The sequence below is a fragment of the Anas acuta genome, chromosome 14 (assembly GCF_963932015.1).
Source record: "Anas acuta chromosome 14, bAnaAcu1.1, whole genome shotgun sequence".
NCBI lineage: Eukaryota > Metazoa > Chordata > Aves > Anseriformes > Anatidae > Anas > Anas acuta.
In genome coordinates this window covers 11,524,841-12,097,257 of record NC_088992.1, presented here as the reverse complement: position 1 = coordinate 12,097,257, position 572,417 = coordinate 11,524,841, and the positions used below count along the sequence as shown (strand labels likewise).

The 572,417-nt window shown below is 49.7% G+C and overlaps 6 protein-coding genes and 2 long non-coding RNA genes across 25 annotated transcripts; 5 read left to right on the top strand and 3 right to left on the bottom strand.

The window, feature by feature from the left end:
- The first annotated feature begins 41,295 nt into the window (after window positions 1-41,295).
- Window positions 41,296-48,008, top strand: CXXC5 (CXXC finger protein 5). Its single transcript, XM_068698695.1, is given in 5 exon segments — window positions 41,296-41,703; window positions 42,242-42,972; window positions 42,975-43,189; window positions 43,191-43,253; window positions 46,990-48,008. Coding segments are annotated over 4 exon segments (828 nt in total). The 5' UTR covers window positions 41,296-41,703; window positions 42,242-42,467; the 3' UTR covers window positions 47,035-48,008.
- Window positions 48,009-89,027: 41,019 nt separating this feature from the next.
- On the top strand, window positions 89,028-98,350 carry LOC137864536 (uncharacterized). The gene is made up of 3 exons (XR_011101534.1): window positions 89,028-89,174; window positions 95,690-96,090; window positions 96,421-98,350. It is a non-coding gene; the product is annotated as an uncharacterized lncRNA (long non-coding RNA).
- Window positions 98,351-180,780: 82,430 nt separating this feature from the next.
- PSD2 (pleckstrin and Sec7 domain containing 2) lies at window positions 180,781-265,138 on the top strand. Of its 5 annotated transcripts, none has more exons than XM_068698675.1 (15): window positions 180,781-180,907; window positions 219,224-219,787; window positions 225,157-225,645; window positions 226,549-226,743; window positions 232,279-232,359; window positions 232,922-233,034; window positions 236,885-236,945; window positions 242,724-242,814; window positions 243,864-243,907; window positions 247,416-247,606; window positions 248,787-248,857; window positions 257,494-257,651; window positions 259,279-259,423; window positions 260,448-260,591; window positions 263,373-265,138. In XM_068698675.1, the coding sequence occupies exons 2-15, from the start codon at window positions 219,288-219,290 to the stop codon at window positions 263,577-263,579; spliced, it is 2,490 nt and encodes an 829-aa protein (XP_068554776.1). In that variant the 5' UTR covers window positions 180,781-180,907; window positions 219,224-219,287; the 3' UTR covers window positions 263,580-265,138. The 5 variants fall into 5 exon arrangements, with proteins under 5 accessions (XP_068554776.1, XP_068554777.1, XP_068554780.1 ...); XM_068698676.1 differs by lacking the exon at window positions 180,781-180,907 and adding an exon at window positions 183,605-183,760 and having other exon boundaries at window positions 219,228-219,787; XM_068698677.1 differs by lacking the exon at window positions 180,781-180,907 and adding an exon at window positions 201,186-201,409 and having other exon boundaries at window positions 236,885-236,943; window positions 242,725-242,814.
- Window positions 265,139-270,553: 5,415 nt separating this feature from the next.
- On the bottom strand, window positions 270,554-440,882 carry NRG2 (neuregulin 2). Of its 13 annotated transcripts, XM_068698689.1 has the most exons (14): window positions 402,121-402,626; window positions 368,375-368,689; window positions 366,994-367,136; window positions 366,282-366,506; window positions 333,910-334,081; window positions 321,202-321,320; window positions 316,774-316,839; window positions 305,344-305,464; window positions 291,470-291,600; window positions 278,234-278,336; window positions 277,164-277,287; window positions 275,319-275,446; window positions 272,694-272,918; window positions 270,554-271,505 (listed from the first exon to the last, which is right to left on the bottom strand). In XM_068698689.1, exons 4-14 carry the CDS (start codon window positions 366,298-366,300, stop codon window positions 270,848-270,850), a joined length of 1,866 nt encoding a protein of 621 aa, XP_068554790.1. In that variant the 5' UTR covers window positions 366,301-366,506; window positions 366,994-367,136; window positions 368,375-368,689; window positions 402,121-402,626; the 3' UTR covers window positions 270,554-270,847. The 13 variants fall into 13 exon arrangements, with proteins under 13 accessions (XP_068554790.1, XP_068554781.1, XP_068554791.1 ...); XM_068698680.1 differs by lacking the exons at window positions 291,470-291,600; window positions 366,282-366,506; window positions 366,994-367,136; window positions 368,375-368,689; window positions 402,121-402,626 and adding exons at window positions 282,713-282,736; window positions 295,002-295,060; window positions 440,383-440,879; XM_068698690.1 differs by lacking the exons at window positions 366,994-367,136; window positions 368,375-368,689.
- A 26,854-nt stretch (window positions 440,883-467,736) lies between these two features.
- Window positions 467,737-483,125, top strand: PURA (purine rich element binding protein A). The gene is made up of 2 exons (XM_068698696.1): window positions 467,737-476,521; window positions 476,625-483,125. Exon 1 carries the CDS (start codon window positions 467,755-467,757, stop codon window positions 468,760-468,762), a length of 1,008 nt encoding a protein of 335 aa, XP_068554797.1. The 5' UTR covers window positions 467,737-467,754; the 3' UTR covers window positions 468,763-476,521; window positions 476,625-483,125.
- Window positions 483,126-510,395: 27,270 nt separating this feature from the next.
- Window positions 510,396-536,489, top strand: CYSTM1 (cysteine rich transmembrane module containing 1). 2 transcript variants are annotated; one of them, XM_068697829.1, is made up of 3 exons: window positions 510,396-510,550; window positions 519,192-519,439; window positions 535,997-536,489. In XM_068697829.1, the coding sequence occupies exons 2-3, from the start codon at window positions 519,211-519,213 to the stop codon at window positions 536,101-536,103; spliced, it is 336 nt and encodes a 111-aa protein (XP_068553930.1). In that variant the 5' UTR covers window positions 510,396-510,550; window positions 519,192-519,210; the 3' UTR covers window positions 536,104-536,489. The 2 variants fall into 2 exon arrangements, with proteins under 2 accessions (XP_068553930.1, XP_068553929.1); XM_068697828.1 differs by lacking the exon at window positions 510,396-510,550 and adding an exon at window positions 515,411-515,448.
- LOC137864064 (uncharacterized) lies at window positions 529,766-530,256 on the bottom strand. The gene is made up of 2 exons (XR_011101292.1): window positions 530,134-530,256; window positions 529,766-530,095 (listed from the first exon to the last, which is right to left on the bottom strand). It is a non-coding gene; the product is annotated as an uncharacterized lncRNA (long non-coding RNA).
- Window positions 536,490-537,528: 1,039 nt separating the features above from the next.
- On the bottom strand, window positions 537,529-567,681 carry PFDN1 (prefoldin subunit 1). The gene is made up of 4 exons (XM_068697830.1): window positions 567,523-567,681; window positions 567,191-567,357; window positions 554,098-554,182; window positions 537,529-537,738 (listed from the first exon to the last, which is right to left on the bottom strand). Exons 1-4 carry the CDS (start codon window positions 567,553-567,555, stop codon window positions 537,655-537,657), a joined length of 369 nt encoding a protein of 122 aa, XP_068553931.1. The 5' UTR covers window positions 567,556-567,681; the 3' UTR covers window positions 537,529-537,654.
- Between the last annotated feature and the right edge of the window lie 4,736 nt (window positions 567,682-572,417).

Genomic DNA, 572,417 nt, shown 5'->3' with positions numbered 1-572,417 from the left:
GGCTGTCCGGTGTCCCCCGTCCCCTCTGGCCACCGGGGGTGCGCGGGGCTGGCTTGGCCGGAGGGGGGGGGCCACGGAAAAAAGGGAAGGGAGGGGGCGGCTCCGGCGTCCCGGGAGCCGGCGTGGGGCCGCGCCGCAACCCGCGCCGCGATCGATCCGCATCGACCGTCCCCGCCGCGCTGCTCCACTTTCCAGCCAATGTCAGGCGGCGGCGGCGGCGGCCCGGGGAGCCCCGCCGGTGGCACCGCACACCCCGCCTGGCGCACCGCCCGCGCCGCGCTGCCCCGAAGAGCCGGCCTGGACCGCAACGCCGAGGAGCCGCGGAGCCGCCGAGCAGCGCCCCGGTTCCTCTCCTCCCCCCCTTGCTCCTGCAGAGGGGTCCCGAGCAGCCGGAGCCCCGCTACGGGAGGAGGAGGAGGAGAGGGAAGGGAGCTGGGTGATGCGCGGTGGCTGTCGGTGCGCCCCGCACCTGCACCCACAGCTGGGCACGCAGCTGCACCTACACGCATGTGTGCACACCTACATCTGCACACACACACACACACACATGCACAACTGCACCGACACACACCCCTACATGCACACCTAAACCTACAGCTACACCTACATGCACACCTACACCCCCACCTGCACCTGCACCTACACCTGCACGTACAGCTACACCTACACGCACACCTATGCGCACCTACACCCACACCCGCACGCACACCTACCCCCACATCTACATGCATATGCACACCTACACCCGTACCTACACCTGTACCTACACCTGTACCTACACCTACACCCATCCTCACACCTACACCTACACTTGCACCTGCTCCTGTAGCCATACCTACCCCCACATGCACACCCACACCCACACCTACAGCCATACCTACACCTACACCCACATCTCCAGCTGCACCCACACCTACACCTGCACCCATACCTACACCTACACCCATACCTACACCTGCACCCATACCTACCACCCCCAGAAACACCCACACCAAACTCCACCCGGTGCAGCACCCTGCCGCACCCCACCGCCACCCCGCTGCCCTGCAGGACCCCTTGGCACCACCCTGCTCCTCACCCCGAGCCCACCCCACAGCCCCATCCTGCAGCCTGAAGTGGCACCGTGCTGGGTCTGTGCCCTGCTGCTGCCCTTCGCACACTGCCTGCGCTGGGAGGCCCCCGGGAAGGAGCATGCCTGGCCCCAGGACACCCACACCACAGCCCTGACCCCTCCATGTCCATTCTCGTCCCCTCCTTAGCACCCACTGGGGACTGCTCCTACACGTTCCCTGCCCTACAGCTGTGCCCGCCACCCCTCGCCTGCCCCAAGGGTGCAAGCGCCACGCACAGCCCATGGTGAAGGGGATACGACAGCAACAGGTCCACCCGTTTGTCCCTCACTGTCCCTCGATTATTGCTCAGGACCCCTTGCCAGATGGCCTCCACCGCCACCGATGCCTTCGGGGCTTTGGAAAGGGAAAAAGCCCGGAGAGCTGGGGCTCTGTCCGAGCTGTGCCATGCCCCGTCCCCACAGCACCCCTGTGTGCCAGGGCTGTAGGGCTGAGGGCAGCGGCGGGCACGGGGGGCTGGGTTATTCCCTGGTAGCGCGGCGATGTGACCAAACACTGGCTCCATTATCTCCTGCTCGGGCTTGCTGCGTAAGCGCGAGGGTGACCCGTGCGTGTTTTTAAATGCAGCCTTTGCACTAGGTACACAGAGCAGCGACTTTCGCTTACCACGGAAACGCTTCTCCCCAGCCTTAATAGAACAGCTTTTGATGGCGTGGATAACGCTTCAAAACCCGCCTCGGTGCCTGCTCTCACCTCGGCCGCCTCGCAGCCAGCAGCACAAACAGTTGGAGAACCAGGCTGTCCTGAGCGTGGGTTTGAAACAAGCCCCAAATAATGCCCCGGCGAGAGCCTGCCGCAGGAGCAGCGCCGAGCCCAAACGCTCACAAGCATTTTTCAAGGCGTCCTTTGTGGAAAAGCAGGGCAGGGGGGCTGGGAGGGAAGGGGGGGTGATTTTTAAGTATTTGATCGCCACGCCGCCGACAGCAGTGACTTCAGAGGAAGAGGCGGATGGTTTTAATGTGGGGCGAAGCTGTCGAGCAGCGAGCTGCTGGCAGGCAGAGGGAGGGCGAGCTGCGGGCACCCGGGCTGCACCTGCAGCGGGGCCGGGCACGGTTTGGGTACCCAGCATCGCGTCCCCCTGGGACCACCCCAGCACCTCTGGGCCCTGCGGTCTGCGCTGAGCGTGTGGTCATCGCCAGGGCAGGCAAAGCCTTGGCAGAGGCTCCGTGACTCAGTTTCCCCTTCTGAGGCCATCAGGGGGACGCTGCCCCCTCCGGCTCGCGGGGGGCGGCGGTGGCCGTCGGGCTGCCAGGCGGGCGGTTGCGGAGGCTTCCTGTTTCTGCAGGCTCCGGCTGGCATTGTGCCGCACAGCGAGGGGGGCAGAGCCTCTTCTTGCACCTGCCCAGAGCATCTGCTAGGGAGAAAATCTCCATGGCAACTCTGCCGGCTCCTCCATCGCTGCTCCACCAGGGACAGGGGGCTCTTCCTCTGCCTCCCCCCACCGAGCCTGGACGTCCCTAGGGCCACCGGTGCCCCAGGAGCTCGTCGGCTGGAAGAGGAGGAGGAAGGCTTCGCTGCCACCAAAGCCTTCTGCCCTTCTGTGTCCCCCCCGTGCTGGGTGGGAGGCGATGCCATCCTCCTCTGATCCCCCCCCCATGGGTGCTCCAGGTCCCAGGCCACCGGGAGATGAGATGGCAACGTCACCAAATTTCGGGGCAGGTGGCATCCCACTGTCCCAGCCACCTCCAGGCAGGACATACCGCCTGGACAGCCCTCTGCCATGGCCGGAGGGGAAAGCTCTGCGGTTTTGGGGGTGCCACCTGAGGTCCAACACACAGAAGCAGGCGGCAGCAAGCACAGCTGCACGGCGCACAGCCCCCGCTGCTTGTCTGGGCATCCTGCCCCGGCGGTCCCGTGGGGGGGACGCTGGCAGCACAGCAGAGCCCTGGCGGGTCCCCATCGCCTCGTGCAGGTGCAGGGGCAGGGAGCTGGGGTGCTGGCTTGGGCTGCGGGTCCTTGCCTGTTGGGTGTCCCAGGGAGCAGGGAAGCAGAGCGGGGAGGGTGGCACAACCCCAGCACCAGCCGTGGTGCCCTGCCTTGTGCTCCAAGGGAGCTCCACGGGCTCCAGGTGCTGGAAGAGCCATGGGAAAGGTGGGAGAGATGTTTCTCAGCTGAGACCAGGGTGGAAATGGAGAGAAATGGAAGTAGAAGCTGAGTTCCTGAGGGCCGTGGAGACTGTCATCAAATCATCTAGCCCTGGCGTTCGTTAAGGCACAGATGCAAGGAGGGAAATGCTGGATTTGAAGGGCTGGAGGGGCTCAGCTCCTTGCAAACTCCTGGCTGCAGAAGTGACTGGGGTACTGGGGGAAGGTCCCAGCTCCATGAAGGTCCTCAGTGCCACCAGGACCCCTCTGTGGCTTCCAGCCCCTGGGCACCTGTCCCCCCACCTCCCCAGCCTGGCCCTCTGTGGCTTCTCTCCTCCCTGCCCTCCAGCTGGGCTCTTGTTCTCCTTGACAGATCAAGGTCCCCCCAGGTGACAAACCTGCCTCAGGGAATGGGCTTTTTGGCACCTCCACGAGCCGTTTCCCCAGCTGGGATGGAGGTTTGGGGCACTGCTGGGTTTAGGATACACGCCGAACCATGCTCAGAGCCTGGCTGGGAGCAGCAGAGGTTGTGGGACAGCTGACAGCAGGGGACACCCCCTGCCTCCTTCACCTCCTCCCTGAGCTGCAGCCCCTCTCCTGTGCCAGAGCTTTTGGTCAAACCTCAGCTGCCGGACCCCCGAGCGATGCCCCCGTGCTCGTGTTTTCACACGGGGAACGCAGGGCAGTTCCGCAGCACAAACAAGTAATTTAAGGAGGGGAGCCCGGCCCTTGTGCAGGGTGAGGACAGGTCCATTTTTCAAGTGCAGACAGATTACCGTGCTACAGCACGATGCTCGAAGGTTTCATTTTTCCAGCCAAGATGAAGGCGGTCCCCACAAGGAGAGGCCGGCTCTGCCCCGGAGAGTTTACAAAGGGAGGATAAAGCACGCGACAGATCAAGGAGCAGCCTCTCTGCTTTGTGCAGGGCGAAACGGAGGCACGGCGTGATTGGGGGACTGGGTTAAGTCCTGCGGGACATCAGCAGTAGCTGATGGCGAATGCAGATGGCCCAAATCCCAGGCTTTTGTCTGAACTGCTGCTGAATTCTCCCGAGGCAAAAATAGCGATTTTGATTGCCTCTGAAGCACCCATCGAGGTGCCGAGCCCTCGGGGAGGGGGAGCAGCCGCGGCACTGGAGCAAAGTCCCCGGGGACACCGCGTGGGGCGATGGCTCCGGGGACACTGCGTGGGGCAACGGGACACAGAGGGGGTGTCTGGGGCCAGGACAAGGATGTTCGGGACTCAGAAGCCTGACCCCCAGCCACGGCATTGCCCGAGGATTTCTAACTCCAGGCAATGTTTGTCCCTGCCCAGGGACCTTGGTGGCAGGGCTGCCACGTGGGCTCAGGACGGTGCCCCCTCTCTGGGCAGCTTGCAGGGCTTTGCCCTGTCCCCACTTAACGTGCCAGGTGGGGGAAGAGCTCAGCCTTTGCTGTGGGCATAGCAGAGCGCTGGTTGGAAACTGCCCATGTGTGAAGATAAAATGACGGGAATGTCACGTCCTGCAGCCGCCGTCTCCGGGAGCTGCCGGGATTGGAGCTGCCAGCGTGAGGCTCTGCACTGGTTTGGGGCTCCTCGTTTCACCCTCTTATGGATGTGGCCTGGGGGCTTTGCCCAGAGCAAAAACAGGAGGCACCGAGCCCCAGGAGGTGCAGCCACCCCATGAATGCCACCGGGAGGGGGGGACAGGAGCTGGGATGCTTGGAACCTGGGCAAGGGCTGGACAAAATGTGCTCATCACCCTGATTTGGACCGGAATCTGCTATTTCAGTAGCTGTGACCTAATGCTCTGTAGGTGCCTTTGAAAATAGCCCAGAGAGCGTTAGCAGAGGCTGGGTTTCAGCAGGGCTCTACCCCAAGCTGCCATGGAGCAGCTCTGGGCATGCTCCCCCGGTCCAGCAAAGCCGGGCGGCTCCATGGAGAAATCCTGAGGAGTTTTCGTGGTGAATAACAGTGTTTGGTCCAGAAAATGCCCTGGGTTGTGGCAGCACACGAGGACAGGGAGAGCCGACAGAGCGCAAGCAGCAGTGCTGAAAGCCCTCGTTAAAAGCGGTACCAAACCCAAGCCTTTTCCCGTGAAATCATCTGTCTGGAATTAAATTATTTTTTTCCCGACGGCAGCCAGCTCCTGCAGGGGTTAACTGCAGCCCCGTCTGTGAAACGCGTTTCCGAAATGTTTCCACTGCCCGTTGTTTTTACGGCCAGGAAAGGCAGGGCAGGCCTGGGCAGGAGGCGGCCGCGGGCGGAGGCTGGGTGCGGGGGGCGGCTGCAGGGAGCCCCCGTCACCGTCACCATCACCCACGGGGCAGCTGCTTCCCAGCAGGGTTACGGAGAGGCTGGCGTCCAGGCTCCATCACCGTGCCCCGGGCTGGGACACGAGGGCTGAGAGAGGCAGAAGGTGGGCACCGACTGCCTGGGCACCCCAAATCGCACTCTGGTGCTTTGCTCCGGCACAAGGCAGGAGGTTCCCGCAGGCTGAGCCCTCTCCTGCCATCCCCACCCCTCCCTGCAGAGCCCCCCAGCGCCGCCCTGGCTCCCTCCTGCTCCTTTTCACAAGCCCTGGCTCCCGGCATCCTCCAGCGCTTTCAGACCAGGGAGGCTTCCAAGTGCTTTATACTTAGCTCAGGCACAGAAATCAGTGTCCAGGCTGCGGCAGAGCAGAGGCAGCCAAGTTTGATTTGGGCAAAAAAAAAAAAAGTATATTGAATTCCCTGACCTGCCTAAAACGAGGAGGTGAAGCGGGAAGGCGGCCGAGGAGCCACTGCTGCAAAGCGACGTCTGCGCGCACACGGGGGAGCAGAGCAGGGCAGGGCTTTAACCCCAGGCTGAAGGATAAATGAAGAAAATGTGAGGTTTTAGGAGCAGCAGAAGCGCGGAGCTGAGGTTTCTGCAGACGTGTGCCTCCAGGCTGGGGGCCAGCTCGCAGCCGGGCGAGCAAGCAGCCGATGGATGCAGGCGCTCGGTGGCCAGGCTCGGACCAGCTGGGTGGAGGTGAAGGGCCGGGGAATTTTTATTTTCGCTTTGTGCCTTTCCTCGCTCTCCGACGTAATGAAATGCAGGAGCCAGCATTAATGCACCATTAAGACTGCAAATTTCAGCACGCAGCCATCGGGAAATGCAAATACCCGGGGTCCGCTGTCAGCTCCACCTCTGCCGTGACAGCAGAGGAAGGGGCTGGCGCGGGGCTGACCTTTGCCACCACCACCAAATCCTCGGCGGCTCTCGGCTTGTGGCTCTCGCCCCCCTTTGCTGAGCCCGGGGCTCCTCTCCCAGCAGCTCGGGGGCTCGGGGGCGACCCTCGCCGGGCCACCAGGGACGGCAGCAGGAGCCGGGGAGCGAGGAGGGCTGGGAGCGGGGGAGGCTGAAAGGAGCCCTTTTAGCAGCCGGCGAGCACCGTCTGTTCCACCTTGCAATTGTACTGTGCTTGGCTGGCAGGGACCTGCTTTTCCATAAATTTGGGTGGAAGGGAGAGCTTGGCAGAGCCCCGGGCTGCGGGGAAGGATTTACTGCCGCTCTGGCTGCTCCGCGCTCTCCTCGCAGGGCTGGGGCTCCTGCGCGAGTGCTCGGAGGAGGCGATGGTGGAGGAGGAGGAGGAGGAGGAGGAGGATGGAGCCTGACCAGGGTCTCTTCCCCCTGCTCCCACAGAGGGTCTGAATCCACCCCTGGGCTGCGAGGAGCAGCGCTCGCGGGGGCATGCTGCCGTGGCCGTACCTTATGAAAAGAGGAACCGGGTGGGTTTTGTCTTCTCGCCCTTCAACTGTGAGCTGCCGGGATGACAAGGCAGCTGCCACGGTGCCCGCCTTGGGATGCTCTGCCTCGTGGCGACTTTCTATTTATTCTTCCCTTCTCTCCCGCTTGCTCTCTTTGAGTTGAAACGAGAGTCAACCGAGGGGGGAAGCGCGCCTCAGACGTCCGTCCTCGCTCCTCTGCAGCCAGCACAAAATAGGCATTGGCCGTGTTTCCCGACGGAAAAGTGAGGTCTGGGAATGGATGGAGGCTTTTCCAAGGCTTTGGAGCAAGGTGTGGACAGCGCTGAGAATAGCATCTCGAAATCTCAACTGCCAAGCCCTTAGCCTAACCAGAAGGTTATTCTTCTTCCCTTATGCTCATACATATCCATTAGGATGAGACCATATGTGTGAGATGTAGATGAATTTCTTTCCTCTTGACAAGTCCAGTTGGTCTTCCTAGGTAAGGAAATGGTGATCTGTTCCCATCCAACTCCGGGCTGGCTCTCTGCCGCGCTTTCTTGAGTTGTGTTTGCCCCGGAAGAAATGGAGCTACGACTCCCACGGTGCCCAAAGCAGCTTCGGGCCCAGCTCCACGTCACCCTCCGGGGCCCTCGGTGACAGAGGTTTTGGGGGAGCTGCAGAGGTTTCCCCCTGGGCACAGGAAACCTTTAGGGGAGGGGAGCAGCGAGGTGAGGTGGGGTGGTGGGGAGCTGGTCCTGGTGACAAGCTGTGTTCCCAAACAGGCTGCGGAGAGCTTTTGGTGAGGAGGTGCCTCCCAGGCAGCAGGGGCAGCAAGGTGAGTGCACCCCACTGCTGCTGCTCCTGGGGAGGCTGCACAAGGGCCTGAGACCCCTCAGAAGACTCAAACGGGACCCTTGCACATCTCTGTTTGCCTGAGAGTTTGGTGCCACCCTTTCAGTCAAGCTCTGCTATTGAAGGGTCCCTTGAAGATGAAGCAAGGCGAGATGACTTCAAGGTGTCTGAGGAGGTTGAGGAGCAAGCCTGTGATGCAAGGGATGTGTGGTTGTTGCTCAGCCCCTATCTCCCTTCCTGGAGGAAGACATATCTGGGCTGAGTGGGTCCTTCTGACATCTCCCAATCCATTACAGGCTGCGGATCAGCGCGGGGTGGCATCAGCCTGCATGATGGATGGCATTGAAGAGCTTGGGGGGGGACAGGTTCCTCTCCCCACACAGCCAGATCTGTCAGATCCTTTCAATAGCATTGATCGCAAGTTGCTGCTGATGTCCTTACGGGCAGCGTACGGGAGCACAGAGGAGTGCCCTGGGCCTGGGGCATTTTCCAGCACGCAGGTGGGGCTTCCCTGCTGGGGGGGGAAGGTTCCCCGCAGAGGCAGCCCAGACACCACCTTCCTCCTGTGCCCACTGCAGGCATGCCCGGAGGGATGCTGCTGTGAGCCAGGGCTTGCTCTGAGAGCTTGCCTCCAGGTCATTGCTTCTCCGTGGTCCCCAATAAAACAAAAACATGCCCAGGACGACACCGTGGTTCTCGGGGACTCAAACCCCTGAGATCTCCTTCAGCACGGGGCCGTGAGGTGCCAAGGCTGCCCTGTCCCAAGGGTTGTCCCCGCTGCTGGCTGCCTGGCCAAGAGCTCAGGGCAGGCGGCAGGGAGGTGGATGTGCTGGGGGAAGGTGGTGCCCCGACTGCCATCCTGGTGAGGGGGAGGCCAGCACGGCTTCTGTGGTTGTTCCTCCACAGCTCCTGACTCAAGCGTGCCCAAATTAGCTCTTGCCATAAGTAACTTCTGATATTTCCCGAGGAAATCATTTCACTTACATATCTTTCTCTAAAATTGCAGTTGCCTTCAACCATCGGTGTTTGCTCGGAGTGCTGCTGCAGGCGGGAGCGGTTCAGAATCTGTCCCTGCAGTCCCCGCTGCGGGGGCCCCCCGAGCAGGGAGCCTTCCCTCACCCTTCCCAGGTGCCGGGGCTGAGGGGTGCAGCCCTGCCACGGGACCGGTGCTGAATTTGGTGGTGTGAGGGATGGAAAAAGGGCTGGCCGGGAGAAGAAGTGTGGAAGGCTACCACTGGAAGAGCTTTTCTTCTCTCTGGTGTGTTCTGGATTTCAGCTTCCACCTCGGTCTGAGAACAGACGCTTTTGTGTCGCTGGTGTCCTCCCAGACTTGGCTGCTGAGCGGACGCCTGGGAGAGCCAAAAAAGCCGCAGGCACTGGCAGAGCTGTGCTGCTGCGTCCCAGGACGAGCGTCCCCGTCCTGCCTGAGGGTCACGGGGCTTGCTGCTCCCTTTTGGCCGGCAGGGCTGGGGCACCGGCCTCTGGCCACGTGCAGCGGGAGCCACCGGGAAGGGACCCGGCCGCGTCCCAGCCTGCGCAGGCAGATGGCTTTTGCAGGGCGCTCCGGATGCTGGAGCGAGGCTATTTTGGACCACGTGGGCGTCTGAATTCCAGGCGAATCCCTGCTCTAAAAAACGCCTGCCAGGGTCCCCGGAGGTGGGAACGCTGCGGCTCGAGTGTCCTCGCGGCTCCTCCGCTGCCACGCCGTGGGCGTGCTGGCAGCACCGCCCGCTCACCGTGCACCGGCCCCACGCACCGTTGGGCGCTGCGGAAGCACAGCGCATGCTTTCACCCTTCTCCTCCATCCCCTGGGCACCCTGATGCCCTCACGGGCTCCCAGCCCCATGGCACTGCCGCAAGCACCCGCTCAGCCCACGGAAAACCCTGCGTGGTGCTGGTGGGGGAGGGAGGGAGCTCCTGCCTTGACCCCCCGCTGCGGACTCACGTTGGCCACCAGGCTCCCAGCTCCGTCCACCTTCCCAGCGGCAGGGAATGGGCACGGAGCCACCGGCCGCTGCCCTCGCCCCGCAGCGTGGGGCCGAGCCTCTCCGCCACCATGCCGCGCACGGCGGGGCGCACGCAGCCGCGCGGGGATGGGAGAGGGCAGAGGGAAGGCGGCTTCCTGCCCTTCTCCCAACTGCCGCCGCGCGTGTTTGCTTTGAGGCCCGGGTCCCTCCTGCCAGGACATTCCCGGGCAACGGCTGCTGCAGTTTGCAAGGAGCCGTGGGACAGCCCCGACCGCAGCCGCCCCGTTCCCGGCTGTGCCGGCCAGCCCTGCGCGCCTGCCCCCAGCTGTGTCCCCCCCTCCCCAGTCCCGTGCTGGGTCCCACGGAGGGGGGGGGGATCCAGCCAGGGCCATGCTGCAGGAGTTTGTGTCCCCCCACCCCCAGGCCCTTTCGGGGATGGGGTGTCCGGACCCAGCACGTCCCTGGGAGCAGGGGCCAGGATGAGCCGCTGCGGCGAGTGCCCGCCATGTGGGAGACAGCTGGGGTTAAAAATTAACACAGACAGAGCCTCAATTAATGCGCGGCGCGGCTGGCCGAGGGCTACGTGCTGCTCCGGGCATGCAGCTCCGGGGGCCTGAAGCTTTTGCGCCCTGAAAGCCTGGTGCTGGCCTGGGGGGCCTCTGGGCTGGGGGCTTCTGGGCACGGAGGGGCTCGCTCTGAGCTGCAGGTTAACACCCAGAGCCCGCTTGCTGCCCCATTTTCCTGCAGCACTACGGAGCAAGCTGCTTTCTCCAAAGATGACGGGCTCGCAGCAGCCAGCTGGGGCGGGGGCTCCCCCGGCGCTGCATCCAGAGCAGCTTCGCGGCACTGCATCCCCCTGAGCACCCCGGTGCTGGGTGCTTTCGGGCAGGAACCCATCTCAACAGGCACCAACGGCTGGAGAAATGCAGGCCCCCACCTCAGGGGTGTTGCCAAGGGGCTCACGGAGAGGCGCTGGGGTCCGCGTCTGTCCAGATTTGGGTCCCCGTAGCCCTGCACCCGCGCTGGGTGGTGGCACGGGGGAGGCGGTGAGCGGGTGCCAGCTCTGTAACCCACTTGGATCACAGCGGCTGGGCTCGGGGTTTTCGGGTCGGGTTTTTTTTTGGAACGCGCTTGCGCGCGGGAGGTTGTTGGGACGCATCTTCTCACGCAGCCTTGGCAGCCCTCCAGCCGCTGGAGCCCCGCATCCCGCTGGCATCCCGGGGCCGCTGTACCTGCACGGACCCCGCTGTCCCCTCCCTGCCTGCCCCCTGGCTCGCCGCCCGCCCGGCTCCGTCTGCGGCGCTCGGGTGCCGGCCTCAGCTCCCCGCTGTTATGCCAGCAATGCTGCGGCTGCCCGGCCCCGGGCCTCCGCCTGGAGCCACGCAGAGGTCCTGGATTTGCTCAGCAGCCGGGGAGAGGAGACAGCACAGGGCCTCGCTGCGGGAGCCACGTGCCCTGCGTGGCGGGGCAGGGTTTGGCACCGCTTCTGGCACACACAGGCTGGAGGCAGCGCCGCTGCTTGCACGCCTGCTTTCCGCCCTGTCCCCTCATCCTCTGTCCACTTTCCTCGCCGCCCTCACCCCTGTGCCCTCCAGCCCCATCCCCCTCAGCCCCCACCCCCACGCTCCTCACCTTCCACCCCCATCCCCCTCCTCGCCCTCTGTCCCATAGCCTCGGGGGTCACCGTTCCCACCGCCCCTGGCAGGCTGTAGGAGATCTGGGGGCAGGGAGGAGGCCCAGGGGCTGCCTGTGCCCAGGGCTCAGCGTCCCAACCTCCTTTCTGCTCTACGGGAAGGCCGGGAATTTCTGCAGAGCAAAGGCAGGTCCGTGTGGATTTAATGGGGTTGTGCGGGGAGCAGTCACTGGTGCTCAGGACCCGCCTGGCACATCCCCTGCTCTCACAGCGGGATGTGGGGCAGTGGGTACCAGCACCAGGGATGCTCAGGAGCCCAGGGGGATGCTGTGCTGCAGTCCTGGCTTTGCTCTCTGCCTCCTACGTGGTGCTGAGCAGCTCACGGCTCCACTCCGTGCCTCAGTTTCCCCTCTCAGGTTTGGTCCCGGTGGGCTGGGCTCTCCCGCGGCACCCCACGGGCACCGAGCGCCTTCAGGCAGCCCAGCACGCTTGGAATGACTTCAGCCCCCAGCACAGGTACTTCCCATCGGCTGGAGCTTTCCAAATAAGCCGAGGGTGAGATCATGCTACGGTGTGTGCAAAACCCAGGCGCAGCTGCCGCGGGCCCTGCCACCACCCTGCCTTTGCGAGGGGGACGTCGGCTCCACGGCGGCACTGGAAGGTTAGGACAAACCTAAAAATGGGGAAAAAAAAAGGTGAAATAAATGCAGCGGAGCCCCAGGAAGCCCACGGCAGCATAGTGGGTGGACGTGTCACCGTGGCCAGGGCGATGTGTCCACCTGCTAAGTGGCTGTGGGGTTTTACGGGCTTTGTAGGTCACCGCTCAGGGTGAGGACAGGGGGACCTGTCCCTCTCCTGCGCCACCAGTGCCACCAGTGCCACCAGCATCCACCAGCCTGGTGTGAGAACTGGAGCACGGGAGAGTCTCCAAGAGCCTGTGCGAGGATCGGGGTGAGGAGTGGGACGGGGGGCACTGGTCCCTTGTGGGGTCCTTCAGCCGTGGGGCTGGCCCCACAGCAGCACTCGCCCCACGGCTCCTGCTCTCCCTGCTGCAGCACCGGAGAGAGTTTTTTTAATTTTTTTTATTTTGGAAGTGCCCGCGCGGGGCTCGAGGCACTCGTGGGGAAGCGAGAGCATCGTCACACCAGCAGCAACCGCATTTGAAAATCCCAGTTGCTAAATATGTGAAACTTGCATAATTAACAAGACGTGGATCAAATACAAACAACGCATTCACAGCGCCTTCACGTTATGGTTCCTACCCCCCGCACCCCCTCGTTGCACCGTCTACATTTTTGTTTCGTTTAGAGACTCAGGCGGGGTGGGAAGTGATTTTGTATTCCTGTGAAAAAAAAAAAAAAAAAAAATCAACGGCAACAAAAACGAGTTTCATTTTTGTCAGTGTTTTCTTTTGGAAGGTTTCGGATATTTGCTGGCAACCAAAAAGGCTGCAGGACTGAGGGCTTGTTGCTGTTTGTCCCTGGAAAGCTGCAGTGCTCTCTGCTGAAGAGCGAGTTTTAATGAATTTTGAGCTCCAATTTTTCATTTCCCACCACTCAAAACTGGGAAAGAAAATCCCCCAAACTCCGGGCTGCCTGCATTTTCAGCGGAGGCTTGGTACTCAGCCTCGCTCGAGCGGAGCGGGGACTCATCCTGCAGCCAGCTCCGCCGTGCCAGGGGAAAGAAAAATGATGCAAAAAAAAAAAAAAAAAAAGAAAAAAAAAGTTTTGCAGAAAACTTCTCAGCAGGGTCCAAAGCGGGGAGGTGTTTGTCCCCTCCCTCGAGGTGAGGCATCATTTTTGAAGCCTCGATGCTGTGCGTTCGGGGGAATTTCCAAAGCGTGACCAGCAGTGGCTGCGCTGGGGGAATCAGTGGGGCTGGAGGGGGGGCCCGGTGCCCCCCCAGGGATGGCCGATGTGCTGCGGGGGGGAGTGGGGTGTCCCAGCTCCTCGTCCCCATGGGCTGGGGGTGGTGGCAGCCTCGGGGGCGCTGGGCTGGGGGTCCCAAGCACTGTCCCTGCAAGCAGCGGGGGTGTTGGGGGTGCTCAGCCCCAAGGGGGGCTGTGCCAGCGGGGGGGGGGGCGTGGGATGGGGCACAGCGAGGTGAAATGTCACGGGGTGGGGGACAGGGGAGCACCCTGGGGTGGCGGTGGCACAGGGTGGGGTGACACCCGTGGGGAGGGATGGGGGGACAGGGCGGGCAGAGGGGAATGAGGGGTGGGGGAGCGCGGTGGGGGGGTGTGGGGGGGGCACCTTTGGGGCAGATCGGGGTGGGGGCGACACCCCAGGGATGCGGGTGGGACACAGCACGGGGACACCCGTGGCGCGACGCGCCGGGTGGGTGACAGCGCGGTGACACCTCGCAGGCGTGGATGGGACACGAGGGACACTGGGGGGGGGGGGGGACACCCGCGGGGGTCGCGGGGGACACGGACACGAGGGGGGGGCAGAGAAGGGGACCCCCGTGGGGGCGTGCGGCGGGCGGGGAGCGCTCGGTGCCGAGCGGGGCTGCCGGACCCCGGGGTGCTGGTAGGTGGATGTGGGGGGTGGGTGGGATTTTTGGGGGGGGGGTCTCCGGGCGGCGCGCGCACGGGGCGGCGGGGGGCGCGCGCGTCTCGGCGCGGCGCGGGGCGGTCCGGTCCGGTCCGGGTTTTGCCGGCAGCCGCGGGCAGCGGCCGCGGCAGCGCCGTGCAGCGCGTTTCGGGGGCTGTGCACTCCCAGAGCGAGCGGCGATGTGGAGGTGGGTGTGCGGCGGCGGCGAGGCACCGTGCCCGCCTCGGCTCCCCTCTCGTTACCCCCCCCCCCCCTTTCCTCCCCTTTCCTTCCCTTCCCTCCTTTTTCCTCCCTTTCCTTCCCTCTCGGCACCACCGGGCAGGTGCTGAGCTCCCCCCCCCCACCCTCCCCACTCCTCCCCTCCCCAGCCCCGGGCGGCGCGCCCCCGGTGTGTGTCCCCCCCGCACCCCCCCACCCCGTCCCTTTTCCCTTTTTTTCCCTTTTTCCCTTTTTCCCTTTCCCCGTTGCTGCCCGGAGCAGCAGCGGCGGCGGCTCCGTGCGCCCCAGCCGCGGCTCTCCCCGCGCCCAGCTCCCGGTAGGTGCCGGCCCCCCCCCTCCCCGAGGTGAGGAGGAGGAGGAGGAGGAGGAGAAGGAGGAAGGAAGGGAAGGGGGGGGGGGGTGCAGCAGCCCCGACGGGCGGCGGCGGCGGAGTTGGGGGAAAAAGTCTCGGGAAAAAAGTTTGGCGGGGGGCGGCGGGGCCGGGGGGCGGCGCGGCTGCTGCGCCTCTCCCCGCACGGCTCCGCAGCGCTCGGTGCCGCGGTGGGGCTCGGGGCTGGCCGCCTGCCCGCACCTCGGGGGGGGGAGTGGGGGGGCCCCGGCCCCGCCGGTGGCTGCGGCCGCTGCTGCTCGAGCGGCGCCCGGGCGGCCCCGCCGCCCTCCCCGGGCTTCCCCGGCGGCCGCTTCGTAACGAGCAAAGTTTGTGCCGGCTCGGCCGAGCCTCTCTCTGCCTGTTTTCCCCCCCCCTTCCCTTAAAATCATGCACACCCCTCCCCGGCCCGCCCGGGATGCGCTACCGGGCGGCGCTGCCCCGGTGCCGGCTGGCGGCGAGGCCGCCGGAGACGGGGCCGGGGGTGGGAGCGGGGGCGGAGGACGAGGAAGAGGAGGAGGAGGAAGAAGAAACCGGAGGAAGGAGGGAGGGAAGGAGGAGGAGGAGGAGGAGGAGGAGGAGGAGGAGGAGGGGGGGGGGGGGAGCCCTCCCCGCCGCCCCAAGCATCGCCTCCGCGGCGTGCCCGGCGCGGCCGCCGGTGGTTTCCCGGGTGACAATGGTGGCGGCGGCGGGGCCGGCCGGGGGCGGCGGGGGCGGCGGGCAGCGGGGGGGCGCCCGCTAGCGCCGAGCCGGCTCGGGGCCAAGGCGCCGGCCGCCAGCACCGGGCGCTGGGCACCGAGCGGGGCGCCGGGACCGGGAGCCGGCGGCGGCGGCGGTGGCGGTGGCGGTGGTGCTCGGGGTGCTTGGGGTCCCCCCGCGGCGGGGGTGGAGGTCCGGGGGTGGGGGACACCGGGAGAGGAAAGGAGAGGGGCAGGGTGAGGGGGGGGGGCGGCGGCGGAGCCTCCGCGCTCGGCTCCCGGTGCTCCGGGGGGGGCTCGGTGCCGCCTGGGCGGCGGGGGCAGCTCCCGGCGGCCGTGGGAGCGGTGCCGGGCGGTGCGGCGGAGCCGTGTGTAACAAGTAACCGAGAAGTTTTTATTTTATTTTATTTTATTTATTATTTTTTTCTTCTTCTTCTTCCCTTCGCAAAGTAAAAAAAAAAAATTTTTTTTTTCTTTTTTCTTTTTTTTTTTTTCCCACTTCGCTGCCGGATCCGTAATATGCAATTCATAAAGCTCCGCTCCCCCTGCGTTTGATGTGAGGGCACTGAACATACACTAAGAATAAAAGATTAAATGGAAGCAGACGAATCGCAGTGTACAATGTGTAATATATCTAATACGCATCCAGAGCGGGTGCTGCCAGCTGTAAAGCGATAGTGGATTTTGTGAATGATGACTGAATGTTGTGATTATTGTACGAAACTCCGCTGAGTCGGAGCCAGGCAGGCCCCACGGGTGAACTGCTGCTTTTTTTTTTTTTCTCCCCTTTTATTTTTATTATTACTATTTTTTTTTTTATCCTCGCAGCGAGGTTGCATCCAGCCCGTCGGAGCCGTCCCTTCTTATTGCGGGGCCCTTGTTTGGTTTGGGTCATTTCGTTCTTTGCTCAGATGATTGATCGGGAGAAGAGGGCAGGGAGTGTGGGGATGGGGGGGGTTGGGGGCAGCAGCCCCTCCCGCCCGGCGTCCCGCACATAAACAAAGCTGCGCACACATCCTGCGATAAGGGATATCACATGTGTGCCGCGCCGCGCCAGGCCTGACCCTGGCCTGCCAACCTTTACTCCCGGGTCAGCTCCCTCGCAGCCGACGGGGGGGCTCACGTGCCCAGGCGGCCCCAAGCAGGCTGGGGGGCTGCGGTCCCATGCCCCCCCCATAACCCCTTAGGGGTGCCGTCCATCCGTCCGTCCGGCTGTGGATACCTGGGGCCGTGTCCTCCCCGGCCCTGCGTGGCGGAAGTTTTGCTTCTCGGGAAGCGGGGCCCTGCTGTGTCAGCAGCCCCTTTGTGGCGGCTTTGTCCGCTCCTCCGGCCCCAACGCGTCGCGGCCGCCGGCCCCGGCTGCACCTGGGCCTTGTTCATGCTGCCGCCGGCCTGCCCTGGGGGTGTCACGGGTCCCTGGCACGGCGCCTCGTGGCTGGGGGTGCCAGGAGCAGCCACCAGCAGCGTCCCCAGCACCGACCCCGTGGGCCCCAGTGGTGCCCAAGGGGGTCTCGGGGCCTTCCCTGCCAGTCCTGGCCGTGCTCGCTGCCATTGCTTGTTGGCACGGAGCAGGGGGCAGTGGGGCAGGCCGAGGTGCTCGCCCCCCCGGGGTGGTGGTCAGCAGGAGGGCAGGGCCGGCTCTCCTCGCAGGGCCGGGTTGGCAGGCGTGGGAGCCCTTCCCCATCCGCTCCTCCGTCTGTGGGAACCCTCTTCTTAAAAATTTATGCCCCGAGCAACTTGCCACATACACCCCGCACCCCCGAGGAAAGGCAAAAACACGGCGTGAAGCCCCAAACTGGGTGGCCAAGAGCTCCTGCCCACAGCACCAGATTCAAGCGTGTCATGGCACCGTGTGGCATGAGTCCGGGCCACGAGCAGCGGCCACCATGTCCCCTGCCAGCTGTGCCCCACACCAGGCCGGGCAGCCCCATGGGCGCGCTGGGGACACAGGGGCTGGCGCTGGGTGGCGCGGGGAGGGCCGGCAGCTGCCGTGCCCTGACCTCGGGGCGGGCGTCGGGGAGGGGGGGGACGCGCCGGCGGGTGACAACAAAAGCAAAGTAACAAAGGCCCTGCCGGCTGCGCGCACAACTTCGTCCCGGCCTCCTGGCCTCCCGCGGAGGGTGCTGGAGCCTCGCAGGGCCGCCCGGGCAGAGCGGGGCAACGCTTGGGGGGCTTCTCCTCATGGCATGAGGGGGTCGGGGGGGCTCTGTCCCAGCTGTGTAGGGTGCTCGTAGCTTGACGCCGTGGCTCGGTGAGGGCCGTGGGGCTGTGGCATGGGCCAGTGGGGTTACACCGCCTCGGTGGGGAAAAAATGCAGGAGGTGTCCGAGGCGTTGAGCCGAGTCGTCCTTGATGTGGACTTTGTGGCAGGGCGAGTGTGGTGCTGCCGTGGGCATCCCACTGTGCTTGCCCAGCCGGGGGGCTCGGGTCCCCCCGCTGCTCCCCGAGGTGTGAAGTGGGTCAGCGGAGGAGGGGTTCGTGGGCGCCGTGCTCCGAAATTCAGCCTCCCTAACAAAGGAGGGGAGAAGCAGCGGGGCCGAAGGGGTGCGGGTGTGGTGTGAGGGGCAGGGCCGTGCCTGGTGCCCACCTGGCCCTGAGGCTGCGTTTGGGGCCTGCCGGGGCTGTGGGCAGGTGCGGGCTGAGCGCAGGTGCCGCTCGCTGTTGTCCTGGGCCACGGGGACGTTGCACAACTTCCATCAGCCTGCCCTCCCCAGACCTGTCCGCTCGCCCTCCCTCCCACCCCAGCTCCTGTTTCGGGGGCAGGAGGGAGAGGGTTGTGCAAGGGGCTGGATCCGGGGCTGCCGCTCCTTGTGCTGCCCTCGTGGCTCCTGCTCCTGCTCGTGGGCAGCCCTGGGCTCCTTGCTGCTCACCGGTGCGGGCTGCCCCGTCCTGGCTGCCTGCCTGCCATCCCGCGTGGAGCAGCCGCGGCTGGGCGGGTGCTGCTGGGGCCGGATCCGGCCCCGTTTGTCCCAATCCTGCGCCCCCCCTCCACGGAGGCACCCCCAGGGAGCTTCTCAGCAGGGCTGCTCCAGCCCCGTCTCCCACCGCTGCTGCTCCTCTCTTGCCCCGGTGGCACGTTTGTTTTCCTAAACCCTGGGTGTAGGAACAACCTCTTGATTAAGTGTATTAATAGTTAAACTTTCAGCTCATAGCTTAAACTCACCAGACCACGAAAAGCCTCCGTCCTTTACTCATGCTCTGTTGCTCAACTAAAATATTGCACTCAAAGGTTTTTTTTTTTTCTTTTTTTTTTTTTTCTTTTTTTCTTTTTCCTTTTCCCCTGACTCAACTTTGTCTCCTGGGAACGTGGGGGCCGTTCGGGGGCTCCTCAACGCCCTGGCCAGGGGTGGTCCCAGCTGCCCCCCATGTCCCATGCTGTTTGCTGCTCCAGGTGCAGAGCTCTGCCCCGAGTGCTCGCCATGCGCACCCTTGGCCATGGGAGGTGGCCTGGTGTCACCCCGGGCTGGAGCTGTTCTCCTGGGGACGTGTGTCCGGCTGTGCCCTGCACGGAGGGCAGAGCACGCCGGGTGCGGGTTGGCACAGGTTGGGCTGTGTTGGGTGGGGAAGGGGGCGAAGGGGAGGCTGTAGGGCAGCAGGGGCACAAGGGGAGAGGTTGGGTGTGCACCCTGGGAGAGCTGCAGAGAGGGTCAGGCAGCTGGACAGGGTGACCCAGCCCCAAATATGTGTGTTTCACCATGGAAAATGGGCCTCAGGTGTCTGAAGATGGAGTTCATGTCCATCAGCATCTGTGGTGTGGATGTGGCACAGAGCAGGCCCTCACTCTGCCCCATGCTCCCTCCTTTTGGGATGCCCCAGAGCTGGGGATGTGCTGCGGTGCTGCAGTTTGGGGTGGTTTCCTCCTGCCGCCTTTCTCCTGGTGGCTTGGAAGCAGGTGGAGGGCACCGCACGGTCTGGGATGACACTCGTTGCTGTGCATGGGTGGCAGCCTGTTATTATAGGAATAAAAGGATTTTTAAGGTCACGTTTTTTTTTTAACAGGCAGGATGAAGGCGGGAGAATCCCTGTGTTTTGTAGGAGTGCTGGGCTCGAATGCACGCTCAGTGGCCGCGCTAAGTGTGTGCGGGCCCCCAGCCGGCTCTGCCACCCTGGCTGCTGCTGGGTCACTCCCAGCCCGGTGTGCCACGGACCAGCAGCCAGCATGACCCCACAGGATCCTGCTCCTGGTGTCCCTGGCATGCTTCTGCCCGCTGGTGTGGGCTGATGTGCCTCCCTCGAGGAGCTCGGCCATCTGCTTGGTGGCCTCTCCTGTCCCGCTCCCCCAGCGAGGTGTCACCAGCCCCATCCTCTGCGCAGAACCAGCCCTGGGGGCACCCACCCCATCACGGAATGGGAAAGGGATGTGGGTAATGGCCCTGCTGGATCCACCTTACAAGGCTTGGCTTGCAGTCCGTGCTCTTGCCTTGGGATCTGAGGATCTGGCTCCGTTTCCTCTTGCTCGAATGGTTTTGCTTGTACCAGAGGATCTTCCACAGCCTAACTTGGGCATCCGTTGTGCCGGCAGGACGCAGACCTTCACAGAGTGATGCCTGTGGAGAGCTGGCCCAGCCATGGGACAGTTCGTGTTGGCCTTGTCCCTACAGCTGATGGCAAAGAAAGGAGATGCCACCTCCTGACTTCCCAAGCGGGATGCGCTTGGTGCCCTGGCTCGGAGAGCTGAGAGCTGGGGAAGGGCCGGGCTCGTTGGCTCTCTCCATCGTCAAAAGCACGACACAGGTCTTCAACGGGAGCATGGTGTGGGCGATAACCATGCCCTGCACTGCGTCGTGAACTTGGTCTTTCACTTCGGGGCTGCCAGATCAGGTTCCTTCCGAGGGCCTGACAGCCACCTGTAGGGCACTGGGTCCTGCGGGTACCTGGAGGGGCTCCAGGAGCGGCTCCTCGCCTGCTCTGCAGCCAGGCCGCCGGGCAGAACGGGGCCCATAAAACCCATCCGATGCCGGTGTGAGTTTGCTCGGCACTGTCTGCGTTCTGGGGATGGCTCAGGCCTGAGCAAGGTGTGGATTTGTGCCTCAGGAGCACGAGGCTGGGGGTGCTGGCCTCCAGCTTCCTTTGCCTCTGCTGCCTTTGGTCATCTCTTGATTTCCTGGCGTCTGCCTGCAGCGTGAGGGCAGCCCCGGTCTCGCCCAGCACCGGGACGTGATGGATGTCTCATTTTTGCCTTTGCAGTCCCGCCTTGAGTTCTTGTCTCCACTCCAGCTCTTTGTAGGGATGTCTGGGCAATATCCATCTCCCACAGTCTTCCTTTCGAGAGTCCGTCTGCGCCCAAATGAGCAACACAGCTCCATCCATTCTGACCCCAGGTGGTCTCTTGCCATCCTGTGGGCCTCGGGGTCATTAATTCTCACTTGTTTTTTTGCCGGGACCTGCTCTTGTGGCTTTTGTGCCTCTTTCTCTTCCTCAGAACTCCATGAGAAAAGCTGTTTGCAGTCCAGAGCCCGGAGCCTGTCACTTGAGCATCTCAAAGGCCGTGGCTCTGGATGATCCTGAACATCGGCTCTCGTTTCCACCGCCCACGGGGGCCGAGTGTCCCTCAGGCTGTCCCCGTGCTCTCCAGGCTCCTTATCCCTCAGCCCACTTGCTGGTCGGAGGCAGGCTCTGGAGCTGGACGGCAGCTACCGAGGGGCTCGAGACCCTCTGACAGCGGTGCAAAGCGTGGGGCAGACCCATGGGAGCTCCCCACAGCAGTGCAGGGCTCTCTCTTTCTGCTCGGCTGGAGATTTGAGTCCACGGCGAGGGCGAGTGCCAGAGCTGTGCCCTCAGGTGTCGCGTGGGGGTTGCGTGTGGCCTTGTCTCCTCTCCAGCTTCAGCAGCCCCCCGGCAGGCAGAGCCCTTGCCTGTGCCACCCCTTTGCCCCCGTACACCTCGTCCTCCTCGGGCTGTGCCGCTCTGTGCCGCCTGCCAGCTGGGACCTGGCACGGTGCTGTCCCCCCCCCCCGGCCACTCTGTGCCACCAGCGCTGTCACCCCTGCTGCTGGCCCCGCTGCACCTCCCGTCCCTGTGCCGTGCCTGGCTCCCCCGTGCCGCTGCCGGGGACTTTTCCCCCAGTTTCTGTAACCTCTGCGAGCGAGCGGCCGAGGATCGCTGACTCCGGGGAGCGCTCGTCTTGCCCTCTGCTTTACCTTCTTCATCTCCCTAATCTGATGACCGGAGGTATGCGAAGCATTTCAAATATGGCCTCATTCGCTGGCTCCGGACAGAGCACGCAAGAGGCGTTTCTTCACACTCCTATTCCAGCCTGCTCTGCCGCTCCTGTTCCCTCCTCCCCTGGGCATCCCGCTGCGGCGTGCCCGTGCCGTGGGGCACGCCGTGGGGCCCGGCGGGGCTGGTGGCCGTGGGGCACATTGCGTGCGCCTGGCTCGGGGTAGGGGGGGCCGCCGGACCCCTGCGTGCTTTACAGGTCGGATTTGGGGTGTGCCGGAGGCTGTGGGCAGAGGCACGCCAGCACCCGGCTCTCCACGAGCATCCTTTGCCGCGTGGGCGTGCGGTGAGCGCGTACCGACCATGGGGACCAGGACGTCCCCGCTGCCCACAGCCCTGGCACGCGCCCAGGTCCCCTGCAGCGCTCCAGCGCGGTGGAAGGGCCGGGAAGGACGCTGTGGGTTGAGCAGGGCTCAAACCAGGGAGGTGTCCCGGGGATGGGGGCTCTGAGCAGTGCTGTGGCAGCCTCAGGTGGGGCCGGGGCCCGTCCTCCACCCACCTCAGTGGGGGCGATGAGGCCACGGAGCAGAAACACAGCTCAGGGTGGGAGGTTTGGGTGTGCTTGGGTGCTGCTGCTGGCCTGGTACCACTTGGCATGGGCTGGCACGGAGCTGCAGGGTGGGGGACGGGGGTGCTGGCCACGGGGGGCTTGAGGAGTCCACCGGGTGCCCCCAGGAGCCCCAAAAGGAGGCGGTGACCCCTGAGAAGTTGGTGTGGGTTCTGCACCTCCCGGCCCTGTGAGGAGCCGTGGGTGCACGGCCGAATCGAGGCGCCCGTGCTCGCCTCGGTGGCTCCCATCAGATTGGTTTGGGTGCGTGCAGGGCGCTTGCCCCTTTCTGAAAGTGTTGATTAAATCAGTGCTCGGCCAGAAAGAGGATGCAGGGAGGACGCTTTTCCTCCCACAGGCAGGGGAAGTGACCCGGGAGGTGGGGGGCAGAAGGGGGACAAGGGCAGCTGGGGCACGGGGGCCCTGCAGAAAGCGTCTCCGGTGGGGTTTTGCAATCTGTCCGGGCTCTGCCTTGCTGTGAGGAGGGGGAGGCAGCGGTGCAGAGGTGCTGGGGAGGGGGCTGTGTGTCACGGGGAGGTCCTGAGGGCCTGGGGAGGGGTGTGGGGAGGTCAGCTGTGCCGAGCTGAGCTGTGCCAAGCTGTGCCGAGCCGAGCCGAGCCGCGGGAGGAGGCAGTGGGAGTCTGTCAGCGGCTCCCAGCTCAGCTGAAGTTGCTATTTAAAGCTGGGGCAGGAAAATAAATGCAGAAGATGAGAAGGGGGAGGTTTGGGGAAGGGCCCTGCGTCCCTCTCTGCCTGTGGGAGCGCCGGGGCGGGGGCAGGCTCTGGCTGACCCCAACCTCCCCGCGCCCCACGGCCCTTGGGGACAGCTGCTGGAGCCTCGTCCCCGAGGTGGGGGGGGGGGGGGGCTGGTGTGACACTGTGGGGGGAGGTCTGGGAGCAGCGCGAGGCGTTGGTGCCGTAATGCATCAGGACAGCTCGCAAATTCCAGCAAGGTGCTGTCTGCGGCCGAGCGTGCGCTGCCTCGCGTCCGAGAGGGCCACGCTGCCACAACAAGTTAGGTCACGGGGACGGGGGGGGGGACCCTGCTGCCTGCCCTGTGCTGCCGATCCCAAAAGGCTCCAGGAGCCGGTGCCTGTGGCACCCTGGGCTTGGAGCCCCCCACACCTTGTCCCCGAGCTCAGCTCCCGTCCCCGTGGCCGGGTAACATCTGGCTGCCACCGACGGCTCCGCTCCCCTCCGGCGCTGCTGAGCTTCCCGGCGCGGAGCTCCCCATCTCGGGGCGTGCTGGTCCCCGGCAGGACTGCGCTAGCTCGCTGCCAGACTGACACCGTTTGGCTCGGGAGAAGCTGTGTGTTCGCACATGGGCGCTTCCAAAGCGAGCAGCTGGGTATGTGTGCGGAGGAGGAAGGAAGGAAAGGGGGAAAGCCAGCCGTCAGGGCGTTTCTATTGATGAGTTTGTTTTATCACGTAGGTGTCGAAATACTTTGCAAAGAGAGCAACTGAGCAATGTTTGGGCCTGGCCTTTAGCAGAGGCGTGCCGGGAAGGGAGGGAAGGGGCCGGGGCTGTGGCATGGCCCAGGGGCAGCACGGAGCAGGGCGCGAGGCCATGGGGGGAAGGAGCTGGCTGAGGAACAGAGCACGGTGCTGGGCAGGGCGCTCCCAGGGGTCCCAGGGGACCTCTGCAGAGGCTGGCCTTGCACCCAGCCCGTCCTAAGAGGCAGGTGGTCACCCCGCCTCGAAACCCTTGAGCCCCCAGGGGCTGAGGGGAGGGCTGTAGGTTTTCCATCCATCCATCGGGGGTGTCCAGATCTGCCTCGCGCCGCTCGGCTTCTCCCCTTGGCAGCGTCGGGTTTTGTTTCCTTAAATAAAGAGCCCTTAAAAAACGCTCATTAGCCGTCTTAATGGGAAAACCGGAGTCACCTTGAATGCAAAAGCAGCGGTGCGGTCGCTCCCTGCGCCGGGCTGCGGGTGCTGGACGCCGGCTCCCTCCCCGCTGCCCGGCCCTGCAGGCAGCAGCAGCACCTCCCCGAGGCGCCCAGCCCCTGCGAGGACAGGACGGGGCCTTTTTATTTGCAAAGGCGTCAGGGGATTCGTGGGAGGATTAGTAAATATGACCCCAGGTAAAGATTAAGACAAAAAAAAAAAAAAAAGATGTTTTTTTTTTTTCCCCCGTGCTGATGCAGCGTGAAGATTAAAATGGGATGGGTTGGTGTACTGGTGGAGGGGGGCTTTTGGCACGAGGGACGGTGGGGGCAGGTGACTGGGGGTGCTGGTGGCAGCACCAAGCTCCCCCCTGGGGTCTGGGGGTGCTGGATGTGAGCTGGGAGGGTGTCTAGGCTCCCACGGGATGGAGGAGCAGGGGCCACGGGGAGCGTTTTCAGCTGTCGTGCCCTCACCTGCACCCGCACCGAGTGCCCCGGTAATTGCAAGCAGCCGAACGCTGGCAATACCTGACACTGCTGCGAGGCTGCGGCTCCGGCAGCTAATGTGAAAGGACGTTCGCTCGACAGGGAAGGCTCGCAAACACCCAGAGCATCTGGGGAGGCAGGAGCAAAGCAGCTCCCCCAGCCCACAGCCCTCCCCTGCCCGCGCAGGAGCACTCTCTGCTGTCCGTCGGGCGCTCTCCTCTGGCCCTGGCATCCCGCAGATGGGCCTGGGGCTCCCCGCCGAGCGGCGAGCTCTGGGGATTAGCTGGGGACTTGGGATTTCGGCTGCAGGCTGAATTGCTTGGGCAGATGAGGCTCCTCTTTGGCCGGGCCCCGGGGTGGCCAGGGAGAGGCTGCTTGGGCTCCGCAGCCCGGCTCGGCGCCGTGCTCCTGATTTATGCCAGCGCCTGCAGGAGCTGATTGGGAGCGGGAGGTGCTTGGTTGCACTCAGCTTCAGGCCTTAAATTTTGTCACTGCTCCTGTCTCAGGCGGCGCACGGTGGGAGTGGGACCGGCTGCCCTGGGCTGGAGCCCACCCCCGATCCCGCTGGTGCCCGAGGGGGAGATGCTCGGGAAGGGGGGCGAGGGAGGTCCTGCTGTGCGCAAAGGGGGACAGGACCCTGCCGGGTGTCTTTGGGGAGGACGCTGGAGCAGCCCTGGGGGCGTGGATGGGTCCTCTGGTGTGGGATGGGAAGTGGCGAGGGCTCTGAGCTGTGCCCAGAGCAACAAGAGGGTCCAGATGGTGTCTCTGGTGCATCCTCCTCCTCCTCCTCCTCCTCCTTTCTCCTCCCATCGGACGTTTGCGTTTCTGGCTCAGGGCTGTCTGCCTGCTGGGGGGAAATCCTCCCCTGGATCTGGGACCCTCTCGGCAGTTTTTAGAAAGCACGGGGGTGGATCTGCTGCTGCCAGCTCAGGACCGGGGTGGAGCTGGGACCTCCTGCCCCCTCCTCCAAGCACCTGGTGGGCAAACACGCCTGGCCGTCGGAGGGGGGGGATATGGGGTTCCCTTTTCTGGGGGCGAGGCTGTTCCCTGCCCAGAGCCTTTTCCCTGCCAGCCAGGGGCGGAACAGGCGTTGCTGCAGCGAGTGGAAAGTTGGAGGGGTGAAGCACAGCCATTTCCCCTCTGAGCCACCTCTCGTGGCGGTGTCTTTGGGCTGTTTTTGGCAGGGACCCTGCGGGCTGGCACCAGGGACCCTGCTTGCCAAGGTGGGTGGCGTTAGGGACGAGCCCTGTGTGTTCCCCAGCCCCGTGGCAGAGGAGGGCACGCACCCGCTTTTTGGTCTGTGGGTCACCTTTCATCCTGCCGGTCAAGGCCATCCTAGGGACCCATCTGTCACCCTGCTTCTCACGACAGCTCGTGGGAGCGGAGCAGCTGAACTCTCCCTGCTGGCCTCGAGGGAGACGAGAGGACAAGGGCAGGATTTTTTTTCCTGGTGCCAGGGCTGTGCTGTGCCATCCCTACAGCAGCACCGGCTCGGTTGGGGTGCCCAAGGCATCCGGGTGCCGTGCTGTGTCCTCGATGTGGGGCTTGCCCTGCGGGACGTGGCGAGGACAGGGAGCAGAGGGGCACTGGGAGATGCTGGAACAAACCCCGGGGCTGTTTTACTCTGCCTGCATGGAGATCTCACAACCTGTGCCTGGGTGGTGTGGGTCTGCTGTGATGTGAGGGAATCAAGCACCCTGCTCCCCAGCAGAGGTGGAAGGGTCCCTGGGTCGGAGCAGGAGCTGCGATGCCTTCCAGGGGCTCAGGTCCCAGCCTTGCTGCAGGACCAGGTGCTGCTGTTCCCCTCCCGGGCTGCCTTTGTGCTGCACCCCAGTGCCAAGCCGGCTGCGGCCCCGTGCCGAGCGCTGCGCCGTGCTGGGGAGCGGCCCCGGTGCCTGGAGGACACCTCGGGCTTGCTGGGCCCTCGTCCCCACGTGGCTCCACCAGCAAATGTGGCCTCGGAGATGGCTCTGAGCGCCGATCCCTGTCCCTCCGTCCTGAGCTTCCCAGTGCACGGGTGCCCCAGAGGGAGTGGGTCACAGCCTGTCCCTGCCCTGCACCGTGCCAGGGCTGCGGCTCCTCGAGGATGGAGCATGGGCAGGATGAGGCCAATGTTTCTGCTGGGTGCAGTGGAGCCCCAGCGTGCTCCCTGCCACAGCAATTGGGGGCCGGGGGGGCTGTGTGGGGCTCAGCACAACCTCAGTACTCCCCCAGGGGGGCCTGGCTTCGCTTAGGTTTGGGAAGAAATCCCCCCAAGGGCAGGAGGAGAAAGAGCCTTCGATTTTTGTCAGCAAAAATGTTCGCCCGTGAAAAAGACAGTGCTGTGGTCTAAATTAAGTTTAATGATTTTAACAAATCTCCGTGACCCCTCAAGCCCCCCCAGCCACCATCGGGCGAGCTTTGGCCCGGGGTGTGCGAGGGCAGGAATCAGCCACGGGGATGGGGAGCGGGACGAGGAGGGCCTGGGGTGGAGAGGATGCTGAGTTCCCCTGCTTTTGGGGCTGGGAGTGCCCCAGACTCGGTTTGCTGGTGGATACAGCCTGCCCCCGCTGCAGGGCCAGGTTGGTGCCTGGCTTTCCTGGCACCCTCTTGCTTCTGCCCGGGCAGTGGCCGCATCCCCGGCGTGCTGGTGCTGGCGCCGGCGTGGGGCACGGGCAGCGGTGAGGCTGTGGCTAGGCTGGGGCTCGTGCTGTGGGGCTGTGCTCCAGCCAGGGAGAGAGGTGGTATTTGGAACAAGGGCTGCGACTCATAGGAAATCACGTGGCTCGGAGACCTGGGGCTTTACGGGAAGAGAGATTAGAGAGGAGAGGGGGCGAGCGCGCAGGGGCTGGTGCCTGGGGCTGCAGCCCGCAGCGGGGAGCTGGCTCGTGCGCTCCCCGCTCGCACGCAGCTCTGCCACGGCTGGGGGAGCTCGGTGGGTGCTGAGCGTGGTGAAACCCCCAGGGGTTCAACCCTGCTCCGTGCCCACCCTGCGCCCCGCTGCCGGCCAGCAGCAGCCGGCGGCTCACACAGGGAGAAGAAGGCGCAGGGCAGGTGGGCAGCAAGCCCTCCCTCCCCAAAGCAGATGGTCCCTCCGAAGCGAGCTGCCCCTTCCACATCGATTACCCGGGCTGGATGGTTAACGATTGCTTTCCAGGGTTAATTAAACTCTCCTCGTCAGGGCTGCTGCACCGTGGGGGAGGAGCGTTCCCTACCTGCGCTCGCGCTGCTGCCTCCGACTGCAGCCCTTGGGAGGGAGCGAGCCTGTGGCTGGAGCTGGGATTTGCTTCCAGGCCAGCACTCGCCCTCAATATAAATCCAGGAGCATGGCAGTTGTGCGGGGAGGATCTCTGCGATGGTCGGCTCTTCTCTCTAGGGCATCTGAAGCACGGCGTTTGTCAAGGTCAGCCGTGGAACCGCGAGTTAACCAGCTCACCGCGGCCTTGGATGCCGGAGAAGAGGCTGGCGGGTGTCTTCTCCCCCGTCTGTCGTTATTTTTTTTTGAAACCAGCCTGGTCCCTCCTCCCGCTACCTTGTTCCTTTAGGTCTAGGCTGCAAACACGTCTCTATTTCCAATTATTTTTAAAGCCGTCAAATATTTGGCAGCTGGACAGTCATTGTAAAGTAGCGTGTTTTGCAGAGCGGGTCACCAGCCATGCAATTGTTCAGACTTTCTGATTCTTGCATATATAAATACGCCCTTTCATCAGGAGCTCTCAGTCGAAACTGCCATCTTTTGCCTCATTGTCAACATCGGCGAGGTTACGCATCGTTTGCTGACTCACAGCCTCCTGCTCTAATTACTCGGCTAAACTCCCTCTGCGGAGCCCGAGGCCAGTCCAAGCCCCTCGCTTTCCCTCTCCCTGACCCGGTGGCCACTGAGCCCTGCCTGCGGGGCTGTGTCCCCATCCCGGTGCTCGCCACGTCCCCTCTGCCCCTTCCTTGCCCGCTGGGCTGGCGGAGTGGCCGCGGGGAGCTGGTGGCACTGCTTGGAGCACTGAGCGCAGCCGAAAGCTTGCTGGTGCCCAGGAGGTCTTGGGGAATCCTCTGTGGTTCTTGCGCTGCCGGGGTCTTGTGCTCCTTCCAGGATTTGGGGCAGGGGGTGGCCAGCATGGTGAGTGTGCTGCCCTGCTGGGAGTGCATGTGGCGTCGTCCCAGCCCGTTGCCCAGGCACCGAGCACAAAGCAGGGTGCCCTGTCCCTTTTCCAGACATCTCCCACCAAGGGACACTGCTCGGGTGCTGCCGGAGCGCCGGGACCCTGGTGAGGGGATCGTCGGTGCCGGGACCCCCGGGGTCAGCCGGAGTCTCCTCTCCTCCCTCTGCGGCAGCACCAACTCAGACAAGCTGTGCACTAAACCTGTTAGCTTATCCTCTTTTATCCCAGTCTGATATGATCATCCGCACTGTAAGCTTTCATCCAGGCCCAGCGTGATTTCCAGCGTTGGAGTGATTTGAACAGACGCCGCAATTACTGCAGGCTTGGTCTCACCCCACTCCTCCGCACCGGCTTGGGCTCCTCCGGAGGGCTCCCGTCCCCACGTAGGTGCCCAGAAGCAAAGCTGCAGAGGATGGCACAGGCTCTGGTGTTAATTATTGGCGTTATTTCTTAAATACCCCTCAGCCCGTGCTGGCTGGCCTGGTGGTGTGCCAGCAGTGCCATCGGGAAGCGCTCCCCACGCGCGGGGACGTCACTTTTGGGGGCTTGCGCCTTCCCCTTCCCGAGGGGGACCCCAGCCTGCACCCCGCACCTGCTCCCCCGTCCCAGCCAGCCCGGCCAGATTTCTGCAGGGCCCGATCTGGCTTTAAGGCGCTGTTTTTATCTTCCCATGTGGTCGGTGGTAATATCGTGGTGGAAACAATGCCCCTGCAAATCCCGCTTGCTCGCAGAGGTGAAACCCAGCCTCGTAATCCAGCGGTAACAGCAGCGCGCCAAGCCCGGTAACGCAGCACTGCTTGCTTTGGAAGAGCAGATCTTTTATTTATTTATATATATATATATAAACATATATGTGTTTGCACAGGCTTCTGTCTGTCACAGAATGGTACAACCACGCATCTTATCTTGTAAAGCCATATTTTGGCCCTTTTTTCAAAAGAAAGTGAATTTTAAGCACAGGAGACAGTGATGGTTTCTTTGGAGCTGTTACGATCTGCCATGTACAATAAATCCGTCTTAGTTTGTGGATTATTGGCCCAATAGACCGTAACAGCTCTGTCAGCCCCTCCTGGCATGCTGTGTCCAGCGAGCTCAATGTTGTGTGGGTTTTCCTTTTTTTTTTTTTCTTTTAACAGAAATTTCCTAAGGATTTTTCCATGCCGTGTGCATGTACGGCAGCTGATATGGAAATCACAGGAGCTCAGTTGTGTGCCCAGGTTTTTTTGTTTTTTTTTTTAAACATTTCCCCTCTGAAAATACCCAAAGGCACAAATCTAGATGATGGGAGTCCAAGCCCCCCAAATTATGTTAAAGCATAAAGGCAGAGCTGTCACTCTTCCGGAGAGCGGCAGGATGGCACGGAGCTGTGCCTGAAGAGCAGGTCGGTGGTTTTGGGGAGGGTTTTGCTGGTTTGGAGCGGGGCTTCCCCTGGACTGCCCCACTTCCACTCCTGCTGGCCGCTTCTTCCTAGGTCCTGGCATGCAGGGTGCAGCTCCCCGGCTGCTCCGCGGAGCAGGAGCCGGGTGTCCCAGGGGGCTGGTGGCATCCCCAGGGAGCCCGTGGCGGGGGGATTAGCACCGGGGCAGCTGGTGGGGGGAGACACATCCCTCTTTGTCCTCGAGGCTGAGCGCTGTGGGGGAGCACTCAGGGCTGGGACAGAGGTTTGGAGGGCTCGGGGCACGCTGAATGCTCCGGGCTGCCAGGCGTTGGCGTGGCCACGCTGCGCCGGGGTGGGCTCGTGCCACGGGGCCTGCCTGGTGGCGCCTTTAAGGCCCCCAACCCCGGTGCTGGGGGAGCTGCTTGGGTCGGAGCAGCTCTGTAAGCCCATTAAGAGCTCAGCGAGCCTTACGCCTCGGGGGTCTTGCAGCGGGGACTTGCACTGGTCCAACCTAAACCGCTCGAGCTGCTGCGGTGGGGGCGCATGGTGCCAGCAGCCCCGGCACGAGGCCGGTGGTCAGGGGCTGCAGCTCAGGTCCCCGGGGAGGCAGTGGGGGCGAGGAGCCTGGGCTCACCCCCAGGCAGCACCGCCGTGGTTTTCCCAGTGCCTCTTTCGCTGTGGGTTCTGAGGGGGGGGTCTTCTCTGTCCTGGTCTTGTGCCACGTGGAGGAAAGGTGCCCAGAGGGTGCGTGGGGCCCGGCAGCTGGGTGGCCGTGCCAGGGGGTTGAAGCAGGAGGAGAGGGCCGCTGGGCCTCGTGGGGACTGCTTCCTCCCCTTCACCTGGATGTGCCAGATGTCAGACCAGTCAAAAACAAACAAAGGAGGAAAAAAATTAGGGTGAGCCTTTGTGGAGCCCTTGGGATGGAAACGTGCCTTCTGCTGTTTCGGCTGTGCAGTGCTCTTCACAAAATTTCCCTTAATCGTGCCCTGGGTTTGCCAGCAGCCCACCACAAGACCAGTGGGGTCATCCGGGGTGTTTCCCAAATCGCCGGCACCCATCCTGCCTGTGGCAGTGGGTTTCGTTTTGCCCATTCCCCCCGCTCCCCATGCCTGTAGGACAGGATGGTCACAGCCACCAGGAGCAGGTGTGGGGACGGCAGCAGCAGCTTGTGACTGGGAAGGGGCGAGGGGCTCTGAAGCCACCCAGGGGTGGTTGGGGCAGGGGTAGGCAGCAGTGCAGCAGGCGCTGGTGGTGGCAAACACATCCAGTCTCCACCTCGTTCCTCAGCCACTGGGGAAGTGAGAAAGGGCAGGGGCGTTTATGCCGAGCTCTCGTTTTAGCTGCAAACCACTACGGCAGCCAGCTTGTTCCTGGCTGCTCTTTGTGGTGCTGCCTGCAGATCAAGCCCCTCAACTCCGTGCTGGGGACCCTGCAGCCCCTTTGCTGCCTCGTCCTGGCTCGTGCCATGCCTGGTGGTGGTGGTGGCCCCTCGCTCCTTCCCGGCTCCACTTTTGGGCAGTTGTGGCTGGTTTTCTGGGGTCTGCTGCTGCACAACCCATCCCAGCGGTGTTTTTTTTGGTGAGGCAGCGCTGCTGATGCAGGAACGCTGCCCCGGGGCTGCGTGCAAGACCCCGGTGGAGGTCTGTGTGCCCTGTAGTGATCCAGTCGCTTTCTGTCACCAAACTTGTCATCTGATCAAAGGACACCGGGGCTCTCCCCGCGGTGCCACCGTGCCCCGGCGGCACCGCCCTGTGTCCAGCCGTTCTCTGGGAACTGTTCTCCTGCCAGTTGTGCCATCCTCCTGCCTAAGACTGATATTTTTCTGTGCAGTTCTGGTACGCTACAGAGAAGGAAGACGTCCTTCCCCTTGGGGAACCAGCAGAGAGCCGGGCACGGGGCCCGGTGTCCGTGCAGAGCATGGCGTGGCGTCGGGGCAGGATTCCCCCCGTGGTCCTGGTGCTGCGTGGGGATGGATGAACAGAGGGTGAAGGGACAGAGGTGGTTGTGGCCAGGGGCTCTGTGTGGCCTGAATCTCCCTCCCCGTGGGCTGGTGGCAGAATTTCTCTCGTGACATCACAGACGGTCGCTGCTGGAACCAGTGTCACAGCAGCGATGCCCCCACTTCTTCCCCTGTCTCTTTCCCCCGCTGTCCCCGGAGCCCAGCCGCGGGCTGCCAGGAGCTGGCTGCTCTCCCCAGAGCCCTGGCGTCTCCGAGTGCTTGGTGTCACCGCTCGTGGCCGGACTGCAAAACCCCCGTGGCTCCGCTCCCCAAGGGACGAGGAGCTGGGCACTGCGTCTGCAGCAGGTACGGAGGGAGGAGGGGTCTGGGCAGTGGCGTTCCCTTGCTTGGTGTCCTCCTGCTTCTGACAGGACCTTCTGCATCTTCTGCCTGGTGCAGAAGGGTGAGCCCAGGTCTCTCCTCCTCGCCTTTCTGTGCCCTGGGCTCCCCGATGCGTGCAGCCACGGTGGTGGCGTGGGGACACGGTGGCTGCTTGGGTCAGGCAGCGCTGTCCTGAGGTGCCGTGCCCCAGGGTCTCCAGTTTCCACCACCCCCAGCCCCAGTAAGATGCTGGGCAGCCCTGTGGGTGCACACAGCGGGGTTGGGAGCTCCTGGGCCCGAGCGATTGCTCGGTGCCCGGCCGGGAGCGCCGGGGTTTGATCTGTATTATTGTAGATTTAAAAAAAAAAGAAAAAAAAAAGAAAAAAGTGATTGCTCTTTCCCAGTTCTTGTGTTTCCTGAGAGCGGTCTCGTTTCTCGCTTATCTTCAGACAGCCTCAGGGGTATTCCCTTGGAGTTTGGGAGTTTAATCAGGCATTGCTGGGGCATGTGAACTCTGCGTATAGCGGCTGTTCCCATGGAGGGGAGAGCCTCTCGCAGATATTTAGGTTGGCGTGCCTGTGCTGGGGGCTGGGCCTGGCTGGGAATGCGCGGCTCCTTTTGCCCGGGGAGGGGATGGGGAAAACGCCGGGTGGCGACCTGCTGGGCACCACGGGGTGGCTCCTGGGCAGGGGGCACGGGGGGCGTCCAGCGGGCAGCCCCCCTGCAGCGGGGCTCTCAGGAGGTGGCGGTGGCGCTTGGCTCCTTGGCGGTCTGCGCATCTCGGCCCCTCCAGCCCCGGCTCTGACACCTGCGTCCTTTTTTCCCAGCCGCTGAGTTTTTGTCCTAGCATCCTGGGTGGGGCCCAGGGGTCCCCGGCAGCCATCCCGACCCTTTCTGCACCATCACCCTCCTCCCAGCCCTCCCGCAGCCCCGGCCCCGCCGGCCCTAGCCCAGCTCCTCTGCTCCTTTTGTTTCGGGTTTTTTTTTTTTTTAATTCTGCCACCGAGCAGACAATCGGGACCTGCGTGGAAATGACCGATAGGCGAGATGCTGGGCTTCGCTTTGCTGGTGAAACCGAGGGCTTTTGTTGCTGGCTGTTTAGCAGGCAGTATTTCTTTTTGGGCTGGATATATTCCTGGCAAGAAAAATGATGGATGCTCTGTTTCGTTTCCAGTGGCAGTGTTTCAGATTCCTTGCTCCAGGGCAGAAGCTGAGCTAACTCCGATTCCGGAGCAGCTCTGGTACCTTGGCAGCTTAAAGGCCACGGGGTTGCTTGAATGACAAGTGGCACCGAGCGCAGGGAAGGCTCGGGAGAGTCGGTTTTGTGCAGCGTTGCCCTCGATCTCTTGCAGGAAGCGGGGCGGGAGGAGTGAGAGCCCGCTGAGCGGGGAGGGAGCCTTTCATTGTCTTAGTGCTTTGCAGGCAGAACGTGTGGCGTTAGAAAGCAAGCCCGACGCACAAAGGACCGGGGCGCCGTGCCTGCCCGGAGAGTGGGGACGCGCCGCGAGTCACTGCTGGGGGTGGCTGGGTAGGTGGTGAGAAGCACAAAGTCTCGGGGCACCGCTCGAATTCCTCTGCCCTGGGAGCTCCTGGGCTCCCCTCGCCCCCTTTTTCTGCCCTGACCCCTCCCGTTATGCTCAGATGGAGGGGGCTGGGTGCGGATCCTGGCCGCTGGTTGTGCCGAGAGCGGTGTCTGGTGGTGCTGGGAACCTCTGGGGAGCCCCACAGGCGCCAGCGGGGCTCGGCTGCTGCCCGGGGAGCACAGGACGGGGTCCAAGGCTGGGGGATGAGGCGGGTCTGGGGTTTGTTCCCACCTGGGGGGAGCTGTGGGTCCAGAGCTCCTGCAGTAGGACTGCTCCTCACCAGTCCCTTGGGGCTCCTGGAGGCACGGGGCAGCTCCTGCGTCGAGCTGGGGCTGTGCCCGAAGTGGCCACGGGCTGTGGGGTGCTGCTGGGGGCTCTGCCACGGCACAGAGCAGTGCCCTGCCCGCCCCCAGCCCCGGCCATCCAGCCTTCCTCCTTTTCTCCCTCTTCTTCTTCCGATTTTTCTCCTGCCCGCATGGCCAAGTAAAACATGGTGCTGACCAGAAATAACAACCGCCAGCAGATCCAGACAATGGATAAGCCCCCAGTGAGGGCAAGGGCGACCCGAATCCTCCCCGAGGAAGATGGGATTATTCTGCGTCCTATTAGACATCTGTCAATAGCTGCCATTTGTGGACCCCGGCTGCTTCCTGATGGCACAGCCACCTTCCTGGTGTTAAAAATGACTCCTGCAGCAGCAGCAGCAGCCCGTGCATGCTGGATGAGGGCTCTCTTCGGGTGCTCAGGACCCTGGGCTGGTTTGCACATGACTGCTGTCAGTGCAGCAGCCTTGCCCTCGGGGGTCTTTTTGGTGTTGTGGGAGGCTGAGGTGCTACCAGGTCCTCTCAAATACATCTTCAGCCGGCAGAGGGCTGACGGGCTGGTCCACAGCCATCCGCTTGGCCCCTCGCCCCGCTGCCCGTGGGGATCCTGAGCATCCCCTGGGGGTGTGCTCTGCCACCGCGTTGCCTCCAGAACCTTCTGGAGGTTTGTGGGGTCGAGAGAGCTTGGAGAAAGAGGGGCCTCGGTGCTGGGGCTGCTCTTGGACGTGGCACTGATGGATCTGGGGCTCTTCATCAACAACTACTCCCATGCTGCCGTGCCTCCAACTTTGCTTTTAATTAACTTGGAGAAGCTTTGCTGATGCTGATCAGTCTCTCTGTGACCTGGTTATCAGTTATACCCCAAGTAATTTATGCTTTAATCGGCCCATCTGTTAGCTGTGGCGATTCACACGTCTTAGGCCTCGTAGCTCTGGAGGGCTGGGGGGGGTCTCCCCGGGCGCAGGCTGTCTGGGGTCCCTCTGCGGCACTCGGTGCCCCTGCAGGGGTGCCCAGGGCCGTGGCGGGGCGGCTCGGTGGGAGGGCTCCCTGCAGCTCTCTTGGCTCGAGGGAAAGCAGCGTGTCTCTGCCAAAACCTCTTTCAGTTCCCTTTTATGTCCCCTCCCACTCGGAGGGCTTGGGTTCCTTTCCTTTGAGACACTCTCTCCGTTTTGCTCTCGCCCCCCGGGGTAGGGCAGTGCTCGGGTAGCGGTGCTGTGTTCCTGCCCCGGGATGCTGCAGCCACGGGCTCGGTGTCTCCTGGCTGCTGGCACGGGCAGCAAACGTCCCCAGTGCCCTTCCCATGGGGTTGGTCACCCCCGGTCCCCTGAGCATCGCCGCCTTGAAATCATGTTGGTCACCTCCCTCGGCAGCGTGATGGGGAGGCACTGGGGGGGCTCAGCTGCACCCTTGGTGCTGGAGGCTTCCCTCCAGGAGGGCCTGGGGGATTTGCAGGGTGGTTCTGGTGGGCTGGGACCAGGTCTCACTTCCAGGGCGGACCAACATCTCCTCGTCCCGCAGACCCTGTGCTGGTTTGCCGGCTAGCCTGGAGAGGACAGCACCTCGTGTTATCCTCTGGGATTTCATGGGTTTCCTCCAGCGCTTGCTCTTCAGCGCCCGTTTTGTGTCGTGCCTCCTCCTCCGGCCCTGGGCGTGGGACGGCGCTGGGGAGCTGACGCCGGGCCGGGAGTGGGCGAGCATGGAAGCGCTCCCCAGCAGAGCCGTGCCACGGCGCGTGAATGTCAGATGCTGCTTGGCTGTGAGATCGGCTCCTGCGAACACAGATCTGTTCAATCCCATTTGGAGGGAGGTGGGGGAGGCGGCGGGGAAAGGAGGGAGGCGGGGGGGGGGGGGGCTTCCCGAGTCTCAATCTGGTAGGTTTTAGTTACAGTCGTTTTCAGATTTGGGCAGCGAACGGCGCGGCTTTGGCACGGGGTGGGGGGACCAGGGGGGGGCTGAGCCGTGCAGGGAGAGCACCGGGGGAGGCGACGCTGCCAAGCCCCCCATTGTCCCCCCGGCTGCAGGGGCTGGCTGTGGCTGGGCTCTCCTTCGCCTGGGTCCCCAGGCAGCAGCTGTGTGAGCAGAGGAGGGGGAGGAGGAGGCGCCCGGAGTTGTCCACAGGGCAAATGGAGCCCTGAAACACTCGGATGGACGTTTCAAATCGCGTTATCTCCATAACCGCCCTGCTCTGGCCCTTCCAAGTGGCAGCGGAGATAAGTGGATTTCGAGGGAGCGCCTGGTCGTCTGACATTTAAGACTCCTTAATCCACAACCACCACCCCTCAAAGGCAGGACGGAGCCACGTTTCCCAGCTGGGTGCCGTGGGACACCCCAAGGGCCCGCGTGGGCTCAGGCAGTGGCTGGTGCCCGTGGTGGTGGCCGAGCACCGGGGCAGGTTGGGTGTCTTGAAAGCGTGGGGACAGCGGTTGCCTGGACTATGGCTGGGAGGAGATCGGGGTGCTGCTGGCAGTACGGGGTCGGCTTTCCCCTTTCCCCTCGGGCACAGAGGTGGTGATGTTGGTGGCGTATCCGTGCTTGGCACAGCAGTCGTGCCCTCCGGGGAAGGCCAGGGCACTTTGCTGTTGGTCTGAGTGTGTCTGTGCAAGGCAGGAGCTGTCGGGGAGGTGGCATTTCTTTCTGCCCGCTGGTCTGGGCACGCACAGGAGGGCGGCGTGGCCCCGCTGCTCGTCCCTGGTGGGCGCGTGAGCCGTGGGCAGCGTGGCACCATGCGCCTGGCACTCGCTGCTCCGGCTGCCCCGGTGCCCAGAGCTGTTCTTGGGAGGCGCCGCAGGAGCGGTTGTCTGCGAGGAGGAGGCCGGTGGAAGCCACTCTGTGCACCATGATGATTTGCCATCTGCTTCCAGGGCTATTTCCAGATGCTGGATTTAATCTTCCATAGCCTTTTTAATTCAGGAGTTGGCTTCTTAGCGTCCCCCAGTGCCACCTCGGGAGCAGAGCGGCTGCCACAACCAGCCCTTCCGTGCCCACCCGGTGACCTGGCACACCTCTGGCCAGCTCACCTGCAAGTGCCCGGGGCGAGGCTTTGCATTTACAACTCTGCCCCAAAAAACCCCAAGCCTCCATGTCCTCTCTGGACATCCCGAAGTGCGTGGGGGTAACTTTCTTTGCGCACCCAGGAGCTGGTCTGCTGGCTGGACCAGTTTTGGGGAGGATGAATGGGAAGGGCAGAGCTCGGGGGCTGTTGGGTTGATGGAGATGAAGATTTGCAAACAGCGTAGGTGCAGGATGTCCTTGTCGTTCTCTAATGGTACCCCTGCCTGTTAACAGGTCCTGCTGAACGGATGTCTTCCAGGGACATTTCGCCTTGGGAGACTGCGGGGTGATTTCTCCCTTCCTACCTTGCTTCACCTCGTTTTCCCCATGTGTTTTTGGCTGTTCAGTGGCCAGGATGCACCACGGGTGCCCTGGGACACCCCTCGCACCCCCACCACTGGCATCACGCCCATCGCCCATGCTGCAGGGGTCACGTCTGACCCCCCCCCCCAAAAAAAAATTTGGGTTGTGAGGGTGCCTCCAGCCCAGGGCAGCGGCAACGGTTAGGGCTGGCGGTGACGTGGGTGGGTCTGTCTGTCTGCCTGGCTGCCTGTCTGTCTATCCCAGTGCTTTACTGGGAGGGTGGGGGCCGTGCTGGGTGGCTGGCCGCCTGCCTGGGCTGCACGGGGAGGGGCGAGGGGGGAGGAAGCAGGGACAAAAACCTCGCGGTGGACACAATTACAGCCACGTAGTGCCCTCCTTTTTAGAGGCTGAAAAGACGCTGGTTTCCCTTCCGTCGTCCGTCTGCTCCACCTCTGCCGGCCAGACAATGGCGTGGCCCCAGTGCCCACCAAGCAGCGCACAATGGGGAGGGAGCCGCGCTCCCGGAATTTAAAAAGCTGAACTTTTATTTTCTCTCTTTGTCTCTTGAGCCTGGGAGCAACCTCGGCTTCAGCTTTTCTTCTTCTTTTTTTTTTTTTTTTTTCCTCTCTCTTTACAGTCGTGTCTGTGCATGGCTGAACGAACAGTGGCTCTTACGGGAGGAGATTGATTTATTTAAAATTAAAGGAAAGCAGAAGTTATTTTTAAAGACAAGAGTTTTTACATCTGAAGGAGCTGATTACTTTCCAGTAATGCTGGGCAGTGGACAGTGAAATTAATGCAGGGGGGCTGGAAAGCACCGGCCGTCATTTTTACAAGAAGCAAGGCGCCTCTCCCGCTCCTCTCCGAGGATAAACGGCTCCTGCAATCAGCCAGCCGCTGTGCGCACCGCTCGCTGATTGCTTCTGCAGGTGGCTGGGCCGCGGGAGCTCCTCTTGCCACCTTTTTTTCAGAGTTGCCGACACTCCTGTAGCGCTGAGCTGAGCCCAGGGAAGGAGAGCAGTGGGGTGCGCCGCTCTGGAGGTTTTGGGTTCTTTTTGGGTGAAGCCCTTGGAGAGGAGAAGCCTGGGGCTGGGATGGCAGGAGCCACTGCTGGCTCACCCAGGGAGCATCCAGGCTGGCATTCCTGGTCCCTGGGGCAGGGAGTTACATGGAGGGGCAGCTCCAGGGCAGGTTTCTGGGGCTACCCAGCCCTCTCCATGGGCTCCAGCTCTCTTGGAGCTCACTGGCAGCTTGGACCCTGGGTGTGTGCGCTGCCAGACCTGTCCTGAGGCTCGGTCCACGCTGGAGGGGATCTGCAGGGATGGTGCTCAGGTCTCCGTAGGCTCAGGTCTCTGTATCCCTCTCCAGAACAGCCCAGGACCTTGTGCATCGGGCCGGGGGCCACCGGGCCGTCCTGGGCCTCCTGACCTTGTTGGTGTCCCTTTGAACCCTGGCACGCCTCCAGCCTAAGCCGTGCGGTGCAAAGACCTGGTGCGAGCAAGCGCATCACATGCTGCTTAATGCCGCGTCTGGAGCTAAGCACCTTCCGACAGGGACCCAGATGACGCCGCCCGGCGCCTTCCCCAGGGAATGGGGGCCGCAAAAGGGGGGCAGGAGCGGAGAGAGAGGGAAGGGGGGGCACCTCCGTCTTCACTCGGGTCAATCATAAAGACGGGATTAAGATAATTAATTCCTTCCCCCCCACACACCCACCCCAGTAATTAGCAACCTAGGCAGGGGCTGGGGAAGAGCGGCCAAGACGTGTGGGGGCGTGGGGTGGCCCCGGTGGTTAAGGGGGGGGTCCCGTCTGTGCCCGCCGCAGCCGGGCACCCCGCGGCCTGGGCCCCGGGAGCCGGAGGCAGCGCCAGGCGGGTGCAGATGGCGGGGAGCTGGCGGCCGCGGAGCTGCAGCTGGGACAATGGTGGGATTGTGCGGCGGCGGGGCTGCTGGCTCGGCGCGGCTGCCCCTCTGCTCCGGCAGCTGGGTGCTTTCCAGGGCACCCGGCTGCGACGGCCGGCAGCGCGCTTGGGTGGAGAGGGTTACGCACGGTGGCGGCTCCGGGAGCCGTCGTCCCCCGGGGGGTGGTGGGGAAAGGGGCTGCGGGGGCCTCATCCCGCTGGCGCCGAGCCTGGAGCGCAGCGCTCGCGGTTTAGGTTGCTGTGGGGTGCTGCGGGGGTGCCCGTGGGTGCTGCAGGTGGCCCGTGGGGATGAGGAGCAGCGGGACCCACGCGTGCCCTGCCTGTGGTCACTCAGGGTGGGAGTCCCGTGGTCCTCGCTGTCCTTGGGGAAAGCCATTTACCAGCAGCACACAAAGCCCTTCCCCTCCTGGCAGGCTCTGCGCCGAGCAGCCCACGTCGGCGGAGGCTGCGGGGTTCGCTCAGCCCCAGCTCGGGGCTGTGGGGGGGGGGGGGGGGCTCCAAGCTGCTGGGACCTGATTTACACAGCGGGGTGGGACCAGAGAGCAGGTTCCTGATCCAGCCAGCTGGAGAGGGCTGGCCGTTACGGCCGACCGCGGGGGAAGATGTGCCCTTGGAAATAACTGATGGAGACGGAGACCGCAGCGTGCTGCTGTGCAGAGAGAGGCGTGGAGGTGCAGGGCTGCCAGGAGCACAGCCAGGAGGGAGCCGGGCAGCGGGGAGGGGGGGGGCTTGGCGGCAGCAGCAGCAGCAAGCTCCAGCTGGGACCGACGTCCTGCAGCGTGCCCACGCAGCGGGGTATCAAAGAAAGGGGTGCAACAAAGAGCCCCAAAAAGTGTCTGAGTGATATCAGTCAGCTCAGGCTCCGTCGGATTACAGGGAGGACAGAAGCGTGAGTTTGGCAGGCTGGTAAATCCGGGTCTGATCCAGCACCGTGCCCTGGGGCTGCAGATCCCTGCTCAGCGCTGGGCCTGGCTGTGAGCTGTGGGTGTGCGGGGCAGGGGCTGAAGTGGAGTGTCCCCGTGCAGCCGTGTGGCACTGGGGTGAGCCCTGCTGGGTGTCACACGCTTGGCTCTCGCCCCTCGATCCGCGCCCAGGTGGCCACGGCCCTTCCTTCACCTGGGCAGCGGCTCGGTGCCAGCTGCCCGGAGGCAGGAGCTGCCCACCCGGGGGGGGGAGCAGGGCTTTGCCCCGAGCGGCGGAAGAGGAGAAGGGCCGCAGGAAAGGCGGTCACAGGCGGGCGTGAGATAACGCCGCCGGGCTGCTTTATCTCACATCCTCCCGTTAGATGCTTTTCCTGCCGCGCTCCCCTCCTGGCCCCAGCGCCGCTGGCTTTTTGTCGTTAAGGTGTGACCCGGCCTAACGCCGCAGGAGCGAGCTGGGGATGGGGATGGGGCCCGCTGCTCCCGCTGCTCCCCGGCACCCCGCGGCCGCCCGGACGGAGCCACGTCCTGGCCTTGCTGCCGACCTCTCCCTGCCTGGCCCGGGGCTGGGCCACGGCGCTGCACACGTGGCCGCCAGTCGGAAGGGCAGGCTGTCCTGCCGCTGCAGCCCTCCCTTCCCACGTGAATTGGAGAGCTCCAGGCTGGAACCCGAGTCCTGCATCGATCCACACTGCATCTTAAATCCCGCAGCAGCTGAAGCAAGCGGTTTTAGTGCAAGGGGTGGGGGTGTTTTTCTCCGCAGGCGAGCTGTCTCCTGTGTCGGGGTGAGATGGGCTCTCTTCCTGTTCCAGTAATGTGGTGTGTTTGGCACGGGGACCTTGCCCCCGTCAGCAGCTAACGGCGGTGCTGTGAGGCGGTGCGCAGAGCCCTGCTGCCGGGCTGTGTCTGGAGGAAGCATCCTGGGCTCTAGCAGGGTGCAGGCACCACGAGGCTGGGCACGGGGGTCCCAGCAGAGCCTTCCGTGCGTGGCCGTCTCCCTGCACGGCGAGAGGCTGCAGCCGAGGGGGACCTGTGGGACAGCGGGGCCGTAGGAATGCTGCCTGCGTGGGGGCTGCTGTGCGCAGCCTCCCCAGGGCAGCGTGGCAGGCGAGGGGCCCCCCTCCGGCACTGCCCTCCCCCAGCTGCTGCTGGGGTGGGGACGTGGGTTCCTGCTCCGCTAAGCCCTGGAGCTTTTCTCCTCTAAAGCCTGATTACTCTGGCGGTGCCTGTGCGTGCGTGCATGCGTGCGTGCTCGGGAGGGGAGGAGGAGGAATTTCACAACAAGTGTTTGCAGCCACACTGGGCCCAGCTGCCCCCGACGCGCCCGAGGGGCTGCGGCGTTGCTGCTTCTGCGGGGAGGAACCGAGCTGAGAGGGCTCTCCCAGCACCTCTGCCGGAGCAGCAGTGGCCGTGTGGGCAAAGCACTTGGGGGCATGGCACCGGTGGGTGGCGAGGGGCTTGGAGCTGGATGCTGAGGCTGCCCTGGGGCTCCCGTCACCCGTCCAGTGGCCTGGGGACGAGGGCGCAGGAAGAGGATGAGGAGGGCAGCCTAACCGTGCTGGGCGAGCAGCATCCGCAGGGAGGGATCTGTGGTGTGCCAGCTCCGGCTGCTGCGTCGGGGCAGCCTGTAGGCGCCTGCCCTGCCTTCCGCTGCGGGGCCACACGCTGCTGGAGCAGAGCAGGAGAGGAGACCCGTGACTTCCCTGGGGTTTCGGTCCCTGGGGGAGGAGCGGCGGGCACAGAGAGCCCTTAAGCTGTGCGGTGACATTGCTGCCGGGCCAGGACTTCCTTTGTGCCCCCCGATTTCTGTCTGGATGGCGACCCTTTTAAAGAGCAGCGGAACGGATCTCCACCGAGGTCCGTTCCCTGGAGTTTCTTTGTTTGTGGCGCTGAGACTTTCATTGCAGGGGGAGGAAGAGATGCTTTGAAAAGCCTGTTTGCTCTTGCCAGGACTAACTCTCTTTTATTTTCTACTTCCAGAGCCGTATGTTTTGTATCAGAGCCGCAGAGTATGTCTTTGCACTGAAATTGTACTGAAGACCTTTGCAGCTGACCCTGGAGGATACGCCCCGTTCATGAGCGTTCCCGTTTAAGCTTTCTCCGGTGGCTGGTGTGCTGGTGCTACAAGAAGGGCTTTGGGGGTCTTCTGCTTTGGTTTTGGGGTGCTTTTTTTTTGGTTTGGTTTTGTTGTTCTGCTCCGTGCACCATGTCGAATTCGGGCTCCCATCAAGACACTGGGAACAAGCCAGAGACGGAAAAAAATAATCAAGATGACTCTCATCCCCCTGTCAACTCCGAAAGGAGGAACAAAAGTGGAATAATAAGTGAACCTTTGAACAAAAGTCTTAAGAAGTCCCGTCCACTCTCCCACTATTCCACCTTTGGTAGCAGCAGCTCGGTAAGCGAACATTCAGAGAAAGGCAACCCCTTAACTAATGGCAACGAAGCAACTGTGGAAAAAAGTAATTCTACCTCAAAGCACAAAAACATCTCTAGTATGCTGAGCAAATTAGACAGGGTGTCAGAAATCTCCTCAGAAGGACAGAACGCCCTACAACAGTTTGCTCAGTCGACAGAAATGCTCAAAAGAGTGGTACAGGAGCATATTCCTCTAGCAAGCGACCATGGGACTGGTATCTCTGATATGGAGGCAGTCTCAGCTGCAGAGACAATGAACAGCCCCTCTGATTTTCCTTACCTGGGGGCTTTTCCATCAACCCAGGCCTTTTCATTATGACCCCTGCTGGCGTGTTTCTGGCAGAGAGCGCGCTCCATATGGCTGGCTTGGCAGAGTATCCAATGCAGAATGAATTGGCATCTGCCATCAATTCGGGGAAAAAGAAACGGAAAAGATGTGGCATGTGCCCGCCCTGCCGAAGACGGATAAACTGCGAGCAGTGCAGCAGTTGTAGGAATCGCAAAACTGGCTCACCAGATTTGCAAATTCCGAAAATGTGAAGAACTCAAAAAGAAGCCTTCTGCAGCACTGGAGGTAACCCGGCCCCCTGTCAGGCACCCTAACCCTTCCTTGGGCTGCTCTCCTGGGTTCGGATCTTGCCCTAGATAATAAAACACCTGGTACTTCTTACTTTTTTTCTTTTCCATTAACAGTTCTCACCACGAATTGTGTGCTTTCCCAGTGCCCCTGTCCCTGCCCTTGCCCTTCCTTATGTACTGGGGTGAGCGCTGGGCTCCCTCCCCACCCCAGGGTGATGGTGGCCCTTGTGTTGGCATCTGCTTGAACGCCAGTGCCAGCATCCGTAGAGGGGTCACAGTGTCAGCTCTCCACAAGCCAGGGAGCAGTTTCTAACCCGGTGGCTGGCTCGAAGGATGGCAGAGGTGTCTTTCAGGGTAGAGCTTGTGAGCAGTAGTGGTGGTGAAGCCTGTGTTTGCGGTGCACTAGGAGCCCAGCCCTTCCGCATGCTCTTTGTTCGAAGAGGGAGCGAGGATGCCCATGTTTTTGGGTGGGAAGTGGCTGCAGCACGCGTGTTGGGCAGGATGCAGGCGAGGGCACATTTGGCATGTGGGGCCTCTGCGTCTGTGCTGGGGCGATGTTTGTTGTCCCCAGGGCAGAGTCTGGTGAGGCTCACTCAGGTGCATCCTTGACTCCATGCATTGCCAGGAGTGGGTGAGTGCCAGGGGCAGCTGCTGTGCTGTGGGATGCAGCCCCTGGTCTCACGGGATTCAAATTCACCCTGGGCCATGCATGCCTGGCATAGCACGTGGTCAGCCCTGGTGGGTGCAATGTGGATGAAGGCTTGGGGTGCTGGGAAGCAGCTGTGCTGGGCTGAGAGCTTGTCTGCGGGCTCCCCCATGTATCATGCCTAACCTGGGTGTGATTTCTGTGGGAGCACATCCAGACATCAGCTGTGCCTCTGTGCTTCCTTGTCCTCCTCCTTCTGCTGAGCGCACCCACAAAGCTGGCAAAGGCTAGAAGTCACCCTGACATCAGCTGGATCGTGCGTCCTGGCACGAGGGCATTGCCCCTGCACTGCTCTTCCCAAAGAGATAACCCACTGTTTCCCTAACCATGTTCTACGTTTTCAATTAGCATCAGCTCTGAATGAATAGTGAAGGGGAAAAAAAATCTATTTGGGCGGTGGGGATGAGGAGAGAGGGACTGTGTCTTTCAAAAACCGCTGTATTGCTAAATTATATTCTTGTTCTAATTTGCTGAGTCAGTGATCTGGAAAAAGGGAGAAAGGAAAAAAAAAAGTTCATCTCTTCGGAAGAGTCCTAAAGCGGGTCAATAGAATCAGAGCTCGCATCAGCTGGAGGAGCTGCTTCCTTCTCCCGGCACAGTTCTGGTTTGGGGACGATAAATAGCACGGGGAGCCCAAGAAATGGTCACCCCCTTGATGGTTTTCCTGTTCCGCAGCTGGCTGGGAGTTTAGAGCTGCTCAGTTTTGTGGCATTGAGGCCTGTCCTTCCTGGGTGCAGGGTTGTTGAGGTCGAGGAAAAGTTGGTGATGCTTGAGCAGACATAGGTTGCTCTGGGGCACTGGCATCTCCCTTTTGGAGCAGATCCTCCTGGAATGCCACCGTCAGGATATCAGCTTGTGCTGTGCATTGATCTTGGTAGGGCCGAACAAGATTGTGTCCCTGTGTGGCTGGGAGAGGGACCCTTGGGCTGATGTCCCAAGGTCAGCTGTGTCATTCGGTCTCGGACCACATCATCCAGCATTGGTGGCTGCATTGCCTTAGGCCAGCCTCAGGGCAGACACCAGAGCCACTGCCACCTGAGTGCCCTGGAGCCCTGCCTGGAGGTGGTGGTGGTTCTGGGGGGGCAGCTCCATGGGCTGCTGGTCCTGCCTGGGCATCAGCACGTGGCAGTGCTGAAGTTGGGCTGAAAAATTGATAGGGCTTTTTTGAAGCGTTGTCCCCCACCATGGGGGCCTGTGCTAGAGCTGACTGGGAGAAGAGCAGCCCGCAGTGACCCTGCCGGGCTGTGTCAGCCTGCCAGCCACACGTGTGGGTAGCAGCATCCTCAGAGAGCCCGGGCAGGGGCCGCAGCTGTGATTAAACATTGATCTAAAATCAAGCAGTAAAAAAAAAATAGAATTAAACCTTTATGGCAACATAAAAATCAGGCTAAATCCCCATCCTGCCATTAAGCTTTATCTGCACGTCTAAAAAGCCCGAATAACCAGTCGCCACTGGTGTCCTGCTGTGGTGGCTGCGGGCTGAGGCTCTAGGGCCAGCGAGGCAGGTGGGACGCTTGGACAGCAAGAAGGGCGGATTCAGAAAACCCACTGGTTCCCTGCAGCTTCTCCTAACCAGGAAGAGTGAGCTCAGGATGGGCTGGGAAGAGGGATGGCCTCACCAAGCCTTGGTTCAGTGCCTGGGGTTGTTTCCCTTTGGTATCTCGTGCTCATTTGGATGTGGAGAAACTGAAGGAGGAAGCTTTCATGGGTGCCCTAGGTTTTGGCCCTCTGAGGCGCATGCTTTTGGTGATCATGTTGCTGTGTTCTGGCTGACATCGCTTGGCCTTGCTAACATCATGGTCCTTGTACAGGCCACCTGTGGTCTCATAAACTCTGGCTTCCCACTTCTATCCAGCAAAAGGGTGGGAAATGTCCCACCTCTTTCTGGGTAGCCAGGCCCTCCTCTCAGAGGAGCACAGAACTTCTCTTGGGGCCTTCTCCCCACGCCAGATCTCTCCTCTTTCCTTTCCTGGAGGTGGCTTCAGAGAGGTGCTGTGTGGTGTCAGGCACTTTGTCCCATGCAGGATTGAGCCTGGTCAGGGTCGGACCATGTTAGTGGCTGGCTTCATCCCTCTTCCCCCCCCCAATTTAGTGAGATGCTGAGAGGTGGTGCTGGGGCTGTGCAGCAAGAGCCCCAGTCTGCACTTGTGAGGCATCATAGCCCTCTTTAGGTGCTGTGCAAGCCCAGCCAGCTTACTCCCTGCCTCAGTTTCCCTCCCCGTGCCCTCACACAGCTCTCTGCCAGCTGGGGTGGGCATTGAGGCGATGCAGTGCACTGCAGGATGTGGCTGGGCGCTCGGTTCCTCTGCCTGCTGTCTGTCTGTCCGTCCCTGACATGGGTGGGTGGCCAGGGCCCCCGCGGTGGGCAGGCTGCAGGAGACTGGATGGGACGGGACATGAGGGGACAGAAGGGGACAGGACGAGCTGGCTGTGCCTGCCACAGCAGTGGCGGCCCAGCCATTGTGCTTGCTATCAGCCAGAGGGGAAGCCGGAGGCCATGCCATTGTGTCTGCATGGTGCGGGGGGACAATCAATTGGGGGGGTGGCTTTTCCAGGTGCCCCCTGGGGAGCCCAGGGCCGGCCAGACCTTCCCCCCCACACCCTCAGAGGGGCTTGGGAAGGAGGGGAGCCAGGCTGGGTGGGTGCTGCGGGGAGGGCCACGCAGGCCGGTGTCCGGCATGGAGGCCTCTGCCACTGCCCCTGCAGCAGCTCAGCTGCTGCCCGTGGCCCTGTGCAGAGCCTGCCGGGGGTGCTGGGCCTGGCCTTAGCGGGGCCAGGTGCCCGTGACGGCTGTGGACCAATGTCCTGGGTGGGCTTTGCCGTGCCTCATGTGGGCTGCCAGCCCGTGTGGCCGAGTGGCCGTCCCTGATGGCCTTAGCGCTGCTGTTGGGCACTTGCTGCCCCGGGAGCCGGGCCGGCGGCCCCCAGCAGCGGCTGCGCGTGGAGGTAGCTGAGCTGGCCCCAGCCTAACGCCTTGTCCCTTCTTTGTTCTGTTCCTCCCTCCCCTGTCTCTCTTCCTTTCCAGAAGGTGATGCTTCCTACAGGAGCCGCGTTCAGATGGTTTCAGTAGGAACGGGAATCCCAAAGCTCTGTCATCCAAGTGCAATGTCACTGCTTGCTTGTGTTGTCTCAGGCAAGGGATTTTTGGCTGAAATGAATGGATGCACCTGTGTCTCTTTAGAACCAAAAATATTTTCTCGCAAATTTCATTCCTGTTTTTATAATTTTTTTTTTTTTTTGCGTTTGTTTAACATCTTCGAGTCCTAGTCAGACATTTAACTGCTTTTCAAATAAAATAATTAAAAGAAAAAAACAATGGATCTGTAAAGTACCAAGACTTAATAGACAGAGTATGGACAATCAGTTTCTTTCTGTGTTTTGGTGTTGATGTTGTTTATGTGTGAAAGATGCAGTACTTGTGTAGGGAATGTAAATTTACAGTAACCTTTTAAAATCTAGTTACTAATAAGCACTACTGTAATTTAGCACAGTTGTTTAATTGCACCCTCATTTATACTTTTTATTTGATTATTTCCCATCATACAATAGAGTGGATAGTTTCTAGAATGCCTCAACTTCATGTTTATAAATGAGAATATGTTTAAAGCGATGTAGTATCCCTTCTCCTAGCCATTCACGTATGTAAGTTTAACCAGCAAGAGGTTTGGTATAAAAGATGGAAGAAAACAATTGCTACAAAAAATGGTGGTCTTTGAAAAAGGAAAAAAAAGAATAAAAAAAAAAAGAAAAAAATGTCATTGTTAGTTTATTAATATAGAACAAGAAATACTGCATACAGAAAAAAATCCTAATTGCAATGGTTTACTTCTAGAAGTAATTTTTGTAAACTTACTGAAGTTAAAATCAAAATAAAAATAATATTGCAGGACCTGTGCTGAAGCAGTTATGAAAAGTGATATTTCTCTTCTGTTCAAATCCCCGTCTCTCCAGCTCTCTACATCATTAAATTGAAATGCTGTTTGTAATGTTTTAGCGATCCAGGCTGTTTTTGTGAATAAAATGAATGCATGTTTTGTGTCATGATTTACAGCTTTGTTATTTCTCTCCATCCCCGTTTCAAACAGTTCTGGCCCCCTCGTGCCCGCCGTGCTGCCTGCGCAGCGGCCGGCGCCCATGGCCTCTGTGCGCTTGTTGCACCAGATGCACTCCTGTCCCTTTGCTCCTGGTGGCTTGTGGTGGGTCCCCAGCAAAGGCTGCACGGTGGCCGTGCTGGGCGGTGGAGGATCCTCCCCTGGTACACGGGTGTGTGTGGTCACCCCCTTTCCTCGTGCCCTGGAGCAGCAGGGAGGGAATCGCCGCACTGTGGGCGTGCAGGGAGGGGAGATGCTGCGTCTCTGCGAGGGTACCCTGGGGATAGCCTACAGCTCCTGAGCTTGCCACTCCACGCTTTTCGTCATCTCCCACCCCTGGGATGGGCCCAGCCCCTTGGCAGGGGCTCACCGTGGACCCTGTGCCTGCCCAGGGCTGGGACACCAGGACATCTCAGCACCTCCCGTGGAGATGCACCGCTGCACCCAGCTCTACTCCAGTGTCTGCGAGCAACAGGGAGAGTGTCGGCACCGTGGGGACCCCACCACATCCCTGCAAGGGAGACGCAGCAGTGAAATGAAACGATAACCAAGGAACTGCACCGACGCCGAGATCTGCACGTTTCATCCCAGCAGTGGCTGGGTTAAGCCATCCCTGTCTCCTCCCAGGTATATTTCACAGCCTGACCTGCCTGGAGTTTTGCCGTGGAGCGCATGCCATTTGTTTTTGTAAAACAATATAATTAACATGCCACAGATAACTGCATTGAGACTCGTTTTGTCAGGACAAGTACAAAACGAACCCGTAGAGAAAGGAACTCTTCAAGGTAAGGTGAGGTGGCGGCGGCGTTGGGGAAGCAGTTGTCCAGGTGTCCAGGCCAGTTTTGTGCAGGACCCTGGGTCAGCGGGACAGGGAACGCCGGCTGTGGCACTTTTCCAGGCATGCCAAGGCTTGGGGTGCCGTGTTGTGCTCCCCATTGTGCCGGGGGGGTGGAAACAAGTACTCCCTACCCCTAGGGAGGGGTGCCGGCTGCACGGGAGTATGAGGAGCATTGCCCCAACGAGGAGGCTGGTGTGTGCCGAGCCCTGGGATGGAGCTGAGCTTTGTCCCAGCTCCAGCATCTGCTGGCCAGATGTGCACCCCGAGGGAGGGAGGGCAACAGGGCAGCGACGGAAGGACGGTGCGTGGGCTCCTCGCCTGTGGGCAGCGACCTGCCCAGGACAGGCACTGCAGGAAGCGCCTCAGGGCACCCAGGAGAATGTCCCCAGCCTCCATCTCCAGCAGCCTTTGACCTGGCTGCCCCCAAGGCCGGCTGCTCCTGGAGGCAGGAGCGTGGGTGGGAGCTGGGCACTGCTATCCGCCGTGCCCCGTGCGCTGCTATCCCATGCCCGGGATGGTGAGCTCGTGGGGATGGAGCCAAGCCAGCAGGGTGAGGGACAGATCTGCATGGCTGGTGTGGACAGACAGCCCCTGCTCGTGCCCCGGGGCATGCATAGCCCTGCACCAGCGTGACACTAGCAAGGGTGTGTGGGGAGATGTTTCCCAGTTCGTGATGCTTGGGCAACAGCAGAAATCACTTAGTGGGAACATGTGTGGGGGTGCATTCTGGAGAAAAGGAGTCTGGCTGTGTTTTTATGACTGTGGCTAACATTTGGGACTGTGAATACTGGGGGGAGGGGGGAGAAGGGGGGTCAGCCCTTAACCAATGCTGACAGAGTGTCCTGGGGAGGGCGCAGAAACAGAGAATGACATGCAGAGCCCCGACCCCATGGGGGGCAGAGCAGGGAGCTGCTTCATCCCCCAGCAGCCATAGCCATGGGCTGCCCTGCAGGGCCAGACCCAGGTGTCTGCCCTCTCCCCCCAAGTCTGGGGCCAGGTGTAGAGCTGAAGGGTCCTGACCATGTCACCCCCAACCAGTCTGTGCTTGGTGCTGTGTGTCCAGCCATGGGAACATGCTGCATGGGCACATGTCCCTCCTACCTCTACAGGCATCACCCCAATTTGGAGCTTTGTGGCAGCCCAAATGCTCCAGGGAGCCCCTTGGGAGTGGAGGGAGATGTGAGCAGCACCCAGCCCCTGTGGGCAGGGAGAGTTGGAGCAGGATAGCGAGGCAAACAGTGCCTGTGGTGCCCTGCAGCTGGTGCGTGGAACCCGTATGGGTCTTTGGTCTGGGAGTGACTCCGCAGCCCCTGGCTTTGCTGCTGCACTGAGCCCAGCCCTGCTGCATCTCTGTCCTTCTCGCTGCGTGCTCTCCTCCAGCCGGTGCGTGGAAGGGCTGTGGGTGCTGGCAGGGGATGTGAATGGGAGCAGGGAACACGGTGTTTGCAGGAGGATACGGGTTTTAGCAGGGCACATGCAGGGCAGGGCCCGGGAGGTGGGTCTCCTGCCCACCCCGATGCTTTTGGGGGCTGCTCCCCAGGCTGGGCGGGCTGCGTGGCTGCGCCCAGCATCGCGGGGAGCAGGAGATGATAATAACGAGCTCAGCACATCGCTGAGGGAGCTGCTTGGGTGGTACCACAAGGGTTGGCATGGGGTCGCGCTTAATTAACATCCTCATTAAATGCTTGGAAAAGGAGCTACCGGAAGGCCAACCAAACTTGCCATTGGCCCTGCACAGAGAGGGCATGGAGGTGAGTTTGCTTTGACTTCAGTGGCTTCGCATGGGAAGGCACCAGCAAGCGATGCCCGGAAAGGATGGAGCCTGGCCTGGGGCTGCAGAGCAGCTCAGCTGGGGCACAGCAGCGATGCCAGCAGCGTTTTGCACCGGGAAGAGCCGAGCAATGCCGGAGAGGCCGTGGGCTGCCGGCCGCCTCGGCCCTGCCGGGCTGCAGGCTGCAATTAGCGGCCTGGCCCCGGGCTGACCCGTGCCCCCCCGCCCCGGCAGAGGGATGGGGGCAGGATGCAGGAAGCGCCGAACAAAATGTGCTTCAGCCCAGCCGGATGGCGGGCTTGCCGCGAGCACCACCGGCCAGGCGTGACCTCCTGCCAGCAGGAGGCTCAGGGCCGGGGAGGGCCGGAGGCTGGAGGTGGTGAGGGTCCCATGGCTCTGCCCCCCCGGCCCCGGTGGGCCACTGCGTTCTGCTGGTGGGCGAGCTGGACCCACGGCAGTGTTGCTGTCACAGGAAGGTGTCCGGGGCCCTGCAGCACCACGCACAGCCCCCAGCCACATCCAGCCCTAGTCCCTGCCTTGCCTGGAGCAGGGTGCCCATTTCCAGCATGGGGGAAGCCCGGGAGTGGGATCAGTCCAGGAGCCCAGGTGGGACTGTCAGCTGGGTGAGCTGAAGCAGGAGGGTGGCAGACCTCCCTCCTCCCCACCTCCCATCCCAGGGGTCAGGGGATGGGACAGCTCAGGCTCGTTCTGTAGGAACAGCACACAGCCTGGGAGCTGGCAGGGCCAGGACAGGATCTGCCCAGCCTCCACACAGAGATGCTCCCCAGCCTGTCCTGGCGTGTGAGCTGCTGCTCCCCCTTACTGGGGCTCCTGGGGGTCTGCTACAAGCCACTGTCCTGCACCAGGCATGGGGATCCTGACCTCTCTGCAGGTAGATGGCTTGTGCTGTTGTAGACTTCCCGATCATCTTCAAGGCTGTAGGAATATCAACCTAAACAGACCTCTCCAAGTTCAGCTCCCCCCAGCTTGCCCGGGGAACTTTGCCTGTCACAGAGCTCCTGGAAGATTTCTGGTCCAATTTCCATCGCTGGCTGAAATTTTCCTAAATAGGTGTTCATTTTTCAAATCTGGACTAAGATCCCTTGCCTCTTTGTAGCTTATCCACTGGGACCCATCACTGTGTTGTCTTCTTTCCCCAGGAACTGCCCGTGCAGAGGTGTGTGATGGAGGAGCGGTCCCTGCCAGGACGGCGTGCTTCCCACACCATTACCTCTGTACGAGAGCAAGCCTGGAGAATATTTTTCCCAGGGAAGAGGATCCTGCACCACTTGAAGCCTGACATCCACATTACTCCACCTCTGGGATTTTCAACCTTCCTGACAACCCCCCCTCTCCCCCTGAGACCTCCGCGTGGCTGAGCTGTGCCAGGTGGATGTTTACAGGAAGGGTCCCTGGCAAGGGGCCCACGGGTAGGCACTGACACTCATTCCCACAAGGAATAACACAGGAAGCAGTCCTGCCATGCTGGGCGTGGAGCTCTCAGTCCCCATCCCTGCAACCTGAATGCTCAGGATGTGCTGGCTTTGTGTGCACGAAGGAGGGCATCTCTTGCCTCCCTGGCTTTGTCCTGCAGCACCCCGTGGCATGGAGCAGCCTGTGGGCAGCGAGGAGCGGGTGGCCAGGCTGAGCAGTGGTGTCCCTTTTTCTAATCACGAGTGCGGTCCGACTAATCCCGATGAGCATGTGGGGTCCCCAGCCTCGAGCCGTGCTGCGGCGGCTCTGCTCTCGCAGCTGCGGTCTGCTGGCTGCAAAGTTCACACCAATCCTGCTTAATCGGGGCCTCGCTGCTATGCCAAGGCCAGTTTCAGCACTGCGTCAAGATGTTTTAAGGCCAGAGCAGTCAGGATTTGTGAGAAATAGGTCGGCCTGTGACAGCAGAAGGAGGCTACTAAACACAAGACGCCGTGTTAGCGGGGGGAAAAAAAAATGCTGGAGCCTCTGCAGGGTGGGGAGGGGAGGGAGCGGCTGGTGTGGCTGCAGCCCTGGCATTAGTGTGAGGATGATGAGAGGGGAATGGCAGCAGCTGAGTGGGGATTAGTGGTGGCAATGGGGACCAGCTGGGGGTTCACAGCAGTGCCACTGGATCTGACAGGCCCAGTGAGGCCTAAGGTGGGATCACATCCAGGCTGCCCTGTCCCATCCCCTCCGGCCAGTCCTGTACCCCCTTGGGAGGGATGTTGGGATCCTGAAGGGCAGGAGGGTTCCTGCCCTTCTCTGTCCTGCCTTTGAGGCCCTTGGGCTGGCTTCTCCTGCTGCTGGCCTGTCTGGGCACCGTGCCCCAGGCTTATCCCATCCTCCTGCCCCACCTCCCTGAGCCCAAGGCCTGCTGGTGCTGGAGGAGCTGCTGGGCTGTGTCACGAGCAAACCCACAAGCCAACAAGTGCTTAGAGCAGGTGCTACCAAACCCACAAAGGGTACAAGAGCAGGGATGAGACCTCCCAAATTATTCAGTCGCTTTTCCTCCAAGCACCAACAGGTCCCCAATACTTTCTGGCCTGGCCTGTTCGCCTCCTCCTGCTTAGCGAGGAATGCTGCCCAGGGCATCCCACAAGGCCACCTCCTGCCACAAGTGTTCCCCACAGACCAACAGGAGGAAAAATTCCCCCTTTCTCACCCACATGAGCCATAAAGCAACATCACTTTGCCCTGGCAAACTCCTGTGTGGCCCTGTGTTTCTGCATCTCCCCACGTGCCCTTGCCATCGCTGAGCAGACCCACGCTGCCCTTGGGGACACGTCCCTGTCCAGCAGAGCAATGTCACTGCCTGCTCGCCTTCCAGCTGTGCAGGCTGGGACTACAGCAGTGGCATGGCCATGAGCCTCCCTACATCCAGCAGATTGAGCTTTCTAGCTTTGGGATTTGGGGATTTGGTGGATTTTGGCATTTGAAATTGGTGTCACCCATGAGGTACAGCCACAGCGATGCAACCCTTGGGCTGACAGCTTTCAGGGGCACCCATGAGCCCAGCGTGTGGTGGGAACGGGGTCAGAGCATGGGGCTGTGGGGCCTCTTGAGAGGGGCTCCCTGGGCTCTGGCAGTGGGTACGGGTACGGTCTGACGCTTTGCCCCAGGTTTCTCCTGCAGCCTGCACTCGTGCCCCCTGCTCTGGCAACGAGCCACAGCTCCTGCATGGTGAGGGACTCCCGGCGGCTGCACGATTCGCTGCCTCGCAGCGAGTCCTGACATTTCGACACAGCGACAGCCGCAGGGGGAGGTTTAAATTGGCTCTGCTGGCAGTACGTGCCTGTGCAACGGGGGCGGCAGGGTCTCCCGCCGCCAGCACCTGACCTCAGCGGTGGCCCTGGCCACCTCTGTGGGGGCCCAGCTAGGCCACGGTGCGCTGTGGTGGGAGGGGGGTGTGGGACGGGAGCCCAGCCCCAGGGCAGAGCGGAGGTGGGAGAGGATGGGGCTGGAGGGGGCAGAGGAAACGCTTGTCCTGTGGGCAGGGGGAAGCAAGAAAAGGGAAGGAGAAGAAGCAGGAGTACGTGGAAATGAGGCACAGTGGGGATGGGAAACCCTGCAGCAAGTATGAAATAATGGGTACAGGGCATGGCTGTGCCCTTGGCGTCCTCATATCCCAGTCAAACCCATCATGAGATGGCTCCTCAGAGAGCCAGGCTGGGCCAGGGGGTCCTGGTGGGACCTGCTGGGCTCGCTGGGACACAGGACGTGGTCTCTGCCCGAGGCTGGGAGATGCGCATGGGAACCAGCTGGTGGTGGCAGCCTGCCTGCACCCCTAGGAGCGTCTGCAGCTCCTCGGCACAGCACGCAGCTGCAGGCTCTGTCCTCCCACCTCCATTTTCTTCCGTTGCCAGCTAAAGTGACCATTTTCCGCTTTGATTTCAAGCTGTGCGCACAGCACTGCGCTCGCCCTTTCGGCTGGACACAGGGAAGAAGAGGAATGTAACCAGGCAGGTTTGTGCAAACACAGGCACTGCATGGTCCCCCTCGGTCTTTAGTCTGGTAAGCAAAATCAGCATCTAATCCAGATCAAACAGGACTTTAGCTCCTGTCAGAGGACTGATCCCCTATTTTGCCCAGGCTGTGGTATTTAAAGGGACACGGCCAGGTTAAGTACAGCTGGAAACAAAGGGTTTGTAAAAATAATCATAATAAAAATAACAACAACAAAAGCTGGGAAGGATTAGCTGGAAGAGAGTCGGTAATGAAATATAACTGCCAAAGAAAACTGTGGTTAATGGAGACATCTCCCTGGAGCATTTGAAACCTCAGGTAGTGGAGGAGGAAAGAGATAAGTGAAACCACTTAGAAACCAGCAGCAAAACAGCCCTGGCTGCTCCTGGTCAGAGCAAGATTCTCCTCTCCTCTCCTCTCCTCTCCTCTCCTCTCCTCTCCTCTCCTCTCCTCTCCTCTCCTCTCCTCTCCTCTCCTCTCCTCTCCTCTCCTCTCCTCTCCTCTCCTCTCCTCTCCTCTCCTCTCCTCTCCTCTCCTCTCCTCTCCTCTCCTCTCCTCTCCTCTCCTCTCCTCTCCTCTCCTCTCCTCTCCTCTCCTCTCCTCTCCTCTCCTCTCCTCTCCTCTCCTCTCCTCTCCTCTCCTCTCCTCTCCTCTCCTCTCCTCTCCTCTCCTCTCCTCTCCTCTCCTCTCCTCTCCTCTCCTCTCCTCTCCTCTCCTCTCCTCTCCTCTCCTCTCCTCTCCTCTCTTCTCCTCTCATGCACGGCCTCTTTATTTTATTTCCAGCCTCGAGGCAAGCAGCTCTCCGTCTGGGTGCCCAGGACCTGGCTGTGCCTCCCCAGGCTGGTGCAGCCCCAGTAGGATTTAGCCACCCGACTTCTCCTGACCTTAATAACCGGCACTGACTTAACTGGGAGCCTGGTGGCTAAATCCCGCGTGAGTCTGAGAGTGTAGGAGTCGGTGTCACAAGTAATTTATTCCACACATCTCTCAGCCTCCTAAACTTGGGGAAGCCAATTCTTAACGAAGATCCCCGTGCTGTCGCAGCCTGTGATGGGGCAGCTCTGCAGCACCCTTGCTACACACCCAGTTTTCTCCTTTCCCCCCTGACACAGGAAAGCAGCTGGTTTGCCCAGCCTGGAGAGCAAAGACACCCTCAACCCCCTCCCAGCCCATAATAAGCCCCATGCAGAGCCCCGCAGAGCACCAAGCATCCCTGACCACAGGCAGCTCCAGGTTGCCTCTGCCCTCCCCGTGCTCTCTACTGGGGCAGTTTCTCTTATCTGTGACACCACTCTGCTCTCCAAAATAATGCACGTGTCTGCCCTGCTTCTCACCATGAACATGAGGCCAAACCAAAGCAATCAGTTGGGACTCATTGCAGGCATGGCTGCTCTCGTGCCGCTCCCTTTCCTTCAGCAATGGGTTTCCTTCCAGCACCCAGCGATGCCAAAGGGACCTGCGGCCGTGCCTTTGGGTGCTTGGCTGCTGCAGGTGGCAGAGGGGCTGCTCTGGGGGGGCTTCACAGGCAGCAGCCGTGGGCAGGGACTCACCACGGGGCTGGTGGCTGAGGGCTGGGCTGGAGGGAAGGTCTGGCAGCTGGGATGGACCTCTGCTGCCGCAGGGTTCAAGCTGGGTTACAGCCACTGCCGCAGTCTGAACATCATATTCATATTCCAGTCGCATTTTTTTTGGCATCTTTCCCCTCTTTGGACATGGCTGAGCTCCAGGAGGGGAGGGCGAAGACAGAAACATACTCTTCTTGCCTTCTCTCTGCTCCTCTGACCATCTTGGAAGAGTTTTTCAGTTGTCCCATGTAGTGCCAGAGCCAAGGGGATCCGCCACCAGCACAACCCAGGCTGCTGTGCCTGCTGCCTGGATGCTTTTTCAGTTCCTCCTGCCGAGGGAACTCAGTGGGAACTGGGTCATGATCTCTCCCACCTCGGCTACACAGTTGCCACCATGGAAAGCCCCTGCCTCCTTCTCCACTTGCCTGTCAAGCTCTGCTGGGAAATTAAATCCTGCTGGTGGCAGAAGGTCCTGGAGGAGGTCCTCCTCTCCATGGCCTGGGTGCTGAGCTGACAGGTGCCGGTGAGCCAGCACCAGGCTGTTCCGCCTGCACAGCTTGAAACCTGTACTCGGAAACACCAGGGCAAAGAACGCAAGGAAGAGGAGCAAGCACCTACCCAGAGGGATCAAACACAGAAATCCCAGCTCCAGCTTGGGAAGCTTTTGAGCCACACATCTCTGGGGAGGGGAGCACCTGGACCTGCCCGCAGGTGGGCGAGCTGCCTTCTCAGCTATGACCGCGCAGCTTTTGCTTAAATCTGAGGGAGGCAAATTTAGTCTGAATCGGCCAAAGCCATGGAATATTTCAAACTAGCAGTTAACGTGGGGCAAAGGTGTACTCGGGATGTGAGGGGGAGTGGGGTTGTATTATTTTGGATACTAAATAAAAAACCCAGTGGAAAGAAATCACTTTGGGTCAACCCAAGACATTCTAAATACTCTTTATAAATCAAGAAAAGTGTTTGGGTAGAAGGTGGCACTTGGTTTTATCCGTTACCAATGTTAACCAAGTTTCTAGATCCAAGTGAAAAGTTGAAAAATTCCTCTAAAACAGCAGAAGTCAAAAATAAACATTTTGCTTATTCTAAGATGGCAAATGCTCCTTGTCTTTTCAAATGGAACCCAAATCCAGGGACAGTTATATTCTTTATGACTCTGGAGACTGTGTTGGGTAAACTCTTGGTGTGAGCTGCTCCGGCACCAGCATCCTCCCTGGGAGGCTGCGGATTTTGCTGCAGCAACCGGAATTTTGTGTGCTGGGCTGTGTCTGGAGGCGACAGCTGGAGCATGGCAGTGATCCCATGGGCAGAGGGGAGGGTCTCATTGCTCCCCCTTGCCTCTGGCCAGGACAGGACCTGGGGTGCTTGTGCCAGGTGGCTCAACCTGTTGGTCTGCCCACGGACCAGGTTTTGGAGCGCAGAAGCAGAGGCAGGGGCAGGTGCTGGCCGGCAGGGTTGGCCGTGGCTCTGGCTGAGGGGAGCAGGGCTCTCAGGGACTGCGTTGGAGCGTGCAGCTCGTGGCACAGCTGCTCGTCCCACCTGAAAGCTGAATTCCCACTGCAGACAGAGGCCAGCAGAGCCACCCCCTGCCTTTGCCCATGCTGCCCACCCTGCGGGGACTGCACACAAGGCACCAGCCTCAGGGCCACGGCTGCTCTGTGTCCTGGTGCAGATTTTTGGGCTCCTTATTGTGCCCATTCTGCTTGGGTACAAGCCTGAGCTCCCTGGGGGCTCTCACCCCGGCAGGGCTCAGCCCCTTGGGGCTGCTTGGCTCTGCTTCTCCCTGCCCTGCCCGGCTCAGGCCCCCCTCGTGCCCCTGTCGTGGCAGCTGTGGGCAGCAGCCTTGCCTTTTGCTCTGCTTCCCCAGCGCTGGTTATGCAAGTGGCTTTGGAAGCAACACAAATTACAGCAGGAAGAAATCATCGCGCGGCTCTGGTGGGAAAAAGATATTATCCCGCCTCGCCAGCGAGCCTGGCCGCTGGCAGGTAGGGCCGGAGGAGAGCTGTGCTGCAGGATGATCGCTGATAAGATGCCGGGTCCTGCTCCGATGGCCTCGGGAGACGGAAGCGCTGCACTGTGAAGCTATGGAAACGGCGAGCCTCGGTGCAGAGCTGTAATTGGGCCACTTCTCCTCGCAGCACAGCAGCGCAGGCAGGTATGCCTCGCTCTTTTGTGTGCGCGGGGGAACGGCGGCGCAAAGTTGCTCCGTTGGAAGCACGGCTGCACCCGCCAGCCTCTCCCCCCCCCCCTTTGCCAGCCTCCCCCGGCCTCGCCGCCCTCCCGTTGAGTCACCGCCGTGCACGGCTCGAAGGCTGCGCCCGCCCCGCGTGAAGGTCACGCTGAAAAGCGTTGGCAACGCCAGGGCTGGGCGGCAGGAGCAGCGCCGCCGAAGTCGCTTGGAGGCTTGGAGGAGCCTCCCGAAGTTACCCTCCCAGGAAGGAGGGCTTTTATTGTTTGCCAAGGAACGCAAGCCCAGAGGCCCGTGAAATTGTCAGGATGTGTGAAATCAGGCGCTGCCGGGCAGCTCTCCCGCACGACCATTTTAAATATTTAAGGTGTTGGTGGTGCGGGGTTCGGAGCAAGGCGCTGGTGCGGATCTGGGGCCGGGGGACTCGGCTGCCCCAGCTGGGGTCCGGCAGGAGCAGGGCTGGCAGGGGCCGGGGGGCTGTGAGGGAGGCACTCATGAGCCAGACGCTCCTGCCCAGGAGCCCGCGAGTGACAAACACGCTCGGGAGCAGGAATTCATTCCTGTAAATATGTTTGCATTATTTATTTTAAGCATTTTTATAAATCATAATAGGAGAGACATCTGCTGTTAAAACTGCAAACTGCATTCATGCCTAGGGCAAGATGGGAAGAGGCTTTTTTTCCCGGGAAAGCTTGGCAAACTTTGGGGAGCACTGCAGATTTGGGGGCAGCGTCGGGGAAAACGCCTGGGGGGATTTTCTGAGGGTGAGCTAACTATCCGCCCTGCCCGCTCCTTCCTGGGGTCTACATTTAAACGCCTGCTGCCCTTCCTGCCTCCTGCAGCCCTCCCGCTTTTGACACCTCTTTATAGGCAGCTTTATCATGAGGATGGCATCTTGCTCTTGCTTTGGAAATGCCCAAAGAAGAAACCAGGACTAAGCCTCCCTGCTCCTCTGCTGAAACACACCCCTGTGTGTGCACCGGCGTGTCTTTTTCCCCTTGCTCTCAGCGGAGGTGTCTGGAGGGGGGCTGGCACCTCTCTGCAGGGAGGGCTCCGCATCCTCCACGCGGCACAGAAAAGCCTCTCCCCGAGCCTGGTGGCATTTCCAAGCCCCCAGGCTGGAGGCGGTGGTGGCTCTGGGTGTGGGGAGGAAGCTCCGGGTGACTCTGACTCACTGCGTCGCAAGATTAATTGCCAGGCATTGCAGGAGGTTTATCACTGCCACCCTCGGCTTGCTGGATCGCACCTCTCGCCGCGGCTCCGCACGCCAGCGTGCATCCCGGGGAGCTGGGGGGGCAGGAGCATGGGCTCTGCATGGAGCCCATCGGTGGGCAGGGGCAGTGCCAGCGGGGTTTACCCCCTCTGCACCCCCTGGTTCAGCCCCATCAGTCACCTTGAAGCCAGGTCACGTCGCCCTCCTTCTCCCCGCCGTGTGGCTCCAGCCATGCTGCCACACGCGGCTCCTTTCCCTGAGCTGTGCTGCGGCCCCCCAGCAGGGCCCGCCGAGGGAAGGCGGTGGCAAATCTGCTCTCCAGGGCTCCTCCGGACGTGTGCAGGGACTCTCCGTCCTGACAGCCTCAGCCAGAAGGTCCCCCAAGCGCTGACAAGCTCTGCAACTGTGATGAACCAAACCTTTTGCATAATCAATAATTAATGTCTGGGGTTTCCAAGCAGCTAATTAATCTCTTGGTGAAGCAGGAAAAAAATATTTAGAATAAATGTAGGTGTTTTTAAGCCAGGTGAGCAGAAGTTCATGCCTGATCCAGGCTCTGCTTTCAAGCCCTGTCCTTCCTGAACATCCCTGGAGAGCTCCTTGCTCAAAGTGATGCTATTCATTGCCAGGGAGTGGACAATATTGATCATAAATATTTGCCTAATGAGATCATATCTGCTTTCCAGCATATACGGTGAGTGACCTCGGAAGGCCTGTGTCCTTTGGGTGAGCTTGCAAAGCACTCTGTTGTCTGGCTGAGTGCTCAGCTCTTGAAGTGAGCTGTGCCGGGTCCGTGTGCTGGGGGACGTGTGCTGCTGGGTCACTGGAGGCTGGGAGCTTTGCTGAGACACACCAGAGCATCCAGTCCTACTGTTCACCCAGCTGGGAAAGGCTGAACGCCCATCCTTCAGGCTCCAGGTTGAGGCAAAGGTTTGAGGGGATGTCTCTGGGTCACTGGTTTCAGACCTGGGGAATCTTGCAGGCTTCTTTGGGTGAAACATCCCACCTGCAGCAGCACTCCCACCTGGGGGACCTCTGCCAGCTCCACTACAAGCTCCAGCAACAACGAAGCTCAGGTAGATCAGCCCTGAGACACAGATTTGATTCAATTTGAGGAAATAGGACGGAAGCAGGGAAGCGACGAGGAAAGGTCCGTTTGCAAATTTCAGATTCAAAGTTCAGCTTTCAAAGAGCCTCCTCCAAAAGAAGGCCAGCCAAGGGTGCTTGACCTTCCTCTGCTATCCTCTGCACCAGGGCAGCACTCCTGTAAGCTGGCACAGCTGCCTGGCTTGTTCTGCCCACAGGAGGATGGAGCGAGCAGTTTCATCTGGCTCCTTCAGCCTCCGTGGGTTAGAGGGGATGCACTCACACGCCTAGTGCCGAGCTGTCCCCATGGCAGCTGGCTGTCCATCCTTCCTCTCCTGTCACTGGGGAGGAACAGATCCTTTCAGAGTGGGATCTCTTTGCCGCATGAATGTCGACACCCTCGGGGCCCGTGCTGTCCTTGAAGCACCTGTTTCTCTCTGTGACTTTTGGTGTCCTTGCGTGGCTATCCCCAGCTGCAGCCCCGTGAGGTCAGGCAGATAAATCGTGGCAGGTAGATGACCACAGCTCCTCAGTGGTGATGGCGGAGAAGGCTTTGTAGGGTTCTGGTCAGCACCAGACGTGTCTACTCCGCCTCCACACTTGGTGTTCAGATGCAGGCTTGCTGCAGTCCATGTATGTGCTAGCAGGCTATGAATTTGCTCTCCACAGCCCTGGCTTCTCAGCTTGTCCCAGAATAGCCAAGTCACTGACTCGTGGCTCGTTTTGAACAATTGCCAAGCAGCTGCAGCTGTCCTTGACTTTATCGCTGCTCCAGTGCGGCTTTGCCCAGCTCCACAAGTTCACACTAGGAGACTCCACTCCCCCTTCCCAGAATAGAAGACATCCAGGGCCCAGCGTCAGCAAGTTTAGCAGCTGTGGGAAGCGTCCTCTGAGCAATCAGTAATTTGTCTGGTTGAAAGGCCTCAGTCCTTGTGGCTAATGAGTAGCTCAAGATGAGACCTGTGATCTTCTCACCCTCTTGAAGCCTTGCTGGTGACTTCCAAGGACTCCCTGGCTTGCTCCCACCTCCGTGCCAGCTCACAAATGGCCTCCTGGCATGTAAGCTGATCCTCTGCAACCGACCCAAAGCTCATGGTCAGCCCTGGTTTTCTGCTGCCGCTCCCCACACTGCTCTCAGCCACCTGTCTCCATCACACCCTCTGCATCCTCCTCCCCGGTAGACTCCTACCTTCCTCTCTGTTGGTCCAACATTAAGCACTGCTCTCTCTAAACCAGCCTTGGTGTGGTTCAATGCTCGTTGAGGAGACATTGTAGGGGCTCTGTGGTAGGCAGAGGGACTGATGATTGATGGTGATGATGCAATGACCTGCTTCTGATCCTTGTAGCCAGCTCCTTGAGTCTCCAGCCCCTCTTAATCCTCTCTTCAACTTGGAAAAGAATACAGCTTGTCTTCTGAAGAGGCTTAGGTATGTGAGGACTGACCTTGGGTTTGGTTCATGCTGATGGAGTGTAAAATCAGAGCACAGGGCAGATAACTCAGCCAGGGGAACAGGTCGACTGGATAGCAGTTGTATTTCTGTGCAGATGCTTACTGCATTCACCCACTGGTTTCTGCAGGAGCAGCATGGAAAATTAAGGCACAGTGCGATTAATGGATTTACCCGAGACCTGTCAAGCCTCCTTGTCCATTGCTTTAAGTGTCTCTGCTCCCCTAGAGAAAGTTCAGCTCCCAAAGAAAGTGGATTTCTTCACTTTCAGAGGTGTTACAGGCTTGGAGTGTTAACTGCCCCATGTTATCATGCATTGGCTGAAGGATGGGAACATCTTGGACCGAGCTAATTCAGTGGTGTTATTGCTGGTTCTCCGAGCAGTATGATGGGACGTCATCTGCTCATCTGCCTTCAGGTTTAGTGGCCTTGGGGTGAAGAAGAACATGAGCTGAGGGCAGCTAGGGAGGATTACTGCACAGGACTGCGGGAGCTTCCTCTCAGCTGGGAAGGATGGCAGGAGCAACACGAGTGGTGGAAGCACTTGGGAAAGGAGGGATTCAGGGGGACAGCCTTCCAGTATGAGGAGATTAGCGAGAAGATGGAGCCAGACTCTCACAGTGGTGTACGGTGAGGAGGAGAGACAGTGGGCACAAGCTGAAATAAAGGGAATTCAGGCTGGAGACAGAGGCACACTTTTTCTGCACAAAGACAGCCAAGCACCAGCAGGTTGCCTGGAGAAGCTGTGCAGTCCCCATCGTCGGAGGTTTTCAAGCCCCCAGTGGACAATGTGATCTTATCTCACAGCTGACTTCGCTTTGAGTGGAAGGCAGGGCTAGAGACCTCCCAAGGTCCCTTCCAGCCTGAGCTATTCTGTAATGCTACGATGAGGTCAAGATGATTGAGCAGTGAAGGGCAACACTCCAGGACCTCTCCACCACCCCACACGACTACCTCCACAAGCAGCTATTCTGGCTACCGAAGGCTGGAAGTAGGTGGCTGAGCCATGCTTAAGATCTCAGTGCATGGGATTCTTTTGTTCTGGTGCTTTTTGGGGTTGCTTTTTAGTCTAGATCCTTTCACTGAGCTGTTCATAGCACGGCCTTAGGAAGCAGCTGATGCGGCAGTGGGCACAATAAGCACTTCGAGCTCTGTGTCCAGGTCTGGAGTCCAGCAGAAGAAGGATGTGGGGCTCTTAGAGCGGTTCCAGAGGAGGGCCACAAAGATGATCAAGGGGCTGGAGCACCTCTCCTGCAAAGAAAGGCTGAGAGAGCTGGGGCTGTTCAGCCTACAGAAGAGAAAGCTTCTGGGGGGACCCCATTGCAACTTGTCAGTACTTGAAAGGGGCTTATAAAAAAGATGGAGAGCAACTCTTTGATCAATCAGGTATTGACAGGACGAGGGGGAATGGTTTTAAATTAGAAGAGGGGAGATTTAGATTAGAGGTTGGGAGGCAATTTTTCACTCAGAGTGTGGTGAGGCACTGGAACAGTCTGCACAGAGAGGCTGTGGATGCCCATCCCTGGAGGTGTTCAAGGCCAGGTTAGATGAGGCCCTGAGCAACCCAATCTAGTGGGTGGCATCCCTGCCTATGGCCAGGGGAGTTGGAACTAGATGACCTGTGAGGTCCCTTCCAACCCAGGCCATTCTATGATTCATACAGCAGCATGAGGGAAAGATCAGGCAGAAGGCAGGTCTGCACTGTGGCTGCTGCAGAAGCTGGTGCAGAAAGGACACCATGGCTGAAAGAACAACAGGTCACCCAGTGCCACGTTCTGCTTCGGGTTGGCACCCTTGCTGGCACCGGGACAATGAAGTCTGGTCTAGGGCAGCAATGGTTAAACTAAATTGCAGTGCTTACAGAGAAAGTGCCTGGAGAGAAAATGCTCACAACGCCTCCGGGAAAACACAGGTTCACAGGGTCACTCGCCTTCCACAAGCATTCAAGTGGCTGCCTTCTGAGCGAGGACACCGGACCTGGCAGTGCTCACACGCCATCCACAGCACCTCCTGGGCACGCATCCCCTCCCAGGTGTGGGGGCGAAGCAGCAGGAGGCTCACAAGGCTCAGCAGCCAGGCGGCTGTGCCTGAGCCAGCGGGACGCGCAGAGATGTGCTCACGCCAGCCCTGCTGTGCTGCAGGCTCAGGGCCTCCAGGGGAGGAGAGGGACACTGCGGCAGCCGAGTCAGTGTCTCCATGAGCTCAGCCTCTCAGACAACCCTGCAGACCACAGTGGCTGGCCCGGCGGGGATGTGATGTGCAGCACAGTGGTGATTCCTCCCTTTCTGTTTGCTTCGACCTCTTTGTGAGGGAGGTTTTGGTGCCCAGGTTCACATCCTCTTTGTCAAAACAAGGTCAGCTCTCAGCTCCATGTGCACTTCGGTGCCCAGGTAGCAGCCAGCAAGGCGAGCGGCACCTGGGGGTGTGCAGCTGCCCGTTCCCAGCCCTGCTCCCCAGGGACACGTGCTGCCCAGGCTGGGGAACGCTGGTTCCTTGGCAGCTCAAGGTCCAGAAAAAACTGCAGTCACACAGCTATATATAGCCCAGGAGAGCGGGCCGTGAGCGCTGTGACGCAGCCTGGAAGCAGCGCCTGGCAGCTCTCCAGCAGCTGGCAGCGAGGCGCGTGGCTTTTGCTTTTTAGGGGCAGTGGTGTGCAGGGGAGGCGGGGGGCAGGGGCTGGCAGCGGGAGGGATTCGAGGGGGACTTCATCCTCATGTGGCTCCAAGTGCTGGAGCACAGTGGATGTGATGCTGCTCACGGTATCTGGGGCTGGGAAGAGGTTTTTTTCCTCTGGCCTGAGGATGGAAGGGTCTCTTGGGCTGTGAGGGCTCCTCAGAAGGGAAGCAGAAGCCATCACCACTGATCCAGCAGGGCCAAACCAGCAGGACCAAAGCACGGCAATGAGCCAGCTAGTCCCAAACCACGCTGACAGCTCCGTCATCACCTTCCTTCCTCACCACATTCCCTGCAGCTTCAAGGTGTCCTCTGCTGTCCCAAAGCCTGGGGAGACCTCAGGGAAGGGGCATGGTGGGGCAGGATGTTCTGCTGGACCCTGGGAGCTTCAGGTTTACAGCCAGGACATGCTTTGGCCCTACTCATGACCCAGAGCTCTTCTTGGTGCCTGGCTACTGGATGGGAACAGGCGAGGCCTGGTGGCTCTCCCGTGGCACCGAGGGAAAGCCAGGAGATGCTTGGAGCAGCACAGGGTCTGCTGGAGTCAGCACCTCGCCACATCTGGACAAGCAGAAACCCCCTCCAGCAGGGTCTGAGGTCAGCCTCACACAGCTGCTTGGCTTGGACAGGGAGGGACTCGCTTTGCCGTGTTAGCAAATTGATTGTTAGCAGTGAAACCCTACTGATCAGAATCAGAATAAGCTTCTGAGTGATTCCTGTGCCCATAGATCCTGACTGAGGCTGTGGAGGGCAGCAGTAACCCTGGCACACAGCACATGGAGAGCTCCAGCAGGCAAATACCAGCCTGGAGAGCAGGGCTGGCGGTGGGTTTAACGCACTGGTGGGGATTGCCACATCTCGGGCTGCAGGAGCAGCCCCAGCCCTCATTACCGACACTCAGATGTGTGTGCTCAGCCCCGTGGGACGAGGTGGGAGAGGTGGGTAGCGAGCCCCCAGTGGTGGTGACGGCCTTGTCCTGCTCTGCAGCGGTGACCCCGGGTTCAGGCTCACTTCCCTGCCCACGCCGAGGCACGGAGCAGGGTCCCACCAACCCAAACACCTCTCTGTGGGTTTCACAGTGCTGAAGGAGCAGAGAGTGCCCCAGCATGAGTGCTCCGAAGCAGACGGCACTGCCGCACAGAAACCTATACCCAAATGCTCCGTATTGTGTTGTACAACATGTCTAGAGTCAGGCCAACAAATTTAGACCTGAAAATGCATATAATTGCCAGGCAGGACTTTGAGGCTGGAAGAACTTCAAAGAAAACTGAACTCTCACGCCTTGACAGCAGTGTGCTGGTGCTCTACGTTTAGTGGGACAAATCCTACCTTTGCATGTACCGTAGTCCTAGCAATGCCTGAAGGTCCAATCTGGCTCACTGAAGAGCCTGTTTCAGCTGAGAAACTTGCAGCACTTAAATATTTGTTGGTTTGGCTCAGAAATAAGGCTTGCTGGGTTTAGCACGATACACAGTATTCCCATATAGCTCTTTCTCTCTCGTCCTACTATTTCTGCAGCTTAGTTTTTTCAGCTCATTGCCTAGAAACTGCCCCGCAAGAGTGGTAATTGCTGTCACTTGCAGCAGATCTTTCTTTGGTCACCGATGTGTCTTGAATCAGCATACGGGACTAGTTATGGGAGCTGGTTCCTCTGCAGAGCACGGCACAGAGCCTCTCCTCGTCCCCAGCACGGGTCCTTGTCCCCATCCCACCGCCCTCTGCTTCAGCACACAACATCCCCGTGGTGTCAACCACCTGCAAGGGGAACCAAGGCTGTGGAGGAGGCCGGGTGCCTGCAAGCAGGTCCCCAGAAGGGCGAGCAGCATGGGGTGGTGGTAGGAGGCCTGGGAGGCAGCAGGGTGGCCTCAGAACAGACGTAAGCTGCGACGTGCACTGCCCTTGTGGCAGCTGGCTGGTGGCACAAGCACCTCACCAGGAGCAGTGCAATGCCTGGGCACAGCCCACGCCTGGGTTTTTCACGAGTCCATGATCCCCCGTTCTTTCTCTGCGGGTGGTGGCAGCAGGGAGCTCACCCCAGCTTCTCACCCCATGACCTCTACCCTGTGACATCTCCCCGCTGAGCCCTGAGCCTCCCCTGTGGCTTCACACCACGTCCCCAAGCCCCCTTGATGCTGCATCGGCTCCCCCTGCCCACCCAGCCCTGTGCTGAGCACCTGGCCTCTCCCTGCTCCTTGTTTTCTTTCGGAGGCCAGGTGAAAGCCAGTGGTTTTAAGGATCCGTGCTGGCAGAGAAGAGGGAGCAGATGGTGCCCTAAAATCTCCGCGCCCCAAAGAGTGAGCCAGCGATCATTTTTTTTTTGAAGCTCTCGAGATATTTTTTCCAGATCCTGCTGAGTCTGGCGAGGACTGTAATTGCAGCTTGGACCGGCTGGAGAGGGCAATACCCGGATGGGCTCCCTGCCTTTCAGGCTGTAATTGGGCCCTGGTGATACAAAGCACAAAGCTCTTTCCTTCCTGTTTGTTGCACTCCCTCTGTGAAACCTTCCCCTGCCGGTGCTGTGCATGCTGGAAAATATGTAAATACTAGGGCACAGGAGAATTACTCCCTCGTGCCTGCGCCACGTCTGAAATCCCCATTAAAAATATATGTTCCAAAAAGAGCACCTCTGCACTGAAGCACAAGCTCTCCTGGCAATGAGGGGCTGTTTGAAGGGAGCAGGAGGGAGTGGATCAAAGGGTTTAGCCGCACGCATCGCTGAGAGAAGGGACAACGCGGCAGTCCCAGCTAAATTAGCAGCAGGAAGGGGGTTTGGGAGGCTACACAAAATCAATAGGACTATCTGGAAATACCTGCCACTCACACGGGAGGTTGCAATGCAGTGCTGGGGACGGCGGTGCTGGGCTCAGCCGTGCCAAGAGAGGAGGGAGCAGCCCCAGGGCTGCACTGAGCCAGGCAGGGATGGAGCAGGCAGGGACGTGGCCTGCAGGGCAGGGGCTGGCACGGCCGCAGAAGCCAGGTCCCCGAGGTTCCCCCTGGATGCATCTCCCCCTGCCTTGGGCTGGCTTCCCCCAGCTCTGTAGCGATGGGGATGGCAGTGGGAGCCACCGCAGTGCTGCGCCCCCTCCTTGTGCCACATCCGTGGGGTCCCCTCCCAGCTGGGTTCTGGAGCAGGGACAATGTATTGTCCCAAAGGCCCCTAAGTAGTGTAGGAGTGCAATTTGGGTTTTCTGGGTGCTCCACGAAGGCTCAGAGAGGGGCTTGGAAGGTGTGGGAGGGGAGCGCTGGTGATGTCTCAGTCCTGGCCTCCTCCACAAGCGCCCCTGGGGACGTGCCTGGGGCCAGGGCAGCAGCTCCCGTCTGCAGGCTGGGCGCTGGCATCCCTCGCAGCTCCAGCCGGTGAGAAAGGACAACCCACAGTGAGGTTTTCTGCCTCTTCAAAGGAATTCAGTGTTCAGCAGGAGCTTTCAAAGGAGATTTAAAAAGAGAAGATAAAAAAGAAAGTTAAAAGCTGCCCAGTGAGGGGTGGAAATGGGAACGTAGGGAGAGATCAGGGGCAGAGCCTGCAGCAGAGGAGCGGCAGGACTGTGGCCAGTGCTGGTGTGAGGGGGGCGAGGACAGCCCCAGCGTCCCCCGTGTGCGCCACCGCCAGCGCACAGGGACGCAGAGGGAGATACCGGGAAGGAAAATGTTAACAAACGGTGGCACCCCCCTGAAAGGAGCCAAATGTAAATGAGATAATTAAGCTATTATTTAAAGCCAGAGGAGACGGTGGGGACAGGCCTGGGGTGGCCGGACTGCATTTTAATCAGCTGCCTGGCTGGGGCTGCCAGCTCGCACGTGCCCAGCCAGCACTGCCCCCCTTGCTGGGCCAAGAGGGGACATCAGGGGACATGTCCGGCATGGGGCTGGCTCCAGCACCACCACCCATGTTCTGCTGCATTTCAGGAGAACCTCAGTTTACCCACTCCTGGTATGTCAGGGGCTAACATCCAGTGATGATGGTAAGCAGGGCAGTGTGGTGAGGGTAAATCCATCCAAGGAAATGCAAAACGTGCATGCTCCAGCAGTGTTGTCTGGACTGGCTCCTAAAAGTGACAGTAAGCCTTTGGTAGCCTTTGGTAGCCTTTCTTTTCCTCCTCTTGTGCTGTGGCTCAGTTTCCACAGCCATGAAGGCAGTGCCTGATGCCTGGGAGATGCCCTCAGCGCCATGGGGAGCTCCAAGGTCACCTGTGAACCGCAGTGGAGGCGGCAGGATGGGATTGCCTTCCTGTGTTTCTCTATTTTAGTCAGGAATGGAAAACTAAACCCAATCCAAAGTCATCCACAGCAAGGGGCACGAACTCATTTTGTGCCCTGTCATCAGGGGGCAGAGGACCCACTTGCTGGAAGCTGAGACCTCTGACCATCAGGGAGCAAAGGGGTGGTTGTTCACTGCCTGTCCTCATATCGCAGCTGGGACCTGGGGCAGATGACGTGACTGGGGCCAGACTCGAAGGAAACCTGAGGAAATGTCTGTTCTGCGGGGCATCCTTAAGGTCTGGGACTCCTTGCTGCAGGGGCTGAGGGTTCACCTGGGGGATGCAGCAGCTTAAAGATAGGAGGAGAAAGCCCACAGAGAGCTCTTAAGCAGAAAGGTAGCATCTCTCTAGCTCAAAAAGCTCTGCCTCGTGACGTTCTGGAGACCAGGAGAGCAAGGAAGCATTGCACACACCAGCCACGTTTGTAATCTCTTCCCAAGGCACCTGACACCGGCCCCGATGGCAGTAGGAGACCAGGTTAGAGGAGCCTCTTCTGTGCGCCTGTAACACAGCCATTGTCTTTCAAGAGGCTTTCTTACAGTATGGTTAAGGAGTAAATTAAAAGCCTGATCCAGAGTGGCTTTCAAGTGCCTAACTCTTATTTAGGTACCTAATTCCTGCAATTTCGATTCCTTTGCAGAGCTGGCCCCGTAAGCCCTGGCAGCACTTGAGAAGATGTCACCCAGCGTCCCCGCTCAGCACCGGGGGCTTTTGCCACCCCCCTCCCCATGCACCCAGCACAGGGGCACGGGGCCAGCCCTCCCTGCTGCAGCTCCCCAAAGCCACGGTTTCGCTCCTTCTCCCCAGCCCAGTGACCATCCTGCAGCTGCCTCCCCGTGCCCATTCTCAGGCCTGGGACAAGACCTCAGGCACAACTCAACCAGCACCACCAGCAGCATAATTTGGCACCGCTGCTTGCACACCCGGTGTGTGCACAGTCACACGTTGCCTTTCTGTTCCTGAGTTATAGGAAGCGGGTTTTTCCCGTTGTCCTCTCCCTCTCTTTCTCACCCAGCTTGCAGGGCCCTGCTCTGAGGATCTCCTGCACTGGCTTCAGGGCCCTAAGGCTGGAGGCACCATCGTGCTGGTTTGGCTTGGCAGCAGTGCTGGAAGTGCTTTATGACTCAGAAACCATTACAGGAATGAAGAAAGCAGATCCCATGCAATCTACATCCTGATCCCATAGGGGTGAGGAGATGATGCTGGGCCAGGATGCACACATGGTGCATGGGACACCTCAGGCAGCACTGTCAGGTGACGTGAGGCAGGAAATGCAGCAAGTAAAACAGGTAGCCCTCAGTGGCTTCTGTGCCATAGAAAACAAGTCTTTCTTTCTTTCTTTCTTTCTTTCTTTCTTTCTTTCTTTCTTTCTTTCTTTCTTTCTTTCTTTCTTTCTTTCTTTCTTTCTTTCTTTCTTTCTTTCTTTCTTTCTTTCTTTCTTTCTTTCTTTCTTTCTTTCTTTCTTTCTTTCTTTCTTTCTTTCTTTCTCTTCTTTCTCTTCTTTCTCTTCTTTCTCTTCTTTCTCTTCTTTCTCTTCTTTCTTTCTCTTCTTTTCCTTCCTTCCTTCCTTCCTTCCTTCCTTCCTTCCTTCCTTCCTTCCTTCCTTCCTTCCTTCCTTCCTTCCTTCCTTCCTTCCTTCCTTCCTTCCTTCCTTCCTTCCTTCCTTCCTTCCTTCCTTCCTTCTTTTTCTTCCTGACAAAGCAATCAAAACTTGCCTGAGAGGCAAGACAAAATTAGCCCATTCACCCATCTCTGTGCTCTGAGAATGGATGATTTGTTAACTGCTGTGACTCAGTTTCCCCAGCTGTGAGCTGGAAATAGCAACCTCTCTTCCCAGGCAGCAGTGTGGGATGGTTTATGCACCTATTCCTTGAGGCAAAGTGCACACCTCCATGCCCCAAGCACGTGAAAACCTGTTTCCTCAAGGGTTTGTCTGAAAGATGAAGTTCCCATTCTCCCAGAAGGAAGAGGAGAGAAAAAAACAAAACCAACCAACCAAACAAAACCAACCAGGCACAGGATCTGTAGGAGCAGTGCTGGCCTGTGAGGGTGGAAGGAGGCCAGTGCTGGGCCTGTCTGGTGGCAGTAATTTTCCACGTGCGGTAGATGAGGTGAGACACTTGGTCAGGAGTGAATTCTTTTTTATTATTATTTATTTTTTTCTTTTTCCCCTTCTTCCCTACCTTGGGAGAACAGTGCTGGATGGGAGCCTGGCAGAGGCAAGATAAAGGTCTTCTCTATCAGACAGCAGTTGGAAGATCTCCAACGAAGGGGCAGGCATCACTTGGAATCTGTAAGAAGCAGCAAGAATGAGGGGTAAATTGCAAGGTGTTCACCACCCTCAATGGCCTCTGGAGCTACCTCGTGTCTTGGCAGGGGAACCTCTGGCTCCCCGGGATCTCCAGGGCTCAGCAAACCACTGCCCTGCAAGGCTGGGCAAGCCACTCTTGCGGGCCAGTGGCCCAAAGCATGGTGGCCACCTTGCTGGCCTTCATGCCCCGTGGGGGAGTGCAAGAGCTCCGTCCTCACCTCTGCAGCCCTGCGTGCAGCCAGGGCAGGGCTGGAGGGGTCTGCACAGCCATCCCCAGCTGCACACTGCGGGGGGCTCTCAGCAGGGGGGTCTGTGCTGCAGTGTCTGACAGGCACAGCACCCGCGGGCAGTGACGGAGGGCAGGGGAGGAGGAGGAGGAGGGTGTCCTGCAGGGCAGCTCGCTTCCCCTGCTGTGCAGCAGCCCCCAGTGCCGGGAGGATGGGGGCCGGGTGCTGGACACGCACGCAGGGCTGGCCGTCACGTCCTTGCCGCGCTGCGGTGTGTCACCAACCTAATCAGATCTCACGCTCTGGGGAGCAATTTTCTTCCCCATGGGAAAGCGTGAGAGCCTTGTGCTGGCCGTGCATGTGGCTCCCTGCCTCTGGCATGGGGCCCTGCAAGGCGTGGGGCCAGAGGGCACTGCCGTGACCGCTGGGTGAGTACGCGATGGGGACTCTGCCCCCAGCCAGGACATGCTGCCTGGGCCACCCCAGCAGTGCCACGGGGACCAGGCTCCTGGCTGGGCTTCTTGCCCCTCTCTCCTGACCATCCCATCACTGCCCCTTCTTCTTCTGTCCATCTGATCTCCCCTCATCCTCCCCCCCGCCCCCCCTTGGTTTTATTCCCTCCCCATGCCGCTTTTCTTTTTTGTCCCGTCCCGTCCCGTCCCATCCCATCCCATCCCATCCCATCCCATCCCATCCCATCCCATCCCATCCCATCCCATCCCATCCCATCCCCTCTGGTTTATTCCATCCCATCCCATCCATCTTATCCCATCCTCCTCATCCTCCTCTGAGCATCACATTCTTGCCTGCCTGTCCTGTCCCACCAGTCCTCTTCCATGCCATTCTATCCTGTCCTGTCCTGTCCTGTCCTCACTCCAGTAACAGCCGTGTCTCTGCATCTCCTGGTGACCAGTCTGCTGGAAGTATCTGCTCCTTACAGACCCCACAGCTACCTCTCTGTTTCAGTCCCATTCCTGCCTGGGTGCAGGTCCTGCAGCGCTGGTTGTTCCCCAATAACCCCGGAGGCAGGCGGCAGGGTGACAGGGCAGAGCTGGCTGGTGCAGGGCACTGTTCCTCAGAGGAGGACACCCCTCTGGTGACAACTTCTCCCTGGCACCCTTTCTTGGACCCCCACCAACTGAAGCCTCTACATCTTCCCTGGGCAATTCTCCTCCTGCATGGAGTCACGGGCAAATGTCAAGTAGGGGCTGATTTACTCCAGATTAAGCAGCGGTGGTCTGATCCTGCAGAAGGAAGGGAGGAGAGGCTTGGCAGGTGTGCCAGCACCAGGGAATGCAGGGACAACACGGATGGGTGCCACTGTCGCCAAGTGTCAGGGTGCAGCTGCCTTTGTGATTTTGTCATTACTGGGGGAAGCGATGTAGATGTGCCCTTGACTCAGCCATTTCATAGCATCTCTTGGGCTCAGTGGAGCTGGCGCTAAACCTTGTTCACTCTGATCATGACAAATAGGATCCAGGAAGCCAAATTTAGTGCAAAGTCACCGGCTGCCTGTGAAACTGCTGCTTTTCCAGGTTTTGGTTATCTGTCTGGTGCCCGATAGTGCCGTGTGGTTCGGTGACTGCTGCGTGTAGCGCTGGGGACAGCCTTGGCTGAAGCCACAGCTTGTGCTTTTGGCTCACCGACCACATCTTCCTGAGCTGGTGTTTAGGGCTGGAGGGCACTTCAGGGTGGCAGCTGAGGGTTGTGGGGTTGCCATTCCACCTCACTGGGGTGAGGTGAGCACCTGAGTCTCCGTGAGGATACCGGAGGCCCCAGTCACCCACCTTCTGGCCTCTTTGCTTGTCCCTGCTTCTCCAGAGCCTCAGAGAGGTTTGTGGCAGGGTGCTCAGCAGGGGCTTGGTGTGGGACCTGTGTGTCTCCTGGGGCAGGACGTGAGCTGGAGGCCTGACAGGGGCACACTCCCATTGCCAGGACAGCGCGTGCCCTCTCCCCGCTGCCCCAGCACGGATGCATCCCCAAACACCCAGCCTCAGAGGGACAGCAGATCCCCCGAGCCCCTGCTGGGTGCGGTGTGGGGTGTCTGTCTGTCCCTGTGCGTGCACGGGGATGTCTGTCGGGTGCGGGAGGCGGGATGTGAGGGAGCAGGGAGGGGGACAGCCAGCAGCTCCTGGCTCCCGCTGCGCCTCGCTCTACTTGCCGCAGTCCCCAAGCTCCCTTCCCTTCCCCTTCGCTGCCTTTTATGCTGCTCGCCCAAGGCTCCAGGGCCTGGGGATCTTTCCAGGCTTCCCCAGCTGGGGTTTGGCAGCTCTAATTTTAGGCACTTCACAGTTTTGCTTTCTCGCTGCTCAGCTGAGGAACAGTGCTTGTGCAGGGAGGCGAGCCTGGCCTTTCCCCACTGCTGCTGGCTTTGTCTTTGTCTTGCTCCCTCCTGCTGCCGGCTCCAAGGAGATTCTGCTCGATACACACGAACCCCTTTTAGAGATGGGGCTCACGCGTGGGTGCAGCACGAGGATGGGACTGGGGGGGCTGCCCAGGGCTTTTGCTGCCCCATGGTGATGCTCAGCAGCTTGTGGGATGAAACCCCACCACAGAGTCCCCTATTGGGATGGGGTGGGGCGGGGTGTGGGGAGGAGAGAGCCCAGACACAGGCTTCAGACTGGCCGAGGCTCTTCTTTGACCACAGCGACCCAGCCCCAGGAAACCCAAAAGCTAAATGTGACATAAAAAGTGATCAGGTCAACCCCATGCACGGCAAACCCAGCCAGAGCTAATTTAGCACTCAGATCCTCCCTTGCACCGTGGGAGAGGTGCTGCAAGCTGTGATCTTGGAGCAGCTCTCCCTTCGGGCTGAGACAGTACAGCTGGAAAAATGTAACTCAAAAATCCAAGCTCAGGATAGCCCCGGGCGTGTGACAGGAATTAATTCTTGCCTCTCTCCGCAGTGCCAGGGCCTCGCCACGCGATTTGGGCACAGAAGTGGAGGGTGGTAGCATGCTGCTGCCCTGAGACCTCCAGGACGGTGCCTGCTGAGAAAAGGCCCCAAGGAGGAGGGAGACCAGGAGAAGAGCACAGAAGAGGTGAGGGCAGAGGGGACAACAGGCTGCCTTAGCCAGGCCGGGTCCTGCCCATGGGGCACTTATCGGCTCACACATCAGGTTTTGCCCAGTGTATCCAAAAGCTTTCATCTTCCAGCGGGGAAAGGCTGGGGCTGGAGCTGTCTAACAGGATTGCGAGCTGCCTGCTCCTGAAAGGGCTCTGCATCCCATTATCCATAAACCTGTTCATGGCACTCGGCTAATTCAGGCAATTTGTGACACGTTTATGCTGTCGATATAATAACCGATCTGCCAGCCTTAGCCGGGCTGGAGCACCGTGTCATGAACAGCAATCTGCAAATCAGGCTCTTAATGTGGGTGCTGCCGTCCCCACCGCCGGGAGCACCCGAGGAGGGACGCGCTTTGTGCTGGGGCAGGGACCAGGGACTGGGGACCAGGGATGTTGCAGTGCAGGCGTGGGGACGTGTGTGGTGCTGCCGGCACCTTCCTGGCCCGTTCCCCACTTCCAGAGCCACTCTCCTGCCCGCAGGGATGGCTGGCAGGCTCCCTGGGGAAGCGCTGCCCCGCAGGTGATAGGAAGCTTAGCGGCTCCCTGCGCGCTGGCACCCCTCTTGTCACAGGTTTACAGGACGCAAATCCGGCGTTATCAGAGGGCTGCAGCGGCAGGGACAGGCCCAGCTGGCTGCGCTCAGCCTCTCCTCTCCCCATCGCTCACGCGGAGCAGGGGGTGGAAGCGCCTCCGGCTGGGCTGCGCTGCCAGATTCTGCCTGGGCACCACCGCAGACGGACACGGCAGACAGCAGGCAGGCTGCAGAGCTGGGCTGGGGGGCAAAACGGGGGCACGGAGTGTGTTGAGGGCAGGCAGGCTGGTGGGTGCTGCTGTCCCCGTCACGCGTGGTGCGTCACCCGGCTGGTTCGGGGGCACCTCTGGAGCGCCAGCGATGGATCACGCTGTGCTCAGCCACCCGGCTGCCCCCCTCCTGCCTGGCCCGCTCCCCGCTGCCTCCTGTAACCAAGGAGAAGAATTAGCAGCGCGAGGAAGTGGCGCTTTGTGACGCAGGGCTCGCACCTCTGATTGCCCGGTGCTAGCAGCTGCTCCAGGCCCCCTCGTCTCTGTGCCAGCTCGTTGTCACCGCTGCCTGACCCCGTGCTTGGGGACAGCGGGGGCTCGGGGCTGATGTGGGGCTAAGAGCAGCCGCCAGGCATCACCTGTGCCACCGTGGTGCAGCTGCTGCTCGCCAGGCTCAGCAAGGGGCTGCCGCGGGGTGCTGCAGTCACCTGGGGCTGGAGCTGCTCCCCAGACATCGACGCAGGTGGCTCCGTAGGGTGATGGTTGCAAAGCCCAGCGCTGGGACCTTTCCCAGGGGAGGGGGATGAAGGGCAGTGCCTGGGCCTGATCTCCTCTCCGTGTCCCTCTGAAGCGCACAGAGCGTCTGCAGAGATGATCTACGTGCTAGGCAGGATGGCTGAGCTGAGCTGCACGTGCCGGGGGGTGAGGTGTGCACCTACCAAGTGACAGGGCTGTGGGATGTCCAGGCTGGATACGTGACAGGGTCATGCGCCCTTTGGAGCAGTTGCCCCCGTAGGCGTTTGCCTAAGGGAGAGCTGCTCATGCAGAGATTTCTCTCCCTGCAACCCCCACACTTTGCACTCCCAACTGAGCTCGTGAGCTGCTGGGGATGTGGGCAGCCATGTGCTGTCTCAGGGCGGTGGGAGCATCCCCTGGGGTGAAAGCATCCCTCCCAAATGGGAGCATCCCCCCAGGTGAGAGCATCCCCCCAGATGGAAGCATCTCCCCAGGAGGGCAGGAAGGGCGCAGCCAGCAGCCAGGTTGTGTCCCTGGGCTTTCCTTGCAACGCTGTGCTGAGCACTGGAGCTCAATCCCCATCCCCCCCCACCACCTCCCCACCCCTCCCATTTGAATCCCACCAGGATGCCTTGAAGCTGGGGCTGATTTTCATAAATTATTAATTGGTGGGATCTGGTGTCGTCCCGAATGGAGCGGCACGGGAAAGCCAGCTCGCGTGGACGGGAATGCTCCGCGGGGTTACAAATCCCCATTCAGGCTGAGGGCTCTACAGGATTGCAGAGGAGAGGCAGGGAGGAGATGCCTCAGAGACATTCACAGCCCCCGCAGGACCTCGAGAATCAGACCTAAGCAAGCAAAACCCCCGAGGACGCGTGTGGGGCGTGCGCAGCCCCCAGCTCCCACCTAACGAGGATGCGGCACGTTCCCCACCACGTAAAATGGAGCAGGATGCGGAGGGCAGGATGGCTTTGAACAGTCAATTTCCATCGCTGAAAGCTGACAAGTTTAAAACAGCTAATGTGCCCCGCAAGATGAGGCCTTCAGAGATTTACAGCTCTCCTCGGCTGACTGCTCCCATACGGTGTGCATGTCAGCCAGGGAGCCTTTTAAAGAACCAAGATAAAGCTGCAGCGAGGCCGCATTGCCCACCAAATGGATGGCAGAGAGAAGAAAGGAAGGCGAGCGGCTGCTCTGTGTGTTTTTTTTTTTTTTTTCTTTTCCCATCAGACAGGCTGCTGAGCTCATGTCCCCTGCTGCAGCCACCACCCCAGCGTTACTCCGGGTCAAGGTCGAAGCAGCCCTCCTGGAGCAAACTTTCCCTGTGCTGCTGCAGGATGAGGACTGCAAAATGAGGCAGGAACAGCCAGGGAGCAGCCATCAGCAGGACCCATGGGTGGCAGCAGCTGGCAGCGTCCTCCCCATGGGGCCAGGACAACCCCACGGGGCAAGGAGGCACTAGGGGTAGCCAGCAGCCAGACAAAACCCTCCCCATCTGGTGCTGGAGCGGGTGGGATGGCAGAGCTGGGGCTCCTGGATGGGATGTAGGGGGACCCATGGGTCTCAGCCAGCCCACAGCCCTGGCCAGCATCTCACACAAAGTCAGTGAGTGATGGAGCTGCAGTCCTCTGCTGCAGCCACGCCGCTGGGACAGCCACGAGCCTGAGCAGCCCCGTGACCAGCACTGGGCTCTGAGGGCATGCAGTGGGGTGTCAGCTGGCCAGGGGACCCCGGGCACATGGGGTGTCACGGGACCTGCCTGCTCATCCCCGGCATATTTGTGGTGTCTGCAGCCCGGGAGCTGTGCTGGCGTCACCCCCAGCTCCTGTGCTGCCCAGCGGAGACGCAGTCAGCGGATGCCAGGAGGCATTTCGCCCTCCTTGTGGTCACCAGAGGAAATGGGCCAAATTCACCATGCCCTGAGAGAGCAGCTGAAAAGGAGAACGACAACAGGCAGGGTGTGATGCCTAGGCAAGCAAACCTTGACCAAACTGTTCAGGAAAATCTTTGGTGCCTCCATGTGCCACCCCATCAGCCAGAGCTCTGTCTGCACTGAGCATCCCAGGGGACAGAGGACCTGGGTGTTTTGCCCTTGCACGATGCCCAGGAGGAGCTGAGCTCCCTGCAGATGACTCTTGGACACAGGAGAGCTGCTGGGGATGGAGGCTGGGACAAGGAGGCCTTCTTAGGGCACTCGGATAGCTTTCCTGTACCCCCCTCCCCACACCAAGGCAGAACTTGCTTTCCTGTCTCCCTGGATCTGCAGACAAAGGTCCTGTGTGATCTGATCCTGGGGTGAGAAGGGAAAAGATTTTCAAGGAGAGAGATGTGGTGGAGCGAGCAGTTGGTTTCTGCAACAATCACCCCCTGGCATGGCAGTCCCAAGCCACCAGAGAGCTGTGGGACCACACCTCCGAGGCCCCGAGGAGCAAGGAGCCCCGTGCAGGGGCTGCAGACCCTGGGACTGGGCTGTGCCGGGTGCCAGGGGCGGTGCGGGAGAAGCGTCCCCTTATCTCTCCTCTTTGTGCACACACACAGGAGCCCTCTCGGAGCCACCGGGTGATGCCGCCAGCCGGAAAGCTGCAAAAAGGCGGGGAGGTTGCCCAGCTTCTGTCTCCTTCCCAGCAGGTGTGGCTGGCCCTGCCAGGCAGATGGCTCAGCGCCTGGCGGAGATGAGCGCCGGTGCCAGGAGCAGCTGGCTCCATCCCTACCCGGGCCAAGAGCAGAGATGCTGAGCAGCGTGGGGAGCTCGTGGCAGGCAAATCCGGCAGTGACCCCCTCCCCCTGCCAGGCTGGAGCTGTGCTGGGCACCTCTGGGCTCTCGCACAGGTGGCTCAGGGATGGCCCCAAAGCCCCGTGCTGCTGCTGGTACCCCCGGGGCAAAGCTGCTCCATCGAGCTCTGGGTGCCCGTCGTGCACCCTGGGGCACAGCGATGAGGACATGTGGTGTGGCTCCTGCTCGGAGCCATCAGCTCCAGCCCCGGCTCTGCTCCCTGCTGCCCACGGACCAACTGGAAGCCCTCTCAGAGCCAGGCCACCGTCATGGTGTTATTTCCAGCCAGCGCAGGGGGGAAGTGGACCTTCAGCACTCCGTGCTGTTGTGCAGCCCCAGCAAACCCTGCAAACAACCCTGAAAAAAAGAAAAAGGGAGGCAAGGAGATGGGGCACTGAGTGGCCAGGCTGGGTTGGGGGGAGGCTGTTACTCTCCTGGGGAGTGCAGATGTTATTTTTCCCATGCAAAGCTTGGGAAAAGCTGTGTGCAGTGATGGCAGCAACATGGGAACGGTGAGGGCGACTGTGCTCTGATGGCTGTGGCCAGCCTCGCTCACAAGCAGGGAGTGCAGCTCTCTCGCACTGGTGCTCTGCCTCTTTTCCTGCGCAGTTATTAATACACGCATTTGCCTGGTTTTCAGCGGAGGCAGAGAGCAAAAGCAAATTAAGAGCGCCAAGGCTGGCAGCCTGGGAGTGCAACCACCCCTCGAGTTTGACATTAATGGCTAGGAGAAGACGTTCCCTTGGCTTCCCAAGGGGCACGGGAGGATCAGGGAGATGGTGGGGGGCTGCTCGGCACCAGCACACTCTCTGGCGGGCTGTTCCCGACGAGCAGGCTCCTCCATCCTCGCCTTGCAGTCGGCGCTGGAAGTGGAAGTTTTGAAGTCATGCATGGAGCTGTTTGCTTGGTATTTCCTGCCCCCGAGAACAGGAAGCAGCAGCGAAGCTCAGGAGGGAGCTGCTCTTGGGAGGTTTCCAGCCTGACACATTTTGGTCTCTGCCTGCGGGAAAGGGGGAAAGCTCCGTGCTCTTTCTCTTGTTCCTGTGCCCAGTGTTGGGAGCCAATGGACCAGATTCAGTCTGACTTGAGGCAGGAGAGGTGGATTGCGTAGAAACGTGGCAGTTTGAACGATTTTCCATTTCAGTCTCCCTTGTACCACTCTGCCCTAGACCTTATTTGCTCAGGCTCTAGGACAACCAAGGAGACGCCGGCTCAGAAGCTGCAGTGTAAATGTCTGGCAGCGATGGATGCTTGTCCACCCGGGCTGTCTTACCGATGTCCTGCTCTGGGGGGGCTGTCCCCTCAGCCCCATTAGCTGCAGGTCCAGTCCTGCTCTGTGCTAGCCCTTCCCATGCCAGGTCTGCAGCAGCATCTCTCCACTGTCCCCAAAAGTCTTCCCCTGCTTTCAAGGTCGAGGTCCATCCTAGGAACCCTGCAAGGCTCCCTCAGCCCACCAGCCTGATGTTGTCCCATGTCCTGGTGCACATCCAGCTCTCAGTTCTTCCTGAGGGACCCTGACCCCTCCCCAGTGCTGACGGTAACAATGGGATGAGGCCAGGGGACGAGCAGGAGGGGCTCATGCCTGGTAAAGGCTCTGTCACGGCAGGAGCTGCTCCCCACCAGCACTGTCAGAGCCTGTTACTGGCAGACCATGGCAGCAGCCTCCAAGGAACGCGAGCAGCACGTTATTAACAATCTTTTAAAGCAATGCCAGCTTTAAAAGCTGTTTGTTTCTCCTGTTTGTTTCTGCGTATGGACAATCCACTGCTGAATGCTGCATTAGCAAGAGATGGTGTCCCAGCTTAAGGTGGGCTATTGCTTACCCCAGGTAACCTCCCGCGAAAGGCAATTCCCCCTCTGGAAAAGGACAAAGGCCCACAGAAGGAGAGGTTTATTATCCTTTTGCATCATCCCTGCCTTTCTTTTCCTTCTCCCGAGGACTGTGTTTGTGCAGAGTGAGTGTTGGACCAACGGTGTCCAAGCTGGAATGCGTTGGTCTCTGGATCTGCTCCCAAACTGCTGTGTACATGGATGCTGAGACAGCTCCTGTGGCTAATGCCCTGAGCACTCCCTGGGATGGAGAAAATTGGGGGTGTGCTGCCTGGTGGTGGCATGGACTGGGGAGGGGGAATCTGCCTGAAGGCTAAGGTGGAGCTGCCACGGCACAGCTCTGTGCTGCTGGGGGCAGCCCAAGCACAGGGGCACTCCAGACGGGCCTGAAAGGGGGCAATACCGGCATGCAAAAAGCAATTCTGTCATTTAATTATCACAGCAGCACCAGGTGGGTTCCAGATCAAGAGGTCAGGGGCTCCTGGTCTTTTACACGCAGCAATGTCAGCATCAGCCAAGGGACAGGGCAGTGAGAGCCCCGAAAACCTCAGCAAGAGCAGGGGGCACATCTTGGCCAGCATTTCCCTGGCCTGCTCCATAGGGATTTGGTCTGCTTTGAAGGTGTAGGAGTGGGGGGGGGAATGTGACTTCTCCTCCCTTGCCCACTGGAGGTATCTTTGGGGTTCAGCTGAACCTGACACACCGCTGTGGAGGAGGCCTGGTTGGATTTTCACATGGCACCAGCAGACCCTGAGTCTTCCTTCTACCCCTGCTGCTCACCTGAGCTTTTTGCTCATGACTTTTCCTGCTCCCCTGGGTCCCACAGCAGCAGCCCTGTGGCACAGCCAGCTGGGAACGGCTCTGAGTCCACCTGGAAACACGTCGTAGGCGAAGGAGAGGCCAACACCAGAAGCAACCAGGAACCAACCTTCAGCGCTGCTGCTGTTGCTGCCGTTGTGTTGTGTTCCCTGCTGCTGCTGTGCTGGAGCAGGAGCACGGGGACACCCCGAGCAGCACCCAAGCACAGCGGCGGTGCAAGCAGCAGCACGCGTTAACACACGGTGGTGGCTTACACGAGGGGAGCTGATTTCTTTCGGAAGCAGCAGCTCTGGATGTGGATGCCGGAGACCTGCAAGGACAGGAGCTGGGCTGGTGCAGGCAGGGAGAGGTGCTGGCAGCGGTCACACTTGGCCGGGTGCGTGCAGGGTTTTGCTGCAGGGTGGAGCAGGGGCTGAGGGCCCGCGGGGCGAGCAGCCGCTCCGGCCATGCGCGTTTTTCCATCAGCAGTCGCCTGGGCAACTGAGCGCGGAGCGAGACAAGCTGTCAGAGAGAGGAGCCATTGTGCTCGCTGGGGGAATCGTTCCCAGCCCTTTCACCCGTCAGGGTGCTCTGCAGGTCACCCCGTTTTGCTGGCCCTGCCTGGGGCTTCCTGGCACGCTGGGGGGGTACCTCAGAGCCCCACACCCCCTCTGGTGCCGTGCCCCACGGCAGGGTGGGACGATGGGGGAGGGAGACCACAGGCCCCAGAGGAAAAGCTGCCAAATGCAAATGGATGGAGACCAACGGGGAGGCTCAAAGCAGCACTGATCACACGGCGGGGCTGTCCCCAAACCATACCTTCACCTGCACAGAGGGAGGGTGACGTTTCCCTGTTATTAATTGCAATAAGCGTGCACGCGTGTGTGCATGCCCTGAGCAGCAAGCACAGCTGTGGAGGGAAGGAGCTCCTCATCCAAATGCATTTCTGCCTCTTTGTAGTGCGACTCTCTCTGTTGTGCTGTTGCTGCTTGCTTGCTTGGCACCTGCATGCCCTGGACCAGGCTACTGCTTTGCTAACGAGCCGCGGTGTCTTGCTCTGGGTCCTGCTCGCTGTCGGAGCACAGGGGCTCTCCAGGTTCACGTGCTTAGCTCAGCCCCACGGCTTAAATCCCTGCCAAGAGAAATGGAAGAATCTGGTGCAGCCAGGCCTGGAAAAAACAGCAAGGACAGTCTGCGATTAACCCTTCCCTGGCCTGCCCACATGGCTCCCCTCTGCTCCTTCCCACGCATGGCGAGCTAGCGGGCTTCACACCCCTCCTTCCCACACCCCAGCTCATATGCTTCTGCACCTCCGGGGAAAAGCAGCTTTTCTCGTGAGATTGCCCAGAATACCCAAGGACTGAGTATTCCCACGGCACTTGAATGCGTGCCCCCTTTGATCACAAGAGGGCAAAGGGCAGAGATCTGGGAAAAGAAAAGAAAATCATTTTAAAAAGAGAGAGAGACAGAGAGGGAAAAAAAAAAAAAAAAAAAGCAATTCAGGCAGGAGCTTCCCTCAACCTCTGTAAAACACAGTTCACGTTTGCTGCGAGCCTGGGGCGCAGAGCACATTTGATGTGAGGTGCTTTACCCAGCTGTGGTGCAAATTCCGGAGCCTCGCATTTGCATGGTGTGATGGGAAAAAGCTTAAGAGGGGCCCGGGGAGCTGCAGAGGAGGCGGCTGCGCTATCTGGCTACCGCAGGGGCTGTCGATGCACAGACATTTCCAAGGCTATTTGTGAAGGTGAAATGGTCTGTAAAGATTCCAGGACACCATGTGGCAGGACAGTTAGCAGGGCTTCTCCTCCGGTGTTTGCACAGAGCTGCCGGGCTGGAGAGAGGCTGTGTGCGCAGAATGCCTTGCGGTGATTAGAGCATCTGCAAATTTCAGCTTAATACGCGGCATAATGAGACACAGAATATTATTAGCCTGCAGCCATCCCCCCGCCCCAGCGGCGATCTCTGCAGCCTGAGCTGCTTTCACCTTCTCGGTGCTTTGCTACAAGAGCCCCCCTGGGAGATGCTTGCCCGGTGCCCATGCAGGACCCAGCTCTCATAGCAGTCTTTGCTCTTTGGCTTATGGTGCTACTGCACGAGGAAGCAAAGCAGCACCGGGGACTGAGAGCCAGTTCCTTCCTTTTGCACAGGGTCACACAAGCCCGGCGTGGGGAAGCAGGGTTGGCTCTTCATGAAGAGGAATAAGCCAGGATGCTGTGCCCAGCGGCAGGGTCCGGCCACGTGTGCGCAGACTCACGCCAGTACTGAGCTCTCCCTTCCTGCAGCCTGTGCTCCTCCAGCACAGCCCAGCAGGCTCCTGCAGCCCCAGCTTTTGCAGGGCTGCCTGCAATGCTCCATTCCTTCCAGTTTCAACAGCTATGGCCCAGGGCATCAGTTGCTCCGAGATGGAAAGGGCAATGGCAGGAGGCGGCTCTGCAGCAGGATTGGGTCAATGGGTGAATCCCAGTCAGCAGGGCGCTGCGCATAGTATGGGGCTTGGGAAAAGCCCTGCTTTGGGTCTGGGCTGAGTCACATTCAGCCAAGCAGCTCAGCGATGTGCAGGGTGCTGGGAGATCACAGCGCTTCTGGAACCGGTGGGTGACCTGGGGGCACGGCTCCTGCGGTCAGCACGTGTGGGCAGCACCCGTGGGTGCTTACACAAGTGCTGTGCTTGGGCATGTGTGCACAGTGTAAGTGTGTGCATGACTGGAAATGTGTGCACGTGTGCAGTTGTGTGCACACGTGTAAGCATGTGGGGGCAGAGGGTGTGCATCCATCCGTGTGCAAGGTGTGCACGGACATGCATGCACCCTGGGTCACACGCAGCGTGTGGGTTTGAGGGTGTGCACAGCCTGTGTGTGGGCACAGCTTGTGCATCTACGTGCGGGCTACAGGCAGGTACCCAAGTGCCTGTGTGGAGGTGCAAGGTGTGTTTTTAGGCTGCCCGAGCACACGAGCACAGACACCTCACTGGGGTTTGGCTCCTGCTCCACAACGATCCTGGCGTGGTGCTGCGGGGGACGGGAGCGAGGTACGGTGCGGGGGAGGCTGGGGTCCCTGAGGCTGTTGCCTCTCCTCGTCTCCCTCTGTCTCCTGCTGATCCACGCGTTTGCGTGACCTTGTCGTTGCCGCAGAGCGGAACCTTCCCTTGTTTTGCCTGGGGTATTTTTCAGTGAGATCAGCTCCCCTGCCTGGTTCAAAGCTGGCATTTGCTGCCAAAGGTTATGACAGTGACATCTGCAGCCGGGGGCACCCCCCAGAGATGCTCGGAGCTGACTGCATCCCTATCCCTCATGCTTGCCATTTACCACGCTATCAATATATTTAAAAAAGCAAAAAGCAAAGTCCAGAGAAGGCATCACCAAAGCAAAAGCTATTATGAATGCTGTTAAACTAACACTAACAGCCACTGCTGTTAATCTGTACCAAGGTCAAATTCACAAATCGTCAGGTTACTGTTCCAGCCTGAAATTAGATCATCAATTAGTTAAATCATCACTTTGATACAGAAAGAGAACTGGAGCGGACCCAGTCCTCATAAATCCTGCAGAAGGGTCTGAGAAGGTGGCTCTGCGTTTTATTGGAAAGAATTTGACCAAAGCAATTCAGATCCATAGCGTGGAGCCAGCTAAATGCTTTAATAGTGAAAACAACTTATCACCCACTGCCTGAGCCATAACCTCCAAGCTGATTTGGATGCTGCCATCTCAGACGCGTTTCCCTGTCCCCAGCAGATGTTATAGCACAGCCTTAACCTCTGCTTCAATAAGCAGAGGTTTGAGACTTGCCATATACCAGAACTGACTGATGACTATTTCAAGTTTCTCAGGACTTTGAAACCCAAAACCCACATTAATTTTATGAGTAATTTTATGTGACAATCTTTAGGGCTGTGAAAACTAGAAACTTTTTCCTTTAGGTGCCTTGACCTTATGGTAGCTCATCTGCCCATGCAGGAGCCCCCCTGCACTTTCATCTGATCACCCTTGAGCTCAGAGCTATAAAAAGGATGGGATATCTCCCGGTCAATAAAAATAGGAAAAAAAAGGAGAAGCACAGCTAAAGGTAAAGGTGTTGCAAGCTCTACCCTCCTGCAGCCCTTGGAACATCACTGAGTGGGGGCTGGCATCTGAATCAGCAGCCAGATGGCGAAGTCCTTCAGGCACGGCGCTGCTCACTGCTGGCTGCCCGCCGGCACCCAGGCAGTGGTCAGAGCCTGCAGCAGGCTGCTGGAGGAGGGCTGGGACCAGCAGCCTGGGGCAGCCCGGCTGGCAGCCCCCGTGCGGGCTGGGATGCAGAGCATGCAGGGTCTTGATCACCCCGGACCGTGGGCAGGGTTGGAGAAGGTCTCACTGCTGGCCCAGGCAGCTTCTCAACAACAAAGCTTGAGGTCTGCTCAGACTCCTGGGGCTCCCAGCCCGGCTGCCCAGCAGGCAGAGCTTTGCTCAGAGACACACACATAACTCATGGGAGCTGGTGCAGGGCTTTGTGTGTGTGCACGCAGCTACGTGGGCACAGGTGAGCGCTTGGGTGTGCGCCCATGGGGAGGGGGTGCTGAGTTAGGAGGAAAGTGGCAGTAGGGCAGATCAGGCTATAGCCACAGTGGTGGGTTTATTACGCTGTAAGGTGTCTGACTATGCCTTGTGCCCACATGTTCAGGTCGCTGCATTCAGAGCCAGGAGTAAGGGCCACGTTTCAGGCCATGACCCAGCCACCTCCAGAATCAGGGCCTGGCACAGACACCTCTTGGTCTTGCTTGCTCCCAGATGATCAGACAGAGTTTTATCAGCTCCAACATCTACAAGCAAGTGTGCTCCTCCCTCTCAGCTTTGCATCCCTCAGTACTTCTCAATCTTTGCTTATCCTTTTCAGTTGACTTTGGCATTACATCTCTTGACAACTACCGGCTGCTGACAGTTTTTCCTCCACCTGTTCAAGGAGGAACCTAAAACCACAAACGTTTCCTTCGCCCCAAAACCTTCTCTCCAAGGAGGGCCCAGTAACGTCTCTGACAACAAACAGCAACGTGTCATTTGTTTTTATTACTCTAGGAGGGCAAGCTGCTGTGCGTGACCAAGGAAACCGAGAGCTGGCTGCCCTTGTGAACTTGCCGAGTGCCTGATGGAGAACGCGAGGAGAAGAGAGCTGGGGGAGTATGAAAAACATTACTTCTCTCCTGCTTATTGGCGGAGGCAAGATTGATTGACTATATTTGCTGTACTGGAGAATTCATTGAGGTAGGCACAAAATTGTGGCTAGCACTAGAAAACCACTGTCTGTGTGGATGAACTTACCGTGAACAAAGACATGGAGTAGGTGCAGGGTTTGTGTTTGTGAGGCTGGAAAGTGAGCTGGGGAGCTGTGTGGGGCAGGTAGGGCAGAGGAGATGAGTTGGACGTGGACAGATGCGTGAGATGACACTGGTTGGACTCCTTCTCTCTATGTTTTGATGTCTCAGTGTGTATAGGCACTGTTAGAGAAAACTGAACACCTGAAATATGTAATTTACCTCCTCAGATCAGCCACGAGTGGTGCCCAGAAGTTTGCACACGGGTGGTGGCTTCCCCACCTGTCAGCTGAAGCCCTGCCCAGCAGAGGAGAAGGCCTGGGGCTCACGATGGCAAAGGAGAGGCTTTGGAAAGGCCCTGAAGAACGGGGGGCAGCTGGCAGTGCTTGTGGGAGCTGATGGACGTGAGGAAACACCAAGTCACTTGCCTGAAGCCCAAGGGACTGAGGGTGCCTGCACAGCAGCTGGAGGGGTGGAAAAGGAGGGGTCAGGATGTAAGGACCTCTGGAGAGAAGAGCAGCTCAGGGTGTTTTGTCAGGACAGTGCTTGTGGTGACATACGGTTGGTTTGATAAGAGCAGATCAGTTTTACCATGGTGGTAGTGGCATTTCCCACTGTGGCAGATGCTCAAAACAGATTCATTTCTATAAAGGACATTTATTTGTTTATAAAGGCTCAACACTCACATAATTTTGATGCTCTCATCCTCCAGTTTTTGAAAACAGAGGGAAAAAAAATTGTCTACTGGGAAAAATTTGGGTAAAGCAGCATATTCCGGGTAGGTGAATGCAAAAGCTGCTGTCCTCAAAGGCTTGGTGTCACCATGCTGAGTGTGAGCCCATAGCGAGGACAGGGAAAGGTGGAGGTGTTGTGGTGGCTGAGGGCACCGGGGTGGTTGGAGGCTGCTCTGGAAGAGGTAGGAGCTCCCCATGGGAGTGTAGCGGTCGGTCCCCACACCAGCCCGCATCTTGCTGGCCCTGCAGACTCCTCCTTGCGCAGGCTGGCTGGATGCTGGGTGATGCAGCGTGTCCTTCTGCCAGCGGAGGGACCGCAGGGTGGAGGGGGAAAGGGAATCGGTGAAGGTCATGGGCCTGATGCTGCGTGGTGCGCTGTGAGAAGCACTGCAGAACGGTGTGGGGCTGGTGGCAGCTTGTTGTGGGTTGGAAATGACCATGGAGAAGCCTCTGCTCCGCTATGGAGTATGGGGGAGATCCAGCCCCCAAGGCACAGGGAGTGAGCTGGCCCCACACACCCGCTGCTGTGCTGCTCGCTGCTTGTGTCTGCTCGGCCATGGCAGGGGCTGTGGCTGGGTTTACCTACGGCATAAAAAGCACCGACCATGCTCTCCTGCTAAATCAGGTGCAGTCACGCTGCAATGCGGAGTCACCCCTGTCTGCAGCGGCAAAGGGTTCCTGCCTGGGGGATCCTCAATAGCTCCCAGGGGCAGGAAACACCTTCTTTCCCCCAAGACAAGTGGGGGAGCACAGCGCCCCAGGATCAGGCCCCCACGGTGGCCCTTCCCGCAGCATCCCTTTCCCCACGCTTCCCCGACTCCTCCTCTAAAGCGACGCCTGCCGTGCGAATGGCAGGGCAAGGTAGCGGCGGCAGCAGCCCTGCCTGCAAATTGCGGCTCGGAAATGGCGAGGGGACGAATTGGGGATCCAGCCCACGCCCAGGCCGCCCTGACTGAGGCAAGCCAAGCGGAGGGCTCCCCGCGGCGCTCCTCCGCCCCTTGCCCTGTGGCCGCGGGCTGCGGGAGCACGGCTGCAGCGGGGCCGCGCGGCGGGCGGCCGCTGGCTCCCGCGGACGCCGCGGGCAGCGCTCCCATCGCTCGGATTTATGAGCCTCCACGAAGCCCTCCCGCAGCCCTCCAGGAAGGCACAGGCTGGGGCTTGGGGGGGCTGTTTGCGGGGAATTGCGAATCTGCTCTCTTACACGGCTGCGTACCACTGTGCAACGGTAATCCCCTGAGCAGGGTGAAGCGGAGGCCTAGCTACCATGACCTCCTCTGTAGGTTTCCATGGATACCATGTACTATAAATAAAAAAAGGAATTTCAAACCAGTTTTCAATCCTGCTTAGTGGGAATAGGAAACCTCTTTTGAATTTAGTTTCCTATCTCACCTTACAGGGGTTATTTTGCAGCCTGTTTGAAACAAATAATTACCCCTTCAGCCAGGAAATTACCACCAATCATACCTATTTACTTCCAAACACTCGGCTAATTAGCACATTGGGGAGAGCTGCCTATTTGCACGCTGGAGATGGGAGGCTTAGCCTCTTTATTTTGGCGGTGCTGGGAGAAAGGATGCGAGGCCAAGGGTCAGCGAGGGGCGTCAGAGCCCTCCGAAAAAAATAATAAAGAGCGAAGGAGAGCTGTAAAACTCGCAACGCCGAGACGCCATGTGAATTAGCGTGCAAGAAGCCCGGCAAAAAAGGGAATATTACATCTGCATCCTTTTGCAATGAATCAGAGTCATGCTGCAGATTTTGTCTGGCATACTGGGTCTCTGGAGGATAGAAAATAATTTGGTCGCAGCAGTGGGAGGTGTGTGTGCGTGGAGAAGGGAGTTGCTTTCCAACAGCCTGCTGTGGTGAGAACATGCCTGACACTTCATTCCTTTCCAGTTAATGCAGCGAGGCCGGGAGGAAACTTAACCCTCTAATTGCTAAAGTGTACGGGGGACTTGGGAAAGTCCCCGCCAGCCGAAGGGCACCCGGGTGGGTCGCAGCGCGCGGAGGCTGGGGCGGCAGCTGAACGGCTCTGCCCAAATGGCCGCGGTGGGGGCAGGGGAGGCTTAATTTGAAACAGGCGTGGGGTAGCAGGACAGGAGGACAGAGAGGTTGTGTTTTTCAGACCTTCGGGGCTGGCAGTAGGCCTGCGAGTGCAGCTCGTCACAATGCTGGGTCTGAGCCAGCTGGACATGTGGCGTTTGCTGCGGGGTCTCACGGTCTGGGCTTCCCAAACGGCTCCGTGGCCCCATCTCGGTGGTGTGGGCCGCACTCCTGCATCACGGTGCTGGAGAACCCCAGGTGCTTTCCATCGCCGCTCCACACGTGTGCTCCCTGCCTGCCCCAGCAGCTCCCACAGGGCTGGGGTGCGCAGCACACCCCCACAGCACGCTCCTTGCTGGCTGGCCCCGCACCTCGTGCCAGACCATGGGGCTGGGTGAGGGACACGGGGGCACAGCGTGTCGGGGTGGGCACACTGCAGCCCCCCCCCCGCCATCTGTGCTCGCCTGGGGCCCGCTCACGTGGGAAGGGCTCGCTCCCCTTGGAGGCCTTCTGGAAGCTGCTCCCTGCACACCCTCTGTGCACAGCGCTGCCATGGGGCACGCGCGGTCTCTTCGCCTGGCTCACTCCTGTGAAGCCCTGCCAGGCAGTGCAGGCTTGGGATCTGCCATCAGGAGCTCTCCACGTCCGGGGAGAAGGAGGAAGAGGAGGAGGAGGAGGCAGCTCTGTCGGTAGTGGGGATGCACAAAGCACCCAGGGCTCAGCCAGAGCCTCATGCACGCTGTGCTCGAAGCTAGTCCATAATGTTTAATGGCACAGGATGGTCGTGGGCGTCTGACTCTGAGCCTGTTCACTGCTGCCCTCCTAAAGCTCCTTATTAGCATTTCCAGGACGTCGATGTTGTGCTTGGGTATACGGGAAGGCACTCGCGAGCTACAGACCGGCAATATATCAATGTTAGAGAAGGGCCCATTTAAGCTTAATATCAGAGACTGGGTTTTTCTGGAGTCAGGTGCCTCATTCCCATTGAAATTCAGCATGAGTTGGAGTCTCTGCTCCCAGGGCTTCTTTGAAAGTCCCAGACTTAATTAGTATTTATCTTAATTAGAGGGACGTTACCTGCTCTGGGAACCTCATGCTATCTGCTGTGCTCATGCCCGCAGCACCCTGGGAAGGGGCTGCCAGCCCTTTCTGCAGCTGGCAGCTGAGGCGCGGGGTGGCTCACGCTGCACGCCTGGCTGGGGCACAGCCACGTCCCCCAGGGGGCCAGGGCAGACATCACAGGAGACCCGTGGTGACACTGTGCCCCACACCCACCTCAGCCCCCCTGCAGCTTTGCCAGGACCCCGGTGGGCACTGGGTGCCAGCAGGGCTCCAAAGCACCGCTGCTTGTTCACCATCTTCAGGCCGGGCCAAACATCACAGGTTGGAGGATGGGAGGGTGAAGAAACAGGAGAAAATCAGCTCTCCTTTTGAAAACAAAAGCTACCGGCTTGGGAAACGCTTAGAAATCCAATCTGGCCCAAAACAGTGCCAGCCAGGGAGAACATCGGGGTCCCTTGGCAAAGAGGATCTCACCCCACCTCCTGCGTCCAGGGATGAGCTGCCCCAGGCAGGCACGTCCCTGCTCCTCCTGCCCCTGCTGCACGGGCTGCCAGGGACAGGCGGGGTGACACCTGAGCCCCTGGACGCACAGGACTGGGCAGGACAGGCTGGCTGGTGTCCTGGAAGGGGTTTTTGGTGGGGGCAACCCAGCTGGCTCCAGCCTGAGCCACCCCAGCAGGGTGACCTGCCCCGGAGGCAGGGTGCAAGGCCCCAGGGGCTGTGGAGGCAGTGCTGTGTGTGCCCCCGGGGATGAAGCAGCAGGAGCACAGGTGACGGGGACAAGGCGTTCCCCAGGCAGTGTACTGATATGAGGAAGGTGCAGACTAATGCCTGGTTCTTCCTCCTCCTCTGGGAAAAGCTGCATGTTGGGGAAGGCCATGCCGACAGAGAGGAGACAGTGGGGGGCTGGAGTTGTCTGTGGTCAGGCCATGGCAGATGGTGTTGATGATTTTCTAGGGCCTGGTGACAGGGAACTCCATCTGTGGGGCTTTCTGAGGGTAGGAGATGCCTCCAAGCCCTACTGCTCTGCCATGGTGCCGAACACCTCAAGGAACCCCACCAGTGCTCCTGGAGGCTTATTGTGACAGGAAGGGCTGAGCTCAAGGGTGAAGGACAATGACTGGGAGATAGTGAGGGATGTCCTCAACACCCTGCCGGCAATTCATGGGGACGTGGCAGGGACACCACCCGGGTGCAGGGTGAGAGATGTCACCACTCGGCGGCTCAGTGGGAGCCATGGTAATGCCAGATGTGGAGCCAGGTCTTTGTCCTGAAGGACAGCAGGGGCGGTATTCCAGACCGGCTTCTGGACCACATGCCTGGCAGCTGGTGAAAGGGGTGGGATGGAAAGTGGTCTTGTAGGGAACAAATGTGGTTTCGTACGGAAAAGAGAGAAGGAAGTAGTCACCAGGAAGAGGGGAATAGCCCCCCAAAGCAATGTGTTGCAGAAAATGATTTATGAAGATGTCAGACACTCTTATCACCCCTCTCCCCACTGATATTTCATGGGTGCTGGGAGGAGACCAGCGAAAGTTTCTTAAGAGAAGCGAAACTCCCAGAAACCAAAGGTTCATGTTGAATAGTCTGATGAAAATTCCTGGAAATGTTAACATTGCAGAGCTGCAATTAGGAACCATATCCTTGCAAATAACACTGAAAGCTGTGAGAAAAGCATTCTTTCCAGGTCTTGGTGACACAGGAATAAAACAGGTGGCACTGAATTTAATGCTACTGTTAAATAAGATTTTTATTCAGCCAAGAAAAATGTAGCTGGAAAGATGGACGGCTCCATCGTTTCATTCTGTTTCACGTAAAACTACCATTTACCTTACTAGATATTTTATAGAAGACTTGCCGGTCTCAGCCTGTAGGCTTCGAAATTGTAGACAATGTGCTAATGTAAAGTTGCTTGAGCTTATGGAAGATTTAGAAGGCCTGGTTCCCATGTGTTGCGACTGGCACTATATCAGAAGAACAGCTGAGTATATGGAGCAGGGAGCTACAAGCAAGTTATCGAGTAAGGAGAGGATCTGCCTGGGGCTAGAGCTTGGATGGCAGTGCTGGGAAGTGCCCCAGCAAGCTGGGCAGTGTGGAGGTTGGGGTGGGAAGTGCTGCGGTGGCGAGGAACAACATGGGCTTTCCCCCTCTGTGGGACAGTGTGCTGGCTGCCTTCACGAGCTTTGGGCCTTGGAAATGCTTTTAGGGCCACAGGGCAAGGACAGGATATTTAGGAAGTCTAATTAGAGCTTGGAGGGGCGCTTCCACTCGGCAGTCGGTGAAGGAGGTCAGCTCTTCTCTAAGTTGACTGGGAGGAAGAAGCTGTTTTGGCTGCTCCAAAGTCCCATCTGGAGGAGCTGAATTCTGTGCCTGAGGGAAGGAGGCTGACCTCCAGCCCCTGGGAGCACCCTGGGGGCAGTGCATTTCCTCCCCAGTTTTGAAGGTGCACTGGCAGAGATCCCAGAGACTGCAGAGATACCCAGGCCTGAAGCTAGGGCTGAAAGCTGAAAGAAAGGATGGGGTACCCAGGGCCAGCTTGAGTGCAGTCTGGCTGGGATGTGTGGCTGGGACTTCAAAAGCAGGCTGTGTACTCAGCAGGAGCAATGGTCACTACAGACACACCCACACCCGGGGAACTCAAGCACCCCCATAGAGCAGAGAGAATTGCCTTCCAGCTGCCTGGCTGCCCCGCTTCTTGCTGATGGCATATTTCAAAGGACGACTGCTGCCTTCTCTGTTAATGAAGGGGATGTGTGGGTGACCAGGCACTGGCACAGGTTGCCCGTCTCAGGGCTGTGGCATCAACCCGTGGCACAGGTTGTGGCATCTCCCTCCTTGGAGATCTTCAAAAGCCACCTGGGTGTGGTCCTGGTCACCCTGCTTTGTGTGTCCCTGCTCGAGCAGGGGCTTGGACCAGATGATGTCCAGAGGTGCCTGCCAGCCTCAGCTGGTCTGTGGCTCTGTGAAAAAGCCAGTGCAGAGCCCAAAAGTGCTGGCCAGAGCTCAGCATGGTGTCTGGAAGAGCTGGAGCAATCCAGCCTCACCTCACCTGTGATCCTGTCTCAGCAGGGCAGGCGAGGGGCTCGCACAGCGTGCCAGAAGCCCACTTAGCGTGCACCACCTCACGTAGAGGAGGGAGGGAGAGGCAGCCCTTGGGTGCCATCTCTGGAGCTGTGTGAGGAAAAGTGGTGGCTGGAGGGGCAGCTGTGCCTGGGAAGGGAGGAGCGGTTTGGCAGGCAGGCGGAAAAGCTTTTGTGACAACCGGCTTAGAGCTCTAACAGCCATCGCTGGCCCCACCTGAATTGCTTTTCCTAGGAAATGCCAAACTGCAGTGCAGCAGCCTGGCATCACGACCAGCATGATGCTGCTTTTGGGGACAAGCTGGTGCTTTTGTCTTTCCAGGTTTAGCGAACAAGCTGAAGGCTTTAGGTACACCCACCAGCATCCTTCCTTCTGGAGCAGGTCACAAAACCAAGCTGCTTCTTCCCAAGAGCAGTTTGTGGAATAAATTCTTACACCATCCATCTGTAATAGGGCTAAATAATCTATCGCACTGATCCTTGCTCTTTGGAGAGGCTTTTGGATTGGGGCCTGGGCCTTTTGCTGTCCTTAGTAAAGGGTCACCAAGAAATATGAGTAGAAATATGAAACAGGATTCCCTGGGAATAATCCTCTTACATGAAACACAGCGGTGTCTGTGAGAAATCTCATGTGGACCAAGATGATGCCTCTTCTTGTAGGGCATGAAGAGGAGTCTGCAACAAGACCATATCCTATTAATATGCTCAAAACTTGTGAGAGTCGGGCTGGGCAAGGCCCTGAATATTAGAGCTATGCAGGCTCCTCATTGGCAACACAAATGTGGAAGCCCAGAGATGCTCCTGGGAGGACTCAAAATGAAGACATTTTAGTGAAAAAAATGTCTCTTCATTAGAGATGAAGTCATGACTGTTTGTCAAAACCACCCTCCCAGAGCCATCCTCTAACCCCAGATCCACCCTTGGGATTAGGGTGCAGCCCCATGGAGCTCTGTGTGGCTTTGTCACCAACCAGTCCATCGCTGTTCTTTGGATGACTTGGGAAACGTATTCATTTTTGGCCTGTTTGGGTGGTGTCCCCATTGCTCCAGTGTCTGGTGAAGTCAACTGGACATTTTCTGTTTGAATCCTCTGACCCACAGTAACACTGGCTGCCTAAAACTTGACAAGGGATGCTCTGAAGTAGAAAACTCCTCTCTAGATCGGACCAGTAAGATGTTTCCAGCTCGATCATGTGGGTCAGCACTGTGTTGTCTGTATTTCCTTGAGGCATTTGTTAACAAGCCACTGCTAAATAGCTGTAATCCTCCAGCTGCAAGCCTGGGTCTGAGGGTGGTTTGCTACAACAGGATAATGTTCCTAGCTAGAATCCGTGTGTTTGGAGCCCATACCATGGCCCACTTAAATACACGTGAGTCTTGAGGGGTCTTGGCAAAAGAGCAACCTAAATCAAATTAGGAAGACAAAGGGATGTTCCCAAGGGGCACTGCCTTGGAGTGAGCCCACAGGATTTGAAACCAAGATTTTTTCCCCCCCCACCGTTGAATGGTAGAAATAGGTAATCCAGATTAGTTGCTGAGTGCCTCCAGGAGGTAGGATTAGTAAAAAGAAGAGTCTGCGATACTCAGCTGGCAGTATCTCACCAGGAAAAAAAGTATAGCCACATTTGCAAGCTCCTGCCCAGTCTTGGAGGGTAAAATCATGGGAATGATTACAAGAAACTCTCCAAAGGCCAGAAGCAATGTTTGTATGTTACAGGAGACATACGTGAGTCTACTGCATCACCTTGCCTCTTGCTTTAAATGTCATGATCGAATTTGCAAGCTTACTGGTGTTTTGATGTAAACCATTTGCTAGGTCAGTTGATATTTTAATTCACACAGACAACAAAAGCAATAATATTGTATTTCACAAGTCAGAATTGTTTTCCCTTCGGAGAACTAGTCAGAAGAGGAAATTTCTCTCTAAAGAAGTCCAACTTCCCAGTTATCCAGGGCCTACATCCATTGGAAATTTTGATGAACTTTCTGTGAGAAAACATCAAATCCTTCTGAGCAGTGAATCATGCAAGTAGCATTATTATGTACACACAGCTTAACGGAGTATATTCATTGTTACGTACCTGGATGTGATTAGCAATGCTTCTGTAATGTGAAGGTGGGATGGAATGCAATGGTCTGACTCCATTCTTGGGCTGGCAAGAATTTAACCATACCCCATCCCCCTTGCTTCCCCAGGCTTCTTCCCCAGCTGCTCATCTGGCAAGATCATCAGGGCTGGGTGATGACAGACTAACAGCATGTGACGAGGGGCATAGCCCCTCATCTCGGGGTGAAGCTGGCATCCTAACGCAGATAACAAGCCTCCCTGACAAAGGGAACAGAGGATCAGCATCATTTTCTAAGCATCATAGAGCTCTGGGACATCGACCTGCTTGTACTGAGACCATGGTTGCTTTTGAAGCAGTTCTACTGGAGGCAATATTTCTGCCTTCGGGGCCTCCAAAAACTGAAGGAGGCAGCAAAAAGGTGGTGCTGCCATCACTTGGTGGTGCACCAGCTGTGATACAGGGCTGGGCTGGAGGAAACAGGGGAGACGAGATTCAAGGGGTAGTTTTTCCCTTCAGGAGGCGATGCAGGTGAGATTCTGACTCCTGATTCCTTTAACAAGAATGACCAAAAGGAAGAGGTGTCCCTCTAGGTCAGCAGTGACCCAGTGGGAGCTGTCTGTGCACTGGGGAAAATTCTCTCCTGAGCACAGAACAAAGGGGGGGAACCCCAAAATCAGGATTCTGTTTCTGAAGATGCAGGTGTTTGAGCTGCACACCTCCCCACTGCTGAAGAACGATCACAGCTCTGTCCTGCTGTCCCTCCCTGCTGGCATCAACTGGTCACGGCTTGCAGAGTGCGAGCCTAGCCTTACCCCAAGGGACGCTGCTGTCTGATATGTGCCTGTTCCTTCCCTCCAGGTGCAGCAGAGTGGTGAAACCCCAGGAGCGTGACGGAAATCCAGAGCCTGGCTGTGGCTGTGCAAACCTGCTCTGTGTCCTCCCAGCCAGCACGGTTTGGGCTGGGGAACTGACCCCACCCCGCCATCTCTGCCTGGGATAAAGGGAGCTTGTTTCTGCTTTAGCTCACTGCAATATCTCCTGCTGGCAGACTTTCCAATTAGGGAGCCAAGTGGGAGTCAGGAGAGACCCCAGGGTGGATTTCACACTCGTTCTTTATTTATATGTAAACCTGGACGTGGGGCTGAGCTGCTGAGCAAGTGAGAGAAGCAGTACTGAGGGAGGGGGAAGCCAGCCCAGGGAACAGAGGCCTTTGCAGCTCTCATTTGAAGCATGTGTGGGACAGGGCTGAGCAAGAGGGAAAGTCTGGCTTGCATTTCCCACCTGTTTCAGCTGCTGGGGGGATGCCAGGTTCATGTTTTCTTCTCAGTCCCTACTTGTGCCTCCCAGCATGGCACTCGAGCATCGTTGGACACTAGGGACTGCCAGTTGTCTCCTGGCGACGTAGGTGAGCACCCTAATGCACCTCAGTGTCCTTCTAGCCACACACAAAGGGGAACTGTAACCAGGTGGGTTCCTGGCTTTGGCCCAACATTCTTCCTCTCCTGTCCTGGTTCCTGCCAGTGCCCCAGAGCCAAGCACCGTGTCCATCTGTTGTAGCCAACCCATGGTGCTTGGGCCGGAGGGCACACAGACCAGAGGTGCGACTGGGAGCAGCAGATGCCGCACTTGGGGCTGTGACACCTTCCCTCCTGGCGCACCTCCATCCTGCGCTCTCTTCTCTTTCCACTGGGTGGGACCGTTTCAAACTGCCAAAGCCAACTGGCCACCCTCTTTTTGTTAAAATATTTAATAAAAACAATCATAGTGAAGATTAAAACCTGGGGGGAACAGCTCTTCCACAGGCAAGAAGGAGCATGGTGTTGCCCCTGTGGACAGCCGGTGTGCAAACACGCCTGCTCCAGGGAGCGAGCCGCCCTGCCAGCACAGCAGCTTTGCTTGGAGCAGTTCTGATCACCAGGGCCTCTTGGCCAAGCTAGCACAAGGGCTGTTTTCCAGGGACTTTTGCTTGTCCTTATGGCATGGTCATGGCTGCACAAACAGTCCCATTGGCTCAGCTGCAGACCTTCCTCCCCGCTCTCCTTTCCTTTGTTTGTAAAATGTGACTTTTCTCAAGATAGCTTTTTTTCAGATGTCCAACCAGATGAAAATCCCAGGTGATGCTCACCGATGCTATGAAAACTGCCGCAGTTTTGGGCTGGTAGTTGTAGAACATGATAGGTTTTAGTTAACTGGTTAGGTGACCTCAGCAAGGCATCTCTCAGATGAGAACCAGGAGGTGTGGGAGCAGTCCCTGGTTCCCAAACTCTCATTTTACCCATCAGGACTGTTCGATACTTGGCCTCATTAGCACAGGGGTAACAGGATTTCTTAGCTTGGCAGGTGTGCTGAGAAGATAAATTCAGCAACATTTGGAGGGTATCACAAGGCTACAGCTTTATTCAGGCAGCTCTGCAGGCCACAGCACTTCTCACACACGTAAGTGAACTGCAGCTACAGCTCATGGACAGTCAGAGCAGGGAGGGATGCTTGAGGGATAGCTGAGAGAGATCCAGAAAAAGGTGAGCAGCACAGGGAAGGTGAATGGAATAGTTCATTCTCTCTCCCAGTTGAGACACGGTGACGTGAATCAAAGTCAATAAAAGTCATCTTCAAGCAGACAGAAGGAAGCAATTTTTCACATTCTGTGTTGTGGTGCTGTGGAACTCCCTGAGAAAGGACATCATAGCAGGTTGGCACAGGACACTGGATAAGAAACTGACTGAAAATACACACTCTGCATAATATGTCTGCAGCTTATGGGGTTGCAGGCAACAGGATGTGAAGATCAAGGAACAAGTCACTCAGATGGGTCTCTGCCATGTTCTGGGGAAGTGAGGCAGCTTTGGGGGCAGACAACACTTCAGTGGGATGCTACCTGGAGCTGTAGGATGACGGCATCAGACACCATGGACAGTGTGGGATGCACATACATTTGGGCGCAGACCTGTACCTAAAGTCCCAGCCTGTACCTAAAATGGCCTCAAGGGAAGGCGTGAGTTGTAACACAACAGGGCCCAGCAAGATGCTCAGCATCTGAGAGACCCTTGCTGACTTTCAGAGCCAAATAAATATCCCAGGGAGGCAGCAGACGACAAGCAGCCAAGCTGAGTCAGAGAGCACCTTTTAATCCAAAATCCCAGGACCTGTACAGAGACTTTCCCATCTCGTGCAGCCTGAGCACAGCTGAGCCCCTGTGTGCCTCCCGAGCACCAGGAGAGCCAGCAGGCAGCCCCTTCTGCACATGGCCGCTGTTTTATTTAATGACCCTGATGCAATTAGCAAGGCACTGCAGAGCAGCAAGTACGAACTGCAGGTGTTAGTGCCTCTCCAGGCCATGGACATCGAACAGCTGGGCTCCACCTTCCTGGCTTGCAGCTCTCAAGGGCAGGCCCAAAAATAGGCTGCTGCAATCACCTTGGCCAGAGACCCTGCTGACACAAATCACCCTGGCAGAACGGTGGGAGAAAGAAAACATTGCAATTTGCACAGAGATGAGCACAGAGGTGACAGAAGGGTGATGATCAAGACAACATGCTGCTCTGCCACCCCACTCTGTCTGGAGGGGGTATATCTAGGTGAGCAAGATCATGAATTCATCATGGGTGCATTCTTCCAGCTCCTAACCCCACCAGTTTGCCTTCTTTCCTGGCCACTGGTCCACTCCTGGCCCTAATGAATCCTGTTTTGCTGCCTGCCTTGCCACCAGCCAAGCCTGTTTTGCCATGTAGCCCCCGGCAGAAGTACCAGCAGGTGCTGAATATTGCCTTACCACTGCAATTAGCAGGTTAGGCTCCTCTCCTCTCCCCGATCTCTGTTTTCATTGCTCTCTGCTGCTCACGGGAAATCTGATAGGCAGTATCTAGGGTCTCATGTCAGCAACAGGCGTTGCAAGGCTGAGCACCTTAGCAACAGGGCAAAGATGGGATGGGAATACCGTAGGCAGAGGTATATGAGATGCCTCTGGATGGGCACCTCACTGAAAGGAAGCCTCGGTTCTAGTCATGGCAGGAGTTTCTAGGAGCCTTAATGACTTTGTGGAAGAGAGGGAAGGGTGTTAGACCTTTCAGGACTCAGTGGCTGTCGGAGGTAGGCAGTGCCCAAGGACCAGATGAATGAGGCTGACTCAGGTGAGTCTCAGAATCATAGAACCACAGAATCACAGAACATCCTGACTTGGAAGGGACCCACAAAGATCATTGAGTCCAACTCCTGGCCCCACACAGGTCTACCCAAAACTTCAGACCATGTTACTAAGTGCACAGTCCAAATGCTTCTTAAACTCCCACAGGCTTGGTGCAGTGACTGCTTCCCTGGGGAGCCTGTTCCAGTGTGTGACCACCCCCTCGGTGAAGAGCCTCTTCCTGATATTCAGCCTAAACCTCCCCTGCCTCAGCTTGACACCATTCCCTCTGTACTATCATTGGTGATTAAGGAGAACAGATCAGCACCTACCCCTCCACTCCCCCTCGTGAGGAAGCTGTAGGCCACGATGAGGTCTCCCCTCAGCCTCCTCTTTTCCAGGCTGAACAGGCCAAGTGACCTCAGCCTCTCCTCGTATGTCTCCCCCTCTAGGCCCTTCACCATCTTTGTAGCCCTTCTCTGGAGTCTTCCATCTCCAGAGACACTAAAACCATCCTACAAGATTCTGCATCAATGTTTTCCTGCAGCAGGCACAGCCTGACTCAGAGGAGGCATCCTCCAAAATGTCACTGGGAACAAACCTGCTTGGTTATGTCACTACCTGCTGGAGACTCAGCAAAAGAAGGAGGAACAAAGGCTGTGGTGCAGTCTTCCAGGATAGCTGTCTTTGTACTGCTTTCCTAGGATGTCCTTAAATGCCTTCAGGGATCTGGTTGCCTTCCTGAGTTGCCAAGGCACATCTGTACACCCTCACACTCCCCTGAGCATGCCCCAAATCCCTCCTTTGTCTTGAAGCAGTATTCTTTAGATCTGTCCCCAGATCACTTGAACTTACCATGCATAAGGGATGGTGATGGAGGACACCCTTCTTGGTACTTTGAAGCTGCAGTCCTTTACCCAAACACTGGGGCAGAAGATAATACATATGATGAATTCTTTGTACAAAATCTCAAAATTATCACCTTCACTGTCCCCATTCACACAGGATGTCAGAAAGTCCCTACAGTAATGCTGTTGGCCTGAGGCTTACTGCCCTTTAGCTCCCCAGAAGCTGCCAGGACATGTGGCAGTGAGGTCTCTGCTGAGCTGGGCTGCTCTGAACGCAGGCAGCCAGCAGGAAGCCTGCTGAGGCTGCCCAAGTTGAGGGCAGGCAGTGTTAGAGCATCCTCTTGAGCTCAACAGACCATGTCCGTGTACAGACAGTATTCACCTCAGGTCAGAGGCCTCTCTCCACGCTGGCCCTTGGACAAGAAGTGTAGGATGGCATCCTCAGGCACTGGGAGATGTCAGTTCTCTTCCCATCTTCCCTTACAGATTCTTCCACCACAACACCCTTTCTCTGGTCCATAGAGGCTCTGTGGTACCCACTGTTACTCAGTAAATGATTTCAAAACCTAGGACATGGGTGGAAAAGATTGGATTTTGCCCAAGACAGATTAGAGAAGGTCTTTTCATTGCCAGAGTCAATGGAATGAACATTCAGTTCCTATCCAAGTGCCACGCATCCAGGAGGGAGGCACCCCTCAGCCCCTCTCAGGACCAAGAACATCTCAGGGCTATGTGGCCAAGAGCCATGCATGTGGAAGCAACACGCCAAATGATGACAAGTCTAAGGAGTCACTGGACAGAACAGCTTGGGGATGGAGTCAGGAGCAATGACACACTCGAGCCACACTCCCTCTCTCAGAAAAGGCAAGGAGAGAGGGGCTGGGTCCAGGCAAGGCTGGGGAGGTCATAACAGAAGCACTGGGTATAAATGCCCAAGCAGGAGTGGCTGGACATGCAGGGGACTCAACAGCACCCCGTAGGAAGCAGTGCCCCCATTCAGTGGCCAGCACCCTGGCATGCACCCTGTCTACTGGGTGGGCAAAGATGTGGCGTGGTGAGAGCCCTGCTCCCTTCAGCCTCCCTTTAAGACATCACTTCTGCCCCCAGGCCAGACCCATCCCCCTGGGAAAGGAATGGCTGTGCACATGTGTGACCCAGGAGGAGCCCAGGGAGCTGGCCTGTGAGCAGCACTCTGTGTGGCATGTAGGGGAGGAGGCCAAGGCAGCCAGTTCCAGGTCACTCCCCACACCAAAGACATAAGCTGTGCTTATAGCCCAGGCTGGCGAGCACCTGTCTGGGAGCAGGGGCAGCCTGGGTGCACAGCACATGATGATAATTCATGCTCCTTGGGGATGGAGCAAGACCAAGGAGGCTGTCCTCACAGTGACCCAAAAAGCGGTGTCTTGGGTGCGATATTCCCCCTCAAGTTCCCAGCTCTCCCCAGCTGAGATTCCCCGGGGGTGGGACAGGAGGAGGAATCTGCTGGGCGTGAGGAAGTGACTTGTGCTGCGGTACAGAAACTCTCCGGGTGGGTGTCATGAGCACACGCTGGGGAGTATCCCGTGGGCCTGAGCTCAGAGCTGCATATGCTGCTCCTCTGCCCGCACCAAACACGGCACCTGGCATCTGCTCATCTCAGACCCCATTGGTACACAGAGGCGGTAGGTGGAAAGTCCAAGCCCACAGCACAGCCCATAAAGGTCATGTTTTATTCTGGCTGATCTCCTTCGCTTGCCTCATCTCCTGGAGGAAAATGAAGTGATAAACAGCCAGCAGCACAGTTTTGTTAAAAACAAATCAGGGCAAGCAAACAGAGATAATCCTCACTCTCCAATTGGTGCCGGGAGTTCTGCTGAGCCAGGAGTGATGCTCTGGGGACAGCCCCTGCTGCAAGCCCCTGGGTCCTGCACAGCCGATGGACAGTGCTCAGCTTCTTGCTGGGGCTGCTGCCTTGCTCCTGGCTGACGTCCTGGGGAACATAAAAGTGTTTTCTCCTTGTGCAGAATTTATACTCCTGCATTTTGCAGACTCCCAGTCAGCATGGAGGCTCTGCTGAGCCTGACGCTGGTCTGTGCCCAGAACAAGGGGTTCTCCCCAGGTGGAAGAAGCTCACAGATACAAACCACAAGGCAGGGACAACCACCCTGCCTGCACAAGCCCTGCCACAGAAGAGCCTTGCACAGAGCAGACCAGGCAGGGATCTGGAGGAAGGAAGCCCAGCCAAAGCAGGGATGGCTGCAGTACATCAGAGGGAGCGTGAGGGAGGTGAGGACATGCAGTTATCACATGCACATGGCAGTGAGCAAGGAGGAGGGGAGAGGACAGTGCTGGGCCAGGAGGTGCTAGAGGGGCCTTGGAGCCAGTTGTCATTGTTTTAATTCTTACGTTCCTACCATCATGCCAGGATCCCCAAGTATTTTACAGGGCTTTACGATCCCAGAACCTGGCAAACCGAGGCACTGAGAAGTTAAGTGAGGCCACCAAAGAAGATGAGAAGGGATTGTGTTTCTCTTTTTTCCCCTGAAACAAAGCAGAGCTGTCAGTTGACACTTCCTGCGCTGCCCTAGCTCCGGCGGGATGCTGCAGCCGCTTCCAGCAGACAAGAGATGTCACGGAAAGGAGAAGAGAGGTGGGGAGAGATGGGGGGGCTCCTGCAGATGGGGTCCCGTGCGAGGTGGTGCCTGGAGCTGATGTCCTCCCACCAGAGCAGGGAAATTTGGCTGCTTCTGACTCCTGTGACTCACGGAGCTGGGACACGCTGAGCCATCGCCTGGAGCTGGCATCCTGGAGGTGTCCTGGGAACCTGGGTTTTGAGGCTGTCTGCTAGGCAAAGGGTTAGGAAATTGGGCAGGCTGCCATCAAAAGTCTGCCCGGCTTTTGGCAAAAGTCTGTCTAAATGATACAGCTCTATGAAACATTTCAGCTTTGACAAATGTGTGGTTTTTAATGAAAAAAACAACCCAGTTGCGTTGAAAACTTGCCCAGCTGGTCTGAGGATGGTTCAGGCAGTCTGCAGGAGAGCTGGGGCAGCAGGCCCATCTCCGCACATACAGGCTGCCTATTGTTCTCCGCTCCCAACAGGAGGATGGCTTGCATTAAGCCAGAGGACTGGACGGGACCGCCTGGGTCATCAAGTCTAGACCCGCACCCACAGAACAGCCTCCCGCTCCATGCACGCCTCAGATGGGTCTGGGCAGCATCCACGCCCCAGGCTGCACGGACCACCGGCCGCTTCCCAAACCCAGGAGCAGGCTGAGTCAGGCAGGAGCAGGCTGAAAGCCACCCATGTCACACAGCCCAGCCCTCGGTTGGCAATGCAACACGGGCAGGATTTTGCTATCCAGTACCTGCCCACCCCACCTTCTTCTCCCTAGGTCGGCAAGGGGTGCTCAGGCCCTGTTTGGTGGAGGCTTCTTGTTTTTTTTTTTTTTTTTTTTTAACAGCTCCAGGCACTGAAGTGAGTGTGGTGGGCAAGAGGTGAGGGGGCTGGCAGCACAATGCCTGGGTACAAACCCCAAAGCTGCGAGCTGTACCTAGCCTCACGGTTACGGCTGCTGTCACCTTTGCTGCGCCAGGCTCCTCCAGCCCCTCCGCTCTCCCGTGTCGCTTCTCATCTGCTTGTTATTCATGGCAGGGGGTAAGAAAGTCCCCCCCCCCCCCTCCGCCCCCCATTCAGCGTGTGGACGAACACCGTGGAATAGCCCCAGAAGGTTGAATTTAATGCTGGGGGGATTTGCAAGTCAAGAATTCCTGTGCCCACACAATGTGCAGCTGGGCTTTGAAAAGGCGTCGGGATTAAAATGCAACCCCAAACTTGACAAACCGGCGAAACGGCTGGCAGACAATGGGCTGCGGCTCCGCGTTATCATTCATGGTGTGTGAAGGACCAGGCTGCTCGGTGGGCTACAAGTCATGCGCCGGAGATGCTGGGCTGGACACCGCGGGGAGGGCTCCTTTGTGCTGCTCTCGCCGTGGGGAGCAGCCTGCGCAGAGCCAGGACCTGCTGCCAGCACAGGAAGGCGCCGAGAGCGTCCTTCCTGCGCTGAATCTGCCCAGCCTGGGGGTCTCCAGGTTTGCTGGGTATAAACGGAGGAGCTTGGCTTTGGTTCTGTCCTGAGACTGTCACCGGGGCTCTGTGGGAGTGATAAAGAAACGGGCATGTGGAGGCTGAGGGGGCTCTGAGGAGGCAGGAATGCCAGGACGGGGCAGGGGGCTTCAGTTGATGACGGATTAGACACAGGTCAACCGTGTAATAGTAAGGGACAATACCACCTGGGGCTGCAATAATTAACGCTGGGGAGATAAAGCCAGCAAAACAACTGGCTGGATCTTCCCCTGGGCACAGCTGGTCACCATCACCAGGCCCCCCTGGGTGAGCAGAGCTGCTGCAGCCTGCTGACCTGAGCCTGCAGGGCATGCATGGCTCGGGGCACCGGCATCCCAGGCAAGGAGAGGCTTTGCAAAACAAGCTTGAGTCTGGCCAGTGCAGGGGGAAGGAAGGAGCCGCTGAGGAGGTGATGCAGCAAACATCTAGTGTGACTGTCATGGCTGGGATCAATTATTTTAATGAGCCATTGGACAAAGGTCAGGAAGGAATGTGACTCGGTTGTGTGCATCGATGTAACATTAGCCAGGTATCTGCACTGGATACTGCAGAGCGTGCTCGGCAGTGCTGCGGGACCAGCCAGGCTCTTCCCACCCAGGGACAGCCACCACCCAACCTCCCTGTCAGGAGGACGTGGGACCGAGCACAGGAGGCCAAGCCTGGCAGCAGAAGGGTTTTTCTCTCTCCGCGGGGCTCCAGGCTGTGGGTGGCTGCACAGAAATGAGGTCCAGAGGGAAAACTGCAGCCTGGTGCTGGGCCGGTGCATGCAGGTCGCCAAGGGACACAAAAAGCCTTGGCCACATGTGCCCTGGAAGCAAGGGCAGCCCCAAATACTAAACCTCACCATACCAATTCTTTTAGATGTGCAAGAGGGTTTGTTTTTAGTTTTTACACAAAAAAAAACCAACTTGTTCCTTCACTGAGGAAGGGTCCTTTCAAAAACCAACACTGCTGAAACTTCAGGGAGTTCGCTGGGAAGAAAGAAGCTGTACAAATATTATTGAATGGGGGACCGACATATTTCCTGTACTGAAGTGGAGTTTCTGTGGCCATTTCGATGCTGGTTTAGATAGACGTGCTGGAGAGCAGAATACTTCTGTGTTTTGACCTAACACATCTACCACAGAGAGAGAAAGTGCTCAGGTTTTACCTGCCGAGCTCGCCACCTCTGTCCTGTCCCGTGGAGGGGCAGAGCAGCGCCCAGGGCAGAGGTGGCCCCGCGCTGCCGGATGCTGCCGGAGGCAGAGAGTAGCTCATGGGGCTGCAAAAACAACTTCAGGAAGTGATGGTGGGCTAAACATGCGGAAGGACTCAGGCCCCCAGGGATGGGGAGAGCTGGTGCTCTGCAGCACCTGAAGGAAAGGGCCGGGCTGGGGGCCCTGGGGTGCCCTGCGGGTGCTGGTGCCTGGGGCCGTGGTTTGGGGCACCTGGAAGCACACGTCTGTGACCCCAGAATCCTGCAGTAGACCTGCTTTGTGGGGACAGCCCTGCTTTGTGGGGTCAGCCCTGCTTTGTGGGGACAGCCCCACTCTGTGGCACAGCTTGCTTGCGGCTCCCAGCCCCTCCATCCCAGCTCGGCCTCAGCAGCCGTGGGGGTGCAGTGCCATCCTGCACGCACGCTGTCAGGGCCGTGCCAGCGGCCTGCTTTTTAGATTAAATCAACAACAGAGAGGCAATAACTTAAAACTACAACCCCGAGCAGTCCCCTGGCCCTCACAGTGGCAAGGCAGCGTCTGGCCCGCAGGAGCCGGGTCCCGTGGGGCCGCTTCTCCCCCTGCCTGCCACGGCCAGGGGGGCACAGGCACGCTTGGCGGCCGGCTCCTGCGCCCTATATTAAGCTGCGGGACGACGTGTTCGGGAGACCCGCAGAGCTCGCCTGGCAGCAGCTATATTTGGAAGGTGCCGTTTGGTTTCCTCCCCGGACGCCGCAGCGAGCGGTCTGCAGTGCCGGCTGACACAGAGCCTGCAGTGCCAGCGCTGCCCCCGCCTCCCCGGCCCCACGCCACCCTCGGCTCCTTTTTTTTAAATTTCTTTTTCTTTTTTTTTTTTTTTTTTTTCCTGCTTTCCTTTCCTGCGGGCTGTGAAAAGGTGCAGTCTGCCTGGGACCGCTTCTCCTCCCTCCCTTCCCCCTTCCTGCTGGTCAAAACCGCCATCCTGGAACAGCCTGGCGGATTAGTGCAGGGATACCTTTGAAAACGATGCCAGGAAAGCGCCGTGGATCAGTTAACAGGAGAGTATAAAAAGCAAGGCCTGTCTCCCCCCGCGCTCCCCTCAGCTTTCTTCCTCCATGTCACTGGCCCTGGCTGCTGGCTCGCCCCTGGCTGGGGGCCTGCGATCCCAAACGTGCTCTCCAGGCTGGCTTGCCTCATTAATTAAAGAAGACAGATTTTTAGCTTCTTTCCCTCCCTCTCTCTCTTCCTTTTTTTTTTTTTTTTCTTCCTTGGACTCCTGCTGGGGAAAGTGGAGCCAGTCTTTTGGGGGCAGGGGGAGAAAGAGGAAGGGCGCCAGGGACTGCGGGCGTTGCAGGCGCTGTGCTCCCGGGGGCTGTGCGGCGCCGGCACCTACCCCTTGCAAGCAGCGTCTTGGGGATGAGGGGAGAGGCAATGCAGCTCGCCTCTGGTGACATTCCTTCTCAGCCAAGCAGCACAGCATCCATCCTGCTGCCAGCACCGGGCCAACAGCTGTCCCACTGACTGGGGCAGAGAGCCAGTCCCCTCTGCAGGCACTGAAGGGACAGTGGGTGCAGCTGTGCAGGGTGCTGTGCTCGTGGTGCATCGATGCACTGCACAGCGTGCACGCTGCAAGTGTGCATGGGGCCCTACGTGTGGTGCAGGGCATGTGGTGCACTGTGCATGGCTCAGCGTGCACAATGCAGTGTGCGCGGTGCAGTGTGCGAGGCGGTGTGTGTGGGGCAGGGATCAGGACAGGGGGAGACACGGGGACAAGGGGTGCTTAGGAAGGGAGCAGGGGGCTGTGCTGTGCTGGCAGCTGGTCCCTGACTCTCCCTGCCCATGTCCCATCCACCCGGAATAGAAACCCTGGCTGGTTCTTCTGGCTGAGTCATCCCCAGGTCTATCAGCCTGGCTGCAAAATTAAATTCAAAGCTCGTCTTTTTAACACGAAGATCACTTACATCCAGCTGCACGAGCCGCGGCCCCTTTAGGATTTAATAATAAAATGAATGCCCATGACCTGACTGTTTGCTCACGCCTGGATCTTCCTTGATGGATGAACAGAAATTGCTCCCTGGCTCGGGTCATCCGCAGTAAAAATCGCCAGTCGATTGCCGGGCCCTCCCTCGGCTCCTCCGCGTTCAGGGCTCACTGGCTTCGTTTGGGACCTGGCTTGAAACGGATAATCAATAATAATCAGGCTCGACGCTGTGACGGCACCTTTGATCCAAGGATCTCGCAGCACTTTGCAGCGGATAATGAACGGAGCCCCTCTGTGAGGCAGGCAGGAACGTCTGCATTTTATGAGGGGGAACAGAGCCCAAGGACGGGCTGACCCCGCTGCTTGCCAGCTCTGTCCTGCTTGTCATCCCACATGGGGATGCCTGCTTTAGTGCGTCCCGACCCCAGAGAGTCACAGGAGGATGGAGCCAAATGTCTGTGGGGCTCATTCCCAACGACTTGTGGGTCTGGTTCCTTCCTGAGGCAGCTTGAGCTGCCCTGCCAACAAAGCTATTTTGGGAAAAGAAGTGCGGATTTGGGTCTCAGCCTGGCAGGGAGCAGAGCAGCCCTGGGATGCAGTACATTCCCATGGGGAAGGCAGGGCTGTGCTCCTCCTGCCCCAAATTAAAGCTCGTGGCTGACGTACACAGCGCAGGCTGCAGCTCCGCTGCATCAGCCTGCAGGTGTAGCACCGGGGAGCAGCTCTGCCTGGGGCTCCCGGGGGCCCAGCACAAAGCTGGTGCCATGCCCAGGGCTGGAGAAAGGCCGGGAACAACTGATAAAGCCACTGGATCTCCAACCTGGTCTTCCTTGAGGACACCCCGGCAGCACGAGCTACTTTTGCTCCCTGGGTGACTTGCACTGCCTGAGCTGCGGTGACACCAGCCCCTCGGCTTCATGCTGTCCCCCCAAAACCCCCCAGCCCCACGGTGGCCTCGGGGATCCGGGGTGGCTCTGTGGGGACAGCGACCACGCTTTGGGCGAGCTCTGCAGGGCTGATGGCACGGACCTCCACGTGTCCCCCACGGTCGCGTGTTGGTGACAGGGGTGTCCCGGCGGTGTCCTCTGTGCACTGCACGGCCGGGACCGCGTCCAGGGCTGTGTCCCCGCGGCCGGGAGGTGCCGACTGGGGGTGGCCGTGGGGATGTCCCCCCCCCCGGTGTCCCCCGGCTGCTCCCCGCCGGGCCGCGCGGCTCTGCCGGTGTCGCAGCGCCACCCCTTGCCTCCCGGGGAAAGTGCCCCTGGGCTTCGGCTGCACTCTCCAGCAATTAAGGGACCGAGGTATTAATTGTTTGTACTGCGTGCATCTCCAAGGTCACCTGAAAACCCGAGCAAGGGAAGCAGCCGCCCCCAGCGGTCCCTGCCACCCGCCCAAGGGAAGGGTCCCCAGCAGGGACTGGTCCCCAGACCCGGAGCCCCTGGCCCTCAGCATCCTCCCTGCAAGAGGACCATGGGGAACCCCAGCATGGGATGGGTGCGATGTGAGTTGGGTGCTGGTCCCGAGTCGGAAACATGCCCTTTGCTGGTGATTAAAAGAAAACCAGGCTGAGCGCATCGCCCTGCCAGCACCAGCAGCCAGCTCGTGCCTCCCCGCAGCCGCCTGCATCCGCGCTGCCCTGCCTTTGTCTCGCGCTCAGCCGCGCTTCCAGTCTTCAAAGTGTTAAAACTTTTCAGTGTGTGCTGCAGATCCCTTGCCTGCAGCCTCCTGCCCTGAGTCAAATTAATCATGTACTGGGAAACACAGCAGGCATGTACTAGCCCTGGGCATGGTGTATCACGTACTTTCTGGAATCTGTCACATGGGGAGCTTTCTGTTTTAGGCTCAATTGATCCTTTCTCGGTTTGATACTGTGTTTAATTGTGAGATGGGGCTGTGTGTTTTTGCTTCAGCCGAACTTAAAGGGCCGCTCTTCCCAGCCTTGTTTTCAGATGTCCGCAAGAACAGACCGCCGCTGTCTCCTCACCCAAACAAAAAGCCTTTCTCTCCCCACACACAATATCCCCTCTGTATTGTCCACAACAAAGAGCAGGGCTAAATTAATTTTAGGTCCAGCTCTTTTAACGTGGGGCTGGGGAGGGGAGGTGATTTGATTGCTGCAGCTGATGGTTCAAACAACACAGGCGAGAGGTGGGAGAGGTGGCCCCGGGCCGCTGGGTGCTGCATGGGCGGCAGTGAGGGGGGACATGCCTGGACCCCGGGGGGGGACACGCCTGGCCCCGGGGGCCCCAGCACGAGGTGAGCTGACCAGAGCAGAGCCTGGCCCTGCAGCCCTGCTGCAGCATTGCCCCAGGCTGGGGAGCAAAGCCCCTGCTGAGCCCACCTGGGCTTTCTCTCCAGAGGAGGGTGGATAGAGCAGTCCAAGGAGGCTGGGTGTGACAGAAAGTGCCTACAACCCTAAAAGTGACCCCGAAAGTGGCTTGTGTATCCCTCCGGACTACCAGAGAGCTGTAGTGGAGTAATTTTTTCATCCTGTCTCCGCACAAAAGATTTTAAGAACCAAGCAAAAAATGGAGCATCCCTTCAAAACTGGATGGAAAGGGAAAATAAACACTTTTTGTGTGCTTTTCGCTCTGAAAAGGCTTATCTGGAGCAGTCAATGCAGGCAGCTGTGCACCATAGCATGAAATGCAACCTGCTTGGCCTGGGAGAAGGCCTCCATGAGGTCTCCTGGCCACCGGTGTGACCGGGACCAGTGGTGGACCCCCATGGCCCCACTCATCCCATGCTGCGGGGCTCTGCAGGGCTGTGGCTGGAGGAGAGAGCCCAGTGGCTGAGTCCAACTGGTGCCAGGAGTGGAGGGGATGGGTGTGCACGGGGGAGGCGGGACAGGGGAGGGAAGAGGGTTGGTGTGAGCTCATGTGGTGAGCTATGAATTTCAGCAGGCACACGGGATCGAAGCAAGAGGAAGGGCTGTGGGAGACAGCTCAGCTCTGGGTTCTCCTTGTCTGCACCTTCTTCCCCTTCTCAAGCCAGGGCAGACCTTACTGCAGTGCGTGTGGCCAGCCCCCAGTGGCCTCACAGATCCCGGGCATCTCCTCTCTCCAGAGCAGCTCCCAGTTGCTCAGTGGATGGATAAGAACTTGCTCCTGGTTTATAAATATTCAACGCCAGTGAAGCCCATTAATGTTGCATTAAGGCTGTGAATCTGAAAACCCCAAAGCCAGGCAGCTCCGTGCCGCAGCGGCAGTGCTCTCTGGTCCCACTACACACATGCGCTGCCCATCCTGCTCCAGCAGAGCCTCCTCCAGCTGCCAGGGCACCTCATGGCTGCAGCGATGTGCTGCTGGGGAGCATCACTTGCTCCAGCACCCATTTCCACACGTACAATGATCTGGTAAAGCCAAGAGAAAGGAGAGCATGGTGTTGAACTTTAACCCCCAAACCTTCCCACCCTTAAGAAATGCCATGGCAGTGGGGCTGAGCGCTGGGTGCTTTTTGAAGGGGGAGAGCAATGGGAAGCCCTGCGGTTGCAGGCAGGCTGACTGGGTCTCATGGGCTGCTCTCTCCATTCAGGAGGGTGAACTGAATCACATCTCCAGGAATAGTCAGCAATGCACGTATTAAAACAGAAGCTGGAGAAAGGAGTTACATCTGTGCAAAGCAGCGATCCAAATGTTACTATCAGGACCAAACTTTCTCACTTCCAGGAGAGCAGCTCTGAATGTGACAATCTGCAGACATGGGCACCCGTTTCAGACAGCTTCCTCATCTCACTGTATTTCGCAGAGCCATGTCCCCTCCACTCCAGCAGCACATCACTGAGCTTGGGGCGATGGGAGAAGCAGGAGCTGGGGGAGAAAGGGAGCGTGCAGAGGGGAAGAGAGGCAGCAATGCTTTGGGGAGCTGGTGGGGAGCAGGTGAGATGAAGAGAGGAGGTGCTGAGGCTGGGATGTGGTTAGGGAATCCCTTGCGGGTGAGACAGGCCACTGGAGGCCCAGTTCTTGGGAATGAAAGGCTGAGTCATTCCCTACTCTGCCATCCTCCTAAATAGATGTCCTCCTTGTCAGCTTACAGCTGGCTTCTGAAACCTCAGGGGATGAACTGAGCAGGGCGTTCAGGTACGAGAGCTGGCTGTTCTGGGGGCAGCTCGGTAGGCACAGAGAAACCAGCTTCTGAGGTCACTCTTAACACTGGCAGCGAGGTGAAAGCCTCCTTCTTTCCTTTCTTTCCACTGCTGCTGTGCCTCCTGCCCCAGGATCTGTAATTACCTGTCCCTGCTCCTCCTGCAGAGCTGCCTGGGAGTCTCAGGGGAGCATGCCTGTGCCTGGCATGCGGCTTCGCAGGAAAGGCCTGAGGTCAGGATAAGTATGCAAAAATGTCAGGGCTGCAAGAGAGGAGGGGAGGGCTGCGTCCCTCCCGTCCCTCCCGCTGGAGCAAGGTTCAGGGTCTCTGAAGGTTGTCTGCAGCCTTGCCTCCCAGAGGGCTGGGCAGTGCATGAAGCTTTCCTGGAGCTCCTCAGGAAACAGAGAAATGAGGCAAGAAACTGCTGATGCGAATTTCTGCAGTTGCCCGAGGTAGTCAAAACCTGGATGAGAAAAGAGGAGGTGTATTTTGCTAGAGATAAGAAATCAGTTTTATATAAAGAAATGCTAGAAACAATGAAAAGAAGTGGTCTGTCCCACACAGGCTGGATAGAGGATCATGCTGAGATAAAGAAAGATGATTTAAAAAGGCAGCAAAGAATAGAGCATTAGCCAATTGAAGAATAAATACTGTGAGAAGCGTGTTTACTAAGTGTTAGGGATGGAGAAACTGAGGACAAAAGCATCTTTGCTTATGTGCTGTACAAATTCACACAGCCCAACAACTAACCGTGGAAGTGACTAACAACTATGTGGAAGTGACTGAACTGACAATCTTTAATAGAAACATTGAGGATGGAAAAATAGCAGGAAACTCAAGAAACTCAAGAAAAATGAACGTCTAAAGCTCTCATTACCCCAGCTGTGCTGGGTTGGTGTGTTGAGGTGTGTTAGCTGGAATCAGGCTTGCAGACTGCTTCCTCAGTCAGAAAAAAAAGAAGAAAAAAAAGTGTTTAAAGTGTCCCAAGGTCCATCCCCTCTGCCTGTGAAAAATCCTGTCTTGTGACTGGAAATACTGAGCTACTTGACAAATGTTTTTTTTTTTTTTCATGATGGCTTTTGGTGCCACTGATGCCAAATTCAACACACTGTTGTCCAAGGGGTGCCTCATGTTCTTCCTGTGACTCCTGGTCAGAATCAGAGCTGGAGGGATGAGCATCGGTATAATGGGGGGCAAAGGCTTTTCCTCCCTGCAGGCTGGGCGAGACCTGGAGTTAACTCTGCTCTACCTGATCCTGTGGGGTCTTCTGGAGCTGAACCTCTAGAGGTTTTCTAGAGATGCCCTTTTCTGGGGTGAACCTTTTCCTTCCTGTCCATTGTGGGGCTGGCATCCATCACAGTGAGCAAGGATGTGGGCAGAGGGGCTGCGAGCTCCTCACCCATGACCTCTTTGTGCAGATGCCTCCTCGGCCTTGGGTGTCTCCTTCCCGGAGGGCTATGCTCCTCAGTCCTCATTTAGGGTCTGCTGGGTGAAAGCAAGGAACCTATCTGCCATGGAAAAGTACCCAGGGAAGAAGTCCCTTGTTGCCTGTGACACCAAAGAGACACCACTCCTGGAGAAGTCTGCCGGGCCCTGAAGATTCCTCTTTTCTGGTTAGGCCTAAAGAGGTTACTAATGACAGAGAATATTGTTGATTATATATCCCATCATACGAAGCCTTCACTGACAATAACAAGCCCTTTGACACCAAGGTAGTCTCACAGGGATGTGTAATGGGGTTGAGCATCCATCAGGTGTGACTTTCACCAACAGAAGAATACGATCGCTGGTGTCTGGGCCAGCCTGAGATGTGTAACTGTGAGGGATGCTCTTTGTTTCCCCATTGTTTAAAACTGGCATTTTATATATCCAAAAATGCCTTTTGGTGAAATGGAACAATTTTAATTGGTGAAGGGCAGAGGGGATTCACTTCTGTGAGGACCAAAAAAAAAAAATCCCACCAATTTTTTTTTTTTTTTTTTTTAAGAAATACCCTTGTCTGTCGCCAAGTTCATCAGACAACGAATGTTTCAAGCCTAATAAGGGTCTTCCACAGGGACGGCTTCTCACCAGTTCTTTTCACAGAGTCTCATTCCCATCAAGCTTGAAATGCTGCTGTGCAAAGGACCCATGGCATAACAGCTCCTCACTCAGCAGCTCTGCTGTCCCGGTCCATTAGCTCAGAGGAGCTCGGGTAGCAGCGTGTGTGCCACTAGTGACATGATGAGTCCTGCGCCATGGGAAATGGCAACAGCAGCTATCAAATCTGCCTTTGGAAGCTCTTGCCTGATCTGTACAGCAGACAGTGTCCAGGAATTTTGGGCCTGTATTTGTTTGTGGGAAGGATCTTAGGGTTGGAGAGACATCCTGCCTTTTCCTCCACGTGTGTGCAGGAACTCTTCTGTGGCTGTCTCCTGTCTCCTTACAGCTGGAAGAAGGAGAGGGGAAAAGAGCTGAAGCAAGATGGGAATGGGGATGGAAGCCACTGCAAATCCTGCCCTGGAAAGGCTCAATCCTGAGCAGATTGCCAGCTTGCAAGGGAAGGAGAGGGGCTGGGAGGCTGGAGAGGAATAGGTAGAGCCCACTGAGCCAGAGGGCTGTGTGATGGACACCCCGGAGGGTGGGTGGAGGCTGATACTGGGGGTCAGCTGGCCTCAACTATCCATGCAGGAATTGTGTGGGAAGCAGGGATCTAGGAGAGCTCAGTGCCCCTTGTCCAGCTGCCTGGAAAAAACAGGGGTCAGGAGCAAACAAAGTGGGCACAGACCTAGCTGCTGGGGACGTCTTCCCAGGGAGGAGGAATCCTCTGGCTCTTTGTTGTGATGCTTCACCCAGAGGCAAAAGCAAGAAGCCCACCCCAGCTGTAATAATTCTATAAACTCATTAGCTAAGGGACAATGAGTGATATGCTGGGCAGGAGGTATGAGTGTCTTGCAGTGACTGACAACAGGGCACCTTTGTGATGGGAGTGCTAAGAAGCTTCTTGGCTACAGAAGGCTTTGAAATACTGATTATTAATGAGTATTCATTATACCATTAATTTGTCTGTGAACTTTACAAGATTTAAGAAAAGGAAATGCCAACTTTGCTTGGAAAACCAGCAGAATAGAGGCCAGGGGTAATGGTATCAGTAACTCATGGCAGCTCCAGGGCTGATTTTCCTGGGCCCATCATCTATGTGCAGAAGAGGACAGATCAGGATGGTGCCTGGTAGCACTGACTCTTCCCACAAGGACTGAAGGAGCAACCTGCTGGTGCAGAGCTTCATGCTGCTGGCACCAGGTATGTGTTGTGCATGGTGAGGGAGACCCGGCCACTGGCTGGGATTAACTGAGACCAGGTGCCCCATGGCATGATGCCTGCTGTGGGGCAACTCTATCTTTGCAAGGCAGAGACAAGGACAAGGCCACCCATCGGAGCAGTAAGCAGGGTGTTGGGAAGAGCAGACCCCAAACAAACACCACCTCTATGTCCTTCTGCTGAGAAAAAAACAAACTGATAGTCTTCTGGGTTATTTGTTTCAGTGCAGTCCTGGGCCATCAGCCTGAAATCCAGCACCAAATGGCTTCCTCACTTCATCTCCCGTGTAGGGTTTGAGATGGATGTGAAGGGATACTTCACACAGCGTCCCCATCTCAGGCAAAGGGCTCTGCTTGAGGGACATGATGCAAGCCAAGCAAAAGACAGTTTCCAGAGGCTAAAGGAAACCACCAACAAACCCCAAGCAACCCCCCTGTGCTTCGGGACACCAGCTGATCATCTGCGGGGGCTGGGAAGGAATTTGTCACCATCTGCCTCGAGTCTCTCTGCTGCAGGGAGCAATAAGCAAGCGAAGAGGGGAGGATTCGGCAGTGTTATTAGTTGGAGAGCGGCATTATTCCCCCTGTCTGCACCGTACAAATGAGTGTGTATTTTTCATAATGGGGGAATACACGCAGGGAGAGAGAAAAAATGTTTTAAAAAAGAAAGAAGGAAAGGGGGAGGGGGGAAATGAATCGATATAGCAGAAGCATTAGGGCACTCAGGGGAGTGTTTTACTGGGGCCATTAATATACTTCTCAGGTGGTAAAAGCCACTTAGCCTTTAAAAATGATAATGAAATGTTAACTACCCAAAGCATTATTGCTGAGTCACGGAGAGCCAGGCACCCCTTCAGCTCCCACCTGACCGAGGGGCGCAGGTGGGCTCTCACCAGACACAGCCAGTGCGGGGAGTGGTGACCCCGGGGCTCCCACCTCCTGCATGCAGGAACCCAGCACTGGCAGCTCCGGGGCTGCTGGGGCACCCTGGCCACCCCACCTGCCCCCTGCCCACTGCAGCATGCACCCAGTGCTGGATCTGCCATTGGGAGGAGCCCGTGGTGGAGAGCAGAGATGACCCCAATTCCCAAAGTAGTGAGCTGATGCAGGAATGCGATATGCAAGGAAGCCAGAGAGCCAGTGGGCTCCCAGGAGATGACACAAAGCATCGGTGATTGCCTCCTGCATTTCCAGTCTACATCGCACAGGACATTGGTGACTGCAGGTACCTGGCCCGTAGCACCCTAAAATGCTTGGCCAGCATAAGGTGCTGGACACCTTCACCTTGATAACCCTGCTGAGCTTTGGAGGTGCTGGGACCCCCAAGTTACTGATCAGATCTGAAAACCATTGGGGTCAAATTCTGGCTGTGTTCTTGTCTATAGGGTCTTTTGCATGCTGTAAGGGAGCAGGGCTTCTCATTTCTCATCTTTTATGTATCACTGACTCTTATTTGATTGTGAAGGGCCCAAACGGCCCCCTGCAGTGTCACACGAAGAAATTCAACAGGCCTGCATGGTCCAGTGAGCTGAAGTGTGAGATGAAGGTCTTCTCCTAGGATGATTCAGTGCCCAAGCAGAAAATTAATTTCCTTCCATCCATCTGTATATGACCCCAAACCTTCCCTAGTCAGGAAGATTATGAAGTTTTTTTCACAAATGTAGATTCAAAGTCAGAGGTAGCTGTGAAGGATGCTAGAGGAGGACAGAGTATCTGGAGGGAGAGGGAGCAGCTTGGCTCCTGGATGTACACCACTGCTCTTATCCCTAGAATCTCTCTCAGGAACTTCTGCGAGACCCATTTCTAGGATTTTTTTTTATTTTTTATTTTTTGGAATTGGTTGAGTTTTCAGCTCTGTTAGTGAGTGCTTGAGCAACACCTGAAGTATCTGAATGCCCTTGTTTACCCAAAGCCCTCTGTAGAAGTCACTGTATGTTCGACAGCGTGCTGCATTTCGGAACGCTGCTGGTGGCGCAGTGATTGCAGTGTATAGGACAGAGTTAAGGATATGTCACCGAGCAGGGGGAGAGTGTCCCCAACCATTTCTGAAGGCCATCCTGGGGGGGTACCACGCTGTGTTGTCACAGTAACTCATGGGTGAGGGTCCCATCTGCCATCACCTGCTTGGAAGCACAGCCCTGAGGCTGACCTGGCTGCAGGCACACAAAGCCCAGTGAAGGGCAAAGCTCCGGCAGCTGGGGCAGGGTGATGTGGGAGCAGGAGCTCTTCCCATCTCCCTTATCCTGCCTCACTTCTGAGCTTCATCTTCTTCTGGAGGAGAGGCAGCTCTGATCTCTGCTGGGATGCATGCAGGAGGCGTCCCCGCCGTGCCTGCAGACAGCCCTGCCGGGTTGCCCTGAGCTCCACGTGGCGATGCCGCAGTGAGCCTGCAGATACAACAGCGAGGGCAGAGGAAGGACATCTCCTTCCAGCGTGGCACTGTTGAAATTAAAGGACTCGGAGGGCTTTTGTGTCTGCTGAGAGAAGCGGTTCACAAGCTGCAGGTCACGGCACTCCTGGAGCCAGCTGGGGAGCTGCTAAATGGGTCACGGGACTCTGAGGACGGCAGTGACGCATGGCCACGGGGCCGGGGTGCGCCAGCCCTCCTCCCTCCCAGCTCTGTGCTCCCAAGCACATCCCAACGAGCAGCCGCTCACCCAACTGGCACTGGCAGCCCCGCTATTAAGAACAACACAGCCGCCTTGCACTGAAACGCTTTATCCCCAGCACCCGCTGTGAACAAAATTGCCTAGGATCAGGTGGTGCGAGCCAATTTTTCTCGCAGCAGGGGCTGCAGGTAAAGCACCTCGGCGCAGGAGAGCTGCTTGGTTCTGAACTTTTCTGCTGCCCGCCTGAACTCAGGGAAGGAGGAGAAGGGATACTGTGTGCACTCAAGCTGAAGCAGAGAAGATGCCAAGAGAGGAGAGAAGCAGATGGAAAAGACAGAGAAAGCTCGAGATGGGGAGAGAGCAGGAAGGAAGGAGCAGAGGAAGGATAAAGCACGAGGGAGGTGAGAAAAGAGCTGGAGCTGGGATGCCACAAAGCAGTGGCCAAGGCAGCAAGAGAGCTGCATCTTCTCTTGTCCTACAAACCAGACACAGACGTGGCAGCAGCTAATCTTCCTGGCTCATGAACAAAAGGATTCTTTTCATGCCAGTAATCCAAGAGCTGCCATGCCACGGCTCTCCCAGCTCATCTGCTGTGAATGCACTTATGTGGCATCCAACTGAACGGGTTAGCAAAATAAAGACAGATGGCAAAGGATTAGCTCTAACACTTCTTCTGTATCACAATGCAATCACTGCAGTCCTCTCCACTGCCTCCTCTCGGGACACTTTGCTTGTGCTGCAGCTGCGTGGCTGCCCACAGGTATGCACTAGAGGCCCAGCCCCAGACCTGCAACTTAGCACCAAGCAAGTAAGACAGATTCACCCCTGTTTTTGTCTGTCTTTGGGAAAATATGTATTATGGAGAGGACACAGTGAAGGATGAGCCAACAGCCACCTCTCTGTGAAGCGGGGCTTCTTTGTTACAAAACAACCCTTATCACACAACTGCAACATCGGTTGATCAAGGGCAGGCTCTAAAGCCCATGTTGGTGAAGTAGATGCACTGCTGAGTAGCATTTTTAACCATCTATCCCTATCACCTCCAAGCTGTACCATGTAGTCCATTAAATATTAAGGCAGATATACTGAGAGACAAAGATGGGAGGTTGATGCTGCCTTTTCATAAGTCAGCAAGGAGAATGGTCTCTTCTTCATGATCATGGGATCGTAGAATCATGGAATGGCTTGAGTTAGAAGGGACCTCAAAGATCATCTAGTTCCAACACCCCCGTCATAGGAAAGGATGTCACCCACTAGATCGGGTTGCTCAGGGCCTCATCCAAGCTGGCCTTGAACACCTCCAGGGAAGGGGCACCCATAACCTCTCTGTGCAGCCTGTTCCTGTGCTTCACCATGCTCTGAGTGAAAAATTGCCTCCTAACCTCTAATCTAAATCTCCCCTCTTCTAATTTAAAACCATCTCCCCTCATCCTGTCAATACCTGATTGATCAAAGAGTTGCTCTCCATCTTTTTTATAAGTCCCCTTCAAGTACCAAGAAGTTGCAATGAGGTCTCCCCAGGAGCCTTCTCTTCTGTAGGCTGAACAGCCCCAGCTCTCTCAGCCTTTCTTTGCAGGAGAGGTGCTCCAGCCCCTTGATCGTCTTTGTGGCCCTCCTCTGGAACCGCTCTAAGAGCTCCACATCCTTCTTCTGCTGGGGGCTCCAGACCTGGATGCAGAACTCCAGGTGGGGCCTCACAAGGGCAGAGCAGATGGGGACAATCACCTCCCTTGAGCTGCTGGCCACCCCTCTGGTGATGCAGCCCAGTGCACCCTGGCCTTTTGGGCTGCAAGCGTGCACTGCTGGCTCATGTCAAGCTTCTGATCCATCAGAACCCCCAGGTCCTACTCTGCAAGGCTGTGCTCAATGAGTTCTTCTCCCAGTCTGTCCTCATGTGTGGGATTGCCCCAGCCCAGGTGCAGCACCTTGCACGTGGACTTGTGGAACCTCATTAGGTTCACATGGCTCCACTTCTCCAGGCTGTCCAGGTCCCTTTGGATGTCATCCCTTCCTTCTGTCGTATCAACTGCACCACTCAGCTTGGTGTCATCTTCAAACTTGCAGAGGGTGCACTCGATCTTACTGTCTATGTTGTTGATGACATTAAACGGTACTGGTCAGAGGACAGAGCCCTGAGGTACACCACTTGTCACCGGACAAGTACACTTTAACTGAGTCAAGCCAGCTGCAGAAGCAGACCTTACAGCCAACCCAGTGCCAGCCGATGCAACACGAATGTGCCTTTCTACTGGAAACAGCATGCAAGTGACAGACTGGGCTTTGTTTAAGCTGGGACATTTTCCCATTTTTTTTCCCAGCTGGAAATAGGGAATATTTAAGCATACTGGACAGTCATAAGTCCAAGATAGGATATATGCACTAGTGCTGAGGGAGCTGGCAGATATCATTGTGAGGCTGCTCTCAATAATCTTTGATTTATCATACTGAATACGAGAAGTGCCCAAAGTCTGGAGGAAAGCAGATGTCTATCTTCAAGAAGGGCAAGAAGGAGGACCCAGGGAATTCCAGACTGGCCAGCATCACCTCTGTATATGGGAAAGTGATGGAACAAACACATGAAGGACAAGAAAATTGTCATCAGAAGTCAGCACGGAATCACCAGGAGAAATAATGCTTGAACAATCTGATCAACTTCTATGGTGAAATGACTGGCCTGGTAAATGAGGGGAGATCTTGTACAGCTGGATTTAAGTAAGGTCTTGGAAACTGTCACCCTTACGAGTGACCCCTTCTCGATCCCCATAGAGAAGTTGTTGATGCATGGGGCTGGATGAGTAGACAGAGGAGTGCAATGATAACTGGCTGAATGTCTGCACCCAGAGGGTGGAGATCTGTGACACAAAGTTTAGTTGGAGGCCAATAACTAGCAGAGTGACCCATCAGTCAGTCCTGGCTCCAATCTGTAATGGCTTTACGTGGCAAGGTTTTGGGAGCAGGGGTCATAGGGGTGGCTTCTGTGAGAAGAATCCAGAAGCTGCCCCATGTTAGGTAAGGGCCCCACTGCTGACCAGAGCCAAGCCAATAAGTGATGTCATTTGCACCCCTCTGAGAGCAGATTTAAGGGAAAAAAACAACAGCAACACACAAAAAAACCCACACTGCTACACAGCAGCTGGGAGAGAGAGAGGAGTGAGAAACAGCCTTGTAGGTGCCAAGGTCAGTGAAGAAAGAGGGGGAGAGGTGCTCCAGGCAGCCTGTGGAGAGGCCCATGGTGAAGCAGGATGTCTCCCTGCAGCAGAGAGGGACAGTGAAGGAGCAGTGAGACCAAGTGCCATGGACTGACCGCAGCCCCCATTCCCCTGATCCTCTGCACCACTTGGGGGGAGGAAGTGGAAGAGAGCGGGTGTGGGGAAGGCATTTTTGGTTTCTTTCCTTTTTTTTCTCATTTCTCTAGCTTGTTAGTAATAGGCAATAAATCGTACTATCTCCATACTCTGAGTCTGTTTTGCCTGTCACAATAATTGTGGGGGTCCTGATGGGCACCAAGTTGAACATGAGTCATCAATGTCTCCTTGAGGAAGAGAAGGGCAATGGTATGATATGATGAGACAAAGTTAGATACCAGAGGACTAAAGTTTGGTACAGGAAAGGTACATGAAAAAACGAGTAAATGCATGGCTAAATGTAGGGTAAGGTCCTGAGCCACCAGGAATTCCTGGAGGCTAATATGAACTGTTGAGTTGAGACAAAAGTGGTCAGCAAAGCGTGACATTGATCTGTAGCATCAGGTCACAATATCTGCATTTGATTAGAACCTCCAAAAGTGCAAGTCTAATTGTGATCTTGAATTTCAAATCAGCTCCTCAATTTTCAATCAGACTGTGATGGTGAGTAAATCCTGGATTAGGATAGATTTGTTAAAGCTTGTCACGCAAGGCTGCCTTGGCAAAATGTCAGAACTGCAAACTTTCAACAGCCATATGAGTGTCCACTTGCTCAAGTCATCTAATAATTATGAGAACATTTGTACAAAATGGCTCATTTTATGCCAGTTACAATTTTCACCTGTGGTTCCATGGCATTTTGCAAAATATTTTTTTCTGGATATTGCAACTGAGAATTAAGTTTGGTTATTCATGGGAAAACTGAATTCAGATCAAACCTGAACTGGACTTGGAATCCCAGGACCACAGTTAACAGCACCAAAGACCACTTTATTTTTTAAGCATATTAACCCAGTGACTTCCAGCAGATGGTCATTTCTTCTGTGTTCCTTTAATTGCTGTTAATTGAGAGCTTTATATTCCTGCTTGACCGTGTGAAGTAGACCGACTAACTCTTTCTTCTTCAGGAGAAACTGATGCACATGGATGTTTATGGTTGTGATGGGTTCCCAGTCACACTGCATGGAAGTGATCCATCCAGAAGCTGTAGAACAGCTGATGTGTTTGGGAACTTCAGTGAGAACATTTGCTTGCCCCAAGTAAAAAGAGAGCTTCATCTCTTTTGATTCTGGTTTATTTAATACTGTCACAGACAACATCCATGGATGTGACGGATGAACCACTCGGTGTATAAGGAATTGGTTGGATGGTCACATTCGAAGAGTTGTGGTCAAGGGCTTGATGTCCAGAGGGACACCAGTGATGAGTGGTGTCCCTCAGGGATCTGTATTGTGAATGGTATTGTCTAACATCTTAGTTGGTGACATGGACAGTGGGATTGAGTGCACCCTCAGCCAGTTTGCTGATGACACCAAGCTGTGTGGTGCACATAGGAGGGAAGGGATGCCATCCAGAGGGTCCTGGGCAGGCCTGAGAGGTGGGCCTGCATGAACCTCATGAGGCTCAACAAGGCCAAGTGCAAGGTCCTGCACTTGGGTCAGGTCAGTCCCAGACAGGAATACAGGTTGGGCAATGAATAGACTGACAGCAGCCCTGAGGAGAAGGAGCTGGAGGAATTGGTGGATGAAAAACTGAATACGAGCTGGCAGTGTCAGAGCTGCTCTCTGCCTCATCTCTTGCCCATGCCTCTGAGGGACAAAGAAATAAGGTGTGTGAGGTTACTGCCCCAGGGAAAGTGTGTGCCACACATCACCCCACTCCCCATAGGAAAGCCACAAGTGAACAGAAAGCCGTGTGATCACAGCTAGTAGGATACTTACCCCTTTGGGTAAGGCAGAGGACCCCTGTGATGAACTCTGACAAAATCCCAATGCCATCAGGTCTCAGACATATGGGAGAAAATGGGGCTGGTAGGAGCTCCACTGTAGCACCAGTGCTCAGTCCATTTTGTCATGCAGGGACAGTACAGGCTTATATCTTTACACACAGTACATCTTATTCATACCAATATTTTTTATTCAAGGAACATGAAATCATTGTAAGACACTGTACAGACCAGACAAGGAGGGGACAAACACTTCAACCACCAGAACAGCATTTGGGAGCTTTGCCCTGAGTGGGGCACACTGAATAGAGCGTGGAAGCGAAACTGCAAAAAGCCTTCTAAGGACTGAGCTTATTTGACACCAAACCAGACGTTTCCTCTCACAAAGTGGAAGATTTGCTCTTGTTGGCATTCTGAGATCTGCTGAAGTCAGCTTGAGTGGGCAGCCTGAGTTTTGACACCTCTTATGCTTGGGGTGCTTGAGCTTTTGCAACCTCCCCTGCATTTTTTTATTTTTTCTTGTACAAGGTGCAGTTGGACAGGCAATCAAACAGAAGACACCAGTGTTCTCTGGACTCCTTCAGGATGCTAATGACAGACAACTTACTATCATCCCCCCTTGTGTAGGGAGGGTCTTGTTATTGCTGGGTGTGATTGCAATCATAGCCCCTGGCATGAATTCCATGAGGAGAGCACATTGCTTCCAGGGTTGCAGTTTGATCATATGGGAACAAGCAACCACCCCTGTTGCAATCCAACCAGATCAGAGGCTGGTTTCGTGTGCTCTGACCTAATGCTATGTTTCTCACAGCATTACCTGTCCCCAACATTATGCCCTCCTTACTTCGCTGCAGTTCTGCCCCTGTCACCAAGGTTTTCTGGGGATCAGAGTCAACAAAGCCTGGTGCTGAGGGAAACCGTGTTCTCTGCAGTAATTGTGTGCCAATTTGCTGCTAGCTTGGCCCTGCTCTGCAGAGACGCTGTAGTTTGTTTTCCACGCAGCCTGAAACAAAAGGTAGTTGCTGTGGCTGCTGATGCTGCAGATGGTGATTCTGCCTTACTCTGCTAAGGCCTCCCTGAAGACCAGCACCTGGTCCTTGCAAGCTAAAGCTGAGGCCTCCAGCACACAGCTCCATTCCCTTCAATGGCCCCAATTGTTTAGTATGTAAAAAGCTTGGGAGAAGGTAGAGATGAGGGGGAAAACGGGGGCATCTGAGGCAGAAATCTGGAAAGGTTCAGCCATGGTAAAAACATGGAACGAGCTCATCTTCATCATAAAACTCCTAAGCCAGCTCTGCAATTTGCATCTGGATGTATTTCATTCCATATCAATGCTTATTAGCAGCTGCCCAGCACTAAGCTGCCTGCTTGGGAATAATTAGGCCCTTTCTCTGAAGGTCATGACAGTGCTAACATCATAACTTCCCTTTCTTTGAACATACATGCAGTTAGCTGGTGTGAGCATCAATTAAAGTGCTCCTGCAAGAGGTACTGGGTGCGCACAGGCAGTGGGGCAGCACAGACAACCAGTTTAGTGCAGCTATAAATTATTTTTACAGCAAATAACACAGTTGCACAACAACTTTGCTGCTTAAGCTGGAAACAGCAAAGGGCTGGAGGTGGCACACCCCTATGCTGCTTGGAAAAAGGAGGAAGAATATGGAAGGCAGAATATGGATTAAACATGAGAGACAGTGTCATATTTGAGCTTTTACTCCTGTTGACAGCACAGGGCTCTTCGTGCATTCATAGACATAGGCAGTTGCTCCAGCGTGGTGTTTTATGTGGGTGGGTCAGTGTAACTCTTCACAGCCCTCAACCTCAGAGGCCTGAGCACTGAAAAGTAAATTTCAGTGACTCGTGTGTTGCTGTTAGCCAGCCGAAGAAGCCCTAGGGTCTGTATAAGCTTTGAAGACAGTCTTCAGAGCACAGGCTGAGCAGCTGCAGGCATGGGAGCTGCAGCTTCACGGCAGAGTGGCCTCCTCTTGGACTTGCGGCCAGGCCGGGGAGGCAGCGGCTCAGCCTCCCAGAGGACAGGAAAGCTCAGCTTCCATCTGTGGATCGACCACTTTCTAACCATAGGCACATAACTCTGGTCTTGCAGCTGCTCCCTGGACTTGTCTGAGAGCTCCCTGGTGGGCTGTGGTCACCAAAGGCAAGGCTGGAAAGGCTTGTGTCAGCTTCTTTGATGAGCGGACTGCTTGCCCTTTGCTGTCACAACTGCATGGTGTGAGAGAGCTTTCATCACATGTGCTCGGGGAGGCTTTCGTCCCAGAAAGAGCCAACAGAAGACACCTCTGTAGGAAATAAACTGAGTCACATCTGTCAGATGGCTCCGGCTGTCCTTGAGAAGCGCTGTGCTCCAATGGCTCCTTGCTGACTTCTGGCCGTTGCTCTTTGCTCCTCCAGCTCAGCCTGCTGTGGCTCTTGCCCGTCTCCCAAGGGGCATCAGATGTGGAGTGCAGGCTGAGGGTTCCTGGCTGACATGGGGCAGAGAAGTAGCAATGTGATTTTCTCCAAATGCCTGCCACTTCCTCAGTGCACCCTGTTTTGTTCTCCAGGAATTTCAAAGAAATTATCTTTAGGACCTGCTACAAGGTACATTAGTCTTCCCACAGAAGCAGGCTTGAGCATGGCTGAGGTCTCAGAGGGTAGTGCTGTCTCCTAGGACAAGAGTTATGTTTCATCAGGGAGAGGCAGCTTATTATCAAGATATAGAGTGTTGTATGATCTCTGAGGTGACTACCAAAGCCTTTGATATTATTGAGAACCAAGCAGTGTAAAAAGGAGGATCACAAATTTGACCCAAAGGTTGCACATGACCATTGCTGCTATCTGAGCTGTAGTTGAAAGCACTTGTTTAAAACTTATCAGTGTTTCCTCAAAACTGACAGTCTCCGTTGTTACTGTGATAAACAGTATTATTTCAAAACAATCTTGGTCATCACAGGTTGCACTGAGACTAGGATGGCTGCTTTCATTGGCAGTCCTGGCACCACCTTTTGAAAAGTACCTCTTTGCCTGTGAAGCTAAAAGCCAGTGTCTAATCTACATCTCATTCTCATCACCATGTTGGTAGGAGCCCCACGGAAATGATACTCAATCACCATGGATGACTGTAGATTTTCAAGGACAGCAAAAATACCTCTGCTATCTTTGTTAAAGTAGTCTTTAGGCATTGCATGATTCTATCCCCATATCAGGTAGCTCTCAGTTCAAGCAGACAAGAAGAGGGCGAGATGGCTTTGAATTACTCCAAAGTCATGCAGTGGGTTTGTGACAGACCCCAGTCAAGTCCCAATTTTGGCCTGACTTTCTAAGATACAAGAGCCCTCCCAGTCTCCACTGAGTTCAGCACACCACAGAAAGCATCTCTGAAAGGCAACATCCAACCCACTGGATTTGATTTTCTTCTGCAAGTTGGGGAAGGTGTCTCAATTTCATGCCAGCAGAGCTCATAAATGGAGTGAAGTAGAGGCTTGCCTCAGAGCCAGTGTGCATGAGAGCACAGGACAGCATGGCTGGTGCGTGCCCTTCAGATCAGGATGCTGTTCCTATGGCAGAGTCCAGAACTACCTTTTCAGGAAGAGTTCCCAGCATAGACTAAGGCTAGTATAGCCTTTGTACAAATACAATACAGCAAAGCTTCGCTGCACTGGAGTACCTTGCTTTTGAAAAATTTAAATAAAGGAATAAAGTGTAATCTGGAGCCATTTCAAACTCCCAGGCAGACAGATAACTGTTTTGCTCTACTGAATCCGTGCATATTTAGACAGTTCCTTATTAAATAGACAAGAGTCACTCTATCTATTAAAAACTTACATGAAGATGGAGCATGTTTCTGGTATCTCTGCAGAATACTGCATGCTCTGTTGAGACAGAGGCCAGATGTATTTTGTGTTTTATGCAGCACCTAGGAAGGCTGGAGTATAAAATCCAACAGCTGCACTCCCCGGTGTACAATGCCAGTGCATGTACAGCATCGTATATCAGTGCAGCTGTGGGTCACTGTGGGATGACTTGATAGCAGAAGACATATAGGAAATAAGAGAAATTAATCAGTCACTGAATGCTAGTTTCTCCTTCCCATCCTGCTTTGACTGGACTTGCTTCTGGCTTGCTTTATTCAGAGCAAAGTGATGGGTACCAAGTTTAACTGAGCACTGATGATCCAACAGCATACGTTGGGCTGAGCAGCCCTGGGTCTAACTGCACCTCGCTTTTCTGTGCGCCATCAGCTATTGCATCTTGCTTCTCATGAGAGGGGTGTCATAATCTGTAATGTCTCCATCAACCACTTTTGATTAGCTATGTGCTAGAACTCCAGTTGCTGGCAGAGCTGCTGGCTGATTTCAAACTCTGCATCTAGCTACTACAGATGGGCATTTTAGTCCTGTATGTCCAGAGATACCTGCACAGACCTTCCTTGTTTGCTCATAGCTATAGCTAATTTATTCCTTACTCCCCAGGCCTTCAGAATATCTCTCAACCCTTGCCTTCTTGCAGTTACACAACAAGTAATTCAGCTTCACAGCTCCAGGTACACTGCATGCTGCCTGGAGCAGATTGAATGGGTCAGACTATTGGCTAAGAAATAGAGCAGCAGAAATTCCCATAGCTGCTGAGGGGACTTTGAAGCCCCTCTCCTGCTTATGTATCCCACAGGCAGCTGGGGTAGCTTTAGCTCAAGAAGACCCAGGGTGTTTGCTTGTAAATGCCTGGCACCCCACTGTGTATATATGGCAAGGGTAGAATTCCAGACTGAGCCAGACCATCCACCAGCTTATAACCAGGTGTGAGCTCCTGAGTCAGGTCGGCAGTTTGAAATGCCTGTGATGAAGGATCATTGGCAAAAAGCATTAATAACCTGTGTGTATGCACTGCTTTCTGGCTGGCCCTATCTGTATGTGTAGGGAAATGCTGAGGGTGCTGTGCTGGCAGAAATTTTCAGTAACCCATGAAAGGCTTTAAAAGAGGAGCTATTTCACGTGGCTGCCCACATAAGGACCAATGGCAGGAGTATAGAACAGTCCTTCTCAGTTTTCTCGAATCCATGTGCTACTAAGCCCCACTGAGCAAAAAACTCCCAGGCCTCTCATTCAGATTTCTCTCAATAGCTTTCATTAGTTCTCCACGTTCATTTATTACTTATTTTTGCCCTTCTTCTAATGACTTGCTTATCTACGTGGGAAGATATTTCTGTGCCTGTGTTTTTGCTACAATTTCACAGTCTGGCTTCTAATTCTTAGGACAGCCTCAAAAACAAAGGGAAGATGAGGGGCTCAGAACTATGCTCTCTTCAGCATACTCTTAGCTTACCTTAACTGTTCTACGAGTCCCAAATTTTCTTGCAAAGAAATATAATTCTTCCTGCTCATTGCCTAATCTCTGCCCACCTCCTCTCAGTGTCTATTAATTTATTGCTCTCTCAGTTCCTTCCTCTGTTTGAAAACACATTGGAGCAATTATTTTCTTAATACACATTTAGACAGCATTTGGCCATGACCAATTCATAGCAGCATTGACTCAGATTTTTTTGACCTTCATTGAAGGATGGAGGCAATACCCACCAAACTCTTGGCAGGTGTCTGATTTTCATGGACATAGGATCAGTATGTTAGTGTATTTTGCCATCAAAATGGTGCCCAGCTCTCCTTCAAATGCAACAGGATTAGAGAACTGAACTGTCCTCTGAATGTTTCCCCCTCAGTTTCTGTGCTATCAAGGCAGAGACTGGGTATTTCATCATTATTTGAAGATAGTTTTCTCCTGTTTGTAATTTACCAGAGTGGATTAGAGATTCTTTTATATTAAATTGGAGGCTTTCTCTAAAGCATCCTAAAAAGAGCTCATTTCATTAGCATGCTGTTGATTTATTATGTATAATGGCTGTTTACAAAACTGCCTGCAAAGACAACGAGGGCCTGGTCAGGTGAGTGCATATTTCTACAGGCGGCTCTAGCCCTCCTAAGCAACCTGAACGGCCTAGCTCAGAAAAAAAAAATAAAAAAAAAATAAAAATCTGCTGATTTGTGATTTGCAAGGATATTTAAACAACATAATCCATCCATGGTTTGATGAGTGCTGCTGTAGCTCTTGTGGGAACTGATCTTAGCTGGAGGTTTTTATAATGTTTTCTGTGGGCTGTCCATGCTTGCTCCTTTCCCAGGATGTTTTTGGCAGGGCAAGAAGTGGTGTAATCCTCTATTACCCATTCTTGGTCTCCTCTTTTGAGCACCATCCAGTCAGCTTACAGGTCTGCTCAGTGATGCCAGAAGCTCAAACTCTGCATCAGCAAATCCTGACCTCACCCCACAGAGCCCCCTTCAGACAACACTGGAGGCAGCGAATCCCTTGGGTATGACAGGAGCCTGCAGGACCATAGCCCCTTTATTCCACTCCTGTGTTGGAAGGGTCTCTGTTAGGCCCATTTTTTTGACAATTTATGTAATGTGGGGCCTGATTAGCAAAAGACTGATATGTGCTTAACTTGATTCTCACAATCAACAGTAGCAGGGGAATGTTTTATCGTCCACAGCAGCAGAAGCAATGAGATGAGTGCAGTGCAGTATTGAGCATCTCTCCCTTAAACATCAGTCACAGAAACACCAGGTACAGCAGCGGTTACTGAGCCTGCAGGTATTGGAGAAATGGCTGAGAAACATTGACTGGTGCTGAGGCCTGCAACGGGAGAAGATTGATTGCTCTGCTGCTGGAGTGGGGCTGTCAGAGCTCTGCTGCAGTGCTGCAGGCTGCGTGCTCCCAGCACTGCTGCCAACATTAACTGTTTGGCTTATGGTGTAGGTGCTTTTGTCTAAAGGAACTAGCCCTATGTGCCTTTTAGGAGCACCCCTCTGTTCTCTTTCTGTTCTGCACCTCTGCTGACTTCTGTTTCCACTCAAAAAGTCACACCCTGATACCTTCCCTTGGCTTTCAGGGAGAAAACACCCTTCCTAGCCCTGCACACAGCACCAAAGATCTGACAGCCTGTGTGAGGCTCTGTTGGACCTGACCCACCCTGTGCTTCTAATGTCCATTGGAGGCAGAAGGTACCGGCCCCTGCAAAAGGATTGTGCAGGGCTCCACAGAAGCCACATCAGCTACAAAGGAGAGGTAAAGCAAGAAGATGGCCATTGCTAAATCACAGATGTACTGAATGGGAGTGGGAATGCCTCCTAATATGTTTTGTTTGTTTGTTTTTAGAAAGCATCGTTTTACAAATAGGCAACAAAAAATTACAAAAGGAATTGGAAAAATAGTGCCCTATCATGATATTCTTCTCTCCATCACTGCTCCCTCAGAGATGCTAAGGGAAGTGTTCAGGCTTCCTGATATCATATGCTCTTTCAGCCTCTCTCCAGGCATGCTGGAGTGTCTGCATGGTAGTGTACATTCAGTAGCAGTGATTCAGGGGTACTAACAGCTAAAGAATAACAGTCTGGGAAATTTTGCTTCCTCTTTTTGAGTCATGAATAGTTTGTGAGTAGATCCATGCTTCTTTGCACTGATCTTTTCAAAGTTTCCTCTACACCTTCCTATCTATCCCCTTGTATTTTCTCATGCATCAAATGTCCTGTTTTCTGGTTTATGTTCTGTTATGTGTTGCGGGGTGAAGGTAGTGCCACCAATTAAATCCCCTAACATCTGTACCTAAGTAAGTTCTCACAAGGTCACATCTGCTGTGTCTTAGCCATGCTGTTCCATGCCCAGGAGCTTAGTACAACTGCCCCTAAGAATCAACCTTTTCATTTCTGAGAGTAACCTAAGCACCAAGGCACGAGGGAGACAGGTATCTTGGTTCTTCCTAAAAAAAAAAATTTCTTTTAATGGTTGGTATATTTTTATAGTAGAGCAGTCCTACACTGCACAAACAGCCAAACCAATGTTTTTCGGTTTGTTCTTTTTTCCCCCGAAATGGATGGGTGGTCCATTAGAATGGTAGGAAAGACCAACATCTCATGATCACCACAGCTGAGACTGCCCTCAGCCTTCATGTTTCCAACTAGACCATCTCTGTTCATACCAGGTCCAGCAGCACCCCTCTCCTTGTTGGCTCGTCTACCTCCTGCATCAAGAAGTTATCCACAATGTTCTGCAGCAACCCCCTGGACCATTTGTTCTGAGCTGTGCTGTCTCCCCAGCAAATATCGGGGTGGTTAAAGACCCCCGTAAGAACCAGGGCCTGCAAACATGAGGCAACTTGCAGCTGTCTGTAGAAGGCCTCATCCTCTTCCTGGTCCGGTGGCCTCTAGTAACCACCCACCACAATGTCACCCCTGTTGGCCTGCCCTTTAATCCTCACCCATAGGCTCTTGACTCTCACCTTGTCTCCCCCTCTGCAGAGCTGCATAGTTTCCAGCTGATCACTCACATAAAGAGCAAATTCACCACCTCGCCTTCCTGGCCTGTCCTTCCTAAAAAGCACAAGGCTATCTGTGGCCACATTCCAGTCATGGGAGCTGTTCCACCATGTCACAGTAATTGTGAAGAGGTCATAACACTGAAACTGCACACACGTCTCCAGTTCCCCTAGTTTATTCCTCATGCTGCATGCATTTACATAGAGACATTTGAGTTGGGCTCCCAGTGTGACTGCCTTTCTGGATGGGACAACTATAACTCGTGCATGTGGGCCTACGATAGCTCTCCTGTTAAGCTTTATTCTCTCTCTGGACTCTGGGCATCCTTTGCTGGTTCTGGTGTTCAGCTGGCATGAGTGGGATGGTATGTCATCCTGTACCTTATTGCCAGCATCCCTGATGATATCCCCCTCCCCCATTGAATCTAGTTTAGAGCCTGATCAATGAGTCCCCAGCAGCTCACAACCAAGGACCCTCTTCCCCCTTTGGGAAAGATGAATCCCATCTGATGCTAGCAAGCTTTGTGCCCTGTAGGGCTTCCTGTCACCAAAGAACACAAAATTTTGGCAACGACACCAGCCATGAAGCCATGTGTTAATGGATGTTATGTTCTTGTCAATGTCAGTACTGGGTAGAATGGAGAAGATGACTTGTGCACCCAAGCTCCTGATCATCTGTCCCAATTCCTTGAAGTCCATTTTGATTGCTCTCAGGCTATGCAATGCCACTTCTTCACCTCCCAGATGTAGGACCAGCAATGGGTAATAATCTGAGGGTTGAACCAAGCTGGGAAGTCTCCTGGTGATGTCCTTAACCTGCCCCAGGAAGGCAGAAGACTTCCCTTAGAGGAGGGTCCCTTCTACATATTGGCCCCTCTGTTCCCCCTATTCTGGAATTACCCTAAACTAAAATGGCTAAATGACTAAAATGACTAAAGCCCATATAAATTTTATGAGAGAGAAATTATATTTGTTGAAAAACAAATACACCCCTGACCATGTTTTGAAACTTTTCTTTTAAAGGGGCATCTGACAAAAACAGTTGAAGGTAGCTAATACAACACATACCAGCCCCTGGCTGATAGGAATAAGTAGTGATGCTGATAAATTCATTTGATAAAGCTTCTTGCAGATGCAGATGCAGGCTCAGTCCAGCCTTTAATATCTATCTCAATTCCATAGGCAGCATTCTCAGGAGTTGCTGCCAGGAATTACTGTAATCCTGTCTACTTCTTGTAGAGGTTTCAATGAGTCCTGACAAATCCTCACAGTGTGGTCTTATGTGCCACATCTGTTACTGACCTGACTACACAGCACAAGAGGGTATCTAAGTAAATTGCACACGTTAATGCAAATTTGTACTAAGATTCTACAAGCAACATAGACTCTTCCTGTTGCTCCATGGAATTTTAGTATCCTGGGTTATTAAAACAGTGATTAAATCCACCACAATGAGTCAGGTTGTCCACTTGATCATGTATGTTATTTCTTCTGGGAAGTTGCTGAGGTTGCCCCATGAGATTGCATTTTGGGGCTGCATGAGTTTCTCCTACCATGAGAAGTAGTGAATGGGGTGTCAGGAGGGCAGGGGGGTGGGGGTGAGAAGGAGGGAGAGTGGACACAGATATGAGAGGGGGAGGAGGCTGTTTAAGGAAAGAAATCTCTATGTCAAGGTTGTGTGGTCTAATCTTCCAGCTAAAAAGGGCACAACGTTGCTCTGTTGTCTGTTACCTTATAGAGGGCTGGGTATCTGGGGAATCATACTAGGCTCTGGTAGTGTTGATTGACAAGCTTTGTTAACCTAACAAAACAGCTGATCTCTTACCAGCATTGTCTCAATTGAAGCAGTAGGAAAGGAAGATCTGGGTTCAGGGTGTTTTCTGGGCATGCACATGGTCAGGACATCTGGGAGTTGCACTGGGTTGGCTTGTGCACTTGAGCACAAGCTTTGATGTTGTGTGCTCAAGCTCCTTTTACGTGCTACACTGGAGGAAGAATGATTGTTGAGGTTAGAAGCTTCTGTGGATATCCCTGGTTTTATGGAGGTACCTGAAACCAAGGAAAGGATTTCCTAGTGACCTCTTGATATAACTCCATATTGAGAGCACAGTTTTCCAGTCTACCCTGAAGCAGGTTTGAAAGATGCTGAAGATCATTGCTTTGGGGTTCTGCAAGACTCATCTTTAGTAGGAGTATTCATAACATCAGGTGTCGTACGTGAATGCCAGGCTGTATCTAAAGGAGTGGGGTGGGGGCAGACCATCAGCTCCACCCCTGTGGCATGGTCCATGAAAGATCAGCTTTTCTTCTACTGCTGACCTGGAGGTGGCAGAATCTCAGGGTTCCTCTAAACATGAAGCTGATCCAGAAGACATTAAGCCCCATCCTTATTGGTATCTCTGTGTCTCACTCCATCAACATTTTTTTTCAGTCTGTATTAAAAATCCTACTATGATTTTTAGCACAAAAGGGGAAAGAAGAGAACCTTCTATGTTCAGGACATTTGGGACATCACTAGAATTTCATCCATCTGTGATTGGCCCTCAGACCGTCATACTCAATTTATTTCTCAGCCAAAGTTTTTCAGCCATCTGCTCAAGTGGAACAGCTTCCAGCATTTATTCCCAATAGTGCTCCTCTGAGGGAGCACATGGATTTTCTCCAGTACGACAGCATCACTATTTTCCAAAAAAACCCTCAGCCCAACCCTGCAGTGACTGGCGGGGAGCCCTCACTGCTCTGCACCCCGACCTTGAATTTTAAGCAATTGATCAAGAAAATACAGAATGTTTCTCTTCCACTTAGCGCTACCAAACGTGACTGATGTTTTTTAAAAGGCTCCTCTGCAGAGATGTTAATGAGGTCGCCTTGGATACTCAGCTTAAAATGGTGTCGCTTCAGCTTCTTTTATGTCAGCAATCAACAATAACAACAAAAAATACACAACAACGCATCAACGGATCTGCTTGAGGGGGGTGGGGGACTCCTGGCAGGCGACTGGAGCAGATAGCAACTCAGAGTCCACCTGCTGCCAACAGTTTGGTGGCTGAGCCTCTCTGATTGTCTAGTAGAGCATCAACACAATGATCTCCATAATTATTATCTCCTAAAAAAAAAAAAAAAGAAGTCAGATGAAAAAAGACTGATTTTAACAGACATAGTATTGAAAGGGTCCCAGGAAAGGCCTTTGAACTGGGAGCAGCTAGAGGTGTTCAGGGAGAGCCAGGGAAATAAAAGCGATTTCACTGTATGAACAAGGGGGAACTGCGAAAGACAAAGGAGTCTGTGTATCCTTAGGGAACTGCTTGCAGGCCTCAGAGACTCACTTGTGTTACTGCTGCTTCATGTGTTACCATCAGATGAGCTATGAGAGTGGACTGTTTTTCAAAAAGCAGGGTGAAATGTACATGAAGCAGAAATACAAGGCAAGTGCAGTCAATGCTTTAATGATCTACCTAACACAGTGGTATCCATGTCTCCAAACAAATTACTCAGCTTCCCTGAACATCACTCTCTTCACTTTTGAGCAAGGATGAATTGAGTGACATCTCACAGGCTTCACTGGAACTTAGAAGACATACATGGAGCCACTGATGGAAAGATATGAGCAAGTACAAAGGACTACCTTTGGCAAGCATATTTACATATGAATGGGGGATATTAATCAATTTAGCAAGGAACTACAGCTATTATTGTTTCTTTCCTTCTATATATACTTACAATTCCACTTACCCAGACCGTACAGATATGGAGGGAATACTTCTTTATAATGCACCAAAAATGCCCAAGATGATGGAGAGAAGTATTGAATCCTGAAGTATATTGACATCATGATGTGAATATGTCTGTTCTATGAGGACAACGGGTGAGCCTAGGAGAGTGTCTGGGATGTCAAATCTCAGATTTTGATCATAGGGCAATTCAGGACAGCAGGGACCTGAGGAGTTCTCCCTGCTCAGAGTAGTACCAGCCTAGATCAGATTGTTCAGAGCTGTGCCTAGTTGAGGGTTGATTACCTCCACAGATGGAGATTCCCACAGCCCTTCTGGGCAGCATCTCAGTGTTTGACACATCACTGCTGTAATAGAGCTTAATTACCCCAACCTGGGGCCTCCACTCTGCCAATGGGTCTGGGCCTCAGTTTGAGCCCAGCCCCAGGCCTTTAAATTCTGCTTTCTCAGGTGTACCTGTTTCCAGTATGGTCTTCTGAATGGACCTTGAATGATGCTGCAACCTTGTTTCCAGTCCTGTCTCTTTAACCTGCTGCTGCTGATTGGATTCTCTGAATGGACCCTGGACCTGGTTCATGACCTGACCTTCTCTGGGATGGCTGATGGACCCTGTTGCTATCACCCTGCTCTACCTACACTAGTCAGATGCTGCAGGACTGTGCCGTGGTCAGTGAGGTCAGTGTGTTCAGGTCACCCTTGACTCTCAGGTCTTCCCCTCCCATGAAACAGTCCTGCTCTTGCTTTCTGACTTAAGGTGAAAACATCTTTCCTATATCTACAAGGAATTTTCTGCATTCCAACCTCACCTCCTATCCTTCCACTCTGCACATCCAAGAGTATTTTCTACCCTCCTTTCAGATAGTGGCAAAAACCAATTAGATCTTTTGTCTGCTCTTCTCCAGGCTGAACGCAGATCTCAGCCTTCCAACCATACTAGTGGGCTCTGCTGGACCTGCTCCAATCTGTCAATGCCTTTCTCACACTAGGAAGTCCCAAACTGGACCCAGTGTTTGAGAGATAACTTCAGAAGGGCCAAGCAAAGGGGAATTAGCACTTCCCTTGGTATCCTGGCTACGCTCTTTCTAGCACAGTCTAAGGTGTACTTACCCTTCTTTTCTGTAGACTCAATGTTGATTCCTGTTCAACATCTTGTTTGCCAGGACTCTCAGCTCCTTTACTGCAAAGCTGTTTTCTATCAAGTTGCTTTCCAGCCAGCTGTGCCCTAGCCTGTCCTATTCCCTCATGAGGTTATTCCATCCCAGATGTAGGACTGTGAATTTTCTTTCATTGTCAGCTTGTTTCTCTAGTCTGTCGAATCCCTCTAAATAGCAGCTGTAGCTTCCTGGGCATCAAGTGCTTCCATCCCCTCTCCTTTCTTTGGTATCACTTCAAAACTTCCTGAGAGTGCACTTTGTCTAATTATTCAAGCCATCAATAAAGCTGTAAAACAGTACTGGCCTCAGTATCAACCCCTCAAGGATCCCACTAGTAATCAGTTGCCAACTGGACATTTTAGCTGCTGATTGCTGTGCTGTGAGCACAGTAGTCCATCCTATATTTCACACATCTTATTTTCTCTTTATCCAGTCCATATCTCCCCAGTCTGCCTATAAAGAGGGTATGTGTTGAAAGCTTTACTATGAGAAAGGGAAACAGAATCACAGAATCACCTAGATTGGAAGAGACCTCCAAGATCACCCAGTCCAACCTCTGACCTAACACTGACCAGTCCTCCACTAAACCATATCACTGAGCTCTATATCTAAATGTCTTTTAAAGACCTCCAGGGATGGTGACTCCACCACTTCCCTGGGCAGCCCATTCCAATGCCTAACAACCCTTTCAGTAAAGAAGTTCTTTTTAATATTCAACCTAAACTTCCCCTGGCACAACTTTAGCCCATTCCCCCCCAAGAAAGGAAGCACTCACACAACCCCTGAGGATCAGCAAGAGTTGTTTATTGCCAGGACATCTTGCAGGCAAGCCTGCGGGATGCCCGTGGTGTTTGGTGGCTCCAAGCTAATGCTTGCAATGGAGCCTGAGCAATGGGTAGGGGGCTCACTGGGCACTCCTGCAAGGCTATTGGTGCTCTTGGATAGCAGAGCACAAAGACATGCTGTAGTAGTCCTAGGTCTGTTCTGGCAGAGGTGGATCTACTTCCATCCATTCCTCCCGCCTTCGCCCCGCGTCACTGTTGCTCCTATGGGAAGGCCCACGTTCCTTGGGTGTGTGAGGGGCCGGCCTGTTCCCAACATTGTTGCAATGCCAATGGTACCACCTGTATGTGTCTGTGGGCTGGGTGCCAGAGGTCCCTTGGGCACTGGTGTCTCTTGTGCCACCAGCACTATCCTTCTGCCCACGACACGTCTCCTGGTCAGGTACATTCCTTCTTGGTGCTTCACCAGACTGCATGGCTGTCCTGGCACACCAAGAGGCCTGCTGCTCACCTTGCTCTCCTAGTCTCCTTCCTGCTGCTCAAGATGGCAGTCAGAGGGCCAAGATGCTCAGCGAATGCTGGGCCAGCTGCAGGGGGCCTGTTTTATAGGGTCTGCAGCAAAGGCAGGGCAGTGGTGGCCACTGTGACCTCAGCCAGCCTCTGTGATGGAGTGCCCCATGCATGGCCAAAGGTGGCTGTGTTGGGAGCAGCCTGTAAGATGCCCTCACACGGACAAGGAGGAAGGTTGGGGGAGCTGAGGACCCCTTTTCTGGGGCTGGCTGCCCCAGGCCATTTGGCTTGCCAAAGAGAAACCACTTCCACTTTCTCCCCTCATCCTCACCTTAATTCACTTTTCTTGCTGGTCAGGTGTGATTTGTCCTTTTTAATCCCTACTGGCTGTTTGCCATTCCCTTCTTGTCCTTCAGGTACTTGGAAGTGGCTTCCAGGAGGATTTGCTCCCTCAGCTCCCCAGGGACAGAGGGGTGGCTGGGCAGGCTGTAGCTCCCCAAGCTCTCTTTCTCACCCTGCCCCATGTTGGGTATGATGCTCATCCTGTCCAACTCTTCAGGAACCTCCCCAATCACTGCTGTTGTCCAGAGAGACATGGCATGGGCCAGCTCCCTCAGCACCCTCCAGTGCATCCCACTGGGTCCTGTGGACTGGTCTGCGTTCTGCTGGCTGAGGTGTGCCCTGAGTCGATCTTCTAGCATGGGTGATGCCTCCCTGCTGCGGACTCTGCTGCTAGGACCAGGGGCTGGCAGGCATGAAGGCAAACCTCAGCAATAAAAAAGTCAAAGGTGGCCTTGAGCACCTTGTCTGCTCTGGCTCTGTGGTCACCAGGTGTCCTGCCCCCATGAACAGCAGGGCCACCTGTCCCTCGGCCTCCCTTCTGCTGCCCATGTACTTCTAGGAGCCTCCTCTTGACCCTTCACATCCCTTGTTGGTTCTCACTGCAGCTGAGCCTTGGCTATGCAAATACTACACTGATCCTGATGACACAGGCAATGTCTTTCTAATCTTCCAAGGCTGTTTGTACGCATTGCCACATTCTTGTGCGCTTCCTTCTTGCATCTGAGCTCAGTCAGGCATTCCTTGTTCATCCACGCAGGTTCTGCCCCGCATACTTGCCTTCCTACAAATGCTGGAAGAGGTGGTCCATGAAGATATATTAACTGTCATGTCCTCATTGCCCTCTGCGACAAAATAAACAAACAAACAAATACATTTTCACATTGGATCCTGCTAAATGTATCCTTGAAGTAGCTGAAGCCTGCTCTCCTGCATCTGGGGTTGGGGTTCTACTACGTGCATCCTTATTTCAGTAGTTGAAACTCCATCATTTCATGATTGCTGCAGCCAGGCAGCAGCAGTCAGAAGCCTTGGCCTTCCAGTTTCTGATTAGCTGTTACTTGTTTGTGAGTCAAGGTACCAGCAGAACATTTCCTCATAGTCACTTCATTTTCCTCCTTGAAGAATTTGTCCTCAAGACACTCTAGAAATCCTATTTATTTATTTATTTATTTATTTATTTTTGCACCCAGTCCCACTGCAGTTCCAGAGGCAGGGAGGTTGAAGTCCTCCGTGTGTAGCAGGACCTGCATTCATGAGGCTTCTTCCAGCTGTCTTCATCTCAACCACTCCCTAACAGACATTATCCTACCTAAATTAACACCATTGTTACTATTTACATACTAGACTCAGAGGCAGGTAATGTTGATCCTGCAGTAGGCATGGTCTGTGCATATAATTGAAGTTGCCTCATTTGGAGAATCTTGTCCCAATAAATAGTATGGAAGGAAGAAAAAGTGATAGGAGACCACCACAGAAAACAGGTCTGAAGGAAGAGGTGTGATTTTACAGTCATTTAGTTAAACCATACTTAACACAGTTGTATGGATAGTCTTACCCAGAATGGAAAAAAGCTCAGTTTGATTTCTCATTTATTGTGGATGTAAGGTAAGGTAGGCTAAGCGAAGGCTACTTGAATTCTGAACAGGAATGTCCACATAGACAGTTTAATGAAGTTTAGTAATTCAATTTGCAAAGGTTAATTCAGATTCATTTTCCAGATTGTCTCTGTATAGATAAGGCCAAGGTCACTTCCCCAAGGTCACTGGCTGAGTCAGGCACAGGATCCAGACTTTCTCACTCAGGGAGCACAATAACACAAGTTTCTTCCCCTGGAGTGATTTGTGTCTCATTTTGAGATGCTATCCATATACTCTCTTCATAAACCCCATATAGCAGAACACCATTTCTTCCACTTTCCTCAGTGAACAGTCAATACCACTGATACTTGCTGCCCCTTTATAGACTGTGGATCACTACAAAGACTTCTGAGTGATTTGTGTTTTCTATTACTGGGTAATATTTGGTGCTTGGAGGTAAATTATAGCACCCACTTTATCAGAGAGCCATAGTACATGTATAGGAACTGGAGATCTCCTAAGACCTTCTGTAGAAAGCCAGAACTGCACATAGACCTTGCTGGGATGAAACCCAGTGCTGGGGTTGTCTCACAGCTATTTTTGTCTCACAGCTCTTTCAGCAGGTGATCTCATATCTGCTTCTCAGCATCTCATCCCAGGCACCAAATGCAGTTCCCTTACTATTCATAAGAAATTGAGATCCAAAATATAGAAACTTTACAGGATTTTAAGAACATATAAACAAAACTTTCTTGATAGAGTTACAACCCTACAACAAGTATCCTGCATCTCCTGGTACATGAGAAATGGATACAGAAGCTATTCTGAACAGTAGGCAATAGTGAATGGTCACATTTCCTTGGCCAAGATGAGGAAACTGTAGTAACTTGTTAAAAAAAAAGAATCAATAGAACTTCTTTTCCCATGATCTTTTGCCATGAGTCCTTGGCAATAATTTCAGCACTCACTTCAAAGCATCGAGGCCTTTTTTCTGGGCTTCTCTCTACCATGAAAAAGGAGTGTAGAAAGATGAGTTGCTTGAGCTCAGTAGCTGGTTGTGATTTTGCTATACTGTCTTAGGATGGGATTGCTGTCCCTAGGTCCTTGTATTCAGGAGTATCTGCATGATAAGTCTTGTAACCATGACGAATGTCCATATCTCTGGCTCTTTGCCATCATCATAAGATTGTTTCATCACCTTGGGATTTCCTCAAGTGTTCATCTGTCCCACCGCAATGCAGTGGTCATTTCTGATATTTCTCCACCATAACTGCCTGGATCCTCTTCGTCTTCCTAACTGTTACAGCCTCTGAAGGGTCCTGCCTGAGACCTGAACTGCATAGTGCGGGGCTTGGTCCCTGCTCCAAAACTTCAGCGTGAGAAGTGAAAAATAAGAGAAGTAGCAGGGGCAGAGAGTAGGGAGCATGCAATAGATTTCTGCCTGTAACAATGACAAGTGCTCTCTATCTGGCATTGTCTTTGTAGCTTTTCACTCCAGAGAGGCCACAATGGAGCTGGGACATCATCCAGTCAAACAAGCTGTACATCCCACATCTGCAAAGCAGTCTGAAGAAGCAGAGAAACCTGCCAAACAGGGCAGATGCTGATGTCCTCTCTGTCCAGATGAATTGGCTCAAATCCTACTAATGCACCTAATTTGCTGAATAATTTGCCTCTGTCAATTTCAGCAAAATTTTCATTCCCATTGGGCAAGAGGAAATGTTTACTGATTTTGGTCAGGTTCAGCAGCTCCATGATAAGGCAAAGTCTGAATCTGCCCTTCCACTACCAAGAAGTAGCCTGGATGTTGCCTCTCCTCTTCCTCCAAACGTGCCATCTGCTGTCATGTTTGTCTGATATTCTTTCAGGATATCAGACCCTTTTCAGGTCTTATGCTGGGAACACCTGGACAGCAGACCAGGAACTCACATGGATTTGTGTTGCCTGTATTCCTGAGGGACATCTCTTTCTAAGTGGGAAAGGCAACTTTCCACAATCACCAGCAACCTCCCTGTCTTGTCTGTCCAGACTGACAGCTTTGTAACAAGTCTGAAACAAAGTCTGAGGTCATATGCCAATATCTGCAGGAATATCTTTACCATTGTTCCTCTCACTGTCCCTGGATCCATTAAAGCCAACCTACAACTCCTCTTTTCCCTCCCTTTTCTACCCAGCAGTTGATAATTTCTTGTGTGTAGAACCAAGAAAATTAATTATGTGTAGTCTCTTTCCCCCTTCCACTTTTACCACAATTCTTTCCAAAAGCCTCCTTTATGGCAGAAAAAGCAAATGGGAATCAGATACTTGGGGAGGTGAAATTACCTTTGCTTTGGAAAGAAGGTTTTCAGTCACATCTGGACATTTCTGCTTGGCGAAGAGAGAGAGCAAGTCACATTGCCTTAGCTGAATCGCATGTGATTCACATCATCATACTCTGGTCAGAATTTCTCATGTTCCCCCAGCATGAAGTAGGACTTTATTTCTTCTCTTAGTCCTGACAGGCTTCTCCTTCAGCTTCTATGTGTTTGGGAACTGAAATCAGGAAGTCAGAGTGTCCTCCAAACATTGTTACTGTAGATTGCCCTGTAACAGGTTTTCCCTGTGTTACAGGGACCTGGAAGGTCCCGAGAAATTGCAGTACTATGTGCTGTAGTACTGCATGTTTCTGCCTAGTGCTGTCACGTAACTCAAAGTCTTCTTGTTGATTAAAACACAGAGAGCAACTTGCTGTCCAGTGAGTGCCCAGGTGCTGTGGAGTGGCTGGTTTGTTGTGAGCTCACACTCTGGCTTCCCTGGCTGGTCCTTTCTCCACGCAGCACCTCCACATCCCACTGGGATCAGCCAGGCGGACTCTGCCAGAGCCATCCCCACGCCTCTCTGTCACAGTAGGGCCAATTTGGTTTCTCTGGGTGCATTACTGGTAAATTTCCTTGACACAGTCCTTTCAACATGCCTATCTATTTCAAATGCATTATTTATTGTCCATATGAATTGTCCATTTATGTGTTGTTCATACGTATTGTCAATATTATGTGTGGTGTTACATGCTAGTGTGTATCTTCTATAGTTAGAGAACATCTGAGGAGCATGCACAGAGAATTTATATTACAAACCATTAGATGTAATTTTTGTACTTAGTATAGGCTAAGAAAAAGCTCTAAACACAACCCTTCATTAGTGTCTGAACTGTTGCTCCTTCATCCTGAAGCATCAGATAATATTTAGTTTCCTGAATAATTTCATTTTTATGGGAAGGAGAAATATGAGTAACATATATTTTGGGGGGTCAATCCACTTTATGGTGATGAATACAAGATCCTATTTCTTAAGCACAGCTAACCTCAAACAGTAGGATGCAGTTGAGATGCTTACTGCTTCTCAGCACCTGTCCTATGCTCTAAGTCCTCTTCCAAAGACTCTGCCCTTTTGCTCCTTCCCATGGCCACGACTGTGTCATTTGTGGCCTTTTCCTGATTAGTTGCATTAGCAGTTCCACTGATGCAATGTAATAACCCTTGTGTTTGCTGTTGAGCTGCCTGGATATGTTATTGCTGGTGCTTTCAGTAGTGAATGGTGGGCTCCTTGCAATTCTTGCCTTTTCCTATCATTGCACAAAGGCACTTCTTCCATTAACCTGGACAAGGTCTGTAAATCAAAGCCTACTTGATGGAAATTAATACTATGTTCTAGTTTGAAAATATCTCCTCTAAGGGGACCCCATGCCATAGGCAATATGGTGGCCTCTGGGAGGTGAGACCTGGCTCAGTTCTATTGGGGAATTTTGATTTCTCAAGTTGCTCATTGCCATTTGTCCTTAGCAAATGGATTGAGTTTGCTTGCTGCAATGTGTTTTTGTGCACTGTTTAATAGCTGCACCATTCAGCCCCAGAGCTGCATGCATTTCAGCGAGTGACCAAGCTCCTCCCAGAGCCAGCTTCAGCTCATGCACGCCGTCTGCCCTTCCAGGAGTGCAGATGCTGAGCAAGCATCCTATTCAGGTCCTGCGTGGCCTGGAACCACAAATTGTATTCCCGCACCTCATAGCACTCCCTGGTCACTGGCTAAAGTGACACAAATGTGGTTTCCCACCATATTTCAGGGACGCCTTTATGGAATGGTGTTTTTCTTTGGGCATCAGCTGGTAACTGCTGCTCTCCTTCTGTCTGGCCTTTGTTTCCACACCAACCTTTGAGGTCCCGGAGATGGGAACATCTCCAGTAAGGTGCAGTGCTTTCACGCAGCCCCTGTTCAGGGCAGTGTGCTCACACAGATGATCAGCAGCACGCAGACCCCAGTGGGCTTTGAATTTTAACCTTGTTTGCTGCAGGGAGGGGCCTGCTGGACTTCACAGCATAATGATCTGCCTCTGATGGGCAAGCCACAGGTCCCTGCGGGAAGGACAAAGGAAGATCCTTCTGATTTGTGGGAGAAAGGCCAGTGCTATTTATTTTATAGCTTTGAGGAAGTAAAAAGGGGGGCAGCACCCAGAACAATTCAAGTATTGTCTGAACAATATCAAAGATGGAAGGTTTTTTTTTTTTATGACTGTTTTTATTTTATTTTATTTTATTTTATTTTATTTTATTTTATTTTATTTTATTTTATTTTATTTTATTTTATTTTATTTTTTATTTCAAAACAGGGTTTTTATTTTCAATACAGAGCAACAAGCAGGCACCATGTGAAATTTTGGAAATACTGCTGAGATGCCTTCTCCATGTTCACCCCTGTACAAACCAGGGAAGGGCCTCCCAGGCTGGTCTCACATCCATGCAGGACTGCTTGTGCTCCCTGCCAGGGCTTGTGCTGTGCCTCCAGCAAGCTGCTGGAGTAGAAATGCAGTTTTCTCTCTTCTGAGGCTGCTCAGATGCACAGCCCAATCAGCTCTGCACCACCACGTCACTGGGCACCACGGGGGTGCAATGGGTCTGAGGGCATGAAGAGCGTGCTGAACCCCATCTTCTGCCTCCCCTTGGGGTACGCATGCTGTAGCTGGCCTGCTCTGCAGCAACTGAAAGTAACAGGAATTGTGCTATGGGTTTTGATGTCTGTAGTCCCAGAGGGGAAGCTGCTCATGAGGCAGGAGAAGCAGGGGTGGAGGGGCTGAGAAGTGTGGAGGCCATTGCGGTGAGGTGGGGGCCAGCACGAGCATCCCCACAGGCTTTGGGGCCGCACATCCCCCCTCCTGCCCGCAGAGCACAGGGCACAGAGCCTGGGTATGGGGCTTAGGGACAGTAAATTCTGCTGCCAGCAGCGCTCTGGGGCCTGGGGGTGAGGCAGCCTGCCCCCGGGAAGGAGGAGGCGGAGGGAGGAAAAGCTCCAGCGCAGGAGCTGACAGGGCGAAGCTGCTGGCAGGCGGCTGTCTACAGGGCGGCTGCAGCGCTGCAGCATCAATTAACCTTTGGGGAACTTCTGCCAGTGCCACTCAGGCATAGCAGAGTCTGTGCCTTAGCTGAGCAATGGGGTGCGAGCCTGCTGCGGCGCCGTGTGCAAGGCTGAAGCGAGACTACAAAAGCCCTGCCAGGAGCCAGCCACCTGAGCCGAAGTGCCTCTGTTTCACTCACCAGCCTGCACTAAGTGCTTTTATCTCCTCTCCCGATGTTTACGAGGGTGGCTTTCTCCTTTGCGAGGTGGCGGTGCCGCTGAATGCTAATGGAGAGTGAGTGGTGGCTGCCCTCCGCAGTCCTTGGCAAGCAATTTTCTCGAGGCTGGGCCCCTGACCTCACCGGTATTTGCTGGCTCTGCAGGGACAGCTCAGCCACTGTCCTGCAGCCCTGCTGGCACCTCCCTGCCCCAGCACCACCGCTAGCCAGGCTCGTCCGTAAATCATGTCTGCTCCTGCACACGGCCTCTCCTTGGCCACTTTGGCCCTGCTCTTCAGGGAGCAAGGGACTGTTTTGCTGAAACCCTCTGAGGCAATCAGACATCAGACTTCTGGAGACATGAGCTAGAAATGTGCCCTGCTTCCTGGCAGGGCCCTTTGTCCCAGCCAGGCAAGGTAACACTGCTGCCAGTGACTGGGGAGGACGCGGATAGCCAGGGCCACCCCAGGCACTGCTGGCACATGCTGCTGTCACTTGAGATGCTGTGGCAGGGATGCCTTGTGATTCCCACTTTTCACCCCAACCATGTAAGCAGCAGCCGGAACCTCACTCTGTCTTCCTAAAAGAGACTGACTCCTTTAGGGCTAGGATGACCACACAAAATCAGGGGGTTGTGGCAAGGACACCACAGGTTTACTGCAGTGCAAGGGAGATGCAGGCAGCAAAGCCAAAAGTGCTATGGGTGCTACAGCAGTACACAGTTTGCTTCAGGTGCTGAGCCTGGACATCCTTTAGCAGCTCTTGCTTATGTCTAGACAAGCCTGTGAGAACGGCTTTCAGGGGAACAGCTACAGTGGCCACTTATCCAATGGACTCTTCCCGTGCAGAGCCCTTCCTGGCCAGCAATATGAATCATTGGAAACCTGGTCTCTGGGGCTGAGCCAAGGCTGGCTGAACCAATGGAAAGACTATCAAGGTCTTTGGGACCAGACGAACTACCATGGCTTGCAGTGGGAGCCAACACATCCCCTGCTGCTTTGAGAGCAGAAAAAGCACTGGGGTCAGCTCCATGGGAAACACGATGCATGCTGCCATGGTGGTGTTGCTCCTGCATCCCTGAAGCCCCCACAGTGATGCTGCAGCTTGGCTTGGTAGCACTGGGGTGGAGACCCATCTCAGGCCCCAACATGTGCCATCCTTAGTATCTCCGCTTTTGCCAAGCAGTACCAGCAAGTGGATTCATTAAAGACTAGATCTACTTATGTCTGTTACTTCACGTTTTTTCTTCCTTTTTCTTAACCATAAAAAATCAATAAATATCCCAGGTCCAAAATTAGTCTTAACATCTACTCCACTGCTGGTGAGAACCACACCATTTTTTTTTTTTTTTCCTCAGCAGTAGGAGTGCTGAAACATCCCCAAATCCCTCTTCCCGTTCTGGTGCTTTGGTCAGTGTTCCAGCAGCATAGCTGGTGTCCAGTTGTTGACAACATGAAGTCTGGCATAGTGACAGACCAAGCCCATGTGTTGAGTGGTTTAAGTTCCTTTAAAATGATGCAGTAACACATCATTATTATATCATAATCTTGTTGCATATGTTGGCTTTGTTCTGAACAGAAACTGAATTTCCAGACACTAGTATATCTGTTGAAACTAGGCTTAGCTAGATGTTTGTCATATTAAGTTCCTAAATACAAGCAATAATTTCTATGGCTTCTTATGAACTTCAAAAACTTCTTGTGTATGCGTGGCTTCACCTACCACCTCAGGCTCAAGGTGGTATCGAGTGTTTACAGATGTAGGAGATAACCTTGCTTGATCACCTTTGAACTTCAGTTTGAACATACTCAACACACCATGACTCCATCAAGGTCCACCACATCAGTGAATCACGACTCAGCCAAGTGTTCATTTCATTTCTAAGATGCTTTAGAAGATTACTGTCACAGCTTCATCCATCTATTATTGTTAGGAGTGGATGAAGGGGAACAATCATACAATCATTTTGGTGACATAAGATCCCTTACCATTTGCTTTCTGGATTTTGATAGATAATTAAAGAGAATAAAACCATTTGGTTTTATAGGAAAAATTGCTTCAGTCTTTTACAAGTCATGTTATCAAATATGAACTGACTTTTGAAGTAATGGTATCAATTGACAATTTACTTGATTTTTTTTTTAAGTTGTTTTTGGTTAACATCTCCAATTACCTTTAGATTTTATTTGTCTGTTGTGGCGAGTGACTTGCACATCTTCTGATATCCATGTTTTTCAATAACACAATGAAGTTTTTCCTGAAATTCAATGATTAGCTCAAGTTTACTGTTAGTAAGGTGGTAAAACGTCTTCTGAAACACTGTTTTTAATGCTGTGATCAACAGCACATCTCTTGTTCCAGAAAGACACATTAGAAAGTCAACACAAAGACTCTGTGGGGGACAACTGACCAAGTACATCTCCACTGTGAGCTCATTACCTTCACCTCCCTCTATATCCAACGTAAATCTAAGCAGTGGGGTGTAGAGGAAAACTACCTCATCCCAAAATAAAACTAAACCAGACCAAGTTTAAAAATCCCCATTTCTTTCATTTGACTGCATAAAGAACTAAGACTGAGTGTCTTCAGCTGACCACTTGTTTCCTTTCAGATGAGAATCCCCTTACTCCCCACAAGCCATTGCTGGAGTACTCACTGGGTAAGAAAAACTGGGCTGAGCTGCTGAGCTGGAGGGAAATGGCAGTGTCTGAAGTACGTGCAAACTCCCTGGTTAGAGTGGTTAGATCCTCTTGCAGCTGGGAGGATCTGTCCTGGAGCCAAAATGTCTGACAGATGCCTCCCTGGCACTCTCAGATTACAACTCAAGAGAGGCACATGCTGAAGGGCAGGATGAATTGGAGGAACAAGTCTCCACCAAACTACATGGCAGCACCATAGGATGAGGAGCCCTGGGAGATTCCTGTGTGAAAACCTGAGTGTGATGGCTGGATGTTCCCATGCTGGACCCATTCCTGGCTGGCTTGGTGAAAGACAGAATTTCCTTCCAACATCTCCCCATTGTGGCAGATGAACCTAAGCTGCCAGTGTGGTTCTGTGATAGGAGAAGCCAACCAGAATAGCTCAAGCACAACAATCAGCCTGAAGAGTCAGCAGCAGCCATGGATGCCTGGCTGAAAGTAGAACAACCCAGTGGCACACTCACCCTCTTAGTCACCAGCTACGATCTCCTTTATGCTGTGCCTTCCTGCTCCTCAGAGGGGCTAGGCTTCCCAGGGCTGCAGGTTCAGGCTACTCCAGGACCCCTATCCCAAATCCATTCTCAGAATCCTTCTTCCCATGTCCCAGTGGGTGACGCTAACATCAGAGTTCTTTTTTTCCCCCCCCCCTTTGTTGATAGGAAAGGATGTTGGGCCAACATCCCCTGCCTTCTCTCTGCTTGGCAGCCACTCTATTGGAGCTTGAGAAAACATTTTCCCCCAGTGTTTCTTGCCTGGCTGGTCAAAGCTGTGATTTCTGGTCTGTGGAATGGCTGTTTCATGGGCATTTTCTTGTAGGAAGTGCTAATGGTGGAAGGGAAACAGGTGGGGTTGAAGAACCCCTAGGTATTTATCAGGTTTTAGGATCTTCCTCACTTAAGGAGGCATGTTCTGCAGATATGTAGACCCTCATTTTTTGTCTTCCTACAGGCTAGGAACAGCCCCCCAGCTCAATTCCTATGTCTAAGCTGCAATCAGGAGCAGAAGAGATCAAAACATCATCTTCCTGCCTGGCCTGTGTGGCCCCAGAAGGCTCTCCAGTTCTGAGGCAAGCCCTGCATGCCATCTGGTTGCAGGAATGCTGCTGGCCAGTGGCTTTCCCAGGCAGGTGGAGGGTGTGCAGATGGATAAGGTGCTGGGAACATATTCAGTGGGGACCAAAGGTGTGCTCCAAATGGTAGAGGGCAGTGGTTTTGAGAGCCTGATTCTGTACCCACTCGCCTCTCCATTGCCCTAGCTCCCTTGTGCTGAGTTGTTGTATTTTTTCCTGTTCATGATAAGCTTCAGATAGAGCAGAATATGCCCTCGGTGTCTGTGTTTGGAACCTGAGCACAAGAGCTCAGTTACCAACAGTCCCCTCCCTTCCTGTACTCTTCAGTGCACTCCAGAGCATTGTAATGGCTTAAGATGATGAATACTATGCAGACAACACACCCAGCTGTCCAAGCAGACAGTCAGCGGAGAAATGAAGATATGCCTGCCTAAGTAAAAGTTTGATTAATTGCATTAATTAGGCCCTAAGGTATGGTTCATAAAATAAGAGTACAACTGGTGTATTGGATTGGGGAATTGACTATGTGACAGGGAACAAACAGTGGTGTGAACAGGAACTCTTCTCTGTCTGGAATGGCATGATAAATTATCAATTAAATAATGGAGAGTGACAAAGCTGCAGTCTGTAATAGGCGGCCTCCCAGCCGCGGTTGTGGCTAGCCTGGGCGAGTGGATCAGCGAGGTGTGATGGTCTTTGCAGCATGAACATGCAAACTCATTCTCCCATGGGTCCACTGAGTTTGTAATCCCATCCATACTGCATGGGGTGAGGATGGGAGGCACTTCTCCATCCAGAGATCTGGAGACAAGGGGCTGTGGGGCTCCTGTGGGGGCCGTACTAAGGTGCTTTGTATTCATATGGCTGCTGCTCCCTTCCTGCCATGGCAGCAGGACTTCCTTCCACTGGGCTAAGTGGTAAAGAGGTATTAATTCCTTCCAAAGGTACTTGCTATGCCTTGTCCTTGGGCCACAGCCTCCCTTCTCAGTGCGCATCTGTCCTTTGCTATCATCGCATTCTCTCACTGGGGCACTGCCCCACTGGGGGAGCCATGGGACAACTCAAGCACAAGGTCCCTCAGCATTTCCCCTCTAAGACTCTGGCACTTTGTGTTTGTCAAACACAGATGCCACAGGGGCACATCTGTAGCTTCCTCATCCTCTCTTCTGTCCTCGCTGCTCTGAATGATGGTTACCTCCCTGCCATGCCTTCCTGTCTTGCTGCAGCTCAACAGGGGCTCACCAGCTTCCCATTGAAAGGACTCTCCTTTACCTTTTCACATAAAAGTGCATGGATGGTCTGTGTCTGTGGCATGAGCTAAAGCATCCACCTTCCATTTACCACCGGAGCGATTAGAGTTGCTGATGCTCCAGTCTGGACTTGCTCTCACCAATCTGTCAGATGCTGCTTTCTCTCCTGTCTCAGGCGACTGCTGACGTGCGTGTGCCGCAGATGCAGCTGTGCAGGAGGAGGCTCTCCAGATTCCTCGTTACCGGTTGTTATTAATGATGGTGCATTTCCATAAAGCCAATAGCAGACTGGGACAGATGTATGCCCTGCCCTAGAAAGCTTCTGAAAGATACTGCCTCCCCAGTGGCACTGGTTCACAATTTCTTCTAGAAGAAGTTTCCTTCAGGATCTTTTACACCTGCTCTCACTTTCTACAACATTTTCTCACATTCTGTATTATTTTCTGTTCCAAGATTTGTTCCATTAATATTTTTAGTATCTCATAAAGGCCTCAGCTGAGATCTAGGCTGCACTGCTTGTCACCAGTGCAGTTGGCACAGATAATATAGGGAACCCCAGGGGAACTTCAGTGCCGACAGCAACAACACAGGAGATGGTGTGAGCTGCATAGATCATCTCCCTTACCTTTGGCAAAGGTCACTGCAAAAAGAGGAAAGTCTAAAGACAGGGTGAGAGTGAAAACTTAGTGAAATGATTTCACAGTTCCAGCCTGATGAATGGCTAAGTCAAGAAGATGTGCTGAAGTTCCTGTTTATTAGTTGTATTGTCTCCATTGTGGGTGTCCAGATGGTATAAGGCATTGCCTAAATGTTTCTTGTCTCATTCCCTCAGCAGAGTGGCATGTGGGGAAAATGACACCTCTTTGGCTCTTGGTCTTGCTCTTTCTCAAACCACCATTGGGAACATCACCTCTCACCTCTTCTATGAGACTTTTCAGTTACTGGTTTTGTATGGTCAGAGAGGACCTATTCAGACAGACCAACACTGACCCCCGCTGTCACCCAGAAACAAAGGTAATCCAGAATTTACTGAAACATTCACAATCTGTTTCTAGCTCTCTTCCTTCCCTCCCTCCTCCACAGTCTGGCCTCTTCCACTTTGCCTGAGATACCACAGAGAGTGGTTGGAACACAGCAATCACATGTATCAGTGCTTACTTCAAGCATGTACAAAGACATGCTTGTCTTGGCTTGGCTTGGCTTGGCTTGGCTTGGCTTGGCTTGGCTTGAAGAATAGCAAGTTCTTCCTAAAACTGTAGAAAGAAGCAATTCCTGGTTCTGTAGTGCTTATGGTTGTCATGCTGTAATGGGTAAAGAGAAGGAACTGGAGGAAAGATAGAGGACAACAGGAACAAGAGAGAAAGGATCTCATTCACCTGGGATCCAGCCACATCTCTGTGGCTGATTTAAACTTATTAGTTATCTTAATGACTGAACAGCACCAGAAACCTCACAACTGTCCCATTCTCACAGATTTTTTTTTTTTTTTTTGGGGGGGGGGAAGATGGAATTACAAGTTGTGGGCTATTCACCTCCTTCTCTTCAGCTTTGTTCAAGCCCCTTATGCCCCCTTTGTTCCCCATTCTCCCAAGCTAAACAGAACTGTTATTTCTATGCAACTGCCTCCTATCACTGTTGGTGACACCACCAGTATCTTGTCTCTGCCTGTCTCTGACGTGATTTCAGCAGGTTGCTCTTTGCTCCCTGACAGATCAGTTACTAGCTACGCTATTTGTGCAGCAGCGTCCATATCCCTTTCAATACCAGTGTGCTTCTGCCACGTGAACCTGGGAAAGGGTGGCTGCCCTATGAATTTCTCGTATCTAGATGGTTTGGTTGTAATAGCTATAGGACAGGCTGTAGATGTGACATTGCTTTCACAAAGTATGGATTCATTAGGAATAAACACACTAGGAGATTCTTCTTCCACTTTGCTTATATTTTTTCTTTGCCTTAAAACAAACAAACAAAACCCAACCAAACAACACACTAATTCTGCAATTGTAAAGCCACAATTCCTGTTAGAGTCTATACATGCTCCTGAGGAAATTGTCCTTTTCTCATCAGAGTTGCATAACAGAAACAAAATCTTGCCCTAACTTTCTTACATTATGCTCAGTAAACTTGTGCTTGAGTTAAATCATGGCTTTCTGAAAGATGCCCCACCTAGGAGCTTTAGATATGTGCATTTCCAACTGCAGGTGATCTGGTAGATCATCCCTCTATTCAGCAACCAAACTGAGCTTCTGGTTTTCTCTTAAAACATGGAAATCTACTGGCAACAGGCATGCTACTGCAAAGCAAACCTATGGTTGCTTCATCTGTCTTTCTGCTCCTGCTTTGGGTCCCCCTAGTGAGATAACTGGCTGCAAATTTAATTGGTGTCATCACAAAAAATGGTTGATGTTTAACAAACAGTTGTCAGAGCCCAGCTGCACTTGGCTGCAGCTAGCACACATTTCCTTTCTGTGCTCCCCTAGACCAGTGGCCCTGCTCTTCTTGGGGTCCCACAAGCAGGCACAACCCTCTGTGCCTTTTCTCCAGTCATCCAGTGTGTTAGGCCTTCCTGCAGGGCACTGTGGCACCTACTGCTGCCACTACTGACTGCGGCTGCCCTCCAGAAGCCCGTTGTCTGCTGAGATCCTCTGGGGTAGCACATCTGATAGCCACAAAAAGCCAGCGCTTGCTGCTGCAGGACAACTGGCAGCCACCATGTGGCTGCAGCTCAAAGCAGTGCAGGCTTCTGCAGGTCTGCACAGGCTGGTGGCAGCACTGCTGTGACTGCGCTGCACCGGGCATTGTACTGGGTGTCTTGCACATTGTTTTCTTCCTCTCTCATTTTGGCAACTCTCGAACTCGTGCTAACAGCCAGGGTAGCTTCATTCACTTCAAACCTCGCCTGGGGCAAATGAACAGGGGTGCCATCGTAACCGAGCAATCACACACATCTCCCTTTCTTCAGCCTCCCAAAGGACCCCCATGCCTCCACAGAGCTGGAGACAAGCTCTGAGGTCTGACACGTGGCACATCTCCTAACCTTGTCCTTCGCTCCATGCTGATGTCAGCCCCATAGCGAGTCCCCATGCCAAGGCAATTTTCAGGTGGCTGCCCAGATGAAAAGAACTGTGATCAAACGCAGCCATCCCCACAGCCCTCTCCTCAGATGTGGCAGCTGGTAGATGCATTGTGAAATGCCATCCACCGTCCTGTTTACTCCAAATGAAAGTCTCCTGCCCAGGGATTCTTTCCCCAGGCAGAGTACCTCATTTGTATAAGTACTTCAGAAGGAAAGCAAGCAGTGCTGAAACTGAAATGCTTTGTTATCATAGCTAAGGAGTCCAGCTAAAGTTGCTATAGCACTTTACTTTCCAGGGAAAAAAGAGATCCTTCCTATAGCAGGGAGACAGCTCTGCCAATATTTCCTTCTCATACCTTGCACTGGCAGTAATTTCAGCTGTGGCAAGATTCATCAAAGTTAATCATCTGACCCTCATCTACACGAGATAATTTTTCAGTGAGCAGAATCTGCCAGTAGCCTCAGCTGGCATTGCGCAGACCAATGTGAGCAAATCACATCATGTTCCAGATCTGGCTTTCCAAATCCCAAGCAGGGAAAGAGAGCAGCGGGCGTCAGCTCCTGAGGAAGACCTAGATTCAATTCAGCGCTTAGTGTTCGGCCATAAGGCTGCCTCAGGTAGCTCTTCAGAGAAAATCTGACACTCCCCAAAACTTCACGAACACTTCTGGCCCTGAGCGGCTGGCGTCTTGCAAAACCTTCTGATCTGACAAGTTTGCCAACATCCTGAATGGTGAACATCTCATGGGGTAGGCGGTTCTTGGGAGGTTTCCATGCATCTTCTGTCGTCTCTGAAAACCTGTCTGAAAAAAAACTGGTCTCCTTCTGGCTTTGGAATCAGGCCGGCACCAAACCTATGGAGGCAGGTTCAATTGGAAAGGTCCCATCTCTGCAGGGGTTTCGAGCCAACCTTCTGATTTGATGTGAACAGTATGTACGAATGCCACTGAATGACATGTTTCCATGATAAAGAGTGTGGTGATGAAATTCTTCTGCTTGCCAAGGATGGAAACAAAAAAGTCGGTGGGCAGCTGCAACACATCACAAGAGCTGGAAAACAAAACCCTTTCTGATTCTCAGTGTGCTTCTCAAGGTACTTGAAAATCTCCAATTTCTGTCCCACGTGAAGGGCCTGCTCTCTCGAGGGTACATGTAAAAGCAGACAGGCACTGTCACTGGTTAGTATTAAAGCTGAACAAATACTCTGCACAGAAGATGTTCATATAGGGAGATTAATTGAAAGACAAAGGCTGATAAATCATTACCTGCATTTTTTCCTCTTTGCTTGGCTTCTTCCCGTTAATCCATAGGAAATCAATGGGAAGTTGCATTGGGAAAATCCATAACACAAAAGTCCGTGCACAGATGACTTTGAGCAAGTCATGTTCTCAGGTAATACACAATTTGCTTTTGATTTTCATTAGCAGTATTTTTGGAGGAAAGGATGCCCATAGTGGTATTTGTAGAGGAGGCACCAGAGTCCATCTGTGTCCTCGTGTCAAAGCAGTTCCCAGACCCATCCTGGAGAAATGCATACCACTGGCATATCGCCAGTCCCAGTTGCTATTAGAAGCTGCAATATAGCACTCGGACTCTTAGGAACTGAGAACAGTTAGATAAACACATGGTATCAGTACAAATAATACCTTCATGAACAGCTAGAACATGGTGTGTACCTGCGGGGTTCAAGAGGCTATGGAAGACCTGAGAAACTAGTCTTGTCTTCTCTGATCATTTATACCATAGCTCCCCGTCTCTAAAAGAGGGACAAGAGCTCTCACCATGCTCTCAGGGTATAAGGAGGCTGCTTTTTGCTTAAAGGTTGTGTATTTTAGGCCCTCTATGGTGGGTTGACCCTAGCTAGCAGCAAAGCACTCACACAGCTCTCTCAGTCCCTGCCCCCAGCAGAACAGAGGAGAGAATAGGAAGAGCAAAAATGATAAAACCCATGGGCCAAGATAAAGACAGTTTAATAAGTCAAGCAAAACTGCATTCTAGGGAAAGGAAATGAGAAATTCATTCACTACTTCCCATCAGCAGGCAAATATCCAGCCAGTTCCTGGGGAGTGGCACACATCACAGTTACTTGGAGAAACAAGCACTACAACCATGAACATCCCTGCTTCCTCCTCCTTTCCCTGAAATTTTATTGCTGAATAAGATGTCATACAGTATGGAATATCCCTTTTGTCAGTTTCTCCAAGCTGTGTCCCTTCCTAACCTCTTTCCCATCCCCAGCCTACTCACTGGGAAACTCCTACTGAGTGGGCAAAAGAGAAATCCTCAACACTGTGCAAGCACTGATCAGAAAAAGCCAAAAACACTGGTGCCATCAACACTGCTTTAATCACAAATCCCAAACACAGCACCAAGCAGACTGCTGTGAGGAAAATTAACCCCATCCCAGCCAGACACAGGACACCCATGAAGTTTTAGTTTCATAGAGTCATAGAATCATAGAATCTCCTGAGTTGGAAGGGACCCATAAGGATCATGGGGTCCAACTCCTGGCTCCACACAGGTCTACCCAAAATCTCAGACCATATGACTAAGACCACAGTCCAAACTCTTCTTAAACTCTGACAGGCTCGATGCCGCAGGGACTATGTCCCTGCGGAGCCTCTTCCAGTGTGCGAAAACCCTCTCAAGTGAAGAAGTGAAGAACTTCTTCTTGATGTCTAGCCTGAACCTTCACTGTCGCATCTTGACACCATTCCCTTGGGTCCTATCGCTGGTCACTAAACAGAATAGATTGGTGCCTTCCCCTCCACTCCCCCTCATGAGGAAGCCGTAGAGCGTGATGAGATCTCCCCTCAGCCTCCTCTTTTCCAGGCTGAACAGGCAAAGTGACCTCAGCCACTTTTCATATGTTTTCCCCTCTAGGCCCTTCACCATCTTTGTTGCCTTTCTCTGGACACTCTCCAACAGTTTCACGTCCTTTTTGTGCTGTGGTGCCTAGAACTGCACACAGTACTCGAGGTGAGTACTGTGATTTGTGATTGTCCTGCACACAAAAGCAGTGCGGGACAATCACTTCCCTCGACTAACTAGCGATGCCGTGCTTTATGCACCCCAGGATACGGTTGACCCTCCTGGCTGCCAGGGCACACTGCTGGCTCACATTCAGCTTGCTGTCAACCACAGCCCCCAGATCCCTCTCTGCGGGGCTGCTCTCCAGCGTCTCATCGCCCAGTCTGTACGTGCAGCCAGGGTTGCCCCATCCCAGGTGCAGGACCTGGCACTTACTCTTATTAAACTTTATGTGGTTGGTGATTGCCCAGCTCTCCAATCTGTCCAGATCCCTCTGCAAGGCCTTTCCACGCTCAGCAGAGTCAACAACTCCTCCCAGTTTAGTACCACTGAGAACACCACCTAATTCTACATCCAGATAATTTATAAAAAACATTAAAAAGAACTGGCCCTAAAATGGAGCCCAGGGAGACCCCATTGGTGACTGGCTGCCAGCCCGATGTGGTCCCATTTAACATAACCATCTGAGCCCTGACCATCAGCCAATTATGCACCCACCATATGATGTTTATGTCTATCTGTATGGGGGACATTTTGTCCAGATCACATCAGTTGGTTTCCCTCAATTGACTAGATGGGTGATCTTATCATAAAAGAAAATCAAATATGTTAAACAGGACCTCCCCTTGTGAACCCATGTTGGCTGGGACCAATGACTGCGTTGTCTCCGAGGTGCAATTCAGTAACTCCCAGGATAATCTTCTCCATAATTTTACCAGGCACTGGTAAAAACTGACAGGCCTGTAATTTCCAGGGTCTTCTTTCTTGCCCTTCTTGAAAACTGGTACAATATGTGCCAGCTTCCAGTCATCTGGGGCCACTCCAGATTCCCAAGGACATTGCAAAATAATTGAGAGAGGTCCCACAATGATGTCAGCCAGCTCTCTAAACACCCTTGGATGAACCCCATCCAGACCCATGGATTTGTATGGATCTAGGTGGAGCAGCAAATCCCACACACATTCAGGGTTGGCTGGGAGTTTATTGTTCCCACCTTCACAGTCCTCCAGCTCAGGGCACCTAGAGTCCTGAAGCCCATCATGTGTGTTGAAGATAGAGGCAAAGAAGTCATTAAATGCCTCTGCTTTGCCTATGTCCTTGTTTGTGAGGTGATCATCCCCATCAAGACCTATGTTTTCTCTGGTCCTCCTTTTTTTATTCACTTATTTAAAAAAGCCTTTTTCTTGTCTCCCACAGACCTGGCCAATTTCAACTCTAACTGGGTTTTGGCCACACAAATTGTATCCCTACGAATGCGAACAGTGTCCCTGTATGCCTTCCACATTGCCTGACCCTCCTTCCAGCAGCTGTACGTTTTCTTTTTTCGCCCAAGCTCTAGTAGAAGATCCCTGGTCAGCCAGGCCAGCCTTCTGCCCTGCTTGCTTGACTTCTGATATTTTGGAATTGCCTGATCCCACACTTTTAGGAGGCAGTGCTTAAAGACTGACCAGCACTGATGGACACCAATGCCTTCGAAAGCAGTTTCCCAGGGAACCTTGCTAACTAGTTCCCTGAGCAGCCTGAAGTCTGCTTTCCCCATATCCAGGGCTGAAGTTTTGGTGGCAGTTTTCCTTCTGTCACCATAAATTCTAAACTCAACCACTTCATGGCCACTATGACTGAGACGGCCGCCAATTACCATGTCCCCCACAAGACCCTCTCTGTTCTCCAGCAACAGATCTAGGAGGGCACCTTTCCTAGTTGGCTCCCTTAGCACTTGCCCCAAGAAGTTATCATCGACATGCTTTGGGAACCTCCTGGACCTGCTTGTGTCAGCTGTGTGGTGATCCCTGTTAACATCTGGCAAGTTGAAGTCCCCCATAAGGACAAGGGCAGTTGATCTCGAGGTATTTCTTAGTTCTTCAAAGAATAATTCATCGGTGTCATCATCCTGGCCGGGTGGTCTGTAATAGACTCCCACGACAGCATCCCCGTTATTTGTTTGTCCCTTAATCCTTACCCAGAGGCTCTCAACTTTGCCATTGCCAACTGCAAGCTCCACACAGTCCAGATGCTCCTTCACGTGTATTGCCACTCCCCCACCTTGCCTGCACTGTCTGCCCCTCCTGAGGAGCCTGTAACCATCTATTGCAGCACACCAGTCACAGGACTCACCCCACCAGGTTTCGCTTATGCCGATGATGTCGTAGCTGTGGGACTGGGCCAAGATTTCTAGCTCATCCATTTTATTCCTCATACAGTGTATGTTTGTGTAAAAGCACTTCAAATGTGCCTCATTGCATGCAGCACCTCGTGGAGCAGACTGAGGGACCTCACTAGCACACAGTCCCTCTTATTCTGGGATGCCATCCCTTACCTTGGTACCGGCGAGCCAGGTTTTATCCCTTTCCCCCTTCGACTCTAGTTTAAAGCCCTAGTTTAGACTCTAGTTTAAGTGTCTGGATGGGCACTGAGTCATGTTTTAACTGTAACGCTTCCAGCCAGTGTTGCAGGCAGCCCTTGCCAGCCCTTGCCAGCCCTTGACTTGCCCACAGCTCCAGTGCTGCACCAGTGTGCAGGTCTGCACCGTGCAGGGTCCTTTTCAGCTGCAGAGTCCTGAAAGAGCTCTGGAGTGAGCAATTAGAGGCACTAATGACCTTGTTCTGCCAGGTGTGGGGGTGGGCAAAGAAACCCCTCCCTGTGTACAGCCAGCAGCCTGGAATACAACTTTGGATCCTGAGCTCACCTGTAAGGGGCCTGTTAGTGCATGTGCCTAGGCAGGCAAGAGGAACATTGCTACCCTGTATTCTCTGGCTATTTCTTACCAAGACTTAGCTTTTCTGACCCATGCTTTCTTGCTCTTCTTTTATCCATTACTCAGATGTAGTTATTCAGCTTTGCTTCCTTCTTGACTTTCAGATCAACAAAGAGTTCAGGATTCAGCTGCTTTGGTTATTCACTGCATTTTCTTTGCCTTACCTTGCACCCGTGTGCTTAAGAAATGTTTGTAAAGACCTGTCAGCAGCCCTCGTCCCTGTCCCCCTTACCCCCGTGGGAGCTCACGTCCTGTCTCTCAGAGGCCACAGAAGATGTCTGTCAAGCCCGTTGTCTTTCTCTTGCTACTCTCCTGTCACTTCAGAGCTGTGAACTCTCACAGCTGCTCTCACCCAAGGTGCCACCCACTTTCTGTTTGCAAGGATCCCACATCAAATGCATGCAGCCGAAAGCTAACAGATGTTTTTTTCAGCCCATTGGCTCAGTAGGAAACTGAGATTCAGATTTTTTTTCCACCATTTGTACCACTGGTACTGAAGGTTCTCTGGGATATAAGATGACTTCACTGAACACCTGCTCAACCCTTTGCCCTAGGGTACTTCTAGGTCTAGTCATGCTGCTTTCCTACAGTTGCTGTCTTAGAACACAGATTTGAAAGCAATAACCTCAACAAGCCTAGATATTGCATATTTGTCTGATTACAGGACTTTCTAGTCTTTCTCCAGGTCTTTGGACACATTTTCAACTGAAATTGAACGTTACTGACCGTGTTTCCCCATAGTTTACTAAACAGCTCCCATTCTTTTTTATAACTTAGCTTAAATGGCCAGAAGGAACTGCTACCCTCATGAAGAACCACTAGAATTTTACCAGGAGGGGAGCCATGATTTCTGTGATGAAACCAATGCTTTGTGGCTATCATCTACTGGTCAGTGTAGCAAATGTAAAGCACAACAGAAAGTTTTTCCCCACTGTGTAACTGTACATGGGAAGGAACAGGCAGAAGGACTGTCCTCTTCTACAACAGTGGAGGAAAACTTGCCTTCTCTGCCTACGTGCATCAGTTAGCCAGACAGGGCCAGCCCTTGCCAGGGTGTCCTATTCCACTGCCACAGCTCCTCCACAATCAAGAGGAGGAGACAGAGCTGGGAAGCAAGAGGGAAAGGACATGTGTAAAACAGGAAAGTGCCAGTCACTTTTCTGTGCTTGTGAGAGCCTGGTTCCGATGAGCCATGGTGATGCTGCAGAATTCCCGGTGGTGGCCCACACTATTTTGTTCTCTGAAGTCCTGGCATTGCCTGAACTCCGGCTGTAGACAGCAGCTTGCTTTCCAGACTGCCTGCTCAGGTGAGCCTGGGCAGCAGTTTGATCCCCTGCACCTCACAGCCTTCCAGCCAGCCCCTCTGCTGCTCCATGGCCTTTACAAGGAGCTGCACGTGTCTTAAGGGTAGGTTGCTCATTTTGATGATTCACCAGGAAATTCATGCTCCCAGCTCCCTCCCCTGTAGCCAGCCCAGATCCACAAATCTGTGAGTCACAGAAAGCAACAAGATTTTATTCCTGTCACTACCACATCAGTTCAGACTGATGCACAAGGGAGATAGTGGGTTGAGTAAAAAGGTGCCATTTTTACATGGTTGCTTTCCAGGCAGGGGCCGGACTTTTCTCACAGTATTTTTTACAGCATCTCAGTGAATAAAACTGTGAGCACAGTGGGTCAGGACATGCAATGTATCGATGAGGAGGATGTACACTGGATATAAAACAGTCATGTCATTCTTTCATCTCTTGATATCCCCTGTGGAAACGTGGCCCTCATCACTGACTTGTCTTGCTACAGAGGTCTTCAGCAAGGCACACAAGTCAACAGGGAGCAGGAAGAGCCTTCAAACTGTCAGTAGCAAGAATGAACACCACGAAGGAATTGTAGGATGGAAGGGGAATTTGGAAAGCTGTGCACAGCCACTGGCATTTGATAAGACAGAGCCAGAGTTCACAGGGGAGCTGGGAGAAGTAGGTATCCACCATCTGGCCATCAAAGTCTGCCCCTTTTTCTGAAGGCAACGTCATGGTCAGAGCAGGATCGCATCTTGCTCTTTCCCAACAGCTGGAGAATTTTCCTTTCCTGTCCTGTCCACATGGATTCTGTGGCAGGATTTACCTTGTCTGACTTCAGAAAACGTAGAGTTTGTTGCCTAAGTCACTCTTCTATTTCCTTGGTAAGGAGACCAGTTTGTCCTAGGTATAAGAGAAGTCTAAATTCTCTGGCTGTAAAAGGACCTCAGACATGAAGTTGTGACTTAGGTAAATCTTGGATGTCAGAAGCTATAACTCAGGTCTTTGTGATATGAGGTGCAGGCTGCTCCTCGTTTGGCTCTGTGAGTTGCCCCATGCTGTTTGTGTCCCTGAACAGTACTGTTTAGGTAAAATTCACTGAAAAGGACAGGGGCAAAAAGCCATCTGTTGAAAACATCCCGTAGTTTAAAGCTTCTTGAATGGTCGCTACCCTTAATATCCAGAAGCACTCCAATGCCCTTTCCAGGTCAGGCTTCGCCTGAGTGAAGGACCAGTCTATCTCTTAGGTACAGTTATAGAGGTTGTAACATGCTTTCAGGCTGACTGAGGGCACACCAAAACCAGGGCAAATCAATTGCTCTGTAATTTGGTATATATAATCTCTATGTTTTGGGTTCTGCATAAATGAGGTTTCCAAGAGGAACTGAAATCCAAGAATGGACCAAGGCAAGGAGAGAAATCAAGAAAAAGAGGATGCACCCACACTTTTTACTGAACAAAAGTGAAGCCGATGGCTTCTGCACCCACACCCCTCACAGACACAAAGATGTGCTGATGAGTAGGGACACCTGGAGATTTCCAGTACAGTTTGCTCAGAGCTGGACTATTGTCAGTGCACAACCAGGTCATCTGTAGTTTCTTAGGATTCTTGAAAAATATCAAGGTTGGAGACACCCCCAGTCCTGTGGTGACCTATGCCAGGGCAGTAACATCCCTATGGAGATTTTTTATTTTTTTTCCAAACAAAATGTCTGAAGCCATTTTCACTTGTTTTACTTGTCGCTGATTGACTAGCTTCTCACCTCCACAAGACTATACCATACAGTAATGGAAAGGGAGATGTTGGCAAAGGTATCAGTCTGCTTGTGTACCCATCAATGTGTGTACAGGAGAAAGGTTTCAACTGGGTCTTACATGAGCATCGGGAAGCTATCAGAAGAAAAACCATACCAACAGCCTCACTTACCAGGTAGTCAAGAGTCATGCCATGACTGCAGAAATAAGACGTGCTCAAACACTGAACAAGAGAGGATACAACAGGCAGTGTTAAGCAGATTGTTCCTGGCAGATGTGACAGTAAGACAGGACCACTTGAGTCCTATTCAGTTCGCCTGTGTCTTGCAAGAATCTGCCAAAGCCAAGGGCAGCTGCTAAGCAAGATCTCCAAGCTACCCATGGCAGGGAGAATTTTAATGCTGCTCGTACTAAGGACAGAGGTTCTGCAAATGGCACTACCCAAATATTTCAAGAGAGACCGACAGATAAAACAAACTGATTTTTGAAGTTGAGAGATGCAGATATTCCACTTCCTGGGAATGGAAATGACAAAACTCTTTCACTCAGAACACGGAGGAGAGAAGAGCGAGGTGCAGGAGAGGAATTTGCTGTCTGGGGCTGGGCATTCATGTGCAGATAGAAGAAGCAGCTACAGAGGTGCCCCATTTGCTTATAGTATCACACATCAGAATTTTACCTCCTGCTGGGCCTCCTTGCCCATGGCAAAAGCTGGCAAGGAACTTCTTTGTGCTGGATAATCGAAGCCATGTGCTTGTAGTCATTATTTGGAGATGGGGAAACTGATAAAATGCACATCCTTTCCTACTGATTAGCAGGCACAAGGTTATCTCTGTCCAGAGGTGCTGGTTTGAAGTGGGGGGTCTCCCAGTGATGTTCACAAGTTCAGCAGCTGGTCCAGATCAGCTTCTCTGAGTTGAAAAATTGTTTGAATGGTTCCCTTTGCTCACTCTGAAGTTGCAAAGGTTTCCCAGAAAGTTCAGAAAAGACTTTATTTGTCATTGTCTGCTTTTACTGCAACCTTCTTTAAAACTCTTCAAAATTTGTCATTGACCAAAACCAATCTGTTTCTGAGAAAAGTTAATACTAGTAATTCTGCAGGAAGTGGCAAATGTCAAATTGAAATCAAGCCGCTTCCAGTTTTATTTAAAAGTGTCAATCTTTCTATTGAAATAAGCTCTTATAAAATATTTTGACCAGCTTCCCTAACTGTGGCTTCAGTTGTGATCTACTTAATACCACTGGTGTCCATCAAATGAACAGAGGTGAGAATCAGAGCAGAAATTGCTTGCAAATGAAATCAAGGACAGTTAAGGAATTCCGTACACCCATGCTAAAAACCCTCCCACTGCTAAGGTAGGCTCATTGCTCACGCATTAAACACTGTAGTTTGTGCCTAATTTGGACACCACATTTCTCCTGCTGTGATGAAAAAGTGCCAGTCTTACTCCAGACCAAAAAAAAAACGGTGCTCAGCAGAGCTGCCAGGCCCCCTCTCACCACAGGAGCAATGCCACGCTCTAGAGCAGTCATGGTCTCAGCAGCTGGTGTCATCTCGGGCTGAGATCCCAGCCGGCTCAGAAGCATAATGGTGAGCTAGACAGAGGCAGGAGGAGGCATTTCTTTATGTGCTGAGGAATAAGACTAGCTTTATTTCACCTTAAGGCAAGAAGTTATTTCCCTAGAGCACAGGCCAGTGTGATTAACCCACAAGGTCTGAATAGTGGAGGATGAGATAACGAGAGGCAATGGCTACAGGTAGAATATTCAGATCAAACATAAGAAAAAATTTCTTCCCCGGGGGGCAGTGCTGTCCTGGGACAGGTCACAGAGATGTGTGGTCACCACCCCTGGTGGTTTTCCCTAAGCCACATCTGACTGACAATTCTGCTATGACACTGGGCTGTTTATGTGCAATGTTTTTTATTTGGAGGGGGGGGACAGGAGGTGAATATATAGGAGGCTGGAAGAAATGCATGGCCTACAACCTCTGTCCATATAAAGGTTTTGAGGAATACCTTTCTTCCCAGGTACACTGAGGTGACCAGAGCTGGATGAGCTATGAGAAGACAGCCCAGATCCCCCAGGCAGTTAAGCCTCCCTTGGCTCAGGGGATCTCAGGGCTTAGGAGTGGAGCTGGACCCCTCGCCTCAGACCTCAGCCCCAGCTCAGGCTCCCATATCAGCTGATTGGATTGTGCTCTGCCTTCCAACAAGGACAAATGAGGTGAAATTCAGAGAAGACCAACAGGAATGATTATGGGGGTGGAAGTAATGGCTGAGGAGGAAAGATTTTGAAATTTAAAGATGGATGGCCAGGCTACAAGCCTACATATGCAGACATTATCATCAGTCATTAAGCAATACAATGCTTCAGAGCTGGGGCAGGCTCATGATTCAAGACAGCCTGCTCTCCAAGTGCTGTAGCCCACAGGAGCAGCACAGGGCCAGGCAGAAGGAACTGGTTCATGCATGTGAGTATGAACATTTTTTTCCCCTCAATACGATTGTTCTTAAGGTGAAATTCTGCTGGGCACTAGGCAGAGCCACAGGGGCACCACAGAAAGAGAACCTCAGGCTCAGCATCAGAGACACCACCTAGAAGCTGGAATTGATTTAGCATGGCAACCATCAGGCCAGAGAAAGAGTCAGAGCCCCGTTGCTCAGGACACTGGAGTTAGACCGGACAAAGCATCAGTCAGCAGACAATGGTGAGTAATCCGTCACCGGCGGGCAGACGGACAGAATGCTGTGAGGAAGGCTTTCCCACTGCAGATTTGCAGGAGATGGGCCAGATTTGCCTCCAGTGTAACCATCAGCTCCCCAGTCTCTGCAAGAGGTGGTGTGCAAAGCCCTCCTCACACCTTCACCCAGGGAAGGGCCGGGCTTGTGTTTGCACAAAGTTTGCAAACCATGAATGTCATGCAGCGAGACAGGGAGGGAGCAAGCGAGAGGAGAAAGGAGAGCAATTAATATGCAGCTGGTGCACGGGCTTGAGTGAAAGGAGCCGACGATGACCACCCGGAGCTGACGCTTAGAAACGTACAATAAAAGCTGAACGGATGGCTGAATGCAAGACCTAGCAAATCAAAACAGATGCAATAAGCTGAGGCCAGTGGAACCAGCAGCCAACAATGACAGCAGAGCCCATGGGCTGGGGGGCACGTGGTTGGCACAGAAAGGAGGGGGCCAGAAAGAAGCGCAGATGAGCACTACCAAGGGAATCAAAAGCTTGCTGTTCTGAAAGACAGAACAAATGGCAAGTGTGCTCCCGCCACACATGGCATCAACAGCAGGAGCTGCATGGTCCTCCGTGTCCCTCCAGGAGCCACCCAGAGGCAGGCTGCTTCCATGCATCCTCCTGCAGCCCTCCTGCCTTCTTCTGGAGCAGGGTGCTCTCGGGCACCCTGCTGGAGTGAGCTCAGGGGCTGTGCTCTAGAAAGGGCTCTGCCCCCAAACTCCTCTGTCCCAGCTACCTCCAGCCAGCTTCCCAGCACCTGAGCCATTCCCATCATGAGGGAGGGAGCTCACTCACCCCTTTCCCAGCACATCTTGTGTTTTGGTCACCTGGAGCAAGGGTTGCAGCTGACTGGAGGTAGCACAGCCTACATCAGCCACCAGCTCCCACATCTGCTCTTCGGTGTGGTGTGACTTGTGTGAAGACGTGAGAAGGAAGAGAAAGGGCTGCCCATGCCCCTAGAGCTGCTGGGGCATTGTGTTGTGGGCTAGCACAGCAGCTGATGCAATGAGCCAGGTGCACTGAAAATGCTTCTACCAAGAGGAGAGCTGATCTTGTAGCTGAGAGCCCAGATACCCAGGCTGGGAGCCTGTCTTAGTGACACGAATCTGTGTGGGACAAGTGTGCGCATTAGAAGTAGTGAGCGCTTGTGATTCCTTTCAAATACCCAGGGTAGCAGGTGTACCTGGTGAAGAATGTCTGTGGTTTTAAATTTGCAGGGGTATAAATCAGCATGGGGCTCCTGCAGAACTGTGCTGTTTTGCAGAAGTGAGCATCTGACTCCTAACCGTGTGCATGGAGGTGCAAAGTCCCCAAGTCATTGGCTTCCTTGTTGCGTGCAAAGGACAGCAAAGCAAAGTCTGTGCATATCTGCACCTACACAGTCTCCAGGAGCAGTAAACCTGCCTTGAACATCTCAGGCCGTTTAAAGAAAGGAAAAAAATAAACTACCTGAAAACTCCCTTTTGACTCCTGGCATCTCATCCATTTGTTTGTGGTCTCCCTTGTGAAAGACCATAAAAGAAATTTTTGCAAAGGGTAGGGTGGTTTTTTGAGATACTTCTTGCTGCTCCCAATACACAGCCCAATTTAGAGGAGTGTTGCTTCATCTCCCCAGCTCCTCACAGTTAACCTGTGGAGCAAGACAGACTCTGCAGTGCTGTAACAACCCATTAGACAGCCAGTCAATCACACCAGCAATCACTATAATGGTATGTACACCAGCGGATGCTTCTGCACCAGAGCTGGGCACGGCAGTACACTAGCAGGTACCCCCAATATCTAGCAAGGGTTCCTAGGATATGAAAGAGGTGAAAAACAAAATATTCAACCTTATCACTTCTCTGGCTGCCTCTTCTTCCCGCTGGTAGAGACACAGCATCTTGAGGTTGCCATGCCCCTCCCAGTTGGTGTCCCTCCCAGGTGGTGTGTGGCTCACTGGGCACCCAGTGTCTAAAGCTCTTCACATCAGCTTACCAGGACCCTCTTCATACAAAGCCAAAATCAGACATTGGGAGGTGCTGGGGTGAGGAGAAGGCAGGATTTTCTCTCCCTGTCCTCAGCATAAACTTTCTTAAACCCTGCTGCTGTTGAGATCCCATGCAGGGAAACCTATACTGTACAAACTGCCCCTTCCTTTCTTACAGAACCATTCTGCTTCTCTTTCCTCTTCATTTTAGCTGTGTCCTGTCTTTAGCATGTGATGGATGCAGGGAATAACTCTAGCACTATCTCTGGGTTCCAAAGAAGATGCACTGTGTGGCCAATACCTCAAAATCTAGTTGTAAACAGCTTTAGAAAACTGCATTAGGAGACAGTTTTATAACATCTCCAGCCTGAAGCCCTCTGAAGAGGTGTGGCCCACGGGCTTAAGCTCTTCACAGCAAGTCTCAAACCAACTAAAATATAAACATATAAAAGCAAGATTCTCACATACCCACTAAGCCTCCCAAATATTCAAAGTCTTGCACTAAATTAAGCCAAACCAGCAATATCTTAATGCCTTAAGCAGAAGGCTTTACTGGAATGAAGACCTTAGCGTTATCCCTCTTCATGTTCCTGGACATTGTGCAGGGGTAACTGGATAAAGGTTTCTGGACTCTGCCACTCAAAATGATCTAATTGCTTCTTCTGGCCTTAAAACTCATATATCAAAAATACACTGACTCCATAATACGCCAGCAAAGGCTGTATGATAGATTTGGCAACAAGATGTCCAAATCTACAGACACCACTACAATGGAACTGTTGGAGAAAGCTTAAATAAAGGACAGGTCCGTATATAACAAGGAATATGGTACATACATGCAGACTTCAGTAAGTGATAAATCAGTTGAGAACCCCTTAGTGTTTAGAGACAACCAAGCTACGTTCTAGTCAATCAATCTGTTGCTGAAAATATTATTAATGCCTGGCATATAGATTTATGATGAAGGCTAAATGGATGCAAAATAAATGTTTGCTAGTGGATTTTTTGTTGATTGTGCTAAAATACCATTCATTTGTAAAAAGAAAGCTAAATACAGTCATCATGGTTGTTTATCAGGGAACAGAATCTTCCTTATCTCTTTGTTGTCCACCTTAATGTGCAGAACAGCTGGATTCTCCTGCTTCTTCTTTTGCCTTGAATGCGTGCAAATTAAAAACGGATAACAGTACATCCAGCACTGTGGTAGGATGTATGCCATCAACATATCATACCCAACACAATCAGAGATGATGGGCCTTTGTCTGTGTTTGGAATCCAGCATCACATATTTATCATATAGAACACCACCTCAGGGAGATCACCCCCATGTCTCCATACAAGCATGGGCACATGAAGTGATAAAAGGATTGTTTATATTCCAGAGCCTTTGTTAATACCAGGGGATACAGAGTTCAAAAGTAATATAAGGCACTGTCTGTCACGGAGCATCTGCAGAAGGTCAATATGAAGAAACTCGTACAGGCACAGGCAATTCTGACATTGCTTGTAAGTTTGTGGGTTGATGCTGTTGTGCTATTCGCTTTACAGAGGTGCAGTTCCTAACTCTTCTCATCCCAGCTCTGCTGATCATGCCTTCACTTTGCCACCACCAGCTCTTGCCTGCCCCAAGAAGATGTCTGAGCTACAGGTAGAGCCTGGTGTGGTCATTCCACCTCAGCAGTCAATAGAGAGGTCTCCACGGTGTGCAGAAGTCAATCTATGACTTGGGATCTTTGCCAGAAGTGCACAGGAGACTTGTGGGGTCCTACAGGACTCTGGCTCCAGCCTGCTCTGCACCCCCATGAACATGTCTACAAGCAGGCATGGATGAACCAAGCACAAAATGATTTACTGGCTCCACAGCAGGAGAAACTCATGATGGTTTCAAAAGGAAGGCATCTAAACCCTTCCTCCACCATCCAGGACAGACCAGCTCTAGGGCTATTGCTCCAGCACCAGGCTCAAGCTGAGCTGCTGCTCCTTCAGTCCCAAGCCCCACATTGCCTGGGCCAGCCCTCTGCCTGCTCAGCTTCCTTGCTTCCCTTTACAGTTGTTTTTGTTTTCTTTCCACAGCTCGTTTTCTCGGTCATCCATGTCTTTGTGCATCATATATCATGCCTATGTGTCCAGAGGAAAGAAAGATCCCCTCCAACCCAGCAGCCCTGTAACGGATGGACCTTCCCGATTCGCAGCTAGCTGACAGCTTGTGAGAACAACAGCTTGAATTACTGAAAGAACTTTTCCCACTGAGTTAATCTGCAATGGATGTAGGTGACCTTCTAAAGGCATCTATTAATCAAAAAACCCGTGCCCATTCACTGTGCTAGGCTGAGCCCTTTGGGGGAGGGGGGGTACTAATTTCCCTCTGAGATAAATCATAATTTGACAATAATCATCTGCCCTAATCACTCCGATTCTTCCCTTTAATTATTTGTACACACAGCTCTTCCTGCCTGGGAAACACAAAGAACAACATTAAACATGGCCAGAGAGGAGCAAGCGGAGGACAAAGGGGCTGTAAAGCCGTCCCATGGTGCCACCCCAGCACGATGACATCCCTGCACTGACCACCCCACGGCACCCCCCCAGCACACCCAAGAGCTAGAGGTAAATGTCCTGTTGGTACCCCTCATATACAGGGATGAAGGAGTGGGCTCTGAAAAGCCAGCAGAGTATGGGAAGGAGGAAGGATCGAGGGGAGCTGTTTTGGGCAGCCTTGCATTGATGTGTTAGGCTGGCTTGGGGCTGGTGAGGTGTCCCTGCCTGGCGATCCTGTGGCGAGGTGGCTCTGGTGGACCCGGTGGGAGGAAGGCTCTGGTTCCCAGCATCTCTTTCCAAGCTGGCCATCAAGCTGCTGGGTCACAGAGCTGGGTCTCCTTACAGCCTCCAGCAGCTGGTCCCTTCGCTCAGCCATGTCGCAGCCGTCTCCATCCCCAAGGTACATAGGCTTCTCTGACGCCCTGCTCCCCACCACAGGCAATGAAGCTGTGTCCTTGGGCAGGGTCAAATGACCTTTTTGACAGGGGCCAAATGACCTTTTTGTCAAAATTTGCATCGGTGGTGTGTGAAGGTAAATGCCAGTAGTCTGAGGATGTGCTCATGACCATGGCTGAACTGAGGGCAAATAGCTGGGTCTCCTCACAGGTATGCTGGTCCCCTGGGTGCATAATGGTCCTCTGAATGAAAACTGCTCAACAAAACTCCTTTTCATTGGAAAATCAACTTGGGATGAGACGAACAGTGTATGCTTTTTGGAAAATAGGGCTCTGCCTTTTCCTGCTTGGGAATGTATTCTCCAAAGACAAAACCAGCTAGGAAATGCAACACAGTGCCTCATGGGGAGTGAGATTTCTCACTGCACCCATGCCATTTCCCACTGTGTACAGGCCGGCAAAGTGTGGGTGCACAATCTCTCACCACCAGCCCCTCGGGAGACACAGCCTGGAAGGCAGCCAGGCTCCCAAGTGCATCAGCATTACCACAGAAACACGTCTAAGCCACATTTCAGTCTGTACATAGTGGGGGTTGGGAGGCAGCTCTTTATAGGATGTAAACATCTGCACCCCCCCCAGAAAAAAAAAAAGAAAAAAAAAGAAAAAAAAAAAGGAGGGGGCCCCCACAAGCTTCCCCAGTGCTACCAGGCTGACTTCTAGTAATTCCTGTAGCCCAGGTCAGTAGGATGTCTTGCAAGCTATACCACGGACCTACAGCACCATACGCTGGCCTAGTTTAGCATCTACACAGCAGTGCAGCATGCTTTGCTTCGTCCCTGCTCCCTAAGAAGCAGTGCAGATCAGAGCTGGCCGCCTGGCCAGCTTGGGCGAGCTCCAAGTGGTTGGGGAGGCCACACAGTCACTGCCTGGCAGGGCCGAACCGGGCACGGGAGCACAGCGGGGCCATGTCAGCACCGCTCGTGTGCAGGGCCCAGGCGAGGAGCGCCTCAGGATGGGACATGTGTGAGCATGGAGTGCAACTGGGCAGGGCAGGCCTAAGCCCAGCTTGTGCTGCGGGTCTGAGCGGCCACGGTCTCCCTGTACTGCTCCACGTGCTGTTCAGAGGGACCTGCACAGGCCGGAGAGCTGGGCTGAGACGAACCTGATGAAGTTCGACAAAGGCAAGTGCAGGGCCCTGCACCTAGGGAGGAATAATCCCAGGCACCAGTACAGGCTGGGGGCTGACCTGCTGGAGAGCAGCTCTGGAGAGGGAACTGGGGGTCCTGGTGGACAGCAGGCTGACCATGAGTCAGCAGTGTGCCCTTGTGGCCAAGAAGGACAACGGGGTCCTGGGGTACATTTGGAAGAGTGTTGCCAGCAGGTCAAAGAGGTGATCCTCCCACTCTGTTCAGCCCAAGTGAGGCCACACCCGGAGTATTGTGCCCAGTTTTGGGCTCCCCAGCACTAGAGGGACATAGAACTATTGCAGTAAGTCCAGAGGAGGGTCACAAAGATGATGAGAGGACTGGAGCACCTGTTGTAAGAGGAGAGACTGCTTAGCTTGGAGAAGAGAAGGCTGAGAGGGAATCTGATCAATATATATAAATATCTGAACGGAGGGTGTCAAGACAATAGGGCCATACAGGCACAAACTGAAACACAGAAAGTTCCGGCTGAATGTGAGGAAAAAATTATTTACTATGAGAGTGACAGAGCACTGGAACAGGTTGCCCAGGGAGGCTGTGCAATGTCCCCTGGAGATGCTTAAAACCTGCCTGAACTTGATCCTGTGCAAAGTGTGTTTGGTGACCCTGCTTGGCAGGGGGGTTGGACTAGGTGATCTCCACAGTGATCTTCCAACCTCAGCGATTCTGTGATTCTGTATGTGAAAGCTCCACTCTGGTTTCAGCAGCCCCAGGGACAGAGGAACCCTGCAGCTGGGAGGCCAGTGGAGGCCAGCTCTGGATCCTGCCCCACCAGTTGTGTTCAGACCTGTTGGGCCCTTTTCCACTCAGCTTGTGATCCTCCCTCAGATGGACGGGATAAGGTGACCCTGAGCAACTCTGAACACAGCCACATTAACATTGAGCTAGGGAGGAGCAGGATGTTTCCCAAAAATCTAGTCCCCAGGACTCCCTGCTATGAGAGACTGGTGGTGAGAAGAGCCAAGGACACAGAAAAAAAAAAAAAAAAAAAAACAATGCAGATGATACGAGCTAACTGCATCGCTGAGGAAAATAATCATAATGACTCACTTGCCTGGTACCTTTGTCTCCTATTTCTCATTACACAGGTCCCTGTAGACTGTCTAGCATTGCCCAGGGAAACACCATGTTTACTTCTGGGCAGTGAGGCATCACTGAGCAAGGGCTTCTTTTAAGAGGCACTGTGCACTGTTACGGTATTTTCTGAGCAATGGGGGGTGGCCCAAAGGTACTTCATAGTTCCTCTGGAACTACTCTTGTAGCAGGTCCTGGGTGTTTGGAATACCATGTGGTCTTGGCTACTGGGAGAAAACAATCTGCATGCTAATCCAGATATCAGCTTAGATTCCTCCTGTCCCCAAAAGCTGTGGGGTTAGAGGTGGAATTGCAAAGGTCCACCCAGACTTTGCATGTCTGTATTATCATTCCACTACATGCTCCAGCTGCTTTTGCTTTGAGAAAAAGAAATGTCCTCCTATTCTGGATGAAACTCTCCTCCATGTGGGATGTGCCATAAGAGAGAAAATGTTTAATGTCCAGCAAACAGAGAGCTGACCTTGCAGTCTCACAGCCCCTGCTGTGTCCCTGTACCTGTGGATCCAGTTGCCCACAGAGCTGTGGAGTCACAGCAGAGCATTTGGGGACAGATGTTCCCAGGATGGAAGAGACCAAATAAAATGCAAGAGGTCAGCAAACACGATGCAACAATTATCACAGGTGGGTATGAGGGGAGGAGAGACCAAGACAATGCAATTTACGGAGTTCAGGAGAGGGAATTCTCTAGAGGCACTGATCAAGCACTATAAATAACTCCAAGGTAATGACATAAATGAAGGGAGTGAATTATTCACCGCATCTGAAGATGGGAAGGCAAGAGGCAGTGATCTGGATCTAAGGAAGGGAAGTTTGGTCAGGGGAGAGCCCGGGCAGTAAGAACAGCCCAGCGTGGGATGTGCAGAGTCTGCCTATAATCTGTCCTTGGCCAGTCCCACATCAGTTCTGGTGCTGGAAGGGCTACAGACAACTCATGGCCTTTGTGTTACTCCCTCCTGGGAGGGTATATGTGAAGTTTCCCCCGTGTGATAGCTCTGGCCCACACACTGAACCTGCTGCTTTCCCAGGGCTGCATCTGGGCAGGCAAACAATGAAGGGTGGCTGCTTAACCCCACAGGTAAGAACAGACGAAGATCAGTTTGGCATTTGCGAAAGCCGTCAAGCTGAGCAAGTGAACAGGAGGGATTTAGAAGAAGCTATGGCTTTGGCTTGAAAAGAACAACCAGGGTCTGGAGATGCAGCCCCCTGCAATATCACAGAATCACAGAATGGCTGATGTTGGAAAGGATCCATGGAGCTCATCTGGTCCAACCCCTGCTCAAGCAGGTCCATCCAGAGATGGTTGCCCAGGATCATGTCTAGACAGCTTTTGGCCATTTCCAAGGAGGGAGACTCTACAACCTCTCTGGGCAACCTGTGCCAGTGCTCAGTCACCTGCACAGTAAAAAAGTGTTTTCATGATGTTAGAGGGAACCTCCTGTGTTCCAGTTCGTGGCTGTTGCCTCTTGTCCTGGCACTGGGCACCACTGATATGAGCCTGGTACAATCCTTTTTGCACCCTCCCTGTAGATATTTGTAGATATTCGTCCTGAACCTTAAAGATAGAGGTTTTTGTGTTTTATGCATGCTGCTAGGGTTATTTTATTTGCTTGTTGACAGGTTTATCTCTGCTAAAGAGTAATGTCCCCTTTGAGATTATGCATATGAAGAGGCCTAGGAAAGTACTGTGCCTCTGCTACTGATCTTGGCATGGGGCTGGGGTTCAGGCCTGCTCCTGTTCCTGGGGGTCCCAGTGTGACCTTACCCTCATCCTCTCCTCCCATCAGCTTCCAGGATCAAAAGGTGGCCAAGAAACACTGTGTGTACAGATCTAGCCTTCTGCTTCTGCTCACCTTGCAAGACTCAAGCCTTCCTGCAGGCAGACAAACACTGGCAAAACTCTTACACCCTGACTTACACAGACCTACTTTTTTTCTCACAGGGTGGACAAATAGGAAATAAATGCCCCCATGGATCATGGAGGTCTGTCTAGATCAGGATTGCCTGTCTGAGAGCAGCAGCTTTCCACTAAGAACATGCAGGATACTCATACATCTCTTCCTGATATTTATTTATTTATTTATTATTATTAGCAAATGAGCTTGGCATTAAAACAGCTGATAAAGGAAGATACCAACCCAATCCCAGGATGACAGCAAAATATTACAGCAGGTACCATCTGGGCACTTCTGGTCCAGCAGACCGGTTGGTATGTTTGGGTATGAAGGGGACCCACTACATTTGCTAGGAGACCCACTTTGATCTCTGGAGCCCTTTCTATTTCACTACAGATGGGTTTGTCCTTATCTGCGTCTCCCTTGGTGGGTTCTCTGAGTACCTTATTACATCCAGTGGGCCTGGGAGATATCTATGTGACCCCCAGAACTGCTTGGGGGGTCAAGGTGGCACTGGGGTAGCCGTCAGCCAACGCACTACTGGCAGAGGCAGATGCTGGAAGGGAAGCAACCTGCTGAGAAACCATGCTCGGCTCTCCTGCCCAGTATGCAGAGCCATGTCATGAGTCAGGATCCGGGATGTACTGGTCTCAGCAACCCCACGCTGGGGAGACAGTCAGGGATACGGCTCCTGCATTGCTCATGAATCACAACCATGTGTGGGAGGTGGTGTGGGCTCGAATGTCTTTTGGAGTGGAGAGCTTGCTGGCTCTGCACCCCACAGAAACCACGGAGACTCATGTTCCCTCTTAGTGTGGACAGGTGCCCACATGTAGGGTGGTCAGCCTGACTGTTGGGAAAGAATAAGGAAAGTGAAATTCATGTGGGAAGAATATTACAGCACTGGCAGCCCCAGGCCATTTCCCCCATAGAGGTCCACATCTCCCATGCAGAAAGACTGGTAAATTCACAGTTGTTGGACACCGTAGTGGCACAGAGCTCTATCACAACAGCAGGAAAACAATAATCCCTTAGGCTCTCATCAGTTCTGTCCTGCACGGGCAGAGATGCAGCATCTGTCCGAGGCACCAGAGCTGTGTGCAGAAAATGGGGCTGGTCCAGTGCGGGGTGTGCAGCCTTACAAGCCAGAGCAAGAGGAAGGGCAAAGGAAACTGACTCTGAAATGCCAAATGACTTGCAGCTGCCTCCAGACTCTCAAGACAAAGCTATAAATCTGCACAGCCCTGCTGTGAAGCGATGGGACACGGTGAAACCACCACACAGCATCACAATGTCCTTGATCTCTGTTTTCTCTTCCATTCCTTCCTTTCATCCTCCCCACCCCTGGAGGTGGATTCAGTCTCCTGGTAGCTATGGTTTCTCAGCCTGCTCAGACACTGTTCTGTCCTGTCTTGCTGTGTTTTATAGCAGGCTGGGTCAAGTTGCAGTTGCTAACAGCAGTTGCTGGTGTGGAGGGAGAGCATCCCCAGCCAGAGGACCAGCTTTCTGGCAAGATGTGCTGCACCCAGCAGTGGCAGGGGCATACACCACCGCTCCCTGATGGGCAAAAAGCAAAAAGCCCCTGGGCTCATGATTGGTCATGCGGCCAGCAGAGCTCTGGCACATCCTTTCACGTGGTGGGGAGGGGGTCTGAGGCACTGCATAGCCCACGGCTGCAGTAGACACAGAGCTGTGCCCCGAGGCTGCCTGTGGGTCATAGGATCTGGAGCAGCAGCTCCTGACCCTCCTCCATTTGCTGGGCTTGAATTCTCCTCGTAAGCTGGGATGAAAAGAGGAATTCTCTTGCTGGCCCAGGAAGGGGGAGCCACACTGACGCCACTTGCTGAAGCAGCCTTGACACCAAGACGTCCCCAGGGACATGACCTAGCCCAGCTGCTTGGATGGTTGCAAGTGCCTCTCTTCTGAAGCCACGGACTGCCCCCCCCCCGGCCCACAACAGCAAGCAAGGAGCCAGTCTCAAAGGCCGCCCAAACCACATCCAAGTAATGCCATTTGCCTGTTCCCATTTGCCTGTGTCCTGGACATCATCTGGCAAAGAGGGAAGAAAATATAGAGGGCATAAAGCCATCTTCTTCCTCTCTCCTGATTTAGATCTGTGGAGCATAGGCAAAATCAGCATGTGACCCACAAATAGAAATGGTTTGTGCCACATTTGTCTCCTTTGTGTCCCTGGGCTTGCTGGATTGGGAGCATCGGGAAGAGAAATGTGTTCAGACTGTAACAAATGCCACAGCCTACAAAATGAATCAATTCACCCCCAAACAATTTGCAATGCAAAGGGAGCAGCTCTCCTCATGGTTTACTCCTCCCTGTGCACAGACATACACACTCTCTTTCCCACATCCCTGCCTTGGGAGGAAAGCAGGTGAGTGCAGGCAGAAGCCTATCCTGCTGCCCCAAACAGCCCCAGCAGCTTGTTGCCTCCTTGCTGATTTAAATTTTTGGCCTGGACACAACCTTGTCAGCCGTGGTGAAGACTGGATACCAGGAAGAGGGTGACCCCAGCACATTGGCAGTACTGCCCAGATATAGCTCCAGTCTCTGTGTCTCCAAAGGTTTCTCTCTCAAGCGTGTTTGGCTAATTAGTAAATGGAGCCTAAACCTTTTGGTCTCCATCGATCTTATCTTTAAACCCTGCAGACAACAATTCCTCAATCGATACCTCATTTAATTGCTGCCACCAGGCTGACAGCTGGGGTTCTGGCTGTGCATGCCTGGCTGTCACATGGCGGGTTGCCAGTGCCACCTTCTAATCCCAGACTGATTTATCCTCGTGCAGTTCCTCTCCCCCTGCAGACCCGATTCCCACCCCTTTTCCCCCCAGTGCAGACCTGGTCTTGGTGACATCAGCTTTCAAGCAGCATTACATTCAAGCCCCACTGTGTAAAGCACAATGCAGAGATGTCCACTGCAGTCTGTGACTGCTGGTTCTTATTTGCATTTTCTTCTGAAGATCACTTGCTCCACTGTCCCACTTGCTTCCTGCTGAACACGTCTTGGAAGAATTCACAGCCCAGTTGCAGCGAGCATGGCTGGTCTGACAGAAGTCTTTAAGTTACGTTCTGCAATGTCAAAAGAGTCAGTGCCCAGGGCAGAGTGATTAAGAGGCTGTAGCAGAAAGAAACTTTCAGATCTGCCATAGGAAGGGTCATGTATCCACTGAGTAACTCCAGTAATATTTTGAGTATCGCTTGTCCGTGCAGCTTATAGCTGCTCCACTCCTTGGTGAATCAGAGTCAGTCTTCTCAATGCAAGAGGAGCTGCAGAGACGTTAAATAAATCAAGGTAAAACCAGGCCCTCAATTGACATTAGCCAATATCCTCACTTTCCACTAAGTAACAAGGACAAGGACCTTGCCGTGCTGGGTGCTGCACAGAGGAGATGTGTCTAGTGGAACACATCTCTTCTCGTGGTCCAACAGAGACATGGAAATCTTCTCAGAGGTGATGATCCTGATATCGTTCAAAGTTTTCACAAATCATTAGGGAACTGGTGCACTAGGAAAGTCAGGGGAATATGCTAGCAGCTTAGTGATGATGAATTCAGCTGTGGTGTCAATGGATGCTCTTTCTTTGGTTCTGCTGGACTAACTCAGAAGGCCCTTGGCTGCTGCAAGGGGCTGGTGTCTCCTGCAGCTGACAGAAGGTGGGATACACACATCCCCACACATCTACCCATTCGGTTTGCTCTTCTCCTGTAACAGCCACATAGAGTCTTTCAGTGTGGACAACATCTGACCCAAGGGTCTTATCACTGCGTTCAAACAGTTCCTGTGTAGGCAAAAATGTGCCTTGTCAGGGTGCAATGTTAGAAGAGAGTCTGCCCTGTTTGCAGCCTTGAAGGCCACAGTTTCCCAGTGAGCAAGGGAGGAAGGTGAATGCTTTATAGCTCCATCAGTGAAGTCACTGAAAGCTTCTTAATTCAGTAGGAGTGGGGGGCTGAGTATTGTCAGCAACCAGAAATTATTTCCACTGGCCTCTGTTGCCTGTAGTCTGTTGCATTAAGGGCCATTACCTGCTGCAGTTTGCTTGTGCCAGGTCCGCTGTGAGGCTTTTGAGACAAGCTGGGTGTTTCAGGAGCGAAAGAGAGCTGGGATCTAGTGGGAGAGGTAACTGGTGGCAGGAGAGACCCCTGAGAGCAAGATAGGGATTGGTACCTGTGCAAGCCATGACATGGGAGCACCAACCCTGTAGTCATCCTTTGCCTTGGTGTGAGAGGGTGCCTGACACATGCTCCTGGAAGATCAGCAGTTGGCCCCGAGCATGTCCCAGATGGTTTGATGCCAGGGTGTTTGCACACAGCTCTGCCATTTAATAGGGAGAGAACGCATAGCTGATCCCAGCTGAAGCCATACACTAAAACGCTGACAGACTGTTTGTCAAGACACAAACATTGGCAAATGGCCCTGTTTGCCATATACTTAGAGTCAAGACAGAGAGGGAGGGAACCCAAGAACACTGCTGTCTCTGGCAGCATCTGAGAGTCATCAAAGAGCGGTTCACTGTGCATTTCTAGGAAGGAGGAAGTAACCTTCTCAGAAGATTTGAAACACCTGTTTCCAAATGGGTGGTATTGGGATGGCTGGCTTCTTAAAATGAGGCTGGGGGTGGTGGGGCATCTAGGTACATTGTTCACACAGCACAGACTGCGGGGTGAAGCATGCCACCTGTCCAGCCAGAATGGTACCTCTTTGGTCCCTTCAGCCTGGAAGAAGCTTAGGATCAGAATCATAGAATCATTTAGGTTGGAAAAGACATCTAAGATCAAGTCCAACCATTAACCTAGCACTGTCTACCACTAAACCATGTCCCTAAGCACCACATCTACACACCTCTTTTGAATACCTCCAGGGATGGTGACACAACTACTTCCCTGGGCAGCCTGTTCCAATGCCTCACAACCCTTTCAGTAAAGATTTTTTTCCTAATATCCAACCTAAACCTCCCCTCGTGCAGTGTGACGCCATTTCCTCATCCTATCACTTGTTTGAGAGAAGTGACTGACTCCCATCCCACTACAACCTCCTTTGAACTAGCTGTAGAGAGTGACAAGGTCTCCCTTAAGCCTCCTTTTCTCCAGAATAAATAATCCCACTTCCCTCAGCCATCCTCATAAAACTTGAAGGTTTCTAGACCCTTCACCACCCTTGTTGCCCTTCTCTGGACATGCTCCAGCACCTCAATATCCTCCTTGTAGTGAGTGGCCCAAAACTGAACACAGTACTCGAGGTGCAGCCTCACCAGAACCAATTACAGAGAGAAAATCACTTCCCTAGTCCTGCTGGCCAGACTGTTTCTGATACAAGCCAGGATGTTGTTGGCCTTCTTGACCTTCTTGGTTCATCTGTGACACACTTGGCTCACCTATGACATATTTGTGCCATAAATTTATGGTGGTGCTGGAAAGGGAAGAATTTCTCCTAAACAGCAGCCATGGCTTCTGGTCTATAGTGCATCCCACAGGGTACCTGGGTTTGCATCTTGGAAAAGACAGCTCCCAGGCAGTCCGGGTGGCAAGGCTAGCAAAAGGTTCCTGAAGGCAGAGTGAGAGCTGCTGTTCATAGCAATCAAAGCAAGAAAAACGTAAGCATTGCCCCTATGCTGATCTAGAAACCTTCAGTTTGCAAGCAGGTGCCTTTTGTCTCTCATACGATCCCACTAATTTCAGAGAAACTTTTGAACCTAATTGCTAACCAAACTGGGACTCAATTCAACATGATTGACTTCTACAAACAAGCAGCCCTGTGTTTCCAGCAGCTCTGTCTTGCCAGATGCTGAACACTTCTTAGGGTGATAGGGTGGGCTTGAGGGGTGCCCAGAGAAAGGAAAACAAAGCTCTTGTGGGTGGGGGGCACATAAGAAGAAGGGGCACAAGGAGGGAAGGATCACTGTGGAGCGGACAGTAAGGCAATTTTCATTTCCATGGACATCTCTCCGGGGCAGCCTGATGTTAAAGGAGTTTGTAGCTTTACATTACCAGTCATTACCCCATCGAAATTATCAAAACAGGTGATGGACGGATGGATGGTTGACAATTAGGCCAGCTTAACTTGGGTTCAAGGTTCAACGAAGGGGGGGGCGGGGGAGAACCTTCTTTTGGGGTTTGATCCTCTGCTTCGAGTGCGGGCAGCAAAGACGTTGTGGAGCATCCATTTCACCAAGAGCCGAGTAGGGAGGAAGAGGAGGGCGGCTGGGCTGGGCTGGGCTGGTTTCGGCTCGGCTCGGCTCGGCTCGGTCCCGGCTGGGCGCATCCCTCGGCCGCCCCTGCAGTACCGCCCCGCTCCGCACCGCGTCAGGCGCCCACGGCAGCGGCTCGGCGGCGGCACCCACCGGCACCCGGGCGGCAGCGGCACCCTGTAAAATGTCCGTGCCTGTGTCACGCAGGCTCTCCCACTTGCCACAGTCTGGTCTCTGGAGCATGCATCCAGGTAACTTGTGCTGGGGAATGTCCTGGCAGCTGGGTCCTGCATCATCGCCGGCCGTCCTGCCCACCCACCGTCCTCTGCACTGGGCTTCAGGACCCCTTTAACATCCTTGTCCACATCGTAAGGGGAGGCAGAAGAGGCCGAGTGACTTCTTCCCAACCCAATGCAAACGCCCCAAGCAGCAACTCCAGCAGCAGCTTGGCCACAGCGGCGCTCAGGTCCCCGCACACTTACCCTGCCCGCAGCTTCCCCAGCCCACTTTGTCCCATCCACAGCTTGCAGGTGGCCCTGATGAGAAGAGTGTAATGTCTCTGACCTGAAACCCCCCCCAAAAAACTGCTCTCTAGATTAAACTCCTCTCGCTGATGCTGAGCTCTTCCTCCCGGCCTCAGCCCCTTTCTCCCCACTTTACACCTTTCCATCTCTCAGCAGCTCTCCAGCCCAGCAGGAAGATGCTGCGCGCACGGCTCCATCCACCCGCGCGTGGGGCTGCGCCGGGCGGAGGGCAGGGGCTGCCTGGGGGGGTCAGGAGCTGCCTGGGGGTTAGGGTCTTCCCCCCCACGGGGGGGTGCGCTGCCTCCTCGTTCCCCATCCCCGGTGCAGCGGGCGCGGGGAGGCCGCCAGGGGGAGGCAAAGGGCGCAGCGGCGGCAAAGGGGCGGCAGCGACCGGGGCCGGTGCCGGTGCCGGGTGTCCCGGAGCGGCTCCCCATGGCCGCGCTCCGCCGGGACCCGGCGAGGCGGGGATGCGGAGGAAGGGTGAGTGCACACCCGGGATGTGGGCGGCGGAAGGGGGTCGGCCCGGAGCCGGGGGGAACGGGGCTCAGCGGGGCTCAGCGGGGGGAGCCCCGGGAGCACCCGCAGGTGCCCCCTTGCCTCGCCCGCAGGTGCCCCGCGGCCCCCGGGGCTGCTCCACGGGACCACGGGAGCGTGGCCGCGGGTGGCGCGGGGTGCGGGGAGCCGTGGTGAGCACAAGGAGAGCTCCCCCTGGCCTGGAGAGCCGCCCAGGAACGAGCACTGGAGGGCGGGAGGAGGGGGGAGAGCGCTAAGCCTGTGCTCAATCACGGCGTTGCTATCTCAAAGGGCTGCAGGGCTGCTCAGGAAGGACTTGGTGTGCTGGTTTTGGAGGGTTTGAGGCTTGGCAGAGGGCTTTTCAGAAAGGCTTTTTCTGCACGCGGTTTCCCAGCCAGCTGCTTCCTTGTGCTGTGCCTCTCCAACTTTGTTCTGTGTAGCAGAGGAGGCTCAACAGAAGCGTCGTTTCAACTACAATCCAGTGATGTGTAACTCATAACCCAAAGAAGCCAGGTTTCCTATACTTCAGCCAAGCCCACCTTCCTATAAAACAGGCATGGACATCCTGGTGATGTCGGGACAGTGCTCAGGTCTTTGCTGTGGCTCTCAGTCTTTCTCTCCATCCCTGAATAGGACAGAATAAGTAGGCTTATCCTGCCTGCAGTACTTTCCCACAGAGCAGTGCCCTGCAAGTCAGCTCTGAACGGGACACAGTCTGGCTAATAAACACGAGACATGATTGTGAGGGAGCTTGCACTAGGGCTGTACTGCTGCTGCCTGGCTGTGCATGCAGCCGTGAGCGCCAGAGCTCAGTTGTGCCTCCCTGCAGGGCTCTAAGCAGGATTCCTGTGCTTGGAAATGGGTAAGAGGCATTGAGCTTGATTAATACCCCGATGTAGATGGAAGGCTGAGAAGCAGAATTAGAAGGGTGTGAGCTGGATGACCCTATTCAAATTGATTTGCAGGTCACCTTGCTCCGATAGACAGAAAATGCACTGCAAAGGTTTTGGGCCTTACCAGGTACCTTTGCAAACAAAGTTGGCAAAGTTGCTAGTGTGGGATGCTGTCTCACTGGGACTAGAAGCTCTTGGTTTAAGGAGCTGTCTTCTCATGCTCTTAAATATCTTCAGCCTCCAGTTTGTTGTCAGTCCCTTCGTGTGGTATTCCCTGGAGGAAAGCAGACCTTGCCTCAGGATTAGGCACTATTTGTTGGTTAGAATTTAGTACGTCTCCTTTTACCTTTTTGTTGACGTACAGGGGAAGGGATGGAGGACAGGTTCAATGATATCAGAATATCCTATAAATTAGTTGGCTTTTCCAAAATATCTTATTAAAATAAAGTAAAATGTTTTGACATTGTAGAACTAAATTCTTTCTTGTGGATTTCAGATGATTCTTAGCTAGAAATGCCTTTGCATGGGATGAAAAATGTTATGGAACAAGTAAAATAATGCCTCAAAGCAAGTACTTTTGGTTCTCGCTGCCTGGCAAATATTGGCATTGATATGGCAGGAGAAGGGGAGAAATAGTTTCTGAGTCAAGCTTGAGGGAGGAGGCTGCTCTTTGGGGTGGCAGAAGTGACGCAGAGGGGGTGACCTTCAGCAGCCTGCTTGTGTCCAGCTGTGGTAATCTTCTGCATCACTGGGCCATTGCCTTAGCTTAGCTCAGAGCCAGCTGTAGCCTACACCCTGGTGCTGGCAAACTACCTTTCAATGCTTGAGGTGAAAGGTGCCTTATTGTCATCATTGTTGGGCCCTTGACTGGGGCTCAGGCAGCCCTGGGCTGGAGATGGTGGTCTCTTCTGCCCCAGTGCTTCCTGTCATCTTTGGACTTTACCACCCATCCCCAAAGCAGCATCCTCCTGGGCTGCTGGGAAGAGCAGGGCCTGTCCCTGGGGAGGGGAAGTGAGGATGCTCATAAAGCAGTCTCCATGGCTCAGGATGGACTCAGCCATCAGGTTAGGCCAGAAACACTCAGTTCAGACTCTGCCGAGGGAAGAAGTCACCCCAGCGTAGCCCCAGGGATGAGACTGGTGTGGGTCTCTGTGGATGTGGACTGCTCAGTAAACAGTGCCAGGTGCTGCATTTGTTCTTGTGGGTCTTGGACTGAATGTTGAATAGCCCAGGGCTCTGTCTGGGTACTGCTGTGTTGTAACACACAGTCCCAGGGGGCCCAGCTGGTCATGCAGCTCTGGCTGGACTGCAGGGGAGGCTGCTGCGGCCCACCCCTGGACGGCTGCCCCAGGCTGCTCTCAGATGGCCTGAGTTTAAGAAAACAAACTGCACCTGGCAGGGAGAGCCCATTCTGAACAGGCTCAAAGTTTTCTGTAAAGGAAGGTCCCCCACAGACCGAGGACCTGGATGGTTTCCTGCTGCGCCCTTTGAGAGCAGCGACAAACAGAGAACAGGATTTTGAACTCCGTCCTGAGACCTGGTGCTCTGGGTTTCCGTTCCAGCACAGGGTCCTAAGCCAAGAAAACTGCCTGTCCTGCCAAGGGCTAACACAAAGCCCAGCCCGGGAGCAGTCAGCCAGCTGAGTGGCATTAACTCCTCTTTGCAAACAGCAGTGACGCCCCTTTGGTGAGCGTGCTATGTGTGGCATTCACTTTCTCATTTCTTCTTTAAAGAACCATCACACCTGGCATAGCTGCAGCCTTCTGGCTGGCTGGTGGGTTGCAGAGCTCTTGAAGATGCTAACTGAAGCTCGGTGATGATCCTTAATTGCTTCTTTACCATGTCCTCTCTGAGCAGTGCTCTCCGAGTGGGCTGAAAACCTCGCTGGGGGAAGGGCACTGAGACGTGTGGAGCTGAGCAGAGGTAGGTGGGCTTGAGCCAGTGGAGAGAACAGCCTCTTAGCAAAGAGTCTCAAAGAATTAAGCCTGATCTAGCACTTCAGCTGTCAGGCACATCGGGAATCTCCTTATGTTTTCTCTCTGGAAATGATGTAGGGATCAAGGAAGAAATTTGTGCAAAACCCTGGCTTTGGCAGATCAGGTAGAAGGGATCAGCTGTCTCCATGTGCCAGGGACAGCAAAACTGCTTGGAAGTCCCAGACCTGAGGGGCAGCAGGTCAGGGTGGCTTCAGGTACTGTCTTGTTAAAGCTGGTCTTTGTGGTGGAGTCTTCCTCACGGCTTTTGTGTCTGAGCTGGCACCAAAGCTGGCAACCAGGGGCAAAAGTCTCCGCTTCAGACTTCAGTACTGTTCTTTCAGGAAGCAAGATGCTTCGTGGGAAGACGTGCAAAGGAGGCTGTTACATTTGGGTGCATGTATCCCACAAGTTCTTGTGGGAAGGATGCTGCTTCTGGTAGCTGGTGGACTGACCGGTGGTTATCCCATAGAGAGGGAGAGCTGCTCTGCTTTGGTTGGGGGCTGGTCTCCTCTGGTTGGTCTCCTCTTCATTTGCTCCTCTTGCTGTGGTGACCAGATGTCCTACTCTTTAGTGGTGTTGTCCTACTTTCAAGTAGGTTAATCTATTTTTGCCTAGCCCAGAGTGTTGGGCTGTCCTTTGTTGTGACTTTACTTTTCTATGCATCCTGTGCCTGGCTTAGGTGGAAGATCTGCGGGTCACAGTCCCAAGCAGTTCATGTGTTTTTCCTTTGGTCCGTGTCCTGGGGGAACCACCTGTGACCTTGCACAGCGATCAGCCTTGTTTGCTGCTGTGGGAGGTGCCAGCACTGTGGGTGCAGGCTTGGGGCTGGTGCCAGGTTTCAAGCCTGCCTTCTGAAATACGGCTCACCTTCTGAGGGTCGGGGTGTCCTGGCACTGGCTAGCAGCCATGTGGCGCTGGTTTTTCTTATTTGCATGTCTTATCTTCAAGTGCCTGCACTCCCAGGGTCTGGAAGAGCCGTCAGAGCAGAGGATAGAAGGACCTGTACAACCATGAGTGATCTGGGAACACAACTGGAGCTTTGCCCTGTACCTGAAAACTAAAGGCAGGCTAAAGCACTGCAGAGAATGAAATTTCAGTTCACAAGCCTTCTTCTGACAAAATATTGTCTTTGGCTTGCCAGCCCCTAGTGTTACTGATCTCCCTCTTACTGTCTGGCTCTTCCTAACTACTTGTTTGTTTACCCTTTGACTTGAGCTAGCAATGACACAATGAGATACGCATTCCTGAAGGAGCTCTGAGCTACCCAAGGAGGACTTCACTGTCCTGGCATGGCTGAAAGGCTGCATTCATGGAAAAAGGCAAGGGAGCTGGGTTCCCCAGCAAGGCAGCTGTACCACAGCAGGGCTGGGAGGGCGAGGCGAGTATTTAGTGTGGAAGCTGAAGGCTGATGAGCTTTGGGTCAGGAATGCAGTTTATTTATGGCCTGCCAAGCAATCTCAGGCAGTCAGTGAGGGTTAAGGCATCTCCTGTCCTGGATTGACAGTAGAGATCCAATTAGCCATGAAAGCCTCTAATTATTTGTCCTGAATTGCTCTGGTGGTAACCTAGGCTCTGCTATCTCCTCTTTTTGTCTGTGTCCCAGCTGGAAATGCCCCAGTGTCCCCGCATCTAGAGCAGCAAGTGTGATGTTTGAGCAGAGTCAGCACATCCTAATCAGAGCAGACAGGCCCCGTGAGTTAATGAGGGGATGGGCCTGCTTGGTTAACTTTGGGGTTTAACTTTAGTTCTCTAAGTCCTGTCCTGGCAGACAAAGGACTGAGGTTATGTGTGGTGCAGATAAGACCCACGTGAGGAATTGCTGTAGTGGGAGAGCTGGGTAGAAGGGCTGCAGACCACGAGGCAGGAAGGGAATGAAAGGATTTGAAAACAGCATCTGTGCAAGGCAGGCATGTTCCTCCCCGAGTGCAATGTCTGTGCCAAGACCAGGTCAATTGTTTCCACGTTTCCTTTCTCCTTTTGAGACTACTGCCAAGGAGAAGCCTCAGGGTCTGAAGGTAACAAACGCTCCCCTCGCTCTCCTGTTCTCTGCTATCCTTTCTTCTGCCAGTTCTCCAGAAATTCACCATATATCAGTGTGAATAGCAAGATCTTCTCAAACTGCAGTGCTTCAGCCCCCTAATCCTTCTTGCTGCTTTTCTTTGCCCTGTTCATCAGTGTTGTAGCACAGAGCGAGCAGTTGGCTCTGCTGCTGAGACTGCAGCGTGTCAGGCCAGCTGAGATGACTGTCTCAGAGAAGTGACCCCAGCTGCCTGGAAGAGAGGCTGGCTCTCTAGGGCATTGTTTCAGGTTGGCAGCTGAAAGGGAAGTCCTGGGCACTGTGTGAGGTTACAGCACGATACCAGCAAGGCCTGAGGACCTCTTGTTTTCCACAGGCACTGTACTGCTAGATATATGCATATATCTGTATTCCCAGATATGCATGTTAAGATACAGTTGTGAATTCCCAACTGCAAAACTATTTTAAGGTGAAAATAGTTTTGCAGGGCAGTTATCACATCCTCCTGCTCATTCTGGGGGCTCACTGTGCAAAATAGGAGTCTCAGTTGGCTCCAAGATAAAAATGTGTCATTTGTGCTCCTAGTAACCTTAACTCTGACCTAAAATGACAGCAAATATCTCTCAAACGATGCAGGGGGTCTAGCCTTGGTTTTGAAGCAAAATTTTATACAAATAATATTCAGCTCCTGTACAAGAAGTCAGATGAGTTCTTCTGCTATTTTTTTCCAGGTCACAGGGTCCCACAAAATAGGTTTTATGTTGTTGCCTTGGAATACTGCCTGAAGGCACACTGCACCTTTTCTCACGCTGTTTTCTGTGCATAGGGTTCCTGTTTGTGTAGGTGTATGAGGCTGTGTACTTCTCACATCCAGTCCTGCAGCCAGACCCTTATGGCTAGAGGGCAGAACACAGGGACAATCGGCAAGGGTGCCCACCTTGGGGAGAGCTGGACGCTGTCTGCAGGCACCCTTGGTGGCCGTGCTGATGAAATGTTGTGACCTGAGCCTAATACTGCTCTCCAACCTCCAACCAAGGGATGTTCAAGCAGAGACAGGCTCTGTCAGGGAAAGTGGCAGTCCAGCAAGGCTGGGAAGCAGCTGACACATCTTTCAAACCTCTTGGTGTCCTTCCACTGTGGGCCAGAAATGTGTGTGCCAAGACCAGAGAGCTTCCTCCATGCAAATGGGGACAAAAGGGGTGGTCTGTTATGTACAAAAACTGTTTCTTTTCTGCCCACTTTGAAAGTGGAGCTATTGAATTTTAAACAGCAAAGACAAAACTCTGCTGAAGAAGCCTCTTCTGTGCTTGCTTGCTGAAATCACTGATCGCAGTGGTGGTGGGTTCCAGTAAGATGCCAGAGTTAGCCTTATTAATGACTCTGTTGTTGTTCTGCTCTAGTTTGTTGGTCTTCACTCAGGGAGACTGTTTGTCAAAGTGGCAACTATTTTCCCCAGAGAAGCTTCCCTGCGAGCTCTCCTCATGATCAGCCTGTTCCTTGCTGCACGGCTGGAGTTCATAAAGGTAGCTCTTGTTCCAGCCTTAGGGCAGTGCTGGCCTAATGGACTGACCCAAAGTGCTGTGGGGACTGCCTCTATGGCCACAAAAGCCTGAACTTGCAGGATGGAGGGGGCACAGGCAGGAGGAGACAGAGGCTCTTTGTTTCACTGGAAGCTTGTCCTCTGGCTTTTAAGGGTGCCCAGCCTAGCAGCTTGATCCCTGTAGAGGGTCACCCACATCTCACTTCACACCAGTTCCATCAAGGTCTCTGCTCTCTCCAGCAGGTCTGGTTTGCCTGGGCTGGGAACGCAGCAGCAGCCTGGCTCACGTTTTTTGCCCAGTGCCTTCAGCATCCAGCAAAACAGCTCTGCAGTTGCTTTTCTGTGCATAACTCCTGTTTCTCTTCCCAAGCTCAGAGCATCAGGCCCTCTTGCCTGCATTTGTTCTCCTTGAACCACTTAGATTTAAAATAGAGCAATTATCTCCCTTCAGAAAGGAGCTTATTCTTTCCAATCTAGGGCAGTTTGACAGCACAGCAATCTGTGCAGCTCTCTTTGGGAGCATGATTGTGTTCCCAGCATGGTGTCCGCATGGCTGTGCTCATAGGGCAGGGGGGTCACGCCTGTGGCTTAGGATGAGGCTTGGGTCAGGGGCTTAGAGTCCGCGAAGGAACATTTCTAGGGCTAAGTGATGTGTCCAAGGCCAAGTCCTCTGTCCCAGTCTTTTCTTCATAACTGCACATATGCTGAGGGTACAGGCCGCTTGTTGCCAGCAAAGCCAAGACACAAATGATCCCAAGGCTATGTTCTCCCAGGGCTTCATGGCCCTCCATGGCCAAGCCTAGCTCTGTGAGGGCTCTCTGCATGGGAAAGCTTAACTTGTGCCTAGCCCTATGTGATAAGAAAGACCTTCCGATTATACTTATGCATATATCAACAAGTGATGTATCTGCTGGGCTGGCAGGAGCTTTGAGAAGATTCCACCCATGTGCCTGATGTTGGGACCAGTTTGTGCATAGGTCACTGCTCACAGAGGCTTCTCCAACCTGCTCCTAAAATCCCTGCCTGTGGTCCCTATCTCTTTCACTAGATTGGGAGTTCACTGTAATTTGGGGTATATTAGGAATTGGGGGTATATTAGGAAGAATTTCTTTACTGAAAGGGTTGTGAGGCATTGGAACGGGCTGCCCAGGGAGGTGGTGGAGTCACCATCCCTGGAAGTCTTCAAAAGACGTTTAGATGTAGAGCTTAGGGATATGGTTTAGTGGGGACTGTTAGTTTTAGGTCAGAGGTTGGACTCGATGATCTTGAGGTCTCTTCCAACCTAGAAAATTCTGTGATTCTGTGATTCTGTGATATAATATATCATGTATATATATGTATAATCAGAGAATCACAGAATGACTTGTGTTAGAAGAGACCTTAAAGATCATTTAATTCCAATCCCCCCTGCCATGGGCCATCCACGAGACCAGTTGCCCAGGGCCTCATCCAATCGGGTCTTGAACATCTCCAGGCATGGGGTATCCACAGCTTCTCTGGACAACCTGTTCCAGTGCCTCACCACCCTCTGAGAAAAGAATTTCTTCCTAACATCTAAACTAAATCTTTTCTCTTTTAGCTTTAAATTGTTCCCTCTTGTTCCATCCCTATCTGCCTGTGTAAAAAGTCTCTTTCCAAGTGTTTTATAAGCCCCCTTCAAGCATGGTTGCATTAAGTTGTCCCTAGGGCCTTCTCTTCTCCAGGCTGAACATCCCCAGGTTTCTCAGCCTTTCTTCCTAGGAGAGGTGCTCCAGCCCTCTGATCAAATTCACGGCCCTCTGGAACCACTCTGACAGCCCCACATCCTTCTTGTGCTGGGGGCTCCAGACCTGGATGCAGAACTCCAGGTGGGACTTCACAAGGGCAGAGTAGATGGGGACAATCACCTTCCTCAACCTGCTGGCTACTCTGTTGATGCAGCCCAGAGTGCAGTTGCCCTTCTGGGCTGCAAGGGTGCACTGCTGGCTCACGTCAAGCTTTTGATCCATCAGAACCCCCGGTCCTTCTCTGCAAGGCTGCTCTCCATGAGTTCTCCCAGTCTGTCCTCATGTGTGGGATTTCCCCAGCTCAGGTGCAGCACCTTGCACTTGGCCTTGTGGAACCTCATTATGTTCACATGGCTCCACTTCTCCAGCCAGTCCAGAATAAACAGAAAGGAATTCACAAGGAAAATGAAGCTGTTTTATTCTTTATGTGTCCTTGATGTTCTTCTGATGTCTTGTCTGAGGACAACACTTCTAAGCCTTGGATTTGAATATGTGACTTGTAAAGTCCATCATATTAACTGAGAACAAAGCCACAGAACAGTGAGTGTCCCAAGCAAGCAGACTGGCCATGATGTTAGAGAGGACTTATGCGTTTTTTCCTCTTTGTAATGCCTGGCAGTCTGTGATGTTCAGGTGTTGTGGCTGTGGTTCATGTTCAGCTTCATCTTTGGAGTGACTGCATACAATTTTGTGTACCCGTGCTAAGCCAGCCCATGGCAGTAACTAGCCTGTGTAGTCCTGTGACATGGTCAGGATGATCAGGAGAACCAGAGAAAAATCTACATAATGTACCCAACGTTGCGTGGAAAGGGAACATTAATGATTATATCTAGTGTAGTAGAGAAGTTGAGGAAGAGCAAGTTGACTAGAATCATAGAATCATTAAGGTTGGAAAAGACCTCCAAGGTCATCTGGTCTAACCATCACCCTACTACCAACGTCACCACAACCTTTCCTTAAACACCCCCAGGCACAGTGACTCTACCACCTCTCTGGGCAACCCATTCCACTGCTCTTTTCTGAGAAGAAAGACTGCTCTTTCTGATAAGAAATGTCTCCTCATTTCCAACCTAAACCTCCCCTAGTGCAACTCAGGGCCTTTTCTTCTAGTCCTATCATTAGTTACCTGTGAGAAGAGGCCAACCCCAGGCTCCCCACACCTTCCTTTCAGGTGGTTGCAGGAGCAATGAGGTCTGCCCTGAGCCTTCTCTTCTCCAGACTAAACAACCCCAGTTCCCTTAGCCACTCCTCAAAGGATTTGTGTTCCAGGCCCTTCACCAGCTTCGTAGGACATGTGTTAATAACTGAGAGTATTTAACCAGATACAAGAAGGGTTACTTATCTTTCAGCTGAGCTTTTTGTCCTTTCAGTGAAGCTGGCGCTACATGTTACATCGTAGATGTTGGGGACCTACAGAAGAATCCCAATGAGCTCTGAGGTATCATAGAATGCGTCCATAAGGGTTTGACAAACCTTGGGATTGCAAAGCAATTAAAATCCTGGGGAGGAAATTGCAGGGGTCTCCATATTACTTGTGAATCACCAGAGCTTCCCCACCTAATGGATTGGGATGAGGCATGGAAGAAAAAATAATTGAAGTGCAAATTTTGCAATGTAAGAGGTTTTGAACTCCTCCCTTAAAGCATTGTAAAGCACTGTGATCTTCAAGTCCAACACAACTGGCTGTCTCAAGACAAGCTCTGGAGGTCTTCTGGGTTGGACACAAGGCTTCCATGGACACCCTCGCAGTGGATCAGCTTGGGCAGGGTTTAAGACACGGCCCAGCTAAGGAGGAATTTCCTGCAAGAGGCACACAGACCTGGAGGATGGGCTTTGGTTGCTTTGGACTTCCCCCACCTGGGTGACCTGCTTTCCTATCCAGATCATAAGACCCTCAGCTGCTTTCAGGGCACAGCCCGCTGGCTTTGTATACTGTAATGCTCCATTGCTACAGAGCAAATGCAGTGGTACAGATCCAGCCACAGCTTTGCCTGTAATGCCTGGAGGCAGATTACTGTTGGTCTCTTACTCGGCGTCTACCATCTATGACATCTTTGACCAAGGCAGGGGAGTGTTCATAGATTAAACTCCACTGCACTCCTCCTGCACTGGGTAAACTCTGTGATATTATGTAATTGTCATGCAGGAAATTGAGATTTGCAGAGGTGAAGTGAGTTGGTGAAGATTTTTGAGGAAGTCAGAGCTGTGGGGAGGGAGAGGAGAAGAACCCAGAAGCTATGAAGCTGCCATTTTAATTTGCTGCGTTGTACCCTGAGAACATGAGCACTGCTGGGGCTCCCACCCCAGCTGCTGATCTGATGGAGGCTGATGGAGATTTGCAAGCAGAAGCGCTTTAAACAGGGCACAATGTGGATTGAACCTGACATCCCATAGGATTCTCCTTCTCTTGTGCCCTGGTCTACCAATGAGCACCTCTTCCTCTTTGCATATAACACAACCTATTGTATAAATATTTAGATACCCTGTTGGGAACATTAATTATAAATAGAGATGAAGCTTTTGAAAGCTGCCTGTAGTTCTGGACACCCAATTTCCATTAATTTTAATGAGAACCAGACATCCAAATCCCATTTGTTGGCTTTGAGTATCTCAGGCAGGAAGCTTCATCTGAGAACCCCACCCACCTTCTCCACACTTTGGAATTTAAGAGTGAGATTTGCAAATACATTACAAATCCTGCAGATCCCTGAGTTGCCCTTGCGCTGTTCCATTGTTCTCTGCTGAGGTTGGTTGGCTGGTAACTTCAGAAGTATTTACAATAAGTTCATTTAATCCACCCTGTTAGTTCTTTTCCTCTGCACCCCCTGCTTTCTCCCAGTGCTTTGAAACGGTGATGCCTGAATGAACCCCCAGCCTGTGTCGTTTTTGACAGAGAAGCTTTGATGCTTGAAAATGACAGCTGCGCAGAGCAGGTCTGAAATGAATGATTGAATTATCTGACTGATTAAAAATGTGCTGTTGCTTGGAAGATCTGACGGCAAATATTCAGTTAGGCAGCTGACATGAAAGCGACAGCGCATGCACGTAGGGTGTTTGTGTGTGTGTGTGCACATTAAAAAAAGCAGCCAGTGAAATGTGACAAACACCCGGAGCTGCCTGCAATGGCAGCTTCTTAAGCTCAGCATCCTTTCAAAAGCTCCAAATCTTCTGCATGATACTCAGCAAAAGCTAAAACTCAGTGTGGTTGTGGAGATAATGGTTATTTAGATAGACGTCAGCAGTGGTTTAGGAAATGGAAATTGAGTTAAAAGGTAATGCAGGCTGGGGAACTACTTAACTGCATCTCAGTTCCATACAGACTTGTGTCTGGGGAATGAGAAACTCTGCTGTTGAAAACACAGTTCCCATCCTCTGTGCTGCAGTTGTCCTCATGGCGTGGAGTGGCCCTGGGGATGCCAGCTCAATGGGAACGTTCCCTGTGACAGAGGTTTTTGAAAAACATGAGCTCCAGTGAGAATGTCTGTAAATGGCTGGAAGGATGGAGAAAGGAAGCTTGATCATAGCTGTGCCCCTGATGCCGTCGGTAATGGGAACAGCAGATGTGTTGCTGCATGAAGGACAGCAATAGCCTTACCAGACCTATCTCAGCTTCCCAGTCCCATATAGTGAATTGTCCCTTCCTAACACCTCACAGAAATTCAGCTCTGATGGAACGTAAGCAAAATATCTAAAAGTGAAATGAACAACAACAAAAAATAATATGCTTCTTCACAAATGTAACATATTTTGCCAGCTCAACCAGTTCACAAATTCCTGTGAGTTTCACCCAGGGAAAAAATCAAGTTGTAGTTGTAGTTGTAGGTCTTTGTTGCAATGGCCTTGTTCTGATAGTTTACTGAAATAGATTTTTCCTGTTGTTTAACTGCTCTTCATCTCTTCACTTGCAAAAGATTACTATCTTCCTCTGATTCCAAGTTTAAAAGAGATGAGACATTAGGCCATAATTAATTGATTGATCGGAAATAATTTTGATTTATTCTTTCAGTCTAGTCACAGTTCTTTGTCCCTTTCTGGTGCTGTTAGCTGCAGTGATGTTAGCTGTCTGTAATTGCTTCAGCCATGCGTTTTCATGCTCTCTGTCCCAGTTCCACTGGTCATTTCAGCAAGATTAAGTGCTACAACTTCAGTAGTCCTAAGGGCACACATAGCTCATGTCATGTCACTTATCGGGGTCAGTGAGCCATCTCTCCGTCAGCATCACAAAATGTCCCCCCTGTTGAATCCACTTTAACAACCCAGGAGCACTTAGAGCAGAGAAGATGCTGGGATCCTCCTTGCAAAGGCTTGTGTCAGCAAAAGTACTTCTTATGCCCTCCACCAGCTTCATGTCCAGTCCTCAAATAAATGAAAGCTTTAAGCAAAACCCTGTTCGAATACGAGCCTCCATTCTGCACCCTGGGCTGCCAGCCCAGCAAGTGAGATGTCTCCAGAGGAGCGAGGGCTGGCTCACTGTGAGGGAAGCTGCAGCTGCTTCCCAGCACCATGTCATTTCCCTCCAGTGGCTTCCCTGCTCTGTAAGCTGAGATGATCCAGTCAGATTGCAGCTCTCCCTGAATGGGCTGCATGCTCAGCGGACTGCTACATCCACAAGGAAGGATGGGGAGTCTGCCCTGAGGGTCTGTGGGGATGTTCTGAAGGCAATTGCAGTGTCTGGGTCCCAGGGCTAGGAGGAGCACCTAGCAGACATGGACCTGGTAAGTGCCTTCAGTTAAAGAAGTCAGATTGCTCCTCTGCACCATAAATCAGATTTGGCCGTAACAGCACATAAGCTCTGTATAATTGCATGAACAAAGTTTTTGGTAGCATCTTTGTAGGCCTCTTAGCTTGAAATGTGGAGAAGGGGGCAGAAAAGAGATTGTGCTGTCATCCCATACATCAATCATCATACATACATACGCAATTGATGATTAATTGATAATCATCAATTAATCATACATACAAACATATTATTATTATTATTATTATTATTATTATTATTATTATTATTATTATTATTATTATTATTATTATTATTATTATTATTATTATTATTTATTTTTTATTTCCCAAAATAACCTGTGTATCCTTGGTGGTACTGAGACACACTGACACGGGCCTGACCCCCCCACAGTACCCTGGTCTCTCAGGGCTGATGGGACACAGAGCTGGAGATAAGATGTTCAGATGAATGCAAGAACCATGTGGTCTCAAGTACAGAGAGAAAGCCACGATCTCCCTGGCAAATCTCCCATCTGGCTGGTGGAGCCCATACTGCAGATTCCAGTGAGCTCATGTAGTGCTGCTGTGCAGGGCTTGCTGGGGGTGCAGCAGAGCTTTGCCTCCCTGGCACGTCACTCGGGTGAAGCAGCATGTCAGGGATACAGCCAGGTAGCAGCAGTGGACCTCATGGGCACCTCTGGTAGGTGTTTTCCATTGCTTTCCGGATTTACAGGCGTTTTCAGCACCACCAGCCTTTGCTGGGACAATGTCCACATGTCTACATAGTACACAACCAAGGACTGCTATTTCATTCAGTTTCAAGTCAATCTGCCCCAGCATAGGTGTAACCCTCCGGACTGCCGCATCAAACTAGAGGGCTGGAGAAGTAGCTTCCCTAAACAGGTTCCTAAGAAAGTGAAAGGAAATCCATGTTTGCAGAACAGCTTTTCAGCTTCAGGGACAGAAGTTGTAGAACCTGAGCTACTGCTAATAGCACAGCCCCAGAGTTTCTAAAAATTAGGAGTGATAATTTTCTGTTACCAAAAATATTGCAGTGAATTGGGTGTAACTCTGTATTAGACCTCAGTCCTACATATAAAGGTGAATTGATTACTGAACTTAAAATTAGTATTTGCTTAAATGACCTAATTGCATTTGTTACAAGCAGAATGTAATCCTAAATTACAATTCAATTTTCCTAAGTTGAGAACAATTACAAGCAAGAAATGACTGGACAAAAAACTGAAACAGGATAATGTGTTATAAAGAAGGATTGTTAGGAAAAATGTAAAAGATGCTGTCTGCCCCACAGCATGCACTCAATTTTGCAGCTATCAAAGATACTTTTAGCTAAGAATCTTATCACTGTTAAGGAAGACAAAAGAAGCAATAATAATAGTAATAAAAAATAGAAAAAAGAAGAGATTTAGTAACAAAAGCTATGATTTAACTGTTATGCAATGCAGAGAACTAGAAGGCTAATTTAAACGAGCAGTCAATGAAAATGATGTTTACTAACATTAAGGACTATAAGACAGTGTGCATGCATGTATATTTCACAGAATCAAAGGATCACAGAATCATCTAGATTGGAAGAGACCTCCAGGATCACGTAGTCCAACCTCTGACCTAACACTAACCAGTCCTCCACTAAACCATATCACTGAGCTCTACATCTAAACTTCTTATAAAGACCTCCAGGGATGGTGACTCCACCACTTCCCTGGGCAGCCCATCCCAATGCCTCACAACCCTTTAGGTAAAGAAGTTCTTTAGGTAAAGAAGTTCTTCCTAATATCCAACCTAAACAACTGGTGCAACTTTAGCCCATTCCCCCTTGTTCTATTACCAGGTAGGTGGGAGAACAGACCAACCCCCACCTCGCTACAGCCTCCTTTAAGGTAGTTATAGAGTATTTACATGTATATATGTCAAGAAGGAATAAATGCTCTGAGCTGTTATTAGATGAAGTGGTAAAACTCTCTGCTCTGATACTGAAAAATAAAGTGTCCAGCCAAAGATTCATAGCATTGGAGGGAAGCATCTGATGGGTTCACATCTTATAGAGGTGATAGAAAGCTTCTTACTTCAGCAGTAACCAAGGAGCATAATAAATGATAACTGGTAAACTGAAATGTCTGTAGGTATCTAGAACTAGAAAAATTACATTCAGCAGTTTCATGTGGCTGAGAACTCCTTTTAGGGTGCTGAGACTTCATGTATATTTGTAGCCGGGGCTTTTAGGGGAGGTGTATGTGCAACTCAAGTTAGACAAAACAGGGTGACATTTGTTTAGGTGCCGTGATGAATGGCAGGGGTGGAGACTCGTTGCACTGGAATGTGATAATAAAACATGGAAGAGATGCTGCAGACCCCCTGTAGACAGAAGAACAGCAGAATACTCAGAGTTTGCTCAGATCAGTAGCTGAGGATGAATTTTTCATACAGTAAAGGATAGTGGAACAATAGACCAACATTAGAACAAGTCAGATGCTGAAAGTGGACTGGTCTGTGTGGGGAGCTGTGTATGCGAGTGAGGGGTTCTCAGGAAGACAAATGCAAATTCATACACCCAAGAACCCCACAAGCAGAGAAATTGACATGCAGGAAGGTATAGAGTGAACAGGGAAAGCGGTGACAATCTTACCTTCAGCCATGGCCTGAAATACCAAGAGTGATGTCTCCCATAATCCAGGCTGGGATTTCCCAAGCAGAAATACCTGCACTGGACAGGGGATCAAAAACCTCCATAGCACACCAAGAATTCTTTTGCTTATGCAAGGGAGGTGACTAGTCCTCACACAGGAGATGCATACTGTGCACAGCATCTGCTCAGGGCTTCCAGAAGGTCACTGGAGAGAGCGTTGGCCATGCTGGGCACTGGGCAGTCTGGTACTCAAGTCTGAGTCCTGCTGTGGCACACGGGAAATTATCAGGAAGCTCAAAGAACAAACCATGATGTAGAAAACCAGATTCTGATGGAGAAACAAAAAAGTTTCACTTGAACACATATCCAGGAGGAGATTACAAGGGGAATTTGTCACTGCCTATGAAGCGTCCTAGGGAAAATACTTGCAGGAGTTGGGTTCCATGACCAAAATGTAAGAACTGTCAGTTGGAGGCTGACAGCAGATGCTGTTTAGATACAAGGCCTGTGATTTGGACTGGAGTCATTTTCCCCATGAAGTAATTAACTGCTGGACAGTTTGACTCAGGGTGAAGTGGCTGGTGTCTTTCAGGGTTTGGCTGAAAGGGAAGACCTGTGTCCCTGTGGCTCAGACAACAGCCCACTTTAATGCAGAAATGCAGGATGCAAACTTTCTGACCACATTTTATCTCCAAGGACTCTGCTCCCTTCCTTATCCTCCTTCAGGAGTGGCTGTAGGTGTGTGCCATGGCCTCTGAGTCTGGCAGTACTTGCTGTAAGTAATAGCACCTGTAAGCCAGGAGGCTTTCTCCTGAGGTGAAGGTGGTTTTTTTCCTGTACATAAGTGGCAGCATCTTTACTGGAGGACAAATTTTATCTGGGCATTCCAAACCTCTCAGTCCAAAGAGTTTTCATCTGGCTGTTAACACAAAGGTTCCTGTCAATTCCTCCTTTAATTTGCAACCTGGACAAGGTTAACATCTCCCCTCCACCATTTCCTGACCCATCATGATGCCCTGGTCCCACAGTGACTCTGTGACCCTACCCCCATACAAGATGTGGTGAAGCAGGAACCATTGCGACTGGTGAAGAGGATTCAGCTGTGTGTCATGTTCAACATCTAAAGCTTCAGCTTTGTTTATTTTTATTTATTTATTTATTTATTTTCAGCAAAATGTTGCCCTCCTCTGTGGGATCTCCCCAGGTGCAGTGACGCACATGTATGACTGCACTCATGTGCAGTGACGCACATGTATACACACACATGTATACTTTGGGCCCTCTTCTGACAGACTCCTCTCCTGTTCCCTTTCTCCTTTCCATCTTCCTGGACATAGAAGGAGTCAGCCCTCCTTCTGCCTCAGACCTCCAGAGGAGCTCTTTGCATGCAGCCTTTTTCTCTCAGTTGTTTTTAAAGCATCAATTCTGCCCGTCCTGCAGCCACCCAGGGTTGAGACTAACAGATCACTTCACTCCCAGCACAAATAGCCACATACAGACGTTTCCCCACCAGCTCCGGTGCGGAAATGGTGAACCACCATTTCCACATTTCAGCAGGTCTTGCTTAAGCAGTTTCAGGATGGACTTTTCAGGATAGTCATTATCCATAGCAAAGGGTTGGTTTCGAGAGTCAAGAGAAATGCAGACAAGGTCTGGTCCTTCCTCTTCAGAGAACTGTTATTCTCCTCCACATCTCCCAGCCTCAATACCTGCAAGCAGGAAGGTCCTAGCAGAACTTTCTCCTGGGTGTAATTTCCATCACAGTGACTTGTACTGAAATTTAATGAGTCCCAGCTGGGAATACAAAGGAATTTCTGAGAAAAACAGCAGTGAGAGGACATGGAAACAAAATCATTACTGGGCACATACAAGTATATTCTTGTTTCATAGAAAAAAGTTAAGGAGAAGGCTGAACAGCACCCATAAGTGTGCCACACTAAGAATCATGAGCTGGGTATTGTTGAAAAACTACTTGTTAAAGGGCAGCAAGATTTCAAACTTGGGCATGAAGCTGCAGTTAAAATGTTTTTTAAATTACTAGGTGAAGTCAGTAGACCCTATGGGGTGGTAGGGTAAGTAGACCTGGCTTCTCCACTCTGAGTGAAGGTGGAGCAGAGTCAGGGCTGCAGAGCACCCAGTCTTGCAGAGAGACCTCAGGTTTATCAGTGAATCCCATAGAGATACAGTCTCAGGATCACAAACACCCATCTTCTACCAGACGTCTGCTCTCCCATTAACCTGGCTGGAGTGTTTTCATGATGTGTAGAGTGTTGCTAGTTCACATTCATGCCTGTTGTGTGGTCTGCAGTGTTTAGTTCTAGTACCTGCAGTTCCCTGCTGTCTGGAAGGCTCCCAGACATGTGCTCTCATTTGTCTTGGCCTTGAGTTTGCTCATCTGGTGTTGGCGTGGAAGGGAGGTGGCCTCTCCCAGAGGTTGCTTTCCCTTCCCCAAAGAACTCATGTCACAGGTGGCAAAGAGCATCTGCACAGTTCATGTGCACATCCAGACAGTTAATCAGCATCTCCAAAATTTTTATGGTTTAGGAGTTTTCTTAATTCCAAAAAAAAATGTTATAATATATGCAAGGCATCTAACACAGATCTGCGGACAATGCAGGAAAAATACCAGTACTCTTTTACTGCTTGTAGTATCTTATAAATGATAAGGACAAGCACACTTCCCTGCTCACGGGATGAGAGGAGGTTTCTCCCTGAATCCAGCTGTTGATGTGCTCGTTGCCAGAAGCAGAGTGATTGATAACCCAGTTATTTGGAGCCCTGCTCGTGGATGTATTCTTAGAAACTAGAACCTCATTTTCTTGTGCTGTGGATGTTACTTCCTAGGACTGGCTGTGCAGAAATTGGATTTTGCTACTTGCCTTCAGACACGAACAGTACAGCAGACTGATGAATATTGATCATGCTTTTTTTATTTTTTTCCTTTTTCCCCCCCTCTGTTAAAGCACCCTAACCTGATAATTGGTAGATTACAAATACATTAGAATTGATCAGAGAGAGGAGCAGAACAGATTTTTGTAGTAGTGTAAAGTGAATCATGTCTCATACAAAGGAACCCCGAGGGAGGTTCACAGCCCCACACCTGGATTTGTCAGGCTAGTGGCTGCCCTTCTCTGTGGCCACAAGATCCATTTCATGCGTCTCTCCAGCACAGTAACCTTCATTCACACTTGCATTTGTTGGACAACTCCTGAGTATAGCTGCAGGGTGGCTAATTACATGGTTCATTACCAATACTATCCCTGGCAAACAACCCCATGTGCTGTGCTGTGGGGTATCCCTTCTGGGAGAATATACAGCCGTGTTCTGCTAAGCCGCTCCAGGACATTATTTCATCTAATGTCTGTGCTTCGGTGTTTGGATGTATTGCCATAGATTGTAATGATATTTTAAATTCAGGATGTTGAGGATTTGTCTGCTTATTCAGCTGTGTGCGTCCTCTGGAACAAGCTTTCCAGGTCTAGGGAGCGGTTTTCTTGAGGGAATCATGAATCCATCAGTAATCTTGGAACATGCCTTTGGGACTGACATCAAACCCTTCCTCCTTGGCTCAGAGGCCCAACCTGTGGCTGCCCTCTCTCCACGCAGATGTGGGAGCCCTTGGTGAGCTGTTAGTGGAAAAGCTGGTGCCTGTGCACAGCCATGAGCACCGTGAGGCACAGAGCTGAGGCCCAGCAGGCCCTGCACATCTCTGTGAGGCAGGCAGGCAGATGGGGGAGCAAAATGGTTTTCATGGGGCACTAAAATGTGGATGGCCCCAGTGTGAAGTTGTAAGCCAGCTCCAGGCCAAGGATCCCAATATCTGGCCACTGGCCCATAATCTCTCACTGGCTCATGCTATAGCTGCAGGATGTGAGGCTGAGAAGAGGCCTGGCAGTGCAGCGTGCCTGCATGTGTTTATGTTGAGCTGAGAACCCGGCTGAGACCCAGAGATCACTGCCCATCTCTGATCTGAATGCCCATAGAAACCCTTCCTCTCACTGCAGCCACCAAGCAGCCAGGAGGCATCGCTTGCCTTCATCTTAACTTTGCAAGTTAAGTGAGGGTCACTAACAGCAGGGGAAGCCCTGTGTCCCTGTGCCTCTCCACCCCACGCTGCATCACCAGCTGTCATGGGATGGGATGGGATGGGATGGGATGGGATGGGATGGGATGGGATGGGATGGGATGGGATGGGATGGGATGGGATGGGATGGAGCTGCAGCCCAGGAGAGTGTCAGAGCACAGAGCAAGCTGACCTGCAGCACTGAGGTCCGCACCAGGGTGGGTCCTCCAGGCATTTCCAGTGCTGTAAGTCTGTGCATGGAAGTGCATCAGTTGTTAAAGACAGCACAAGTATTTGGCAGGGTTTCAATCCCAAACTTCAAGCCTGCCTCAGCCAGAAGGGCAGCGATTTGCTGGCAGGAAACAGACCTGTCCCCCGGCACTTTGCAGGGTGCTTGTGGAGGAAAACCCCAACATGCCTGGGACATTGTTAGCAGCCCTGAGGGGTGAGTGGAGCCTCCCAGCTGGGCAGCAGGTCAGCTCCTGTGGCATGCTCCTCGGGGTCTTTGCCAGCGAGGGCTTTTCTTCCGTCCTTTCACTGGATCCATTCAGCATCACTCCCTGCCTCCTCCCCCTCTCCTGTCCCCTCCCACCCTGCCTGCTGGATCCCGAGCAGTCTCTTGACACCTTGAGGGAAGGCTGGGAGGTGTAACCATTGCCAGCAAGAGAGGAGAGCAGGAGGGAAAGGAGAAGGAAGCCAATAACAGAGAGGTCTAGCAAAGTGGTGGAGGGGGAGGGATGGGGCCACTCCTCCGTCCGTGGGGCTGCAGATTATTTTGCATGGATTGTTGAAGAGAAAAGAGATCTGCGTTTGTGAAGAGACCAAAAAATAAACAGCTCGTTGCTTGGGTAAGTAAGAACAAGAGCTCCCCTGCTCTCATTGTCTGTCATACAGTACATCGATCCCCCATCCTATTTTGCTTAGTTATACAGGTTTTGATTCTTATTAGTATTATTTGATGTATCAGCTGCGTGCTTTGGTTGCTAGAGATCAAATCGCCCTGATGTGTGTGTGTGTGTGTGTGTGTGTGTGTGCGTGCATGTGCATGTGGAAAGACGCCCATTCTCTGAATATACGTTGACACATTTTTCCAGCTCTCAGTGTGGTATCTCATTTGAGATATTATACTACAGCATGCCACACACACACACAAATCATGTTTGCTGGTACTGATTTTAAAATCAGTTCATCCACACAATTATTGAAACAGAAAGACTGTTCGGCAGCTGAAAATTAAAGGGGGGCTCTTTAATCACAGTCCTCACTGGTAGGGGGCTACTCTGATTTATCCTGAGCCTGACATGTTCAGTATTATGTTTTGTAACAAAGCTACATTTAAAGATCAATTCAGCAGTGGTTATTGCATCCAAATTACATGGTTGTCATGGAGATGGTACAGAGAAGCTGAAGTGATATGACTGCATCTGGACTGGAGTGGGGCTTCACTGTCGAGTGAGATCCTGCCTTACCTCCTGTGTCTTTTTGTCTGTGCTAGGTTACAATTTATTTTAATCTTGAATGAAACAGTACTATATTAGAGGATTTAGAGGTCGAGCCACTGTGAAGGGTGTGTGTTGGCCCCTTCCAGCTCTGTGTTACTATTGTAATTGTTATATTAGCATTTGTGTCTCCCTGATTTTTTTTTTCCTGCAAGTCTAGGGAGGAGGAAGACAGAAGGACAGATAGTTTTCAGAGCACAGCTAGGGCTGTGAGTACTTCCTAAAAAGATATCTGTCATTCCCACACCTCCCTGCTAGCTTCCACATCTTGGGGGACAAAAGGAAAGGTATTCTCTGATTTTAGCCGCATTTATCTTCCATTTTCCTACTGTAACTTTGACAATACAAGGAGCCAATCACCTGGTCATCACTAAATTGGGGGAATGGAATTTGATTTATGTTATCATATTTGTTTCCTTCGCAACTGATAATGTGAATGTTTTGGCAGTTGAGAAACAAAATCCGTAATTCTGAGACAGAATTTTTCCTGGCCAAGGCTAGCTAGAATACAAAGAGTATATCTGTGGGAAGGGCATGTTATATGTTACAGATGTGTATATCTCTAGTGGCTGGGAGTAAATCACGCTATTGTGCTCATCTTCATTATTTTGGGTGTTAGACCGGCTTTAGTCAATATTTAATCTGAGCTCATTGTGTGCTTGCACAATAAACGTGTAATTTGGAGCTTAACTTTACATCTATAAAATGCTTCGGGAATGCATGTGGCATTGTCTCCATAAATGCAATTTCACCCTTCTCTGTAAGGCCAAGCCTATTGTGGGGATGTAAATATAGTAAAAGACATTGGTGGAAACAAGCCCATCAGAATGGCAGTGTTTCTCTAATTGTATCACTAAACATAAGAGAGAATTAATTACTAGGATAAACAGAGCTGTGTAGCTGCTGGATCAGGGTAATATTTGCATGGAGTTCCAGGCCTGCATTATAGTAGCTACTATTACGGCTTAAATTCTCCCCATGACAGTAGATAATGTTTTTAGCCAGGAGCATAGCATATTATCATTAGATATTTTTGTCCTAAAAATATGCTAAATTCCCATGTCCTTGTCAAATTGTCCATTAAAAGTGCTCCAAAGTGTGTGGTTCAGCTAGGATTTCCCTTGATGTGATTTTTCCTGTACAAAGTCCAAGCAAACAATGGATAAAGTCTGAAAGTGGGCAGCTGAGCCCAGAGGGGATGTTGGAGAGATGGCTGATTCACAAAAGGGATGTTTCTCATTTTGTCTCTTCTTTTCCCCCTAAAAGTTCAGCGCAACTGGAGATGAAGTGGGAGGGTTTCCCTGGAGATCTGTGAAGTTGGAAGCCAAGTAGTTCTGAATCAGTACTGAGTTTCCTCCTGTCTCAGCATGCTGTACCTCTTCAGTCCACGTGTCTTTATTATTCTCTGGGGAAACTGAGGGTTGATGTGGTCAAAAGTGACTTTGCCAAGGTGACAGTGACAGCAGTGGACAGAAAAAAAGCTGTAGCTCTGCCAGCAAGTCTCCTTCTATGAGCACCAGGCCAGATCCATGTCCAGATGGTGCTGTCCTGTGTGTAAGTGCGGTGGGAAGGTGGCAGTGATGGGGAGCAGTACTAGTTCATGTAGTCTGGGTAGATAGAGTCAGGGTTCTCTTTGCTGAGGCTTCTCATTAGAGCTGCACAGGGGTGGCAGGAGGGAGTCAAGCAGTTTTACACCAAATTCTGTGGTGTCCAAGACAAGGGCACACTTTTCTGACCTGATCTACAGTGTTACCAGCAAGAAGCCCCTTCTGGTGTCCCCCAGCTGCCTGCAACCCCATCACATGGCTCTTCAAATGGAACTGAATAGCTCTTGGGAGGAGGTATCCCCCTTATTTCTCATTGTGGTTATATCCAGCTCAGAGTGCAAAACCTTAACTGGTGTCTTGTCTCTCCACTCTCCTCACTAGTGCTGCTCATCTCCCACATTGTGATACCCTGTACTGCTCTTACTGCCATCAGCCTATAGCCCCATCCCATCTCTTCCCTCTGTCCCATTCTCTGACACTTTTTGTCCCCTTCCTCCATGAATTTTCCCACTGAGGCAGATCCCTCCATCCAGTATTGCCACAGGCTTCAGCCCACGTCATTTTTTGTAGGTGCCATGCCTGCCACAAGGCACATAGCACTGAGTCTGTTAGGCCACCATCCTAAAAGCACAGAAAAGCTATGTCAGGAGTCTGTGAAGTCTGGACTGACTTCACCTGTGGAGTTGTGCTGTGTGGTGTAAGTGCAGTGGTTCTGCCCAAGCGTGGAGGTGCTGCTAGTTGCCAGAAGGAAGTGGGAAGGCCTGCTCCACTTCGCTATCTGTGTATGGCCCTGCAGACTTGTATGTGTTGATGACATTGACAAAAAGATGCTTTCTGATCTGGGGGAACTATTGCTACTGCCACCAAAGTGCTGGATATGGGCAGAGTTGTTCTTGCTGGGGTAAAAGTCTGTTTGGAGGTTCTGTGTGAGCAGTCACCAAAATGGGTGTTCTGGTGCTGTAAATGGCCACATCTCTGGGGGATCCACAGTGCTCTGCTGGTTGGCAAAGTCTGTGCTGTAGAGACATTTCCTTGTTTGAGGAGACATCTGACATAGCTTTGCCTTTCACCCTTTGCTAAGGGTGAAAATGTCCTCCTCACCTTTCTGGCAGGGAAATGCCTTTCCTGGGCATATGCTGGGACAGGGTCCGTGTGAGGGACCTTGTCCAGGCTAGATAGGTTGAAAAGAGCCATATCTTCTGCATTTGAGGCTTATGATGCTCCTCCATAGCAGGTATGGTACAGGAATTAAAGATGAAAGGGATGGGCTCAGTTCTGCTCCCTCCCACATTTCCTCTGTGACCTTGGGGAGGTGGATGGCAGGCTGGGCTCACTGCGGGAGAGGCTTGTGTCAAGCCCGGACAGTCACCACCTCACCCTTCATCCTCACTGCTGTCCCTCCATCTTCCCGCAGGAGCTCCAGGAATTGAGTGGCTGAGATGCTCAGGGAGGTTCTTCCCTGCCATCCACAGTCTGGCTTTCCTGACCCCGCACAGTGCCTAGGTTTGCTTGAGCCCCAGGTAGGGACACTGGTGATTTCTTCTTCAGAGCAAATGTTGCTACTTTCTCTTTGGCCTGGTCACTTCGCATTCTGTGTGTTCCTGACCTGCTCCTTTTCTTCTGCTCTGGGGCTTCCTCTCCTCTTCTCTGCTCTCCCCCCTGTACTACTTCCCAGTGGAAATAGGACAAGCTAGCACTGGAGCTCCCTCACTTGCACTAGACAAGGCCAGGGAACATAAGAAGGTGCAGATAGCCTGAGCAGTCTGGGCTTGAGCCTGGCACTGGGGCTCATGGTTTGGCACCTATCTCTTTACCACCACTGCTCACGTTTTCCTTCTTATTCTTATTGCCCCACATCCTTCCCTCGTCATTTTTCAGCTCTGTGATATGTGAGCAGGTCTTGGTGGTCCTAGCTGGTGGCTGTGTAGGAGGCAGGACTGCAAGAGGCTCAGGACATCTGCTTTAGAGTTGTTTAAAGGAACAGCTGATCTTCACATTCTAGGCAGGAGATGTGTTGGCACTGGGCCTAGGAAGGGAAAGCACACCTGAAAGCAGCTTCCCAGTGCAGTTCTGAGGGAATCCCTACAAACTGGCCAGGTTGTCATCTCTGTGGTGCCACCAGCTCAGGAAGGCCTTGCTTCCTCTCCTTCTAAGTCCCCTTCTCTGAGACATCCCAAATGGCTCTGAACAAAGGTAATGTTAGTGGGATGCTTTGTCATGACCAGCTGCCTTGCAACACCTCAGGGAATGGGCAATGTCTGCTTTCAAGCAGGGCGAGCATGGGATTTGTCCCAATATTTTCTGCCTTCCTCTGCAGCATGGGATGTGGTTTGGTTCCTAGGATCATCACCAGAGTCTGCTGTGGCAAAATCCACTGTATCTCCTGCTCTTCAGATGGGACAAAGCATCAGAGACCCCCCAGTCACTCCTGGAGCCTGGAGCATGTTGTGAGGGACAAGGAGTGCACTGGAGATGGGAGTACTCTGTCATGGATGAAGAATCTTCTGGATTGAGGGGCTCAGCTGGATTTGGTGGCTTAGGTGGTCACTCCCTTCCAGCCATGCAGCTGAGCTCCTCATTTCTCTGTAGCATTTCTCTGGCTCTGTGATGGAGACCCAAAACCCTCCTCCTCAGCAGACAAAACCTGCTGGTCTGCATTATGAGAATAAACCCCCGCTCTCTCTCTTTTTGGGGAGCTGAAGCATGTTCCTCTGAGCAATCCTGATCAGCGTCAAGCAGGAAAGCTTACAACAGGCTCAGGTGACTGGTACAATTGCAGTTTACCAACCATACTGAAAAGCCCAGAAAAAAATAATGTGAGATCAACCACCTCTCTACCTTCACACAATGCCTGCGTGATAGTTGTCTCTCCATTGTTGTATTGACATGAAAAAATATATTTGACCCAAATCTTTTTATTTTCTTTTTAAATACTTAAAAATTATAAGGTAGTAGGGAAATGCTACAATACCAAAATAAACTGAAGGGGTTTAATTTCTGCTTTTAATGCAATATGTGCTTATATGCTCCAATGTCAAAGCACAAGACTCAGTTCTTGTGACCTTTTTATTTTTACACCTTACAGATTTTTTAAATCCAGCTTGTCAGTGGTTTCAGCATAAACGCTTCACAAATGTTGGTAGAATTTATCTGACCTATAATTGCAGTTTTCTTCCAGTAAACAAGTTTCCCCCCCAAAAAAATCACATGATTCTGGGAAAGAGCCTCACTGAGATGGAGAGGGAATCCCCAGAGCTACCTTTCTCCCTCCTTCTAGCACCCAAGTGGGAGCTGGATTGTCTGGGAGAAACATCTATGTGCTGCTCTGTACAAAGCAGGACCTGACAACTGTAGAATTCCCTGCTGCAAGGCCTGCTCCTGCAGAAGTGCAGAGGTTCGTCTCCACTCTGTGTGTGGCCAGTTCATCCTGGCTGGTGTTAGACACATGGAGACACAGAACAAGAGGATGACACTTCACCTGCAGCCTCTCCCTGTTGCATCCTGCAGCAGTGTTGTTTCCCCACTGTGCATCCCAGCAGGTGGACTACGCAGCCTTAGATGAAATCTGCGCTCCCAGTGTGAAGAGCTCACAAAGCACCTTTCCCAGTGCAGAACTGGTTTTGCTGGTGGGGCTCTGTTCTTGCCAGGCTCTGCTTGCATGCTTCAGGAATTCTCTCTGCATTTGATGGCACAGGTAGTGGAAGTGGATGGACCCCAGTATTTTGGGCACTTTCAAGGAACAAAAGCAACCAGGCGATGGACACAGTCTGTCCAGGCAGGACACAGGCTGACAGGGTTGCCACGGTGAAAACAGAGCTGCTTTCTGGACAGGAGATGCATGGTGCAAGGGATTCTGTTAAATTAAAAATATATATTTGTCTTCACCGGTACAATGGAAGCTAGGGGAGCAGTCAAGAGGAAAGTGAAAAAGCTTTATTTAATTAGATTATAAGGCCCCAAAGGCTGAAGAGAGAGAGAGAGAGAGATGATTTTTGTAATTGAGGATGGGGTTTATGCCAGACGTTGCTTTAATGAGTATTTAGATTTTATCTAATAAGTTAGCAACACCAGGCAAGGTGTTCAAGCCATCCCTTACCAGCCTTGAGCTTACCAAACCAGGAGATGCAGCTGGGAGTCAGCCTTCTTTTGAGAATACTTCATCCTTTGTCCTTTCAAGGTTTGGTATTCTCCTGATATTGTCTGACCAGTAAAGCTCTCTTTTTTCCTCAGGTCCCAGGAGGCAGCTTTCATCATTGCATAGGTGGGGAAACTGAGGCAGCAGATGTTCACAGGATTGCTTTTCTTCCCAGAAACAAACAAAAAAAATGAGTTTGCTGCAGAAGCTGAGCTGGGCTGAGGGTCCCAATCCTGAAGGCTTGTCTCTGCCCATCTCCTTTGCTGTCCACCCCTCTGCTCAGCAGCACTGTGAGCACCTGCCTGGATGTTCGCTCATGGAGCCAGGGGACTGGGGAATCAGGCCACCTGCAGAAGAGCCATTGCTACTGGAAGGCTCTGGTAAGGTGGCCGTCTGAACTCAGTGGGAGCTGGCAAGGCCAGACCTGGCCAGCATAAAAATCCCTTGGAGCTCCTGGAAGGATATGCAGCCACGGCCCCCCCGCCTGGCCCCCTCATTGTGACCTCAGCAGTAGAAAAGAGAGTTCACAGCTGCCTTTTGAAACAGAAAAAAGTCCCACTTGCCTGTTAGCTCTTTTTTTTTTTTTTTTTTGGCTCTATCTAATTAGAAGTTGTTTTGAAAGGGTTAAGGCAGTCAATGAACTGTTTTAATGTGAGTTCATCAGAAGCTCCTGTGTTATGAGTGGTATTTCTGAGGTGCTCAGAAGCACCTGTCTGCAAGGTGTTGAAAGCCTCTACTAATCATATACTAACCCTCCCTAAACTATTTACAAACATGCCTTATCATAAAGCAGGACCCTTCAGCTTGCAGTCCTTCTCCCCTCCATGAAATGGTCTCTGCTGTTGGCCACTCCTGGGCAGCTGCCTCAGGTGCTCAGTGTCCATGGAACTGCAGAATGGTTTGGAGTGGAAGGGACCCTTAAAGCTGATCCAGTCCAGCCCCCTGCCATGTGCAGGGACACCTTCCACTAGATCAGGTTTTCAAAGTCCCATCCAACCAGGCCTTGACCTCTTCCAGAGTTGGGACATCCACAGTTTCTCTGGGCAACCTCATATTGTACTTCACCACCCTCATAGTGAAAAATTTCTTCCTCTTTTTCCGTTGAAAACCACTGTCCCTTGCTCTGTCCCTGCAGGACAGGTCTTTGATCCATGCACAGCTAGGACCTGCCTCTGGCATGGCACCTCACAGTGTGAGGCATGGATACCAGAATGCACCTAACACCCCACTCCAAAATCATAAGATTTTCTTAAAAGAGCAAAAGACTTCTAGCTCAAACTTTTGGGGCTGTACCCTGATGTGGCTTTGAGCTCTAGTAGTTTTCAGGCTTCCTCTGCAGTCTTTTCATTTTTCTGTGCAAGAAGGCAGAGAGCTGGGTTTTCAGGTGTGACTTCAGGAAGCTTGGCTTTCCGTTGTGCACCTGATGTGAGAGTTGTGATAACATCAAGACATGGCAGCTCTGGTGGGGGTGTTGGATCAGAGCTGCCTCAGGATGAGGTACAGAGTAACAGCCCTAGGTGAGACACAGGAGACTTGGATGTGCAATATCACAGCATAATCTCAGCATGACAGCAACACCTAAAATGTAAATGTGTTACTATGACTGCCATCAGGCCAACGGAGAAGGGAAGTGGCCAGAAAATTACAGCAGCTACTGGTGGATGTAGGGAATGATCCTGTAGCAGAAACCTGTGCTTTATCACCAAGATGTTTTTGTAAGCAGAATCCGCTGCTTTCCAAGTAACAGCAAACTTTAAGGAGAGCACCTTGGTGACAGTTTCCCTTTAATTTTGCACACTATGAGAAGCAGCTTCCCAGTCTCATATACACAATGTGTAGCTTACACCATTGTCTTGGGCTGTACGCTCCCACAGCAAGTCTAACTGCCACTTCTCTCATGCCACTATGTCATCGGATCATCTGATGAACCAGGCCAAATGGTATCAATCTCCTGAACCTTTATTTCATCTTTACAATGTACTTACGTCTGACAGGCCCCTCTGGCCTCCCTGTGCATCAGTGAAGACTCAGCCCAGGATGTAATTCATCAGTTCCCTGATGATGTCCAAACACAATGATATCTAAGGAGCAGGATAAAAGTTCTGAGAACTCCATACTTTAAAAACACCCTCAAAGAGGCAAAATGGCCTACTGCAGCCTGGTATAGCAACTCTGCTGCAGCCTTGTCACACGATCTAGTGCAGGGCATCTTGCACACTGGGAGACTGGAAGAGTCCCTGGATCCAAGAGCAGGTAAAGCTTAAACAGTGCACCATCCTTATGCAATTAGATCAACCTGATGGTGCTTTTTGTTCTTATAATTCCCTTGTGGAGAAGAAATGGCCCTGTCTATATAAAGCTGCTTTATGTCAGTGTAGGAGTATGCCTGTTGGAGCTATAGTCTTTCAGCACGAAAATCACATTCCTATTGACATGGTTATCCTACATGTCCACTAAGGGCAGGTCAAGTCTTTGCACAGGAGCTACAAAATGTCTCCACCAGGTTTTCAGTGCTATTTTCTGAGCAACAGCTTATTTTTTCAAAGCAAGATGGCTTTTTTTTTTTTTTCCATTCAGTTCAAGGCATCCATGTGTTGGCAAAGCCAACAATGCAAACTGGTTCTGCTTTGAGCTGGCTGTAGGAAATAAAAAGAAGACTTGCAGGTTTCCAGGAAGTGGATTTCTTACTCATTGTCTGTTCTGAAAAAGCAGAAGCCTGTCTGAGGAAAGCTGTGAACAGGGGAAGTGTTTGCAGGCTAAATGTGGTAAGCAGTGCTGTGCAGGAGACTTGTCTTCTGAAAGTAGGTGTCTGCAACATAAACATCAGCAGCTGGGATTGTTGTCCCAGGCTATGGAGATCTAACCAGAGAATGCCAGAGCGTGATTTCCTCATTTTAACACAAACATTTAATGTAGATCAGATGCAGTCTTCTGACTCTGAAGAGGGCCTGGGGCTGAGCTCATCTGGAAATGTCTACATTTGGGTGAGATGAATCCCCTCAAAGTGCATTCCCATGTGTTCAAGCAAGTTCTGGGATAGCCAAGTTCTGATTAGCATCTCCTGTTGCCATGTTAAAGATAATAATAACTTACCACATCCTAATGGAGCAGTGAAATTGTGCTTTACTTTTACTGGCTCCATCCCAGTCTGTAAGTACTAGAAACACGTATGTTATTATCTTTTCAATCATTTCATTGACTTTGTGCAACCTGAAGACTGCAGCCTGGAAGACTGAGCTAGAGAGGCAGCAGGTTACTGTACAGGTGTGATGGAGCAACCAAATTGTAGGTAGGTCACCAGATCTCCAAATATTTTTTCCTGAGTGAAAGATCCTGGGAGAAATGAGGGAGGAAGGTCATGCTACCTGCAGAATCTTTTCCAGCTAACAGCACTAGCATAACTCCTCCAACATGGAGGAAAGATCAACTGTCAGTGCATCCTTGGTGCTTTATAGCCAGTAGAAATTTTTCAAAAATTTAGTAATCATCTTTTTTTCTGTTTGTCTTTTTTTTATGGGGGAAGGGGTGGAGGATTTGCCTAGCCTACACTTCCTTTGTACAAATGTTTCCTGCAATTTTGAAAGGGAAGGTGAAATTTTTGGTCTAAATGAAAGAGAAAACGACCTGCTGTAGAAGAACAAGTGAGCTTACGGGTGGAGTACTCACTAGGTAGAGGGCTGAAGTTCATGTCCTAGTCTTAGAGGAAGTGTTTTTTCTAGAACACTGTCCTGTCTGTTCCCTTTTAGTGGCATACTCTCTCTAGTTTGCCTCTCAAATGTCCTGATTTGGCCCTGATGATGTATGAATGTCCCTTCACATCAGATCTTTTTTTCTTTTTTTTTTTTTCCTCAGGCTGCTCTTTGCAAATCCTTTGGGTTAACAGCTTTGTGCCCAAGCTGATTTCAGTGGAAATGCCACACTTCATGCCCTGACTGCCTGTAATGCTAGGTAGTGAAGTTCCAGCTCTGTTGGCTGTCAAGAAATCTTGGCCGAGTCTATGTTCTCCAGCCAAATAACTACATCGCAGCCTGACTGGGGCAGGAAAAGTGAATGAAGTTGGTCTTCCTTTCCTTCACAGGGATGAAAGTAGAAAATTCTCACTGCTGTGAGAAGGCTGGGATGGCAATCTGGAGATCAAGGGGTGAGAGGTGACATGATTGAGGTCTTCAAAATCACATAAAAACAAATTGTCAGCCCATGGGAGAAAGAAATGAGGATTTTCACAATGATAATCATAAAAGTTGTTTATTGTCAATAGTGTTGAAAGGGCAGAGGTCAAAATACAGGCATAACAGAGGGGAGATGTATTTCAAAAAGAAAACAGAGGCAGAACCATGGCTGTGAACTCTTCATCTCTCTATGGATTTGCCTCCTCAGAGAAACCTTGGTGTATCCCTGCACATACCCTCCATCCAGGGTGATGTGTTGCACCTGCATTTTGTAAAACTGAGAGATGAGTTGGGCACCAAGGGAGTGACCAACAGAATTTTAAGCTCTTATAAAACCCAAGCCAGATGCAAGGAAAACAAATGACCATTGGTATTTCCCTCTAAGAAAAGCAGAAGGGAACTGTAAGAGGCTGTCTATAAGGAAGAAAGGGACAAGGCCCAGCTGTAGCTATGTATGTAGATGGTATCTGTGCATCTGCATGGCATGGTTTGCATCAAGGAAAAGGGCCAAGCGGGAAACATCTGCTGGTGCATCTTGCTGAATTCTGCTGAAGAGCTCTTCCCACCGTGAAAGCTGCTGCCTAAAAGCAGTTTTCACTCACAGAAAGAGGATAGAAGGTGTCTTTCTGAAATCAACATGTTGAGAAATCTGCAGCCACTTTGCAATGGCCTGGGATGGGGTGCCAGGGCACAAAGTATGCCACAGAGATCTGCATTTCATGGTGGGCAGCAAACAAGGCATGAGGAGGGTGCCTCCTGCCTTTAGGCAGAAAATAATTTGGAAAGAGCTCAAAGAACAAGGCTAAGGATTCCTCACCTGACAGTCTGAGTATGTGGCACTGGGAAAGTCCCAAGGACAAAGCTTCTGAGATGTTCCTTGTTGGTTTTGTCTATGCTGTATTCACATTGCACTGACTGAACCCCATCCTGTGGGGTTTATCACAGGTTGAAGGAGCTGTTCCCCAGCCCCTGCAGCACCATGAAGCAGAAATTGTTTTCAGGTGATGTCTGGCCTGAGTCTGTTCAGGTCCAGAGACTGTTCTGCCTAGAGATGAGGAGGCTCATGGGCGATTTTATCAATGTGTCTAAATACCCGAAGGGAGGGTGCACAGAGGATAAAGCCAGGCTCTTCTCAGTGGTGCCACTGCCAGGACATGAGTCAGTGGGCACAGAATGAAACAGGAGGTTCCATCTAAACACTGGGAAGCTCTGGCACAGGTTGCCCAGAGAGGTTGTGGAGTCTTTCTCCTTGGGAGGGAGCCAGCTGGACATGGTCTTGGGCACCCAGCTCTGGGTGTCCCTGCTTGAGCAGGGGTTGGACCAGAGGACCTCCAGAGGTCCCTTCCAACCCTAACCATTCTGTGATTCTGTGATTTGGAATTGAAAATGGGAGATTGGCAAGGACATTCTGGGTCTTTCTAGGCTGCCAGGAAGCTCTCTGAGCCTTGCTCAGTTAGTTTTGTTCAAAGGCAGAAAGTTAAACCACCCAGGCTTCAGTGTAGCCTCTGAGACTGTGGTCAGGCAGAAACTTCTCCCCCTGCTCTGAGTGAAAAAGATCCTGGGGGATCTTTGCCACTTACAACTGAGAAAATTACACGTGTTATCAACCATTTCATGAGACCACACAGACATTTTCTCCTCATGTCTTTTCCTGTGTCCATGGCCCCAGCCACATCCCAGGTCTCTCCTGCTCCTCGCCTCATGGCACAGCAAAACTTAGAGCCAACCCACGGTCATCCCAGCTCAGCATCCTGCCTCTGGGTGGCCACCAGCAAAACCCTGGGAGGAGTAAAAAGGACTGCAGGTAGACAGCCTCGTGAAATTTAGCAAAGAAACTTAGCAAAGAGATTACTGGAGTAACCCTAGGCATTATTATGGACTGGGGGCTGGCTGCTTTGGTAGCTGCGCTGCTGAAGACCGCCCTGAAGATCACCGTGTCAGCTGTGTGCCTTTGTGGCAGTGAAGGCCAAGTGCACATGGGGTTGTGTTACTGATGCAGCTGGTGGGTTAAGGGAAGAGAGTCTTCCCCTCTGCTCAGGGCTTATGGGACCAAACCTGGATGCCATGTCTGCTTTTCGACCTCCAAGTGCAAAAAAGACATTTACAAACCAAAGCTGGTCTTGGGGATTACATGTGCCTCCAGGTGTCAGCTTGGGTGGTAACTGACCGGCAGCACAGACGTCTCTTTCCCTTCATGGCAGCTCTCACCACAATGCACCAGGAGAAAAAACATGGGCCAGGCCCTAGCCTGCACAGTGTGCTAACAAAACTGACTCATCTCTGTCAGCACCAGGACCTTGGCAAAGGCTGCCATCACCCCTTCCTGGTCCTGCCACCTCCTTAGGTCTGGCAGAGCAAGGGGATGATGTGGGTGAGGCTTTCTCCTCCAGTTTTGATGTGCCTCCTGCTCTCTCCCTGGACATCCTTGTGATGCCAGGGTGAGGACAAAGCCCTCATGATGGACCTGCTGCCCCATTTCTGCAAAGCCCAAGGAAGCAGGATCCTGAGCACTGAAGCAAACCAAGGGTGTAGCAGAGGGCAGCCCAGCTCAGCGTGAGGGGAAGCTCGTGCTTGAACAAGAAACAGGATTCTTCTCCAAGCCCTCCATGTCACAGCAGCCAAGCAGTTACACAAACTGAAGCGGGAGCCTTTCCAGTTCCTAAAGCAGGGAGGAAAATTTAAAATAATCATTTCCCACCAGCCATTCAGCTTCAACAAAAGCTGGGAGACTTCCAGAGCCAGTCCCTGAAAGAGCCGCTGTGTGGTTTCCAACCCCTTACAGAATCAGGGCAAGCTTTGCTTCATCTCTGCCCAGCCTCTTTGGGACTGGCACTTTCCTGCAGCGGGTGCCAGCCTGGCTTTGCTGGTCCCATTGCCCCAAAGTAGGCTGAGTGCTGATGTCCATCAGTGAGGGAAGGCTTCAAGACCAGCAGTGGGCAATTGCTTCCTGGGAGCCCCATCACACTGCCCACCCATGCAGTCAGGGGCAAACCTTGAAGTAGTGCTGAGGGGGTATTTCTGCTGTCCTTTGCCCCACACCAGCCCTGCCCTGGTCTCCTTGTGGTCCAGGGGCAATGCAGGACCCTGAGGCTGACTGGGCAAGTCGGTGGCTGTGCTGCAGAGCTGTTCTGTGGCACTGGGCACATTACACACACAGGCTGGTGTGGCCAGGAGCCTGATAAATGAAACTAATAGCTCTCATAACTGCAGTTGTCTTGCTTGGAAATGGCCTACAAGAAAGGGCAGAGAGGCTCTTGCCTCTCTCCCATCTTATGGTAGAAGCACTGAGCTCTGGGAAGGAGACAGAGAAGGACTATGTTTAGCACTAGATCATGGATCTCTTGGCTTCTCCTTGCCTTTCCTACAGCAATAATAGCCTCTTTCCAGTATGAATCCATGCCCTTCTACTTATGTGGGCGTTAAGGAGCTAATCGGGTCCAAATCGTGGAATTGCATCTTAACAGCTGTTAAAGTGCATACTATCAGCAGAGCCACCGTAGCCACTGGAGTGAGCAGTCCCAGCCAGAGCATACGCCAGTTCATTCTCTTTTCTTGCCCTTTCTTTTTATGCTAACCTTTGTTACCTTTGCTGGAGGCTGGGAGCAGTGGACACCCATGGGATGCCTGCTCTACCCATGGGACCTAGGAAAGCAGCAGTTACTTGAGGGAATTCCTGAGGCTGCAGAAAGGGGAAGGCTCAGTCATGAAAATGCTCCAGTGCAAACTCAGATATTACCTTCTAGCCCTTACCTCTACAGCTCTTGACCAGAGCGCTTTGCAATGCAGAAACTTGAAGAAACAAGCAGGGAAAAGGGAAACATGCGAGAGAAACCATGGTCCAACTCAGTCTCCTGTCTGTCAGGCCATACTGCTTTGGGGAAATGGAAGGGAGTCCCAGGGCAGCCCTCTGAGTCCCAGCCCCTGCGTGGTGCTGCAGTGTGTGGTGCTTTCTCAGGGCTAACAGAAAGGCCACCTTTGGTCTCTGTCCAGCACTGAGGGGCAGCTATTTGTTGGGGGCAGGTGTGGGCAGCTCTAACCAGCTCCTCCACTCTTGGTGGTCTTCTGAGTCCAACTGGTGGCATTACAGCACGTCGCCTCTTCCCTTTGCCCATGCACATATGTAACACAAGCAGGAAGGTAGTGGTTCACAGATGAGCCCTACTGCATATGGTTGGCTGATGGGTTTGCAGAGCAGGAGAGACCTTCTTCAGGTTGTGTGGGACACACCGGCCTGGCTGCATGGGCAAGGGTGGAAGGAGTCAGTAGGTAATTTCAGTACAAGGCATCACCACAGGCACCTGGGTGAGTCACAGGCTCATATCCCAACCATTCCTCTGGAGCTTCTGGGAAGCCTCAGCTTCCCATAACCTGGGTGTGCTTCACGTGATTGTCAGCACATACATTAATCTAGTAGCTAGTGAGTTGCTGAGTAATACACAGCTCGGCTTGCCTGCACACTACAGCTGCACATGACAGCCTCTCTTCATGTGTGTGCAGTGGAATATGGATCCACACAAGAGACATACCCATCCTGGAGGGGTCAGGAGGCTGTGAGAGGCACTGCTGGCTTTACTCAGACCAGTGTGCTGGAAGCTGCTGGTCTTCCCGTCTGAGCAACAGTCTCTGCATCCTCCCATGGCTTCCTTGGTGCTTCTTCTCCATCAGAAACTCAGGCCAAGGAAAAACATGCCTCAGTGTTTAGCTACTGACTCTTCAGCCCTTCTTCCAGACCATAAATATCCTGCAGACTCCACAGAGGGTAAAACAGTAAGCATAATGCAGCAGCTTATGTATAACAACATAAACGTTGATTTATTGATATTAAGAATTGGATTAAAGTTAGGAGGGTAGAATGCACCTCACACTTACAAATGTTTGCCAACATTTCTTCTTAGCTCAGTCTCCTAATCACATTTAGGTTCCTGTTTTCTAATTGCTTATAGCTGTGACAAGTTTTAATTACTAAACTGGAATTTATCTTGGGTGGTATCTAGTTCCTAATGAAGTTATTGGAACAGTAGCAGGGAGGTGGTGAATTTGAGCCCAAACTCCCTGGTTAGTTTTAAAAATTAGAACTGAAAAAAAAAAAGCTATTCTTTCTATTCAGCTAAGCTGAAAAAAAAGCATTCTTCAGCTCACATCATGAAAAAGACCAGCAGAGCTTTTCTGGAAAGGTTTCCCCAAAGATTTGAATATTGGTCCTGTGTTGCATGTCTGTATTATACCCTCATTCTGGGAAAGTGCTGAAATTTGGATCATGTTAGGTTTCCAGCATTACTCACGATTGCAGTGTGGTCATGCTCTGGAGAGTCTTGATAGTTTTGTAAGTAAATTCCTTGAAGATACTGCAATGGCTTGGCTCCACCAGCAGTGCACGTGAAGGAAGTCTGTAGGAAGAAAGAAGTCAGAAGCCCTTTCTAAGGATTACTCCTGCACTCAGCTGTTGCACTGCCATGGCTGAAAACCAGGGAATACCGGTGTGTGCAGAGGGAAGATCATGAGAAGTATTTTGCAAAGAATGAGTCATTCAGCCATGGTATGGGTCTGGGAAACAGCCCGATACGGAGCAACAGCAGGGTGGCAGGAGATCAGTGGGGTTCTCTCTGGCCTGTGCTTCACTTTCTCTGGTCTGTTGGTACAGGCAGGGATCGTGCATCTGTCGGTAGAGCCTGGCTGCACCTAGTGTGGTAGGCAGGGATGCTGTGCTCTCTCTGACAGCCGGAGATGCACATGGATGCACGTGGAGAAGATGTAAACCTGCCTACATTGCCTCAAAGAGGCACCTCCTCCGTCTCACATCTGTGGCATGTGCAACTCAAGGAGTGTTTTTCTACAAGCCTGTCTGACACAGAGCTCTGAACTCCGCAGCTCACCCCATCTCCTAGCAGCAGGGAACAGGACACGGGGGGGGTCCTGCCTGGGCCAGGAGGGATTGGGGTTCCCCTTGGGATCTGTCCCACTCAGCCAGCAGCTCAGCACACACGTGCACAGCTCTGTCCGTGTCCAGGACACAGTAAGGTGTTTTGGTCCAACCCTACCACTCCTTTGCTCCTTGCCCAGGTGCAGAGGAACCAGTGGGAGGGGACAGGCTGCTGGCACAGCCTCCACAGGCTGAGAAATAGCAAGGGCAGAGGCACCTCTTGTTACCAAGAACTAGTAGGGCCCTGTACTTGCAAAGCAGTTACTGCTAATGAGAGCTGCAGGTCAGCAAGTCAGAGCACCCAGAGCCCATTTTCAATGTCTGAGCACCCTGACACAGCTGATGTTATATCCTGGTGTGCAGAGAGGGAAGCTGAGGCAGGGAGTTATGAAGATCTGCTTGAGACAAGAGCTAGGACCAGAACTAGGAGGAGAAGCCAGGATTCCCACCTGCTTGCTGTAACCAATTAGGTATGCATCCTATTGAGGTAAAGACAGACATTGTTTTAAAACAAAATTGGCTGTTATCACTCCTCAGCCTGAACACCACACAGAAACACCTGCTTCCAGAAAGAGGTCATTTCTCCAGGCACTATGGTCACTGGATTTCAGGTGCAGGGCTTACAATACTTGCACAGCACTGAGGGGCTGTAGCCCATGGCTAAGGTCTTATCGAAAAAGCCATTTATGTCACTTGGTGCAATATAGTGCCCTTCCCTTGCCCTACAGAGAGAGCATCTCATGGGATATTCAGTAAGGATGCTTTTGCTGGAATTTTAACAGGCAACTGCTTCAGCAGTACCTGTGTGTCTGGAGAAGTGTTACTCTGGCAGGGAAGAAGACACTTAGAAATGAGAAGTCAGCAGGGAGAATCACACAGGTTGGCACATGATGGCTGCTTAAATGTGTTTAAAAGAAATCACACCTTTCTCCTATTTCTGCCAGGCCAAGAACAGGCCCCAGCTTTTGGTGGGCAGAGAGTGCCGGGGAATAGGACCCCAGTCACCAGTCGCGGAAGAGCACTGGGGCCACATTCCTGTCCCCAGCCCCTGTTTGGGCTGGGCTGTGTGGGGGCTGCTGGGGCCTCTGCTCTCTGGAAGGTGGAATGCCTGGCCCTGGTGGCTCAGGATCTCAAGAGCAGATTTTCTTCTCCAGTCTCACTGTGCTGGGTAATAAGCATTTGTCCTTGCAAGCAACACACACCCTTCCCTGCATGACTCCTCCCCGCTTTTACACTGAGGGGTCAAAGCGGGGTGGGGGATGAATTTTCCTTCTCTACTCCTGCCACTGCAGATGTGGCACTGGCTGTCACCCTTCTGAGCTGCTATGGACAAGCCAGCATCGTTCAGACATCCCTTCGGGCATGTGTGACGCAGTGTCTTTTCTGTTGTAGGTAGTGCCGCGCCTGAGCTGACCGCGGGGAGAGAGCCTGCAAGCGCCAGGAGAACAAGCGGAATATGAGTGACTTCCCATTGTCTGTGGCATCCTCCAGCGAGCTGCATTCCTCGGGCTCGCAGCCTGCTGTGCAAGCCTGCAGCGATGGGGACGAACAGCTTGGCCAGCCTCCGGAGCCTGCCAGCAGGAAGGCCAGCCCCCTGGATGATGCCGAGCCCGGCCAAGGAGCAGATGGGGTGCGCCGGGGCTCTGGGGACAAACATCTGGCAGCCTCTGCGGGCGATGGGGAGCAGGGATCAGGGGCAGACACTCCGAGTGATAGTGAAGGCTGTGAGGGGCCAGCACTGGACAACGGCGTGGACGAGGAGCTCGGTGCGGGTGGGGAGGCGGTGAGGCTGCAGCAGCAGGACAGCAGCGTGCCCAGCCCCAGCAGCGTGGATTCCGGGGAGAGGGGATCCCTGGCTCCAGAGGCACGGATCCAGGCCCTTGGCAAGTTGCACTTGCATGGCTTCCTGGGCTCCTCAGAAATGCTGAGCAGCAATGAGGCGGAGGATCAGCTCGGGTGAGTGTGAAGCCATCGTAACACCCGCTTGGCATTGCTTCATGTGTGCCGTTTTCCAGATTTCGTTGGTTTGAGTTCCATTCCTTCCTGTGTAACTCACCAGTTAAAAGAGCTGCAGCTGCTCTCATAGCTAACTGTTTTCACTTTTTCTCTCTGGGCTCCTTTCCCTATTGCAAATGCAGAAAAAATGTGATTAGAGACAGTGGCTGCCCCTGATGCACTAAGGTGAAGGAAAAGGCTTAGAGACCTTAAGTGTGCTGAGGGTGATGACTTTTGGGAGCATCCCACTTACAAGTTACAGATTTAGCTGCAGCAGTTCAGGCAGAGTTTGCTGAGATAGTTTAGGTATCAAAGCAGGGCAAGCGCAATAGCCTGGAGCGGATGGGGAGCCTGGTATGCCCTGAAAGTCCCTGTCAGAATGGCTTGCTCTGGCAGTCCTTGGACTAGCAGATCAAAACTTTGCATCCAAGGACCATGCTGTTAGTAAGAGAGGGCAAGGCACTGATCTTAGGTCCCCACTGCACTTGTGGCTGGTGCTACCAGTGCCTGGGTGACACAAGGATAGCTTGATTTCTGCTTTGGCTCATGAGTGTGCAGCAAGGGGATGGATTGTGCTGCTCCATCTGGGATGTGTGTGATTTAGGATGCTGGGAGGTGAGCAGGGCAGTTGGGAAGTGCTGTGTATTGCTGTGACACTATGGAAGTGCCATGTGGGCTCATTGTGCCTCAGCCCAGGTGACCCCACTAATGCCCCAGAAGCTGTGTGTACGCTTGGAGCCACTGCACCAGGTCTGAATGTCCTGCTGGCTTAGGAGATGGAGCCACCAGCATACACCATGTTCCTAGCTGCTGAAATGACCAGGCAGAGCAGTGGGGCCTGCTGAAGAGTCCCCTTTGCGTCTGCCTGGAGAAACATCACTGCATCAGCCCAGCAGGATCTATTCCTCTCACCAATGGCCTTGTCTACGTACCTTGTTCCCCAACATGAGAGAGATGCCATGAGCAGAGAAGAACAGAAGAGTACCACGGCCTTCTTTGATAGTCCAGGCTAGCAGTGATGATATTGCAGAGAGGAGGCTGAAGGCTATCAAACGGGACTTGAGGGGACTGGTTAGGGGATGATTAGTAGATGGAGCAGGAGTACAGGAGTGGCAGGGCGGGGTACAGAGAAGACACGGAAAGCCCACCTGATAAACATGTGGCTCAGAGGCTGGTGCCAGCACAGATATATATATTTTTTTTTTGACCACAGGGTGCTTTACTCAGCACCTGGCCTGATAACTGCAGATGGGCTCCACCTGTCCCTAAGGGGAAAATGGATACTAGAGCAGGATCTGGCAGGGCTCATTGAGAGGGCTTTAAACTAGGTAAGAAGGGGGAAGTGGAGGAAATAAGTCTCATTAGAGATGTGCCAGGGGAACAATGTCAGGGCCCGGGGAGCAGGCAATGGCCCAGCTGAGTTCTCTATTCTTGGCAAAGTCAGGAGGGGGATCAGTAAGACTGCTACCTTGGACTTCTGAAGGGCAGACTTTGAGCTGCTCAGGACACCGGTTGGCAGAGTCCCTTGGGAGGCAGTTCTGAAGGGCAGAGGAGTCCAGGAAGGCTGGGCACTCCTCAAGAAGGAAATCTTAATGACTCAGGAGCAGACCATCCCCACGTGCCCAAAGACGAGCTGGTGTGGAAGAAGACCAGCCTGGCTGAACAGAGAGTTGTGGCTTGAGCTTAGGAAAAATAAATAAAAAAATGGTTTATGATCTTGGAAAAGAGAGTGGGCCAGTCAGGGGGACTATAAGAATGTTGTAAGGCTGTGCAGGGACAAAATTAGAAAGGTCGAAGCTCATCTGGCACTCAATCTGGCTACTGCTGTTAAAGATAACAGAAAATGTCTTTAAAAGATGTGTAGATGTAGAGCTTAGTGATGTGGTTTAGTGGAGGACTTGTTAGTGTTAGGTCAGAGGTTAGACTAGGTGATCTTGGAGGTCTCTTCCAACCTAGGTGATTCTGTGATTCTTAAGAGGAGAAAGCGTGACAGGAATGGGATGGCCAAAAGGGGCATTTGAATCACCTCCTGGTCTTAGCCTGGTGTAGGCTTCAGGCTGAGCCGTTTGTTGGGAGCACTGTCTGGATCATGGCCAGGAGTGTCAGCAGTGCTGGGAAGCTATACAGCATGTGGGCTGACGACAGGCATCCCTAATCCATTGCGTCTGCAGTGTCGAGCAGGCTTCTCAGTAAAAAGCTGGTTGTCTTACCCAAGGCCCCCAGCATGAAGCAGAAGCACTGTTTCAAGAGGCACAATTGAAGATATTGAAGAGGAAGAAGTCTGAGGCAGGATGCTACTGCCTGATGATGTCCAGAAAGCCTGGGGAATCCACCTCCACACAGGATCCACAAGCTCTGTAAGCTACCCTGCCAAGTCTTGGATGTCTGCAAGTCTCTCTGCTGCAAGGGAATCATATTTGCTTGGTCTGTGGTTCCTTGGCAGAGACTGTGAGTTCAAGACAAAGCCATAAGTGGTCAGTGAATGCTGGTGCAGTCACTGGAACTGCAATTATTTTAAGGTACTGGGGCATGAATTGGGAGAAGTGGCAGGCTAAGGATTGGGGCCTGATGCAACCTGACTGCACTCTGCATGCACTGACCATGATCTTGTGCTGTGAACATATTGACTTGGATAGAAAATAAGTATTCTGGGAAGCTGAATGCGCAGGAGACAAGACACACTATAGCTGGATGCAGAAGGCCATCTGGAAAACCTCAGGGACACAAATGAAATCTGGGAAACCACATATTCTCTGGGATCAGGTTAGCTTGCAGTGTTCAAGCTCTTTTGTACTTTGACCACCACTCCATAGTATGAATGGCAGAAACGCATGGCTGGGCCAAACTCAGCATGGTCCTTCCTTGCTATAGCTAACTGCCTGCTGCACTGGTGTTCATCAGTGAGTGTGGGTCATGAGAAACAAAGCTGGCAGACATACCAGAGCACTGGGAAATTCACTGTCATCCTCCATTGTCTCTGAATTTCCCCAGTCAAGAAGATAAAGCCAAAGCTTTAGTACTTCTACTGCAGTTTGCACTCACTGAATTCTTTTTTCCCCCCTTTCTCATTTATCCCATACCATCCCCTGGATGCCAATATACCATTTGTCGAAATCCCATTTTCTTTCACCTTCTCAGGAGCCCCCAGCACGGGGCTGATCTCAGGGCACTGCTGATCTCAGGGGATTTGCAGCTCTGCAGTCAAACTGGGAGCTTCACTGGTGGTTGATTTTCTCTGATTTCAGCCCCATAAAATCATGCAAAAAGTCAAACTAATAAATCTAGGAATCCCCATATTTGGCTTGTAAGCTGTGCTTAGTACCTGCGGGTTTGTGACTGCTGCCTTTGCCCAGACATTTCCTCACATGTCAATATACAGTCAACAAGCATTTCAAATTTCATTAAACAAAGTTTCAGAAGAACTTTGCAGAAGGCCTGCAGTACACAGGCAAGAAAGTCCTAAGTGCCATCATGTCCTGTGATTGGCCTCCCTACTCCACCAACACAGCAAACTAGGTTCTACTTTATTACAACTAATTAGCCAGTGAGAATTGAAATGTAAACAACTCAGTGCATAAAAATCCAGCACAGTTCAGTTGCAATAATAACCAAGTGCATTGCTCTGCATGCCTTGCCATAAGCAATAAAACAGCATTTCAGAGATGACTGGGAAAAGCAGCACAGGCAATTAGGTACAATGTTACTTCAATAGACAGAAGCTTGTGATTACAATGCAAATAAATATATGGCTCCTTATTTAAGTAAAGCAATTGCCTTCCCCACTGTGTAATACACAACAGTTCCCTGTGGGAGGCTATGTCGTATTCATTCATACAAGTGAGGTCGTACCTTGTATCCCACCCTAGCCCAGCTTTGTTGAATTAAATGCAGGCACTGCTCCTGGGCTGGTCTAAGCTGTGGGATGCCTGTCTTCCCTTGGGGAGGGTCTCTTCTGGGACCGCTCAGGGAGGGATGTGGTGTGTGGGACTTGTGTCTGTTGGTGCTGGCAGGCTCGTCAGCATCCACTGATGCATCCTCTGCCACGGCACCTGCCCTGGTCTCTGCCCTTTGTCCCACACAAGAGACTTGGCTGGGGCATTTGTAGGGACACAGGTCTTCTGACTTTGTTGCCTCCTATAGAAGTTTGGGCTGGAAAAGAAAAGGGGGTAGTTCCAAGAAGTTGCGCAGTGGGTCAAACTGCCAAGATAGGTCTGTAATTCCCACCACTGGCTGCAATTAAGCCTGTAAAATCCTTCATGTTACAGGGGGATAGAATTTCTAAAGTTCCTCCTGCCTTATGGAGGGAGGAGACCTGTTCTCTACACAAAATCATGTCCAGGCTTTGCAGTTCAGCCTTCAGGGATGAATGGATTTGCAAAGGCAAGCAGTTCTGAGGATGAGGAGACCCCAGGCTGCAGTAGTCTGAGGAGCTGATGCTGTCTGTGTCGTTTCTGCTTATGTCTGGTTTGTTGTGTGGCCAGCTCTGGTGATCTGGGTGACAGTGTTTTTAAAGCCCTGAGCTCCTGGAATGAAGAGATTATTTGGCTCTACATATTCAAGTAAGATTTTAGGCCATACAGTTGTAGAGTTAGGTTTGTGAACAGCAGCTCTAAAATCTCAGACATCAGAAATGACTTTTCAAAGGGTGCAAGAACTTGGTTGTCAAAGCCTCACAGGCCTCATGCATGGAGTGTAGGCTGTGCATCGTCTCCCTCCTTGCACTGCCTTTCAGGTGGGCCTGCCCTGCTCCCTGGTGTGCCAGCACTGCCTGTTCCTGCCACAGCTCACCAGGCAGCTGACCTGGCACCCAGAATCGCAGAGGATGAAGGACAGGAAGGAGTATCCACTTCACAGGAACCTGAGCTTCTTGGCTTTCCTGAACATAAGTGCATCAATGAGCATGGAGAGATGTGCCCACACACAGGGAGCACAGGGCAGCCCTTCAGCAAACAGCAGGACTTTCACGGTTTTGGGGTTGCCAGAATCAGAGCACTTGAAGGGAAAGAGAACCTGCAGATTAAATCCATTCTGGCAGTTGGCCCAGTCACAGGTGTCAGGCACCACTGTAACCAGTTCAGAGCTCTGGCTTTTTACTGGGGCTTGACCATGATTGCCCAGGTCCCTGAGATTGCTCATTGTAAAGCTCGACCTTCCTCAGCTCTGGAAACTTGTAATAAAACTGGGATCAAAGCAGGTTATACCACAGAAAGCTCCTAAGGGCCTATAATCACAGAATCTATTTTTGCCTCTTCTCCTGCCCCTTAGCTCCAAGATGAACAGTGCAAGCAATTACTTTGACAGTATTTTCCACATCTTTCCTTTTGGTACAGGTTTGCTGCTGGAAATGCCAAGCTGAGCTGTAGTGAGGACGACAAGGAACATTTTCAATTCAAAGACATCAGGGATGGATTCAGCTCAACCTTTGAGAAGATTGTTGAGTCTGACCTAATGAAGGGCACATACTACAGCAGCTTGGACTCTCTGGACGTCCTCTCTCTCACAGACGAGACAGACAGCTGTGTCAGTTTTGAGGCCCCACTCACACCATTGATCCAGCAACGAGTCAAGGAAAGCCCAGAGCTCTTGGAGCAGAAACTGGTGGCCCACCAGAGAGAAGCCCTTCACCACATGTCTGCTGATAAACAAGAGCAGGCAGCAGTAAAACCAGTGGAAGGGGATTTTGGGAGCCCTCTCAGGCACTCAATTACTAGCAGCAGGTCAGAGAATGTGCTGAGCCGTTTGTCTTTGAAGAATATCCCAAATGGGTTCCATGTGGAAGGTTCAGAGGAAGAAGCGACCAAGATCATTAACTCCATCAGGTAAGGCAGGCCTTGAATTCCTTGGGCAAAGGGAATTATCCTTATCTTACAGGGTCCCAGCCCAGGAGCAAGCCTCAGAGAATGTAATAGAGGTGGAGATGCTTTTTTTTTCTGCTTTCCCCCCCCCCCTTGTGCCTCCTCACATGTGCTGTCATGGTGGAGAGGCCAAACACCCCCAGGACAAACTTTCATCTGGCTGCTCAAAAATCCCATCTGCTCTAAAGGCAGGCAAAGCTGGAGCTGTTCTAGGCAGACCACTGAAATCTGCAAAAGATTACCTTCGTGACAGGTAAGAGTGAGTCACACACACTCCCAAATGTGCTTAAGGTTTCACTTAGGTGACCCTATAGAGGCTTCCCCAGGAGCTCTTCTGCAGACAGTGAGGAGATCAATGGAGATGTCATCCTCTGAGCCAGCAAATAATAAACCCAATCCTCAGCAAATAATCTAACCCTAAAAGCATATCATCTGTTCCTTAAGTTTCCTGAATGTCAGCAGCTCCAAAAAAGCTTGGTATCCCTTAGACATCAACCAGATGGATCTATATTTTTGTCAGTCTCTGTATCCATTCAGGACAACTTTCCATATCAGTGGCAAGAGAGGAACTTTAAAACGGTATTGGGTCTCCCTGTTTTGAATGGATGTGACGTCATTTTTTAGTGAGGAGTCAGTTTCTCTTTCATCTCTTTCCTAAAAGTTTGAAATGAATCTGTACTATTTTGAATGCATCAAAAATGCATTTCTTTTGACCTGAAATGAAAGAGATTTTGTCCAATGTACTGTTCACAAATGTGTTTTCATGCTTTTTGTCTGGGACAAGAAGAAATCAAAATGTGGTATTTTCCACAGGTTTCATCAAATCGTGTTGCTGCTCCTTGAATCTTGTTTCTTGTTTCTGTGTAGCGATGCCAGCTTGAAAGATGCCCTGTCAGACTCTGACTCCGACATGGGCAGCACAGAGCAGCTCGACCAGGGAAGCACGGACACCTTGGCAAATGGCTGCAGGGCAGACAGCGAGGCTGCAAAGAGGCTGGCCAAGCGCCTCTACAACCTTGAAGGGTTCAAGCGCTGTGATGTGGCACGCCAGCTTGGGAAGAAGTAAGTGGGGCTTTGGAGTGCAGCCAGCCTGGCCAATTAGTTGACAGAGATGGCAGCACTGATTCGGGCTATCAGAAACACACCTGTGGTGGGGAGGGTCCATGGGAGCATGGTGAACAGGACAAACACAGAAAGGGACAAGCCTACTGTTTTGAGGCCTTGCTGGTTCATGTCAGGGCTACCTGACATCTTCCCAGTTGAAACTATTCCAAGACCAATGCCCTTGCAATTTGAATCCTACAAGTTGTTTACATGTATTGGGCACTAATTGCCACAAGCTGCAGTTGCTGCCTGCCAGAACAAAGAGCTTCCCGCATTTGAAAGAGGCCCAGCAGGACACCTAAAGCAATCCCCAGGCTGAAGAGTTTTGGATCTTGACCTTCCTGTGTTTAACTGGAGCTCCTGGGAGTGTAGTGGCAATGAGAGTTTGTCTCAGTGGGACAAGACAGAAGCCCTGTAACATCTTTGCCCTGCCATTCCCCAGGGTATTCATGTCTGCACCCCAAAATCTTCTTGCTGCAGTGCCTCCTGAACCAGTCTGTGTAGACAGGGTGAGCCCACAAGGGTTTGATGGAGAGACAGTTGCACAACAGAGGTCCAGGCCCTTCAGCTGGTAGACTGGCATGGGGAAGGCAAAAGGGAAATAGAAGAGTTTATTCAAATGCCAGAGAGGTACAGTGGTTTGTAAAAGACGGGGAAATAGTAACAAACGTAACAGTAACATATGACTTTAGGATGCCAGTGGGTATGAGGGCACCAATCCCCAGAGTATTTCTCCTGGATAAAATACAACGTGTTTCTGTTTCTTTGTATGTTGTTGAAATGCCCTGCTGTCTAGATCAGTGGGACACAATTGTCCCTCTGCAAATACCCAAGCTTCCAATACTGAGAATGGTCTGTAGCTCAGCTTGGTCCTGGGGAGGAAGGAGCCCATGAGTGATCTCCTAGGGAAACTTTTTATATCACCTGACAGCATTTTCATTTGCCTCTTTTGTTCTTGTAGCAGGTACATATTAGATTTCTGCTGCCTCAGGCCTGGCATCTGTCTTTCTTGCAAATCTGCCACACCAGCTCAGCTGTCTGAGTGGGGCGGTTTCAATGAGTCTCTGGGGTGCATCTGAGTGTGCCTCTTCACTTATTTCTGCAGTCCTCCCTCTACCTGTCATCCTCACCTTGGGAAGCTGTTTGGTGATCCACATCTGGGACTTGACACAGCCTTTAAAAGGAAACAACTTGTGTTTTGATCAGCTGAGTTTTTGACACCTGGATCATTTCCTAGCACAAAACCTGGATAGATCGGCAGGCTCTTGGACCAAGCAGGTGGCTTCATGGAGTAGGAAAGGAAGAAGGATGGGAATAGGTATATTTTAAGATGGTCTTGCTCACTTTCTTAAGACAAAGTAGGACCAACCTACGTTTGTGGGAACAGGGTCTAAGTGATGCTCAGGAGGGTTGTTTGTAAAGTAAAAATTTCATTTTTAGGCTTTTCAGCTCCTCTTGACCTTCCCCCCCCTTTTTTTTTTTCTTTGTGAGTATTGGCAATTTTCTCAAAAACAAACCCTCCCAAAATTCGTCATTGTCAAGCAAGTAGACAAGGCTTGATGAACAAGCAAATAGAGGTTGGGTATCTCCAAATAGTTTCTTTCCAGCTGACATGATTATATGATAACTCTAAATCTAGAAATTACCTCAGTCTGTCAAGAGCATGCATTTCAGCAACTGAACTCTACACGGAAAATCCTTGTTGCTGGATTTGTCTGTGTCATCATATCAGCTCTGCTACTACCCCCAATCACATATCTCTTGCTGGACAGAGGTTGACCTGTTTCAGGTGCCACACCACAAGGATGGCAGCACCAAGCACTTACTTGCAAGGTTTCCCAACAGATTGCTGTGCTTGAAAACCCATGCAGGCAGCAAAGGAGCAGGCAGCAGTGTGCAGAGCTGCAGCATTGCAGCACATGGAGAACCAGGGCTCTGTCAGAGTCCCATCAGCCACACAGCCTGGCTACACAGCCTGCTTCCCTCCTGTGGAGATTAGGTGAATTTTACTGAACCAAGCTTTTTATGGAAACTTTTTTTTGATCCAGGTGGCTGTGGCACAATAAGGATCTTGGAAAACAGAGGTGTAGGTCTTGTAGGACAGTGTGGTTCAGTGCAGTAAAACAGCACATGATGCATCCATGTGCAGCCATGCAGGAATGAAACTGGGAGAAAAGGCCAGGACTCCTGTGTCACCCTGGAGGTGGCTTGTGACCCAGACAGGTCAGTAATCACTCCTGGTGCCTGGACCTTCCCAAACCAGGGAGAGGGAGGAAGCATCAGACAGGGTTCTAAGATGAGTGGCCTGTAGAAGGTGTATGTGCCATGCAGCCACCAAACACAGGATGACAGACACGTCTCCATGGGAAACCCCTTGCTGTTCTTGCAGTGATGTTTCTGACATATCTGAGCAGCACTGGTGGGAGTGTCACCCATTCCCATGCGAGAAGCTGGGACAGCACAGAGAGAGGGAAGACAAATCACTGAACAAAGAAACTGGAGCAGGCATCTAAGCCCACCTCAGAGGAGGCCATGGGCTTGCCCTGGCCAGTATTAGAGCTTTGTGTCACAGGCATGCCTAGGGCACGTTGACTTGGTCTGGAGCTCAGGGAAGAGGGGCCCATGGCTAGACAGAGGAGTTTATTGCTTCTGGGGGCTGGTTGCCTTCAGACTGCCCTGAAACACCATCTGGTTCCCTTGGCCGAGTCAGCAATCTCTGCCTGGAGCTTCTCAAAGGAGAGGGAGCAGGTGAGGCACATGGAAAGGTGTGATGGGCTGGGGAGCTGCTGGCACCACAGAAGCTGTCATAGGTCACTGTTTGCTGGGCTGTCTGGGTCCTGAGGGTCGTGAGTCCTGGCCATCAGCAAGACCCAGTGAACTGAAGGTTAGGCAGTGAGCCTGCCAGCCCTCCTGGTCTGCCCTGGTGGAAGAGTGAGGTGAAGGGGAGCTCCCTCCCACCTTCATCCTGCCTGACTACAGATCTAGTTAGGAATGCTCATTAGGGTGTAGCTCCCAGGGTAGGCCACGGAGACACCTCAAGAGCAACTCAGTCCACCCAAGATTTGTGCAGGGCTTTAGATGTGCTGCTGTCTTTTGATTTTAGGCAGCATTGGTCCTTCAAGTTCAGCTTGAGGTTAAGTGGGAGAATGCCTTGTTCTCCCCTGTTGATTGCTCCTGTGCAGCAGTGTGTGACAGTCTGCTGTATGCACAGTGCCCCAGTGCCCGGGGTGCCCAAGCAGATCCCCAGAAGATCTGGCAAAGGGTGTCCAGGCAGAAGGAATCAGAGCTTTTCTTCCATGAGACTGTAGGATCACATTTGTGAGGTGGGAGCTGACCTGTGGAAGGGAGAGCACTGGCTATTTCACAGCACTGGCACAGCCAACGTATGAGGTCTTCTGCAGGCTTAGAGCTGAGAGGATCCCAGAGGAGGCCTAGGCCTTGCTTGGCTCTGTTGGTTCTTTGGGATAAGTGAAGATGTTGTGACATCTCCTTTTGCACGCATGTGGTCATTTTTGGCTTCTCAAATCGCCCTGTTTTGAAGTTCCAGGAGAAGTGCAGAAGTTTCCACAGGAAGCTAGCAGGAATCCACACACTGATTATTGCAGTGCTGCTTCAGACAGACTTACCTGGGCTGGCCATGAGGCCATGTTCTTTCTCAGAGATAGCAATCCCAAATGGTAAGATTGTTTTATGATCATGAGGCCCTGTGTCTTCAGACAACAATGAAATTGTGGCCTGCACATACTTCAGCACTGATACTTATATCCTGCCTCTCAAAACTCGATTTTCATTTTGTGGGGAGAAGGAAAATGAATTATATATGGGCAAGGTTGATCATATTGAATCGTAGAATCATAGAATGGTTTGGGTTGGAAGGGACCTTAGAGATCATCTAGTTCCAAACTCCTTGCTATGGTCAGGGACACCTTCCACTGGATGAGGTTGCTCAAAGCCCCATCCAGCCTGGCCTTGAACACTTCAGGGATGGGGCATCCACAACTTCTATGGGCAGCCTGCGCCAGTGCCTCATCATCCTTCTAGTAAACAGTTTCTTCCTCATATCTAATCCGTAAATCTTTTTTTTTAGTTTAAAGCCATTAATTCTTGTACACTCCCTGACAAAGAATCCTTCCTTGGCTTTCCTGTAGGTAATGGAAGGCCTCTAAGTTCTCCCCAGACCCTTCTCTTCTCCAGGCTGAACAATCCCAACCCCTTCAGCCTGCCTTCATAGGAGAGGTACTCCAGCCCCTTGATCATCTTCATGGTCCTTCTGTTGACTCATTCTAATACGTCCATGTCTTTCTTGTGCTGGGGGACCCAGAGCTGAATGTAGTACTGCAGGTTGGAGCCTGTGAGAGCAGAGCAGAGAGCGAGAATCACCTCCGTCGCCCTGCTCTCCACACTTTTGATACAGCCCAAGGTGCAGTTGGCTTTGTGGGCTGCAAGCCCACACTGCTGGCTCGTGTTGAGTTTATTGTGAACCAATACCCACAGGTCCTTCTCAGGGCTGCACTTGATCCATTCTCTGCCCAGCCTGTATTTGTGCTTGGGATTGCCCTGGCCCAGGTGCAGGACCTTGCACCTGGTTTCGTCAAACTCCATGAGGTTTGCACAGTCCCACCCCTCAAGCCTGTCCAAGGTCCCTCTGGATGGCATCCCTTCCCTCCAGTGTGTCATCCTCACCACACAGCTTGGTGTCATCCACCAACATCAACCAATCCCATTGAATTGAGATCATCTACCATTTTGTGTCATCATTCACTGATCATCCTTGCTCTTCTGCTACCTGAGTTGTGCAGATAGACGAATTTAATATCACCCATTCTGGCTTTAAAAGCAAGAAGTCTCCAAACATCCTTCAAAATCTCCAAGCATCCTCCTTCACCCCTGGAGAAGCACTTAGGGGCTAGTGGGGTCAGAATCTCCACATAGCTCTCCTGCACCCTGGCTGCTCCAGTACCCCAGGAGCATCCATCTGGCATGCAAGCTGGTGTGTCTGAGGGTGGGATTGCAAAGAGATGAAAAGCAAGGTGCTGTGGTGAGAGAGTGAGATGGGAGCCAATGTGGGGTGGAGACCAGGAATTTTGCAGTTGGATTAGGGGACACATCCAGCAATGGGAGAGGACAAGGTAAGAGAGAAGGCACTAGGCATCTTTATGGCCTCCTCCTCAGGCTGTGTATCCCTGGCTGGTTTGGGTGGAGGAGGCTCTGGCTGGCCAGAAGCATGGCAGAGGGGTGCACTGAGGGCAGGTACCCCTCATTCTCAGGTGTCTAAGGCTGGCAGCTGCAGTGCTAGACTGTGGGCATTTCAGGGCCTTTTGGAGGTCTTCCAGCAGCCTTTCAATCTGGGAGAAAGTCCTCCTGGGTCTGGGATCATGTCTGCAGTGTCATACTGGGAGTTTGGGCTGGCCAGGAGGCAGCAATCTGCTGTTCTCTTGTAGACAGTGTCTTCTTCCCTGATGAAAGGGCTGACTACTCCCTCTTTAATTACAGTAACGAATTTAGCAAGTTGGTAGCAGAGGAGTATCTCAGCTTCTTTGACTTCACTGGCCTGACCCTTGACAAAGCACTCAGGTGAGCTGGTCTCTTGGCACTCCCGCGTCCGGGCTGGCCAGAGCAGAGTACTGTGGTGGGTTTCTCCTCTGGGCTTCCCAACTCCACAGAGGCTGTCTGTGCAACAGGAGCAGGGACTGGGGGGAGCTCTAGGTTGTCATTTAATTTTTACTTTGGTGTCACGTTTGGCACAACATACTGCCACCAAAAGTGGTATTTAACAGGAGGGCCCACAACCTGCTTCCCCATGGTGGAGAGCAGCTTTCCCAGGAATCCTGTTTTGTACAAACTCAGAGCAAGTGGGATCAACTTCTGCCCATTGGAATGGACAACCCATCCTGTTGCCATTGGGCCAGAGGTGGGTCAGATCTCAGCTGACAGCATGTTTCCCTGCACAGGTCAGAGCTGGCTCCATAGAAACCCTTTGCACTGCACCTGCAGGGGCCCAGGGGTGCACAGACTGGGGGGAGGACAAAGGCGTTCCTAGCTGCTCTGAGGATCCCCTTTTCACCTCTCTCCTTAGCGTGGTTGCTTCCCAGTAGATTGATCCATGACATCTTTAAGTATCATTTTCTCTTTGCAGGACATTCTTGAAAGCATTCCCACTGATGGGAGAGACGCAGGAGCGGGAGCGGGTGCTGATTCACTTCTCCCGGCGATACTGCCAGTGCAACCCAGAGGAGAGCACTTCTGAAGGTACCACTTTCCTTCCCAAGCTCTGCTGTGGCACTGCTGCACACTCACAGTGCCCCTGTGTCACAGAGCCTGCACATAAAATGAACCATCCACCTCTTGAGTGGCAACCACTGGCCAGACCAGGCTGCAGCTTATTCTTCCTCTGCGGTGCTGCCCTGCTGACCAGCCCTGCCCTGGGAGGCACTGGGAACACCAGGCACTGTACAGACCTCCTCAGGAGAGTCCTGTGTGTCCCCTCAGGGCCTGATGGCCTGAGTGTGGGCTCCCAGTAACAGGGACACACAAGTGCAGGTGAGCTGTGATGAAGGTAAGCTCCTCAGCTGTGACCTGGCTTAGTGGCTGGGCTTCGCCCAGCACCAGGGGAGGGAGGGAATGGTTCTCAGGGGTAGTGAGTTACTGCAGCTGTGGCTTGCAAAGTGGTATTGGCTCAGCCCAAGATCTTGTCCATCGAAAGAGGTACAGCTGAATGGAAGACGCTTCCATACAGATTGAGAAAGACCATTGGCTTGCTATGCACAGGGGTTGCATTCTTTGCTCTTTACAAGTGCAGCAGGGGAAAGCAGAGATGGATAAAATCCTGGGCTCACTGGAACTGTGTATTTTGTTAGCCACTTTCAGAGACCTTCTCCATTTTATTTTTTTTTAAATAGAGATACTTCCTTTTTTTTTTTTTAATGGAAAAGGTCATTTAGAGTACACATGTGCAGGTGCACACATCCAGACCTGAGCACACTCTAGTTCACACTTACATGGATATCTTTGCACATCTGCTTACATGCATCTTGAAATACCCCCATGGGTGGAAATCAGGCTGCTGAGCAGATCTCAGCCAACTTCACAGAAGTTCTGGTTGCTCTTGCTTCACCCTCTCCAGCGTGAAATGTAGCAGCTGGACCTGAGAGATCCTGCTTGTCTCTGTCTTGCAGACTCCCCAAGGAGCAGCAGTGCCTTGGGTCACACAAACTCTCCAGTTCTTCTGCCAGGCTGTTCTCAAAACAGAATGACCTCTTCACTTTTGTCTGTGGTATCTGAATAAACTATAGGCTTACATTTCATTTCCCTATGCTTGCTTTACAAACATTTGTGTGATGTTCTCTCCCACTGATCCAAAAAGGACCTTCCCCTGGGAAGGGTCCTCAACCTGTAGACATTAAGCTGCACGTTAAGCTTTCATGGCTCTTTTCCCAGAAGTGATTTCAGCAGTCATCCCTAGCTGAAATACCCCAAATGCCCAATCCTGACTTCTCTTCACCACCTTCCCCCAGAAGTGATCCCCAACTCTATTGCATCCATCTCCTACCCCTATAGACAAGGGTCTTGGGATCCTTTCTCCCCCTTCTGGTCCTCAGGTATCTGTCACACCCACTGTGTGGACAGATGCATGCACACACCAGCTTAAGCAGAGGCTGAGCTGGAGCATGAGGCAGTCAGATCTCTGACTCCATACACACCCTTCAGCATGAGTGTGTTCAGAGGGCAGAAAACAGTCAAACAATACACAAGCTTTGCCATGGCAACATGAGTTTACATAGGTTCCAATGGAGCTACAATATGACAAGTGTTCAAGAAGAAAAATTAGATAGCAGTTGTCAATGCTGCATGAGAAAGTATCTGCTAATACAAAAAAAGGGTGAACCCAGAAAGCTAAACTCTTCAACAGTGACATGGCAATCAGTGGAGATGTCCCTGCTGCTGGCAGGAACTGCTTTGAAAATATTACAATCCTGAACAGTACAAAACTATTAAGACTAATGAAAAGTGGAACTGAAATGCATCACTGATGCCACTGTCATGACTCATTCATAAACACTTAGTGCCACAGCATTACGTGTGATGGTGGCGGCACATTTCACAAGGCTGGGAAGGACCTCTCTGCAGACCAAATGCAAACTGAATGAGTCCCAAGCAAGACAGATCTGTGCTTAGTGCTGAAAGTGAAAGGGGCTTAAAAATACAATTGTAATCCAATCCAATAAATATGTACAAGGCCTGGAGGGAAGCAAAGTAGCACTTGCAGTTCATGCCTTTTGCAGACACTGGATGTACAGTGATTTGAGGAAACTATTGCAAGCTGATGCTGTTCCTTCAGAATGTAGTTCCTTCTAGTTGTATCTAGATGAAACTGGCACAGGGTCTTCCACCAAAATGAAATTTGAGCCACTACATGTTACTTAGATGTCTAAAGAAGCACGTGTGTCTGTGGTAGTCTGTCAACATAGAACCATGATAAAGCCAAAGCAATTTGGTCTGGAGATGGTCTGGTGGCTGTGAAGATCTTACAGCCTGCCCTTTCAGGGCATTTCTATGTGCTGATTCAATTACTCTTCCACTGATGGAGACAAAACTGTTGCAACAACCAAGGGTTGCTTCAGCCTGCATGACAGGATGCTGCAAATAAGGGTGGCAGAAGCTCTGACTTGCTGACCTCTGAGTGGGGTTGTAGGGCTTTCTTCCAGAGAGTTGTGGCTTGGACACACTGTGGGTGCTCTCCTTTATTGAAAAGGGCCAGATGTCGAACAGTTATATGTATGTGCTATGGCACTGTTTTATCAGAGAGAAAATGTGAGTGTGGCTGAGCCAAGCAACTGCAAGTGAATAGCATGTTTTGGGACATCAGCTCCACCTGGAGGCCACGGAGGGCATGGTCTACCTGACCCAAGCAATGCCGTAAAGCAAAGTGAAAATGTCAGCCCCAAACATCCCTAAGAGAATCCAAAGTACACAGTAGGAAGATATTTTGTTCCAAGCCCAAAGCTGCTTCTTGTGGAAGTGAGGAAGCATCTTTCTTAAGAGGTGATTCTCTCTTGAATGTCAGTGACAGCAAGTCCCTGAAATTACCAGTTCTCAAACAGAAAGATGTGATGTTCCCACAAGAGACCCTTCCTTTCTCAGACTGTGGTTATTACTAGAGAGAAACTAACGTGCTCAGTTACCTTCATCCTAGGCTTGCATGTCTTTGGTTGCCTTTAGTTATCAGTGTTTAGAGCTTGGCCGTGAGCATGAGGTGCTCAGGGTCTGGTCCATGAAGCAGCACACCAAGTCATGCAAAGAGCAGGTTCAGAGGCCAAGGCTATAGTATTTTGGCACTTTGGCCTCTCCCTGGTGCTCCCTAACCACTTTGTGTGGTCCTTGTGTGAACCAGTTCAAGTGCTGGAGTATGAGGCATCTCCCTGCCGTGAGGTGGTGCATGGAGACAGACAAGACTCCTGACCTTAAGCAGCTTAAGGACTCAGCATGGTTTTGAAATAACTAAAGCCACCAGCCCAGCTGGCACAGAACAGGGTGCTGTGCTGTCTCAAATGGAAGGAGAAACTGTGTTTGTTTATTGTCAGAGAGACAAAAATTCTGCACTCTCTTGTAGTAATAATTTTGTTGGAGGACTGAAGAGCTTGCAGACTGCACAGGAACAATGGCTAAAAAAACTCAGGACAAACCTGTGTGGTGACTGTCATCAGCTGGGGGAAACTTGATTAAAGTACTCTGTTTCCCAGAGTCTCTGCTACATTCTGCACTGGTGATGGCACAAAGTGGACATGGGGGAAATAGAGATGGGGTCAGCAAAAAGTCTGATCTTTATAAAGCCATTGACAAAATTGCTTTCAAGCCAATTCCCTGGTGATCATTTCAGGAAAGGGTAAAGTTTTAGAGGAAAAATTGTATCTTTTTTTTTTTGGTATCTTTTTTTTTTTTTTTAAACTACCATGCACAGTTGAAAGAAACAAGCATTTTTTAAGGCCAAAGGCATAGCAAGTAATCTTACTTTTGCAATGGGTGGGCTGCCAAAACAGGGCAAACACTGAAACTCTGTGGAAAGGAGAATAATAATATCTGTCTGACTGTTGTGTTTCAGATGGGATTCATACACTCACCTGTGCCCTGATGCTGCTAAACACAGATCTTCATGGCCATGTAAGTAGTACTTGGAGATGCGTCCTTCCTTCTTTCCCATCTAGTGTAGAGGTCTTTGCCCTTAAGCAGTATGCATTTCTGGAAAATCAAGATAGGGTGGCAGAGGGTACTCTGACCAGATCCAGGGGAAATTGTGGGTGCTGGGGCCAGTCCTGGGGACAGACCTTCTCTTACTGTCACTGCACACTCAAGCCAAAGTCACATCTGATGTCAGTTATCCCACATAGGCACAGGCAATGCAGCTTTCTTTCCAGGGCCTATTTCATACATCAGCCCTGCCACAGAAGCTCTCGTGGAGAAGTCCTCGCCACCAGTTTTTGTGGAGTGGCAAACAGCAGCTCCAATTGTGCTGCTTTTTCTGGTGGTTCAGACATGTGACACTCACCTCATCTGCAAAACTGCTGCAATGGAATGATTAGTTTCTTACAGGACCAGATCTGATCATTCATTCCCAGAACATGAAGCAAATCCCAGCTGTTCCTTTTCCCCAAGACATTACAGAAAACTACTGGAGAGCATCACATCAGAGAGGCCTCTGGATAAAGAGCTGTGTGAGCAGAGCTCACTGCCCAAAGGTGTGGCTGGATGGAAAACAGCGGAGGCTATGCATAGGTTGGATTTATTCCTGAAACGTCAACTAGATTGTTCCCAGTGTATAGAGAGGAGAGCAGAGTAGGAGGAAGAGGCACTGCAGAGAGAGATGGGACTGGGCATAAGGGACACACTGGGATGCTGTGTTCCCTTGGAGAACCCTGCCATAATGTTCAGCTGGGTGTATGCACAGACTGTGCCCTGCTCACTGCTGTGGGAAGATGTAGGTGCTGTTTATACAGATCTCCTTCCTGCTCTGCAGCCTTGTGGTACAGACATAGAGCATGGCTGTGAGCCTCAGAAGTCTGTGCACAGAACTAGGGGAACTCCTGCAGTCTCAGGTCACTGAAGCACCTTCTTTCATAACCCCTCTGAGATCTTAGACCTGGAGCCACAGACTCCCCTGGGCTTCTGTGAAGCTGGGAGGTGGGAGGGTGTGGGTGTGGGTGCGTGGAAGTGTGTAAGGCTTGTTACAGCAGCCTGCACATATGAAACCTACACTAGTTTTAGTCCCTTTTTCTGCCCCACAGTCCCATGATTTCCAAGCTGTATTATCGGAGTCCTCTTCTACCTCCGGCTCGTAACAAGTAGTTGTGCATCTGCAGAGACTTGCCCTGATTTATCTTTATGAGCCTTTTAATGAGATGGCAGTAGGCCATAACCTCACTTTTTGTATACTGGTTTATAATTACCTTTGAGAAGAGCCTGTTTCTGTAAGGGTAAGAAGATGGCACTGCATGAGTGCTCTTCACCTATGATGGCAAAGATGCAAAGGCCACCAGCTTCACCGGTACCATCCTGACAGTCCAGCTGGGAGACCCTCCCCATCATTACACACTGTGGCAAAGTTTGAACACAGCAGTCGGTGGAGGGAATTACTGGTATCAGCAAGAGCATCCTTTCCAGATATGCACTGTGGCCTACACCAGGCTGGCTACAGCTGCCACAACTTCATCCTCTTGGGAACAGGCAGCCTGTGACCAGTATCACCCTGTCTCACTCCCACATGGCTGCCACTAACATATCTAGGAAAGTGTCTTTGCATGTGGTGGGACAGCGCTGGGCCCAGCTTCCGGGAGGGTCTGACATAACATTCATCCTTCAACAGGAAAGTTTGGAGCCAAGGAAATACTTTTATCAAGGCATTTACTGCAACAGCAAAAGCAGACAACAGCAGAAGACAAAACACACCTTCACTCAAAAGGAAAATAATTTTGTCTGATTGTTTTAATTAAAAAAAAAATCCAAAAAGTGTCTGGGAAGGTGGAAATTATTGAAAAGGAAAACTAAAAACAAACATAAAACCAATCCCCCCCTCCCCCCCCCCCCAAAAAAAAAGCCTCCAAAACCTTATCATTTCAATTTTTCATTGACAAGCTGGCTAGTAGACCTGGTGAGAAGAAATTATCTCATGCTATCTAGACAAGGAAAAATGCATCTTTCTTTTGACCAGGTGTAGAAATGCCTGAACTTTTCTTTGAAAAATCTTTTCTTTATTTTTCCATGTGTAACATTAATTTCTTCTTCTCCTTCTCCTCCTTTTTTTATTCCTCCTTCTGCTTCTGGAACCTCTCTTTCTGCTCTTTAATCCTTTACCAGGTGGTAAGTGCAGTCATTCTAGTGTTTTACTTTAAAGCACTAGCATTTGACTTGGGTTTTTTTGTTTGTTCATTTTGGTTCATTTTCTTTTTCTGTGTTAAAATTAAAAAAAAAAAAAAAAAGGAAAAAAAAAAGAGAGAGAGAGATTTTGTTTGTCCGGATTCCTAAGTTGTTGTGCAGTGAGTGTCCTTCACTACTTGGTAGCCCATTAGCAACTGATATGAGTCACATAAAATCCTCCTTGTGCAAAGAAATTGCAGGATACCTGGAACTGTGTGGCGTGATCTCTCACTCCTTGTTTTGTTAAATATGCTGTTGGTATATTACATATCACTTTTTTTTTTCTTTTTAAATTTCTTGTTTTAATATTGTGTGTGTATTTCAGTGTTTTCCTGTACATTGCCACGGAGTGGGACATCCCTTTGGTTAGGAGAAGGGGGAGTTGATGTTTCTCATTAAATGGCAAATTGTCTACAGTAGTGTCTCCACAGTGGGCTAGTTCACCATCCCAGTACTGATGATCACATATGCTGAGTTCAGGCCTAAAAGTGATGAGACTGGCTTTAAAACATGAGATTTGCACATGGACACACCATAGTTCTACTTTAGTACTGTTGATTTTCTACTGCAGATACATTCAGACCCTGTTTTGATATGGTCCTGCAAACATACTATTTTTAAAATGAGGTGCTCCATTTTCATAGAATCACATGATTTCTGGAGTTGCTGTTAAAAGCCAACAGTTATCAGCAAACGTTGCAAGCTTTTTAATATAAACCAGGTTGTTCCAGCACTGCACAATGCTCTGCTGGTGCTGTTTGAGCTCCAGGAGATGTTATGACAAAGTACTCCTGTGCTCTATCTTTGACCCTCAGAGACAAAGCTTGGAGATGTTTCCTTTTCATCGCATATCTTTCTCCCTCCTTGTTCAGAACTGCTTGCCATGGAAGGACAGTGACAAATCAACACCTCTTCATCACCAGCACTCTCGATTACATTTTGCCCTCAGAGTACCAAGTACTTTGCTGAAGCCCAGCTCGTATTCTCACACTGTAATGCAATGAGCTTAAGCATTCATTTCAAAAAGCAAACCAGCAGCTCTCATGGCCATTGGGCAGAGCATAAAAATGGGACCCGTGGCAGCTCCTAACACCACATGCATCACTATTTGTCTTAAAAACACTATGATATCGTCCTTTGAGACAAGCTTGTGACTTCTCATTAGCTATGTGTGTTAGTAGCACTCGGAAAGCTGAAGTGCTCTGACAAACAGCCACTGGAGCCACCTGCAGAGTGACACCAGCTTTGTGTGGTCTTGGGGTCATTGTCATCCAAAGTCTGTAGGAACATTCCCTGCAGCATGTTGATTTTGATTCTGCAGCCTAGAATAAATCCACTACCAGATCCCTTTGTCCAGTCAGACCAGCAACCCTCACCCTCATGATGCAGCATATGTGTAGTTTGTGTTGTTGTCTTTTTGTTTGTTTGTTTTGCCCAGGAGATAGGTATTTGAGGAAGGTCAAGAAAGCCTGAGTAAAAGCAGGGTCTGCCAGGGGCAGGATGCTTATGCTGGGAAGCTCATTGTGGATGCACTCCACTCACCACTTTGTACCTATGTTTGATGCCTGGTGCCTCCAGCCAGAAACTCAAACCCGTTACAGAGGGAGGGCTGGGGAGAGACCCCAGATAGCCACCCTTTATGACCTCTGGCCACCAGCAGCCTGCTCCTTCTCCTGGGACTTTCACATGGCATTTCTTTTCCCACTGTGCACCCAGTGTTCCCTCATCCATACATACCTGCACAGCCTCCTGATGCTGGGACTTGGAAACAGCCAAGAAATACCAGGCTACACCTGAGTATCTTCCAAAGCCCCTTTTTAAAAATGTGTTTTCTCACCCTCCTTCCTTTCTCCACCCCCATGTCTGTTGTGATCCTGGCTGGTTTGTTTGTTTGTTTGTTTGTTTTTCTGTAATTCACCAACCAGCCAGTACACAAACCTGCCCTCCCTCTGCTGAAGAAACATTTGCAGGCTTCCCAGCAGGTTCCCCATGCCAGGTTCAGCCACTGAGCACTGTTCGGCAGGAGCATTTAGCTACGGGATCCAGTTATGGACAGCAGCTGTGGGGCTTTCCTGTGAGAAAGCAAAGATGGTCGAGCCTCATGCTGTGCTGTACTGTGCCAACTGCAGTGTCCTGAGGCACTGCAGATTCATAACAGTGCTTTTTCTCTCTTTTCCCTGACCTCTCATGGAGGAGACAGGAGGCATCATCAAGAATTTCAGACAGAAATGCTCAAAGCTGCTCAGAGGCAGCACCAGCTCCATGCATGGCCAAAAAGCTTCCCTGCATACATAGATGGCAGGTGGGGGGGGGCTGTTGTGGGTTAATCCCAGTGCCTCACTTTTTGCCAATGCTTTCCTCAGGGAAGAAACCCCAGGGGGTTCTGGTATAAGTCTCTCTCAAGACATTATTTTCTTGCACAGAAAACACACCTTACTGTGTGGGGCACCTCTTATATCGTCTGTTGCAGCTTCATCCCCTTCCAGTGAGGGCTTTCCTTTTCTTCCTCATTGAGTCCCTAAGTGGGGCCCTTGCTCAACCTTAGGACCAGTGGTGGTACCTCATCTCTCCTGCTCTCCTCTCACCACCTCCATTGTCCACTCCATGTGGTATCACCACAAGAGCTGTTCCTGGGGACTTTGCTTGAGGGTGTGGAGGCTGCGATATGGCATGACACTGGAGACATGTATCTTTCCTTTGTGATATCAGACTCCTTTTTCTGAACCCTACAGTTCTCACTGCCCCCCTCCACACCTCTGTTCCAGTCCTTTGGAAAGGTACGATTGCAGGGGGAGTCAAGGAAAAAGGCTGTCTGCCTCCAGCCCCTCAACCCCTGCAGGCTGAGAAAGTGACCTGGATATGGTGAGGGGTAAAAGGTTTGGGAAGACAGATGTCACAGACTAATATCACAAACTCCAGATGACCTGGCAGTATTGGCACCAAATTTATCTTGGCATTAGCTGGTGATGACTGAGATTGTCTGTGCACTGCCCTCACACAGCCCAGCACCTTAGTTCACACAGTACCAGTAGCTGGATTATCTCTCCTTGTAACAACAATGAAAATAACAGTTTTCATCAATCATTGTCCAGCGCTGGTTGTCTTCAGGTGCTGACACTGCATGCTCATACAATTTCCCACACTGTAAGCTTGGAGGCCCATCCCAGTTCCAATATTTAAAGATGGTTTGAGTGCTTGTCTTGAGTTTCGAAGCACAGACCTCGTACCAGGGCCAACCTGGAGGCCAGAGGTGAAATCAATGAGAAAGTTTGGAGCGAGACCTGGAGGCTGTTTTCAGGTGTTTTATCTATACAATTAGAAGAGATCATTTTAAGTGTTTTGTTGTTGGCATGAGCAAATAAATCAAAGATCCCAATAGAAAATAAGAGCAGAAGATGTGCTCTTATCTAGCTTTGAGTTTCTGAGGCAAACCCAGGCCTTGCTACTACATATAAAATTGTTCTTTAAAAAACAGTCTCATTTACGTCAAAACTTTCCAGAAGTTTAATGTGCTGCTTCTTTGCCTTGCAGAATATTGGCAAAAAGATGTCATGTCAACAGTTCATAGCAAACCTGGATGGGCTGAATGATGGGAAGGACTTTGCAAAGGATTTGCTGAAGGTAATATGGCACACATAGACAGTGGGATACTGTCATTATTATGGCAGTGTAACCAAGTCCTACCATGACACTCAGAGCCCTTGAGTCAGCATTTTCTATCACACATTTATTTCATTAGAATTGTAACCCAGGTTATTCCGGGATTTATCTGCCCTCAGAGCATGCCGGGGGTCCCATCCCACCATGGTAGTTCTGTGATATACCAGATAATGTACATTAAAAAAAAAGTACCAGAAATACGTCTGTCTGGCACGGATACTTTTCTCTGCCCTCAGTTCCATGTAATTATAAGTAGTACTCCAAGATAACTAGCTCAGTAACATGGAAGATTGGTTAGAGAAAGTATTTTCTCCTTCCATGTGATTTAGCACCACCACCATTTTCTCCACCTGCCACAGGTACATCAGCCTGCTCTGTTTTTTGCTGTATGGAAGGAAGTTGAAAGGGCTAGCCTCACATCAGGAATGTCATGACAAGCTTTGGACATAAACTTCCCCACCAGCAGACCTCACCCTATGCCATTCCTCAGTATGGTGAGGGCTACCCATGCGTTCTGCTTTTCTCGCCCGTTCTTTCCCTCCTAGTGCCTCAGAGGAGTCATTGGGAGAAACTGGAAAAGCTGAACCACAAAGTTATTCATCCCTCTCCTGCTTCTCATGGCAGTGTTCAAGCCTCCACTGTCCCTTTCCCCTAGTTAAGACATAGGAGGTGTTTTGGTATATACCAGACATTTCTATCAAATTTGTGTAGGCCAGAGTTCACTCAGGACTAGGCTCAGCACCCAGAATTTAGCAAAAATATCATGAATGGGCTCTTCAGCAAGGCTGGCTGCCAAACACCTATACTCCTGACATGTTCAGTCCAAACTATAGATAACAAAGGGTTTGGGAAGACAGCAGTTGTATTGCTCACTAGCGAATACTTCTCCAGGACATTTTAGAAGTGAAGGTAACTCTCTGAGAACACAGACAGGGTGTAGAAGAGATGATCTCCACAAACCAGACATGTCTACTATTAGAGACACAGCTAATACCATGTTCTTGTTGCAGACACTGTATAACTCCATCAAGAATGAGAAGCTGGAATGGGCCATGTAAGTATATGTTAAGCATTTTAGAAAGAGAATATCTTTCAAAGTAGCTGACAAGTCTTGAACCCTGTTTTTAGCTCCAGAAGTTTTCAGAACATCTCCTGCCAAGCTCTTAAGTACTAAAATCCCTCCTGTAGGCAAACTGGGTTTATTTATGGTTTAGACACAAAAGCAGACAGAGAGATTGGTGGCAGTCTGTGGGTGCAGGTTCCATAGAATCACAGAATAGAATCATAGAATCATTCAGGTTGGCACAATCTAAATGGCACAATCTAAATGAAGGGAAAGTCCCCTTTATTTTCTATTATGCCCAGAAAGTGCCAGTCCCTCTTCAGGTGCTTCAGAGCATGGTCTTTGCTCGAGAAACTCAAGATCTGGGGTTACTTTGGTCACCAAGACCTCCCTTCTCTTCCACACAGTTCCTTCTGGAATCACTGTGGGAGAATTGTTATGGCTGGAAGGGACCTCATGAGGTCTCAAGCCCAGCTTCCTCTCAAAGTGTTGACAAATGTTGAATTCAGACCAGATGCTCAGGGCTATGTTCAGCTGCATCTTGAAAACCTCCAAGGGTTTTCTGGCCTTTCCAAGGCCCCTCTGGGTCTATGCACCAGTGTTTAATTATCCTGGTAGTGGCATTTTTTTCTCACCCAGTTGAAACCCCTGGTTCAATTCACAGCCACTGTCTCTTGTCCTCCAGTGAAGAGCTTGTCTCTGTTTACTGGATAACCTCCTCATAGATATTGGAAAGCTACTATGAGGTCCCCCAAAGACATATCTTTTCTAGGTTGAACAAGTCCAGTTCTTAGTCACTTCTCACAGGGCAAGTGCTTCAGCCTCTGAGCATCTTGATGGCCTCTGCTGAACTCTCTCCAGCTTGTTGATGTCTTCCCTGTATTTGAGGCTCAACAAAATTGCTGTATGTAGATATGATGTAAAGAGCAGAGGAGAATGATCAGTTCTCTTAGCCTCCTCAGCGTGCTGCTGTTCATACAGCCCAGAATGCTCTTGGTCTTTCTTTCTGTCAGGACACATTGCTGGCTCTTGTTCACCCTGCTGTTTGGCAGAAACCCAAAGGCCTTTTTGGCAGAGCTGCTCCCCAGCCAGTCAGTCCCAGCATATCCTTCTGCAGGACCACACCACACCAGTGGAATATTTTGCATTTGTGCATTCTGCATTTAGTGAGGTTCCTGGTCTTCTGCATGGTGGTCCTGCCCTCACAAATATCAGTTGCACAACCCAGTTTTATGCAATCCACAAACTCAAATGCAGTCTGTCTCTTCCTGCAGATCACTAATAAAAGAAAATAAATCTGTTCCCCTTCAGCTTTACACAGACACCTGACTCACCTACTGTTACCCCGAAACAAGGTGACAAGTCCGGGAACAGCTAGCATGGTGGCCTCCGTGATGTTTTCACACAGCACCTTCCTCAGCCCTTCTTCCCCTTCTCTGCTGACCACCGTCTGCCTACAGCACAGGCCAGGACCCTCAGCGAGGAGACGGGAGATGTTTGCTCCCTACCCCCATTACAACCCCACTCTTACCTCTGCCTTATAAAAGCCCATGACAGACCCAGGGCCTTAAGGTAACACAGTGAACACCTCTTCTCTTCTCCCACTTGGCCTCAGACCTGTTTTGTCTCCAGAGAATTGTGAGACTGAGCAGGACCTTTTGGGCCATTAGCTCCATCATCTGATGTTCACCGTACCCTGTCCTTGCCAGAAAAGTGTCTGGACATGGCTTGCTTCCACCTCCATCCCCAGCTACCTGGGCTGAGCTCGCAGACATAAGAAGTCTCCTGACTGGTTTCAAAAACAATCTTATGTCGAATCCGTGAGAAAAACACTATGGCGAGCGCTGCTGTGGAGATGTAGCCCTGGAGGGCCGGTCGGTGGGTGGACGTGGTCACCAGAGGGAGCTCTCTGGTTCCACAACGGGTGCCCGCAGGGTGCTTTATGTAAGGAGTTCAGCAGGAGTGCATGTGCTGGGTGGCTGCGGGCGGCGTTTACACAACTGCGAGCTCACGCTGCCCTGCTTGGGCACGTCGGAGGGATAGCCACCCCCAGGGCACAAATAGAGCCAGCCGGCAGCATCCAGCCCTTCTCCTGCCCCTGCCACCCTGCCCGTGTGATTTCCTGCACCCCCTTGCTTGCTGCACTCAGGCCTGTGACCTGCCTTGCTTGCTGCAGGGTGTCCTGCGTTATCACAGGCTGTAATGTGAGGCCCCCCCTCAGCTCCCCTGATGCGAAATAGATGCTCCCTGACACGGGGTACCAGACCCTCCGCCTTCTCCCAGTGGCCATCCAGCGAGTCAATGCACTTGCCCATGAAGCCCAGCCAGATAGGCAGACACACGGCCTGCTCCCCAGCAGCAGGCAGGAGTTCAGGGGGGTCTCTGGTGCAGTTCTGAGAATGGGTCCCCACTAACTCCCCAGCCAAGTGTGGTGTCTGGGCACTGCCTAGGCCCCAGGACTCCTGTGGGTGTCAAGAGCTGAGAAATCTTCCTTCTCTTCCAAGAGCTGTCTGATGCTTTCAACATGTATTAGCTGTAGGTGGGAAAGTGTGGTATTTTCTTGCTTATATCCCATCTAATGGTTTAAACTCTGGTTCAGTCCTCATCTGAGGTTTGTTCCCAATCTAATCTAATCTGATCTAATCTGGGGTGACCACGTCATTTAGACACAAGTATCACGACAGGCAGAAATTCCATGTTTGCTGTCCTCCTTAATGTCCACAAACCCTGGGAAAATACCACTTCCCATGTAGGTTCTAGTTTCTATGTGCCAAATTAGATTTCACTTCAAACAGGAAGAGGTAGGTTTGGAGGAATCATTGGACATTTTCTGCTGCTCAGCCCCTGCCGTCCAGAGTCCATGACCAGGAGATCTGTGAGAAGTTTGTATGGAAATCACCAGCATTTTTTGCTCTCTCCTGGCTCTCCCTCAGGACACAAATGGGGAGAGATGCATAACCTATTCCAGAGTCTGTTGTTTGATTAAAGTGGCCCATCTCCCTAATGCCTTCAGAGCTTTGGTGCTTCAGAGATACTGAGGACATTCATAAAGCTTCTTCAGTATCTAGGAGACACCAGTTGTGGCCTCAGGAAAGGTTGAGAATCCCTTGTGATACCTGGCTCTCAGCCAAAGACCACTTTAAATTTCTGAATGTGATGCACAGGGTTGGGGACTTTCCCTGTGGAATGAATGTAGTCCTCAGCAGTGCTGTGTCTGAAGATCCCTGGTGTTCAGACAAGCACCTAACCCTTTCTTGCTTTCAGTGACCTTACAGTGAGGCCACTGGGACAGTTAACCTGCCACCCATGCTCCTTTCTGCTGTATGTAGATCACCACCATTGGCACACTTGGTGTGTTACAGTCTCTGGGTCTCCTTTCCTTTTCTTTCTTGACTAGTCTTGTAATAAATAACTCCTTTTTAAACCAAAACAAATAGGGCACACTGTGACCCCACCCACATGTCCTCCACTCAATCTCTTCTTTGAATTTGTTTCCAAGTGATGAGGACGAGTTGAGGAAATCACTCTCGGAGCTGGTAGACGACAAATTTGGAGCCAGTGCAAAGAAAGTGACAAGGATTGTTGACAGCAGCAACCCCTTCCTGGACATCCCCCAAGCGCTGAATGCAGTCACCTACAAGCACGGTGTCCTCACGCGCAAAACCCATGCAGACATGGATGGGAAGAGAAGTACGTGTTAATGGGACAGAAGATGTGCCCCAGGAAGTAAAAAGCCCTGCCCAAGCCTTCTCCCTGGCTCTCCTGCTGGAGTGGCATTTCCTCACTGTACCCCAGGAAACACAAAAGAGACCCCCCCCAGATCCATGAGCACCAGCACACAGGGAAAGGAGGGTTTTTTGAGGCATTTGCAGATATGGATGGTTTCAGGAGACCTCAGTCTTCTGCTACCACTGGCAAAGAACCTAACAGTGCCTGTCCCACACAGATAGACCTGGTCTTCCATTCTGTTCATGGGCATAACCCTGACTCCTACGTTATGAGCAATAGGTCAAGGCTAGTTGTACGGGAATTGTCCACCTGAACACTGACCTTGGGGACAGTCTGGTTGTCAAAGCTTTGGCCCTGTCAATATTCTGCCATGTGCAGGGTGCTGGTGAACAGGTTGTCTCATAGCTCTGCTGTCAGTATATGGTATTACACAAAAGTCAAATGGAAATATATTTGGGAACCGTTAATGAGCAGTGCTTAATGAAACCTTGGATGACCTCTTTTGCTAATTGATATTGATGGCCCAGTCACTGCAGCCAATTAAAAGTCTTGAGTAGAGAAGATTACCACCAAAGGCCTCCTGCTTCCAGCACTTTCTTAATAGCCCATGCCTTGGAGGACCAGCTCTCTTGTGGTGGTGTAGACAGGCTCCCCTCACCTCCCACCCCTCTCCAGCTTCCAGCAAGCTCTCTTTCCCCAGGTCCATCAAGATGGTGGGTGGTAATGCTCCCCCCTCATTGGAACTGAAGCTTCCATAGCCAGGGTATGTCTGCCTAATTCATCCAAACCAGAGGAGCTCAGGGAAGGTCTCTGTTCCTCAAGCATTTAGTTCACAGAATACAAACCCATGTCTGGAGGAACAGAGAGACTTCCTGTATGTGTCCACTGGTAGGTCTGTACCTGCTCATCTCTGGTTTTGACCTGTTTGTGTTCTCATGGGGAGGCTGCATCTCCCATTTCTGTCAACTGACATGTCCCTGATGACAAGCCACTCATAAGCAGTAGCTTGGAGGTGTGTGAGGTCCGGGCATCAGTACATGCCTATGGTGGGTCAGGAAAGGGTTGGTTTTGCCAGAAATGTGAAGGTCAAGTACTAATGACAGAAGCAGGTGTGTATAATTAGTTGTTCTTCCTTTTTTAGCTCCCAGAGGAAGAAGAGGTTGGAAGAAATTTTATGCTGTGCTTAAAGGGACCATCCTTTATTTACAAAAGGTAACTGTGGTGGACTGTCCCATTTGCTGTTTCATGCTGTGTCCAAAGCAGTCCTGCTGTCCTAAGTAGGAGGCCCATACATGCATGCAGAGGAGAATCACTGTCCTAATGCATGTGTGGATGTATACAGAGCTCCTCCAGAGACCAGTATACAGAGCTGGAGATTGCCGTCACTGATGATGGTGTTCATGCTAAGGGCACAGCCTCAAAAGAAGGTCACACAGGAAGAAATATGAAAGAGGAAATATAGAGGCAAGACTTCTGCAGAGGTGTAAGCAAGAAGTATAAACAAATAAGGGATACTGGGGAGCATGATTGAACAGAAGGTGAATTAGGATGTTGGTGAGACATGCCTTAGGAAGTGGAGGGGGCAGAGCATCAGACCAGTCTTGTCCTGGCTATTGTTTTATTAGTTGGCATAGACCTGAGCATGCGTACCTCCTGTGAGGCTGGTATGGAATTCCCCATGCTGAAAGTTCTTTGTCTCCTTTCAACCTTGCCAATTTGGGTCCTTCCATGGGATCCCAAGAGATGTTTTCTGCCTCTCTTCATCTCCGTTCCATAGCTTTCTCCAGCTCCCCTGTTCCACAGCCATCTTTGAGTCAACATGAGTATAAATCCCAGGTTCCCATGGGAGGCAAAGTTACCATGGAAGACCTTACATGCATGCTATGGCATTCACCTCTCTGCCTTTGAAAACCCTTGGATTCTAGGAAGATTTCCATGGATAGTCTTTTCTGTGGAAATATTAAGGAGCCTTAATAGGACATCACTTGAATGTTAATAAGAGCCAGCCAGGGGTGCCAAATGTCTACTCATCATGAAGCAGCATAACCCACTGAACTAGGTCTGAACTACTTTAGTAGCACATGCTGTTCAGTAACCCATTGAACTCACCTTGCTGAAACAGCATTCCCTGTGGGTAGATGTTCCTATGTATTGCAGTATTATCTCCAAAGCAATGAGAGTAAACAAACTTTGGATTATATAAGAAAGGCAGAAAGATCCTCAGGGCAGTATGGAATTATGACTCATTGTTCCTAGCACAACCCAACAATTCTCATGTTTTGCCAGATCCTATGGCACAGGTCACAAAGCTAACAGAAATCTGGTAGCAGCTAATTGTAATTTACCATGTGGATTGCTCTTAGCCAAGTGGTATTTTAACAGCCTCGCTACTCTTTCCAGCAGCTGAGGGAAGCTGCAGTGTACAGGAGAGCCCAGATCATCTCTAGCACTCTTAAGTCTGGCCATCATGAAATCATTGGTCACTGACACTCTTTTTACATCCCAGCTTCTTTTCTCAACACAAGTCTCCATGTGGAGCTCAATGAAGAGGTCCCCATGCTGACCATGGATGATGCATGAAGATTTAACTAGCACCTTTTTTTGGGTCATTTTTTTTCTGTGGAAAAAAAAAAAAGAAAAAAAAAGAAAGTAAGTTCATCAAAATCACAGGAAGCAGTTAGATTTAAATGAGTTTTTCACCAAGCACTTTTAGGTCTAGGTATGAGTCTGTTGAGGGGGATATATTTGGAATGAAATACACATTCGGGATAGAATTTTCTTGCCATGCTGGACCAACATCCAGTTTACTGAAGGTTTTCCTGACTGCTTTGACAGTGTTAGAAGGAGCAGTGAGACCAAGACAGAGTTTCATTGCTGCTGAAGAGGGCGGAGGGGTTGGGTTTTGGCTTTGTTGTACAAGGCTAGCTACAGTATCTGTCCTGGCTGTTTTATTAACATAGGTTGTTATGCTAATATTAGGAGTTTAGAATTTAAAAACAGAGTGGGGATGAGATTGGCAGAGACAAATAGCTGTTAGAAAATCGGTGTTCTTATCTAGATGACCTTCAGGAGAAAATGGTTAAAAGACTGAGTGCTTTCTTTACCAGGAAGGACTAAAGAAGCAACACACCTAAAATCTGACTATGTTATAAAGGTGTCTGAAAAATAACAGCCATTACTGATGTGTCAGTCATGCAGGAGGTACGGGAGTTGCTGAGGGTGCCTCAAGGAAATAGGAACATAAAAACATAACATTGTGCATTAAGAACAACAAAAAATAACCTGAGAAACATTTGGGCCAAAGATATGGGTAAAGAGTGGTTTCTTAGTTATGAGTTGCTGACAGACTGTATATGGTCCTCCTCAAAGTACTCCTTTGGCTGGATTAGGCTGTAGACAAAATATTGATTGGGCTTTGCAGATACAGGACAAATGGCTGAGGTCACAAAAAAAAAAAAAAGAAAAAAAAGAAAAAGAAAAAAAAAAAAAGGCTGCCACTTTCAAGCATTCCCAGCATTCACAACAGAGAGTGGGTAAAGCCTTATTCTTAGTGCAATTTCTTGCCTATGGGATGGTTTGCAGAGCTAAAAAGTTGCACAGTACAGGAAGAAAGCCGTGTGCAAGGCTCCAAAGCTCTCAGCAGAAGATGCCTGCACATAAATATAAGATAGAACCTGGCTTGAGTACAAGTCACTGGGAAGAGATTTTTGTACACGAAGATAGAGGAGAAAGTACCTGCTTCCAGACACACCTGACACCATGGAGTACAGGTTCAGCCTCATCCATTTTTCTCTCAGATCAAACCAAGGATCTAGCCTTTAACAGGAAACTTTCAGAAAGCAATGCAGATAAGTCCAGGGGAGCAAGTTGACTGGAAATGAGAGACAGAGAAAAAGGGGGAGGGAAAGAAGGAGGGAGGGAGGGAGGGTCTGGGGAGACAGATGTATAGAAAGAAGGAATGGCCAGGTGCAAAGAGAGGTAAGAATAGGATAAAACAGGCAGAAAAGTGGGTGGGTGTGTGGTTGACTGGCTGGATGAGAAGAAAGCAGTCTGGTAGAAGCAATTCAGGCAGCATCCATAAACTCACTGATGTAAAGATGTCACATATCATTGACTCGCCAGTGTTAATTTCTGGATTAGCATGTTCTAGCACAGTCTGCTGAAGCAATTGCTTGATCCCCTAAAGGGATGCAGCACAGTCTTGACGAAGAAATGCATGCTTGGGAGCAGGGCACACCTCTCCTGCACTCTAATCCACACTGATCACTGATTCACTCCATGGCCTTTGGCAACTTACTTCACCTCTGTGAAATGGGGATAATAACCCTTAATCATCACACATAGAGGGGTGTTGAGAGGAATGATGGAGGGCTATAAAGCACGAGATGCTTTTGTATGGAAGTAGTGGAAAGGGTGCAGGTCTCAGCATTTCCCCCAAGGCTGCCCTTCCAGCCCCCACCCATGGAAGAGTTCCAGCACTGCCCTGAGCCAGGGACATGTCCTGTGAAGGCAGGCTTTACCATACTAGTGCTACTTGGAGTGCCACCTTAATGGCCAGACTGAAGAGAAGTGGTTTGTTTTCCTCATTGAATATTTTTTTAGGCTAGTGGGTATGAGCTGAAGAAAATGAGGAAAAACCCCTCGCAAGCTCCAGCATGACAAATCTCTGTAGCTCCATGCCCACATTCATAGAGTCATAGAATCATTTAGATTGGACAAGACCTCTAAGATCATAAAGTCCAAACACTGCCAAGTCTACCACTAAACCATGTCCCTAAGTACCACATCTGCATGTCTTTGGAATGCTTCCAGGGATGGTGACTCAACTACTTCCCTGGGCGGCCTGTTCCACAACCCTTTCAGTGAAAATGATTTTCCTAATATCCAACCTAAACCTCCTCTGGCCAACTTCAGGCCATTTCCTCTTTTCTGTCACTTATTGCTTGGGAGAAGAGACTGACCCCCCACACACACACACTCTGCTACAACCTCCTTTGAAGTAGTTGTAGAGAATGATAAGGTCTCCCCTGAACCCCCTTTTCTCTAGGATAAACAACCCCCTTTTTGGATGCACTCCAGCACCTCAATGTCCTCCTTGTAGTGAGGGGCCCAAAACTGAACACAGTATTTGAGGTGTGGCCTCACCAAAGCTGAGCATGAAGTCATTTCCTTAGTCCTGCTGGCCACTCTATTTCTGACACAAGCCAGGATGCTGTTTGCCTTCTTGGCTGCCCAAGTACACTTCTGGCTTACATTCAGCCAGCTATCGACCAATATTCCCAGGTCCCTTTCTGCTGGGCAGCTTTCCAGCCACTCTTCCCCAGCCTGCAGTGTTGCATGGGGTGGTTTTGCCCCAAGTGCAGGACCCAGCACTTGGCCTTGTTGAACTTCATACAGTTGGCCTCGATGCATCAGTCCAGCCTATGCAGCCTATCCCTTTGCAAAGCCTTCCTACCCTCAAGCAGCTCAACATTACCTCCCAATTTGGTGTCATCTGCAAACGTACAGAGGGTGCACTCAATCCCCTTGTCATTGATAAAGATGTTGACGAGAACACTGAGCCCTGGAGATCACCTCTGCTGACCAGCCTCCATCTGGATTTAACTAAGTTCACCGGCCACCTGGCCATTTTTTTACCCAGTGAAGGGTACACCTGTCCAAGCCATGAGCAGCCAGTTTCTCCAGAAGAGTACTGTGAAAAATATTCTTTTCATTGCTGTCTGGAGGAGAGGGCAGCAGAATCAATATGCTGGACTCTCACCCCATCCAGGTGTCATACAAAAGCAGGCACAAGAGAAAGAGATTTTTGCTTGAAAAACAAAACAAAACAAAACAACAACAACAAAAAACGTTGAGCTGGAGAGCTCATATTAGTTGTGGCCACTCCACCCCTTGCACATTGGAGTGGACAGTAGCAGAGAGCTGCCTCAGAAGACTAAACCAAAGACATCATGCAGCACTGTCATGGCAGAAAGGAAGCCCAGTCAAGGGGGTGCTGGTACATGTTTGAGCAGATCCTTTGCTTAGGCAGAAGAGACAGATAAATGGGGACTCTGTCATCAACATTAAATCAAAAGTAAATTAAATGAATTTGGAGAGATTCCAAAACACAGCATCCACACATGGCCTCAGTTCCCACAGAAAACATCCCCAAAACGTACCCTTTAAATGGCTGATACCCTTCAGCCAGAGAAGAAATAAAAAAATAAACACCATCATCATTCAAGGGCTGGGGGCTTTGGGTAACTGAAGCAACGTAGCACATCATACCTTGACCATTTCCCAGTGACAAGTGTTTATGTGAACAATGTAGGACACAAAAGGCAAAAATTCAACAATGCTGTGATACCAAATTTGCCAGCAAATATATAGCAGGTAGCACCACAACTGGAAAAAGATGAGACCAATATTAGCATATGATAGCATGGAGAAAACATTACCTGCATTTCCTCTAGATATGGCAAGACACTACTTATGCTTTAGTATAAATTATTTTTCTTTGAGATTTAAGACAGAATCCCTTCACTGAAAACATCTATGTTACTATTTTGTCTTTGGACATGTTTCTTCCCCAGCAGCTTAAACACGTGCTTAAACTTCCACCAAAGCTCAGAAAGGTATTGAGGCAAAACATAGAGAAGATGCTGTAGGCTGTGAAGCAAAGCTGGCATGCTTTGCTGAAAGGCAAGGAATTATTCTCCAAGGGAAGGCTACACACCAGTGTAAGTGCTGGGCACTGTGAAGGCTCCCATTCCATGTGTGGCATTATAGAATTATTAAGGCTGGAAAAGACCTCCAAGATCATTTGGCTCAACTGTCCCCCTACAGCCAATATCATCCACTAAACCATGTGCCTAAGCACCGTGATAAAGCATCATGTAACTTTAGAGCCATTTGTGGAGGCTTCACACAAAGATTTCCCTGCCTCAGCAGCAGTACGTATAGAGTCATAGAACTGTAGAATGGTTTGGGTTGGAAGTCATAGAATCATAGAATCATAGAATCATAGAATCATAGAATGGTTTGGGTTGGAAGGGAACCCAAAGATCATCTAGATCAACCCCCCCCCCCCCCGTCATGGGCAGGGACACCTCCCACTAGATTAGGTTGCTCAAAGCCCCATCCAATCTGGCCTTGAATACTTCTAGGGATGGGGCATTCACAGCCTCTCTGGGCAACCTGTTCCAGTGCCTCACCACCCTCTGAGTGCAAAATTTCTTCCTTATATTTAATCTAAATCTATGCTCTTTCAGTTTGAAACCATTAAGCCTTGTCCTGTCACTATATTCCCTGACAAAGAGTCCCTCCCCAGATTTTCTGTGGGCGCCCTTTGGGTACTGGAAGTCTCCTATTAGGTCTCCTTGGAGCCTTCTCTTCTCCAGGCTGAACAACCCCAACTCCCTCAGCCTGTCTTCATGCCTCCTGCAGCACAGGCATTAAAATGAGCTTCCTGGCACAGCTGGTCCATGCAGAAGTGATCCTGCAGTACCATGTGCTCCTGCAAACCTGGCCACCAGAAGAGAGGCACAAGGCAGAGAGAACCTGCTTGATGCAACCTTACCCTGATTGACTGGGCCCAGGTTTAAAAAAAATAAATAAATCTGGGTTTTCCTACATCTACATTAAATCCTGTAAGCCTGATCTCAGCAGAGACAGTAAATGATGGTACCATTCAACATGAAGATCTGCATTTGTCAAACCAGTTTTCATCTGTGGAAGTTTCTTGTCACATGCCATTAAGCCTAACTATTCGCACCATATTTTCAGAAAGCCTACATGTATCTTGAAATAAGGGATCATGGGTGTCCTGGTCATTTTTGTTCAGATCCCAAGAGATCCTTTGGAAAAACATCCAGAATTAGATGTGTGTCTACAATATAGGAGGCTTGAGCAGCAGTCTTCCTCAAACACATATTTGCTGCCAGGTGGAGTAATATATCAGTAATATACATGTATCCATATGTCAAAGCATTTGGTTTTCTTTCTTAAAAGGCTCACAGTGCATCCCTCTGGCTACTGAAACACCCAGTGTGACTCCTGCAGACATCTCTGCTGTGCATAGACATTTAGCTATGGTTTGAATTTCTGAGGAGTTCCAAACCACTTAACCATGCAGGAGAGCACTGCAGAAAGGTTGTGTATACTGCCATGCAATGCACCCATACTGAACGCAGGGTGCCTGCAGCACCCACCTCTTCTTGTGCTGGGAAGCCAGGGCTTTTCTTTGTGGTTCACATTCAAAAGGCAGTTGCATGTGACAGGATCCCATGCCAGACATTTCTGGAACCTGGGCCTGGGGCCCCATGACATTTTTTTGCACAAAGCCAAGCATCACATGCAGTACAGCAGTCACTCTCCTGGTTGGGATGATCGTTTTAGAAAAGAAGGAAAAGAAAGACTTCAGAAGCCTATTTCCCATCAAGAGCAGGGCTCTGGATGAGCCACATCCATGGGCTGGGTTCTGCTGGACCTTTGTGCTCTGGGAGGCAACACGGGAGAGTTTTGTGACCTGACACCAGAGAACAACCAGAAGACTGTAGCCTGTAACAAAACATAAGACAGACTTAGTCCTGTAGGTTTGCACAGTAATCAGCAGGAATGGCAGGCCCTTCCAGGGATACCCTGGCCTGACCTGGCCTCTGACACGGTCATTTCACAGCAGCTGAAGATGCCATCAGACAGTGTTACTACCCAAAAAGGCAATTCTCTCCAGCAGTCCTGGTCTCCACCAGGTTGCAGCACAACCACACAGCTCCATCACAGGTGTCTCCATGTGACTAGGCAGGGCCCTGCAACACAGCACCTGCAGTTTCTCACCAACCAGATGCAGGTACTTGGGGGCAGGTTGATGGTTTGTTTTAGCCAGGGACAGGTTTTTTCACATCCATCCATCCATCCATCCATCCATCCATCCATCCATCCATCCATCCATCCATCCATCCATCCATCCATCCATCCATCATCTCAGCTGGACAAGCTGTTGAGTTGGTGAGAGGGTAGGGAGGGAGGGTATTGCTCTAAGTGTCCATCAGCTCAGTTTCTGGGAAAGCAAATGGTAAACATGGGATTGACTGAACTCTTTATTTTTCCTAAAAAGTGCTGTGCCCAGATTTTTGGAATCCCATGTTTGTATTTTCTATCTGTTTATAATATTTATTTATATAGTTATTTCTATACTCCCTAGTTTTGTGAAATTATCCTTCAATGAAGAAAGTGCATCAGGAATATAGGAAATACTGCTGCAATTTGCAAGTGTCTGACTAATGAATTACATGAAAGACCATGCCAAAGACTCACACATACTAAGGAGACACCAAGCATGATTCAGGTGGACCATACACAGTGGCTAGTGTCCAGAAAACCCCACATCTGCACAGAGGTGCGTTGGCTCCAGGAATAGTTGTTCCAGGGCTGCCAAAGACAGTCAAAGCCCCTCACCACGTGGAGTGATGCAGCTGCAGGATGGGAATTCATTTGCTGATACCTGCCAACAGCCAGAGTCTGCATCTCAGCATGAGCTGTGCACTGTGGGTGAAGCTCTGCAGAAACCTAGCCGTCTTGTGTCATCCCCCAAAAGCCTCAGGCGTGTGCCGTGTTAGAGAGAACTATTGATAATTATGTTTAAAACTTTCATCTCCTTCTTCACATCTTCACAGTGAATTTAATGATGGAAGAAGTTGCCAGATGTTAATTATTATCATTATCAACTCCTAGCATTTACTGTACAAAGCAGTGCTTTTCTTGGTCTCAGTAATCTGTGATTACAGCACAGAGAGAAAGGCAGGTTCATTAAAGTAGCCCGCAAATGTTAGCATAGTCATTATCCAATTAACGTTCCTTCTTCACAGGATGAATATAAACCTGACAAAGACCTCTCTGAAGTGGATCTGAAAAATGCCATCCGTGTGCACCACGCCTTAGCCACAAAAGCCTCTGACTACAGCAAGAAGTCCAATGTGCTCAAACTGAAGACAGCTGACTGGAGAGTCTTTCTCTTCCAAGCCCCGTAAGTACCAGCTCTCCCTGCAGGGCCTGGACCAGCAGCCTGCCTTCCAGCCACAAACAGAGCCTCTTCTGCCCAGCCAGACCAGCACACACATCAGGGACAACTCTGGGGGAAAAAAGACTTCTGAGGAGGAAGGTGCTAAGCAGGAGAGATTAGGGTGAGGTCTGTCAGACTGTGCAAGGGATTTCATCTGGGGGCCACAGTTCCCACTTGTCATGCTTGGCAGCTGTGTGCCCGTCCTGGAGCCTTTCTCATCTGTCACCAAGTAGGGCTGAGCAGGATGAGATGGGAGGTGAAGGTCTGAGGAGGAAGGTGGCTTCTCTTTTCATTCCCCTCATGCATTAACACCTGAAGCACTGCAGTCCTCCACAGACTTTTTAGGACCTTTGCCCTAAAGCCTGCTTCCACAGTTGCTCTGGCAAAATCTTCAGCTAAGGTTGTGCTGCCAAAAGACTAAAGGGAAGCTGGCAAAGCAGAATGGTTCCAAAGCATGGTTTGACTTGCATTGTAGGAGAAGATCTCTGGGGCTGGACTAATAAATGTGTTTGCCTGACAGACTGTGGAGTTCCCACTGCCCCTCAAAAGCAGGATGGGAACATTTGGATACACTCATGCTTAACTGTACAACTGTTATCAAATTTGTTTAGAGAGTTTAAAAATTACATCCCAGTGCTAACTGCCTTTTGTGGGGTGGCCACATAGAACTGACCTTGCCAAAATTTGTGCAAGCAGCTGGGATTGCAGTAGCCAACCAGCCTAAAACACATCACTGTGCCACTAAATAATGTCCCACCATCTCCAGTGTGTGCGTGTCCTCACTGCAGGCTCTCCCCTTACTAACTTCTGTCGTCAGTCTGCAGAAGAAAATCTACATGTATATGGTGCTTTGAACTAAGGAGCTGACAGTTTCTCTCATCAGCCTTTGATGGGTAAGGTGACTAAAGCTCATTAAAGAGCTCACCAGCCAGACCGTATCTCCTTTCCTTAGTCCATTGCAGAGGAAAATTGCTTTGCTAGAAAGTGTCAAGTGTGATTGAGCCATCTCCTGTTCACTGTTTTCTTTGTCACCTGCTGTGAGAAATGATTTTGTCTTGAAGTTGGGATGGGGTACTAACATCAGGCTAAATCTTGGAATCTGAATTTCTGCAGTGAAAACCTTCTTGCAGGGAAATCCCACCTGAGCAGTGCTCAGATCTGATTAGGGACCCCGGGCAGAGTTCCATGAACATCTGAAGAGTTCATCCTTGTCCGTGGAGCCCCATGGACAAGGATGTGTCTCCCACTCCCCAAAGAGTAGGGTACTCTTGGCACTTGCCACCTTGCTACCTCTCATCTTCAGGGATTACCTCAGATCTTCAGGGACTACAACTGGAGGTATTAAGGAAGGCAGAATTCCCAGGGCTTCATGCAGGCAGAAAACAGGCCTGAAATCATTGGAACAATGTAGAGGAGCCAGTTAGCCAGTGTTTTCCTTCTCACTACTCAGGATGGCACAGAAATGGCTTCAAAGAAAAGCCACCAATAGCCCTCAGGAAAGCAGTTGGCTCCACGGCTGTCTTGAGCTGGCTGGTCCTGGGTTAGGAACCTTTATAGACACTCCTATCTCTCCTCCCATCCTCTGTAACAGAAGTAAAGAAGAAATGCTGTCCTGGATCCTGCGAATCAACCTCGTTGCTGCCATTTTCTCTGCCCCAGCCTTTCCAGCTGCAATCTGCTCCATGAAGAAGTTCTGCCGCCCACTCCTGCCTTCATCCATGACCAAGTTGTGCCAGGTAAAGTGTGACAGAAGGAGCAATGGAGGGGTGCCCGGTGCTCAGCCAACTCATCAGCATGCAGCTCACACTGAGCGCATCTGCAGCTCCCCCAGCTCTGCCTAGCAGACACATTCAGGTGCTCAAGGCTGCACCCGCTCAAGTGCACACTGTGTAAGGGCAGGAGTAGGGGTGTAGAGTGGGAGATTTGGACAGACCACAGCAAACTCTGGTGTCAGCATGATGCTTCTATTGCAATGAATATAAAGCAACCCTATGTACACACACACACCTCAATGGGTGTTGTTGATTCTGTCTTGTTTATTGCTTTTTTTTTTTTAATGACATGGCACCCAGAGGTGACACCTTATTGTTTTTTAGTCTGGAAAGCTGCAGAGCCTCAGAGGAGAAGGTTTACTGGAAGCAGGCAATGCAGTGCACCAAAGCATGGCTGCCTAAGGCTCTGTTAGCAAAGAGCAACAGGCAGCTGCCATCTGAAAAAGCCACTCGTGTTTGCAGTGTCTAGGGAATGCCAAGCATGACTTACCACCTCCAGACAATGGGGACATTCTGCCACTGGCCCTCAGCAAAGGGGAAGGGAAAGGACAGCCCGAGCCTGAAATGATTAGAATGGAGATACAGCTCTATCTGCTGAGCAGATGTCAGAGCCCAGACAGGGAGGATACTTTATCTCCAGAGAGAGCAGATGCACAAGCTCTTGAGACACAGCTAGTTCTGCCTGGCTATTAAAAGATGCAGAGGTTTCATGTTCATGATGCTATAAAAGCCCAGGTGCCAGAGAAATCCAGTCCTGGCACTTGTGATGCATGAGTTTTGATCTTCCTCAAATACCTGTGTTTCAGCTGCTCCTTATCAGATGAATTTTCAAATGTGTTGCACACCTTTGGCCCCAGCACAGGGTACGCAGCCCGTTCCTGTAGCAAGGCTCACGTCCTTGCATAGACAAATCCCATGTCAACAGGCTGGCGGTGCACTTGGGTGTTACACTCCTACGTTTTAATACCTGACACAATTCTCTCGGCAGGAGGAACAGCTGAGATCTCATGAAAATAAAATGAAGCAGATTGCAGATGAATTAGCAGAGCATAAATCACATCCTGTAGAGAAGAGCCTCAAGTCGAAAGAGGCTGAGGAGTACAGGCTCAAAGAACATTACCTAATTTTTGAGGTAAAGGAACTTTCATCTTTTATGTGATAAATGATATCTTGGCTGATTGAGGAGAATTGAGAACTGCAGAGTGGGTGCTGTGAGCCTGGGGGAGGGGGGGAAGGGAGGGGAGGGGAGGGGAGGGGAGGGGAGGGGAGGGGAGGGGAGGGGAGGGGAGGGGAGGGGAGGGGAGGGGAGGGGAGGGGAGGGGAGGGGAGGGGAGGGGAGGGGAGGGAAGGGAAGGGAAGGGAAGGGAAGGGAAGGGAAGGGAAGGGAAGGGAAGGGAAGGGAAGGGAAGGGAAGGGAAGGGAAGGGAAGGGAAGGGAAGGGAAGGGAAGGGAAGGGAAGGGAAGGGAAGGGAAGGGAAGGGAAGGGAAGGGAAGGGAAGGGAAGGGAAGGGAAGGGAAGGGAAGGGAAGGGAAGGGAAGGGAAGGGAAGGGAAGGGAAGGGAAGGGAAGGGAAGGGAAGGGAAGGGAAGGGAAGGGAAGGGAAGGGCTTACGTGCTAGATGTGTGCTATGTGGCAGTGATAAGCCTCACTGTTTTCCATTGAATCTATAAAAAGAAATGACATTTCCTCCCCTCTGTGATTTCTAACACAAGGCGTGGAAAAGTGATGAGAGAAATAAAATCTTCCTTTACTGTTCTGGAACTTGAAATTTCCTCATGTCCCAAATAAGGAAGGGATTCTGTTCTCAGTGCACATCAGCCTTTTCCAGAAACATTCATAAAAATCTAAAGGAAACTGTGGGAGTATTAATCTTGTTTTGCTGTAACTGTTACTGTAAATAGAGCCAAAACCAGCATTGCAGGTGCTTGCAGACTTTTTGAGGATGTACGTAGCTAAATTTAAATGCCCTGCAAAGTCTCAGTAGCATTTAATTGAAGAAATGGGATATTTTGTTCCAGAGAAAGTTGAGCACAAGGCAGAAATCCTGCCACAGAGGTGGCAATGGGGTGGGACTGCTGGAGGGTCTATTCCTGCTTTCAGCAGGAGCTTAGATTATTCCCAGTTTTAGCCTGGGCTGAGTGTGGCATTTTCTTGCCATCCCTGGAAATGGATGGAAATCTCCCATCTCCCACAATCCAGGGCTCCACCACCCACTTGGGGAAAGAACATCATGTAATGTCCAGCCTGAATCACCAGAGCCATAGTTTGTGGCTGCTGGTTCCCTTGTGTTTGTGCCAACCGCTGCTGCCTCCTGTTTTCCAGACATCTTGTTTTTGATATCTGCAGAGGAGTAGTCTCCATCCAAGCTTTTTCTTTAGGCTCCCTTTGCAGTCTGCAAGAAGAAGCTGGCACTTCCAGAGCATGACTCATCTAATCTATTTTATGAGATATACTCTAGAAATGCTTGTTTCTCTGTGCTGACAAAGAAGTGAGTATAGGCTTCCTCTGAGGCGTTAGAGGAAAGGACTGGGGTTTTACATAAGTCCATAAAAAGAGGTCCCATCTACTCTTGAAATGATGCCAGGCAGAGAAGAGATTGCCTCCATTTTTTTGCTGTCCTCTGTGAAGAGCAATGGGGGCACAGCTTAATGGTCACAGTGAATTACTGGATGAAAACAATGCAAGCAGAAATATTTATATCAACCGAGAGGAACTTTCCATGTGCTAAACGGGGACATCCTCACAGCGTTGTTCTCAGACAGGCAGGCAGGAGTGTGGGAACTCTGAATGTCTTGGGTCAGGACGAAGCAGATCTGCACTTCAGCCACAATAACCTCATGCAACACTATAGGCTTGGGGCAGGGTGCCCAGAAGACTGTAAAGAGGAAAGGGACCTGGGACTGTTGATCGATGCTTGGCTGAACATGAGCCGGCAGTGTGCTCAGGTGGCCTAGAAGGCCAGCAGCACACTGGCCTGTGTTAGAAATAGTGTAGCCAGCAGGAGCAGGGAGCTGGTTGGCCTGTACTCTTCTCTGGTGAGGCTGCACCTCAAGTGCTGTGTTCAGTTTTGGGCCCCTCACTATAGGAAGGACATCGAGGCCCAGCGAGGCATCTGGAGCGTGTCCAGAGAGGGCAACAAAACTGGTGAGGGGTCTGGAACACAAGTCTTATGGGGAGCAGCTGAAGGAGCTGGGGTTGTTTAGTCTGGAGGAGAGGAGGCTCAGGGCAGATCTCACTGCACTCTACAACTTCCTGAAGGGAGGTTGTGGTGAGGAGAGGGTCAGCCTCTCTCTCAAATAACTAATGGTAGGACTCGGGGAAGTGGCCACAAGTTGCACCTGGGGAGATTTAGGTTAGAATTCAGGAAAAGCTTTTTCTCTCAGAGTGGTCAGGTGCTGGAATGGTGCTTGCCCAGGGAGGTGGTCGAGTGGTCAAGTGGTCGAGTTAGTCCCTGGCGGTGTTCAAGAAGTGCCTGGACAAGGTGCTACGAGATATGATTTAGCAGCTTAGTGGGCAGCATTGGAGGACGGTTGGACTAGATGATCTTGTAGGTTCTTTCCAAACTTGTGTTTCTATGATTCTATGATTCTGTTCTATGTTGGTCTTTTGTTGCCTCCAGTACCCACCTTAAACAATCAGAGTGGCAGTCAAGACCTGTAAAAGCAAGAGTCTTGCACAACCATCCGCTTTTTCCTCAACCCTTTGAACTGCAAGTTAATAAGTCTTTGAAGGCTTTGGTTAGACCAGACATTGTGCTGTCATTAAATAGCTCTTGCAGCGTGTGAACAGTGGGATCCTGATAATATAGTATGTGTTTTCCTGCAGTAGCAGATGGCATCGCCTCTGCTTTCCACACATGCAGTGTCCTGTCCCTGTTCCCAAGCGTTTTTCTCTGTTTTGTCTTTCCCTGCAGAAGAGCCGCTACGAGACATACATCAATCTGCTGTGCATGAAAATAAAAGTTGGGACAGATGACCTGGAGAGAATTGAAACCAGTTTCTTTAAGGTGGAAGCTGATGACATTGCTTTGCGGAAGACACATTCAAGCCCTTCCTTGAGCCAAGGGCATGTGTCTGTCACCTGTAAGGTGGAAAAGGACATAATAGAGCAGAACACTTAACAAGGAACGTGTGCATGGGTGAAATGAACTGGTGATGCTTTGCGCTCCTGGACTAGATCAATGAGCACAATTTTACCTAGGAAATTATACAAACAAAACCGTAGACGTGTATGACACGGTGACTGCTCTAGTGAAAGAAGTCAAAGAAGCTTTAGTTGACACTCCTTGGCAATGCTCTGGCATTTCAGCATCATGGACACTCCATCTCTTCTTTTCCCCAACAGCACCAGTGGCTTTTCTTTCCCTTCTACTGCAGCCTGCACAATAAAGGGATACGCTCATTCTCCAGGTGCCAGGTTGCTCTCTTCCACCAGCCCTATCTTCTCCTCCTCCTTCCTCCTTCTCTCCCTGGAGTTTCCACTGGTTCACATCCACAGTTCCCAGCAGGGCAAGAAACTCAGCCGGGACAATGGTGTCTGCGTCACCACCAGCACTCTCAGAGAAAGGCACAGAGCAGCAGGGAGCACATCCCTCGCACCAGAGGAGTGCTGTCTGGCACGTCACGATAGGACAGGTTTCGTGAGCTAGCCACCAACTGAGTGAGAGGCGTCTTCAGCACAGTGTGTGGGACTGTCATCTGCCCATGGCAGTAGAGGCCTGAAGTGCCCTCTGTCACCCTATCCTTTTTATATATATATAAATATATATACATATGAATATATATAAATAAATATATATATATAAGGAAAACTTAATATGGGATTTTAACCTCAGTGTGCAAGAGAAGGTAAGCTGCCTGGAGAAGACACTAGGGACCATGGAGGGTCTGAACAGGACATTTTCAAAAATGCAGTAGCCTATGTTTCTTTCTTTTTTTTTTTTCTTTTTTTTTTTTTTTTCCTTTTTGTACTTGAATGGAAAGCCCCCCTGGCTTTGCTGTGAAACATCGCACTCCTGTTCCTGTTTGTTGAGACAAACTAGCCAAATGGCTGTTTATTTAGCATCCATGGCTTCTGCCACTTTGGGTTCAAGCACAGTTGGAAATGTGCTTCAGATCCAGCTGAACCTTTGTGTGCAGGAGCAATTTTAACTGCCCATCAGTGTTGTAGTTCCTCCATTTTGCGATTCGTATGCTGTACTCTTTTAAAGAGGGAATTGTGTTTCCGTTCCTTTCTGCTGTCTGTGGTCCAATGATTTACTGTTGTACTAGAAGCGATTCCACTGCATTTCAATGCCACAACTGTCCTCCCGCACTTTATTTATTTATTTTGCTATTTGGTTTGGTTCCTTATCCCAAATTGCCTTTCTTTCCTTTAGGTGCATTCATAGTAATCAAGTTCCAGTTTTGAAGGATCTTGTAGCTGCTAACTACAGTCATTTATTGTTTATATTTTGCAGCATTTTTTAAACAAAGAAGATTTATTTGGACCTTCAAAGTCTGAGAGACTATTGACTACTGTTTTCCACGATGGTTCATACTACTAAAAACCTCCATCCTATTTTGTCACCTCTTCTTTTATCTCTGTTTCTTTGTACAGTTTGATAGCTTATTTGAAATGATGCACTAAGAATCATGTAAAAAAGAATAACAATAAAGCTGAATCTGTTGGTAAAGAGAATTGGTCTGAAATGTGGTTCCACTGTGTGCTGGATTGGTCGCAGGCTTCACAGCCCTGCATGACCACGTTGACACAGACCTCTATCAGCTCCTGCAAAGAGAAAGCCAGGACTCTCTGGCCAGAACCAGAAAGTAGCAATACTTTTCCATGAGTAGGGTGCCAGCACACCTATCCTACTGAAAGCACTTGCCTGCCTAATCTTTGGATGGATGGCTTGCCGGTAAAGCAGGTGAGACAGATGGGCTGCTTTATTGACATGTTCAGGTAAGATTTCCTTTTATCTGGTGCATCTCAGGTCTGTCAGTCCATGTAGGTTTATGGGAGGAGAAAGATGTCAACATCTGCACTGGTGGTTGGAGATGTTCTGGGAACTGTTCTCGGAGGAGCGTTTATCTTCATTGGGTGTTGTAGCTGTTTCTCGAATGTGCCATGTTCTTTGCAGTGTCAGGTGTAGGTGCAGGCATCCCTTACACTGGGGGCCTTCAGGATACTCCTACCCACATGAAGCATCTGGTTCTGGAGATGCCCACTCACTCACTCAGTGGACGCCTAGGTGAAAGTCAGGCCCAACTTTTGCTGTCCAAAATCCCAGGCAATATCTTGTGCCTCAGCCTGTCCTTTCTGACTAACCCTTACCTCAGGCAGTAGAATCTCTAAGCTCTAATTTGTCCAAGAAAGCCCAAAAGAGCGTCTTTTTCCCCCATGTTGAAGGTGCCACTCTGTCATCCTTGGGCAGGACTAAGTTGCAGGAAAGAGCGGGATCTTGTGAAGTCTTCTTTGTGCACCAGGCCTCAGAGTCATGAGGGTCTCCACCCAGTGGATGTGGCAGCATGGATTAAAGAGCCCTTGGCAAGATAACCAAGGGAGTTAAACCTGCACTTGGTGACAACCAACACAGTTTGTCCTGGTACACAAGGGCTCATCTGGGTGCATATGCCTTTGCAGATGTGGTGCCCTCTTACCTACAAGGGGGCACTAAGAATACCCCAAAACGTCTTGTTGGACCAACCTTCCACCTCAGTGTATGAGGCAAAAATTGCTTTTTGTTTGTTTGTTGTTTTGTTTTTGTTTTTATTTGTTTTCTCCCTCTTTCCCTGCCTGGAGGAGAAGGACTCAGCTGCTGCTATGAGAGGGCAGCAGCTTAGAGGAATTAAACAGACAGATCCTTTTCTCCTCCTGAAAGGCACCCAAATGCACTTTCTTCCACAACATGCAGCCGAAACATGAAATCTTCCCCCTGCACCATGCATCCTGTGAGGAGGAGCAGCCGCAGAGAGCACGCGACATGGCCAGCAGCTCCCCTAAGCCCCTGGCAGGGTCAGGGCCAATGCCACAATGTAGATGTGAGCACTCAGGTGCAGGCAGTGCCCATTTGACAGGCAATGGGACAAAACTGCTGACAGCTTTGTCAGGAGGTTTTATAATCCCAAAGCCAGGGTCTGACATTCCTCTCCTGTTTGCACCGCACCATTTATTTCCACAAAGTGATTCCAGCCCCTCTGGGAAGGGTGGCATCATCGTACTTGCCGAGCAGAGATGGCATGAGGTGTCAGTGGCTCCCCCCACCTGTGAAAATTGCTCTAAAATATTAATGGCTAAATCCTAACAATACACATAGTTGGAGATGAGGGCTTTAAAAATAGACCAGACGGGGAAAAAATGAGATAGATACAAGCTTCCTTCAGAGGCAATTTGAGAGAAAAGTAGTGTAACTGCCACCAAATACAGAACAAAATTATGGGAAACCAGGGGCACATGAAACAAGAAATCACCACAAGAAATCACGAGGCAGCTACGGCTCAGAGTTAGTGATGTCTCTATCTGTAGAGTGTCACGAGTCCCTGAAAACCACGGAGCAGTAAAACATCTCCCTGCATGGGACTGAGCAGATGGTGATGGTGATGCCCTGGTGTGGAGCAGCTGCCCTGAGCACTCCCCCATGGTTCAGCCACACCACTGTGCTGCACAGCAGCCCAAAGTGCAGCTGTAGGAGGCCCCAGAGCTGCAGCTTTCCTGCAATGCAGATGTTGCTGAGGGGACAACTTTATTACAGCATCAGGTGGACTTCTCCAGGAGCAGAGCTCACCAGCTCACGGACACAGGGGAGAGCCGATCAGGGAAGCAGGGTGGCTCTGGGAATCCAAAGGCCCCTCATCTCTGCCATCTTTAAGCTTGGTTTCCCCAGGGATCCTCACCCCGGGTGAGCTCCCACACCCAGGGAGGTGCTCTCTGCCTATTCCTGTCAACCTTGCTGTGCTCCAGGAGCTGCTGGAGGAGCTAAGTCAGGAGATCAAGGTCAATGGTCAGCCACAGCCTGTCCCAGGAACAAACAGGAGGGTGGATAGCTGCATGGCCAAGCACAGCTCTGGTCCTGCAGACAATGAAAGCAGCTCAGCACCTGGCAAAGCTGCTTTCATCCAGCAAGGCATGGGGCTGCACAAAAGTGGGACAAGATGTGTCCGGAGACTACATGACAAAGGTCCTCCAAACCAGGACTTGACCCTACCACCTTTATCTCCAGTCCTAGACATCTAGTACCTCCTTTGCACACTGCTGTTGGGTAGACAGTACATTGAACACATAGCAGGAGGGCAGGATCCTTTTGCTTTCAATCTTTGGGAAATCAGTGTTGAGATGCTTTTATTCAGGGTGCAGTGCTGAGCCCTCTGGTCTGGCTGGAATCCCCACAGTACATGTGATGGATGTCAGGGGAGGTCTGTGACCCAGAAAGGTCAGCTCCAAGACAATGAACATCCTGATGCTGGAGCAGAAGAAGCCCAGACTGAGGCTGTGCAGCAGTTTAGCCTGGCCTTCATCCCAGACTGAGGGACTGGGGATTTCTCTCATAGCTCTGCGTGTTTCTATGAGGTCAACTCTGAAAAGTCTTCACATGTAGGGACCAGAGTTTAAGAGGTCCCTTTCCTACTAGATGGCATCAGCTGGGACTTTTTGGCATCTGTCATATCACTGAGCAGGAACTAGGCAGCTGGGCTGAGCCATGCAACACCATGATATAATCTCAGAAACTGCTTCCTGTGAATAAACCATAATGTTAGAGATCCCCCTACATGTGAACGAGCCAGAGTCAGAGATTTGCCATGCAAGAGCTGAAGAAGGGACCTTTTTTGCAGGTGGGCAGCATAGCACTTGCAGAATTGGACCCAATGCATCTCCAGTCCACTGCAGAAGTCACGGGAATCAGTGCCAGCATGCAGAGTACACTGCATGCATCTTGGCCTTTCTTGTCAGAACAAAAAGCTTCCACCAGTGGGGTGATGGGGTGAACCTCCCAGCCTGGAGGTGGAGAATGAGTGGCATCCTCTCAGATGTGTGGGGTAGCATCCATTCACCTCAGTAAGCCTCCACTCCTGAGCCCAGTGGTGAAGGTGAAACGTCCAGTCAGGTAGAAAAACACCAACCTCTGGGACTTCAGGGGCATAGACACTTAAGGGACTGGAGTATCAGTCTTAGGTGGAGATGCTGAGAGAGCTGGGACTGTTCAGCCTGGAGAAGTAAGGGCTCAAGGGGGCCTTATTCATGTATATGAATATATGATGGGATGGGATGGACTGGCAGACAAGACTTTTCTCAGTAGGGTTTGGTGACGGGATGGGAGGAAGTGAGTGGGCACAAATTAAAAAAAAAATAGTGAGTGGGCACAAATTAAAAAAAAAAATAAATTAAGAAATGGAGTTTGAACACAAGAAGATGCTTTTTTTTTTTTTTTTTTTTTTTTTACTGTGAGGATGACCAAGCACTGGCTTGGGTTGCCCAGAGAGGTTGTGGCATCTCCCTCCTTGGAGATCTTCAAAAGCCATCTGCATCTGGTCCTGGGCACTCAGCTCTGGGTGTCCCTGCTTGAGCAGGCAGTTGGACCAGCTGACATCCAGAGGTCCCTGCCAACCCAAATCATTCTGTGATTCTGTGTATTGTACTTGTCACAGCCTACCCATTGCCCCCCACATTGCCTTAGATCAATGCTGCCCACAGTTTGTTATTTCTTATTTTATTTATAATATAAAAAATGTTCAAGTGTTAAACAGTCGAGAGTTCTGACATTCAGACAATCCAGAGCAAACTTTGACAATCATCTTATGACAAATTAGCAGAGTTTTCTATCTGACCCCATCACGGGTGAGGAATAGAGGGTTTAGTTACTTTATTGCTAAAAGTTAAATGAAATACACTGTCAATTGTTGTATTATCTTCTCAGTCACAGCTTCACCATGCATCCAATCTACAGTATCTGAAATGCAAAGGACATGCAGAAGTAAAAATATAAAAAGAAAAAAGTCAGGCTACAATGTAAACAGGTTTGCTGCAGAGAACTGAGGCGAGAGGGGCACTTCCACCAGGATGCTCTGCTGCCTGGAAACGCAGGACTGTCTCTTTGCGCCACAGAGCCAATGGCCAGAGCTGCTCCGGGTTTGGAAACACGATGTCTGTCATCGGTGGCAAGACATTACAGTAACAACTGTCTTTACAACAAAGGGCACGGCGGGACAGAGGAATCCGCTCGTTGGGCTGCCCCGTGTGGTGCCCGCGGTGCTTCCCAGCCAACGCAAGGGGCTATGCGCGGGGCCGGAGCACTCGGACACCAGGGCAGCACAGCCAGCGGCTGTCTGGCACAGCACCTGGGGCAGCAGTGGCCATGCTGTGCCCTCTGGGCGTCCTCGGTGGCAAGCATGGTGCGCAGGACACTGCAGCCCACACAGCACCATAGCAAATGCCACACCATGGCCACTGCGTGCTTGGTCAAGGGGATGCCACAGCCAGCATGGCACCAGGTCCGGTGCGGCTCTGCCCTGCCAGGACCACTGTGCAGTGCCACCAGCCTGTCAGGGCTGGCTTCAGTGACTGTATTCAACCATAGGTAACAGGGTTTTATTTCACCACATTCCTACAAATGTCTTACGTATCGGACTACAAACCTGTGCCAACCCAATTTCACACTCACATGTGAAACGGCCAAAAGTTGAGAGCTATACTGTAAGGGCTGCTGCTGCTTTTCATTTTCTCTTCCTACCTGTGTGGCAAAAGAAACATTATTTCTGCATTTCGGTATGGTGCTGCTCAGTTTCTTTTTCTCCTGATTTAAGCAAAAATACAAGTATTTTATGGGGCAAGACAGACCCCCATTAGACATGATAATGGAAATGCTCCCAATCATGTCCTTGATGTGTGTTAAAATGATAGAACAAGATCATTAATAGCAGGGTATAGGGCAAAGTGGTGAGGCTGTTTTCTTCTGATGGAAGAGTGCCCTTGTGACAGGTTGTCTCCCAAATAAAAATCTGTGATCTTAAAAATGCTACTGAAACAGAATCCTCGGCATGAATCCCAGCACTAGCATACAGCAAAAGGCACCACGATAGTTTTATTTTCTATTTTTAAGTAGTCAAAAATTGGCCCACCTTTTTTTTTTTTTTTTTTACTTTATTGTTTGTTTCCATTTCTTCTTTTTTTTTTTATTTTTTAATTTTTTTTCTTGGAAGCTGAAAATCAAGACATTACATATAAATAGAGATTCCCTATAAAAAAGTCATTGCTGTTAGCTATTATAAGACAACTTTGCTAAAATGAAAATAAAACATTTTATTTGTTATATTTTTTCCTCTTTTATATAAAATAAAAATATTTATTTTTGTCTCATTTTTTTGTTTTGCCTCCCTCCTCCGCCTCCTCCATGCGGGTATGTCTGCGAGGCGCCTAGAGAGGATCGGGGTCTTGTTTGGGCGTTGTGTGTGCCAGGCTGCTGCGCCCGCTCTCCCCGTGAGCGCTGTGCCTGCTGTAGGAATGGTAAGTCCGGCTGTCACCTGGCCGGTGGAGCGGAGGCGACTCTGTGTTCATCGTCTCATTGTTCTGAGTGCTTAGGAAGGGGGTGCTCTCAGCCACCAGCTCCTCGTCAGACTCGCTGTAAGAGGCGCTGCTCAAGGAGAAGGAGTCCCGGACCGCTCTGGCTCTGTGGGGTACGTGCCCGTTCAGTTTGGACTTTTTCCAACGCTTGTTGCTGCTGGCTGTTTTCTTTGGCTGTTCTAGTGCTGTGACATACTCCTGTGTCGTCTCATACTCGTCATCCTCCGTGATGCGGAAGGGGCTGGAGGGCAGGCTCCCCATGCTGTCGTTTAGGTAGGTCTTCCTTTGGTAGTAGCTGTCGTACCTCTGCGTGTCCTGGAAGGGAAGCTGGTACCGCCGCAGGAGGGGCTGCTGTTCCTCCACGCGGAAGCTGATGGGAGCTGCTGGGGGCAGGGAGACAGCGTGTGCGGAGTTGGGGGAGGTGATCTCAAAGGTGGGCACCTGCGTGGCCATCGAGTAGTGGAAATCCACGGGCGACAGGCGTGCTGGTGTGGTCAGGGCTGACACGTACCTGGAAGAAACAACACCTCTGTTTGGACAGGGAGCATCCCAAACCCTGCCAGCTGCAGCTGCACTCTGCTGAACACCCGGCACCGATATGGGGGACCCCTGATGTGCCTGGTTCTGGAGCACTGCATCTCCTGGGGAAAAAGGTGGAGGGACCTTGTACTGCAGTGCCTGAGGGAGGATGAGCTGCCGGCTTTGGTGGGTGTTTGGGCACCAAAGCATGGTGGTCCCCAAGACCAGCTTTCCTGAGGGAGTTGCTCAGTGTGCACCCTTGTTCCTCCACCGTGTGAGGAGCTCACCACAGAGCCCAGCACTTGGCAGCTGAGATGTGGCTCCCAGGGAGCCTTCATGCCAGCTGAGCTGGATGTGCTTCCCTGCTGCAGGATAAGGGTCAGGACCAGTCAGGACTGTTGGGACTGAACTTTATCTGGGACAGGGCAATTCTCACCCTGCAACACTGCAAATCTTGCAGCACGTCCCAGCAGCCTGTCTGAATGGACTGGGATCAGAAACAAGTGAACAACTTGCCTTCTTTGGACAAGTCCCATTGCCCTGAGGGGTAAATGCCCGAAAGAGGTTGGGTGGCCACCTGTGTCACCCATGGTGACTCATGGAGGGCTGCAGCAAGTGTGGAGATGTGCTTCAGCACCATGAGGAACCAGACACAGGAAGAGGACAACTCTCTGTCACTAGCTGGTGATTTCCCATCTCTGCAGTCATCTTCCCCAGAGAGCTGGGTCTTACAGAGCCCCATCCCAAGGCTGTGCTCACATGCAGCACGTCTGCTCTCCATGCCACCCACAGGTACACTGAGGGCTTATCCAAGTACCTGGGAGCCAGCCCCTGCTTGAGCTGCTGCCCCACAAATCTGCCCTCCTTCTCTGCAGGGAGGACTTCATCAGTTGCTGATTGCAGCCAGATATTTTCAGCTGTTCTCAAACTTGCGCTCCAAACCTGTGTTGCCCCCAGGTGAGCAAGGAACAACTGACAAGGCGCAATGTTTGTTGCTGCTACCAGAGTGACCTCTTGGGGACCTGGTTTCCTCTGGTCAGGACCAGAGCTGGAGCTTCTCCTGGACTACCATGGGACTTCTACTCTAGGCCAGGGTGGAAGTGAATGGACTTTCATCCAGCAAAGAGGAGCACGGCTGGCCTCTGCCATGCCCAGGCAGCACGTAGCAGGGGAGTCTGACCTCTCGCTGTGCGGCGAGTCCCGCAGCGAATCCACCGAGTCGCGGTACTGCATCATGGGCCGCCGCGAGTCCTCAATGCAGAAGGCAGCCCCGCGGCGGGCCCGCGCCTCCACACATGCAGGGCTGTTGCATTTACTGGTTCCCACCGAAGACAGCATTATCCCAGACTGGGAATCTGAAGTCAGGCTCTCCGTCCGCTCCAGGCTCCAGGTGTGGCTTTCATGTCTGTGGATCAAAGTCCATACGGACAGTGAGCAAGGAACCCCTGCTAACGTCTTCTCCAAAATGCCACATGCAGCCACAGATCACACTGTGCTCTGCACTGACATCCCCTTTCTGTCTCTCATGGAAATACATCTGGCCAGGAAGGCCCAATTTTGATTTGTTTCACTGTTTCTTGGAGGTCTGATTTTAGAGAATAAAGAAGGGCATTGCAGTACACACTGGGTATTTAACTCACCAACTCCTGACAGTGGGAATAGGATGGGGCAGCCTCTGCAGGGAGGCCTGGGCAATTCTGCTTTGTAATCACAAAGTGTTTTGGTGCAGAGCAATGCACTGGCTGTGCCAAGGCAAGTCTGCAAAGGATCTTCACACATTGCCAAGAAACAGCCCCTTCACAAATGCTACCAGAACAGTCAGAAAAAGACTCAAAATTACTTCATGACCAACAGAGAAAAGCACTCCTACTAATTAAAAAAAAAAAAAAAAAAAGGTTTTGGCAGCAAAATACATTCAAGGAGCTAGTCTGAAGCTACCAGCTATGATGGATAGTCCTTGGTCAGCCTGGAACTCCCCCTGCCCCGAGATGACATCCCACAAGCACGCACCAGTGAAGCATGGGGTCCTGCACACACCGAGGGTCCACCCACGCTGGGCTGACTGCTCTCCATGGCACAAATCCATGTGGATTGGAGCAAGAGCTCTGAGCTCCCAAACTGCACCAGATGGAGCTGTGGTGGCAGAGTATTTTGGGTGGGGGTTTACAGAGGCCTCATTAAGACTTCCAAAGAAGTTGTTAATTATTAATAGCTCCAGGCACATGTTCAGTTGCAACCAAAGCATTGATTTATAACTTCAAACAGCATCCTCATTAGAGGAGCTGATAAAGTAAAATGGAACCATATTATGCTAGCAGTTTGCCTCTGGCATGACTTCAAGAGACACCTGCTCACTGCACTTGACTCAGGAAAATTATATGGCAGGTAGCCAGGACCAGAGGCTATGCAAGTAGGTATCTCCCCACACCTGTCATATATTAATGCCGCCCTCCAGACACAACTTTGCATCTTCAGGAGGTACTCAGAGATGGCCCTGGGATCCAAGGACTTTGAAGTGAGCCTTGAAGGCCAGCAAGGTGCAGCTCTGTGGTCACAGGAGTCTCTGTGCACCTTGCTCAAGCCTGCTCAAAGCTAGCCAGGATTCAGTTGCAGCATAAAAATTCAAAAAATCTGGAAAACACCCGATCTGCTCACTGAGGGGGGGATTTCCTTGGTTAAAGTAGTCATTTCCAGCCCAGCAAATCTTTCTTGTCTCCCTCTTTACTTACTGGAAGCTGAACCAATGGAGTCTGGGGAGGAATTTTCCTGAAAACCTATGCATGATACCTGAAGCTGATTTGCTGAATTGTACACTGAGTGCTCCTCCCTAATGAATGCCTGAACCCTGAATAAATCTGCCAGAATGCATCTTCAATCTTCACCTGAAAGGATTCACTGCTTCCTGGACAAATGGATACAAACACACCAGTCTAATGAAGTAAATAAGCCAGGATAACTTTTGCTTATGAAGTCAAAGCATGTGATCTACGTGTCATTGACAGAAGGTAAATATGGATCCCCCGCACCCTACAGTTACTTTTCAAAGGGATGCATTCTCACAGGGAAGCACTGTCACTTACTGGAAGAACTCAATGAGCTTCCATCATATAAGATGGAAGACCAGAATGCCCAAACTCAGAACAGTGCAGGACTTTCTCTAGAGCATTTGAATGACTTTTCTGGACACCAAAACAATGGAAAAGCTCCATCTGCAATATTAATGCTCTTAAGACCAGCAAGAAATTCAGCCTCTCAGTCATGCTGGTCTTCCCCCTTGATGGCTATTTTGAAATGTGAAAACCTATGTTTTTCTGATGAAAAACTTGATTCCCAAAATCAGACCCTAACTTTGCAGACTAGGCAAAATATTTTGTGATGTTTGTCATAGCTTACCTTACAGAAGGCAAATATATCAAGCATGAAATAACCATTGGATGCTTAATGAATTAATGCAGGTGTGCTGTACGGTTGCAAGAACAACTTGGAAAAGCTTCCCTAGGTGCATGCTCCAGTTTGAGTCTGTTCAAGGCATGAAAGTACAACTTCATATCCTGATTTCCACCTCTGTCAGTGCAGTAGGTTCCTGTTGGGTCCTTGCTGCAGTTGACCTGCAGCATCACACCTTTCCACACCTCTCACTAACCAGCTGTGATAGCAAAGATCTGCAGGTGTTGGCAACGGCCTGTATGGCACTGTAATGCCAAACATCAACTTAAAACAGAAAGAGAGATGAAAGGAGAATCTTTTACTGGCTTTGTATCCTAAGGCAAGCAGTAAGAGTTCAGGGGGAAATGGTATACATCACCTCTGGCTGGACGTTGGAGTGGCTGTGGAGCAGTGATGTGATGGGGAGCAGGAGTGACTTCCCGAAAAGGTTGTCTCTGTTTCCCTACGGATCACATGTTCGGTGGCAGAAACATTCTTAGAAATATACTGTAAAATACAAAGAATCACACAGATCAGCCAATAGCTTGTCAGCACTGCCGCAGCCAAATTCTGCTGGCTGCATTATTTCTGGTGAAACCACTTGAGGATTGAGCGAGTACCGCAGCTCCCTAGCCCACAGAAGGAAAAAAGGAAGCTGGAAAATGCCATGCAGTGGCCCCTCTCTGCCTCTGCACTTTGAATGCTGGAAAAGAGCCCTGGCACAGGGATTACAGAGGAGTATGAAGATCCAAGGGGTTCCCCAGACAGCTGTGGCAGCACTTTATATCTGATGCTACTGAGCAGAAATGCATCTCTTCTTGCAGGAGGTTATGCATCAGACAGAGTACCAAAAACAAGGCAACCATATGAGATCCGTCAGAAGCATAACCCTATTGAAACACTAGGTGTAATCCTAATATTTACACTGAAACATTCCTTCATCTAAAAGTAAGCAGGGTCAGCCGTGCTCTTCACAGGGAGAAAGCTCTCTGGGGGAGTCAGCATTTCAGGCTCAGATGGCTGGTTCTTTAAAATTTTCTTTACCTCCTCTTTCAGTGCCGGCTTTACACCTAGTTAAATTTTAGTTAAATTTTAGCATCCCAAAGGTAACCCAGCAGAGCTTGTAACTGACTCAGAATACTCATTGTACAAGGGCATGTAGTGATAGGACAAGGCTTAATAGTTTTAAACTGAAAGCACGTAGATTCAGATTAGATATGAGGAAGAAATTCTTTACTCTGAGGGTGTGAGGCACTGGAACCAGAGAGGTTGTGGATGCCCCATCCCTGGAGGTATTCAAGATTAGGCTGGATGAAGTTTTGAGCAACCTGATCTAGTGGAAGGTGTCCCTTCCCATGGCAAAGGGGATTGAACTAGCTGGTCTTTAAGGTCCCTTCCAACCCAAACCACTCTATGATGCTGTGATTTCCATCAGGGACCAGTGCACATGAACCTTTGCACACAGAGAAGGTTAAGGGAAGGCAAATGGAAATTTCCAAAGCAAAATTTTCAGAATGTGAGAAAGTAAAAATTCTCTGGCTCAGGGGAGTACTTTTGTTTTGGAAATGCCTCCCCTCTCCCTTTTTCTGATCCTGTCCAACAGCTTAGTTCAGCAAGGCACTTAAGCATGTTGACAGTGAGAACACACAGCTCAATGGGATTCTCCTATGACTGATGTTAGAAGAGTGGCCGAGCTGCTTTTCAGGATCTGGCCCTAAATTCTCAGATGGTTGTCACTAAAGTGACACACTGGGACCCCACCAGGTTGTTTCACCTTGCACAGGAAACAACTAGTATGGGCAGGTAGACATACGTGGTGCTGACCCATGATGTGCAACACAGACACCGTTGTTGCTCCAACCCCCACTGTGCTGTTCCCATTTGTCATGCTGCAAAATGAGGCTCACTTGGACAGCTTAATAAACGGGAAACATTGGGAATATCTCACAGAGAAGAAAACAGGATCACACTTGATTCATCACAACAAGCCTGTCCTGAGTGCCCTAATCTCATCTTTGATGCTTCAAAGTAAATTCTCATTTCCCTCTAGATTTTGTTTTGGGAAATGTTTCTGTGCAGAACCTCATCTTCTCATTCAATTTTCTTAGTATTTTCTCTTCTTGCAAAGGCACACAGGAGTGTAAGTGTACAAATCCACATCAAACCCCTGACAGAACATGTGTCCACTCAGTAACATACAGGGAGAATGAGACGAAGGTCTTACATCAGCCATTTGGATTTCCTCAGGATCCAAACGTGGATGGCTTGGCCCATTTGCAAGGCTCCTGTTCTGATGGGCAGGGCACATATTCTGTCGTAAATGATTATGCATCTGTTTTCTTTGTTTCCTTTAAAAAGGAAAGGAAAAAATCTATTAGGTTTATCTCATGGGGTCCTCTGCCTCCAGGTTTTTCTGGAGGAAGCAGATGATAAAGGAGGCAACAACCAGGTATTGATTCACCTCTTGACACGCTTGATATGTCAGTGGTATTTATGGAAAGCTGCAAATATTCAAAATTAGTCACCTTAGCTGCTTTTTCAAAGAAATGTGAATGTTTGCTACTATGGCTGCTTCAGGGAGCAGGGTCCACAGTCTCCTTGTTGCAAAACAAGGCCTGGCACAATGAAGTGGAGGCAGAGGAAGCATGGGACTAGGAGCAGAAGAGAAAAGTGGGGAGAAGGGAAAGGGGAAGCCAGTCCTGGCTTGGCCTTGGTGGCGAGGCACTTGAACTGTCCTGCTTTAAGCACGATGTGGGACAGCCTCCCCATGTCGCTGGGAGGACATTCACTTCACAAGTCTCCCTGTCTCCTGGGGGAATAGAAAGGCAACCCAAACCCACTCAAGGTCCAGGTGGGGAAACAGGTGCTGTCCAGGCAGGGAAGGCTGAGCGTAGAAGAGGTTCCCAAGTCTTTTGCTCAATCATTATTGCTTTACAAGTCCCTGATATGTAAACAACTGAGACCACAGCTCCTGGGCCACAGCCCAGCTTTCTTCAGCTGTCAGGTGATAAGCTGTTGGCTCAGGGAACAACTTCTCCTAATCACACACCATCACCTGGCTTCACAATGTGATGCTGAATCAGGGGACAAGGAAGAGGTCCCAGGAAAACATCCTGCCTGGGCACAGAATGATAGATGGCTTTATTGGCCTTCTTCATAAGACCTCACTGGGAATGCCACAGCACAGCACCGCTTTAAAAATAGCATTGGGTGAACAGCACAAAAGTGTGAAGCACCAACTCGACTGCTCAGTAACCTCTCACCACTTTGTGTCTGTTAACCACACATACTCACTTGGTTTTACAGTAAGCTACCACACAGACGATGCCCACAACAAGCAAGGCAACACAGATTCCCGTGATGGTTAAAACTCTCTTCTGATAGAGCTCTTCTGCTTCTGCAAATGGAGAGAAAGAAACCAGTTATAAACAGGCTCCAGCACCACGGATGCATCTGGCTGCACAGGAACCAGCACTGCGTGAGGGCAAGATGGAGAGCAGGGCTCAGTCAGACCTCCTAGCAATCCACTGCCCATCTCTGATAGCTGCCCGAAGCTGAGACAGGCTGGCCCAATCTTACTCACCCCTCAAGAGATCTTCAGTCCTTTTGTCTCTCTGTACCTTCGCCCTCTCTTGCTCAGTAGCTCACCCCTTCTGCACTCAAGCACGCTTCTTGCTTTCTCTTCTTTTCCCGCAGAATAACTTGGTGACTAATCTCAAAAAGCCCCGTGAATCTACTTTCCCTTCCAGCAGATCCCCCCTTCTTGGCAACTTAATAATCTAACAAGGATGACCCCAAGCATCCCCCACTCACCACGTACACACATAGCCCTGTGATGTTCTCATCACAGGCCCTCTGCTCTGATGGACTCAGAATGCCTTTTCCTTGCAGCGGCTGCATGCCCTGGAGCTCAGCAATGCATTAGAAACCACCAAGCAACAGGCCCCAAAGCATGTAGGTGCTGGAAGGGACATCCTAAAACACTCAAAAAGCAGAATGAAGATGGAAAAGTGATAGTGCATTAGACAAAGGAAAGGGAGTGGGGTAATTAAAATACAGTAACCAATTACAGTTATGGCTTTTTAATGAGACCTAGGAAGTGATTAATTCCATTGCACCAGGTAACTCAGATGCACACACAAAAGTCAAGGCTGCTGCCTCTCCCAGGTATTACCATTTGTCATGGACTGCCATTCAAACCAGAAAAATCAGTCACTTGCATCAAAACCCAGACCATGCTGGAAGTCAGGTAGTTCATTCAAATAAGTCAAAGCTCCAAGAAAATGGTAGGGTGTCACCTGCAGTGCTACTGAACTACGCCTAGGCAGCAACTGTATATCAAGGACCCCTCTTCCTCTGTAGCTATGCCAGGGCAGATGCTCTTCTCAGCAACATCCACCTATCTCCACTGAGATCAGCAAAGGCTATTTGGTTCTCCATCTGAATGACTGAGAGAAGGATTCAGTCCACAGCTGCCATGAGACTTGTATTTCAGCATCTATGACCAATGTGCTTGTGATCCCATACTGTGAGTTAATTGTAAAGCCATTGGGGTTTGTCTTCTTTAATATTAATTGAAATATTTTTTAATACAGATCAGGCAATAAACCTCATGCCATGGTTGCTATGCTCAGTGTGTTTCACCAGGCTATACTAAATACTTTCAGTGTACTATAAGATATTAACAGTGCTACCAAACCAGTGAAATACATGACCAGAAGAGAAATGTGTCTGATTTTAGGTACCAGCATTGACTCCCAGGACTAGACTCAAACAAAAAGAAAAAAGGTGTAAGTAACAAAACATTGTAGATAACTGAATATTTAGATTAATATCAGCTTGCCTTTTTAGAAAGGAAAATTATTTTTGGAAGAAAAAAGTGCTGGGAGAAATGTTTCTCTCTGTCTAGCTCTTAACTTGTGAATGAAGAATTGCTAAACCAGAGGCTGTGAATAACCATCCTGACATGAAGATGCAAAACATCATCATTAGTGCTTGCTTCATGTCTCTGTTGCAAAGCTGCAGTTTGAAGAAGTAAATTTCCATCCCTCTCATTTGTGCCCTGGCCTTTGGCTTCAGGAGGCTCTCAGAGCACTCACCGGTGGAGTTGCTGAAAAAGCAAAGTCCCACCAAGCACAAGAGAAGCAGGCAGCTGAGATTCTCCCAGACTCCAGCTCCATAGCCACTGTAAGCCAGGAACAGCAGGTCAGGTCTCTCACTTTGACTGAAAGTTATCGAGCTGTATCTGCTTTACTAGCCAGCTGCACCTCTTCAGAGCCAGAGCCTGTATGGCCTGGGACTTGCTCATGCACGGGAGTTTGGGTGTTGGCTGACCTGGTGTTCCTTGCTTCTTACTACAAGGAGCCAGGTGGAGCTGGCTAGGGGAAGGAATTCACCGTGGGGTGAAATGTTTGCTTCAGCTATGTATTTCCACTGCAGGTGCCCTATTCCAGGCATCAGCAACCATGGCAGACAAGTTTTCTTGCTCTTGTACAGCTTTGGGATCTGGATTCCAGCTGTACAGCTATTTCCTTCCATCAGGAAATTCAGTCTTTTTATCAGAATCAGGTAGGATCGTGTCCTGGTTAGAGACAGCACTGGGCAAAAATTTTGCTGCTACCCAGCTGTATTTCTTCATGGTTTACCAAAAAAAGGGTGAGAAGGAGGCCTTTTTTCACCATAGACCCATCTATGAAGCCAATTGTTTTCAAGGATTCTTCATAAGCTACTGTTTTTGCTACAGACTGCATTTTATTTATTTATTTTTTTAAAGTATGAATTTCCTTTGAATCACGGAAGGAGAGGAAGAAAGACAGCAAAACCATCAAAATTATTTATTTTTTTTAACCCCATTAGCTATATGACCAAATTTTTCACTCAAGGCTCAAATCCCAGCCTCCGTTGAGGTAATCATGATAAGTATGGAACCCTGTCTCTGGCACTTCCACCTGAATTACAGGGGGAATGGTTCAGTTCATCAGAAATGCAGAATCACGTGCTCAGTCTTGAACTGACAGTTCTGCTCTGCCATGTGAAACACTGAAGTCAGAGTCTGTGCATCAGTCACTACTGTAAAACTAAAAATTAAACAACCTGCTTATAGTAATTTATCTTGGCTCCTAACACCTTATTAATGTTGATGCTTGGTAACAGAGTATCTTCATGCTGCATAAAATCATTTTGCCAGAAACAGAAAGAAAACAGGAGGAAGCACTCTACACTTCTGTGTTTGAGAAGTTAAGATCCTGGAGCAGGACTTGTCCATTTGTGTCTGTACGCTCTACAAACACCATGTCTTCATCAGTAGCATTGTCACTCTACAGCAGCAAACACTGTGAACAAACCATGTTGTGCCACATAGTGCTGACAGAATCACAGTCCAGCCACGGGTGTCACAGCAACACATGAAAGTGAAAGACGAATGACAGAGAAGAGACGACTGCAGACTGGGAACAGGATGTGTGGCGGTTCTGTGATGACATTGAGAATGGATGAGGAAAAGGACAAAAGTCAACAAAAAAGGGATGTCAAAAATCCTTAATTTTAAAGTTTATTTAAGTGTATTAGTATTAGCAGCACCGCTTTCTCTGAAACACTTGACCATGAAATGCACTCATTTTCAACAGCAGGAACAAGCTGCTGGGAATACATACCAAACCCAGTGGGTAAGGCATGCAAAAACCAGCAGAGACGGATTTCTCCAGATTCAGTTAGTGCATGTCTCTCCACCTCAGGAACCCAATAAGATAATTTAACATCCACAAGTGAAAGACTGGTGTCCCCATACAGGTTTCAAATCGAATTGAAGTTATCTTCATGTGAAGATCTGCTCTGGATGGCATTGCTGGGCCAGTGTTTTTAAATTGAGCAATAAAGACAAATCTGTCTGTTCTCACCTGACCAACCCCTTCTGCACTCAGCCTGTGCACTCAAGGGAAACCTAGCCCCAAGGATTTGATTTCTCAGGTGCTTACCCTATAGATATCTGATACATTTCTGAAAACGGACTAAGGAGAAAGGAGGAAAAATATGATTATAAGCAACTGGGCAGGAGCAGGCAGTTGCCCAAAGGGGATATTTTTAAGAGCTTGCAAATTACTGCAGTGTTTTTCCACACTTCAGCTTGCCACCATGAAGCTCAGCATTACACCCTCTCCTCTCATGGGAGACTGCTGATTTCCCAGGCTTATTGTCTTTAAAATAATTCAGCTCATGTCACCTTCCAAGGGACAATTTCCTTCCAGTCAAGCACAGAAAGAAGCAGCCTTTGGGAGCAGGAATGGCAAAACCATCCTGATGCTTCCTAGGATCCGGTGGACCATAGCACATTGAGAATGACAATGCAATAAAAGTCCTTATCTTCCTAAAACTTGCCTTCCCATTCCTGGAACACCTGTTTATTCCCAAGCGGTGCCTGCTGGCAACCCTTACGATTGTCACGAACTCCTGCCTTTCGGTTAAATATACAAAAGCATGTAGAATGAGGAGACGTATGGCAATTGTAACATCCCAGTCACGCCACACACACCAGGCTGCTGCTTGAAACAAAGAAAAAAGTGCTGCTAAAAATACACGTGCATTTTTATAGTTTTACATTTAGACTTTGAGCTTTACTTTTTTTTTTTTTTTTTTTTTTTTTTAATCCAAACATCTATCTTGGCGCCAGGGAAACGAACAGAACAGCTGATTTTTTAATCATCCCATTAAAGCCATAAATATAATATGGGCAGCTCTTAATGGCTTCTGATTAATAAATGAATGGTTGTTCCATACCCTTTAATTCAAATCCAAGATGCTCTGCCAATGCAGAAAGAAGACAAGGAAGAGAAAGAGAAAAAGAAAAACAGGTCTGTCAGAGATCTCTAATATACATACACACACACTGTGCAGTTACAGCAGGTTAGTTTTTCTGTAGGCTCAGCAGCGGTTACACAGAACACAGTGTATGCTTCAGAGCATTTTAATTTCCCACCAGAGCTTATATCTTATGTAAAGAAAGACCCAAACAAATTGCAGTGGAAGTTAATTATGAATTCTTTTAGTTAATTATGAATTCTTTTGAGATGAGCCATGTTTGTTAGTACCTGATATGGAATTTACAGTTTAGGCAGGAAAAAAAAAAAAAAAAAAAAGTACACTTGTTCTGAAACAACTCCTGACTCCAGACAGGCCAAAACACATAGCGACTGCATGAACCTGGTAAAACCATTCATTTGCTTTCTACAGGCAGAATGTGCCCTGCACAGTTTCACGTGCCCCTCTGCCTGGGGGCTTGTGCACCAAAGAAGCGTGTGTGGCAGACAGATGTGTAGGCACTTGCACAGGGCCCTCAGGCCTGCAAGCGCAATTCTTCTGCCCATGACCTCAAGTCTGGTCTCGGATGCACAATGTCATCTGGCAGCATTGCCTGTAAAATCTCCTGGTATCACGTAAATTGTGTGAGTACTGTTCTTTGCAGTACAGATTTGCAGTTGTACCACTGATACTGCAAGTGATTAGTTGCCTGGGCAAAGGTAATAAATCCCTTGCAGATCTAAAAGTGCAAATTGCACTGGAAGTTTCCCTCAAGCCTGTGATCTTCCAAATTTCACTTTTGCTGTGGTTCTGCATTTTTAGAAACAGCAAGCATGCCAAAAAAAAAAAAAAAATTAAAAAAAAATAAAAGAGCACAAATTGGAGTATCTGCTTTCAGATTCAAATTCATTACAAATAAGATTACAGTTTATCTTGAAGAGATAGTGCTAAGCAAAGTTGAGTTTGCCTAATGAATCAACAATGTTGTTGTCCAACACAGGCAACAGTTTTGCTGAAAAAGTCCTTTTCAGTTCTGAATTGCAAAACTTTTCCCAGTACTGGCCTCACCTAAAGACAGTTTTTTCCCACATAAATATTAAAAATCTTCATTCATACTTATCATTGTACATTAAAGTGTGTTCTCCTGTTCCAACTCATCATATGAACAAGATTATTTTCAACTTGGAGATGTCCAAATTGATTTGCTATATTTTCCAAAAGAACTTTTTGCTGCACAGAAATACTGGTTTCCTTTTGCAATGCTGTTCAAAATCTGTGTGTGTAGGGGAAATGAGCACTAACAGTTGTGGAACATGTAAACACTTTCCAACTAAAGCAGGTTCTTCTCTTCAAATCAATGCTAATGTTGGTGGGGTTTTTTTTGTTTGTTTGTTTGTTTTTGGGGGTGGGGTGGGGGAAGTTTCTTAATTTTATGTAAAGGCCACAAAACCTGGATGCCCTCTGCTTCACAGCTCACATGTGTGCAAAAGGAGTGGCAAACTCTACCATGCATATCACAGTGAGTTTGTACAAGTTCCAGGAATATGTACACAATGTGGTGGGCAGCAGAGAACTGGACACATTACATTTGTCATGAACCTTCTGGTTATCACATTGAAATTTGACCTTTTCCTAAAGCACGCTACCATTATGAAAGCTGTTTTCACCTGACACTGTGACAAATGCATGTAGAGATGCATTACATTTCATCCATATATCTACACTATTGATCTGTTTGATGGCAACACACGGCCTATACTGACACATTTTCTCCCTGATCTAGGATTTGCTGTAACATTTACAGCTACAAATGGATGCAATTCAGACCATTCTCATGGTTTGTTTTTTTTGCAAACTCAGAAATGTCTATGCAAACAGAGTTGGTAGGCAAGACCTGAAGAAATTTAGCCTTCCCATTGTCCTCCCTCGCCTTAGAACTGTAAGTGCTTTTTGCTCCCCAGCCCCTGGAGCAGATACCGACAGCTGGCTTGTTGGATCTTAGTCACAAGTTTCCTAATCAGCAAAGAAACCATGCAACTATTCAGCAGCTAAAATGCATGTGCCTGACTCTGCCTGCAAACCCACCAGTGGCTTTGCCTGTACAGGAAGCCATACCCCAACCTGTACTCCTGCATCTGAAGTCCATAGCTACTCAACACTTTACCATCATTTCAAGCTTTTTCAAACTCTCGTCTATTGATTCTTTCCCTCCTCAATGTCACTTTGACAACACAGTTCAGGCACACAGTGGAATTGTAAAAACTCAGCCTCTCTTTTGATATGCAAATTGACAAGGCTGCACACTGACTTCCAGCAGAAAATTCCTTTCGATGACAAGTCAACTTGCTTCATAAAACAGAGGAATTACTGGAGGCATACTAGTATCTACTGACATTCTCATATCATTTTTTTCCTAAGTTGTTTCGCTATTATCACTAATGACCATAATAGCAAAACAGTTGTTTGATGGTATGCAGAAAAATTGTTCCAGCACAATAAGCATCCAAGGTGATGTGCCAGCCAGTTGTAGATACAGGCATTGCTTCTGTTTCACTCATAACTGAATATATCCAAAAGGAAGCCTTCTCTCCTTTCCCTGCTCAGGAGCTCCTCCCAGCCTGGGCATTAAGCAGGTATTGCCTTCTGGGCTGGGACAATGAAGGAAGAAACACTTTATAGTATTCTGGGTTTTGGAAGGTTTGCCTCTTCTTTAAAGAAGAGACTATTCAAAATTATTCAACATGTTACAATCCAGAGGCTACCATGATGATCCCAGCTCCAGGAAAAAACATAGCTCATTGCTTCAAAGTGTAATTTTCTGCATTCAGCAGAGGGGTATCATCTTCATGAACATGGCATACCATACAGTGCATACCTATTGTTTATTAACAATATTCCACTTAGGAACAAACATGTTTGAGAAAACATTTCTCCTAGAGACACAAATTCATTTTGGTCTGGAGCAAAACTATTTCTGATGGCATTCCATGTCTGAAGGAGGTCTCCTTTGCTTTTTAAGAGGTTGATTAGGAAAAGTAATACATCTTCAAAAGCTTTGAGTCCTATTTGCTGATAATGGAGAAGGTGTTCTGTGTGATGTGCTACACCTGTACTGTGTCCTGCAGCAATTCAATTAACCTGCATCTCATGCAGCCTGTCAGTAATAGAGTGGCTGTCTGGCACACTTGGCTGCTGGGGATTCCCAGAAACTATCAGATGACAGTCCCTTCTGCAGATATTAACTGTACATAGGGAAGCATGAGGTCTAGGCTAGTCTAGCAGCTCCTCCAGAAGGCAAGTCACTCCATCCTAACAGGAGTTGTTGCAATAGGGAAGTGTATTGCATTCCAGCTTTGTGGCAGAGGGAATCAATATAGGCAGAGGCTAGCATGCAAATCACAGTAAGACAGTTCTGAGATGGTTGCTCTAGGCTGAGGAAATGGGCATATTATTTTTCTCATATCATTTACCTTTGTCTGTACTCAAACATGTTCCTTGATCATGGCAAGTAGCTAGGACTGAGCACCTCAAACCACAGCGAGATTTCCCAAAATATCTGAATATTCCCAAAATACCTGAACTGGGGGCAAGTTTTTTGGAAAATCTTGTTCCTGTCGAACCTTTCTGGAAATAGTGATCTTAAGATAGAACTCATTCTTCCTTAAGCAGCTGTTAGTGTTAAGGAAACAGTATCTACTATCCACTTAGATGCATTACTTTGCAGAATTTATATTATTCCTTGTATATAAAAGCTAAGCTGGGCTCTTCTGTGTTGATCCCCAAAGAGACCAAACTAGTAGTTTGTAAATGTTCAAATACCAAACTACTGTACATATAAAAGTGGCTGTCCAAAAGAGAAAGGTGGCAAGCATGGGAGAGCTGGATAAGGGAAAATATATGAGAGATGACAAAAATGCTTCATTTCATGCTCTTTGTCTCATCTGCAATGTATGTGTGTGTAATTCAGGTTGGATCCAATCATCCAGACTGGTGCTACTCAGCTGTTCAAAGTAGAGCTTGCTGAGGCAGCAGGTGATGCATGGGCCTTGCACTGGTTTCTCCCAAGGGAAAAAATTCAGCTGAAGTGGATTGAAAGAAAAACCCAGTTGGATTTAGGTGCTACAAACAGCACATGTACTCTGTTGACCCACTGCCTATTGTTAAGTCACAAATTCTGTGGTGGATTTTTTTCTCATTGTTGGACAGAAGAGCTATACTGACTTGATGCATCGTGACTTTGGGACTACATTATGTTCTAAAGTTTCACCTCCTTTAAAAGATGAACAGACAAAACAACATAATCTAAAATATCTTTATGGAAGTAACAATTCAAGACAAGATAGGTCTCACTGTGTTGTAGATTTCTAGGATGATTAAGAAGGATAAGGGCTTCACAAATGGCTGCGAAAACTGGGCCTGTGCTCACATGGACTTCAAGTAGCCTAAGAATGCTATTAAGATGTTTAGCTATTGTGTACATTATGCCCCCCAAAACATGCCTGGGTCCCCAGAGGACTATGTGAGTCACATTGCATGCTCCAAGGTGTGAAACAAAGTGGAGAAGTAACATCTGAGGACCAGAAAGAGACTATCAATAATAAATTGTACTGATGAGCAATACTTGGACTGCACCATGACCTAGGCTTTCTCCAGGGGACATGAGGGAGCAATGTCCCATGACACTGGGGACAAAGGACACTGTGTGAGAGTTAAGGACTGGGCATTGAGTGAGCTCTCCATAAACTGCACAACCTTTTTGCTTGTCCAGTACTGTATGAATAAAAATAACTGGGAAGGCCTCAGGAGTCCAGATATGTAACAATAGTGAATTGGCGAACTTCTGTGGATTAGCTCGTAATTAACTTTGGGAGGTCCCCAGGGGTAACCTGCACTGCAGTCCAGGAGAGAGAAATAACCCTGTTATGATAAACCACAAATGCCCTGTAATTACCCAGCCAAACCACAGCGTAGTCATTACATTAATTAAATGGTCAGCAGCTATTGTGTTATTAAAGGGAAGCTGCACAATGTCTGTGGAATTTAAAATGCTGCTAAATATTGTTTTAGGGCTCAGATGAGTAAGAGAATGAGGAGGAAACAGAAAGGTAGGTTACAAAAAAAAATAAAAAAAAAGTATTTTTCTATTTATCATTCTCATATTGCAATCAGCAGGTAGGACATTACTCATGAATGAATGAACAGAGGAGCTGAAATTCAGATTTAGACCTTCTATTAGAAGGTTTATTCTATTAGATCCTAGAAGAGCCTGAAGTGGTATGTTCATCCACCTACTCAAGGGGACATTTCACCTCTGTATGGGGAGGCAGTGAGAGAAGAAAATGTCCAAACAGCTCCTGTCAAAAGGATCACTCATATATTTGTGTGATCACCAACACTCCTCCAGCTGCAGCCTGGTGACTTCAGAGCAAGTTAAACTATACCTAAGAAAAGAAGCCTCCCACCCAATAGATACACTGCTCTGATTCAACACCTGCTTAGCTGGCAGCTTTGGAGCCAATTTGTGTGCTGCTGTATGAACATGTGATTCTGTTCCCAGGCCAGATGCTGTAGCTTGCACTTCAGGTCAATGGCCTGAAGCTGAGAAATGTACAAAGGGGACAATGGGGATGAGACAGCCTGGTACAGACACAGCCAGTAGTAACAGTTCAGTTTTCTGGCTGGAAGTGCTCTATGAAAGTAACTTCCTTAGAGAAGAATGACTGATGGGAAGAGTCAGATGTCTGATTTACAGGAAATGTTTTGTGGTAGCTCAAAAGTTATGCTGGTGAAATCATTACACAAATCACACCTAGTGCAGTGGATGGTTAAGAACACATAGTGGTTCTCATTCAGGAAATTCCCATTTTTGTCATCTATTCCTGGAAGGAATCTGTAATACCTATACAAGGGAAATGTCCTGCCACAAAGCAAACTGATCAGGAGCTAGACCCACCAAAAAAAGCTTTTGATGGCTTCAACAAGGGATCCCTGGGGGACATATAAATCTGGGAACTCAGGATACACCTTCATATCAGCAGTCACTGAAAGCAGAAATGACAAGATAGTCTGTAACTGCAAGACATTTTTTTCAGATCAAGCTTTTCTCTTCCATGTTTTCAGATGACTACACTGAGTACCACGCAACAAGTGTAGCTGCCTTCCTCCTCTTAGGAAGCCTGCTCTCAGCGGACAGCAGAAAATGCTGATCTTCCCTTCCAAAGCAGACTAGTGGGAAGATTCCAACTATGAATTAAAATTAATTTTGTAAAGAAACAAAGAATGAAATACAGGGTAAAAATGGAGAACATGCTAAATTACATCAGCTGCTGGCTCTGTTCTAGGATGTTTACTGGCAGACTACAGACTTCAGCTTTTATTTGAAAAAAAATGGAAAATAGAAAATGAAAACATTTGAATGGGATGACATTTTTCCTCTAGATCAGTGACAATGACTGTGGGAGATGAATAAATAGCAACATTAAGATGTAATTTCAGATTCCACAGACAAGAGATAGTCACAGACACTGAACTGTATCCCAAATTTCTTATTTTTTTCCCACAAATCTCAGGCAGAAATAATTCAAATGTGCAAACTTAGGAAAGGTGTAAATGTTCCTGTTGGAGATTATTGTGTTTAACTTTCAGTATCTCAGCTCCTTCTGGAATGAAATAGCTGCTGACGTGCTTTATGAAACCTTTACATCCAGCCAGCACAAAGCCTGGAAATTTACTAGTCCAGCAGTGTTTCACAAAGACCTGAGAAACTTCTTGAGAAAAGATAGAGCTAGGCTAGGTCTTGGTTTCACGTATAACAGGCAGCTATGAAATTCAGGTGCCAGCACAGTTTTTAAAAAAGGCATGTTTCTTGAAAGAAAGGGTGATTTTGGAAAAGCTACAAGTTCTGGAAAAGAACTGCAGTACACAGTTGTGTATGAAGCTGGTCCCAGGAGGTCTTTATTAGAAAGACTTACTGACTTTTTGTGTGTGTGATACTGCTGAAATTCACCCACATGTGCAAGGAGAGATGGAGATCTGACTGCAAAGGCAAAGATCACAACCCCAGGAGGTTCTCTGAGAGGTGATACTACAAAGGAAGAAAAAATGAAAAAGAGAGTATCTAAGCAGATCAAAAGGTTTTATTAAGAAAGTGTAGTGTAAGTGTGAGCACTCTCAAAGATTGTTCAAGATTGTTTTTGAGGGAAGCTGTATACTGAACAGCACCAACAAGAAAGAAATGGAAAAAGATATGTTCCTAGTTCCCTTAACAATTGAAACGGGCTGGTACCACAGGCAGCATTTTGCCACTGGCTAAGGCAGTTTCAAGGTCCTCTGAATTAAAAGTAAGGCCAGAGAAGAGCATATTTATGCACTTCAGTAGACTTCAGAGCCACTTTTAAGGATGTTCCAATGCAGGGAAATCACCATGCAAATCCAGCTACTGTCCAAGGAAAGAGTCTTCTTGCACTGAATGCCCAATGGCTTCAGAAATTGCTCTGTTGCCAGCAGAAGCCGGACAATCACATCGGAAAGCAGAACTTTGATCCCAAGTTCAGAGCTGTCAATTTTAAAGTAGATTTCCCAATCAATAGGCTTGCAAAATGGTCCCTGGGAGCTAATACTATGGACTCAATAAAACTGTGGTTCAACAGTATGATGTGCTAAATTTTAGTTCTCACTAGTGCAAGGACAGCTAGACAGAGACACACGTGACCGTGAACATACTGTACAGAGACTCTGGTAGAGACATCTGACAGCTAAATTAATGAGTTTGTGCTCATCACCCTCAGCACCTCTGAAGGACTAGACGTCTCAGCCTGATGCCAGCACCAGTGTTAGGTTAGCTTAATTCTCATACTTGGGTGCCAAACACTCGATAGTGACTAGGAAGGTAGCCTGGAGCACAAATTTGGATTCAAACCTCCAGCAAAGATGCCTAAAAGCTCCCTCAAAAAATAATGATGGCCTGGCTGCACTATTGTTGCAAAGAAGGGGGCAGGGAGAACAGTGGGTCTGACGAAGAGTCCATGATGTGAACTCAGGTTGCCAGTATGGCTGGTTACTCCTTGACTGTACATCGCATTCCCAGTGGCAAAAGTCAAGGAGGATTTCTGGTTTTGTACATTCTGTAGTAACAGGCTCCCAGCCCTCTGGCTTTATCAAATATACATCACAAGTGCAAGATCTAACTCCTGAAACTAGCAGATGATATGACTTTACCTTCTCATCACTGTATGTACATATACACCTTATGTACAGTGCAGAATATCTATTAATTATATCTGCAACTATAATTGTATGCAGACACAGAAATATGCAGAGTTTGATGTGAAAAATGTTTTAGTAAGATGATTTAATAACTCACAGCCCATGGAAATAATTCTTTGTGTTCTCATCTACCAGGGTATTCCTCTCTTTTATACTGTAATTGCATACAGCCACTGTCCATTTTGTTCACTGCCATTAATTCTCTTTCAATCTAAAATAAAATTGCTTAAATATTTCCTTAATGTTCCTCAGTTATGTTTTATAGCCTCTAAAAGGCTTTCCTCCAACAGGTTATTTAAAGCCTAAACAACATCATTTTCCAACACTGTCCTGTCAGCCAATTCATTATGCGTGGATGGAGGAGTGTGCACAGGGATCTAGTGAGATCAGTGGAATTTCATACAGACATAAGGGATCTAACCAGACTTCAGGCAGCATCAGAGCATTTTTTTTTTCTTCTCAGGTATGTACCTTTCACCTTTTTTAATCTCAGTGAATGTGCAATTCTTTTCTCTGACATCTCTCCTTCCTTGTTTCTTCTGGTGGATTTTCTGTTTTTATCAACGTGACAAAGCCATCTGCCATACTGTCGTAGAACTGACCTATGATAAACAGGATAAAACTTTTGAGTTTCCCCATAAGACTTTGCCCATACTTACTGGATGTGTGATTACTACGTGTCAGTGTCTGAAAAGCCTGTATTTGTGCTGCTGTAGCTTAGCAGGTTACCGCCCATCCACGGCTGATGGTAACCAACTGCCTATGCATACTTAGCCACTGCTGTGCAAAATAAACGTGTTGGCTTAGACCTCCTTAGGGTATGATTCTTGCTGGAAAACAGACCATCAGGGAGGCTGAAATTAATGCAGGCTTAGTACAAAGGCAGGCTGAGAGAGCTGAGACAGTGAGGTACCACAGCTCTGCTCAGAAGTGGTACCTTGCTCGGCCAGAGCAATGTTTTCTGTTTGCATGATGCATCCATTTTGTTAGTTAAGTAGCTGCTCTATCATGCTTCTCTTTTTTTTTTTTTTCTTTTTCTTTTCTGCAGTGTCTCAATACGTTTCCCATTACATTTGCATGACAGTGCAAGCAAAATAAAATGCAAACTCCTTACAAGCAGATAGGAACCAACAACAGAGATTCTTGCTTGAATTCTGGTGTTGCAAATTTCTACAAAAGGCAAATGTTATTCATCCAATAAGGGCTGAGTCAGGACAGACTGGGATGTCCCCAAGCTAGCTCAATAATACAATTCCTAGTGAGTTCCTCTGTACCAATCTGTTAGAAAATAGTAACAGTGTGAGCATGACATAAAAAAAAAAAAAGTGCCATTTTTAACAACTTCAAGCAGTGGGTATATACCCAGCATATGTCTGACAGTAGGTATTTGGTCACATGGTTGTAACAGCAACTTAGAGAATATCACTTGCAAAAAAAACAATCTAAATACATCTTTCATCTTCATAATTACAGTAGTCTAGTAGGTATTTCTGATAGTCGAAGAAACCTCCAAAGCAACCTGCCAAACAGACAATGAGAGCCTAAGCCCCTGCTGAACATAGGGAATTATTCCTGAGCAAAACCTGAGTAGTGGTTCAAACTGGAGAGATAGGAAGGTGCTCCCAAAAGGAAGATGCACAACATCTGTGATGCTGGGAAGAAGGCAACCATCTCTACTTCTGGCCCAAATTCAGACAAGTATCTGCTGCATCCTTTCAGAACCTGCATCCTTCAATTTAGTTTACTTTGCAGAGGTTCTCCCTCAGACCTGGGATATACCTGCTGACAATTATAGTGTAATAATTATATTAAAGAGCCAGAAGCCTCCCATCTAGGCCTGAAAACCTAAAACATCCCAAATACATTTATTACAACACCAGGGTAGGTGTCATTATTTACTGTTTAAGTATCTGTCAAGTGCTGGCAATGTTCTCAAAATAATAATCAGGTCAGAGCTCTTTTATTTCCAGTGGAAATGACTGAAACTCATTTAAAGTATTTCAGCTGTTGACCTGTCAGAACCCATACATGATGAAATACAGAGTGAATTATAGAGCAACAGCAACTTCCAATGTGACCTAATTATCATTTAAAGTAGAAAGTAAGCATTCATGCAATCCAGACTCGAGTGAAATGTGTTTTCTATTTGAAAGAATGGCAAGTTCAGTGCATTCTTTGCTGCAGTGTAGCTGCTACATATATTACCCAACTGTGACCTGAAAGTGAAAACAGCTATAAACACATATGAATCATCTTAGATTATTTTTATCCTAGTTCAGATAAGTGACCTGGATTGTTAAACTGTTTTTACCTTACTATTCCATGGTTAGACCATAAAACTATTTTTCACCCATTTTTGTTTTGCAGCATGATAGCAATAGTGTCTGAACATGTTGGATGCCACATCATGAGACACCCTACAAATCAACTTCATGGGTGAGCATCCCACTGCTGTCTGCAGCAGGAGTCCCTGACACTGTGGGATCCAAAGTAGAAGAGAAACCTTTTTGCATCAGGTTAAAGATCAAAACGGAGCATTATCTTTAGACATTTTAAAAAGATCTACTTGGATGTTTTAGTTTGAAAAAAAAAAATCAATTGAGGTTTCAACTTTGGAAGCCAATTTGGAACAAAAGGCAATGTAAAAACACCAAGCTGTCCCAAGGGCCTCAAAGCCCATCTGCATCTTGTCTCTATACTCTGCAGAAGAGAGTTTAATGCAAGCCCTTGCCAGCTATTAGCATGTGCTAATGAGACTCTTGCTATTGCCAGTTCAGGACAAGGACTGAAGGATTTCTTAAAGAGTGGTAAGAGAGGGGACACTGGCAATCAAGCACGTATCATGGAGAGGCCTTTCTCCTCTGGTTCCCACTACTTGGAGCCTCTTCTGTGGCTCCTTTTAAAAACTCTCTTTTAAAAAACACCATTTGCAATGGTCCAAATGGCCAGCATGGAGGCAGGGTGTACACAGATAGTCACTGTGTTGTAACTGCAGGCTAAGTGCTGCACCTTCTTTCAGGTCAGACCTTATCCACACAAGGATCCCACTGGTGCTAGGACACGGTCTGAACAGAGACCTAGCAAAAGTTATCTGCCTTGAACAAAATAAGCAAATGACACCTGTAAGTGAGGCATCTCTGGAGACCCACAGTACATGGGAACTGAGAACTAGACACTGGGAAGCACCAAGTACAGGAGTTGTAGGGTACTTACATCCACTGCATACAAGGTCAAGGGATCAGTCACTGCAGTTAACACAACCCCATATGCAAGGCTGTCTGACTACTAGGAGATATGGGAACATCTCTGTCTCCAGGATGGATACTGTCAGAGATGCCTAGTCAGCAGATTTTGTTTGCATGCTGTGTTGCACTGCAGGGAGGGGAGCCCTGAGACCACAGCAGGCTCCAGCATGACCTCTGGCTCCAGGCATGAACCATGGGCTCTACCCAGACCTCTGGGCATGCTCCAGGCCAGCCTCTGACAATCTCACCTGAACAGCAGTTGATGCTCAGTTTAGCTTCAGGTAACAAAACCACAACCTCAGTGCAAGGGAAATTTCAGAACAGCCTTCACTGTGTTTTCCTCAGTTGGTACAGAGAGACTCACACACCCAACTTGCAAGAGTCACAGGAAAAATACAGATCTCTTGCACCGCACCACATAGTCCACGGTGAGACAGCAATGCTAGCAGATACAGCTTATTGCAGACTGTTCTCACACAGCACACCACATAACCCTGTGCCGTATTTGTATTTTGCACGAAAAGAGCAAGCAACATTAAATTCAATCAGAAATGAAAGCAGATCCCATTCTAACGAATGGGGAGATAGCAAGAGCCCTGATTCTCCTCTTGGCAACTATCGCAGCTCCTCTTAAGGCCAAGCAGAGCTGGGAGTGCACAAGACAGGAAGAGGGCTCTTGGAGAACAGAAGAACCTGCTTTAAGGACATGACACAGAGCTACAATAACAAGGGAGAGAGAGAAGTAGAAAGAGACATACTGGAGAAGCTGACCATTGCGAAATGCTGACACCGGTCTCCTGTGAATTCGATCGGACACCTACCGGAAGAAAGAAAACCAGAAAGAAAGAAACAAGATAGCAAAATGACACCCAAACAGAGTGAACCGAGGCCCCTCCTGATCCCTTTCACAACTCCTATCTGTCTGCTTTCAGCCTGCACCCTTACCTGCATCCCTAAGCCCTAGCCCAAAGCTGACACCAAGAGCCATCCCTGACTAGACCACTCTACATCCACCGCTGTGCCCAGGAGGTTTTAAGTAGTGTGGTGCATTTTTTGTCTTCAAACATACTTTGCTTAGGATCTGGCATGTACAATCGCAAAGGCAGTTTCTCCAAACATCTCTGTCCGAAGAATCCATTTGGACATCTGGAGGGGAAAAGGGGAGAAATCACAGAACATGTCTGGCACCATTCTTGAGGCTAAGGTCAGAAATAAAAAGTGCATTGTGATGAATGGAAAAAATAAATGCTTCACGCGCATATTTACTCTCTGCTTTGCTTTAACCTCTAACATTAGCATTGCAGCTTTATCTTAGGCCTGGGTCATCAAGCCGCCAGCTAAACCCCTCCTTTCCTCCTCTGCCTGCCTCCTTCCTTCTCACCTGCTAGAAGCACCAGCTGGCCAGAAGATTGAGATGGGCTGCACCCTACTTTCAGAGATTCTCCTTGGAGCCACTATCTAGACAAGACTGGCAAGCAGCATCACAGAGCAGTGAGCAGCTGCTCAGGCGACAGCAAGCATGGTGTATGGCAAGCATCTTCACATTGTTACCCCCAGAAGTACTCACAGGATGTTCCAGGGAGAATGGCTATGTTGCGGTTAGAGAGGAAGCATGTGCAGAATCTCTGTGTTAACAGAGAGAAAGGGACAGAGAAGAAAGCTGAGCTGGAACAGGTCTCATGCGCTGCCCAGCTGTGCTGCCCATGCTCTTGCAGGCCAGGCTATCCCATTCATAGAATCATAAAATCATAGAATCATTAAGGTTGGAAAAGACCTCCAAGATCATCTGGTCCAACCATCCATGATGGATGGGCCAGGATGTGCTAGCTCAGGGAGCACCAGTTGTATGACCCTGATGCTGTAGTGCCCTGGGGACAAGGGCCACAGGGCAGGTGCACAGGTCACAAGTGAGGTCCCTGCAGCAGCTCCCAGTCAAGTGGGACTCAGGGGGTGTGGGAGCATGGGCAGGGTGTGGTGGGAGCTGCTGAGCCTCACACAGGTGCAGCAACACCCACGTATTGCATCCTGACCTGCCACAGCTGCGAGTGAACCGGGAAGTGATGGGAACTCATTTGTGGGTAGTCAAACATTTCTTCCCCTGGTGCTGATCTCTCTCCCTTACTTCACTGCTTTTATCATGACCTTCTTGGATAGTTCATCAAAGTTATACCTATCTTTCTTCAAGTCTCATCTCTACCCACCTGTCCTGAAACTCCCTCCCTCCCTCCTGACTCCCTCCTCCCTCCCTCCCCTGAGCTTAATAGGGTTTTATCATAAATAGCTGGAATTTTAACATGTTTTCCAACTTCCTGGAGCAAGCTGTGTTGCAGGTCCTGTATCTTGTACATGTCAGACCTTCCTCGCTCTCAGCTACCACCCACAAGAGTGCTCTGTCCCTGTCCCTCATCTAGGCCTCAGTGCTTGACAGGCACCAGCTGGTTGATAAAGAAGAGACCGAAAGACACTTCAGCAGAAAAGATGAGGTCCAGAGGCCTCAACTTGAGTCCGATGGCTTAGCTGCCTGCCAATCCACTGTGAAGGACAGCAAACAGCCAGAGCAGCCTTGGCACTGCGCCAGATGATTGATCCCAACCTGCACGTACAGATGGATGGAGCAAGGAAAGCCCAGGTCCACGTGAAGGTCCTGGCCTGACCCAGGAGATCTGATCCAATCCTGTCTCCCAAATGGACGCTAATGCCTGCTCCCACTCTGTGGCACAGCAAAGGAGAGGAGGAAGCGACGTTTTGAACTCTGTGGTGTTTGATATGATCAAAGCTTTGTAGTTCAAAAGCGTGTTGGCAGATTAGTTCTGTGTTGTTGCTTAAGGGCTGCGGTAGCATTTGTTCTTGCCAGATTTATGTTTAGATGGCACATTACGGATATGCAACGTCAATGGCAGTAAAAAAAAAAGCCAAGAGAGTTGAATTTCTGCTTCTCTCTACTTAAGTGAACACGGGCAAGGTTTTTAAGCAGCTGTGTAGTTCCCTTGTGGAACGGAGGTAGAAATCAGAAAAGTCTTCCTCACTGATTGTGTCCAGAAAACTTTGATTTTTAATAGTTCTCCCTCATCATGGACTTACACTGATCTGGGCTAAAAGGTAGGAATCGCGACATGTGAGGGAGTGCTAAGGGCTCTCAGCACCCACATCAGCTTTACAGACCAAGGGTACACAAGCAGAGGCAAGAGGTGGCTGGCCACAAGGCAGGCCAGAGCATGAAGATCTCTTGGCTCCAACAAATGTCGTGACTGGCACAATTCCCCCAGTGCACAGAGGTCTATTCCCTGCCTGGAGACTTGTACTAACACTTTTTGGGAAAGCCTGAGGCATCTGCTGACACACTGATACATCACTGTCACAGGCTCCTAGAGGAGGTCATCCTTCTGCTGACAACCTGCTGGTACTCCAGAGGTAGCTTGAGCTCAGGCTGAATGATGGATGCTTGCAGGGGACCTACAGATACACAGCTGAATCTAGCACAATCCAAGGAGCAGAAGCAATAGCTAATAAAATGCTGTATGATCTTTCCATCCAATCTACTGTCCTTTTCCACTTCTTCACATCCACCACTCTAACCTATTTTTCCTCTAAAGAATAGATTTCCCAGTTCTAAAAGGCAGAATGTCCCAAGTCCATGGGAGATTTCACTGGCTACCCCTCTCACAGAAGAAAGTATTAAAAGGGCCTGCATGACTGAAGTGTTTTTGGTACATGATTTCTTGCTGGTTCTGACTGCAATTTTGGTACATCTGCACTAAGTAAATCTGGTGCACCCTCTATTTATAACTAGCTTTGTTTTCTGTGCTACTCTACGCTTGGTTCTTAAGAACTGTGCTAACACTTCCATGTGGGAGTGTGCTGGGCTATTTGCATATCCCATCCTGCTCAAGGGAAACTTAAGGGCATGAGGATTCATTGCAGTCCCTTGCTGTACACAAGTTCCTCAGTGTCCAAGCCATTCTTGAAACTGGAGCCATTTCTTGACTCCCTGGTCAGGCAAGTATCTTTGAAAAAAAATCACCTTTTTTTCTCATGGTCATCTTGGAGTACAGGAAATAGAAACATACCAGTAATGTCATTTCAATGCCAGGGTTCCCAGACAGCTCCCAAGAAAAGGGGGCCCAAGGGTTACCATCAAAAATGAGGCCTCTTGACCTTTCTTGTAATGAAGAAGAGGAAACTGGTGCTGGAAGTATAGGGAAGAAGCCCTGTTGGCAATCAAAGATGCAGCTGGATGATGCACTCACAAGGACAGCCCTGGTGAATCATGACTTTAAAAGCTTTTAAAAGCTTGCATGGAGTTTGAACAAAGCACCCAAAACAGATGGTGTCTTCTGAATCCTTTTTTAAGTTTATTCACCATCATGGACAGTCATGAACTTATTGAGTCTTCAAGGACATCCAGTTTAACTTACAATGTTCTACCCATTTGTCTGGGATCTGAGGCTTCAGCTCAGGTGTATGTTGTGAGCACCCCCAAATGGCCTCCAGGGAACTGATGAATGAGGCAAATGCCCTATGCACCTAAGAAAATGGACACGTTGTCTGAAAGGACCTAAAACTGTCTCAGGCACAGATCTGCAAGATGTCAGTCATGTCTGGAACTTGAATGTGACTGAAGCTGCATGCCATTAAGGGAAGACTCAAAATCATGTGAAAACTGATGGAGGGAAATAAAACCAAGGAAAAAAGATTGGTAAGAAGTAAAAAAGCAAAACGGAAATGTGTCAAAGTGGCTTTGATGCTGTGACAGCTACCATATAACAAATCCTTAGATCTCTGCTGTCAGCCTAGCGTGGGAGGGAGAACTTTCTAGATGGAAGACAGTAGATAAGAGTCTTCTCCCTGTCTAGTACAGCTCAGGCTTTACATCTTTAGTTGTTAGTGAATCAGCACTGGAAAAAGTGATAGAAAAGAAGCCCTGAACATGAGCACCTTTTGTCACCTCCCAGGCTGTCAAGACACTGTGCTTCTCAAGCAATCACATGCAGAAGGTGTGCTTTGTGAGACTGCTCAGAAGCCACAAGTGCTGTTTTCTCTTCCCTGGGTCCTGATTCCTCAGAAGCATGGATGCTGGCAGCAACGGTTACCAGGAAAACTTTGAAAGTATGCACTGCCCATGGAACCATTTTGTCTCATACTCCTAGACTGGTAAAGATGAAGATTTTGTTCTTTATTACTATGTCTCCATCTGTGACTTCTAGGAATTTCTGACATGAATGGCACATGACTCTCCTCTTCTGGACAGGAAGAGGAAATGGAAGACACTTCTGCATGCAGAACCTGCTGCCTGTATCACAGGCCTGTGGGCAGCTCTTCTTCAGCAGCTAAGCATATGATCTGATAGTTAAGGCTTCCTAAGACCAAGAGTCATGAGACGGTCTTTCATTGCAGTATCCTTTTTCCTGCACATCTGACCCTAGCCAAGCGATTTTGCCTGTCTATCCCAGCAGAATGGATGTTAAATTGTTCTTCCAAATGTTACCTTTGGATTCCCTGGTCTGCTTACTGGCCTCAGAGGCCCAACGTGTCTCTCCTCAAAGGCTACGGAAAGTGGAGAAAGCTGTATTCATAGCAACAGCCTTGGGGAAGTGCAAGGCTGCACGAACCTTTCAAAGACAGCAACTTGCCCCTCACCAATGTGGAGAATACCCAAGACTGCCCTTGCTTGACTCCACCCCTCTGTGCATAACTAACTGCATGAGATTTAAAAACAAATACAATTTTCCACTTGCCATATACAAAAATTTTCTACTTGCAAATCTATCAACAAAACTGGTCAGAGATTTTTCTATTTAGCTTCTGTTGTTCCTGAAAAACATCCAATGAACTTAGTCAGTTTTGACCAGTTCCTTGAGATTTATTTTTTTTTCCCCCACATTTCAAAAATATTCCTAAAGTTCTGCTCTTGGGCTCTGGATGAATTTCAGTTAAATATTTACACTGTAAAAGAAATGTAATGAGATGATCAGCCAAATAAAGCATCTTGAAAACTACAAACCAAAATTGTTTAAATGATCCATTTCTATGTTGTTTGCAGAGCAAACTTATTTATGAAAATTGAAAAACATTGACGTTTTACCTTGAATCAGGGCAGAGAAATAATTATTGTTATTTTTTAAATTATTTATTAATAGCATTATTATAATAATATTCCTGCTGGAAGCAAAACATTTTCTGCCCAGCTGTTGACCTAAATCTTGCAAATGTTGGCCCACTTCCTCCAGATCTTAAAGTATGCCAAAATCAGTAGCTTTCATAATGCAATCCATGCTACAGAAGAATGTAAACAAGCAGGTGCTTCAAAATAACAAGATAAGGAAAAGCTGCAGCAGAAGAACACAATGCACTGGTAAAAGGAAATGGAGAAATGTTTCAAGCATGTTGCTTATTTGTGCAAAGGGCTGAAAAAGAAGACAGTTCTGTCATTGTCCCCTGACCAGTCCCAGATGATCAGGCTCTTGGAGAGCCACAAAAGGCTGGACTCCACAAAACCACTAATGATAAGTAAAGAAAGAAACCAGCATAAATGTAGAGTCCTTATCCAGAGCAGCTAATCAAGGCATGTTTGCTCTATAGTAGGGTCCAAATCACAAGGACATCCACTTCTAGCCTCAGTGAAGACAACAGCCCAGCTCCAACTGAGCTGTGGGAGCAAAGTGGGATCTGCACTGTTGTCTTCACTGAGTCTCACTGTTACAGGATCAGCTTCCACACTCAGATGGTTCTCCAGGGTTTGCTACAGTTACACGTGCATTAAAAGGGATTGAACTGGATGCATAGAAGGACCACTTGAACACAAAAAAGGTAACTCATCTCGAAACTCTATCACAGCATGTGAAACCTGATGAACTAGTCCTGGCTGGTTCAGAAGATTTGGAATAGGAGATAGAGATTTTCACCCCTAGCTCAACACTGTGAGCTCTTCATTTAACGTGATTTTGTTAAATATAGACAATCTAAACCCAGAAAGTCAGCATCTGTAAACACTACAGCCTGACTCTTGTGAGCACAACTTGCACTACCAGATGGGAGAGGGTTGCTCTATAGAGCTTTCAGTCTTCTGATCCCATGAAATTTAGGAAGATCCTGGCCCAGAGTATCAGCCACTTCAACTACATCAAACACACAAAAGAGCCATGAAGCACCCTGAAGCACCTCTAAGTAAGCAGAGGAGGGCTGTGCAGCAGTGATCCTTGGCTTTGTTCCTTGTTTGGCTGAGAAGACCCCAACTGCAGATGACCTGTGCCAAGACCTAACTAGGAAGAGTTTTTAATTTCTTCTGTAATATACACTCTAGCACAACCCAATGGGGCCTGGCACCCAGTGACAAAAGATTAGAGCAGCCTCAAACTGCTCTAAGTTTTATCAAGAACCCAATGGGTTCCAGGATGGAGCAGGCCCAAGTTCAGAGGCTGCTAATCTTCCCAAGCACTAAGTTCAGCTGGACACAACAAATCAGTCATCTCTATTTTATGTTCCAACCCATTTCAAGGCCTTGAGACTTGCTTGTGTGCATTCCTTCTGCAGGTACTGGAATCTTCCCTGCTCTGTTCTATGCAGTTTCTTTACTGTTATGGTAAGAAACCAGTCCAACTTCTAAAGCATCTCTGAGCAATATGGTCTGCAGAAAGGTTAAGAAAGTTTTACTGACAGCAAGAGCCTGGGTTCTTTAATTTTCTAGGGCTGTTGAGTCAATTCTGTATGTGTGTGACTCAGTAGTTTTCTGGGTTAACAGTGAAAGTTTGTAGAATATCTGAGGCAGATCAGACTTCTCCCATTTAATCTCCAGGTGGTCTGTTTGCAGAGTAAGGATAACAGCACAGATTATATCATATTCAGTTTTCCTTTGACTCTAGCATGTATAGAATTTACTTCAAATTAAGGACTAATTTATGCAAGCACGCAATCCAAAACAGACATACTTTTTGGAACAGCTCCAGATCTGTTCTGGGCTGTTCCCTGGTTAAGAAACTGCATCCTCCAAGGTCTAGATGAAGTATATTGAAAAGGGAGAGAGGAGGTGAGTTTGCAGGAAGAAGCTGAGCTGCTGTTTGCTCTCCAGAACTTACAAGACTGAGAGGAATATATTTCTGGGAAGCCTATTAAAAACAATACTAAAAGGCTGGCTGCCAATTTAGGCAATATCTATAACAACACAAGTACAAGCCACTTCAGGAAAAGAAAATATTTGAAAATCCAGCTGCTCTTTTTGCTCCAGAGTGCCAGACATAACAGAGAAAGGATCTCCTATGCTCATGGACAGTTGCAAACAATGAAATCCACTTCTGATTACAGGATGATGGAGTTAACAAGAGCTCTTTAAAATTTTGTCTTCTGATACCTGGTACTTAAAAGGTGTTGAAAAGGCTGGCAGCACAATGCTGGTGCCAGGCATGCTGGAATCTCCTTAGAACTTGGTCAAGGAAGACTGCAAGGGGGCACACAGTGCCAGAAGACCCGCAAGGTACTGCTGACTCTAATCAGAATAGCGAAGTAGGAACAGTGTCCAGATAGAGCTCAGGATGCTCATGTGGCTGTTGTTTGATCTCTCACTCCAAGGCATTTGAAGAGGTTGTGTGCAGAAGGATTTCCTCCATGCCTATACCTCAGAGGGATGATGTGGCTGGATCCCATGTTACAGATTTGAGAAATGCAAGACAAAGCCTTCATCTTTTCCTCCTTCTCCAGTTTCTCATCTGAACTGATATCATCGAATCTTTCATATACCACAGCAGCTGATCTTCTGCCTTAGTGCAATGAGGAAGCTGTGAAACATTTCAGCACTTCGCTAGCTGATGGGCAGGCAAGTCTGAAGTCAGTATATCCATCATCAGCCTTCACCAAGAATCCTCCAAGTTATTGGGAAAGTCATGTTTCTGGAGCCCCAGAAAGTCTATATAACAGTACCTCAAAATCCAGCAATTCTTATCTTCAGTCAATGATTTGATAACAAAAAAATATATATATATATAAAAAAAAATCAAAGGAGAATGAGCAGATATCTCCTCGTAAAGTAGGATCAGAAGTGATTGCATTGTGTGGAAGTCACTTGGGTCTCCTTGGTTCCTGTTAATGCAGAACTCTGTTTTCTAGCAGACCTTCCAACATCTCCTTTGAGTTAGCACTTTGATGCTCTTCCATGCACACCAATTCAACTCCCATCTGGTTTTAGCAACTGGTACCTTGGGACTCATCAAAAAACAGAAATCATTTCCCATTTTCAAGTAAATGGCTTTCAAATTATATGAAATAATTATGTCTGTTTTGCATGGCACATAAAATCTCGATGGAATTTGTCATTGAGCTTCCCCTCTGTTCATCAGCTATGATAGCAGCCTGTTTTGAAGGCAGACTGTTTCTTTGCAGGGCTGAAATTACTTTGGTTAAATCAGTCTGTCTGCTGATGACACTTGATAACTGTCGCGTCTATCCTCCATTAAGAATAATGGAACCTAAACATTATGTCTGCATATGTCAGGGGTTCAGGTAACTCTTGCTACAAATAGTAATTGGTCAGATCTGAAAGTCTTGATCTGGATTCAAGGTTTTCCCAAAAGAAATAGTGTTGAGGTCTATTTTTCTGGCACCAGCACATTGCTTAGAGATAGACATAGAACCACATGCTCTTCCAGGCTCAATCATGGAAAGACTGGAACTGTTGGGGCTTCACAGGGCTGCACCTACACCACAATAGTGGCTGTGTCTTCCTCCATGTTTCTTGTGGAGAACACTGTCAAGATGACGCTGTTATCCCATGTCTTGCCCACCACATCTGATCCTGCTCTGGAAAGTGAGAGCATAAGAGCTCAGCTGAATGTTTCCACATGGCTGTTTCTACTCCTGCCAAAAAAATGGAGTACTGGGAGAAGGAAGGAGTCGTGCTAAGCATAAACCAGCACACAGACCTTCCAAGAGTGATGAGGGCTTTGCTCAGAATCATCCTTCAAGGTCTGAGGAGGCAAGGAGGGCATCACACTGTGCAATGGCAGTGAGACTAGGCTGAGATCCACAGATATAAACACCTTTGGCAGACCCTCTCTACACAGAGGTGTCTGGTCCACATAGGGTGAAAACAGCTCTGGGCTTATCCAACCTGGGCACAGTGATGCCTGGTGAGCTCCAATACTCACTACATCTGTTCAGCAAAGCTCCTGAGCTCACTAGCCAGACTAGGCACTAACTCACCCAGATTCACTGGCTGGGCACAAGCCATCAGTTCTACTCCCAGGGTACCAGCTCATGCTCACTCTGCAGAAGTCCAGGAGTGAGTAGAGGCTTGCCTTTGCTTGGTATATCTGTCTCCAGCACTGACAATCAGACTGCACTCTCTTGGTCCACATCAGGCTTGGAAGGTGAGCCATGAGAGGCTATTGGGCTTTTTAATTGGAATAGGTTTGAACCAGAGGTGAAAAGCTCTCACATCCTATTCCATATCCCTCACTCTATACAGCCACACTTTAACCCCTCCAAGAAATTTCCTTTTAAGGATAACTTAGTATATCTCCCCACTCTTTTTTGCAGGTTCTAATATTTGAAGGGGAGCAATAAACAGCCCACAGCCTGTCACACAGGCAAGCACAGAGTGGTGAAGAGCTGTGTGCTAAACCTGCTTCAGTGTCCATGAGAACCAGACAGGAAAAGTAAGAGGCAGGTATCTGCAAGGGACCCCCTCTGGTGGCTGTGCACTGGGGAAGACCCCCTGCTCAGAGGAAAGAACATGTCAGCTGAAGGCTAGGAACACAGCTCAGGGAGAGCAAGAGGGACACAACCTTCCCTGAAGCTGCAGAAGAGAAAGGGAAGAAGGGAAAGAAAATGGCCAGGACAAAAGTATTCTAAGAAGAGAAAGAAAAAAAAAAAAAGGAAAAAAAAAAAAAAAAAAGAAAAGTCAGGAAAAGCAAACCGTGGCACTCACACAAAAAAGAAAATATGAATCCTCTTCCCCTGCCCCCTCCCCTCTAGACTCCCTTTCTTAACCTGCATGGCTCAAACTGTAATTGCCAGAATTTCAGAACTACCCATCCTCCTGCAGTTGCACAGAGGTCTCCTCTCCCCCAAACAAGTAATTTGCATGTTGACACAAGAACTACACTCACTTACTTGCAAGACAGCTGATTAATCCCTTCGATGTAGTAGCATACCCCACCATTGACACAATAGGACTTGGCTGTTTCGTTGCATTTTCTAGCATGCCCAGACCAGGAGGAGAGAGTTGTGGTTACTGCAGGGGAAAAAAAAAACACACACACACACACAGACACACACAAAAAGGATATACTGTTATTTCCTTTGTTGGGCAATTCTGTTTTCTTAGATGATTTTCAGTTAGTTCACTTGCCAAAGTAAAAACCCCAGAGCTACAAACCTCAGCCTGTGCCTTTAGACTCATATTCACCTCTCCAGGTGCTGGGGCTGCTGCGACTTGACTTCTCCTTTCCCAGCAAAAGTGGCAAAGTGAGTGTGAAGTTGAGGACTCACCCTTCTCCAAGTTGCTAGCATGTCAGGACAAGATCATCCTTTCAGCAAGCTCTATGGAGAAGTGCTCCTCTCCCAGCTCTCCTTGTCCTCCCCTTACACATGCATGCAATCCTGCACCAGCAGGAAGGCAGGAGGTCAGGAAGCCCAGAACACATGCTCAGAGTCACAGAGTCATGGTGGCATGCTGCTGAGGCATGATTTGTACTAGGATACTGGACCAAGATCCAGAGATTCTGTAAGGGGACATTTCAGTTTTAGGAGGATGCTGCAATTGCACCACATCTCTTAGATGATACAAGTTTTCACAGCCAGAAGCAAATGCCCTCATGGTCCCCAGAGCAGGTCCAGTGCAAGGAAGAACAACCCCATTTCTCCTTCCCCAATTTCTGAGCATTTCTTTGTCATGTCCCAATGGCTCTGCTTCTAGAGACCAAGCAGAAATTTGTTATGAGAGGTCAGTCAGCCCTGGCTTGTGCTAAGAAGAAGGAAGTCATGTCATGACTCAAATTTCCTGGGATACAGATACTTTTCCAAAAACAATGTGTTTTATGTTGTTGTTGTTTTTGTGGTTTGTTGTTGTAGTTGTTTCCTGGGGAAAGGCGTTCCAGCCATGTAAGGTAGAAACAAAACTGTGTTTTAGGATAGATGATTTCACCAAGCCTCCAAAGAAGTTATTGCAAAAAAACCCTCAAATATGAAAACTCCCAAACTTCTGTAGGGAATATCAATTTTCCCTTCCAATTAATCTTGATGGGAACTAGAAACCAAAACTATCACAATAACCTTGTAATGAGTTTGTGTAATTTTTACCTCTCTGAGATAGCAGTGCATCTAAAACCAGTGGAGAGCTGTCCATTCAGGAGCAAGAAGCTCTAATGGATATCACCCAAAGATTCTTTACAAGGCCTCTCCTTTAGCTATTGCTTGATCCAGCCACTTAAACCAAGTCTTAATATCAAATACCATTTTAAAACTGAGCATGGAAATAAAATCTAGACTGGCAGCATGCAGTTGCATCCCCTAATGCAGTCAGATCCAGGCTGTGCATAGGCTTCTGGACAAAGAAAGCTGCTCTGCAGTTTTCTTTGGGATGCTTGGGCCAGTTTTCTGGAGGCAGAAGCAGTGGCAGAGCAAGCAAGAGCCTGCTGGGGAAGTGTGAAAATTGTAGGGCAGCAGGTACATAGAGCGACAGCAACTGGCCATTTGAACAGCCCCTGAGTGCTTTTAGGCCAGCATACAGCAGGCGAGCTGCTGAAAGTCACTGGCAGGGTGACCTTTGGTTTGTGGTGCTTGCTGGTGTTTGATGAAGTATATGAAAACTGCATGAGCTGTGTTAAAGCTGCAAGTGTGCCATCAGATCAGAGAGCACCAAAACTTCATGAATCAAAACACTGATGCAAACGGAAAAGAACGTGGATGAAGAACAAGCACAGCCTGAATGAAGCCATGACCCCTGCAACCATGAAACTTATCAACTGCTAGTAAGCAAAGTGATCCATGGCACCCATCTGGCTGGAAGTCTCACTTCATAAATACTACAGGATAGGACCATGTTCTAGAGTGAACCTTCCACAGCAGAGCAGGAGGGCAAAGGGCACAGAGGGATAAATAAAAAAAGAGCCTAGAAACCACCCAGTAGGAAACACTTCAGATAAAAAGGTATAATTTGCACCAGAAAAGATGGACAGGAGGATGCAGTGCTGTGTGATGTTCCAGTAACAGCGTGGATTATAGTCCTGACAATCTAGATTCATCCGATTGGGATTATAATGGCATTTTCATCCAGATGAAAAAAAAAAAAAGTAAAAAAAAAAAAGTCTTGCTCAAAAAATCTAACAATCTGTTTTTCAGTGTGGCCCCCTTTGTCATACTTTGAAGTATGAGAGGCCAAGGGGGATTTCAGTGGGTTTCCACCACACTAGCAGGATATACCACAGACTCACAAGCAATGCAGGCACTTAGGAACTTCATGTGTAGCTGTATTCTGTTATTCTGTACTGTTGCTTACCAGCCTGAGCAACTGGAATTATCTTTACAAATATCTACCTGTTCCTAAGTCATCTGCAGTTCAATGGCTGATGTCAGTAAAGTGAGCCTCATGTGCAGTTTATTTGCAGTCATGAATATTCATTCACCTCCACTCCAAACACCCGAAGCTAGGTTTTATTGTTGCTGTTATTTATCCAGCCAATGAAGACAGTGTTGAAAATGCACATGAGAGATTCAGAGTACTGTAGTCTTTCAAAGCATCTATTTTCCACCACACATCTAGCTTATTCAGCACTGATAGGGCGGCAGAAAGGAAAACCATGTGCACTGACATTGCCATAGGGACTGTCCTTCACATAATAAAACAATCATCACAGAATCACAGAATCATTTAGGTTGGAAGAGACCTCCAAGATCACCCAGTCCAACCTCTGACCTAACACTAACAAGTCTTCCACTAAACTGTATCACTGAGCCCTACATCTAAACATCTTTTAAAGACCTCCAGGGATGGTGACTCCACTACTTCCCTGGGCAGCCCATTCCAATGTCTAACAACCCTTTCAGTAATGAAGTTCTTCCCAATATTCAACCTAAACTTCCCCTGGTGCAACATTAGCCCTTTCCCCCTCATCCTGTCCCCAGGCACGTGGGAGAACAGACCAACCCCCACCTCGCTACAGTCTCCTTTAAGGTACCTGTTGAGAGCAACAGGGTCACCCCTGAGCCTCCTCTCCTCTAGGCTAAACAACCCCATCTCCCTCAGCCACTCCTGTGAGGGCCACGTTCTGCTCCCTGTCCCCTTTCACCAGCTCAGGGGGCTGGATACCCATAGGACAACTGGTCTTGCTGCTAAAGACTGAGGCAAAGGAGACATTGAGCACCTCAGTCTTTTCCTCATCTCTTGTCACTAAGTTTCCCCCTGCATCCAGCAAAGGATGGAGATTCCCCTTAGTCCTCCTTTTCGAGTTTATGTATTTATAAAAACATTTTTTGTTATCTTTAACAGCAGTAGCCAGACTGAACACCAGATGAGCTTTGGCCTTTCTAATTTTGTCCCTGCACAGCCTCGCAACATCCTTATAGTCCTCCTGAGTGGCCTGACCTCTTTTCCAAAGGTCATAAACCCTCTTTTTCTTCCTGAGCTCTAGCCACAACTCTCTGTTCAGCCAGGCCAGTCTTATTCCATGCCGGCTCATGATTGCTTCCTCTGGGCTGTATTGCATTTCCAGCAGATATCTGGGAAGCTAAAGTCCCACACAATTACAGTTGCTGGTGATTGCACGACTTCTGCCAGCTGCTTGTAGAATGTCTCATCCATTTGGTTTGGTGGTCTATAATAGACCCCCACCAGAATGCATAAATTATAAATAAATTAGCAATTATAAATAAATTAGCATAAATTATAAATATTGGTAAAATATATATTATAGATATATATACATGCATATAAATTATAGGTATAAATTATCAGAAATAATCAACGAAAAGAAAGTTCTGTCCTAGTAATTGGATCTCCTACGGTAAGGTTACCCATTTGATGAATGAAGGGAAGGCAATGAATGTAATCTTACTGGATTTTAGTAAGTTATCAAAAGATACTGTGTCTCATGGTATCTGTGAACACTGGGGGTGTTCAAGGAAAGGTTGGACCTGGTGCTTAGGGACATGGTTTAGTGGGTGACATTGGTGGAGGGGTGATGATTGGACCAGATGATCTTGGAGGGCTTTTCCAACCTTAATGATTCTACAATTCTACCTATTCCAACCTTTAACCTAGTACTGACAAGTCCACCACTAAACCATGCTACTGAGTTCTACAACTACAGGTTTCTTGAAGACCTCCAGGGATGGTAACTCAACCACTTCCCTGGGCAGCCTATTCCAATGCCACACAATCCTCTCAGTATAGAAATTTCTCCTAATATCCAACCTAAACATCCCCTGGTGTAACCTGAGGACTTTTTCCCCTCATCTTACACTTGGAGTAGTGTAAGCACTGTGTAACGCATTTTGGGGTGCATTAAACACAGCATAACCAGCCAGTCAAAAGTGAGGATTATCTTACTATATTTAGTACTGGTGTGGCCTCACCTTGAATACTGTGTGTAGTTCTGGGCTCCACAATATACAAAGAATACTTGAATGCATCCAGAGGAGGGCAACAAACTTGGTAAGAGGGAAAGCATGTCCTATGAGGAGAAGCTGAGGACACTTGGCTTGTCTAGTTTGGAGAAAAGGAGGCTAAGAAGCAACCTCATTGCTCCCTACAACTTCCTGAGGAGGGGAAATGGAGAGGGAGGTGCTGATGTCTTTTCCATGGTAACCAGTGATAGGATGCATGTGAATGGCACATAGCTGTGCCAAGGGAGGTTCAGACTGGGTATTAGGAAAAATGTCTTTCCAGTGAAGGTGGTCAAACACTGGAAGAGCAAGATGTTTGATTCCCCATGCCTGTCAGTGTTCAAGAGGCATTTGGATAAAGTTCTTAATAATATACTTTAACTTTTGGTTAGCCCTTCTAACCAAACTATTCTATTCTGTTCTGTTCTAGCCTAGCCTAGCCTATTCTACTCTAACTATGCAGAAAGACCATCAGTGATTACGCAGGGAATCTTATACCATGCATGTTATTTAACCTTCTCAGGCAGACCACTAGCCCTATTCTCCAGAATCTAGTGAAAAACTCTGCTTGCAGTCTCCAGAGAGTTAATTAATGCAGCTTGGACTATAAATTTAAGTTAATTTTTCACAAGCTACAGCTAATGTCAAGAAAAGCAAGGAGACAGGGATAGTTTTTCTCTCTCTCTCTCTCTTTTTTTTTTTTTTAATAAAGTTGACTGGTGGGTTCATAGAGTACAGACACTTTATTCTCTCAATATTTAGACATTCAGTTAGACAGATGAACTCAGCTGGTCAGAGAGTGTATACAAATTGCCTGCTCTGTATATGCCTCATGTACTTACTGATAAAACACAGAATTGCTGAGGTTCCTCTCAAGCCAGTTCATCCAACTCCTTGTCAGAAAAACATGGCTGAGAAGGTGTCTGGCCATTCTATTGCTTAGTTGTAGCGGGATAATCCTGGTGTGAGCCACACTAAATCCATGATTTACACTGATTAATACACTGCAGGACTGTTGATCCTAACCATTCTCTCTGAGGCAGATTTCTGTACATCTGGTACAACACTCCCTTGCCTTAATAAAAACTGAATGGAGGCTAGATGCTCGCTGCTGCTATCTGTACATAAAATTGAAAGGATTTGTGCAGACTGGGGCTCACCAGGCAATGGATCAGTGACTCTAGAGCTCATAAAAATTCTGCTCCTGTGTGTTTATTACTTTGGAAATGTTCCAATATTTACTCCTGCATTTTATTGAAATAGATCCTGCTGGAATTACCTTCCCAGTTCCTGAGGAGATCATGAGGATCAATATCTGCAGACTAGAAGCTCACCCCAAAATACAAATGTCAGACTGCAGGACACTCATCTGAGAGCAACAGATACTGCTGATCAAAACCACACAAGAAGCACTCCCCATATCATCCATCTGTACTATTCTGGTATTTCATTAAGGAACAAGTTTAAAGACTAAAAAGCACCAGGAGACTACTTGTTTCTGCGGGACAGGTAGCTATTGAAGAGACAAAGTCCTGTGTTACCATAAAGCCTCTAGTTGCTCCTGAAGGCTGATCTCTCCAGTTTTATGCAGTTGTTCTTCCCATGTTTTTCTCTACCACCAGCCTCCCAGAATGCTTGTGTTAGCATTGCAGTATTTTATTTTCCCAAATCCCCATCATGAATTGTAATAGCAGCAACATGATATTTCAATGAGGGGATTTGTTCAACAACTTAAAAAGCAGGGCTAGTGCCAGCAGGAATGCTTTGCAGGTGGGACAGCTTAAGCACAAGAAGTGAAGCAACATGCCAGGATCACACGATGGAGTCAGACCAACAGTGCAGATCTCCTGGTACACAGCCTCCTGCTCAGAAGGCTGGGCTTACTGCCTTCTTCAAAGGAATGTCAGCTTCCAACCCACACTTTATTCCACACTCCCCATCTTTGACTTCAGAGTTGTAGAGACCTGTCTTTACATCACACCTTGAGTATCATATCAGATGGGATGGTTGCTTCAAAAATACACAGTGAGCAAAATAAGCAATCAACATCACCTAACACCACAAGGGCACAACACAGCGATCTCTGCAGACCAACAGCAAGATCTCCAACACGTCCACCTCAAGGCATCGTGCCTGCATGTGTGCAGGCTTCACTCAGTTATCAACCACACCTCCAGTTCTGGATCCTAAATTTATGGTTTTAAATTATCTGAGTAAAGGTCATGCCAGGACTTATTTTTAGTCTAATATTGAAAACTGGTCTGTCCTCATAACCGTTGGCAGGCCAACTTCCATCTGCTCTAGCTGTGCCCTGTGCTGGCTGGACACCCTTCAGCTCCAAACCAACTGCACCGTGCTCATGTTTTTACCACCGTTAGCTCTAGGAGGGTACAGTGCCTTCAGACTGGACTGACCTGGAGTGAACCGAGATTGAACCGAACCTATCAAATAATGCGTAGATCTGCCAAGGCTACCCAGTAAAGGCCATGCAAGACTGGACTTGAGGAAAGGTGGGTGTAATTGGCTGAATTTTCTCAGCACATCTTACCATGGTTAAAAGTTGTTGAAGTTTTGGTTCAACTAGATGTGATCAAACATGACTTAGAAACCATATCATAGAAAAGATACCACTGTGCCATTATAATCATGGCAGTCCTCCAGGCTTATCTCACTTGAGAGAGAGGAAGTAAGGAAAGAATTCCCATCACCAGCCATGCTAAACACGGCAGTAAATGGGAGAGGGAGAGCCTGAATGGGTCCAACCCAATAAGTCCAATGACATCACTATGATGACAGCTATGAAATCTGTGTGCCCACACTGGTGCACTGTGGGATGGACTTAATCAGAGAAAGAAGGGTTATTTCACCTAAACTTCCATGGGGATCTTTAAAGGGACTTCAGGTAGCACTTATGATCCCCAGCAGTTGAAGTAAAAGCCCCAGAAATCAATCCATAGCTCAGCTTTCATCGAAGTGCCTCATGTTATCCCCCAACCCTCATGTTCCCAGCAAAATTCAGCTCTGCTTCTCTTGCTGTCTATCTTCCACCTTCTAATATGATCCCAAAACTCACTATACTGCAGAGCACACATAGGGTGAAATCAGGTGGCCCAGCAAACACTGCCCAACCTACACAGTAAAGGCACTCAACCAGATTAGCTAGACAGTGTCCCAGACAAAGGAGATGAAGCAGAGTCCAGATGAGCAGCTGCAATGATCCACATGTTGTTTCAGAGCACCTGCCCATCATTGTCAGATCCTCTTTGTTTACACAGAGAGAACAGTCTATATTCTCTTTTTACCCTTAAGAGTTCAATTGTTTGTCCAAATAGAGCAAAGGAACTAGAGGAGAACTCAACAGCAGAAAATGAGCAGAAGAGGTTACTTGGCCTTTTCAGACTTCAAACATTACCTTACCTTTTAAAAATGAAACTTTGATAACGTTTTAGTATCTTTGTCCTGCATAGACCTTCCATCTCAGAATGCTCTACAGACTGCTCTACAGATTGCTCTGAAATTTATTCCATTTTTGTCTCCATCAAAATGTTTCTGAACTTTGAGAATGACTCCTACTCTGTTTACCAAGAAGATCTGTAGCCAGACTCCTGAACCTTTGTCGATCTGCTTCAAGCTGCACCGTGACAGGATCACATTACCATTTTGAGTACTCTGGATGTTGAAATGAGTATAAAGGACCTTTCTCTCCATATCAAGGCACGCAATCAAGTTACCCTACCCCTGCAAGTTCCTGCATGTGAGCTGAGCCATTGTAGCCATCCAGTGCAAACTCCTAGCCTGTGACAAACGTAAGATGGCACGTCTTATTTAACACTTTTTCACTATGGACAAGGCTACTGCACCAATCTCACACTTACTAGACTCAATAGGAAGACTCCTTTATAAGAGCAGTAGGCTCTTATAGAGTAGAGTAAGCCACACTGCTTTTTTAAGAAAGCATATCTACGGCTTCTCTAGTCCAACAATGCTCAGACTCAAACATATATTCAGAGAAGGTGTAAGACAGCCATATCATGTTAAAATATGCAGCAACACAGAGGGACTTTCTCAGACACTGGAGATTCTCTTTCAGAATCTGGCCTTCAGAATCTGGCTTGACCACGCATACAAAAGATCAACACTACACCTATAAGACGAGGACAGCTCTCAACATACTCCATGGCACAGCTTGTTACGTCTGCTGCATGGCACTGAATCTCATCTGAAGGTGTTCACACCACTGAATGAGTGGTGCCCCATGCACATACCCTGTAGCGGGGACACCAGGAAACGCGTCTCTTTGCCTGGCAAGGTTCCAGTACTCTGAGTATAGCATTGTACCCACATGGGCTGGACCAGGATGCAAGGCAGATTTGAATCCAGAACTTCTGAGTTTGCTGTCTTTAGTCCCTGGTCCAGACTAGCATCAGGGTTGTCTCTACAGCAGAAGGACCATGAGATCCCCGAGTTTCTACATATTGTTATAAGATTTGTGAGGTCCATATCAACCAGTACCCTGTCAAAGAGAACCAGAGGTCCTGCTGCAGCCAGCTTAAAGGCAAGGGGTACAGTAGCTGGGAAAGAGATCCCATGCACACTATTGTAATGACACAAATATTTCTGAGAACTTATAGTGCAAGCTTGCCCACTTGCACTCTGTAGCTTTGTGTCAAGTGCCAGTTAGGCATGGGAAGATGTTGAGCTGGAAAACAGTAGGACAAAACATATGCTTATAGTGAAAAAAAAAAAATTACCCAAGAGCAGAGACAGAACACCTTGAAGACCTGGGTTATGTTTTGAGTGCTGTCTGGTGTTTAAACCTGCCTTGTGTCAAGCGTGCAGAAGTGCCTAGGGGTCTGTGGCCACTGTTGAAGAGGAAGAAGGTAGGGGTGACTCAGGATGTGGAAGGATTTGCTAGTAGCTACATTTATAAGGTGGTAAGTATTAAACAATACTTAACAGTACTCCAAGGGGGAGATACGTGATTCCTGTTCCAAATGCAGTAGTAGAAAGGAAGGCCAGATCACCCAGGAAGAACCTGGGACCTTACAGAAAAATACTAGTTAAAAACATATACAACAGGAGCAGCAGGGAGATAGGGGGTGAGGCACATGGGGCTACACAGAGTGATTGGATTTTACCCTTTTACCCATAGGGACCATCTGAGCCACATAGAAGACATGGTGATCTGCTGGAGTTATTGGGTCTAACACCTGTACCCAGCCTGCCTGGTAACATGCCCACCTTGCACCAGGGTCCAAACAGAAATGTAAAGATGTGACCAAGCTGCCTGCACAAGGTGCTCTCCTTTCCCAGGGAACTGCAGCTATCACCAAGCTCCAGCTTCCATGGTGCTTTCTCAAGATGGTGTTTACAATCCAGTGGATCATTTACAACCTTTAAGTGAAACAATGAAAGGTGGGACAACCTATGTTGCCAGACAAGCTTATGAATATAAATATTTAAAAGAATTACAAGAATTTTAAAACAATGAGACACTTGTCATCCTTCCAGATCATCACACCTCACAACATTTTCATTACTTCCCCATAAATTAGAAACGTGCAATTCTGTGATAGACCAGTAGCAATCATGTATGAAAATCAGGGGGGGCTATGATTAGGTAACAGCTGAGAGCAATCATAAAAAAGGAATGTAAAGGAAAAAGTTGATTATAGTTTTAACTATGGAGACTTTACCGTTTCTTTATACCATTAAGAAAAAAAGCAGATGGCCAAGGGTGACATTTCTATGTTGAGAAAGCAGAGGAAAAGATTTTTCAATAGAAGAAACTTCTCTGGAGGCCACATGGTGATTTTGCATGTTTCCTTTCTATTGCTGCTACATCTCAGTACTACGTCACTGTTGCAGTGGAAGGCTAAGAACAATGAAGGAGCAAATTTTAAGTGGAATCTTCTAATCAGAAAAGCTTTTAAAGGATACCTGACTAGTCCCGGCTGTGCATAGAATCAGATTTCTTTTAAAATAATAAAAGATTGAGTTTTCCAAACAAAAAACATCCTCATGAAATCTGCTAAGTGGAATTGTCAATACAGAGGCACAGCCAGCTGTGTTGTCAGTTCAGGGTGTGAGCAGCTGGAATAAAAATATAGCACAGATCTTGAAATAACTTCTTGGTCCTCAGCTCTCAGGTGCCTTTTCATCTGGACTGGATCCCAGTGGGCTATCCAGCATGCTGACAATCTCTGTGTGCTGCAGTGTCCATGAGCAGGAAGAGACTTTCCATCATAGAAATAATGCCTTCCATTAGAAAGAGCTGAACCAACAGCCAGGCTTCTAGATTTGCACTTGCATACATTGCTCCATGTTTTGACTTTTATTTGTGTGCCTATTTTTTACAGCACTCATGACAACTGAATAGAAGGGAATGCTAAAAAGCACTTCCACCAAATCAAATCAAATTAAACATTTGGGAAAATCTTTTCTTGCTTTGTAGAGACTCAAGAAATAATGTGCCAGCAGGGTTCAGCTGTATTTTCTGCCTTTTTCTTTTGACTTATTCTTAGAAAACTTGTGTCTCCTTTCTTGTATTTCCTGTAGCCTTTTTTTTTTCTTACCTAGACTCATAAAAATAAAATCCCTAAACCCAAGGCTGTAACAATGACATCTTACAAGTGTCAAAAAACCCATACATTGAAAGAGCTGCAAACGTTTAAAATCCATCTCCAATTTTAAGTAGCATGTTCTTCAGGTTACCATTGTAATAGTTATTGACCTTTTTCCTCTCTAAGATGGACACCAGCAATATAAATTGTATTTTGAAAGATTTAGTGAAAGATCAGAGCTTTGGGAGAAATCAAAGAGAAGTAGCAATTAAAGAAGATTCCAGGAGGAAATAAAGCATTTATGTAAATTGTCTCATTAAAACAAAACAAATAAGGGGAAAGAAACTATATGGGGGGTGGGGAGAGAAGTACTTACACTCTTCTTCCATAACAACTATTTTAGTTTCTGAGGCTGGTAAAACTTGTGGTGCTTTCGTTGTTCCTGGGAAAATTAAGGTAAGAAAGTAGTGAACAAAATATCTATTTTGAGCTGAGAAGATTGGGCTTAGCTACTACAGGGAGGAGGACAAGAGCAGGTGCTGCTGGGTGGCACAGGCTGGGGAGACTATCGATATGTTAGTAGTGGTTAGAGGACGCTCAGATGGGTAACTGTGTGAAAGAGACAGATAAATGAGTGCCTCTGCGGGGTATAGCACAGGGCATTTTGGTCCCCTTGCTGTAAAGGGACTCATGCCATCATGATAAAAAGGCAGAAATGGCTCAGGAGTCACCAGGCACATGACGAGTGAAACTGCAGAAGGTTTTCTTAACCCTGATGGCCACAAGAGTGCAAAGACGAGATCACAGACACAGGGAGAAAAACATGGAGCTTAGGAAAAGGTGAGATGGTCTGACGAGCTTCCACCCTATAACTATTTGCAGTTCTGCAGCACAAAGTAATTCTCTTACAAGAGATGTAGGAATTGTAAACAGATGAAGGCTATTTTCTCCTTATAAAGCAGGATATGGGGAAGTCCATCATCCACAGTCACCAGCTCCGTTCAAGCCAGCTGGCAGCAAAAGCCCCCTCTTGGTCAAAGCCCCTCATGACCCTCAAGATGTGCAAAGGAGAAAGTATCAGGAGCCTCTGCTGTGTGCACAGCACCCTTTTAGAGACAGATGGTAAGACCACTGGGAAAAGGTAAATTAAAAGGAAAGCAAAACCACTTTTTGGATAAGTTTAATTTTTCCTGTGATGTTTAGCAAAGGGGGTGGTGGGATATGAGTTTAGGAGTTGTCTAGAAATTTTCTGAGGAAAAAAAAAAAAGTCTAAAACTGTCACATCTCAGCTGTTCTCTCATTCCTACTTGTGATGCCAATATTGGACTATTCAATAAAGAGGACTGGGAAATGGGACATTTTTCTAAGAATGCAGCTAATTTACCTCAAAGTAATAAAAATCAGAAAATAGCACCAAAGCACAATATGTTTTTGCTAAAACCCAGAAGCATTTCCTCAGAAACTGATACCCTTCCAAAACTTTTCAATGGGAAAGCTTTTATTTCTGAGCTGGGCATTCTGTGGAAATACCATAACTGCAGAGAAGAGATGAGCTACTGGGTTTGGCTGATGAGCATTTTCTAAGTGACAAGGGGTCATGACATTACCATAGAATAATAGAATGGTTTGGGTTGGAAGGGACCTTAAAGACCACCTAGTCCCAACCCTTCTCCCTCCTCCCCTGCCATGGGCAGGGACACTTCCCACTAGATAAGGCTGCTCAAAGACCCATCCAACCTAGCCTTGAACACGTCCAGGGTTGGGGCATCCACAGCTTCTCTGGGCAAACTATTCCAGTGCCTCACCACACCTAGAGTAAAGAATTTCCTCCTTATATATAATTTAAACCTAACCTCTTTTAATTTAAAGCCATTACCCCTTGTCCTATCACTACACTTCATGACAAAGAGTCCCTCTCCAGCTTTCCTGTAGCCCCCTTTAGGTGCTGGAAGGCTGCAATAAGGTCTCCCCAGAACCTGCTCCTCTCCAGACTGAACAACCCCAGCTCCCTCAGCCTGTCTTCGTGGAACAGGTGTTCCAGCCCCTTGATCACCTTTGTGTCCCTCCTCTGGACTTGTTCTAATACATCCATGTCTTTCTGGTGCTGAGGGTCCCAGAGCTGAACACAGCACTGCAGGTGGGGTCTCACAAGAACAGAGCAGAGGGAGAGAATCACCTCCTTCACCCTGCTGGCCATGCTCCTTTTGATGCAGCCCAAGGTACATTTGGCTTTGTGGGCTGCAGGTGCACATTCCTGTTTCATGTCAAGCTTCTTGTCAACCAGCACTCCCAGGTCCTTCTCCTCTGGGCTGCTTTTGATCCATTCTCCGCCCAGCCTGTATCTGTGCTTGGGATTGCCCCGGCCCAGGTGCAGGACCTTGCACTTGGCCTTGTTGAATTTCACGAGGTTTGCACAGGCCCACCTCTCAAGCCTGTCCAGGTCCCTCTGGATGGCATCCCTTCCCTCCAGTGTGTGAACCTCACCACACAGCTTGGTGTCATTGGCAAACTTGCTGCAGGTGCACTCAATCTCACTGTCCATGTCACCAACAAAGATGTTAAACAGCGTTGGTCCCAATACTGACCCCTGAGGAATACCACTCATTACTGATCTCCGCATTGTGGCCACTCTTTTTCTAAAGAAAATCTCTTTTCATTGTGGCATTTTTGATGATTTGCAACAGATTTGCATGACTGAAATGATCCCTTGTGCAACTGATATCTGGAGTGAGCTTGAGGGAAAGAGGGGAAGGCTCCAAGGAGAGGCCAGCTCACACGGTTCTGATTAATTGCTGTAGACTCCCTAGAGTTTTCACAGAGCAGTGTTGAGATGTAGCCACAACACAACCAGTGCTAAGGAACCCAAAGAACAATGCAGGTTGGGACAGAAGAGTGCACACACATGGATTCAGAGGCAATCAGATGCCTTGGGGAGTTTTCTACTGAAAGAAATCATGGAGGAAGGGAGTGTGCAGATGTGAGGTGAGGAAAGCTGTCCAAGTCCCAAGAAAGCCCAACAGTAGGGACAACAGGGAATGAAAGAAGGCGACTCCATGAGCGAGAAGTGCACAGGCACAGCTGAAGGCTGCTGTGCTCTGGGTAGCTCCAGGGAGCAGCAACAGAAGAGTGCAAAGAGGGTGACAGAAGGGCAAAAGTCTACAGTGATCTTCATCATCATCTTGTTTAACTTTGCAAAGGATGCAACTAGCATTTAATTGCAAATACCTGCTACTCTGCCAGGCGACCTTCAAACAGCAGCAGTGAGGTATGCATGCAGCTGAGTGTTGAAAGCCAAAGGCAGATTTTCAAGGTTCCTTAGAAAGTGGATTAATTAAGACACCACCACAAGCTGGGCTATCTTTTATCTACTAGACCTGCAGCACCTTGCAGCCTGCAGCTCCCACTAGGCAAAGGTACAGGGCAGATCTTTTGGTGTCTTTGGTTGCTTTTCTACTCTTAACACATTTCTAAGCAACTCAGGTGTGTCCTCACACTCCCTGCCACATGAATGAGAAAGCCACCTGCTCCTGCCCTTGCCAGACACGTTGCCTTCCTGAGAAGGAAGAGTTGCACCCTGCCAGATGTAGCTGTTACCCACACACGCAGGAAGAGTCAGCTGGTAGTTGTATGGCCAGATGTGCCACAAGCAGTGTGCAGGCTCAGGGCCTTGCTGTGACAGGCACTATTCAATCAGTCTTCCTCCTTTGCAAGCGGATTGCTAGTGGCTGGAAAGAAGGAACCGAATTGGCGCACGGGGCTCTGGTGGAAGGCACTCACTGCCCGTGCATGCAGCTGGAACTGTTTGCATTGCAATGGGACAGACAGAGTGTGAGTCAGAAAAAAGGAGTGGCACTGCTTCAGTTAGCTTACTCTGGACACCTTTCCTGTCATGGCTGGAAAGGAAGCAAAGCTAACTTCACAGGCAGAAGGTCTGAGCATGGGTTGTCTTCCCCAGCTTTTGCAAGCACTGGCTTTTTACAGGCAGAGCAACTGAGGAGGAGGCTATGTGATTTTCCAGCCTCACAAAATAAAGACTCATGACTGCAAGCACTGCTGAGGCAGAGGTTAATAGAGAAAAACAATGCCAGAAAGCAGTGGGAGAAAAATACCTTCCTTCACATGTGACCAGTGCTAATAAAGCACAACAGCAGAGAAAAAGTATCGCACCAACAGGCTGCATCGCAGAGAGCCTAGGCTCCCACAGTGGCTGTTGTGAACGGCAGGAGGAAGAGCTTAGGCAACAGAGCTTGTACAGAGTCATCCCTCCCCTGGTCACACCCGTCCAGCTTCTGGCAACCACTGTGGGGACTTTCTGAGCTGGAGGGTGCATCCAAACCATCATGTTAAGCAATATAATTATTATAACCAAGATAATAATAAAACCACCTAACCTCAGACTCCATCCGCTGAGCTCTAAGAGATGGAGCACACATTCTAGGATGAAAACCAGAAGCAACTTCATTCATCACAAAGCTATGGTTTAATTACTTGTGTTCTGGTGAGTTTTGCTTCTCAGAAATTCTTAAAAAAAAATAAAACATCAAGCTCACCATTTTTCTTTCCTCCTTGCCCCTTTTAAAAAATACATAGACTGTAAGTTTATTTAAAATGTAAATTAACCACATTGCTAGTGACAGATAACAAAGATAAACATTTATGCTAAGCTGCAATTTTTCTTATCTCCCAAGATTGTTTTACTCGATACTCTGAAAGCATGAAACAAAATCATAGATCACGTGCAGAACCTCCCACTTTCTGCTTGAATGACAGATGGCTCAAGACATTTGCTGGCTTCTTCACTTACCACTTCTCACATTCAGGCTGCCTTTTGCGGTGTCTTTCCCTAAAACGTTCTCCGCTTCACAGCTGTACTCCCCAGCATCTTCCAGCTTCACCTTGTTGAACTGCAGTCTGGAAATCTTTCTGTTGAAAAGTACAGCAGACATTTCTTATTCAGTTGCTAACCATCTTCATAAATTGATAACCATTCCTGGCCCTACTACACTGCCTAGTAAGTCACCCCTTCTGGAAGAGATGGGCTGCCCAGTCTCACGAGCTGAATAGACCAGGTCAGGATTCAAATGAGACCCTTCCCAGGAATCACAGCCATCATGATTTCCTAAATGAACATCTCCTCTGATCCCATTGCTCTTAGCCTGATGCCATGGTTTGGTCTGGCATCTGCTCTCATTTTCAGAAAGGCCACATATGGACAGTCAAGAAGTCTCACGAGGGGTTGAACGCAAGAGCCCCAACTCCCCAGCAAACAGACCTCCTGTACCGGAGAAAAGCCACTTTAATGAAGGACAGCAAGATGTGCCTGCAAAAGGAGATGGGGAGATGAGCAGCACATTCTGCACCTTCCTCAGCAAAGAAGCAGCTCAACTTTTGTGGCATGCCCCCCTGCCCATCTCCAGCAGTGCCGCACACTCCATCTCAAACACGCACACTATGGTTATAGGGTAGCGCACCCATGTAATCCATCCTGCAAACCACAGCTCTGTGGTTTGACCTAGCAAATAGCTTGTAGCTTTATCCAGGCAAACAAACGGGACAAGTACTTTGTCTACTTTGTCTCCCCCAAATACACATACTCCAATGCACTACAAACATGTGAGGCTGAACTCCACATGATCATCTTATTGTCAGAAGCACCTAGAAAGAGCAGAAGACACCGTATGTGATGACTTCCCATGTGACCCAACAACCTGTGCTCCATGTCTCATGGGAGTGGGAGCAGCTCTGTGGCGGTACAGGGAAAAAGAGGATCACCTTTCCCACCACCTGTGACTGATGTCTCATTCTCCAGAATGCCTCTGACTAAAAGGCAAAACCCTTTGTTAAATAGTTCAACAGAGATCTTTAGCGGCCTTCAACACACACCAAAGGCTGATTGAGACTCACTCCCTCATCAGGCTTTCTGTTTTACTAGATTTCCTTCTGGTTTAGACAGTTTATCAAAAAACATCCTGTGTTCTCTTCTGGTGGGAATATCTCTCCCTGCTTTCTACCCTTTTGTCTACAAGCTTTTTTCTCAGGTCCGTGTCATACAGCAACTAGACTGAGAAGTTTGTAAGCACTGACAGCTTTAAAAAGAGGTCCCACTGGCCTGGCCTACATTTCTGAAGGCAAATAAAATTATTCTTATGTGGAAAATAATCATTAACTTTGGAAATATTTGCAAAGTTACATATGTCATCTAAGAAAGACTTTTTTTTTCAGACTGTTGAAAAGACATTCCATGCAAATTCCTTCACAGAAGCACACTGACATCTCTTTTAACACCCTGACATATTGTTCTACTAGAGCCAGGGCACAAGGACGCAGTATGAACATCTCACTGGTTATATTAGTAAATTAAAAACACTTGGAGATGACTTGGTACAGCTCCCAGGATACAGGTGCTGCCTCATTTTGCAGGATGCAGTCAAGTGTCCAATGGCATGAGTTTGGGCCCCAGGTGGAGCAATTTTTAAATGAATGTGTGCCTCCTGAATCCCTCTAATCCGAGGTCTCCCGTAATCCACAGTGCAAAGACATTAATTTGGGCCAACACATTCAAACAAGGGGACCTAAACTAGCAGGCTGATTCAGTGTGGTGCAAAACTTCCTTGGCTCCCAGTGTGGGATACTTCCCTGAAATCTCTCAGGTCTCCAAGGGTAATCTGCAATAAATAGTCCTGGGCATTATGGCCCTCACTGTGATGCCTCAGGAGTTAACATGCACCCAGGAGACACAAAGCATTTCAGGGCCACCAGGGCCCTGACAGTTGGGTGCTGCTTCTTACTGGGGAGGTGTGATGGGCACCTGAGGAAGGAGGCTGTTGGCACTGCAGGGCTGTAGTGCCCAGTGCAGGACCACGTTCCCCTCTCCCTCAACAGACATGGGTATAGTAAAAACAAAGGGTCAAGGTGGGCTCCCAGTAGTACTGCACAGATTCCCAGCAAGACTGCCCTCAGCACAGCCATTACTTTCTCTCAGTTGTCTCAACCTTCACTGACAGAACACTCCATCTGCTCATAAACCACCCCTAGCCAGGCTTGCAGCTACTGCTGCAACACAAAAAGAAAAGCAGCACGTGTTGAAAGCAGCAAGACAGTGGTGCTTACACAGCTTTGAAGAGCTTTAACCTAGAATCCTGTAGAGAACACCAGCCTTGCACACCAGCATGTTGAGGATATCTGGTGCATAGCTGAAAGCATTAATGAACACGCCGCCTTCAGCTGCCGGAGGACAGATATTCTAATGATTATTGGCCACACCATGATCTCACATGCACAGCACGTTTCACTGCATGCAGTAACTGGAAAAATCCATTACAGCATTAGAATATCACCTAGGTATGCGATCATTTCCAGATAAAGGTTTTTAAGTCCCAAAGATACAAATTAGTAAGTAATTTAGTGACACAAAAAGCTAATGAAAGGGGTCATACTTGACAGATTCATCTCCAAGAACATGATGAGAGACATGTGGTCTTTTACCTGGAACTGGAGGAGAATGTGATCAGAATAAAAATCAATGCTGGTATTTATAGAACCTCAGCATCAAGGTGAAACGAAAGAGGATTATTTTGTTTTAATGCTCAAGATTGTTGTACTGCCAAAAGAGCTTATTTTTATTTTCTATCACAGTTGTCGAATTTAGCCTGGATTGCAAGATCCCCTTGAAAAATCATGAGTTTTTCTTGCTTTTTAAGACCAGACCCATGATCTGAGGAGTATGATGTATAATGTCAAGTAACAGACTTCAGGGAGAGAGATGAAAGGTACGGAAGCAGATGAGATTTAATGTAGAACATAGATACAGTAAAGAGAATTTCCCTATTCCAGTAAGCACGTAAACAGTCAGAGAAATATCTTGTTTCACAGCATTAGTCATGCACCTTTTAATTCACATGGATAATATTTGTGCACTAGATGAACTTAACTGAGAATGTAAAACAGATTAGACTTTACCTGACCTATGTGTGGCAAAGAGAAAGATGACCAGTCCAACTCTGTTCTATTTTACTATCTTCAGGTGCTTCTGAAATACCTCAAACTGCCTAGGAAATTAGTTTTGCAAGTTTGTGTTCTTCTTCCTGTTGCCCCCGAGGGTAGACATTTTGTTTATTTGACAGCTGAGGTGTGTTTTTAAATAAATACCAAATATTAGCACTAAGAGGAATTAAATTGCTCACAAGAGTTTTGTATCAAGTCCCGTTCTGCTCTTCTGGGCAAAGTGTTTCCTGGGGACACTAGCCCCTGGGAAAACCCTGTCGTGTGCTTTCAGGAGGGTGCCTGGCTGCCAGACGATGCCATTCTTCTGGAGGAAGGCACTGCCCTGGGCTGTTTGTTCAGTGAAAGGGCCAGGGTCCCTGACAGATGCCATCATTTCACTGTAGTGCAACTCTGTTGACATTTCTTTACTCCAGGGGAAAATCTGCCTCATTGTATTTTCTGACCCTCAGCACATATGACTTAGCCACGCACTAATTATCTCCTGTAGTGCCAGTGGAGGAGTAAGCCATGGGGAATATGTTGTCTGCAAGCTCTGGGGGATAGAATTCACAAGGAGACCTTCAGCCTGGCCAGAACAGGATCCCCCAAAATACCTTTTCAGCCAAAATAAAGAGTCCCCCAGAGGGCAGTTTGGAGTGCCAATCTCCAGATTACAATGGGAAGCATGGAGATCTGCCCTTGGCCATGGCCTACACAAAGATCCTGGCAAATTCTGGCCATGAAGGGTGGCCTCATTGCTGTAAGCTCATCATCTCAGAGTTAGACATCTAAATATGAGCTTGGGCCCTGAGGCCTCCTGTCCAGTTAGAGGAAAAGAAACAGGCACTTCATCTCATCTAGAGAGGAACTTTTCATGACAGAAGTCATGCTCCCACTAGCACTTTGGTTAGCTTGAATCATTTTTCTCCTCTTCCCTGTTGCCAAGTGAAAATGGGAGCTTTTTCCCAGTCAGCTTCTTACAAAGCTATTCAACTCAAAGCCTACAGCAGCAGCCACAAGCTACCTTAGAGACACCTACATTTCACTGAAGATTCAGTGATCCCTATGTGAGTTCACCTGCTTCTGCATCATGCAGGACAAGAATAGCTCTAGGATTACAACTATTATAGTATTTTATTAGTCTTCTAAAAATAGGGTAGCTAACACATAAGTAATAAAAAAGGCAAGGAATTAGTTTTGAAGGGAATTGGAAGACTATGCATTATTTGGACTCTAAATTGTCAACGAACACTGTCCATAGTAAACACACATGAGATCCTAGCAATAAAAAATTTGACCATCAGGTTTGACCATCATAAAGGACACACTGAATAGACTGCTGTGGTTATCTATTAACTCCCTTCCTCTCTGAACAGACAGCTGGTGGCAGGAAGCACAGCAATACTGCAGAGAGCAGAAAGGCCAGTACTGTGGTATGTGTACTGCTTACCCACCAAAGATTTAATTGGTGCCTTGTCCTGGCACTCTGCACAATGATGAAATTGCCCTGAGAGAGTAGGTTTATGACTGGCAAGAAGATTCAGAATATCCAATTCTTCCTCTTACTGTCGAGAAGCGTTATCCAGCGACCACCAAATATCTGCTGGCTGGAGCAGGGGCTCTCAGTGTCCCCACTTTAGAGAACACATTCATCTTCCCCAAGAAGCAGTGAGATAAAGTCAGGCAGAAGATCATTGGCATGTGAAGCAGAATGGAGATGGCCTTGGCAAAGCACCTCTGTTAGACAGGGCAGAAATGGCAGCCAGGAGCATCCTTTTCCCTGCACAACCAGATGGAAACCACCCCAGTCTCTTCCCCGCCTTCAGTTACAGAGCAGCACAACAGAGCTGGGCAAGCCAACTGTGCAATGCAGTGCTTGAGAACAACAAATAGCTACTGTGTTGGCTGCTATGAACTCTAGGGCATGACCTGGCTAGCTCAGGATCAGCTTTAAGAACAGCAAATGGGAAAGGGGGGAAGAAAGCAACCCTCAAGCAAATCAATCAAATAAGAGGGGTAAGAAAAGGAAGGTTCAGACTTTTTAACTCAGCTACCATCCCTTCTGCCATGGGCAAAGTCCTCCTTCCTCCTCCCGTCACCATCACCTGCCCGACTCAGTGTTTGACCTGCTGGGACTGTGGGAATCGCAGGCATGGGAGACAGTTAATGTACTTGTGGGTGCCCAGGATAGAACCGACCGCCCCCAGACCCCCTTTACCTGTTCTCTCCTACCCCTGTCCCCCCACATTAAAGTGCTGTTCTAACCTGAAAAGCAGATTTGCCCCTTCTCTGCTCAGCAGTGCTGTTCTCTCTCTGTTCTCAGGCTTGGGACAGGCTGATTTTAAAAGAAAGACTCGACCAGTCCTCAGTCTGCAGATCTGACACTGACAATGGTCTGAGAGCAAGAGCTGTAGTCCCTTCTGGGTCATGCATTGTCAACAAAAGGGGAAAAGATCAATAAGTACGCTCCAAAGAGCAGGGTCACTTGTGCAACCATCCTCAAATTCAGCCTCAGGCTGCATCTCTGAATTGCCATGAATGTCCAGGCAACAAGAAAAGGTGTACGGCAGCAGAGGCAGTGTAATCCAACCACACACCCATTCCCAGAGTGGACTTTGTAGCTGCTGTGTTGATGTGTAGCTGCTCTTGTGCCGGCAAGTCTGTGGCAGCTGCCAGAGCGTGAAATCAACACAGACATAAAAGCTGACTTTAGGGCTACGGCTGAGGCATGGACCTGATGTCAGAGTGGGTTCCCTTGTATTTCTTATCCTGGAATTCAAGGCAATTGATCCATCCCAAGAATATTTAGAATTTCCCTCAAACCCCAATGCCAAGATTTGAATTCATTTGGGAGAATGTAGATCCTGGAGCAATATTATGAGGCCAGATCAGAGCAGGTTCTTTTCCTGTTTATCTCACGTGCACAAGAACCAGTGACTTCACACTACCAAATGCAGAACAGATATCTCCCTGTTCCGAAGAGCAAATAACCTACACAGAGAGACAAGAAACCCCATGTAGGTATGCAATTAGGACAATATGCAGAGGCCTCACTATCTCAGCAATGAAACCACAACTAATTCTGTAAGCTGGGAGGAGAACAAAAGGTTGGTGCAGCTGGGGAGAAGGCATATTGGTCCTCATTTAGAAGCTTATCACATATTAGATGGAGACTGATAGGATGGGCAACTCAAAGGTAGGACCAAAACTTCAGGGACTGCCAGACAGAAAAGGAAGACCAGAGAGAGCTTGTAGAGCAGAACTGAGTTGTTTTGAAGAATCAGGGGAGGTAGAGAGGGAGATGCAGTACTAAAAGCAGCAGTCTTTGTGGGAGACGTGCAGAGCACAGGAATGCAGACATGCAAAGCCAGGGTGAAATATTCAGATCAGGGAAAAGCATGTCTATCAGGAACAGAGACATAAGGTCATGGAAAAGCAGCATGGGATGACACCTTCAGGTGGATGGTGTCATCCCTCCAAAACCTCTGCAAAATGCATCACCATGATATTACATGGAGTTGTGCAAGAGATTCAGTTAGTCTTGAGGCTCCTTTCTGAGTTCAGAGTTTTGGAGATATCGTTCATTTCTTCCTAAGTCTCTTTTCTGCAGATGATGTGTGTCACGGATACTTGCCAGTGCCTGATCCATGAAGTATAATGGGGACTGGGCAAACTCATGACTGTGGGTATAAAATGTGCTATCCCAGACGAACTGCCTACAGCTTCATCCAGCACCCCAGCCCTCCTTCCCCAAGTGCCAGGTAAAGCATTAAGCATTGAACTGGATGAATGGGATTTCAATTCATGTCTCAAAGAGGGTGCTTCAACATAACTTGTGACATTTTGCAGTTGCAGTGGGTAAGATCTATAGGGAAAAGATGGATATAAATATATAAATAAACCAGACAATATAATCAGAAAAAACATACAAAACTTCAGGCATATAAACCTTCTTCCATAGCTATATTTGCACACACCATCAGTTGAAGCAGCCTAGCATCTGGCTATAACTTGGTAGCCATTATAAGCCAATTGTTGTTGATCAAATAACCATTCCCTGAATCTCTAAGGAGCCCCAGATTGCAGGCTTTGTGGATTGTTCTCGCTCAAGACCCAACCACTTCTCCTTTCAGTTCTCAAGTTCCCTGGTTCAGTCCCAGGTGCATTGGCCAAAATGATGTCCATCATCATCTCTTTTAAAACAACAAACAGTCAAACAAAGGAGATGCTCTTTTTCAAACCCCCCTCCAATAAACTGCCTTCAGCAGCTAAACCAAATCCCAAATATCGGAGACTTATAATGACATCGTGAGAGTTAGCAAGACAGAAGCTTCCCTGGTGACTGTAACAACACCGGTGCTTGAGAAGAGTCTTAGCTTCAAGGCATCTGGAATTGCTCTTGCAAGATCCATTGTCAAGTGAGCTTTTTCCTTTGTTTAAAAATGTCAGCCTGAAGACCCCTGCCAGAGTGGTGGTATAGCCTGCTTGGGTTCACTCTGGCTCCCACAAGGCTTCAACAGTTCTCTTTGCCCCTCCTTGTCTCCAGGCTTAATTAGGAAATCATTTATCTTTATTGGCACTCTCTTTCCCCTGCTGCTTTGGCATTACTATTATTTTTTGCCTTCATTCCAAAGCAATGAGCTGTACAGGGAAGACCACAGCCCCATTCATTGTGGGTGGGGAATAATCTACTGCAGGGAACTATACAAGGAAGACCCCAGCAATGAATCTGCCCCAGCTAGCTTTGCCTGAGGGACTACTGTACAGAAACAGGAGAGGAGGGTATCCCTTGGCTCCACTTACAGGCTAACAATAGGGATTCCTGGTGATACTGAAAGTAGGACACTACTCCCAAGGGATGTCATATGGTCAGCCTGTCCCAAACTGAACTGCCAACCTTCTCCAATCTAACGATACGCCTACTTCATCAGCCCAGCAATCTCCCTTGGTAAAAGAGCACACAAAGAAAAGAGGCTGTAAGGACAGCCACAGAGAACATTATACCAGGCTCTTGGACACCCCACCCACCTTCAGTGGACAATCGGCATGTCTCAGAGTCCTGAGTGAGCCTGAAGTGGGGTAGATTCCCTGCACACCTCAGCAAACAGAAACTACCACTAGAAGGGTGGTTGCACACTGGAACAGGCTCCCCAGGGACATAGTCACTGCACCAAGCCTCTCTGAATTTAAAAAGCGTTTGGACTGTGCACTTAGTCACATGGTCTAAACTTTGGGGCAGACCTGCGTGGTGCCAGGAGTTAAGACTTGATGATCCTTATGGGTACCTTCCAAGTCGGGATATTCTATGATTTCTATGATTCTATGAGTCTACCTTCACTTTCTCCACAGTTGTCATTTGACCATTTGCCAGGAGAGTTAGAAAGTCAAGCCTCAACCTTAACTTCTTGGGACCCAGTGGCCTTGAACCATATCAGGTGCACTCAGCAGCAAAAGGTATCTCTGGCAGATTAGAAGGGGTGGACCAGTCACTATGCTTTACTTTCACTATAGTATGCAATTCTTTCTGGGTAAATTCTCTAGATTCCATCAACTGTGTTTTTTTCTTCCACCTTAAAGAGAAGTTTCCTCTCCATACAAGCCAGGCTTGCCCCAGCCTGTTACTAATTACAGATGGAACACACAGTTCAAAAAGAAGGAATCAGAATTGTTCTCCTCCCTCCAGCAAATATCTATTGGAAAAAAAAATAAAATAAAATACTCCTTTGCCTGAAGGCACCAGAAATTTTGCCGGTAAGTTTAAAAAACAAGAGGAAAGGTGATTGGAAAAGCTGAAGAGCTGACATGGTTACCTGCTCCTCTCCTCCTGATAACATATATTCCTCTAAGAAGGCCAGTGGGATCAGATAAAAGCTGGATCACATCTGAGTAAAAGAGGGCTTCAGTTTATCTTTCTAGCTAAAGATCTTAAGGCTCATTAAACACACAGGGCAATATCCATTCTGCAGGGAGGAAAGTCAGAGACAAAGCGGTTAAGAGTAGTGATGCAGGGTAATTATGTTCTTCTTCTTTCCCATCCTAAACCTCTGCACATAGTCTAAGGACCACAGAGCTACAGTTATAGTCAGACCCAAAGCTGTGCCCAGCTCTGCAGAGGACTCATATGGCCAAGGGACACAGTATGGACGACACCTCCATCACCTGGCAGGGCTCGTTTTGTCTAGCTGCAGCAAACAACTCTATCAGATCTTTGGATCAAACTCTTAAATAAATGATAATGTGCACCTGGGCAGAAGCTGCATGGTCTGAAGATTTTTGCCTCTTGTGCTTTCCCTGTGGAAGTCCCTCCACAATGTTCAATTTCAGTTTTAGTCCTTTCAAACCCCACTCTACCCTTAACTGTAAGAAAGAGCGAACGATTATCTTGAGACCAATGTTATCTTTAATTGGAGCCACATGTAAATCCCATTCTTCTTGAATTAATCATCATCTAGTAAGCCTTCCTTTCTCAGCTTTACAGTTCAGGATACTTCTGCTAACAGGCAGGAATTAATGACATGCACCCATCTCCCATGCCCAGTTTTGGTTCCCTCTGCTACTCATCCCCATTAGCTACTTAATGATGACACATGGAGTCATAAGGACTCCCTTGTTCAACCTGCATCAGCACAGAGCAATTTTTAATGTACTTTTCTGCATGCAGCCAAGTCCAGAAGGAAGCAGCTCCAATGCCAGTGATCACTTTGCCCTCAATTTTCAAGTACTGAGACCTAGCAAATGCCACGGAGAGAACAGCCTGAAAGCTGAACGTGGCAGACTGGGTACACACTGCTTATCCCCCCAGAACTACTTGGAGAAGTGTTCCTGCACTGTTGTCTGCTCAATAAGGGGCAAGGAGTTATCTTCTCTGAGCCATCTCAGCTCAATACTACTAGATTCTAGACCCTGTGTTGCCTGGTCTACCAGTCCAGGATGTAAACAATACTGGGTGGCAGATGAGCACAGACTCATAGCTTTGCTGCTGAGGGAGCCTCAGCTATTGGAGGAGGTAGGTGCTCAGCTTTCTTTAAAATGTCTATCCTTGGGCTTATTTTGCCAACAGGAAGCACTTCTAACACGCACATGTTTTTGGCTTGTCACTGGTAGGCTGTGAGCCAACATGTTGCCATGGAAACTAGAAAATGCAAAGTTGTGACTTGACAGCAGCATTGTGAAAAAAGAGTATCAATCTTCTTCCATATGTTCATACCCCTGACCCAGGGGCTGTGTGCCCCTGTGCCACGGTGGGTGGGATGCCAGCCTGTCACAGCTTTACACTGGACACAAGTGCATGGGAGGCATGGAAGGGCAGTGATCTATGGGAGAACAGCAGGGAAATGCTGCAGAGGAACTGCAGATCCCCCCCATTGCCAGATCCCTCTGCAGAGAGGTCTGCTGGGTGTCTGGGCTGGGGCAAACCCTCTCTGGTTCTGGGGAACAGCTCCTCAGCAGCCTGAGAAATCAGCATCAATGAACTCAGGACTCACAAGCTGCCCACCCACCGGGACATGGCATCCACAGAGGTGGAACTGTGAGGTACAGACCTTCCTTCTGGTCATTCCACCTCCAGACTCCCATCGGCAAACAGGGAATGGCATGACTCGGGCCATGAGGCTGATAAAGGCCATGGAAACAGTGACAGCAGCTGAGCAAAGACAGCTCTTCCTGAACAGACCACATCCACCAGTCATCCTGGTTCTGATGATGTTTCTGGCCTAAGCTTTCCACTGACCATCCTTCTGCCTTGTGTCAAAACATCCATGAGTCCTGCAGTTATTTAGACAGAGGCCAACCATTTTGAGCGTGACTTTGAAATTAAGCAACAGGATAGAAACTAAATTAGAGCAACTGACAATGACCCACTTGAGCACCTAAAGAAGAGTTTCTAACTGATTTTTAGTGGCTTCTAATTTTTAAAATGGATACTCTATCAGCTCCATATATAAAGAGATTAACTATTTTTCACATACTGAGACATAACATATGCTGGCAAAGAATTAGTTTTAAGATTTCCAAGGGATTAGATAGTTGCAAGCTGACTTTGTTGCTGGCTAAGTCAGGATATATGAATGTAAGCATAGTCACATTTACGGGATAATTTTAGGATATATCATATATAAATATTTGGCCCTGAAAAGATATCAACATGGATCAATTTAAATGAATTTCTACTGAGAGCCCCTCTGCACTGGTTCCTGCCCCTGGTCAGATCTCTGCAGCTGTTTCCCCTTCCTTGGCTACCTGTTTGATTTTGCTGTATTACCCAAGAAGAAACCCTCTAGAAAAATAATGCACCTTGAATACTTTTGACACCTAAGGTGAGTGGCCACTTCCAGTTATGGCCTGCAATGACGCCTTGCTACAGGGCTTCCCTGAATAAGCACCAGTTTACTGATACACCCAGCTTTCTCAGCCAGTTTCTATCCTGACAGTCCATCAAATTGCACAGCCCGGCCACGTCTGGCCATCTGACTCAGCTCCCTCTGCTCCCAGGCACTGGGCTTGCATTCCTGCCATGCACCACTCTGGTCTGTGCATGGCAGGAAGGGCAGCAGGAGAGTTGCTTATCTACTCTCACAGGAACGGGATGGAACAGTTCCAAAAAGCCTTGAAGATGAAAAGCCTCTGTAGAAGGCACTACCCAAGGCATGTGTGGATGGAAGAGCACTCCTGCGTCCTCCATCAGGAAGGCTACAGCTAAGCTGTGTGTTCTCAAATACCGTTTCAACCAACAGATCTGGACTTAGCTCACTCACTGAGGCCTGTTTCACCCAGTGTTTTGGCGTTGCCTGAATGAGGTGCCATGGCCCATGGCCATTGGATGACACATACCAAGAGCACTGCCCAAAAGCTTTTCTGTGTGGGCAGTTTGGGGCAGATGAGACTTGCCGTGAATGCAGTGATGCAAGCTCTTATGTGCTAGCCGACAGGCAAAACTTTGGCAGGTGGCTACAGGCCCTCATCAGGCTGAATATCGCGGGGTGTCCTTGCATCTTTGTCTGAGATGCTTTTGAGTCCACCTAAATTGAGGAGACAAGAGAGCGATTCCTCCCACATGTTTGCAGGCCCTATGTAGGCTTGTGGGGCAAAAGCTGAGTTCTGAGTAGCTTCTGCATTCGCAAAGCAGGTTCCACCCCAGGTGACCTGAGCTGCCCACAACCAGCCTACAGTCAGCAGGGAAGGAGTAATCTCCTCAGGTCACTGGACGCCCATCTCAGATATCTAATGACAAAGTTCCCCAAGGAGAGCCCCATCTAAAAATTACGTGTTTCTTCTGTGTGTGCCTCATTCCTCTCTTACTGCTCACTGTGGAGGAAAATGGGACTAGCAGTGCTTGAGAGATAGCACCTGAACCCTTCTCACTCTCCCAGGCACAGCAAACAGCCTGTACATGGTCCTGTGACTCTGAGGAAGCATCTCTGGAGAGGATGGCACCACTTGCAGCAAGTTGGAAATTTTGCAAGGGTGCTCACCAGGACCCAGACTCTCAGTGTTTGTTAGCAGAGGCAGAGTAGCCCCATAGCATACTTACTTCCCATTCCCATATTTGATCCGGATGTCTTTGCTCTTCTTCAGCTCTTTGCCATCTTTAAACCATTTGTAGGATGGCTGAGGGTTGCCAGCAGTCGCCTCACATTTCAGTGAGATCTTTTCACCAACATGAACGTTTGGACTTTTCAGTTTCTTCAGTTTGGGAGGGACAGCTACAAAAAGAGAAACCAGACAATGTGAAACCTGCCTCTTTCAGGCGCTGCACACACATGATGCGAACCCACCAAGTCCCCATCTGAAACCTGTGTGCTATCCCCACTGCTGCATAATGAGGGGTGAGGGCACGCACGCCAGCTCCACACCCCAGATTTCACTAGCACCCGGCACGGAGGCAGCACTGAGAAACAACTGACTGGTGATGGAGGCACCCCAGGGTTGGCTCCCTCTTTTCTCAGCACCACATGGTCAGACCTGATGTCTCTATGGCTCCCTTTACTCAGGCCGGCTCCATGCATCTCCTTCTAGAGCAGGCGCTTGTTCTGCTGTCCTGCCAGGCCAGAGGCAGGATGCAGAAGCTCAGCCTCTTTGGAGACTTTTCCTCTGCATCCTGCCCTTGCTGTTAATGATTACCAACACCTCCATGACCTCTGCCACTGCATCAGACATGCTGCCAATCCTACAGCTCCACCAACCCCACCTGGAGCATTTCATTGCAGAAAGAACAGAGGTGGGCCACAGGGACCCATGTCTCTTTCCACCTGCTTGTGCACAACAGATATTCCCACTCCTCTCTGTGTGGTCCAACATCTGAACCACCCCCACGGAGGGACGGCTGCTAAAATGGACAATCTTTAGCATGACAGCATCACCAGCAAAGCAACAGCCACTGAGAGGGGCTAAAATGAAAGCCTACACGTGTAAAGGACAAGAAAGGAGTGACAGCAATTCTTCAGGTCACAGTTAGAATGGTGAAAGAATAAAGCTGTTTAAAAGTGTCTTAGGGCCTGTAATGTCAGGCTGGCCAACTTGAAGCTGGGCTCTGCATGTGAGCTTTTCTGAGTGTCTCAGAAAGGGGATTTTGCCATGCACCTGGAACACCAGGCAGAGGAGAGACAGACGCTTCTTATCAATCTCTGCCAGGCATTATATTACACCTGACATGCAAGGGTTAGCAGGCTTGCAATTTTTCTTTCACCTCTGCACTCCTCCAGCTCCCCTTTTCATTTTCAGACCTAACCGTAAAAAAGAAAATAACAAGTTCCTAGTTTTGCCTTAAGAATATTGGTAACAAAGGTTTCCACTTGTCTAAGATGTTAAGAGATAAAGTATTTCCTCTGACATATCCAGGAGCTTTCTTTTAACTGCCTAGCACATTCTGATCTTGTGATAAGGGGCAGAAATAAAAGGAGGAGGAATTGGATGGGTTTCATTAGACAAATCACTATTTTGTGATTTGTATGTATTCTCCTTTCACTCTCCTTGCCAAGCTAAATTATCATAGATTGGTTTTATTTAAAGACTGATTTCACTGAAGGTGATCTTATATGAAAGAAATAAAAAATACCACAATCACCAGGCATATGTTCACTTGGCAGGAAGCTCTGAGGACTCTTTTATTCCTTTGTTTTACATGTGAGGCCATTGGAAACTAAATTGTCCTTAATCAAAAAGATACAAGCTTTTACAGAAACAGAACAGATCAGACTAACCGGAATTGTCTGGGCCAAGCGAACCATGAGTGAAAGATAGCCACAAAAGACGTCTGCAACTGTGAGAGGAGAGGTGTCTGTTATGAGTGGGCATAGCAGCAGGTCTGGTCCCAGGCACACCAGACTTTCAGCTGGCTCTGAATAGCACAGTTCAGCTACTCTGGCTCCACAGCACATAAGCAGTCCTAAGAACCAGGAGCGCAAAGGAAGCGTGTTTAGCACACCAAGGGAAAAGGAATAAACTGCACTGAATACTTTTCCCTCCTGTTATTTCTGCACACCCAAGGCTGCTACAGGCTCCCTAGAAATCTGTGCCACAGGCAACAGGACGGGGAGGGCTGCACGTGTTAATGCAGCAGAAACAGTAATAAAAACAGTTTGGACAGCTACGGGCATTTCCTTTAGGCTGAACACAAGTCTTGCACTGCCTCCCAGGTCACTGTGCTTTGGTACAGAGAAAGAGACTTCTAAACAAAAATTATCTCAACTTTCCCCAAATTTCAGAAGTTCTGTGAAACTCAAAGGTGCCCTGGGTTTTGCAAAGCCAATATCCCTGGTCCTTGCCTGGAAATGGGTAATCCAAAAGAGCAGGAAAGCAATGAATGGGGAAGAGAACTTGTCTCTTCTCAGAACACTCTGCACAGCGAGTCAGAAAGGTAAACAGGACCTTGTTTTCACAGGGGTCATTTTGGGGAATAGAGAAATAGATTGTCAAATATTTATTTTGTCTGAATGTGTGTGTCAGTTGGCTGCTATTGTATGCTGAGGTCACTGTGTACCATGCCAACATTATACATATGCCTTAAATACCGGTAAGGTCCTGACCTTGGCAGTGGTGCATGTGCTTCATACTAGTTCCAGGCTGGATGTCTGCAGCATTATGAAGCAGGCAGCATGGCCTGGGAGAAAGATATACTGATACCAACCCTCTCTACAGAAAATGCTGACAATAGCAGTGCAAAGCCCAGATACCCAGAGATCATTGAACAACAGGACAAAAGATGAGCATGAAATCTTCCAAGATCTCTATTCCCCAGTTCCTTCTCTCCAATGTGAAATACATCTCAGCCAAACTGACACAGGAGTCTCTTGCCCCTTGTGCTCCTGCCCACCAACGATAACGTGCTTGACATTCCCGAACAGGCAGGTAAAGAGATGGAGCCCACGTCACACAAGACAGGGGCTCCGCCTGCATCACACTCCTCTAGCAGAGTCTGGCCCAGAAAAAGGGAGAACGTATTTCTGGCCCAGACTGCATGCCTTTGGCTGTCTTACTACAGGAGATGCAGGGACTGTGCATTCAGCTCACAAGTCACAATTTGCAGACTGTAATTTGCCTGTTAAATCAGACAGGTCAGTGAAAGGGAAAATAGTTTGGACTGTGTCTGGGAACAGTACTATGCACAAAGACACAGAGCTGAGTTCACCAATGTCCAGCACATCTGTGTGCCTTAGTGCAACAGTGTGGCTTGTGCTTGGGAAGAGCAGGCAGAGAGCATGCAGACGCAGCATCCAGAACCATGCACAGGCTGCTCTGTCTGAATGGGAAGCAGCACAGCCAATGTGGAAGCCCAGACCTTGTCTCCTATAAAGGCTGCTCTGATCTGGAAATGCTCTCTTCATAACTCCTGCTTCTTGTAGAAAAACACAGAAATCCTCATGTAAGGCCATTAACTGATGACGAGCCTGCTGCATGCCAGCCAAAGACTTTCCACTGCTTTTTGTTCTTATTGTTTAAACTGCTGCCCTTCTTCCTAAACTGAATTTCTTTAACTTTGGCTTGCAGCCAACAGATCTTTCTGCCTTTCTCTGGTAAATTTGAATCCCATCTAACAACCAGAAACCTCTTCCCTTTTTAGGTACTTGTAAACTATGAATGAATCACCTTTCAAACTTGTCTACTGTTAAACTAAAGTAGCCTGAGATACTAAAGCAGCACACTTAGCTAATACTGGAGCATGTCAAAGAATGTTTTAAATTTTGGTTCATTTCCAGCTTTACCATCTACCCATTTCCTATCTCTGCCCCATCCAAATCACGAAGTTGAAGCTCAGAAAGTTGTAAGCTAGGTTCAAACAAATGTGAGGATTTTAGGTGCCCTGTTTTCTTACTGTTGCGCACATTTTGGTTCATTTTACCTTTTCAAATACATCAGAAAAAGCAAGTCAAGACAACATGCTATACCTGGCAAACAGTCTCAGCAGTATACCAAGGGAGGTCCAAGCCCAATTTCCCTACTTTTCCACCAGCTGCCTGCTTCTCAGCCTCCTCTTTGCAGGTTAGTGCTGCTCTGACGCAGGCACTACAAATTTTGGCAGACTCAAAACTCTAAACCAGGCCCACGCAAATCACCTCATCCATGAGGCACTGGAGACCCGAAGTTGCCTTTTCAGCACCTCATCATCTGAATGTTATGATTACGGTTTGCTAGTTCACGGTCTCCTCCACACCTAGGTGAGCAACACACATCACACAGTCACCACCACCACTGGGTTCATGAAAATGAGGAGAGGGTTTGAGTCTGTACTTGTTCAACTGTAGCTATAGGTAGCTTCAGGTAAACGTTTAGGACCCATACCTCTGGTCACCCTGTAATCCAGCCAAGCACTCCTCTACCCAAATTCAGGTCTTCTCTCTGTGGAAGTGAAGACCCAGAAGCCTCACAAAGCCCAGGGTGTTGGACAGAAGAAGCAGCTGCAGCCCAGGAAATTTTATGAACACACGACAATGTCAAGGGTATTGCATGCTGCAGAAAGGAAGGTTTAACCATGATAGAGCTGGGACAAACAATAAATATATATTTTCTTTGGGTTTTTCTCACTCCAAAGTCAGATTAAACCCAAGTAACCATTGGATCTCAGCCTATGCTACTTGTGTAGGCTGTAAACACTAAAGTAATCATAAAAGGTGCCAGGACCCAGATCAAGAAATGCACACAATTCCTTAGTCTGTTTCAAGAGTCATGTTCCACAAACAGGCCTTTGCAGGAGAGGTTTGCCTGCTGACAGCAGTCCTGAAGCCTACTGCTAAGTTACCACCTTCTTATGGAGAGATTACAAATGTCTAAAAAGTGATCCCAAAATTGCACCATATGAGCTGCTTAAACATCCACCTTACAAGGGCTTATATGTATGCTCTGCTTTAATTAATTCACTTCTGATTAAATTTGATATTACACTGAGATACTTTGATGATAACAGCACCTCCTTTACTTCTGGTACCTAGAGTATGCCTGAAAGCACCTTAGAGCCAGAAGTTAAAATATAATTAACCATAAATGGGCAGAGTGCCCAAACAGAGTCCAACAACGAAACAGCAACAAAAACACATCCCACACACAAAATGTCTATATAAACAACCCTTCAGCAGCATAAAGCAGATGCAAGTACCCCTGGAAAGGTGCTCAGTGAACTTTTTAAGAGCCAACAACTCTAGCCACAACCACTGCTTCAAGAGTCGTGTCTTGCTTACTGTGAGAGATCCTAAAAAACAGACAACCTACAAATACATCTGGGATCTCCAGGCAATAGACATCGTGAATAGAAATGACTTATCTTCCTGTCCTCCTCCATGTAGTGGCAACTACTGGAGGCTCCCCTGCACTGCCAGGAACACGGGAGGTGGTAAAATGTTTTGGTAGCTGAATCGGGGAGGACAGGATCCTTCCATGTCTCTCTCAGCAGCTGAGGAAGAAGGTAAATTAGCTTGAATTCCCATGGCCACAACAATGAGAGGCTAGAAGTGCTTTCTCATATGAATAAGGGGAAATGCAAAGAGAGTTAGGACCTACAAACTCACAGGTGATGCCTTGACAAGCCTTCATTAGAGCAATGGCTCTAACTTCAGTGTGTGCACTCCTGCCAACACCGCCCCTGACTGTAATCCTCAGGTGAGGACACCCCTCCTCTGCCAGAAGCAGAGGGAAGCTGCACAGGTGAGCTGCACAGTGACATGCAGAACTGAGACCCTTCTCAAGCCAACAGTTTTGTCCCTAGGAACTGCAGTCTCCTAAGGTTTGTGTTGGAAACAGGACATGTCCCACAAGATGTTGGCCCCAGGATAGCCCTTCGACATAGGTGCCAGGGCTTCTAGTTTCTGGTCTACTGTGCTGGGGTGGAGATGCTGCAGATTCATTAATTTCTCCAAGGGTCTGAATACTCCCAGTTCTCAATAGGGAAATCTTGATACCCAGAGAGCCTATATAGGCACAGTCCTACAGGTTTTCACGTTCCTTGCCATTGAGGTACAAGATCTGAAGGCATGACACAAGTCCAAGCTCTGTCTCAGAGGTTGTTCTCTGAGGTCATTTTGGAGATCCCCCACTACTTCATGGTTCTAAGTCCCACTTTTTCCATAGGCCTTCCCTTTAATGTAGGGCACCTTATATGGGAGAGTTCCAATGTTCTCCCAGATGGAAAATCTTAGTATTCATCTTCCCATGGAAATGTTTTGCAGCCTAGACTTGCTCCACATTCAAATACAGAAACTTTTGCAAAGATGTCATTTCTTACGAAAAGGAAGTTTTCTGTTCCTATTATCTCTATTACAAGGTGTGCCGCTGGCACAATGTTTCGCCACACAGGTCTGAAGACGAATTGTGTTTGGTGCATAATCTGCACTGGGCTAATATTTTGGGCTAATATATCTTACTTCCTTACTAAGGCAGCCCTACTGCTTCTGTCATGTTGCTGTCTACTATTTTTATCAGAGGTGGTGCTCCTTCGGCCTGTTTCTGCTTTGGCCTAAACCTGACAAGGAGAAGAGAAAAAAAAAAAAAAAGAATTTCAGTAGCAGCAGCTCCTTCCCACCTTGACTCTTTGACTGTTCCAATACTCACTGCAAACACTACTTGTCAAACAGGGACTCATTCTGAAGAAAGCTCCCTCCAGCCAGAACATGAAGTCCACTTGGGAAAGACAGAAACAAATAAACAAACAAACAAAAACCCTTGATTAATGCAGCTATGGCTGTCCATCTAAACAGGCTGCGGCTTCTGTAGCTGGGAATCTGAATAGAATTTTATTCCTTTCTGTTCTGTGGTGGCAAAGTCAGAAGAACTGCTCTGAGTCTATGACCCTCCAGGGCCACTGAAAGTAACAGGGCTGTTATTTAACTAAATCATAGAATCATAGAATGGTTTGGGTTGGAAGGGACCTTAAAGATCACCAAGTTACACCCCCCAACCCCAAATACTATCAAAAACATGGGAGGTAGCAAAAAACCCTGGCAGATACAACCTCCACAAGTCACCTAACAATCTAGAGCCTGTACAAGAGAACCACCGGGTGTAACTGACACATTGCCTCATCCCACTCTCTGCTGCAACCTACCAGTGTGTAGTTACAGGCTCCAAATTGAGAATATAAAATATAATAGTGTCCATTATATGTCTTTTGCTTTACGCAAGTTATGTTCCCAGATTATGCAAAAAGGATGGTCAGAGCTTCTCACAGCTGTTAATGTGAGTGTCTTTGCAGACTGCAGCAGCTCACTTACATTTCTGCAGTCCTGGGCAGTGGTATGCACCATGGAAACCAAAATGGTATGTTTCCCTTTTACATGATCTGTGACAGCTGGGACTCCACCGTGGCACACAGTGATGTTGCCCAGTTTGCTGTCCACCTTGCCTTCACTGTCCGTGGGTCTACCTGTGCAGTAACTGCAAAGGTAGAGCCTTCACGTGAAGTTAATAACTGAAAGCTCTCCAAGGACCCAAGAGCCATGCTCTGTTCCTAGCATGCACTATGCTACTGTGCCCTTCCCACAGAGGTATAACAACAGCAGCCTGTGACACACCTTTGTGTTCCTGGGAAGAGTCTTGGAGAGGACTCAAATAACCAGAAGCGTGAACATGCTGAAATGACTGAGCTCTGCAGAGCTGGTGTTGGAATGAAGCTTGGAAACCTTGCTGGAGCCAGAACATTATTGCTCCCTGCATGTCCCATTGCATCCCTCCCCTATAAGTTTTTTCCCTTAACTAGGTTTCTCTAGTGCTTTCTGTCTCAGGGAAAACTGACTACAATGCCAATCTGTAGCACTACATATTTTTCAAACTTTGAGTTACAACAATCAGTATTTCCGTGACCATTTTTATCAGCCAGAGAAAATTGACTGAAAAGTTGCAAGAGGGTTTGCTGACTTAGGTTCATTCTCTATAGGATACCTCTTGCAGCTCAAACCACATAAAAATGTGCCACTAAGCCAGCAATTTCACTTTCTTCTTACAAATTCTGGTTCCACTTACATAAGCAAGCAACTGATAAATTCCTCTTCCTCCACATTTCTCTTTCCCACACTTAGTATTTAGTTATTCTTCTTCCAAGTGAAAGTTTTTAAATTGCTATATGATTTGGCCCAAAGCCCTAAGCTGAAATCTCAGCTCCATTGAAATCAATGAGCATTTGGCCACTGGGCAAGGGTCTATTCCCAAAACACAGACTTTTCACCCAAATTGTTCAGACAGTTAGGGTATGCTTATACCGTGGAGTGGTCAGAAGTGATGGAGGTACACATGCACATGGCCTCTCAAATGCTTACCTGAGTAGCACAACAGCTACAAAGAATGCACATACAAATATCCAATACTAAAATCCAGAGTTGAAGTGGTTGGATTTGCCAAGCCTAGTACTCTATGAACACTAGCTGGTTTGCAAACAACGTAATTGGAGTAGAATTGCTATTGTGTTTGTTTGTTTTGAATATTTTTGGCCAGGAAGTTGTCCTGGAGGTATAGTTGAGCATAAGTGGTCTGATGGAAAAATGTCATTCATTCTGTTCCTATTAAAACCAAAAACAATAGCCACACAGAGACAGCAGTGACAATTTCTGCTCTTCATGCCTCTAACAATGTGTTTTCAACCCTAAAGGCAACATCTTGTTTGTACCCAATTGATTCTGGGATCATATTTTATATAATCAAATATATCTTTAAACAAAGATACATTTTATGAACTGCTCAATTTCCAGATGACCTTGGAAACTGCAGTTCATAAAATATAGTTTTATCTCTATCTTCAAAATCGGTTTGAAAAATGGCCCACCCATACTCAATAGACCACCAGTCACGACCCATCCAAAAAACAAATTATCCAAAGCATCCAAAACTTTAAAATACATTAATTCTTTGTTTCAACCACTGAATAATAAGCACAAACTCTTTGCCCTATCACCATTGTAAGGACCTGGGTGGCATCCATCATCTTTCAATCACCAAAGGAAAGTATAATCCTCACCCCAGGAGACAAAATGATCCAAGAAAAAAAGAAATAAAAATAAAATCTGTACATGAAACCATATATAGATCCCTTACAGTCATGGCAAAGCTGAAGGCTGTTTCAGGTTACAGGGGTGGATTTGCTAATGTAAAATGGCCATTAGAGGAATGTCATCAATATTAGAGGGATGAAAAAACACTATTTGGTGTTTTACGCTGCTATTAACCATGGAAGTGTTTCTTTAAAACACTGGAAAGACAAAAAAAAAAAAAGAAAAAAAGACCCTCAGTCAAAGTGAAGTGAAGTGAAACCCTTTTAAAAGAAACTGCCTGCATCACCTGGCCTCTACCAATGACAAGAGGACAGAAAATATATCATCATGGACCATTACAAGTAAACTTGCAAAAGCAAGAGTCACCACGGGTAGAGAACACCTCCAAATGCTAGCTACCTATTCCTTCAATTAAACCAGCAAGAAGTGCCACTACAAAGAGATAAATGTATCTGAGCCTCTGAATGAGGCACAAGGTTTACCAAGTAACTGCATGTTCACATTATCTTCTGCTCTTTCTTTCTGCCTAATGCAGCCTCATGCCTATCAAATTTAGGTGTAAAAGTAAAGGACCAAGGATGCACTTTTAGCTTTAGATAGCACAGCACATCTAGACATCTTTTTCCTTCCCTCTCAGTATGTTGTACTAAACGGGAATGAAGGTCCCAGAAGTGTTAAATTACTAAGATGTGAAGTCTGAGGTCAGGTAGACCATAAGGCATGCAGCACCATCTGCAACACCTCACTGCAGAGAAACCCTTCAAGTCTATCCCAAATCAGCAAAATCCCAGCAGAGAATCTGCCTATTGCTCTGCCCACAAAGACTTGCAGTCAGTTTTAACACGCATTTTCAAACATGCTTAATATGTGCAAGTATGGTAGATCCCAAAGCTTGGGACCGATTATGGTGATGTTAATTGAGGTCAGGCAGAGGTGGAGAGGTCAGATGGGGCAGCCCAGCTTGCAATATTTTTGAGGTATTTCAACCACCCCTGGAAGACCTGGGCCAGGGAACATCCCAGCATTTCATACAAGACCAGGTGGAAAGACTGCACATAACAGGCATTCAAAAAACAAAATAATTACTTTGATGTCTCACAAGTTAAATTCGATTAGCAGTTTATAACATTGGGGTGGAGGAAATTTTTAACTTTTAACCTATAAAATCATATTCACTACCATTCCATGACAAAAGCCAACCACTTGCTGTCTTTATTACAAATATTTTTTCCACGTCTCCACTTACTTTGAAAGTTCACCATTGTCTCTAGTAGGGTTTTAACAAATCCACCAGAGGGTATTTCCAAAACAGAAAGCTGTTTTTATCGGGATCTCCCCACAAGAGACCCAGGGGCTTGCATTAAAGACTTGTTTGTTCTCTGTAATGCTATATTAGAAAGATTAAAAGTTTTTCTATTAGTTTAAGAAATACTTTAAAGCACTGGTACCAAAAGAACCTCAAACAGTAACCACAGGTCTGTTTTTCATCCAAACACAGGAGAAAGAAAGAAAATAAAGATCATCCCTGAGACAGCATTTCCAATGCAGACAGATACATGCACGTCCAAATCCCACCAAATGTGGATGGAATTACCACCCTATACTATAAAACTCTCCCAGTACCCACGACGCCCTGGGTCTCTGCCATTGCTGGAGCAACGGCCTGTGTCAGGCCAAATTCTTCTCTCTTCCCACACATTGACCTCTCTGTTGAAGTCAGCGGGACCATTTGCACAAAAGAACCTGATCCGCAGAGAGGGGCTGGCTCCAGTCCGTGCCTGCAGCACCCGTGTGCTCGCTGAGCTTGGGGAGAGACTGAGCCCTGCAGAGAAGAGGCCACCCTCCTCTGTGGGCTGCAGGGAAGCAGCTAGTTGTAAATTCCATTTGGGACTCTGGGCACTGCCCAGTGGAGACACTAACACAGCATGTCTCCTGTCTTGTCCAGAGTGTGGCTTCCCAGCATTGTTCTGAATAACTCTGGACCCCCACTGAAGCACAGCGATGGGTGGCTTACACTGAAATGTCCCCCAACCAGGCTGATTTATGGCTGCCAGGAGTCTCAAGGATGTCAGCTCTTCCTGATTAATTTTTTTATCCTTATTTTCCCTCTTTTTATATTTGAATATTGCTTACTGCAATATTCTTCAGAACTATTCTCTGGAAAGCCATGCTGGCTAATTTTTGGCTTGTAAATTGCTCATGAGCAGTTTGTGGCTTGTGTTTAAAAAAAAAATCAAGCAACTTTGGCTCATTTTGGTTGGATAAAGAGATTTTGTGGCCTCCATCAATTCTAGTCCTTGACAGCAGTGACAGAGCTCATATTATCACAAACATACAGTTGCAATTTTAAAATTTGCTTCCTGTGACTCTTTGTTACAATTTAATCAACAGTTTCTGCTTCCACAAACATTTCCGGCAGAAAGTCTATTTCATAGAACATTCATGGGCAATAAATAAGAATGAAGGTAAAGCAAATTTGAGGCTTCAACATGAGCAAACCTTTGCTGGTTGTCAACTTCTGACTGAAGAACATGAAGAAAAGTAGCAAAGGGTGGGGTGATAAAGGTCATTTTCTAGTAGATGTTGCAGAGTGCAAGCAAACAAAACCAAGACAAATTGTGCAGTGGTGAAACAAGGGTGAACAGAAAACAAAAGGTAACATAATGGTGGCCTTAGTAGAAGAAGCCTTTGGAGTTCAACATGGATAGGGAATTATTGGACTCACTTTACATTGAGCTGCAGATCACAAGGTGGGAACTTTCACCAAACTTGCAAACAGATCCTGCACAACACAAACAACTTAAGGTGAAAACCAGAGTTCTGAACAAAGATGGTTGTTGAGCAAGAAGTTATTAATAGTGCTGGGTTTTATCCCAGAAATATTGCGTAAAGTAGGACAATTCACATCCCTTCTCTGTGCTTCCATTTCCTCTCTCAAAGATCCCATTTAATATATTTGAGGCAGGGACTGTCTCTTGTTATGACTCTGTGCTGTGAATAGCACAAGGGGAACAATGCTGCAATCAAGACCTCTGGATGCCACCACAAGCACCAATTATAAGCAGCAGTGACAACAAGCAGAAGGAGTTTGGGATCCAAGGAAGACCTGAGAAAAGACAAGACATAATGTGGGATTCATTGTGTGTTATAACCATGGATGGTTCTCATCTCCATAAAGAGTGACAGGGAAAATCAAGGAAGTAGTTGAGCTAGACAACAGAGAAGACTCTACGCAGACACCCCAGCTTAAGCAAAACTCCTCCAGAGCCATTCCTTCCCTCCTTCTGTCTGACTGCTACTCCCCTTCACCATCTCCCCAAGCTATCCTTGAATAGCTCCTTTAACAGCCAAGGAATGCAAACACCTAGAAGCACACAAAGGTGATGTTCAGGGGGCTGAGAAACAGTTTGAAGAAACTGAAGGAAAGAGTAAGGTATCCTCTGCTGGGGAAAATTCTTGTACAAAATGGAAAATCTAAATGCACTGTGCAAGTGAGTTTCTGATAAACGTGTAAGAGGTGCAGCATTGCTGATGAACTCTCCTGGAAAGGCCTGGATGGACCCTTACCACCTTCAGCACCCACAGAACCAATCTGGAAAGGCCCAAAGACAGGGTTTAGGTGGATAAGAAATCACAGGATTGCAAGAATGAGATTGGAGGAAAACTACAGAAGTTGAGCAGACCGCATCCCTGCCCTGAGGTGGGATCAGCCCTGTAGCATCCATCCAACTCACTACAATCCAGACACATAAGCGATCTGCCATTACATGTCTACACTGCATCCCACAGAGTACCCTGGGACCTGGATGACCTCAAGGATTCCACAACCTCTCCAACAGGCAACACGAGATCCCCTCCAGGAAAAGGCCTACAGTCCCTAAAAGAAATGCTGTCAGCACAAGGGAATACTAGTTGGCAGGTGACAGGGAATCCAGCCACATTATCAGTTGTGACCAGTGAGGCAATTTTGGCCCCCAACATGCAAAAGAGATGTTCCACCACTTCGCAGAGATGTAGCTTAACTCTTTTTGTCTTTCAATACTTTAAACTGCCACTCCTTTCTGTTTTCTTGTCCATGCCAGCTGCTACCAACCACAGGTAAAATAACCAGAATCACTCATTTTTGCCCTTCCAATCTCAACTCACCCTGGCTGCGAGATCCATTATTGTTTTTCTTTTCTTTGCAAAATCAGTGACCTTGAAAGCTCTGAACAGCACTCTTAGGTCCCAGTCTCACCCTCCTTTCATTTCTGCAAATGTTGAACACCTCTCATATCTCACTGATGTGCTCCAGGCAGTCCTATCCTCATTAAACTGAGAGTCTGGATCATCTTCTTAGACAAGGACCTGAATATTGGTGCTTCTTTTCTGGTTTTCTGCCAGTTTGGAATGGTGCACCAAGAGCTCCACTATCACACAGAGATCAGAAATACTTCAGTGCTGCTTTGAGACTGTGTTGTTCTCTGGTCACACTCTCCCTGAGACTGGAGAATGTAGAAGATGTGCTTCCTCTCATACTCACACTTTGTGAAAAATGACTGTACTTCACCCTCATGTCCTGTCTATCCCTGCAGTGGCAGCTCCTCCATCTGATCATTAGGCCTGAAAGACCAAGGGAAGAAAGCCTTCCTGCTCACCTAGGTTCTGCTGTTTGCATTTACAGGACCCCTGTGCACATGCAGAGGAAGGCTGATAGTCTTCACAACCCCACATGCCCTTACCCACCCTTTTTCAACAGACAGGCTCATGGCTGATGGCCATATGATGGCTCCATGATGGCCATATCTGTGCTGTGTTGAGCCTGACACAAAGGAGACTTCTGCAGCTGCACAGGCAGAGGAAGAGTTGGTGCCCCTGGTTCTGTTTCAACACTTTCCACCTGGCCTGACTGAAAACCACGTTTGATCTAGGCAAAGGCCAAGAGAAGGGAGCATGGCTGGTAGGGACTGTTACTGGCTGTAGAGGAATAAGGAACTAAGGAAGAAGTTGGATGGAGTAGTAGGACCCAGAGGAAGGTGGGAGTTTGCTGCTCTATTTTTCCCTTTGCCATATCTACTTATGGTGGTCCCTTCAGCCTCACTGACTCATGTAATGGAGGACATTCCTAGCCTTGTGCACCTGGCATGAGCACAGCACATTTCATGAGTGCAGTCAAGGGCCACTGACTCCCTTTTGGTATTTTGCCTAGAGCCCATATGCCTCCATAGACAGGAATGACAACAAACTGACACCCATTCCATTCTGTCTCTCCCACAAAATCCAGGCCCAGAAGGGAACCATGACCTTGGGGATAAGCAGGAGCCTATTGCACAACTGTATCTTAATGCGCCACACGGCAAGGAAGGATACAGGCAACAGGACAGGAGCATCAGGCCTGTGCCACATGGTACAAGATATCTGTTTTACTAGGTTGTGCTCTTCTTTGAAAAGCCTCATAGACTTCATATGGCTACAGCCAGCCAAAGTTACTACAAATGTGTGCATAATTCTCCTCTGACCATCAAGAATCTCACGAAATTTATCATGGTTGCTAACACTCAACCCATTGGACTAGATTCCTCTACTATTACTGTACACTAAACCCCTTGACTGTACTGTGACTCCCCTAAATTGTGTTTAGAGCCCCATGGAAATGCAGAGGAGGTTAACTACGCACAGTTCACCATGAAGGGCAGCAATTGGCAAGACTAGCTCCCAACACTGTGCTCTCCTTCGCTCCCCTGACAATTTGACACACTGCTGTTTATTCTAATCCATTGTTCATGGTCCTCCACCCAGTTTTCAGCCCATGTGATGCTCTCCTGTCCCTACCAACTGGAATTAATTTGGGGTGACAGGATTTTATGAAGTGCTCTGTATCTGAAAACTTTACTTCAATCTAAGTACTGGCAAAGTATTACCTGCTTTCATACAGATATTTTGGCATTTTAACAAACACACAGAGTAAACAAGCAAGCCATCACGTTTTTCTGGGGCAGTTGGCTTGTAATTCCTGGCTCTCTCAGTGATCCTATGAATAACCAGATGACTTTGAGGAGGAGATATTGGTCTGCAAGGACTGTTTATCAACATAAACATTATTCACACATAATTCCCTTCCACTTCTAAATTTTCTTGTAAAGCTGATGCTGCTAAAAAGCTTAGCTGAACTTAGGTCAAGAAAAGATGGCTTTTGAAAGACTTCCAGTGGTTCATTTGCAATGAGGAATAAATCATGTCAGTTGTGATGAGTCCTTAAGCAGCCAGCTCTATTACCAGAGAGAGCTTTGGACAACTCCAGCAGTGAAGAAGGACAAGGCTTTAGTGATACATGGGGACTCGTGACAGACAAAAAATGCAGCCAGGAAAGACCACCACGCTGCAGAGGGGCTGCCATGTTGGGTGAGACAACGCTCCTTGCTAGACAGGGACCTCCATTTCATGGCAGCAAGTATCACTTACTCCTCTTGAACAACTTCTCAGTAGGGAAGTCTTCTGCATTCTCTCAAGGACAGAGCTGTTGTTTCTGCCCTGATGCCCAAAGGCTTATAACCCCCCATGCAGTTTTATCCTAGCTAATCCAGCTAACAGCATGCCTATGCTTCATACAAAAGTCTTGCCCTTTCTTCCAGTCCCACTATGCCTCATTTACGTGACTTTCTGTGTCCCTTTGCCTTTCAGAGACCTCAAGTTTCAACCCCGTGTGGGGCACAAGTTGTTTCCAGGGTCCCTTCCAGAAATCTCAAATGCAGAGGCCCTTCCACATCCACAGACTGTTCTTGCAAGAGCCTCAGTAATGCTTTGCATATAAAACACCAGCAGTCTTTTAACTGTGTCACTGAGGGCACAAGACCTCTGTCCACCGCCAGAAGCAGTGCTGGGGACCACCACCATGCTTCCAGCTCAAACTGGCACAGTCCATCTGTGCTCTGTAGTCAGGTCCCCTGAAGACCATCTGCCTCCAGCCTCTCTGAGACCTGATGTGGTGGGGCTGAGACAGTATTTGAGGGGTGGATTTGAAGAGGAGGCTTTAGGGAACAGTTGGGATATGAATTGTAATGCTCTGGCACATGAGGGTCACAGATGACAGCTAGGATGGCCAGTCTGATAAGCTCATGGTAAGGAATGTATTTGTGGTCTACAAACCAAAATACCACACGTACACACAACTCCCACGGCATACCACCCCAGTCATTCAGCCAGCTCACGTGGACCATGAGTGCAACACAGAAGGGCTGTTGACTTGGGGTAATTCATCAAATTCAGTCCCAGGCTGCTCTAACAGGTTTGGACTCGAGCAGCTAATCCAAGCCCAAACCTGAGGAAGGGGGACTCCCAACTCAGGCTGTTCTGCAGAGGCTCTGTGTTCAGGGTGGCTTTTCCAGAAGGTACCAACAAACCATAATTAAGGCTCTGCTTTCAACTGGTCCCCCTTTTTCTGGGTAAACAGGAAGCCTGAGTGCACCAGCCTCCTCCCTTCTAACCCCTTGCATCCCCCTGGTCAGGGTCATTGCCATGCATCATTGACAACCCAGGGCCAGCTTGGAACGGAGCTGCCATCAAAGCTCTTGGCTCCTCGGGTTATCGCAGCTGCTTAACCAAGTCTACTTGATAACACAAGAGAAGTACTGGCCCACTTTTCTGCAGAATATGAGGGTTTGGGGCAGGAATCTGGTACAGAATAGTTCTTTCCCTTTAAATTCACACCCTATGCCCAGCATGTTTTGCAAGAGCCTCCCTGTGCAGACAAGCCCCGAGGCTTGAGTGCAGAAAAACACCCCTGCTAGGGGAAGCACCCAAGCCATTTTGAGGCCAGGGCTCCTGAGTACTACAATGAGGCACATGCTAAGCTTGCACGTGGCAGAAGAGAAGGAAAAGGCTCAGAGACATGTGGTTCTCCATGAGGGTGAGAAAAGAATTTGTACCAGAGACAATCAGAGTCTCTTCTGACCTGCAGAGAAGACCACAAAGGAAAGCAGGGGAAAGGAGGAGTGGACAGACAGATGCACAAACTCAGCCCAGCTGAGTTGGAAATAATAAATTATGCCTCTCATTCTCAAAAATGATGATACTGAATTAAATACAGTAAGCCATCCATCCAGAGCTGTGTTTGAGGTTTGTTATTACCTGTTGATATTTTGAATATTTAGGCCCCAGAAAGGGTGCATTGTCTTGCTTTGCTGTGATAACAAAGGATAAGAGAAATTGGAGATTCCCAGAAAATAAAGCAAGTACAGCACCTGGGGCTTTACGGGAAATACCAGATTATCACATTTCTGGCAATAACACCAAAACTGTTGGCAGTGCTTCAGATTGCTACTGCTTTTTCTTTTTTTTCTTTTTTTTCCTAACCCCCCAAAATGAACAAGACATGTACCTAACCCTGTCATAAAACCAGAGCTGTGACTCATGTCATCTCTCTCAAACACTATGTGACTCAAAACTTTAGTAACACAAAATGTTACAACACGTGAAGTGAGCAATGGTCCTGCTAACACTAGACTTGTTCTTAAAATTGCACGTCCTGCCCACATTTTCTAAGTATAGGGTAGAAAAGGAGACCTCTCCAGAAGCACTAGTAATTGAAACAAACAACTAAATACATGCTATGGAGATAGAGGTGGTTTTGAAATATGCTATTAACATATTTCCATCACACAACATTTCTTTGTCACCTCTTGCTTCACCTTCAGCCCATCAGCAGCTAGAAGCTGCTGGAGCTCTGGATAAGCTCAACCAGAGAAAGAAACAATTCCCTGAAATGCAGGTTAGAAAAGATCTAAACAACAACAGTACTGCAGCTGTTGTGTGCAGAATCAGGAAGACACTCGTACACCTTGAAGTTTGCCAGCAGTAGAACTAGAGGTATTATTTAAAAAATTAAAGCCTGGGAAGTCTGTACAGGCTGAGGTGACATGCCCTAGGAAGCATCTGCAGCACCTACACTGTCACTGGCAGCACAGATCAGCATCCCTGAGTCTGCCTTGACAAATGAGCTGAGAGAGAGGATCGCTGAAGAGGTAGAAGCATGCACTGTAATCAACACATATGGGGCTATACACAGCCCAAACTTGTAGCCTGCCTTTACTGCTGCTTCACCTCCTAAGGTATCTAAGCAAATGACAAAAAAAGATTGCTCAGGATGTCTTTATGTAGACATATTCTTATGTATGCTCATAAGAGTATACTTACTTATACCAGCTCATCCTGTATGCTCAGGATGTCTTCACGTAGCAAGACTCTTCCCTAACTGCAGTAGAGACATCACACTGGCTGGATGAGGACTGTTTGCCCATGGCAACCTTTTTCACTTGACAGCTCTTCTTTGCTTATCAACAAATCTTTATTCTCATGCCTAAAGTGCAGAACCGTCAATCAGGAAAGCTGAATCAGATCCTCGGCATTGTTAAGGAAAGGGCTGTTGCAGCATGGGTGCATACACACCACCACTGCAGCACAGGATGGGCACTGTCCTTCACCACCTGCCTCCTGCAGGAAACTCAAGTGTTTATTTAACCATCACCCACAAACATTCCTCCAGATTTTGACCATTTCTGCACCCAGCTACCACTATTACTTGCCACAATGTCTTCCTGAAATCCACCTACAGGGTATCCCAAACCAAGATACACAGGAGTTTATCAGTTCTCTTCCTTGATCCTAATGTATCCCCTTCAGACTGCAGAAAAGTCTCCTTATTCCTAATTAGTCTCACTAGCTCTGCTGGCCAGAAAGCAGATGCCTGGGGCTCAGCAGGGTGGGCTGTGGGGAAGACATCCAGAAATAGGCATCCCATCTTCCTGAGATTAACTTCTTAGTTAACTAACTTCTTAGTTAATCTCAGGATTAACTAAATCAGATTTTGGACAAAGACTTTTCACACCTGGAGGGTGTGAACATTTCCATATGCAAAAGAACATTTCCCAAGACTGTGGGAAATGTTCTTTTGCATAAAGCAAAAGCATGGACATTATTATACATACACTACTTTTGGTACTGAGTCATCATTTCATGTATTATCCAGGATAATTTCGGTTTTGGACTGAATCTCTTTCTCAACATCATATAACTGGCATCTCTGCAATGCTAGGACCTCTTTTGCGATGCATGCTTTAGCTGTTTGTTACCCAACAACTATCCAGAGATTTCATCAGAGCATTCATTAAAGGACCCTCTCACGCAGACACACAGCACAAATACAGATACCTAAATTCATTTATTGACAAATATTAATCAAAATATACTTCAGCGCCAAAGTTAAGTTCATCGCATTCCTTGTCCTCACCCTCCAGGCAAAAGCCTGAACGAGCAGATGAGATGCGCATGATCTCTGGAAGGGAAACAAACTGCTTCTTGGGTAGCAGCGATCAGGCCTGCCCTGCTCCAGCACCGTGACCTATTGATCCAGGACCTGTTAGCAGGACTTTCTGGATCTGCATCACATTAGCACCTCCATCAGTTTTAGGCAGCCAGATTTCACACGACAAGATCAGCAATTTTCTCTGCTCACAGTAGAAGTCAGCCAGCCTAGCACTGTGATAGTGTGTGATGTAGAAATGACACTGCTACACAAGCTGCTGTGCCTGATGGAAGTCAGGCATGTGATTTTCTGTTTGTTTTACTTCATAGTGGGTCTGAGGAGGCTTCTCTCCTGCAGAGAGCAGCAAGTTAGCGTGTGCATGGGCACCTCACCAAGCAGAAGAGCTGTGATGGTGTCCAGGTAGAAACAGAGAGCTCTGTCAGTTTCAGAGGGTAACAGCCAACATTGCTACCAGCAGGAAGGTGCTCTCTTCAGTACAAGGTAGGCCCTGGATTTTGCACCATGTGGTTTTATGAGGCTTCCCACAGGCAGAAGGCACCTTTTTTCTTTTTTTTTTTTCTTTTTTTTTTAATTCTTTACTTATCACTATGATTCTTCTATTTTGCTTGATAGTGTATCTGCTTAGTGCTTGGTAAATGCACTGTGTGTCACAGAATCAGACTAGAATCATAGAATAATTAGGGTTGGAAAAGACCTTCAAGATCATCTGGTCTTCCCCCTACCACCAATGTCACCCACTAAACAACGTCCCTAAGTATCACGTTCACCCTTTCTTTGAACACCCACAGAGACAGTGTCTTTCCCTCATCCACCAGGTGGTTCACCTCATCATAGAAGGAGATGAGGTTGATCAGGCAGGACTCACCTTTCATGAACGCATGCTGACTGGACCTGATCCTCAGATTGTTGTGCACATGCGGTGTGATTGCACTCAAGATGACCTGTTCCATCACTTTTCCTGGCACCAAGGTCAGGCTTACAGGCCTGTAGTTAGTTCCCTGGGTCCTCCTTACAACTTGGGTGGATCTCATCTGGCCCCATGCACCTGTGACAGTCCAGGTGGAGTAGCAGGTCTCTAACTGTTTCCACCTGAATCATGGGGGGGTTTCTTCTGCTCCCCATCCCTGACTTCCAGATCAGAAGACTGACTACTCCAAGGATAAGTGGTCAGTCGCAACAAGCAGAGATGGCTGGAAGCAAATATGAACACCATGCACAGCAGCTCACATCAGGTGCAGCCCAGCACCAGCACCAGCTGAGGCAGTAGTGAAAAGATCCCCAGTGGGAGAGAGATTCAGCAGGCTGGAAGAGAGAGCACTGGTGAGCCAGTGATACCAAGCAGCTGCTGGTGCTGGCTGGGAGCATCGCTGTACTCCAGGTAATCTCTGCACTTGAGGCACAAAAGCTTCGAGCAGCTTGCCTGGGGGGAGTCCAGTAGATAAGGGAAAGGAACTCCCCATCCCTTGGATCTTACTCCAGGAGTGCTCAGGTTAAGCCAAGGGGTGGGAAACATCTTGAACATGAAGGGTTATTTTGGTGTGTTTTGAACCAGGGACAAAACTGCTGAGTTGGGGGGGGGGCTTTGTCAGTGGTTTCACTGGAGGAAGAGGTGTGCAAGAGGCATACAAGGAGAAACACGATTGGTACAGGCTTTGTTGGAGTAATCTGCTAACCAAAACTGAATATCCCCCACACCTCCACAAGGGCTGGAGCACATCAGGAACCAGGGGACTCTTGCAAAGTGCCACGGACTTCAAAGTGGAATGAAAAATTCATGTGAGCACAAACACATGTACACATATACAGTTTCGTAGCTGAAATAAAGTCCCAGCCTTCCAATCAAAAAGCTGTTGAAAGCAAGAGGGTTGGATGCTCAGCTGGTACACATCATACACAGACTAACAAAGCCAGAAGACTTAGGCCAGAGAAACATCTGTTGAGAACCTGGCTGATAGATTTTAACCTGATTTTACCCTCAAATTAAGCAAATGTGCAAATTCTGACACCAAAAAGAGGTTTCTCTGAAGGGCTTCCAAACATCAGTGAACAATGTAGGAAATCTGCTTTGAATTTATGGGCGCTCAGTTTTAGCGTGGGTTTAAGATAATTTAAATGTTCGCTGCTTCCCTGAAGAACACCTTTCTGTCCAACTCATACTTTTGTGTCTGTCTTTCTTTTTCTGAGCTGCCAGCCAGAAGTCTCAGATTTGGAGAGCAAATGCAGTTCCCTTCCCCTCTCACTCACCACCATGGAAAAGAAATCAGCAAGATAAGCTGGGCTTTGACTTGCATATGTAGTCAAAAATCTAAGGGCATTGTAAGGGTGAGACAAGCTGTCAAAGAGCCCCAGGACCACTGGCTCCTTGTTAGTGTGATCATCACCATTACTGCATGGAGACAAGCCTTGTGTGTCTTACAGCTCTTCTCTGCAAAGCTTCTCTCCCTCATATTGACAAGTTCTCACCTTCCAGACATGCCTGAACTAAAATTCTTCATAGGGCTGCTGACTGAGTGTGCCAAACCTAATTACCTGAGTTATTAATTACCTAAATGTTTAATTCATCCTGTGATTACATGTATTTGTTGTTACAATTTGGCACACCTCAAAAATGCAGCACTATAACACTGCCCTTGTCAGAGGGGGACAATCACAGGTCATCTCAGTTCAAAACACAGCTTTTAACCTGGAGTACAACATGGTTTCCAGGATGAGTGTCCATGCAAGTCTTTCACTGCTCCGCATGTTCTCTGGAGATGGTTAAGGACCTTGCAGTTTTGCTCCAATTGGTTCCTTGTGGGTCTAGTGACAGGTTCCCTCATGGACACACATTTCCTAATCATGTGTTTCGTTATTCTGCCCCAGACAAGAGGTCAATGCAACACATGACACATGTCTGAACTACAGGTCTTTGCCATCCCAAACTACCTCTACTGTCAGCACATCTTCCACATCCCTGGTGTTGGTGGAGTGTGACCTGCCTCTATGATGACAGAAGCTAGGGTAACTAGCTTGACACAGCACCAAAGAAACTGTGAGAATCAGGAGCTGTGGGGAGCTTCTGCCTGGCTTTCAATTCACCTCCAGCCTCATCCTTAGTGATGATGAGCTGGAGCTATCCCAAAGAATAGCATCAGGTTATCTCACTGATCCCTGGCCTCTGCCCTGAACACAGCCTCCAGCACAGAGCGGACAGCCAGCCCTTGCTGGCAATTCACAGACCAGCAATTTCTTAGCCAAAGGAACCAGCCGTTATTTTTGGTCCTAATCATGAACTGCAAGCTCAGCTGCTCTCGGACTTATGGTCTTCAAGTTCTCTTCAAGAAACACTTTATTTTTCATTGAGTTTTACTTCCAGAAGAGAAGAAGCACATCCAAGCAAGAGCCATATGTGACCCATAGCTCCACATCCTCCCTACAGCCACATTGCTTACTGCAAGAGCACGGCCCTTCTGTAGCAAAGTGTCCAGGCACTGGAAAAGGCACAGGATCATATGATCTCCACACTGAACTCCCCTTACATACTTGAAAGCATTCATTGAAGTCCCAGGGGAAATGAGGACGAGTTAGAGGAAGAAAAGGCTCTTTTCCCTTCCTCTCGCTGCCCCTGGAGTTATGCAGCAGAAATGGGATGCAGGTCCACACACTTACCCTGCCCTGGTGTCCTCCCACCTTCTCCAGTCAGTTTTGAGTTCAAGTATGTGCTGCAGTCCCACTAGAGCCCAGTGCTGAGATGAGACTGGAGATTAGGGTAGCACTCTGAGCGCAAGGCTAGCAGTCCAGTTGCAGAAAAAAGGATCATGGCAACACAGCTTTCACTTAGCTGCTTTGCAGCTGGAACCTGTCACACTAACAAAGGCAGGAGAATGAGCTGAGGGCATGACCCCAAAGGTCAGCAGCCAGGCTATGCTCAGCCCTTCTCCAGATGTTCCTCTTCTCACCAGGGACTGGCTTTCACGGGTTACTTACATCCACCTCCAAAAAGGGATTGGAAATGATGTGCCCAGGACTCTGACTTGTGAGGTTTTGGAACCACAGTGGGATTTTTTTACTAATGGACCACTCTGCTCCATCCTGCTCCCCAGCTAGGAGATCCCAGCCCTGTAGTCTGCCTGAAAGGAGAGAAGGATCATTCCTCAGCCCTGCTGTGTCTCTCTCCTATAACCCTTCTGTTTGTATTAACACATGACACTGTGAGCCACAGGCAGTGGAGGAATAGAGCCACTTGCTCATTTATCAATCCATTCTGCAGGGCTAGCTAACTCCAGCAAAAAGGACCAGAAAGCAGCTGGAAGCAAAAACCTTTTCCTTTACCCCAGCATGAATCACTGGAGCTTGTGACTCAGAACCCCTCCATTCCCAAAGCTCAGCAAGTTACTGCACGTTGCTCTCAGCCACATGGCAATGGCAACAACAGTCCATTAGTTTAGACAGTGGAAATGCTCTAGCGAAAATATGCACGTGGACAGATCCTGGAGTACAGCTGACAGCTGGTACCTTGTATGTCTGGGTGTTTATAGAAAACAAAACTGCTACTGTAGGATATCCGCTGTGGGTTATCCCTCTTATAAACAAACCTTTTGGTTAATCTTTCTATGAGCTCCTTGGAACTGGTATATTTCCTACAAACAGAAGACTAAGAACAACTCAAGAGCATGTTCACCCTGTGATGTGGATGGAACTCATTCAGAAGTATCCTAACGAGCAGTGAAGTAGCTATGTTGGTTGCAGTACTGTTGAGTAACTCCAACAGCATGAACTTCCACCATGAAGCCTGCACCTGGTATCTGCAAGGAACCTTCAAATCCCTCACTGAGCTCTGTATTAACATGGCAGCACTCTAAAGCACCCCATGCTAGTAGACTTGGCTAACATACAGCTGCTTGTGCTTCAATACAACTGCCTCATTCTCAGGAGTGCCCTTCCTCCCTAAGACCCCTGGAATTTCAATCACAATGCCTTTCTACATAACCCTTCTATCAAATCCTGACTCATCTGAGAACTGAGGTCAAGCTGGTTCCTACTGAAAAATGAGACACTCTCTGCAGAGACTCCACCTGCTCTCCAAACAGTTTTCTAGTATGAACCTTTGCCATGGGCAGCTCAAGAAAATGGCACCATTCCTGTACCGCTGGCCTTATTAGCACTGACAAACAACAAAAGCTCAGTGCACACGCAATGTTTTCCTCACCCCCAAGTAAAAATAAGAGAGAATGTCTGGAATTGCTGGAGAATTTAACCAGCCGAATGCTTTACATTTCTCTGGTCTTTTCTCCCCAAGCAACCTCACAGAAATACAGACAAAGCACAGACTGTCCAGTCTCACAGCCCTTCCCCTTACAATTTGCTGCTTGCTTACCTTGCTACCAAGGCTTCCTTCCTTTCATTGCTACTCCTGCCTGTCTCCCCAGGAAGGCTGGTGCACTGGTCTCCAACTCCACTGCCAAAGCTGTGGTGTTTGCTCCTCCCCATTCTGTTCTAACTTTTGCATTCTCACTGGTCATTTTGGCCCAGTTCTCCAAAGTCTACCACAGAACTTCCAGAGCGAGAGATGGCACCTTCTTTTCCATCCCCCAGTCTTGCTTTAGTATCATGTCTTTGACTGCCCCTAGCCATCCACGTCTGATAAAGTTCCATCATCTCTTGCAGTGAGGAAACTTTCTTACAGACATGAACTTTGCCAGCACTACAGGAACACTATATATTTATTTGTCGGTCTGTTGCTACATTCTGCAGCTCGCATCGCCCCTGCAGGGTGTGCCTGCCACATGTGCATAGCGGGACACAGTCTGTCTATCTTTCAGTGTATGTTACATACATCTAAAAGAGGGATCCTGATGGTGCTTCTTCATAGGTGGACATCATCTCCCTCTGGAGGCCTCCAAAGGTTGTTCCACTGGCTAAATCTGGAGCCAAGGCACTCACTTTAGGACAGTTTCATGACTAGAGGCATACACATGTGAATTTAGGTTAAAGATAGCCCTTGTACTCAAAACAAAGCTATAGCACTTCACATGAGATCAGCTAGCTTCTTGTCCACATTCACATAAGCCACAAAATCATGTTAAAAGCTGCAGCGGAAGAACCTTCTCCTTGCCTAAGTTTGAGAGTCCTCAGGGGAAGCATAGCACCTTATTATTCATCAGTGCTCTTTCCTGAAACTACTGTTTCAGCTCTCTTGATCAATAAGAATTCTTTGTTGTTGTTGCTTTAATTTTCTGGCAGTGACTAGCTCTATCACACTGGGCAGTTGCCTTAAACCACCCAGAACTGTCCTGGGGATGTCTACAGAGCATGCCACGAAGGGCTGACTAGGGGAAACTTCTTATGCAGAGATCTATGAGCACAAAAGTTAGATCAAGACTATCAGAATGCTACAGGTAATAAAGTTTGGCCCTCAGCAACCATAAATGGATAAAGAATACAGCATGAAGAAAGAAAGCTTTTCTTCTATAATAATCTCCTGAGTCTCCTCTACACTGGCAAGCTGAAATGTATGTTCCTGTCACCTGAGAGTCTGTTTAAGCCTTATTGTAGGTTCCTCTTCTGCCATTTGGTTTCAGAGGGGTCAGCACACTCCATTTACATGGAAATATTACAACCTGGGAAAAAATAGAGAACACAAATTGCAGTGGCCTTCCAGTTCCTTGTTTTGGGCCAGGCCTAAGCTTTTACATCAGCCTGAGCATGCTGGAAAGACAGTCAGAGGTCCAGACACAAGATGAAAAAGTAGAGTCCATGGGATACTCGGCTACCTGGAGTGAAAGTCTACGTACCAGGACTGTGCCATCTGTTCAGAAGTGCATTGGGGGAGGAATTCTTCCCTTCTAAAAGTCCTTTTGGGAAGTCAACACTGTAGTGCCCTTTAGACCATGCAGGAAAAGAGACCTACACTAGGAGAAGGTGTTCACAAATTCCACCTGTCCCAGCCAACCCAAATCAAAGTGGGATTTGATTGAGAAACACCACAGGCAACCAACCAAGTGTCTTCTTCTGATGGCCATACAGAGCAAACAGTGGGCAATCTCTGCAGCAATATAAAACAAAGGAATGATCTGTGTCTAAGTAATCTACTAATAGATGTAATAAAAGGAATCTGTTCATGCTGCATAAGTATAACCCTGAACCTTTGTTTTCTTTGGCTACACAGGAAGTACAGGAAGGATCAATGCAATCATTCCCCATTCCACTCTGCAGCCATTGCTAGAGAAAAAGGTGCTTTGCACTCTGGCCAAACTGACTTGTTGTGGGATATATATATATATATATATGTGATAAAACACCCCCACGATGCACTTCAGCAGAGGACTAGATTGTCAGCACATGTAACTCCACAGGTGGAAGTTCTCTTTACCTATCTCCTCTGGAGCAGGGAGCTACTGCAGAGCTTTGATGCAGCACTAGAAAACAGAGTGGTCTAACCCCTCAGCTCATGCCTGGTCCTTTCCCCTACATGCAGCCCCACAGCCCTGCCGTGGTCCAGGAGGTTCAAGGCAGGTGGTTGTTCTCTTGGCAGTCTCAGTGCACATCATTCCCCAGCTGTGCCCAATCTTCTCAATCCCCCCAGCCCCTCCATCTTGCTCACAATAGAGGAGATGCCCGTGATACAGGCACTGTGTCATCCTATCTATGCACTTAAGGGGCAGGATTGTCCCTGCCACTGGCTGTGAGACAGCCCTCACTCCCTGCATGTTGCAGAACCCCTTAGGCAAATCCAGTCATCTTCAAGCAGCTGCTTCCTCTGCTTGGTGCTTCTGAGTTCTCCATCCCAAAGCTATCCCAAAAGTCTCCTCCCAGATCCCACAGTAGCAGCTAAGTTCTGATGTCACAAGTAGGAGACCATGCTTGAGGTCAGACCACCACTGCATGAGCACCCACTGCCATCCTGGCAGTTCTGGGGCAGAGCCCACAAAAGACCCTATGCCCAGGGCACTACTGGGTGGTGAACAGAGCTGGCTGGCTGTGCTCCGAGTAAAGGCATGAAAAAGGCTAGGGGCAAACAAAGCCTGATACCAGTGTGAAGCCAAAGCAAGCCTGTTCAGGTCAAGAGCATTCTCAAGCACCATGGTAGTACGATCAAGAGGAGAACGGCATCCAGACAAGTGAAGAGCTACACTGTCTGACAGATTCCTCCAGGAACTGGTCCAGCTTGTAACTTCTCAATGCTGATAAAACGTGAAGTCCTGACAGAGCTGCTGCTCTGTCCAAATACATTGCCAGATAAACTACAGATAAGAAACAGCCAGGGATAATCCCTCCCTGATACCATGACAGAGAATGAAATAACACTGTGCTGCTTTACCATCAAATCTTCTGTCTCTCTCCAAGACGGTTCTCACATTTCCCCAGTTTCTACTCCCCATTTACTCAGGAATCAAACCTTATCAGTTAAAGGCAATCTAGACATTTTATACCAGCAACATCTTAAGTATTGCCTTGTTCATTCAGCAAGAACAGTCAGATCTTCTCTAAAGAATAGCCCAGTTTCTCTAATAAGCGTATCAGCAGAGTGAAGTTTTGTCATCCACATCTTTATCTGCAACCCAATGCAGTTACCACAAAAAGTGAGGCTTTAACTTAAATCTGAAAGAGTTGGTCTATCTCAAGGAAAAGTTCCTATGATCCTCCAAAACAGTAGCTTTTGATATTTACCTCAAGAAGAAGCAAGAAAACAACCAAACAACAAAGCACAACACACCAGAACCCCCAGAGAATTAGCACAACGCCCCTCAATTACCATATCACCGTGACAGGAGCTGAATGCTGCTGTTTTTAAACAGTACATTGCCCTGTACTCTTGGGCTTTGGATATTAAAAAAGAATAAAAGTTCGAGAAGGAAGCAGACCTGTAACAGCATGTAATATGAATGAGATGCAGAGATTTCCACACTTGCCTGACAAATGCTCCCTATCATTTGCACCAATTCAGGCAACCCACAAGTACCTTCCTGCTGGCTTTCTTGCTTCTGTCTTCTTCCTTTAAGTAAAATTTGTTAAAAAAGGGAAGTACCTTTTCCTGGGTCAGGTTCTCTTTCCCCTTTTTTCCCTTCTTTGTTCTTTTTGCTCTTTCCTTTCCCTTTTTTCTTGTTCTCGGACATTCTGCACAACTGTTTACAGTCTCAGGAAAAGACAGTCCACACCAGATCTATATGCCCCACAACTGCTACTCCAAATGTTACTTGCCAGCTGCAACTTCCGACTGTTCTTATATTGTTTCTGACACTGACAACACCCACCACTGGGTGGAGAAGCAAAACTTTAACTATTTGCTCACTGCTCCCAGTTATCTGAAAAGATGCACTGGGTTACAGTGGGAGGACCAGGGGAGTAGTGCTACAGTGTGAGAGCAGCTCTTCTGAGAGTGTCTTGGACACATTAAGTCCAGAGATGTTTTTCTGTTGCTGACTCTGTCTCTGGCTACAAATAAGTTCTGAACAGCTTCTGGAGCATTGTGGAAGTAAGTGCTTGGGGCAACTCCTGAGGTCCAAACTTCAGTGATAAGTGAGAAGCAGTGAGGTCTAAGAAAAAGAGTAGAGGGTTGCAACCCATTCTCATTCTGTTTCAACCCAGCAGAGGGATTACGCTTGCCTTTCTCCTCATATTGCTGCTCCCACCATAAACAGCAATTTCACCTGGTCTTGCACCCAGATCTTTGTTGTCCCAGAAGGTCTTTCTAAAAGGAAGCAATAGCTGGAGAGAGCCTTACCTGCATTTCTCGTATCTGTCTTCACTCTCTGGGAGCTCAAGGTGGCTGATAAAGCCCATGTCTCATCTGCTTAGGGGTTAACAAAGCCCTTTTCCACGAGTCCAACATGTGATGAGTGACTCAGCCCAATCCCCTTCAGTAGGACAGGCCATGCTGACATCGCCTCAAAAGTCCATCAGGAACCCCAGCTGGAAAGCTCCAGAGTATAGTCAGATCATTCCCAGATGCAGCTATGGGCTTCAAAGGCCCAAAGAGCCATAAGCCATAAGGCACTGGGTAACATAGTAAATCCAGTTACCCATGAATCAAATCCAGTTCTAAGCATGTGAGTAAAACATATCTTACGGAGAAGCACTCCCGCCTGGTGCATGGACATCAAGAAATGAAGGAGCTATCATCCCCCTTGGGATTTTCTCCCAGCGGTTAATCACCCTCATTGTTAAAAATGTCTGCCTGCTTTGAAGTAGAGTATCTGGCTTCACTGTCCGGCTATTGTTTTTTCTCTGTTTTCTCCTCTATATTAAAAAGCCCTTCAGCAACGGGTATTTTCTCCCATGGAAGTACTTTACACACTGTAATCAAGTTATCCCTCAATCTTATTTTTGATAAGCTAAACAGATGAAGCTTTTTTCCATTGCTTGCTGTAATGGCATTTTCTCCAGCTCAGGGATCGTATTCACGGCTATCCCATTTTGCAATCCTAATTAAGCTAAGAACACAAAAAACAGGCGCTATTCCATTCTCTTGTGTACAGAGGCAAAAATAGGCAAAATCCCTGTTGCCACCCCTTCCTGGCCATTTTAACATCCAAGAGTCATATTCAGGCACCAAGCTTCACAAGGAAAATCTGTTCTCTTATGTTTCTACTGCTGCTCCTACCAAGTCCTGGCTCTGAAGGATGCAGTTCTCCTGCTCTCTAACTAGGATGAATTTCTTGCTCTTTCATAGCACCCCTCTCTGTGGTAAAGCTTCATTTTGTTTGAAAACAGCCAGTATGCTAGCCATTCAGATCACCCTCTCCTGCTTCTTTCTTCCCATTGCTGCTTGAAACTCCAACAGTCTCTGTGTCAGCTTGCTCATTTTTCCATCAGTGATCTCATGTTCACCTCCAAGTTGCTAGTGACAATGATCTCACTAGAAACACTTCACAGAACAATGAACTGCCTGACAGCAACAACTTTTTGGTATATGCTAGTTGGTTGCTTCTTTGCCTGCAAGTGAGATACAGTTGAAAACTTAAAACACTTATTTTCTATTATTTTGCAATTTGAATGTAGGACATCACCAGACTGAGTACATTGTATCCAGCATTAAGAGAAGCTAACAGGTATACGCTGGCAAGTACCTAAGCAAACTTGCTTTGAACGCTTAGATAAGAGCTACCAAGCCTGTTCATTGGGAGTTTGAGTCTGATAGACGTTGTTTAACATCCTCTGTGGATTTTTGGTCACAGGACAGTAACCCATCATATTGTTTCTTTTCTGAATACAGAATAATGGTGATTACTGACTACTTTGCATTTTCTAAGTCATTACAAATGAAATTTCCGTATGTTTATTTCACTATTTAACTCATAACTATACTCCATATTGCTAATATGTTTCTAGGGTCCCTTAATTCTGTAGCTGTATCTGATAGACAGTTTCCCTCTAGATGTTTTTAGCTTGTCCTCTATATACCGTATCTCCAGATGCAGGCAGATTGCTACCTATTTTTCTCTTTTCAAAATTTGTTCATATTTATTGGCTCCAGTTGCTGCTTTCATTGCTAACAAGCTCAGATGACTATTAGCTAAACCTTGTCCTCCTTCTTGACTCAGAAATCTCAACTTTCTTGGCCTCTGCTCAAAGAGCTTCCAGTTCTTACATACATTTTCCTGTGGATGTTTCAATACCCAATCAATTTTGCTCAATTTTCCTCAGCCTTGGGAAACTGGTTTCTTTGAATCCTCAAGAGTGTCTTACATTTATTTATGTTTAGGACTCTCTTCTGCTAGCCCATATGAATGAAAATCCATCATGGTCACTTGCCCAATGTAAACCACCAGTGATTAATTCAGCCATCAAAATGAATAAGCCAGCATTTATCAGACATAATGAGGCCCAGACACAGTTTCCTTTCCTCAGCGTGATAACCTAGTGTTAGATCTGCAGAGTTTTGAGAGACTTTGATGTTTCAGCAATGGGTTTCTTGCAAGCATATCTCCTGAATGGACATCTCTCATAAAAGAAAAAAGAAAAATAAATAAACAGAAAACCCAACATATTTACCCCCTCCTTTTTTATCTTCTACAATTTTATTTTCATCTTGAACTATCTTCTACCACAGGTTCCTTCACATGAAGATTGCAGTTTTTTTGCTTCCCTCCCATCCCCATCATTCCTGAAGATAAACTACAGCTCTTCCACCACTTGGGCAAATACATACCTTCATTTCAGTTAAAGACTCAAAGTTTCTTGTGTTTGGAGCAGGTTTGTTAAAGTTAACAACTGCAGTAAAGATACCCTACTTTTTTTTTCCCCCCTCTATTTCAAATTAATGAATAATCAAGGATTTTCTTTCATTTAACATTGTTCAAAGGGTGACACTATGCACAGAAACAGACAGCACAGCCTCAGTGTCTGAAGATAAATGTGACAAAGTCTAAGAAGCAAAAGTGGAAGTATCTGGCCTGGCACCACTATCCTAAACAGCCTAGAGCATGTGAAGGGAAGAAACATCAGCAACAACACCCCAAATGGGTATTTTTGTACCTTGGCAGTGATCACAGACCCACCTGTGACAGACAAGGAATATTATATGCAAATCAATTTTAGTCTTGGCAGGTGTGCATCTTGTATATCTTATCCAAGTGGCTGGCCCCTGTCCCAGGGTGGGGACCCACCCCTCTAGATCTAGCTTTAGCATCACAAACATATGGAATATGCTCTCTCCTGAACAATCCTGACACACGAACATATGGGCTAAATCCAGCAAACACTTCAGTCCTCATGTGAATATACTGATATAATAAAACCTGTGGGAAAGGTATTTCAGTCCCACATGTCCCATCTGACAGTCTGCATATACCTTATGCTGTTACCTAATAGCATTTAGTGCATATTTATTTAAACAGTCTTACGGAGAGTTACAACCTGAAACACAATCAACAAGCATTTTTTTCTATTCTTTACAATTCCTGTACAACTTTAAGCTTAACACACAGGAGGCATATAATTACACAAAAGATTGAGCCATAACATAAGTGCAGCTGATTCTCATATGAAATACAGCATACTGATTTTACAACACACTGTGAGCAGCAGAGTGAGTTTACCAGGCAGAATGTCCTTATCCTCATTATAATTTGCCTATATGCCAGCCTAATAAATTTAGGCTCCTTAATAATCCCCAGGAAGTCAGAACCAAGACCAGGTGAAAGAGAACCTCCCTACCTCTTCCCACACACAGCATCCATTGCAGTCAGCAGCTGTTAAATGAATTCTTCAAACAAAAATCCCAGATCGGCTCGGTGGAGAACGGAGTCCGCAGCTAAGAGTCACGCTGCTGCATTGCATACTGGCTTCTTTTCTGGGAGGATATAAGGCACCACTCCCATGCAGAACAGCAGTGTGCACTCCAGGGGAAAACAGCGTAGCTTGCAATAGCAAGGTCTGTGTCTGGAAAAAAAATATTAATACAGTATCCCCTGGCCTGATGGAGACATAAAAAAGAAAAGAAAAAAAAAAAAAGAATAAAAAGCAAAAAAAGACCTGACCCATCAATGCTACTTGATATTTGCTGAAACCCAGTCAGCAAGCCCACTCCAGTTCCTCTGGTCTCCAAATTTCAGAAGCAAAGGCAGGCGTGCACACTCCACAAGCTTCTGAGACTGTATTTATGGCAGCAATCTTGGGAGCACAATGACCCATTTTAAATCGTAGCATTTTCAAAAGCTCTCGGTATTGGCTTAACTCTGCTCTCACTGGTATCACCAGGAGGTGGCCATCAACTTCAGGGGAACCTCTGTGTAACATTACATGGTCCATACCTTGAACTGTCATCACCCATTTAACAGTGGAGTCAACACAAAATTGATGTTAGCCAGAAATACTTATACGTTATTTCTAGAGAAGTAGAATAAAGGAAGATACAATGAGACTGTACCTGTCAGCATCCTTTTGCTTTATCAAGGCAATCAGCTGGATACCATTTCTCCATGGCCCTGTTCCTACAAAACACTGCAGCCTTTGCAGAAAGACTATGACATCATGAAAGCAGCAAAGCTCAGGCTCCTGACCCAGCTTGATCTGGAGGGACAGCAAATTGGAGATACACAAAATCCTATCAGCAGGGTCTCTGAAGCAAAGCTATTGGGAAGTAGTACAGCCTCCCTGTCATCGAGGCACAGACAGCACCTCCAGGAGCAGGGTCAGAAACAGATCCTGGGGTTATCTACTCAAAACAAGCATCTTGTGCCAGAAGGAATGACGTTGGCACTGGCTGGATCATCAGTTCAATAAAAGTTGTGCTACAGCTTTGTCTGCTGGAACATATTTTTCATGGAAAATATCATCCTTTTTTTCACACCTCTTGCTGCCACATCTTCCGTTGCCATTCAGGTTAAAGGAAAATCAAACAGCAAAACCTTATTTGTTCAATAAGGGCACGAATAAATTCCATCTGAACATCACTTGATGTCTCTCTTTCACAAAAGGCGTTTTGCCACGCTCATGTTTCACATCTGCACACTCCTTAGTCCAGCCATACCCCCTACTGTGCATACAAACACAGCGCTATAACAGCACAGGCCTTGTGGATGATTGAGACCTTATCCAGCTCAATCCCAAACCTCAGCCAGCCTGAGTGGGACATTTTGCATTGCATCTTCTTTTTCTTTTCATGCTTACGGAACAAAATCCTCATCTTGACATGATTTATCACGTCACAGTTATGTCTGATAACCATACGCATTTTTGCTCACAGAAGTAAGCATATGTTATCAACTCAGTAAAACCTGGCTGTGTTTTCCTCTGTAAGCAGAGAGGATGAAAGGAAAGCCAGTGCTGACTCATCTCCCGAGGATGGCTTTTCCCCAATCCCAACATGTTCAGCAAGCCTGTCTCTTGGACATTAATGACAGAAGAGTCACTGCCTGCTTAGACAAACTACAGCCTCTGCAGCTGCTCCACGAGGCTGTACAATGCTCCTCTCCTGGAGGAAATGGGTGCTGTGAGCACCTCTTTGGGGTGCCTCACACCACCAACCTTCGATGTCTGGCTGCCCTCACACAGCAGCAGCCAGTTCAGTCGCTGTGACACTCCTTATGACAATAGGTGCTCACGGCCCACCACGGCCATGACAAGCAATCTGCACTGAGCTTGGACACAGGCTTCATCTTTGCTTTGGAAGCAGCAGCACCAAGGGCTTGTATGTTACCAGTGATGGCACTGACTCTCCAACCAGTCTGGGACAGCCTAATTTTAGTGGTTCAGTTACCGTACCTGTGCTCTCCCTGCCACATTGAAAGCAGAAGTCAGCTCCTTACCTAACTGCCCCCAGCCCTCAGTCTCTCTGAAATCCTCCCAGACACTTTTCATCCCAGCTAGAGATGTCTGCCATTTCCTTCAAATAAAAAAATAAAAATCCTTCTCCTTGTGATGTCTCTGCAATCAACAGCAATTTTCATGTGCAATCAATGAACAGGGCCTCCTCCAGTCATGCTTCAGTCCTAAGCCTTTTAAGTATGTCTGGTGAGAAAAGGTCAGGAGGTTTGGGGGAAAATTCCATGAATTCTTATGTTCTCTTTTTCTCTGGGTGCAATTCTGCTGAAGTGCTGAAGGCCCCAGCAGGTTATGGCCTCCTACAAAGAAATCAGAAAGTTGCTTTTAGGAATGTTTATATTTAAGTGATAGCATGAAGCTTTCCCACCCCCCCCCCCTCAGCCCTCTGCCTGCTCACCGGGTCAGTCTTGCACCAGAGGAATGGAAGCAGATGCAGAGCCCTTGCATGTGTGAACCCTGCAGCAACAGGCATTGGGACACCTCCATCTCTTATCTGAGTGGATCTGCGTGATCCACTGCTACACATCGTGCCAGGTCCACGCATGACCTAGAGAAATCTATAGGAGGTGCTGTTTACATGCAATGCACTAACTTGTGCATCCCCTGATCCATCGTGTTCCCTCCCTGTCCATTAGACCCTCAGACTTACAATCTAAAGGCTGCTGCCCAAAGCTAGAGAATGCTCTGCAAAGGTGAATTGTGTCCAAACCCATAGCCACATGGCTAAGGAGAGAAAAGGCACATTTGACACATTCATTCCCCCATTCAGGCACAAGTTGGGCAGAAGAAAGGTTGGGCAGGAGAGTCTGAGACCACAAGGAACAAGAATAATTAAAAGCTGCTCTTGAAGCTTCTAGAGACCTGATCTTAGGTCAGAAACTATATGCAGGACATGTCAGATGTGAAAATGCTCACAAGGCTCCATGAAATGAAGAGATTCCCAGCCTCTTCTCAGCAACGATTCCACTTTACTCTGGTCTTGTGCCAAGACCAGAAAGTGCCTATGAAAAGTCCTGCCAATGCCATACCCACCAAATCATGCTACTTGGAAAGGCTCTGCAAGGACATCTACTGTAACACCTAAACTCTGCTTTACAGAATATTGTTTAGCAATTAGAGATTACCTCTCTATCTAAATGAAATGGTTCTTCCCCAGAAACATCTTCTGGAAGCTCAAAAGCCTAAGAAAAGTAGATACAGCATCACTGACTGCAGTGCTGTGTTAGAGAGCATGATCAGACAGATGAGTAAATTATGCAGAGCAGGTGTTGTTCTGTGTCATATTTGCCCGGTTAAAATGTGACTTAAGGAAGAGAACAATTGGATCTACTGCATTTGATTGAATGGAGGAGAAAAGAAAACATCATCACAGACGCTGCTTCATCACAGAGTCCATTTAGAGAAAGCAGTGCTGTTCACATCACCGTCCCATGTCTGGTCAATGCTAGGGAATGTTAATCTGTGCCCTGCTCTGGGCTGCCTTAGGTTCAGGTCTATGAAGAGAGCATTTTTTTTACGTAACTTCTCTAACCCACAGACAGAAGTGCCTGGGGAATGGCTTGCGAGTCTACAGCAAAAACAGAAGTGGCAGCAAATCCCTGTTATAATTTTTCTCCTCAACAGGCTGCCTCTTGGACAGATGTGAGGGCACAAAGCACAAGAGCAGCCATCTCCAGACTTTGATTCACTTTCTCTTCTCCCAGCCACTCCATATATTTGGCTCCTCCAGGACAAAGGGAGGCCTCCTGCCTTTCACCAGCCAGCCCATTCTCCTCTTCCTTGGGTCACTGCCAATTCACCTCTGCCTTGTTCATGAATGCACAGTCAAGGTGACAGCTGGCCCAGGGAGATTCCACCTACTACCACCTTCACCAGCAGATACCTGGGAGCACAGAGCTCAGGACCACTTCATGTTACAGTCTGCTGTTGAACTATTATCTTCTCATACAGCCACGGCTCTCTCAGAATTACTGCTTTCCAAACAGCTCCTCCTCATTACATAATTTGGCCTAGAATTGCTCTTGCCCAAAAGCAATAGCTGTGTTTCTTGCAGATTTAAAACTGAGATTATCCTCTTATGCTCACTGTCAAAACTCTCCATCTCACTTTTTTATTCTCTTCTCTCCCAGGTATTTGCAATATCCCTTTTGAGAACCCAATGTGGGACTTTTTCCACAGCATTCCCTCCATGTTGCTACCAGAACGATGTGCAGTAAGCACGGAGGCCATTTGCCCAGGCAGCATCTCCCCTTTTCTCCTTGACAGACGAGTGCTTGGCACGGCCACTTCTCCCTCCATCAATCCTTTTCTCATATGTCAAGCTATGCCAGCTAATTGGTGCTCCAGTCTCCAAAAAGGTCTATGCCACACCACAGCACACTGTGAAGGGTTATCCGCTGTCTTCCCCAGTCCGCTAATTGTGTAATTATGCAGAAATGGCCTGTCTGGTACAATCTATTTCTCATACTCCCCTGTGGTGCCTGTTGCTTACAATGCTCATTATTCCTCTAAGTATTTGCAGACCTTCACCCTCCATCATATTTCCACAAATTGCAGTTCTATTAACAAGGGAACAATTCCTGAAGTCCTTGCAAACATTGTTTTCATTTTCTCTACAGCTCCCTCCTTTCTGGTCGAGAGCAGATCTAGCACTGTCTCCAGGCTGGCTCACACTCCCCTGCTGTCTCCCTTCAGCAAAGGTGCCGTTGCTCTGGAGCCTCTCCCATGCAATTTGTTCATCTGCCAGACTCATGAGGTTAGGCTGCCCAGGGCCTCAGCATGTGGAGCAGAAGATGTGCTGTCCCATGCTGGCTGCCTGCAGGGTCTGCGCACCTCACTCTCTGCTCTGGGTACGTACTGCTGGCTCTTTGCAACTCAGTCCAGCCCACAAGGAGGAGACCAGCAGGCTCTTTGCTTCATACACGATTTCTGCCTGGTGCCAGCCTCATCTGCCTGTGCAATTAAACGCCAACCAAGGTCTGTTCTTCAGACTCAACTTCCTACCACAAGCACGCACTAGGTCCAGAGTTTGGAGCACCCCCACTGGAGAGATGGAGCCTTCTCACATTAGGATGCAAACACTATGCCCTGCTTTCATCTGGCTACTGTGGACTGGCAGGACAAACTGCAGCATGCCTAGAAGAGCGCAGAACCAGGCTTTGCCCAACCGGACCTTCTGAGCGACCGCAAGGCTAGTGGCCAGGCATCTGGATGGAGATCCTGGTATGCTCCTAGATGGCACATCAAGGACAAGTAGCAGATGTGAACCTGCTTTCTGGGGACAGAGCAGGGGAACCAAGCTGGGGAGCTCCCTGGTACTGGGGCTCCTCCAGGGCAGGGTTGTCAGTGGGTAATGGCTGCAGGAGGCTAGGCCAGGCAGGTGTAAGTCAGAACTTGAGGCCTTGAGGGTGACCCAAAGTGGGTCACAAAGGTTGGCCGATAGCCCAAGACCCAACATGTCAGGAAACCTCCAGGCCTCGAGAAGTGGGATTTCAGAGAATTTCCCTCCCAACAGACAAGATGAATCAGATGAACACTGGGCCACCAAATGACTTCTTAAACATTAGAAACCTCACCTTGCACCAACACCACCACAGGCAGGAGTGGGAGCCTCAGACCTACCAGATGTCTTCCGGGTGAAAATCAGACACAGCACTGTCAAGAGTAGATGTACTATGTGTGTCAGCATGTCCCTCAGGTGAGACCTCTTTCCTCAAATGAAGCCTCAAGTGAGGACATATGAGATCACCAGGGTGAAGGGTCTTGTAAGTCTTCACTAACACAGTGGCACTTGGCATCCTTTTGGGCAGGTACACCAACAGAATTACTTTCCCAACAGCAAATATTGCCAAAAGAAACTAGCTCTCTTTTGCTGTAGCAGATACAAATACAAATCCTCAGTGTCAGCTGAGAACTGAGGAAGCATTTAGGATGGGCAAGAGGGTTTCTTAAGCTAACTATTCTTAGGTTTGGTGGTAATAGCTAGTTGAGTTGATCTTTCGTTTTGGTCTGTTGACTCAGCTTCCCAAAATTTCCTGGTTTATCCTTGCCTGTGGTTACCCTCTCTGCCCTTTCCCAGCATCAGTTTCTCAGTTTCTCTTCAATTTGCTTCTGCTTCTCCCCAGGTTTTTCCTTCCCAGCTCCAAACAGCCAGTGCTGTGACATCCATGTCCCAAGCATGCACCAGGGCTAAAGGGCATGGCACTGTTCATGTGACTGACCCATCCGTGCAGTTAGGAACTGAAACGTCCTTTTAGAATAGGACTAGACAAGGTAGGGCCAACACATGCCAGCCAGGAGTACACCCACATTGTGCACTGTGTCTCCCAGAAGGAGTCACAGTGCAAAAGTTGCCCCAGCACTGCCTCATTTACCTCTGGGCACCTGAGGTCCTCACAGTTCCCTGGCAAGCCACATCCAGAACAAGCCTAGTGCGATGCCCCAACACATAGAGTTGAAATATTGCATACAAACAAAGGGCAAACCTGCAGCATCAGCCCTGCAGCAGCTCTACTCACGTAGATCATTTCATGTCCCCCATCCATCATGCCCCACCTGCTTCCACTCCTGCACCAAACACAATCTCCTTAACTTGGAGGATCCCTGGGAGCAGCCCTGCAGCACAGTCATTACAACTTGTACATCACACCGCACAAGAGAATTAGCAGAGTTCACCAAAGCAGGGATGGTCATGCAATGGAAAGGATCTAACCATCCTGGGTGGTCAGACAGCACATCGTACTTCAAAATCTTCCACTCTGCCAGTCATGGTGCATATGTAACCTGGACTTATCACTCACCCCAGGGCTATGCAGCAGCCCGCGGGGGTGAGAACTTGTGACAATAGTCCCAAGTTGATCACCTGCCCTTATAAAAAATAACCTGGGAAGGGGGCTCAGAAAAGACCTTTCTGCAAGAATAAATTGGACTTCGCTGCGGAACTGGATGCTCTGGGCAGTCTGGCTGTCGGTGATATTCAGAGGAAACTTACGTCAGGCTTAATTTTTATTTTGAATTTTCAGTACAGCGTTTGATTTATTTGTCTTGTGACACAGACACAGGGCAATAAGAAAGGAACTGTTACAACTGTTGATCATAATAGGCCAAGTTGTTGGTCTAAGCCTCACACAGGGATATCTCTGGTGTAGTATTCCACAACAGAATTTAAATGTTCCTATAAAACTTAATTCTAACCATCTTTCTCTTGGATATTTCTGAAAGGGAGTTTCCCATGAGAGGCCTGGTACTCTCTATTTTCATTAGGTCTAGACATTTCATAAAGCAATTTCTCCTTTTGCTGGATTCTTCATTGCAAGCCAAGAGTTGATAAGACTTCTCAAAAGGAGAAGAGGAGAATATAGTAGGGAAAAAAAAGCACAGACACTTTGACACCATTTGGTCAGCTCAGCTGTAGATCTCAGCAGAGAGTTAATGGAGGAGAATGAACACACTGCTCAGTCAGACAGGACTCCTCCATCCTCCTTTAATGACAGACCAACTGCTTTTGTAACTACCCCCTGCAGACATTAAGGCTGAGAAAAATCCTTCTCATAGTAAACCACAAAGAGCAGAGTGGTGTGTGTTTTTTGTTGTTTTTCTTTTTTTTTTTTTTCTTTCTGGAATGCCATGTCAACTAACAGGATGAGCTTCTTGAAACTTGTCTGAAGGCAGCCATATCTTAGGCTTCTCAAGCTAGGAGTCAATTCAGAGATACACCTGGATGAATTATACATTGCAAATAAATTCACTGAAGATCTAGACATTTCTTCCTGTTTGTAAAATGTTTCTTAGCTGATCTTAACAGCTAAAGATTACAAATACATTTATAAACATCTGCTGAATAGTTTATATGAAGAAATGTCAGGCTCTGACGCAGGTCATGTGTTACGATCTGCATTATGTCCACGTGGCAATCAAAGATACAGTTGTTGCAAACACACACAAACCCTGCGAGCTTTTCTATGACCAGCACAGGTAAGCACATTAGCTAAGAGAGAACTCATGCCAAGCTAGAAACCCAACTACATAAAATATATCTGCTTTTGCACTCTGTGCCAGAGACTCACATCGACTCTCCTGAAGCTATTGTTTCCATATATATGAACTTGCACTTTGGAATCTCACAGGTTCATGGTGCCCATGTGCTTGGCAAATCAGGGTCACGAGTCCCAGCAGCTCCCCCAGCCACCAAGCACAGCCACATTAACCATTACCTACGACCCTGGTAGGCATAAAGCTTGAGAAATTGGAGGAGGTATGCAAGAGCCCAGCCTGCCTCATTCAGTCTTTGCCAACAGGCTGTCTCAGACCAAGCTTTAAACAGAACTGCAGAAAAACAAGCTGACAAGCCTACCTGATCTCCCATGGTCTGACTCAGGCCCAGTGGCAGTCTGATGACAGAGGCCCTGTGCAATACACCTCCCTGAGTGCAACTAACTTTGAAGCAAGCAGGAAGGACCTATAAGGAGAGGACCAGAGCCTCAGGTGGAAGCCTCAAATTCAGGCTTGATTCAAGTGATCAAACAGTGCATGAGTCATGGATAAGGACTAGAGGGGACCTTACACAGGCGCACTGGAGACTGAGGGGGCACCAGGCAGTGCTTGCACCATCCCTTTCTATGGTGCTAAATGAGCCCTTTGTCTGCTTCAGAGACTTCTGTTAAATCAAATCAGTGTAGACTGTCACCAGGTTGCATGGGGCTTTGAGCAACCTGATCTAGTGGGAGGTGACCCTGCCCATGAGATGATCTTTATGGTCCCTTCCAACCAAAACTATTCTATGATTCTGTGATTCTATGATTCTAGACATAAATCTTTGTCTATAAAGCATGCAAGCAGACATAGCAGAATTTCCAGCAAAATAAATTCTAGATCCCATACATTCCCCCCCAACTTGTAGTGGGAAGCTCCTTTTCTTTCCACCATCCCCAGTCAGAGCCTTTGCTTTAGGACCCCATCTGCAATTCTTTGGTCTAACATAATGAAGTGTTTTTTCTGCTTTCTGTGCCATAATGAAATGATAATGACCTTCCCTGGCAATCATTCGACCCTGAATAATTTGATCCATAAGCAATGGAAATGTCTGTCTCATCTGCCTCTGTTTAGAGCATGGCCAAGATGTTCTGCTTCTCTTCTTAGCTAAGGCTTAAAACTTAATTTGACCTCACTACTCAGTCCTGTCCTTTCAGTTTCCCAAAGGTAAGCTGGTAATTTTAAAGGCAAATTCAGTGCAGATTACTAAATTAGTAATGCCCTGTCCTGCCCTGAGACATCACACATCACACAGGAAGGAGCAGAGTCCTATGTGTTACCTCAGTGTCCCAAACCATGCTGTGAGTTTCACACAGCTCAGAAGCATAGGGTGACAGGAGACAGCTCAGAGCAGTCTCTCCCTTTGGGCTCTTTCAGTTGCATGCACCATTGTGCAGCTGATGGAGCCAGATAGAACAACCCCCTCATCCCCTTTGGCATTCCCTACTACCACTCCTGCATTAAGAAATGTCTGACAAGCACTCTTTCTCCCATTTGCTATGGTCTTGGAGACATCACCTGCCCTTCCTTCCTGCCATGTTCTGTGCCCCAGCATCTGCCTTTACTTCTTCTGCAACAAGGTGGTTGGGCACAGAGCCCAGCCCTCAGAGCCCCTCACAAGGTCCACTATATCCAGGAACTGTGCTTCACAACTGAATTTTGCTCACAGGAGGTCTTGTTTAAGAGTGTTTGCCACTGTCACCTCTACATCTTGAATCATGGTAGTCTTCGTCATGTAAAGCCATATGACAGCTGGAAACCACCAAGGAAGTCAAAGGATGATGAGTCTCCTCAGGTTATGTGAGCTAAGTATTACCCCAGCTGGTAAAAGTGGTGAGCACAGTCACTGCAATGTCCATATTGGCCACTTCTGAGGATATGTCAACCCATTTCAGATCCATGTCATCCTCCAGAAACATTTGTCTCACTTGTCTGTAGGAAGGACTTAAGACACAACCTTCTTAGCTGACATAGCAAAACAATGTGCCTGACCATTGCTGCTGTGGCAGAGTTAGGGTTAGAGGAAGATTTCTGCACTCATGACAATGTGCAAACAATGCCTGCTTGCACCTCTATGTCCAGCTGGACAGTTAGTCCAGCTTACAGTCCAGATAAGCGGAGTGATACCAGAAGAAAATCATGAATGTGACATCCTCCCACACAAAGTTCATCAGATGAAGGGCAAGCAGGGCCAGGCATCCTTCTTGGCAGGCATGAGGAACATGAGTCTGCTAGCATTCACGTTCACTGGCTCAGACAGAGCAACTGGAAGCGACAGAAGGAGCAGTAGGGACTTCTGGACTGGGAAAAACTCAAGGAGTTGCGTGGAAGTCAGCTGGGAAGGGATTAAAACCATGAACATGTTGGCCTGAATGGAGGATTTATGCATGACACAGATATTTCTGATTACGCCTATGGTCCACTTACAAAATTTTCAAAAGTGGAAACCAGCTCTGGGTGCTCACACCCAGGCACCTGGTCTCCTTCCACCACTGCTCTGTTTTACTACTCACCCCAATGATCATCACATCTGAAGCTCTATAGGGTAATCATGAAAGATGAATGGGCTTGGGTTTAAAAGACTCTCTGCCTGTTACACTTCTCCAACTCCCAGAAGGAAAAGTCCTTAGGAAAAAAAAAAAGGCATATATTTTTTTTTCCTTTTTTTTTATTTGCATTCCCTGTGCTTCTTTGGGAAACAGCAGACTCTTACCCATCTAGAAACACTAGCCTCTTGTCAGCTCTGTGCAAGCTGCATGATGGTCCCCTTCTATACAATATGCTGGACAGCGCAGCCTATAGAGGTTTTTGTTTGTTTGTTCTAGCTGCTTGGACAGAAGCAGTTTTTGAACAGCTCACCTCTGCTGAAGACCTGGTACTGACTTCCACACATGCCCTGGCTCCAAAAGGTAAACATAAATCAATGACTAAGTTCCAGGCTGCATTATTCTTCTAGTTGATTGCTGGGGAATTATCTATGTTTGATTTCTGAACTGTTGCAGATAGCCCAGAAAGCCAGACTTAATGGCTGAACAGCTAAGCCAGAAAAGGAGTCTACAGTCCTACTGGGAAAAAAATGCTTAGAGCTCTGCAATTGAAAACCACTTCTCTCAGGCTTTTATTCTGCTAACAGCACTTTCTACCCCATATGTCAAGTTGTCACAATTCACACTTGTCAGCAGATGCTTGGGCACAGGAGTAAAGACCCTGCTTGGGTGGCAGAAGTAAAGCAGAAAAAGCCAACTGTTTAAAGGAACAGAGATGTTCTTGGCAGAGACAAGGGAAGAAGAGGACTGGCAGCCTTCAAGCTAGAGAGAGCTGTGTGCTGCACTAAGGTCCCAGCTGTGTTCTGTAGACCTTCCCAGAAGGACTACAAAACTCATGCCCTAGAGGAGCTCTGGCAGAGACCATGATCTAACTCTTCATCCACACAGCTCACCAGCATGGGGTGGCTCAGCTTTACCCAGGCAACCAGTGTCAGTCAGGATGGACGCCAGCTGTGGTACCAGGTAATTCGTTATGCCAATTTGATATCCCCTGCTCAAGGACATTTCCATGGAGAGCACAGACCCTCAACACTCCTAGCACTGGCCCTGCATGGAAAGCTACTGACAAGCTTGCTAGGCACGTCTGTGTGCGTGTGTGTTCTTCCCTGGTCCAAGTGGTAAAGCAAGAGAAGAAACCTTGGCACTGGCCCAGAGACATCTGAGCTTAGTAGCAGCATTTGACGACAGATGTGTGTCTTGCAACATCGCTACTGAAGTGTCTTTTCCTTTCAAAGTAGGAATCATTTTCCTTCACGTAATAGTCCAGGCAAATATAATCCTATTAACAGAGCTATTAAACTAAACAATACTTGGCACGCCATGACCTAAAGAAACAATCCACCAACACCGGCAGCTTGTAAACAGCCCTGTCCCTAAGGCGAAATGGGCATTTCCTATGTCCAAGTGCCCTCCAAACCAACACCCTCCCACCCTGCTGCTGCACCAAGCTCTGTGGGGCATCTAGTCCTTAAATGTGTGGGAAGGCAATTAGGTAAGAAGCTGGTATTTTCATCAAAACTTCCTTTCCTGAGACAACTGGGCCCCTTTCCATCCTGTTCTCCCACCCTCTAAATCAACTTTACTCCCTAGCCGAATAAACATTCACTCAAGTTTACACCAACACAAAGCCTGAATCTTTGTGGACATCTCTGTAACGTTTCTAGTCTCGTGGCTTTGCTCCTTTGCTCTTACTTATACCAGTGTTCCCAATCCATCCATGCCTGACCTTGAGAGCTGGGGCTCACATCTCCTGTTTGTATACTACCAATAAAATTTGCTCCAAAGTAACCACCATGACCTGGTCTCTCCATCGATGGAATCCTGATTCTCCCTTCTGTCCCTTAAGGATGCAGCTGGTCATTCTCTGCCCATGTTTGCAGCTGCAACAGGGAATGAGTTCTTGAGAGCACTACCCTGGGAGCTGAGGAATGCTGGGATGCTCAGGTACTCCATGTGCAGCCCCAAGCTCACCACTACAAGGCTGAAAATAGTTATCTTCTCCTTGGTGCTGCAGCAAGGAGAAGAGTTTGGGCTGAGGAGCCATTTCATTAATGCATAAATGCTTTTAGCAGCATGAAATGTACCTGCTCACAGATGGCATATCCACCCCATGATGCACTAAACTGTGATCAAAGGAGTAACCCACAGAGACTAAACCCCAATGTTGATGGCTGAATACATTGCTCCTCAGTTACCCACACTATAGGACCTCAACAGATCTACATGCTGTGTAAACCACTCGTCTCTGGCTTCCCAGCAGTGCTGAGCTCCCCGGGCTGTCCCAAGGGGAACAGACACACCTGCCTACCAAAGCAGTATTGGTTTCCAGCAGCTGCAGTAAGATGGAACAATCTGGCTAGAACAATCACCATTCTCTGCCCACACTTCACCCCCTGCATCTGTCTTCACAGATATGCCAGGAGTATTGCTGCCCTGAGTGTGAGAAGACATTATCCCATCTATACTTTCCAGCAAAATTCATCCTTTGACCCCTTGCTAACCAGCTGTTCTTTCCATGGGCTGAGCTCAGTTGCAGGTGATTCATTAGCAGAGGTCATTTACCAGGCAGGTGAAGGATGTTTTATCATCATTCCCAGCACTTCTGCCAGTTCCATGAATAGAAGCAGGACTGTTCATTCAAATTACATCTTTCTATTATGTGTCAGGACTGGGGTTTTCAAAGAGATGCACCACCCTACCACTCCTCTTTGGAAAGTGATCTGCTCCAGCCCCCACCACCTCATGAAAAACAGTTTCCCTTGAAGCTGGGGAATGACAACCCTAAATCATTAGTGATTTCTCAGTTCCTTTGCTACTGTATGCATACAACCTTAGAAGCTTTTGCAAAATAAGCAATGCAAACAAATCCAGGCCAGTATTCAGTGAACTGCACAGATGTCCACAGAATCCCAGACAGAAAATCTGAAGTAGAGAAAATGACACATGAAGCATGTGTCACATGAAGGTTAAAATTGCTCATTGTCACTTGACTCTTGCACAGTCCAGATACTTCATATTTTCTCCCAGCCAATTTGGCTTTCCTTGTTGGTTCACTTTTTGATGAATGTTTTGATTATTGAAGCTTAACATCTCCCTCATCTGCTTTTATGGGGAAAATGTACTGGAATCTCCTCCTCTCAGAAAACTCCTACAGAAACTGAAGCAATGACAAATGGGCCTTAAAGCATTTCTTTATCATCTGTTTTATCAAGGCTCTGATCTGGGCATGGTCTGCAATAAGGCTAAAATTTGTCGTCCAGCACTAAAACACTTGAAGGGATCTGATAGGATGAAGACCTACAAATCTGCCCCTATCAGAAAGTAAAATCAAATTACAGGAATTCACTCAGGTAAACAAACAATTCCAAAACATGTCCAGATATGCACAGGGTGATTCAGTCCAATGACAAATAGACCAGACAGGACTCCAGCCACTTAAACTGACCACAGCACTTTTCACCCCCCCCTCTCTCAAATTCCCGGAATAACAGACATTCTGTGTTGTTCAAACGAACAATATTTATTTTATTCTTACGTAAAATTGTACAGGTTCTGCAGATATAAACATAAGTAAACATTACCTCCTTTCACCAGTGCTGTAACACACAACAGTAGCACACACTAAGAAGGAGGTCCATGGTGCCTGCATTCATCTCCCAGTTCTGTAAGACCTTCCCAAATGACTCTACAGAAGTCAAGCATCTTGGGTTTTGGTCTCCATCAGACCAAGCACCTAAAGCCAACTCTAGTTCACTTTAAAACATACCAACACAACACAGTTTTCAGAGGTGCTGAACTACAGTGATTGTAACCAGCATTTTCAGTATTTGACAGCCAGGCCACTTCAATTTATGTAGCTAAATATTTTGAAATATTGACAACAAACATTCTGTTTTTAGTCATCAAATTGTCTTAATTTTCCTAGCCAAAAGGTTGAATTAAATACTTGGTGACAATGAGCAGAGGACAAAAAGGAAGCACAGAGGATTACAAAATGATGAGCAGCAAGGGCATATGCTAGATTCAGGAGGTTGATTTATTTCCATTTTAGCTAACGCATTCAGAAACTTACATCTTTGTCTCTTCACAGATGGTGCTAAACCAACTTGCCCTACTGGAACCATTATTGACAGCATAACTGAGTCATGTCCATTAATCCCCATGAGGAGGCGTGGGTAATTCTGGAAAGCTAGTGCTAGGCAGACATAATTTAGTACTTTCCAAACAATTTGGAAAGCTGAGTTCACACTGTGGGGCCACAAAGCCAAAGATCAGCTCTAGCCAAGGTTATGAAAAAGCCCTACCTAGTTCTCTGTCAGGAAATTTCATGCAACCTTCTTGACATTTGGGACAGCACTCTGGGAATTGCTGAGATTCACTGGGGATGAAGATTAACACCCATCCTTCTACAAACTCATCAACTCCAGGAGCAAGGGAAAAAAACACAAGAAAAAAATGATACAAATCATACCACAATTCTTTGCAGCAACAACAGACTTAGGATGCAAAAAGAACAAGATCAAAAAACATATCAGGGAAGGTTATTAAATAAATAAATAAATAAATAAATAACAAGAGCACACCTAATTGCTCCCTAGTGCAAACCAACCCTAAAAGAAAGTGATCTCTTCCAAAGCATCTTCCTAGAGGTTATGCTTTTGTGTACTTAGTCTCTGAGCATGAATTACTTGTGCAAAGGGTGGGAAGCACATGAGAAGAACATTACTATATTAAGTCTCTACTAAAAAGAATAGTCTTTCTGTCATCCTCACACCATGCTGCATGAAGCCAAAGGCTTTAAAGTCGATGCAGCACTCAGCCACCACTCAAGGAATGCTTGAAGTGGTGATTTTCAACCGGCACTGTGAATTTTCCCTGCTCCCTAAGGTCCTTCCCCAGTCTTGCAGGGTCTGCAGCTCTCTGAAAGCATTGGGAATCAAGGGCCCTATTATGCCTTTCAGGCATTAAGAATTTTGTTTCAACTGAAGCACCTTGCTTCCAAAGTGTAAATTTCATTACCCAAAAAGATAAGATTTCCTAATGAATTTCAGATGCAACTAGCCATCATAAAGATCCATCTCACCAACCCCTGTGTGATAGGGTAACCTAATTGTGAATGATCATTTTAACAGTATATTCTGGAAGAGACAATTGTGTTATACATACAAAACTATGAAGAAATTATAGAAAGAAGCTCCTGGTGTGCTTTTTTTCCTATCACATTTCTCTGTGACAAAGAACAGTAAAAGCAGAAATTGCAAGGTGAAATATTGCCACATAGGATCAGATTTTGAGGGCTGCATCCACTCACAGCAACAGTCAGAAACACCCTTTCATCTGCCCTTGGCCTACGTTCGCATTGTGCTTAAGGGCCTGCTTAAATCTCAGAGCATCACACGTGCCTAACTAATCCAGGGAGAAGGTGGCTCTCCGGGACCTCCATGTTACCACAGCACAAGATGACTCAGAAACCTGGACTTAATAAAAACATTTAAACTCACATTGATCATTGGGATTGGTGATGCACCTGCTGGAAAGAACTTGAGCACAGAACAGTAATTATTGTTGTCAGGATACTGATTTGTTCTGGGAACATCTAAGAGTTCCAAAGGAGCTCTGGTTTAAGGTGGGGCTGCATGAATCCAATGTGCTTACAGCACAGACAAGGAAGACAAAATGACACAACCTGTGCTTTGGAGGGGGGAATGGAAGCACAGTGTGCTTAGTCCCAGATCATCAGTGGTATTTCAGCGTGGGATGTGGATGCCTGAGTCCCACCAGGTCTTCAGGCCTGACAATGCAAGTACTTTGGAGACGTGGTGGGACTCCACATCCCACGCTGACAGTACATGACTGGTGAATGCAGAGAGTGTGCAAGGGCACTCAAAGGACAAGTTAGAAAGTCTGTCTGAGAGAGACTATGTTTAACACACAAGGGAAGCAACAAACCATTTTCAGTCCCCAGTAGCTACAGAGCCAACCGGAAACTTTTTGTAAATCAAATCAAACTTGATTTAAGAAAGTGCTGCCAGCAGATCCAGCCCAGCACCCTCTCTCTGTAGGAGAGCCTAAGAGCACCAAACAGAAGTCCGGTCAACTCAGGGATGTAACCACTAACAAACTGTGAGGGCAGACAGCCAGTCAAGTCCTGACTAACTAGCAACAGCAGTGGATGCCCACAACAGCAGACACAGGAAGTTTCAGCCCCAGCTCTACACTTCTTAAGGCACATTACCTTGGCAGTTATTGCATAATCATTGCCTTTCTCTAGATGAAAAAGTTAATGGCTCCTCCGCTTATGTATTGGACTGAGTAAGCAATGCTGACTCAGGAGGTCCTGCAGGCTCAGTTATCTAGAGTCTGAAAGGACTTGGAGGTCTGTTTGAAGCACTCTTATTCATGCAGTGAGTTGGAGGTACAGCCATCAGGTGTGTTTGGGGGGTTGCTATAAATTGCTTCTCCAGGTTGTGACCTTATATCTCAAGGCAAATAAATGGGAGCTGGTAAGTGATGCAGAGCAAGGAGAGACTGGAGACAGTTTGGTGGTCAGACCTCTTCCAGAATCCTCACTCGTCCTCTTCACAAGTTATGACCTCTTTGCAGTTCATATGAATGAGAATAAAACCCCAACTTGGTCACTCAAAGTAGATCACAGATTTTCTGTGTGAGTGGGAATTGCTGGATACCGCAGCAAGAGACTCAGGTGACCGATATGGACAATAGGGTGGGCAGGCTGGACGGCCCAAGTAGGTACATTGCAAGCTGTGAACAGACCCTGAGGCTATGCCCTTTAACTTAATGAAGTGAAGGCACTTCCTTGTTCAAATAAGAACTTCCTAGAGCTAGCAAAGCTCCCATCTGCCCTCACATCAGATTTTGAAGCTCCCAATCAGTTTAGCAGACAACCAGGAGAGCTTCCCCTCTCCCTGCTGTAGGGGATCATTACTTGGTTGCCCTCTCCTCATCTGGGCCGTGTTTGAGCTTGGGCTTGAATTGCTGGATATTCCCTGCTCTTAAGGGGCTCCCTGATATCTTCTCCAAATAGATGACATTCACCCTGTGCAAAGGGAAAGGCCAGGACTAATTCACTCTCCTCCCACATCCCTTCCTCAATGTTAACCACAACATTCTGCATTTCTTTCCACCTTTCACACAGGTTTGCTGCACTCACAATTTCTATTCCTCTCTTGGGCTCTCCTTCTCCTCTGTTCCTATACCAGTCAAGCTGTGCTTACATACACATGATGATTTATTCAGCTCTAGAAATTACAGCTGACAAACAACCTTCTTCAGTAGGAATTATTTTTAAAATAAATTCTTCGCTGGACCTTGTCTCATGGCTGTATTCCATGAGTTCAGATGCCAATCACCTTCATGCTGGGAACAGGACAGTACCAGAGCTGCACTTCAGGCAGAAACTAGAGATCCTTCCCACCACTGCCCAAGACCAATCCATTGCTTGGGGCAAATGAGCTCTCCTTCTGTGTCTTAATTTCATTTTCCACCTTTTGCATGGCCAAATCCTCTGTGAATCCAGGGCCCTTAATACTTATTTACCTTCCAGAGCCAGAGTTGAGCCATCCCCAAACACTTTGCCCATGCTAACCCTAGGTGCAATTGGCTCCAGGCTTCTTAACAGCTTTCAAATCACACAGGAAAATATAAAGATAGGGTTACTTTTTTTTCTTTTCTAAGAAAAAAAAAAAAAAAAAGGCAAAACCAAAACCTTCTTCTCCACCAGTGGAGGGAATAGAGGTGAGGTGAGAGAGGAAGGGCTCTTTCTGTATGCCAATAAGAAAGAACCAGCAGAATATAGCTTCATTAAATAGCTGCTTTAGTAAAAAAGAATTAAATGAAATACTAACTGTGAGAAAATCTTATGCCCTTTGTGATTCTGGAAGATCTTCATCTGAGCACTATTGACAGACCCTATATGGATTTTTCTGTGTCTCTGCACAGATCCCCATGTGTGGAAAGAAGTTTCTTCTTTTGGTCATTTGAGCAACTATAAGATTTGCTTGCAAGAAAGCAACTCTATTCATCATTGGTAGTGTCCAGCTGAAAAGATGCTCGAGGGAATTTTTTGCTGCACTGTCAGATAAAGACAAGGCCACACAGGTGGCATGATAACTGGTACCAAGTGGGAGCTGCCCACAGGCTCCTTTGTTGCAGCGAGCTCTCAGTCTGCCCTGCAGCCAAGGGGCTGTGAGCGCAGCACAGCCTGAAGGCCACACTGGAGCTGCAGCAGAGCTGGCACACGCAGGCTCACTGTGATCACCAACTTCTCCACATACAGTGGCCCCTAGTCAGCATCACTGCATTCACCACTTGATTCACACAAAATTTACATTTCCAAAGGTATGCTAAGTTACAAATGATGTTCATAATGTAAGGGCTTCTCAAGCCCTACGTACAAGGCCCAGTAGAACAGACGTGGTGTGTTCAGGTTCACTGACTCCTCCAATAGCACATCTTCCACAAGGCTCCCAACACAAAATGTTAGCGTAACCAGCCGTGCAACAGCAGGGTTCATGGCATTTCTGTCAAGTGCTGCTGAGCTTGTTTTATGAGGATCATGCTGCAATTTATACATTCTTGTGGAATTTCATTCGTCTTTGGTTGATCTTTTCCATCTGCCTAAACATGCCCAGCGGGAGCTGAAGATGCCCACACAATCCTTGTAGTGTTACACCTGAGTGACAGACCCACAGCTCTGCCCAGCTTGCCTCCCATCCTGCTCCTGTTTGCCTGGCAGCAGTCGATGAGCTTTCCCCTGTGCACCAGGTTTGTGTGGGCACACACTCCCGCTTCTTCCTGTGTTTGATAAGGACACAGCTCATAACATCAGGCCCTGTTCTTCTCCAGTGGTTATCACTTCTTCAGCTTCCCCCAGCACAACCCCACGATACAAAGCTCAGCTGGCTCCATCAGCACAGCTTGCTACACAGTGAGGTCTCTTCTCCACAGATGAAAACAGGCACCCCTCTTATGGTGGGGTACACAGAGAGTCAGACACCCAGGTTTTGATTTCATTTACATCAATCCAGGCATAACAGCCATGGGAGCAGCTTTGCAAGCACAGAACTCCCAGCAGAGCTTGCAGAGCAGCTCAGGAGCCTCTCCATGCTGGGAGTGGTCTGCCTCTCCAACCCAGAGACAACAGTTGCACCACTCTGTCTTTTTACAAAACCTTTTCTTCCTGGAGGATGCCAGTGCTGGTCTGTGATAAACAACCCATGGATCCTAAGAGCGTGTACACAGAAAGTCTTTTCCAGTAAGAAGGACAAAGATGTGGTAGGGTTGTGTGCTTGTACGGCTCACAAATGGGTAACAGCATTAAAGTCCTGCTACATTTTAACACCAATCCTCAAAAAGGAAAAAGAAAAAAAAAAAAAAAAAGGAAAAAGAAAGGGGGAGGGGGGACTTTTAACTGAGCATTCAGATTTAACTGAGTCATCTTCTTCTTTACATGAAAATCACTTCTAATCCTGACATCAGCACAGCCCGGGCAGAGCTCCCTGATTCACACACAGCCCTTCTGCAGTCACTGAAGCTCTGAGCACAGCAGTTCGTTAGCTCCAATCTTGCTAAAGAGCCAGACTATGTTTAGCTTGCATTTCAACTTCTCCTTCCTCTCCCCACATGAAATCTCCAGAAGGGAAGCTAAGCTGCTGCATACACCAACAGGCAGAAATCACCTCGAGTAATCTGGGCTACAATCGGCCACCAGGACACTGTGCTCGGTTGACCAAGGACCATCAAAGCAGAGAAGGCAAACCATTTTCTCATCACAAAACCTAGGTATCCGGTTGTGGAATATGACTGATGCTCAAAGTGCATTGATGCTCATCTCTGTTCCTGTTCCTCAACAGAGTGAGCCATGAAAAGGCCATGTGCACACACACACACACACCAGTGACCTGCTCTCAGGTGAGCCACTTGTAAATCAGTGGGACATTCTAGAGAATGTCTTCTGCTTTCTAATGGAGCAGGTCCCCTTTCTTTCATTCACAGAAAGTTAACAGTCCTCTGGGCATGCCTTACCTGGAAAATGTGCCATTGGGGAGGCACAGACAATTTTCTGCTGCTTTTTAAAGAAACTAAGCAACTGGAAGCAAGAGGAAGTCAGCACCGGTGAGCAGGCAAGCATCTGAGAATCACCATTTTTAACTAAATTAGTAAACAGAGACTGTGATGTTATTGCCCATGTTCCAGCCAAGTAGAATCTAAATGTTTCCGAGCACAATGAACACAAAAGCACCACAGGCCCAAAACCACACCATCACAGAGACCACAGGCTTGTAGCAAAGTATTAGAGGATGGGGCTTGGCAGGCAGGCGCAATGCAGTTATTTTGGAGTTAATGCGGTTGCTTTTGGTGCCACCACCAAGAAAGCAGCATGAGCGAGTCCAAAAACATCACTGAGCACTGTGGCTGTTAGACACTCCCAAAAGATGTAGCAGCTTGCTAGAAAAATCCGCTCCTCTCCCGAACAGAGTGACAAAGGAAACAGGTTTTTCCCAAATGCAAGGTTGTCAGACTTCACTGCCATAACCCCAAGGTCTCTGTTGCAATGGCCTCCTGGACAGAGAGCACTTCAGCTCAAAGCTTTTCTGCTGGCTTGAAGGGATGACCTTGTTGCATCCAGGAAGATGTCATGCGTACGTGCTGTTGGAACCACTCCTGCTAGCGAATGGAAATCTTTCCGTGTGGCTGCTGAGCCCGGTGCTGCAGCCGTCACTCGCTCCATGCCAGACTGAGTCATTCTAAGTAACAACTACTGATGTAAAAATGGTCCCTGGGAATCAGTTCAGCAATGCACAACGCAAGGATATGCTTACTTTGAGTCACAGTGGGTTGGAGCTGTACTGGCTGACCTACAGGTAGCCCCACAAATGGGATTGCTAGGAAGTGGAAGCTGAAGGCACTTTTTGTATTATGCTGATGGATGTCACTCACCTAAAGAATGAGCAAATAAGACAGGCATAGGGCCAAACAGTCTCAGAGCCCATTTCTCCTCTTTTGTTCCGGTTATTCAATATGTGTAAGGTTTTATGGGAATAAAGGGACAATTCCAAATCAGCCAGGTGAGAGAAGCATCAGCGCCTTTAGGTTGTTGACACCCAGATATTGCAAAGGTGGAAGTCTTCACTGCACACAGTCAGGGCACCACATGGATCTAGTGCACTTCAGCCTGCAGCCTAGACCCTTTCCAGAGGCACACAATGCTGCATAGAGCTGATGTGCCATGGCAGTCCTTCCCTGCCCATGGTGCCAGGCCAGCCTGTTCCCTAGCGTGCATCAGGCTGTCTCACCCTGTGCGGCAGGCGCAGCTGCATGTGTTTAGTTTACTCAGAGTGGCACTGGAGGCGGAACAGTGACCTTTCTCATGAAACCGTAGAGGAAACGAAATTCCCTCTTTCAAAACTTTGTCATGTCTCAACTAGCTTCTCTGCAAGTAATTTTTACAAAAGGAGGAGGGAGCTGTCAGCTGAGACCTGTCAGTGACCAAGAGCACAAATCACACTACCTCCCCAAGCCATGGAGACAAAAGCAAAGCACTTGGCAAGGCAACTTCTAACCCCACTGCCTTGGTGCCAAGCTACCCAGGCTGCCTTCTCCAGCAGGCTCCTCAGAGCAACACAGACTGGGGAGAGCTGGCAGCCCCTGCGACAGGCAGCAGGGGAGGGCTGGGAAATCAAAGAAGGGCCATTTCCACACAGAGAAACATTCCCGTGCCTTGAAGCAAGCAGGAGCTTGTGCCTAGAAGCACATGTCCCATCCAGCCTGCCTTGCTAATGTAGCAGAGTGCCTTGTTGCTCTTACATACACAACCATGGCAACACGAGCAGAGGCAGTGTTGCTGGATCAACTGCATCTCCTGTCCTGTGGAGTGAAGCCACCCAAAATCTAGACCTGGGGGAGGTCTGACTCCTTCCTCCCTACAGCCAGAGCAACAAGTCTTGGAATGTCTTTTGTCTTCATTTGTCAGGACCCCAGTCACAGAATTTGTATCTTTGTAAGAGAAAAGCTGATGGCATGCAAGCAGCACCATTAGGAGACACTGGAAAACAGAAGACTTGGCACATGAGATTAAAAAAATAAAGGAGAAGAGGCTATTAACAGCACTAAAGAAGGAGAGCTATTCCCAAAAGCATCATTCTCAGCTTCCTTGTTTCAAAAGCATGTGTTGACCATGGTAAAAAATGCATCTCTGCAGCCACAGAAATATGTGTAGGGAAAAATCACCACCTCCAGCTTCATCTGAGCTCTGGGCAGCTGCTCATGGCATGCTGACGTCTCATAGCTTGTAGAAATCTGTCACTTCAAAGTCATGCTGACATACAAGGAGTGAAAAGCAAGAGCAGTCTCACATTTGCATGATACCGCTAAATAAAGCAAGTTGCCAAGATACGTTACTGCTCTCAAAGTATGTTGCTGAACACGATCCAGGTCTGCGTAGGCATTAGACACAACCATTCATCCCTTATTAGCACTATGGTCCATTGGTCATTCACATACACAGACCTCACTTGCCTTTGCCAGGTTCTCGCTGAATTTTGTATTGCGATTTCTATCCAAGTTACCTGCATGAAGGGTACTGTAACAAGATTAATTTCCTACTTTTTACAGGTCTTAGGACTGGATTTTCCCAGTCTTCCAGTAAAATACAGCCTCTTGCTCACTTTAGATCAATGTATTTGTGTACAGAGGATGAGCAGCTTTTCTTACACATTAAGACACTTTTGCAAAGCTCTAGAAACTCTGTGCCAGACTTTTAGAGGTTGATGGCACAAAATTCTCAAGGGGAGAACATGTCCTTTCAGTTGGATCTGCCTATTTTTTAACAAATCTGTTCATCAGCATTAATTACATGTTTGCAGCCTTTTCCCTTTTTTTAGTGGGCTCTTTTGGGAGAGGATTATGAATAAAAGGAATTCCTAAGGAGTTAGAAACCCTCTTTAACACATGCCTCAAAAAGCTTTGTCAGTGCTAGCTGAGGGCAGACAGAAGTACCAGCAAAACACTTTTCTTTAGGTCAACAGCAGTTCTGACAAAATGCTGCTCCTGCAGAGAGGGTGGCAGGATTAACCCCTTACATCTTATGGCACTGTGACATCAAGGTTTGTGTGATGCCCTGGACACATACTGAGTCAGTGCTGTTCTGCATCAGATCTCACCTCTGCTTGGTACACTGATATCCCATGATGTAGGCCCAGAAATCTGTCCTCAGTATCTCTGTTTGAGTCCCAGAGCCTCAAGCTGTGGATCAGATCTGGGGAGAAAAAAGACTACACAGCTGAGGTTGGACTCAATGATCTTGAGGTTTCTTCCAACCTAGAAATTCTGTGATTCTGTGTGATTTATGAGTGCTTTAGCCACTGACACATAATGGAACAAAGCACCTTGGCACCACTGAACTGCACGTCATGGGGGTCACAGTGTCAGCACCATGACAGTCAGGTCCTCTGCAGCCCAGGCAGGGAACTCTTACAGCTAAGGCAGCAAACCAGGTCTCTCCATAAGAGGGATCATCCAAAGGTGAATCTCTATTAATGACTACCACTGAAATGATTCAAGCAGGCAATAAAATCGCATGCAGTCCCTTATCAGAGTCATTAGCACTCTGCAGGTATGACCAGGTATTACCACACAGTGCTCAGAGCAGATTTCAGGTCACTGGGAACAGAGGGTGAAGACATTCTAGCCTCAGTTGGGATTCTCCAGGAGATTTTGGAAGAGAGTTTTCCAGCTTGTGGTAAGGAAGGAAGATCTGATGTAAGTGGCACGGACACTGATGCTCGGCAAAACTAAGGAAAGATTACCCAAGGCTTGAACATGTAATATGGAAAAAAAAAAAAAAAAAAAAAAAAAACAGAAAATTTGGAATTATCAACTTGGGAAAGAAGTTTAAGATCTCCCTAAAACCTTGGATTCCTCCACAGCACAGTTCACCATGGCAAGTTTCTTTCCCTACTCCTAAAAGGTTTCTTCCCAGGCTCCTTCTCAGCCCAGGACTTTGCTTTCTCTGCATCCTGTGAAGTCAAGCTCTAAGCTTGCCCCCTTCAGTTCACTCCATTTACTGTCCAAAAACCAGAGAAAAGTGCAGCACAGACACAGAATCATAGAATCATTAAGGTTGGAAAAGACCATCAAAATCATCTGGTCCAACCATCATCCTACTACCAACATCACCCACTAAACCATGTCCCTACACACCAGGTCCAACATTCCTTGAACAACCCCAGGGACGGTGACTCCACCACTTCCCTGGGCAACCTGTTCCAATGCTTGACTGCTCTTCCTGAGAAGAAATGTCTCCTAATTGTTTTAATTATTGCAGAGCAGTGCTTACGCTAAGCCAAGGGCTTACCTTCTCACATTGTCCTGCAAGCAGGCAGGCTCGGGGTGCAGGAGGAGCTGGGAGGGGACAGAGCCAGGACAGCTGACCCAAACTGGCCAAAAGGGTATTCCATACCATCTGGTGTCATGCTGAACAATTAATATGGGGGGCTGGCCAGGGTGGGGGGACCAGCTGCTTGGGGTCTGGCTGGGTATCGGTCAGTGGGTGGTGAGCAATTGCATTGTGCATCACTTGTTTGTACACACTACTAGTAGTAGTACTATTATTATTATTATTATTATTTTCCTTTCTTACGCTCCCTGATGCTCCTTAATCTCTCCACCTCCTCCTGGAGCTCTGTCACCAGGCTGATCAGATCACCCACCTGCTCACACCTCATGCAGGTGCTCTCTCTGCTACCCTCCGTTGGCAGCAACAGGCTCAGGCACTCCCTGCAGCCAGAGACCTGAGCAGACGCATTTTGGGGCAGGCAGGCAGTCTGGGTTGCCACTGTCTCTGTGGCAAGAGCTTTCTGCCTGGTGGAGACCACGGCTGGATTTGCTGTCTGGGAGGCAGCCGGGAGGTGAGATGGTCTCCTGGGCAGGAAGGGATCCTCCACCCTCCCTGCTCATCTCGCCACACCATGCTGTGACTGCCCGCTCTGTTCACTGCGCTCCTGCAATGAACCAAAACCTTCTTCTGGTCTGAGCAAAAGATTCCCAAACTGAGATAATGCTTCCTATAAATCATTTATCCAGCTCTCAGGAGCACAGATTCCCATTACTGTAACGCACCAGGAGTTCTTGGAGCTACTTGTGCCCTTCAGGCTGGCCTGAATGGACACATCCTTTCATATTGCTTATCATTTTCCTTCTCCAAACTGTGTACGAATGTGCTACATGGCAGACACATCTCAGTGAGCAGCAGCATCTGAGACAACTGATGCATCTCCCAGCTCAGCAGAACATGCATACTGTTCTCTTTCTAGCTTCATTCCTACCAATGCACTGAGACTTATTTCTCTGCATAGGTCTCTTGTAGACTGCCTAGAAAGCCTGGTGAAAAGAGGCCAACTTAACACCATGGTCTTCCAGCGTAGGCCCCAGGAGAGGCCACCAGTAGCTCAGAGAGTTCTTGACAATGAACAAGGCTAATCAGGCATTGACAGAACACGATGCCTGAGCCTGTCAACATTGCAGGCAGGAGGAACCCAAGATCACCTGGAGACAACACACCTAGCAAGCAGATTTGAGCTCTCCTCCAAGTTGCTGGATCCAGGATGTGGGGAGAAGCCAGAAACAAAGAAGAAGAGCTGGAAGAGCTGTGAAGTGCTTGGTGCTGGTCCTGCCATTTTCCCTTCATGACAACCACATCCTTCTTCAGTCCCCACAGTTAATGTTCTTCCTCAGAAAGAGTCACAGGCCCCAGAGCCCCTCCTCACATCCTTACACACACAGTGTGCCCCAGTATCCCAGAGCATGTTGTGCTAGGGAAGCTCACTAGAGGGAATTAAACCAAATACTCAGAGTGCAGTGACAACCAGCTTGTAGATCAACTCATCTGTGGGACTGGCACAGGATGTCTAGCTAAACATCCAAAAAATCATATCTGTAAGGCTTCATGCAACTCTGTTTTGCCTAATAGACTAAACAGCAATGGTAAAGTTTGTCATTCTTGGGAGAAAAGAGGTCCCTACCCACCTCAACAGCTCCAAAATAACCTTTTGTTGGTTCAGATGAGTCTGGAAATCTGAGCAATTCTGTCCACATCTCCTTCTGCCCCTAGTCAGTCTGAAATATCTTTTCTACATGAGACTTTATGACACTGTTATATTTTTTCCTTGCACGATATATATACAGTAGAAATAACAGTGGCTTAATCTGTTCTTCCCAGTCCTATTGTTCTCTAATAACCTTCCGTAATTATCCAAAATGAAGAGCAGAGCAAAGCATCATTACTCAAATAGCTCAGTCTGTTTCCAGTTGGTTACTGACCCTATCTAGAAGAATCTGTTTCTGGTGAAGTGCCTGAGGAGTCAGTGATTCTCTCAATAGGGCAAGCTCTGTTCTGAGATGGACACAGTTTGACCACTATTGTACCAGCAACAGAGAGCAAGCTCTCCCAAGCCTTCCAAGTGCTACACACCCCAAAACAGAAAGAAACAAAAATGCCATCTACAGTGACAAAGGGGAAAAAAATAAAAATACTTTTCCAGTGCCCTATTACAGACAAGCACAATTGCGTTCACACAGGAAGCTTCATTAGCAACCTGTTAACTTTGGTGAGGTTGTGTGTTTTGTTTTGCTTGGTTTGTTTTAATAAGACATATTGCCTCTTTCCAGACTGGTTTGTTTTGGCTTCCTGTGCCAGTGAGCCAGGGGAAAAAATATATCAAAAATATGAAGTTTTTTCCTCTAGCTTTCTTTCTTAAAGCTGCTGAAATGACACAGACCAACAGCAATCACCACCCTGTTCTTAATCCCTGGTTTGAATATGAGAAGTGAAACCGAAGTCCCTGAGAGCACACAGTTCAGTAAATTGAGCCACATGTGCACTGGTCTTTTGAAAGCCAAGAGATCTGAAGGAGGTTGATCCTCCAAACATGTGTTTATTCAGGGACCAAGAGAGTCCATTTCAGCAGAGAAGGTTGTTACAACTGCTCTTTTAATTTCAGATTCCTCACCATTGCTGTGGCTTTGTTGTACTTCCAGAGCTCACTACCCAGATTCCAGCACAAGTTGCAGTAACTTGACAAGTAGCATGGTATAGCTAAATATTAAAGCTTAAGAGTCCAGAAAGCTGCTAAAGCAGATGGGAAGTCAATGGGAAAAAAGATGGGGGAATTTTATTGTGAATATGTATGAACACTGGGAGAAAGCAAAAGCAGGAGGGGGCAGGATGGAAATCTAATAACTGAACACTTTGTTTTGCAAAAGAAATGTAGTACTCTGGAAGTGCTGGTTGGAAGGCTCATTGAAGGATGGTATTCCTTCCTCAAGTGCAAGATTGGACCATCACAAACTATAGATATGATCACCTTTGTCTGGCTCCGTCTAGGAAAACTCCAAAAATGGAGATCCCCCAACTCTGGAAATCCCCACTGGCCCACACTCAGGCTACCCCACCTGGGGTAAGAGCTACCACAGACACACAGAACTTCAGGCTGACAGGACACATCTCCCAGTGTATGCCACCAGTGCTGAATGGCACTCGGGGCAGCAAAGGGACTAATAAGCCTCATGCTTATTCCTGGACTACCCTTCACCATACAACCATAGCCTACCCTGCTCCCCAGAAAAGCAGCTACAGTCTCTTCTGCCATTTGATCCTGCAGGCTCTGGCATCCTGCCAAACTTTTGCATTGATGGAGGAAAAATAAGTATGCTGTAGTGTTTATAGAGATGGAGAGGATTAAAACCTTTAGTGAGCAGCTAGTAACCCAAACCAGAGGTGCAGGGCAGAGATTGTATGTAATGGCAGCCAGAGTACAGAGTGGGATATTAAAAGCAGATTAGGATAATTTCACGTGCCAGACACCAGGAGAGATCTTGCAGTCCAAACATGCTTGAACTTGCTGATAAACCTGTTGCCTTCACTGGATAACCACCAAAGCAGGCTAAAAAGCTGGGGCTGCAAAGCAAACACCAGGCCTGATAACAGGCATTTAATATTTATTAGTGCTGGGTTATGAGCCCCTCTCTCTATACTTCTACCTTTGCTAACAGCATCAGCTCTTCTGTAATCCCACCAGGAGAGAGGCCTTTCCCTGGTCAAATGGTTTGTGTCAGGCTGACACCAGACGCCTCTGTGTCTCACTGAAAGGAGCAGTTTTATGGCCAACTGCCAAAATTAGTTTATAACCTGTGACTGGTACCAGCAATCGCTATGTCTGACTGAAGGGAAGGTGCCCTGATCTCAGGTCTATGATTATATATGTCAGGAGAAGAGCTAGCTGTATTATCAGGCATACTAATTTGGGATAGCTCACATTGTCATATTAACCCCTCAAACTCAGGACACACTGCAAAGAGCATATATTCTGTAGTGTACAGTGGGGAGAGCCACAGAACACACTGCAAAGTGCCTGTCCTATTGTTACCCCAGCCTCAGCTGTACAGGCAGCCAATGGTCTGTTTTCATCAGAAATAGTCTCCTCTATACCCACATCCTTCTCTTTGGACCTGAGCAGTTATTTCTGTAGACTGTTATGGCTTGTGGAAGAGCAGTGTTTTACATCTCCTAGTAGACAGCCTTAAGTGCTAAACAAGTCTTCATTGTTTACACCAACACTAAAGTACTACCCCTATTTTATACATCTGTTGTCATCATTAAGTGATCTCATACCCAGGAAGTTAGTGACAGTATACAGCCAAAGTGGCACTGAAGGTAACTGCATCCTGGAGAGGAAGAGCAAGTAATAAAAGGACAAAAATTCTTGTTATACCCCTTTTAGATCCTTGATATAACCAAGTTAGATCAAGGTCAGATTCACCAGCCCATGGCCTATGGATCTAGAGAACTGCATTTGCTAGCACTTAGCACCTTTACAGAGAACAGGATGCCACACAAAGATGAAGCAAGTGAAGGACTGAAAACTGCAATGAGTTCAGAAGCTATCAATATAAGCATGAAGACTCAAGGAAAAGGGTCAGGGGAAAATGTGCCAACAGAATAAGAGAAAACCTATTGCATTCAGTAATCATAGCAAGCAAACTGGGCATACTTCAAAGCTCACTTGGAGTACTGGAAAAGAGAATGCTGTTGAGTAATCATGAAATAAGAGGAAACTCACAGCAAGCAGGTAAGGTCTGCAGAAGAACCTCTAGGGAAGTAAAGCCTTCTGGCAAAAGCAAGGCTGTGGCAGGAAGTTGGGCATCCTCAGGACAGTCAACTCCTTCTCCTCTTTGTCCATTGCTACACTAATGGAGATTGGACTTCCAAGACAAGTTGCTGGCCCAGAAGATCTGCACATAGCAGCACCCTGCAATGCTAAGCAGTGCAGCATAATGGTCCCCACCACTGTTTCAGCTTCTATTTCAATCTACTCAAGATATAAACTGCTAGATGCCCTAGCATGACTGGATATCCTGTTGTAGTGCACCCTGGCCTGTCCCAGGCACCCACCACAAAACTTTCAAAGAAAACTTCACAGACAGGAAAGAAGAGAAGGATTTTGTCCAGCCCTTCAATACAAGATTATCTCTATCCATTCCACATGCTATAAAGCAGTCTTTCTGATACACTAATACAAGCAGAGTAGCTAGTATCTTTACTAATCCCACAGAGTTGCCCCATCATTTCATTCCAGCCTGATATCAACTACATTACCTGAAAAATAAGAATGCCAATGTAGGGGAGAAAAAAAAAAAGGGAAAGGGAAAAAGAAAGGGAAAGAAAAAAAGAAAAAGAAAAAAAGAAAAAGAAGGGGAAAAAAAAAGACTTTGCTTTAGAAGGGTATCTTGTTCAAAAGGTTCCAACACGGCCTTTCTACACCAGCCAGGGGTAATTGTTACTTGTATGTCAACATCCTCTTGGGCAATAGAAAGATGTATAAGAAAAGCCCACATATCCTGCAGGTTGTGTGCTCAACAGTGGAAGGACCGTACTTTGTTGAATTTGACTGTTTCTCTAGAAGATGTAGCAATACCACAATAATAAACATTTGCAAGGTCGTGTTTTGCTCTGTGATTTGTATCAATTACATAGCTAACCACTATACAGCACAGGATAAACAAGGAAGGAGAAAAATGTTATGCACTCCACGTTTAAGTGATAATAAGAGACAATAAAACACTTGAAGAGCCTTTTTTTCCAAAGACCAGCCTGCTCACTTTGCAGGGGTGGCTATAGCAGAAGGGCAATAAAAGTACAACAGGTCCAGACAACGGTATCCAGGAAGAGGCTAACAGAGGAGTCACAGTAGCCCCAGGAGGAGCAAAAAGATCCTTGCATAAGTTTGCCCAATGCCCTGGAGATACTAACTTAGAATAAACAGGAAGACTTTCTAAATGACCAGAATTATGATTTACTAGGTGCAACAAATTTGCTAGGAGAACCCAAAGTGAACCCAGGAAGGTAGCAGCCTGTTCTGGAAGACAAGTTTGTGTACTTCAGGGACATGGGCTGCAAGGTCCAGGGAGAGTGGAAAAATCAGACCTACAGAAAGTCTCAGCAATGCAGAGAAGCAGTTTTGGGGACACAAGGGCAAACTGGAACATATTGAGAACAATTTACCATGACAGGAATAGTGTAGGTGACGGGTAGGCTTGCTCTCAGGAGTGCCTCAATGTGGAGGACTGGGGAGAACACAAACATAGGAAGTGACATGGATATGGGTGACTGACCCCAGAGGGAAAGCAGAAATGCCAATTTCTGAAAGGTAAGCTACAAGCTTTGGTGTGAATGCCACTTGGAAGGCTGAAATACAGGGAGGAAAAAAAAAAAAAAAAAAAAGAAAAGAGCAATAACAGGTCTATCAGTATGTTCAAGAACCAGGCCTTAAGCAAGCTCCCTTGCTGCAGAGGAAAAAGCAATAGGAACAGGAAAGCAGCAATGCAGCTGAATTATAAGATATTGGTGGAGTTCAGAAGGAAGCACTGACGGTTGGATTACAACAGGCAAGAGTTAACATCCACTTCACAAATACAAAGCTGAAAAGCCAAGACACTTAGATTTGGAGGAATACTTGAAGCAAGAAACTAAGGTTCTAAGCCCATAAGTTGTGAGAAGGAGATGGCATGTCCACTGCTCACAGTTCCAATACACTATCAGCTGTCCTGGTTACATGTTGAAGGTCACAAAGACCAGTGTGAGAAAAAAAAAGCAGTAGCTGATGGAGCACAACTATTATCAAGAGGACAAGATTTAAACCTCAGATAAGGCAAGAGCAGAGTAAGCAGTTCTTTTGTATGTGAAAGGTTTCCAATGAGATGTGCTTGATAAGCCTTATCTCAGAGGCAACCAAGTAGCCTTAGAAGGCCACAAGGAGAGCAATTGAAGTGCTGCTTTACAAAATGGAAGAAAATGGAAGAAAAGAAAATCTGGGGAATTACAGACCCATTCACTTAGTTTTCATTAACATAGACACTAGAGTCAAGAAAGGAAGGCTGTGGTAACTAACGATAACTCTTCAGACCAGCTCAGCTTCCCTAGACTGCCAAGGGAAAGGACTTTATAGATAAGGAAAAGCAGTAGTTATCACTTCTTCATGTTAATAAGACCTTTGCTGTTTGTTTAGTGATAGTCTCCTAAATAAACTAAGGGAGAACATCTAGAAAACACATTCAGTGAGTAGTCATACTTACTGTCTTACAAAGACACATCAAATGAGGATTCACAGAGATGGTTTCTTGGTTCACCCTAATTAGCCCTTTTACTGACTGCCCGATAACAGAAATGAAGCAAGTTTACTATCCACACAGATGATGCCAGCACAGAAGAGGCTGCCAGTATATCACGGGACAGGCTTTGGATTCAAACCAATCTCAAGAATTTGGGAGATTAAGTCAGAAAATAAATAAGAAACAATTGAGTCAGTGTGAATCCAACACACGAGATCCCAGCAGGGCAGTCAGTCCCACAAACAGGGAAGGGACAGAGAAGGATCGAGAAGGCATTGTAAAATGCAGCCTGCACATGGGGACCCCACAATGGAATGCACAGGTACAGACAAGGGAGTGGGATGGTAACTTCACTCTTCCACCTTGTACTAGCACAGACTTTGTCACAGTACCAGGTTCAGTTTTGGAGATGATACTTAAAGAAAATCATATAGATGCCTTCTACTTCCATAAGCCCACAACCTGCCCATAATTTCAGTCAGGTAGGTAAATTGAAAAGCCCTAGATCGTTTACACCTTGTAGCAGAAGTGTCCAGTTCTGGTTGTTAAAAGTGAACAACCCCAGCTCCCTCAGCCACTCCTCGTAAGACTTGTTCTCCAGACTCCTCACCAGCTTCATTGCCCTTCTCTGGACACCTTGATATCCTTCTTGTAGTGAGGGGCCCAAAACTGAACACAGTACTCGAGGTGCGGCTGAACAGTCCCAGCTCTCTCAGCCTCTCTTCATATGAAAGATGATCCACATTCTTTAGCAGTTGTGGATCTAGTTTGCTTGGGGACTTCCTAACTTGCTCCAGACTCTTCCCTGTTCTCAGTGATCTGGGATTGATGAAAGATGGTCTTAATGGTAAAGGCTGAAGCAGCAAAGGCACTGGGTACCTCAGCCTTTTCCATGTTACTTGTCAACAGGTCCCCAGCACCATTCAGCAGCTCTTCCACATTTTCCCTAGTCTTCCTTTTGCTGTGTATGTACTCGCACAATCCATTCTCGTCACTCATCACATTCCTTACTAGATTCAAATCCAGATCATCCTTGCCTTTTCAAATCCTACCCCTGCAAGATCAAACAGCAACTCTATACTCCTCCTGGACCACCTGCCCCTGCTTCCACTACTTGTACACCTCATTTGTATGTCTGAGTTTAGTTAGGAGGTCCTTAATCATCTGTGCAGGTCTCCTGTTGCCTTTGATTCTTTAATCTCAGTTCTATCCCTTCCACTTTGGCTTACGTGGCCACAAAGTACAATTGCATCTGGGCCAGGGCAATCCCAAGCACAAATACAGGCTCGGTGAAGAACAGATCGAGAGCAGCACTGAGGAGAAGGACCTGGGGTTTTGTTGATGAGAAGCTTGACATGAGCTGGCAATGTGCACTTGCAGCCCAGAAACCCAACCATATCCTGGGCTGCATCAAAAGAAACGTGACCAGCAGGGCAAGGGAGGTGATTCTCCCCCTCTGCTCTGTTCTTTGAGACCCCACCTGAGGTACTGTGTTCAACTCTGGGAACCCCAGAATAAGAAGGACATAGACATATTAGAATGAGTCCAGAGGAGGCACACAAAGATGATTAAGGGACTGGAGCACCTCTCCTATAAAGAGAGGCTGACAGAATTGGAGTTGTTCATCCTGGAGAAGAGAAGGCTTCAGGGACACCTCATTGCAGCTTTCCAGTACTTAAAGGGGGCCTACAAGAAAGCTGAAGAGGACTTTTTATGAGGTCATATAGCAATAGGACAAGAGGTTTTAAACTAAAAGAGGAGAAATTTAGGTTTGATATTAGGAAGAAATACTTCACTATGAGGGCAGTGAGGCAGTGGAACAGGTTGCTCATAGAAGCTGTGGATGCCCCATCCCTGGAGGTGTTCAAGGCAAGGTTAGATGAGGCCCTGGGCAACCTGGTCTACTGGGTGGCACCCCTGCCCATGGCTGGGGGGTTGAACTAGATGATCTTTAAGGACTCTTCCAACCCAGAACATTTTATGATACAATGATTCTATGTATAAACATTTGCTTTTTCTTCATGTCTGCAACTAGGTCTCTTTATGGGTATAGCTTCACTACTGCAAGCCACATTGTCTAATGCCAATGTCCAGCCCACCCGCTAGATTTATCTGATGTCCTATTGAGCTCTCTAACACAACAGATCTTCTTCAATCAACCAATGATGGCATTTGCCCGTATTCATTATGTAAGCAGAGCAGATGAAAAAATCACAAAGGAAGTAGTGGTAGCTAAGGCTCCCCTCTTACCCTATTCACCCATTTAAAGCCTTGCTGCACAACATGATATGTTTCAACACCTGCAGTGATAAATAGTAGCACAAACCAGGAACAAACACTTGGTCATGTTTATCCTCAAGTGTTCCTTGGTCGCACTGCAACCCACAATAGCGTTCGTTAACAAGTGTTAGACATAGTTACAAATTGCAGCAAACACAAATGCTCCGTCAGTGTTATTGCAGATTTCATTAATGATGATCCTTCGCATTTCAGCAACAGCCATTCAAGGATCTGAAAACATTTATATGACTCTGTGAGCCAAGTGTCACACTCCATGTGTGAGCCAGATGTTCACAACATCGTTTTACAAACAAGGGAACGAAGTTCACAGGACTGACTCCAGACCCCTTTCCTCCTGCTGAGTAATCCACTGCCCACCAACTAGTCATAGGGGAATTATCCAATTCATGACAAGGCAGGATACCATTATGGTCTCTTTGTTTCCTTGCATTGTCTCTATTCCCTTGTTCCTCATCTTGTGTTTAGATTCTAGGCCTGGAGGGATACCTCTGAATGTGTCCATTGCAGCACAGCATGGCACATAGATGCAACTTAGCATTACTCAGTACAGCAATGTAAGTCAAAAGGGCACCAAAATCTGGTTAACAGAGAGGCCTTCAGTATCTCCATCATATCTATATGTATGTCAAACCAGGCTCCTCACAAACAGAGCAAGCTTGGTTAATTTGCAGTAGCAGCAAAGCCAACATTGCTCTCCACCAGAGCATACAGTGCCTGTACTTGGCAGAGCCCTGGCTCCTTTCAAAACTGCAATTTCAAAACCCAAAAGAAAACAATTCCCACTTAGCAAACTGAACTTTTAAAAGTTCTTAGCACCTCCCTCTCCTCCCAGACTTTCCTGGCTGAGCTGGATGAGAGCTTTCATTTCATCTAGAGAAACATCTATGTTTACAAAGCTGAAGAGACTGCAGCATTTCTCCTATATCCCACCTGCCACACCACTCTACCAGCTGTGTCACTGCATCATGTTTTTACAAGATTAGAAAAAAATCACGTCCTGCTCCCTCTAGTGCCAAGCTGAGCACATTTAAGCAGTCTGGCCCCAACTCACAGCACCACTGCAACTGTGTTTTTAGGATCAACAGACAAGATTTTACACAGGACCCAATGAAACTCATTCTTTTCTATCTAGTCTCTCTCTCTCACATCGTCAGTAAACCCAAACCTACCTTACCGTTCTCTCTGAAGTTGCTGTTCTGCAAGGACAGGTCTCATCAAGATCAAGAGGCTGATAACACGATTTGAAGAGCTCCACCAGTCCTCAGTTCAAATCTAGTCTGAGCTGGGAGTGACCTCAGCATAAAAGCGCTGGGCAGCCTTGGTCACCTGAGCAGGGTCATCACATGTCCACTGCAACTGGCACGAACTGACCAGATAAAAGCAAGTACAGGAACGAAAAGCAGCTATGTAGCAGGGAACAGCTATAACCCAACCAGGCATTTCTAGCTCCCACATTCATTCCACGGACAGCAGAAGGTTGTTAGACCCCAGGTCTAGTCACTATAAGCTAGAAACAAAAATGGATATTGCAGCTTCATGGATAAAAGCAGATTGTGCTGTGCAAAGAAAACGAATCAGGGGAGGTTGAAGTTAACATAACCGTTCCCTTTTTTCTTATTCTAAACTATTAAGTAGCACAGATGGAGATCCAGTGTCCCAGGTGGACAGGCAAACCATGTACCAAGATATTAGGATCATCTCACTTCTGTACACCCTGATGCAGACAGCATAACAGCTCTGCACAAGTCTTTTATATTCGTTTTCAAATCAAGAAAATAGAAATGAATAGCTGAAGAGGAAGGTGTCATTTCTTTCTATAACTTTTCCAGTTTCACAGTTTATCCATCTCTCCTATTACTGTAAGCAAATAACCTGCAGCTGTACCAAAGTCTTCTGGCTCAGGAATATAGCAATGCGTGGAGCAATAAAGCCTGACAGCCTTTTTCAGGACTGGCTGGTGCACACACATACACCTAACTACCTGCATGTCTCAGCAGTCCCTTTCACCAGCTCTAGGTTTTGTCCTGCAAACACTCACCTGAAGCATGCAATTGACTTTCCCTTTCTTGGGAAAATGTTTGCCCTCTGAAACCACCTATACAAGTGAAAAAAGGAGGGTACAGGCACTGGGACACCGATCATGCAGCAGCTCACTTGCAAGACAAGATGCAGGCAGGCAGGCATGGTGCTGGCTCTCCCTAGACAAACGAACAGCTGCAGGTAAGGGCCTAACCCTGCATGACTCTGAGCTCCAGGACTGGTGTCTCAGTACCCACACATGCCTGTATGGCATATACTCATCCTTGGACTTTATTAGAGAGGCTTGCCAGGAGCCTTTGCAGGTACTGTGGTCCCCTCTTCCATGCACCCCATCACACAGCTAAACCCATCTTCAGTGAAGCCACAAACACCAGCAAGCAGCAAGATAAAAATTAGTTTTATCCCCTTCAGTTATGGGAAGTCTATATAGGGCCTGAAAGCACTGTCACCTCAGCCTGAATTTGCAAGAAGCCTGAAAAAGCCGTTCTGAAAGGGAAAAGCCATATTGACAGTGCTCAAAACACCATCCTACCCACACCGTGACTTCTCGGGGCAGGGAAGGATGGATGTATAACGTAACTACTGCCAGCCCTCACCACTTCTGCAATGCTGGCTTCTTCAATTCACTTCACCTGCCTTATAACAAAGAAGCCCCTGCATAAACTCCCCCTCAGACCTGACAGCAGCAGGACCGAGCCAGCAAAGCAGTCAGGACAGTTCCTAGAGGACAGGGAATGGTGGGTGGGAGAGACTGCCAGAGGCAAGGATGGAAAGAAATAATCAGCTGCTGTTCCTGGGAGCAGCTGCAGAGGATGGGGATGCTGGGTGTGCTTGTTTAACATCACTTATTTCTCAGCCCTAGAGATATTTAAAATAATAAAAATATTAAAATAAATAAATAAATTAAACAATCACAGTACCACAGCATCTCTGTGTCCTCTGCAGACAGGAAAAGCAAGCTGTGGCCAGGTGTCCTTGGGAGCAGGAGAATATTTCTGCTGGGCTTGGTGACAATGACAGGCGAGCAAACTGGGAGAATAGGCTGCTGCACAACAGACTGTCACCAAGATGAAGGGACACAGTGTGCAATATGCTGTCTCCAGGACCAGCACATCACATGCTGACTCCCAGTGAGGCAGAGTAGGAAAGGAATATGCAGAGCCCTTACACACATGTGATGCACCACCTCCCAGTAGGATACCAGAGACTTGCCAAGAGGAACAGTCTGCATGCACTGCGCTGACTTCTGGCAGGGCAGGGCTACAGGGTGACACAAACTAATGGGATATATTGGACACATCTCCCAGCAGGACACATGTAACATGTTGAATCCAGGCAGACAGGGCTAAGGTGTGATCCACCAGCTCCCAGATGATACGGATGGCCAGCAGGATACACCGATGAGCCGACTCCCAGCAGCACGCTTGTGATGCACTGCCTCCTCGTGGACCAGAGCCCTACAAGATGCAACAACTCCCAGTAGGACACAGGACTCCCTGATTCCCAGCAATACCACAACATGACACACCAACTCCCAGCAGGACATGAGCAACACAACTCCTAGCAGGGCAGGACCAGTGTGCAAGGCACTAGCTACCACAAAGGTATGAGCAAAACACACTGAATCCCAGCAGGGCACGTCTAATGCACCAACTCCCAGCAGGACACCTGTGAAGCACTAACTCCCAGCAGGAAATGTGCAGTGCAGTAACTCCCAGTGGGACATACCTGATGAGGTAACTGTGAGTGGGACAAGTGCAATGCAGTGACATCCAGCAGGACATGTGTTGCACTGGCTCCCACCGGGACACCTACAGTGCACCAGTTCCCAGTGAGACATGCAATGCAATGACTCCTAGCGAGGCTGGGTCAGGGGTGCCACAGGTTTCTGGCACAACTTGTAGGAAGCACCAGTTGCTTGGAGGACAGGTGCCATGTGTGCCACACCAGCTTCCAGTGGAAAGCACTTGTGAGCACTTGTGCCGTGCTCTCCATCCAGAACTGTGGGGACTGCCTTGGCAGAGATAAAGTGCAGGGACAGGACAGGCTGTGTGGCTGTGGGACAGGGACACCATAGCAGGGCTTCAAGTGCCACCTAGTGGGGGACAGAAGATGCTCAAGGGCCACCCGTCCCTGAGACCTGGGTGCTGTGGGGCACAGCAGACCTGCCCCAGACAGGCCAGCCTCTCTTGTCCTCACCCTGCCAGACCTACCTGCCTTCAGCAGCTATCCCAGAACCACGCTGGGTCAGCTGGCCCTGCCAGCCTGCCTCCCACACTGGTTCATTCTGGAGGTTGTATAAAGCAGCTCCATGGGAGGGACAGAGGAATTTACTCCAGGTGCAGTTTGTTAATCACATCAAGCGCAGTCCTGTCAAGTCCCTGGGTTTCTCTCCAGCAGTGTGAGCACGGAAACAGCTGCTCAGTTCTCCATAGTGCCTGTTCATGAGCTGCAGCACACAGAAAGCATTAAAGCCACTGTAATAAGAGGATGTTTCAAGAAAGCAGCCCGAATTATTCCATCTTTGGAGGCATGTTCTGCTTGATGCATTTCTTATCTGCACAGTTACCTGCAAATTTTCCCTCATCTGTGTACATTAACTCTGACACTTAAAGTCATGCATATGCAAGAATGTACCGCAGACACATGAGCCAAAGAAAACACTGGCATGGCAAACAGCTCATTTGACTGCATACGTTTTATTTTATAGGATTTCTTCCCCCCACAAAAAAAAACAGACCAGAGACTCTGGGAGGTAGAATTGCAACCAGGGCTATAAAGGTGCAGTACAGAGCTCTGTGAAAGTTTACACATGGGAAGTCTCAAAAGAAGTAACAAATGCAACTGAAAATATGCAGGCAGAAGGGTGGGATTTGCAATCCTGATGCAGGTGAATGTAATTTTTCTTTCCATCTCTCTATCCAGCAGGCGACAGTCAATCTCTTAAGCTGCATCTGCATTCATGTACAGCTGTTTAATCACTTGACATTTTCTTCTGTTCCATCTGTATTATCAGTCTCTTCTTTCCTCACATGTCTCAGCCTGAAAATAATCCCTAGGATATTAAAGAGAAAACCATGACACCTTGTGGAAAAGATGAAGCCTTCTCCGGATAAAGGCATCTTCATGAATACCAGTGTCTCACCCACAAGGTCTGGCCAATGTAGTGCTGCCCAGGCAGTTAAAACAAACTAAATAAGGCCTAAAAAAATCCCTCTAAATTCCCAGTAGACAACCCAGGTTCATCTACTGATCAAACACAGCCCCTCTTCACTCAGAGGATCAGCTACCAGATTTTTGTTGGCCTTAATCATGATTAAGCTGAGCATCTCTCCAGGGAGTTTTTCCAGAGAACTCAAATCCCTGCAAAAATTAAATCATCTGCAAGATGCTCTATTTTCCTCATGATCCACCCTGAGATCAAGGCAAGGGGCGGGACTAGAAAATCAAGCCCATAATAGTGATGGTCTTGGCTAAGCTGAATCCCAAACAGATCTGCAGTGGTACATGGGACAAGTTGAGGAACTGGGACACAGGAGATACATTCTAAAAAGACGGCCACTGAGTTCAAGACAACAGGAGAGAAAGAGCTAACTAAAAAAAGTCCTGTCTATCATTAAAAAGGCTATCAGTAAAATTCAGGGCCTAGACTAACTAATGGGTTGGGCACTTCTCTCCAGACAGGAACCCGTATGGAGTCAGGACACCAGATGAGGCTCAGTTATGCCCAGAAAGGCAAATCACATCCCACTGGGCCACACACTCCCAAGCCCTTGTTCCCTAGGACAGTCCCTTCTCACCTACATCAAAAATCGTTCAAGATCCCAATTAAACACCAGCTGGTCCCCAAGCACTGAAACTGAAAGCTGTTCTCTTCCCATGAACTCACCTCCTCAGCTCTCACAAGTGCCAGCTGCCAGCCTACTGCCTATGTTAAAAGCAGAAGAATTTGGGATTGGAGAAGTCAAGTGGGCTGTGGTGATCCAACAGGCTTTCTCAGGACTAGTGTCCTCCGAGAGCTGCCCTTTCTTCTGGGAGCAGCAAGGCCTGAAAGAAAGGAAAAAGATGAGGCCAAACATCAGTCTCAAAGCTGAACTTCTCCAGCCACTTAGGATCAGATCATTATTTTAAGAGCACTTACATGAGAGAAAGAATAGCTTGGGAACTGCTAAGGAGAAACTTGTCTAGATCCCCTTCAGGTCACTGAGCATGTGCAGGACAGCAGAAGCATCTTCAGGCTCTTGGCTCTGTCAAATTTTGGTGGCAAAACTGAAAAATGTGGTAGAAGACATTTTCATTTTGCAAATTTTGCCAGCCTGTCAGGACACGCTGGTGATGATGAGCTGCAGAGAGACTGGGGCAGGCAGCAAGGGAAGCTGGGCTGAGTGCAGGTGGGGATGGCCAGTACGTGGTGGGAAAGAAAGGAGGAGGCTGAAAGAGACATGAACATAGTAGAGCTAACACTGTTACTAGGAGAAGGGAGAAGAGGACTAGAGAAAGGTGTTGTTGGGATGGGAGGATTATCAGCTCCCAGAAGGGCCCAGGGAGAGTCAGACCCATCTGAGAGCAGCAGCAGTCAAGTCCTTGATAGTTCATGGCCTTTCTCCAGGACAAAGAAAATAGTGTGAAATATGTGAGGCCAGCTGGTCTTCTGTTGCACAGACAGGCAAGCCCTGCTTTCCTCAGCAAAAATATCCAAAGGCTGACACTACCATGCTTCAATGTGACAGCTGGCATCTGCATAGGCCAGGGTCCCTCATCGTGACAGTCATCATCTAAATCCCAAGGAAGTCATTAACATCTGCCATATGGCTCTAGAGAGGGCTTAAGGGGAATGAAACAGGTAACCCAAACATGACCCAAGAGAAGAGGGAGTTTCCCTCCTGACAGATGGTGGCTCTTCTTCCTGGATATCATCTAGATCAGTCTAAATCTTAGGCCCTGCATCAAAATATTTCAGGTCTCAAAACTGACCCCTCCAAGGAAACTGAGGTCTCCTCAGACTTACTTGCCCAAACAGTCTGGGACACTGCTCATTGGGGAGGCAAGAGGAATATCTGGGATGTACAGGAAGGAGGGCTCCAACAAACATGTTTGGAGGGTACCGGGGCACTGCTGTACTCCCTCTAGGTATGCTTATACCATCTCAAGGATTTGATTCCTGTCTTGCTCCCCAGTCCCAGTTCCTCACTATCCTTCCACACCACAGGTACATCTTTCTGCACATGGTCTCTCGTTCAGAGGAGATAATTTTAGCCTCTTCTAGCTGGCAGATCACTGTACATGGGTCAGATCATCCTTGGGCTCCCATACCTCTTTGTGATCGTAAGAATCTGGGACTGTTCAAACCCCAGCAATTACTGATGATGTCTCAGAGCCAGTGAGCACTACATGGGGATCAGAGGAGACCTAGGCCAAAGATTACACAGTGTGGAAGTGCTCATCCCCATACATCGTGAACTTCATTATGAGCTGTCTCTGATTCCCATGCTGCATAGGAAAAAAGTGCCCTTGGAGATGAAGCTCCAGTCCCAGGCCTGGAGGAAGCTCAAGCATCCTGACCTACCATAAAAGTTGTACTGGGTCAGAGCAGTCTGCCAAGGCTGGTGCTCTTCCTCAGCAGTGGTAGGTAAGTTGGTACAATGTGAGCAGAGAGTGATCCCACCCCTGACAGTGCCTTCCCAGCTGGCTGCAAACTGCTCCTCAGTGCACCTCCCATGCTGGTGGCTGGTGCCTTGCAATGCCTAACAGCTCTGCTCAAGAGGAGTCTACTCATTTAGACTCCTGCCTTTCAACAGAAAGTGAGAAATCCCAACATAACTCATCTGTAAAGATGTCAGGGTATCTTTAAAAGCTTTTCGGTGAGAGGTTGCATATAAATATCTCCAAGTTTAATGTTGCTTCTAACCAGTGTTGAAATTAAGCAGTGTGCAAGGCCATCCCACCTTTCTCTGTGCAGCACTGGGACCCTGCAGACAAAGAGCAGACCACCTCCCGATGAGCAGCAGAGTAGCAAAACCTGAGGCTGATGTCCTCCAAATCAACATGACACAAACGCCACTTGTCTCCAGAGGATTCCAGCAGACAGCTCTTAATTTATGTCTTCTACATAGTGACCACCAGTCAAAATGGATTGACACTAGCCTTTATCCTACCTCAATACCTCGTTGCTCCACAAACTAGAGAAGGACTAATGTCTGTTTGTATATCAGCACAAACACACAATCTCAGGCAACCTGTCATTGACAATATTTTATTCTTGAATACTGAGGACCTGCTACCAAGGTAGGCACCAGCTCACTGCTTTCTGAGAACAAAGGGAAAAATATATGAAGAAAACAGCTCAGTTTGAACTGTATTCTTCTGAGCATTTGCCATTCCCTATAATTAATTATATCCCTAAAATACACAAGAAACTAAGAAAAACAACAGCCACAAGCTAAGATGACTGTACTGATTCCAAAAAGCTTTTATCTCTTTGCAATGAATAAATAACTCTGACGTAACTACTTACAACAATTTTTCATCAGATGTCTGAGCATTAAACTCCTTTTCCAGACCTGCTGTGATACAGCTCTCAGCAAATGCACTGATGGAAAACCACTGGCACCATTCACAAATGTGTCTAAAACCCACCACAAAAATCCAGGAAAAAAACATTCCAAGGATCTACCCACTTCTTTCTATAGCAATGCCACCTTGCAAGTCTCAGCATCTCTGTGTGCAGTCCATTGGTATTTTAGCCTACATCTTCAACACAGAAAGCACAAATACTGCTTTTTCAAGGACAGACAGGAGGTCAAAAGCTGGGTGCATATTCCCAAAATCCCTCAGACATCCTGAGTTTGAAAAGAAACCCAGAGCATTCAAATTCACCCTTCCCAGATGCACGGCAGACTCAGTTTGTAACCAACCTGATGCTGCTGGCTAATGGACACTATCTCCAGATATCTGCTCAAACGGAGTCAGAATCTGGTGATTTCATGTGTTACTAGCCTCTAGCTGCAGGAAAATGGCAACAATTAAACAGGCTATGTCTGCACTAACAATCAGCCCTTTTCAGAGAAGGAAGCTGTTTCTTTTGTATTGGGCAGCCCATATTGCCATCACTTAATCAGGCTGAGATTTAAGGAAGCCCGCTGTGAGATGACACAGATTGCTTCCTCCCTCGGGAGCTGGCAAACACCATGGTCAGTGTGTAACTGGCAGCCTCCACAAAAAGTGGCCCCATTACACACAACAGCTGAATCCTGCTCTTCATTCCTTGCTTGCACTTGGTCTCTGCAGACCTGGACTGGGATCAAGGGCCACCCCACATGTTGACCGCTCTCTTCATATATCAGAAGTCTTACCTGGCCACAGCATATCAAGCAGAGGTGATGACAGAGAGAATGTATAGCTGTTCATGCATCTCTTTTGCCTCCCACGTCAGCCCAGTAGATAGAGCCTTGTCTAGGTGTGGATGAAACCATCTGCTCAGTGTCTGGCAGCTCCGGACAGGCAAAGGGAAGACTGACAGCTGCCCAATTGTGCTGAGCAGCAGAGCTGGAAGTCGGGGAGCTCTGACAGAGGGGGACTGTCAACATGGAGGGGAAAGGACAAGAGTTCATTCCAGCTGGGACCTTTTGATCCCCCTCCTTCCAGCCCTCTGTAAAAGCAGCAGATGCCCTACAAGAAGCCTTGGTGTGGCACCGTGTCTCCAGACTGTACAAGTTTACTAGTGCCCTGGATTTAAACTCATTTCAGGTGTTTAGCTATCTAGCTGGAGCTAAACAGCACATCTCATTGACAAGCTCAAGAAGTGTGGCTTAGATGAACGGGCAGTGAGGTGGATTGGTAATTGGCTGGATGGCAGAGCTCAGAGGGCTGTGCTCAGAGATGCTGAGTCTAGTTGGAGGCCTGTAGCTAGCAGTGGCCCCCAGGGGTCAGTACCAGGTCCAGTCTTGTTCAACTTATTTATCAATGACCTGGACGACGGAACAGAGTGCACCCTCAGCAGGTTTGTGGATGATACAAAGCTGGGAGGGGTGGTTGATACCCCAGGGGGCTGTGCTGCCATTCAGAGGGCTGGAGAACTGTGCAGAGGAACCTGATGAAGTTCGACAAAGGCAAGTGCAGGGCCCTGCACATAGGGAGCAATAACCCCAAGCACCAGTACAGGCTGGGGGCTGACCTGCTGGAGAGCAGCTCTGGAGAGGGAACTGGGGGTCCTGGTGGACAGCAGGCTGACCCTGTGGCCAAGAAGGCCAACGGGATCCTGGGGTACATTTGGAAAACACTTTGCCCAGCTCAGAACCTGCCATTACTACATGCCCAAAGTCTCTGCTGCTTTAACAGACTGGCTCCTCAAGTTGTACATATGACTTTGCACAAACACTGCAACTATTGCAATCAATGAGAATGTCTTCATTAGCCTCCCTAGGCCTGGACCTGCTCCAAGATACAGAGTTACACAGGATGCCGAAATGCTGCACCTTGCACCAGGCAACTCTTAGTGGGAGCTTAGGCTACAGCCTTCCAGATGCCCTTCCACACCCATTTTGCAGACTAATCACCCCCCGAACAAGAGTTTAGGGAGGAATCCCCTACCTAGAGGGAGGTCTTGAATGACATGCAAAATCTCCCAGTACCTCTCACACAGATGTTTCTGGGGAGGTCTGGGACAGTCCCTTGTAAGATGTGCTACCTTGCCAGGAGCCTCCAGACCTGTCTCCCTGCATAGCCATATCCCAGCACACAGCTCATTACTTCTCCTAGATGGCTGTTCTGAATCCTCCATGACCTCTCGCAATTCCCATCACTTATGTTCATTTAAGAGGATATAGCTAGCTTTTAACAGGGTTCCTCACCTCTTAACAGCTTAAAGCATAAGGAGACTTCATAAACATGGGTGAAAGTGGGAATCAGAAGGCCTTTAGGACTGGTCTGCAAATCATGAAATGGAAATTATGGTGCTGTGGCAGAGCCCTTGCAAGTCTCCAGGTCTGTGTCCAGATCCACTGCTGTTACAACTTATTTGAGCACTGGCTATTCTTGAGCCACTCATTAGCATCCCTGAATGGCTTGTCTCTGCAACCTAGCAATCAAGACAAGCAAAAAAATACTTTGTATAGCACAAGGAATCAACTGGAAGTTGCATCAAGCCCTTGATAACATTGTCCAGCAAGAGATGTCCTTCATGGGCTTCCCTTCCCCCAGGAAACAAGCCCATGGGATATTCTTTGAAGTCACCCAAGGAGCAGGAAACAGTTTTCAAAGGGAAAATTTCATCAGCTTTCCCTGAAGACATTGCTAATGACAATTAAAAAGTATACGTTTACAGGGCAGCTACACAGGCATGACCATGAAGAGCAGAGAGCTGTGTGTCCAGCCACTTCCTGTGACAAACATAAGAAAATTGCTTTATTGGTGTCAGTTCTGCCAAAGTAGAGGGAATTCCCATAGAGGGAATGAGAAAGCTCTGACAGGGAGATCCAGCTACACAGGAGACAGGAACAAGCAAGAAACTAGCAGGGCACCACTACAACTAACAGCTTCTCTTACCTCCCACAAGCTCGGGATATGAGGGAGTAACACAGGGTGGAATAAAAACAAGGACAAGTGCATCCGCTTTCTGAACATCCCCTGACTTCACCAACTTCACCTTATCAGTTGTACTACTAGAAATAGATGCAAGGGAATGCATTACTACTACTAGATAAAACTTGGATCGGAGAATCCCTTTCAACACAGAGCTGAGCATCTCATCTCAGGTACATTTCTCCACACCACTGTGGCATGAGGAGCTTCACCCTGAGCAGTTAGAGCTGATGCGGATGGTTTCTGAAGAGCATCATGGCCATCATCAATGACAGGTGATGCCCTTAAGCCACAGGTGAAAATAATCACTTAATGAGTCCTCAATTATGACCTAAGAAATTGCTAGGCATAGAAAAAAGCCATTTGTCTGAGCTTGAGACACCAGCCCTCATCTCCTCTACCTTGATTTCCCCTTCACAGTTTTCCAAGCACCTGCGAAAAAGCCATGCCAGGCTCACATCAGCAACAGCATGGGAGCTGACAGACCTCGTCATTTCCTCCCCATCTGCACTGATACCACGTCTGAGCTGTCACCAGGTCTCTCCTGTCCCACTTTTCTGTGACTGGATATGACTACACAGGAGCGAGGGCCTCAGAGACTCTGGGACTAACACACAGTTTTCTAGGACAGCATGCTCCAATTGTGAACTCCAAAGAGCATGCTGAATGTAATGGAGAGCCAGCTCCTGCCCAGGGAAAGTTTGTAGCACCACCCACGTCAGCTTTAGGACCCTGCTCTGTCCAACAGCAAACCATCCCTTCTGCAGGGCCTATTAGCAGAATTTGGTCCCTCCTGGGAACGCTCTCCTTCCTCCAGACCTTCAGGAATGAAAGAGCTATGAAGGTCTCACCATACAGAAGTCATCACATGAAAACCTTTCCATGAACCTTGACCTGTCATCACCTCCAGCAGCCCATGAAGGGCAGAGAGCAGACCAAAGCTGAGGTTTCCTCAGTCTTCTCACACCTCTTCCAGGAAGCCTTGTGCTAGGAGAGGAAGGGATATCACTCTCTTCAGCCTCTCTGGAGCACTTTGGAAGGCGAGTTTGTGTATCATTTTAGATAGATCCTTCCCAATACCCATAACCTTTTATGATGGGATGATAAGGGCACAATTTGATAAATGCTTCTTTTGAGACACCATCCCACCACTCCTGCTTTTCTGGAAAAAAAAAAAAAAAATACCTTTGGGTTTGGGGTTTGTTTTTTTTCCTGGGTTTACAGTGCTGTGGCACCACAGCACTGTACAGGGTGGCCACTAAAAAATATTCACCAGTCCCTAAGGCTCAGTATTTGCATCACTGAGTACCACAGGCATCTTGTTTGTATTAGCTATGATCTCTTGAAAGACATACACTAAGATACAGTGATACCAGTAAATTAAACTGCACGAAGGTAATGTGTGGCTGCACTCTCAAGCTGTTGCAGACCCTCTGACATTGTTTTACCCAGGATGAAATAACTCCTGGTCTTGGTTCAAAAATAGGCATGATTAAGAGTCCTCTGTACATAACCACCCTGTTTCAATTGTGTTCAGTAGCACAAACATGGGCTGCACGTTGGTATCTGTGCCAGAGAACAGCCTAGTAGCAATGCAGCTGAGGGATTTTGAGAGAAGCCATGGCAGGAGATGTCTAGCACCCAGAGGGACAGGAGAGACAGCTTTCCCACATTGTTCCCCAGTACTGCACACCGCATGCTACAGATACTCAACAGAGCTATTTGTGTGAGAGAAACAAGAACTGCTTATCTGAGCAGCCCAATTCCTGCTTCGGTTTGTTTCATCTCCATGAAACAAAGCATTAAAAGATTAAGAAGCTCCAATAAAATGCAGGTCAGTCCATCCTTCACCCTCTCCCCCAGCAGCAGGAAAACAACATCCAGCTAGAGCTAGCAGTTAAATGGGCAACTTAATACACGTTGCAGCCTAAAATCCATACTCAGTGGAATGAGGCATCAGCATCTGACAAGGCCACTGACAAATTACTGTTTCACCTTGGAGATTTGTCAGAGGCTGTCTGTGCTGGACACAAGTCTTCAGCAGAGCCTAGATGGAGAAGCAACAGTCCCTTTACACTGGTTTTGGAAAAAAGATGCCCAGAAGCACATTAGAGCAGCACTGGCTTCAGCCATTCCTTCAAGGAAGCCTTTGCTTCATGACCTTGAGGCAAGCCACTCTAGGACTCAGACTGCCTGGCAGACAATTCTGTGGCATGAAGGGAAAGGGAAATCATTATCACAACTGAAATAATCAAAAGGAAAAAAAAATGTACCTCTGTGCATCTCTCCATCCCTAAGATCTCTCACATGCCTTGTCCACGAGCATGCAGGTATGGGAACACGTCTCATTGGATACCCCAGGTGGAGATGTGTCACTGAGAGGTTCTTCTCTGAGAGGGTGGTCACACACTGAAACAGGCTCCCCAGGGATGTAGTCACTGCACCAAGCCACCAAGGAGTGGTGTTTAAGAAGCGTTTAAGAAGGAGTTTAAGAAGCGTTTGGACTGTGCACTTAGTCACATGGTCTGAAATTTTGGGTAGACCTGTATGGTGCCAGGAGTTGGACTCGATGATCCTTATGGGTCCCTTCCAACTTGGAATATTCTATGATTCTATGATTCTTTCTGGACCTCCTCCCCCAAGGATGCTCTCCCTGACCCAGGTTCCTGTAAGGAACCTGTAACGTGAGGAGCTTCCCAAGAGCCCTGCAGCTGGAGCACCGCCTGCAGGGCTCTGCAGCAGCAAGCAGCACTGGCAGGCCCCCATCAGGCAGTGCCTTGCACATCTGTGCACATATATCGGTGAAGAGCTCATATGCAGCCACCAACCACCAGACACTCAGCTCTTCCTCTTGCCAGCTCACTCCAAGAACTGCTCGGCTAACTCCTCAGTTAGTCCCTGACCATAATCATTTGGGGACTCACATTTTGTTTTCCCATGACATCTCCATCTTCTCTCCTACACCACTCCAGCTGCTGCAGCAGCTTCACGTGTGCTGCAACTGTCCTCCTCCCTCTGGTCTTGCAATCTCCTCACATGGATGCTATCCAAATAGCTGCAGGAAGCAGAGCAAAAATACTGCCAGTTCTAAGAGCAGAGCACAGGACCAGCTCCAGACAAAGCTCCAGCAAGCACCTTGCTGAGCTTTCTCTGCAGATGCCCCTGGGGACAGCAGCAATGAGACATTTTCCACCTGACCACAGGTTCCTGGCCTCTCCCACTCCATTTTTGTGCATGAGGGAAACTATGCTACTACACCACTGATCAGCAGTTGGGATACGCAACACCCACCCCGCTGCTTCTGCCCATACATTACACAACTGGAGTTAAAGCTCCCCCGTAAAGCTGCATCCTAAATCCCAGCCTGCCAACACCTGCAAGCCCAGTGATTTCTGAAGAGGCGAGTCCTGCCAGACACCAGAGGGAGCACACAAACATCTCATTGACATGCTGGGAGATACTTCCTCCTCGAAAGTGGAAGTGGGATCTTTGTAGCAGGCTGAGGACAGCTGGAGAAGCTGTCAGCCTCCCACCCACCCACCCACCAGGTTTCGGGCCCATGTGGAGAAGTCTACCTGTGTTTTTGCCAGACGCCACCACATTCTGGCATCCTCAGGGCTGTGAGATGAAATCGCTCCAACAGCTCACCCCAGGTAATGACAGCCAAGGTCCTGCCCGAGCTGGCAGGATGTCCTCCATAACCACTAGCAACCAAAGCAGCCAAGGTCAGCACCAATTTCGTCCACCAGCCTTCACCTCTTGCCCAGACAAGTCAGGAGGAACAGATGATGTCTGACATCCCAGAGGTGCGCAGCATGGTGGATCGAAGCCTGCTCATCTTGCATGCAGCTTCAGTACACTCAGCCAGCACTGAGGAGCCAACTGACCAGCCAGGAGAGATGATGCTGCACAACAAAGTCTTGGGACAACAGACTCTGAGCTACCAATGCAAGATGCTGGTCCCCAAAGCAGCCATATACTGGTCTAAATACTGAAAGAAAGCTTTAGCTGGGAGACTTCTTGGGGCAGACCTGCAAACATGGAAATTATTTGGATTCTCCTAGCTACTAACCCAGAATAGTGCTGAACTGGGAGCTGGACACACCCAAGCTGGGGGAGGATTCCAAGCAAACAGGAAAGATACTGAATAAATGCTGGAATATGTTTATTCACATCCTAGTGGGATGAGCTTTGCTGGTTCATATTCCCAAGCTTGTCTCAGTTACTACAAAACTTTTACAAGGAAACTAAGATTTCTGTGCTGTCTCACAACACTGGGAAGTGGGGCTTTAAAAGAAACCCTTGAGAGTAGCCCTACTGCCATTGCAGTGATTCCTCAGGTGTCTGCCCAGGAGGCAAGCCCCTCTGTACAGCCCAGCGTCCCTGACCCAGGCCAGGCCAGCCACGCTTACTGTGATTTCCTCCACCACCATAAATCTCTTCTAATTCCCTCTAAACCGTTCCTTGTCTCCATCAAAGTACAGCGCCCTCCCTGCTTTGCCCAGTGGGGATTAGCACAGCTCTGTGGAGCAGGGACTGCGGGCAGAACAAGACAGAGCTAGGCTGGCCCTGCCTGTGTACAAGCCTTGTTCTCCAACCCTGGGTCCCTGCCCTGATCTCGTGGGTAATCTGAGCCCCTCATGAGCTGAGAGTGGGGCCACCATGGAGGCTGCTGTACCCTCAGCTTCCCTGCTCTCCTCAACAGCATCAGCTCTTTTCCCCTCCTCTTGTTCAACTCCCACCCTATCCTAGCCTCCATGCTCCCCTGCTTTGGGAATCATAAGCTATGCCTCTTGACACCTTCTAGACCCAGGCACCAGCACCCACCACTTCCCAGTCCTCCAGTGTGTCTCTGACAGGAGGCTGAAAGCAACACAGCAGCCCTGGGGCTTTCACACACTGGTTCCATCCCACAGTGTAGCACCTGTATGCAGATCTGGGGGCTCATCGCTTCCCCTGGGGGAAGGAGCAGGCAGCAAGGGAGGCTGCTCCACCCAGGAGCCCTGGTATTGTTTATATGGGAGGCAATGAGAGATTACTCCAGCTCCCTATGCTCTAAGCACTCATAAGTAACCATTTCCTTACACAATAAATCCCAACCTCTTGCCCATCTCCAAATCACTCTCTTTTCCAGGCTACTGCTATAGCCTCCTCCCTTGCTGTCTCTGGTAGGATCTTCTCTATGGGAGAACAGCATCAAAGAATATTCTTAAATGCACAGTGGTACTTGTGGACATCCCACGCAGTCATAGAATCATACAAGTTAGAAAAGACCACTAAAATCATCTAGTCCAATCTTTAACCCAGTACTGACAAGTCCACCACTAAACCATGCTACCAGGTTCTACATCTACATGTCTCTTGAAGACCTCCAGGGATGGTGAGTCAACCACTTCCCTGGGCAGCCAATTCCAATGCTGCACAATCCTTTTATTAAAAAAAAAATCTCTTAATATCCAACCTAAACCTCCCCTGGTGCGACTTGAGGCCTTTTCCTCTTGTCTTATCCCTGGTTCTTGGGAGAAGAGCCTGATCCTCACCTTTCTATAAAACTTTCTTTAAGGTAATTGTAAAGTACAATACAGTCTGAGTCTTCTTTCCTTCAGGCTAACCAAACCCAGCTCCCTCAGCTGCTCCTCATACTCATTACTCCAAGAGTTGGGTCTTGAAGAGATACTGCTAAATTCACAGACACAACCCAAGTTCTGGTGACAGCAAAGTCATAGAAACATAGAATGGTTGGGATTGAAAGAGACCAATCCAAAACCCCCTGCCATGGATCAGGTTGCCCAAAGCCCCATCTAACCTGGCCTCGAACACTTCCAGTTATGGGGCATCCATAGCTTTCCTGGGCAGCCTGTTCCAGGATATCACCACCCTCATCATGAAAAATTTATTCCTTATGTCCAATATAAATCTAAATCATTTTGATGAGAACAAAAAAGAAGCAGGAAGATGCCAAACTAGCTCTCTTTCTCACTCCCTTGTGTATGGAAGTTTGGTATCTCAAGAGCTATGCTGGAAGCAGAGTACATATAATAGAATATTCTGAGTTGGAAAGGACCCACAAGGATCATTGAGTCCAACTCCTGCCTCCACACAGGACCACTCAAAAATCAGACCAGCTCTGCTCCGGGCTCAACAGATTAAGAGACCTCAGCCATTCCTCCTGAGTCTTCCCCTCTAGATCCTTCACCTTCTTCATAGGTGACCAGTGATATCTGGAGGAAAGCACCCTACATTTCAATAGTGGTTCAGCAGTGAGAGGGTATTGATTCTGACCACTCTACATCAAGAACTGTTAGTGATGCATCCATGACCTAAGTACACTCATGCCTGCACTTTTCTGCACTGTGCCAGAGCCTGTGATGTGCTGTACAAACCCCGTGGCTGCAGGACAGACCCAGCAGCTCATTGTAACAGAAGCCTGCAGGCAGGTCCCACTCAGTACTGGTGATAACAGCACCTGCAGAGCTGTGTGTTTGTTTATCTAACAGTGCAGGAAAGTTCTCATGAGAACATCCTTTAGGAACAGAGTTGTTTTATTGAAAAAAAATTGCATAACTGCTCAAACAACCAGAAGTGAAAGCTTCTTTCCAGGGATGGGATTTGATCTACACCATGGGAGAAATACATCCAGGGTCTGTCTGATTCCGAGCAAACGTGGATTGCCCAGCATCTGAAGGGACTTAAGATTTACTTACTATCTGTATTTCTTTTCTTATTCTTTCTTATTAAAACAGCTATTTTATCGATCCAGTTGTTGCAGGGCCTTTCTTATAGAGATCCAGAAAAGCCCTGCACTAGCTCGCTGTCACCTCAGCCATGCCCAGAGCAAACAGAGGGGCAGAGAGGACACACAGCCTCCCCCAGCAAGAGCTGGGGCCTGGCATACACAGAATTAGTGGGTAGAGGCACTTTAGGTACAAAGGGGCCAAAAAGACAGCAGGACAGTGAATGGTTAGGGTAACAAGAAGTTAAGGGATGCACACCAGAGAGACCAGGACAATCCTGGGGGCTGAGCCAGCCCTATACAGCTCAGCCTCAGGCAGCCAGGACTTGCCACTGCATGTGAAATGCTCATTCCCCTGCACTGCTCTCGCTCGTGTTGGTGTGTCTGCTCCAGACATGGGCACAAGCCCAGCTGCCAGCCCCAGCTGGGATGTCTCAGCCCATGCCTGGACCGCTCTTTTCTCATTTGCCAGCCCTGCGCTTAGCAACGACCAACCCCAAGAGCTCATTTGCTGCCTACTGGGTGCAGAGATGCTGGGATTTCTTTCTTCCCCCAATCTCCAGCATTGGTAATTTCTGGCTTTAAAGGAAGCCTTTAGCACAAACACACAGGCACACACACTTAGTTCCCCAAGGCCCCTGCTAGGGGGGATTCCAGAGGAGCATCCCAGGGTTCCCGCATCATTGATGCCACAGCATCCACTACAGTGTGATATATCCTCAGGGCAGGTCCTAGATGAGAATAGTTAGAGTTACAGGGGATCAGAGAAGAGAAAAATATCTGCATTCACCTACAGCTCCCCCATAAAGATTCGAGGTTGTTAAATTTTGCCCATGGGCTGTAGCTGGGTTATAGCATTAAGGATGCTCACTGGTAGCACTAGCCAGGACTTTCCCTGCTGCAGTAAATACAGCCCCAACGGGCTTCAGAATGACCCCTCCCTTCCCATTCAAGAGTACAGGAAAACAAACTGCACACCATTGCCCCCAAAAGCTAAACAACCAAGCCTTTCCCTATCAGGCTTTTGGACGGAAACTACAGAGGAGAGAAATAGGGTCCACTGGAAATCCACAGCACAGAGGAAATAACCTCAGACTCCTCACTTCACAAGGCCAATGCTGCACCATCGGTCATGACTGTGACTGAGACCTGAACATCACTGAACAATCTGAGATCTAAATGACTTTAAAATCTTGTGTGCTACTTGGTAAGGGGTTAACATGATGAGTGCACAGGGGCTGAGTGAGTTTGTGCACAAGGTGAGGCAGGCCAGCAGGAGATCCAGGGATGAACTGGCTCTCTTTCAAACCCCAGCTAACCTCCAATCCCTTTTCAACTCTGGAAGAAGTTGCAGTTCATTAGAAAACAACAAGGACTCTGCCTGGAGCTGGTGAGCAGGGCCTGATCCCTCCCTTAGCCTGGCCATCAGCATGTACCCCCCTTTTGAGTGGCAGCCCCAGCTCCAAGGGAAGCGACAAGGCAGGGCATGAGTGGGACTTGCTGGCAGACTACCAGCAGCCTTCACTGCCAGTGGAGAACACCCTGGAAAAGTCCATAGAGAGCTGCTTCTTCAGAAATAAAGAGCATATCTCAAAAAGCATCCAATATAAATTGGATGTTATCTCATGGCAAACAGATAAAAGTGGCAGGAGATCAGGAAGCAGTTTGACATGGCAGTGAGTACAACCCTCGTGGCCTGTCAGTCTGGCACACAGGCACAAAATGACTCCAGCACAGTCCCACAAAGGGGACACATTGGGGTTTGTCCCACTGCTGGGCTCCAGAGCAGATCCACTGTCCCTATGTCTGTGTGGTAGGCATCACTGCAGAGCAGTGGAGTGAGCAAGCCACCAGGTAATGCTGCTGCCGAGCTGACTTCTTGCTGGGGCACAGGAATGAGTCAGCTCCAGCCTAGACCCTCAAAGCCATCGTATGCATGATGAGCTCAGGCTTGTGGGCCTTCTGCCCTGCTGTACCCACAGCAGTGGGCAGCATCCTGCCACGAAACCCCCAGCAGTATGCTGGGCTCTGCTCTCATTCAGGTGACCACACTGAGCTAAGGTCAGAGTGACAAGAAATCATGCTTTCCTTGGCCTGGCCACCAAAGCCAGGTTTCCCTAGTCAGGCTCTCACATGCACATACACTGCTGGAAGGAAACAGCCACTCCAATGTAGCTGTCAGACACCCTCAGGTCTGGGTTGAAGATCCCCTGAGACAAACCAGGAGGCAGGGAAATACACTGGAGTGAATGGCAGCAGGTTGGTAAGAAATGAGCAGCGTTACAGAGAACCTCAAACCAGCTTGGCCTCTTGGCAGACTGTCAGAGGGGAAGGTGTTTTTCAGCTTTGCAGACCTAAACCGATGCTCCAACTCCTTCCTTTTCTCACCATGCAAGCATGGGACTAGGGATCTCACTGGGGCGATTGCTGTAACGAGTCCAGATCCGGCAGTTAAAGTTAGACCTCACCTTGGCCATCTGTCTAATTCTTCTGCAATTTAGTCCGACAGCTCATGGGAAGTTGTAACAACCTTATGCATGAGCATGTTGCTGCTCTCAGATCTCAGCAGCCATGACCACTCTGCTGACAAGCATCCCAGGCTCCCTGAAGCGTCTGTTGCCTTATTAGCAGGGCCTCCACTTGGGATTTATTTTCCATCCAGAATTTAAGCTGAATTTATGTATTAACTAAAGACTATTAGTGCCAAAAATAAGTGGAATGCCACTTGCTCAGCAACACAGGCCTTTACAAGAGACCACGTGGCACAGCCAGCCCACCCAATTGCAACACCAGAGAAGCTTTTTATAGACACACACATCTGATGGAGTGCAAGTGATGCTTGGCTTGCTACAAGCTTTGCAAGTATCTGATTGAAGGGGGAGGGAGAGGGAAATATCCCCACATCCACAGGCAGGAGGCACAGATCCCTCCTCTCCTCTGCTGACTGGGTAAGGAGCCAGGTGGAATTGGTTTAGGAAGAGGTAGTGGCAGAGCTACTCCATTTCTCTGCCATAAACACACACATGCAGCTTCTGACAGACAGCACACACACTGCTGAGTATCTCAGTGCAATACCTCAACACCAAGGCTATTCCATTTTCCTCTGAACAAGGCTGCTGGAGCATCAATAAAGGTGACCCAACCCTGTTCTGCTTTAGCTGCTGGTGCCTTCTCTCTTTCGCACATTCTCCCCATAGCATTTGAGCACACCCCCTGCACTGAGCTGGCTCAGCTACCAGCAGTGATGCTGATGTGACTCTGAAGGCTTCTCCAAGGACTCTGACCAATCTTGGCTGCGAGGGATACAAAGCCACAGCAGCAGCACTGCTGTTGCCAGCAGCCTCTGGAAGCCTGTGTTGCACAAGCCAATGCACAGTCGGTGCAGGGAACCAAGGCACACAGGTGAAGGGAAGCTCTCACATACCGAAACAACAATAGCTGCCTGTCTGGAATGGTCTGTCCCCTTCCATTGCTCCCATTCATACTCTGAACCCACCATTTGGCACCCTCGGCAAAACCAGACTCAGCTGCTGAGCATGGGACAGGCAGCACACAGCATGAGTTGGTTGCTGCCTGTCCAGCAGACCAGATGGAGCACAGGTCACAGGCTCACAGCAGAGGTCAGAAGGGCCAGGACAGTCACAGCCCATCTGCACAAACAGTTCTGGTCCCACATCTATTTGAAGAGGTTTCAACAGCAGCTAGAGGCCACCAGCTGGACCAGAAGCCCCAGGCATGCCACTCAACTCCGCTCACCTGCTTGATTTAGAACAAGCATCACAGTCCCTTGCCGCAGGCAGGATGTTTGCTCTCACCTGGATACTTTCTCCCAAGGCTGCAGGGCAGAAAGGCAAAATGCCTACCCTGCAGCCTTCCTGGCAGCTGTTCTCTGCTGCCTCTGTCCTCACCCTGTCATTTCTGCATCACCGACCTGCACAGGAAGGCAGAGCAGGGAGCAGGTGGTGGTGGCTGAGAAGCAGGGAACAGGCAGGACTGCCAACAACACCAAGCCCAGCACTGGGCCTCTCTTTACAAAGGAAAAAGTGAAATACACTCCAGTTTGAAGACAGCAAAGAGCTGCTCCTCACACTATCCCAGCCCCCCTTTTGCCCAAGAGACAGACTGGAGAGAGCTCAGTCCATGCTGCTACATCCCTGGGAGGGCACTGGGGGTGGCAGGAGGACACAAGAGTGTTCAAAGGGCTCTTAGCCTCCTACAGACAAGTAGGGCCTCAGCAGGAATGGATGAGACCTATGGGGGGTGGGAGAAGGGAGAGCAAGCAGTGAGCATATTACAGACCTGGTCCAGAGCAGCATGGGTGATGGACTCTCAGGACTCAGTTGTGTGGCTGCACAAGAACTCGTATGTGTATTCTTGTGCATCATTTTGCATCTGACAGCACTGGAGTGACCTCTTTTCCATGAAGCTGAATGGGAGAGATGCTACCCCTTCACAGCTCTCGCTCAGAAAGGATGAGGAACGTAGAGCCAGCATACAAGGCCAGAGGAGCCAGGTGAGAGCACAGGTACAGCCATGGCTCTGCACTCTACAGGCAGATACAAGGCTCCTTGACTCTGGTGCTCCTTTTTTATGTGGAAACCTCCACTAAACTCACCAGCAGGGAGCTTAGAGACCAGAGTGCTGGCCCCAGCTGCCAGCTTTGCCTAGGGTTTCTGGTACCCTATAGCGAAAACACTAACATACAAACCCAAACCCCTGAACAAACCAGGGGGATCCACATATCCAGTAAGTCTCCAGCAGTCAATAACAGGCAAGTGAGAACCATGTGGGCAAGAGGTCCTGAGCTGATCACAGTCATGGACTTCTTCAGGTTGGATCAAATCTTTGGAGGTCATCTGGTCCAACCCCTTGCTCAAGCAGAGACATCTAGAGCAGGGTGTACAGGACTGTGTCCAGATGGCTTTTAAGTATCTCCAAAGAGGGCAATGCCACAACATCTCTGGGCAACCTGTGCCAGTGCTTGGTCATCCACACAGTAAAAAAGTGTTTCCTGATGGTCAGAGTGAACCTCCTGTGCTTCAGTTTGTGCCCATTGCCTCTTGTCCTGGCACTGGGCACCACTAAGAAGAGCCTGGCTCTGTCCTCTCTGCGCACTCCCTTTGGCTATTTACAGGCATCAACAAGATTCCCCGTGAGCCTTCTCTTCCCCAGGCTGAACAGTCCCAGCTCCCTCAGCCTTTCCCAAGTCCCTTCATCACCTTCATGGCCCTTGGTTGGCCTCTCTCCAGTAGCTCCATGTCCCTCTTGTCCTGGGGAGCCCAGAACTGGACCCAGCACTCCAGGAGTGGCCTCACCAGTGCTGAGCAGAAGGGCAGTATCACCTCCCTCGACCTGCAGCCAACACTTGGCCTTAATGCAGCCCAGGACAGTTTGCTTTCTCTGCAGCAAGGACACATTGCTGACTCGTGTTCAACTTGGTGTCCACCAGGACCCCCAGGGCCTTTTCTGCCAGGCTGCTCTCTGGCTGGGTGCCCCCAGCAGGTCCTGGCGCCTGGGGTTGTTCCTCCCCAGGGGCAGGACTTTGCACTTCTCGTTGTTCAGCTCCATGAGCTTCTTGTCAGCCCATGTCTCCAGCCTGCTCAGGTCCCTCCGGATGGCAGCACAATATTTTTGTGAATCAGATACTCCTCCAGTTCTGTGTCACCTGCAAACTTGCCAAGGGTGTGCTCTGCCCCATTCCCCAGATCAATAATGATGTTAAATAGGACTGAACACAGCACTGACCCCATGGGTAGACCACTAGTTACTGGCCTCCATCCAGACTTCATGCCACAGATCTCCACCATCTGGACTCAGAAACAGTTTTCAATCCACTTCCCTGTCTGCTCATCCAGAAAATAATTCATCAGCTTCTCTAAGAGAAAATTCTTCACTCTGAGGGTGGTGAGGCACTGGAACAGGTTGCCCAGAGAAGTTATGGATGCCCCATCCCTGGAATTGTTCAAGAACAGGTTGGATGTGGCTTTGGGCAACCTGATCTAGTGGGTGGCATGCCTGCTCATGGCAGCAGGGTTGGAACTGGATGATCTTTAAGGTCCCTTCCAACCCAAGCCACTTATGATAGTGTCAAAAGCCTTCCTGAAGTCAAGTTATACCATATCCACTGCTCTCCCATCATCTAATCATCTACCAGGCCTGTTCTTTCATCACAGGTTATCAGGTAGGACACAAGGGTCTTCTTTAGGCAGACTTTTGTGATTTTTCACCACAAAAATCACCCTGCTTCATAAAAAAAAAAAAAAAAGCCTGTGTCTCATCAGCAACCTCCTGCAACAGGGACATCTAGAAGGGATGCTGAGAGTCCTCTCTAGCAGGCAGGTTCAATCTGAGTGTTCTGCACATATAATGACACTGGACAACTTCATATTCCCATTTATCATCTTAAAAGTGAATTTTAAGGAAATTTCCTCAAGAACAAGTCTAAACAAAAAGACTCACTGAAACAAATTCATATTTTCCAACAGGGTGCAGCCTCAGAGAACACTGCAGAAAAAGAAACCAAAGCCATCATTAAAAACATGTTAGGGTTTTCTGAGCTCATCTGCAATTACTGCTCTGAAAGCAGAGGATGCATGATAGAGAATAGTGGGTGTGGGAGGGAGAAGAGGAGAAGGGGGAAAGGAGAAAGACAACAGCAGCAGCACAGGAGGAAATTCAGCACTGCCAAGAGAAAGTCAGCGATGGGCAGAATTTATGTCCTTGTAGAAGGGTTTCCCATATCATCGGTCACACAGAGAAGGAGAAAACACATTATTTTGAAGAACATTGGCCTGGTCATAAAACTAAGACTTCTAGGAGGGGGCTTTCCCTCAGACGCTGCAGCCATATTACCCTCATGTGTGCCATTCCACCACCCTCCTGCAAAAGATGAATTTAGACCAGTATAAATCTGTTCCACATAAAATCTTGTTATTAGCCCAACTTACTGGAAGGTGTGTGTGTCTGCTACAGGCCTCCAAGCCTCACCGCTGGGCAGGTTTCTGTCCTAGGGACATGGATATGTTTTCTACAGGCTCCACACTCACCCCTTCCCACTGACAGGATAACTCCTGGGAACTCCTGGCTAGTGGCTGACCTTGGTTTTCGACAGGAGGAGCCCAAGCACACGGGCCCTGGCACAAGCACTGCCTCTCACTACAACCACTCTTCCTTTCTCAAGGCCAGCAGGAGGTGTGGAGTGGCAGCCTGTGCAGCAGCTAGGGCTGCCACAGTATGAACCATTGCCAGTGACATGTCTCTTGGCCCATCCTCTCTTCTGGGGCCCTCCTTCAACAGTGTTGGCACCTGAGCTGCCCTGTACCAGGCAGGAGATAGGCAGCCAGGAGAGAAGGGGAGTGCCTGGATTCTCCCTCCCTGCAGCACCCACCTGATACCACAGTTAAAGATCTTTATTCCCACCCTCCCCATTCACAGGGATGTCTCAGGCCACATGAGAAGTCCTAGCCAGTTCTACCCCTGCCCTGAGAGGAAGCAAGCACAGATCCTCCCCAGGGCCACCTGCCCTACTGAAGCATCACTGACCCTGCTCTTCACACCCTCAGCCCAAAGGAGACAGAGGAAGCTGCTTTGCCTTCAGCTTTGCACCACTGTCATCTCCAAAGTGGCCCCCAGACCAGCCCGCCTAATACCTACCCGAGGAGGTCAATATGGACCCTGCAGCCTCTTGGGGCCAGAATTAGAGACTCTGCAGAGATTTGTGTGCTGCATTTCAGCACCTCACAGGCTCAGGAGATGAAGTGCCAGGGACTTCAGGAACCTAGGATGGCTGAGCAAGGACCTGCTGGTCAAAATGAGCGTAGGAAGGAAACGCACAGGCAGTGGAAGCAAGGAGATGTGGCCTGGGAAGAGTAAAGGGATACTGTCCAGATGTGCAGGGATGGGATTGGGAAAGCCAAGGCACAGATGGAATTAAACTTGTCAAGGAATGCAAAGAATAACAAGAAGGGATTCTATAAGGACATTGCTCAGAAAAGAAAGGCCAAGAAGAGTGTACCCCTTCTGGTAAACAAGGAGGGAAAACTGGTAACGACAGACATGGAGAAGGCTGAGGGACTTCTGTAAGGCCTTTGACAGGGTCTCACACAACACCCTTATCTCTAAATTGAAGAGATATAGATTTGAAGGGTGGGCCATTCATTGGATAAGGAATTGGCTTGAAGGCCTCACCCAGAGAGTGGTGGTCAACGGGTCTATGTCCAGGTGGAGGCCGGTGAGACGTGGTGCCTCTCAGGGGTCCATCTTGGGACCAGTACTCTTTAATATCTTTGTCAATGACATAGACAATAGGATCGAGTGCACTGTCAGCAAGTTTGCAGATTACACCAAGCTAAGTGGTGCAGTTGATACAACAGGACGGGATGCCATGCAAAGGAACCCAGAATCATAGAAACATAGAATCATAGAATATCCCAAGTTGTCCCCAACCTGGACAATCTTAAGAATTGGGCCCAAGGGAACCTAAAGAGGTTCAACAAAGCCAAGTGCAAGGGGCTGCACCTGGGTCAGGGCAACCCCAGACATGAGGACAGACTGGGAGAACTCATGGAGAGCAGCCCAGCAGAGAAGGCCCTGGGGGTTCTGATGAGTGAAAAGCTTGACATGAGCCAGCAGTGCACGCTTGCAGACCAGAAGGCCAACTGCACCCTGGGCTGCATCAACAGAGGAGTGGCCAGCAGGTGGAGGGAGGCGATGGTCCCCATCTGCTCTGCTCTTGTGAGGCCCCACCTGGAGTTCTGCGTCCAGGTCCCCAGCACAAGAAAGATGAGGACCTGTTAAAGCAGGTCCAGAGGAGGCCACAAAGATGATCAAGGGCCTGGACCTCCCTTCCTTGAAGGGAGCTGAGGATGCTCATCCTGGAGAAAAGAAGGCTCTGGGGATGCCTCATTGTGACTTTCAGTTCTTTAAGGAGGCTTATAAAATAGATGGAAAACCAATTTTTTACTTGGACAGATAGGAGTAGGACAAGGGGGGTTTTAAACTAAAAGAGGGGAGATTTAGATTAGATGTTAGGAGGAAATTATTTTCTTAGAGGTTGGAGAGGTACTGGAACAGGTTGTCCAGAGAAGTTGTGGATGCCCCAACCCTGGAATTGTTCAAGAACATATTTGATGAGGACCTGGGCTACCTGGCCTAGTGGGTGGCATCCCTGCCCATGGCAGAGGGGTTGGAACTACATGGCCTTTGAGGTCACTTCCAATCCAAGCCATTCTGTGATTCTATAACTCTCTGAGCAGAGAAGGAAAGGACTAACACTCCTCTCCTGGCTCTGTAGCAGTCTGACCACTGGGCAAGTGAAGGGGGGTGGAAAACTTCCCAACAGCAGGGCAAAAAGGGCTTTGAATTATAAAAGACCTGATAGGAAGGGAAACCCTGCAGTGAATCTCCTCCCAGCAAGTTGACATGATGCTTTCTAAACTCTCAGTAAATCTTTTGCAAAATAAGAAAACATCCAAGAGGGAGACCAGCCCTATCCATGAAGCCTCACCATCCCTCATCCCAAACGGGAGTCCAGCAGGGAGCTGTGCAGGGCAGGAACTATGCAGCCTTTCACAGAGCCTGTCCTACACTGCAGCACCTACAGCCACATGTGCCAGGAGCAACGGAGAGAAGAAGACCTCTCTCTCCAAAGACCTCTCTCTCCAGCAGTAGAGCTCCCCAGCAGCACCTTGATGGCAAAACCCCAAAGCTCAGCACCAGCACTCGCAGCCATGCAGCTGGCACCCAGCACAGGCAGCTGCAATCCTGCAGCCACCCAGGGCTGCCTTGGCACCAGCCACTGCAGGGAAACCACGGCCCCTCTCCTGGCAGGTAAGTTTGAGAAGGTCAGTTTCCTACTAGAACCATCACATGTGCCTATCTGCCATTCTGAAGCCAGAAACCACTTAATGCATCTCTGATTTAGCAGTCACCAGGCCCTTTTCTGGATGTTTTAACATCCAAATCTGAGGTTTGGCCAATGACCTAATGAGAGCAGCAATTTCAAAGCTCACCATGGAGTTCTCTCCTCTGGAGAGATGGAGAACCATCTGGAACCTTATTCCTGCAATGGCCATAGTTCACAGCTACCAGTCTGATTACAGAGACAGCATGCACTTTCTTGGCAAATTCAGCTGTTTTCTCTACAGGTGTGTCAATCCCATTGCCCAGATTTCCTCTGCTTTCTTGCACCTGTGCTGTCCTGACATGACTGCTCTGGTCTCTGTGCTTTTGCTCTGATGACATGGAGAAGAAGGCACTTCAGCTCACAGTGCCTTCTGGGGAAGGAAAGAGAGGCCAGAGATCACCTGCAACCTGAGGCAGGAGGGCTCTGGATAAGCTGTCTCAGCACAGGCGGTGAGCACCTTTCTCTCACCAGGAAATCTGCAGAAGTCAACCTGCACACACAGCCCTGCCTCCCAGTAACATTTACTGACACGTAGCATCCCAGAGGGCTGCAAAGTGGGCCTTGATGGCAATTTCCAGAGTCATTTCAACACACAAGACAACCTAAATTGCTCAGACCCACACAGCAGCTGCAGATTTGCAGAATTTCACAAGCATCAAACAGACCAGCTGCTCAGGCCCCATTACCCAAGCATCCTCCATCACAACACGCACCACAAAGTTGCTCCAACAGCTTGGGAAATCGTCTCTCCACACCACCATGCAGGATCAAGTGCCCTCGGGGAACAGTGCTCGCTGCCAGCACTCCCAGCTAGTTCTGAGAATGAGAAAAACAGCCTAGATGCCAAGAGCCTGCATGTCACCACGCGATGGACTGACAGAGATCATCTCTTGACACGTCACAGCTCCCCCACACAGACAGAGCGTGCCGCTGCAGATCAGAGACAGGTCTGGGGACCACAGGTTTATGTCTCTGCAGATGTAGCACCTCTGCTATGAGCTGAGCCCGGCTGGGAAAGCTGGATGGCCACCCATGGAGAGCCGACAAGCTGCTGGCTGGCAGCAGGCAGGTCCCTTGCAGACCTGCTCTGGGAACAAGCCAGGGCTCCTCCGCTCCTAGCCACCCACTCAGATCCTCCCAGCTGCGTGAAGTACCACCACAGGATTTGTCCTATTTTGAGCAGGGTCTGCTGTCTCCAAGGAGGAGCGGTCAGCTGCAGACACAGCCCTGCACTCAGGGGGATGAATCCCAGATACTCTGAGATCCATCAGTGGCAGGTGCTGGAGCAAGGACAGACTTTCAGTGCTATTCCTGCTGATTTCCAGTGCTGATATACTGATACATAATCCAGTGCATGACCAGTTTCCGCCTGCTCCTTAGCAGAGCATGCAAAGCAGCATCCTGCCAGGCAGGGAATCACAGCATGGGGATGCTAAGAAGCTTTCCTACTGTCAGTGGCACAGATGGGAAGTGAACCCAAATCTCCATGCACAGCTCCCTTGCCTGCACTCCTCCCCTCCAGAGCATGAAGAGGCACAAACACAACTCCACGCCATGTGTGCAATGGCACAGCCACCCACACACAGGGCTGGGACAAACCCACACAACAGCAGCTGGCTTTCTGTGCTGCAGCCTCCAGGTTGACTGACCATCAGGTAGAAATAAGGCAGATGCTCCACAAAACTCCTTCTCTGGAGCTTGGCCCAGGTGAGGGAGATCAGGCTCCACGAAATAATTACTGTTCATTAAAAGGAGAAACATGCCACTGCCTTACTGCACCGCACAGCCTTCCTGGGGCTGCAATCACAGCACCCATGTTGTGCCCCTCCCCTGGCACCCCACCACTTCTGGCAGTGATGCATCTGGGGAAATCCAGGAACAGTGGCTGCACCCCAACTATCCCATACACACAGACACAACCCCTGGGAGCCTGCATAACGCTTCTTCACATTGGCCTCAGCAGCACCCTGCAGCAAGGCAAAATAAAAAGAACATTCTTTGGGTGACCCTATGCCTGTTGCTTCTCATCACCCTAGTTCTTGTAGGTAGAGAAGAATAAATCCCTGTTTTCTACCCAGATTAAGCTATATCTCCTTGTACATCCAACTCAGCGCCCCAAAACCTCAGGGTCTTCCCCAGCATCTTACCTGCATCTCATCATCCCAAACCCACCAGGCCACCTCACCCCCCTCTAAGTTTCCCCTTGGGCTATGAGCCCACCTGGACTCCAGGGCATGGTCAGGCCTCAGGCTCTTATTACGTTTGCCAAGCCCTGCAGTCACTGTTGTGCCTGAACATCCAAGAAAGGACAGCACAGAGAATCAGCCTGCAGACCCAGCCTCTCCCATTCACCATACCAGGGAAGACCAGCTTAAATCACCAACCTCAGAAGAAAAAGTGCCCAGAGAGCAATCCTGCCTTATAGCAAACCTCCACTCCAGCTGCATCCCCACTTTCTGACACCGAGGCATCTTTCTGGGAGTGCTCAGGATCACAGCAGCACTGGGATGGTGGGACACACGTTTGATGTCTGCCCCATTTGCTTGGGGCCAGCAGTGCTGCTGGAAAAGCAGGGTTGGGTGTGCAGACACTGAAACAGGCACTAGCTCCTCCTGCCATGCACATGGAGTGTGCCAAACCAAGCCAGGAGCCGCAGGAAGGTCCAGAACAGGAATCCCTGCTTTGTTCCAGTGTAGGACATAACCATGCAGCTGCTCAGGAAGATCATGAGCACATCCCCAGTGCCAGGGAACCACGAGAAGACCTCTAGGTCACACCAGCCTCACCAGACAACTGCTCAGAGAGCTCAGGGCCAGGATGAGGAAAACAGATCCTTCTCCTGGCAGACAGTGCAATACTGGAGGAAGGTGCAGGTGCCCAGCATCCTTCCAGTGCTGGTATCGTGGGCTGAAGTAGCTTCCTTGCACAGCAATCAGGGACCAGGGCAGCCCAGCTCTCCCTTCGTGGATACAGAGAGAAGGCTGAGACCCCACAAGCTGGTGATATTCCCAGGGATACTGACTGGTGGGGCTGGGATCCCACCAGCAATCATCAGCTTAGCTCAAGGCAAAAAGCCTAGGGGAGACTCAGCCACTCCTCCACACCAAGGCACACAGAAGGGCAGCCAAAGAAGACTGGTGGAGAGGAGATAGGAAGGATGGAGCACCCAGAGCAGTGAGCCCAGGCAGTGGCTGGAGGCACCTCTCCTATCACTGAGGTTACTGCCATCCCACAGACCCAGGGAAAGACCCAAGCCCCAAGGAAGACATCTCACAGCCCACTCATACCCCTTGTCAAGTCCCCAAGGCAAAGAGACATGTTGCTGATTGTCACACCCAGTGAACTTTACATTGGGTAGAGGCTTACAGCACAGGCCATGCCCAATCCTGACCTTACCTTGGCTTGCCCCAAGCCCACCAAACAGCATCAGCGGATAGCACAGCAGCAGGGAACCCAGGTCTGAGGGGACCAGGCTCCTCTGAGTGCAGCAACCAGGGCTGGTGCTTCACTGCCAGCTTTGAGACAGCCCAGAAAGCACAGCTGATTCCAGTCTCCACCCTCCCACCAGCAGATTCCACCAGCTCATTTCCAGCACCTGAGCCCATCAGAAGGGTTCCCAGAGCCCTCAGCTTCGTCAAGAGGTCAAAGAATGGTCTCCTCCCAGCCAGAAAGGCTAAGACGGGATGAAAAGGGTGGGAGCTGGGGGCTCTCTCATGACCACGACACATCCCCGCCCATTGAGCATCCCCGGAAGGATGCTGAGCCTGGATGTCACAGCAGCCACCCTGCCACCAACCACTCCTGCAAAATCAGGACACAGCAGACAATGCAGCCACCTTCCACAGGGCAGCAGACAATAAGAGATGGGAATACAGCAAAGCCTGGCGCTGTCCTGCTATGGCCAACAGGGCGTGGGGCAGGTGGGGGGACCAGTAAGAATCACTGAAGCCACAGAGCCCAGGCAAGAGATTTTAAAGGACTGTCCTTGCCAGGGACAAGTTGTGAGCTGAAGTACCTTGTCCCCGGGTTACAACAGAGTGGGACCGGACCTGAGCAGTTCTCTAATCCTTATTCTGCCTGCAAGGAGGTCACCCATACCAGGGTAATTACTGATGGTTGCCCACCCAACCTGCTGTCAAAATGCTCTGCTGGCAGCTCTAGCACAGATCCACACCAGGCTACCATTGACGAGGGAAGAGAGAACCTCTTGTTTGCGGTTCCCCCAGCCCTGTCAAGGCTGTTGCCGTCTTCTAGCCTCTTTTTATGCACACAGCTTCTTCTCATCAGCCCACCCAGCTCCATCCTCAAGGTGCCACACCAGCTGGGGCCACTGGTGGCTGAGCCCATACCAACACCATCAGGCCGAGATGACTTTCAACCCCTGATTCATCCTGAGCAGCGTTTCTAGGAGGTCATGCTTTGGTCGTGGGTGGGATTGCAGAGATACCTTAAGGGAGCAATTGCTTGCCTTTACTACCTCAGGGCAGTAAAGGCCAAAAAAACACAGAGCTGGCTAATCCCAACACACAGAGAGGCAAGAAACCCCTGCTCAGCTGATCACCAGTGCCCTGGGTCTCCAAGGTGGCATCTTCTGTCTCTCACCAGCCCACTGAGTATCTTTTCCTGTTTCCTTTTTCTCCCCCTAACATGAACTCTCCCCCTCCCTGTAACATCTTCAGTACTGTCTGCTGTGGCATTCATACAAAACTTCTCCTCAAATCGTCTGAGCACAGAGGCGATCTCCCCCTGCCTGATCACATCCCGTGTTTGCCTGTCTGTAGTTGCACACATTATTTTGATTCAAGTTGCAAATCATCGGCACCCCTCTGGTACCCCATGTTCTGGTGAGCCTCACATTTTGCCTCCTCCGCATTGGTCACCCTCTTATCCAGGACAGAGCTGGCCCACAGGAATTAAGTGAAAGTAGTTTTTACTGACCCTCCTGGCCAAGCTTTGCAGCACACGGCCCAGCATCTGAGACCACAGCAGCCGAGCACTGGAAGCACGGTCATTCAGAAGAAGAGCAGCACAGTGATTCATCTTCCTTTTGATCTTTAGCCCAGCTTTGCCAGCTCCATACGCTGTCCCCAAAATTTCAGGCAATTGGCAGACCTCTCCACATCCTCCCAGACCTGAGAAGAAAGCACCGAGAGGTGCTTGCACCCGTTGCGGGGGGGTGAGTGCTGCATATCCAATTCAGTAAGCAAGCAGATGCCTGGCTACCAAAGTTGCTAGGGAGATGAGCTTATTCTGGAGCCTCCCCTGGCTGCACACAATCTCCGAGCTTCCACTGAGGACCTGAGTCCTCCACCATCTGCACTGGACAGAGCATGGCACAGCACAGAGAATGGCTCCCCAGGGATCCTTCTCCTTTAAACAGTACCACTGAGACATCAAAGTGCTCCAGCAGCTTTGGAGGATGCCTGCTCACATCTTGGCAGCCTGCTCTGGTCAGCAGTGAGAGGCAGAATTACTGACATCTCTCATGGCCCTTTGCTACAGCCAGCCCAGCTCCCCGCCAGCACGACCAGCACCAAGCAAGCTGCTGTATCCAGCACAGGCCCCAGCAGAGTGACAGGAGCTGCGAGCCAGCCACGGTGCACCCTGGTTCAGTGGACACACTTTATCCCTTCCTGTCACTTTATCGTTTAGGTTTCCCCACAGAGAGAATTCCTCAGGCAGTCAGAGTAACCCTCAGGCTCACAGCCTTGCAAGCCCTTTGGAAACCTGCTGCCCACCACTGAACAACTTCACACCTCTCCCCTGTGCCCTTCTCACCGCACCTGCACTCTTGCCTGTCAAAGGCAGGCACAGATCCCTGGGGAATCCTGCACACTTGTTCCAGGACAGCAGAGCTCTCCTCTACACTCAGCAGTGCCACACAATGACTCAGGATGGGAGACAGAGACACTCAGGCACTCCAGCACCAGCATTCAGTGTCCCAAACCCAGCAGAGCAGCAGCCGTTCTCCACAGGACCCAGGCCATGCTGCTCAGGGAACTGGCGGCCCTGCCTGATCCGGCTGGGAGAGGCTCCCTCACTCCAAAATTTAGGGTGTGCTGCCTTTGCTGCAAAGCCCATACACCTTGAGGGACTTTACAGCAGATTTTGAGGCGTGCCAGATGCTTTAAGGCCCCAGATCCTGGTGATCATGGTGCATTTTGCTTTTTCCAGCCCAAACCCAAGTGGGGAGCTCAGCAGTAGAACATGGCTCCCTTTCTGCCTAGTGATGGAGTTTATTGCCTCTGTGCTCCCAAGCATGCACCAGTTTCTGATCCAGATCCAAACCCAAGACAAGGTGTTGCCTGTGATTTAGAAAGGCCGTTATGCTTCAGGGCCCATATCTAAGGGTTATTAGCTAGCAGGGCACAAAGACAGCCACTGGGCAGCCGCTGGTGTCCAGGGGCTGTGTACGGGGAGACCCTCAATACAGAAACCAGAACTCCTGGGATCGTTCAAGAGCCTTCTTAGTCTCCTGTTACTTACAGAGATCCTTGGGGAGATACTTCATTTAAAGTGTTTCTGAAATGGGGACTGAGAACCTAGCCAGGTTTTGCTGTACGCACAGCATGTGTCCAGGTGGGTGTATCCTCAGGTCTTCCAGGTACAGCTGGACCTGCAGCACCAGCTGAGCAAAGCTTCAGTTGCCCGTTTCCCTCATGGCTGACTCAGCTGGAAGACAAGGAGGTGAACTGGCCATGGGGACACAGCCATCCCACGCCCATGCCCAGGCAGAACCCCTTGTGCCACCAAACCAGGAGCAGAAAGCAAGCAGAAGGGTGCCACCCTTGGAAGGGGTAAAAGCTTTCTGCAGCTCAGTGACCACTCCCCGTCTGCAGAAGTTCAAAGAAAGAAGGAAACAAGTTTTCACTCCTCTGTGAGCCTAAGAAAGTGTGATTTTTCTGAAGGTGGTGAGAAAAAAAATAAAATCAGACAACTCTAATGAGCAAGGTGGCACATGAGAAAATCCAACTTTTTCGCTCCCTGCTCCACAGCTGTCCTGGGATAAAGGGAGAGCCCTGGCTGGAGCCTGCATCCTTCCCCTCCACCCGTGGAGCAAGTGAGATGATTTGCAGGATAGAAGAGAGGGATGTTTTTGCATGAGCTTCTTGTCCAAAGTTGCCGGTGCTATTTCAGGCAGCAACACCTACACTACAATCCAGAGGGCTGTATTTTCCCGCGGGCCCTTCAAAATCAGTCCTCCCTACTCTCCTCAAAGGCCAGCTAAAACCACCCTGGCTCTGAGAATCCACAGATAAAGCTGCCAGCAATGTGTGGTCCCCAAACCCAACGACACAGCCACAGCATGTTTCTGATTCCCATTGAGTTCGAGGTACCTTCTGACCAGGAAAATAAAAGGGAGGGTGAGGAGGGAGGGCGTTGATCAGGAACCTCATCTTATACAAAGTACCTGCTGCAACAACAGGTCCTGTGCCTGCAAATCCTCCCAGGGATCTGCCACCACCAGATTACCCGTTCAGACTAAGCTAACTAATCCTACAGGCTAGTCGTGTACTTTGTCCTGGAAATCTGCAGCATTTTCAGTGAAGTGCTCCAGGAGATGTACAAGATCTAATTAAATCTACTTTGCAATTTCCTGCATATGGAGGCAGAAAGATGTTTGTTCCTCTGTAGAAGCAGAAATCGGTGCCCAAAGAGGTTAAATCCCAACCATTCATTCAAGAGCCCCCAGTATACAAAATACCTACTGGTACATCTATTGCACAAGGAACATCAGTTCATGTAGAGTGGAAAGCAAATTATGATACAAGAGAGCCTTGAGGATGAGGAGTATCCAGACCACATCCCCCTTTCTGGACTCAAATCAGAAGTGGTCCAAGCAGGGATGTCATGCCACACAGACACACCACTTGTGAAAGCCAGTGCTGGGTTTTGCACCTATTCCTTCCTCCTGATCTGTGCATTTAGGCACAGAGGAAATAAGAGACCATCCAAAATTAAGGAGCTAAAGGATGTAAAGAAAAGAGACAGGAGGAGAAGCAGTAACAGGAAGCATTATATAACAGCATGAAAAAACAATACCGCCGGTGCAGGAGAGGTTTTAAGATGGCCAAGTGAGTGGTGAGACCCATACAATCCTGGGACCACGGACCAGCAGTACTTTGCAGGTTGTTCCCTGTGTGCCAGGGGAACACAAACACTCGCTCACTTCACCCATGGCTGTGCAGCAGAGATGCAAAGGCTGCAAAGCTCTGGATTTTGCAAGCAGGAAAGTTCCAGCCTCCCGAGTCTGCCCAGCAGTGAGACTGTCCAAAAGGAGAATCCCCATTTCTGGACCTCAGCATGGGGAAGACAGACACGAAGCAGTCCAGCTGAGGCCCACAACAGATTCCCAAAGTTCACAGGCTTCCTGAAGCTCTGCACATACCAGCTGCACAGACTGATTTTCCCGTTTTGCCTCCCACGCCCCATGCTGTCCTTCCCTCTCCTTCAGCCTTCCCAACGCTGCCCAGCAAGGGTCTGGACCCCTGAAGAGCCTCACCATCTACCTTCTCTTCTCCAAGCAAGCTGTGCAGGCAACAGCAGAGATTGGAGAGAGACAGAGGTGCTCCAATCGCAGGCCTGGTCCTGCAACGCATCCTGGACCTCAGCAAGCAGTGAGAGCAGAGGACACAGCATCTTAGCCTGTGGGAAGGGTATGAATCACTAGAAAACACCCAGGCACAGAGCCAGAGCAGGGAGAAGACGGTCCTGCAAGGCCTCCATCTTTGGAAGTGGAGGGATAGTGATCAGAGCCGTGAGGTCCCTCTCCACTCATTCAGCAGTGGCCCCAGCACCTCTCCCCCTTGCTCTATAAAATCATATGCAGCCTGGCTGTCCCTCAGAGATCACTTTTTGTCCGGACACTTCACCTTCTGTTAATTTTAGAGTTGTCCACTGCCCCCATCTGCAGCGAGAATGAGAAATAGACGGGTGTCTCTTCAGATTTCCTCTCCCAGCTGAAACCAAGGAGCAAGAAAACAGACCATGGCCTGGTTTCCCAGTCCATGCACCTTTCCAGCAGCTCAGATGCTACAAATCAGAAGATCCTGCCAGGAATGTCACCTTCAGAACCAACCTCCTGGTGCCCCAGCCGAAACAAGAGCATGCATTGCTTGGGGAACTACAAGTGCAGCATGCTGAGGCTCCCATTTAAACTTCATCACTTGACAAAACCACAGTTATGACAGTTCCCAACCACCAGCTTTTTTTCCTTTTGCATCTGCTGTACAGCTCTGCTGAGATGATGTTCTCGACAACCTGCAGAGTCCCTTAGCCAGGGAGCCTATTCAGACTATCAAAAACACAAAAACAAAAGCATCGGCTCCAAGAAGGTATCACAGCAGAATGACATCCTTTAACTTGTTGTTACATCAGCCTACATGATAACAATTTGGGCCTGATCCAGAAAGCAACGGAGCAGCCTCCATTCCTCTTAAAGCCATACCCTGCTGCTCACAGATACACAAGTTTGCAATCCTTCCTGCTTTAAAAAAAAAAAAAAGCCATGTACCTTTTGTCGTGCTTTCACCTGACTGTGAGACCGCAAACCTGAGAAGTTCCCCGTTTATCTTTCTTTTAACTTCACAATAGCTATTTCACTAAATCCTCTATGTCCATGATGGCCCACATACAGATGTACATGAAATTAGTGCCTTCCAAATTAGTTTTCTCATATGCCGTCCTAGCCCATTTTCCTCAACAACATATTATGATGTGCAAGGTTCCACCTTTCTCCCAGGAAATGCAATCTTCTAAATTTATCTTTTGGGTAGCTAAAAATAGAGACAGGTCTGGCCTTCAAAATCTGGGGTCAGCAGCCCAGAATGGCAAAGTATTTGCTCCAGAAACACCTATCTGATAACACAACAACAAAGCCCACATACGTTCATTACGGAGCCAAGAATTACCGGTGTAGCACCTTGCCTCTAATGAGGCAAACAGCCAATTAACCCCATGGGCAAGTGCAGCGTTCTGTCATTGAGTGGAGAACCAGAATTCCCTGGAGACAGGCCCTGTATATCCTTGCAAGCCACCAAACACGAGAGACTCCAATTTGTTTCTAACGACACAGGGCAGCTCTTGGAGCTCCATTTCACGCTGGCCCCGTTGGGGCTTTATGACACAGGATCTGAGCGCTAAAGCTGGACTAAGGGCCAGCCTTGCATTTTTGTAAGCTCAGATCCTAACCCTGGGAAAATGCAGTCATTGTCTCCTCCTGGTCCCCCGCCCCCAGCCCATCGCAGGTATTCACCCTGCCGGAGGACAGCAGAGAAAATCGGGCACAACACGAGTAACGCTGTGGCAGGCACTCCCCTGTCGAAGTAATTTCATAACCACATTTAGAAAGGCAACGAAGGAGCAGTACACAGCACATACCAAGCAGGTACATCAAAGGCAGAAATCTAAACGCACCAAACAAAGAAAAAAAAAATAAAATACAATACAACCAAGTTCAGAAAATGAGAACGTTATTTCGAAGGAGGCAAAACTTCCCGGCGCTCACAGCACACCTGGGGAGCCAGCATCTGCTCCAGGCCCCTCGCCCAGCCCGGGGAAAGGCCCGGCTCTGCATTAGTAAACACGTCTGGGGAGAGGAATGCACCAGGCAGCACCAGTGCGCACAGAGTTAACGGAGCCACCACCGCATGCCGGTAACGGCGCTCCCAGCCGGGGGCTGGCCGCGATTACCGAGGAAAACCGGGGAAAGCAGCACCCGACGGGGTGGTCGGGGAGGGGGGGAGGAAGGCTTGGGTGCACCGAAACCGCCGGTAAGGGCCGAGAGGAGCCGGGCCACGGGCCCATCCTCCGCGCCCCGCACCGGGGCTCGGGGCTGCGCTGCTGGCGCGGCGCCCGGGGACCGGGGCAGCGGGGGCAAGACCGGGACCTCGAGCCGGGGGGGGGGTGGGAGCGGGGTCGCCGTAACCCGCACCAAGACCCCGGGGCCGTGCCCGGGGGGAGCGCTGCCGGGCCCGCTGCCAGGCACAGCCCCGGTACCGGCCGGTGCGGGGGGGTGGGGGGCGATGGCGGAGCGGCCCCCAGCCCGGGCGGGGCACGGTGCCGCCGGTGGTACCCGCAAGGCACCCGCTGCCCCGGCGCCGCCCCGCTGCCGTCCCCCGGCCGCCCGGGCCCGGCGCCCCCCGCCGCCCCCGCCGCCCCCGCCGGGGCCCGTACCGCAGTCCGCGCAGAGGATCCGCGCCACGTCCCGCTTGAGGTTCTTGCCGCTGGTGTCGAGCGGGGCGAAGGCGGTGCGGAAGACGAGCGGCTCCTCCGTGGGCTCGAGGAAGAAGATGTAGCGGTGGTTGCGCTTCACTTTGAAGCAGGGCGCCTTGGAGCCCACGCTGATGAGCTGCTCCCGCTGCAGCCCGCCGCTGTTGAGGGGCCACAGGTCGAGCACCTTGACCAGCACCCCCCCGGCGGGGCCAGCGCCTCCGCGGCTGTCATTGCCGCCGCCGGCGGGGGGGGGGGCGGCGACGGACTGCACCTTGCCCTCCAGCACCACGGCCGCCGTGTACGCCTGGTCCTGCACCGATTTGAGGCTGGGCGAGTAGCAGGCGAGCGAGACGCCGAAGAGCAGCATGGAGAAGCCGGGCGCCGGGTCGCGCCTCATGCCGCCGGCTGCCGCTCGCTCCCCGCCGGCCCTGCGGCGGCGGCGGCCGGGCTGCGGGGCTGCGGCGCGGCGGGCGGGCGGGCGCGGCGGGGCGGAGCGGCGCGGACCCGGACCCTCCTCCCGGCGCGGCGCCCCTAGGCGTGGAGCCGAGCCGCAGCCTCGCTGCCGCGGTCCCCGCCGTGCTCCCGGACGACGCCGCCGGCCGGGCCCCGCAGCGAGGCGAAGCCCTCCCGGCAAGGACGGGGCGGGCGCGCCCCGTGCCGCGCTATTGGGGAGGTGGTGGTGGTGGTGGTGGTTGGGGGGGGGGACACACACGGCAGTCGGCCCCGCTGCGAGAGAGGGAGGTGGGGACCCTCCCGGGATGCTGCAGAGGTAACCCCTCCACCCCCCCACCCCCCCCCCGCCTCCCCCGATCCCCCGGGATGCTCTGGAGCACGGAGCCCCCCGCCCCCCGCGACACGGCTTGCACCGGGCCTCCTCCCCAAGGATGCTCTGGCGGCTGGATCCCCCGCCGCAGCCGCCCTCCTCACCGCAGAAAGCCCCTGCGCCCCCCTCCCGATTGCTCTCGCAGCCGGAACTCCCACCCCCCGGCATGCTCCCTCTGCCGGTCCTTCCCCCCCCCGCTCTCCCCCTCCCCACTCCCACCGCGGATGCTCCCGCAGTCTGCGCCCCCCGCGCCCCGGGATGCTCCCCCGGCCACTCCCCGCCGCCCCTCTGCTCCTGCCTTGCTCCCCGCTCCCCCCCAGCCTCGGCATTTCCCCGCTCATCGGAGACCCCCGCATCTCGGGGGGGGGAGGGGGGACGCGGGGCGGCCGGGCCCCGCGGTGGTTCCCTGCCCTCGGGGGGGGGGAGCTGACGGGGAGTCCCCTGGGGATGTCCTCTGCAGCCTCCCTCCCCGGCACCCAGCTGCGCTCTGTTCCTGCAGGGCTTGGAGGTCCCCGGGAAGAAGGCAAACCGCGTTCCCTCCATCTCAGACACGGAGCAAGCCCCTCCCTAAGCCCCCAGGCGTTCGCAGCCCCCAGCCCAGAGTCACCAAAGAGGTGCTCATCTGGGGGTCGCTGCAGGTGGCATGGGCTTCCGTGACGGGCAAGGCCCGGGAGCAGGGGTTTCTCTGTGCCTGATGCTTTTGGAGGTGGGAGATTTTTGCCTGAGATCCCTGCACACCAGAATAAAAAGCATTAAAATACTGGCAAATGGAGGAAGGTAATAGCAAAGGAGACAAAGCCTCCTTTCATGTCCTGATCCCTGCTGTCTCTTTTTAATAAACAAGTGCTCTTCCCCTGCAGTGGTTTCCAGGAGGAGTCGGTTTAATCTCCTAAAAATGGCTTATTTGGGTTTATTTTCAAAGCTGATCCTAAAGTATCTATACTCCTGAAGCCTTGCTGCTCATCTAGTGTAATGTGGAAGGGATCTGAGATAATTAATTAGCAGCAGAGGACTTCATATTTGTTGTCACGGTAGATTCTGCATTGAATGAGAGCCACTATGGTTCCGTTACGATGGAGGTGACTCGGAGGCAGGAAGGCTGAGCTCAGCCTAGGCGAAGGGCTGGGGCACACAATTCATAGCAGGGACACACAGCCATGCCTGTGCTGCAATGATGACCCAGGGGCAAGGCACAGCCCCTGCCCCAGTGGCTTTACAACCTCAAGGAAACACCCGGCACACCCTAAAAGACGGTGAGATGGGTCTTTGAGCACAGCAGTGAGAGAAGTGGAGCACAGATGGCAGGATGAGGGTTTACCCTCAATTTAATATAATGCAGCCAGAATAATTGGAAAAATATGAAAGGGAGCAGAGCTGCTGCACCCAGGTAGAGCCACAGAGCACTGCCTTTTCTTGCGTTGCCCAGGGCTGGAGCCAGCGTGGTCTCACCATGATGGCACAGCCCCAGCACACACAGCTAGCTCTCCAGCCATGAAGTGACTGTGGCTCTGCACAGCCAGTGGGGGCACCTGCATTTCCTCCTCACCTGGGAGGCAAACAGCCATCTGAATATCTCTGCCATTGCAGAACCATGGTGCACTAGCAGCAGCACTGTGTATTAACACAACGGGTTGAGGAGCATTTCGTGTGTGCATTTTTTTTTTTTTGCTAACTGTGGCTTTCTGTTTTCATATGTTTCTTCTGAAAGCATTCTGTTTTGCCACATTTGGGTAACCATGGGTTGGTTTAAGGTTCAGGGGGATGTTGCATGAAGCTGCAGAGGCCTCAGGTTTGGTGGTACCAGGCTGGGCTTTGTCCCTATATTTTTGGTGAACAACAAACCCAGTGGCAAAGCCCTGCTGGGACTGTAAACCTCCAAGGTCAGGCATTACTTAGCACACAAACGGGGATTCCTGGTTTCTGTCCCATGTGCCCAGGCAGTGAATTTGACAATAAATTGTCAAATTATATCTATGTTGAATATATGACAATAACAGATCCCTGTCTGTATCCTCCCTGCTCATAGAGATGGGGTAAATGTGGACAGCTCTATAGAGCAGGGGGCTGCCCACCCACCTGCTCTGCACCATCCACCCTCCCCCCGAGCAGTGGTCAACTGGTGGCAGCACAAAAGCCAAGGTCTTCACCATGGTCTTCACACTCCTCTGTTTCAGGCAACACTGAAGGCTCTCCAATGCTCCCTGTGTGTCCCACATGCAGCTATAGAGAGCAAACCTTCCAGTCCTGCTAGCACCTGACAACCAAGAAGTTGTTCTTCTAAAATCAGTTGAGGTGAATTGCTGTTGCTTTCAGGAGGCACATGAAAAAGTATACGGAAGAATAGATTAACCTTTTAAGAGAGCAATAGAGATACTTCACAGTTGGAAGAGGGGATGCAATAGACAGCCTCAGTATTAGAGATGTGCTGCAAGTGCCCAGCATGTGCCCCACCACAGGAGGAATCTGCATGCAAAGGTCTGTGAAGCCAGATAACACGAAGACACAGTGCTGGGGAAATGCAGACTTGCGACACAGCCAGCAAGTGGCTATGCACAATAGAGGAATACAGGTGGAGAGAGAGGGGGTAAGAAGTGTTTCCCATAGCAGAGAGGGCAGGATTTTGGCTTCAGCAAACTGCTTGAAGGAGTGGGGAAGTCACCTGGCTTCTCTCTTCTTTTGACACAAATCTCTGTGGAAATACACCATTCCCTAACGTTTTGTTGAGACAGCAACACAGACTCTGCCTAGGGGCAAAGGCAATACCTGGTGCCATAATTTGATCCAGAGCTCTCCTTCTCTACCCTGCACTTAACCAGAAAATATGGTTTAATAGCCAGGCATTTGTGTTTGTAACCCATCTCCTTCCTGTTTGCAGGCTGAAATCCCAATAGGACCCCAGTGGTTCTACAGCTGAGAGAAATTTGGCACAAGATACCTGTGAACCCTCTGGGACAATTTTGAAAAGTGAGGTTTTTCTGCCTCTGGAACATTTTGGGGCCCAAGACACATGACCTTACCAAAGGGCACTGTGCATGAGTCCTTTTCATAGTATTTTTCCTGCTGTTCAACCTGGCTGTTGTGGAGACAATTAGCCTTCATCTCCAGAGACCCTTGCAATTCTGTTATCATTTAAGATTAAATTATTTGGGGTTAAATTCCTTCCCCCTTCCCTGCTGCTTCAGGAAAATCATTCTCTTCTATACACCAATAGATCCCTGAGCATTTTGACATATGAAATGAAGAAGGCAAGGCCCTAGGTGTAGTCACCAAACCAATCTGAACTCTGATTTTGACAGAATGAAGCCTAAATTATACATATATATATATATACACATGTGTATATATATATATATATATTTAATCTCTCTCTTCAATTGCCTTGCAAATACTGGACCCTCATTCACAAGATAATGGGATGGCTACAGTTGGCAGAGACCTCAGGAGGTCTGTGGCCCAAGCATTTGCTCTAGCATGGACAGCTGGGGCAGGCTGCTCAGGATCATGTCTAGCTCAGACTTCTCTGTCTCCAAAGATGTAAATCTCACAACCTCCCTGATGGACCTGCTCCAGTTTTGGCAATCTTCAGGGTGAAAAAACTTCTTACATTTAATGGAAATTTCCTGCATTCCAGTTTTTACTTCTCACCCCTCCTTGGTCCAAGAGGAGCCTGGCTCTGTCTTTCTGTCCCACCGGCTGCAGCCACCACCCTCATCTCCCATTTTCCTCCTCTTTTCCAGGCTGAGCAAACCTGGCCCTCTGAGACCCTTCTCCTGCCTCTTGGTCTTCACCCCGTGACCTCCACTGCACTTGTACCTGTCTGACAGCACCTTTCTAGTGCTGGAAAGCCCCAGGCTTGAGACAGTGTCCAGCAGGGATTTAAAAACGCCACACAGAGAGGAAGGGTCCCTTCCCTCACCCCACTTGTAGCACCCTGACCATACAGTGGTTTTTGTGGAGCCAAGGGCCCTGTTAGAGATTGGTTTGAAGACCTGCAAGGCACCAAAAGACTCCTTCAGTTTGCTGGTGTCAGATGGCTGATCCTCATCTGCAAATCACCCATCAGCTCATTGTGGGTGCCCAAAGGGATGGCTGGCAGGAAAAGGTCCTAATTCTCCACGCAGGGCTGGGCTGCCTTTCTCCCAGAGGAATGCAATGGATGCACAAGGGGACAGCCCAGAGTGTGCAGGGACAAGGCCGGCCATCATGCACTGAGGACAGCAAAGGCAGGCAGGCGGTGGTGTGATTCAGCTGGTAGAAAGCTGCACAGCTAGAGAGTGATGGCTTCCTTCCAGCGCGCCATGGGCTGGTGAGACAGACTGAGTCACATCATCTTCTAGTATCTTCTTTCAAGGCCTTATGCTGCCTGATGCCGTAGGCAGTACTCTGTCTTTCCCTGCCTCTGGGCTGTAGCATGTATGTGGCATCCTGACCACAATCATAGAATCATGGCATGGCTCGGGTTGGAAGGGACCTCAAAGATCATCTAGTTCCAACTCCCCCAGCCACAGGCAGGGATGCCACCCACTAGATCGGGTTGCTCAAGGTTCCTCATCCAACCCCGTCTTGAACACTTCCAGGGATGGGGCATCCACAACCTCTCTGGGCAACCTGTTCCAGTGCCTCACCACGCTCTGAGTGAAAAATTGCCTCCTAACCTCTAGCCTAAATCTCCTGTCTTGTAGTTTAAAACCATTTTCCCTTGTCAATATATGATTGAGCAAAGAGTTTTTCTCCATCTTTTTTATAAGCCCCCTTTAAGTACTGAAAGGTTGCAATGAGGTCTCCCTGGAGCCTTCTCTTCTGTAGGGGCAGACAGAGCTGCACAGCTGGGAGCACCTCCTCCTGCTCCTTCTTCTCTGAACTTGGTGCTCATGGGGCTGTTTCTCACTTTTTCCTCACTACACACTGCTGTGCACACTTTGTTTCTTCTTGACTTTGTTCTCAGAGAAGCACCACCAGCATTGCTGTCAGGCTCAGCTCAGTCCTGCAGTGGGTTCTCTGCAGAGCCAGCTGGACCCATCTGGAACGCCTTGCAGCCATCTGCAGCCCCTGCTTCAAACTCCTTTCCACCTTCACCCAATAGACTATTGTTTACCCAACACAGAAATCTTAGCTTTTTTTTTAAAGCTTTCTAGAAAGAGCTCAGAAGAGCTAAAGTGCTGAAGCTCAAGGGTTGTGCCTTGATCAGGGACTTGCATTGGTTTTACCTGCATGGGAAGGGGAGAGAGGGGAGATGAGAAAAATATTTGGGGTCCAAAGCATGTTTACCAGATAGTACTTTTTAAATCTCACCCTTTGCTGTTCAATGCATGTTCTGCTTCTCCCATGTCTGATCCTCAGGGTAGGGACTCCCATCTGCCTCAGCAGCTATCACATCGTTTTGGCCTCTTCTGCTATTCATTTTGACTCAGAAACATTTATTTTTTTTCAGCTTTATCACCATGATTGTTAGCTGACACCATCCCTGCTTAGTCTCAAGGCCGACATTTTTTTTCAGATTTTCACCTCGTTTAAGGATGGTCAAAATGGTGGCAAATTTAAAATACTTCCCAGTTTCCTCTCTCTTCTGCAAAATCCACTGTCCCTTTTAGTAAAGAGGTTCTGTGTTTATTATCAACCAAGAGTCAGATCTTTCTGCACCAAACCACCTCAATGCAACTGCTCTTGAATGTTTGTGTCTCTAACCCACTCAAACTCCTTCCCGACTGGGTTTGTATTTATTCATCTTTCATATTTTCCCCTTGTCAGCCAGTAAAGTCAGTTCATTCTGCATTCAGGCACAAGCTGGCATTCCTTGTGAAGACCCACTGTTTCAGAAAACAACTGTTTCATTCCCCATCTGCTTTAATTGCAGCAAAGGCCATCTGTCCCCTACCTTCCTGCTGAAAAAAAAAAAAAAAAAAAAAAGAGAGAGAAAAAAAAAATATAATAAAAAATCACATTTGCCACCCTAGAAGAGAGAGGGAGCATCTGAGCTCAGCCCAGGTTCCACCCTCTATGGAAGACCCCAAGGGGACAGCAGCATCCTCAAAGGCCTCTACCCCTCAAACACCTGCTGAAGGGGGCAGGTTTTTGTTCACTTTTTAAAATTTTGCCCCTGTGGTTTTCCACAGACATGCGTGCCCCTCTTAGTGTGGTAAATCCCAACTCTCCCCATCAGTTCTTCAAGCAGGGTTCCATGGTTATAGAAACCAAAACCCTGTTGACAACACCAGCAGCACAGACAGTTGTTAACTTGGAATATCCATCTTTTCATCCTCCCATCCTTCCCCCTCACTGGAAGTACTGAGGAAAAAATAACACGGGCTCCCAGGCCCATCATGCCCAGAACTCCAAAGTCCTGTTTGATGGTTTCTAATTTAACATTGGTGTCATTAGCACCCACATGGAAAAGCAGCAGAGGGTAATAGTCTGACTCATGGATAAGCTTTGGCAGTCTTTCCACGACATCTCTTACCCAAAAACATGGCAGGCAACAAACCTCTCTAGAAAGAGATCAGGACAGCAGAGAGGTGCTTCCATACCCTGCAGCAGGGAGTCACCCACAACAATCACCCACAGCTTCTTCTAGGCGTTACTGCTGGGCATAGGGTCTGTTGGTCCAGTTGTCTCCAGCTCTTCCTCAGCCTGGAGGGTACTGACCCTGTTCCTCAATGGCAAGGCTCCAGAGGAGTTTCTCCTTCCATGAGAAGTGACCAGATTCCCATACTCTTTTACAGTGTTATGTTGACTGCTTCATGCAGCACAGAGCCCTCTGACAACTCCACTGCTGTATGGGGTTGGGAGTCCCAGAGCTGTTTGTTCTCCATGTACACACTGTCTATCTCTTGCTCATCTTCCTCGATGCTTCACCAAGTGTCTCACCAGGGGAGACCACACAGATGTGGGTGAAACAAGAAGGGCAGATGATAAATGATGAACTCAGAAATTCTGTGGAAAAAGCAAAGCCCAAGACCCAATCTGAAATGCCAGTCTGGAGACTGACAAAGCAGGATCACATCAGGCATTTCTCTCAGGTAGGCAAGGATTGGGATAGAGGTAGGCCTCCAAAATCTCCTATTCCACTGGCTTGTCCAGTGAGCAGCATGTCTGCCCAAAAGAAGCCAAGATTCACTTCAGTTCTCCACCAGCAGAGCTGTTCTGGGGGGTTTCCTTGGCTTACCCCTGTCTCACTGTGTTCCTGCATCTCCTGCCTGTTAATGTCGCCTCCCTGGCCACTGCCAGTAGGGGACTGCAGAACTGAGTGATGCAGCTGTAGGCACCACTGCTGCCTCTCCCAGAGAGCAAAACAGTTTGGAGGCCTAATCCAGCTCTCTCCTCTGCAGAGAGCCCTCCCCTAGCTGTGTGAGCATTGTCCTGCTGTCTTTCTGCAAGACGCTCAAGAGTCCAAAGAAAACAAGTTGGGTACATTCACTGTCTGGAGACAAAACGGTACTTTCACTAGAGGGATAAAACCCATCATGGAAAGCCTTTTCTCTCTTGGCAATGAAAGCAACAAAGACTCAACAAAAGTCAAGAGCTAAGTGGTTTCTTGCACATGGGAGAAAATCTACTAGGGTTCTCTCTAGCCCCCTTTATATTGTATTAACCTAGGAGCAAGGAAGAAAAAAGTCAGTCATCTTTTGAGGAAATGAGTGCCTCTTTTATTTGCTGCCCTCCCCAGGAAACTCATTCTCTCCTTGTCCACCCACACAAGCGGGAATGATGAATGGAAGCAAAATATAAACAGATTAGCCTTTCTTTTTCTTCCTAGCCTTCCCAATCAGATGTTTTGGTCCATGCCTTGGTACCCAAATTTTGCATGTCAAGATTTCTGACCACTTGCCTGTGTGGCTCATAGTGCCTTTCAAATGTTCTGTTTGTTAGACATGTACATAGGTATCCATGACATTTATAAGCAGCTCCAGCTTCAGAAGGTCTCACACCACTCAGTGTGGAGGAGGCGGGGGGGAGCCTACTGCTGAAGAGCCACTGCCACATCAAATCTCTCTGCGCTAGGGTGCATTATTTGGCTCCCTGCTTCTGCAGCCCCCAGTCTCCAGGCCATCAGCCATCCGGCTCTGTGAAAGAGACCATTCCGTCTCAGAGACTCTCCTCAGGACTGGATTTCTCTACCAGCTGCCAGTGCATCAGATATGTCTGTGTACCCCTTCTTTCCCAAAGCCTCTGGCAGACCAAACTGTGTCATGGCTCCCTTGGCCTGGAAGTCCTAATCGGTAAGAGAAGGTTGAACCACTGCCTCTCACTGGGTCAGGAGTCATTTAGAAAATTCTGCTTTTGGAGGTGTCATTTCAAACATGGAAATTTTTGCTGCGAAAACAGATGGAGCAACCTGGAGGGCTGCGTGACAGCAGGGAACCCTTCCTGTGAAGCAGCACTGTGTACTGACAAGAAACTTCATCTGTAGCCCCACCAGTTCTCCTACCTCCACCCCAACTTTTCATTAAAAAATAACAACATCAGGTAAAGGTGAGTATATGTGGGTTTTGCTCAACCTGAAACCATTTTCTGACCAACAGTGGTGAAAAATCACACTAAGCTCCTGCCAGAGACAGAAGAATGCACACAAAGGGCCAAGTGTTGCTGACGCAGGAGAAGCCATTGCAGACAGACCACAGTGCCCAGCATGGGCAGTAACTTCCCTTCATATTGCACTTTAACCTCGTAGTAACTCCGAATTTTTCATGGCAACTGCATGTCACAACAGAGCAGGAATTCTTTGCTACTACAGCAACAGCCAGGCACAAGGTAGGCTTCTAATGAGTTCAAGGTGGCAACTAACAACCCAGGCAGTGCAGAGGTTTCACGTTATCAAATTCCATACTCAGCACCAACACTTCTCCTTTCAGCCCACCCTGGTGTTTGGCATGGGTGACACATTGCAGAGACTGGGTACTGGCTGGGGGGGGGCAACAAAAGAGGATGATGGCAATGGGGTGATGCCAGCAAGTCTGAAATCGAGGTGTGTGCACAACCACTGAAAGGCTGATGAAAGCATTTACATTAAAGCAACAACTTTCTGCACTGCAAAACACATGTGTCATGGAGGTGAACTCTTACTGAGCACTGAGGGCTGTCTGCAGAGTCAGGAAAATGTTCCTCCTCCCCACTTTTGCCTGTTTGATGTATTTTGTTATAAAAATATGCTGAGTGGGTATGTACCTTATTACATGTATAGAAAATAGAGAGAAGGACATGAGGCACCATGAGAACATAGAGACACAGAAGGCTTCTTGTCTGACTTGGACTTTGATTTCCTTTTAGGTTTAAATGTTGTCTGCCACTGTTTCGGGAAGAGACTTTCTCTGAATGACTTCTGAGATTCAGACCATTTCTGCTGTAACAAGTTAATGTTTACAGACACACCATGGCTGGAGAACACCCTCGATATTGCAGAAGCAGTGACTTGTTTAATGGATTCAAATAAATTGAAAAGCAAAGCCCAGAAGCTGAAGTGGCAGCATCTAAGCCCTGTACTGAGAGGTGCAGAGACCTTACGGTGAGATTAAATATAGGTCTCACAAACCAGAATAACAGTGCTTTTACTGAGAAGATAATCAAGCCCTGGAGGAAATTACATGATATAAAGCTTAGATTTAAAATAAATGTGAAATGAGTTGGTGGATTCGGGACCAGTTCCTTATGGAAAAGTTTTCACATCAGAAAAATCATTTGATGAAACTGGCTTTTTAATTAGCAGTTCTGGCAGAAAGCCAGGAGGATGAAAGGGGTGGTGGAGCCTCAGTCCTCATCTAGCCCTTTGCAAGGAGGGCCAGGGACAGTGGAGGGCTGGGATCAGGAAAGGGGTGGACTCTGCATAGGCCAGGCCAGGACACAGGCTGTGACTCTGCACAGAAGGAGCAGCCCTCTGACAGCATCAGACATTTTGGTAGTAAGGTCCCAAATCCAATCTCCCTTCTGTGATGCCCAGCCAGAGACTGGCCACATGACATGGCCACCGTCTTGACCAAGCACTTCTGCAGCCAGTTCAAAAGATACAAATAAAAAAATAAAGACCAAGCTGTTTTTTCTTCTCCTTCTTTCTTTTCTTGCTTCACATCAGACTGTAATCCTCTCCTTCGCAGTTTAATTGTGTCCTTATTTCTCCTTCTCCCAATGAGTTAATGTGAATGATTTTATGCCAAGGTGGAACATGAAGTCTTGCTCCATGCTGAGCTTGACAGCAAAATGCAGGGCCCAGGAAGCATATGATATCCTGCTTCTCATGTGAGTGGTGAATTAAAAAAAAAAAATACTCCAAGCATCTGAAATTCAAGTTCCAATTTTCAGCTCAATTTTCATCTCTCTTTCCTCCCTGCAAAGTCTGTTCAACAGCAGTGGGAGGTTACAAATAGAGCAAGGCAGCTCATCTGCTGCATCTCACTTGTGTGATCCATGAGAACACACACACGCATGCAGGAACCATCCTCCACAGGCACTTGACTTTCCACAGTGTATCTGTGGAGTGATCATCATGGGTCTTTCCTGGTTTGCAGCTCCCTCATCAGCCCTTCACTGTGCACCTCCAGGCTGGAGCTGAGGACGCAGGCAGCACCATGTGTCTGCACTGAGATTAACCCTGCAAAGTCAGGAACAACATTTTGTATTTCCTCATTCAAAATTCATCCTCTGGGAAGGCTGCCAGGCCAGCTCTGCAAAAGAAAGGCTTCAGTGGAAATCTCTGCTCTCCAGAGGAGTGATGGGGTATGGATGTCAACACAGCTTACCTGGGTGGGTGACCACTGTAACTCCTGCTCTGACCCCTAATGACATGGTGGCAATAAGGCAGCACACATATAAACTAGTTGGGTCAGGGATACAGGGATGAAGGGAGGAGGGATGAAGGGAGGTGGTCACATTTAGTCTGGCCAAGGGGAGGCTAGAGGCTGAATTAATGGTGGCATAAAACTACCCGAAGAGGGTGTACGAGGACAACAGAGAGAAACTCTCTTTGGTTGGGGCATATCACAGAAGGCAATGTTCCTACATTACAGCTTGGGGTGTTTAGGCTGGACACACAGAAAATTTTCCTTCACAGAAGGTGATGTACCCCTGGGAGAGACCACAGCAGGAGGTGCGTTTCCATCATTGGGGTTAATGAGCATCAACCCAACGAGCCCACAGCCATCCCAACCCAGCACTGGCAACAGCAGTGCTGCAAGCGGTCGCTGGCCAAAGGCATCCCAGGGCTTCCACTGCTTCCCCTCTGGGCCGCCTACCCGCCGGCCCTGCAGGGGCCTGGAGGGCGCTGGGACACCGGGGGGCAGCGGCCGGCCCTGCACGGAGCACCCCAGGGCCCCAAGCCCCGGGGCCGGGCCCAGCTCCGGGCCGAGGCCTCTGCGGCGGCGGCCGGGCCGCGTCCCGCCTGTCCCCGCCAGGTGGCAGCAGCGGCCGCGGCGTCACGGCCAGCCCGGGGCCCAGGGCAGGCTGGGCTCGGGGGGAAAGGCCCGGCTGCCAGTGGTTTGAACAGGTGGTGGAATAAAACAGGAGAAAATGGAGAAATGCAGCTCGCACACGAATCCTAGCGCCCTCCACACGCTCCCCCACCCCCCTCATTCGTGCAGCATCGGGAGGATCCCGGATGGGTTTTCCCATGGTGCAGAGTAGATGCTGTTGCTGAAAGGAAGCTCCTCTTTTACGGTCCCTTGAGCAATTATTTGTCCCTCTTTTTATTTTAGCTTACTAAAGTAACTACCTAATTAAGACATTTGTTGTCAGGCCTTTCTCACTGAGCTCCAGAAATAACCCTGCCCCTGTCCCTCACCTCACCTCACCTCATCTCACCTCACCTCACCTCATCTCACCTCATCTCACCTCATCTCACCTCACCTCACCCAACACCACCCCAAATCACCCCACATCACCCCACACCACCTCACCTCACCCACCCCAGTGCAGAACAACATCTCCCTTGCACGTGCTGGAGTCCCTTCCTTTTCCTAAAACATTCCAGTAGCAAAAATCCTTATTTGTAAGCCATAAAAACAAAACAGACCCTGTATATAGACACACTGTGAGAGGTTGAAACCACCCTAATAATGGTCCTTGGGGAGGGAGAAGGACCTGTTGCTGTGCTGGCTGCATTTCTTATCAGCTCTAGGTGATTCCTGCTCTCCCCAGTGGCAGGATTTGGGTGAGCTATGTAACTGCTGTGGTTCTCTCCTCCAAGCATGAACTTGAGGATCTAAAAGCATATGGCCAGAAAACAACCCACACTTGATAAAATTACACCCACAGTAGTGCTCAGTGGGCTGCCAGGGCAGAGTGCTGCTATTACTCTTTTAGGAACTGGGGCCCCAAAGCGTCCCTTTGTGTTACACCAAGAGTCATCCCAGCACATGCCACCCTCTCTTACTCCGTCCCCCTCCAAGACACATGGGAATTATTTCCTAGAAGTGAAGCTGTTTCCCAGCAGACACTATGCCAGCATGGACCCTGCAGCCTCTCTTGCACTGTTGGAAACAGAACATCATGAGTTCCGGTACCTTTACAGGGTTTTCCACATTGCATCTTGTGGAGAAATATAAAGGGATGCTGCCTCTGCAGTGAGGGTCTGGCTTATGGCCTGAGAGATTTTAAATGTCACACCTCTTCAGCAAGATCCCAAGACACTGAGACCCATTATGGGGCAACATTTTCCAGCTGTTAGCCTCCAACTATGCTATGGACAGCAGACATCCCAGGTTTTCAAACTTTGACCAGGTCTCAGTGAGACAGAAAGCAGTAAAATCCTGGCAGCTCCAAGGGCCATGACAATGCAACAGGCAACACCCCAAAGGCAGTTCTGAAAGAGATTAAGACAAATATTTAAAAAATAATAAATTAAAGGAATTACAATTAAAAAAATGAAGTGACTGCCACATTACTCCTACAATGCAACATTTCTTAGTGCTCCCCATGGTAAGTCACTTGATAACAATGAAAGGAGGTATTCTTTCCACCCCATAGAATCACAGAATCATAGAATATCCCGAGTTGGAAGGGACCCATAAGGATCATCAAGTCCATCTCCTGGCACCACACAGGTCTACCCAGAATTTCAGACCATGTGACTTAAGTGCACAGTCCAAATGCTTCTTAAACTCCGACAAACTTCGTGCAGTGACTACTTCCCTGGGGAGCCTGTTCCAGTGTGTGACCACTGTCTCAGTGAAGAACCTCTTCCTGATGTCTAGCCTAAACCTCCCCTGCCTCAGCTTGACACCATTCCTTCGGGTCCTATCACTGGTGACTTAAGAGAACAGATCAGCACCTACCCCTCCACTCTCTCTCGTGAGGAAGCTGTAGACTGCAATGAGGTCTCCCCTCAGCCTCCTCTTTTCCAGGCTGAACAGGCCAAGTGACCTCAGCCTCTCCTCATATGTCTTCCCCTCTAGGCCCTTCACCATCCTCATCACCCTCCTCTGGAGGCTCTCCAACAGTTTAATGTCCTTCTTGTACTGTGGTGCCCAGAACTGCACACAGTACTCGAGGTGAGGCCGCACCAGCGCAGAGCAGAGCAGGACAATCACTTCCCTCGACCACCTGGCAATGCCGTGCTTGATGCACCCCAGGATATGGTTGGCCCTCCTGGCTTCCAGGGCACACTGCTGGCTCATATTCAACTTGCTGTCAACCACAGCCCCCAGATCCCTCTCTGTGGGGCTGCTCTCCAGTGTCTCGTCGCCCAGTCTGTACGTACAGCCAGGGTTGCCCCATCCCAGTTGCAGGACCTGGCACTTGCTCTTGTTAAACTTCATGTGGTTGGTGATTTCCCAGCTCTCCAATCTGTCCAGATCTTTCTGCAAGGCCTTTCCACCCTCAACAGAGTCCACAACTCCTTCAAGTTTGGTGTCACCAGTAAATTTGCTCAAAACTCCTTCTAGTCCTACATCCAAATCGTTTAGAAAAACATTGAAGAGGACCAGCCCTAAAATGGAGCCTTGGGGGACCCCACTAGTGACCATCCGCCAGCCTGATGTGGCCCCATCTACCACAACCCTTTGAGCCCTGCCCGTCAGCCAATTGCTCACCCATCGTATGATGATTTTTGTTAAGCTGTATGCTGGACATTTTGTCCAGTATGATCCTATGGGAAATTGTGTCAAAAGCTTAGCTGAAGTCCAAAAAGATCAGCTGTTTTCCCTTGGAAATGGAAATTCAGGTTCACTTGTCTCTTCCTCCAGGTCCCGAAATAGATGGCCTTTAAATGGTGGTATCACATCTACTGCCCAACAGTGGTGATCCCCCTCATACCTTGTAGGAGGACTGCAGAGCTGAATGCTGGCCCGTATTTCCATCTATCAACAAGGTTGGTCCGTACTTCAGGTCCTCCTTCTCATTGACAGAAAACTGTGAATTCTACCCAGGAAAGGCACTGGAGCATGTTCAAAGACCGGATTTATCCCCTCAGCAAAGACAGAGTCTGGGGACGGAGGGCCTCCTCCCAGGTGTGGGCAGCACCACTGAAGGACAAGTCAGCAGTCATTAGTGTTGCAATACATGAGGGATGGCTTCAAACCCTTATTCTGTTTTCCCCCACTCCATCAAACCATATTTAGGGATCATCTCTGAATATCCTCTGAAAAGGCTTTGTTTGCTACCACAGTTGCTGTGAACAGCCTATAATGAGATGCCTTCATTGTTCTCACATACGTGATTATATGACAAGTAGTCCAGAAGTTACAAGCTACAAATTCCTTAGGGCCAAAGTTCCCATGTTCTCCAAACTGCCTGCTAGGCAGAGGGGCAACTACTTAAATAGGTTTGTTTACAGTCAACCAAGTGCTTGCATCTCATGAGATCCAACCAAATTCCTTTCCTGGTGGCTGCCAAACACCATCAGAGTGAGCTCCATTAGCACTGGGTGGAGCAGCAGATGCCCTTCTTGAATCTGTGCTCAGCCTGGAGGCTTGCAGGGCACCCAGAGGTCCATGTCCACTTGAGGGTCCAGACTTCTGGGGAAAGGTCAAGCTCATGGGACAAACCACCTATCTCAGAGAGATAAGACTGAGCCCAGGGCTAGTGTGAAAACTCAGACCCAGCTCCAGGAGTTGTAGAAAGTCTTCTTGACTTCAAGCTTAATTCAAGAAACAGAAACAATTGGGCATCAAGGCTGAAAAATGCCAAGAGACACAATTGCTTCAGCTCCTACCCACTGATTTGTCTCTGTCTCCTGCAGCCACAATGAGGAGCTAGCTCCCTTGTGGCACTGGGCCCAGCATTGCTCTGGGGACAGAAATGGGCTCCTCCCTGTGTGGCTTCAGACCAAGCACCTCTGGCACCCCAGGGCTTCCCTCAGCTCCATGGTGCAGTCTGGCCATGAGGAGCTGCAGAAATGCCTTTGTGTCCTTTCTGTTCATCTCTGGGTGGGCATCAATGAGAACTTCCAGGACAAGTCTTTTTCCACTTTCCTTGGAATTGGGAATTTGGGGGGGGGGGGGGGCAAAGGGGGGTTGTATTGGGCTTGCATGACAAGGTTTTGGTAGTAGGGAGTCTGCAGGGGTGGGGGTGCTGTGAGAAGAGCCCAGATACTGGGGCTCCAGCTGGCTGCAAAAAGGACCCAGCACTGGCCAGTGCTGAGTCATGAGCGTGTCCGGTTGTACCTCTGGGAGAGTTGATTTAAGAAAGGGAAAAAATGCCGTGCAACAGCAGCTGGGAGAGATTGGAATAAGAAACAGGCTTGCATCCACCAAAATCAGTGAAAGAGGGCAAGAGGCTCTCCAGGCACAGAGCAGCAGTTCCCCTGTGGAGAGGCCCCTGGTGGAGCAGGCTGTCCCCCTGCAGCCCATGGGTCCCACACGGAGCAGATCTCCACGCTGCAGCCCCCCCATGGGTGGAGGAGCCCCCGGTGGAGCAGGTGGATGTGGCCTGGAGGAGGCTGCGGCCCATGGAGAGCCCCTGCAGGAGCAGGCCCTGGGCCGGAGCTGCAGCCCGTGGAGAAGAGCCCACGCAGGAGCAAGGGGCCTGGGGGGAGCTGCCACCCATGGGGGTCCCGTGCTGGAGCAATTTGCTCCTGATAGATTGACCCCATGGTACAGAGTCATGTGGGAGCAGTTCTTGAACAGCTTCTGCCTGTGGGAAGCCCAAAATGGTATTTGAGAATGACTGTATCCTGTGGGAGGGACCCCATGCCAGGGCAGGGGAAGAGAGTGACCATGAGAGTAGCACATAGTGAAGCGTTATGGACTGATCACAACCCCCATTCCTCATTCACTGTGCCACTCAGAGGGAGGAAGTAGAAGAGGATGGATGGGGGGGAGGTAGTTTTAGTTTGCTTTTATTTCTCACTGCTCTTGTCTGTTAATAGCAGGCAATAATTACATTAATCTCCCTTATGCTGAGTCTGTTTTGCCCATGACAGTAATTGGTGAGTGATCTCTCTGTCCTTAGCTAAACCTATGAGCTTTTTTTTTCATCATATTTTCTCCTTCTGAGGAGGGCAAGTGAGAGAGCAGTGTGCTGTAGTTGAGCTGCGCATTGTTTTTTAAACCACTACAGTGTTTAAATTAATGACGCGTGCACAGCTCCACTGCCTCTGCTCTCCTCCAGGTAGGTACAACTGTATTCCTGGTTTTAACTAGCACCCTTTCAAATTACTGCTTTGGATATCAGCTATGTGTCTGCAGGGCTGCATTCATACACACATATATATCCTTGCAACACAAAAGGCAGGTCCTGAACTTCTGCAATGAGTGGAGCTACTAACCTACACTGCTAGAACAAGCGTTGAACATACCCATTTGCCAGTGCTGGTTGCAGTTTACCTCTGCAAGGATCAAAGATTCAAAGTCACAGTCTGTAGCATCAGCAGATGGGTGCAGGGTGCAAGGGGTAGTAATTAGCTGAATGCAACAAGAGGTTCCATTTTAAATAGGGACACGTGAACTCAACAGCATCAATTACTCTCAATCCAGTAAGGAATCTACACACTTGTCTGTTCTGTATATGTTGATCTGCACAGTTGGAGTTTGCTCTTTGTGGTGTGAGTATTGGAGGTTTCCTTTCAGAGCTACGTAAACAACGTCTCACAGAAGATGGGGATGCAGCAATGTGCCATACTGGTAGCAGCCAGCCTGCTTGGGAACAGAGGACTTGCCACATCCTCTTAAAGTTGGAAGGAACAGTTGGTTGAGCATCCTACCTCAAGATCCATGCCTCTGCTACCTTGTCAATATGTTCTTATAATCCACAAATATTTTATGCTAAACAGAAGAGCAATGATTTCATCCACTCTGTGAAGGAGTCTTTTAGTCCTGCTTAGCTGATCTGCAGTATCTGGCTGAAAGCACATGCTATGGGATTATGTTTGATGCTTCCTTGCATTTTTTTTTGAGGGTGGGCAGGTCTTTAAGTCCTTGTGGTGTGGTGTTTTTGTTTCATGCAGTGTCCTACCCTGCATTCCCACAGCTCTGATGTCTTCTCCGAAGTAACAGGGAACTCATCCCTCTCCGTCCTCTGGCACAAAGAATTGGGCTCACAGCTCAGCATTGTAAGAGCTCCCAACTGAGCACACCACAAAATCTACAGGCACATCTGACGCTTTAGGTGCTTGCTCGTGCTGGATGCCAGATCCTTATCCTGGTAGGGAGCAACTGCTGAAATCTGATTCAGTTCCAGATTATGGTCCAATTAGGCACGTTCACTGCAGCCCTGCCTTAGCACACACTGCAGGAAACCCGTCCTGCTTTTAGCAGGGATAGAGTTAATTCTATTTGTAGAAGCTCATATGATGCTGTGTTTATGATTTATGATGAAAATAGTGTTGATAACACACCAATGTTTTCGTTGTTGCAGAGCAGTGCTTACACAAAGACAAGGACTTTTGAGCTTCTCGTGCTGCCCTGCCAGCAAGGAGGCTGGGGGTAAACAAGAAGCTGGGAGGGGACAGAACCAGGAGAGCTGACCCCAACTGAACAAAAGGATATTGCATACCACATGGCATCATGCTAAGCAATAATATTTGGGATAAAAAAGAAAGAAGAGGGGAACATGCAGAGTGATGGCTTCAGCTTTGAACCCCCAAGGGCTCTAACTTCCATCTCTTTGCCATTTCATGTGCTGCATTGGATTGGGAACATGCCCGCTAGGAGCAGGAAGAGGCAGTTTCTCCATGGGGTGATGGGAAGCAGTGTGTGGAGACACCTGGACTGATGAGGAAGAGTGATTCCTGTATGGGAAACATCCCACAGCTTTTGACAAGGTGGTCACAAACTGTCACTGTGGTGTTGGTGCCTGGAGCTTTAATAAGAGCCACTGCGGGCAGCAGAGCAAATCTGACTGCATTTCAACATTCCTCATGGATGAGATGGCCACAGTAAGCCACAGGGTACAAATGTGCCTTCCTCACATCTCCTTGGCCACAATGAATCAGAGTAGCTCTGAACAGAAGCTGTGGCAGAGCAACATCTGTCCTCCAGTGCCAGTTATATCAAAGCATCCATCAGGAACAGTGATGAAGAATCTGTAGAAATGGTTTTATCACCACCAGATTATGGCCCAGCCAGGAAGAAGTCTCCACAGTGCAGCCATCCATCAAATTCCAGCTGCACAGCCAGGAGGCTGAAAGACAAGCTCAACCACGAGCTGTTTTCACAAAACAAGCGTGTCACCTAGACATCCACAGTTGTTTTGTGCCAGCAGCAAAGCATGCATCGACTACAGGAAACTTCCTCCAAATGGAGTTCAAGTTAACACACTGCACTCCTGCAGAGAAAACACTGCAGAGAGCAAACCAGAAGGAAAGAAATCCCAAAACATAGTCTTGGGCTGGCATCTGGGTACCAGCTAGATTAAAGTGGTGAAAAAATTTTGGATTGAGATGAGGGGCTTGCATAACCATCAGCAGGTTGTCTGAACACTGCCGAACACCACTTGGACATGTGAATACACTGAAGACATTTCAAAGGACTGTAAAATATCTAGCCCATGATCTAGGAGTTGCTGACACCTTCACATGCTCTTTAAGCAAAGTGAATTCAAAGTAGTGGGGAAGAATTACCTGCAAGAAGCTGAAGAGGGTAAGGGCTGTACTCTTACCCTCAGAAACCAGATGCTACAGAAGACCAGAAAGCTCCCCTGGTTTTTGCCTGGACTGAGGAATGCTCAGACCTGGAAGTCTCCAGAGCAAAGACTCCACGGCACACAATACAAAACTACCGCCTTCTCTCCCCCCGTGTTTCTGTGAGAACCTACAATGTCTGGACTGCTATTGAGCATGCCAGTGACCTAATTCATTGTGATCCAGCACCTTTTGGAGGCAGGATAAATCAGGTATTCTGGCATAGACATGGGCTCCATTTCTGTCAGATAGGCCTGACAGAATAGCCTGGCAATATCCTGGGCTGGGAAACCCAGGTGAGCTGCAGACAAAGCTTGACAGTGCTTTTAAAAGCACACTTTCCAAAAATGTGCCTGAGGGGATAAATTCACAGTGCACAAACCCCAGCACATCTGTAAACCCAGAAGGAAAAGCAAGAGCAGCGATTGTGTCAGTGGGCTTGCTGCATGCTGTACAGATCAAGGACCGGGAGTCATGCTGGTAGGAACAGCACTGCAGGAACACCTGGGCACAGTCGGCCACAGCTCTGGACACACCAGAAAGGCAGTTGAACAGGAATCATCAGGAAAAAAAAAAAAAAAAAAAAAAAAAAAACAAGACTGACCTCACAATAATAAAAGGAACAGCTGGTGTGCCAAGATCCAGAAGCAGCTGTCCCACAGAGCCAGCTGTGCCATCCTTGGGGACGCAGCACCTTCCCAGAAAATGCCACATGGGAAGAGGGAAGGGAAGCTGGAGGCCCCACCAGGTAACACACCACTTCAACTAGAGGCAAACAAGCAAGCTGGACCCTGAGAGACGTGCCATAGTAAAGCGGAGTGTATGTAGCCCCTGTTCATGTAGGGTACATTTGCTGCTGTTGGACAAGGGCAAAATTCGGTTTAGGGGATGCAAAACCTTTGCTAACAACAGTACATAACACTGGGCCTCACTTCTTACCTGAGAAAGCAGGGCACAGCGAGCCCTGGTTTTATAAATTTTTGTCACCAAAACCCAGCAAGATTAGAATTTGATGGCCACTTGTTGTTGGTTTTCAAAAGAAGAGCAGTCAGCACTTCGGTCCCTGTTACTGGATTGTCTGAGGAGCTGGAGAACCCTGCTTCTCCCTAAATTCACAGGGAACCAAGGACTGGCAAGGCAGCTCCATCTCTGCAGGTGGCAATATGGCAGAGTCCTCCAAGGTTGGAAAGAGAAAGATTCAATTAGGTGGAAGACAGCTTGCGGAGAAAAAGACTACAGGAAAACCTACAGGCCAGTCAAGGGAGAAGAGAAAGCATGCTGCATAATTGGAGCAAGGCATCATGAAAACAATCCCAAGCTTAATTTACTTGGATGGATCTGCTGATTCACTTTTTTTTTTTTTTTTTTGAAGAGTGAGCAAAAGAGGCATCTTTACAGCTTGCCATGGGCACTGCAGCTGTGGGCATGTGCCCATGAGTTTGGTGAGTCCTCAGGACATCTGTAGCAGGTGGTCAGAAACACACAAACCCTGTACAAAATCCGTGCCTGGTACCAATCTCCTGAGAACCTGGAGGTCAGGCTCCCCTGTAGGCTGTCCCCCTAGCAAAACAACAAGGGAACATCACTTCAGTGTTCACCCAAAACAGAGCATCAAAAGAGTTGGAGCAACTTTTCTTAGAGAAGCGGTTACAACTGGAGGGCTGTAGTTAAATGTGGCCAAGCTTCTCCATTGTTATTTTACAATCGCTTGATGTTCTGAAAGATACTTAGAAAAATGACTTTAGCTGTCCTGTGCCAAACTGGGCGAGGGTAAAAAAAATGAAATTTGGCAGACATGGTATTCATTCAGTGTGTAGTTTGGATGACGTCCAGTGAATAAAGAGTTTTAACGGATCTGGGAGACTAAAAACCATTCACAAATAATTTGATTTAGGGTCATTGTGATTTCTTTTTATAAATAATTTTCATTGAGAAGTATTTTTTTAATTAGAATCGACAGACCTAATAGCAACTCTATTGTGTGCACAGCTCATCATTCCTGTCTTCATAAATGACTTACATATGTGGTGTGCTAGTTTCTTGTTCACTGCACATGATGGGGCTTGTTCACGAGGCAATGAACTTCTTGCAGACAGTGTACAAGCCATGCTGAACTCCTTTTTCCAAAGGCATTCTCTGAAGAGGACCCATGTGGAAAGCAAAGGAAGCTTTTGCCATTCTGTTGCACACTCCGGCTTGGGGGTTGGCCTCAGCCTTTGCACAAATCAGACACCCCCACACTGCTGTAATTGCCTTCTAACTGCTCCACTCTGAGATCATAACAGCAACTTTGTGTTGATTGCTCTCCAAGCCCCAACATGGCGCAGGAAATACTTGATTCAGCAGAATACATTAAAAGCTCCCTTTTCCCTGGTGGGAGCAGTGACCAAGGACCAGATCCATGCACAGATCTGACACGTCCTGGCATGATGGAAAAGATTTGTTCAATGACACATCAAAACTTAATCACCTCCTACTCCAGTAGGTAGCTCAACCAGAGCTCAACTGAATAGATCTGGAAAGACTGAAGGAGAATTCAATGTCTGGGAGAAAAATGGCTCCATGGCTCAAATGCATGGTTCTTGGCAACATTCTCCATGTGTGCAGTTTTTTCGTTGACTTGCACATTAATAGTTGCATCTCAGCCACTTTTGGTACTAATCTTATCTGTTGTTTAAATGGCTCTTAGATTCCCTGCTGTGATTATAAATGTTCATATAAGGTCTTGGAATCAGCAGAGCTGCTGCTTTGTAGTTGAATAATAGCCCTGGACTCCAGGCTTTGAGATGCTCACTGTAATGATCAGGTATGTTCTTAAGAGCCCTCTGAATTGGGTTTTGAAACAAAAGTCCCATTGATCTTAAGCCTCACGTCACAGCCATGACTCTGAAAACTCTGTCCTTCAGAGGAACTGACATTGGTGCAATAAGACTACTACAACAGTCAAAGAAAGGAGAATTTATCTCATGAGGGTAAACTACCAAAAATTTGTCTTACCTAGACTACCAAAACAGAGGCTGAAGGGTATATAATTGCTATGGTGAGGTAAGTGGAAGGGGAGAAAACATGAGAAAAAGTTGTGAAAGCTCAAAGATGAAAGTTGAGCAAGAATCAATAGCTGCAAAGAAGTTATTGATATGTTCAAGCTGGAGATGAAAAGATTTCTGAGCTCTTGAGCAAAGAGGTCTGGGATGTCCAGAACCTGCTCAGCAGAACCTGAACAGGTTCTGTTCTGTTCTGGTGAACCATCTGTTCAGCAGAACCACAAGAAGCCCAAAGTGGAGTTTGATAAGCATATGGAACATGTTGGTATGACTGCAACACCAAGATACAGCAGCACGTTATCCAGAAGGTCTCTACAAGATCCCCACCCAATCTTTAAGCCATCACTACCTAGACAAGGTACTAGAGAGTCCCCTGGCTCCAGCAATTTGTCTGTTGTCCACCTTTGCCACCTCGTCTTGCTTTGCTCGAGCAGTCAGCCCAGGCTAGCCCACTGCACTGACCTGCCTTGGTCACCTCCTCTTAGCACTGGGCAGATGGACACAGGTCTCCAAGGCACAGCCACGGCCTGCTGCCTGCGAGGTGGTACTGTATTAAAGCTCCCATCCAAAAAGATTATCTATCAGGAAGAAGAAATGCATTTTTGCTTTGTTCTGTTTATTTAAATAAAAAGGGCCTGCATTCCAGTCAAATTCAGACTCAAAAGCAGTGTTTGCATAGAGCTGTTGTGACCAGTGACACCGAGCAATGTTGGGCAGACCAGGCCACCAGTGCCTTCCCACTGAAGAGGAAGCATTGTCCAGCATTCCTAGGTCAGGTGTATCCACTGAGTGAATGCAATCTGGAAGTAACAATGCTGACCAGTTTTTGAGAGGAAAATTACCTCTGCTGCTAGCCCTCCTTAAACAGCATCACTAGCACCACTAATTATCACTCCACCATGGTCAGAGACAGACAGACTGGGCACGTGCTTCCTAGGCACCAGGTTTTCACCAAAGGAATTTCATCAGTAGTTATATATTTAGTTATATATATAATATACGCCTTTGTGCACCAATAAACTGGTGGTTTAGACACCATAATGGCACCTGCTGGCATTAGCAAGATGGCCTAATGGTTAGGTCTCAGGTGAGGTTGGTTGTTGCCGTTCCTCAGCAGAGCAAAACAGGAGGGAGACTGGCAGAGCACCAGTGCTCAGCCTGCCCCAGGGGAGCAGGGTGGCAGTGCCAGCCTCGCCAGAGCGCCCCTTGCTCACCGCCACAGCCCCACCACGGAGCCCTGCCAGGACAGGCTTTCCCACTGCACCTGGGGTGCCTTGCTGCCTCAGAGCAGCCTTTGGAAGATCAGACCCAGCCCCTGGGCAGCACTGTGAGTCCCAGGCATGCAGGGCAGTCCTGCAAGCCTAAAAACAGCTTATTGCAAGCTGCAGCAAACTGCAGCTAGAAACCATTGCTTCTGTGCGAACAGTAAATTGTTTTCCTCTCTTTTTCGAGAATTATTAGCCATGTAGTCACTAATAACTACGGCTTTGATCATAACTATGGGGCAGACTGTTTCTTTTTCCCATGACAGCTGAGAAACATTGAAGATACAGTTGTTCTAGCAATTTAATGTCTTTCTCCTCGATGAACCTGTACGTTATTTACTCCAGCACAGGGCAGGTCCTGCAGGCAACTACAGAATCAGCCTCCTAAGCGGCCACGCTGCATACCACGCTGGCAGGTTTTTTTTGGATGCTTTAGGTAGCACTGATGTTCTCCACACCAGTCTGCCCTCACTGGCCTGGGAGCAGCAGGCAGACAGGTAAGGGAATCGCAGCCAAACCGAGCCGGCCACGTTGCTCCCCGGCCCACAGAGCAGAAGGAGGAAAAAGCACCCTTCCTTAAGCTGGGGCTGGCTTTCGGTTTGGGACTCGCGGTTCAGGACTCGGGGTCTCTACCCCCGCTAACAACGACTGGAAGCGAAAGTCTCTCCGCAATCTGACAGCAGCGCCTTACCGAGGAGCTGGCAGGACACCTGCAGCGGGATGCTCCGGGGACTGCCCGCCCCCAGCTGCCCCCCCAGGGCCCGGTCCCGGCCACGGTCCGGCTCCGGAGCGGCCCCCGGCCCCGCTCCCCTTCTCTGGCCGCCTTCTACCTGCGCCCTCCCGCGGGGCCGTCGCTCACCGGCCCGCGGCGGCTTCCACCGCCCTCCCGCGGGGGCCGGCGCTCGGGGAGGAGCGGCTCGGCCCGGCTCGGCTCCGCCGGGCCCGGCTTGGCCCGGCCCCGCCGCCACGGGCGGAGACGGAGGCGGTGCCGAGCCCCGAGCGCCGCGCTGCGTCCCCACGGCCGCTGCCGCACCGAGCACCGGGGCCTCTCCCCGCACCCCCGGCGGCGGAGCGGAGCCCAATGGATCTCCCGGCGGCTCTCGAGACCCCTCCCGGCTCCGCTGCTCCGGATAAATATAAATAACTATACACTTAGTTAGCAGCCCTGGATAAATATATATCCCCTCCATCCCCATCCCTCGCAGCCCTCGGCCCTCCTACGTGCTCCGGGTTTGGGAAGCCCTCGGGAATTCGGGTCCCGCTTGGCCCCTCCGCCCGGTGCCCCGCACTGCCCCGCACGGGAGCGGTGGCCCTCGCTCCCCGAGGTCTTCTGCTCAGCCTGCTGCCGGGGCCCTGCGGCTGCCGTCACCCCCAGGGATCTCCGTCAGGAGCCTGGCGGCTCTCCCCGGTCCTACCGGCAGAGCCCGGGCCGACGGCAGCACGGGATCAAGTCCCCTCAAGGAGAAAGCAGCCGTGGGCCCCCGTTGGCTTGGAGCCGCGCCGTCGGGCCGGGCTCCGCCAGGAGCCGCCGATGAATGGGAGAGCCCGAGCGGAGGAGACCCGGACATCTGCTCAGCCTCAAACCTTCCCCGTTCGTCGGTGTCCGGCGGGCCGGGTCCCGGAGGAGCGGGGAGGGGAAGCCACGGTGCCAAAGTGCTCACCCGGCACGGCCCCGCCGACCGGCGCGGGGCCCGGGCTGAAATTTTGTTTTCGGCATTTTCGTGCCCGGCGGCGGCCAGCCCCGAGTCTCTCTCTCCCTGTCGCCCCCGGCCCCGGCACGTTTGCCCCGTCTTCCTCCGGGGCTTGGGACGGACGCTGTCCCCGAGCGGACCGCCCGACGGGTCAAGGCGGTCCCGCAAATCCTCTTGCCGGTACCTCTTCCCGCTACCTGCGGTCCCTGCACACCCCGACCCTGCGGACAGCGGCTCCGGGTGGGTTAGGAGCCGCCGCCACCCGGGACTCGCTCTAGCACCGGGAACCGCACCACCGCCGCCCCCTCGGGCTGAGCCACCGGCCGCCGGCGGCCCCGTTGAGGGGGGCAGGAGGCTCAGGCGGGGTCGTAGCGAGACAACGAATTTCCGTGGGGAAACCACGGGGGCGTTTAACGTGCGGTCAGCGGGAGCCGTGCGGCCGGGAGGGCCGCCCGCCTCGACCGGGCTCCTCTGGGTGTCCCGGGAGCCCGAGGGAACGGGCGTCCCGTTAAGGTCGGGTGGATGCAGGGACTCTCCCGGCCTCCCGGCCCCGACCAGAGGTGCCCAGGCCGTCTCCCTCCACCTGGGCTTGTCCTTTCGATGGTTTCCCAAAAAGTGACCCTCTCAGCTGCCCGAAACGGCGAAAGACGGATTTTTTTTTTTTTTCTTTGGAAAGAAACAGGTGGCAGCACCTGGGCCGGGAGCGGGGCCCGGCCGGGGACACCGCAGCCATGCCCGGCCACAGCGGCGCGGGGTCTCGAGGAAGCTGCCGCCGGCTTTTCCTTCGACGGCCGAGCCCGGGAGCTGGGCGGCTCCTCGCAAACCGTGGGGGCGCCCGGTGCGGTGCCCCCGAGCCGCTACCCCGGGCAGTCGGGACCCACCGCATCCCCACCTCCCGCAGGGGCTGTCCGTGAGGGGCGGAGGGGGGCTCCTCGGGGGCACCCATCCCTCCGCAGGTCCCTCTCCTCGACGGGACGGCGGGGGGGTGGGGGGGTGCCGCCACCGGTGCCGCCACCGGTGCCACCGGCAGGGCCGTGCCTCGGCGGCCGGTGTCTGCGCAGCGCGGCCTGGAGGAGCGCAGCGGAGGGGGTGCGACCCGGTGGCGGTGGCGGTGCGGGGTGGCGGTGCCGTTGTCGCTGCCGGTGCCGGTGTCTGCGCGCGGTGCGGCCGCCCGTCGGCGCGGCGCTGCTGCCCGCGCGGCGGGGCGGCCGGCGGCGGGGCCGCTCTCTGCCGCCTCCCGCGCCCTCTCCTCGCTCCCGCAGATCTCGCGAGAGCGGCCGGCTGGTGGCCGCGGGGGCTGTTGCAGCAGCGGCGGCGGCGGCGGGCGGAGCGGCGGCGGCGGCGGGCGGCGGCCGGGGCGGCCGAGGCGGCGGCGCGGGCGGCGGCGCGGGGGCGCCGGGCGAGCGGCGGCGGAGCGGCGGCCGAGGCGGCGCGGCCGGGCGGCGGCGGCGGCGGGCGGAGCGGCGGCATCATGGCGGACAGAGACAGCGGCAGCGAGCAGGGCGGCGGCGGCGGCGGCGGCGGCGGCGGCGGCGGGGGCGCGGCGGGCGCCGGGGGGCCGGGCTCGGGCGGCGGTGGCGGCGGCGGCGGGCCGGGCGGCGGGCTGCAGCACGAGACGCAGGAGCTGGCCTCCAAGCGGGTGGACATCCAGAACAAGCGCTTCTACCTGGACGTGAAGCAGAACGCCAAGGGCCGCTTCCTGAAGATCGCCGAGGTGGGCGCCGGCGGCAACAAGAGCCGCCTGACGCTCTCCATGTCGGTGGCGGTGGAGTTCCGCGACTACCTGGGCGACTTCATCGAGCACTACGCGCAGCTGGGGCCCAGCCAGCCGCCCGAGCTGGCGCAGGCGGCCGACGAGCCGCGCCGGGCGCTCAAGAGCGAGTTCCTGGTGCGGGAGAACCGCAAGTACTACATGGATCTGAAGGAGAACCAGCGCGGGCGCTTCCTGCGCGTTCGCCAGACCGTCAACCGCGGCCCGGGGCTGGGCGCCGCGCAGGGCCAGACCATCGCGCTGCCGGCCCAGGGCCTGATCGAGTTCCGCGACGCCCTGGCCAAGCTCATCGACGACTACGGCGTGGAGGAGGAGCCGGCCGAGCTGCCCGAGGGCACCTCCTTGACTGTGGACAACAAGCGCTTCTTCTTCGACGTGGGCTCCAACAAGTACGGCGTCTTCATGCGGGTGAGCGAGGTGAAGCCCACCTACCGCAACTCCATCACCGTGCCCTACAAGGTCTGGGCCAAGTTCGGCCACACCTTCTGCAAGTACTCGGACGAGATGAAGAAGATCCAGGAGAAGCAGCGGGACAAGCGCGCCGCCGCCGCCGCCCCCGCGGGCGCCGGGGCCGGGGCCGAGCCGCCGCCCGAGGCGGAGGGGGGCGCCGCCGCCGCCGCCGTCGTCGCCGCCGCTGCCGCCGCCGCCGCCGCCTCCGCCGGGCCGCCCGGCGCCCTGCTGCAGGCCGAGGAGCCCGAGGAGGACTGACCGCCCGCCGGCCGGCCGGCCGGCCGCCCCCGCCGCCGAGCGGACAGAGACAGAGACTGCGCCCGCCCGGGCGGGCGGCGGCCGCGGGGAGCGGCGGCGAGCAGCAGACGTCCCCGGCCACGACCCCCCGGGAGCACCCCCCCGCGCCCGGCAGCCTCCACCGACCGACAGCAACAACGCCTCCGACCCGCCACCCATCGCTGGATGTTCCTCCACTTTACCCACCGTATCAAACAGTAAGCAGCTGCTAAAACAAAAACAAAAAAAACACAAAAAATACAAAACGAAACAAAAAAAAAAAAAATCAAAAAAAGTAATAACATTATATATGAACTGTGTTTCCTACTTGATTAAAAATATAAAGAACTGAGTGTTTATTTCCCTAATTAACCGAGAACTTTTGTACACGTTTAAGCTATTATTATTAAAAGTGTTTGCAAAAATGGTCAAGATTATAATATTGCTGAATTATATAAAAAAGTCCTTTTCATGTTGAGCTAACATTTGACTTTAGCACAAAAAAAAAAAAAGAGATATTTTAGAACACGTAAAATAATATTTTTAGTTTTTTCTTCTCATTTTGTTACCAAATTTCGAACCTTACATGGAGGTTACTATAGTATATTTGACACCCTATATACCTGTGATTAGAGATGTGTATATATATATGAGGGCTAGGCATGCTGTGTGTCTGAGCTTTGTCTAAATGTTATGCAGAAGTTTGTAGAGTTAAAAGGTACGTAGGTTTAATTCATGCAAGGTAAACAATAAGTGCTCTCTTTTATACAATATGCATTGCATCTGGACCTTAAACATATAAAAATGGTCAGTGAAACTTCTGTGAACATGAAGAAAAATTATTAAAAAAGGCATTTAAATGAAATTTGCTAACTTGTGATTTTTACGTTTGAACCAAAGTTATTCAAATAGTAAAAAGAAAAATATATATATTAAAAAAAAAAAAAGAGGAAAAAGAGAGAGAGAGAGAGAGAGAAAGTAAAGAATTTCCTCCCATAATATTTTTCTGCACCTGTTTGGTTTACAACTAAGTAGGCGTATTGTCATTATTGTGTATATGAGATGTACTTGTATTGTTCATAATATATTTTTTTTATTATGTGTACTTAAAGTACTTACCTAACGTGCAGCAATTTCCAGTAAACCTGGTTTTGGACAACAGGTAGCAAGTCTTTTCTGTCACCACTGGCACTAGCGCTATCTCCTAAACTTGTAAGAGGTCTGAACCGATACTTTGGTCTGTGCCAGTGCTGTTAACTTCTGTAGGCCTGCTAAAAATCAGTGCAACGCAGTTGTAGAGCGATCCTACTGAGCCATGGGATTCTGAGTTTCGTTTAAAAGTGAAAGCCAAGCTGGTGTTTGTAATGGATTTCCATGTAGCTGTGGTGCTAGCTATTACTGGCTACATACCCGACGAGCGTAGCTGTGACCCTTCCCTCCCCGTGCCAGCCTCCTGTCCAGAGCGCATACTCGTGAGCTCTAAGTCGAAGCCTAGGGTAGGGAAACGCAGAGTTTGTCGGAACACTAATCTGTCCAGTTGCGTTCTCCAAAATGAAATTCTTTGTAATAATAGACTTTTACAGTTGTTGTTTTTTTTTTCTTTTAAAAAAAAAAAAGTTTGTGCTTTTAATTGACTAACTTCTTGCTGCTGTATAGTAAAATATTAATATATTTTTATCATTAAACTGCTGCATGACTATCATCATGACGAGTGAAGAGAAGATGTTATAAAAAAAAGATGCCTTAAACAGTAAAAAAGCAAAATATTATTATTTTTTTTCTTGGCTGGAATTCAGTAGAAAGCGTTTGAGAGAAACTAGGATCTTGTTCCACTCAGAAGTTTTTTGGGATGCAATCATTTTTCTTAACCTTCTTGGCAAAGTTAACCGTGTCATAGACCTAGCTGTTGTACGTAGAAGGCACCATCTGTAGGAAGGGGAAGCTGTCTGTGCTTCTTTGCTAATTGTTAAGGATGGAGTTTCAGCAGGGTGGGAAAAAAAAAAATCTTTTAAATCATTTTATTTTCTACTGTCCCCTATTTCTATTGAAAATTATAATTACCCCCTTCTCCCCCCCCCCCCCCCCTTTTTTTTTTCTTGTTTTGGAGATGTACTGTGAGTGTCAAAACAAGCTGTTTCCATTGTACCATGCATTTCCCTTTAAAGAAGTTTTCTGTTAGTATTAACAGAAGGTTAAATATGAGATGAACGTAGTTAGGTGTTTCTGTTTCTTTAACAATCACTGGAAATGTTTAAAATTGCTTTAATGTGCACTTTCCTATTTCCAAGTAGTAAAATAAGCTTTCAGAGTGCATAATGTGACATTTGAAATGGTTCTCAATTGCATGTAAACATTGTCTAATAACCTGCTTTTTAATTGGAGGGTCTCGATGAGCAGTTTCGTTTATTACTGTTGTACTTCAACTGTGATGTGTACAGGACTGCATTCTCCATGCTGCTAGACGTAGTTAGGAAATTAATTGCTTTGGTTTTGCTACTTGATTGTCTCGGTTCTACTGTTTACTACAGTTTGAAAAGTTGTACTGCGGATTGACACCCATTGCTTATAGTTCCAAAAATGTTTTGTGTTATCAGCAATAAGTAGCGCGAGTCAATGAAAACACAGCAAAAGTGCCCTTCCTGACTCCCGAGCTGGGGCGCGGGGCCGGCTGCTGGCGGGGCAGTACCGGAGCATCCTCCTCCCCGGGCTGCCGGATCCTGCCCGGGATCCGGCTGGCTCGGGACGTGCACGGGCCGCGCAGCTCCAGCCAAACCACTGCAGCGTAACACCCCTCTGGCAGTTTTGTGAACAGTGTCTGAGAGCTTGTGGTCAGTTTTTGTCTCATTTGTTTGTTTTTTCGGGGGCTTTTCCTTTTTTTTTTTTCGTGTGTGTGTGTTGTTGTTTTTTTCCTTTTAATGCACATTATATATGTTCTAGGACTTTATGAATTATGATAATGAAAGACTAAATGACTGTAAAGGTTTGTGGGATTTGAGCTTGTTCTGTTTTTGCTTTTTCTGTTTGGTGTTTTTTTTTTTTTTGTTTTGTTTTGTTTTCTCGGAGGTGCTCGGTACTTTACCAAGGCTCTAATATCTCAGTATTTAAAATAAAGTACATAAAACCCTGTTTAATGTTGGAAGATTAAAGGTATATTTGACCATATGTGTTGTTTTTTAAAAAAGACAGTATGCTCAAATGTGCCAAGTTATCTAATTCCTGAGAAGTATGCCTTATATTTTCCTTGGTGATATGCTTTTAAATGTCTTGTAGAATAGGTCCAAGAGCATGATAAAAACTACTTTATAATGACTACGTGCAAGAAAACTTGAAATTCATTGCAATACTGACATTATTTTATTTTAAGTTAAAGGGACACTGTCAAGTAATTTACCGCTAAAATGCGACCTCCCTGTAAGTGGTTCTCTACTAACGGAGAAATGTCCTCCGAAGTCAAAGTCTAATTTTTGTTTAAAAAACAAAAAACCAAACAAAAAAATACAAAAACAAAACGAAAGGAAAAAAAAAAAATAAAACCGCTCTGTCTCTGAGAAGTTCAATAAAAAAAAATGAAAAAAAGAAAAAAAAAAAAAAAAAAAAGCACCAGCCGCTTGTTGGTTCCTGCCTCTTCTTTTGCGGTCCTTTTGCGGGCTGCTTTGCGGCCGGGAGGCGCTGGGCGGGCGCCGGTGCTGCCCGGTGCTGCCCCGGTGCCGCCGCGGCCGCGCAGGGGGCAGCGGGGCCGGGAGCGGGGTCGGTGCCGGGGCCGTGCCGGGGCCGTGCCGGTGCGGAGGGGCGGCGGGGCCCGGAGTCCCGGTGCGACCCGGCCGGCCGCGGCGGAGGGCGTTGAGAGGAGAGCAAGAAATACTTGACAGTGTCGCTTTTCTTGCGCGTCCCTTGCGGGGGGCTGAAAGTGGCTGCGCAGCGCAAGCCGCCCCCCGGCTGCCGCCCGCCCCGGCTCCCGGTTCCCGGCTCCCGGTTCCCGGTTCCCGGCTCCGGGCGGGCAGGGGGCTGCGGGGCGTCGGCCCCCGGCTCGGAGCCGAGCGCCCGCGTCTTTTGGGAGCAATGACTTTGTTGCCTTGAAAAATAGCACTGTAACCACCTTTTTTTATGATTAGCTGTAGTGTGACCTTTGTCCCTTCAAACTATGCAAGCTCTTAAATGTAAATTAGGGATCACTTAGAGATAGTCGGTTATATTCAATCAGATGGCATTCGTGCACTAACTGGAGTATATACAGATAAAGCTATTAGAGTGACTTGTATGCTAACAGCAAAATATACCTACCTATTCTAAAAAATGGCTATTAATATTGTATAACAGGACTGTGGGGGTCGGGAGGGGATGTTATCTCTTACCTTCTTAAAAGGGGATTTACGACTTTTATAACTGTTTTTTCCATCAAACTTTAATATTTTTGTCAAATTTTTAGGTATTTAATTTGTAAAATAGATTTTACTTTGTACTGGCGTACAGAAAATAGGGATTGATTTAAACTTTTTGAAGCCAAGTGATCAAGTACATTTGTAATAAAAAGTCAATGGATCTATATCAGTTGTACTCACTGTTTTCATTTCTTGTACGTTCTAATGCAGTGGCGCTGTATGTCTCCCAAGGAAAAAAATCGGGGAGGTGGGTGGAAGGAGAAGGCAAAAATGTCAGCATTGGTGCTGCAGATTGATGCAGCTTTCCATACGCAAGTGGCCTGGGTTAGTCAGTGGTGATTTGGTTAATATGCATTTTTGCTAAAAACACCGGCACTTTTTCAATAATGGTTTGTGAAAACCTGAAGTTTTTGGCATGTCTTCACTCCATGCTTCTTCCACCTTGATGTAGCTTAGTACCCGTAAACTCAAAAAATGTCCTTTGGGATATGTTTCCCTGGCATTTAAAAAAAAAAAAGAATAGAGCAAAGCAAAACTCTGATTTCTTATCAGGTGGTGAACTACAGCATGTTATGTTTTTGCACCTGCACACTGTCTCCCTTCCTCCAAGGTCTGCCACTTTCTTCTTTTCTCTAAATTGAATGGATTAAACTTTTTATTATTATTTACTCTTATTTTAAGTAAAATTTCCACCTGTTTAGATTGAAGAATTCAGAGGATCCAGTGAGTCTGGATCCACCACCTTCCAGAGCACCAACTTATTTTTTGTTTGTTTGTTTGTTTGTTTGCTTAAAACCTAGACTTCCCGTTTCCTATTTCAGGGCATATACCAAATCTTATTGACTTGTCTGTTTCAGAATTTGTGGGAGCTGGAGTGGAAATCCTGACATTAATGTACAAGAATGCTAAAACAGGTTTACATTGTGGGGGACTCTCATGAAATGTGAAAATTCGGAGTATAACTAAACCCAACAAATTTCCTAATTTTTGCTAGTCTGACATGCAGAAAATGAGTCTCCTTTTCTCGTAGGTGAGTTGGAAATAAGACAGTGAAAGCAAATTGCCCCATTACTGTGCATTTTTCATTTTTCTCATTCAAAAACCTACTGCTTCTTACTGGCTTGGATTGCTTGTTAAGATGTAGGCGTCTGCCTAAAACGTGAGAGAATTTCACTGTTAAAAGGACACTGTCAATAATTTATAATTTTTTAAATAGCAAATTTTAAATCTTGGTTTGTACCTTTTTTTTTTTTTTCACTTTGCTATGTCAGACTTATTCAAACTTTCCTTTTATTTTCTTATTATCCTCCTCTACTGCCCGTCCGCTTCATGTTAACTCAGCTTGTGTAATTGAAGGGTCACTGTTCATGTTGATGTTTGTACTATTTTAAAAGGAGTCGAGCATAGTTTTCAGTTTTTGTGCCAGCCTTTGTATTTCTTGCACATGCACTTAAACTTTTGCTCTCTTGGTTTTGTTCTATGACATGTAAAGAGAGGTGGAAGGATCTGAATTTTTGGTAGCAGAATAGAGAAGCTGACTGCATGCGAAGTGTTGTCAAAATGTTTTGACAAAACTGACAAGGTAAACAAGCTAGTTCCATTTTTATTCTTGATTCCTTAAGCTGTTGCAATCTCCTGTGCCGCTTGTAACAATGAAAGATAATTTCAGCCCAGAGTGTTTTTTCAAGCCTGTGGTTCCTTTTACTCTGGTTACTTTCACATGAGTTAGCTCTCTGCACCGCAAAATGTTGTGCGTGGGTTGTGAATGTGGCAAGGAGATGCATATATATAGTTTTGGGCTAGTTAAGGTTAATCTAATGAACTTGCAAAATGATAACGTTTTTGAACAGACTGCTTTAACCAGAGCCTAATCTTTGGACCTGCAGCACACGGCATTTTTTCTTTTGAGCTGAATCTCTTGTGTTGAAATTACTGAGAATAATGGGCTGATGGCAAATGAAGAATGCTTCTCTAATTTGGCAGCTGAAGTTCCTGTGCCGGAGTGGGGGAGCCCTGAATGGGCTGTGTGCTTGGCTCAGATGAGTGATGCTGTCTCCCTGCTATCATATTGTTTGTGCCAGATGGTTGTCTTGGGTCCGCTTTGTGAGCTTCTTTTAACCTGCCTTCCCTTCTTTTCTACTTTTTGTTTTTTTGAAGAATTTCAGTTCTCGTTGGAACTGTTTTAGCAGCATCTACAAGTCCAGGGTAAAGTCAGCCTATGGAGTAGCCGGCCGTGCATCCCACCTCCTGCAACGTACCGGTGGGATACCAGGATTTGCTGGGCCACGCGTTGTTTGTAGTTAATGCAAATCTGCGTAACTATAGGTATCACACAGAAGTAAAGACCAAATAGCAGCTTTCAGGTGATAACAAAGTTAATCTTCCAATAGTGTACTGGATATTTTATTGCAATTTGGATCGAGTAAAAGCTGTTGATGGAGAAATGCATGGGAAGGGAAAAGGTGACGGAGTTTGCATTTCTAAGTGCTTGCCTGGGGGCACGTAGCGATGCTGTTGTCAGTAATGAAGACCCATGCTGAGCTGTGAGCGGGAGGAGGCTGGGGACTCGCTCAGGTACTGAGCCGGGTACAAAGCCCTTGTTCTGGGGGATAAGATCCTGCTGGCCAGTTAGAGCCGCAGAAGTGGTGTCCTTTCCAGAGCCATCTGGAGGGTGGGAAAAAGAGAGCTCAGCAGCTTCCTGGGGCTTTCAGAGCGCCTGTAATAAGACAGAAGCAGGTGATTAAGCTACGCATTGGCCACATTTGGGATGTTTCAGCATATAAACTGGCGTTCCTTGTGGAGAATAGGTGGTGGTGCTTGCAATTCATTTCCTGAGCATCCTGGCCCGTAGGGCAGGTGCAAGCCATGGGCAGAGGGGACGTGGAGCCGAGCAGGACGGGGACGGGCCCGGTCAGGTGCCAGCAACACGGCCGCGGTGTGCGCCTGGGGCCAGAGAGGGATCAGTGCTTGTCAGGAGAGGCAGAGCACATCACGCCTGCCTCTATAAAAATAGTAAATAGTTGTGCAGCCCATTTGAGGCAAAATATCACAGAAGAGGGAGAGTGGAATCCATTTCACAAGGAATGAGGTGTGTTTTCACAGGAAGTGGTAGCTGGAGATTAAGTGCGGAAAGATAAAGGACTTCTGACCCTGCTATCTGTTTCTGACTGTTGACTGATTAAAACAGGACCAAGTGAATGGCTGGATGTTCCTGAACAATGCTTTGCTGTCCCCGTTCAGACTGATACCACTGCCGCGTGCGTGTCTGGGAGGAGAATCTGATCCTGAGCTTCTACTCTGGAGGGCCACCAGTCCTTCAAAGATAGATTCCTGCTCAGGCTGGGTTTGGGAAGCACATGGATGTCTCTTTCCAGATGACATGGAGCCCCCCAGCACACCTCCCGGGGCAGCAGGGGCTGTGTCTGCGTTAGCTTGATAGCTTAGATCAGGAGCACGCTCATACAGCCTCCGTCGAAAATCTGGGACGATGAAGTCTCTGTCATCCCTGCATAACACACCTTGGTTTTGATCGTGGAGCAGCCTCAGAAAATGCAAACTTTCATTGTGGGTTAAACAAAGACAAAACACAAGTCCCAACAACCAGCGGGACCAAGCTGCAATTCATGGGAGAGTAAAATCCCCAAAACACAGATAATGCAGCAGTCAGGTCCTGAGCACCGACCTTTTTGCTGTAAAGCCCCACTTGGCTCATGCCATAGCGATTGCTTGTGTAGACCTAGTCCTAGACCAAACAGGAGACTCTGTCTGTGCAAATTGCTGGCCATTTTTGCTCCTTGTAGTTTTGAGGCTCAGCTGGAAGAATGCTTTTTTTGAGCATCTTCTGGATCTCCTTCAGCAGATAACTCTGTCTTAACTCAGATCATTTTTTGGCTTTGTGGATTGTCAGTTGGTTTGCTGTCCATCCTGCCTTTAGCTTTGCAAAAATATGTCTTTGTCTTCTCTTCGGCTTAGTACTTGTAGGAAACTGAAGTGAAAAGAGGACTGGCTACAGTGCTGATAATGGAAGTTTGTTCTGAGCCTTCCTTGCTGTGGTGCAGTGTTGTTGTGGTGTTTGTTTGTTTGTTTGTTTTTTGTATGTGTGTGCTTGTTTGTTTGTTTTTGTTTTGTTGTTTGTTTGTTTGAAACACTATCTTGCAACATGCAGAAAGTGAAGAAAAGCTTAATTCTTTCTGCTGCAGATCAGAGGGGAGGGAGGTTTGGAGTTACAATTGCAGTGTAGAAGGGTATGCCCCTCTTGGCTGGTGAAAACTTGGAGCGAGAGAGGCCATTACAGGAGCTGATCTGCTGCCCACCATGAGGAAGCCAAAGTCAATGGTTTCTCAAGAGGTTTAGACTACTGTTCAAAGAAAAACCTCTATATGTTGAAATATCATGCCGGTCAGCGTGTTGACTTTTGCGTAGAACTATGTGTAAAGATGACTTGATATGACCATGTTAACCCAAATGAGCTTGGGTTTCATACTGGACGTGGTGAAGGGACTGTTTTTTTCAGTCCACGTTGGTGACTGTTGCAAGAGGTCGTGTCAGTACTGACGTGATCTCAGAGGTTTTGACCATGCGGTGGCACTGCCTCGCTGTCAGTCTGTGCAGCTCGTGTGCCCTCAGAGGGGTCTCGCACGGCCACGCTGGTTGTATGGCCCGTGGCTCAGGGTGGGTCAGCACAGGTCTCCAGTGCAGAGCTGACCCCAATCCTGTGTTTGCAGCTCCTCTGGGTTGTTGGCTGTGCTGATATTCCTAGGGCTGAGATGAAGATGCAGGCTTCGCGTGGAGGCTGGAAGAGGCTAGATCCATATAACCGTGGAATCACAGAATTGTTTGGGTTGGAAGGGACCTTTCAGGTCACCTGGCTCAACCCCCTGCCACGAGCAGAGACATCTTTCACTAGATCATGTTGCCCAGAGCCCCATCCAACCTGACTCTGAACACTTCCAGTGATGGGGCATCCCCAGGGTAGCCTGTTCCAGTGTCTCACCGCGCTCATCGTAAACGTGTGCCCCTGGGTGATTCATACTCCTGGGAGCAGAGGGTGGAGAAAATGAGTGGTGGTGTTTTTTCTTTCTTTCTGTCACTGGTGAATGTCTTGATACGTGAATCAAGCTCAAATCACCAGGTGCTCATGAGGTCTTCAGCACCCTTCAGCCAGTGTCAAGTGTTAGATCTGATCAAAGGTTGGGGGTAAGGGTTGCTTTTTTTCCTTCTACCTCTGCCTGGGTAGAAAGGCATATTGTTGTGTGCCAGAGGGCAGGACAGCAAATGTGCATCTTGTGCAGTACCTGTCTGGATAGGACGCCTCAGGGTATCGTAATTCAGAGGTTAGCCATACTGGTTTGCATATCTTTCTCACCTTCAGGTCGGACTTGCCGTGGTGTTTCACTAAGGAGCATCATTTATTTCTCTGTGGTCTGTCCGAGTTGCACCATAGTTTGTGAGTGCGTTGGAAGCTGTTGGCTCTATCGCTTGTGGTCTCCTAACATCTGAAACTTGCTTTTCCCAGGCTTGCCTTTTGCTCTAGCGTTTTATACAGGCAGAGGACCTCAGACAGGCTGTTCTTTGGGAGCACGTATCACTTCATCAATGTCAGCTGATCCGAGCTCCTCAAGACACACGTGATAAGGACGGACAGCGAGAACTTGGTCTCCAAAGGCCTCCTCGTGTCTTCTGCGCTGGTCCAGCAGAAACCGGTCCAGCTTTCACATTTATAGGCAAACCGTGAAAGCGTACTGATCTGTCAGTGCTTCAAGAAATCATGCGGCTAGCAAGTGTGCATAAAGGATTTAGTGAAATCTGGTATTTAAACCTCCCGCTCGAGTGATGATGAGAAGAGCTGGCAATGTAATATTGGCTTATCAGGAACCATGTGGGTAGCTGAGATTAAGAAAAATTTTGTGTGAACAGCACCAGAGGTTGAGAAGAGAAGACAGTGTCTTGTCAGGTACAGGGTTATCAACTTTGTCTAAATTTCTTTTCATTTTAAAACAATATTTAAATAATAAATGATGTTCTTCATAGCCAGGGGCTGGTGAAGGACAGCTAGGCAAAACAAGCAGGTCTCTGAGTAAAACAGGGACTAGATACTTTGAATTATTTTTCTACCATTAATAATTCTGAACTAAGCACTGCAAATTAATGTACTTGTCATCTCTGCTTTCATGAATTCAAATAATTTGGTTTGTGGATAGGTCTTTTGACAATGCTGTGTTCAGGAGCTCTTTCGATCTTGCTTTAAAAAAAAAAAAAAAAGTTGTCTTTCAAGCTTCATCTGTCAATAAAAGTCCTGTTAATTGAGCCCTTGCAGGTTTCTGCAAGGGCATATGTAGCTTATTTTGTCCAATGAAAGTCTTTAATTGGTGGTTTAAAGTAATTAAAAATAATCAGTTAGCAGTCACTCTATTTTTAAAGATGGACTTTATGTGGTCATAAAGTAAAAATCCTTGCTTTGCTATGGAAATTAAAGAATGCCAGTTTAATTGCACTAGGTACAGCACACTGGAGTGCAAAAAGGACTCATTTTGTAAGTGATTTGTGATAAAATATTAGTGCAACAAATGTTGCACTATGAGATCCAGAAAGCATCTTGAGGCCAGAGTGGTTGAGCTATTGTAGAAGAGATGGGATGGAGTCGTTTGCAGGTGGTCATTGTCTGTCCTCACCTCTGGACTGGCTTCTTCATCTTTTATTTAAGGAAATTTGACGTGTAACTGGACAGGACCAAAGTGGCAATTTATAATTATGGAGAAGACTTGGTTGAGGAGTTGTTCTCTGCATGTTGAAGAGCTGCCTTCAGAAGCTGGGGAGATGGCTTTGGAAGGTTTGAATGGCAGAGGATTTAATGGTGGGAAATACAGGCTCAGCTCCTGATGATTATGTGGTCCAACTGATGAGTAGAAAAATAGGTCTAGGAAGATATCAGAGTGCTTGGGGCAGTCCTGGGGCTGTCATCTTTGCATATGAAAGAAGTCGAAATACTTGAGAATCCAAATTTGGTTGCCTGGGAAGAAGACAGCATATAGGACATGGTGGTACCTCTATCCAAAAGTCTTTATGTGTACCTGAGAAAATAATAGGAAGGGAATGATAAATAGGTGAATTCTATTACTTTGTAGTGTAGGCTGTTTTCCACTTCAGCTGTAGTGGAACTAGATTGATGGCACAGAAAGTGGACAGGGTTTTGGGAGGACTGATTAAACGAGTGCTGATGGAAGGCTGAGGATCTCAGGGGTTGAGCTGAGCAGGAACACCAGTAATGTGTGACCATTTCAACCGGAGGGCAACGGGTGAGTTTCAGGGCACACATGGTACAAGGAGCTTGAGAGCAGAGCTGTGCATGCTGGAAGAGCAACCAGGTGTTGGACTGAAGATTTGAAAGAGAAATAGGCATGTGGTCAAAACAAGGAAGAAGTCTGTATACCAGTGTGGAAACGTGAAATAAAAATAGTCATAGTAGACTGCCCAGCAGTTTTAAAAGACCCTGATATAGCTAGCTTGATTGATTGAAATATGGTGGGGGGATGATAATGAGAATCAGTAAGATACTGTACTACCTGCCATCAAACTATACAGGATAGGCATGCTTGGTCATAAAGTTGTGAAAGAGCACTAGCTTTAAAAGTTCCCATAAAGTCTGAGGAAAAATTAGAATAGTGATGACCACACAGCCAAATCTGTGTTGGTGATAAATCCCCCATTTTAATGAAATAGGGGTATTCAGACATTTTCTATTCCAGACAAGAAAAAGGTTATGGATTTCATGGGTCTTCAGGGAAAACCAGGTTCATACATCTTCATAAACCTGTTGGAAAAAGTAAATTCAATTATGTCCATGCTATCTGGCCAGATCTTGGAAGGAGCTGGCTAACATTTTGGTGAACAAACATTTTGATTTACTTAACGTATCATTTACTGTTAACAGGCTGTTGTAGAGTTAGCCTTGATTTAGGACTAAACTGTAAGAACAGGTTCAAGATATAATTACAGCTGAGTCATTAAATAGCAGTGACCACAGTACAATCACAGGTTCAGCATCCTCAGGGGTGGAAGATTCTTTACTAAAAATGAGTCTTGTGTTATAAAACATTGCAGAGGAGAATAACAGAAAAGCAAAATTCTTAGTTACACAGACTTGTCATGAAGGAGCTGTGGAGTTGAAGTGTAAAGCAATCCAGTAAAATAGTTACAAAGGAAGGGACTTCTGGAGCCCAGCAACACTCTTTAAAAGACAGAGGTCCAACTCTAATGAAGTGGACTGAAAGAGCCGTGTAATCTTTCATAGTGGGTAATTTGTGATCTGGAAATTAAACAGTGTAGGAGGGGCTTTGAAGAACTGGAAGCCTTAGGGAACAAACGTTATTTTAAATCTATCAGAGTGAAGGCTGGGGAGAAAATTGGAGCATGCAGGACTTCACACAGGTAATTTTCTGCACTACTTCATATTACTTAAGTGACTTCTCAGCTTTGTTCCAAAGCACAGTGCATATTGGAGAGCCCAACTATCTGTCATCTGGTCCTTTTGGATGAGCCTCTCTCTGAAACTCAATCATTTAAGGCATAGATTATGGAGCAAAGTAGTAAGTGTAAGTGGAGGAGCAACAAGTGTACCTGTACAGGAGTTTTAAAAGAGCTGGAGTCTGAAACACTAGCGTTACTAGCAAAAATAGGGACTGTTGAAAAAAATAGCATGGTATTTTCCATAATTAGATAACATCCTAATGTCAGATTATTATTATTTTTAATTAAAATGTTAAGCAGGGCACTGGGAATTGCATATCTGCAGTTTGATAAGGAGTAGCTGAACTAGTATCACACTTTGTATATGACAGGTTGAAAGCAACATACTTTGTGCAAGGAAGGATTTTTGAACACGTTGGCAAATATCAGGAGGCAGAGAATCAGCTGATTTTTATTTGGAAATTTTAAAAGTATTTGGATGAGTCCTCTCAATAAGGTATTAACAAATATGTTTGGAACAAGAGAAATATCATGGATGCCACCTTTTGCTACAGCTGATGTTGATCACTTGGACAGTACAAGGTAGAAAGAAGTCTACTTTGAGATGGAGACTGAAGGTTTCCTGGGCTTGGAGGCAGGTCTGCTTCTTGAGTAGATCTGCAGTCTTTGAGCAAGCAGGTTTCCTCTGGAAAATGCCAATTCACCAAAAACAAAGTTGCAGTGTGTAGAAGGGTAGATTTTTCTCTGGGCTCATCTGGTGAGCACATCTAGGTCAAAGTCTGGTTGGCCAAAGAGGAGACACAAGCGCAGAATACTTGGCAGCATGACATCTAGATTCTACCCCAGTGACAGCCCCAGTTTAAATCCCTACCCTGAGCTCAGTTTGCAGGCCTGCCACATCCCAAGGCATGCCTCTGCAACCAGCAGGGCTGGATGCATTCAGTTTTCTTTTAACAACAACAAAAAACTAATAGGTATCAGTTTTGACAATGAGCAGAAAGGCTAGGTGAGGGGAGAGAGGTCTACAGGTCTCATCTAGCTCCATGCTTGAGGTTGTCCATGTATGCATGAGTGAGTCCTATGCTGTCTCACTCCCAAGTGACCCAGGAAGAACTGTAATGATCTGGTGTGAGCTTGAGCAACCCTTTGTTGCTCCACCTTAGTTTAAAGCTTCTTAAATATGTCTAAAGGTCACAGTGAATCCTCTTGCTTTTACTGCCTTCCCTGCCTTCAGTAAGTCATGGCCAGTGCTGTGCAAAGTCAACGGGTGTTGTGATAGCAGCCGGTTAACAGCAGGCTTACCTCCAGGCCTTCTGTTAAAACTACTATTTAAAGGTATGAATTGGTGATTGAAAGCATGGAGAGGTTGGTTCATACCCGTGAAGTGGTTGGCACTGCAGGAGGCAGGGAGAGTTCAGAGGGGCATGCCTGCACCAAAGCTGGGTGCAGGCAGTATGGGCACTGTGGGCAGCAAGGACTGCCCTCTGCAATGCAAGGCAGTAGACAGATAAAAAATAAATAAATAATGCTCCAACAAGATTGTTGGGCTTTAAATGATTTGCTCATTTGGGACGAAGAGCGTCTTTCCCTCAGCATCTGATTTTGGGTAGCAAAAGTAAATGAACCAAAGGTGTATGAAGTGCCATAGAAAATTACTATGTTTTACAGATTTATGTGCTAAGATCTTAGAGGCTGCTGTGTTTGAACTCGTAGGTAAAACAGTTTGTTAGATTTCCAAGATGTTCCTCAGCCGTTTTCCCTTGGTAAGCTGGCAGTTGTCACTAACACAACCTTTGTTCCCCTCCGCTAGAAATACCAGTTTCATTGTATTGCTCAATTCTAGTGAAATGTTATCAGCTGACTTTGAAGTACACAGTATAAAAATGGTGTAGTATGCTTGCATGATAGCTACTTGATGTAAGAAAATGCAAAATCTCTAGTGCTCTCTTTTTAGGAATTTGGGCTTTGAGTTTCATTGGGGAGTGCTGTATGTACCCAACTGCATGGGGTCAGGCCCACCTTTTTAAAAAATGTATTTCACATCTGAGATTAGAAATGTTCCAGAAGACAAATCACAAGAAAAAATCGTCTGTTCCATGCTCAGATGTTATTAGTGACTAGTAAAGGCTGTCCATCCACACAGAAAACTGCACGGCTGCTTCTGTTTTAACTGCTGTCGAAGGTCTAGCATTTTGGTAATAGTATTTTTTCTAAATGTACTGAGTATACTTGCCTTTAAATCCTTCTAGGTACAGATAATTATCATTGGTATTCTATAAATTAGCTCTATACTAGCATTCACATTGGACTAGGCGTAATATTCTAGGCCAAATATTTTCAAGTCAAAGGTGACTTGAAAAAGGAAAACGAACTTAAAACCTTTTGTGTGGTTCTGCCCCACATAGCGGTAGGCTGGTTTATTTGTAGAAGTATCAACAGTGCTACATTGGTCTTCCCTGTTTTAGTTTCTGTGATTCTCTGCAGGAGAGCCCAAATGGGTAGACTGGAAGCCTACTCTGCTTTTAATTGAACATTTTTAACTGCAAGATACAGATTTAGATTTTTCCACCCTTTGGAGACACTGAGGTATTGTCACGATGAGGTCCATGGAAAAACTTAGATTAAACCAGGCCATAACAGAGATAATGCATCTTTTCCATTTTTTTATTTTGCTGTCTATCGGTTATCTGAGCTTTTTTCAATGTAAAATGTTAAACTGTTTGAAAAATCACTCGTCTGTTGGATACTACTTCTTCCTGTACCATAAATCTAGTTAGGCCTGATTATTTGTAGTCTTCCAGCAAAGGTAGACAGGATATGAATTCCCAAAATCAAAAACTGTCCACAGTGAGGGAAGGAAACCCTTATTCTAAAAGCAGCACCCCCGGGCACATCCTGGACGCTCTGGGTTACCCGTACCCGCGCTTCTCTGCTCCGGGTGACCTCTCAGTGCAGAGCAGCCCCCAGCAGGGCTGGGTGGGACAGGGCTGCTGTAGGGTGGGACAGAGGTCCTGTCCCACAGCAGTGCCCTGCTCAGGCAGAAAGCACACAGTCCTGCGGCTGGGCTATCGGGCGGCTTCTGGCAGGCTCTGCGCAGCAGGCACGGGCAGTCCCAGGGCTACTGCCTCACAGCAGCCCTGCAGCAGCACTGCCTCTAGCATACATCCGACCTGTCGGTCCCAGGGAAGGTAAATCAGGACTTTTTCAGGTCAAGAGAATACAACAAAAGTGACACCAAGTCTCTGGAGAGAGGTGTTTCCCTGTGGTAGTGACAGCCGCTCACACCTGCTTCTTTTCGACCATGACCCATGGTTCAGTTCCGCTGGGTTTTTAGTCATCTTGACCTCATGTTTGCAAATATTATTGGTAATATGATGCTATATGTACAAATGTCTGTGTGGCTCATGTATGTTTCTGTGGTTCAAATCAGCCACAGAATTCTGGAATTTCATTGTACTTTGGTTAAATGTTGGACTTTTAACTCTTCTGTATGGCTTCTTGATTTCTCTTGTCCAATGTGGACCAACTCTATTTTTGGAAATAAATAAGCATGTAAATAAAATGAATGGGTTTATGCCACTTACAAGAAAATGCTTTATTTGAAATATACACTCAGCCTTGTATATTTTATGGTATCTCAAGGAGCGGATGACCTGTGAAAGATTAAGGGCTGAGGTGAAAGCAGCCCTCGTGGTGAGATACCATATTATGTACAAATTCATTTCCAAGTGGTTTTAGTCTCCCAAGCTGCCAAACACTGTAGGGCTGTGGGGTGAACAGCAGTCTCATGGAGGTGGGGGGAAGTCCAGAAAGCGGCACGTAGTTTGAGAGAAGTAAAGAAAAGAGACCTGGCTTTGCGGTACACACACGGCTTCTGGTTTGAGGTGTCCATGTCAACAGTTGCCACCAAGTGCAGGGGGTCCAGGGCCAGCTCTTGGCCCCTGCCCACAACACAGTCCCCTGGCACGTCCCAGTGGCGCCGGGCGCGTGGAGAGCAGGAGCACAATGACGTTTTTTTCTTCTCCAGATAAACCAATATTTACCAGTAATCCTGTGTTTCTGTTTTTGTTTTTTGGCAGACTTTTACCAGTAAATATCGGTTTATTCCTGAAACCAGAAGCCCTAAACAAACCTTTGTTTATAAGGTCAGTTGCCGTTTTGTCTCTCTTGTTCCCCGCTTCCCCCAGTACAAACCGGCAGGTGATTGAAAGGTACCAAGCTTTCTTTCTAGTTTTCCTGCTCTGCAACTCTGGAAATGGAGCCCACGAGACCTAGAGCCTTCGCTTGGTAATGTAGACCCAAGTTTACAAATTATTATTTAACATTTTAAAGTCTACTTTCAAGGACAGAGGTGTTCCTGTCTGCCTGGTATGGGACTGATACAAACTCCTGCAGGTGCATAAAGTGGTTCACCTTCCCAGAACCTGTGGGCAGGTGTCTCACAAGCATCTTCAGGATTGGGCTGGAAAGTAATGATTCCAAAAGTATACACTGCAAAATGACTTCTCTGTTTTACGGTGAAGAGGATGGGGGTAGGGAAGGGTGGGAACAGAATATTGATGTGATTTTTTTCCTGATTTTTTAAATTTATTTTTTTTCTATTTTCTGCTAGAAAGCAAGGCTTCTCTATCATAAAGGAAGCATAAAGTGGGAAGGAGGGAGAGAATTTGAACATTGCCCGCCCTAAACTAGTTGTAAACTCTTCCCCGAAGGCTGAGAGAAAAGGCAGGTGAAAGGTCTGATCCTTAAAAGGACATTGCTAGGTACTTGGGACTTCAAAAGCAGCTGGCATTTTTAATGGCTACAATTGATTTAGGTAATTTTCAGAATTTTCCAAGACAAATCAACTTGGGAGAGTTGAAGACTCCTTTTTTTTTCCTAAGTATTTGCAACCCAAACACAACAATATTATGCTAATATTGAGAAACAGTGAAGCTGGTGAGAACAGAAAATGGGTTGACTGCACAGTCCCAGAAATTTTTTTTCTTTTGAATAAACAGTGAAAAAAAAATATCAAAACCACCCTAAACCAAAAAAATGCAACATCTCCAAAAGCAAGCAGTACAGACTCTCATGTGTTTAGTGTGGTTTTATCTTGCATAGCTGGCAAGAGCATTTCTGGTACAGCTGCAACCTAACTATGTCCCTTTAAGGCTAACTTCATCCCGGTGAAACAAAAGATGAGGTTTTGCACTGTAGAGCAGATCAAAGCTCCTGCAGCCATAGTTGGAGTCCATAATGATGGGAGTCTTCCAGCTGTACACTCTGAGCTGAAAACTACCTTTCCTCCCCTTTTACAGCCTGTGTGGTTCTGATTGCTGGCAGTTCTGTAATACAACTTTAATCTGAGCAGTTGAGGCTGGTCCCACCTTATCTTCAGACGTCTTGCGGAGGACTCCTGTTACCAGTTTGGTACTCAAAAGCTACACCCCACCATGAGAAGTCACTTATTTTTTAAAAGGCAGTGATAGATTACCCTCTCTAAATCTAATGGGAAAATTATATTGCAATGCAACTTTATAATAAATTGTTCATATATTCATAATTCTGTGGCAATCCCAAATTGGAGAACAGATCTGTTAAAGGTATATATTAGTCTAGATTTTTTCTTATTGTAAATACTGTAATTTTATAATACTGTCAATATTTTATTAACTTAGAAATATTTAACAGAGTTTAATCTATGGTAGTTGATTTATTTATAGGTTTATGTTGCAGCCAATATTGAATTGCATTCTAATGTAAGATTAACTTTAAGTATGTATACGTTGATTTAATATATCATTGGAAAGATTAAGAATAGAGAAAATTCTCACTCTTAATCTGTGATATTTATCCCCCAATTCCTGGCTCAGAATTCTTTAATGAAATATTACGAGCTTTCAAAAGTTCATGAAGATAACAATTGAAGTCGGATCATGTCATTTGAAAACTTGAATTTTGAAATGTACCTGGCTTTTTCACCCTGTTTGTAGTGAACACAATTGCTTCAATATCTAATCTATATAGTACGGAAGTCTTTATTTTGAGCAAAGGGACACTCTCAGGTCAATTTTTGCTTCTTGTTTCATGAAGAAGAAAAAAAACAAGCGAAACTCAGCCAGTGCTTGTGTGTTAATTCCTTCTTAATCACAAGGTAAAATTCCTTTTTTTTATTGGATTGTTTATTTGGCTCAAAGCGTTCCCAGAGCACCTGCATCCCGGAGCCATGCGGCATGGAGATGCAGGCAGCCCGCAGGACCCTGCCCCAGCCCCAGCACGCAGGGTCCCCCCAACCCAGGTGAAGGCTTGGTGCCATCCTTGCCCCATGCACATCAGTGCAGCTGGGGCCTTGCCGGGGACAGATTTGGTCTCTGGCACTGGTTATAATCTTAGCTGGGCAAGGTGGATAAAAGTGCACTGTCTAAACCTTGCCCTTTTTCGATCAAAGTTTCTCTTCACTTTTTTTTTTTTTTTTTTTTTTTCATATATATATTTTAGCCTGATAGTGTCCCTTTGTCTGTATAAAGACGTTCACTCTCTCTGAAAAAAAAAAAAGTACAAGTTATTTTCTTTTTAAGACAGGGGGGAATTCATCTGTAATATGTTTGCAACATAACATGCATAAAGATACCAAAAATATATCAAGGGTTTCATGGGAGGTTTTTGTTTGTTTGTTTGTTGTTTGTTTGTTTGTTTTTGAGTGTAAAAGTTAATCTTTATTAGAGATGTGCCAATCTATACTGCTTTATTGTAGTGTTGTTATATTTAGGCATTTCAGTTAACTTACAAATATATACTGTAACAGTATACTTTGTACAGATTTATTTAAAATTTATTTGAAAACTGAAATAAATTAGGCAGAAAATAAAGATATTTATTTTTCATTTGACTATGTAAGAAGGTATCATTTTTTTGATTTTAGTGCACTGGTGTACCAAGCCTCAGAACCACTGCTTTCTTCAGTTCATAGGATGCTTTTCAGAGACTGTGGATATGTGTATGTGTACTGTTATATTTATAAGTAAATGCCAACAATGGAGTTCATTGCTTTTATACATCCCAAAGAGAAGTTCTCCACCGTTTATTTTCTGTTTTCTGACCGAAAAGGCATGTGCTTTTGAACAGTGTCGTTGAAAGTTCTGCCATCCCACTTTCACATCAGCTTATGCCAATTCCAGGATGGGAGGATTTGCCTGCGTACCTTTCCTAATACACCACATTCACCAGTGGCATCGGCAGGGAGCAGTCCAAACGTGTGTCCTTTGGGTTTTATGTAAAGCAAATGCAGAACAAGAAAAATCAAGATGTTAAATTCATTAGAAAACAAATTCCTTATTGTACAGTAGTATGGAAATCTCTAGTCAACATGCCATTAATAATAGATTCTTATTTTTGAATGATCTATTTAAAAGAACAGCAAGCATTGTATTTGCTAGTAAATCTGAAGTGTTTACATGGAACTACTAAATAAATTATTTGATCTAAGATGGCTCTCATCATTGCTGATTTTTAATGCTGAAAATTAATCTTGGCAGATGCTTTTTTAGTTTGTGCTGTTCTTTAAAATCTTCCAGAGCAAAATTTTTAATGCATCCTTTTGTTTTAAGTTAGGTTCTGAGGAAGACGCAAAACATACATTTCCCTGCGAGGTCTGACAGGGGTGCTACCTAACGTTTTCCAACACTCTCCACATCACAACGCTGTCCTTTTATATGCCAAACAAATGACTTTATTACCAAAACAGAGCAGGATGCTATGAACTGAAAGCCCTGCAGCAAACGGTACTGCTTAGCTACAGTTTTCACTGCTCTGAGTCCAGGTTCTTGTATTATATAGATTTTTATTTATTTTTCAGCAGAAGGTGGTAGGATAGAGGCAATACACTATTCGTCGAGGTAACAAGTAGTCTAGTTTGGTTCTGGGCAGGCTCAGTACACAGCTCATGGTTTGCTTTATGTTTTTTTTTCTGCAGGAAAGCCCTGAGCTCCAGGCCCACAGACACTGTTAGAGCTGGGACAGGACAAGGTTCTGGCCGGCCGTGCTGCTCCGCAGCCTGGGAAGGGGCTGGGGACACAGAGCTGCCCTGCTTTAGGTCCCAGGTCCAGCCCTGGAGCCCAGCCTGCATGTAGGTGCACACTGGCTTCTGGCTGGAGGTCGAAAGCAGCTGGAGTGAAGTTAGCGAGAGGCCCTGTGAAAGGAGGAGGCAGGAATAGCAGGCAGTCCTTGCAAATGCAGAGTCTGGCCACACCGTGTCCCCCTCTAAGCACGGCATTCATTTGTTCTTTATTAAGGGTTGAAAACTGACAAAGCTGAAACTGCATAGTGCAATCAATCCCCATATTTCTCATTTTCCAGGTTGTCTTGCACAGCATACGAAGCCACATCATGTTTAATATAATGCTGTCAGCACTAGGTTCATGTTTAGAAAAACCCATCTAACATTTACGTTATACATGATTTGAATTTATTTATTTATTTATTTATTTATTTATTTATTTATCTTTAATGGATTTTACGCTTTGTATCCAGGGCAGGATTCCCATCCTCCCCTGGGTGAGCTCACGTGCATGTTCTCCCCTTACGTTCTCACACTTGCAGGAGATGTGACTCCACTTGTGAACAGCATACACGGACCCATTCCACATGGCCACCCGCTCCCTGGCCTGCGGAGCTGAGCCCCGCTTGCCCCTGCTGCTTTGGAAATATTCCTGATCCCCATCCCCTGTGCCTGCAGTTCAGTCCCAGGTTGTCACAAGCCTTACATCCCCAGCTGCTCTCCCACCAGCACAAAGCACCATGCACTGTGCTGCTTCAGTTGGAAATAATTCTGGCCTCTACTTATTTTTCTGTATAGTACATTTATATGCACGTCTTATATGAGAAATAGCATGTGATTATGAGCAGCGTTTTCCTAGTACTTTGCTTTCTGGTTTGGGGAAAATTGAGCATACCAATAAAATTACTACATTTGTGTGAATGACATATAGGGAAACTTATTTGGGATAGATGTTTCACCAAGTTGAGCCCTATCAGCACTGACCAATAGATGGTGCTTCAGAAGAAGTTGGAAACAGCTCTCACACACACACCCCACACCACCACCCCTCCATTTTAGCATGAGCAATCACAAACCTAGCTCAGGAAATGATTCAAACCGCTGCTGAGATTCACAGCTGTAACAATGCTTTAACACAGGGGCTGGTAGACAAGAAGGCAGATGGGCCGACCTGCTCCGGTGAAGTGCCACAGCTCACATCCCACTCCCTCTAGTGGCCCTTGTTCTCATTTTAATGGTTAAAACAAAATGCAGATTGAAACATGAGAATAAAACAGTGATAATAAACTTGTATTTTTAGTAATGGCTCTCGTTTATTTTTGACTGGTGGGGCAGTGCTTGAGTAACTTTGAGCCTTCTCATATGATGTATCTTGCCAGTCTTGAAACGCATTGGCATTTCCTAATGTGATTGAATCACAGGGTCATTGAATCATGGAATACCCTGAATTGGAAGGGATCTGTGAGGATCACCAAGTCCAACTCCTGAGTCTACTCAGGGCAACCTAACAGTTAAACCATATGTGCTTCTTGAACATTCTTGGTGCCCTGGGGAGCCTGTCCCAGTGCCCAACCACCTTCTTGGTGCAGAACCTTTCCCCAACACCCAGCCTGACCCTCCCCTGTCCCAGCTCCATGCCATTCCCTCGGGTCCTGTCGCTGTCCCCAGAGAGCAGAGCTCAGCGCCTGCCCCTCCGCTCCCCTCGTGAGGGAGCTGCAGGCCGCCATGAGGACTCCCCTCGGCCTGCTCTGCTCGGGGCTGAACAAACCAAGGGGCCTCAGTTGCTCCTTATAGTCTTGCCCTCTAGACCCTTCACCATCCCCATAACCCTCCTTTGGATGTTCTTTGATAGTTTTATGTCCTTATACTGTGGAGCCCTTTTGGGCTGCACACAGTACTTGGGGTGAGGCTGCAGCAGTGCTGAGTAAAGTGGGACAATCACTTCTTTGGACCAGTTAGCTCTAGTGCACCCAATGCACCTCAGAGTACGTTTGGTCCTTTAGGCCACCAGGGCACTCTTGACTCATGTGTATCTTACCATTAACCCAAACCCACACATCCCGTTCTGAAGAATTGATCTCCAGACATTTGTCCTTCAACCTTTATGTACACCCAGGATTATACTGTCCCAGGTGGGTGGCCCGACACCAGCTGCCACTGTGGGCAGGAGAGGGCTGCAGGAGGAACAGTAGCATGGCTGATCTACCTCCTCCCCTTCAGGGCCAGGACAGCAGCAGCTTCCAGAAGAGGCCCAGCAGTGACAGCTGCCTCCAAACCCCGCACTGAGGTCTAGCTGGCAGAGCAGTAATTTGCCCGAGAATGGTCCACACATTGGAGACATCAGCTCATCTTGCTGTCAGTACTTCTCCATCTCACAAGCCCACTTGAGCTGCCTGTGCCTTTTCACAGCCATAGGGAACACTGGATGCAGACAGTCACACACCAGTCTCTGCCACTAACAAATGCATTGGCAGTCCTGATGCAGATCAGAAGAAACTCTTTACATTTCATACCATTTGTCCCAGAAAACAAATCATTTCCAGATGAGGCTGCTCATCTCAGTCATGCAGATGAACCTGCCTTAAACATCTCTCCCAGGCAGTGCTGTGGGGGAGCACCTGCTACTAGCTTCTCACAGCTGTACAGGCAGAGGGGCAGCATGCCCTCCTGATGGTGATGAGAACTGTTGGTAGCCTAATGTCATTGCTGGGCTTCCCATGAGAGCAGGAAGGGACACTTCACACAGAGACCAAGGAGTCCCTGGTGTTAGGGGATCATAGAATAACTTCTGAGTATGGGAGGTGAGAGTTATCTCCAACAGTGAGTGATACAATCTTCCTTGCTTTGCTGATCAGTATACCTATGCCAAGATAATATCATTCAACTGGAAGATCAGGTCACTGATCAACAACAACAACAAAAAACACCTCTAGCAGCAACGCCAACAACTTTCCTGCTGGCTGGTGGTATCCCCCCACCCTCCAGGAAGAGGAGAGTTTTTCTCCCAAAGCTGAGGTGTTCTGGCTCAGACCTTGGGGACAAGCCCAGCAGGACACTCCAACCCAGTGACCAGAGCCTCTGGCTTTGCTTCTTCCTGGGCAGCCAGGATGCCAGCCTCATAGCTGCTTCCCGCAGCAAAGCCAGGAGTGACAGTTTCATTCCCTGGGGCTTCCTTTATTCCTCGTACTTGCTGCATTAGAGTTCCTTGAGTTTGTTTTTAGCCTGTAGCTTGATGGTTTCTCAGCAAGCCTCCACTTCTTTGTGGTGGAGTTAGTAATAACAGATACAGGAACAGCAGATAATCATTCAAGAAATATTAAATAATCATTTAATAAAGATTAAATAGTAAAGTAAATATCAGCTTAATTTGCTTTACATAGAAAATGATTATTACATTGTTACCTCCTTGCACACCTACCAGCAGCAAAAAAAAGAAATTGACAGGTTTTCTATTATTTTAATAAAAGCTTGCAGTATTAAAGCCCTTCCATAAATATAATTCAAGGTGTCACACATGACGTACTGGGAAACTTAAGCCTGATGCCTTTAGTGAGGAGAGAAGAGCTGACCTGAGCTTCTCTCCAGATACTTTAATAGAAGTGGTTTCTAGTAGCAGATGAATCTTGCTGCAAAAAGTGTAGAAAGATACAGTGGCCTGAAGATGGCAGTGACAAGGACTTGCCTAAGATACATCTGAGCAAGTGATGCTGGTGAGGCTATTGCCTGAGACCTGAAGACTGAACACTGAAACTCAGTGTTATTGCGCTGAAGGTGTGGGTAAATGTTTCCACACCCCTTCTGAAGCCAGAGAAAATGGTATCTGTGGCTTTACCAAGGGCTAAGCATTTATGAACCTGAAGATCCATTGGAAACACCATCATATGTGGAATAACAAAAATACACCTGAGAGAACTGAGATGTGGACTGGAGCAGCACCAGGAATTCTCATAGTGAATGAAGGATCTGTTTGGAAGCAGGACGTGTAGCCCTTGAGTTCCGGCAGTGTCACAGCCAGAGGACTACCCACACAGCACCCTTGACCATGGTGGTCCTTTCCAAGTGCAGGTGGTGCTAAGACTTGAGGACCCTTGGCATGGAGAGCAGCCCAGCCATGGCTTTATTGACAATGTGACAGATTGCCCAGTCCATCCTCCTGAGACAGCTGTGGACACACAGCCATTAGATGAGGACTGAACCAAGGCACTGCCAGTATTCCCAGCAAAGCCTGACACTGCTAGTGGGAACATGTGGCAACACCAGGACCTATGTCGGTCTTCAGGCCATCAGACTTTTTTGCCAATGAGTTTGCACAAACCTGGTACACCTCTTGGCCAGGGCAGGAGATGTCAAGAGGAAAGGAACAGGTAGAGAAGAGATGTTCTCAGCTCCAACTCACAGCCTGCTTTCAGACCATTTATATGAAACAGTTCATCTTGAGTGCAATCACACAGCATGTGCCGGACAGCCATGGGCTCAGGCCCAGCCAGCATGGGTTCATGAAAGGCAAGTACAGACTGACCAACATCATCTCCGTCTATGACCAGGTCACCCACCTGGTGGATGAAGTTGACATAGTCTACCTGGACTTCGGCAGGGCCTTTGACATGGTCTCCTACAGTATTGTCCTGCAGAAGCTGGCAGCCCATGGTTTGGACAGGTACACTCTGTGCGGTGTTAAAACTGGCTGGATGGCCGGGCCCAGAGAGTAGTGATGAATGGAGTGAAATCCAGGTGGTGACTGGTCACGAGAGGGGGTTGGGGGTTGGTTGGTGAAACAGGGATTGGTGTTGGGGCCCATCATCTTTAATATCTTTATTGATGATTTGGATGAGGGAACTGAGTGTACCCTCAGTAAGTTTGCAGATGACACCAAGTTGGGGGAAGTGTCGATCTGCTGGAGGGTAGGAAGGCCCTGCAGAGGGACCTGGACAGGTTGGGTCAATGGGCAGAGGGCAATGCGATGAGGTTCAACATGGCCAAGTGCTGGGTCCTGCACTTTGGTCACAACAACCCCATGCCCTGCTGCCTCTGCACATCTGTATTTTGCCAGCCACGGCTCTGCCAAGCCTTTGCTCAGCACCTTTCCTCTGTCATAGCCTAAGAGGTGTAAGGGCGCTGTCCTGCCATCGGGCTGGAGGAAAATAACTTTCCCATTGTGCAGAGCACAGCCATCCCACTGTGTCCCACAAGAGGGGAGATGCTGAGGGGTGCAATGCTTGTGGAACTCTTGTATTCCCTGTTCAGTGCCCGACTATCATGAACCGTACAAGAATGATGCCATTGACAGAGATGAGTGTGCTCAAGTCTGCCTGGCTGCAGAAGGGGTGTAAATCACATACAGATGGATCCTCAGCAACTTTGGTTTCAGCAACATATAACCAGAAACCTTGGCTACGAAATGCTTCTCTTTATAATCTAGGAAAGCTGTTTTCCTGCTCAAAACAGTGTGGTGATTTTCACCTTATGTCAACACAGGAATATATCGTTTATATGGTTTTGAAATTAGATATAAAGTTATTTTTCCACTTGTTTTAGCAACTAATCCTGAACAAGTCATGTGCACAGACAGTATTTCTAACTTCAGCCTTTGGGTGTCAAGGCAGAAATGGAGAGGGAAGGGAAGGGAAGGGAAGGGAAGGGAAGGGAAGGGAAGGGAAGGGAAGGGAAGGGAAGGGAAGGGAAGGGAAGGGAAGGGAAGGGAAGGGAAGGGAAGGGAAGGGAAGGGAAGGGAAGGGAAGGGAAGGGAAGGGAAGGGAAGGGAAGGGAAGGGAATAGACATAGTGTAAACCTCAACTTGGAGGTAGGAGGAAATGGAGGCAACCAGGGGCTTTGGTGCTCAGAAACATTGTAGATGGGAAAGAGATGCCCTGTGATGCTCTTTGAGCCATGACAACCTACAGGCTTCCCCTCACAGCTCTGCTCCTGACCATGAGCAGATGGATTTAGCACTCTTGAGGTGCTTCTGTCTGTTCTGACTGCGCTTCCCTTCATCTTTTCTTTCTTTTTTTTTTTTTTTCTGCCTTTTTAGCTCTTTTGTTCCATCTTCAGCGTATTTAAAAGATGAGTGAACCCAAACTCCATGCGTTCTGCTATTGAACATATTTAGTAGGTATCAAGCAACATTTTTGAGTATTGAAAAAATCCACATCAAATCACAGTTCTTGTGCACAAGACTCAGTGTAGCTCAAGTGGGCTGGGAAGGGCAAAACTGCCCAGCAGCAGGTTCCACGGGTCCCATTCTGGTTTAGAGGCAGCAGCAGTTGGGAAGACCTTCTAACACTGCTCTCTGTGCTCTGGTCCAGGAGAAAAGCCAAAACTACCCAGGCAGTGGGACAGCACACCCAGCACCAAAGCCTTACAAAGTGAAAGAAATCAGGGAGGCCCCAGGAAAGCAGAGATCTTCCATGAATCAAAATACTTACAGGCAGACTCTCCAGGACAACAGGTAAATACCCAAAATGATCCTCAGTCTTTGCTGCTGAGACTGGTGGAGGTAGGTTGAGACAAAATGGCTGTGTTCTCATGGGTCCGAGCACCCAGTGTGGTGTCTCAAGGACAAGGCACTGTCAAAAGAGACACTAATTTTTGCTAATTGCAAGTAGTCAGCCAAATCTATTTGTGTGAAGGAACCTAAGCCAGTAAGCTCCAGTAAGAGTCACAGAATGGTTTGGAAGAGACCCTAAAGATCACCTAGTCCAATCCTCCTCACCAGGACCAGAGACACCCAGGCTGGACAGCTGGGTGAAGGAGGGCTTTGGTTGACAAATGCTGGCGGGAGAACCTCACAGACTGGGACCATGCAGCCTCGGCCCACCATCACCCACTCTTCCCATGTTCCCTACAGAAAGAAGTGCCTATGTGCTGGAGCACATGTATAGCTCCTCACAAGCTGCTGCCCTGTGTCCTTTGGAAGCAATCTGCATATCCAGAAGGGTTGTGAACTACAGCTTGGGACACCCTTGCTGCAAAGCATTGGATGGGACGCTGGTCCTCCCTGGGCTTCTGGCTACTTCAAAAGCAGTACAGACACAAAGTGAGATGCTCGGAGATGCCTCATCCAAAAGCAATCCTTGCTTCTGTCCTCCCAGCACCCCGGGCCTACAATCTGGCTTGGTGCACATGGTGATCCTGTGAGACATAGGGTCACATCCTGTCCTAGCAGGGTTAAGCCCATTTTCTCCAGATATTTTAGGAAAAAAAATAGTAGTATTTCCAACACAAGTTCACAGCATCTGCTTTCTGTCATCTGCAGTTTTATTTTTCTCTCCAGACACCACCCTTTGGTTCTCCATCACCTATACCTGTAGCACTTTCAGGTGTAGCTCCTGTGGCCTCAAGATCCTCACAAAGCAATTTGTGCCCAGAGCAGATCTCTGAGCATGGCACCAAGAGCTGCAGCTGTGGTGTGAACTTGGCTAAATTACCACATCCCACTGATGAACCCCATTGTGCCTTCCTGAGACATTTTGGGGTGATGAACAGGGTGCTCTGGCTTCTTCCAAAGAAGAGGATTAAGGTTTTTCTCTTTCATCCTTGTAAAGCGATTCTTCATCTGCAAGTCTGCCGTCACATCTGCAGACTTTATTTTGTACACAGATCCTGATGGGTACTGAGGTCTCAGAACTGGGTTTGAAATCCTCTGTACTTCCTTCCTTACTCATTCCACACAAATTATCCTGGAAGATAGATAATATTTCTATCCCTGCCCACTCTGGAATAAAAAGCAGGGCACAAATACAAAGGTGGGCATCACAGTGAGTGCTGAGCAGGATCTCTCCCAAGGCAGCATCTCCTGTCTCCCCAGCACTCACAATGACAGCAGAGCACAGGCTGGGACAGATGTCTTGTGCGCTGGGCTCCTGCTGAACTGCTGAGAGTCCTCAGGACATATTCACTGTGAATAGGACTTAACAGTGATGATCAGAACGAGGAGTACAAAATGTTACCTTTGTGCCAATCCCCACGGTTGCCCCACAGCCTAATGATGTGCTGCTCATCTTGACAGACTAGGCAACGTGGAGACCCAGTGGCAGACCTCTCTGTAAAGGTCTGGAACAAAAGGTCAAACTTTTTTTCTAGTAAGTTTCCATCCATGTGTGATTTCTCTAATGCCTTTTAAGTGTTTTCCTTTACTCTATGCCTGCAATGAGTCAGGATTGGAAGTGCATTGTCAGGCAGCAGAGAGCTGGTCTCTTGCTAGGAATCACCATGTGTATTCTGCAAGATAAATATTGAAGTGTCCTCTGATAGATACTTCCTATGTCATTAACTTGGGTATCCCCTTCTCACTTCTGCTGAATGTACCCCTGCCAAATCTCCTCTGGGATCTTTGTGGGGATGTCTGTGCTCCTGTACTGGTACAGCTCCTGCTCTGCTAGGCTCCTACGCACTCACGGACATCTCGCCTCCTGCTTCATTCCCAGTTTCTGCAGCAGAATGATCAGCATGTCCCTGATTTTATTCCCATTGTGGGCCAGGACAACACCAGGAGTTGAGAGCTTGGCCTAATTTGCTGCTCACACATCAGCTTTTTCTCCACAGAAATGTCCAACAGCCCCTCTGCTAAATGAAAGCTGCCTTGGCCAAGGATGCTCAGAGTGTGCATGTTCACAGCCCCCTTATTTCCCTACTGACATTTGTATTTCTCAGCCAAGTTTAGTAACATTTAGGATGTGGGAGATGTCAGGGTAATTAACTTCCTCTACCTTGCATGACAAGTGGTGGCTGTGCAGGAGAATGAAACCATTGCTCCTCCAGAATGGAAAAACTGCAGTGAAAGTTCAGCCGCAGTACAAGCCCTCAGAGACACCACAGAAAACTATGTTTTATAACCCTCCTTTTCCCAAAAGCAGGGTTCCTTTCACAATTTGCTGTTCTATTTAATTTATATGAAATATCTTTCAGAGCCATTACTTTTTCTTTAGGAAAAACAAAACAAACAAACAAAACCAAAACAAAACAACAAAAAAAAGAAAATATCTGTACAGTGGCTTTGTCTGCATATGAGGAAGAGAATATTACACAAAACGAAACCAGTTTGGCCACAAAAGTATCAAAATTCAACCTGGCCATTTACTTAAACATGAAACATGAATTTTTAACCACTAGGTCATGCTACGCAACTCCCTCGGCAAGAGACAAGTTTATGCTGGCTCATTCTGCTCTGCTTGGTAACGAAGCCAGCAACTGGGAACTGCAAAACTAAATGTGGCACATTCCCAGGTAACCTGAGGATGCAGCTCTCTGGGTTCCCATGGACCCGTACCAGATGTGCAAGGTGGGAGAATTCGCAGTGTGGGGTAAGGAAATAATGGCAGTGGGATGTAACATCCTAGGGGGACCCTCCTGCCCCAAGAGCTGATCCCAGGGTCGGGGGGAACTGGTGCAATCCCAGGTTTGGGGAAGCTCTGCACTGGAGGGAGGTCACTGCCCGAAGGGCCCAGCCCTGCCTCTCCAGCTGCCACCGTGTTTAAACTGTGTAGTCCCAAATACTCGTGTAAATACCTCCAGTTCCTATGGGGGAAGAGACACAGCACTCACCCAGCTCAGGCCTTTGGGGTGAGATGCTGCTGATCAGCAGAGCGGGGCATATAGTGAGGGCACAGGACCATCTGAACCGTTGCTCTGGAAGGTGCAGAGCTGCTGTCCATGTGCTGGGCACATCACTGGACTATTGTGAATTGCTTTAACAGCAAAAGGAGAGTGACCCTTCACGTTTGGCAAAAAAAATGAGCTTTGCCAAAAGCTTTAATTCCCCAGAAAGGACTTGGCTGGAGGAAAGCCTTTTAAATTAGAGGCAAGGCTGACAATGGCTCATTTCTGTGTACACTCTTCCTGGCACTCAGATGAGATGCTCACATGAAATGTGTGTGCATTAAATACTAGCCTCAAGACTGTGAAATTATGTTGCCTGAAGCTGACCTCTTTAATTTGTATTTTAGCCAGCTCAACAAATAATCTGTATCTCACAGAGGCAGCACACAACAGCTTTGAAAAATTCAGAGTAGCTGTGTAGATGTTTAAATATAGACTAAAGAAGATATTTAAGTATTTATCATTCTGCTGGTCCATAAAAAAAAAAAAATGCAGCTTATCCTTCAAACTGTCACACATTTAATTTTTTCTTTCTTGGCCAACCTCAGCCTGGCTGTTCACTGTCCAAGGTGATGGGTACAGGTCACACCATACACCTGGGCACCTACATAGTGAACACTTGTATTCCAACAAAATAAATGCAAACAGATATCTTGGTCCAGCACCAAGATCAGCAAAGAGAGTTCTCTGAGACTCTCTTGCTTCCAGTACAATCATCATGTCTTAGCAAGGAATCTCTTGCAGTTCATCTGACTGCAGCCTCTGGATGGAGGCACAGGAGTGCCTGCTCAGTCAGCCTACCCTGTCCTAACCTTTCCAAAGCTTGCCCTGCTATTTCTGTGCAAAGCCACAGAATCTTCCAATCGGGTCCTTGCAGAAGCCAGGCTGGATGGGGCCTTGGCCAACCTGATCTAGTGAATGGCATTCTTGTCTATGGCAGGGGTGCAGTTAGGTGACCTTTAAGGTCCCTTCCTATCCAAGCCATTCTGTGATCCTGTGAAGAGGCGATCTTGGAGGTCTCTTATCCAGATGTCCCGGGTTGGGAGCTTGCTTTATATCCTCCTCCATCCTATCAGGGCTCTAAAGCCCATGGTCTCTGTGTAACCCTGGCCTGTCCTCTAGGCTGAGGCATCTGAGATTCCAACACCACCTCCATCAAACTCCAGCATCCAGACAGTGTATTTCTTGCCCAAACCTCCCTAGCTAGGGCTGCACCCTCCACATCTTCTCCTGGAGCCTGAAGACTGCTGTTTTCAGACACCTCGCCTCATGCTGAATGAGACTGAGTCAACTTCCCTCGTGTCAATTAATCCAAAGAGACCAAGCATCTTTCCTCTGCTTCTCGCTCGGTCCTATCCTGTGCCTGCTGCTCCCCAGCTTGGCTCTAGTTCTCTTTGAAGGAGGCGTTCAGAACTGGACTTCACTGGGTTCCTGATAAACTGGGACGTGCACCTAAAAAAAAACAAGCTCTGCCCTGCAGTCAATGCTAGAAAGTGCTGTTGTGGAGGGTGTTCCTGGGGTCCGAGGACAAGTTGTCATGAAGCAGACTGAGGTTGGTCTGATTAGCCAGAATTTGCACATTGCTGTGAAGGGCTGCACTGACGCCCCATTTCACAGCTTGCCCTGCGGTTTTTCCACTGTGAGATGAGCCAGGCTCATTCCCCTCAGATTGATTGTCATGGTTGTTCCCACCACTGCCCAAAGCCACGGGGCTGGGGACCATGTGCTACAGCTGTAGTCAGACAGGGAATGGGCTGGGGACAGCCCGACCAGTCAGCAGCTTGCATTAAAGGTCAGGGCACTGTCACCATCCCCCAGAAACCAGTGAGCCCTAGGCCCTGGTCTCTCTGGAGAAGTGAGCTTCCAAAGGGATGGAACCCAGTGTTTGGGAATAACCATCCTGATTTATAAACTGGCAGTGGGGAGCTTTCCCTACTGGGATTAAAGCTGCTGCTGGATGTCACCACCAGAACAGTGTCTGCGGTGATGGAGAGCACCAAGTGGTCCAGAAAGGACTGGCACAGGAAGGACTGAGTAACTGGACAACATCGCATCACTGGCACCAAGCACAGCCCATGGACACGCTGCTGCAGTTGCCATCAGGGGTGTAAGCACGATGGTGTCAGACGTGCTGCTCCAGGAAGAGCCAGTCCCCAGAAAAGGAGGGAAAACCAGAGGAGAAATGCCAGCATCCCAGCAGTCTCCTGCCAGGATTTCCTGGGGACAGAAGGAGCTGGGAAGTCTGTCCCTGGAGGCTGCAGCAGATTGCTTGCGTGATGCTTCTCTGAGCACTAGGACACAGGAGAATGGCACGTGTGCTGATAGCTCCCTTGTGGCATTGTGTCCTGTCACCTTGGGGACAGAGGCATTTCAGGAGAGTGATCACGGTAAGCAAGCAATGGCAGCAGCCACTGTCTGATCTCTAGTTTGGACCATCTCATCTGTACTTAGTTAAAATTATTTCACAGAATCACAGAATCATCTAGGTTGGAAGAGACCTCCAAGACCACCCAGTCCAACCTCTGACCTAACACTAACCAGTCCTCCACTAAACCATATCACTAAGCTCTACATCTAAACGTCTTTTAAAGATCTCCAGGGATGGTGACTCCACCACTTCCCTGGGCAGCCCATTCCAATACCTCACAACCCTTTCAGTAATGAAACACACTTCCAAGAAGAGAGGAATTACTCAGCATCCACAGACAAGAGCTGGCTGGTGCCTTCCTGGGGCTAGGTGGGGAGCAGCTTTCCTCTGCCCTGACCCTTGTGTGGATGCCAGAGTCATGTCTCTCACGTGGGGTGGAGGTGATGACTTGAATGCCCAGAGCCCTGGATTTCATAGAGCCTCTTGTGCAGTTGCTGCTCCCTAAGTGAAGCCAAGCCAGATGAAGGGATGCATAATCACATGTCCAAGCCCTGCACGTTCCCCGTGGGGAGCTGCTGGCCTGTCCGCTCAGTGCTAGGGCAGCTTGCTAAAGAGGTGACAGCAACTGTGGAGGTCAGAAGTCTGCCTGGCACCATGTGGACTGGAATTCTGGAGAGCTGCGTTCAGCCTTGTCCCTGGGACACACTGAAACCTGATAGTAGCACGAGGCCATAAAATTATAAATGTGCCCTTTCTCAACAGAGCTTCTTTGTGTAGTGCTTTACACCTCTGCTCATGGCAAAGCAGTACATGCCTTTCTGCAAGGCTAAAATAAAGCTACTGGAACACAAAAGGTTGATTCTTGCTTTTCTGGACTCCCTGCCACACTGCGATTCACGCAGGTAATACTTTTGTCTTTCTCACTGAGCTCTGCAGAGGTTCTTTCCAGAAAGATGCTGAGACTCACACAGCTGAGGAGGAGACACCTGTGGGACTCCTGTCGCTCCCTGGGACTCCTTCCTCGTGTGCCCTTTCTGCCAAGGTCACCTGTGTCACCTTGGGCTTCATGTCCAGGCACAGCTCCACTGTCTCTAGCCCCTGTATTTTGCTACAGTTTCCTCTGCTTATCCCCACAGGTGCCTCCTAAAGCACCTGTGCTGTCCGGGTAAAAATGGATATTGTTTTTATTTCCTTCTTTAACTGTTAAACTGTTTTATATCAGCTATCCCTTCATCCATTTCTATGCATTGTTTGACACGAGGCACTGTTCCATAAACAAGCCTGAAACACTGCAGTTCAGGAAAAATGCAATGCTCCTGGAAAGAAGCTGGTAAAGCCACTGTTATTTTCCTCCTTAATTGCAGTTTTGGTGACTCATCCCTGGTGCCACACTGCAGTGCACAGCCATTGTGTGGTTTTTCACCCAATCTCCAGCAGTCACAATTCACTGCTCAAGTTTTCAGGCCACCCAAGCCATTAGGAAAATAAATGTAAAATTAAAACCTCCTGGTATGCAGTCAGCTAGCTGAGCACCACAGCCCCCTGGGATAATAACAAGAGAAGAGACAGGCATTCAGTGCTTTCCAAGGCTGCTTGTACACAATGTAGCTGAGCTAGCGTGAGCTCCCGTCGGAACATGTCCTTCTCTGAATGAGAGCTGACCTTTTCCCACCCCATTCCCTTCCTCTCCCCATCTTTATCTCATCTGTATTCCCTTCCCCATCTCAATTCCACCCCAATCACCATCCCTATCCCATCTCACCCACACGCCATCCCCATCCCATCCCACCCCATCCTGTTCCCACCCCATTCCAACACATCTCCATTCCTATCTCATTCCATCCCTAACACATCCTCATCCTCATTCCCATTCCCATCTCAACCTGTCCCTATTCTTCTCTTTTGTATGGGGTCCCAAAGGTTTCCCCAACCCCAGCCATTCACTGCTGCAGGAAAAGGTTTCCCTCCCCACCCAGGAGACCATCTCACCTCCCGGATGCCTCCCAGACAGCAAATCCAGCCGTGGTCTCCACCAGGCAGAAAGCTCTTGCCACAAGACAGTGGCAACCCAGACTGCCTACCTGCCCCAAAATGCGTCTGCTCAGGTCTCTGGCTGCAGGGAGTGCCTGAGCCTGCTGCTGCCAGCGGAGGGTAGCAGAGAGAGCACCTGCATGAGGTGTGAGCAGGTGGGTGATCTGATCAGCCTGGTGGCAGAGCTCAAGGAGGAGGTGGAGAGATTAAGGAGCATCAGGGAGTGTAAGCAGGAGTTAGGCTGGTGGAGCAGCTCCCTGCCATGCCTGCGAGAAAGGCACCAGGGTGATACCCCCCAAACAGTGAGCGGTTTACTCAGCACTTGGCCTGATGGCTGCAGATGGGTCCCACCTGTCTCAAAGGGTGAAAAGGATCCTAGCCTGGGAGCTGACAGGGCTCACTGAGAGGGCTTTAAACAAGGTACAAAGGGGGATGGGGATAAAATGAGGCTCAATAGAGATGAGCCTGAGAAGGACTGGTGAGAGCTGTGGTGGTAGGGGGATGTCTTGGGTACCGACCATGAAATGGCAGAGTCAGCATGACCAGCAAGGTGATCCTCCTCCTGTGCTCTGCTCTGGTGAGGCCGCACCTCAAGTACCATGTTCAGTTTTGGGCCCCTCACTACAAGAAGGACTCTGAGGCCCTGAAATGTGTCCAGAGAAGGGCTATGAAGCTGGTGAGGGGTCTGGAGCACGAGTCCTATGGGGAGTAGCTGAGGGCACTGGGGTTCTTGTGTCTGGAGAAGAGGAGGCTCAGGGCAGACCTCATTGCTCTCTACAGCTACCTGAAAGGAAGGTGTGGGGGGCTGGGGGTTGGCCTTTTGTCTCAGATAACCAGTGATAGGACTAGAAGGAATGGCTTCAACTTGCACCAGGGGAGGTTTAGGTTGGAAATTAAGAGACATTTAATCTCAGGAGTGGTTAGTCATTGGAATGGGTTGCCCAGGGAGGTGGTGGAGTCGCTATCTCTGGGGGTGTTTAAGGAAAGGTTGGACATGGTGCTTAGGGACATGGTTTAGTGGGTGATGTTGGTGGTAGGGGGATGGTTGGACTGGATGATCTTAGAGGTCTTTTGCAACCTTAATGATCCTATGAGTCTTGGGATTTTTCCTGGGAGGAAGACAGTGCCAGGCAGCTCCCACAGGAGCTGTTGGAGGGGCTGCACTAGGACATATACTAGAGCTCACTCCATCGCACTCCACTGCCCGTGTCTCAGCCCTAGAAGGGAAAGGCAGGCACAGCCCAGGGCATCCCTCTGAGCACTTGGCTTGGCCGCTGTCTTGCTCACACTACTTTACTTTTCCAGAACTTGTCAGCCCATTTGCAAAGGAATGCAACACCCTGCTTCCCAGGGCCATTCCTCAGCTCCTGCCTCATGGAACAAGGCAAAGAGCTGCTGACTTTGGCTATAACACTGGCAGAACAGCACTGGCACATGCCCTGCCAGTCCAGATATCTTAACTCAAATCCATGAGCCTAACACTCCTGAGCTGGCCTGGCCAGTGTGGCCAAAAATCCAGGCCGCACGGCCTGGCTGCAGCTGGGCAGTGCTCCCAGTCCTGCACGCAGGCCAAGCACAGCTCGCTGTGCTGCTGGGGCTGGGAGGAAGGGAGCACAGACACACCTGGCAGAAGCTGTGCACAAACACAAACCTTTCCTGCTGCTTCTCACAGTCCCTGTTCAAGCCCAGGGAGCTGCGGCGGAGGACCTGGAGCCGAGCAGGGCAGAAGGGGGAACCCATCTTGGGGAGCTGCCCCGCAGAAGCCTGTGAACAGGGCACCAGCACAGTGTGAAAGGCAGGCAAGCCACCCAGCCACCAAGGCACTCACTGAAATACATAATTGTGTCATTAGAGGGTGCCAGTGCATTGCGCTGCAGAGCAGGCCTGTCCCCCTCACCTGTCCCAGCTGCACTCCTCTGGCAGCTGGCCCAGAGATGGAGCAGGAATCATCAGGGGCTGCATCACGTTGCAAGCACAGCACATCTAAATTCCCTCTTCGGGAGCTCAAATGGCAGATCCAGCCTGGACGTGGAGCCAGGAAGGACTCAAATGCAAAGACCTGGGTGTCTAGGAGGGGAACCCAGTACAACACAGGGAAGCTACCAGCTACCAGCTGTGGCTCCAGCTCTTGCAGAGGTTGCTTGGCCTCCTCCATGGTAGGACCTGCACCACTGAGGCCACTGGAAAACACAACAGGACAGAAAACTCACAGCAGGTTGTCTTGCCGCTGGTGTCTTGGTTTCCCACAGCTTGAAAGCCCAGTACAACCTGGGCTTTGCCCTGCTAGGCTATGGGTGTCCATGACCATGGACGGCCACGCATTTGGGCAGCCTCCTGCCAACAGAGAAGGGAAATATTGGCCCTGTCTCCACTGGGAACTACAACAGGGTTCTTGGGGATGAGCCATCGCCCCAGTCCCCTTTTTTACTGAGGACAGCTCTTTGCCATAAAGCAGAGGTCCCTGCGACTACTGTTAGCTTCAGCTGATGGACCCTCTCCTCATGCACAGAGTCAAGGATTCAAGGGTCATGGACACGTGGACAGGGAGCTGTGCAACACAAGGCAGGCCCTGTGAGGGATTAAAGCACCCTAGCAGACAGCAGTGTGGGTATAAGAACAGGGAACAGAGCTGCAAAAGCCAGGCCATCTGCAGGAAACCTTCCTGTCTTGTGTCAGAAGTGGGACTGGAAGCTCTTAAGGGCCCAGGAGCCACAAGGTCCCATCCTGGGCCAGCTGTATGCCAGTGGGGACACCCACGGCAGGTGAGGGAAGGAAGTCCATTCCCGCCCTGTTCTGCTGGAGAGGAGAAGCTGAGCACCCAGGCCCTACCACTGGGCTCAGGGAAGTGTTTTCTGCTCTGCCCGGGCAGGGGGAGCAGCTGATCCGTCTGGCACAGACTCTCAGAGCCATGCCAAAAGTAGCTCGGCTGGCAGTAGAGGTCATTCAGACAGAGCCATTTCTACCACTAGAATTTTCCCCATGCTCAGCTGCTGCTAACAGAACTTCCTGGAGTGATTTCAGCCTTTGACTCCCTCCCTCCATCTCCTTTCTTATCCAACAGGAGGTTTTCCTGGGCTAAACAGCATACCAGGAGAGTGGAATTTGATTGCTGAAGTTGCAGCCTTGTCCGGCATTGACAAAGCACTGACATCTTGGTTACCCCAAACGTGACAGGTCTGCACATCTCGTGTCCGCAGGTGAATGCCCTTCAAACCTCGGTCTGTCTAGCTGGGACCTGCTTTAGCTCTACAATGATCACCTCCAGACCATTCACGTGCCTCCTCTGCTCCTTGTGTTCATGGCTTGCTGTGTTGCTGACCTCCAGGTCCCTGCAGTGCCACACAGCTGGCAGGGCTCCCCAGCATTGCTCAGAGCTCCACACAGGGAAGAAAACCACATAGGGAACTTGTGGCCTAAACACAGGCAAGATTTCCGCAGTCCACATCGTTTCTGCCAAGCCACCATTGATTTTTTCTGCCGAATCGGAGTCAGGCCAGCCCATGAATGAGGTACTGTTGCTGATTTACTGCCGCTGGTGTCTTGGTATCCCACAGCTTGAAAGCCTCTGGAACAGAGTCAGCCAAACTGCAACACGCCTTGCCTCAGCAGCTGCACAGCACTCACTAAGGTAAGGGGAATTTCCTCCTCGCCCCTGGCAGCTGTATGGGCTCCACCATCCACTCGGGAGCAACCAGGGCTTGCCTGCCCAAACCCCTAGGTGACAGCACCTGGCAGTGCACCAACTGGAGAGCAAGATGATCACGCCTGCTTTTTGAACTCAGACCTGTAGGGCTGCTGCACGTTTTGTCCACCACAAATGATGACATCCCTTCAAGAGCACCCAGCCTTCATTTTCTTGGCCTTCTATATGAGCAATGGTGAGTTGAAATCCATGCTTTCAGGGGTGACCTCTGTTCGGCCTTTTCTTGCTGATAGGAAAACTGAGTCACAGCAGAATGATGCTGCTTTCATCAGTCACACTGGGAGTGTAGGGAGCATTCATGTGTCTGTGATGTGTACATCCCCAGCCTCTTACCCTGGCACAGGAGAAGAGGCTCTGGTTGCACATTCAGTAGCCATCTTCCAGTGGGGGTCCTTGAGCCTAGGGTTTTGCCAAGTGATCCACTTTCCTTGCATTAGCCACCAGCCTGACCCTTGATGAGGTTTTGTTTCCACACACCCAAGTTTAACAGCATTCATACCTTACCATCCTGCACAGATCTCTCTTGACTGGGTGATGTGGGGGTGAGAGATGAGCATAACGCAGGTAGAGACCAAAAGACACTGAACATGATGGAGCATGGAGACCATGCTTCAGAGAGCCTCAGCACAGGACAACAGCTTGGGAAGGACTCAGAGCTCCAGAACATGCGAGCAGAAAAGCAGATCTACTTTGGGAATATCTGGCATAAGGTCAGGACACAGTGAGCTTTCTAACACCTCTCTGGCCCTTGGTGCTTCCCAGGTCTCTGCAGAGAGGGAGGTGCTGCCAGCAATTCCCTGTTGGGGAACCTGAGCTCACCAAAACTCATCCTAAAGAAGAAGGCATGAACAACCACTGCTGCTGTGTCACAAAGCCAGTTTTTAAGAATGCATGGCTTAGATTCACTCAGATGGGGCTGGAAACATACGAGAGGGCATTGAATCTGCTCAACAACAGCACAGTAGGAAGATGTGGTCCAGACTGGACCGGCCAGCACAGCAGCCACCCACCTCACACATGGGTTTTGCAGGCTGGGTTGCTGCTGCTTCTCTGCTCACAGGACCCAATTGCCATGGTTTGCCAGCAGGACTATCAGCATGTCCCCTCCTGGATCCAGCAGTGCTCATTTGGTTCAGATCAGACACCCAGGCACAGCTTAGACAAATATCTCCTTCTAAATCCTTGTGTCCCTGAAAAAAAAACTATGAACTCAAACATTTAAACTGTAAATCTTCAGCAAGCAAGTCGGAAAACTTTTCTAACAGCACAAATGATGTCTGAGAAAGACCTTTGGATTTCAGCACACAGAGCACAGACCTGCCAACCTTACCCTCCGAGGCAGTATTTCCATGTTGAGGTGTTTTATTGATCCTGGATCTGCCCACAAGGTCCACAGGATATTTCTGCACTGAGGAGCTGGCAAGTGGCAGGGACAAACACGCAGGAGGGCGGGAGCATGGGGATGGACGGGGATCTCTCTGGCTGGCACCACCGCACATAAAAACCTGGCCCTCCTGCCCACACCCACCAGAACTGATAGATAACAAAAGTGCCCAGCCCTTCCCGCAGACTGCAGCCTCACGTAATCGCCTTGCAAGGAAATGGGGTGTTTCACAAGGCTTTTGCAATAGGTTTAACCGAATGACTGCGGGGAAAGAGGTGGGAAAGGCAGCAAGAATGGGGGCAAACAGCCATGGCAAGTTGTCCGTGCAATGGTTGTGCACTCTGCCGTTCCCCGTCTTACAATTCACCTTCTCTGGTGAATTTTCTTCACTTCAAGATGCTGTGTGGTCTCAGCTCCTCCATTTTTACTCTACAGGGTTGTCATTCCCTCTGGATTGTGTATTTTGGACAATAAGATTTCAAAAAGTAAACACCAAAGACAAAAGCTACGATTATAAAGCCTCTGAATGTGTGTCCAAGGTGGGGACGGCTAGGGGAGGTAAATCCTGCTCAGACAGTTTCCACGCAGCAGAGTTTTCCCAGAGAGCTGGATTCACATTTCCCTTCCCATGTTCCTGAGTAGGCAACAGTACAGAAGCGAAGAAAGCAAGAGAGAAAATCTCAGGTAAAAGAAAGGCAAAAAGGAGGCTGTTTTAGCAGGTGCAAAAGCCTGTCTGTCTCCCAGCATCTCAGATAATGTTTTCAAGCAACCACATCAGCATGTCTCAGGAGTTTTCTGCCCTCAGCTGCAACTCTATAGCAACTACACCGCACACACACACACACTGTGCAGCCCAGGCAGGAGGCTCCAACCGTGTAATGCCTTCAGGATAACGCCTCTCAGGTAAACCTGTGTAGTGTGCGAGCACAGCTAATGGGAACTGGGTGACCATACCCTCCATATGTCTTGGATCACCAGGAAACCCACCTCTTCCCACCCCACAGAGAGCTGGCACATGCTTTTTATAGGGGCTAAACCCCAGCCTGTTGTGCAGTGCTATATGGTGTGAAACCCCAGCCTCATCTCCAGGGTATTTGGACCTACAAATGAACATACAATTTCTGTTGGAGGGATAATAGGGACAATAAAACCTAGACTGAATTATTTGACTGGGCAATAAGTAGATTTAGCTACCAAGTGTCATTTTAAAATTTTAACGAAATTAAGCAGTGTTTCTCAAGCTGCTTTCCCGGTTAATGTTTAAAAGCCAGTGGAGTATGTTCATTGGCATTGGAGCAAAGGACCAAGACACGTTCGGTGTTAACCAGTGGAACAAAGCACATTTTGTCTGCTGTGACATACACGTCGGGGTAGGTATGTGATCCACTAATTAATATGTAAATGACACTGTGAGGTGAAGGAGGAGCTGATCCTATAGAACTGGCGCCTGGCAGCGCCCCCGCCTGCCCACGGCCCCTCGCTGCCTGCTCCTTCGCACAAAACCACCCAGCGTGGCGTAACCCCACCCAGACGATTATTTTCGTTTTATTACGGTAGGTTTTTCCCCATTCCGCACACCAATTCACCACCCAGGACTCTCCGAACCGCCCCCCCCCCCCACCATCACCTCAGCGCCTCAGCGCCCCCCCCTCCGGCCCCGCCCCTCAGGGGGAGGAGCTCGCGCCCCCGCCCCCGCCCCTCCGCCATCAGCGCCCGGCTCGGGGAGGGGAGGGGCGGGGGCTGGGCTCGCGCTGCTGACGTCACCGCCCGCCGCGGGGCGCGCAGCAGGTGCCGGGCAGCGCCTCAGGTACGGCAGGGAGGGGGGCGGGCGGGCAGCGAGGGGGGAGCTCGGGCGCTGTGTGGGGGCTGCGGGGCTCTGAGGGCGGCTTGGCTGGGGCACGGAGGACGGGCAGGGCCCCCCCTTGGCCGGTAGAGGCCCAGGGAAGGGCCTCGGGGGGTGTTGAGGGCGTGTGGTGGCAGGGAGGGGGGCGTTCTGCCAGCGGTGCCCCCCCCGCCTCTGCTGCCAGAGCCGGGTGGGCTCGGGGAGGTGGGGGGTTAAAATGAGTGTGGGGTGTGGAGAATGCAGCAAAAAGGAACCCAGCGTGGAAAATAGGTGCCTTATCCCCGCGTCCACCGGTTGCTTTAATAAAAAAAGGCCTCCTCTGCTCGTCCTGGAAAGTTTTGGTAGTCAGAGCCCTACAACTGTACCACACGGAGCGAGGAGGCAGCAGAAAAATGCTGAAATTTGCAGCGTTTCGGTGGGCATCTTGCAGCGCTTTCTGAGGGCGGTCAGGAATTAACGTGTTTGGTAACCAGCTGCCCTGCACGTAGCGGTGTATTTTTAGTGAACAGAAACTTCCACAGCGCTGCTGGAGTTTGCCTCTCTAGTGCTCGGTGAAGGCCGTCCTCGTTAAAACACCGATTTAACGCGCCCCGAAGGCTTCAAGAACCGAGCTGCTCACCAGCAGGTGCTGGTGGGTGCCCTGGCTGAGGAGGAACGTCCTGTAAGCAGGTGATATCTGATGGGTAGGGGCTGCCCGGGGCCGCTTCTGCCTCAGGTCGAGGGAGAGGGGTGTGGAGGCTTGCTGCCTTGTGCCAGCCCCCAGCCCTCAGCACCTCACGGTGTGGGCCAGGCACTGAGGACTGGCAGTGTTTTACTGCTTCAAACAGGCATTCCTGTAAATGTGAGCATAGGTGTTCTGCTTTTGGCAGTGCTCTGGGGTGATGGAGAGCTACCTGCAGGGCTTTGTGTACAATAAACAGAGGAACCGCTTGTTTTCAGGGGTAATTCTGTGCCTCCGCAGATTAATGTGTTACTTTGTGTTTTGTAGCACCCTTGTGTAACTCCTTCAGCAAACAGGTCTGCGCTGCTTCAGGTACTTGTTCCCTGTGACCTGGCTGCAGGCTCAATAACAAGGGATCGTGAAAGCTTCTAGCGGGAGTGGCAGGCTTGAGCGGAGCTCGAATGCCCACCTTTGATACCGATATCTTTACTCAGTTCTCTGCTTTGCCTCGCAACTTCCTGTTCCTGACCCGAAACCCTGTGGCTCAAGTTGTAGAGAATGGTACTCTGTCATTTTTGGGAACTGAGGAAGGTAGCGAGAAGCCTGAGTCATTCAGACAGGCTCGTTACTGCAGGTCTGGCATCCTGCCGCCCGCAGCCGCTTCCCACAAGGCATCCAAGGCTCTCACCCAGCACATCAAGAGTTCGCCTTCCTCCACGTTTCCAGAGCAGGTGCACGCCCTGATACCTCGGGGGATGCTTCCTGGTTGCGGTGTGGCTGCCAGCACGTTCCTGCTGCTGCCACTGCTCCCACAGGGAGGACGCTGGAAGCTGCATTATGCTTCAGTGCCTGCCTGGCTGCGAGCTGGGACTGCAGGGTGCACTGGGCATGCACCAGCTTTGCGATGTAGATCTGCCCAATTGCATCCCTTATATCAGTCATCAAAAAACACTGTTTCTTTCCGTTTCTTGTCATAATGCATTATTAAGGCATCATTTGGTCTGACAACAGTGCCCTGGACACTTTACATCTTCTTTTCAACCTATGATAGAGTTAGGCAAAGGCTTTCTTGACAAAATGTTGTATCAGAGGTACTTGCTTTTGCCAAAACTACTCATAAGAGAGGATTCATATATATCACCTATAGGCTGTGTAAAGAGACGTGTTACAGCAGCATGTATGACGTGGAAAAGGAGGAAAAGCACAAGTGAGAAAGCAGAGGGAAAAATGTTTATCTCATTCCATTTTCCACCCTGTGACAAAAATCCCCTTTTTTGAGTAAGGAGATCTGAGATGCAGGCAGTGCGTGTATTTCTGTCTGCACATGCTGACTTTGCTGTGTCTTCAAAGCTGTCTGCTGCCCTTCCATGTGTTTTCAATGCACATTTGAGAAGTGGGAAATATCATGCAGTCTGGGTAGTATCTTCCATCAAATCCACCAGTTTATCAGAGTCAGGGAGGCAATCGTGAAAGGCTGCTGCTGTTCCATTACTGGGGTGCTGCCAGAGCACCATCTGAACAACACATATGAATGTATTATCTGTCTTGGGTGCTTATTAATCTCCTTGCCAGTCAGGCTCTTTGTTTCTCATTCTCTTTTCAGTTGGGCCAACAAAGCCTCTTTAACTATTATTTGCAGAGTCTAGTTTAACTTGACAATCAGATGGTTTCACGGGTTTTTGGTTTTGGTATTTGTTGTGCCTTAAAAATGTCTTAATACATCCCTTTAAGAGCAAAATATATGTTTGCGTATTTCTGGAACCATCTCTAATGAGGCATGTTACAAAAAGATTTGAACAGGCACACTGTACAAAAAAAAAAAAAAACTTTCAAAACCTGAAACCAGGGTGTTAATGCTTGTATCTCGAATATGTTCCATCAAAAGGGCTTTTCTTTTTCTTTACCACAGCATGGTGCAGTATCAGCTGACGAGTGAGCACCAAGTGCTTTGGCTCTTCACACTGAAGGATCTGTGTTGTGAAACTTCCCGTCAGCACAGTTAGTCTGTGTGGTTAAATCATGTGCTCTTAAAACTTTTAATCAGGTGTTTGAAAATTTTGAAACCGTGTCCTGTAAGTTCGTGCAGTTCATGTGATAACAGTAACAGTGCAGTGGATTTGATCTCTTTTTCCACTAGCATTTGTATTGTAGGAACTACACGAGCAGCTCTCTCAGTTTGCTGCTGTGCACAACATGTAGGTATACAGTTGACAGCGTGTTGCAATCAGAAAAATTAGGGAGCAAGTTGGGAGGACTATTTTAGAAGAGTGAGGCAGAGCATCAAAGATAAATCTTAAAACTATGAAGCTCTACAAAGAGTTTAATGCTGTCCGTGTGTCTGTAGGCCCTTTAAAGCTGATCAAACCCCTTATTTTTGAAACAAAAGATCTGGAAACATACGTGCCGTGCTGGCTTTGTCAAGGAGGTGTGACAGATAATGGGACAGAGCAATGGGATGGGTTTAAGTTTCAGTTTGGAGGGGCATGAGGGTCAGCCTTGTACGTCAGCAGGGCAGACTTGAGGCCTCTGTGGGCTTGCAGGATCATGGACGAGGTAGGACCCAGCTCGGGAGTTTGTGAAGGTTGAACAACTCTTCATCCAAACCTACACGGGTTCGGTCAGCAGAGGTGCCTGCTCTGGTGACTTCTACCATTCAGAACAGCTGCTGAGTGTTTTGTTTAGGGAAGTTCTGTCAACCACTTGAATAAAGGTAAGGAAATCCACCTCTCCCTGATGACCACAGAGTGCTCCCTATCCCCAGAGACCTTTTAAGGAAATTGGTTGAAACAAAAGTGTTGTTGATTTTTCTTTGGATGGCACAGCGCAGTGCTTTGCACTCCTGCTTAGACCTGCATTTTGGGGAGCAAAATGTTTTTGAGCAGCTTTTTATTTAGCAGGTGAGTGCAGTTGTGCTGTGAGGTCATTACTCCAGGCTGATAATGCCGCCTGCTGCAGTGGGTAGGGAACCTGGAGAGGAGGTTCTTCCTGGAAGTCAACCAAGCAAGAAGGAATCTCTTACAGCTTATTCTTAATGCACCTTTTATGCAATCGCTGCGTGGAGCTTGGAAGGAAGCTGATAAGGGGGAAACACAGAACCAGTGCCATTTGAGAGCCCCTTGTACTGCTTTCATTTGGATACTGTTCATACGAAATACAATTTAAATTCTAGGCTCGTTGCCAGGAGCTGGCTTGTTGCTCGTTGATGTACTTTCCATTAGGACTCTGCATTGGAAAACGACTTCCTAGCGCTGCAGGCGTCAGCGGGGTGGGTTACATCAGGGCACTCAGCTGCCCTGCTCAGGGCCCGTGCCTCTCGCTGCGTTCCCTGACTGGAACCGTACCACATCCAGCCGAATCAGTATCCAATGTCGTGCACAACGTGATTTCTCCTGACCTGAATAGTGTATGAAGTGTGCTGCTTGCTCTGCTGTCAGAAAAGCAAGCTTTCATTTCTAAAGCTTTTTAAAAATGCTGATATTCTTTGGGGGAGGGAGGATTATCTTCAGTTTTCATTATACGTATTTCTTAGATTTGGTAAATCTCTCACTTGTTTTCAGAGAGCTGTTTTTTGTGCTGTTCCCTATGCAATGGGAGGCTTTTTGCCCTGTTTCAATACCTAGAGTAGGTTGTCGTGCCCCCCCCCCCCCCCAGCTTTTTACTTAATTGATCCATTTTCATAGGAGACTGAGTTTGAAGGTTCAGCCTTTCAGCAGCCCATAAGGACAGGGATTTCTTTGCAGGTGGGTTAGCAGCTGTGAACACCTATGGTATAAAAATGCAAGTGGTTCTTATGTGTGTAGTGTTTTCAGTTTTTGTGGGGGTAACAAGGTGTTGTCGCTGCCAACAGACATAAATTCATGCTGGTCTTGAGTCAGTTTAAAAAGCTGGAATTGCACTGACCTCAAAAGAGGGATGTGAGGGCCAGTCTTTAAGTGGCCTTTTTGGGGGAGGGAAGAGAATAAAGCCAGGTCTCTTCGTTAGATTGTGAAAGCTTCTTACTTGGGAACCCCTCAAGCTAACAGAAGAGCTTTCCTTCCATTGCACTTTCCCGTTTTCTCTTTGTTCTCACTTGTTTTCCTGCATTGTGTTACCTTCAGACCAGAAGTCCTGCGTGTTCTCAGTCTTGTGCTGTGCTGCAGGGCTGCTCTTGTGACGTGGAACGGCAGCCAGATACCTAAATGAGGCTACCACAGAGTACCAGGTTAGGGAAAAATCCTTCCCATTGATTCCTAAACACAGCTGGGATAAAGGTAATTCTTTTTGGATTCGTTGCTGGATCTTACTGGATTCATAATCCCACTCAAAAACAGAATAGGAGGGAGCAGCAGGAGTCAAACCTCCCAAGGGGAGGGGGTCACTGCTGGAGTCCCATCACATGGTGATCTCTGGAAGGGGGTGAAGAGGTGGCAGCTTGTGCACAAGGAGACTTTTCCAGGACTGGTGAAACGAAGGCTGTCTCCAGAGACGTGGGGAAGAAGCTCACAAGTCCCCAGGAGCTGGACTCGATGATCCCTGTGGGTCCCTTATCTGACTCTGCCCTTCTGTCAGGGTAGAGGAAAAATGTTTGCTCAGCAGCATGGAGCAAAAGTTCAGATACCTTCTGGAACTGTAACAGTGTATTAACAAGCTTATTTCTTAGCAAAATTACTCCGTTTTGGTGAGGGGGAAGGGAATAGCAGCGTGTGTCTGAAGAGCATCAGAAAACTAATCAATTTTCTGTTATCCAGCAAAATACAGGGCGTGGTGGTTTTCTATGGAGCTTTGTCTACAGGGTGCTTGTTGGGAAAGCCACAAGCATGCCGCGTGATGCAAGCTTGTAGGAGTAAGTGTGGGTTACAGCTCCTGTGGAATTAGGACAGGGTAAGAACCCACAGTAAAGCCTGATGATGCCCTTGACTAGGAGCTCAGGTATGTCTCTGAAAAGTATCTATTTAGTGAGTTAAGGCCCTGCTTTGCAAACACATACCTTGGTTTGTAAATAAGGCTGGTAAGTGTATAAAATAATGCATGAGTTCATAAGGGTTGGGAAGACATAAATGTTGTCATGCTGTTCAAAAAGGGCAGCTAGAGAAGAGTGTATGCATGGCAGTAATTGATCCTGGAAATGGGGACAAGGCAAACATGTTCCAGGAAATGTTTCTTGGGACAAAGCCTATTGCAGGAAGGCTGACCTTTACAGCTCAGAGAGTGGGTGGAAGCTGTGCTTAGGACCTCTGGAGTGTTCCACAAACACCTTCTAGGCTTGCTGAATGCCTTCGTGAATTTCTCAGGAGTTTTAATCTTCTCATTCATCACAAAGATCTCCAATACAGGTGCTGCTGAAACTGGTCTTGTTGGACGCTCTCTTTCACTTTTGACCTATTCTCGGTTGTGTTACTTTCTGCTCTTTTTTTTTAAGGGGAAAATTAACTTTTGTCCTGGAAGGCTATACCCTTCTTAATCTCATTCTTCTCTGTTTTTCTGTTCTGTTGTGATGATCTGACATCTCTGTGCAAGTGTCTGGCTGGTTCTGGTAGACTGTGTCTGGTTTTCTTGCCAGTCCCTCTGCGTTAAGAGGCAGAAGCTCCATTCCATTCCTGCCCATCTTTGAAAACCGAGTTTTGCTGTGGCTCACACAAAGCAGTTTTTACCAGTGTTCCTTGTCTATGATGCCACCGTTCCCTTTTTACACAGGCCATTGCCAGACTCCTCTCCAGTTTCTTAAGCTCTTCGGCAGAGCTTCTGACGTGCAGCTTTATTAATTCACCACGGCTGCCTGTTTTAGCCAGGCTCTTTACCATATCCTTTGGGTGGAATGTGTTACCAGGCACAGCCTTGTGCAGGTGATCCCCATCCAACATCTTTCACAGAGGTGTTTGTGTGTGGCCTGTGTGGTCTGGCACTTGAGCCAGCTCTCCAAAAGTCTTTTGGGGTACAAGACAGGTGCTCGTGAGGAATCCAGGCAGCTCTGGGGTAATGAACAGGTCCCCTGCTTCGGTAGTGAAGGCAGTGCATGTATGTAGTCACACGCATTCACTTGTTCTTCCCCAGGAACTTGTGTCTGGCCAGTATTTTGGGCTGAGTTTCTGGGTTAGGTGAACGTTAGTGATCCATCAGGTCCCTGTTCTCTGCTTTGGTGCATCTGGGTAAGTTGAAGGGCTTGCTGCCTGCTCTGCCAGCTCTTCGAAGGGCGAGCTTCCCTGCTGCTGACTTGGTGGAGGTGCTGCAGTGCACCATGAGGGCTAACAAGCCTGAAGCTGGACTTCTGTTGTGCTTGATCACTTTAAAATAAGCAGTGAAGTGGTCTGGCTGGCCTGGCAGTGGGAAAAAAAAATCCTGTAATCACTGGCGCTGGTAAAACAGTTAAAACTCTTCTAAAAGGCATTAAAAATGCCTATTGGAAAGGTAACAGCAGTGCATGAACAATTAACTGGAACAGCCTGGCTTGCACAGCAAGAAGAGGACAGGGCTGTGTGAGGAGGACACAGCGTGGTACCCACAGGGTGAGCAGCATGCAGGCAGGAGTGGCTGGTAAATAAGCAGAGAGCCTCTGCAGCCTCCCTGGGGAAGGACAGGCAGCTCTTTCTGAGGTGATGAAACAGCGAGCTGCAAACAAACAACATTCAGGTCGGTGTGCAGCCAGGGACTGCAGCAGCTAAACATAGCCCCAAGTCCTGACTCGGATGGCTTCTGCCTGGAGGGTGACTGCTTTGGGCTCGCTATAGGGTTACAAAGGTGAAATTCTTTAGCCTGGGTCATGCCAGAGCTCAGGCTGGATGTGCTCATGGTCTCCTCTGGCCTCAAAATCTGCACGCCTCCAAGAACTGCTGCAGAATATTGAGTGTTGAGGAAAATTTGTCCCAGCTGTGCTGGGACATCCACTGTCTGAAGTGGGTCCTGCTGGCTGCTTATCAGCCTCTCCTCTGTAAGAGCAGCTCTGAGCCTTAGCAAAGGCAAGTCATGCTGCTGGTATGGGGAAAGAGGTATGTGCCACAGGGAAATGGTGACCCTTCTCCACCATATTTTGGTGGAAGAAAATAGCAGGGTGCAGCTACATAAAACAGGATGGCTCCTGGCCGCGTGGTGTTAGGGATGTTTCTGTTTCTCAGACAGAAAGAAGCTTCAGAAACCCCGTGTAAGGAATGTCTTGCTCAGTCACACTGCTTGGAGGTGAATTAAAGTTGCATCAGTGTGGTGACAGTCCTGTCTTCTGATGGCTGTTGCATGAGTAATGCATTGGATGGAGACTTCGAGGTCATAAAACTTGAAGTGTCTTTAATGTTTGTCTCTTTTTTTTTTTTTTTTTTCCAAGGTTCTGATTGCTTTTGGCTACTTAACGGTTCAGGCACATATTACTGGAAGAATAGGTGATGTGCTGAGTTACAGTTTCATCAGGAAATTATTCCTACACAGCCTTGCTCCAAAGTGAGGGTCTAGATGCTTGTAACAATTAGCAGAAGCGTAATGTTGTTCTACTCCAGAACAAAGCACGCTTCAGCTGAGGATGTGTGTTTGCTCCTTCTGTCATTAAGGCTATCAAGTATGCGTCTTGGATAGGCTGCTTTTCTGCATGTTTTCCCTCTTTAATATTGACAGAAAAAGGAAGTAATCACTTTTAAAGCTCACTTAAAAGCAATTTAGTCATGAGTAGAAGCAGAAATCATTTTCTTTGCAGTAGCAAGACTGTTAAATGTCTTACAGTGAGTAGCGAATGCATGATTGGAAATGAGCAAGTCGCTCTCCTTGCTCTCCTGTGCTAAACCTGTCACTTAAAAGAAGTCACTTCTGCTCAGGCTCTGCCCTGGGATGGAGTTAAAAATATCCTCGCTGCTTGTCAAGGCACTTTCAGGTCTGGTTGTGTCAAATTCCAGCTCCCTGGAAAGCAGTCTGAAATGGGATTGATACGCTTGTGGATGAAGCAAGTTGAAAACAAACCAACTCTTGTTTGTGTTTGTTCTTCTGCAGGACAGATTCCGCATCCAAAATGAACTACGAAAATCCTCCACCCTACTCTGGCCCGGGACCGACTGCCCCTTACCCACCCTACGTACAACAACCAGGTGGTCCTCCTGGCCCCTACCCTGGCTATCCTCCCGGACCCCCAGGGCCGTATCAGCCAGGTCAGCCGGGTTATCAAGGTTATCCGCAGTATGGATGGCAAAATGCACCTCCACCTCCAGGACCAGTGTACGCAGAGGGGCCTAAAAACACAGGTACATCAAGCAGCAGTGGCACAAAGCAATCGTAACCTTTTCTGTCTTACAAATGCATGAGTGCACGTTGACCTTGAAGTAATGTGGTTATCAGGTTCTGGCGTTAACAGAGCTGGGGGAGGTGGAGGCCTATTTGAGGTAGGTGTTCTGATTATAGCGTGTTTTCCTGCCTGATTTTGCGGTTTCGTGCCTCTGATAGTTCTCTGGCCCTTTGGAGGTACTGCTGAAAGTCCTTGATGCTGATCTCTGAAAGGAATCTGTACACTGAGGTTGTTACACACGCTTGTTGCTGGCTTTAGGTTTCCCACAGCTCTCATTCTGCCTGTGTCGTGACTGATAAAAGCTTATCTGAAAGCTGCATAGCTGAAACAGTTAAAACTCAAACATGTGGTTCTTAGTTAATCTGCATCAATTTTCTTGAGCCTGTGAATAGCTGTCCAAGTGATGTTGTAGTGCAGTTGGAATGATTCCTGAGCTTTTGTGTGTTCTCCTGAAGCTGTTATTGTGTGGGGGTGCTCTCGTGGGGCATGCTGCAGAGCAGGGACTGTTGAGTCTGAAGAAGAGACGGCTCGGGCAGGATCTTATCAATGCCTATAAATACCTGAAGGCAGGGTACGAAGAAGATGGAGCCAGAAGAAGAAGAAGAAGAAGATGGTCCTGGGCAGCCTGTGCTAGCTGTCCAGAAGTCCCATCCCACCTCAACAACTCTGGGATTCTGGCAAGGCTGGGTCTGGTCCCTGCCTTTTCCACACTGAGAAGTGGAAAAGTGTTTAGTGTGTTCTGTTTGTTAACTTTGTTTTGCTGGTGAGGACGTATAGCTGGAGACCAAGTTTATTCTCCTCAGTGTTTCATTGGCTTTGGTTTTAAAATCTCTGCTTATGCACTGTGGAGCGTGTACTCCCCATCAGCATGGGTGTTCTTGCTGCCATACCAACTCCTGTGCCTTGTTTTGAGCTTCCTCAGTGATGATAACCTCCCCGTAACCATAACCTTTCAGTGAGGTTGTGGAGTCTCCTTCTCTGGAGATATTAAAGGCCCATCTGGATGCCTACCTGGGCAGCCTGCTCTAGGGAACCTGCTTGGGCAGGGGGACTAGACCTGATGACCTCCTGAGGTCCCTTCCAACCCCTACAATTCTGTGATAATTATACTAATTCCTTTGCTGCTCTGTGAAGCTGTCCTTAGCTGTTGCTTATTGGAGTCATTCTCCGTATACCATCCTAAGCCTCTGGGACATGTGCTAGTAGGTTGAGCCCTCTCAGGATTGGGGTCCATATGCTTTTGCTGTGTTTTTGAGATAACTGCCTTCTCAGCCCCTCTGTTTTACCACTTTGTGTTGCTCTGACTCAGCAGTACACCATGATGAAGATAGGTTCAAGGCCCTCATTTTATGGGAAACTGGAACTTGAGACAGTTCCTGGTAGGAACTATTCACTGTGGTGAATCCAAAGGAAAGTTGACACACGTGGCTGGACAGGCTGATTTGTGGAAGGACATTTTTCAAGAACTTGTTTTTTCAGTATCCTTGGTTGAAATGGTGGGTTTGGATTCAACTGCTAAAGCCAGTGTACATAAAAGTATCTCTGGGGACTTTAACTGATGTGAGATGTCAGGGAACTTCTGGTGTGGGTATGGCCAGAGAACCCAAATATGAGAAGTGAACAATTGGTTTCAGTGATGATAACAGAAGTATACACGCGCTGTGTGCTCAGCTTCCTCTGTGAAAGGGGAAAACCTCAAGGGTCAGCCTTTCAGGAGGAGGAGGCAGCAGCACAGAGATGCTTCCTACTGCTGCTACCACATGTACTCAATGTGTAACCAGGGTTTTTCCTGAGAAATGCATGTTGTTCTGAAGTGGCTAATAGGCATGTATTCTCAGGGAGAAAAATTCCCAGCCTCCTATGTAGAACACTTCCTTTATTTGGTGCGAGTGTCAGTTTGCTGCTGTAGCCATAAAAAGGAATGCCCTAGCAGAGGCTGAAGGAAGAAGTCCTGCGCCTTCGGACAGTCTGACATTGAGCCAGATCTGCTGCCTTGGATGCTGAAAGGATCCTGTGTCAGACTTGATCAGGAAACTGCACTGAACACCCTTGTGCTCAGATCAGGTTTCTCTTCCACTCACAAACCTGTGACCAGATGGAGAACAGGCGGGGAGATTGGAGGGGACAGATGTCTTTCACTGACCAGTCTTGTGCTGCAAAAGGCACGGTTTTGCGTCAAACTGAAGCTAACACAACTCTTCGTCTGCAGAAACAGCTCCTTCACCCCACAAACCAATAATCTTCCGGGAAGTCACGCTTCTGAATTGGCTTCCTGTAGCCACGTGGGCTCTGAACTCAACCTGGGAGTCAGTGACTTGCATTGCTCTCACAAGTAAATGTGATCACGGAACAGCTGAGGTTAGCAGAGGCCTCTGACAGTCATCCCTTGCAACCCCTGTGTCATGGTTTTACCTGGGATGGAGTTAATTTTATTTGTGGAAGCTCATATGCTGCTGTGTTTATGGTTTATGATGAAAACACTGTTGATAACACACCAATGTTCTAGTTGTTGCAGAGCAGTGCTTACACAGAGCCAAGGACTTTGCAGCTTCTTGTCGTGCCCTGCCAGCAAGGAGGCTGGGGGTGCACAAGAAGCTGGGAGAGGACAGAACCAGAGCAGTTGACCCCAGCTGGCCAAGGGGATATCCCATACCACGTGCATCAGATTGAGCAATAAAAGCCAGGGAGAAAGAAGGGTGGGGAAAACATTTGGGAGTGCTGGTACTTAACACATGTAACAGTTTCTTGGGAAGACAAGCCCTGTTTTCTTGGTAGTGGCTAAATGCTTACCTGCTGATGGGAAGTAGCAAATTAATTTATTGTTTTGCTTTTCTCGTGTGTGCAGCTTTTGCTTTACCCAGTAAACTGCCCGTGTCTCAGCCCATGAGATACAGGGGGAGAGTGCCTGAGTGGCTGTGTGGTGCTCAGCGGCCTGCCAGGGTTAAACCACAACGAGCCTGCTCAAACAGGGTGTCCCACATAGAGATCCAACGAAGTTGCAATTAAAAGGCTTTATTAATAACAACAAGCTGTGAAGGAATATGGTGGCAATCCTCCATGAAAGCCTTACTGGTGACTTGTGACTGACATCAAATAGAAACAGCTGGAAGGTCAGTACTGCATGGATTTTATATTCAGAGAGTTATTTATGATAATGCTCAGTAGATGTGCAGATGCTGCTGTCTCTCTCATCTGCACTGTGTTAATGCCACATATTATAAGGAAGAAGGAAGGAGCACAAGTCATTTTATATTCCAGAGGTGATATCTGTATTTCAAAAAGGCAGGCTTTGCAGTAACAGAAGTCTGCTATAGTCACTAGAAACGTTTTGCTGTGTTAAGAAACAAAATCAAATCATAGATAAGGTGTCAAGAGCAAGGATGAAACTTTCAAACCAGATGGTATGAGAGTCATTGGGGGCGGGGAGGTTTATGCCCAGTGCATTGATAGGTGTTTGCACACAACTTCTGTGAGTTAAAGAACCCTCTATATTGTATTCTGTTGACAAACTCAGTTCAAATCATATGTGAACAGAGTAATTTACTAGTGGAATTGTGAAAATAAAAGGAGCTGCTAAGTTTGGTACTTCTGAAGAAGTAAACCTGCCTTGAGAAATCCTTTTGGAAAAAGTTCTTTAAGGTTTAACACACTTGAGAAAGAAGCTTCATCAGAGCTTTCCAGTTTCAGGTGCCTATTTTTAACCACTTAGGAGGAAAAGCAAAAAAAAAAACCCACAAACTTAATTCCTTACAGTTTATATATATATATATATATATTTTTTTTTTAAATCAGCATTTTAGCTGCAACCAGAAGCCAGGTATTTCCAGCACTTGGGCCATGTGTGCGCTCTTCAGCACTCTGTTTCCCCAAAACATGCAAGAAAACAAAATGCTAGAGTCCAAGTCACAAGTACTACAGGGCTATAGCAGTGCTTTTGGAGGTGCTCTTCAAAATGTCCAACGTGATCAAACGGCTTATCACAGTGTTGCACATTGCTTGGTCTCTGCTTCTTGCGAAGTGATAAGAGATGAAGTATCACTTATTGCTTAAGTCATGCTTGTAACTCTCAGTAGCATATCTTTTCATGTGCTCCATAAAACAGTAAAAATTTAAATGAAGGGTTACATTTCTCAGTGGAATGTGGTGCTTGCTTGTGTGAAAGGATATTTATTAATGTTTGCAGAATGAAGTCAAGTTTATAATTCTGTTTTTCTGCAAAAGTTTTTCCTCTTCTCGATTCTCCTTCCATTAAGCATCTATTTTTTCACCTTTGGCCAGTCCATCATGCAGAAACCCGATCTTTGTTCTGTGGACGCCTGAACAGAAGTTTTCTGAGATAGCTTTTGATGGGGCTTGGTTTAATGATCACCTACAGGAGTGTCTAATATATAACTGATATCCCTTTAAAAATAATTTTAAAAATCCATCGTGCTAATGCTGTATGTCTGTTTCTGTGGCTGAACTTCTAACATCAAAAATTGTCATGTAAATTTAATTAAGATGTTGATGTCTAGCTAGCTGGTCTGGCATGACTTAATGCGGCTCGATGGTCCATGTGTTTCCAAACACAAGTTATCTGGGAAGAGCTACTGTGTGGTTGCTTTCCTTTTTTGGTCTTCCAGTTGCTTGCTTAATCTCACGAATTAAGCTATTCCAAGGAATTACATTGGTACTTCCGAACAAATGTGTGTCCACACTGAAAACTAGGAAATTTGCTCTGTGTTAGGATTTATGCCTGGTTACTTTACTGTGTAGGCAAACTGCAAGGGTGGTCTCTTCTGTTGTGAATTATATTTGATGTGCTAATGTGTGGAAGCAATCAATTGTGCATCCCCAGCGGATCCACAGATGGAAATAATTGCTGCTGAGGCACTTTGGCTCTAAATCTGTCATATACATGCAACCAAAATCTGATGTAAAGTTATCATTTCCATGGTGGTGATATTCTTTTTAATCAGTCTGTGGTCTGTCTGGAACAGTGATGTATCTAGCATCTCCAAGTGGTGCTTGAAGAAGAAAACTCATACAACTCACTCTCAGTATTTAGAAAATAAAATAAAAAATCTGTACCTGAGATACAACAGGGAACAGCTTATGCTTAGCGCTGGTTTTCCACCCATGCTCCTGAGAAGCTGACGAACTGCCAAGGTAAGCCTTGTGTCCTTGCAGCTTGCAAGGGCTCATAACTGGCTCTGTTCATAAGAAGTAGACAACTTGACTTTTACCTTTAGAGCTGATAACTTATATGCTGAGCTTGAAGGATGTTATCCCTCTGGATATCTGATCCAGCTTCCTGGCTCTCTAAGCTGACTTGTGTTGATTTCTGTCTGCGTCTTTCTTGCTGTAAAATCTGAGGGCTGCTGTCATGTCTGTCTGCAAGTGTGAACTCCTGGAGTATAGGAGATTTACCCTTTGACATCTCTAAGTGCTTTCAGTAGCTAAAGAGACCTCACCTGCACCAGAACAAAGCTGGGAGGGATGCAGCAGCAGGACAATTGTGTCTGCATGGAGCTCGGCACAAGGAGCCAGGCCTTCTTCAGCAGCAGAATGTGTGCTTAGGAGAAATTCCCTAAAATATCCAGAAAATATCTTCCTTCCCCCACCAGTATTTTTTGTTACAGAATTAATGCCATGTGTCCTGGCATAAGGAAACTAAAATACCTGCTGACTGGTCATCAGGTACTTCCTTGTCACCATAAAATAGAGGTGAAATGTAACACTGCTATTGATAACGCACTGTGAGAAGTGGAGTGGGCCAAAGTACGAGTGACATTCTTCATACGTAATTTCAAAAAAACTATTTGTTAGCAGTTTGCACAGCTTTGATTTTTTTTTATTTCCCCACTGATACGTAACATAATAGATAAGGCTGTGTGATTCCGTGCTAAAGGGAGCCAGGCTCTGTGAGCAGCCGTTCCAGCTGACGGCAAACAGCTCGGCTTTGCATTTGACCTACTGCGTGCAGGGGTGGAAATCTGAGTTCTGCAAGTTGACCACTGGTAGCACAGCTTGCTGTGATAAGAGCAGTAGTCACAGTGATGACGCCAGCCTCCAAATGTTTGGCCAGCTGCAAGAATAAACAGGTCACCCTGCTACAGTGAGCTGCCTCCTGCTAAAGGCGTGGATTTTTCCTCTTTGTGGCTCTCACTGTGGAGAGGAGGGGATTGTGATCGATCTTGTTAGACTTCTAGGTGCCTTTCAGTGATTTCCCCCTTTGTTTCTCAAACTGAGTTCAGCCTTCCACAGTAGTTTACTTGGAAGGCAACACATAGCAATTCCCTCAGGCTTTCTCTTTGTCTGTTGAACCTTCCCTAGCAGCCTACAGTGGCATTGAGTTTAACTGTTCCTGTACCTCCCGGACCTGCAACTCCAGACAGACGGGATCCTGGCAAGAAGCTGTCAGGCATCACAGCTAAGTTGGCAGCTGTTCCCTTACCTGCGTCTCGTGATGCAGTGCTTGTTTAACCCGGTGTTCTCTTTGCCCCAGACCTGCTGTGTAATGCCTCTTTCTGTCCCCGGCTCGTGCCTGCTGGCCCCACAAACAGCGAGGGCTGCTTGCTGGCAGACAACACTGTCCTGGCGCTGACGTTCGAGGTGTTCTTACCTGCTTTTCAATCCTAAGAAGGTAATCCTAGAAAAATTTAATGCAAAGAAAAGGATTTCCAAATTCTGGTCCTTTTTCTGAAGACATGCTTCATAAAAACTGGCTGAACCCTGAAGAGTCTGGCCTGTAGCTGACTGGATTGAAAGGCTGCAGGTCTGGGCAGCCTCTGTTAGCTGGGCACCTGCCCTGGGCGTGCAGCAGGTGGTGTAGGGCAAGGAGCTGCACAGCCTGTGGTGCTCCAGCCCTGAAGGGACTGCTCAGGGGCATTCTTGTCACCTTGAGCAACTGTTTGTTGTGACATGTTCAGTTTGCTTTAAAACTGGACTTTTTCCTCCTGTCTGTCACCCAAAACACTCTTTTAAAAACCTTGTAAGACCAAGTTTGTGCTGCATAAAATCCTCCAAGGCAGGACATGTTTAAATGTGGAACGAAGGATGATTTTCACTTAAAAGCCTGGCTGAAGCTGAGGAGTGTGCTGTTCTTGTTTTTGCAGTTGACTCGGTGGAAAATTGATCCTTGCTTTATGACTAAATTAGGATTTTCTTGGGAAAACAAATGTTAGAGGAAGTTCTCAAGTTCTGTAGGTTTGGGAGATGTCTCTGCATCAGCGTCTGTTGCAGTGTGGAAGAAAATTGAAGGATCTGAAGCCCTGAACTTCTGTACCCTTGAACTGTGAGGAAGCTGGCTTCTCATGTGACACTGTCTCCTGAATGCTTTCTAACCCGTGTGCCAGGGTCCCTGGTGCTTCAGAGATCCGTTTGGTACCTGCTTTACCCCAGAAGAGCCCAAGTACCTGCTACATAAGGTATGCTTTCCCCCGAAGAAGTGCCTATAGCCCTTCTCGTCAGAGATGTTGAGTTCTTCCCGAGCACATCTGCACTCCATAAATGCTGGTTAGTGTCATTTCCACAGGCTTCCTGTGTTGTCTCAGTCTCTGAATGACAACTCCACGTGAGCCCTGTGTGTTCAGGTGAGGAGAACTCTCCTCTTCCCCATCCCAGAGCTCGGCTGCAAGAAGATCTTCTGCAGGGCTTGTGGCCAGATGCACCCTGTGCTCTTCACATACAGTCTGAGAGGAAGAAACTTCACCACTGTGCTAACTGCAGCCAATGCAGCACTGAAAGTGCTTGCTTGGTGTGCCTCTGCGGTCACTTCCCTGAAACGTGTTGCCTCTTCAGCTCCCTGAAAACTGAAACAGCTCTCCAGGGTGACCACAAGGGCTGCTTGGATTTGTGGGAACCGAAAGTTCCCACAAAAACTGGTCAGCGATGCTGGTGTGGGCAACTGCAGGCAGTGCCTTCTGCTTGGGTGGTGTAGGGGACGTGCTCACTGCCTGTTGTCTTGCACAATGCTTGAGTTTTGGCTCAGGTAGCTCTGGGAGTAAAGCTGTTCATGTTTATAGCTGGGGATCGTGAAACTCTGAGTGTTCTGCAACTTTGTAGGGTTTTTTGCTTGGGAGTTCACTGTTGTATTTCTACTTGGCTCTGACAGGTACCTGTGTTATGAGTCCACTAAGGCTTTTCCTGAAATTTGAATACAGTATAGCTAGAATATTTGTCCTGAGAAAACCTCTGGTCAGGACAGAGCTAGAGGACTGGGGAATATAATTTTACAGGTATGAAGCTGCTAAGATGCGTCTGCAGAAAGAAGGAAGATTTTCTTGCCAAGGGAGCTGCTAGGTGCATCTGTGCCCTAGCTCTGCCCAGGAGGTCTTGTGGCCGTGGAAGGAGGCGCGGTGTGGAGAAGAGCCCTGTTGGCAGCTGATGTGGAAGTTTTAGCTGAAGTACATGTTCCCCAGTAGTGCAGCCCCTTTTTATCCATGCTTGCTGCTAGCACGGATGTACTCCTGGGAATGCACGGTCTGGTTGTGGTAGCAAAGCCTCTATCACTGTACAAGCCTTGTAGACCCACTAAAACACCGGGCTAAGTCTAAGGTCATGGTTTTAGTTTATACCAAACCGTGTGAAAAGTAATGCTCATGCCTTTCGCTCGCAGAGCTAATGATTAACGTGCCACAGAACCACAGAACGGCTCGGGTGGAAGGGACCTCAAAGATCATCTGGTTCCAACCCCCCTCCGTGGGCAGGGATGCCACCCACTAGCTCAGTGAGGTGTGAACAGAACCAAAATATGTGTGCTTAAGATAAAGCGGAATGTATGTGAAATAACAAAGTGTTGTAGTATTTGTTTTAAAAACAAGGTGGGAGTTGCTTGCACTGGGTCGTGCAGAACGTGTGGTTACAGGGAGTGCTGCCATATTCAGAGCAAGCGTGATTCATTGTGAGCTGCGGTCTTTAAAGTTGATTAGAAGATGGGTGGGTCTGCTGAGGTTATTCCTTGTTCCATCCTATTTTAGAAAAAAAGCAATGGAAGTGGCAAAATGTGAGCCTGTTAAAAACAAAATCAGCTTGAATGCCTCTGAGAATAATCACCTGTATTTCTGTTCTCCATCGATCACCAGTCCCTGAGTGCTAATGGGTTTCTGCTTGTAGCATGAGAGATTTTGGCACGTCATGGGAGATCTGTGGAGTTTCTGACCTTGGACGAAAAAAGAGGCACAAAGGAGGTAGTGAAGTTCCCAGTAAGGTGTGCCACAGCGAGCTGGCTTCTGTTTAAAGGAGCCATTCATGTTTCTGATATAAAGCATATAAAAACAGCCGTTTCCTTGATTGACAACAACAACAAAAAATCCAAAATATGTCAAAGTTATTGCAGCAGGCAGCCTGATCCCTGTTAATGGAAGACAGGAGGAGGAGTACTGGGAAACTGCTGGATAAAGTGAGCTGGGGAGATGTTGGCTTACATCACAAACGTGCTCAGCTAAATTTACTGATTGTCAGTGGTTTGGGTAAGGCGCTTAGGGGTTTATTATGCTACATCTTAACCCTGTTTACAGAGGATCTTCTGCTTTTGAAGCAGCACTAATGCATAGACTAGAAAGAGGCAGTAAGGGTGCTGTAAGACACCCCGTGGCTTCCTTGGGTTGGTCACTGGGTTTCTATTAGTGCTTTGAGGCTGATGTTCAGCTCTTAGTGTCCAAAATAAAACAATTGCTGTAGCATGTTTCTAGCTTAATGAGAGCTCGGCTGTTTATCTAGCCTTCCTTCGAACTGTTTTTTACTCTGTGCACTTTGATAGCTGCGAGTGAATGGTCACCCAGCCTTCACCTGGTCTGCTCCTACCCTCTCCTGTGTAAGCTGCACACCCAACGGGCTGATGAGGGAAGCTTTTCAGCATTAATCCTGTATAGCTGTAGTTAAAGTTTCTCTGGCATGCATGTCCGATGAATTGTCTCCACGCTTTCTGAAGCACTGATGAATCTTCAAAGTGATCATTTAATTCAAAGTATAAAGGAGAAGAGGCCTTTTCTACTTAGGATGTTGCCCTGGTGCTGTCAAAGTCTGAAAACCTTCGCTGGTCGTTGTATTTCCTCTCCAGCCAGGTTCCTGCTTTGTCTGAAGCAGTGTTTGGAGCCGGTCCCTGTGAGCTGGTGGTGGCAGAGCAGAGCTGCCCTGCTGAGACTGAGCATTTCAGCAAGCGTTTCATAACAGTACTTGATGCGTACTTCAGAAATGCTTTGTCAGTATGTCCTCATCGCCTAGCTGTAGTTTAAAAAATTTAATGGATTAATCATAAATACTTCAGGCAAACTCTTCTTGTACGCCTGCAGTCATAGACAGGTTACCAGAAATTGCACAGGGCATCGTGCTTCAGCTCTGCTTTAAGGTGTGGGTGGTTACACAGCGCGGTCTTCCAGCAGATCATGTAGCTAAACTTGATTTTACTGATCTTTGAGATATCAGGAAACCCACAAAACCCTTTATTGGTTTGTGTGGTAAAATGGAAGACATTAGTCCTGCAAGGGTGTTGCATGCGTGTTAGCTTATCATTTGACAGCTCGTGCCTTTTGCATGCTCTCTACCATTGCTCTTTGGTAGCTTCTTGCTGAGCTACCCCAGCACGGCAGGCGGTGGGCTGGGAGCTCCCCCCAGCACGGTGCTTTGGCTGTGCCTGAAGACACAGCTTTCTTCATTCCCAAACTGTGTTACCTGCTCTTCCTGCTTTCTTCTTGGGCAGTTAGCAAATGTGTACAGACTAAGCGACCCCTAACTTCAGGTAGCAGCTCTGGAGGCTGAAATCAGCATCTTTAAACTGGGAAAGCAGCATCAGTCCCTGTGCTGGGACCACAGTCTGCAGGAAGAGGTGGAGGGCCACTTCCCTGCTCCCCCAAGTGGACGGTGCTGTATCTGGGCGTGAGAAGCTGGGGATCCTCCCACTGCTCCAGCAAAGATCGGGTTCTCAGCTGCTTGTCCTCCAGCAGGCAGCTGAGGAGATGTGAGGCAATGCCATTGAAGCAATGTAACCTCCCAGTGTCCACTGACCGGATTTGGGAGCGTCACACGCTGCAGAGGAATTTCTGGGGCACAGGAGGGTGCCGGAGTTCTCCTGGGTCTTGCTCAGGCTGAAGCTGCGAGGACTTTGCTCTGTAGCAAGTTTAGGTTCTTGCTGTTGTTTTCAGAGGGCAGAGCCAGCCTCCATGTCACCAGGAATCCCAGGGCTTCCCTGCGTGTTCTCCCAGACCCTTTACAAACCTGGATGTCTTCGGGCACTGTGGTCCTGCATTTGGGGTATGGCAGTGCTGTCAGCAGCAACCCCGATGTCCATGGCTCTGAAATAGGACAGCTTGGACTGCACCTATCAGCCAGTTAGAAACCAGTGCGGCTACAGGCTGCAAGCACAGTGACTACTTCAGAAGTTTCCTGAGCAGCCACGGAGAAAACGCCCTCACCTGCTTGCCCTGAGGGCTGGCAGGAGCTGCTGGGCATCTTTTCCCATCTGGCTGTGGGCAGGAGGTGATGGGGGGGTTCCCCTTAACAGCGAGGAGCTGTTGCCCTTCACGTGTGCCCTTCAGCAGGCAGTGTGCACCGCTGGAAAAACACAGCCTCTTTTTATACGGGGCTCTTGGATCAATTGATAAGTGTTTGGTCTTCGTTCATTGTCACAGAACCCTTCTCAGAGGAAACAAAGGCACCAGAGAGTTAGCTGCTTGTTCAGGCCTCCTGGATTTGCCAGGAAAAGAAGCCCGAAGGCTTTTCCCGGCCTGAAACACAACTGCCTCCTTCAGTCCGAGCAAGCTGGATTTGTTCTGTGCAGCCCTGCCCGCTGCCCTCCTTCCTGCAGAACGAAGCCGCGTGGCCGGGTCTGTGCAGGGGCATTGTGTGGGGCAAGGGCTCGCTCCTCCTCACAGCTCAGCTCGGTGTTAGGCCAGGCAGAAAGGCAGGAGCTGAGTCAGTGCCGGGCACTGCTGCAGGGGCGAGGGGCGTAAGGAGATCAGTGCCTGGCTGTGCAGCTTCTCCCAGCACTGCCAGAAAGGTAAGGCTGCTCGGGCAGCTCTGCACAGCCCCCACCTCTTCTGCAAAGCAGTGCCCAGCTCCTCCATTTCCCACAGCTGAGCAGTGCTGCCGTGCTCTGCTGCTCCGGGAGCCTGCTTGGCCCCTGGGTTACAGCTTGCACGGCACAGGGGTGTACAGGGATACAGGGCTTCACATCTGGAAGCGTGAAGGTCTTCCAAACTTACATCTGAGTGCAAGTTTGTGGCTGCCAGCTGGCTGCAGGCAGGTGGAAGGGAAGGGCCTGACAGGTCCTGTCTGCTTTGGGATGCATTACCCATCTTTGGGTGGGATGAGGCTGTGGTCCAGCCTTTCAAAACCGTGGAAGAGGATCCCTGCAGGAGGCTGGGGTGCTGGGCTGGAAAGCCGTTCACCTGGTTATGCCCTCCCTGCCAGGGGAGCACTGCCCTGGTCCGTGTGCGGCTCCTGGTGGCTCCTGGTTTCCTCCTGCCTCACACCGAGGGATGGGAGGTGCGTGCCTGACAGGGAGTTGGGAAGCCTGGGAGAGAAGAGCAGAATGGGCAGCGGTGCTGTGCTGGAGACACCCGGGGTTCCTCTGGAACTGGGCTGTGCCTGCACTGCAGGAGTTGCCTCCTCTTTGTTATTCCAGCTGGCAGGAGGGAATAACATGCAGGGTCTAGCTGAGGGTTTGTATTTTGGAGTTTTTACTGGGCTCTGTCACTCTGCACGCCACCTGTGAAGTATGATGACAGCAGGATTTTAGTACGGTGTAAGCGTGAGCCAGATCATCCTCCACCCGTTGCTGTTGAGAGAACTGAGGCAGTGAAGGAGGAGGAATGCTTTTCTCTGAGCATGAAGCCTGCCAGGAGAGCCAGGCTGACAACAGGAGCCTTCTCCTGCCCAAACCTCTTGTCAACACCACACGTTCAGCTCCTCGAAGCAACAGCTATCTGCCTGGGTCAGACTCTTCTGTTTCTCATGTAGACAATAACAAATGGACCCAAGAAAGCTCTGAGGAAGGTCATGTGCCCACCTTCAAATTGTGCTGCAGTTCCAGATGTGATAGCCAAGCTCAGAGAGGAGGAACCAAAAGGAAACTGTTCATCTGCCCTGACCTGGCTTTGGAGGCTGGCAGAGACACACCGGACTCGTGTATGAGGCACTGCTGGCAAAGCCACATCCACGCCAAGGGCTGTACTAGGTACAGGAAGATCTCTGCCATCCAGTCCCACCCGGCTGCAGGGCATCAGCCGTGAGCCACGGTCCCGCCTGTGTTTCATGCAGCTGGTACGCGTGGCAAAACCCAACAACCTGCTGGGATCCTCTGGTTAGCCCTCAAGGGGTAGAGCTTCAGTGAGTTCTGTCCGTGGGGTCACCGGGTCCACGAGCACTGAGAGATGTAATCCACGCATCAACCCCGCGGCAGGTAGGATATCTAAGGGCTGCTATCTTCTAGCTTGGTAAAATCTGGCTGTGCTGTGGATGCTGAGCAGGCAGAGCCAGAAGAAGAGTGCGCAGTCGGTGTGCAAGGTGAACAAAGCTCCTCGAAGCCACTCAGCACCTGTTGGTGCCCTGGCATGTGAGAGGGACAGCAGTGGGGTAAGGACTCATCACTGCCCTGACTTCCTAGGGGAGGAGGCAGCCACGTGCCTGACTGTCGGGGAGCAGCTGCTTATTAAAGCAAGCTTGGTGCTGCCAGCCTAAACAAACAAGGAGACAAATTGCAAATGTACTTCTAGTTACAGAAGCTGGCACCTCCCTAAAAACCCTGCCCTAGGTGTTTGTCCAGGCTCTCCTCCCTGCAGCCTGGGCAGACCTGACAGCAGGAAGGTTCTTGTTACCTTCGTTGTGCTGAAACTGTAATTTTTCTTGTGCATGAAAGTGAGCCAGTGGCAAGGAACCCACCTGTGCTTCTTCAAATCATTCTGTTCCAATCCTGGAGCTTTTGGGACAGGCGTTTTTTAGTGTTTCTCATATGCAAATACATTGAAGCATCAGGTATGGGGAAGAAGCAAGATGAGTTGGACATGCACGTGCAGTTGCAGGGCTGTGATCTTGTTGCGATGCAGTGGCTCAACACTGGACAGCTCCATCCCACTGCACCACTCCCTCGGCCTCCCTCAAAAGGACAAAATATGATGGGGAGGAAAAAAAAGACTCATGGTTTAGGATAAGGACAGGGAGATCACTCACCAATTGCAGACATGGGCAAACCAGACTCATTAAACTTAAGTAATTTATGGCTTATTGGTAACAGATGAGGGCAGTGAGAACTAAAAGAAAGCTGAAATCACCAAGAGCCAACTGAGTGTTAAAGGGAAGATGGGGATAGGTGGCAGGACAGTGGGTGTTTGCTCCAGGCCACCTGACCACATAAACCAGGCACATGGGGCCCTCTATTGACAGGTAGCAGTAGTGTCACACTTGCAAGCCCTGGTCCTCACGGGGACATAAACCACCATGGCATCTGCTAGAAGGACAGCATGGCAGGGCATAAGCACTGCAGGAGGTTTCTGGAGATCACTGCTGAACGCAGACTCTTCCAAGTGACAGAGGAGCCAGAAAGAGGAGCTCTGTTCCATCTCATGCTCAACAAAGAACTTGTGGATATCTGGAGATCAAAGGCAGCCTTGGACTCAATGATCTGCATAGCTGCCTTCCAGCTCAGAATATTATGAGATTCTTGGATGCAGTGACCATGAGGTAGTGGAGTTCAAGATCCTCAAGGTAGAATAGAGGGTACACAGCGAGCTCACAACCCCTCTGGGTGTCCAGATAGCAGACAAGCAATCTGCTGCAGCCTCCAGGGACAGACTTCCCAGCTCATTTTGTCCCCAGGAAATCCTGGCAGGAGACTGCTGGGATGCTGGCATTTCTCCTCTGGTTTTCCCTCCTTTTCTGGGGACTGGCTCCTCCTGGCGCAGCACGTCTGATACCACCGTGCTTACACCCCTGATGGCAACTGCAGCAGCGTGTCCATGGCCATGCTTGGTGTCAGTGATGCGATGTTGTCCAGTTACTCAGTCCTTTCTGTCCCAGGACTCCAAGAAGTGGTGGACCTGAGCCCCCACTGGAGCACGGTTTGCTCTTCACTAGCACCATAAGCAGATGCCATTTGGTCCTCTCCATCACCGCAGACACTGTTCTGGTGGTGGCATTCAGCAGCAGCTTTAAGCATCCATTGATACCTGAGCCTTTCAAACATCCTCTTGAAGGAGGCTGATGAGCTTTGGTGCTTGCTGGGGGCTGCCGAGTTGAAGACCAGTTTTTTACATACCTGACATCCATGGAGCAGGTTTTGTAGGCTATAAACCAGCTGCACAGCATGCGCTCTGATCCCTACAGATCTGTGCATTCACAGGGACATAGCCAATAAAGTGCATGTCTCACAGTGGAAAAAATGCAGGGCACGCTGTGAAATGGGGCGTCAGTGCAGCCCTTCACAGCAATGTGCAAATTCTGGCTAATCAGACCAACCTCAGTCTGCTTCATTACAACTTGTCCTCATCCTCAGATTCAGAGAGATTGTGTGAGCATCCAGGAATGAAGTTAGGTAAGCTGAAGCCCTCACAGAATTCAGTCACGGCCAGGGATGTCCAAGACGATGAGAAAGGCTTCTGTAAGAACATCAGTGAACAACCCCAGGCACCAGGACCTGCTGGGGGCACCCAGCCAGAGAGCAGCCTGGCAGAAAAGGCCCTGGGGGTCCTGGTGGACACCAAGTTGAACACGAGTCAGCAATGTGTCCTTGCTGCAAAGAGCAAAGTGTCCTGGGCTGCATTAAGGCCAAGTGTTGCCAGCAGGTCGAGGGAGGTGATCCTGCCTTTCTGCTCAGCACTGGTGAGGCCACTCCTGGAGTGCTGGGTCCAGTTCTGGGCTCCCCAGTACAAGAGGGACATGGAGCTACTGGAGGGAGGCCAACCAAGGGCCATGAAGGTGATGAAGGGAGAAAAGCCAAAACTACCCAGGCAGAGGGACAGCACACCCAGCATCAAAGCCTTACAGAGTGAAAGAAATCAGGGAGGCCCCAGGAAAGTGCAAGAAGGGAGTGGAAGAGAGAAACTGCAGTGTGCTGACAGCAGCTTCCTCCTCCCAGCCCCCCTGCACCCACCACTGGCCGGGGACATGGGTGACATTGAGGCTGGGAGAGGAAGGGAGGAAAGGTGTTGTGTTAATGTTTGTCTGTCTTTCTCACTACCCACGTTTATTTTAACTGATGATAAATTAAATTATTTTTCCTTAAGTAAAGCCTGTTTTGCCCCCGATGGTGTATGGTAAGCAATCAACCCGTCGTTATCTTGAGTTGGGCTCTGTGGGTTGCTGCTGCCGTTGGGATGAAACCATGGCTGGAGGCTCCGTCAGACCCTCATGGGAGCTCCGCATGTGCCCTGCACGCACTCACCTGTGCATCAGTGGAGGCACCCTTCAAGGATCAGCTCCCTGCTGCAGTCCTTGGGGGATGCGTAACTGCCCCTTCGGTCTCAGGCAGGCGTGGGCGAGCCACCAGAAATGCCGGGGAGCCGACGGGCCCCTGACTGACCGAGCTCTCTTGTCCCTGCAGTGTACGTCGTGGAGGAGCGGCGAAGGGACGACTCAGGCGAGAGCGCCTGCCTGACGGCGTGCTGGACCGCGCTCTGCTGCTGCTGCCTCTGGGACATGCTGACCTGACTCTGCCGAAGCCACCTCTCGTACCTCTTACTGAGTGCTATGCAGTCTCCCCACTCCTCTCCCGACTCCTTTCTGTTACTGTAATCAACGCTCTGCTTTGCACAGCCAAGAGTTCCTGTCTGTCAGTCCTAGCGCCTTGTTGGGGTGGGGGGTGCACTCCTTATTTTAGTAAAGGGAAATCCCTTTTTAACATTTCTAAGACTTTTGTTGTAACTTTGAAGAATGTGCTCGTGGTGTATTTCAGCCAAAGGCATTCTGATGAAATGTATATTTATCAGTTGAAATTTTCCTAGTCCTAGAAATGAAGATATATGCAACAATTAAAGCCAACAGTTGATTTTCTTTGCTAGGTCACGATTGTTTCAATAAATCTGTCCTGTAGAGAGTGTGCTTCCCCCATCACTGTCTGTTCTCAGCCTCCTGCCTGCACTGACTGCGGTGCAGCAGTGATGGACCTGGCTTCAAGCAGTTAGGAGGCCTGATCCCACTTGCGTGTTTCCAGCATCATGCTGTAGAGCATCAGCTTGGTTAGGGTAAAGAGATGGGTGACAGTAAATAAAGCCATGGATTAATTTAGTGCTGAGGAGCTTCCTGAGGCAATGGGGGGGAATCAGGCACGTGGTGCAGAAGTGAGGGCTTCACCAGGGCCCCAGCAAGCCTGGGCAGAGCCTTCCCCATTGCCACGCTAGGCCAGCACTGAGCTTGGGCATGAGGGTGAAGCTCGGCCCCAGCTCTGTGTGAGGCCGCCCTTGCCACTGGGCTCCCCTGCCCAAACCCAGCCTGCTCCGTGCCCAGGCCCAGCAGATGGACACATGGAGCAGGGCAGACATCTCACACTCACCTCCTGGACTTCTGCTTGGGGCTGTAGGGCTTGGCAGAGCCATCACGGCCTGCCAGCAGTGCCGTGTTCATTGGGCCCAGCTCCACACGGGCCCAGTGGCAGGCAGGAACCAAAGGTCCAAGCACCTTGTCTGGGCCCTCCTCCAGGGCTGCTCCTGTGAAACCGCAGCCCCAGCATCCAGGTGTGACACCCAGTGACGTGCATCACAGCTCAGACTACGGAGTCGCTTGCTTGAGGGAGGAACATGTCATAGGATGCAGGGACAAAAATCATCCAGGCTGGCCCAGGACTTGCTATGGGAGGTTTAGGGGGCAGCAACCAAAAGGCAGGGGTGGAGGTGATTTGGAGCAGCTCCTGACAGCCTGATCCTGCCAGCCGGCTCCAGCACAGGTCAGGAGCTTGACTGCAGCCACACGATGCGAGGAGTGCCCAGAGCCAGCAGCACCCCGTGTCTGTCGGGGTGCGAGGAAAGCAGGATTCCCCGGGGACACCCACCCCGAGCCCTATTACCACCTACTGTAAACTCCAGCAGGGGAGGCAGCAGCTGCGCAACACAGAGGCAGAGAGAAGGAGCTAACACAGGCTGTGGGGTAGAGTTTATTAACACTGCCAAGTAGCAGCTGTCACGTAGACCCGCAGTGGTGAGCGGCACCGGCAGAGCTGCCCAGCATCACCCAGAGGGTGCCGCAGGCCTGTCGGGAACCACACAGCTACTGCGCCCTCCGGGCCATCAGCATCTCTCTGATGTTATCTTCTGCTTCCTTCACGCTTCGTTCCAGGTACGACTTCTTCTGCTGCAAGGCAGAAACCCAGAGGGGAGTTAATGTCCAGCCTGGCACCAGCAGCACAGGGAGGCGATCAGGGCAGAGCCCCCAGCAGCCTGCTGAGGGCGCACACAACACGGCGTGCTTGCCCCGAAAGCGAGAGTCGTGTTCATTTCCAGAGGCATCCTGGAAGTGTTAATATTGAATCTTTCTTGCCTGGGCAATGTTTACACAGCGTTTGAATTCTGCTCCCTCTGAGACCTCCTCCTCAGAGCTGTGGGATTATTTCAACAGCGGAGCTGCACAAAGTGTCTGACATCAAATGTAGCAGTGAAGAAAAGGAAATCACACCCCGTAAAGTTTGGAGCCCAGAGATAAATTAATATGCTGGAGCCTGCTTATGCTATCAGCAACCCGCACCAGAACCCTTTCACACTCAGGTTAAAAAAGGCTCTTTTTTCCCAGCTGGGTGTTTTCAGAAACCAGACCCTCTTTTCTATCTGCCGCATGTTCAGAAATTCCCTGCCATCATCACAAAATGTGTTTCTTTAATCATCTTTAATTAGTCCAGGCTTGGCAGGGAAGCAGACTGAAGCTGTGCATCCCAAGATAGGAATTCACCATGCAGCATTTTTTCCTGCTCGTCTGGGTTCTCCTAGGTGACTGGAAAAATCTGCAACTGGCTCCCTTGACTATTTTCTCTGGGTTTCCAAACAACAGACACAACAGTCTCCCACGGATGCCAGGCCCTCAGAAAGCAGCCCCGTCCATGTGCTGCTGGACTTCGCTCCTGGGCGCCGGGAAATCGCCACTCCAGTGCTTGCTGATGGGCTGGGGGAAGCCCGGGGCAGGCTCCCCGGTGGTGGGCTCATGGAGGGGTCACCCAGCAGCTTTTGGGCTGCACAACCACCTGCCGAGGCTCACACGGGGCTCTGCAGGCTGCAGCTGCCTGCACACAGGGTGTGCAGGTGCAGGGCTCGCTGCCCCCGTCCTCGCCTCCGCAAAGCCCAGCGGGGATCACTGCGATGCGACGCTCCCAGCACAGCTCTCCCCGGGGTGGTGGCAGCCCCAGCCTAAGCAAATGCTCCTTCACACCTGGTACATCCCTGTCCTGGGGCTGAGCAAGGTGAAAATAAACGTGGGCAGGATTATTCTCACATTACAGAGCCTCAGCCTTGAGCATCCTGTCACAGGCGCCACCAAACCACCTCTAAACACGTGCAGAGGAACCCAGTGTGATGTGAATGATCCCTCCCAATCCCACCAAAGCTCATCCAAGTGATGAGAGGAGGGGAAACGGCCTCAAGTTGCACCTGGGAGGTTTGGGTTGGGTATTAGGAGAAACTCCTTTACCCGAAGTGTTTTGTGGCACTGGCAGGGGCTGCTCAGGGAAGCGGTTGAGTCAGCAGCCCTGGAGGTCTTCAAGAAACGTGGAGATGTAGAACTTGGTGGCATGGCTCAGTGGTGGACTTGTCAGTACGGGGTTAAAGGTTGAACTGGATGATCTCAGAGGTCTTTCCCAATCTGAATGATTCTCTGAAAGCCGAGAACAGCTACAGGGGACACGGGAGGTCCTCAGCACTGCTCAGCCACGCATGGGAAACTGCAGAGGGGGAGAACAAAAGGGCTAAAACGCTGCTCCGGGGTGCTCACCCCCAGCCACTGCCTTGCTGAAGCAGAGCAGCACCCTGCCGCTCAGGGGTGGTGTGGAAACGGCACACATTGCCACCAAAAGCACACGCTGAGCAGCACCCTCCTGATGGCTGTGGGCAAAGGGAGGGAGTTGGGTGTGAGCCCCCTTTTTGCCAGATTGCAAAAAATGCCAAAGTCAGTGCTCCCCTGGCAGCTTCCTGAATGCTTCTTGCACAAGCACATAGCTGGGATGCAGAATGCAGAAGGGAAACCCACAAGCACGTGACAGTGCCCTGCTGCCGTCACTCTGCATCCATCCCCTCACAGCTGACCCTGCAGCGACACCTCCGTGCACCTGACAAATTCCCACTCTGTGAGGACACCCCTCCCAGTCCCCTTTCCAACTACTGAAGGACTTTTATTTAAATAGCAAAGGTTGTTAACAAAAGCCAAGGCCATGGTCCCCCGACACCCGGGATCCCTGGTGCTTTTTGGAGCTGCTTTTCAGGAAACTGGTGGAGAGGAAGCACCCTGTGGGTTACCACTGCTAATGACTTCCCAGCACGGCGCTGACGCCCTGGCAGGGCAGGACTTCTGTGTTCTCCTGCTGCTCCTGGAAGATGTGGATGGATTTCACATCTGGGGAACTGAACGTGAAGGCTGGGCGGGGACAGATTTCAGAGAAAAGCTGCACGGGTCTGTACTCAGAGGAAGCTCCCAGAGTTGCAGCCTCCTCGCTCTGCTGGCTATAGGAGGAGAGCAGCTCCAGCAGAGCTGATTTCTATGCATTCAAAACATTTTTAATATTATTCTACAAAACAGACCCTTTATCGTCTCCATTCTCCACCTAAGCCCACCAGGAAAGAGACATTTGAAGAGATCATCCCTCTGCTGGCAGCCTGGCTCCTGCAGACAGCCCAGGGCTGGCCACGAGGCAGCATCCGCACACAGACAGGACCTGAGAGGCTTCAAATAATGGTTTGGGGATCCTGACACAGGGGGACTGCAAACATCCACTGCTAGGGAACTGCGCTGGAGAGTCTTTGAGCCTCACCTCCCCATGTGCAAGTGGTTTGAGTATCAATCTGGCCCAACACACTGCAGAAGTGTCCATGGGTGCCATGGGGAACGTACACGGACCTACATCACACGCTCCTGTGCTTGTTGTGTTTTGTCCTTCCCACTTGTGGGGTGAAATGGGGGAGCAGGGGTGTTAGAGCTACACGGGGCATGGCAAGGGGACACTCTGTTCCGTAAGCATCACCTGCAGGCACGGGCTGGGCAGGATTTTGGAAATTTGCATTTTCCCCTCAATCCCTCTCCTCGGTTACACAGTTCCTAGCAGAAAATGATGGGGAAAGAGGATCTGCACCAGTCCTGATGCTTTTACTCCTTTCTCCCAAAAGCGGTCTCCAGGCAGACTCATCCCTTCAGAGGCCGTGGCACCAAACCTCTTCGAGCTGGGGCCAGCTGGGGATCCAGCTGAGAGGGAGCAGCACAGGGCAAAGTGGAGCAGGCTGAGCAGCCACACCAGGGACAAGGAAACAAGGCGGGAGCTGGGGGAAGAGGGCTGTGGGGAGCACAGGCAGCACCGAACCTGCACCCCCCCAGCACAGCCCCTTCCATCCCATCAGCGCTCAGGGAGATCCTGCTGCTGGGGCAGGCACGGGAAATGCTGCACCCACAGATCGGAGCCTGAAAACTTTCTGAGCTGTTCTCCAGGCCGGCAGCGTGCAGCGCCAGAGCCAGCACAGCAGCTGGCTCTCACCTGGACCAACGGCCCACGTAAAGGAGGGTGAGGGGCAGACTATCACGGTATTTTCCTATGTGTGTGGCAGGAGCAAGGTGTTCCTTCCTGAGAAGCTGCAGCCCGGTTTCTGCTTAGGTAATCACAGGAGAAAGAGCAGGAACTTACATGCAAAACTCTCCTCGCCACAATTACTGGGGTCTAGACAGGAAACTCGGTGTCTATCTGATCCTCCTTCCCGGGGAGCAGCTCTGTGAGCAAGCCCAGCTGACACATATTCTGCCTCGTCACACCAGCGCTGAGAAAACCAAGTAATGGGTCTGGCAGCGCTGCTCTGAAGTCATCCTTGAGGCTGTTCCAGTCCTGCCAGATCCGCTGGGCTGGCAGTAACTGCTGGCTGCACAAGAAACACCATCTGCAGCCTCCCAAAACCCCACATCTAAGACTCTCCGACCTTGATGCTGACCTGCAGCCCCAAGGCATCTGATCCAAAGCGCTGGGCCAGCCTGCGGCTGCGAGGCTGGAGCTCCTCAGGGGATGAGCTGCGTGTATTTTCCTGTGGAGGAGCATTTAGAGCTCCAAGCAGGAATCCGCTGCTGCGTGTGCCAAGGCAAGTGCAGTTAGAAGCACATTTCCAGTGCGATGCCAGAACTGTGCTGCTAATTTGGGTCCCGAACGAAATCGAAGGCTGCTGAGACTCCTTCCCCAGCCCGTTAACCCCGGTGCTCACCAGTTAGAGCCTGACTTGGCCCCGGCAGCACACTGGCCCTGTGTGGTGTATGCACGGAAAGCTGCTGACTTGGGAAGCTTCGGAGCATGCACACTGCAGGTTCAGAGCTCTTATCTGCACCCGCACCGTCAGAGCCAGAAACTGCCTCCTAGCACACGAAGAACACCAGCCTGCCAGCCTACAAGCTCCAGTGCGCCTTTGGTGAGACCAAGTGGTTACCCAAAGCAGAAAGGCACACGGCTGCCTGAGTCATGGAGCCTCAGGGAGGGATTGAGGAAGGAGACTTGCTTTGGAAAGCCAGTAGGTGAAGGTGACACCATTCTGCTCTCAGGAAAGCCTATGTCCATGGCCTGCAAAAACCACCACCGCACTCTGCAGTGAAGCCGGGCAGTCCAGCGAGGCACCAGCATCTCACCAGCAGTTATAAGAAAAGCGCTAAGGAAGAAATACAGGGAGCATGGCAGAAAGATGTGAATTTGCCAGTTCTGGTTCACACCTGTCCTGGGTTTAAGTCAGGTTGGAGGGGGCTTTGAGCAACCTGGTCTAGTAGGAGGTGTCCCTGCCCATGGCAGAGGGCTGGAACTGGATGAGCTTTAAGGTCCCTTCCAACCCAAACCATTCTGTGATTCTACATTCACTGCAAAATACACTTCTTGAGTGCTGCTGAAGAGGCACAGCTTCTGGAGCCCCCTCTGCCTTGCTGAAGCACCCAGCAAGCCCTCCCCACTCAGCACGCAACGCACACAGCACCTAAAGCCCCTGGGGTTCCTGCACCCACTGTTTGGGGTGACAGCCTCTCGACTCCCCTCCTTCTCTGCTGCTTCCCCACCCAGGAAGGGGGCTGCCACCTACCCTGGGACACCCGGCACAGACACCCTGCTACAGGTTAGCAAGGTCTAGGCTGCACGGGGGCTGCTTTCATGCTGAGCTGCTCACAAGAAGCCGGCGCAGTTAGTGCCTCCAAGCCTGTAGTTTCACAATTTCTTCAAGCCAGCCCTGTAGCCAACAAGAGTTATCTTCCCTCGCCAGGAAGGGCTGCCGTGGCTGGAAGCAAAACAAGTCACAGGCCTGAAAACAAGCCCTGAAGAAATGTTTTCTCTTCCATCTTCTTTCTGGAACCAGGTTTGCCACGCTAATGGCTACCTGGCGCCCAGACGGAGGGCAGGGAACTACAGCCAAGACTTCTTTGGGCAGCAGAGCAAATCCATCCTGCAGGCCACAGGGCTGAGCTGCCCAACGCCTACATGTGGCTCAGGAGCCCTGCTAAGGCTTCTCCTGCTCCCTGACTGCAGAGGGTGCCCTGCCCCTGCCTGGCCGTGCTCACCTCACTCCTCCTGAATCTCAGGAGCTTCCCACACCTCCAGGCCCTGCTGCAGCCTTGAAGGGAGGAACAGCACACGGTAACCTGCACGTGTTTTCAGGAGAGCTGCACAAAGTAAAACCGCTGCCTCCCACCTGCTCAGAGGACGATGCAACCAAAAATACGACTGGCTTCTGCCACAGCCACGTCAGACAGCGTGTGGTGCTCGCGGGGAGTCTACAGAAGAGAGGACAACTGCGCAGCTTCTGGCTGGCATCCACAGCAGCCCTCCTGCAGGGCAGTTGCTTCACAGGGTGCCCACTGTGACCCCAAGGAGGTTGCCCGCAGCTCACAGGTGGCCCCGTGATGCCTGGAGTCCTCTGTGCCTCACCTGGGGACAACGTGCCAGCTCTTGAAAGCATCACCTTGAGCGGCCTCAGTCAGCAGCGAGGTGAGGCAACACCCCCAGACCTTCATCTGCTGCTCCTGCTTCTCACTGGTGTGCAGCAGAGAAACAAGTCTGTGCCCTAGGGATTATGCTTGAAGTGAAAACGATGCCGTGAACTCTTGCTGCTGCTGTTACCCTGTGCCACGGCTCGCCCTGGCACTTCACTCCCTGTCACAGGTAAGCCGCTGCCAGCACGCTCCCCGGTCAGCTCCGTGCTATTTGCTCTCAGCAGCTGCTGCGGAAATAATAGATTTAATGCAAATAAACCTGCAGGTCACAACCCCGAAGAACAACAGGAGCTCCGGTTCGCAGGCAGAGCCGGTGACCTTCTGGCACCGCGTGAACTTCCCACCTCCACTGGTGTTGCATCACGCTGCAAGAAACCAAGCCTTTGTTGAGAGGCACAGTGACACAGCCGGGCTGTGCATTCCTGGCAGATTAAAGAGCCAGCATCCACAAATTCCACAGCAAGGAAAAACTATTATTCAGCTCCCCGCGGACTGGATCGAGATGATCAAGGCCACGTATTCCCACAACGCTGTGATTTAGACACCTCCGTCTTCAGAGCCTGCCAGCGCTGGCCACACCAGCACACATCTCCTGAGCACTGTCCAGGGTGGGTAACTCAGTGCAGTGCTTCCAGGCAGGCGTGCTCGGCTCCGAAAGACAGCACAGCACTTCTGTTCTCAGCAAGAAACCAACACACAGCAGCCAAAGTCTTCTCCTGTTGCATAATGCCGAGCACTCGCATGTGAGTTCCCTTTTTCAAACAGCGTTTTGTCATTCAATTCCTATCCCTTTCGCTCTTTAAATTCTACTTTTTTCTCTTCACCTCAGCAAGAAAAACAAACAACTGTCTCTACCCCTGGCCTGCAAACACAAATGCGAAGTGCGTGAACCCAAACAAAAATGTCTCCATGGAAATGTAAGGATCTGGTATTGGAACATGCCTCCTCATTTCAGGTTTAAAAAAAAATAATTAAAAAAAATCTGCAATCCCTGACTTGTGAGGATGAAATAAGTGGGCAGGTTCCTTTCTAGAGAAGGCCTCCCCGTGGCTTGCAGCACGCTCAGCTGCTGGCATGCTGCTCCCGTGCTCAGAAGGCTGTTGTGGAGGAATGCCACAGAGTCTTCAGGCATGATGCCGTGCTTCAAATAGGAGCCTTGATATAACTCATCTTGTGACAGTCTCAATAAACCTGCTAGCCTAAAGTTTCTGTATCTCCCAAAGTTAACCCGGGTCATTTTTGGCATTCCTCGCGGGCTCTGTGTGTGCACTCTTTGGGAAAGTGATAAGCAGCTCCCCAGACGGAGCTGGGTGCACACACTCATCTGCAGAGGGATCTTCCCAAGAGGGAGGAGAGCCGTGCGGCCAGCACAGGGGGGGCAGGCAGCAGCAGCAGCACATCTCTCTTACTCGAGGGCTGCTGCTGCTGCTGGGATGGTTGGAATCACCCAAATACCTCCCGCCAGAGACCAGCACCCTGAGCCACCACCATTTGCCACGGCACGTCAGATATTTTGGTCAGCCTCAAATCGCTGAAGCTGGCGTGCCGAAGACGTGCGCTTTGCTTAATGTCACGTCCATCTCAAACTGGTAAATGGGGAAGGGGCAGACGTGCCAAGCAGCAGCCAGCTGTTCCTGCTCTGGGAGAAACTCCCGTACAGTGGGCACCACTGACAGGGCTGGGAGGGGGAGTCCCACGCCCTGCTGGGTCCACCCAGCACCGCACATAGTACACATTGGGAATTACACACTGCGGCAACCACCAAATATTTAGATACTCTCCAAGACTTTCCAAGCACGGTTATTGCTCTCAGGAAGTTGCCCTCAGTTTGCCCAAGAGTAAAGTGCAATAGGAAGGGAGTAGAGCCAGTTTCTGATGACAGCTGCTGACAGAAGCACGATGATGCCATTCACCTAGGAGGAGAAGTGATGATTCACATCCCCCGGGTTTTCCCTTAGCCACTCATTCCAGAAGGCAATGGGGATTCTTGGTCACTTCAGGGCCATCTGGATTACAATTGAGAGCAGAGGCTGTGCCAGGTAGACCTAGGAGATATAAGTTATATCATAATATGAGTTATATCAAGGCTCCTATTTGAAGGCTGTCCCAAGTAGAAAGGAGACCTAGCGTAACAAGTGTACCTGCCAACTCCGTAGGATCTTTAGAAGCACCTGCCTAAAGAATTGCTGATGCAAATCTGCCTTCACCATGTACTGATCCTACCCACAGAAATACCAGAAGGGCTTCCAACATCATTATTATAGGGTTTTGAGACAATGAGGAACATATTCTGAAAAAAACTAGTTTGGAAGAGCATTCACTGCTTTCCAAACACGGTACTACGGAGGCAACCCTTGGAGAGATGCTGGGGCGAAGTAACGGGCAGGAGAAGATAGCTGCAGAGCACCCTGTCTGTACCAAAGCCCCAGCCCATGCTGGAGCATGCTTCACACTAAGTGTCGTGTCAGCCACATGCCAGCGTATTAATGAGAGGTGGAGCCAGGTGCTTTCCCCAAATGGGAAGTGACGATTGTTCCAGTGAACTTCTGCACCCTAGAGCCTGACGTTTACTACAAAAGAAAGCTGACTGGGAAAATTTCAGTAGGTGGCAGCAAGAAATACATTATCAGCTCAGAAACTCCCTTTAGGAGATGTCTTCTTGGAAACGTTACCCATTTAGAGCAGAGATTTCAGAGGGACGTTGTTTCAAGCCCACTACAATACGCCTGACCAGACTCATGACAGCAGAGTCAGGTCAAATACAGAGAATTTAGGGAGGGAAAACTTACCCGGATTCTGAAAATCCCCACTTTCTGCATGCAAATGTCCCTCACCAAACTGCCTCTTGCAAAATGTGCTAAGTTCCTTAATTCTGTGCTTGGGTTTCTGTACTCCTGCAGTCAGTACAAGTGACCAGAGCATCTCCTGGCACTGTGACTCTTGTAAAATCACGCCATACCTTTCATCCAGATCTTACAGTTCAGGCCAAATGAGGTCATTTTTGGATGTAAAATTACTTCTGCAAATTTCAAAGACTCAGAGAGCAACAAGAAGATGTGAACTCCCAACTAACCATCGTCCCCTCGCCCAGGCAAGTTGGACACCCTTGGACTCACCTGCCTCACCGACAGAGCGGGCACTGCCACATCCCCACTGGGAACACATTTTCGGGCAGATTAGCAAAATAAACCAGGCAGTGGCACGGGGCCAGCAGGAAGTTGTGACAACCTCCTGCATACCCAGCGAGCAAGGTGTGGTTTTGCAAAGCTGACTCAGGGCTGGGTCAGGTCTCTCACACGCAGGAGCACGCTTTCCAAATAAAGGCTTCCTGCTCTCCCCAGGCAAGACAAGGGGGATGGGGGTGCCAGATACAGATAATCCCCCTCCCCAGAGCCACAGAATTGCCTGGTACAAAGGACAGCAAGGAGTGACTGAATGATCCTGGTGACTCAGTCAAGTGCAGCGACATTGGTTTGTGACTAACTATTACTCACACGACGAAGAATTCGGAGGGAGCAACATCCAGCTATCCTCATTGCTTTGGATACTTCCGCAGCCAGAAGTACAAAGGAAAGCTTTGACAATGATTCAGACCCTGATTTAAAACGACAAAGAAAGGCTTATCTATCAATTTTATGTTCAGATGATTTCAATGTATTCATAAGAGCAGTTTAACACTAATCAGAGGAAACAAGCAACTTTCAGACCCAGATGACTAAACGTAGGCTCCTGGGTGGACAAACCATTTAGACAGAAGAAGGTTTATTTTTCTAGTAATGCGTAATGCTCTTCACTTTTCCCTGAATTGCAAAGAAATGCTAGTGTACTGGCGAATTTTACTTGGAAAAGCTTTTCCCGCTAGTTTCATTTTTTGTCAGAGCAAAACCAAAAATCCTAAACTTCTAATTGTATTTCGAAAGCATCTCCATAAGTAGGCTCTGAAGGATTTAAAAGTAAGCAATAAACATTCATGTTCATTATTCTCCTGCTTTTAAAATCTAGTTACCCACCTAAAATTACAGGGGAGAAAGGAGTTGGCAAATTCCAGTTCGCCCTTCTTGAGGCCTTTGCCCTCTCAGCCACTTTGCGTGCTTAATCTGCAAGCTGTAGTGCAGTGGAGAGTAACAAATAATCACTAATTAACTAGGTCCTTGCAGAAACTGTGGAGTTTGAAATTTTTTTGCTGTGAGTGAGTGCTCCAAATGAAAAATCCAGCCCTGTGCGTGTGTATCATACACATGTGATGTTAGAAATACAAGTCACTCCTCACAAAAACATGGTGAGATGTTAAGCTTTCATAAGCCATCCCACGCCTAAATCAGTGGATGATCCTTTCAGAGAGCTGGGAATTCCCTCTCAAATGTGATGCTTTTGTTTCTATATCCGAAAGGTTACTACTTTACATTTTGCAACCAGTGACCTGTGCACTAATTAACACAGCACAAGCTTAGGTATGTTCTGCTTTGAAAATTGCTTATTTGACCTTCATCTAACAAACCTAGTATAGCAATCAGGACCAGTGTTAAGAAAAAGAAAAAAAAAAAAAAAAAAAAAAGAATACATCTTCTTTCTTGCAATTATCAAAGAGCATCTGTTCCCATGTAAAGCTGGAGAATGCTACCTGCAAACAATTAACTTGCATCTGTCTGGGATGAGAGTGAAATTATGTGATCTGGATAAAAGAAAAATAGCATAAAGTACACGTAAATTAGGCTGGAAGAAAACAATCCTCTTACTATTTTCACTTTCCACAAACAACTGTAAGATCAGATGTGTGCTTTAAACAATTAAGTCATCAGTCAGATCCATCCATGGCCTCAAGAGCAAGAAACAAGCATGCTATTCGTACAGTCACCAGCAGAAACAATTTAGGGGACAGAAACAAATAGTGGAGCATTAACTATGCCCAAATATTTACCTTAACTTCGTATGGTCCCAGTCCAGAGGGCTTCTCCATAAAGAATGGCTTTATCCCAGGAGCGTTAGCTAGCTCTGTGTGCATTACACTCTCAACCTTTTCACCTTGTTATTATTTTAAGGCCTATTTTGCTCATTGCTCCAAGTATTTCCCCTTTCAAATCTGAAAATGAGAATGCAGATTCTCCTCCTGCGCTGTAAAACAGCCAGAACTATTGGAAAAAATAAATAAATAAATGAGCTTCAGTACTTCCTTCTTCAAAATGAGCATGTCAGTGGAGAACAGATGCGTGCAAACGGCTCTGCCTGTGCTCTCCTCTCTTATGGGAGTGCCTGTGGATGCTCCCTGGCTGACAGCAAGCTTCAGCAAGCAGCTACACCACTCACGTCATCCAAAAGCAAGCCAAGACTCTAGACCTGTCTTAGGCTGAAAAGCATAGGTGAGCCCTCACTGAGGGCAAACTCAGGCCTGGATGTCAAAAGCCAACAAGGTCAAGGTGAAATGGATTTCCCAGAAACGTCACCAAGCCCAGAAGTCAGCACCCAAAGAATCCTAAAAGATCTGTGCAAGCCCAAGTGTTAACCATACACGTTTAATTCACTTCTGTACTGTCTGTCCAACACCATCAGGTGCCCGGCCTCCCTATACAGCAAGCAGAGGGAGGAGATAATGTATAGGAATATGAGACCCTCTGAAAGCATTTATTTTTCTCCTGTCTGTGCTGAGCATCTGGACTCAAGGCCTCCTGATGGCCAGGGAAAGCTAATGAAGCTCCATGGTGTGATTCAGGGACAAGAGGAGAGGATATGAGCACTCCAAACTCCCAGGCACCAAATGCTATAAAGAGGGAGATGGGGGGGGGGGTGAGCAACAAATTCAGTATCTTCCAGGACAAGCAGCTTAAGCAAATAAAAATCAAATTTGCTCCACGGCAATGCCCCAAAATGGCAAACGATCTGTGCCAGGGAAATTTTGTGTGTTTGCAAACTACAACTGCAGCTGAGCTCCCGCTTTGCATGGACGTGGTGTGCAAACCGTGCCAGGGACAGTTCCGGCTTGGCCCCTGTATGAAGCGATGGTGACAGACACACAAACTTCCTTCAAGCAGATGAGGCCATAAAGCCAAAAGCACTGAGGCCAGGTCAGGGGCCTCCACATTGTCAGCTTTAGCATAAAAAAAAAAAAAAAAAAAAAAAGGATCATCCAGAGAATTGCTTTAGGAGTAAATCCAAGACACTCAGCCATTTGGAGCAAGTCGAGCAAGTCCGTCCCAGCCATACACGCTCAGAGAAGAGGCACCGGCTCCCAGACTGCGGCATTTCTCCCCAGCCACACCTCGCCCACTTCAATCTCTGTTCCCCAGGGCACAAACACATCAGCATGCAGCCTGCAGGCTCACTGAGAACAGGGGCGCTGCCGTTATGCCCCAGGGCTGCAGCAAGGCCATCCTAAAGCTCCTAGAGAACAGGATTAGAGAAAGGGCTCCCCAGCACAAGCAAGTTCGCATCCAGGCCGCACTGGGGAAGAAGTGTTGGTAACTCTGGCATCTGATCACCAAATGGCACTGTAATTCAGTGACATTTTGACTTTACCAGGAACCAGCCCTACAAAACCATCCAAGCATTTGCATGGGAAGCGTCGTGGTGTTTGAGAGCAGAATATTTATTCTTCATCACGAACCAGAGCAAAAAAGTTCCATGTGTGGGATGAGACAACTGGACATGGCATTTTTGGGATCAAAGGAAGAATTTCTGAATTAGAGATCTAGCACTTGAGTGTACCTTTTACCTCTGTATTTTCAACTTCAGACAGAGACGAAACCAACTTTAGCACCACAGCATTAAATATTCAGTCTCCATACATATGTGTAAAAAAACTGCATGGGAAATAAGCACACAACAATATTACGGTCAGAGCTTTAAAACTGATATCCAATTCCACAAAAAAAGCTGCAGGTTGCTGTTGCCCTTTGCACGGAGGAGCTAAATTCAGTGACACACAGTCCAAGCTGCCCAGCACAGCCTCCCCCCTATTTGTTATTTTTAGAAATTTAGTCTGACAACGCCTGACAACTAAACATGCTCAATATAGCAGGAGAGAGGGGGATTATCAGATATTATCAGAGAAAACGCACAGCAATAATCACTTTCTCCACCCCTAATGAAGAATCAATTTTCCATGTCTTTATAATATCAGAGTTTGTTCTTTTTAAAATGCCACATTTAAAAACAGAATCCATCTAGCCCTACAATGGAAACGGATAACGTTTCCTAAAACAAAGCATTGTTCCACCCCTCACATATCATGTTTCCTTAAAAACAAGGGAAGAAAAACATTACTTGGTTTTTCTCTTAATACTGCACAAACATTGCTGAGCTAAAAAGAGTCTGTGCTCATCCCTTTAGAATGCTTTCAAAATAGATTTTACACATACCCCTTGTGCTGTGAAACACAACAAGAATTTGATATTATCAGGACTGGAAAAAACCAATTGCTGGGGCTAAGCAGAAAGCTTCCCGTGCGAGTGCATGAGCCTATGCCATCAATCTGCAAGATCCAAGGCTTTTGGAAGCTTCACTGGCATAGCCTTTAGGCAAGCATGTGCATTTTGCAAGCAAGCCTAGGCCATTTATTAAGATTCCAAAGGATTATCCAAAAGTTGTGAAGTTAAGTTTGCTAAATGAATATATACGCACACATTCATACCTTACCTTGAAGGAATAGGATAAAGCTACCCTGCTTTTTCTGTGGATTAACTGACAGACTACATATTTACCCCCTTATTTGTACATATCTGTACCCCTTTGGGCATTTTCAGAGACACGGTGACACAGTTCCCCTCACAGAGTACACTGAGCACATATTCCAGCAAAGTCTTTTTTCACAGCTCTGTACAAAGACAGTTTGGGTTCTCCCTGCTGCTTTGCTGCGCAGTATCACACTCATTTGTGATGCTGCCATAAAAGAGACAACGCAACACTTGAACAGCAGAGAAACCCAGCAGAGAGGAATAAGGCAAAGAGAGTAACTTCAGTCACTGCTTGCAGTAGAAAACATCTGAGGAAAGAGAAGGAAAGCTTTCAAACCAAAGGCAAAACCCTTTTCTGTTTTCATAATTCATTTTGACAACCGTGAACGTCACAAAACCCCGTTCACATCTCTAAAGCAGATTAAAGCATGTGTTTTCATAAACAGCCATCACTTAGGAGTTCCCCTTACTACACAGCTGGGCAGATTTACAGAGAGTTTAGCTGTGAGCTGAGACTTCTGTGCTGTGCTCCTCCAGAACCAGAACCAAGCTAGCGGTGACAGCATTTCTGACATTCGGGTTTGTATGAAAAATGCATGTTTCACAACACCTTGGCAATAGCTCTGCAATCACAGTGCATAATTATCTCAAGCTCACACTACAGGAGTAACCGGGTCAGCTACACTGCGTGGATACCAGAGGATTACTCTGGCCAGCTTCATCCAACCATGTAAAGTGAGCTATAAGAGTGATAAGGTAGTTAACAATACAAAAAATAAACATAAGCTTTAAAATCTTTCCAGTTTTAATAACTGATGGAGCGATGTTTTAATCTGGCTATCTTGCTCTGATATTTATTTTACAATGATGTAGTGGAAGCACAAGGTCACAAAGTTTCACATTCTTTCCTGCTTCTGTCACAACTTGTTTTCAGGACAGCAAAATCCCCTACTCCTGTGATAAGCACCCTCTTAACTTGGACTCAGGTATTTCCCCTGAAATCTTAGTTTCCAGCAGCTGTCACTTTTATCCTCTTCCTGAGGGAATCCCGAGTCTAAGGAATATCCTTTACACAAACGTGCCAGACAGCTGGAAAAAGTAGTTAAAAGATGGATTTGAAGAAGGACCTAGCAATCTGAGCCCTACTAACTATGGTTAAACAGAAAACAAACCAAAACAATCCATGCAGCAACCACCTTCACACTCCCTACCACCTTTTGAGAGGGTCACTGCTTCTGGGAACTGCAATTCAGTGGCCATAACCACAGACCCGAGGCAAGCAACCATCTCTAAGGCTGCATGTAAGAATGACACAGGTTGTAATTTGGGGAGAATTCCATCCATTCTAAGAAGTCAGCAATCTGAAAGTTCAGGAGGTAAAATCATTCCCCACCAGGAACAGGAAGAAACTGGGATGCACAGCTGAAGGGGAAAGAAGCCAGAACTGTCAAGCACACTCCGCTCAGCTCCAATTGCAGGCACGCTGCTATGAAGTTCTCCAACTTCACTTGCAGAGCTGGTTTTGTTCAAAGCCACTGGTGTCTGAAATGGTTCCAGATTAGCCAGGATACAATCACTTTTATCACGTAAGCATATAAAGGACTGTGCCTCGTATGCATTAACACGACCTGACATATACGGCCTATCCATGGGGTACTTGTTTTCCCTGTGTAGAAAAGGTTCTGGCCACCAGAAACACAAAACCCTTTAATATCTAACACAGAAAACACACAACACAGCATGCAGTGATGTGTTTGCCATACAGCTCCCCAGACAAGCTTAGATTTAAGAAGAGATTTAAAAAATACGATTTCACTTTTGCTGTAGTGTAAGTAGGAGACAACGGAGACAGAACTGCACAGCCCTGTTTGAGTACCTACTGCCTGTTGCTGCTTGCCCCCACTTACCTGGTCTGCACACTCACCTCCTTCAAAACACTAACAGATTAGACAAGCAGCTCAACTCAAATCAGTCTTTGTTTTCTGTCATTCCCCAAAAGCTAAGGAACAGAGTTTTACATTAATTCTATTTTAGGGGCAACAAGAAAAAAAATAACCTTGGCCTTGGAAAAGAACGGTCTGAAGCCCTTCTCCAAAGTGTAAACTGAACTTGTAGCCACTAGAAGATACTCAAGATTCACTAGATAACTTGTTCAAACAGCTGGAACTTGTGCAGACACTACTTTATATATCTCAGATATTCTTCTCTGCCTTAAGAACACCAAAGTGCTCTGACCACGTCACAGAAACTAGGTCCCATCTTCCCTAGCATCCAGCCTTCAACAGCAGCCACAAGAGATGCCTAGGGAAGAGTGTAAGAGAAGGGCAGGCATATATGGTACTTCCTCCTAATACTTTCCCAGCCTCCAGACATATTTAGCTCACAGACTTCCTGAGCAGGATGCGATTTCTACATATTTGGTAATGCTCAAAGGATTCCCCTTCCTTGGATTTGAGCAATTATCCTAAACCAACATAAACTTCTAATATCCACAGCACTGGCAAAGAGTTTCATATCACCTATCTGCTGTAAATAACCACGTAAATATCCTCTAGCTAGTTTTAAACGTAACTCCCACTAATTTCATTTGAAACCCTCATCTCCAGTTTTCACATCAGGACACAGAGTGAACAACCAACTTTATCTGCTTTTTCTGCAACACTCGTGAGTTTGTAGACATACCAAAGAAACCAAGTGATAGGAATTATTGTAGGTTACTTGTTAACAGCCCCATGTTTCCCCCCTGTTATGATCCTTGAGAATAAACAGTTCTAGTTAAAAACAAGCAATGTAAGAGATACAATTTTGCTGACCTTCAATATTTGACTTTCATCATCTTTACTTGCCAGAAACTTACCTCTAATTCCTTAATTTTCTCTTCTGCTATTCTCTGTTTTTCTAAGAGTTGATTATGAATCACTCCTTTAGACTGAAGAATAAACCTGCAAGTGGAAAAACAGACAAACAAATGTTGGATATTTGTTTACACATCTAACTATTGTACACCTGCCATGAAACCAGGCTGGCCTTTATGGTTTGCTCACTGATCTCACCCATTATTCTGGAGGAAGAAAATGGACGGACACGGATCACCCTCTCCAATTCAGTGTCTGTGAATATTTGAAAGCAGTTTTTGCATACAACTAGCAATGGGAGTCTTTCTTTTTTATAAAGTATCCATCACAGACATTTTCACCAATGACAGTCTAACATGTAATAGGATAGAAGTATAATCAAGGAGGCCTCTTTCATCAGCTAAAAGCCATACATCACCATTTTAGTGCTTGCAAGCTTAATGAACCTGTACCATAAAAACAAAGCTTTCTGCAAGGCAAGGTGCTTTCACCAGAAACACAGAGACATGGTTCGCCTGTCTTCACTCAAACTTTCACAGCTCCTACTGCTCAGGGCTTAGCTTTAACATGTACCCTCACTGAACTCCAAATTCCCATGTTTTCTAAATTCAGAGCGTTTTCCTACAGGGTTGGAAATGGTTGTTTAACTGCAATTGCAGCCACTAGTTTCTATTTGTTCCGCATTTTAATTGCCAAAGGGATTTGAAAGATGCATCTGTAACGTCTCAGTCACGGTGTCCTGTTGGACAGCATGCAAAAGCTGCCTGATGTGCTCAGAAGAACCAAAAGCATCCAAAGCACCTCCCAAGCACATGGCACTGGCATCCCGCAAAGAAGTAAAGGACGACTAAGTTCAGACAAATTTTAGGAACCCTCTATGGTTGCCTTTCCCTCCTTCCAGACATAAAGAATGTACAAGCTGGAGATGAGCCCCTTCCCTACTTAGAAAGTCCCTCAGGGGATTTAGAAGGAGCCTCCCTGTGTCATACCAATGAGGTCGAGGTCTCCCCCCAGCAGTGCTGAGTGTTTGGGTCAGTGTCGTCTTGCCAGGTGACACGAGCTCATGCCTGGACAGTTACCGTGAACAGCTTTAGACAGTGCAAAATCAGAAAGCATTCCTTGTCTACGACAGAAGAGTCTGAGATCATTTGGTAGTGCCAACTCCCAGAAGGAATGATATTATTAATGGGTTTGCTCAGAGCCTGGACAATGTTCTTTGAGTATAAATGGTATCTGCTGCTTGGCTTGAAAAACAGACTACTCTGCATCAGCACCACGATAGCAAAAAAGAGAACTGCCTGTCACATCCATTCCTGAAATGCAGGAGAGCAGAACTGTGGGTAGGTACAACACGTTGGAAATTAAAACTCAAGATGGGCAAAGAAGGGAATACCTCCTCGTCAGCTTCCCAACTGTAGAGTAGTGTCAACAGCCTTAGTTCCAGTGAAGTCTCCAGCCCAAATAGCAAACTTAACTGATACAGCTTGATCAATTTTCCTCGTGCTGCAGCTGGGAAGATCTCTGAAGGGCTACGTGACACTGAAGCGATCCCTGCAGGCTTGGAAAGGTTACGGGCACTTCGAACAAACGGGCGGCTGACTTCACTCCTGTTCTACAAATGTCAACAGCAGTCATCTGGGAAAATAACCCCCTCCCAGCCTCCTGCAACGCTCTGGCAGACTTGCAACAGCAAATTAAAATTGGATGGCTGAAGTTAGCACTGACGAGCCCCAAGCGGGCAGTTGGACACAAATACAACTCCGATTTTATTAAGCCAGAAAACAGTGGACTGGAACCTGTGTGGGTCCACAAGCTGGCTCAGAAGCAGACCAAATGGCTCAGACAGCAGCATCCTTCACAAGTTTGTCATCACTTGCAGTTCAAGTCCACAGTTAACTATTTAAATCCAGGGCTTCACTTTCCAACATTGTATGGACTCAAAGGGCTCATCAGTGTTTTAGCTTCTGGCTTGGAACACACACATGATGAAGATCTCGGCCAAAGTTTTTACCAAAGGAAACACGGTGGCTTACAGCAGCCATCAGAAAAACACAGTACTTGTTCTGATCTTTAGGTAAGAAGAACCACAGGGCACCTGTAATAAACAAGAGTTTAAGTTTAACCTGGATTTCACTATTCTGGTTACTCTAACTAAAACACCAACTTGATCGTTTTTTTCCCTCACCAACCCAGGAAAATAAGGCACTATCACTGTCGCATTATTCTGTAAGATTTGGTTATTTATGCGTTTTTAAATTCATGAAAGAACCATGGGAGGTTTTAAGAATTTATTTCTTCCTGCATGAGTTTGTGAACAAGCCTTTCAAACACAGCAACTTCAGGGACTGAAGAACTGAAGAACTTCCTCCACGGACCATTCCACAAGTCCATCATAACGGGCTCCAAGCTCTGGGAGCTTGTACCCTCATTTGGGATGACTTTTAAGTACTGAGAGTCCACAGAAGATGAGCAGCAAAAATCTTCCAGGTAACTGTGGTCGCTTGTGCCCTCCTACAGAAACGAAGCTTTTCTCACTTAGATGCAGCTAGCAGGTCACAGCACCCACCAGGCAGGTCTGTCGAACACGACACGTACAATATCAACCATGAAGCGATGACTCAGAATACAACACTCAACAACATGGTGTTAATTGCAAAGCTTGACGACAATCCTCTCCACATGAGCTTTTTCCCTGTTGTTAAATAATACCAAGAATATCTGGGTCATATCGGGCAGATTCACCAAGTCTCATCTGGTCACTCATTTTAAAGGGAATGGCTAAAAACAGAGCAGAACATGTTCGACTCTGGATACTTAGCCAGCACCCCCACATAGAAGTAAAAGCCCCAAACCAAACAATGAAAATCAGAGAAGAAAGTTATGGACTGGGGTCCTCGAGGACAGCCGTATTCAGCCAGATCTGGGCTGCCAACACAAACAGCTCTGTAACACTGGGAAGTATTTCTGAACCATCTGTATCTACGTGATCTGGTATCCCAGTGATTACTGGTTGTTAAAGAGCAATGCACGGAACAAATATAGAGCACAAGGGAACTGAAAGAGAAACCTCACTCTAAATATTCCCTCTTGCTTCTATTTTCTTTCCTAGAGTCCTCTGCTAGCTCCACATCGGGCTTTTTGTTTCTCTAAGCCACAGCAAGCAATTTATAACACTGTGGGACTAGATGTTTGTTTCCCTCTGAAGAAATCTCGCACCCTTCCCAGCTCAAAATCTCTAGATATGAAGCCCCATTTGTCAGGGTTTATCCAGCACTCCCTCCCACCCTGGCCTTCGGGGTCCAGTTACACAGGTCAGCAGTGCTGTCAGCTTCATCTGGCTGCTCCTTTGTGTCACACGCACACACCCACAGAGTGATGTTCATAGGGTGTCAGTAATTCCATAACTCAGTTTGTTTGCACCAAAACGTACTGTTTATTTGACTTTAAAATATCATGTTAGATATTGAAATACCCATCCCCTAATGAATGAGGTTATGGAGATGTTTGTTCAGCACAAGCCAGCCTTTACTATGACATCCAAGTTATTAAAGTTATTAAAGGTGGAGTAACAGCAATGCTCATGGTGAACATTTTCCATTAAGAACCCCGATTTTCAATTACTTGCAACTTCAACCTTCAGCCCATATGTCTGAAACTTCTGGTGTCGGGCATCTGTCCCAGACGCAAGCACTCTCTCCTCTTCATGTTTTGCTTAGGTACCACAATTCAGGTGTTTTTAACAGGACACCAGTGGCTGCAAGAGGCAGACATCCCCCAGGAGCCACATGAAGGACCTGCAGGGCTGGCACTAGCATTTTGCTCAGGAAATCACTCCAGTGCCACAGTCTGAGCATTCGACTGCCCTGCACACATCAGCCCTGTGCTGGGGCTCAGGCCAAGCAGCACAAGGGCAGAGCCCCAGCACCTGCAGGGAAGGAGCGAGCACGGCTGCAAAGCTCCTCATCCTGCTTTGGTCTGCTGTGAGCGCTTCCAGAACCTGCGTGGGGCACCAGGGTAAAAACAGCCTTGTATTGATGTATATCCCTACACTGCACTTTGGAGAGAGGCAGTTTTACTGGTAGGAAAGCTCCAGTTCCTATTTTGCCAGAATAACAATGAACGACACAACTAGAAGTCTGTTCATTCAGGTTTCCAACTCCCAGGAAGGGTCACTCTAACTTCAGCTTTGCAGTTCCCATTGAATTTGGAAAACATGATGCAGAAACTCGCTATGATACAGAAAAAAATAGCAACTTTGTACAAAGCTGTAATATTAACACCTTTCTTGTACTTCCAAAGGAAACTACCATGCCATGTTGTAACACTGCACAGCTGCTTTAGATAGAATCTGCTCCTTGAAACCAAGCCTTTTCATTAGGCTCCTCCATGAGAGAAGTTGGGCTAAGCCCAGTCATGCCCTTGTCTATTTAAAGACGCTTTTTAATTCTGAACTTGCACTGCTGTTCAAGCTTTGAGCACACTCAGTAGGAGATTAATGCATTTTAAGTACTGTTCAAAGCCAATGAAAGAGAGGCTTCCAATGAGCTGATCCCAAGCAATCTAGCTTGATTGAACAGGAACCGGCTGTTCACAATTGCAAGCACCCAGAAGTCCCATTTTACTCTCCCAGGGTCTGCTTACACTGCTATAAATGATTCCCCATGCAGCTCATAACAGGCACGGCTTCGACCACAGCAAATTCCAGTTTTAGTCATCCTAGATGAATTACCCCGTCCCAAATCAGACAAGCAAGCAAATTCAAAAAAGGAAAGCCATGACTAATTATAGTCGGTGCTGCCACCCTTCATGTCTAAGGGCTTCACATTTTTCAGTCTGATTTGAATTTCCCATTCAACAGATCAGAATCCTTAAGTAGCTCCTGAACAGGCTCACTTGGAACAGCGCAGTTGAAGCTTTTCCTACATTTTCTTTTATTTCAACGCTCAGTTGTCTCACTAGGTCAGTGCAGCTAAATGCAACTATTCCCCTTGCCAAAGCAGCACGTAGCATAAAGCAACACAAATGCCGCAGCTTTTATTGGGAGAATTGCAAATGATCACATCCTAGTGTAGGGTTCAGTGCTGCACCCAGGGAGAGGTGCATGCACCAGGTGCCAGGGGACACCTGGGAGAGAGACGCAGCAGAATGGTGCTAGCAGAACCGCAGGCAGGCAGCAGTACCTGTGCAAACTCAGCCAGCAGCACGGGAACACAAAGACGGGATTAGCAGCACTGGCAGCAGCCCAAAGGCAGTCTTACACAGGCCACAAGAAGCGTAACTTTTACTGAGATGAACATTTGTCAGCTATAAACCTATTTGCTCTAAGGAGCTAAAGGAAAACAAAAATGCCATACTGTTGGCTTTCCTCTAAACTCCCCACAGCCTCAACACACATCTCGTCCAGCTGAGGGGCAGTGGGTTTTGTTCTGCAACTCTGGCCGTGTTTACATTGACTTTTCACTTTTTTTTTTTTTGGGGGGGGGGGGGGGGGAAGGAGGGAGAAAATGTGTCAATAGCTACAGGGTATTACATTACCTCAAATGAAGATAGTAACACAGCTCATAAACAGCAGTTTCTGCATTGCCAGACACTTAACTAGATGGTAGAATTATACCATTGTTCATACTTGGTTCTTTAAAAAAAAAAAAAAGGAATATACCTCTAAGAAGTGTGTATTAAATATAGCACAACCAAAAATAATAAAATACTACCATGGTCAGCTTTTAAAGGACATCATCCATTCTTTCTGAATGCTCGTTCAAGATAAATGGAATTTAAAAAAAAAGATTCCTCGTAATTATACAGGAATGAGTAACAGACGAGATTCAAACCACGTGTGGAAAACAGCACAAGCATGACTGCAGTTCACGATGGTAAAAGCTCCATGAATCGTTTTTCCTCACTATATCCCTAGTTTAGAAATTTTATCTTCTATTTTTGTTTTATAGCAAGTTTTAGTATGTAGCAAAGATGACCTGTAGCTTGTTAAAGCAAAGGAAACTCAAACGAGTACAACGTACCTACTAACATACGCACTTCAAATCGATTGTCTGCAGTTTATTTTGTACCAAATTTGGAAGTTGCAAGCTGCAGAAAACAAAAGCCATTCCCTCCAACAACAGGATGTCCAGATCCACTTCTAAAGCATCCAGTATTTTCAACAATGTCCCAATTTTCTAAGGAAGAACAGCTAAAACAAACAAAAAACATCAAATGAATAGGCACCTAGGGAAACAGAAGCAAGCAAAAGAACACAAACGTCTTTGTCAACCAATCCTGAAGTCATTTCTATTAAAAAAAAAAAAAAAGTTTTTCTATTGGTAAAACTTCAGTGATCAGAAAGATGAATTTTGTAGTGGTAAATGAAGTGACATGGAAACACTGCTGTGCTCTGCAAACTTATATTTACACTGCTCAACAGCAGCCCTTCACTAAGAACCTATATAGGAAAACCAGCAAAATCTGGATTCATCTCTTTTGAAAGGAAAATCCACACCCAGATGCAAGAAAAAAAATGCTTTGTTTCTCCTCCTGGGCACACAAAATCAAAAGTGAAAATACAGACATAAAAGGATCTTCCTTTTGAAATGCCAGAGTGAGAATGAAAACCCAGGCATCCATTTATGGTTCTTAAATAACACAGCCTTCACTCCTGCATACCACAAATCCTGCTATAAAAATCAACAGAACATCAAAGAAACCAATACAGCAAACAGCACAGAAGTAGATGCAAGATAACTGTTCCAGTCAGAAGACCTATTTCGAGATGCTAAATTTAAATTAGCCAGCACTAAAACAATCACACTACAGCTTCCTAATCACTAAGAACAAAACATTTTAGAATTAGTATTTGTGGACCAAAAAGGATGGATGTTATGTTGTTTTAAAAAATCATTCCTTCCCAGTATGTACGTGTTTTTTTTATTATTATTATTATTTGTTTGTGTGTTTTTTGTTTGTTTTTGTTTGTTTGTTTGCTTGCTTTCCCCTCAATTTTTATTATTATTTTAAACTGGCTGAAACATTCTGTCAATTCAGCACATAGTTCTGGAGAAAACAAAAATTCAAGATAATTAAGCACTTTGTTTCTTGCATCTCTGCATTATAGCTATGTAAAATACAACCACATCCCACAGTATTGGAGTCCTCGTATTTTGCATCACTGTTTTGGAGTAGGGGATATTAATTTAATCTTCCTACTTTCAGATTCTGAACAAGAGCAGGCAGCTAGCTCAAAGGATGCTCAGACCTAGATTTATCATTTGTATTAAGATTGTTCCAAATAAATTTTATACACTGTATTTAAATCTGCATATCAGACTGGGAACGGGCTCTGGGCATCTCCACCCACCAGCCCTAGGGCCCTAGGTGTCAGGCTAGCTTGTCACACAGCACAGTGGTACCACATCTGGAACAGCATTCCCAGGCACCACACGGACACAACAGGGACTCTTCCAGTACCTCTTTGGTCCACTAATTTGGCCATTTTCATCTGCCACAGGAAAGCACAATTTAAACCCCTGTGCTAAAGCAGAGAAACAGATCTATCTTCTCAAAGAAATGCTTTAACACTGAGCATTTCCCACAGGGACTCTAACCCTTGATTTCAAAATTTCCTGTGGGGAATGGGGGAAAAAGGCTCAAAATACAGTACTTGAAATCCAGTAAGCGTCAAAACAAGCAGAAGTTCTTTGCTGTTACAAAATATGAAACTGACATTTTAAGTGCAAAAATAAGATAGCCATCTTCCATCATTTTTGCAGGCATTTGGCACAGCCAGCTACAAAAGCAGGCGTTTGGATAATGCCTTTAATAATATGCTTTAACTTTTGGTTAACCCTGCAGTGGTCAAGCAGTTGGACTCAATGTTCTCTGTAGGTCCTTTCCAACTGACCTATTCTATTTCCCCAAATAATTAATACTTGTACAGAGTTCTTCCAAAGGTAGCCCTGTAGCATTGAAGCAACAAATCTGTTGCATTTAACAAGAGATCCCGGATTTCTCCTTTTTGGAGGTTGGGACAAAACAAAGGTGCCTTACTATGTCCTTGCTCCCCACAACATATGACGTCCAAACCGCTGAAGTGCAAGACTTCTTGAAAGCTCTGGCACCTGCATTATAATACATTAGATATATTATAACACAACACCTCTGGACCACAGCAGATCAAACTTCTTCTCCCATCTAGAACGGCAGCCTGCACAAGTAGTCTGTCTTGGTTCTGCCTCTTATCTTCTAAGTTGAGATTTTATCTCCTTTACATTTACCCAGGTAGCTCTTTCCTCTGTAGGAACCCCTGCTGAGGTAGGTAAATACTATGGAAAAAGAAGATACAAATGGAACAGATTTGTCTGAATTTCATACTCAAAGACCCAACACAAATGTACTCCTGAAGAGTTACATATTTCCAGGCAAGGGAGACAACCATCAAGTAAAAACTGCAGCCCTTCACTCAGTAACCTTCTATCACAATGCTCACGGGGTAGGTAGGAGAGCACAAACAAGAGGTTCTGAGCAAGGCTGAGAAAAGCAGCTATTTTTTAAGCTAGCCACTATTTATAGTTTAAGACTATTTTCTTCTGTTGCGTATACATTTGATAAACACTGACTTATCTGATGTGTCTATTCTATACCAGTTCTCTGTCAAAGCTGTTTTTTTTGTCGTTGTTTTTTTGTTAAAAAAAAAAAAAAATGCAGCTATTTCCTGGAATTTAGCAGATAAGCATTTTGCATGCAAGCTATGAAAATCTCTTCTTCTCTGAAGTTTCAGTGTGTCATGGAGCAATTACATAGAACAACAGGGCAGGAGAGCTATAACTAGACCACAATATCCAGATTACAAGTGAGCAGCCCAGGGCAGCAGGAGTAAGATCAAGAACCAAGTGGGGGAACAGGGAAGAAGAACATCTTTGAGACATCAAAAGATGCCAAGCTGGCAAGGGAACCATCAGAACAAGCTCCCTTTCTGATCTTGAAGCAGAATCCAGCAGTCTGAACTCCCACGATACCTCTACCACCAGAAGTTAACTGAGAACCACTAATACCAATGGTACTCTTCTCTCACATTATTAATTCTACCTAATTAGACATTGTGGAAAATGAAATCTTGACTTTTTCAACAGCAAAATCACAGAATTGAAGGGGTTGGAAGGGACCTCAAGAGATCATCGGGTCCAACCCCCCTGCCAAAGCAGGTTCCCTAGAGCAGGTTGCCCAGGTAGGCATCCAGACAGGTCTCGAATATGCCCAGAGAAGGAGACTCCACAACCTCCCTGGGCGGCCTGTCCCAATGCTCCGTCACCCTCACCGTGAGGAAGTTCTTTCGCATGTTGGTGCGGAACTTCCTGGGCTCCATCTTGTGGCCATTGCCCCTTGTCCTGTCCCCACAAACCACTGAAAAGAGGTTGGCCAAATCCCTCTGTCTCCCACACTTCAGATATTTGTAAACATTGATGAGATCCCCTCTCAGTCTTCTCGAGGCTGAACAGCCCCAGGTCTCTCAGCCTCTCCTCATAGGGGAGATGCTCCAGGCCCCAGATCATCTTTGTGGCCCTCCTCTGGACTCTCCATGAGATCCCTGCCTTTTTTGTACCGGGGAGCCCAGAACTGGACCCAGTACTCCAGGTGAGGCCTGACCAGGGCAGAGCAGAGGGGGAGGATCACCTCCCTTGACCTTCTGGCCACGCTCCTTTTAATGCACGCCAAGATCCCGTTGTCCCTCTTGGCCACCAGGGCACGCTGCTGGCTCATGGCCAACCTGTCGTCCACCAGGACCCCCAGCTCCTTCTCCTCAGAGCTCCTCTCCAGCAGGTCGTCCCCCAGCCTGTACTGATACATGCAGTTGTTCCTTCCCAGGTGCAGGACTCTGAACTTGCTCTTGTTAAACCTCATTTGGTTTCTCCCTGCCCATCTCTCCAGCCTGTCCAGGTCTCGCTGGATGGCAGCACAGCCTCTGGCGTGTCAGCCACTCCTCCCAGCTTTGTGTCATCGGCGTACTTGCTGAGGGTGGACACTATTCCCTCATCAAGGCTGTCAATGAAGATGTTGAACAAGATAAGGAAGATTTAATTTTATAATCTATGTATTGGCCAGAGGCTGATAGCGACATGCTTGTCATGCGATTCATTTAAGTATTACAGCACCCATCAGCCTCTCAGCAGCTGGGCTTCAGTGCTGAGCTCTGGACAAAGCCTTATCTGAAGAGATGGGCAACAGAGAGCCACTCGGATTTCACAGACTGACCTATAGTTAGTAACTGAACCATAAGGATTAAGCCTGGCATGTCCATCACTTCTCTGAGTTTTTGAAGTATGAGCAGGAAGGTACAGCTACCATATTCTGCAGCGATCTGTGCTGGTAAAATTTAACACCAATCCCATCCACAGGACAACAAAAAAAAAAAACATAAAATCAGCACTTGCAGCTCTATCCAAAAAAGTGTCATCACCTGAGTGATTGCTCATGCTAAAGACAGGAATGCATTTAAATCTCACAAATGATCAAGAATGTTTAATCCTCCCTCAGCTTTCACTTGTGGATGGTTCCACCAAAAATCTGAGTCACCTTTAGAAGAAACAATGAAAACTACACCATTACAGCTGTTCCCATAAAATGGTATACTCACAGAAAACTTTGAATATAAAGTTGTGCTGCAGTATTTGCTTGATTTTTACTTTCCTGCACTTTATTTTTAAGTCTATTTCCGCAACAAATGAGAGAACACTGATGACAAAGCAATGTCAAACCAAAACTGAGCATCTATTTTGGCATGGCATGAAAAACTGAAGTGCTGTCCTCACTGTGCCTCGCATAAGCCCTTGACATTTTTCTTCTCTAAATAAGAACCTTGTACAGGTTAATAGTTTAAAGAATGTAAAGGGAAAGGTCTGAATATTCAGACAGGATTCTGAAACTTAAACTTTCAGCATAGTTCTCAAAGCAGTATGATGATATCAGTTCACAAATAGCTTAAGCAGAAGTCCAGCACAGCAGTAGTTGTCTCAGGCTACGTAACAAGCCTTTCGAAAGAGTATGAAGTAAGAGAATTGCAATGTATTTGGCACAATGCCACTACTCAGATGATATCCTAGCCTCATAGACATGTACAGTACACAGCAATTCATCATCTCATACTATGTGGCACTGACATTTCTTGTGTTGAAACAAAAATAGCTATAGTAAAAGTAAATCAAGCACCACATGTGGAGGCCAGTGAGGCTTGTGCGTGTTATACACACTGCAATAATAACTAAATAAGAACTAAAAACGAACTCACCCACACAAGTTTTGGAACAAGTGGACTTTCACATTCACTAGTGGTGCAAGAAAAGCCTCTCACAAAGGAAGCAGGCTCAGGCTCTAGGTTCAGAGCACAGAAACCACACAACTACGGTCCAAGTAGTGCAGCAGCAAATACAGAACTAGGCAGACTTCTTCCCAGGATGCATCACATCACTACTGTGCCTCAGACCTTTCACTTCCACAAAGACCTGGAGTAGTTCATTCAATAGAAGTACACGTACTACCCTCATGCACACACCACATATTACCACAGCTGAAGAAAAAAAATTATCAGAAGTCAGATTCTAAGCAGCAGTTTCAGTGGGTTAAAGAAGAAAAGAAGACGGAAGGGAAAAAAAAAGTGAAGTAAAACAAGGAAAAAAAGCTGAGTGCAGGAACAGAAGCACCAAACCTACTTTCAAGAATGTAGCTATTCAAGCAAACTGTCAGAAGAGCTCCAATTACCAGAGCTGATACTGACACCAACACCAATCTTTTCTGGATAACTGAAATCCACTGGAGTTCTAACATTATTTACAGAAAACATCTATGCCTCTTTTGGTCACATGAGATAATGCTAAACTGTGCAAAACAAATCACAGGTGTTGAAGACATCACCAGCACCCAAAGGTGTGTAAAAACCCATATCCATACAAGCCAATTAAGTCAACAAGGTGTTTTGTGTGTGTTTGTTTTTGTTGTTGTTTGTTTTGCTTTGTTGTTTGTTTTTAAGTCTCCAATTTCACTCTGTAGAACACAGATTACAAAGACAAAACAACTGTAATGACCACTTCCTTGGAAATATAAATGGCCAGGCTGCCATTGGATTTTAATTCCTGCTCAAGCACACCTTTAACCAATTTTTCCAAATGCCCAGATTTCAGCCAGAAGTTTTCTATGATGGGATGGAGTGGGCCCCAGGAAGAGCCTTGTGTCCCTGGTGTGAGTTCATTGCATTAGCGAGTGACACAGAGCATACCAAAACATATCTGGTCATTGAAAGGTAAGCAAGAGAAAATTCCCCAAAAGACTGTCACTCCAACAGCTGCTGCACACAGAGAAAATGTAAGTGGTTTTGGGGACAAAGAAGGTGAGTGTCTCTTACTGATAAGCTGGAAGCAGAAAGCAGGACAACGCATTTCAGCTAGCAAGGAAACACCGTCTCATTCACAAGCAACATTACTTTGCTGTACAGATTGATACACTCATGCTTTTAAGGAATCTTGAAGTATTTCTCCATATTGAAGAAGTACTCTCTACTTTCAGATTTTAAAAAAGCCCTAAAAAAAAAAGTTGACAACTCCTGAATTATCTACCCTCATATATATGTATATATATATAAATTATATATAAAGAGCCTCCCTTGCTGCTCACAAACGCAGCTTGTCCTTAGAACTTTGTTTTGCCAATTGAGATTATAAAATTCAAAGTTGTGGCAAACGAAACTATCACGGGCAGCAGCAGAGCCAGCAAGCCAACACGAGCAGAAGTACCAGGAGGGCTCCTAACAGTCCTTCCTAAAGGCACAGAGCAGCAAACCCCGACTGATAAACCCCAGTAAGCTCTGCTGTACTCCCAGAAAGACTGAGGGAATCCTGAGGGGAGGGAAGGCTGGGAAAGCTGCCACATTTTTCATAACAAGAAGAAACCTCTCCCAAGAGACAGCAGCCTGGAGGCCTTTTACATACAGAGACCACGAAGATCTCCTCACCCACCGGGCTGCCACCTCGCTTGCCTACAAGGAGGCACCCACCAGCCATTTACCAGCGGTACGGAGGAACACGAGGCCCAGGCCTCGCACCGGGGGCTACTCACATTCTGCCCACGCCCTCGTACATGCGGGTCTCGTCCACCAGCATCATGATCTCGGTGTCGGTGAGGTGTGCGTGCTTCTTCGTCTTGCTCAGCTGCTCGATCTGGATGTCGGCCAGCTTCACCTTCTGCTGCGTGTCTATCACCTTAGCCTGGAGCTCCGTGAAAGCCTGCGGGGGGGGGGGGGAGAGCAAACACAAGGAGAGGCTGGGGCGGCCGGTCCGGGGGCTGAGGGAGGGGAAGGGGCCAGCAGGGAAGCGCTGCCTCATGCGGGCGGCCCGAGGCGGGCAGGGGGCAGGGGGCATTGGGCAGGGCCCCCCCGGGCCGCCCGTTACCTTCTTCAGCTCCAGGTCCACGGGCGCCGCCATCTTCCACCCGCCCGGCGCCTGCGCGGGGGAAGGGGGGGGGAGAGAGGAGATGGACGGGGAAGAGGAGGGGAGAGGAGAGGGATGGAGGAGAGCAGGGAAAGATAAGGCAGGAGAGGGATTGGGAGCTGTGTTTAGGGTCAGCAATGGGGCCAGCGACCAGCTCGGGTGGTGCCGGGCTGCGGCACGGCTCCGGGGTAGCGCAGGCAAAGCGTGAGGCGCTCGCTGTGCTGCTCTGCTCCTCGCTGGCTGAGGAAAGGTCCCCGAGCCCAGAAGCTACAGGGACAGGTCAAATAAAGCTGTGCCCATAGCTAAAGCTAGAGGCAGGAGTGCAAGTGAAGGCTTTGTGCCCGCAGAAGCAGGGCTGCAGCTGCGGGGAGGGGATGGGGTGGGTCGGGGTGTCCCGCAGCAGAAGCAGGAGCAGGTTTATGTGGCAAGGTTTGGGTAACGGGGCCACAGAGGTGGCTTCTGTGAGAAGAATCCAGAAGCTGCCCCATGTTAGATAAGGGCCCTGCTGCTGGCCAATAAGCAACATTTACGCCTCTGTGAGAGCAGAGTTAAGAAAGAGAAAAAAAAAAATGCTTCACAGCAGATGGTAGAGTCAGATGAGTGAGAAACAGCCCTGCAGGTGCCAAGGTCAGTGAGGAAGGAGGGGGAGAGGTGCTCCAGGCAGCCTGTGGAGAGGCCCCTGGTGGAGCAGGCTGTCCCCCTGCAGCCCATGGGTCCCACATGGAGCAGATCTCCACGCTGCAGCCCCCCCATGGGTGGAGGAGCCCCCGGTGGAGCAGGTGGATGTGGCCTGGAGGAGGCTGCGGCCCATGGAGAGCCCTCCTGGAGCAGATTCCAGGCCAGAGCTGTAGCCCGTGGAGAGGAGCCCATGCAGGAGCAGGGGTCTGGGGGGAGCTGCTGCCTGTGGAGGACCCAGGTTGGAGCAGTTTGCTCCTGAGGGATGGACCCTATGGTATGGAGCCGTATCTGGAGCAGTTCTTGAGGAGCTGCTGCCTGTGGGAAGCCCACGCAGGATCCGTTCAGCATGGACGGCATCCCGTGGGAGGGACCCCACGTCACAGGGAACGAGAGTGACCAAGAAGGAGCGGCAGAGGCAAAGTGCCACGGACTGACTGCAGCCACCATTCCCCTGCAATGCTCAAGGGGAGGAGGTGGAAGAGGGTGGATGTGGGGAAGGTGCTTTTGGTTTCTTTCCTTTGTTTCTCCCTTCTCTAGCTTGTTAGCAATAGGCAATAAATCTTACCATCTCCCTGTGCTGAGTCTGTTTTGCCCGTCACAATAATTGTTGAGTGATCTCCCCATCCTTACCTCACCCCTTGAGCCCTTTTCATTTCTCCCCCTTTCTCTTTGAGGAGGGGGAGTGAGGGAGCAGCCGTGGTGGAACTCAGCTACCCACCTGAGTAAAACCCCCACAGGTGCACGGCTGCAGCCAGGACTGGGAATACCAACCAGCTCAAATCCAGTTAAAAGCTGTGAGAAAGGCTGAGGAGTGCAGCATGCTTGCCTGGCAGTTTGTGTGTTGACAGCACAGTACGAAGCCCAGGGTCTGTCTGTGACATGCAGGGGTGGCAGTGCTGCTTCTGCAGAGGTGGCTGCTCCAGCAGCCTGCTGATCCCTGCACAGCCCTGCTGGACTCAACCAAGCGAGTTCCTGCTTATGAATCACCTCCGCTGCTTCCAGTCCGAATTTTCCTTGGAGTTTGTCCAGACAGGCTATAGGACAAGGTATGAGATCATGATGAGACCATCAGATGCCTTTTGGGAAAAGGCAGCAAAAAATGAAATGCCCAGCGTGGCATTCTGTAGTCAGAGGCAAGCAGGAGGGAACCTGCTGGAGCACCCTGATTTAACAGCAGAGTGCAGGACCTGACCTTCAGGGACACTTGGTTCTTTTTGTAACCTGGACAGACACACATGCTCTGAACCAGTTAAACCCCAAGCGTGGGATGCAGGGGAGATGTTTCCCTTTGATCTCTCTGTATAAGACCTCAGACTGTTGAGGCCCCTCCTGCTGCTCTGCACCAAAGACCCCAGTGTATACAGCACACAATGATTCTTGCAGAGAAAAGGAAAACCTCGCACTGAATAGCAGGAAGCATTTCATCAGCCAGCTCTAGCATGGCCTGCTCTCCCTGGGGGAGCATGGGTGTCCCTCTGCTTGAGTCAGCCACAGTTTAGAGTCCACTGCACAAAAGGCTAGAGGGTGGAGTGTCCCTCACAAAAAAGAGTGAGGGACAGTGACTTGGCTTGGGGAGGACGTGGCATGGGGACTTCCCACCTTGGCAGCGACGGATGCTCTGCATTGGGCTGGTGCTGGCTCCTGTAGGGGCAGGCTGCTGCCCAGCTCTATGCGATGTTGCTGGTGGTCTGTGAGCCCAAGAGCAGATCTGGAGCCCTCTGGCCCTTAAGCTGCCCAGAGAGGTTGGCCATCGTTTTGAGTGCCTTCCTGTTCTCTTCCGAGTCACTGCAGCTACCATCCCAGCAGGCCCAAGCAGTGCTGCTCCCCAGGTGCAGAGCTGGAGCTGAGGACAGTTCATCCTCTGCCTGCACCTCCCAGATCCTTGGCACAGAAGTGTAAACCAAGAGGGCTGACCACCTCCAGATCCAGAATAAGACAGGCCTGGGCCAGGTCTGGGTATCCCTGTGATCCCTAGAAAGGGAAGATCTGCTGAGCAATTTTGCCCTGAAGCAACTCAGTGAATCTGGATGCCAAGCTGAGATGGTTATTAAATTGACTACTGTAACATAGTGCATTTTTTCTCAATTAAACCCAAAGTTAGGATTTTGTCCGTCTGTAAGCCTGACTCTGGAGAACAGCCCATCAGTCCTGCCATCCCAGCCCACAAGGGTGAACCGTGGCATGGTGGGGGCTGCTTCCTTCCCCAGTTCCCACAGGCCTGTGGCCAAGCAGCCCACTTTACCTCCACAGCACCCAGAGACCTGGGCAGGACAGAGCTCAGCATGACCCTAACAGGCTCTGCGGTGTCACCTGCCTCAGTGCCACAAGCACAGCCAGACTGGGGAGCTGCCCCAGGGGCCTTCATCCCTGCCTTATCTGGGCAGAGAACATCCACAGGATGTTCTCTCATCCTTTCACAGCCCAAAGGGCAGAGAACCAGCCAGCTTCCCCCTCTTTACACCTTCAAAATACATTCCCAGCTCTTGGCCTGTTAACTTACCCTCCATAGGCAGCCCAGCTTTTGCCACAGCCCCACAGAGGCGCACCGTGATCCAGAACACATCCTGGGCAGCATGGCAATGACGATGTGGCCCCATGGCTCTCAGAGCTGCCACCACGGGGAGCACCTCCCCTGCTTTCGTCCCACGGTCAGAGCACCTCCCGTGCTTTCATCCCCAGGTGCAGGGATGCCCCATAGCTTGCTCCCCCCCACTCAGTGACTGCCTTGGGTCCATCACAGGCAGGACTGCAGCAGTGGTTGCATGCACCCGTGCTCTGTCTTCCTGCACAGAGCACCCCGAGCTGAGCGCCCACAGCCTGGGATCCCTGCCCGTGCTAAGTCAGCAGATCCTGTTGTTAGCCCAGCTGGGGCTTGCAAAGGCTTTCACCCCCACTCCTGCACCTCCTGCTCACTCCTCCCCAGCCAGAGCAAAAATCAACACAACAATTCCGGTTGTCTGCAGAGCAAACATTCCAGCTGAGGTATTTCCAGTGCTGCCGGACCTGGGTCGGGCAGAGCTGCAGGCGTGCAGGGCTGCTGCTGGGGAAAGGCAGGACGGTGCTGCAGGATGGAGCTGGGAGCAGCTCTGGGAAGCAGGAGCCCAGAGCTGGGGAGCCCCAGCAGCACGGGGAGGTGGGGATGCAGCAGGGTGACCAGCAGCAAGGGCCTCCTGCACAGCCACTGGAGATATTAATTGCTTATTAGACATTGAAATGGTCTGGAGTTCAGAGTCCTTGATGAGACCAGCACTCTCACAGCATTAAGGTTCAGGTTCACACAAAGCAGAATGAGTAACTTGTTTCCCCATTGCTGGGACTAGGGCTGCTGTGGCTACTGGGGCTTTTGCTCCTGGATGCTAATGCACGAGGGTACTCACTGCCGAATACCTGCTTCCACCTATCGCAGCTGTGTCCTTTAACCGTTCTATCTTGGGAAGCACTGGAGTCCTAAAGCATTTTTTCATTCCCCCCTTCCCACCCCCCAGGTTACAGCAAAACTCACTGGCTGTGCAAGGGGCTTGCACTACTGAACTCACTTCCTAAAGCAATCCCTCCCCCAGGCAGCAGATGAGCATAGAAAATATTTCATGCTTTACCAGAGCTACTTGGGGCTAAGCTTGTCAAAAACAAACACACACTCTACAGACTGTTCACTGCCCCTGCTTCAGCATACACTGTAGGAGCACGAGCAGAAAGCGCTCGCTTGTCATTCCCTTTTGAAAAATTCAACTCTGACATTTGCAAAAGCAAAATGGACTTGAGGAAAGCAGATTTCATGCAGTGGGATAGACATTTTTCTCTGCTTAATTCATCAGGAATGGGTCCTGAATCACAATCTGAAACCCCAAGTGACCCCAAGCCCCAGAAACCTGCATCCACAACCCTCAGCCAGGCCAGGAACCTCTAGGAGCTCCTCCAGGGCAGGTATGAGAATCCATCCCATAATTTTCAGCCAAATGCTGACTGATTCCTGGATTTTAAAGCCCTGTTCGTGTTGATCTGTGATCAGTGGTGGAACTCAAGGAGGCTTTGCTTCATCAGCAGATACCTAAATACCACATCCAATATGTGACCCTGAATAAACACGTGGGGCCAGCCTGGCTGCAGGCTCTTGCCCCTGAGAAGCCAAGGCAGCTGCCCCATGGCAGGGTGAAGCAGATCCTGGCACCAGCCCCTTC

Excerpts from the sequence above, each read along its gene's own strand:
- PSD2 (XM_068698675.1), top strand. The coding sequence starts at position 219,288 with ATGAGTGACTTCCCATTGTCTGTGGCATCCTCCAGCGAGCTGCATTCC. Across the intron at positions 233,035-236,884 it reads AGAGGAGAGCACTTCTGAAG|ATGGGATTCATACACTCACC; the intron begins GTACCACTTTCC and ends GTTGTGTTTCAG. Across the intron at positions 257,652-259,278 it reads GTCTTTCTCTTCCAAGCCCC|AAGTAAAGAAGAAATGCTGT; the intron begins GTAAGTACCAGC and ends CCTCTGTAACAG.
- NRG2 (XM_068698693.1), bottom strand. The coding sequence starts at position 440,818 with ATGAGGCGCGACCCGGCGCCCGGCTTCTCCATGCTGCTCTTCGGCGTC. Across the intron at positions 278,337-291,469 it reads GAGATTAAAAAAGGTGAAAG|AAGCAGAAGAGCTCTATCAG; the intron begins GTACATACCTGA and ends CTCCATTTGCAG. Across the intron at positions 277,288-278,233 it reads GTAGCTTACTGTAAAACCAA|GAAACAAAGAAAACAGATGC; the intron begins GTGAGTATGTGT and ends TCCTTTTTAAAG.
- PURA (XM_068698696.1), top strand. The coding sequence starts at position 467,755 with ATGGCGGACAGAGACAGCGGCAGCGAGCAGGGCGGCGGCGGCGGCGGC.
- CYSTM1 (XM_068697828.1), top strand. The coding sequence starts at position 515,426 with ATGAGGCTACCACAGAGTACCAG. Across the intron at positions 515,449-519,191 it reads AGGCTACCACAGAGTACCAG|GACAGATTCCGCATCCAAAA; the intron begins GTTAGGGAAAAA and ends GTTCTTCTGCAG. Across the intron at positions 519,440-535,996 it reads AGAGGGGCCTAAAAACACAG|TGTACGTCGTGGAGGAGCGG; the intron begins GTACATCAAGCA and ends TTGTCCCTGCAG.
- PFDN1 (XM_068697830.1), bottom strand. The coding sequence starts at position 567,555 with ATGGCGGCGCCCGTGGACCTGGAGCTGAAGAAG. Across the intron at positions 567,358-567,522 it reads TGGACCTGGAGCTGAAGAAG|GCTTTCACGGAGCTCCAGGC; the intron begins GTAACGGGCGGC and ends CCCCCCCCGCAG. Across the intron at positions 537,739-554,097 it reads AGAAAATTAAGGAATTAGAG|CAGAAGAAGTCGTACCTGGA; the intron begins GTAAGTTTCTGG and ends TCTGCCTTGCAG.